At 46.3% G+C, this 450000-nt stretch overlaps 7 protein-coding genes, 1 long non-coding RNA gene, 1 other non-coding gene and 1 pseudogene across 12 annotated transcripts in view; 3 read left to right on the top strand and 7 right to left on the bottom strand.

Annotated features, from left to right (window-relative positions):
• The window catches only part of LOC146179646 (carbohydrate sulfotransferase 5-like), a 24855-nt gene extending 16369 nt beyond the window's left edge, over window positions 1–8486 (top strand). The window contains exons 3-4 of the mRNA XM_084579299.1: window positions 2848–3102; window positions 4358–8486. Coding sequence (XP_084435425.1) covers window positions 2848–3102; window positions 4358–4627 — 525 coding nt within the window. The 3' untranslated portion in view covers window positions 4628–8486. The remainder of the gene's footprint in view (window positions 1–2847; window positions 3103–4357) is intronic.
• Window positions 8487–29307: 20821 nt separating this feature from the next.
• On the bottom strand, window positions 29308–62813 carry LOC146179645 (cyclic GMP-AMP synthase-like receptor). 2 transcript variants are annotated; one of them, XM_084579297.1, is made up of 8 exons: window positions 62713–62813; window positions 61444–61620; window positions 56488–56593; window positions 55825–56037; window positions 53853–54008; window positions 49751–49885; window positions 34187–34318; window positions 29308–32198 (listed from the first exon to the last, which is right to left on the bottom strand). In XM_084579297.1, exons 2-8 carry the CDS (start codon window positions 61608–61610, stop codon window positions 31419–31421), a joined length of 1689 nt encoding a protein of 562 aa, XP_084435423.1. In that variant the 5' UTR covers window positions 61611–61620; window positions 62713–62813; the 3' UTR covers window positions 29308–31418. The 2 variants fall into 2 exon arrangements, with proteins under 2 accessions (XP_084435423.1, XP_084435424.1); XM_084579298.1 differs by lacking the exon at window positions 62713–62813 and adding an exon at window positions 62265–62624.
• A 52298-nt stretch (window positions 62814–115111) lies between these two features.
• LOC146179644 (uncharacterized) lies at window positions 115112–116903 on the bottom strand. The gene has a single exon (XM_084579296.1). It carries the CDS (start codon window positions 116895–116897, stop codon window positions 115407–115409), a length of 1491 nt encoding a protein of 496 aa, XP_084435422.1. The 5' UTR covers window positions 116898–116903; the 3' UTR covers window positions 115112–115406.
• Window positions 116904–122134: 5231 nt separating this feature from the next.
• On the top strand, window positions 122135–150147 carry LOC146179643 (heat shock protein beta-1-like). 2 transcript variants are annotated; one of them, XM_084579295.1, is made up of 4 exons: window positions 122135–122277; window positions 133623–133667; window positions 133755–133955; window positions 148850–150147. In XM_084579295.1, exons 2-4 carry the CDS (start codon window positions 133653–133655, stop codon window positions 149123–149125), a joined length of 492 nt encoding a protein of 163 aa, XP_084435421.1. In that variant the 5' UTR covers window positions 122135–122277; window positions 133623–133652; the 3' UTR covers window positions 149126–150147. The 2 variants fall into 2 exon arrangements, with proteins under 2 accessions (XP_084435421.1, XP_084435420.1); XM_084579294.1 differs by having other exon boundaries at window positions 133623–133955.
• A 7181-nt stretch (window positions 150148–157328) lies between these two features.
• On the bottom strand, window positions 157329–172527 carry LOC146179642 (acyl-coenzyme A thioesterase 13-like). Its single transcript, XM_084579293.1, has 3 exons — window positions 172199–172527; window positions 166818–167005; window positions 157329–159636 (listed from the first exon to the last, which is right to left on the bottom strand). The coding sequence occupies exons 1-3, from the start codon at window positions 172277–172279 to the stop codon at window positions 159474–159476; spliced, it is 432 nt and encodes a 143-aa protein (XP_084435419.1). The 5' UTR covers window positions 172280–172527; the 3' UTR covers window positions 157329–159473.
• A 253-nt stretch (window positions 172528–172780) lies between these two features.
• LOC146179641 (uncharacterized) lies at window positions 172781–176082 on the top strand. Its single transcript, XR_014700744.1, has 2 exons — window positions 172781–173189; window positions 175580–176082. It is a non-coding gene; the product is annotated as an uncharacterized LOC146179641 (long non-coding RNA).
• A 5467-nt stretch (window positions 176083–181549) lies between these two features.
• On the bottom strand, window positions 181550–182537 carry LOC146179640 (uncharacterized; annotated as a pseudogene).
• Window positions 182538–189295: 6758 nt separating this feature from the next.
• On the bottom strand, window positions 189296–393725 carry LOC146179639 (voltage-dependent calcium channel subunit alpha-2/delta-3-like). 2 transcript variants are annotated; one of them, XM_084579291.1, is made up of 37 exons: window positions 393022–393725; window positions 301193–301274; window positions 275259–275369; window positions 270456–270515; window positions 268954–269131; window positions 268062–268193; window positions 267337–267391; window positions 264251–264401; window positions 263239–263313; window positions 255244–255333; window positions 252482–252595; window positions 251817–251895; window positions 243567–243616; window positions 240785–240868; window positions 234659–234928; window positions 231384–231440; window positions 229983–230063; window positions 228646–228720; window positions 227793–227873; window positions 227204–227227; window positions 226992–227066; window positions 222768–222829; window positions 220420–220499; window positions 220277–220322; window positions 218842–218993; window positions 215538–215643; window positions 210327–210440; window positions 209210–209322; window positions 207369–207523; window positions 205193–205234; window positions 205020–205082; window positions 197954–198024; window positions 197782–197857; window positions 197515–197567; window positions 197355–197413; window positions 196187–196539; window positions 189296–194233 (listed from the first exon to the last, which is right to left on the bottom strand). In XM_084579291.1, exons 1-37 carry the CDS (start codon window positions 393246–393248, stop codon window positions 194120–194122), a joined length of 3810 nt encoding a protein of 1269 aa, XP_084435417.1. In that variant the 5' UTR covers window positions 393249–393725; the 3' UTR covers window positions 189296–194119. The 2 variants fall into 2 exon arrangements, with proteins under 2 accessions (XP_084435417.1, XP_084435418.1); XM_084579292.1 differs by lacking the exon at window positions 234659–234928.
• Window positions 393726–416519: 22794 nt separating this feature from the next.
• TRNAW-CCA (transfer RNA tryptophan (anticodon CCA)) lies at window positions 416520–416592 on the bottom strand. Its single transcript has one exon. It is a non-coding gene; the product is annotated as a tRNA-Trp (tRNA).
• Window positions 416593–432491: 15899 nt separating this feature from the next.
• LOC146179637 (uncharacterized) lies at window positions 432492–435272 on the bottom strand. Its single transcript, XM_084580229.1, has 3 exons — window positions 435222–435272; window positions 433430–433568; window positions 432492–432712 (listed from the first exon to the last, which is right to left on the bottom strand). Exons 1-3 carry the CDS (start codon window positions 435270–435272, stop codon window positions 432492–432494), a joined length of 411 nt encoding a protein of 136 aa, XP_084436355.1.
• Between the last annotated feature and the right edge of the window lie 14728 nt (window positions 435273–450000).

Below are 450000 nucleotides of genomic sequence, written 5' to 3'. Positions count from 1 at the left end.
GTCCCATGCGCTTTGTTACAAAGTCATAAAATAAAATATAAATAATTGGTTCACAGGAAGGGAAAGGCGCAGTATCTGTCACACTTGCTATGTTGACACCTGAACCGCGCCGAAAGGGAAGGGATGAAGGTGGAAGTTAAAGTGGAAAGACAGAAAGGGGAGCCGTAAGGGAGGGCTACGGATAAATTTCGACCACCTAGGGATCTTTAACATGCGCTGACATCGCACAGCACATGGACGCCTCTTCGTTTCGCCTCCATCGAAGCGCAGTCGCCAAGGTCGGGTTGGAATCCGGGTACTCCGGCACAGTAGTCGGGCGTCTTACCACTGCACCACCCCGGCGGGGCGCTGTATTGATTTTTAGCGCTGGAGCTGCACTGCACCTTGTACGCAAGCCCCTTGAAAAATCACTTTGCATTCTGCTTGCCCACACCTAAAACAGAGCGTGAACAAGCAATTAACTGATCGCATGAACTCGTCTCAAGATTAACAGCAAAACTGCGAACTAGGGGGAGAGTATACGTTGTAAGGTAAATTGAGACAGAGAGAGAGAAAATAAAATAGAAAGGAAGGGAGGTTAACCAGGCAATGCCCAGTTGGCTACCCTACACTTCTGCAGGGGTAAAATATATTTCCAAAGAAATACACTGTCAAAGAAATGCAAGACACTGTCAGTGTTCCTCAAAGCGCGGGGGTAGGAAGGGGAAGTACGCGGTCCCCGAAACCCACTCCCACAGAGAAAAAAACTAATAAAAGTCACGTAATAGCTCTGCCCTGACTAGGCACTATTTTGCAGGGTTAAAAGCGCAGACGTTCAAAGATGTTTCTCAAGGCGACTGAAACACAAAAGTGCGAAAACGAAAAGCGAGAACGAGAGAAAGGGGGGAAAGCGTCTACGGCGTTTTTTGATGCCGCTGCAGTGAAACATTCTTTGGCAGCATTGCTGAGTGGTCCTGCAATGCAAAGCGTCCCCGGGTGTCCGATGAGCGAGAAGTACAGGGTTGGAGGAGTATATTGTTTTATTTGTTTATTTTTGTATTTATCGAATCCTCAAAGTCCCCATTCAAGGGGTATTACATGAGACGAAAATCACTTCTAGAGGCATAAATTCATGCATGCATACCACCGCCGACGCCTTGCCTCATTTCGACGTCATCTGAAGGCGCTGGCGCGGTGGCTTATCAAGTGCGCGTTCTTCAGAAATTCAGCTTACACTGGACCCAATTCCCGATTCCGCGACCTGTTCCTGAAAGTGCGCACAAGATCGCCGCACAGGGATCCCGCCTCCACTGCTTTGGTCTTAAGGGGTCCTCCCCCACTTCCACTGCTCCACAAGAGGTCCCGACACACCCATCGCTAAGAACCACTGGGTTATGCGATATCATTGCTTCATGAACAGTATGCATCGTTTATCAGTAATGGTCTAAGCAGGGATAATTAGTGATATTGCCGAGTTTTGTAACGGAATGTGTCTTTGCTACCTACTCTAAAGTACGAGGCGCAAGCATGGGGTTTTAAACTATCGTAGGGATGGCGAGTTATAGTTGCTCGGGTATGGGGAAACGGGAGCGTCCGCTTATCGCGATGGAGGTAGCTGTAGTAGCAGGGGTAGCTGCCTTTAACGCCATCGTCTTACTCGCCACTGCAGCAAACGAAGGCTGTTGCGACGCGTCTCCTTTTCCATTTTTTTTTTTTTGTCGCTTCTCTTTCAGCTCACCTCTGTCTACACGATGCAGGCGGAGCAACTCCAAAAGTTCATTATAGTGGAAATGTGAAGCCGTGCGTCAGTGCATGTCGCATCTTCCGCTAATCACAAACTTATTCCTGGTGACGAGTGCATTCCAGCCCACACATTTGTACAAAAATTCAAGGATCGTCAACGCTTAATACCACACTCTTGAAAAGGGCGCTATGAAAGGTCTGAAAGCAGTACGAAAGAACATACCTGCTCTCGTTTGACTCCAAATTTGGCTGCTTTTCGAGGTCTTCTTCGTAACTTAGCCATTAAACCTCAGCGCAAGAGAAATCTGGCGAATTCGTCACAAAAATGCAATGAAACTGGCGTCAGTGTAAAAATACCCTTCATGTTGTGCGCTGTACTTTATTTAAAAGAGGCTTGACGTTGCCGATTCAACGACTCTCTAAGCTCCACCTTTCCGTTTTATTCGGCGACAGTAGCGAAGGTAGGACGCTTGGAAGAGCTGTGTGCTAATGTCACTACCAAACCGCGTCTTCAGACGGTTGCATCTTAACTTCGGCCGTTCTATCCTTTTCACCACTTCACCCGAGTGAAGGCTGTATAATATTAGTAATAATAATAATAATAATAATAATAATAATAATAATAATAATAATAATAATAATAATAATAATAATAATAATAATAATAATAATAATAATAATAATAATAATAATAATAATTGGTTCACAGGAAGGGAAAGGCGCTCTATCTGCCACACTTGTTTCTGTGCACACCTGAACCGTGCTTTAAGGGAAGGAAGGAAGGAAGGAAGGAAGGAAGGAAGGAAGGAAGGAAGGAAGGAAGGAAGGAAGGAAGGAAGGAAGGAAGGAAGGAAGGAAGGAAGGAAGGAAGGTGGGAGTGAAAGTGGAAAGAGGGAAAGGGGAGCCGTAGTGGAGGGCAACGGAGTAATTTCGACCGCCTGGGGATTTTTAACGTGCGCTGACATCGCACAGAACATGGTCGAAAATGGTTTTCTTCCAGTCTCTACCACTCATGCTAAAAACTGACTAGATAATTTGTTTGTAGTGCTAATCTGCCAGATTAAGAATGGTATTTCCAAAGGTCAACTCTTCAGTTAAATTTTCATTACGTTCGATATGTTCCAGGTGATGAAAGTGGTCCGCATGGGCTTAGACTACGTGGAACATATTCTGCACGACAGGCCGCCCAAGATAGCGGGCGCTTTGAGCGTGGTTCACCTGGTACGGGATCCCCGCGCCATCTGGGTGTCGCGCCAGCAGCGTCTTTGGTGCCGCTTCAAGAGAAACTGCTCGAGCGCTGCCGCACTGTGCGCAGATATCGAGCGCGACATGGACGCTTTTGACAGACTGAGCCGAAAGTTTCCTGACCGCATGATACAGGTGGGTGTCCCCAGATGTCTTACGCGAAGCGTACTGGGTTTGTTGCACCGACAAACTGTTGCCGTACCCCGGTTTGAGATGAAGCTTTCAAGGACACGTGAAAGCTGAGCCGGAAAAAGCACCTGAGTGGCGACGATGCAGAAGTCCCCCGGAACTCTGACCTGATACATCTCTGCCAACATAGATGGCGCCACCACATTATAGTGCGAACTGTGCATAATTTCATCGACGAGTCGAAAAACATGCCAGGAGAGGTATGAATGAAATTCATCGACTGTATGTGATATATGTATTGTTGGCTGATTGACTGGGCGTCGTTGATAGTATGATTGGTTTGACTAACTGCTTGATTAGTGAGCAGTGGTTGATGATTAGTGAATGAAGCCAGCGTGGTGTTATTCTGGTATTTTCGCTGAGTGTGTGCACGTGTAGTGACACTTGTGGCTAGAACTAGTTAGGCAAAGTAGACTGGCATTGTAACATTGGACCATATGCGAGAAATAGTAAGGGGGGGGGGGGGGGGGGTAAGGGGTTGTTTGCGGCACCTGTAATAGTGGGGTGGCCGCTTCTTTGAAGATGTGTCTTCTCGTGATGGCAGTGCTCAAATTCCAGGCGATTTGTAAGGCGGTTACTGAGATGGAAAAGACGGAGAAGGACGCTCAGTGTGAGGCAGCTAGGTGGTTGAAGCGAAAGCAGGATGCTGGGGTACGAGCATTAGAAGTGGTGTTGTGAGTGCGCGCGCTATCAGGATTACTCTTAAAGCGAAGCACAAGGGTCCTCCTAATTTTTATTGTCCTCGGCTCTTTTTAGAGCGAAGGGGCGTACGAGAGTCTGCGGGTAAAAACATCTATTTTAAACACAATGTCATGCATAAACTAACTTCTCGATCTAAACGCACATGGCTATAGAGCACGAACTACCTCCTAAAGCCCAAAATGCGTGCGTGAAAGTGTATAGTAATGCACCATGTGAATCTGAATCCATTTGTTTCCTTCCAATCACTGCCATCAGTTGAGCAAAACGAAGATGGATTAAAACACTTCCACATAGTTTTCCCTCGTGCCTTCCCATAGTATACAACAACCGTGCATACAATACAGGTGGGCTAACGGCGTGCATTTGCGGTATATTGTAAGCGCACCCACTTTAATTCACTGCAGCCACTGCTATTCCTTCTCCGTCGTTAAAACGAGCAATAACCTGAAACTTGTGGCATTGAATAAAGGAATTTCCATGTATTTCTTGCTTATGGCAGGTTCGTTACGAAGACGTGGCTCTGGACCCCTTCAACACGGCCATGAAGTTGTATGATGCTCTTGGTCTGCCCTACACAATGTTCGTGCGCGACTTTATCAGGACGCACACCTGGGAGAAGGACGCTAATGTGCGCCCTAATCCCTACTCCACGACCAGGAACTCGACGGACGTAGTGCACGCCTGGAGGAGGAAGATCAAGCCGCTTGACGCCGAACGCGTCAACAAAGCATGCCGACGAGTGATCCAGAGATTGGGCTATGAACTTTGACCTTTTCGGGCAAAAGTTTAGTTCCAGCTCATGCCCATTGATTGAAATTAGGTTAATATTTTAAAATGACTACTTAACGCCACGAGGACAGCTCTGTATACTTGCAGAGGGGAGCGAGAACGTACTAAAAGTGATCGAGGCACATATGCAAGGGTTTTCGCTTAACTTGAGCCAAGGATTGTAAAAAGGTAGTGCAGCGCAGCTTAGCGAAGCCAACTACCTATATACTGCTTTCCGTCATGTAGCGTTCCTGTAAGTATTTTTCACATCTTGCGTAAATATTTAACTGAGATGAAGTATATAGAATTGTTATTATCCAGTTTAGGGCCGACCGCGTTTCATTACGTTGGAGCAAGGGCGCGAAACATAACCGCCAGCTTCCACGCGATAATTTTAAGGGCACGTAGACCAGAAAAACCGGCGACGTTGCCGTTGATGTAAGCGTTGGTGGCCGTGAGTGAAAAACCCTGATGGACGCAAAGAATTTCTGAAATTCAAGAACAGGTCAAAGAATGTTCTGATTTGTATCGAAAATATCCTGGAGGTTCTTGTAAAGAGTGTAAATTAATTCAACTTAAATGAAATTTGTATTTAGGTTTAAGGAACAAATTTCCATCTGATCCCACCTAAATTCCCTTTGGGGATCAGTTATTATTCAACTAGGAACCAACCAGTACGGACTGAAATTTGTTCCTTAAACCAGTTAGGGCCGTTAGGATTTTCGCCTGTATGGTGTATGTTAAGATTCAAACTCAGGAGTTCCGCTTTGCGAAACGGACACGTTGTCCGTGGGCCTCGGTAGCTTTATCTTCTTTATTAAATAGGCCTTGATAGTTTCTTGGTTTGAGCTGAATTAATGTGGACTTAGTAAATGAATTGGGGCCTTTGACCTGATGAATTATTTTAGGGACACATAAACCACAAGAAATTGCGATCGATTAATATGGTTTAACATTCTAAAGCCACTCACGCTATGTGGAACAGCGTAATAGAGAACTCAGGAAATTTCGGCCGCCGCCGGCTCTTTTCACGCCCCCAGGCATTTTTTTTTTTTTTACGCAAGCTTGCCATAAGGCATATTATAGAAACTCATGTAAATTATTTTCCGTAAGGAACCGGAGCAGGCTCCCGCTCTTATCGTTGTCGGTGAGCTATTTAGAGAAGCTCTTTTCTGGCCTTGTTGTGGTTAGTCCCCCTTCGCGCAGGATCTGTGTCCTTGATGCCCTTGTCTCTGCACAAGTCCACAGCAGGTGGCGAACATCCACTTCTGCAGCTGGTGTGGAACACTTCGGGCATGTGGTTGGTCCATTGTCTGCTTGAGATTCCCATCGGCATTTTACCGACGGGGTAAGAGCCGCCCCAGCTCTTATCCTTCTAAGGGAGACCTCCTCCAATCTCGTTAAGTTATGAGGGAGGGGGAATGTACACGGGGGAATGAGGGCACGTGTACTTTTCCTTAAAGAGGATGCTTTGATGGGAACCGCGGAGCGGGCATCAGAAGGGGGCTTGGTGGGGAGCGCATTAGTGTTTGGAACTTCGTGTGTGAGGTCGTCAACTTTTCTCTGCTCAGCGTTCTCAGCATTGTCTTGTGTCCAATGTATCTGGATGCGTTATCTTTGTTTTTTTATTGAGTGCGTGGATTTCCTGGGTTACACAAAGCGTCTTTGTCACTTTCTTCAGCTGTTTTATGGCGGCTAAGGAGTCTGTATAGAATATATTCTTCTGTTATGAAATATATTTCATTTATGGCCCCCATAGCATCGCGGATTACATTGAGTTCTATCACAAGCGGGTCCGAGTATTCTGAAACATATTCTTTATGTACCTTTAGTTCGCTGTGTGTTGGACTAGTAGCTGCTGTTCTACCGCCATTTTCTATAATTGATACCTGGAAGAGGATCAACCAGAGATCGATATGGCAGCTTTTCTTTGCGACGAAGCCGAGTGGTTTTGTTTGTCGTAATAGTCGCGAATTCTCACGGAGTGGGGTCGCCGAGCTTTTCATCCCTAACGAAAAGCGGCCTCCGCGGCCTCCGCACCCAGGATTTGATTATGCGTCGTTTATGTATGCAAACAGGTAATTAGGCCATTTCTCGAAAAAGGCGAATATATCACAGCGGGACAGACGTCCTAATGCATTCTGGGATAGGCTGAGTATAGCCCGCCATGATAAAACATTGCTGAAAATGAGATAGAATTGAGGCAGGTTATCCAGCGTGCCGCAGGCCGTGGAAGTTTGGCGACGCCGCGCCATTAGATGGCCTTAGGCCATCGCTGAACCTCAACATATTATGTCAAGCTTCTTTACAGGTATCAGAAAAGATCTCTGAGGAAGGCCTATGGACGTTGCAAACCCAAATCCAATGGTCTAAGTTGTCTTTCTCGCCCCAAAAGAGACAGAAGGAATTCGTATTCTTATGAATTTTGAAATGTTATTTGGTTTGGGGAGGGCCCCATCTGTATTTATTTTACAAAAAAATCCACAGCGCCAAAACATTACAGTGGGAAGGGGATAGAAGAAAACGTATATAAGGCAGATAACAATATTCCACCTCTGCTCCTAGGCGGAATAAAAGGTATAAAAAAAGAAATCTAAAGCGACTATCATACACATTTACAATGTCGGCAAGAAAGCATCATTTGATTTATTATTCACGGCGTCACTCGGCAGCCTGTTCCATTTGCCAGTAGTTTGAGAAAAAGCGTCGTCCTAAAGAGTTTTGTTCCCGCTGCTATTTAACGAACCTTATAATCACGGTCAACAAGGCTGGATCCATAAAAAGACTGCCAAATACTTTTGACGTTTTACACGAAGAGTCAGATATTAAAAATTAAGGGGACACTTAAACTCCGCCGTTAAGGGTATCACTTATAGCGTTTAACACACACGGACAATGTTTTCCTTTTTCCGTTTCCATGTCTATTTACTTCTTATTTTTGTACAGCAATATCTGACATCGGCAAACATTGTTTCTCCAATTTAGGCAGTTGGACACCTTTCAACTTTGTTTTTTTTTCCTGTCTTTAATTATTTCATTTCACTATATTATTAATTATACCATTTAAGTTTTTGTTCTCACCATCATCAAGCAGTAGCTTTCCCTTATTTTCACTTTTCTTGAATTTTACATTTCTTTTTCGAAATTTAAGTGCATTAATTAATTGGGCATGCACTATATTTAGTGAGAATTGTCAAGCATTTGCTTTTTATTGTGAGCATTTTGGCACCTTTGAACCGCCTTTTACCAATTATTTTATTTTCAATTCTTGCAATCGATTAATTGATCATTGACAGACTATTCTTAATTAACATCATTAAGCACTGACATTTCTTTTTAGCATGTTGATTCCTTTGAACCTTCTTTTTCCCATGTTCTTCATTCCTTTATTTCACCAAACAATCAATTAATTACAATAATTTTATTAACTCGCCATCGCCTAACATAGCAATCAATCATCAATCACTGAAACCACAGATTAGCGAGATACGATTTTTATGCGCCCCCAATTATTTCCGACACGCGGTACCGATTACTACTGTGATGATATCAATAAAAAAATATTGCGGGCGTTTTTCAAAGCAGTAGAAGAAGCAGTAGAAGTATAGAAAAAAGAGGAAGAAAGAAGGATGTCCAAAGTGCCGGGTTCTGGTCTTTCCTCGGGGCTTGACCGTACTGAGTCAGCACTGAGAACCAGCAGCCAAGACCAAAGCGGCACCCCAGCGAACCTTCTTTCCAAGGTACTGAACTCTGCACCTACCAGCAACCCTACCGATTCCGGCGGTACGCAACTACGGCGAGTGACCTAGGCCTCGCCTGAACTGTAAGCACGCAAGGATCCTGGGTCTATCTACTTCCATCACAGCTATTATTATTATTATTATTATTATTATTATTATTATTATTATTATTATTATTATTATTATTATTATTATTATTATTATTATTATTATTACGCCGACGTAGTTTTGACCGAACGAGCTGTATAAGCTATCGCGGAAAACTATCATGTGAAGGCTTCAACAAGAAATATAATTCTGCGCATACGTTGCGAGCAATTTCCAGTAGAGTGCTTCTTTCGTACGCGATGCACGATACAAAACGAGATCGGCAATGTTTGAACCCTCTCGAGCTCATCTTTATCTCCAAGCAGTAGACGGATCCTGATGTAACTCATGTACAAAATATCCCTGCATGACCATATGTACATGTTCTTGCCCACAGGAAAAGTAAATATAACGTTTTACATGCTTTAAAAGTGACATAATCGGCATATGACGGGGAGACTTTAAATCAGGAGTGAAATGTGCACCCGAATATTCATATTCGCATACTTTTTTCAGCGAGCTATTCTTGAAACATATGAGTATAATTCAGGATCTTTCTTCTAAACCTCACCTCAACTGTTTTAGAAAAATTAAACTTGTATTCCAGTCAACGCACAGCTACGAGACTCTATTCGGGTCTTCCTGATAGCTTTCAGCATTGCGATCACAAGTGAATACTGTCTAATGAACGCAATCATCCGCAAGTCATCGCATTTGAGCTCCTATTTCGTCGCTAGTACTGTGCAGTGCAGAAGACAAAGGCAATATCAACAATCTCTGGAAGGAACAGCAGTTCAAAATAGATAACGAAGCATTTTAAGTGGTAGGCGAATATGTCGACTTGTACAGGCAGCAACTGCAGATCCGGACCGTCCGGGCATCTTAACCACTGCGCCACCGCGGCAGAGTGCATAAGCATTAAGTAGGTACGTCGGCATTTTCGTGTCACCAGAATTGTCATCACGACTACTTTGTGTCTAATTATCTTTCCCCTAAACAGATTACATTACTAATTTCTGTGATTATCCAAGTAAACATTAAAAAAAAAAGACATAAAGTACCATCCCCAACGCTTTCCTTGGCCTCGCCGACTGTTGGCTTCTTTCCTTCATGTATTATAACGAGCACCCTCATTTCCCCTTGATTGATCTGCTTGTCTCGTACGACACAAGTTATAAGAAGGCTGCAGTGAGGGGTCCCCGTAAAGGAGAGAGAGGTTGTTCGCCGCGTCGTGCGGGCGAGAGAGTGTTGAATTCCCACAACATAAAGGACCAAAATGCTCTCTGGGGAAATATTTTGGTGCATATGAAATTATTAGGTTTTAGAGCCAATTAAGTCAATCAGATGTCGAAATAGCCGAGAGTGGTAATGGCGACGTCTAAATGGGGTCACGTAGTACTCGATTTCCGGTGGCGATGACCTAAATGTTGTTCGCGGGAAATTTGAAATGTTTGAACGTGAACAAGAGAGAACGCCGATGGCGGCCGTGCGGAGCGGACGCATCTAAACGAACTCCGGGGAAATCGCTTTGCTTCGGTGGAAGCTAATGTAGTAATCGTTGGTGAAAGAGCTGGTTGGACTTCAGAAAATGAGTGCTTTCGACGGAAGTCTTTATTTCGGCAGTGAAGGTCAGAGTTTTTATAACACGCGGACCATAATGCATTCATGATTGTGACTAAATTATCAGGGCCAACAACTCACGGCCGGTTCGATCATTACCAAAGACCCGGAGGAAGCGGAGGAGGCTGCGATCGCTCTATAGCGATAAGCTCAACCTCAGCCCTTCATTTAATTAGCGACTCGAAAACCGCAATAAGAAATTACGGCAAAGACAGGATATCCCCTATGGCACTAAAATTGCTGCTTGCCTCTCAAAGGACTCACCGTTCAATACAGCTAATCTGGACACCAGCACATTCCTCCCTTCGGGGTAATGGGGCTGCCCACAATTTCGCCCGAGGACTCGTAAGCCGGGCGATGCGACAACCCGGCGAGTGCCCGTATGGTTTCCTATCAAGAAATTAGACTACACTTCCGTCAAATATGTACCCTACACCCTCGGGACACAAATCTCTTGCAAAGGCACAGGAGGTCACCTGGCGACAATTACAGACGCATTCCTTTCCAAATCTAGTCACCTACGCCCATGAATACCCTGCATTACACACCCCGTACTGTAACATTCCACCAGAGGGCCAACTTATACCACATACTATGAACATGCCCACGAGACCCTCCTCCGCGGGATCTGCAGCTCTCCACCTGCGAGCATTGGGAGGCCGCTATGCTCAGCTCGGACCCTTTAATGCAACTACGGACCATCGAGCGTGCATCCCAGGTCGCCAGAGGTCAAGGGCTCCTATCAGCGCGGAAGCTCTTGCCTGCCTGGCTTCATCACTTAATAAATGTTTATCCTCCTCCTTATAGAATTTATTTAGATTTTTTTGCATCGGACGCTAAGCTGCGGCGTGGCATACGTGGCAGTCTGATACGAGGCGCCGATAGCGTCCGAGACTGCTGCCGGGCGCGAGGTTCTGGATGAGATGAAGGCAACCGACCTTATGCTTGACAATGAGGAAGAAAATGCTTCCCCGCAGGGGGAGTGGAGAATGAAGATTAGAAAAAATTTTGTGTCTGAGAACGATAAAGAGGCTATCACGCGAGAGCTTGAGTGAAGAGAAGCACGAGCGGTATCCCGGGAGACAATGAAAGAAGCACGGAACTCAATAGCCAAGATAAGAACGCCGATACCCGAAGGCTGGATCAAAGTAGTAATTGGCCTGCAAGGGGTATCACTCACACGATCAAAGGATTCGGACATTAGGATTTGACGGATGTCACCGCTTTAGCGACGAATATTACGGTAGACGAGATGAAAGGTGACCAAATCTCGGCGAACACGAAGAATCAGACACTGATGGTGTCGAGGGACGATGAAAGCAGAGAAATAAAATACGCTGCAATCACGAAACTCAAGTGTGAGGGAGGAGAATGCCAAGCATACGCGTATGTGGCGAACTCGGAAACTTCTGGAAGAGGAGTAATCCTTGGAATTCACCCAAGAATACCGGACGTCAAAATCAAAAGAATGTTTTACACTTTAGGAGACCCGGAGTTAATGGATGTGCGGAGACGGAGTCAATACCGGGACCATACTACTCTGCTTCAAGGAAGAAAGAGTAGCATGGACTATCATGTTTAAAGCAACACCCATCAAATGCGTGATTTTCAAGAAGTAATAAATGAGCTTTAAATGTGGAAACTTTGGGCACCGGGCAGGCGTATGTCCAGATCCGGAGACGCACAGGTGTAGAAGATGCAGAGTAACGGATCTCTGTGAAGACCACACTGCGCGTCCAGAGATGTGCGCTATGTCAGAAGCAGCATCCCTTGGGGGACAAGAGCTGCAGCATGATTTACAGGACACCACATAAAGTCATCAAGAAGAGATGGGAGCAAAAGCTTCGAGAAGAGGAAGAGGCATCTGCAGTTGGACACTTCTCCCTTCGCAACAAGCTTGAGGGACTTAAAGACCCAACTAGTAGTTGACGTTCTGGCTCCAGGGACAGGTCCAAGTCTGCGCGCGGGAGAAGCAGCTCCAAGGTACGGCTGAATATTCCCGCACCAGGAGACAGGGCTGACGGGCCCAGAGGTGCTGGAGAGAGTCTGCGGGCTACGACACCGGCGGCACAAGAACAGAGATCGTCCATGAGAGACCCCAACAACCCCTGGAACCTGGAAGCTGCGAAGCAAAAGGTGAGCTCGAGGAGGGGGCTATCCCAGGATAAAATTAATGATTCCATCGAAAAGAAATTGGAAAAAGTTCTCAAAGAAAATGTTGAACTGGTTAAAAAAGCTGGAGCGTATAGAGCAAGAAAATGCAGAACTTCGAAAGGGACTTAGAAGGCTTCAAGCCATGGAGACTCAAGAGAGGGAGCTAGTTGACACCCAGATAGGCAATGAGGAGAACGAAGAGCAGGGCTGCCGACCTGCCAAGCGTAGGATCATTGAAAGGGAAAGTGAAGTAAATGGATGCTAACGCTCGGGTAGAATAAACGCTATCCAGTGTATAGTCGAAAGAACCGTGAATATACTGAATACAATAGATGACCGATTGTCCAAGTTGGAAGAGAGACAAAACATAATAGAAGGGATCGTGCAGACAGCTAGGCTTAGACGAACGTACTCAGGTCTAAGTTCTAGACCGCACTCTTCCAAACAGAAAGGCCCGTGACCGTTCGAAAACGAAAAACAGCTGTATAATTTGACAATGGAATTGCAGGGGCCATGGACAAAAGAGAGGGATACTGCAATAGCTACTGGGGTCACGCGCAGCTCCCCCAAAAGCCATAGCACTCCAGGAAACAAACTCGGATAATATCAGGTTTAGAGGGTACAAAGGACATTGTAGCGAAAATGAGCGAGTTTCTAGGGTTGCCACACTGGTGGAACACAACACGGCAGATACTCCGCACCCAATAAATGGGAGCATTGAAACTGCACTCGGGTAACGAGAATAGAGAAAATCTCTTCATCCTTAAAGTGTATATAGTCCACCGAGGCAGAGCAAGGTTGACTTTACTCCATTCTTCCGGAAGGCGGTCAAAACAGCTAGGAGAGACAGGTTGGTTATTGTGGGGGACTTTAAGGCTCGGCGTCAAGGATGGGGGTATGACTCGCGGGATGCTGAAAGAAACACTTTTAGATGGCATCCTAGCCAGTGGGTTGTATCTGCTCACGGACCCTTGCTGCCCCACCAGGATGGGTAACAGTGTATGTAAAGACTCTGCCGCACCTTACTCTCACGCACTGCTGCCATGATACTCGCTGGAACAACACCGGCATTACTTTAGGAAGTGATCACCTAATCATAGAGGTATCATTGGACTGAAAATCTGAAAGCCATCGGGTAAAGCCAAACTAATGGACTGGAACAAATTTAGTGAGCTCAGGATTACCGAAGACAGAAACGGATGGGCCAATCTGAATTACTGGACGCAGAAACGCCACTCGCATCTTAAGGAAGCTACTCAAGAAGCTAAGACGTCGGGAAACCCTCCCGAAATGGAGAAGCAATTATTTAATATGATACGTCGGAAGAAAGGGCTGGAAGACGAGCTAAAGAAACAGAGATGGAATCGGCACCTACGCAGAGAACTGGCCAGGAAAAATACGTTGACTGAAAAACATGCGGCCCGGCTCTGAGAACAGGGATGGATGGACCTGTGCGACGAGTTAGGGTCGAATATGGGTCTCTCGAGAACCTGGGCGATCTTACCTAATGATCCTAGTCGTTCTAAGCAACAGACTACGGAAACTTAGATTGCTTCTAAGCACAATTTTGAGGGCTCAAACGAGAAACTACTGGATCACATTAGAAAGGTATACATCAACCAAGAACTGGGCATGTTCCTCCCGGAATTTTCGGGCATACCCAATGCGAAACTGGACGAACGCATCGAAGAGGCAGAGGCAAGAGCGGTCTTGGTCGAGCTAAAGAAGCGTTCAGCCCCGGGTCCGGATGGAATAACCAATACTGCACATAAGAATAATGAAAACAGTTCGATCACGTATCTGACTGAGATAATCAACACGATTTCGGAAACGGGGCAAATACCAAAGGAATGGAAGCACTCCAACCTAGTCCTTACTCCAAGACCAGGCACACCTCTGGACTTGAATATTATATTATCAATCTCCCTCACTTCCTGCTTGGGGAAGCTCATGGAGAAGGTAGTGCAGAAAAGACACTCTAGATACATGGAAAGAGAGGGGCGGCCAGACAAAATGATTGGATACAGGCCGGGGTCTCATCACACAGGATGTCATGCTTCAGTCGAAGCACAGCGACCTAGATAAGGGAGAACAGACCGGCACAAGAGCGATTCTCGGGCTGGACCTCATGAAGGCTTCCGATAATGTGGAACACAGGGCAGTACTCGAGGGTCTGAATGATTCTAACGTAGGAGTGAAATGCTTCAGGTACGTTAAGCACTTCCTTTCGGCAAAACAGACTACCATCAAATTCTTAGATCTCAAGTGCGAATCCTTGTCGATGGGAGATAGAGGAACGCCACAAGGATATTTTGTCTACCCCACGTTGTTCAACTTCACTCTGAGGAAACTCTCCCCTCTCCTAAGACAAATAAATAGAGGGGATCCAACATAGCATATATGCTGATATCACTATTTGGACGAGTAGGGGCTCCAATGCCGATATCTCGCATAGACTTCAGATAGCAGCGGAGACGGTAGAAGAATACGTTCTTGCCAGAGGACTGTCCTGCTCTCCGCTTAAGTCTGAAATTGTTATGCTCTAATCGAAGGAACAAAAAAAAAAGAAAATAAAGACGCCTGCCAAAACTCTACACGCCGGTGGAGGTGCTGCTTGGGGGCCATAGGGTACCTAGGAGGCCATCGCTCCTGTCGCGTAGGGTTCCTTAATCCGCATTCAAGTGTGGCATTGCAGATGACAGCGATACATCCTGTCTCGGCCAATCAGAACGCCGCAAAAACGGGACACACTTTCTCCACGACAGCATGAACTACAGTGTTCTAGCATGAACCATTAAAGACTTTCGCCTTAAAAGAAAAAAAAGAGGAGAGAGAGAAAGACGCACGCCGCAACAACCGTTGTCCACCATCGAAGCGGTGACGGGTGCAATGACAGCCTACAACAGACAACATTCGGTGGCACGCTAGCACCCAACTCAAGCGGCTATGACCTACCTATCCCAGCCTCATCAGGACCAGGAACAGCCACCCTCCGTGCACTGCAGTCTGGGGCGGTGGTGGTAAAAACATTTATTATATGTACAGAAAGGTATATAGACTAGGTGGGATTCCTAGACTGGCACTCCATTGGCGTTTGCCGCAGCCCAGGTGCGCTGCGTTAAGACCTTTTGGGCCTCTAGGGTGCAGCAGCCGGACAGGGTCGCCTCACCGTTCTCTCAGGGGAGGTTGGGAATAGGGGGCAAAGATGGGCTTTTCTGGCAGGCCCACACACTGTGGTGAGCACAGCCCGTCATATTGGGGATCAAAATGTTTTAGAGTAGCCAGGCACATCATTGTATTGGTGAGCATGCGCAGGAGCACCCACTCGTTAGCCTTCCCCAGCCCTTTGCACGGGGTGGGAAGAGTTTGGTGCGTGGATCTGTAACGTTCACATATTTCTTTAAATTCGTAAGCTGGGCTGAAATCACAATCTTAGTCCACGTCGGGTCCCGTGGGAAATGCCCGGAGAGAGAGCGCGCGAGCGGCGGCATCAGCTGCCTCATTCCCTTGGAGACCTTGGTGACCTGGAGCCCAAACGAGAGATTACGCGGGATTCGGATCTCGACTGCAATTTTGGTAGATACGGTAAGCTAAGGGAGCAGTCCACCCTTGCTGGACGTTCCAACAAGCCCCTCGCGAGTCGGTTATTATGTATTTGGAGGAGACGTCAGAGGCTGCGAGGGCGATGGCAACCTCTTCTGCGTGGGTGGTGACTGGGCCTAGAACGTAAGGCCGTCTACTGTTTTGCGCTTGTGGATGACCGCGGCTGTGTATAAACCCCTAGGGTTCGGGCCAGAGACGTCCACGTAGAAAACTCCTGGTTTGCATCCATAATGGCAGTCCAAGGCTTCCGCCCGCGCCAGGCGGTGCCCATTTGCTCCTCTTTGTACATGTTGGCGGGGAGAGGCCGCACAGCCGTCAACGTTGTTGTTGTTCCGACTGAAGGCAGAGGGAAAAGAAAATGCAAGGGCCTGCTACTGGCTCTGTAGGTGAGCCACCTCCACTGCCTCGTACGGACAGAGAAGAAACAGAAGAGGGAGAGAAAGACGCGCGTTGCAACAGCCGTCGTCCACCACAAAAACGGTAGGGGGTGCAATGACGGCCTACAACAGATTAAAAAAAATGGCGAAAGCCCACCCTTCCTATCCTATAATTTGGTTTGGTTTAATTTGTAGGGTTTAACGTCCCAAAGCAACTCAGGCTATGAGAGACGCTGTAGTGGAGGGCTCCGGAAACGTCGACCACCTGGAGTTCTTTAACGTGCACTGACATCGCACAGCACACGGGCGCCTTAATTTTCGCCTCCAACGATCCTATAATTTGCCTCCCATTGTTAATCTCTTGTCGGCATTCGTTGCATGCTATATATATATAATTATAATTGGTTTACAGGAAAGGAAAGGCGCAGTATCACACTTTCTCCGGCAAGTGTTTGGACTGTACGCCATCGCTCCTGTCGCGTGGCGTTCCTTAGCGTGCGTTCAAGTGTAGCATTGCAGATGGCAGGGACGTATCCCGCTTCGGCCAGACAAAACGCCGCAAAAGTGGGACACACTTTGTTCACGATATCATGAGCCATTACAGGCTTTCTTTCGCCATGGCATAGTGGCCCCCGCCGCAAACAGCAGTGAGCTACCAGTCCCCGCCCCGTAGGGCTAGGAGCAGCCACCCCTCCCAAGAGAAAAGCTGAGCGTGCAGCTGATAATAATTAGTTAACAGGAAGGGAAGGCGCATTATCTGTCACACTTGTGTCTGTGGACACCTGAACCGCGCCGTAAGGGAAGGGATGAAGGTGGGAGTAAAGTGGAAAGGGAGAAAGATGAGCCGCAGTGGAGGGCTACGGAATATTTTCGACCACCTGGGGATGGATGAATGGATGGAAACAACTTTATTTAATAAAAAAAGCCTTCCGGGGTGGTCCCCTACTAGTCCAGGAGTCCACGGGCTTTTGCTTCACATAGAGCCCGATCTACCAGCCATTTCTGACCGGCGGGTTGAGCTGTCCGCAAAGCAGCCTCCCAGGAAGAAAAGGTGGGATGGGGGATGGGGGGCACTGCCTGGGGGGAAGGACATTCCCACAGGTAGTGAAAAAGTGAGGATTTTGGCTCGCCACAGGTGTCGCAGTGAGGGGGCAAGCCAGGGTGAAGGCATGAGAGACGGTAGGGGGAAATGAAACAATCCATCTGCAATTGTCGCCATGTAGCACTGGATAAGGGTGACAAGGTGCTGTGGGGTGGTGGCAGTGTCATGCGCTTGTGTTTGTAGAATGTGGTGATTTGGTGGTATGTAGAAAGGACCGATGCGGCCTCCTGCGCGGAGTTGGGTGCCTGATCATCCGGGGCTCGGGTAGAGAGTTCTCGAGCCAGCGTAAGAACGCGCTCATTACCGGGGATCGAGGCATGCCCTGGGATCCACGTTAGATTAACCGTTCGGTCGAGCGAGGTGGCGGTGGTAAGAATACAGCGACATAGCACAGCACACGGACGCATCTTCGTTTTGACTCCATCGAAACGCAGCCGCCGAGGTCGGGTTCAAACCCAGTTATTCCGGACAGTAGCTGATTGATTTATTGATTTATAGGAAGGGAAAGACGCGGTAACTGTCTCACTTGTTTCCTGTGAACACCTCAACCACGCCGTAAGGGAAAGGGGGAAGGTGGGAGTGAAAGTGCACAGAGAGAAAGAGGAGCCGTAGTTTAGGGCTACGGAGTGATTTCGACCACCTGGAGATCTTTAACGTGCGCTGACATCGCACAGCACACGGACGCCTCTTCGTTTCGTCTTACCACTGCACCACCCCGGCGGGGCAAGAGTGTGCAGCTGAGACAACGAAACAACAAGAATAGAGCGATTCCGCAATTCTGTTCTGAATGGCCATTGGTCAAACCACAGCCAATTGTTTTATTGCGAAAGCAATACTGCTAGCACTTTTCTGCCATCAGTGGAGGTCGTTCCTTCGCTCCGGCTACCACGTGACAGCGTGACGTCACGACCCGTCTCTTCGGCCGTAGTAGTTCCTTCGCTCGGCGCGGCGGCTACCATGTGACGGCCTCCTCGGCCCGCCGAGTGAGGGCGCTCGCTAGGAGAGGAGAAACTGAGCGCCGCAGGCTCGCTCCGTTTAGTCATGTCTGAGGAGTTGTACAAGGCGTCGCTGGAGCGACGTGCTGCGCGCAAACGCCAACGCCGTGCCGAGAAGACAGATGAAGAAAGGCAAGGGCGGTTGGCTAAGCAACGCGCCTATGCCGCAGAATGGCGAGCCCGGCGGCGTTCTGCAGGTTCAGTGAGCGAGCCAGTGTTCAGATCAAGAGTCACTACTTTACGAACCACCAAAGCGTGGTCATTGGAATAAACAAACAGTAGAAACCACGTTGTGTCCAGAGTAAATCCTTTAGTTGCACAAAAGGCGAAGCCATCCCAAACCACCAGCAGAGCCAAGCGCAGCCAGTATTGCTTTCGCAATCACTCAGGTACAGGCTTAACCAGAGCTAAGCCACAGCTACTTTTTCAATTTCGTGTTAGTTTGTCCGGGTTTGTCACGTTACCACCAATTGCATGAGTTCGAATTTCTCTATGATAACAGCTGTGTGCAATAGAACAAATACAATGGCGCTGTTGAACAATCATGCTGTTGAATGAAATTTTTTGTTTTCATGGATGTCGACTTCGGAAGCAATCTGTACATGTATGCGGGCTTACGAGAATAGTATTTGGAAGTCTGTCAATTGTACTTCCGCGCCTCCATGACAGCACAGTCAGGAGTCAGTTTAGTACATACGGTGCTCCGTTTTTGTACTATTCTGACTCCTGACTGAGCGGTCATGGATGCGAAAAATTTACCGATAAGTCGTAGGGGACACAGTGTGCCCCATTGTTGCTGAATCATGGGAAATACAAGATGCTTTGGAAGTCTGTCAATTGTACTTCCGCGCCTCCATGACAGCACAGTCAGGAGTCAGTTTAGTACATAGGTGCTCCGTTTTTGTTCCACCATGGACTTAACTTTTTCAAAAAACGCGAGGCGAGTGGAGTGGACGAATACGGAGGAAACATTCGGTAGTGACCACTGTCTGATCAACATAACGATCCGCACTAAACCCCTTACCAGACCGACGGGCCAGACTAGGATGCCGGACTGGGCAAAATTTAGAAAAGAATATAATGTTAGTTCTATCCAGGAGCAGGGATACCAAGCCTGGACCAAACAGCTGCTGACGAGTCTCCGTTCGACGGAAACGCGGGTAAAGCTCTCTGAGGCGGTGACGGATGTGGACACCCACCTCCTCCACCTCTGGGAAGCCAGACGCAGCATGGTTAAAAGATGGCGCAGGCAGAAACATAACCGCAAGCTAAAAACTCGGATAGCGGCGATAACAAAAGAGGCGGCAGAATACGCGGCGCAACTCGTGGACGCTAACTGGGTAGAGAGGTGCAACGCGGCAGCTAGGCAGATGTCTGGCAAAAACACATGGCGTCTCTTCCGAGCTCTCATAGATCCAAACCAGACGCGCACCGAGTCGCAGAAACACCTGCAGAGAGTAATACACGCGTTTCAAGGAAATACGGCCCAGTTAGCGCTGAAGCTCCGAGACCAGTACTTGAGCACGACCCAAGACCCAAGGGGAGAAGCTTATAGGTACAATGGAGACGAAAATGTTGAGCTAGATGAACCTTTAATTCAAACTATACGAGCTCAAGGCAGCCCTAGCGAGAATGAAACGCGGGACCGCGCCAGGAAGGGATGGGATCACGGTAAAACTCCTAGCAAACCTACCAGACCACGCGTACCAATCCCTGCTAGAACACTTCAATTCGATCTGGACGGGCGAAGTTCCTCTTCCCATCGAATGGAAGACGGCACTCATAACTTTCATCCCAAAGGCAGGCAAATCTATAGATACGGACAACCTCAGGCCCATTTCTCTCACGTCGTGCGTAGGCAAATTGATGGAAACAATGGTCAGAGACAGACTTTCCGAGTATCTTGAAAATAAGCGAGTCTTCGCCGACTCGATGTATGGCTTCAGGCCAAATAAATCGGCTCAGGACGTCCTGCTACAGCTTAGCAGAGAAATATTGAATCCAATAGAACATCTGAACGGGGATAAGATAGTGCTGGCCCTAGATCTGAAGGGAGTCTTTGATAATGTGACGCACGAGGCCATCCTGACACACCTTTCGGAGACGGGGTGTGGAAAGAACGCGTTCGAGTATATAAAACGCTTCCTCTCAGACAGACAGGCCTACGTGAGGATCCAGAACGCAGACCACGGTCCCTTTCTATTAGGCACGAGAGGCAAGAGGTACACCACAGGGAGCGGTGCTATCCCCGCTTCTTTTCAACATGGCAATGAAAAATCTCCCGGTCCACCTGGAGAAAGTCTCGGGCGTGCAGTACGCGCTGTACGCGGACGACATCTCCATATGGGCCACGCAGGGCTCTCTCGGAGAAATGGAGGCCAGCTTGCAGGAAGCAGCCACCGCTGTAAATGAGTACGCGAAAAAATGCGGCCTTCAGTGCTCACCAAAAAAATCCGAATTCGTCCATATTCGTCCGTCCAAAAAATGCACAGACAAGATAGAATTGCGACTTGGATCAGAACCGATACCCGAGAGAGAGGAAATTAGAGTACTGGGCCTTTTCATTCACCAGCGTAAGCTAGCGACGACCACACTCAACAAGCTAAAAAAGGTGGGAGACCAGGTGGGCCGAATGGTCCGCAGAGTCTCAAACAAAAAAGGGGGACTGAGAAGCAAAGATGCTCTACGGCTGGCCAATGCCTTTGTAACAAGCAGAATCCTGTACTCGACCCCCTATCTCCACCTCAAGAAACACGACGAGAACATCCTCGAGGTGATCACGCGCAAAATAGCGAAGAAGGCCCTCGACCTCCCTATAACCACGTCGAACCTGAGACTCCAAGGTCTGGGTATGACGAACTCGTTCGAGGACCTGAGAGAGGCCCACCTAACGAGTCAATACACGCGACTATCGCAGACACCGTCGGGGCGTCGCCTATTAACCCGTCTACACATACAACACACGACTGTAACCGAGGAAAGAGTAAGGCTTCCCCAGGAGTGGCGATACGCCCTGCACGTAAAACCACTCCCCACTAATATGTCCAAGGACGACCACGAGGGTAGGCGCATGGCCAGGGCAAAGGCCTTAGCTTATCACTACGAAAGGAAACCCGGAGTGTACTATGTGGACGCGTCCGGCCCGCACCAAGGCGGGTGGTACACGACGGCAGTGATCCACGAGTCCAAAACGGTAAACGGGCTCACATTTAAAGCCCGAAGCGTAACACAGGCAGAGGAGGGAGGATGAGGCCTAAGAGCAGAACCCCACGGCGCCGGCCACCCGAGTTCGGGGAATACTGGCACTATTAACTCCCCTCCTCCGTCAAACGCCGGCGCGACGGAGGCAACAGAGAAGGGAAAAACTGGCCGTGAGAATGAGCCCTTAACCTGTCGAACATTTTTAGTTAGGTCAAGGTTTGAGGTGGTATTTCTGCTCACACTGTTGCCAATGCGTGTGGATAGCGTGCAGTCAGTGACGAGGGTGCACCTGTTTTCCGAATGTATTATGAGAGCATGGTGTTCTTGAGAGTGTTCTTATTGTGTCCCCAGTCTACATGTGGTGCATTAAAGTCACCTATTATCACAATAGGAGCGGAGCTTGCTATTTGGATGGCTCTGTCAACTGCTTCGAGTAAACCAGTGAGGTCATCTTTTGGATGACAGTAGACCTTTAAAATGAAAACAATTGACAGTGGCTTAGCTCTGCTATGCCTGGATATAGGTAGCGTAAAGTTATGGTTATATTTGGTGCTAAGTTGGCACGTTCACTGAGATTTATCGTGTTCAGTGCACTTTTTTTTTTTCTTTATTTCCTGGCTTTGGTTCATACCATTTCACAAGAACACAACACGAATAACACAAAACAAAGTACATATTGGAAGGTCATCATCAGCCAATGTCAGGCTGGCTTCGTCTCAGTACATTAAAACTCCCGCAACGACAGCAAAGGCTCTACCCTTGAGAGCCATTCGGGAGGTTCAGCAGCCACTTTCTGTATGGCAATAAACCAATTCACACTTTCTCGAAAGTATATTCTAGCGGGTCGAGCATCCCTGTCGCAGTGATAGCCCGCCATTCTGGAGCGCCATATAGAGTGGAGGCCCATGAGCATGATTAAATCATACGGAACGCCATCTTCATTATCAATGCTTAAATACCGGATGCCGTGGGAGTCTAGTGGAAAATCTTTCTTTATCGTACGTTGCAAAACATCCCAGAAATAAACCCCTTCCCAACAATGCAAAAAATGTTCAGTGCACCGACGAGTCTTGGAATCACTTTCTTCATCCTCCTCGTCCTCTTCCTCACTTTCCTCCGGCTGCTGTCGCTGTTGTTTAGCAGTGGCCTTAACACGTCGTTGAGCTTCCTGGCGACGTCTTTTTGCTAGGCATTCTTCTCGTTTTGGGAAGATTCAGTCTTCCGGGTCTCTCTCGCGGCCGCTCTGGGAAAGCGTCTTGTCGTGACGGTACATCGCGCGCCCCTTGTCGAACACAACCGGCATTTCATTGAACGCATTAAAGTTCACCTGCTTTCTATAATTCATCTTCAGGAAAGTAAATTCGCAGTATCTGTCACTCGCGGAATGCCGCTATCATTCTCACTGTAGACAAGGAGAATTATGAAGAGCGTTTCACGATTTGGGGCATGGCATAGTGATAAAGCGCTGGGCTGCAGATCGAAGGGATGGAGTTTCGATTCCCCAGAAGAAGACAAGGTTTATTATATTATTTTTGAGTATCGATTCAATGGTGATTAGGCATGAGACTTCTCATTGGTCGCTTCGAATTTGGTGGCTCTCGCGCGTGCGCATAAAAGGCAGCGCACATTCACGCAAAACAACAAATAAAAACTGCTTGCAGCGCAGATTAAGAATACAAAAACATCTGAAAGAATGTAGTGGCATTCGATGGAGCAGAAAAGAAGGGTTATTTACTCTATGTAATATAAATCAGTGGTGTACAGGGGCGTCACATTCTGATGTATGTAGCATTTTGTGAAATTTGTTTGGGTGAATCTCGGTGGCAATACTTGATGGTAGGCTATTCCAATCACTTATGATTCTAGGTATGAATGTGCATAAAAAGATGAGTAGCACACCGGGCGATTGACTTTGTAGGGATGATCACGGCAAGGGAAAATGAGGCCAGGTGGCTGAAAGAAGTCGTCATGCAAAACGTCGTGGTGATAGACCTTGTGAAAGAGAGATAAGCGAGCACATGTATAGCATCTCACGATAACTATGAGAGACTGTTTCTGTGGGACAGGGGCCTGTGTATGCCTAAAAGCTTTAGAAGCAAAAATTATTCAGAAGCGGTTCTGCACTACGGGTTTTAACCAGCAATGACTCTTTGTGGGATGTCCCATGGATTAAAGAATTCAAGTAAATAGCATACACATCTAATTTAGGCATATGCATGTTGGATTATTCTGAAGTAGCTTTTCAGGGTGTCCTCCTCGACGTGCAGTGTAACATTGGTCAGTGCAAGGATATCAGGGCAATAATTTTGGTGGTGTCATGCAATGTTTGTTGTCAAGTGTGTGTATTTACTTCATATATTTGAGTTACCCAACATACTCGTTACGCTGGTCTCGCGTGTGCACAAAGCAAACTATGTAAAGTGGAGCTGCACACACCTATCCTCATTTTTCATGAGTCCTATATTTTCAGGAAACTTATGCCACTTCTAGGGAATGACTACACATCAGGCTGAAATGGTTTGACCTCGCTGATCAATGCCTCCTTTTCTTTTCACATTCTTGCAGAATGTTCCAAACAAACACCATTGGGAGTAACAATTCAAACATTTATTAGTTTTGGCTCCATTTCAGACAAAGCTGAGAATTCTTCACTTGTACCTAGACTAGGCATAGTTTGTACCATCACCAATCTAATATCACGTGGATGCATGAAATGGAGCTAGGCAATTGAAACAAACTGACAGCTTTGCATAAGCTTACTGAAGTGTTCTGCTGCTTACTGGTGTTTGCAACTAACAGAGCACTGTAGATTAACTTCTTTCACTACATAGTACGCAAAATAAATTATAAGACTCAAAATTCACTTAACTTCGCCAAGCAGCAATTCATAAATAGCCCACACGAGGAGACCCTTCATTGGGCGGATTATAAGCATAAGTGAAGGCACTGTTGGCTTCAGGTGAATGACGAGATAAGAGAAATGTTGTAGTAGGACGAACTCAAAAAACGCAGTTCCTAACTATGGGTAGTGATATGTATCGTGTGTATTGCTCTGCCAAACAGTAAACAGTCAGTTTTTATATTTCACTATATCAAACAAGCCAAAAGCACCACAAGTCTCGAGCTTCTAATTAATTCTGATGGTTATATCTTTATTTAGATAACCAGAACAGCTTTAACAGTGTACTTTTGGTGATGGAAGAATTGTGTGGCAGTTACTGCACATTTCAGTTCAATCAATCAATCAGTTTTTATCTTCGCATACAACGTACAGCAAAAAAGGGTGACTGGAGAAAAGCTGCTTTTGTTGCAGCTTGACTGAGCTTCAGTCACCTAGCAACACTGAAGAATGATGCAATGTTTACGTTTATACACAGTTTGGCACTTAATAAAAAAGAAAATTCACACGCAAAATACATAAGTAAACAGGTATACATCAACAGAAACTCCTAAGAAACACATGATATATTATGCATTATATGTATTGTGTAGTAGTAGACGATGCTATATAAATAGTTCTGCAATACATTTTTGGGACAGTTGTGCAATATCAAATTGTAATGCATCATAGTGATTTAGTACTGTTAGTAACTTATGCTGAATCATCATTTTACCAGAATTAGTTTGTGATGACGGAACCAGCCAAGGAGATGGATTACAAAAACAATAGTTGCTGAAAGATTTCTTTAGTTCGGCGAAATCTAAAAATAAGTCTAAGGTACCTTTAATGACCCGTTTGTAGGTGCGAAGTAATTTACGCATATATGCGAAGTGTCATGCGCTACGCAGCGACTGCAGGAAAAGAAGTGAAAGTGACGGCGGTGACGAAGTGCGAGGGATGTTGGCCTGCCTGCCTGTTGTGCCTCAAGTCCACCCCCATCATCAGAGTTCATCTGTGAATAAACACATTCTGTTCGGGACAATTCTCCAGCTTCAACACAGGTCTTGGCCACCCCATCGAAAACACCGCACGTTTACAGGTGAACCTGATGATGATGTTGAAAACTGACTGACCCATTACCAACGAGTCAGCAAGTACAATCATTGGGATCTGACTGCGCAGCTCAGTAATGTTGTCTTCTTTCTTGCCGGGACCGCCCTCCGGTGGTTTGAAAATCACGTGGACAGACTACTTCAACCCAGTTTGTTGACAAAATCACCAAGAACTTTGGTGACACTTCGGCCAAGAAAAGAGCCAAGCAGACCCTTGCACAGAGAGCTCAGATTCCAGGTGAGACATGCACAAAGTACACCGAGGAAATGCTCAGACTTTGCCGGCTTGTCAACAGAAACATGTCTGAAGAGGACAAGGTGGGCCACCTCTTGAAAGAAATTGCCGAAAACGCTTATAACTTTCTCATCACGAAAGACAACCTTACCTCTAGTCTACAGCTGACATGATGCAGCAGTGTCATGCATTCGAGGCACTCAAGTCACGGCGAATTTCGCCAAAATTTGGTTAGCTATCTAACGTCACAAGTGTCGCCGGCATCGACATTCCTGCTTCTGAAGACAAGGCCTCAATGGTTTGGCAGATCGTGCATGAAGAGTTGACCTCTCAGCTACAAAGTGCCGCTCATGATAAAGCACACCATGCATGCTCGATGACTGAGCCACGTATGGACCAGCCTACTCCCTGGGCTCAATGTACCAACAATGAGCGGCGCACCGGCCAGGGCGGACCGATCGGTCCCTTCATTCTGAATTTTACGATTACCAACATCAATCGGATCAGCATTCTTACAAGGAAATTCCATCTGAACCACCTTGACATATGCTTACTGGATATTCTCATTCGGTACGGAGTCATCCATGCTACTTCTACGGTAACCGAGAGGTGCCGGTCTGTTACAGTTGCAGCTGCAGCAGACAGATCACCCGCTATTGCCAACGTCGTCAATCTATGCATGCTTCCGCATGACGACCATCTCAATTTCAAGATGACGCACCATGGCAGCCGCCTGCTTCTCTTTGCCAACCCTCTTTTTCCCGCACCGACTGCACTGATTCTCCTGCTTTCAGGCGGAGCATGACTCTGCCTCCTATCCGGCTGTGATGTTCACCATCACCTCGCCGCTCCAGTCCACCAACCATGGGAAGCTAGCTGGTACGATCGATGGAGGTAAGGTTGCTGGCCGGTCAACTTACTCATACCTCTTCCTACTGTAATCCTCAAGAACAAAGTGTGTGTGCATGTGAAAAATGTTTGTACAATTACTTTGGTGGACACTGGTGCCGCTGTACAGGGTCATCCACTTCTACCTATAACACAGTCACTGCTTTCAAAGCGTCAATGCGTCCAACCCGGTCGGTCAGTAAAGCTAAGTGGCATTCCATGCTATGCACTACCTCCGGGTCCCACTATGCTTTTAGTGCTTTGCTTCGACATGTGCCTGCGTCGTAAGCAATGTCGTTTTGAAAGCAGTGACCGTGTTATAGCTAGAATTGCATGACCCTGTACTTGTGATGACACTTTCATTTAGAAATTGTTCTGGCTAGAGAGTTATGTTTGCATGGGACCGAGCAACCACATTTTGTGGTGTTGGGGGCAAAACTTTAACTCCTGTCTGCCTTTGCTCGGCCTCTGTTGAATTGGATGGTGCAAGTTTCAGGACCGAATTTGTTGTGTTACCTCATGCCACGCATGACGTCATTCTGGGCATCGACTTTTAGCGCGAGTGTGGCACAACACTCGACACTGGAGCCGGCGAAATTCCTTTATGGCGACACATGCCGTCCGCCTTAGTCGAAGATCCGTCCCCTATTTGCGACAATTTGCTTTTTCTCACGCAAGATGTGGTTTTGCCAGCACAGACAGACGTGTTTGTTTCCGCGCAGTCTTCCAGAATTCGATTGGGGCTTTGTCAACTTGTAATTGAACTGCATACTTGCAATCTGTTGAAGAAAAATGTGTTGGTCCCTCATGCTGTTGTTGACGCAGAAGACGGTTGCATGCACGTGTGGGCTGCCGGTTGACTCTAAACTCACAAGATTTGAACATAATGTTACCGAAGATATCCCGAGCATTTCTGATTGCTCCGGACCTTAAGCCAGGCCAACGCCCCTTGCACTTTGTCAGCCTCCTCTCTCACTTCTTTCCCATCAGTCGCTGCATAGCGTGTGACAATATCTTTGCGCCTTAAAGGGACAGAACACTGGCCAAAATATGTCGTGAGGTTATGCTGGAGATGAAAAGATCTTGCCTCATATAGTAGATCGAGCACTACAATATCAAATCAATTTTAATTTGCCATTGAAAATCGCATAAAAATAACCGAGGCGCTATCTAGCGGAGAAACCCTAGTACTTTTAGTGTAGCCCACCACTTCACTACATGTCAGCAAAATATCGCTGATTTTCGTTACTGCACATTGTTCTTCTTTCTCCTAGGAGTGCTTGCCAGAATTTATTATATTTTGCGCTCTCTCCAGTGCGTCCTTAAATAAAAACCACCCCTGCTTTCGCACCGCGAGAGGTATGCTTTCAGGTTTCGCCACTAGATGGCGCCACAGTGTTTGCAATTTCGTGAATGAAGCAATGACAGTGCCCACTAATACTTTCGTCAACGAGGGCGTGCATTATTGTTCCGTAACAGCATTGAGTGTGAAACTGAAAATGACATTACTCTACGCAAAAAATGTCTGATTACTGTCTGGCGAGTGAAAGTTATATTTGTTTTCTGCGCGTCTTTTTTGCCGACCACCAGTCGTCATCGCGGTCGCTGCTCATTGTTTCCAGCATCGGACTACATAAAAACGGGCGCACGCATTGATCGAAAAATTCCCGGTAAAAATTTTCTACAGCGTTTCTAACAAAGCCGTTATGGAATCGAACATTTTAGAAATCAATCTTTCCACTGTGGCGAAACAAAATCGAAACCTAAATTCCAGTGTTCTGTCCCTTTAATGACCTTATGTGTATGAGAAAGTGGTGCTATGTGTCCCAAGAATGATACATTTTCAAATGTGCGGACAGCTCATTTCTGGAGGACAGAACTATTATATTTGTTGCAGTGATGTTGCCCCATGCTAGAACACAATAACACAGATGGGAATGGAAAAGAGCACAGTAGAACATCATACGTTTTACTGTAGTTGAAAGAAAATGGCGACACCGATTTATCATTTCTGCTGCCCTGTTCAATTTTGATGGAGGATGGTTGACATGATCATTCCAAGACATGTGTCCTTGAAAGATCACTCCAAGCGATTTGACACTCTGGGGCTTGTGAGAAACATATGTAGGTAAGTCTAGATGGTTTGACACAAGTTGTATCCGACTATACAGTAATAAAGTGCTATCATACAGGTGTTAAGCTGTAAAATGGCATAATGGTGCATAATGCACATTCTATATTTAAAAGCAGAATGTGAATAGAGACACGCAATTCTGAAGGGTCTTTGACTTGTGTGCATAGGTTATTTTTCATTTATTTACTGCTTCATTTACTTTGGTGTAAAAGTGGAATGTAAAAGGGCGCTCGCTACACATGGAAACAGGCAGCAATTATCACTGCACTGTGGTTTAACTGGAATGCATGGCTGCTCAGATTGCACAAAGATAAAAGAACGCTAAGATGTGCGACATTAGAGGTGCCATTGCTCCTTGCTGTTGTGATCCCTGTTGTCTGCACTGTCCTTATTTCACTTCAGTGTGAGCAGTTATCCAGGCAAAGCACAGCTCAGTGCCTGCATTTGCGGCTGTCCTCGCTCTCACTCTCAATCTCTCAGAACACGTCTGAGAAGGGGGGCAAAGAAAACCGTTTTATGATGCAACAATTCATCCTGCATTAAGACACCCTTGCAAGTAAAACTGATGCGTTGCCATTGATTCAATACCTTTATTCAAAAAACATGGCAGTGGTAAATACAGATGTAGACTAGGAACAGGCAGTCATTGGCTCCCATCTCGATTTGCACGCCAACTGTACAATGACTCGTTTACAAATCCAGTATAACAAAATGTTTATTGACACGAACATATTTGTCTAATTGCTGGTTTCATGCCTAGTTTTGTTTTTAAGTGGTCATTCTGATGTATCTGACCTAGTGAGTGCTCCTTTGGCCACTTGGCTGTTGAGGCACACTCAAATAAACATCTATCTACCTATCCCAACGAGCCATAGTATGCATGCAAATGGAAAGAAACACTAGACTGAGTGAGCCAACTGTGTGGTGAAAACAACTTTGCTAAGGAATTATAATTATTAGTTATCAATAATGATATGGTACCAATATTAATTAATACTGATTAATAATTATGCAGTGCAAAGAACTTGGGAAGGTTCAGGCTACTAAAAGTGATGATGAACTCTGCGATTCTAAAGTCTAATGAGAGTTCAAAAGGCAGGGAGAGACAGCAGAATGAGGCCGATCAGAGCAGTGGTCTCTCCTGCACCACACTGTTTCACCAGCAGGTATTGATGGAAAAAGTGTCAGGCTCTGCACCGGGTTTTTTCGAAGGCATTGAACGGCAATGCTGATTTGCCAGAAGTTGCACCTGTACACCACACCACAATCCAAAGCTTTAAAATGAACATCTGCGTCCAGCAGTACACAAAATGTCAAGCGTAAATAGTAAAAAACATCTTGAAGGTTGAAAAACCTACAGATTTAACGATTATAAAAGATGCACATCGTATACGTAGCATATATGTATATAATAAACAGGTGTTACAATATGCCCATAGTCAAAAGCATTGTAAATTGGACAGTTTTTGCATTGATGCGACAGGTAAGGACATCAAAACATAAAAATGACTCGAAAAATGACTTCTTGCCATTTTCTAAAGTCATCATCCAAGAAGAGAATATAAAGTTACATTGCGGCAGCCAAAACAGTTGATTCTCACTTAAAGCATTTTCCAGAACAATATTCCTTATTTAAAAGAAGCGGAAGGAGAAAAGAATGCTTTTTAAATTAAAGTACAGGACTTTAATTCGGCTTCATAACTAAATGCTGTTATTCAAAATCCTTTTGCTCATTAAGCTGCCTACTTGCAATCGGGGTCTGCCATTGATACAAAAGTCAGCGCATTTAATTACATATATGTAGTACCAATGTTTCTGTATGTACGTTGAAATGAAAAGTTATCCTCTACAGCCTTCCACAGTTACTTATCACAGCAGCATAATTTACCATTTATACTTCCACTTAAGAAAACCGTGCACATTTTCTGTGGTATCACAATGCAAGGCCTATGCAGAAAACTCCAAGAATGTAGTTCCAATACAGGTACTGTACTGAGCCTTGCAATAACTGTCCAGCAGTCGATAGGGTGACACTTTTATAGATTGTATGCCAGCACCGAGGTACCACCTGGTGGTATCTGCCGGCAGACTGAATTAACATGCATATGCATTTCTGGCACAGCCATCTCACAGAACTGCCATCCATGCTGAGTATGATAGCCTCAAGCACTTGTGGATACTCTGATGTTCAGAGCTACCCAGACATGCTCAATCAGGCTGCCAGACTACCCCCCTAGCTTAAATAGACTGAGCTTCAAACTTGGAAGTTGGCACCTTGTGTCGGACTTCCTATCTGCCACGAGACGCTGACTGTGCTACATGATGCAGCAAGAGAACGCGTATCCGTCCATCACTTGCAACTACTGGAAGTGCATCATTTGTACAGCAGCTTACATAGGAAAACAAGAGTGTACAAGTGAGATAAACTCTGCATATCTGAGCACAACACAGCTAAAGTCTTCAATGAACTCCAAGGATAGACTCCTATAAGTGCGGATCAACATTAAACACTTAAATGTCTATAAAATCTCCAAGTGAATTGAAAACTATTCCTAGCTTGTTTCCTCTATCTGAAAACAACGTGGTTCAGCGAGTTTCAGTTGAGTTGTCCGCTGCACCTTTGTCAATTCGTTTTTACCCTAAGGATCGAAATCCAGGGCTAGTCATTCTACTTGTGGAAAAGGTAGGCGCAGTTCGCACTGCTCACGTCTGTTGCTCACTCTTATGTAAAAGCACGAGGTGACGAGCTGTCGCCCCGCAGAAGTCATCACCGAGAGCTCACTAGTGACGTCTTTGGGTGAGGCTGCCTCGCCAACAGCTTCAAAGTGCAGCCTCACAACCAGCAGGGAGAGCGTAGTCAGGCCAGTAAGCTTTCCCAGTGGAACTGCCAATGTTTGATTCGGACAACCGTGCACGGTGCTGCTGGTCTCTAAAAGCAGAGGACCATCGCTGACAAGAACGGACAGCGTAACTTGGATCGGGTCAGTTTCGGCACTTTCGTTCGCCAGCCTCAGCTGCCCTCTGACAATAATCGCTGCTTCCTGCGCATTATGGTCAGGAAGCGGACAAATTTGGTTATCCGGGGAGACATCGAGAGTGCTATTTGCGAAAGAAGAATTGCGACTGTCGACCCCAGAATCTGTACTGGTTTCACTGAAAGAGTTATCACTGGCCGAGAGTGACAAGCTTGAGAGCTGCCTAATCACACTTTCGTCCATGGCAGACGAAAAACTCTGATTGGTAGCAGATGGAGATAACTCAAGGAAAAACTCCAACACTCTTTCCGGCTCCCTGTTCAGAACGTTCACAATCCTCTTCAGCCTTAATGCTATGTTCGCTCTCATTTCGACACGCATTGCTTGGATCAAGCTCACGTTCTTGTCAAAGAGAGAGCAGATGCCCAGCTCGTCGGCAAGTAGCTCAGTCCGCAGCCTTTCAAGAACCTAAAGCGAATGCAAGTCCATGCACAATTAGTAAGAGTTTGCCAAAAACTGAGAAAAAATTACAAATCAAGCTGCACTGTCTGAAATTTTTAACATGCCACTGTGCTAAGCGTATCTTGCAACTAATGAAACTTCTTTCATTGTTCATGCTAGATGATAAGAATTATCTCTGGACACTAATGGCTGCTATTTGTGTTCTATTCAAGGGCTAGAAACTGTTAGTCTTGTATAGTAGACTATTCACTGCGGATTTAAATCACGTGGCTAGCTAACACTGCAAAAACATGCCCGAAATAAATTTTGAATTTCAAATTATAAGGTTTACCATACCAGGGCCTATGAGAGGCTCCTGAATAATTTACCCAACTATGATTTGTTAACATGCCATGAAACAGCGTGGAAATATTTTTGCATTTTGCCTGCACCAAAAAATGGCCGTTGAGGCCGGGATCGAGCCCTCATTCTCAGGACCAGCAGCTAAACTCCAAAACTACTGAGCCATCACAGTCGGCTAAACTATTTTCCGCGCGCTTTGGCAGTCTCTAGATGTGCAATTAAACCTAAAATGCAGTTTTCGAAATTGGTGACATTTGTGATTAGCTTAAAGCTTCAAAAGATGCATCTACTGTTAGGAATTATTAGCCAGCCTTACTATAAAATTGGGAATACTTTTTTAATCGAGCTATAAAATGGCTCAGAGATATGCGAGCCGAATAACAGCAGAAACAAATTCAGCATACTAATTGGTTGAGATTTTCAAACAGCTGCCACACACTTTACAGATAAATTATGTCCCTTGCTGAAAAGGTGAATAATGGCTGCCCCTACTTTCATCTACTTCTGTCACGCGACTCCACTGAAAATTATGTTCGATAAATTTGAGTTGCTTGGTATTAGTATTCCAGTTTTCTGTGAAGAGAATGGTCGTTTTTCAAGTCGGTTTTTTATTACACCTGTAGTGAAGAAGTTATGCAGTGACTGAGAGAGAGGAAGACGAAGTGTTTTGTGGACCAGAAGACTAAGAGTTAGCTCACTACCGCTCCGGTCCTGATAGCTACCAGTAGCTGAACACCCACTTAACACGCCCTATATTTGCTACAGTTACACCAGAAATGCTTAAGATTCCTGGCAGCAGTCCACTCATCTTCAAAGAGGATGCCACTTTTTTCCTCAGCTTATCCAGCATCGAATTAACACTGCAAAATGGCATGACGTGGTGTGAAATTTATACATGAACAATACTAATGCTCTGTTGGGGACAAAAAAATTTCAGAGCTTTCGCCTGCGTCTGTGTGAGTGACCATTGGCCTAGTTGCATTCCAATGAGAGTCTGCAGCTGCCATAAGTATGAGCAAGGCTCTGACAAAACTTTCAACCGAAGATTAAAACATTTCCCAGCGGCAGAAATGATTATGGACACCTACAAAATTGACAAGAAAACCCTGGCATAAATTTGGTGATATCCAAGCAGCCATCTGCAATTTCCAATGTTTCAGCTCAATAAATAAAAAAAAATGAATGAGGCAGCAAAGAATTAATCCTACTTTGTGGGGCTGTTTGCCTCTAGTGCACACGTTTTTCATAAGCACCTTGAGCTTGCGTCGAAAACCTGGTGACAATGTAGCTCCTTTTGGCCACAGCCCATTGGTATCTGGTCTGGCTACTCTTTCTTGCAATATTAGAAGCTGGATGAATTAAATCTGCAGTTTTAAATCAATGCCCAGCCAAGTATACTTGCATGATGACTGTGTGTGATATCTAGCCCGTTATACTTTGTGGCACAAGCAGAGGCTCTTTATTTTTCTTTCCTTTTGCATGCCTCAGCATAATATATGTGTGTGATAACTGTGCTTATGAAGGCTTGAAAAACAAGAGTCTAGCAGAAGTAACAACCGCTGCAATGCATTTCGGGCATGCGCAGAATGAAACCGCAAATTTAAAGCGCGCATGGACAGATCGTCTGACTTATTCAAGGTTTCGTGACGTACCTCAATAAGCACCGTCCACTGGTTTTCTGCGAGCCAGTACGACTGGTCAGGCTTCTCCAGCCTGTGACGCATCACCACCGTCTTGATGGAGTAGGAGGAGAGAGGTTTCCATTTGTGTTTGTCTCTCAGGGCCTGTGGACAAGCATACACACACATCAATGACATTGAATAATGCACTCCAATAGCAGAAAGTGGGTGATCTACAGTCAACGTGTGGCAGGTTTAAGGCGTGTTGCCGAATGGAAAATAGTTGCTGTGTTAAATGCGGAGTGACAATATGTGCTCCTAGAAAGGCAGCAAGGGCAAACTGTTCATGCAACATTCACAGTTTTTGTTGCCTTGTTTACTTAACGCAAGTGCCCCGCTGGGGTGGGACAGTGGTTACGGCACTCGACTACTGTTCCCAAGGACACGGGATCGAATCCCGGCCTCGGCGGCCGTTTTCGATGGAGGCGAAACGCAAGGCACCCGTGTGCTGTGCGATGTCAGTGCACGTTAAAGAACCCCAGGTGGTCGAAATTTCTGGAGTCCTCCACCAGGGCATCTCTCATAGCCTGAGTCGCTTTGGGACGTTAAACCCCACAAACCAAACCAAACTTAATGCAAGCACCTGACCCATTCAGTGCAAGTCTAGGCCATAATAAACACCATGTGAATGATCATGACTTGCTTTCTCCGCGGCACAGACAAGTATGGGATTTGTGGGTGACGGCAGGACATACGAAGATTGGGGAAGAAATCCTTTCAGATGAAATGCCTCTTATAAGTGATGCTTACGACCAAAATTTGAAGATCTTATTTTTTAGACCCAATGCCATTTCTGTTACAAAAGAGGTCACCTCAATGGAACCACGAATAAAAGGAATCACAAAATGGTATTTATTAGAAGTAGAAAACAACAAGCAGACAATCAGTATTCTATCAGTCCTTTGCAATACAAAAATTGTCAAACTAGCTTCACTAACACAGAAGTTACTGGTGATCAACAGCTGATGCTCGTCCTCTCAACTCCATGCACGCCACAGCAAAGACAAAAATAAAAAAACTGGTAATGATGTCACCCGACTGCACCCACCCGCATCACTTAGGAGCACCCAGTAAGAAAAGCATTCAAAGAGGCCCACTTGACATCAACAAGAAGGGGCAGCTACGAACGCTTGACGAGATGTCGGCCAAATCGATTGCAGGTGGCCTTCGGGAGCACATTTTAAAAGTTATTTGTAAATTAGAGAGTCCACACAGAGTTTATAAATCTGACTCCTCCTACGGATTTTTTGCATTAGTATATGACCATAAATAGTAAATATTGTTGCAAAGTCCCTTTAAGTGAGTGAGAAAAGTCTCCTGTTACATCCAGTTTCATGTAACAGAGTTCATATTTCTCAGCTCTGCATTGAACAATCCCCCCTTTTTAAATGCTCTTCTGTGCAACCACTCCAGTGTGAGGGAGCAGGGTGTCTAGCAATTGTCAGGGAAATTTTATGCACCGGGAAAAATCAGTGAAATGTCAGGAAAACCATCAAAAAAGTCGGGGAAAATGGATTCTGCTGTGCATTTTCATTTTAAGCTAGCGCACAGCAAATATGTTATTCATGTACTATTTTTTGCTGTATCGCCAGCGCATGGCTGAGCTGCCATAATAGAAGAACCAATCCGCACGGGAGGTGGATACTCAATAAAGTGTGGAAGCAGTGCGTGAGAGTGAGAGTTGGATTGGATTGGTTCAGCTGCTTGTGGGGTGGGCAGCTCGCGTGCTCTAAGGCTGACATCAGTGCACTTTTAATTTCCAGTAAACTTTTGACGTTCTTAACGACCATTAACACTAATGAAAGCCTTTTCACTATTGTAAATTGCAGAATATGATTAATAAATAGCTTTTTGTTGGGAATTATTTGTCTATGCCCATTCATTATCATCAGCAGCTAGTTTTTAGCCTCTTCACTCGTCAGGAAATTTGAACTGAAATAATAAGAAAAAAGCCTGGAAAAGTCAGCGATTTTTAAAATAATGGTTTGCTAGACACCCTGAGGGGTGGAAAGAGGGACGACATTATTGAATGATTGACCCTGGCTGAGGTCACCGCCTCATGCCAATGCGTTGGGGCCCGTATCACTTAACACATGGGCGGTATGAGCAACAACCTGTGGCCAGTGTAACTTGGCCAGTGTAACTGACAGCGTTCACAAGGAGGAGCGGCAGGACATGTGGTTGGGTAGGGAACAGCATTCCAGGCAGTGTGGCAACTGCGTGGCACGTGGACAGGTCTAATATTTATTTTATTTTATTTCCATACACAATGCAGATCACTGGTGAGGTCCAAGTAGGAAGGGCAACAGCAGTGAACAATACAATAATAAACAACGACATACAGCATAAGCAGACATGATTTGGTAATGCAATAATAGTAGCGAAAATATGTAATACATACAGTAACTTCAAACATGGCAAAAAAAAACACCGGTTATAATGTTTAAGACTGCAATGTTTAGGGTAGTGAGTTCCAGTCGTTGATGGTGCAAGCAAAAAAATAAAAATTGGTTCTTCAAAAATAAGGTGCTAATAAAGCTTTGTCATAGTGTCGTGTATTTCTTGCTGGCATCAGGGAAAGATAAAGCGAAGCGTCAAGCCTAAATTTATTGTTCAGAAGGAAAGAAAATCTAAACGAGCATTTTGCCCTCTTAGCTGTAGTGGTTCAACACCATGGCCAAGCATTAGTTTGGATGGGGAGTCAGTGCGGACAAACTTTGAATACATAAACCTAACTGCTTTTCTCTGTATCCTTTCGAGCTTCTTGATGTTAGACTTAGTGTAAGGATCCCAAATTATGCACGCATATTCAAGCTTAGGTCGAATTAGTGTCTTATAGCTTAGGAGCTTAACATTAACAGGAGTGTTGCAAAGCTTATGCCCAAGTTTTCGGAATGCAAGTGAACAGATATTATCGATATGAGAGTTCCAGAAAAGGTTATTAATAAGTGTTACACCTAAGTACTTTGCTGACGCCATTTGTTGCACTAGTGATGATTCAAGTTTGTATGGAAATAGTAAAACTTGTTGCTGGGCTAGTTGGTTCATGATCTTACGGGCGCCTTCTTTATGACTGGCTGCATAGCGTGTTGTCCTGTCTCCTCTCTTGTGTATGGAAATAGCAGTAAATTTGTATCGTGAGTTATAAGAAGCAAAACACTTTTTCCTATATTAAGGCGGGGGTCCCACGGTGGCCATCTTGGAATTAGTTCAAATTCTGCCACCAGGCTACGCCACTGATTCAGGACTGAGAAAGTGCCTATCGGCCTTGCCCCCAGTTGGCCGAGGGACCCAACCATTGCTTTGTAGAGAAGCTTTCTTTTGTTGGAGGGTGGGTTTTCAAAGCCCCATTCTTCTCCCCGCCGTGCGCAGGGGGAAGCGTTCACCTGTTCTTAGCTTGACTACTGCGGATAGCAGGACTGCGGGGTGCTAGCTTGCCTTACCACGGCTGAACTTGAGCGGCGACGCGGACCGCCGCCGCTCGATTCGGCCCTGACCGAATGTGCGTAACGTAAATGAAAAGTACCACCTCGTTTTGTTGTTCACTGTTCTGGATAGAGTGGAAGCTTGAGCGAGTTGATGATACATCGTCGATATATGTTCAGGATAGCTCAAGTGTATACCAAAAATGGAAAGGTGCGACATGATGGAAGATATTTATGTGGCCCTTGTATACTATACTTTGACTCACAAGAGATTTGCACCACTGCTAAAGGCAGGGGCTCCCTGGCCCATTCAAATGTGCACTGTAATAGGTAATTGTACTCCGACGCACCCCTCGAATCGGCAAAAGCGACAGTGGGAACACAATTGCCTATTATAGGTGGTGTGGATAGTGGTTATTCAAACAAAAGGAAGGAAAAGAGTGCTGCCGGCCCCTTCCACTGCTACCTAAAATCTGAAGCGCCCAAGCTGCAGCCGGCGGGAAAGCAAAATGATGGGGAGAGGAAAGCGAGGGGAAATGCAGAGGGGAGCTATCAAGAAATTACAGGGGGAGCTTTGTACATTAGTTACAAAGTACAAAAAAAAAGGGAAACGCGTTTGCCTCGCTAGCGCGCAAGTGTCCAAGTGCTCTTGGTCCATGGCGCAGTACTAAAAACATTTGGTGAGACGAAGTATACATCTTTGGTGGTTTTGTCATGAACTCTGGCTGAAATCGACACCTGCATTGTCTTTCCTTTGATACCCATCTTTTGAGCTGTTATCACTTTTGAAGTTATGGCATTTATAGTAGGAGATTTTGCGAGCTCTCTGGTGCAGAACTACTTTTATAAAACGTTATTGCACATAATAAAATTGCAATAAAGTCGGTTTCAATCAACAGTAATCATTTTCTTTTTTCTTTTTTTTTTTACTTCGGGCTTTTCTAACCATAGAAACTGACATTGGTAACCTAATGAGCTGAGAAAAGGGCGATGGCCAATTTCATTTTACCTTAGAGAGTCGGCATTGCGAAATAGGTGTGAAATACCTACTAAAAGGGTAAGCACCACGCAGCTGCCGCAATGCATTCAGGCTAAATTTTGGGGGAAATGAATTGGAGAGGGGAGGGTAGCAGACAGTTATGAGGCAACGTCGCCAGTAGAAGCGGGTTAGTTTCACAAGCGCGTTAGACTGCTCCTTCTCGACCCTTCCCCTTTGAATCTCCTCTGTACTCTTCATTGGTTAGATGTACGTCTTTGCTGCATTGCGAATCCAGTGTACTTTCTATATATTTATTTACTTTATTTATTCACTACCAGCATCACCTGCTTTCATAACAAGCATAGAACGGCAATCACTCGCGCTAACCACGGTAAAATGCATAACTGGCTGCCACTGAGGCATTCTTTGGAGTCAAAGGATTCGTTTCTGTCGTATGTGCAACAAAAGAATAATGCAAGACGCCCTTCGGTTACTTACTGCCCCTAGAATTTGTCCGGACATGTACTTCCTTGCGCTGCCCTGATGTGGCCATTTGGCGTGCTGAACAGCTTTCTTTTTTTTTTTTTTTTAGAGCCCACCTCTTTGGCGCCCGTTCCTGCGTTTTGCGTCGCCGTCTGCGTTGTCCCTCGTAACCAGCTCCGCAGCCAGGGCAGCGCACGCTCCTGCCACCATTCGCCGCTGCGTGCCCCCCCCCCCCCCCCTCCCCCTACCTTTTTCCTTTGTGGTGGCGACGATGTTTTCCGGTGTAAGTGGATCGCGGTGCATACATCCTAAGCCGAAACGCAGAGCCATGTTGACTTGACTCGCTAGCGGCGTCAGCGGCATCAGTCAGTCGCTTCGCAACGCTCCTACAGGTCCATACGCTGCCTTATGCGAACTCCTGATCCACAAAGCTTCCTTCATGACAGTCAAGAACTGTTAGTGGAGTGTTTCTTGAAGAAATACGTGTGAAAAATAAAATAAAAAAGATGTCTGTAACTGTACATACATGTCTTGCTCGAAATCTTTGCCTCAATCTATCGAAAAGCTGGAACAGCCAATGAGATATGCTCAAATTTCGCATTAGGAAGTAACGTAATCGTCGGTAATTTTTCTGTTGTAATAAAAGTAGAAAAAAAAAACGCGCGCGCTAATATATGTGGGTGTGCGTACTTTCCTTTTCATAACGCGCTGACCGCTTTCTTTTTTCCCTGGTAGGGGTGGGGGGGGGGGGGGGGGGTGGAGGCATTTCCATTGAAACACAGTGTTGACGGTAAGCTAACCGCCCCTCCCCCTCCCCCATTTTTGTTTTTATTTAGAATAGCAGCTTGGGCGTGTTGCTTATGCATCTTGAGGTGACAGTGCGGAACGTGGACGGGAGCACAAGGTCAGAAGACGACACAACGAATAGATTGATGTTTTAGATTGAGCTCCTTGTGCTATATACAGCAACATGAGCAGGTGGGCTGAAGGCGAATGCACCAGCGCTGGTAGTAAGCGTACATTGGTAATGGTACTCCAGCTACAATAACTACCGCGAGCTCGAGTTTCAAGTCAGTCTGCGCTCTTGTTGCGACATTTTTAGCTATAAGGTGCGTTGAGAAAGCGGACTGCCATACTAGCAGCACTCGAGAGCGTGAGTGCAACATATTTCTGAAATATATTCAAAATATATGTAATGCCTCCCTGAGGGGTAATGTAAATAAAATAAATAAATAAACATATTCTGAGCAATAAGACGACCAGAAAAGTGCGACATCACGAGCAGTTATCTAAATATGCGCCGCTTTGCAACTAGCACATGTGTTTCTTGAACATGATTTCATAATTTGAAATTTGCCAGCCCCGGAATTCTTTTGACATGTCTGGGGATCGTACAATAAGATACCCTTGTTGATTCATCTGTGGTTCCAATGAAGAAAGGAGGGGGGGGGGGGGGGGGGATCGCCCCATTTAGACAAATACTGGCGAACCTACACCGTTTGCAAACATTGTCCCCACGAATGTGTGAAGGGTTTGTTTCATCATTGATGGAAAAAAGAAAAACAGCCTGAGGAAACAGTACGGAAAATCGAAGAACTGACAAACATGGCTGTCAATCCTCACATTCCTTCTGTAGGTAAACCCTCGTAACTGCCATAAATAAAGCGGGTACTCCAAAGCACTTTCCATGCGCCGCGACGTCAACGCCGCCGTCACGGCAGGCGTCGCAAAAGGGGAATGCACCTGCATGTTCGTGGTGCTGGCTCGCTCACCCTCTCGCACGGACTGAGAAAATTTGAAAACCGTGAAGAAAACTATTCTGTGAAGAAAAGAAGCAGGGGGAGCTAAGCGGACTTCAGGACGAGAAGAACGGAGTAGGGGACAGCCGCGCGGTCCCAACCCCTCGATAGTTTTCGACGCGTGTAGCACGCGCCAGACATCTGGCAGGGACAGATCACAGCATCAGAGCTCGCGATGCACGCAGGCGCTGCGCGCATGCGCAGACCGGCTTTGGCTGACGCGTGCGACGACGTTAGGGCGGCAGTGCATGACACATGTGTGTTTGGAGTCGGGGCTTATGTATTCCAGTAGTTCCCTTCACCCCACGCCACTTCTACCCCCAACATGACGCAATTTTGGATGTACTTTGGGGAAGTGGTATGCCTTTATACTTTCTTCAATCGCCACACTGAGAGAAAAAACTTGACGAATGCTAAGCAGCACAGGCATCGGAATGTATTCATTTTCATGTTAGACAAAACATTTTCCCAGTGCATGCCCAGATTATTTTGGTCAATTTTGGTCAATCTAGTCTGAATTTACTAGCTTTTGTAGGCTTACAAAAAGTGGCTATGAGCTTTAGGCACACTGTCTCTCTGCAATGCTGTTTCTTGGGCTAGTTGGTGGAGTTTGCTCATTTTGACAAAGCGCAAAAAAGAGGCAGGGATGGTCGAGAGACATGGGACAAAGCGGTTTGCCTGTCCCTCGTGCCTGTATATTTTTAGCCCTTGCCCAAAATGACCAGCCCCTGTCTTTCTCTCTTCCTCTTAAATGAGATCAATCATGGTGGCAATTCGTTGACATCACCCACATGTTTTGTTGTCTCGGTATGCCATGCAGCGTTTCAGAGTTGAACAATCGCAGAGCTGGTTTACTGCCACTTGCTGCACCTAACCCTTATCCTCCTGTTTTTTTTTTTTGTCCACGCAAGAACTCCTAAGAATGACTTTCCAATCAGTCGGCTGAAGTATGCTCGTGAACGTTCAAGATGCAAGTTGATAGACCCTTGAAGCAATTTCTCTAAACCAAGAAAATGGCAGATGCTGCGAATATTTATGCACTTTTTTCTGCGGCGATGCTGTTTCAAGTCATTTTGTTTTTTGAACATTATGTTTCCGTTCCCTCCCATTTATTTCCGATTTTATCATTGCAAAGGAGTGGAAATTTGCCTTCCTATCACTAAAAAAAAAAAAAAGTAGTCTGCAAGGCGTGGTCGCCATTTTTTATCTGTGCACAGCAAAAATGGGTGATGTTCGCTACACGTGGGAACGAAGCTATAGCGATAACTCGACGCGGTCAACTGTGGGTTTCACCGCAAGGTCTCGACATACAGCTGTCTACATCGAATTGACGTGGTATTGTTATCAAAAATCATTTCGAAACGGATTGAACAGGTTCAGCCCAGTTCGTGAATGTGCCTTCGTGCAAGACTCAGGCTCCTATCTCCTGAGGGAAGCAACAACTGCTGCCTTGGTAGATATTGCCGCGTGTCTTCTGCGTGTTTGCTTGGAATTGCTTTTGCACTGCTAGCTGTGCTACTATGCTTATATTTCTGAATCTTTTTGAGTAAGACCACGTGGCTCCTTGATGCTAAGCAGTAAGGATTACAACTAGCGTTAGTCTTTGGTTTTATTTTCTTTTACTGCTTTGCATGTTTGTTATCGGAAATGCTTTCAGTAAAAAAAGAAAAATGCCGCTGGTGACCTCGACGCCAAAACTGCTCGCCGAATCAGACTGTCATGTGATTTCCGCTCCACACATCGTCGCATATTTCATTTCGGTGGTGTCAATCGACATTCAGCCATTCGGAGGCAAAAATTCTGAGCCTCTTCTACTTACTTTACTAAAACTAACTGACGTGTTCGAAGGTGTGAAGAAAACGATGTCCTATGTCAAAACCAAACGTGACGTTTATTTACTTTTTTTTTTTCGGTACAAAACCGAAATGAGGTGCAAGAAACACCCAAAAAGCTTGGAATTTCACCGCGATGACTAATCGGGGATGACCATGTGCACTCGTTAAGGGAGGCTGTCATTGTGCTAATAAATACGTTCGATTTTTTTCATTTCGGCAGTCTAAAAACAGTGGCGATGTGCGTGTGCCGCGGTGGATAACAGTACTCTCTTCTGCACGACCGCCCGATACAGACACGCGCTTCATTCCGTCAACCCACCACATGCACTAAATGTCCGCAAAAGTGTTTACGGTGCATTGCATAATAATAATAATAATAATAATAATAATAATAATAATAATAATAATAATAATAATAATAATAATAATAATAATAATATTAAAACAGACCCCTGGCCTTGAAACATGAATCCAAGGCTTCGAGGCTTACTATTTTGAGCATAGCGTAGACGCACAGAGAAGTAGAGAGTGCCGGCTGCGCACGCGCATTAGCCCTACTTGGCCCCACTAATGCCACTGCGTGTACGCCGAAGGAATCCGGTAATTCGGTTTACATGTAGGCAAGCACTTTTCTCTTGTCACAGTGAAATGCGCCCAGCTGCCCTCTCGGTGTCTTATGTTACGCTGTCTGCAGTTGAAACTTCTCTCTTTCCACGCAGCGTAGTGCGGTCAACTGTCCCACCTTTGCGAAGATGTCCATACACGCTTCGTAAGTGACCAAATACAATTAGACAGACGTACAACGGCTGTTACGTTTTATTATCGTTTCATTACGATGATTATCGGTGATGACGTCTGGTTTTTGATTATCTATGAGCACATATTTGTAATGTTTATAAGCATGAAAAGCACTGAACCAAAACAGTGTACATTCTCATTTCAGCTAACGCTCGACATTCGGTTCAGCAGCGTCGAATTCCTTCGTTTCTTTCTTTCTTTTTTCTTTTTTTTTTCATCTGTACTCCGTATGCGACGTCGTCCTTTTGCAGTTGTATTTGTTGTAGCGGCTGCGAAGCTACATTCAAAACGGTGCTTTCCGAGAGGACAGCTGCACCTAAGCACACGTGTGCCACTGAAAGCTGTGAAAGATGTGAAAGCTGTGAAAGATGTGAAAGATGTGAAGGAAACAACCACTCGATACCGCCAGCCGAAACTATTTCTTTTGGTCTACTGTCCTATTCCTTTTTCGACCAATATTTGAGAGTCGCATGACGCACATAGCATCTAAACGGTGGATCATACGCGTGGTGCGCCAGCTGGTGTATCGTGATGTCGCGTGCGAGCATTTTGCCAGCACACCATGCAGCATAACGTGGCGATATCCGTAGCACTCGCTGTCAAACACATAATGTCTAGATTTTGTGAGAAATACCACTGGACCAACTGCACGCACGGATGAAGAACCTCGTCCAAGCAACCTGCAATCTGTCAAGGCATGTCTTAATTTTGATAAATTTGCACTTTTGTCGCCGGCCGAAAAGCAAGCCCGATACATGTAAATTTACCGGAAGATTCTGCGCATTCTGTTTGGTTTTTGCTAGCCGTGTCACTTGCTATCCGAGCCTGAAGCGCCTGGCGAAATACGAATGCGTGAGGGAAAAAGTACAGGGCCAGAAGCATATTCAGAAAAGCACAAAATAGCGCAAAGCCCCTCAGCGATTGGGCGTGAAGGTTAGCGGCTTAGCACTGCAGGCGAGCGTCCACTGTTCGCACACAATGCAGGGGTGCAAAGGGTGATGCAGTGACCATGTGCAGGTTCTTCGTGCGAGCGAATAGCCCCCGCATAAACCACAGTGTATGCGCGCAAAACATGTGCACGCACGTAGTGTGCGCGTCATGTCTTGTCACCTAAAAAAATCTTTCACTCCGCGGTCCTTCCCTAATGAACTGTTTGTGTTTCCACTTTGAGTAGATGCGTCTCCTTGTGCTAAGAACCAGCGATGCCTCGCACCACGTTCTCAATCGAGTGGTACCTCCAGGTATCCATTCATTCCTTTCACTCCACTGACACTCTCTGCTTTCCTCTATATCATGAATTGTAGCCTCTGCATCAGGTGAGAGAGTTGTCGAAATTCTTCCTCTATGGGATGTTTGAAACCGGATCTGCTGCAGAAAGAAGTTGTTTCGACAGGCAATGAATTTTTGAAAAGTGTGACACTCACCTCACAAACATCAATGCAAATAGCAACAAGCAAAACACTTCACAGCACAAAAGTAGTATAGGTGGGTTGCTGAAACCTAGAAGTCAGCAGAGCAAAACCCCTTCACCATGGCAGCCAAACCTGTTTTGAGGGCAGAAGTTGGGTGCAGCGCAGAATACTTCTATGTCCAGCCTGATGTCATGCGCAAACGTGTTGAGCAGAATTCCTTCACTATTGAGAGCCTGGAGGAGGTAGGGGCAGGGGAGGTGTTATGAATGGCACTCACAAACGGAGGGGTTCTTAAACCCATAATTGCGACAAGAAGAGGGGTGCAGGAAATGTATGTGGCCATTATTACCACAATAGACGTCTCCTGCACTGCACCTGATTTCTGCCCCCAAAACAGGTTTGGCCGCCATGGTGAAGGGGTTTTTGCACTGCAGAGAAGCTAACTTCTAGGTTTCTTGACTAGCTTCAATACTTTGAAGGAGTGTAGTCACGTGCGCCTCTCCTGGCAATTGAATGAACTCACACTTTTGCTGCTTTTACCTAGATGGCGCTAGCAGTAAAAAACCTTTAATGACCGAATACAGGTGCAAATACTAATTATCACCATGGTTTGTGCTTCTTATTTTACAGTAATACAATATTAAAAAAAAGCCAACTCAAACAAGGCTCACGTTGTTGAGTATGACGGCCTTCTCGATTGAATGTCGTGTACGAAAAATTGATTATATTTGAAGGCTCAGTATAATCGTGCTAATTGTATAAAGCGCAATTTGCGATCATTCTTCACAAATAACTACTATTCTAGTTTCGCCATGCATGATTCCTAGGCTGTAGAATGAGCGGTTTTTCTGGTCAAGCTATGCGATGTGAGGCAGTATTACGGAAATCTTCAAATTGGAAAGGTAATTAAAAACGAACTAGCGAATAAATTTCGATGAAACTTCGTACACTCAACTATTATAATGTGCGCCCGAAGTGGTAAAAATTTTACTGCTGTGCACGTTGATAAAGCGCAGATATTCGTGCCCAAAATAGCCAAACTTTACCATGTTGAAAAGGCTGTCGATCAAATTCTGATTAAATTAAAACTAATTACGCACCATGTTTCCTAATATATATACCCATTCTATGTGTAGGCCAAAGGAAACTGTTCTAAGTGCAGCAGTTTCTTCAGCAAGTTAATCCGAAGTAGGGTATATCAACGACGCTAGCGAATTTGTCATCTGCAATACCACCTCTCATGCAGTTGATAACATTGGCACACTAAAGCAGCGCACATCATTTGACAGAGCGTATATTGAGCTTTCGAATGATGCCTACATTGTGATGTTCGAAAAAGAACAACGCGCAGAATGCTCACGCAAACATTGCCTAAAATGGCACATTCGCGCTGCCGGAGTGGGACCCCCGCCTTAAGAGCCATGTCTCATCCCTTGCACCAGTGCACAATACAGTCGGCAACCATTATTTTTTCGGACTTGGCGGGAAATAATCGAACAGTCTGAAAAATCCAGGAACTTGAAAAAAACAAACACATTTGTACGAAAAATCAGCTTTAAAAATCGTGAACTTCACTGCTCCCCATGTTTTGTTTATATGTATGTCGATAACGGGGAGTTATAACACAGTGCGATCTGCTACTGTGATTGGCTTCCGCGAACCGCCTATGCGCACGCGCTTGCATGATTCGATATGGCGGGCGTGGCCACCAGTGTGCTTGTGAACTTGAAGTGGAGAAAGACAAGGCAACGCGCATCGTGCGGCTTAGCGAACCCGACCACCAGCGGCTGCCTTTCGATGGAGGTGGTACGGAGAAACGTCCATGTGCTCTGCGATGTCAGTGCACGTTAAAGATCCACATAATTTTTAAAATGTGTTCCTGGTGACCGCCTGCAATCGATTTGGCCGACATCTCGCCAAGCATTCGTAGCTGCCCCTTTTTGTTGATGTCAAGTTGGATGCTTTTCTCATTGGGTTCTCCTAAGTGACGCGGGTGGGTGCAGTCAGGTGACATCAATACCAGTTTTCTTTATTTTTGTCTGTGGCGTGTACGGAGTTGACAAGTAGTTGAGCCACTATGGAGAGTCCTTTGCAGAAGCCATGGTGGAAGTTTGTCAAAATATTGTTATCTAAGGATTCATTTACGCTAGCATCGATAATATGTTCCATTAATTTGCAACAAGATGATGTTACAGATATAGGTCGGTAGTTTTTACATGACGGCGGTCGCCTTTTTGATAACACAGGCACAACATGGGATATCTTCCAGTCATCAGGTGCTCTTCCTGTCACCAAAGAAAAACAAAAAATGATTACGAGATATTCTGCCAGTGATTCCACGTACCTACTAAAAAATTAATTTGGCAGATTGTCGAGTCCTGGGGAAGGTTTAGTTTTTAAGTTTAATACTAACATGAAAACCACACCGTTATTACAAGATAAAGTTGACCTGTGAAGGATATGCTGATGCTGGGTTTGACTCATCATGGGGCTCTAATCCTGGAAGCACGCTGTGGAAATAACTGTCAAAATATGTGCTTGTGTTGTCAGAGTAACAGTGGAGATGACTTGAGCATCCGAGTGGTTGTATAGGCCACATGGTAGAGAATTCATTTGTGCTTGTCTGATGAGGGCAGATTCACGGCGAGTCAGATGTGAAGAAAAGGTGGGGAGGTGGTGGCAGGTGTATCAAAGTAGTTCTTTGAGCCTTTCTCTTCAATGATTTCAATGTATAGCCCACTCATCCTCGAGGCAGTCATCATCCAGATACGGGGAAGGGTTGCCCAGAGACATGCCACGAGCGAGAGCGTGTACCGTTCATTCTCTTCTATTCCCGGCTGAACGGGGACCTATTCCAGGATGGGAAGGTTTGGGTGCTGGTGAAAGTAGGTGCATAGCTGGGCGCGGATATGTGCTGGAAGCATGTTGGTGGCGAAATTATGGAGGGCATTCTGGCTGTCTGCGAACAAATGATGACGTTAGTTTGGTAAGGGTAGCAAAGGACTATTTTAGCGACTGCTTGTGCTTCGGCTGATGTTGGATTACGAATGCCAGTGTCATGATGAACTTCCTGATGTGGCAGGGGCCTACAGACTAAATATAGAGTCAGCGAAGGCTGCATCTATATAAAAGGTGTCGAGGTGAGATGTACCGTGTCGAAGCGTTGCTAGTATAGCCCGGCCTTGATTGGAAGCAGTCAAGCAGTGGTACTGCATTTCATGATACTGTGCATTCAATCTTATTGACTTGAGCTTTTTTTTTTTTAGACAGAGCTATGGGTAAGTATACACGACTTGTGAGAGTATAGTTGCTTCAACAGACTTGTGGAACGCATGTTTACTAAGTCAATGACTGGTATAGGTAACGCATTTAAGCATGTGATGGAAATTATTGAACACTAGGAGGATTATTGATGCCCACCTGTTTTGCCATCCTGTTGCCAAATAATGCCACGGATGCAAACATGTAACTAGCATGGAATAGGGAAGTTGTTAATTTTCGATGTGGTTCAGAACAACAGTGTAGGCAGATTTCGCTGGTGAGCATTCGAGTGTCCCGCTCTTCTGACTAAATCTACTATGGCTCAACAGCAAATTTAGCTACAAGCTTTTTATTGACTACGGAGGATGTGCCGGATAGGATCAAATCTTGGTGTCTGCCCTGTTTGACGGGGTTAAGTGGCGAATGCTGATTATTTGGGCCTACGAGACTTTCTGTCTGTCAGACAGGAACTTTTTAGATAGCGCAATAGGCAGACTCCTTGATGGATTCCCAAATGTTTTTTTTAAAATTGAGCTACAAGAGACATTAATAGTATGTAGTTGGACAGAGCTGAAGACTGTATGTCCTTGTATAATTGTGCAGCAAAATCTTGGCAGCACATTTGCTTGCGGGAGCCAACTAGTATAAGGGTTAAATGGTGACCGTGTCCTAGGTGTCACTCCAGACAAGAGTGCGCCATTCTCTCCATAACCTTCCCTGCACAGGAAGTGAGCAAAATAGGGCGGTAGGAACAAAGTGGAATCCAGGCACCTCTACCTTAGTGTGTGGCAAAATTCTGGGACAATGTACACCTATGTTCCTAGGCTTCAACAATGAAGCACAGCTACTAAGAGCACAGGCTTTACAACCTCGCCTCAAAAGCATCATGCACTTAGTGAAGCTTTCAAAATAACTTGCACCGATTTGTTCCACTACATCACCAGTGTCTGCAGCCAACTTTCAAGGGCAATTGTGTAGAAGCCAGTACACCATTATGGACTGTAGATTGCCAAGAGGCTCAACTGTAACTTTTTCTCGGTAATGCTGCACCTTAATGCTCACTAGATGTGGTCAATATCACCAGAGTAGCAGTCAAAAAAAATATCAGCATAGACTGTGCTTACTGGAGCAGAAATCCCGCATTTGCCGCCACCATCAAACTGTGATGTCATGAGACCACATGACATCGCCAGACATTGTGGTGGGCTCAGCCACAGTTAGCAGTTGAACTTGGTTGCGTGCAAACATGTCTAAGACAACTCCACATACCAAGTTGGCATGGAGCCAAAATCAACGCTGTGTGTGTCTATATTAGGTAAAAATAGCCGCAAGGGAAGAGGGTGACGACGAATGTGTGTCGCAGCGCATGTTACGAACAGCAACAACTGAAGAAAAAAAGCAGGCTGGGTGTGACTTCGACATTGAAGCTATCACTGTGCCAACACGTAATATAATGTAATGTAAGGTTTGGATTGTTCCCAAGAAAACAGGCGCATGTTTTCCTGGTACGAGTAAAATTGCGAAGCAATGATGAGACGTGCTCACCTTTACCAGCCTGATTGTAGGCTTGAGGATCTTGAAGTCCTTTATGAAGTTCTTCTCAGCTGTTGGGAAATGAATGCGCCATAGGTTCACATCATCTTCAGGATTCTTAGGAACCATGAACCACGTCATATCCTCCTGCGACAAGGTATGACCATCAGCATTAAGACACTGTAGACTGGCACTTCCACAGAGGCCACGCTTCCTTGTTCACTAGCCTTCCACTCACACTTGTGACTGATTTTCAGAGGACATTTTTGCCTAGACACTACTAATCTGCTCTAATGAGCAGGTCGTTAAGTGAACAACACGGGCAAAGCATCGGGCGATAATTCCCCTCTTAATGAGGGATGTGCGGCCAAAATCACAATTTTCACCAAAAAAAAAAAAAACGAGTTTTAAAATTTTCGCTGTTTTGGATTGTGCGTGCATTAAAAAACACCTCACCAAGTTTGGTTGTCATTTGCGCAGCGAAAAAATTAAAATTAACTTATTTTTTGTTTATATGGGGTGCACTCACCACCGAAAGCACCTGTGAACGCTGATTTCGAGACGCAGCGGGCAAGAAACTGAATGCGGAATGTATCACCTAGTGAGAATTTAGGCCGCACATTTTAACAGCATATTCTGAATTTTTTTAACTCATTTATTGCAGTTCGCACTTTTGCAAGAGCCCAACCATTAGGAAAACTACCATTTCCAAACTCGTTCGCCAGAGGCTGCTTTCAATGTGGTTTCTGCACTAAAATATTGTTGGGAACAAGATAAGGTACTTTTCGGACTTTTAATATCCCATTAGAAAAAAAAAGTATCAAATAAGTGACATATAATCACAAGAGCAAAAAAATTAAGTTCGTTTTTAAAGCAATCAGATTATTACAAAAATGTCATAAAATACACGCAATCGGCCTTATCCTCTCAAATAAACTACCTAGAAGTTATCCAAGCACAAATGATTAGTGCATCTTCATGATCTTTTTTGATTAGTGCTAAGTTGATGAAACTTAAAATACCGTATAAACCGGAATATAGCTCGAGATTTCTTCTAAAAAAAAAAAAGCAAGCTAAAGTCACCCCTCCTCTCATATAGCGGTCTTTAGCAGAATTAGAGGCACAGTCTAGCAACAAGTGACATGCCTGCTCATGAACGGCCCGAACGGACAGCCAAGACCGCATTGACATCGTGCAGTTGCTGGCATTTTGTTTTTCCATCCCAAGCGCACTGATCTTTGCGTGCGCTCTTTCATTCCACCTAAGAAAGTGCAAAATGCCTCTTTAGCAATGAATAACGACATGTGGAGGCAATTTACAGTGCCTTTCCTGAAAAAATTACAGCTGATTTGCATACTTAATCAAATGCGGAGTATATGCGCAGCACTGCTTGCCCCTTTTATACTTTTCTATGCATTTTACAGTTTATTATGCTTTCAGTTTGTTTTGATAAGAAATGTTTTCATGCAAATGATTCTACACTGTACATTGTTTATTTCAATTATATTGAATTGCTCTGCAGGAAACTAAAGACGCAGTATCTGTCATACTTTTTCCGTGGATACCTGAGCAATGGTGTAAGGGAAAGGAGGAAGATGGGAGTGAAAGCGTGAAAGCGGTAAGAAAGAAAGAGGTGCTGAAGTGGACGGCTTCGAAGTAATTTCGACTACCTGGCAATCTTTAATGTGTACTGACATTGCACAGCACACGGACGCCTCTCCGTTTCGCCTCCATCGAAACAGAGCTACCGGCGGTCGGTTTTGAGCCTGGGTACACCGGTACAGCAGTCCGCCGTCCTAACCACTGCGCCGCCGCAGCAGGGCCATTGTTTATTTTCATTTTTTACATTTTATTGCAGATCAATAATAATTAGTTTACAGGAAAGGAAAGGCGCTGTATTTGTAACAATTTTTCACTGGACAGCTGGACATCGAAGTATCGGATGGACGGTGGAAATGAAATAGGTGCCGTAGTGGAGGGCTTCGAAGTATTTAGACCACATGTGGATCTTTAACGACAGATGAACTAATACAGTTTTGTGATCTGGACTGCGGCGTCCGCGACTAACATGCCCACGCTCTCTCACTATGCGCATATATGGCCGCTCAGCCTCGTCAGCTAAAACGTGAGAAGCGCGTAAAATTGTAAATTGGTTCATAAGAAAGGAAACGCGCGATATATTCACACTTCATTGTCGTTGCGACTGAAGGAAGAAGGAAAAGAAAATGCTCCGACTGCTACTGGCTCTATAGCTGAGCCACCTTCACTGCCTCGTGCGGACAGAAGAGAAAATAGAGAAGAAAAAGAAAAGGGAGGAGAAAGACGCGCTTCGCAACAGCCGTCATCCACCACCGGAACAGTAGCGAGTGCATGTCACACTTCGTAGACACCTTAATCAAGCCGTAAAGAAGGAGACACAGATGGGAGTGAAAGCGGAAAGAGAAAGAGGTGCTGTAGTGGAAGGCCACAGAGTAATTTTGACCACCTGGGGACCTTTAACGTGCACTCACATTGCAGAGCACATGAACGCCTCTCCATACCACCTCCATCAAAAAGGCAGCCGCCGGTGGTCGGGTTCACTAAGCCGTGCGATGCGCGCCGCCTTGTCTTTCTCCACTTCAAGTTCACGTAGAGAAAGAGCGGCTTCAAACAGACATCAAGGAAATCTGTGATTGCGGCTAATAGTGCTACGCACTAAAAGTGATGTTCGCCGAAGCAAACAGCAACATGGCCGCTCTCAGCGACAATTCAGCTTGCGGTGCCGCAGACCAGATCAGCTGTTCGCATGCAGCCTTTCAAGAAATGCTGCGTAAGCAACAACTAGATGACACACTCTGGGAGGTGACAAGCAGCAAAATGTCATCTTCCGACGAGGCTGCTGGATCGTTCGGAAGTTTGGAGTGAGATTGTAGCTCTGGTGATGCACGGACACAGCTGATATAAATATATGCACTTCTTCACTTTGTTTCTTGTTTTATTTTTTTATTTTTTTTCACTTCAAGAAAAGGGTTCGACCTATATTCCCACTCAACCAATAATATAGTTTATATACTGTACATTCTAATAAGAGGAAAACAGACCTTCCCTTTGTCGAAATTGGCGCAACAATCCAAAAGTTATCTCTTTAGCCCTGCATCCTCCTTAACATTTTCCTGACCATACATAAACTCTGCTGGTTGTGGTTAGTTGTTCACCTGGAGGCTACTTGCTGGCTGCTAGTAAAGGGAAGCATTTAAAGAAGAAAGAAGTATCGTCGTAAGCAAGAGAAAGTGCTGCAGTGGTCTGTCTGCAATTTGTGATGGGCATCATTTTTGAAAAAAGGACTGGCAGAAGCAACTCATGAGATGGTTACAGCTAGTTACAGACGGTTTCCTGTGAACAGAAATCAGCATCGGTATGTGCCATCTCCAAATCATTCATGCTGGCATATAGGTGCCTTTTTCTTGCTTTTTTTGTTCTGTTTTCAGCCTTTTAGCCAATACTCGCAGGGTTGCAATATGAGCACTTTTATACAGTTTTCTTTTCGTGCAATTTTAACCAATAAGAAGGGGCTGCAAATTAAAAATTAAGTCACCATTTTGTACGGAATACAAGATTCCCTGCAAACTCAAAGGAGGCATCGGTCTTGACAGAATAACACTGGCCATTTCTTGAAGCAGAAGAAAGGTTAACAGAAACACCCTACTTTGTTTTTCTGAAACTATAACAGCAAGAGCATGGTTAACATCTCAACTAAGTCATAGGCCTCTCCCATATTCCTCCAATTGACCCGGTCCTTTGCTACATGCATCCAATTGACCCCTGCAAACTTCTTAACCTCACCCACCCACCTAATTTTCTGCCAACCCCTGCTACATTTTCCTTCCCTTGGAAAGCAATTGGTTATTCTTAGAGACAATCGGTTATACCCTCTTTGCACTACATGTCCTGCCCACGCCCATTTCTTCTTCTTGATTTCCATGAGAATGTCAGTAACTCAACTAAGACTAATGTCAAACTAAGCCATCATCGTCACTGATCTCATACCTTGCTTTCAGTCACTAATGGCCTCTTTTCTTGAAGGTTTCTCTAAGCCGTTCTGAAATGGAAACTGGATAAGACGTAAAATACGCACCTCAGGCAGCTGCTTGACCCATTCCTGAAGAGTGACATCTGCAGGCAGCCGGTTGTAACTATGCTCAAGGACAGGCACTAGGTCGATGTCGATGCGTCCCCCGTCACAGAGGTGTACATATAGTGTCTTTGCCGGACCGCTCTGGCTTGGCCGCAGCTGGTACATAAGCCACCATCATCATCAGTAGCAGCTTAAATGTGAACACCATATCCCTGCAAACTTCTCAATCTCCCATCTGATTACCACCCCCAGCTGCACTATCTTCTTTTGGAATCCATTCTGTTATCCTGGGGAAACGTCCAATTATCTTCAACTCTGTGGACTAGGAAGTAGAAAAAAGGACTTCTTTTTCTTGCCTGCTGTTCAATCATAAAACTACTAAGCCCTGACTGCTTTTTATCTCTCACATTTTACACTACGAAACCAGCAGCTTTGGTCACAGTTGGTAAAGAAGGTTCTGTAATGCTTAGAAATGCTTGGTAATGCTTAGAAACAGCTTTGTGCTACGTTCCCATAATGCAAATAAACCAACTCGCCCAATTTAGCATTGTTGTGCAATGCACAAACAATGAAGCACAAGCAGCAACTCTTACTAATTATTAATTCCACTTTGTTGTGTGTACTTCGTCGTTTTCCTTAACATTACCTCGCAAATTTTGAACCAATACACCCTTTGTCAGATTAGATTTAAAGTCACACACCAGAAGCAGTCCAAGAAAGACCTACAGCACAGAAAAGAGATAACAGTCCCACATCTCTCTTTGCAGGTAGCTGTGCTAAGCTGTTACAGTGGTTCATGTGGCATAATTGTTATTGCATTAAGTGGGTGCTGAAAGATGACAACGGTATTTCTCTGTTCTACATAAAAGATCACCACAAGACAGTCAAGCTGGCAGCACAATGGAGAAGAATAGATTGCTAGTCCTCCCCCATCCTTATTCACCTCCCCGCACCTTTACCCTCCGAAAAAACTATGCATTATAGTGAAGCGTGCATCGTATTACAGTGAAATAATTAATCTGAGTAAAAGCATCTAACCAGTCAACTACTTTGACAGAATAGATGCACAAGATGTCCCACTGTCCTGCAATAATTTAAAAATTTTCATCCACAATTTTAGTGTTAATAGAGTAAGTGAAACCTTGTTACAAGAGACATTCAAGGGACCCGAAAAAGATGTCTCTTGTAACCAAAAATTCTTACAAACTCGTATTTGTGGCAGTTTAGATTTCCTTATCTAAATTCTGTTCTATATCAGTGTCCTGTTTTGTTGGAATATGTCGGGAACCAAGAAGGAGTGCCTCCTCTTGACTGGAAAGTCAATATGTCCCCATTGTTTCAGCCACTGTCATTACATTCCTGTGTGACTGAAACAACAGGGACATTTTGATTTCCAAGTCAAGAGGAGGCACTCCTTCTTGGTTCCCAACATATTGCAACAAAACAGGACACTGATATGGAACAGAATTTAGATAACGAAATCTAAACTACCATACATACGAGTTTGTACAAGTCAGCTGCGTTACATGAGCCCATCTAGGTTAATTGTCTTTTCTAAAAAGTGAAGAAGTTACTTTAGGAACCTGCAATTGCCCTTAGTAACAGAGTGTCTCTTGTAACCATCTCTCTTGTATGCATGTTAACATGACAAACATAGAAAAATCAACCAAATTATATTCATGTGTCTCTTATAACCGAATGTCTATTGTAACCATGTCTCTTGTAACAAGATTGTACTGTACCTGACGGCCTTATATGTCAATATGGCAAACATGCAGCTTCTAGCCTGAAAATTCTGCTTTATAAATCTTGTCTGACCAGTCAGACATACATTATATGACAGTATACAATGGTTAAGGCATCACCAAGCTTTCCTTATTCCTGTTACCACCTTTCCCTCGTGAGAGACCCCTTTTGAAGTTGGTTCAAAGCAGCAGCACCACCGAGACAGAGCGCGAATTGTGCAGCTTGCCTGTGAAACCTCCCTGGGAGGCTTGTACGCAATTAGAGCCTTGTCCACCATTGCCTGGAACCATCTCCTCAACAACTGAGGCTGAAACTTCGACTGTTCGCTGAAGAGGCTAAAGAGCAGCTTGACCACTGGAGCCTCCAGGGTGTTGAGAAGACGCTCCTTGGCGCTCGCGGTCAGAGTATAGCTCACATGGCCAGGCCTTTCAGCAACTAGCTGGAAGAAGAAACAAAAAGGAAAGGGTCAAAGCACCAGGCTGGATAATGTTACAGCGTAATGCACAGCACATAAGACTAGAAGAAGCGCAATGGCTATTTTACCCCTTCTTAAAACTCGCCACATAGGGCCAAACTGCACAAAATGGTAACTGCGAGACCTTCATCATACCGATCAGGTACCTAGCATTTTACCACATGCAGCTCTACCTAGCTGCCAAAATAAAGACTATCCTCCCCCTCATCTAAGTTCAGTTAAAACACACTTGAGAGGTTTCAAATTGCAGGTGAGACATGTTATTCAACAGCTTGACAGGTTATGAGAAACCTCACATCAAGGCATGCAGTGAATCGCAGCAAATGAGTCTACAATGCCAGTAAGTGAAGCTTGAAAGCAACAGAAATGCCAGTAAGTGAAGCTTGAAAGCAACAGATAGCCAAAGGCTGCTACCTGAAACTCATGCTCTTGAACGGGCATTTTCAGGACAAGGTTGATGTCAAACTCATCGGCTTCGCGTATCCGAAGGTTTTCATAGCTGCTTCCAGTGAAAAATGGCCTATAAAACAAATAAATTAGAACACAGATATAGACCCACGCTGTGTTTACAAACACGGGGCACCAGCAATCCCTGGAGGTAGACATGGGGGGTGTAGTATGTGCTGTCATCTGCTACTGCACACAGTTCACTTGTTACATCATTTGAGAAGAACCCCACACAGAGCAGTCTAGGATGAACGGCATTTGTGAGCACGTGTACCACACGCAGCAACATGTCGGATTGCATGAGAAGATTATACAATTCACAGAAACAGCCAGCTAATATAGCACTTATACCTCATCTCACAAGATAACCAATCAGAATTACATATGCAGCATTGATTTGTTCCTCCACGGCCATAATGCTGCAGCTGGGGGTTCCGCCACCTGCCCAAACTGTTTCACACCAGCTGCAAAGGTAGATGTTTGCCATCTGATGTGGACATGTGCAGGGGAGACACATTCTACAAGAAGTCTGACTGATGGCAACAAGGGAAGAGGACTTCTCCAAGTGGCTGAGAGAGAACGAAGAACCTCTCCGGTTCCTGAAAGAAATCTCTTTACATGAAGTCATATACTGTACTTACCCGATTCTAACGCGCACCTTTTTTCACAAAAAATAAACCGTAATGTAGCATGTGCGTTAGATTCAGATACAAACCAAAATGGTGCGAATTTCGTCCTTCCCATCATCATTGACATTTCAAGATGGCGCCGAAGCTGTTTGTTTCTGTCAGCGCCAGCAGTGACGCTCGCTGACGCTGGGAGCCTGGATTTGTTTTGTGCAGTAGTATCGCATCTACGTGCTTCCTGACTGAGATGGCAGGGGCCGCACCAAAGGTCCACCGCTTCCACTACGAGGCCGCCTTTAAGAAAAAGGTCATCTTGTGCGCGGAGACCACCGGCAACAGAGCCGCCACCAGTGCTTATGGCGTGCCGGAAACGTGCGTTCGAGACTGGAGAAAGCAGAAAGACAGCATCTTCCTCAGTAAATCGACCCGCAAAGGGTTCAACGGACCTCGGAAAGGCCGATTTCCTGTAATTGAGGATGACTTATTGGACTTCATTAAACTCCGAGAGGACCATATGCCGGTCACAACTGAGATGATAAAAGTAAAAGCGCTGGAGCTGGCTAAACATCACGGTGTGTCCAGGAGCGAGTTTAAGGCCAGTAGAAAATGGATATCAAAGTTTATGAAAAGAAAGGGCTTTTCTCTTCAGCGACGGACTGGCATATGTCAGAAATTGCCAGAAGCCTTTGAGGAGAAGCTTTGTGCTTTTCAGAGCTATGTTATTTCATTACGCCAAAGACACGGCTACCAGCTGAGACAAATCGCCAATGCTGACCAAACGCCGCTGTACTTCGACATGCTTGTCAGCGCGACCATTGAAGTGAAAGGGGCCAAGCAAGTGCATGTTGTGTCGATAGGCAATGAGAAGACGCGAGTACTAACTGCGATGCTCTGCTGCACTGCCAATGGCCACAACTTTCCGCCGTTCCTCATTTTTAAACGAAAGACGCTCCCAAAGGCAGGAAATTTTCCATCAGGAGTCATTGTCCGAGCAAACAAGAAAGGCTGGATAGACACCTACATGGTCGTGAACTGGATCGATTGTGTGTGGCTACAGCAGTGTGGCAAAAAAGGCCTGGGGTCAACCTTGGGTCTTGCGCTATGCTCGTCCTAGACGTTTTCAAGTGCTATCTTGACCAGCACATTAAAGCCAAGCTCGCTGCGTGCAATACCGACCTCGATGTTATACCTGGAGGCATGACATCACAGCTTCAACCACTTGACGTGTGCTTGAACGAGCTAGTGAAGGATCGAGTTCGTGTTCTGTACAATGAGTGACTTAGGTCCCAGCTGAGGCGCTCACTGGATGGGCATTCGAGGCATGGCCACAATCCGATCGGCCATGGTGGAACGCTCTTTCAAAAAGTGTGGCATTGCAAATGCACTGGATGACACCAAGGACAATATGTTGTGGTCGGTCGAAAGCGACAAAGAGCTATCTGAGAGCGACGAAGAGTGAAAGTCCTGCAATAAATCTCCCTTTCCCCTCGCACAAATTTTTCCGTTTTTCGTGATCACAAATAATTTGTGTGCGTTAGAATTGGGATAAAAGCTTTTTTTTCTTGTTAACTATGAAAATTGGGTGCGCGCCAGAATCGGGTAAGTACGGTAATGTGCCTTATGCCAAGTTTGCAAAATAAAACGAATGAATGAGGCTTTTATTTGATTGAAGAAATGCCTCTCGGCCGCTGTTTGGGTGATTAGGGAGGGAGGGATGGGCGTGCAGCTTCTCGCTTCTTCAGTTAAAAAAAACAACAACTGGGGGCTTCATCATTAGGAAGGCAAGAAGACCAGCATGCAGCTGCTGTACGCAGGAGAATGGTAAACTGGAGAGGTGCCATGTTTGCAAATGACAGCACGCCACTTCACGGCAGGCCTCAACAAACTTGTGTTTGTGTGGGACGTACTCAGCTAATTAAGAGAGTGAATGAAGGCAGAACTAGCTTTACAAGTTCTACAATAATGGTCTGAAAAATAAAAATAAATAGAAATAAGGGATAACTTAAGCTCCGCCTTTAAGGGTATATGACGAAAGAGAACTAAACGCTTCCACCTGCGGCTACCCTTGCTGATCTTATATCACATACAAGCATTTTAGTATTCACTGAATTGCTAATCTCTTAATTTGTGCCCCTGTTATCTCCTGCATGCTCATTAGTATACAGTCGTAAGCGACCACATTATGTGCACTAATGCGCAACACAGATATAATGCCCCACTTTAGCCAAGCTATATAAATATGCCGGTGTCCCCAAGTTCAAACCCGATCACCACTGGCTGCATTTCGATGAAGGCGAAACGAACGTCCATGTGTTGAGCGATGCAGTGCATGTTAAAAATCCCTAGGTGGTAAAAATTACTCTGTAGCCTTTCACTACAGCACCCCCTTCTCTTTTTCCCCTTTCACTCCCACCTTCCTCCCTTCCCTTAGAGTGCGTGGTTCAAGTGTCCACAAGTGTGAAAGATTCTGTACCTTTGCCTTCCTGTGAACCAATTATTAGTATTATTATTATATAAACATGCCTGCATAGCCTAGGAGTAGTGTGTTTGACTTGGGATGCAAGTTTCCCAGTGTATTTGATTTCCCATTTTAAAACAGCTACCCCAGTAGGCAGCTCCTGCCATGTTATGTGGCCCTGTGATGTCACACAGCTTGCTGATCAATCATTGCCCTCCCATATAGCTTGTCAACTGCCACCTGCCAGAGGCTTGTTCGTGGCCTTTCACTGACAATGTCAACAATGCCAGACTTTCTAGAGAATGAGGCCCTTAATACTATCAATTTAATAGGTCAACATTTCTCAAGTGTATGAACAACCATCCGCTGTGGAAATGCAGCTCTGTTTGGGTGAGAGCGCCGTAGGCTTTGCAGTGCTGCAAACTACTTATAAGATGGAATACAGACATTGTGAGATCTATGTTCAGCATTACAACGCACAGTTATTGTGATGTTTTAAAAAGAAATTAAATTCAAATTGACACCGCATACTTATCATGTTCTTAAAAGTATGTCTTCATAGATGCACAGTGAAATAAGAAAATAATTTTAAAATGTTGTATTAACATCCATCACCATGAGCCACGCTCCAACCTGGTACTCTCACCCAGGTTAATCCGAACAGGTATGTTTTGAAATATGTACGCCAATTTTAATATGATGTTCAATCCCTCGAATATTTTGGTCTGGAATGTCTCTAGTTTTTGTTACTGGTGCAGCAACCTCACAGGAGAAGAGTGAGGGCAGAAAATTGTTTTTAACGTTTTTGTTTACATGCATTCCTATGGATGCTGCAGACTAATGAAAAGAAGGGATCTGTCAGTGTACTGATGAAACACTGATGCAAACATACAGTTTCAAAATATGCTGCAGTGACACAACCAACCTTAGCCTCACTGCCCCCCAAAACAATGCAGCAATTGGCCAAAAAAATGAGCTGATACAGAACATACAGTCGAACCGACTTATAATAACACTGAAGTTCCGAGCAAACATCCCTGTTAAAGCCAATAGTTGTTAGAACAGGGTCAAGCAAGCGAGACATTTCAAAAACGTTAATAATAGGCTGCTGCACTGACGGAGACTTCGGAAACTCCATCTCCCCTCCCTGCACCGCCATGCGTCCGTAGTCTACAGTTTTATCCAATACACTGTGCTAACTGATATCATTATAAGTGGGTTTGACTGATTATGATTTATGCTATAGCCAATGAGCGAGAAAACAACTGTTGATACATACGAGCACAAGATAGGTTTATGGTTTAAATTTATCTGGGTTAACGTCCCAAAGCGACTAAGACTATGAGTGAGGCCGCAGTGGAAGGCTCCAGGACTTTCGGCCACCTGGGGTTCCTTAACGTGCCCTGACCTCGCACAGCACACGGGTGCCTTGCCATTCTCTTCCATCAAAAAGCGGCCTCCGCGGCCAGGATTAGATCGGGATCCTGCATCCTTGGGCACAGCAGTTGAGCGCACTACCAAATGCACCACTGTGGCGGGGTATATGAGAACAAGAGAAATGACAGGCTCGTTTATATAAGGTTAGACAAGGCATAAGGCATCGGTCTTAAAATGCTGCTTTTAAAAAGGAAACCAACCAAGTAATCATGTTAGACAATTGGTTACTCAACAAAGCTGAAGAAAACATTGGTCTCCAGAGGAAGGCAAACCCACAATCTCCAAATTAGGGCCCTCAAAAGATAAGCCGTAGACTTAGAATAAGCTAGCCTCCTGCAGTCATTATCACACCATGATGCTTACATTTCGTGAAGTAACCGAAGCACATCATCCTCTCATTACCTTTCATACATGAGCTTGAAGAGGGGGTCAATCTCCTTCATCACTGTACAGAGTTCTCTCAGAACAGAGTCGAGGATGGCCTTGTTCTTCTTGGTGGTCTTATCATCCTTGGACAGCACTTTATGCACCTGCTGCAGGTAGTGCTCAGGCTTCACAGTCACGCTCATGTTTCAGCTCCTGCAAATGCAATTCTAAACTCAGAACAAAACCTGCAAAGCTGAATGAAACAGTTGTCAGACTTCAATATTAAAGAAAGAATAATACATCACATATGTATACAAGACCACTAGGGTTCACTAACCATCAACCATCAATGCAATCTTCACATTTAAGTTATTTAGTGCCTAAAATAGTTCTGTAGGCTGCGTACTAGCGGTAGTTTCACCTAGTAGGTATTTGCACTGAAACCGCAAGCAAAATGCAGGGCATCTCCTTACATTTACCAATTCCTTGGCTAGCTTTTCAGCATGAGTTTTGCCTTAAATTCCAGTGCAAATGTACACTTACAAAACTTCTCACTGAAAAACCTTTTTTTTTTTTTTTTTTTTTCTTTCTTTTTTTTTTTTTTTTTTTTTTTTTTTTCGCGATTGCCACCGAGCGCACATTCTCAACTTAATTCATATAAGGTGCGGAACTTATTGTTCATTTCCTCGTTCGATTCCTCGCACCACCTCGTTTTTTCTAAGTAGCCGGGGAAGGGGGGGGGGGGGGGGGGGGGGGGCTGCTGAACGGTTGATCACTAATGTGAATGCCAGTCTCTTGTAACACCTTCCATCGCCGTTTTCTTCTCTTCAGTTTACACGGTAATGAAGCACGCTTACGCTCGAAGAACGATGCGGCCGAGGATGTTTTGAAGACCGTGGTGCTGTAACTGGCGCCTCAACAACACATAAGAATTTTGCGCTCGCGTACGGCACTTTGATCGCTCCAAATCACCAAAGCGATCACTGCTCGCCTGCCTCATGCCATAGTCACTACAGCTCTCCAGACATTCATCAAACTTTAGCAATACAGCGCCGAGTTACCAACAATGTCGATCACAAGATATGAAATTCCCGCTTTCGCTAATTGCTTCGAGCCTATGAAGCCGCGCCGCCGAGCCCTTCCTTAAACACATATAGCTTTGCATTCCCACCGTCCTAAACACCCAATGACCACGATCAGATCAGCGGTTACAAGCGGATTTCACTAGAAGGCGAGGTTCAAGAATCTTGGCTTGTGGTTATGTGCAGAGAAAGTGCGTTTTTGATAACAAAGAATCATGCTCACCCTGATTTCCCAGAAAGCTGCTGCCGGCAGCGGCAAGATCGCAATGACGCAATCGGCGATCGGGACAATTTTCCCGGCAGTCGGCCTGAATCGACTCTTATTGGCTACAAAAGGACATTTTTTTTTTTTTTTTTTTAACATAGCATGGCAACTATACGTAATGAAAACAAAAAAGACTAATCTCTTTCTCGATGCTCTCAGCACACACACGACCGTCTTCTGACAAATAAAGCGCTTAGTGAATCTGTGCATGTCAGTATATGTCAAAAGTGAAACCACAGATAGAGGTGGTAGCTTTTCAGTTTCAGCCTCCACGGGTTTCAGTTTCCGTTTTGCATTTCTCATATCATCTTCGGACAATGCTATCTTTTGACAATTCCAATGTCGTGACAATGCCTGTCTATCGCGCGCCAGCAAAGTCTTCATGAAAGAGATTTCGAGTAATCAGGACGCATTGAAATGAGACGACGCTAAAGACAGTAGCAGACGACAGCAGACGACAGGGCATCGTTGCACACGGCCCGCACGTGAGATGGATGACAAGCGTCAGCCCGTGACGTCAGTAGAAATGCGATGGCGCTGGCGACAGCAGTGACTGTCGTGGTGTAGGCAAAAGCATAGGCTGTCTACATTGGATGCGCGGCGTTTCGTTTTCAAGCATTATTCCCGATATTCCTGCAATGTGTGGTGCGGTTGGTTGCGCCACAAGGCACAAAAACGAAAGTGGTACCGGTTTTCACTTGTTTCTCGCGGTCGGATGAAGATGAGAGCGAATGACAGAGGCATTGAGCGCGTAGACCCTTCGGCGACGGCCGATTGCCTTGGCAGTTAACGTGCGTTGCACTTCTGCTCTGAAACTAGACCAGTTCGTTGGCAAATCTTAATTGTCGTGATTGTTTTTCGGCCACACGACGACTAGCGCAATAACAAACGCCTGCAGCTCGTTCACGTTTTGGCGTATATACTACCAGGCCATAAAAAGTTTAGGCGTGATATTCCGTGCGCGTATGATTTTAATCGAACGCAGCTAGGTAACCGCGCTGTGAGTTCCATTCATCTGCGGTACAACCCGTGCACATTTTCGTACAGAAAAGGACACAAAAGCTGCTGCGAAGACACGGTGACCTTCAGCGGTCACTCCAGCGCGATCATCGCCGAAACAGGCCAAGAGAATAGTAAAGTAGTTTTTCTCTGTTTTCACTTTCCCGAATTTCAACTAGTGACGCACTCTTCATCAACGGTCCTAGAAATCGAGTGAACATCGTTAGGATCCGGACAAAATTAAGTCAAGCAGCGCTATTTCTCAGAGCATTAAATTTTATTTTTGAAGGTCGATTAAGGATGAACGAATTAACCATACATCCAGCTCTGATTGAGCAAGACATTTATTTGTGGTATATACGGTACATTACGTTTCATGTCCCAAAGTAGAATTGGCAAGCAGAATAATATGACGCGCATTTGAATAAAAATTTTCCCAATATATTAAAAATGCTCAGCAGATCGCGCAAATTGCGCTGCAAGTGATCGTGGACATCGTGGAGAACATTGCATTTACGCTCATAGCAAGAAAAAAAGAAACAGCATTATTACGAGCTTTTTATTTATATTGAAATGCGGATTTAATGGCTGGTTGGAACGTCTTGCGCTGGCAGTACTTTGGGCACAGCAGGATCGAATTACCAGCCGCAGGGCACAGCTTCAGCGCGAGCGAGATGGGCGCCGGAGACAAGCGATGGTCATGGCGATGCCGCAGCGTTTTCTGTTTTTTGTCTTCTTTACATTTCTCCCGCGTGAAGAAGTCGCCATCCTGGCGACTCAGGGAGAAGAGACGACCAGAGGGTTGTAATATGGCTTGAGGCGGCTAACGTACGGACAACCTCGCGGCCGCGACGGCGGTGGTCGGAAGAAGGGGTGACTGGCTCGATGACGTAGTTCACAGGGGATGTGCGTTCCAAGACGCGATAAGGTCCGTGGTATTTGGTGTTTAGTTTGTTGGTGGCAGGAACGCATAGCCAAACGAAGGAACGTGGGAGCAGGGGTATCGGTATCATGCTGATCTTTGCGATAGGCTTGAGTGTTGGAGGTAAACGTGCGAGCTAGCTGACGGCATTCCTCGGCCCTCTGTGCAATATCTGACAAAGCACTGTACTCAGAGGCATCTGGATGGTATGGCAAAATTGTGTCCAGAGTACAAGATGGTTCACGGCCATATAAGAGAAAGAAGGGCGAAAACCCAGTTGTTGCTTGGGTGGCAGTGTTGTACGCGAACGTTACGAATGGCAGTACCTAGTCCCAGTTAGAGCTTCCCGATTCTGATGTAACATACATTGCGAGCATGTCCCCAAGCGTACGGTTGAAGCGCTCCATGAGGCCGTTTGTTTGTGGGTGGTACGCAGTTGTAGCCCGATATATCGATTTACAAGACGACAGGAGCTCTTGGACTACTTCGGAAAGAAAGACACGACCTCTATCACTCAGTAGCTCGCGAGGGGCGCCGTGTCGAAGAATGAAGTGGTGCAGAAGAAAATGGGCTACCTCTCGGGCTGTCGCCGCGGAAAGTGCAGCAGTCTAGGCGTAACGGGTCAGGTGGTCGACGGTGACGATGACCCATCGATTACCAGCGGCACTGCATGGTAGCGGACCATAAAGGACCCACGCGATCAAACGGGCGAGCTGGACACGGTAAAGGCTGGAGAGGGCCAGCAGGGTGGCGAGAAATCTTGCGTTGTTGACAGGCGGTACAAGAGCGAATGTAGCGACGTACGAAACTGTACATTCCCCGCCAGTAGTACCTCTGACGAATTCGATCATAGGTTTTGAGGACGCCGGCATGAGCGCTTTGCGGGTCAATGTGATGGTGGGCACAAACATCGGAGCGGAGGTGGCGCAGAATGACAAGAAGCCACGTTCTGCCGTCTGAGTTGTAGTTCCTGCGGTAGAGGCCGTCCCGAATGGCGAAATGGGAGGCCTGTCGGCGGAGTGCCCGAGGATGCGTAGCCGCGGAAGTAGTGCCAAGGATATCCAGCAGGTTAGAAACCCAAGGATCTTGTCGTTGCTCGACAGGCATATCCTCAATGGTGAGTGCTGACAAGAATGCTTGAGGAGGGGACGATGAGTTAGGCGAGCGCACCGGTGACCGAGAAAGAGCGTCGGCGTCAGAGTGCTTGCGGCCAGAGCGGTACAATACACGGATGTCGTATTCCTGAAGCCTGAGAGCCCAGCGCCCGAGACGGCCAGACGGATCCTTGAGAGACGCGAGCCAGCAGAGAGCGTGATGATCTGTAACTACCTCGAAGGAGTGGCCGTATAAGTAAGGGCGGAACTTCGTTACAGCCCACACGATTGCTAAGCACTCCTTTTCTGTAACGGAGTAGTTGGACTCGGCTTTGGTGAGAGCATGGCTTGCGTAGGCGACAACGTATTCGGAGAAGCCAGGCTTGCGCTGGGCGAGGACGGCGCCGAGGCCGACACCACTGGCATCGGTGTGAAGTTCTGTAGGTGCAGTAGGGTCGTAATGGCGAAGGATTGGTGGTGACGTCAGAACATTGCGCAGTGTCGCGAATGCATCATCGCAGGCTGGCGACCAAGAGGAGAGGTTAGGGGTGCCTTTCAAGAGCTGTGTAAGAGGGGCTATGATAGTAGTTGCGAAATTCCGAACAAAACGACGAAAGTACGAGCAGAGGCCCACGAAGTTTCGCAGTTGTTTCAAAGTGGTCGGTTTAGGAAAGTCAGCGACGGCGCGCAGCTTCTCAGGATCAGGCAGAACTCCATCTTTACACACGACATGTCCGAGTATTGTGAGCTGGCGGGCACCAAACCGGCACTTTTTGAGGTTCAGTTGAAGACCGGCGCGGGTTAGGCAGGTGAAGACCTGGCGAAGTCGAGTCAGGTGGGTCGGGAAGTCGGTTGAAAAGACGACGATATCATCGAGGTAGCATAAACAGATGTTCCATTTCAGGCCGCGCAGTACAGTGTCCATCATTCTTTCAAATGTGGCTGGGGCGTTACAGAGTCCGAATGGCATAACATTAAATTCGTATAGTCCGTCTGGAGTAATAAACGCGGTCTTCGGACGATCCGCCTCTGCCATGGGCACCTGCCAATACCCGGAGCGTAAATCGAGTGAGGAAAAGAATTCTGCGCCTTGCAAACAGTATAGGGCATCGTCGATTCGTGGGAGGGGGTACACATCACGACGAGTGATTTTGTTGAGGCGGCGATAATCAACACAAAATCGTATGGAGCCATCCTTCTTTTTAACTAGGACCACAGGAGACGACCATGGGCTACAGGATTATCTAATTACTCCGCGTTGCAGCATGTCATCGACTTGTTGGGCAATAACACGGCGCTCAGTCGGGGACACCCGATACGGCCGCTGATGGAGAGGTGGGTGAGCGCCAGTGTCAATGAGGTGAGCAACGGTCGTCGTGCGGCCCAAGGAAGATTGCGGGATGTCGAAGGAGGAGCGGAATTGTTGTAGAAGGTCAAGAAGTTGTCATCGGTGGCGCGGCTCTAGAGCGCTGTCCACAGAATGGTCAAAAAGATCCCGCTGTAGCGGATCTGAAGCCACACGAGTTGGAGTCAAGGCGTCAACTTGGCAAACAGGGAATGACAAATCATCAAAGGCGAACAGAAGGTCCACGGGCTCGATGCGGCCGAGGCACTCCCCTTCGATCAACATAGCGGGAGACGCAAGAGGATTGGCTACCAGAAGTGTGCTAGCGCCGTTGTTCATGTCAAGGACGGCAAACGGCAGCGGTAAGTGGCGGCGGCGGCAGACAACGTTAGAGGGCACAAAGAGGACTGTCGCGGCGGTGGTAAAAGAGGCAGTGAGGGGAACCAGAACAGCGCTAACGGGTGGGATGGTTGTGTCATGGGCTACGAGGAGTTTGGTCGCAAAACGAGGACACGGCTAGTGGAGCAGGGCATCAGACGGTGCATCACTCGATTCAATGAGCTCTACTTGAGGACTGGCGCAGTCAATGATAGCATGATGCTGGGACAGGAAATCCCAGCCGAGAATGACGTCATGAGAACATGTGGGGAGAACGACGAATTCGATGATGTACAAGGCTGCAGCAATGACGACGCGAGCAGTGCAGATAGCTGTCGGCTGTATACTGTGAGCGGATGCGGTACGAAGCGATAGTCCCTCGAGAGGCGTAGTCACCTTTCGGATGGAGCGGCAGAGTTTTGGGCTGATAACTGATAAAGCGGCACCGGTGTCGACGAGCGCAAGAGTATGAACACCTTCAACGATGACAGGAATAACATTCGCGGGATTAAGATGAGGACTTTGAATTTCTGTCGAATATGCAGTTCGTGCCTCGCGAACTGCGGCGTTTAGTTTTCCGGCTGGGTAACGGGTCGTCGGCGCATTGGCGAAATAGAGCGGCGACGTGGTGATGGCGAACAACGAGGGAGGAAGTCCGGAGGATCGGGGGGTGCTGTTGGAGGACCCGATGGGACTGGGAAATGGGGGGGCCAAATAAGGTGGCGCAGGCCGTGCAGCAAAGACCATATTTATTTCGCGCCGGCAGTAACGTGTAGTGTGTTCAGGGATGCCGCCGTGGTAGCGTCTGCAGTGCGCCATGGAGATGGTGTCTGACGCAAGGGGGGAGCAAAAGCTGTTGGTGCGGACCGCATGGGGGGCGAAGCATAGGCATATGCTGGCTCAGGCGGTGGACTTGAAGTGACTTCGGCATACGTGCGACGCAATACTAGAGGAGGAGCCGGCGCGAATGCTGGAGCGTAGCTCAGTGGCGCAACGCCGGACGATGAAACTGTGGGCGTGAGTAACGGCATTGAGGGTGCGACCGGAGCTGATTAAGGAACAGGATTAGGGAGGACTTCAGATACATGCTGCTGGATTGCATGGCGAAGCTCCGGAACAAGGCCAGTTGTTGACGACTCCTTAACATATGGCTGTAGGGACAGTTGTCGCGCGACCTCCTGACGTACAAAAGCATTGATGTCTTCAGAGAGGCTAGATGACTCCCTCTCCGCGGCTAATCCAGCGAGTGATGCATGAGGCTGGCGAATCAAAGCACGCTCCTTGCGGAGTTCGTCGTAGCTTTGACAGAGGTCGTAGATTTCCTTGACCGTATTGGGGCCTTTGGCGATAAGCATGTTGAAAGCGCCGGCATCCATTCCTGTGAGGACATGACGTATCTTAACGGCCTCGGTCATGGTCGGGTCAACGCGGCGACACAAATCAACAATGTCCTAAATATAACTGGTGAACATTTCACCGGGCAGCTGTAGTCGCGATCGAAGACGCTGTTCTGCGCGGAGTTTTCGGACGGCGGGGCGGCCAAAGACATCAGAAAATTTCGTCTTGAAATTCGCCCAGGTGGCAAAGTCCGACTCGTGGTTTCGAAACCACAGATTAGCGACGTCGCTCAAGTAAAAGATGACATTGTTAAGCTTACGGTTGTCGTCCCAGTTATTGTGACGGCTGACCCGTTCGTAAGTGGTCAGCCAATCGTCGACGTCGTCATCGCTGCTTCCACTGAAGGTAGCCGGGTCCCGTTGACGAAGCGCACCTGTGCAGGTGACGGGCGGAGGCAGGTGCAATGAAGTCGGCTCCGTCATTGGGGTAGTCAATGTTCTGCTGCGAAGTTCAAGGGCGAGATGGGTACAGGGAACCTCAGATTGACCTCCACCAAGTGAAATGCGGATTTAATGGTTGGTTGGAACGTCTTGCGCTGGCAGTACTTTGGGCACAGCAGGATCGAATTACCAGCCGCAGGGCACAGCTTCAGCGCGAGCGAGATGGGCGCCGGAGACAAGCGATGGTCATGGCGATGCCGCAGCATTTTCTGTTCTTTGTCTTCTTTACAATATATTAACCTGTGAATGACCCTGACCACGTCTGTGTGATTAAACATACGTTGAACGTCTTTTTATCGAGCAGGATAAAACAAGTTGGCAGCGCGACCACTATAGGCGAATGTTACAAAGAACTAGAAGATTAAGTTCTTATTCACACAAATTATATGACTTACGTTGCTGGTACAGTGAGCTAAAAATATGATTTCTAGTTCAGTATAGTTGCCGGTAATATTCTTCTTTAGAGTGAAGGTGCTTGGAGCAGCAGAAAACGTACCCATCAAAATAATCGTCATACTTCCAATCATTCATATCGTCCTTGCATGCGCTAACAATAGTCCCGGAAGTTGGACAGTGTTCACTATATATTAGTTTTTCTTTTACATTGTGATTTCTCGTTTTCATTTAATTTAATCAGTCACTACAGTCGAACGTTGCTATAGTCACCCACCGTATAGCCGCGCGCTGTTCAGGTCATGGAGAAGGAAGCCAATGCAGCGTTCTTCTCCAGGTAATTCCAGCAGTAATCGGCTAGTAAAGTACCGAACTACTCTCCAGGCATAGACCAAACTATTTCTACGCACAAGCAAAGCTTACGCTTTAGAATATTCGCACGCGCGAACTGGTTTCGAAGGCGGCCTCGATTGACGCAGTGTAAGCACGCTGCGTTTTTGCCTACACCCCTGTCGCTGCCGATCGCAGCGCCACCTTTGTTTACAAGCATGACGCTTGCAATATAAGAGCGTCCCCTTTGAAACAGGGTGGTAGCAGTTGCTATCATGCTCATTTTCCTCCCTATATCTTAATTATTGTTTTAGATTGTTTACCTATACCATCATTCTATTTCGATGCGCGCGCGCGCTTTCATTAGGGCATTCTACCTCAGGGCACGCGCTTCGAGAGCGCGCGTAAAGCTTTCTAAAAAAAAAAAACAACGGTAAAAAAAAAGAACAAAACAGCAAGCTCGTCGGAGCATCTTACCTGAACGGGGCCCCGTCTGCTGTAGAGCTTCGTTCCGATCTCTCGTCGGTGAAATATCCGGCACTGGCCCACAGCCACACGAACTGCACACCAGATACCCCCCCCCTCCCCCCCCCCCCCCAAAAAAAAAAAAGAAACATGCATCCAGAGCGCGATGAAAAAAAAAAACGCAGGAAGGTCCGGGTACAGTGAAGTCCGGGCCTTGGAACTGCACAGACTGCATGGAGAGGAGGATCCCAATATTGTATACACTGATGCCTTGCACAGGCAGCGATAGTGGCTGTTCGCAGCTACGGCTGTCCTGTCACAGCAGAAACCATTTACACCTCATCTATAACCCCGACTGAGGAGGCGGCTGTCGCTCTAACCATCTCTTCCTCGAGCGCCACCAAAATTACATGTATCTGACATGTAACTGCCATCATAAATTTTAGCTCTGGACGCATCTCTCGGCAAGCCAACGCCATACTCAGGCGCTGGACCCCAACCAGAAACGTAACGCTCATCTGGGCGCCAGCCCATGAGGGACTATCCGAAAACAAAGAGGCACACGCCCTCGCCCGAGATCTTACACTCCGGGCGGGAGAACACCCGCTAAACTTAGAGACATTCTTGAATACTATCGCTCAATAGACAGATATACGCACCTCCTCACCCAGCGCTATCCAACATGCAATCAACTTTCTGGCAGCGGCTACAAACTTGTACGCTCCCATACCCAATAGTCATGCACGGACGCTTCCCCGACCTTTTCTCCGCCTCCTACCGACTATGTGGCAAGCCGGCCAATTTCCTTCATGTACAACTCACCTGTTTTACATACCCACATCCTCCATCCCCAGAGGTGGCACTCGCTTACTGGGAACAGCTCACGTCGAGGTTACAAGATCAGCGACTCATGATCACCAGTGCCACTAACAGGCTGGCTCTCCAGGGGCTGGCACATCATTTGTAAGGGAGGGCCTCTATTGCGCAGACCCCTCCCATAGGCCATGAGGGGGGCTCTGCCCCCACCTACATTTTAATGAGCAATAAAATTTGCACCACCACCACCTTGCGCAAATACTGCACTTCAGTTTGTGATGCGCGTATCCGCGCTCTACTGGTTATGTAAGCATTCTTGCGAAAGATTCTTTGCTCATGAGCCATAAGTGACGTGGACACAGCGCGCTCGCACGAACTGTCAATTATTAATTGCATAGGCACTAACGTGTCAGTTGTGAAGGAGAAGACGAAGATCGTGCGGAGTACGCATGGTTCTAGGCCGCCGCTGCTTTGCCTGGCCAAGCGCCTGTTCTCTGCCTCCTGCGCCTCAACCCCATTCTTTGACCCTGTCCTTCTGGACTGCCGTCCGAGTAGCGAAAGAACCCGTGACATTCTGGTGGAGACGCGGGTGTGAAAACGCAGCACATGGCCCTCAATATCCGCTACTCTGAGTCCGCCCCCAAGTCTCAGCCGCCGCCCCTTCGACGAGGAGGCCGAAATACGTGCCAGCCGGCGACTTCAAGGACTTGCTCCCGAATTTGGTCTGTTGCCGAACTCCGGTTTTCTACGACTTACAATGGCTCGGAGTACCACGACCCAATGTCAGCAGACGGACTCGTTTCTCGCCCCGTCCATGGTATATCTACCGATGACTCCTCGTACGGCTGCCACGTTCCATGGCGATGCCTCCGAAGATGTAGAGGACTGGCTGGAACATTACGAACGTTTGGCCCACCACAATGGCTGGAATGCCGAAAACTGTCTACAGAAATTGTATTTTTGCCTAAAGAGTACTGTTCGGCACTGGTTTGAAAACCACGAGGCCACCCTTACATCCTGGGACGCCTGTAAGGAAGAGCTGCGAAGGACGTTCGCCAATCAATATCGGCGACAGCGAGCAGATCTCCTGCAAACAAGAGTACAACGACCTGATGAAACAGTGACAAGTTTTGTTAAAGACGTCTTACGACTTAGCGCCCGGGCCGACCCCCATGCCACCCAGGAAAAAAAGGTGCGTGCACTCATGCGGGGCATCAAGAGTGACATTTTCGGCGGGCATATTCGAGATCCGCCGACTACAGTGGCACAATTTGTAAGAGCTAGACGACGATCATCGAGCGAGCCTTGGTTACGCGAGCGGACCATTATCGTCGCCTTGCTGGAGGTTCCAGCGTTTAGAACCTTTCAGCTGCTCGCTTTTCGGTCGATTCCATCGACAACGTAAACCTGCGCTAGATCATCCGCGAAGTTGTACGAGAGGAGATACGGCAGCAGCTTCCACCTGCTGATGGTACGGCATCCTGCTCCCTCACGGACGCTGTCCGCGAAGAAGTACAACGTGCCCTTTATCCACAGTGCTCCGTTGCTTCTTCACTTACTCCGCCCGTCGAAACATACGCGTCCGTCGCTAGTCGCCCGGCGCCGCAGCAGCCACCACCGCCGCTTGTTAGCCGTCAGTACTTGCCTACACAAGCCCGTATTCCTGCGCACCGATCTTCGTCTTCTTCTCCTTCACAATTAACTGACACGGTTAGTACGGGTGACAATATAACAGCTGATTAAGGAAAATGTAAAATAGTAGGACTAATCAAGTCAGTGAAACCAATAAATTTGGTTAATTAATCGAACGAACTAAGCTCTGTTCTGGAGATTCACGCGTGGACAGAGCCCAGAGCGTACTCGCAGGAAATGTTTAAGAGCGTGCCCGCAAGACTAACCAGGTAATCTGACCAAAGTATTCAATCTAATTCGAGTCTAGCCAACTCGATGATGACCTCCAAATTGCGATGGCCGCCCCCGAAACTAGCACCCCCTGGACCCCAAGATTCGACCTCACCAGAATTTGACCAAAATCTATGCTTAAACCTAAAAATTAGCGGTCTAATCTGTGCTACGCCTAGATTATTCCACTGCAGGTATGCTTGTGTGCTGACGCATGTTCTGCTGCCAAAAACAAAGCCGATCGCATCGGCGATCGGCAGCAGTACGCATGGAAGGTTCTTCCGATGACGAGGCTATTATGTAAGGTCATAGCGACTTAGCAACACAGTTGACGAGGGATATTCAGAACAAAAATGGACGTTCAAGCACGAGCGCCCAAATTAGCTGAGTATATAATTTTGACCAGCCAGAGCACACATGCTGGTCAAAATTCTCCCCAAGATACAGAATTTTCGGGTACGAGAATGATAGCTATGGTTAGTTTCTTTGTAGCGGGGTGGACACCGTGTTGGTGTCCCAGCCGAAAAAGAACGATAAGGAGAAAGATACAGATCATTGGAATCAGAGTCCTTCAAGAGCATTTAAGGACTCTGATAGAACCAAGAAAGCGATCTACCTGTGTACGTCCAGACGCACACATACACGGCCGAGACTCAGTCACAACTGGCGGATTGCGCTTCACCAGACATGTCAGCTGTATAATTGAATGACTAAAATTTAATTACTGCAATGAAATTACTTTTTATGGTAAATTGTATAATGCAATGAATTATATTTCTTAGTAATTTAGCGATCTAATGAAGTACTTTTTTTTAATCGACATTTATTGCCTCAGGGTATCAGTAGAGTATGAGATGAAGGATGAATAAATGATTAAATGAATGGAAAAAGGTTGGCTTATTTTATGAAGTCCAGGAGTGAGCGATGATGAGGTCGCTGCGTCCAAGCAACATATGAGGCAGGATTGGTTGCTGAAAGACCAGCTATCCTCAGGTGCCGGATTCGTGTTGGTTTCAGTGCTGGGCAATCCCACAGCAAGTGATGAATGTCGGCCTCAACATCTTCCGTTTTTACAGATCGGGCACACTGGGCGGGGATATAAGTGTTGAAAGTATGGCCACGTCCTAGTGACAGCTGGTGTGAGGGCAACACCGACCCGGATCCTCCTAAGCACAAACTCCTCTGCATGGATGAGACCACGGGGAAGGGATACCGCACACGGAGGGATAAGTGCACGTGTGCGGCGCCGGAGGTGTTTCTTTCTTGATAAAAGGAGGGTAGCGTCGTCCACTTCAAGGAGCCATGGGATTGATGCGTCTTGGTTCACGAGGCGGGTCGCTAAATCTGCTTGACTTTGGTAAGGCAGCAGGTTCCGTGGAACCCACTCAATGCGTACTGACTGTGGGATGCGGGCCGCAAGCTGGTGGATGTCTTGGCAAATTTTAGGGCAGCGGATGACACGTCGGAGAAAACGTACTGCTTGAAGTGCGTCAGTGCGGATGACAACGTTGCTGCAGGGAGCATGTTTATGGAAGCCACGGAGCAGGGTGCCTCCTGAACTGCCACGAGTTCAGCGCAGAAAGATGTGATTCCGAAAGCTGAAACGTAGTGGTCTGATTCAGGCTAGGTCTCCGTGGACAGTAGATTGCCGTTTTGGCTTCACAGCCTTGCAGGCTTCCATCCACGTACACTACTATGGAATCTTGAGGCAGGTGAGTATCTCGCTCTTCAAATTTCTGGCGAAGTAACGATGCCGAGTAGGCAGACGTTGGTCTGCGGATATCAGTTGGCTTGTTGTCTCCTAACTGTATAAATTTCCAGGGAGGGAGAACTGGCGCAGGTGGCTGAAGAATAATGTGTGAGGTTGCATACGCCCTCAGTGCTTGCGTGGAATGTGACAAAGTGGCCTTGAGTCTGCGAGCATCACGGCTCTGCTGCGGCAGTTCATCGATGGTGTTAAGTTGCGCATTCTCCTGCAACACTACGACCGGTGTGAGTTGTGGAAGCATGTTATAGTCCTCATAGCTTCTCGGTTTACGGCTTCAAGGCGATCCCATTGTGCTCTTGTAAGATGCTGGAACTGGGCCTGATAAACAATACGTGGCATGCAGAACCGCCCTCACTAACTGGCGTGCAACAGACGAGCCAGCGCTACCCGTGTTAGGCGCAATTCTTCTTATTAAACTCATAGTTTGAAGTGCTTGCTTTTTTTCCTGAGAAAGTCAAGCAGTTTCTGTTCCTGATTGGTCAATTGTTAAGCCCAGAATTTTCAGGCTCGAACTTCCTTGTAGTGGGGTGCCTGATAGAGGGAGACGAATTGGATTTGAGGTAGGTTTACGGCATCCTCAGCGGTTGGCGACTGACGTGTATGTAGTTTTACACACAAAACGTTGAAGGCCAATGGAGGATGCGTAATCAGAGGTTACGTCTAATGCTGACTGAAGGGCGGCCTCGAGTGAGATCATGGTGAGTGCTCCATACCGTGATATCATCTGCGTATTGCAAAAACTTGATTTCAGGGATATCATGTAAGTGCCACGCCAATGGGATGAAAGTAATATTGAACAACGCCGGAGACAATACTGATCCCTGGGGCACGCCACGTAGTGAAACGAATGAACCAACTGTGTCACCACTGAGGCGTATTGTAAATTTTCTTCCGTATAAAAATGATGCGACAAAAGTGCGTACTCTCGGAGGGAGATGAAGCATGTCAATGACATTCAGGATTGCAGCATGACTGATGTTGTCATATGCCTTTTCAACGTCCATTGCTAATATGGTACGTACACTGCGGCTGCGGGTAGATGATAGAACTGCTGATGCCAAGACCGCCAACCGGTCCTCTGTAACTATGTATGGACGAAATCCAGTTTGAGCAGAGTGATGAAAACCATGCTTTTCAAGCCACCAAGAAAGTCGTGTGGCTAGCATTTTCTCTGGAAGCTTGCAAAGTGTTGATGTTAAGGAGATTGGTCGTAAGTTGGCGAGGTCTGTTGGAGGCTTTCCAGGTTTGGGAATAGAGATCACGACAGCGGTTTTCCAGCTCTCGGGTACGACAGCATCAAGCCACACTTTCTTTATGGTGTCTAGTAGTTGAGGGAGTGCAGCAGTACTGAGGTTCTTGTAAACCTCATACTGAATTTTGGTCCAGGCTGGGCGCTGTTTTCCGTTTCACATCGTCAATAGCAGCCAGAAGCCCTGACATCGAAAAGGGACTCGCAATTCCATCTGCGTCGGCAGCAGATGGTAGTTTCCATGCGTCTGCAGGGATACTGTCAAATTAAAATTTGCAGCTGAAGGAGGCAATATATCATATTTTGGGAAAAATGTTCGAGCAGCTTCTTTGGCGGAAACGCCCGGCGACAGATTAGCCGCAAAGCATGCTGTTGCTGCTGCGTCATTAGAACGACGACCGTGTTCCATTGCACGAAACGTTCGCCAGAGTGGGGCATTCAAGGATTTATCAGAACATTGTTCACACAATGCATGCCACCGGCGTCGCGAGAGATCACGTTCATATCTCCGAGCCTTCGCAGTAAGATAATTCAGTGGTGTAAGTGCCTGCCCCGAAGTAGGCTCTCGCGTAGCAGCCATCTCAGCTTGACGGCGGGCTGCCCACAAGTTAAGCAGGCCGAGATCTGGTGCCGGTCGACCTACATCAATCCAGGTAGTAGTCGTAGCGCTGTTTAGAGCTCTTTGTATACGGTCAACAAGGAGTGACGACGAATCTGAATACATACTGTCGAGACATGAGCTAAAGCTGTACCAGTTGATCACAGAACATTTGCGGCGTAAAGAGCGGAGACGGGAGGGATGGAGACCGATGATGATATAGAGGGAGGGAAAGAAAGAAGAGAGAGAGAGAGAAAGGCGCTTAGGTGAGCACAAGCTGCTTCACGACGCGGCGAGCAGCTCGGATCCGAGATCCAAGGAGTACCGCGCGTGAACGTCTGCTGTTCATGAAGGCTAAGGAGTGACTGATGCGAGGGGAGAGATGTCGAAGTTCAGAACGCGCGAGCGACACATGACTGCTCCCTCCGCAGTAACACACGCTTGTGCGACGCTGCCCAGTGACGGACGCCACGCCCGCCACAGACACGCCCTCTCTCACTTTCTCACTGGTGTATCTATGCAGCCGCTCCGCCCCCTCAGTTGCGTGATGCAGGCGTCACCACTTTCCCTTCCTCCTCTTCAAATTCATGGAGAGACGGATGGATAAAGAGAGAGAAGCGACTTCTGCTGCAGCTGTGCGGCCGCTCCGCATCCTCAATGCTGAGCCGCGCGACGCGCGCGTTGCCCCTTTCTCTTTCTCATTTTCAAGTTCACAAAGAGAGAGAGAGAGAGAGAGTGAGCTACTTCGGACAGACATCGGCGAAATCCGTGATTGCCGCTAGTAGTGCTACGCACTAAAAAGGTAGCAGGGTTAGACCACCAAGTAGACGTGCGAAAATGAAAATTATAATAATAATAATAATAATTGGTTCACAGGAAGGGAAAGGCGCAGTATCTGTCACTCTTGTGTCTGTGGACACCTGAACCGCGCCCTAAGCGAAAATGAAAATTATAATAATAATAATAATAATAATAATAATAATAATAATAATAATAATAATAATAATCATTGGTTCACAGGAAGGGAAAGGCGCAGTATCTGTCACACTTGTGTCTGTGGACACCTGAACCGCGCCCTAAGCGAAGGGAGGAGGGTGGGAGTTAAAGTGGAGAGAAAGAGGAGCCGTAGTGGAGGGCTACGGAGTAATTTCGACCACCTGGGGATCTTTAACGTGCGCTGACATCGCACAACACACGGACGCCTCTTCGTTTCGACCCCATGGAAACGCAGTCGCCGAGGTCGGGTTCGAACCCGGGTATTCCGGACAGTAGTCAGGCGTCTTACCACTGCACCACCCCGGCTTTTTTTTTCTTTATTACCAATTTTTTTTAAGCACACAGCAGAAACTCTGAATACACAGCAACAAAGCAAAACAAAAGGAATGCTAAAAGCACTAGGCACGTTCTGCCTAAAGCACTAGATTTAAAAGGGCTTTACTGAAGCCAGCTGGTCCAGTACAGGTAGCCACTCCGGAGAATTATCTTGTGCACGCAGAATTTCTCTCAATTATACCACGCTCTCGATGAAGTAGTGTCGAGCGGGGTGTACAACGGTTCGCTCATGCCTGACATCCATACGCGTTTTCCATACGCTATGCATACATAATAGCATCAGCATGTCATTCGGCACTCCTTCAGGGTCGGCGCATGGCAGATATCGGATACCGAATGGCGTTATTGGCAATTCCTTTTTTAAAGTTCGCTTCAAGATATCCCAGATGAAAACTGAGTCATGGCACTCCAAGAAGATGTGTTCAATGGTCTCGGGTTTTCTGCAAATAATGCAGTTAATAGACCAAGGTACAAAGAGCCCTTTGTTCTGCAGCCATGGTTTGACTGGAAGAGTGCCGGAATGCAATTGAAGAAAGAATGATTTTGCACCAGCTCTGACAGGCATACGTTTTACCCTTTTCAGAAGGTCACGCTCAGACCCTACATTATACACAACGCGGTACACTGGCACTGCCAAAAACACACCTCGCAGATCCTTATACAACTTCTTCCGCGGCACAATTGACAGATATTCAGTTGAGAACCTTACCTTAAGGATACGAAAAGATAAAACAACTTCCCGCAAAAAGGGGCTTAATGCCACCGGTTTTGAAAAAGCAGATACGACGTAATCAGGCAGTGACTCACGTAATCTCACTTGGATTACAGTCCTTAGAAAGGTGTCACTTTGCTCACGTAGAAAAGAAAATCTAGTCACAATTTGCTTCAGAAATAGATGCGTCAACCCAAAGCCCCCATTCTGAACTGCATGAAACAGATTGACCCGGTTCGTGCGTTCCCATGTGGATGCCCATATAAACTTGCAAATACACGGTGAAGTTTCTGTACAGACGCTCTTGTCATCGATGATAGAGCTCGAAGAACATAAAATATCTTGGCAACCAAAAATACGTTACACACAGCAGCTCTAGAAAACATAGAAAAGTTGTGTCCTCCCCACTTGTTCGTTTGATTTTTTAACTCGCTGCGTTTCTTCCTCCCAGTAGTCTTTCGTGTTCTTGTGCGGATCAAGTGGCACACCAAGGTATCTGCCCGGTGTTATCGTCCATCTGATGTTACAAAAGTATTCCGGTGTATGTTCCCAGTCTCCATACGAGAAACCTAAACATTTAGTCTAGTTAATTGCACTGCGCATTTGGCAAGCATTCGCAGATTATGTCTAGCAGCTTACCGGTATCGCTAAAGAGAAAAGTATATAACAGTTGCATCTTACCTGTACTCACCATTGGCGCTGAAACGTGGAGGCTAACCAAGAGAGTTCTACTTAAGTTGAGGACAACCCAGAGGGCTATGGAATGAAAAATGATAGGGGTAACATTAAGAGATAGGAAGCGTGCAGAGTGGGTCAGAGAAATAACTCAAGTTACCGACATTCTAGTGGAAATTAAGAAGAAGAAATGGACATGGGCAGGACATGTAGTGCGAAGAGAGGATAATCGATGGTCGCTTAGGGTAACAAACTGGATTCCAAGGGAAGGAAAGCGTAGCAGGGAGCGGCAGAAAGTTAGGTGGGCGGATGAGATTAAGAAGTTCATAGGGGTCAAGTGGATGCAGCTAGCACAGAACCGGGTTAAGTGGAGAAATATGGGAGAGGCCTTCGCCCTGCAGTGGGTATAGTCAGGCTGATGATGATGATGATGATAATTTGCACTACCAGTAGCCTTACAGCACTCCACAGCTTCTTTGGCAACTTCCTTTACGCTGTCTTGGTCCGCACAAAACAGTGCGATGTCGTCAGCGTAGGCTAGGACCTTAACTGCAACATTGAAAAATGCGTACCCTGTAATAGCTTGGCAAGAGAGAAGCCTTAAACAGAAAGGTTCCAAGTATAAGGCAAAGAGAAGGGGTGACAATGTACACCCTTGTCGAACAGAGGATAGCACCGGTATGCACCACCCCGGCGGGGTGCGAAAATGAGAACCGAACAGGTTTGTGCCGCGTGCGCCGTCTCGGCGTAGCGGTGTGCTCTGCGGCGCATCTTAGTTGTTTGCCACGTCACTTGTCGGCGCCTCTACTCCAATCAGATCATCCACCGTTCAAAAACGTACAGCTACATTATCATCGGCATTGGCTTCGTTGACTTTCCAGCTAGCCGAGTCTGACAAGCTGTTAAGCTTATTGTGTTGGCAGCATAGTTGCTGCGGGTGCGATTGTGAGATGTCCGACGAGAAGTACTTTAATGTCTTCGTACTCAGTTATTCATACGGATATTTCATGCATACAAAAATCTTGCAAAGGCGAAAGGTACGTTTTCTGCATCTAGTGCCGCTGTGATGTGAATATTGCACATGCCGGTTGCCGGGGTGTTCTGCTCTATCTCAGTAATAAGAAGCATAAAGCCTCAGCGAATATTGTTGACACCAACGAGATGATGGGTGGGTATTTTAATTCTGCAGGGGACAAAGCCACTATTCAAGCGGATTTTCTCTTCACTGCCTTTTCTTATCGAGCATAACGTTCCGTTCACTGTAGCGGACCATGACGGTAACCTCTTTAGGAAAACGCTTCCCAGATCTAAAAAGGCAACCAAGTAAGCTTGTGCTCGGACAAAAACGGCTGCGCTTGCCAAGGAAATGGACAACCAACCAATCAGCAGTGTTATCGGTCGCCTTAAGTCTGTACCATTTTCGACTGCTGCTTATCGAAGCAATGACGTCGGCAATAATGCCAAGCTGTATCCGATTGCGGTCACGGTCTTTAACGGGATTGTTCATACTGCTTTGCTTGGAGTGCCTACTCTCAAAATGGTCTCGACTGGACAAAAAATTGATGCGCTTGTTGTTGAAGCGCTGCAGAACCACAACATGTCTTTACGGAACTGCATTCACATGACGTGTGATAACGCACCCGTCATGAGTGGAGCAAAACGTGGGGTTACTGCCGTTCTCAATGTAAACCATGCCAACATTGCCATTCTTGGGTGTTGTTGCCATTTAATCAATGTTGCAGCTCAAAAGGCTCGGCGTGCTTTCCTATAAGTATTTACGAGGTATTGATTGATGCATATTTCTACCTCGAAAAAAGTTCGAAAAGGAAAGGCAGATTGAAAGCCTTACAGTGCCTGCACAACGTAGAGTTCAAAATATATTGAAACATGTCAGCCCTGCAACGGCTTGTTGAGCAGGGGTAGCCACTGCTCGCCTGCTTTCATCATAAACTGAAGCCGTCGAAGACACTGATGGAATCAGCAAGTGAACAAATCAAGCAAAATGCTGACTTTCAGAAATCAATAAGGACAGAAAAAACTGCACATCAAAGCAAAAAACCGAGATTCCACCTCTGTAACCGAGTTCCTTCCCAGGAAGCTCAGAAACAACAGCGGGTCAAGGTCTTCAACAGGCAAGAAAGGCTTTTCACGTTTCTCTCACCAGATGTCATCAAGGTCTTTTCACTTTGTGTCATCCTAGAACTTTAAGACATACACATTTCTGTAGTCTGGAGATCCCCAAGTAGATGTGCTTCTAGATGTTCTATATATAAGCAGCCTACTCAGAGAGCTTTTATTGCGGTTCGTCAAGCCTATCTGTTATCAAGAGGGCTTGTGAGTTGACAGATGTTGACTGCAAATCTTCTGGCAGAGGGATGACGTTGACGTTGTAATTGGCAGCCAGACTCTACAGATTGATTGATTGAAAAACTTTATTTTTCGCCAGAAGAAGGCGATCCCCCCCCCCCCCCCCCCCCCCCGCCCCCGCACGTAGACCTAGAAGACGGGGGCCGCCGCGTTAAAGGCTGGCTGGCAAGCCTTGGCCCATGGCAGCCTTCTCCACCAGATGGACGATGTTCCGCTGGAGCTCAAGGTCCGGGCTTTGCAGCAGGGTCTCCCAGTTCTCTCTACTAAGTATATTTTTCCCACCCCGGGAGAGTGCGGGAATTCCCATATTATGTGGTCGAGGGTCCCTCTCGCCCCACAATCACATCTGTCATCGTCTCTCGTCTTGGGGTACACGTGGTACGCCACGACCGGATTCATGAACGCATTAGTTTGCAAGCGCCTCCATGCAGGAGCTTCTTTGTTATTCAATTTTGGGTCTGGTAGGGGTACCAGCCTACGTGCCAATCGATAATGGTTGATTATTTCCCCATAATTTAGCAACCGCTCCTCATTACTCCAGTCATCGGGGGTCCCATGGCTGCCCGGAAGTAGAGTGCTCGAGATAGGTCATGGGCCGCCTCGTTGCCCGGGACGGCAGCGTGCGCGGGTGTCCAGATTATCTGAATTTTCCGGTTCAGTGGTTGTTCGCTAAGGATCTTTGCCGCCTCTGGCGAGATCCTGCCTTTTCCAAAATTTTGAATGGCAGTGTTACTGTCGCTTATGATAAATTTTGCTTTTGTTCCTGCTCAAGCTACAGCGATCGCCACTTCCTCCGCAGCCTCTATATTGCGTCCCCGGATAGCCGTAGCGGAAACTGGCCCTCCTCGGCCGTTTACGACCGAAACCACCGCCGCCCCGATTCGGCCTCCGGCCGCATCAACGTAGGCTACCTCACTGTGATCCATGTTTCCGTACCTTAGCTTTAAGGCATCAGCTCGCTTCTCCCTTCATTCTTTATTACATTCCGGATGCATATTTTTAGGAAGTGGGGGGACTACCAAGGCGTTCCTTATCTCCCTTTGTATGTCCACTTTCTTTTCAATCCTTTCTCCGGGTTTATTCCTACTTTCGCAAGAATTACCCTGCCCATATTCGTCGCGCTAAGTCTCTCTACTTGAGATACTTTAAACGCTTCCGCTAACTCTCTCCACGTATTATGTACTCCCAAAGCGAGCAGTCGCTCCGTTGAGGTACACATAGGTAGCCCTAGTGCTCTCTTTGTGCATTTGCGTATGAGGGCGTCTATCCTGTTTCACTCCGCCGCTTTGATATCCAGGTATGGCGTCGAGTAGCTAACGCTTCTAATCACGTACGCTTGTACTAGGTTCATGAAGTTCTCTGCCCTTGACTGCTATGGGTCTAATAAGGCCCATACTCTGTATTGCACCCCGCCGGGGTGGCGCAGTGGTTACGGCGCTCGACTACTGTTCCCAAGGACGCGGGATCGAATCCTGGCCTCGGCGGCTGCTTTTCGATGGAGGCGAAAAGCAAGGCGCCCGTGTGCTGTGCGGTGTCAGTGCACGTTAAAGAACCCCAGGTGGTCGAAATTTCCAGAGTCCTCCACTACGGCGTCTCTCATAGCCTGAGTCGCTTTGGGACGTTAAACCCAGCAAACCAAACCAAACTCTGTATTGCGTGATGCTCTAGCTTCTTTATGACCTCTCCGTTGCACCCATTGGCCTGGATGATCAATCCTAATACTCTAATCTGTTCCACCTTCGGTACTTCTTTACCTGCCTCCTCAATATTTATGTCTGTCGATGTTTTGCATGGCAAGTGCTTTGGAGTGTACACAAAGAGTTCCGATTTTTGCGGCGAGTACGCGAGCCCCCTCTCAGCTGCATACTCCACAATGATGTCAGTAGCAGACTGCAATAAGTTCTCGACTTTCGCATCGCTCCCCTGGTAATTTACCCAAAGGTTAATGTCATCCGCGTAGATACTGAACTTTAGCCCCTCCAACTCCGCGAGTTTGCTTGGGAGCTTTCTCATTGTCACGTTAAAAAGGAAAGGGGATAGCACCTAGCCCTGCGGCGTACCTCTGCTTCCTAGGTCTATAATAGGAGATTTTAAATTTTGAAAGTTTACGCAAGCAGTCCTGCTTGACAGAAAGTTCTTGATGTACGTGTACGTTTTCTTCCCTACCCCAAGCTCATTCAACTCATTGAGGAACGCGTCATGTTTGACGTTATTAAACGCCTTCGTGAGGCCCTAAGATTACCTTCGCGTATTTGGTGTGCGAGTCCACTGTGTCATGTTGCAGTTGGAGCATCACGTTCTACGTGCACAAGAGTGGTCTAAACCCGACCATCTCGTGTGGCCACAGATTGTTTTGCTCCATAAAGGCCGTTAACCTCGTCTGGACCACGCGATCCATCAATTTCCCTACGAATGACGTCAGGAAATTGGTCTAAGGCTCTCTAGCTGCGGCGGCTTGCCCGGGTTTTGGTATAAGTTTGGCCACCTTCCACTACTCTGGAAGCTGCCCTCTTTCCCAAACATCTTGAGTGTTCTCTGTTAGGTATCTAATCGATTCATCATCTAGATTTCTGAGCATTTTATTCGTAACCCCGTCAGGGCGGATTTATTTTTGAGCCGCACAATCTCTGCCCTCACCTCCGCCTCTCTGATGGAAGCGACAAGGCCATCATTGGGCACCTCATCGTACTCCTCTAGGGGGGAGCGTTGGGTGTCCCCAATGTACGTCTTTATAACCTTATCCATGAACTCCGCCTTGTCTCCCTCGAACGCATGCCTGGCTTTGGCTAGACTAATCCCCGATTGCGTTTTCCATTTTGTAGGGTCTAACAAATGCCGGAACATGCCCCACGTTCAGGAGAGATTCACATCTCCTTCCATTTCATCGCACACTATTGGCCAAATTCTGTTCGCATAGTTTGAATGCGTATTCCTCAATTTCTTGTTGTGTTTTGCTATCCTTTTCTTTCCATACTTCGCTTGGCCTCCCACATGGGAAGCCAAGCGAAGTATGGAAAGGAGGTTAAAGACGCTACAGAGCTTACAAAGACTAACGATTGCAGACAGGCAAGAGTTTCTCGGACGGGCACGAGTAAGATTTTTTTGTGGTGGCAACCGATTACATCGACCTAAAGTTCCCCTTGAAGTGAAATTCTGAAAAAAAAAAGAAAAAGCAGAACTGGCAAGGCTTTCTACCACTGATACAGCGAAGTTTTCTTTCCGCTTTCCAGTCATCTTGCCAGTTTCTGAGAAGCAAAAAATAGACTCGTCCATTGATGACCTACAAGCCCAGTTCAGCCGCCTTCAGGTTGAAGAACTGCCAGTAGAAGTAATCATTCAGGAACGCATATGATCGTACTTTTATGTATGATAAGCTCTCATAATGTATGTTTGTTAAGCATTTTGACTCTATCACACAATAATGCAAAGCGTGAAAGAGTGTTTGGGAAAGTCAAGACGTGCACCCAGTTTCGCTCCTCCATGTAAAAAAAAGCGCCTAGAACAGCTGTTAATTGCCAAATACAAGGAGTCTGGAATCTGTCCCAGTTAGGTGTTTGTGAAGGACTTTCTGAGGAAAGCAAGAACAGTAACCTCCTCAGTGTTGTCCCACCCTTCCACTTCAAAGATATGTTTCGGAAGTTCTGTTTGCGTGGTTTTTCGAAACTCTAGTTGAGATTGATTTGTTTTCTATTATGCAAAAGAGAGTTTGAGTAATTAAAACATTTCGGTATTTTTCACCGAATTTAAGTATTTTTGGAATCCTCTGCTGTAGAGTTAGCACTGTGGGGTTGGCAGGTCTGTGCCAGGAATGCATGTGCGCCACTCGGACTTGGAGGTCAGAGAATGCACTTCGTGAGGAGCGCTGGCTTCGCTCACCGCGGGACTAGGTTTGGTCCGGTTTACAAACACAGTTGCAACGCTTAATGCAAACCGCAAACTGTTTCTCTGTTAAATCTCGCTTATTCAATCTGAAATTTGGTACAGAGATAGTACGCGGCCGTCCATATACTTGAATCACGTCTGGATGATATACTGGTTCGATCAGAATCAATTAGAAATCGGCGGATAGTAGTCTGCAATATCGCCGACCCAAATCAAGCAGTTTCCGCATGGCTAATGCTGGAAACGATTTTAACATTTCATTTACTTATATGAAGAAAACTTGAAATGGGGGAGCAAATCCCATTGACAGCGTTTTCTGCGCTTCAGTACTGTTAAGGCAGTCAAGAGACCATTTTCAAACTAGCCGCTCAAGAATTTTGGTCACCCAACATAAATTATCGTACCTTCAAGGTAAAACAATCGCCAAGCTCACAATCATCCAAACTTAGCATTAAAATATTATATTGCATCGGGCAAAACAGGCGATCAGGTGCTATACGCTATGGAGAAAGACTATGAGCGTTGAGCCATAAGGAGCCTGAGAGGACTGATAGCTGACCAACACTAAAACCTGGTCAATCGCCACTGGAGATATGCGCCATCTGCACAGAGGAGAGAAGACAGCTGACATGGTGCTTCTGACACTCCGTTTTCCGTGAAGGCTTTAACTGTATCAGCTTGGCGGAGGCTTACTGGGTACCACCTCATCAGCGAGAGATCTACCACTCGGACCTCGCCACAGTCGATGCCTTGTTGGTTTGCCACATTCCGACCCCGAGAAGTCCCTGGACGGAGACGCCAGGTCAGCATTGAGCACCGTTTGGTCGCGTTACCGCGGGCCTGCTCCATCGCGGGCGCCGCCGTTGAGGGCGTGGATTAATGGCTGACGCAATACCAAGAGGTCAGTCGATAAAACAAGCGGGAAGCGACCGCCCAATTTACCAACATGGTGTTTGCGCTCACAGACACGGCTCTGAGATGCTAAGAGAAGCACGACGACTCGTTCACGTCTTCGACACACTTTGTAGAGAAGCTGAACAATTGCTTCGATGACTCGCTGCAAAAAAGCACGCTGAAAAGACACTGACTCACCGGGCGCAGCTTCCTGGAAAAAAGCTTCCCCAATACATCGAGGCGGTCTTGAAACGTTGCAGAGTGCGTCTCCTTGCATGTCCGACGACAAGGTAGGCCACTTGCTGAAAGGCTTCGCCGAGACATCTACATCTATCTCATCAGCTGAGAGAACCTGCCATCGGTCGCGAACATGATCGGGCATTGTCATATATTTGAGATATCCTCAAGATGATGTATGCAACCAGCTAATCTCACTGGGATGGCAGGATCTAACCTACTGCCCAGTGAGTAGTCATCTGCGCATCCGCTGGCTCAGAGCTGCAGTCCCTGTCTGTTGTTAGCCCACGGTCAAGCCTGGTTCATCCCACCGCTGACACATGTTGTTACATGTGGCTCGAGGCCGCATCGGTAGCGTTGGCCGTGCGGCTCGGTGGCTCGGTGGAAGGCATCAGCGGTGTCGGCAAAGACTAGGCGTCGACTAACAAAAACAACGTTTAATAAACATCACGTAGGAACAGGCCCGGATAGAAAACTGACACGCTCGCAAAGCAGGTAGGTGCCTGGCATAGTCTCTGCAAAGTCTCTCTGAAGTCTCTCGCAGAGGAAACAGCCCAGATGGAAAGGGAGAAGAATTCAGGTCAGAGCAAGCTCTGCTGACAGTCACTGTTAACGGGCGAGGGTGACGCTCTCTCCCTCGAGGGCCGGGCGTGGCCAGCATTTGAACACGCGCGCACACACACACACACATTACGGCACGTGTAAATTCAACACGTCGGAGCATGTCAGCGGGAGGAAGCGTTGGGCGGCCGATTGCACGGCGCTGAAATGGCCGAAATGCTCGCGGCTTTGACTGGTGCTCTTGCGTTCGCACATGACGGTGGCGAATCGTAACACTGTCAATGCAGCGGACTATGAGGGTTATGAGGTGCCCTTCACACGATCGCACCACGAAGCGCGTGTACGCGCTACTGAGCCGCCGCCAGTAAACTTCGAGAATGATGTTTTCCCTATGGGTCTTGACAGCGATGATGTCTTTCCAAGGCATTCATCCGCCTTTGGCCTGCTACCAGTGTGGTAACCCTGGCCATGTCTCGTGGTTTTACTATCGTCACCGCTCGCCTCGCCACGGTGTCACCACCTACACTGCATAGGCTACCACCATCATCCGGCCTCAGGCGACCGGCCATATTTACACTCGTCCGCTGCATCAAACGAGGCATCGTATCGCATTGTGACTGTTCATCCAGCATCCCGCACATGCCGGTCCCCGTCACTGTGCCGGCGCTGCTCATGTTATCTTGAAAACTCAATAAGCACGCCGGGTCATGCCAGGGTCAATTTAGGCAGCTTGTCGACGCCTTAGCACTCAGTAAAATTCTCTATAGAATTCCATACATTACTCTAACCTGTCACCAAAGACATCAGATTGAGGTTGTGCTTCATACATTGTGCAACTGCCCTTACCATCCCTGTACATACGTCCACTGAGAGCGCCTATACTGTACGGGGATGTTCTTGCCCCCGGGAAACTTCATACAGCAACATCGAGGCCGGCACATATGGCACGTCTTTTTAGCACAAAACAAGGACATTGGCTACTTCAGCAAGTTGAAATCAAATCTATTGACCTCCTCATCATTACCCCTCCTTCAGCGCTCCCAGATAACCTCAGAGTAGCCTCCATTGCAAAGAACATTGCTGCCGATATTAACCCAGGCAGACGTCCCGCTCGTGTTTCCAGTGATGTTCATCCTACTGATTCGACGATTTACACAGATGCATCACGAACTAACGTCGGAGCGGCTGTGAGAGCGGCAAAGAGGTACTTACAAATGCCCCCGGTCCATAGATATAGATCCTCCTCCTACAGCGACTCTAGAGACCTTACCAATAGTCGTAAGTATTCAATACCTCTCACTACCACTCTTAACCATTCAGGATATACCATATACACTGATTCAATACAGGCACTACACGCCATTCATACGGGTCACATTCCTGAGAACTACAAGATAAACTACACAAATGGATGCATGGAAGGATGGAATATAGGAGCGTCCCCTTTGAAACGGGGTGGTAGCAGTAGCTATCATGCTCATTTTTCTCCATATATCTTAATTATTGATTTAGAATGGTTAACTAAACCATCATTCTCTTTATTAAATTTTGCTCCTGCATTACTAACATTATGTCACTTCTCTGCTTTTAAGCCACCAATCTTCCAGCCGTTTTTTGCTAGTTTCCACCGCCGGTTTATTCACCCGGCCACTGTTATCTCTAAACCCCGGAGCTTCAGGAACAGTGATTGCGCCTGCATCAACTTCCGGATGGATACCATTGCATTCGAGTATAATATGGTCAATTGTTTCACTGGAGTTTCCACATGCAGCACATGCGTCATCTCCATTGTTAAACTTCTTTTTGTAGCTGCGTGTTCTAAGGCACCCTGATCTAGCTTCAAAAAGTAGGGCACTGCCTCTTGAGTTATCAAAGAAATCTTCCTTCCTGATCTGCATTTTCCACTTTCGGTATAATTCCACACTCTGTTTTTTTTTTTTCCATCGAATTTATCCAATTTTTACCTTCTGTGTTTTTCACCTGTTGCTTAATGCTCTTTATTTCTCCGTCCTTGTTACTAGAATACTTACTAGTTAGTTTCCTAGTTCTTTTCCTCCATTGTGAGTCAGCGCTTTTTAGGTACAGGTATTTAAATACCTTAGCTGCCCATCTGTTACTGTCCAATTTCCTCAGGCGTTCCTCATATAATATTTTACTCTGAGCTTCCCGTACTTCGAAAGATGCCCAGCCCATATCTCCCTGTACCGCCTCATTTGTAGTTTTGCCGTGGGCACCTAGTGCTAGTCGTCCAACGGATCTCTGATTTGTTTCTAATGTCGACTGTACCTCTGATTTTAGGCACAAAACCGCATTTCCGAAAGTAAGTCCGGGCACCATAATTCCTTTCCAAATACCCCTCAATACCTCATACCTATTGTATCCCCACAATGCCTTATGCTTCATTATCCCGGCATTCCTTCGCCCTTTGGCCTTAAGTGATTGCTCATGCTTTCCAATGTATGCCAATCCTTCGTTTACCCATACCCCCAAATATTTATATTCTGCTACTCTAGGTATTTCAAGGCCTTGAATTTTAAGACCCTGATCAGTTGAGCCGTTGAAAATCATCAGACCCGACTTAACTGCGCTGAAACTGAAGCCTAGAGCGTCCCCTTCGTCTTCGCAATACTTAACTAGAGTTTGCAACTCTTCCAGACTCTCAGCTAGCAGCACAATATCGTCTGCATACATCAAACCGGGGAGGCGTTGCTCTACAGCCTTTCCACCTAATCTGTATGACAGGTTAAAACCTAGGTTACTGTCTTGTATCCTCCGTTCCAGGTTTATCATATAAAGCATGAACAGCACCGGTGATAGAGGACAGCCTTGTCTTAATCCTTTGCATACTTTGACATCCTCCGTACTTCTTATCCCTTCCCACGTAATTTCTACTTTGTTATCCCGGTATATTTCCTGTAGGAACTCTATTATCTCAGAACCGATACCTTCTTCTTTTAATATGTTCCACAGGAGTTCCCTGCTTACGTTGTCGTACGCCCCGTTTATGTCCAGGAAGGCCAAATACAAAGGTCTATTTTCCACTCTAGATATTTCGATGCATTGGGCAAGCACGAACAGGCAATCATCTAAGCGCCTACCATTTCTAAAGCCGTTCTGAAGTTCTCCGAGTATCTTGTTACTTTCAACCCATGCTTGCACCTTTAATTTCACCGCCTGCATGGCTAACCTGTACATTACAGATGTTATGGTAATCGGCCTGTAGGATTTTATGTGCATCCTTTCTCCTTTCCCTTTATAAATCAAATTCATTTTACTCTGCCGCCAGCTGTCCGGAATTTGCTTATTCGCTATGACTGTTTCCAAAGCTTTTAACAACGTTTCCTTACTTTTTGGACCGAGTTCATTAATCAGCTTGATCGGAATTCCATCTATTCCTGTAGATGTGTTCTTAGGAATATTTTTTTCTGCCTTTTTCCAGTTTAGATTGGTCAGTTCTAAGGTGCTTTGTATTCTGCTATCTTGTGTTGCTTCCTGATTTGCGGAGATTACCCTATCGTCGTTCTTAAATGACTCGGCTATAACTGATGTAATGTAGTTCACTGCGTTGTCTCCCTTTAAACAATTTCCCTCGTTATCTTGAATCCGATCTTGCTTTCTTTGATTCTTCTTCCCTAGCCAGCTTATATGGTTCCAGAATTTTCTTGCTCCGCCTCTAGAGGCATCGTGTATATCAGCCATCCAGCGATCGGTGGACTGTCTTATTTTACTTTGGACGAGGGCCTGCACTTGAAGTTTCTTTTGTCGATATGATTCCCATTTTTGGTCGATTTCCTCCTAAGAAGCCTGTGCTTTCTTTGCCATTCAGTGTTCCCTTGAAGCAGCCCGTCGTTGTTCAATAGCTTCCCTGATTTCCTTATTCCACCAGCTCCGTGGCTTCCTCTTTCCATTCCAGCGGTTTGCTACATTAACCTCCTGAATTTTACTCCTTATGAGTAGTTCTACCTGTTCATAATCCCAGTCTTCCATGGGGCTTTTCTCTATTGCTTCTTCTATGCCTGCTGCTATCTGCGCTATTTGATCGTCGTTTAATTTTGCGTTTACGTTTTGTCTAAGTTCCATTTCTCTTTTCATCAAGGGCCCCATCTGCAGACTAATACGTTTATGATCACTTCCCAGACTACACTCCCCTTCTTCGTCTATTTCCATTTTTGTGACCTTGCTATAAATTTCCTGCGACATTAGACAATAGTCAATGGTCGTCTGCCTGTTGCGGAATTCCCACGTGATTTGGCCTTCACATTTTGTTTCTCTATTTACTATAACTAGATCGTGTCGCTCGCAGAAATCTAGCATTAGCTTCCCGTTACAATCCGTGTATCCATCCAGATCGTCGATGTGGCCGTTCATGTCACCCAGCAGAATAATATTGGCCCCGTTTCCAAACTGGCTTATATCGTCACTGAGACATTCAACAAGATCCCTGTTTTCTTGCCTGCATTGATGTCCTGTTCCTAAATAAACTACCCCTAGCCATGTCCTTATGCCGGCAATGGTTCCTGAAACTACGCCCCCACACTGTCACACTGAGGTGGATTCCTGGTCACGCTGGAATCCCAGGCAATTAGGTAGTGCATCGCCTCGCCCGCGAACTTCAGCACCCGGCGCCTATAGGTTCCCTGGCCTTATCCACCCACGTGGGACGCTACTCTTCACTACAAAAAAGAAATCAACATTCACTATAACAACATTAGGGAAATTCTTCGTACACTTCTTCCTGATAAATCCCTCACTACCACGCAAATACGCATACTTAGACGCATACAACTAAATACACTCCTTACGTCTGCGCGATCATATCTATACCGAATCAGACATTCCCCTGCATGCCCAATTTGTTCTCGGAACACTATGCAAACTTAGAACACTGCATATATTCCTACCCTGTTGGAATTCAGTCACCTTACTGCACACCCTTCTCACCGACGTGGCGGACTTGGTTAGCCTGTGACCAGTTGAAAGACCAGTTGGCATTGGTGACCCTGGCCCAAGACATTCTCGACGCTAATACTGCGTTTCATTAAAGTTGTTTCCTCCTTCCCCTCCTCCTCCTAGAGCGGAAAACTAGCAAGCGCGACTGATGGAGGCGGTGTCAATGGACGTCTGCTGTGCACCGATGTACTACGTCCGTTTGTTTTAATGCTCAAAACAAAGTTAACCTGTCCATGCTGCAGGACTGCTGGCTGGCGGTAGTTCCCTTGAAACAACTCGCTCATAATTTAAAACAAAACAAAAATACACAGCCATTGGATTGCAAATGTAATTGTCTTCACAGGAAACCGGTTCGTGCGTAGTTTTGGCAGAAAGCTTTGCAAGCTGGTTGGGATGCATGGCTCAGAAAAGTGCGAAAGGAACAAAAAAAGTAAGATAGACAGGCCGTAACTCGGAGCCGAAATTTATTAACGAAGAAAGGAACACATGGACAGGCACTAACTCGCAAATGAAGTTTATTCGAGAAAGGCACGTGGACAATTAAGAAAGCAAGCGACAAAAAAACAGACAGCAATCTTCACCTAGCACCTTTCAGTGATGATTTTTTTGTGCTTCGGTTTTCATTGCTTGGGTTTATAAGTCAACTGAAGATTGCCGGCATTGTTTTTTTTTTGTCGTTTGCCTTCCTGCTTATACAGGTGCCTTACTCGAACAAACTTCAGTTGCGAATTAGTGACTGTCCGGTGTCTTCCTTTCTTTGACCGCGTGTTCCTTTCGCGCTTTGTTCAGCCCTGCATGCCTAGTTGGCGCATTATTTCGGTGCATTAATTAACGCAACCATATATCCCCTCCCTCGTCGTCCCGTATGTCTTCAGGTTGCGACACGCGCGACGGTAAGGGCATGTGCTAGGGACGTGGCCCACATAAAGCGATTACAAACGTAAATGATTATCTTTAATTGCGCTGCAGCCACGCATCTTTCGCAAACGGCCGCACCTGTCGGCGCATTCTTTGTGGCGGAATTAAGCCCTCTTGGACGCACGGTGGCGGTGATTCCTCGCGCAAGGCCAGACAGCGCGTTGCGGGCGCGACGCAACAAATGACGACGTGGGTGTCTCCGGAGAAGGACACGTCACGGCGACGGTGTACCCACGCGGGAGAGAGACCTTGACAGTGGCCACGTCTCCGGCTCGAGGTCTTCCGCCACTGCGCACTTTCACCGACACGATAACGACGAAACAACAACAGCAACAACGAAAGGGAAAACATGTGTGCCCTTGTGAGGCTGCAAGGCCCACGCTCGCAAAGGCTTCCGCATCACGCGTGAACGTGCGTGGATGGAAGCAATGTTCTTTTGAAGTGGTGCAGCGTTCAAAACTGTTCGGCTGTCTTTCAGATCTCCTAATTTTCGGGAGTAACTAATTGTGGCGAGTACTTTCTTTTTTTACATTCGTTCATATTAAAGGGAAAGTATTTGTAGATACTTTTTCCATCGTGTCTACGCGCTTTTTGACCGCCACTTCTCCTGCCTTATTTTGTTTAGCTCTAAGCTACTATAAGCCAGCATGGATGCCGACAATTCTTGCTGGGAAGTTGAAGCACATCGTTAGATAACACGTCTGCACTTCCGGCTTTGATAATTTCTGTGCAGCCAACTGCTTTCACGACGTTACGCCGCAGCAAAGATAAACATTCCTGGGGTCATGTGTCTTGGTTGGCCGCGACCTCGCATCAGTCTTCTTCCAGGCTTCGGTGCAAAGCGAGTGCGTGAGCTAAATATTTTTCACTTAATTTTTTGCCTCTTAGTCATTTTCCGTCCTCCCTCTCTGGCACCCGCCCCGCAGTGCCCGCTGCTTAATACTGTGCAGCCGAGTGTGTAGCGGGGCAGACCAGACTGATCAGTTCTGTGAAGGCTGTGCAACCTTTTCACACTGTTATGAATCGCATCCTGTCTTGAGACATGTCAACCCCGTCGTGTGATATATGGGTGCCCCACTCAGGCGCATGTGAGGACGATCATTAATGCGAACGCATTACTTCGCCATGTTCACAGATTTCTGTCCGCCGACCGCGTCAGCAAAATCGTGTCCGCAGCAGTTGTGAGTAATTGAGAAGTGATAGAGGTTAATGAGTGGTGTCAATCGACAGAGGGTGACGCAAGGTTGTGTCCGAAAAAGTAATTCCGTCAATAGGTAAATTATGCAATTAATTACAGGCAAAATGTAAAAGTTGGTGGCAGCAGTTGTGCGTAATTGAGAAGTGGTAGAGGTTAATAAGTGGTGTCAATCGATACAGGGTGACGACGTAATGTTGTGCGAGAAAAGACAATTAGGCCAATAAGTTAATTAGGTAATTAAATAGAGGCAAAACACGCAAAATCGTGTCCGCAGCAGTTGTAATTGAGAAGTGGTAGAGGTTTATGAGTGGTTTGGTTTGCGGAGTTTAACGTCCCAAAGCGACTCAGGCTATGAGAGACGCCGTAGTGGAGGACTCCGGAAATTTCGACCACCTGGGGTTCTTTAACGTGCACTGACATCGCACAGCACACGGGCGCCTTGCTTTTCGCCTCCATCGAAAAACGGCCGCCGAGGCCGGGATTTGATCCCGCGGCCTTGGGAACAGTAGTCGAGCGCCGTAACCACTGCGCCACCTCGACGGGGTAATGGTGTAAATCGATATAGGGTGACGTAATGTGTCCGAAGAAATAATTAGGCCGAAAAGGTAATTAGGTAAATAATTTAGAGGCGATAAAATGTAGAAGACGAAAATGGTCTCATCAGTCAATGGCTTTGCGCCACATTTGAATGTATCAAATATTAAATAGTTAATTAAATCAGTCAGTTAATGTGACGTCAAGGATGTTACGTCACGCAACCGGAAGTAGAGCCAAAAAAGGGCATAGGAAGAGATTGGCGCGCAATTCGAAAGTACCAAAGACTAAAATGGGTAAACAAGAAGTGAATTAAAAGACTAGAAGCAACCAACAGCAGCATCCGTGCTTTCGCATTACCTCAATGCAGATTCTGCAGCGCTCTTTAATTTTTTGGAGAATGGCGGATGACTGCAATATTATTAAATTGATATTGAGAGGGGCGAATGCAAGACACATGTTGGTTGGTTTGGTTTATGGGGTTTAACGTCCCAAAGCAACTCAGGCTATGAGAGACGCCGTAGTGGAGGACCCCGGAAATTTCGACCACCTGGGGTTCTTTAACATGCACTGACATCGCACAGTACACGGGCGCCTTGCTTTTCGTCTCCACCGAAAAGTTGTCGCCGAGGCCGGGATTCGATCCCGCGTCCTTGGGAACAGTAGTCAAGCGCCGTAACCACTGCGCCACCCCGGCGGGGAATGACACATGTCATGTGTAGTTTGCGCAGGGAATGTAATCTTCCCAGTATGTCCACCAGTAATGTCTGGCACACTATATGAGAGTGCCAAGATGTATAAACACTGAACGGCAGACAGAGACGGAAGTTAGGCCACAAAATCTAATTACGTATACAGATCAGCTCGAACAGTCAAACTAAACGACAACATGAACTGTAGGGCTAGTTGGTCTGACATTTTCAAGTGGTGCAGCGCAACGGCACGTGACCTGGTCGAGAGAAGGGGACAAACAAAGCGCTGAGGGGACAAACTAAACGAGTTCGTTTGCTAATCTCTTTCTTTTTTCTTTGCGTTTTTTTTTATTCAGGCGGCACATTCTTAACACCTGCATCATTCGAATATTAAAATGTGTACTTCATTCTTACGAAAAAGCACTCAGTAAGACGCGATTCTGCGCCATGACAACTTCGACAGCGTTGCACCTAATTAATCAGTCCGAGTGCGCAGCGGCCGTGTTTTCCTTCGGCGCCGGCAACAAGCTGCCTGTGACGAGCTGTGACAGCCGCCGCTGTGGGAAAGACCCAGGTGTGGAGAGCCGTCACTGGGAAGGAGGAGAAGGAGGTGAAGAAACTGAAGCAGAAAAAACTAAATTCGAATAAAAATAAAAATACGGATGAAAGAAAACGCAAAAGGTATAAAACGAATAAACAAATGCTGTGCCGCGACGAGCTAAATATACGCCCCCTACTCTCCACTGCCAGAAGCAGCGGCAGCCAAAGACTACGCCGGGTCGCGAACAGAGTCTCGGCAGACATTGCCGAGCCACTGAATCAGAGCCGCTTATTTAGACGCCTTTGAGTAATTACGGCCTCTGTTTAGACGCAACATCCGACCGGCTGCAACGTATACAGTGGGAATATGTATGCCGTATATTACTTGCGTTTTATCTTGCCCGCATTTATCCCGTATCTTTTTTATTTAGCAGGTCCAGTTGAATATCCACTTAGTGACGCGTGACACACAAGTCCAAAAGACAATGACAGACATCCTGTTGGTGCAAACAGCGTAGCGCACATGCATGTAAAAGTTCTCTCCTATCATGTTACGTGAAAGAAAAAAACACAAGAATAATCGCTCAGAACACTCAACAAGCAAGTGTGGAGTATGCATACTGCAGATCAATAACCTATTTGATTTGCAACGAACATTGGCGCAAAGTTGTTGAGCAAGCTGGTTGATGGTGCTTGCGAAGGTAGAAGACAGACGCAGGACACGACAGCTGACGTAAACACACAAAACCACTACGTGTGTGCACCTCTTCTGTCTTACCCTGCGTCTGTCTTTGCATGGTTCTAGTAAGCAACCAACATTCAACAGTTAGACCGTACGGTACGTCACTCAACTAAAACGTTGCGTAGAGAGTGCGATATTTACCAAATCAAGAACTGTTGACTATAAGACAGGCTACAAATGACTACAGTGCGACTTAAATGACAACTTTCCGCCAAGCATGCCCTCTGCTAGCCTATAGCTCGGCCAAAGCCATTATGCACTGTCAAAAAAGAAAAAAAAAAACTGCTATAAGTATAAGCAGTTTCAAGGATCTTCTATGGGGTGCACACTTGACTTCATTATATATCCATTCGAGCTGCACGTATGGCCGCAAAGGTTTTTGTGATATATTAATGAAGAAGCGTTTTCGCCCTCCCTATATTCTTTCCTGCTTCGTCCAACGATAAGTTACGTAGATTTTGTCTGCAGCGCACTCTATTTTAACCACCGTAGTGCTCGAAACAACTCAGCCTTATTGGCTTATCACTCAGCGCTTAACGATACGTCATGTTTTGGTTCCCGGAAACGTGCATGATATATTTGTATGCCGCTACGCAAGGAGAATGGCATCTGTGCGGAGTCCTTGTCTGAAAATAGTTTACTTTATTCGAATCACGCCACTTGTTCGGCTTCCCTCTATTACACTATGTTTATTTTCAATTATAATGCTCTACTATTAGTTTTATTCATAGAGATGCATTTACGTTAGAAATGTGAAAGGCACAAAAGGTTCACCTAATATTAAGGCGAAAGCCTTTATTGACTCATGCTGTCGTGGACAAAATGTGTCCCGCTTTTGCGGCGGCTCTGATTGGCTGAGGCGGGATGACGTCATAGATGTCTCGAACAATCACAGAGAACCCCCACAGTCTGGGCGAACACGTGCCTTATACGGCCATATGTCAATTAATTATCAATTATTAATTAACGACTAATTGATAAGTTAATTTAGTACTCATTTACGACTAATTGAGTAATTCAATAATAACGTAATCATACTTAATCAGGCAGTTAATTAATTACCTAATAATTAGTATCAGTTGCGTCGTAGAATGCGGCACTCAGGCTTTAACCCTTTCACTACTTTAGTCGTTAAAGTCCCTCGTAATTTTTTAATTTTGTACTGTAAGCATGTTTATCTTCGCAAACCGTTGGTATAGGAGTGACACCTACCTAATTCACTGCAATTTCTCGCCTCAATAAAAAAAAAACCATCTGCTATCATAAATAATATTGCGACATATAACCGCTCTTTTTATGCGAGAGCAATACTACGCCAGGTTTCGGCCCGTCGCGTGGTCCCGGGAAGGGCCGCGTTTGACCTTGAACAGCCACGAAGAAGACGAAAACTAAGAAGACGGTCAAGAAGACTAAGACGAAAACGACGAAGATGAAGAAGAAGACGAAGAGGAAGACGAAGAAGAAGACAACGGAGAAGACGACGAAGAACGCTCAGTCACCCGCGACTAATGCTTTCGCTCCATATTCGGTTCAGCAGCATTGAACCCTTCTCATGCAGATGTGGGCTGGTAGCTTACGCCTTCGTGAGCCTAAGTGTCCCCAATAATGTAGCACCTTACACTGATAGGGCGTGATAGGGGAATGATATAGCAGGCAAAATAAGCTTCCGCCATTGCTATCGCAATTCAACTAGGGTTAACCAGAGCTAAACAACAACTAATTTTTGGTGATGCTTCTTCCGTTAATTGTTCCCAACAAGCAGGTTGTTATGACTGGCAATGTTACTCTGCGTCTTGTTGTTAACGTTTGAGGGAAAGGACCTAATGTTTCGGCACTATAACTTGCAACTAGGCAGAATCAGAACTAGAAGAATGGGAAATTTTTCAGTCAGATATAAATTCTAGCTCACCCATATTGATCAGCGCAAGTACTGAAAACTCCTCATTCGCTTCAACTCTTCTGAACGTTCTTTTTCGGATTTGACCGTTTGTGTCAATTTATTTATTTTGTTTTAATAGTTGTTTAGTTGTTGCTTTACCAGAACTGCGCTCGAACTCAACTGAGGCTCATATTAGCATGCTTTGCGCTGCAGTAGCTAAGGCCGCGCGAATATTTCGTTTTGCATTTGATCATATCTATCCACTTGCCGTAAAAATATTTCATGTCGACAGTCGTCCCAAAGCAAAGCAGTATACGCTAGTGAAGAAATTCAGAGTAAGAGGCATTTTTTCTTCCTGTAAGCCTTGATGACTGTCTGACAACGTCTCCCGCATGAATCCATCAATAATCTAACATTATTCTACAACCTGTTACTAGTTTACCGCATGCTGTTGACCTAAGAAAATTTTCATCACGAAAAGAGGTGCCGCGACGAGGTTTTTATTTGTTTTTCTAATTTTAGGGCACTCCCATGCGTCAAAGTTATTTAAAGAAAATATGTCCCTCTACTGGGGCATATGTGGCTGACTTCAGTCGTAACTGCAGCAAAGGGCCAGCTAACATTATTAAGATACATTACCGAAATATCACTGCAAAAAATTAGAACAGCACATGCCATAAACTTATGGTCTCTCAAACGCACCTCCATCGCGGTAAGGTCTTCATCGCCTACTCTAATTTCAACGGCGTGTATCTCAACTGAGCCATCCTTTATCTGACGAGAGAGCAGTTTCCTTCCTGCCCTAATTTCTTCGCCTCTCCTGCTTTTGACAGCAGCTCGCCAGAAGTCACTCCGCCCCAGAGCGCGTGGCCTCAACCTGCCGAACCGGGGTGCCACAGACACCCTCAGGGCCGCGTCTCCCTTTCCCAGCGCTTGCGCAACCGACCTAGGCCGCGGTTGAGCATTTGAGACTCGTGCAAGACGCCGCCAGCCGCACGCGCCGCCTATGAACTGAGTCACTGCGCAGGAAAAAGCATCGGGCCGACCCACTACCCTGTCGCGCACCGCCGATGTCGAGGGCCGCTGGTGAAGATGCGACGAAAGCACGCGACAACGTGGCCGTTCGACAAGTACGACTGTCCGTGTATAGTACGCGCTTACGCTCATTACGATTTGTAACGCGGCAGCGTGGACCCTGTAAATTAAGGCGTAGGGATGGGTAACACTAAATATTTCGAAGCGCGGGAGAAGAAACCTATCCATGTAGTTAGTTTGTAGGGTTTAATGTGCCAAAGCAACTCAGGCTATGACAGACGCCATAGTGGATGACTCCAGAAATTTCGAACACCCGGGGATCTTTAAGCTTTTCGTCTCCATCTTTGAAAAGCTGCTGCCGCTGGTGGGATTCCATCCCGCGTGTTTGGGTTCAGTAGTCGAGCGCCCTAACCACTGCGCCACTGCGGCGGGCAACGTTTTCATTTAGTTGGAAACTCGATCCATCGATTGCGTGCATCGACACAGGTGTAGTGCGTCAATAAATGATCTCCGCCTCCAGTCTCAGCGCGTGTGTGTTATAGCCCATAACTTATAGGCAATGCTAAGTGGCCGCGTCAGGAGCGGAAGAGCCCAACACACACACACACACACACACACACACACACACACACACACACACACACACACACACACACACACACACACACACACACACACACACACACACACACACACACACACACACACACACACACACACACACACACACACACACACACACACACACACACACACACACACACACACACACACACACACACACACACACACACACACACACACACACACACACACACACACACACACACACACACACACACACACACACACACACACACACACACACACACACACACACACACACACACACACACACACACACACACACACACACACACACACACACACACACACACACACACACACACACACACACACACACACACACACACACACACACACACACACACACACACACACACACACACACACACACACACACACACACACACACACACACACACACACACACACACACACACACACACACACACACACACACACACACACACACACACACACACACACACACACACACACACACACACACACACACACACACACACACACACACACACACACACACACACACACACACACACACACACACACACACACACACACACACACACACACACACACACACACACACACACACACACACACACACACACACACACACACACACACACACACACACGCACACGCACACGCACACGCACACACACACACACTAGAAGGAAATGTAGCACGTTTCCTATCTTATCGTCAAAACCAGTAGCAGTATTAGAAGAACACTTTATGTAGGACACAGATCACCTGCAGCACAGCAAACGCTTTTACTATATGTAATCTCCAATGAGCCGAAGCCTTCCCTCCACGTGATGCACTGCTGCTGCCCCTTCTCTTCCTGCTCCCTCTTTTACTATACCAGAGCATGAGCTCCCTCTCGCCTGCATCCACGGAGGAAGGAAAGCTGCATCACATGTCTTTCCGAACTCCGCTGGTTCTGCACGAGGGTAACAGCAGCTTGAATCCTTTGACGCTCAACGCCATTTTTCTCTCTGTCTGCCTCAACAGTCCGCCGCAGTTCTCCATAGTTCGCTCAGCTGCTCATAATGCAACGCGGCGCGTATTACACGCGCTTCCATTCAGAAATGTCGAGAAGCTGTCGCTCACTCTCACCTCAGTTTTAGACTCCTTGTTCAAACTACCGGTTTTTCCGTTACTTTTCTGTTGATGTTTCCATTATGCACTGTTTTTCCGTTATTCTTCACTGTTTCACAGCCGTCAGAGAACCAACCGTTTGGCCCACTGTCATATGAGCTGAGAATCAGCATTTCTCAGGCGTCGCTACATGCGAAAGCCTACGAAGGGTTGCTAGCTACCCGAAGGCACACTACAGGGCGCAGTGTTGTCTCCCCTCCTCTTAAACCTTGCAATGAAAGACCTGGCATCCGATATGCCATATATGCGAATGATATCTCTACCTGGGCAACGGAAGGTAATTTTGGACACATGGAAACGTGTATACAACAGGCAGCGGAGGTGGTGGACGCTTACGCTACGTACTCTGGCCTACAATCCACATCTGTCCCTCCTTTCGGGACAATTAACACTTCAATTCGCCCTATACACTCCCTTCGGGTCCGATTAGAGAGGCTAAGGAGATCCGCATCCTTGGTCTCTTTATTCACCAACAACGCCGACCGGACACAACAACGAAACATCGCATATATGGCGACCAGGTGGGCCGTATGGTCCACCGGGTCTCCAATAAGCATGGGAGGTTACGAAGTAAAGGTGCCTTGCGGCTGGCACATGCCTTCGTTACAAGTAAAATTCTCGACTCAACCCACTACTTTCACATGCGCAGACATGACGAGGACCAACTGGAGGTCATACATCGTAAAGTTATCAAACGGGTTCTTGACCTCCCCATTGCAACATCCAACCAGCGTTTGATGGACCTTGGTATAGTCAACACCTACCGGGAACTCCGAGAGGCCCGTTTTCAGCCAATACATGCGCCTATCACAAACGCCATCCGGTCGCCGCATTCTTGACTAACTACACATCCAGTGCACCACCACCTCTGAGGAAAGGGTACGAGCGCCAGAACCCTGGAGACGCGCCCTCAGGGTGACACCCATTCTTCGCAACATGTCACACTCTGATCATAATGGCCGTCGCCAGGCGCGTGCGAAAGCACTGGAGCGGCATTATGGTCGACAACAACATGTATACTACGTGGACATTGGAGGTCCCTACCGTGGGAGGTGGTTCACCACGGCAGTGGTCCATAACGCCAACACAGTGGCAGGACTCACGTTCCATGCCCACAACACAACACACGCGGAGTAAATCGCGATTGCGCGCGCCCTCTCCCTTCCCCAAGCGAAAAGCATCATTACCGACTTCAAGGGGCCCTGTCAAAAATATAAGCTGGGTTGGATACCTCTTCTTGCCAAGCGCATCCTACAAAATTGCTGTCGGTACAGCGACCCTTCAAATTGTAATCTCATCTGGGCTCCTGGCCATCAGGGACTCCTGGGCAATGAGTTAGCCGATCAGGCGGCCCGCGCGCTCTCTCCCCGTGCACTCAAACTTGCTCGGAAAGTCTACTCCGAGCCCACCCAATACCTTATCACATTCAAAGAAATTACTGCATATTACAAGGAGAGCCACCGTCGCTTTCCGGAACCTTTTAAAACCTCCTCAAAATTTTTACAAACACAATGCTATGCTCGACAGTCCTGAAGCACTTCAATATAGGCTTTGATGGGGGCTGCAGCCTATATGGAGCGACCTTCTCGGCCGCTTTCCACGGGGTCTGGGCCAGTCCATTCAATCCCTACCATTCCCAATTCTTCATTATCCACCCTTCTAGGTAGGCAATAGGCCATTGGTCCAAACACCTCCTGATACAAAGGAATGAATAAATGTATGTCACCACCACTACCGTGTTTATTTCGGTTTATTGAGGTTATGCAACCGACGTTTTCACATTTTGCCTCCACCAAAGCATGGCTGCTGCGGCCAGTGATCGAACCCATGACCTTTGTGCCCGGCAGCCTAAAGCGAGGCTCGTATACGCGCGCTGTTAACAACGGATTGAGATACGTATATACACATGCATCAGCAAGCAAACTTCGTCTACTGCCTCTAGCGTCTTTATTTTGCTGCCTCCATTTCGTGTGGTGCACAGATGAAATAGCTGCCTCCGGAGTCGCTGAGCATCGCTGCCCCCTTGCTATTACCTCTGAAAGAGGAACCTCTAGTGAGCTAATATAGAAGGCTTATTCGCACATTCTGCACCCACCCCATGGCGACGCATGCGTTACGGTTGATTTCGGGCTGCATATCTCGATGCGAAAGCATTACTACCCGCATTCTGTATTTCGCCGGGGTGGCCGTGAAGTCTCATCGAGTGACCGTTTGAATAAACCTCGCCTCCAGTGGGTTTTAAACACAGCCCGCAACAGAAAGTTGAGCTTCGATGGTTACCGCTTTAGAACACTGCAGTGCCCCGGTAATAACCAGTTTCTTCACCTGATACGCTGCCAGTCTTCCACGCCTGCGCTTCTGATGTCGTCTTCACCTCATCTTCACTAAATAAAATGGCCGCCCTCATCCTAATAAAATCTCAAAGCACTCGTTAACTACTTGAACATGAAAGACGTTGCAAAGCAAAGCTAAATGAAGGAAAACTCAGCTAAACGAGTGCTAAATATGCATCTCTATGTAAATCCTTACATTGCCAAACTAAAACCTTCACTTAATTTCTTCCCTACAGTATCATGTCTTCCTTTCTTCTCTGTACTGAACACATTCTTTCATTGCCAAGTGAGCAGAACTGCTAAATCGGTCTCCTGTCTAACTGAACCTTTAGCACGGCGATTGAATAACGACTCCCGCGCCGACGGTTGACGTCCGGGCAATGCAACGTTTGAGACGACGGTTAAACGCGGGACAAAGATCTGCGCAGCGGTTTACGGCTAGCATTGCTGGGAGGACGCCAAGAACAAAGCGCGCACCGCACACCAAAACAGAAGACATGGGAGAAAGAGCGTTGATATCCCGCTTTGTAGCGTACGCAGAAGGCGTCGAGCTGTTCCTGCTTCTCATTCTGTTTTCCCATGATACTTTTTTTTTCAACACAGAAAACAGTTAAATAAGTATCATGGACATAAACTAATGGAGTAGATAGAGAGTCATCGATAAAAGACACAATGAAAAGAACCGGTGCAGTATCGCAAAACAGCAATCACAAAATGAGAAATTTATAATTTAACTGGGACCGAGATTACAAAAATATCTCATAAAAGTGGGCGGAGGCTGAAGGATAAACAGTGAATGTGTTAAGCACCGGATGTTTATAACCTCACTTTATTCTTCTCTTGGTTGATGATCTGTGCATTTTTCTTATCTTGCATCGCATAAGATTTTCATTGTTATACAAAGGGCTTATTTTAATTCATAGCTGGTTACATTATTTGAAATAACCATTGTTCTAATCTGCCATATTCATGTCTTTGATATTGATGGTAGTGAGATTTCCACTGCTTTCATTATGCTGCTGCCATGTGAACGGTATCTTGGGCCTCTTCAAGCTTTTGTGTAGCTTTTAGCCCAAGAGACCATCCAGGTCTTTTCTGGAAAAATAAATATGTACTGTATTGTTTGTATTGTATTGTATTATTATCAGTTTCACTTTTATTTTTCTTTGTTGCTTTATTAAAGCGCATAGCTGCTGCCTGCCACAATATACAATACAGATATTGCATATTGGTCGAGCACCCTAACCACTTCTCCACCCTGCAGTTGTGGTGGAGTGGTTAGGGTGTTCGACTGCGGTGCTCAAGGATTCGGGATCGAATCCCTGCCGCGGCGGCCGCTTTTCGATGGAGGCGAAAAGGCCGTGTGCTGTGCGATGTCAGTGCACGTTAAAGAACCTCAGGTGGTCGGAATTTCCGGAGCCTTCCACTACGGCGTACCTCATACCCTCAGTCGCATTGGGTCGTTAAACTTAGCAAACATAGCCAAATCAACTTTAGCTCCGTTATAAACATGCCCTATCAACCCATCTGCTTTAAACGAAGAAGCCACAGACGCAACCTTCATTCAAACTGCGAGAAACGCATTCACTGCGGCAGCCATAGACAGATTTGGCAGTTACGATAAGACGATTATCTTTCGCATTTGTGAGCGTTGGTGATTGTAGCGCTTATCGATGAAGAACGCAATGGAGATATGGACGGCCATCAGAACTTCAATCCTCGGTGCTGGCGCAAGCACGACTCTGACAATATTAACAGTGTAAAGGAAAGTTTAATCTATACGTCGAGGACGGCGTCGAGGTCGGCAAGGAAGCGTACGATGATCAAACCAGCACGATGATCTGCGCGATCACAATTCCACAGACTGCTTCCTCTTCATCAGCGTCCAGCAAAAAGGGCTCATCTTCTTCATATATTACTCTCGAATTAGACGTATAGCGTGCTTTATTATGGTTTATTTCGCCTAGACGCCTGGACAAAATTCATAAGCATATCTGGCGGCATTATTCTTCTGTAATATACTTTTTTAGTTAGGGATAAGGGTAGATGGAGAATACCTCAGTAATCTGCGATTTGCTGATGATATTGTCTTGCTAAGCAACTCTGGGGATGAACTGCAAATAATGAATGATGACCTAGACAGGAAAAGTAGAAAGGTAGGCTTGAAAATCAATACAATATGCAGAAAACAAAGGTAATGTTCAACAGCCTCGGGAAGGAACAATTGGGTAGCGAAGTACTGGAAGTAGTAGGCGGATATGTCTACTTAGGACAGGTAGTAACCGCAGATCCGGACCATGAAAAGGAAATAACAAAAAGAATAAGATTGGGATGGAGCGCATTTGGCAAGCACTCTCAGATTATGACTAGCAGCTTACCGGTATCGCTCTAGAGGAAAGTATACAACAGTTGCATCTTACCTGTACTCACCTATGGGGCTGAAACGTGGAGGCTAACCAAGAGAGTTCTACTTAAGTTGAGGACAACGCAGAGGGCTATGGAATGAAAAATGGTAGGGGTGAAATTAAGAGATTGGAAGCGTGCAGTGTGGGTCCGAAAAATAACTCAAGTTACTGACATTCTAGGGGAAATTAAGGAGAAGAAATGGGCATGGGCAGGACATGTAGTGCGAAGAGAGGATAACCGATGGTCGCTTAGGTAACAAACTGGATTCCAAGGGAAGGAAAGCGTAGCAGGGGGCGGCAGAAAGTTAGGTGGGCGGATGAGATTAAGAAGTTCGCAGGGGTCAAGCGGATGCAGCTAGCAGAGCCGGGTTAAGTGGAGAAATATGGTAGAGGCCTTCGCCCTGTAGTGGGTATAGCCAGGCTGATGATGATGATGAATCTACTTTTACGAAACAAGTAAGTGACCGGAAAGCTCAAATGGTCTTGTTCGGCCACTACGAAGCCGATCACGTTCATACTCAACTGCGAGTGTGCCTCTAAAGCTGAAACTAGGTTTTTTTTTTGTAGTAACGGCCAGTGTATATAAGTATAGCCGGATATACGAGTATATAGAGAGAATGTGAATCTTGGGTACCTACGACTCAATTCAAAATGAAATTGTGCACATATATGGAAGTAAAAGCTACTGCTCACGCGTCAGTGTTCAGTTACCTGTCATAGATGTCTAGTGCAAGAAAGACCCGTTTAGTGAAAAATAAAACAGGCTGAAGCGTTTAATGCGGAGGAGACGGAAGAACAGTGTAGTTTCAACCACTGAGCACAGCTACGTCAGTCGTGGTGGTTGTTTCAAGCGCCGTGGCTGTGATAACCAAATTGGGCGCGCTTGCCTCCCGCAGCAAGAACGTAATTATACGAGCGCCGTATATTTAAGCCTTTATTTCGGTCTCCAGCCGTCCGTGAGACCGAAACGAACGAGAGACAGTGCTCACAGAGGTGAATGAACGGGCACGGAGCGATGAACAGAACGAGACTCTGCTGACGGCCGCACATGCCCAGAAATAGAGGCCGCCTCCGCGCTGGGCTCAAGGACCCCGACGGCGAATGTTTGAGGAACCGCCTCACCTGCTGCTATGTTTACAGGGAACGGTCCAGACGATAGAGAAGCGGTGAACTTTGTTCGGGAACCGGAAAACAAGGATGGCACTTGTGGATGGGCTGCAGGCCGGCTTGTTTAGCAACTGGAATCCTCGTCACTTATGCCATGCTATAAAAGAGAGAATAATAAAGAGCCCATAAACAGTGCAGTGTTCGGCTCTGAAAAAGAGCGAAGTGAAGGGATAGAAGCGGTTAGAAGCATAAACGCCGCTCCCCAGAGGCCGTTGAGGACCCCGACGGAAAGCAGAGAGGGTCGATCTAGCTGGAACAAGAGGCTCTCGGTGTCTCTTAAGGGCGTCTTTTTATCCTCGCTAAAAAGCCCCCAGATCCCTAAAATGGAGACGCAAAGTGGGTTACCATCTTAGAATCTTGCATCAGCGGCCTTGATCATTCGAGTAACGCTGCTAATGGCACTACTGAGATAGCTGGAACTGCAGCACCGAGTTTTTACTTCTGTCTTATGATCACTTCATAAGGAGCGACCAAATATAGCACGCAGATAACAATACTAAACGAGAACTGGACGTTAAAGGCAAGGTGATTGACATCCAACTTACGACACATGGGATAGCAATAAGTGGGAAGCGAAGCAAAATCGGCAGGAGGGTTGTATTTACCCAAACTGACGCCGAGGCATCCCCGAGCTGCTGAAGGGAAGACTAGTTCATGGCCCAGGGAGCTGAAAATGAGCCAGAACTGCCTGCTCTTGCATAATTCAGCCGCAGTGCTCAGGCGAAAACGCGTCATAGAGCAACCGCAGACCGCCGCACAGACAGGATAGTAACGTGCGCAAAATATGTATAGAGTATAAAAGTGTATGCCGTAGTATATACCGTCCCATTAGATTCTTGCACTTGGACGAACTACAGAGGTCAGGATAAGAAAGGAACGAGAAATTAGGAACAAATTACCTAGAGTCAAGCTCTATTCACCCTGTTACTCGCACTTTAGCTCGGAACTGTAGTGCAGCCACTGCACGCACCTTCCCGAGAGACCTGCGCTCTGTATGCACTAAAGGTTGGAGCTGCAGTGAGTTTTTGCAGTGTTACTGTACGTGTATTAGCTTGCCACGGCGTCGTCCCCACGTCCGTGGATGAAAGACTACATCACGCATAAATACAAATCTGCCTCCCCCAGGCGCGCAAAATCTTACCCTGCACGGTCTCCGCCATATGCAGGACGTGCATTGCTTAGATTAACGATCACGTCAAGTTAGCCGAGTAAACGTTCATGCTGCCGTCTTCATCGCTGTCTTCGTGAATCTAAGCAGTGCACGTCTTGCGTATGTTCCCAAATAACCCAATCTCAAGCACTTGTGGTCTCCATTGTCCGGCGAAGGCCGCCAAATTTGAACAACCAAATTCGAACCAGACCTTTCCCGGATCGTGATGCAGACATCCCCTTAGACATGAGGGAGCGACTTGAGCGTTACCGACTGTGACCTTCCTTGACACTGGTGCATTAATTACTCCGGTTTCATTGTTTTGTAATTTTAACACTGTCTGTCCCCGCCTGCATCTTAATCATCGCGGTTTAAGGCACTCAACAACTTCCTTCTCCAGAACTGATTTTTAAAATGCGGTTGTCCCGTGGAATAAAGGCTTAAAAATGGATTAAGTAAAAAAGAAATTATTGCAAAGTGCAGTCCCAACTTTACTGCTTGTGAGCAGCAATCAAGGTCAAGATTCTTTCAAGCTAACGTGAAGCACGCTGGCTAGTCCAGCGACTGCCTGCCTACTCATCCAGTTTCCGATATCCACCCCCTCCCATACTATCTGCACCTGGATGAACTGGCTTGGTGCTGAGGGTGAGGAAGAAGAGCGCCTGATCGTCCAGCAGGCCATCGTTGTATTTGGCGCCTAAGTATTGCGCTTCAATAAAGTCTTCTACTACTACTACTACTACTACAGCACGAAAACGCCGAACAAATTTATTTGCATATGCGTACTGTGTTGTGCGCGTGTTTGTGTGAGCTCAGCGTGCGTACATGCGCACGCTTGTCTCTTTGGTCTCTTCGTGCGTGTGTTTCTTGACGCTCAACTCTTAGCGCTGGTGCCAACAAATCTTCTACCCCCCCCCCCCCCCCCACACACACACACACCCTTCTTTCTCTCTCTCTCTCTCTCTCTATGAACAACAACACGATACGCGTCGCGTCATTTCGATGTGCTGATAGAAGGCGGTGCTGGCCTATGCTAGGTTCATTTTCGGTGCCGTTTGGTTCCGTACGACTACAAAAGCCTCATGCCCTGCTGTATTAGCCTAAGTTACTTACCTTTACGAGTGATACGAAAGTGGACACACTCAAATCGATATCAGTGGTTCTCTTTTTTTAAATTGGCTACCTATACACGAGGGAAGGGAGAGAAGGGGTGATAACAACAGGTGACAGCGTAAACCACAGCCCAGGTTATCAATGCTGGAGTTCGTTTTTTTTTCTATTGTTCGTTTCATTAGCTCAAGTTGCGAGCAACCTTCCTTAAATTATAGAGCCGGAGTTCCCAAGGAATCTGTGGCAGGCAAAAATTCGGTGGCAGGCCAGCCCCCGCCGCAAGCGGCGGTGACCTACCTGCCCCAGCCCCATCAGAGGAGTGACTGCCTTGACATGCGGAGCTGGCGGCGTCCACTTCTTTTTCGCACGCGCGGCGCCTGGAGCCGGCTGCGCTTGCCTTTTCTGCTGCTTCGTTTCTTCTACTTCGCACACCTGCTGCTGCTTCTTGACATATTTGACAATTATTCGTACCAGTACATATCTCCACAAATATCAAATATTGCCAGAAACATTGCCACATACCCTTCCAGTCCCCTGCCAACCCTTTCCCTCCACCGCCACCGCTGCTCATCTGCCTCGCTTCCCCCTTCAAAATGCCCTCGACATTTTTGTGTCGTCTAGACACGGTTGTGGTGTCTTGGAGATCGCAGACCGCCATGGAGGAGTAGCGCGCTGGAACTCTATTGCTTCACGTGAAGAAGTCTGTGCAAAATACGGACGAAAGGGAGGACACATAGGACGGTCACTGTCCTATGTGCCATCCCCTTTGCCTTAATTACATCCGCATTTTGCGCTGACTTCGCATTTGCAACACCAACTAGCCTGGCAGCTATATCATCATCATCATCATCTTTATGTTTCACTGTGAGGTACATGTACATGGATTATTAGTATTACAGAAGGAGGTCCCGAAGTATAAACTGTCCGGGGGACCTCCTATGACAGAATGGATAAGATTAGCAGGTAACATACTAGGCAGTGAAGAAAAGAATATACAGGCGTGCAGAGAAAAACTATAATAGAATACTAACAAGAAACAGTGCAAATAAATTCTAAATAAACAGGAACTTCAAACAAAAAATGCACAAATTACAGAAATTAGCGCATTATTGGTACAAGAATAAATAAAATGCAAACACGGAAACTATGATCCAGACAAAACATCTTTAGTCGGTGGAACAAAACAAGGTAGAACATAAATAGGTCTTTAATGAACGATGAAATGAATGAATAGTACGCTGTGCTTTAATTTCAGGAGGCAGTGAATTCCAAACAGATATGCCTGAGAAGTATGCAGTTTGTTTCCCATAATTGGTCCTGATTTTCGGTAGTAGTAGATTATGCTGTTCAGCAAATCTGGTGTTATTTTTGTTAAAAAGCTTGGATGACTCAAAACCACTAAGGACGACATGTTTATTACGCGTTTTGAAGATGATTGATGCCAACCTAAAATTAAGCTGTAGCGACAAAGGCAGTATGTTAAGTGTGCGATAATAATTGAAAACGGATGCACGGTAAGGGCTGAAGGTAAGTATGCGGAGTGCTTGATTTTGAAGGTGGCGAACACATGAAAGGTGAGTGTTGTATGTGTTACCCCATGATGATATGCAATACGAAAGGTGGCTATGTATGAAGGAGAAATACAACATGCGAAGTGTAGGTAGGTCAAAGTAATGTCGGGCTTTAATTATTACGTGAATACCGAAGGCTGCTTTAGATTTAATGAATTTGGTATGCTGATGAAACTTTAGTTGATTATCTAGGACGACACCAAGAAATGTAGTAGATTCTGACGGGTAAATTGTGTCCGTGCCTATATGTACCTGAAGAGCAGGAACTGCCTCTTTATTGCGTGAGTGAAAAATCATAAAGGTGGTCTTTTTTGGATTAATTAGGAGATGGTTAATTTGGCACCAAAGGTGAATACTCATAAGGTCAGCGTTCAAATTGGCGGTTACAACAGAAACATCGCTAGCGTGAGAAAAAATGGTAGTATCGTCAGCGTAAAGAATTGAACTAGAGTAGTTGAGGCATTTTGGCAAGTCATTAATATAGATAAGGAAGAGAAGAGGGCCTAAAATGGATCCCTGTGGAACACCGCGGTTAATTAGCTTAGGGTCAGAAAATGTGCCACTGAATTCCACAACTTGAAGTCTGTCAGTGAGATAGCTACGTATTAGTTTAAGCGCAGGACCAGAAACGCCAAGGCATTCTAATTTTTGAAAGAGAATGTTATGGGTAATTGTGTCGAATGCTTTTGTGAAATCTATAAAAAGGGCGCCAACAAAGTAACCACGATCAAGGGAATGTTTAATTTTGTCAGTGAATTCTATTAATGCAAGTTCGGTGGAGTAGTTCGGACGAAATCCAAATTGGTATTTTATTTATTTACAATACTGCCAGTCTCTAGTTGAGACCATAGCAGGTGGGCATTGTATTCATAATATCGAAAAAATGATGATGACAAGAAATAAAGCAGCTCTACAAAGATACAGTATTAGGCAATTCTTAAAGCACAAAAAACTGAAAATGTGTTATCAAATGCGCACAAACAGCTCACAAAATAAAGAACACATACAAGTTCAAAAACGAAACAATGGGATAACAGGCTGTCGAATGCGTTAAACAAGCGAAAGAAAAAAGAAAGCGAAATTTGTAACCGAATAATGTCAGCTCACACCGTGGCCTGTAGTTTGGAACAAAAACTTGAAAATGAGTCAGCGTTAGTAACAGATGAGTGTAGGCAATTCCATTCGCTTGTTGCCAACGGGAAGAAAGAATGTTTAAATGCATCACTGTGACATGAAAATTCGGTTAGCGTGAACGCGTGATGGTTTCTCAACTCTCGCTTATGTGATAATGAAACATACTGTGATAAGTCGATGTTAAAGGCGTTATGTAGTAGTTGATATAAAAATTTTAGTCGCGCCAACTTTGCTCTTGCTGATAGCGTTTCGAGCCCGGATATTACAGCTAGTTCGGTTGGTGAATCTGTTCGCTTGTATTTGTTATGAATGAATCTTAGTGCTTTACGCTGTATTCTTTCAAGCCTCGAAATGTTAGTAAGAGACTGGGGAAACCAAACGGTGTTAGCATATTCTAGTACTGGTCTAATAAAAGTCTTATAAGCTAAAAGTTTAGTTTGTGCAGGGGCTAGGCGAATACATCTTCTAAGAAAAAATAACTTGCGCAATGCTGTAGCAGTGATGTTACTAATGTGTTCGTTCCATCTAAGGTCTGAAGTCAGTGTGACACCTAAATATTTGTGTTTGTTAACAAAGGTAAGTGGAATGTCATTCATTTTATACACGAAATTAGAAGGCTGTTTTTTCCTGGTTACTGCCATTGCTACGGATTTCTTTGTGTTGATTGACATCTGCCAGTTATTGCACCATTCAGCGATTTTTTCTAATGACCTGTTGAGAATGACATGATCTTCGTGGCTTCTTATTTCTCTGTATATTATGCAGTCGTCAGCAAAGAGTTTGATCTTACAGTTAATATTGGCAGTAATATCGTTAATAAAGATAAGAAATAACAGGGGTCCCAGAACAGAGCCTTGAGGAACTCCGGATGTGACTGCTACCGATCTGGATTGCACGTGGTGGTAGAATACGAATTGTGACCGTTGATGCAAAAAGTCCTCTATCCAAGCCAATATTTCGCTATCACCAATGAAGCCTCGCAACTTTGCGATTAGTTTTGAATGACACACGCAGTCAAATGCTTTAGCGAAATCGAGTAATATAATGTCAGTTTGGCTGCAGTTATCAATATTTAAAGCGAGGTCATGAACAACTTCCGTTAATTGAGTAATAGTAGATAGGCCGCGGCGAAACCCATGCTGATTACGTGATAATAAGTTAAAGCGTTCTAAGAACTCAGTTAGGTGTTTAGAAATTATATGTTCCAACAATTTACACGCAGTGCTAGTCAGTGATATTGGCCTAAAATTCGATACTAAAGAAGTACTGCCTGATTTATGGATTGGTAATACCTTGGCTATTTTCCAGTCATCTGGCAGTTTGCAGGTACTAAGGGATTTACGGTAGATGAGACCTAGGAACTTGCTGCATGGTTCGGCGTACCGTTTTAAAAAGGCGTTTGGAATTTCATCAGGACCGGTTGCTTTCTTATCGTCCAGGCCAAGAAGAAGATTAAAAATGCCGGCGTCGGTAATGACAAGAGGATCAATTTTTGGAACATCATATATTTCTGTAACGGATATAGAGCAGTTATCGACTGTAAACACTGAGCGAAAAAAATCATTATGCGCATTTGCCACTTTAACCCTCTCCCCGACTGGTAGATGAGAGGCATCGCTTTTATCCCCGCCAAAATGTTTCCAGAACCGTTGCGGGTTATTGGTGAGGAAATCTGGAAGTGTAACCTGGAAGTAGTGTTGTTTGGCTTGTTTTGCTTTTTGTTTAAAGTCTGAAATAGCGTTTGTTAGTTTAGTTTTTTTAAGAGCTGTTGTTCCTTTCGATTTAATGTTTTGTCGAAGCCTCTTAACACGACGTTTTGCTTGAATGACTTCACGAGTAATCCAGGGATTTTTTGTTGCGGGCCTTTTTGTTAACAGGGGGACAAAATGAGATATGCAGTGAGTTACAATATTTTTAAACATGAGCCAAAGAGCGTTGATATCAGTATCTATACTAAAGGAAAATGCGGAAAAGGAGTTAAGTTCGTGTTCTAGATAGGTAAGGATGCTTGCATCGTCAGCTCTGTTAAACTTCGGTATTATTGTTAAAGCAGTTCGAGGTATGTCGGTAATTCCCAGGGGTAGAATACAAATCGGAATGTCATGGTCGGAGATACCTTTGATGATGTTATTCTGGGTCCTGTCCAAGGGAAAGTTTTCACTGAGGAATATCAGATCAAGCACATTTTTCGATGTATCCTGTGTTCGCGTTGGACATGTCACTGTTTGGCGAAGGCTGAAACTTAGCATTAAATCGACTATCGCATGAGATGCAGGGGATGAGGGATTCATGTGAGTCCAATCCATTTCAGGAAGGTTAAAATCACCCATTAGTATCACACGTGAATTTCTACTGCGAATGTGGCGTTGCATGAACTCTTGAACAAAACATATGCTCTCGTGTCCCAATGAAGGGCTTCGATAAACACATCCTACAAAAATATGACCACCATTGGTTGACACCTTACAAAATATGGCCTCAGCATCCTCAACTTCTGGCAATACGACGAAAGAAATGTACTTTTTTATTAGTAATGCTACACCACCACCACGTGTCTGTCTATCTTTACGAATTACGGAATAGTTTGGAGGGGCGATTTCTCGGTTCGAGATATCTGCCGACAGCCAAGTTTCAGTGATGCCTACAATATCAGGTTCGTATACTAGAAGCAAGTTTTCGAGAAGATCAGTTTTGTTGAGGATGCTTCGGGCATTTATATTTAATATGGTTACATCTTTGAATGTGCCTTGCGACGGGTGACTGGTCCGCTCACGGCGTCGTTTTTTTCTAACGGAACTATGTCTCCTCTTTCATCATCCCATACATATATGCGGCTATTGATATAAAGTTTGTCAAATGCTAGTGATACCTTTGCTTTTTTATCACGGTGAGGTTTAGATTTTTCCCACAACTTTTTGCGTATTTCTCTTATTTTTGGCGAGAAATCTTCCCCGATCGAGAAGTCCGTATCCTTTAGTTTGAAACCCTTTTTCAGAATTGCTGTCTTTTGTCTCCAGTCCAGGAGTTTAAGGATGACCGGCCGCGTTTTATTTGGTCCCGGTCTACCTAAACGGTGAATCCGCTCGATGTCCACTGGTTCTAGTTCCAGGGTGTCCTGTATTATTTCTTTATTCACAGCACTTTCAAGAATTTCGTTGGTCTCTTCTTCAATTTCAGGGAGGCCGTATATGATCAGATTGGAACGCCTGCTACGATTGTCTAGATCGTCAATTCGTTTTTCAAGCTTATCGATGACACATTCCATATCCGCTAATTTTTGCTGAAAGCAGGCAACAGAATTTTCCAGTCTGGTAAGAGTGTTTAGTTTTTTATCAATTTCGGCTAGTTTTATCTCCTTAATATCTTTTATGTCTAAGGCTATTTCCTTCAGTTGTTTAGCTATTAGCGCTATATCTGGTCCAGGGTTCGTCTCTATGTCCCCTCCCAACAGCAATAGCTTTCGCAAACATGATATCATGGAAAACACAAACCCAGCAAGCCGCGGGCACGGCAGCACCACCAAACACAGGTCATTTGAACGAAAACATTTTCCGTATTGCTTCCTCACCTGCACGATGAAAGAAAACGGATTTTGAGCGAACTGCATCTCGGAAGTGCCGCCGTGCCCAGTGCCAGCCGTAGGTTCGCCGCTGACATATATCAGCCAGTCCAGCGGTGGCGCTCTTGTTTGCTGAGGCGCAGATGATCCGCAGCTTGTCTCCGATGGGTGGGGCAGATGGAATGCCTTTGTTGTCGAGGGAGGTAGATAATGCGGCACGTGAAAAGCTGTGTCGTTGATCCCTCGTTCCGTCCGGAGTACGCTGGTATGTCCCGTGCTCCCAGTCGTGGCGTGAAGCAGCAGGACGACCAGACACTGCACGATGAAAGAAAACGGATTTTGAGCGAACTGCATCTCGGAAGTGCCGCCGTGCCCAGTGCCAGCCGTAGGTTCGCCGCTGACATATATCAGCCAGTCCAGCGGTGGCGCTCTTGTTTGCTGAGGCGCAGATGATCCGCAGCTTGTCTCCGATGGGTGGGGCAGATGGAATGCCTTTGTTGTCGAGGGAGGTAGATAATGCGGCACGTGAAAAGCTGTGTCGTTGATCCCTCGTTCCGTCCGGAGTACGCTGGTATGTCCCGTGCTCCCAGTCGTGGCGTGAAGCAGCAGGACGACCAGACACTGCACGATGAAAGAAAACGGATTTTGAGCGAACTGCATCTCGGAAGTGCCGCCGTTAAGAGAGAGAGAGAGATGGAGTTAAGAGATCGAATTTAAGAAGATAATTTGTTAGCCGAATGACAATTAGTTTTTCAATCAGTTTACTGAAAAACGGTAGTATAGTAATGGGACGGTAGTTGGTTATTATACTGCGGTCGCCCTTTTTGAAAACTGGTACCACTTTTCCTCGTTTCAGCTGATTAGGAAAACTACCAGTTATAAACATTGAGTTAATTAGGTGAGCCAAAACAGGTGAAATGTCCTCGGCAATAAGCTTCATTTTAGCTGGGACGATCCCATCTATCCCGGGGCCTGTATTTTTTAATTGCCTAATGGTTAAAAGTACTTCGTTAGCAGAAGTTGGGTATAAAAAGAAAGAATGGGGGGTGCGAGTACACACTGGTGACTGTGAGTTGACAGCTGTGTCAGAACTGAAGATACGATTAAAAGCATTGGCGATATCTATAGCATTTGAGAAAGTGTCGATTCCATCGCTAAGGTTAGTCATGGTAGGTTCACGGGCAGCCAGATTTAAGCACTCTTTAATTAGTTCCCAGTTTTTACGCGTGTTGTTTCCATTAGCTTTAATTTTGTTTTGGTAATAAGTACGCTTGGAAGTCTTAAGCACAGCTGTTAGAGTGTGACAATACTTTTTGAGGCGGTTACGAAGTGCGAGGTTAAATGGCTGCTTTTTAAGTTTTTTCCTAAGATTATCTTTTTTGCGAATGGAACGCAATAACCCTCCCGTAATCCATGGATTTCGAGGCACGGAGAATTTCTTCTCCTGATTAAAAGTCGTTGTAGAAGAGCTAAGGCATTCTGTTATTAAACTGATGAACTTGTCAAACGCTGCATCACGACAACTTTCATTCAGGACGTGGCTCCAGTCTGCGAGAGTTATATTCTGCTCTTCGGCTGCGTTTCCTTGACGTTCGCCCACAGCCACATATACAGTAACCATAGCAAACCATGTCTGACCATGCTTAATCAAGTTTCCACTCTGAGTGCATAGCGTAACAAAGCTTTTGCTTACATAACCAGGCTTAGCCGAGCTGAGCCACATCAATTTTTTCGGAAGCCATGTGTATGTTAGGATATGTCAAGACAAGAACTGTTAGTCTGTTATCAGTAAATTTATTTGGCGTTAACGTATCAAAAACCCAGCGTATTGCAATAAGGGCGCAGTTATTCATTAGCAAGCACTAACGTGCAGCCATGCGGCTACAGAGAAAAGCTATACAGCAAAGAAACGCAGAACTGTCCAGCTATTCTCTATTATAACTACAATTACTCCCTTAAGACATATTAAAACGCTGCAATTTATGCTCTTTGTATAGAATTTATTGACGTTTCTGCAGGAATTAATATGAACTACTACAAAGACATTTTTTGAGGCGTTGATAAACTACATATTTACATATTTTATAGAGATGTTCTACCATGCTCGTTAAATCATGTGAATATTGTCACGGTGATTAAAGCGGAAGCAAGCATTGATTATACCGCTGACTATCTAAAAATCGCTACCACTTTCCATACTTCAGAGATTAAAAAAAAATCATTTTGTGTAAGTTATGAATACATTTCTATGAAAATATGGAGTGCTATGCGATAGCCAGTACTGTTCTGCTTGAGGGCTGGGGCTCAAGTGTTACAAGAAATGTTGTCAGAGCTAAACACTATGACTTAGTCAATAACAAGGTCATTTATGGCCTATTATTGGATTTAAAGAAAGCTTTTAATGTTGTGAGTCATCATATTATTGTGTTACAAACTTTTCCACTAAAGATTTCGGTGGCCGTCCTTGGCATTACTCGAAAACGGCCATTCGGAACGTTGGCAAACTGTGATGGTCGGTAGTCAGCATACTTCATCGCTGCATTATAGCTGCAACTGCCACAAGGAACGTCGTACCATCGCTTCTCTTTAATTTATATATTAACGATTTAGACACAGTTACGCACTTGGTGTAACTTATGCGGGTGATACGCTGATATAAAGACGTATCAGCTAAATTACATGTATATTCAAATTCTGCAAACGGATACAGTTAACTTTGCGACTGGTTCAGCTGAAATATGAAAAAACTCACGATTGCAAAAGTAAGCTTGTTTGCTTGGAAAGTTCCACAAGACTATACTAATTAACTGCTCCATTCTCCAGCATGCGTCTGAAGATACCAGGCCTGGTTTTAAAGAGCGTTAGTTATCACTACTTACATTTGTCGGTTTCTCTTCCGTTTCTCCGTCGCTGTCAGATTCAAGATGGCGGCTAAGTCACGTGATCTCTGCTACAGCATTGCAAATAATTTGATTAGCTACCACGTGACCACCCATACAATAGAGTCCATCACTTGTTCAACCATATGTGACGTCATGATTCCCCAAAGCCAAAAGGCTTTTATTCTCATCAGACAGAAAATTCGTAGGCTTGGGGGTATACAGCGGTGTCAGATACGGAATGTGTAGGTTTCTAAATTTATGTGTCACGTAGAAAAATCCGAATTAACCGCAAGTTATACAACATGGCTAAAAGTGTGTTGCACACCACATCGGCTAAGAATACTTACTGGTAGCAGTTTCAAAACTGCTGGTTTAATTACATGCCTCCACTTGAAGCTGTTCAAGAAACTGAATTTAAAATATTTTTATTATTTAAGCAATGAATTTATACTGCAAATTCAAAACCTGTTCCTTTGGGGCACGCCCGTCGTTAGAGTGTTCCGCGGGTGAGTACTAAATGTGGCAAAGCTACAAAATGTCCTTATATAGCACCTATATTGAACGAGTTGTCAGATATAACCTGTTTGCCCGTTGCACTTATAAAGAGCTGTATGCTGCAGTAAGATATTAAGAAACGTTTTTAGCGGGAGTTGATCATCGATCTTTTCCTGCTAATTTTACAATATAGTTTTGCTGTGTATTGTAGCGTGTGTTCCATAGTTTTCTAAACAGGATTCGGTAAGCAATAACAAATATCACCTGGTATGATTTGCGAATATGCGATATCAATGCTTCAGTATTCGAGACTAGCGTGGGATTGTTATTTAGTCCCGCTACCTAGGAAAGGAGATAATAATAACGTTATAGGGGGAAGGAGCGTAAAGGTTGGCGCCTTCGAGGGTAATCTTAAGGCGTCTCTGGAATGGTGAGAAAAAGCCTGGTAGGTATATCAAATATTAGGTAAACTTGTCACCCAACGGCATTGAGAAGACAGAACGAAACGTGAACACCCAAGTGCTTGGTTACCAGAGATTATTAGGTTAGTCACATTGCCCCTGCTTTGCTTCGGTGGTTAAAGTCGAGGCAACTCCTTAGCTTCATCTGATGAAAGCATATATTGCACCGGATCAATCACAAAAGCGCCGAAATGCGGAAATGCTGATGTCAAGCACAGCTGCGTATATTGTTTTGTCGAATTCTACCAGTCGAAATATGGTTTCACTAAAATTATCTGTAAAGAGTCGGCACATTTGAATCTTGTAAAAGTCGTCTGTCCACGCTAAAAGTTTGTACAAGATAGAAATACGGCTATCATGGCAACATTTTTCAAAATGGCTGCCCTAGTGACGCCCGCGGATTGATTTGCCAAGGATAACCATGCGCTGGCAAAGCAAAATGGCTGCCCTAGTGACGCCCACGGATTGATTTGCCAAGGATAACCAGTACCCTTGAAAGCAAAATGGCTGCCCTAGTGGCGCCCGCGAATTGATTTGCCAAGGATAACCAGTGCGCTGGCAAAGCAAAATGGCTGCCCTAGTGACGCCCACGGATTGATTTGCCAAGGATAACCAGTGCGCTGGCAAAGCAAAATGGCTGCCCTAGTGACGCCCACGGATTGATTTGCCAAGGATAACCAGTGCGCTGGCAAAGCAAATGGCTGCCCTAGTGACGCCCGCGGATTGATTTGCCAAGGATAACCAGTGCGCTGGCAAAGCAAAATGGCTGCCCTAGTGACGCTCACGGATTGATTTGCCAAGGATAACCAGTACCCTTGAAAGCAAAATGGCTGCCCTAGTGACGCCCGCGGATTGATTTGCCAAGGATAACCAGTGCGCTGGCAAAGCAAAATGGCTGCCCTAGTGACGCCCACGGATTGATTTGCCAAGGATAACCAGTACCCTTGAAAGCAAAATGGCTGCCCTAGTGACGCCCGCGGATTGATTTGCCAAGGATAACCAGCGCACTGGCAAAGCAAAATGGCTGCCCTAGTGACGCCCACGGATTGATTTGTTAAGGATAACCAGTACCCTTGAAAGCAAAATGGCTGCCCTAGTGACGCCCGCGGATTGATTTGCCAAGGATAACCAGTGCGCTGGCAACGTCCTTCAGTGGCATTCAGTTACCGGGTGATTATGCTGAAAACTTCAGAATCGTACGAACAACCATCTCTTATCTTTTTCTTTTTGTGCATGCGTGCGTGCGTGCGTGTGACAGAGAAGATAGAGAGAGAGCTGAAGTCGTACGTCGATGCATACGCGTGCGAACCCTGATGTATATCCTGTGCAGAACCTATATCTCCACGTTGCAACCTAGACGTCTAGATTCTTGGAAAAAGCCCAGTTCCGCAGCGCAGAAAAGAAACGTCGAATCTTTCTTGGCCTGGAGTCGCCTGACGCAATTGTCTATACATAACCGTCGAAGCGCAGTACTGCCTCCAGAACACCAGCACTGACCCGGCCTCGAACTACTCAAGCCGACGTCTGAGCATCAAGTCTGGCAAAAAAGAGAACAGTCCCCCTGCACCGGAAGCAAGTGAAGTATACTCTCGCCTTCCACTCGTAACGTCACGGTTCCAACGTCACAACCGGCGAAAGCGCCACCCCGAATTCCTGAGTGCACTCCCAGAACTCGCGATCCCAATCTCGTGATGTCATGTTCAGTCGACCCGCTTGCGCACTGTCATCGTCAGTGGCGGGGACCTGGGACCTTCAAGCTGTAGCGGACGGGCTGTCTTGAGAGTGCAACTCGGGCTTCCAAATTCTTGGCGAAGCCTGGGAGCCTCCAGACAGAGGCTGTTCATGACCAAGTGGCAGGGGAGTGGGAAAAAAGCCCGCAACCACAACACGAAGACGAGGATAAAGTAATAGTAAAAAAAGACGGGGATGTTGGAAAGGAGAGGATCCCTTCTGACGTGTCTCACGCGCGCGCTCGCGAGAAAGGTGGCCCGCGCGAGGCCAAATTTGGCGCCCGCGTCTTGGGCGAGGGGTCAAGAATATTTACGCCAGCGCCGGTAGGCGTTCGCCACTCGCACCCTCTCCCAGTCGCCGCGCATCTCGGGCTTTTTTTCCTGGCCGCCCCTGCAGTCGTTGCGCGTCGGCACAGCTCTCGTCTGGGTTTAGCGCGTACCACCGACCGCCGCACCGCCACCTTGCAAACCTGTGAGTACGCGCCACGTGCCGGGCCCAGCACCGACGGAGATTTACGCGCCTGTCACTTTTATTATACACTCGGATATTAAGAACAGCGGGCATCGCATTCAAGGTTTTTTATTCCTTAAATTTACATCTTAGCTACTCAGCTCAAATAGCAACAGCGATAAAAGGCAATGTAAGGGAAAATAAAGGAAGGTTGAAGGATCAGCCCATAAACCGCTGGCCAGGGAACTGAAAAAGGTAAGGTTCAACTAAAAAAAAACATCGCTCGTTTGCTGGAATATAATCATTGCGAGCTGCGACGTAGCTAGGAAAGGAGGCTTTACGGCAACCTGCTGCGAGAACTTGTCTAAAGGTTTGGGTGTTGCTTCCTGTCACGGCTTTGTGACCGAATCAGTCTAGGAAGGAGATTTAGATGAGCGCTGAATATCCCGTCAGTTTTGCAGAATACAGCTAATTTCGACAATGTACCCCTGTCTTTTGTCCAAAGAACTCGGCTCTTTAAATCACCACACCAAAAAGGAACTTGTCATTGTTTTGTATGACAGACAGGTTGATATATGCCGTCGAGTACGTTATATACCCATCCACGAGGCTACCGAAGCTGTTCCGATTATTGACTGAAGCGAAATGACAGGCCTATAAAAAGTTTTACTTCAGCTCACTTTGCTGTTGCGTGCATACGGGTCAGTACGACTTCAAAACGAATGAGTAAACAGGTAGAGATTGAACTCCAGTATAACCTCCGAAAGCGAAATTCTGTAAATTGGGAGAAACCTGGCTAAGATAGGGTGCGTCCTCAATGATATTGGTTCCGATTACTCGCACTCAATATTAACGCATAGATGTGCATAGCTCTTGGGTTCTCGGTCTCTTCGCCAAAACAGATTTAGCATACTTGAGTACTTAACTATATGTGCGATAACATATTGCTCAGTTGAAGCATAGAAGTATAATATGCTCTCTATGCAACTTCAGATGGCACTGGTCTAAATCTGCGAGCGTCTGTGTCTCATTGGAAGTCGTGATGTCCTGATTAAATATTTATTTGTCCACCTCTGAGAGAGTTCGAAACTTTGGAGCCAGGAAATCATGCGTTATTTCTGCGATAGCCAGCTCAGGAGTAAACATCGACGAGTAATATAAGTTCAAGTATAGACCAACGTGCAGCTCAATATGCTGATGGACTTTAGAGCATTCAGTAGAACTGCTCAATTTCAGAAGCACGGCGAAATGCCAGTGTTCGTATCGTGTACCACCCCATCCGATAACCTCCCCGATAACCCCCCCTCCCCCTCTTTTTTTTTTAAACCACTGTCTCCTTTTCGATCTGCCAGAAAGAAACGGTCACGCCTATGTTCCCTTCTCAGGTTATCATATTACGCTGACGAGGTTCGGTCATTTTCTTTTCTTTTTTTTTAGAGCGATACAGCCGGCAGATATCCAGTCGTCAGCGCGGAATTCATTTCAATGAACAAAGAAAAAAAAAAGAACACCTTTATCGCGATACAGGCGCCCAACTTCCGCTAGCATTATGTGTACAAGCACAGGAAAGGTATCGGGCGTACCATCTCCACTATTTCTTACTGCCCAACCGCGCACTGCCACCGTATGCTCGCCGACTGGCCTCAACGCTAGTCTACCGGCGCTCCGGATATACGCGGGTAGCTGAAAGGCACGTGGCGCCATCTGGCGCTCTCATGAAAATCTGCGCATGCGCACTGAGAGACCGTGGTAGCGATGCGCACTGTGTTAAACGTCTCTATTACGGAGTGTAACCACACAAAATCGCCCGCAGCAGTAGTCCAACAGCTTAAAAGAAAACGGTGGCAACGTCCCAACGTCTTCTTTCTTTCTTTGGACTGAAAGTACAACGAAAGCAAGAAAATGTCTTCGTCCTCACTATGTAATGGCGATTTCCACTGGTCGATCGGAGCTGGGCGCCCGAGCCGACCTAAAGCGCTACAGAGCGAACCAGCCTTGGTCGACCAGCGGAACGTGTAGAGCGCGCCGCGGAAGTAAAGCTGAGCCGGTTTCGAAAGTTGTAGCCGCATCCCAGCGCCAAAATGTTTGCGGTTGATAAATAGGCAGGAGTGCGGCACTCAACAACTTGCTTTCTCATTTTTTTAACGCTGCAGACGTTTTTCGATAGACGCACTTCGACATATTCGCGCAAAAAACGGTGACATACAGCGTCCTCTGCCGATGTCGCTGAAACGGTCAAAAACAGCCAGAAGAATCCAGCAGCATCCGGAAGTGACCGCGTCAGCGACTAGGACTTCCGGCGAGATCCGACTTCGGTCGGCGGATCGAGCTGGAGCGTCCCGAGCTGCCCCGAACGACCAGCGGAATACGCGCAACCTATCTTGGTCGACCAGTGGAAATCGAAATCGTCGTCCCGGAGCAAGAAAACGTGCTCCGTACCGACCAGTGGAAATCGCCATAAGTCACGCGTGCGTACAGCTACAGTGTAAATTTCCTTGCAAATGTTAATTTTTGGTAGCAGAAAAGTCAGAAATCGGTGGCTGGTAACTGCAAAGAGGGGATCTGAGTAACTCTTCGAGTTTTAAGAGGCGAGTCAATAAAAATAACGAAGCATCCCGAGCTTTTCCGTTCTGTGCAAGAATAGCCCCAGCAGCTGTCAAGCTACGTGACCACTCACCGTTTATCTACTAAGACCGTACCCAAAGGAAAAACAACTGCCTAATCGAGCAAATGTAAGGACGCGTGGCTGTTTCTCGCTTATATATTTTTAAAACTTTAGGAGTGAAAATAACTTTTAGGATCGTCAGGTAGAGCCATATCGAAATATTGCATAGCTAATAAAGACTACAGGCATAAATTTCGGGCTGTAGTCACACAGAAAAACCAGGATTAAAAAAATAACAAAACAAGGAAAGGTTAATGAAGTTTCGTGCATGTAGAGCAATATTATGCACTGCTAATCAGTTGTGATGTAACTTCGGCTAGGCGGGGCTTTTTAAGCTCAAGACACATAGATGGTTTCGAGACATTCGCTTCCACCGTAATGCCGCCATTGTGGGGGGCAAGCGCTGACCGAACGCGCAGAAGTCGTGATCAGCATCCGAACGCTTCGCTTATAACCGGCGCTGAGAGATCGATTTTAATCATTCATGTTCACACTGAAAACGCACTCCGTCATAGTTAAGAAACAGCCGCAGTTGGCCGGCATTCAAAAACTGCTTCTTGGTAGCTGTGCACCATTTTATATGCATTTAGCTAAACGCGATCACCATTAAGAATGACTTGCAGGGCTCCGGAATTTTTCGCCCTGTAAATATAGCGCCTTGGCGCTCAGCGCAGAGTTCAAGTATACTCAGCGACCCAGCAAGAAAGGCACTCTTTAATATGGGAAGAGGCGGTGAACAGACTAATTGTTTTTATCAGATTGCTGCGGCCTAATGAAACCGCTGCCAGGATCTATCGCCTCGCTTCTTTTGTTTCCACCCGGAGAGCACGGTTACGCCGTCAAGCACGCATTAGGTGCCAGACGCCTTATATAAAAACAAGTGAGGCTGCCAAGAACACTCAGCTGTCACTCCCCTCCCCCCCCCCCCCCCACCCCTTCCCCTGCCCTCCCTTAGGCGCGCCGACAGTATTGTCGCCGCTGGGCTCGTAAAGTAAGTGCGGCGGTACATTTCGCGTTTGAGATTTCGCACGGAGATTATTTGCTCGCCACTTTCACAAAAAAGGTCCAATTGTTCACGTTCCTCTAAAGCTAGAAAGTGACATTAACTTCACAGAGAGTAGAAGATGAAGGCGCCAGCCGAAATTAACCCTTTGCCGTCATTAACTTCGGGAGGGCTGAAATGCAGTGCCTCCTTCAATGTTTCGTACTGGTCTCTCGGATTATTTAACGTGTGATTTTTTGTTGTCAGTGTGCTTATCAACCAGCTCCAAGTTTACAAAATACATTTTTATAATTTGCCCAGTCGGAAAAAAACTACAGAAAAGTTTGTGATGTTACGACTGAATTTCTGTGCGGTTTTTGACGGAAAACCTGTTGTGACAACAGAAATTTCTGTCCTAACATCCCAAATTTTTGTAGTTGCAACAGAAAAGTGGTACAGAACTATAGACAACAGAAATATACTACAGAGAAGTACTACAGAACTACAGAAAAATCTGATAGTTACGACAGAACTACAGGATATTTTGTCGTATTTTCAACACAGTTCTGTAGTTTTCTTCGACTGAGTGTACACAGCTTATTTTGATGCCCTCAGCTATTGCGCCATAAAGGTAATGCTACTTTTGGCCCCATCTGACCGCCAGATTTCGATACGTATCTGCCCTGCGATGAGTTTCGCGACTGGCAAGTGGAGAGAAGCGTCGCAAACATGTATACCCCCGTCTCACTCAGAAATAGAGCACACACTGCCAGATGTGTGCAAGCATACCGCAGCATGGCAACCAAAAACAGGGGCCTGGCCTACATGACAGATGACACAAACTCTCAAGACTGTCCACTTCAAGTATGCATGTGGCCAAGGGCAACATGAATACACGGGTTTTAAATATAGAAAACGTACGCCGTGTACTTCATGTAGTTGAAGAATAGCTGCTAGCCAGCGGCCAGTCCGACCACGCCGCCATGCTATGCAAATGGACCCGGATTTGAGTGGCCGCCAAGTAGGTAGCTAGGCCTCAAACTAGATATAGTATGCCATTAATTAAGGATGACAATTGGGTGAGTTTGGCGCTATTAAGTCTTGAACTTGTGCATTATTGATTGCTGTCTACGGCTGTTGGTGAAAGCCCTATTGCTTCGGTTACCGCCCCGTGCCCAAATACCACGAGAACATGCGTACTAAGGTCCACTAGTCGCAAAAATTACTTCTTCGACTGTCAGCTAACACCAAGCACGTGCTGCAACGCTGCTAAAAAGGGTGGTTCTGGCAGCACATCATCCTCGCGGCAAGAATCGTCCCTCTGCACGGTCACTACAACAAGCCGGGGCGAATACTATTCCCTAACGCAAACTCTGTTCCCCTTCTGAGTGTTAGTTAAAGCGACGACCCGTAGAATTGGAACTTTTGTTTCGTGAATTGATTGCGTAATATTCGGCTGTGCATCGCTTTAAGCTGAGTCATCGCGTATCTTACGCCGTTTTCACCACCTTGCACTTCACGATACTTAAAGGGAAGCTGCACAGGTTTTAGAAATCAGTAACATTTATTGGGTCGAACGTTTAAGGCTTGTAATTTAGGCACGCGATATCGTTTGGCGAAATATTTGAATATGCAAATTTTTTTTAAACCGATTAAAACCACGACGGCTCTCGGGCTTCTCCTCAGCGCCGAGTGGGGGCGCATCATGACATTATATACGGTAACGGCACATTTTCCCCACAAAAACGCTTGCTTTGACGGAGTAAACACAACCCGACCGTGAGAAAAAGCCCTTGAAGCATTTTTTAAATGCATGCAATGACGCACCACAAGATGCTAGCGAACGCTGTGGAAATAAGAAGTATTGTCGTCCAGAACGCAATAATAATAATAATAATAATAATAATAATAATAATAATAATAATAATAATAATAATAATAATAATAATAATAATAATAATAATAATAATAATAATAATAATAATTAATAATAATTGGCGCACAGCACGCAATGATCGACTTTGTCCGTGCTTCTCCAATGCGGTGGGAAGAAGCCGATTGCGTCGATTCGGTAATTTTGAATGCTGTCTAAAAAAATGGCGTGCTTTATCTATCGTTATATAGGTATGAATTATTTAATATTGAGAACTTTATTATATACTATGCAGTCGCCCTTGATGTTGTTGTTCAAAATAGTTTTCCCGGTTTCCTTCTATACGTTACGAACGAGTATTACGTCTCTCATTCGTTTTATCCCGGCTTTACAATCAGTACTCCCCGCATTAACACTTACCCTCATCACCACCACAAGTACAGAAAAACTAACCATTGCTACGTCGCTTCATTTACTGTTGCCGGACTTCCTATTTCTCTATCGTAAGGATTCGCGCCGAACTTCAGAATCTGTCATAATTTGTGCTCTGAAATATGGCTTCGTCTATTCCCTCCACCTCTTAGTATAAAGTTCGCCGTGCGCTGAAGTATGCCCTTGGCAACATAATTTTATTTATTTTTTTGGCCTTCACTGAATAAAGTTTGTACCACCACCACCACCTTCGCCAATGGCCGCCAACTAACTTTTCAGTCGCACTGCATGAGTTGCAACCGACTACACGGGAACTGCGTGAACGATCATACTCTAGGCGGAAAAATGTTCCCAAGTGATAATTAGCTTTCGGGAAACAACTACACAAAAAATGTAACTCTATTTCATCCTCTTGAATTGAAATGTAAGCATGAAGTGTATTGCAGTGCCAAATGGCACCACGGCCGTGCAGTGCACGTCTCGTCATGCCTTAAAAAAAAGAACACGCACACACACACACACACACACACACACACACACACACACACACACACACACACACACACACACACACACACACACACACACACACACACACACACACACACACACACACACACACACACACACACACACACACACACACACACACACACACACACACACACACACACACACACACACACACACACACACACACACACACACACACACACACACACACACACACACACACACACACACACACACTGCACAAAGCATTCCCGTCCTTTGCTTCAACGTCATGGTTGCAACACAGAACGATGAGAAGTGACTAACGCTTTGGCACAGAAGGAAGAAGAATGTTCTCTTATGCTAGTAAATTCTTCAGACAGCCTGAAAGCCCTCGTGGCTACATTTTCAAAGTTGCACATAACGACAGCGATAAATTAAAAAAAAAACAGGAGCTGAACATTTCAGAACATGATGGTGATGGCGACAGAAATAATCACGAAACAACGCCACGCTAACCAATACCTAATTAGACCAAACGCTCGTTTATACTCTGGTTACAGGACATTTGATAGCACTCAATCATGTCAGTTTTTCCCATTTCACAAATGGGTACATTTTTTTCTGGGGACATTTCTCGCGGCAAGTACTTTTTTTTTCGCAAAGCTAACCCAGGACAGTTACTTGCTGTTGTAGGTAGAAATAACTTTTTAAAGCGCCGGTAAAGAAAGGCCATTATTATTGTTGATTCATGGGAAAGGAAAGGCGCTGTATCTGTCCAAATTGAACTGCGGACACCTTACTCGCGCCATAAGGGAAGGGAGGAAGGTGGAAGTGAAAGCAGAAAAAGAGAAAGAGGTGTCAGAGTGGAGGGCTCCGGAGTAATTTCGACCACCTGGAGATCTTTAACGTGCGCTCTGACGGGATGGAGGTGTTGGATGGAGGGAGGTGGTGAAGGGTGGCAGTTCCTGGCCCTATGGGGCTGGGCAACACCTAGATGTTGTTGGGCTGGAACGGTATGTCAACGCTGCTTGCGGCGGGGGCTAGCCAGCCACCGAATTTTTATCTGTTGTAGGCCGTCATTGCACCCGCCACTGCTTCGATGGTGGACGACAGCTGTTGTTGCGGCTTGCGTCTTTCTTCTTCTTTTTCTTTCTTCTCTACTTTCTTCTACCCGCAGGACGAGCGGGAGGTGCTGAAGGGTGGCAGTTCCTGGCCCTACGGGGCTGGGACGGTATGTCAACGCTGCTTGCGGCGAGGGCTAGCCAGCCACCGGATTTTATCTGTTGTAGGCCGTCATTGCACCCGCCACTGCTTCGGTGGTGGACGACAGCTGTTGTTGCAGCGCGCGTCTTTAACGTGCGCTGACATCGCACAGCACACGGACGAAACGAAGAGGCGTCCGTCTGCTGTGCGATGTGAGCGCACGTTAAAGATCCCCAGGTGGTCGAAATTACTCCGGAGCCCTCCACTACGGCTCCTCTCTCTCTCTTTCCACTTTCACTCTCACCTTCCTTCCTTCCCTTATGGCGCGGTTGAGCTGTCCATAGCCCCGCCGGGGTGGTGCAGTGGTAAGACGCCCGACTACTGTGCCGGAGTACCCGGGTTCGAACCCGACCTCGGCGGCTGTGTTTCGATGGAGGCGAAACAGAGGCGTCCGTGTGCTGTGCGATGTCAGCGCACGTTAAAGATTCCCAGGTGGTCGAAATTACTCCGCAGCCCTCCACTACGGCTCCTCTTTCTCTCTTTCCACTTTCACTCCCACCTTCCTCTCTTCCCTTACGGCTCGGTTGCGGTGTCCACAGAAAACAAGTGAGACAGTTACAGCGCCTTTCCCTTCCTATAGACCAACCCCGTGTTTACAAACAAAGGGGACGCTCACGGCGTCGCAGCCGACTGGGGGTGAAAAATAGGGTTAGCACCCATAGGAATACATGGAACCGAAATATTTCTAAGTCGTTCTCTCATTTCACGGGGCACCTGTGATGCCGTTACTCTGTACAAAGTAATAATGAACGTCCTAGAACAGATCGTCAAAATATGAAATCTCATTACCGAGGCGAAGTAGTTTTAAAACACCGCGAAACATGTTGGGGTGCGAGTTGGGAGGGCGACCCGTAGAAATACAACATAACTTACCGGAACAGTTTTCTCATTTCGCAGAGCGTCAGAAGTGGTGGCCAGTCGTTAAACGTTGACCAGCTCTTTGAAGTGTGTAATAAAGTATGGTGTGGTGCGTCATTATGGAGGCAGTCTACTTTTAAAACTCCCCCAATAACGAATTCAGACACCGCCAAGAGGCAAGCTGGGAGTAGCGAATCCCACAGTTTCGCTTACAGTCTGATATTCTGCCGCGTAGGGTAATAAGCTTGATAATACTGTCGCTCCAGTGATACGTCCTAAACAGAACTACATATAAAAAAACAGTTGCCAAACGCCATACGATAATATGAACCGAACGAGATTCGCGCATTGCAGCAGACGACAGCGTAGATGGTGATACTCACCGGGGCCCGCCTCCAGCTCCGGAGCGTCTGCTAGCGACAGCGGATGGTGCATGGTCGTCTGCAACTGTGCGCGGTCAGTTTATCATGTTGTGAACGGTCCCGCAAGTCGTCAGATTTGCGTTACTTTTTTTAAATTGGTTCACAGGAAGGGAAAGGCGCAGTAACTGTCACACTTGCTCTGTGGACACCCGAACCGCGCCGTAAGGGAAGGGAGGAAGGTGGGAATGAAAGTGGAAAGAGAGAAAGAGGAACCGTAGTGGAGGGCTACGGAGTAATTTCGACCACCTGGGGATCTTTAACGTGCGCTGACATCGCACAGCACACGGACGCCACTTCGTTTCGCCTCCATCGAAACGCAGCCGCCGCGGTCGGGTTCGAACCCGGGAACTCCGGCACAGTAGTCGGGCGTCTTACCACTGCACCACCCCGGCGGGGCGCGTTACTTGAAAGAGAATGTATTGTGTCATGCAACATGACGTTGGGTCATCGTACAAGGCGTTCACCAAAAAATGAGAAGGGTTGAACACTGCTGGCCCCGCCGGGGTGGCGCAGTGGTAAGACGCCCGACTACTGTGCCGGAGTTCCCGGGTTCGAACCCGACCTCGGCGGCCGTTGGCGCGCCGTTGCGCCATCCCGGCCGTTGGCGCGCTTGCCTCGCTGCCCGACAGATGACGCACCATGTCAAAATAGCTTTTCGACTCTCTTCTGCGAAAATTGTGCACGCCACCGAGAGCAGTTTTTTCTTGATTTCGGAAAATCTAGGCAAGTACCGATGTTGACTGGCTTATCAGATAACGTAGACTATATTTTGCTACTTTGTGAACGTTATTTCAGCTCGAAGGGGGTAGTAGATTTTGCATAGGAATGTTTTAAATCCTAGCCCCCAAATATTCAAATCCCTGTATATATATATATATAATTGGTTCACAGGAAGGGAAAGGCGCAGTAACTGTCACACTTGCTCTGTGGACACCCGCACGCGCCGTAAGGGAAGGGAGGAAGGTGGGAATTAAAGTGGAAAGAGAGAAAGAGGGGCCGTAGTGGAGGGCTACGGAGTAATTTCGACCACCTGGGGATCTTTAACGTGCGCTGACATCGCACAGCACACGGACGCCACTTCGTTTCGCCTCCATCGAAACGCAGCCGCCGCGGTCGGGTTCGAACCCGAGTACTCCGGCACAGTAGTCGGGCGTCTTACCACTGCACCACCCCGGCGCGACTACTCTTTCAAATTCTGCGAGTGCATTTATTCAGTGCATTCTGCTTGGCAGCGACGAGATTGCGCTCCTTTATCTTCGCCGTTGTTCTACGTTTTATGTTGTGTGATTGATTTTACCGGATGCGCGGTATTAATTAGTAATTAAGCAATAAATTAATTACGCAACTGTTACCAATCAGTAAGTGTTAATGAGGTAATCATCGTTTAGTAATTATTTATTAGACGTTATTTAGTAAGCAGGAATTATTTAGTGATTAATGAATTAATTGAGCATTTTTAGTAATAAGGAATTAAAACTTAATTAAGTAGTCATTCATTAGCAATTGATCGTTTATTGGCATATGGCCATATAAGGCACGCATTCGCGCATACTGTGGGTGTGCTCTGTGATTGGTCGAGACCTCCATGACGCCATCCCGTGTCGGCCAATCAGACCCGCCGCAAAAGCATGACACTTTTGCTGACGGCAATGATGAGGCAATAAAGGTTTTTGCCTTAAAAAGTAGAACAGTTGAATTTAGCCTATTACAAACCTTGTCTTTTAACAATCCAGTAAAGCTTCACGATATCGATCCGGAATCCTTTTCAGCCGAATGCAAATTTTACGGCAGAAAACAGATTTGTACCATATGGTATAGACCTGCCAGGCCAATAATGCATTAGACACTGTACAGCAGGCAACGTGGGATTGGTGGGAGGCAGCCCTGTCCAGCTCGAACCTTGAGGACTAGCGAGCCACCATTGAATGAGCGAGGGCAGCTGCCTTAGCCAATGGAATCCCAGACTAAGTATCCGACAAACCTCTCCATAAAAAGTTTTCCCCATCTTTGAAGTGAGTGGCTGTAATGAGTATAGCGAACAGCTTATTTCTCAGTTTTTTACGCCATAACGAAGTGACGGCGCGCTAAACTTCTCCACGCGATAGTGACGAAACAATTTATGTAATTCAAATGGTTACAACCAAGCGTCACCGTGGAATTCTAATAACGTGACACCTGGAAACGCTTCTACCCTTAAGCTTGAGCACTATTAAACGGCCACACTATATCATAAAACTATGAAAAAAGCTGCAGCTAGAAAGCAGGGAAGAAGCATTAATCATTTACAAAACAAGAGTGCGCTGTTATAACAGGCACACGCGGGCTGTAGTTCATAACCGGAGGGTTTCATAAACCAAATACCTCTTCTCCTTGCAGTATAAGCCGAGCAGTCCAGAAGAAAGCAACATGTCGACATACCGGGTGCGTACCATCCCGACGCGCACGGTTACCACCGTGAGGCGCCATGTGCTCGACGATGACGTCGACGACTTTTTCGACTTCCCTAAGGCCCGACCGGCCGGTTCCGAGTTCACCACGGTGCGCCACAGGGTGACACCCGGTGGAGGCATCGTGACAACCACCACGACAACCACCACGACGCCCAGGCGTATCATCCGCGATGTCAGTCTGGATGGCATGGACGCAGACCCCTTCTTCGCCCGGGATGTCTCCAGGCCCTCCCGGGTCAAGGACCTCGAGGAGTTTAAGGTGCGCTCCCCTTGTACGCGCAGGGTTGCCGTGAAGCTGTCTTAAGGGCCACTAAGGACAGCTCCATATAAATTCTGTCCTTACTGAGAATCTATTGTAAGCACGTTTACGCTATAGTGTTTGTTCGCACGCACGGTTCCGTGGCTGGTTTCCAGGGCCAAGGCAACTCTATATAAAATTTTGTCCTTTATTTTAAAGATTTGTAAGCGTCTATGTGGTTACGCTAGTGTTTGTTCAGCACCTATAGATACGTATTTTGTTGCTGAACTAAGTTTAGCTTTGAAAATGGAAACTCATGATACCAAGGCCGTAGCAGGTTCCGTGCTCACTGCTTGACAGCATGTCGGCTAAGTGGTACAGCTTAACCTCCGCGAATAAAGAATTGAAACATAAGTTTATCATCCCTTCAGCTTGGTAGGCGAAAATGGTCTTGATTGTGATACACTTCCAGCTTTTAAGGCTTTTGTTTTCCGTGACAAAAGATTTTTTTTTGTCACCAGGACGCGGTACCCTATCGATAAAGGCCAAATTCAACTTGTCCCCAGCGCGCGTTTTGCTATGTGTGTGTACTCCGTTTGCTCCATAGGCCATTGGTGTTCATTCTTCCGAGAGGTAAATGAAGAAGTTGGAATAGGCATCTGTGGACGCCAGGGACACAAGGTGTCGCATGAACTAGCGCCGTTAGGTGCCAGTAGAAACTCAGACCGGAAGGAAATTGCGAATCAGTTCAACACGTACAGCGGCGATTCGACAAGAAACGTCAGCAATAGATAAGCTTGTCTTTAACATGAAAGCAACAAAAATTCGGCAGCGACACTTAGGACTGCCTACGTATACGAAGGCAATAGCTCTCTAGCGCAATGCACTCCGCGAATCCCAATTCCCAAGCTTTCTCTCTGTGGCACGCGCGATGCACGACTGGATTTTCGTGTCGCTTGCTGTGGACATTTCCTGCCCACGTCACTCATGAGTCGAGTGAGGCGTTCGCCTTGGTGATTTTCACCCACGCTAGTGACCCATTTTTTTTTTGGCAGTCATGTGCCGCCTACCTTTTAATTGTTGCACCCACCTCCTTCTTCACCTCCATCTACACTGTAGGACGTGCTTTAGGCATACACGGATTAAAATAGAAAACACAGAACATGTTACGGCCGTGTTTACTAAGACGTAACGGCGCAGATACCAAAACCACCGTCAAAAGTCAAAGAAATCCGGCGATCCCATACAGGGAAACAGAAGCGAAAGTGAAAAACTCCTGTATGGGATGTGATAGCGACTGCCACAGTCAATGATGATGTATTTCATAGACCTGTTGGTAAAAAGACTTGCGAGAGCTAGATACCAGCTCTCTGCCAACAAAACGGTCTGAGGAACGCCTAAACAAGACCCTTGAAGACATTCTGTCGATGTATTTGGACGTGGACCATAAAACGTAGGATAAGGTCTTACTTTCGCTAACAATGCAGCCGGTCAGGAAACGACCAACATAACTCTATTACACCAGCTTACGGACGAGAGATGATGAGAACGTTCAACGCCATGCCACCTTGTGCCGACAACAACTAAAATGGCGACGTCGCTCTTTCTTACAGCGCGCTGAAGATGCCCGCCAACTCGCGGGGGTGAGAATCTCGAACCACCAAGGCAGAAATGGGCGATGTTGTATATAACCAGCGGCGATGGAGTGTTTAGTACCAATTTCGACGAGGCAGACTGAACGAAAAACTCTTCCGCCGTTATTTCAGGACATATCGAGGTCTTTTTTTTTTCTGTCCTTAGCGAGCGGGCCCCCGGGCTTAAGCCTCGCGGATTCGGATTTTTAGCGCTCGAGGCGTTGGGGGCCCTCGCCCTTGCAGACGCGGTTTTTCTCGCCCCGGCAGACTACGACCCTTTGATATAACCTGGATTATGTTGTTCCTCATGAAGAAAAAGCCCTTGGACGTCGCAAGGGTTCCAAATTGGTACACGTGGTCTGCCTAAAATATTTTAATGCTACAAAGCTCTGACCCTATACTGCCATTACGATTTCATTTTAGCATCGGGTGTATGCTTCCCGAATTTGGCGGCTAATGACACGTGCTGAGAAAGGAGAAAACGAAAAGCAAAAAAAAAAAAAAGGCTGTGGCTCAACTTGGTTAAGCATGGAGAATTGCGAAAGCAATAATTGCCTGGCTACGCTTGGGCTAAAACTTAGCGTGGCTTGAATGTTTAGCTTAACTGGTTAGTCTATGTATAATCAGTAATGAGGCGATGGACTGGCGTTAAGCAAACTCATTAAACTGACATCAGATTCCGTAGAGGTAGAACGCTTTCGTCGAGCTGCATCTCGTGCCCGTCGTTTTGAAAGCCGTTCTTCCCTTTCTTCGGCGGTTTCTGTGACTCTCTCTTCCGGGCTTCACACTGGCGATCAGCTCTCTCCCTTAGTCTTACTAGTCGACGACATAGTGAAGAATCTCGGCTAGAGCAGTCAACGCCAGCATATATAGCAGCTGGTGTAACGTCACAGCCGTAGGTGAGCGGAGCAGCAACCACGCGCCGTAACTGTGGCTGGGCGATCTGATGGAGCCCAATATTTTTGCTGTTGAACTTTTGGGCTCCTTATTGGACTTAACAATTAATGAATCAGGAACTGGAACTTCATGGCTATCTGGCGCTAAAAAACAGGCGTTACAGACACTGGGTCTGATTAGACGCATTGCTCCAAAAACGGGCGGCGCTCGCTCAGATGTTGCAAGACAATTGGTGCGGGCAGCTGTGCAACCGCGCCTTGTTTATCAAGCCCAATTTCAGCATTTGACAAGGGTACAATGGGATCGACTTGAGGCTATAAATCGAGAGACAATGAGGGTCATCACCTGCCTTCCTCGCTATACACCAATCGTGGCGCTCCTAGAAAACGCACAATTAAACACAATAGATGAACTGGTGCAGCAACGACGTGATGCATGCAGGCTTAAGGCCACACTCTCTCACGCAACGTGCGATCTGAGGGATTATGCTTCGACACATTCACTACTACCGCCGCCACTGCCAGTTCTTCCTCCATGGCGTTTTGTACAGCTGAGCGATAACAAGCCAACTGATTTACGACGACCGAGAACACAGGAAACGGCGTCGTCACTTCGCGACCGAATTATGGAACAAGACGCACGCTTGCCACATGTTCCATTATAATTTACGTCGACGCAAGCATCCAAGCCTGCGAAGTGACAACTGCAGTTTACTGTTCTAGCAAGTCTTCAATGAACAAGAGATGAACATTTCAATTACCGAAACCATCTTCTTTTTATGCGGAACTGCTTGCAGTGCAAAGGGAGCTTCGCTCTGCGACCGCCATTCCCATGCTTCCCACGGCCCGTATTGTCATACGTACTGATGCCCTCCAGGTGATAAAGCTACTTAGACGCGTTAGTAGTAGACCGGAAATCTGTCAAAACATACACAGTCTAGCGGCTAGCATACCAAACCCAATTCGTATTGAATGGACTCCGCGTGACCTTTTAAGTGCTCAAAGCCATGCCTCAACCGCCTTTCAAACTCAACGTCGACATCGCCATTATAGGAGCACCTCCGGCGCCGCACACGTGCTCTTATACCCCCGTGTACGGTAAGCCTCTCCCGCTGTCTAACCCGTGCAGAGGTGGCGCTTCGGAAAATTAGAGTTGGGGTGGCACTAACACCACCAGTGATCCGAAAGTGGCCACAATTTCGATATTCATATCCACACCCTGGGTGTGGATATAAAGAAAGTCTAGAAATATAGAAGCTGCCATCCATCACCTGCTGTGGCAATGTCCAGCGTTGAAGCCGACGCGGATCCGGCACCTGATGGCAGCTGGCCTTTCCTCCCATAAACCGCAGTCATATGCCGTTTGGACGTTGGGACCTTACCATCGTTCACTCCTCGATTTCATTGCATCAGCCAACCTTTTTTCATTTATTTTACCACACCCTACATCCATAATAACATTCCTTTTATGCTCTAAGGCAATAAACTTCGCAAAAAAAATATGAAGGAGCGAGTTGGTCCCCCAAATCTAGCAGCTGGTGTGACGTCACTCCGCTTAAGGTCAAACGTAACTGCGGCCGGGTCACGCGAAGGCTTGAAAGTGCGAGTAGTATTGCTTTAGCAATAAAATTGGGCCTGTCATAAAAGTATCGGACCTTCCTTTTAGCGTTGCTGTTCCTGGTTATGCGGGTTCGGCCTTTGACGCACCCTCTAGGGTTTTCGTTTACGTGATAATATACGGGGTTAATGAAATTTAAGAATGTGAAAGTCCTGGCAACGTTACCGCTATTAGAGGTTAACAAACTCCTGGTTTTGACAAAAAGGCAGAAAAAGAAGAACCTTAGAAGATGTTACTAAATAACATGGCCGTCAAAAACGATAGCGACCAGTAAGAAAGTTTTTCGTAGAACTGTCAGCGCAAAATTGAGGTTTGCGTGAGCTCTATTCCTGCTCTACCCTGCTCTGGGCCCCATTATTTCTGGGAGAGCAACCTGGGGCGCATACCTGACCGGTGGCTTCATCCGCCACCTACCGCCAGCTGGCAGTGGCTCTGACCACTGCGCTACTCGTCCGGTAGCTGTATAGGGGTTGAATAGGTATATGAATGTGAACCGTTTTACGAATTTACCGCTGATATTAACCAACTCCCGGCTTTTAGGCAGAGATAGAGAAAGAAGAAACTGAATAGCTCTTGAAAGAAAGAGGAAGTTCGGCCTTTTTTTAGTGTTATTGCACTCACGCATGGGCTGAGGCAGATGGCTTCCATACGTGGAATAGGCCAGACAGCTGGTTGCTCATTCTCTGACTGTCAACATCGTTCGGTGTCAAGACCCGAGATAATGGCCATTTGGACCCTCTGATCCCTACTTATGGGCCAGCTCCCAAGGCCATGAAGCCCTCCTGGAGTATGCGGCCACGCCGGCGCTCGACTTCCAGATGAAACCCGACGTCGTCTAGGACAAGCACCACTAGCTCTCCGACTTGGGCTAAAGCATCGTCGAGAAGGTTGCGACGAAGAGCTAGACGCTGAGAAGGCATCTATTTTGAATATGTGACCGCATTAAGGCCAGTTTTGTCCAGACAGGCGTTTCGCTTGCCATCCAGCCGTCACAGCACCAGCTGCGGGACACCGCCCTGACAGCCCCTTCAGTTGTACCCGGGCCAGTGTGTAGGGCTGCCAAAGCTTCAGATACCAGCGTTCTCTGGGGACCATCGAGACAGGTAAAGATTTTGAAGCCATTACCAAGCAGAAATTCATAGAATGTCAGCCTTCAAAAGTTCGAGAAATTCAAATACCTGCTGCGCTACCTGACGGCAAGTCCAATCCTGCAGTTGATGTCATCAGGCTCGTCGACGGCAACAACTCTGAGGTGCAAATCTCCAGCGATCGCTTCGTACATCGCGACCTGGTCGTGGGTGAACAACTCAGAATTCAGCGCGCAGCTCAGATGATGTGGTCTCGTTGCTGGCCCTGTGCGATGGCAGCAAGTTCCGTTTCAATGCTTTGGAGGGGCTCATAGCCTCTGCGGACTACTCAGTAGTTCATCATGTTTTGATGATGCCCCTTGCGCAGGAGTTTGGCATCCTCTATACGGTCAAAAGCTCAAAGAATACGCCAGACACCAAATCCAGCAGCCCGAGGCAGGCAAGTTCAAGAGATCGTCTATTTTTTCCGCATCCAAGTGGAGGTTCAGGAGAAGGAATAGCTCACCACTCCTACGGTGCTCCATCACCATCCAGAGGACAGACGCAGCTTTGTTCCCGTTCTGTCAGTTTTACTTTTCGCCGCCGTCCGCCGACCTCCAGAAGCTTCTCGTGTTACGATGTCACTCAATCCTCCCGGTGGCCAACATCAGGAAGACACCTGTATATTGCCATCCGTGAGCAGGACAGGGACGTCTTGCGGTCCCTGTGGGTCGACCACCTACCGACCGAGCAGGAACTTAAAGCTCCCGCCATCAAATGGTAAATGACAAAATGACAGGAGTTCCGTTTGGTGCAACCTCGAACCCGCAACTTTTGTCCGCAACGATACATCATCTGCGTACATTAGGGAGCAAGTTTCCCGGGACTGTCCAGCATCATTGACGCATTCTACGTGGACGTCTTGGTCGTCAGCACAGACGTCAGCAGCGCTCGCAAGCTTTATAGGGATGCTAAGATCATGGCTGATGCTAGTATGCATCTGTGGAAGCTGGCTTCAAATATTTCAACACTGCAAGATGAGCTCTTGTGAAACAATAGCAACGTGACAATCCTGCGGAGCTAACCTGGAGTCCTGAGAGTATACGCCTGTGGGCAGCACATCTAATCATTTGTGTCGGCCAGGCCTGGTACCAAATAACTGTTCAGTCGTCCGCAAGGAATAAAGGTGCTCTAGGTCCCCTGGCCCTTTGCAGCGTTCGTCGAAGATGCGTTTTCACAAGCGCCCCAAACTGGTACACGCGGTCTGCCTGAAATATTTTGATGCTACCAAGCACCGACCCTTACTGCCACCACGATTTCATTTCAGCATCGGGTGTATGCTTCCGAATGGGGCGGCTATAACGACACAAGCGCTGAAGAAGGGGACGAGAAGACTAGAGCTTTGTTTGCGTGACATTATATGGGGTTAATGAAATGTATAAATGTGAAAGACGTGGTATAGTTACCGCTCTCCTCTACAGATTAACAAACTCCTGGCTTTAACAGAGGCAGAGAAAGAAGAAACTGAAAATATCATTCAAAATAATATTACCAAAAAAACTGCATACGAATCATGCGCATCCACTTACCGCGAGCGAACAATGGTTTTGACCACTGCGCTACTCTTCCGGTAGCGGTATAGGGGTCGAAGAGATAAATGAATGTGAATCGTTTTACGAAGTTACCGCTGAGAATAACCGTCTCCCAGCTTAGAGAGGGGCAGAGAAAGAAAAAAACTGAGAAGCAATTGCAGAAAATGAGGACGTTCGGCTTGCTGTCGTGCACCGTGCTCACGAAAGGGTTCGATTGACCGATTGAAACACGTGTTTGTTGAAAGCTCTGAGTCATGTACTTTTGCTTCTGGCATCTGTGCGGGCATCTGGCCTCCCCACAGTCACGGCGGCCGAGGCGGGTGCTGGTTTGTTTGTCTTCGACATCTGCTACAATGCTTGGCTCTGGGGCCCAAGTCAACAAACTCTCAGAGATTTGCCCAGAGCATAGCGACGGCCGCGCTGTCGAGAAACAGCGGAAGGACTCAGTCGAAGTAACTGGCCGGGCGGATGACAATTGGAATTTCGGCGAGAGCCCTGACTCGAATGTCAGAATAGTCGTTGACAGTCCCATACTTATGGGCAGCGGTCGCTGAACTTCGGCAGTGACAGCACATCCCTTCGTCAGGGTCGTTGTGGAATAATTTTTGCCTCAATGACGGGGGTAATGAAGTGTTAGTCGCGAGGCAGCGGACTAATGTATGCGTGTCCCTCGATAACTTCTCCGACATAGGGAGAATGTTGCGCAATGGCTCGAAGTAGTTGGCTTCCATATGTGGCATAGGACAACCGGCTGGATGCGTTTGCTGACTTTTCAGAGTCGTTTGGTACCGACACTCGGGACAATCACCGCTTGGTCCCTCCGGTCCCCCCACTTATGAGTCAGCTCCGCCGTCGCCAAGGGTCTATGCGCGCCCTTATCTTGGAGGCCGCGTTGTCTCTCGAAGCCCTCCAGGAGGATCCGGCCACATCGGCGCTCGATCTCTAGATAAGCCTCGAACAAGTCTTGGTGAAGTAAAGTGAGCTCATCGACTTGGACCAATGCATCCTCGAGAGGGCTGCGACGAAGACCTCGACGCTGAGATGCTATCTACGTTCGAATATGAATGCAAAGTCAATTTAGTACGGGCATGTATTCGCCTTGCCATTCACCGTCGCACCACCAACTGCGGAGTGCCGCCCTCACGAACATCGGCCTCCGGACACCCCATCTGTTTTACTTGGGTCAGTGTGTTGCGTTGCCACAAATTTTATATACCAGCGTTCTCTAGGTACTACCGATACTGGCAAGGATTTTGGGACCATTACAAAGCAGCGATTCATAACATGTCGCCCGCTGGAAGATAGCGAAATTTAAATATCTACGGAGCAATATGACGGCAAGGCCACTGCAGAGACGGTAAACACGTCTCTGCGGTGTAAATCCTCCCCGATCTCATAATCCCCCGATCGAACTGGTGTTGAACACCTGATACCCCCCTCCCGCTTAGACTCTACTGCGCAGTTCAGAAGATGTGAGATGTGATCTCTTTGCGGGTCCTGTACGACTGCATCAAGTTCCAAGGGGATCGGGGCCTCTGCGGTCAATTACTAAGCAGTCATTCATCGTTTTTTGATGATGTCCCTTCCGTACGAGTTTAGCATCCTTCAAGAGCTCAGAATATACGTTTGGCACCAGCTCCAGCAGCCCGAAGGATAAAAATTAAGCATATCATCGATTTTCTCCACATCCAAGTGGAGGTCCCGGAGGAGGCATAGCTCTCCACTACTGTGGTGCTCCATTGCCGATGCGGCTTAATTTGTCCCTCTAGACTATACTTCCAGTCGACGAGTGCATTGCTTGCTGAATCCCGTTCTGCTTGTCGCCGCTGTCCGCCGACCTCCCGACGCTTCTCGTGTTTCGATGTCAGCCAATCCTTCTGGTTTTTGGCATCAGGAAGACATACAGACTGTCATTCGTAAGCAGGACAAAGAGGCCTTGCGGTTCCTGTGGGTCGACCGCCTTGAGTTCCGTTTGGTGCAACCTTGAGTGTATACCTTTTGTCCGCAACGATACATCATTTGCTTACATTAAGGAGCAAGTTTTCCGAGACTGGTCAGCTTCATTGACAAGTTCTACATGGACGTCTTGGTCGTCGGCAGACATCAGCAGCACTCGCAAGACTTACATTGAGGCTGAGATCATAGCTGATGCTGGTAACTGGAATGGGCTTCAAATATTTCTTCACTGCGAAATGAGTTCTTGTGAGAAGGTTGCGCCGAAAGATGGTGGCGAAGACGAAAGCAGCATGAAGGTCTGGGGTAACCTGGAACCAAGTTAACGAAGAGTATGCGCCTGCGGACACCGCGTCTATTCCTTTGTGTCGGCCAGGCCTGCTACAAAAAAGCTCTTCAGTCATTCGCAAGGCATATCGGTCCGCTAAGTCCCCTGAACCTTTCCAGCGTTCGAACAAAGCTGATTTTCCAAGACTTGCGGAAATTGTATCACCCCCGGGAAACCCTGCTATCGCAAGACCAACTATCGGATGGAACGCTAGGTCCAGTGAGTTCGGGTTGTATGACGTTTACCTCTCCCGTAATTTCTCCGCTCCGCAAAGGTAGTCAAGAAGCTTCTCTATACACATTTCGCCGTTAATGCAAATCCATGGGTTTATATGGCGCAGCTGCCTAGCTACTTTCGCAACCACATCTCGAACGCTTGCAGCAAGCCACTACTCATCAGCATGGGGCACATCGCACCTATGAGGACAATGCTGGTACCATATGTCTTAGCACCCACAGCGTCTGTCCGACTATGCTTGTTGTTGTTGTTGTTGTAGTGGTTATTTATTGTATGTACAAAGGGAAAGAAAAGATGTTTGCCAGTCCCGGTATCTGCTATCTGATATCTGAAGCACCTGAACTGGGGCGGCGGAAATAAAGGGATAGCGAGGAGAAGGTAGAGGAAATCAAAGAGGTGAGCGATAGGGAGAAAGAAAAGGGTAGGTAAAAATAAAAGAAATATATACACTATGGCACAGTATACAGTAGTTTGCTTGAGACCCACCCGCAAATGTCTTAAGTCAGTGAGCACTCGGCACATCGGGCGGGCCTCCGCAATAGCTCTGCGTCCAGGCAACTTTCACAGCGCACGCACTGGCCAACTGTACAAAGCACTGACGGCTGTCGTGGGCGATCGGCCGTTATTGTGGCGACTATGCTTAATTAGCGAATTCTGTGCCTGCCTGCAACAAGGTCAATCTTCTGCCAAGAATGCCCTTCACGATACTCGGAAAACCAGAGCGCTGACAACCGTTTGCCAAAAACAGAATAAAATCAGCAGACCACCAGCCGCGGTGGCTTAGTGCTAAGACGCTGGGCTGTTGAACCGGAGTTGCCGGGAACGAAACTGATCGCGGCAGCTGCGTTTCAGTGGAAGCGAAACACATAGGCATCCGTGTGTTGTGCGATGTCAGTGCAAGTTAAATATCACCTGGTGGTCGAAATTATTTCAGGGCCCTTCATTACCTCTTTCTCTCTCTCTCCTCTTTTACATAAGTTCCTCCTTTTACGGCACAGTTTGGGTGTCCACCGAGAATAATTAGTGCGCCTTTCCTTGCTTACGCCAATTCGCAATCCAGCAGCTGGAGAGTGCGAGATTCTGCGCGTTTCCTTTCCTGTAAACCAATTTACCAACCCAGCGGACGGCTGAAGAGATTTCAGTTCACTGTCCCAGAAAATAGAACACGGCGGATCTCCACACTTGGAACCTCAGATGCAATTGTCGCGTCGGAACTTTGGTGGCATGGCCCGTCGTGGTTCATCTTGGGCCCATTTTACTGGCCTTAACTTGAGCAGACCAGTTTCTAGCGATGACCGACTTGCTGCGTCTTGACTACTTTCCTACCGAGTGTCCTTCGAGTTGCGACTACAGTTGATACTCGCGTTTGATACGTGTAGCGACTTGAGATTTCCACTTCACAGACACCACTGCCGTTGGGAGAACCTCTAGCACGGGCCCTCTGTTATCAGCAAGAATTCTCAAAGCAGAGTACTACTGTATTCGCTAAGTCCACGTGACGTTCGTTTCCGAAGTAGAGGCCCTGGCAACTGCTGCAGTTCTGATGCTATCGTACCGCATTATTCAGATGCACCCTTTCCTCGAAGAAGCTGCAATTCCTTTTGTGGGTGGCAGTCTACAAGAATTACACAATTCTACTGAGATCGGGCGTCTTATCAAGCTTACCGGCTGCGAAAACATGGCGAAGTTCTTGATTCACGCACCTAGAGCGAATCTTACACTGGCGCATAGACGCTACTCTGACGGAGATTGGGGAGCGGTTCTGGGTCTTCAGAAAACTGCAGTCAGGAGAACGAGATCTGGGTTCTCGCCTCTGCTGCCGGCTTCGACTTTCTCCCGACGCTGTCCCTGTCGCCCCTCTCCATCGTGACCGTGTAGCTGAAGCGCATCCATTTGAAGCAGTCTACGATGACATCTGGGGCTCTGTTAATCGAAGCCAGGTTCTTCGAAAGCGTATATCAGTGTTTACATGAGGCGTCACACAACGTCTGGAGTTAACATCAAACATGACAGCCTCGTGACCTTTAGACGCGTCACTGCACGACGTGCCATCTCCTCCGCCATCTACTCCGACAATGCCCTCCCATTTCATCACTGCGCCCGCGTCTTCCGCACCTTTCCCGACGCTCTTGTGCGAGACTTCTGCATTGAGCGTCACATCGAGTGGAAGTTTAACGTTGAGCTAGCACCATATGCACGTGGGTGAATGGTGAGAGCGGATGATCCTGCTTACAAAGCACACACTGAACCGTATTCTTGAGCGCAACTAACTTTCGAGGAGCTGCACTGTTTGTAGGAAGTAAAAGCCAACATGAACAGCCAGCCATTGACGCACGTGACTGGGATTCTGCCGATCCAGTCCCACTTACTCCGTATCATTTCTTGCTTGGCAAGCGCGCTACGTGCCTCCCACGGCAGGCGCGCTTTCTATCGACAGGTTGTCAACGACCGCCCATGGAATCGTTGGTGGTTAACTATCTGCTGCTTTAGCGCTCCATCCATCATGCTGCTTCCTGTGCTCCGACTCGGCTCCAGGTCGGTGATGCCATCCTCGTCTTTGGGTCTACCCGCAACACCGATCCGTCGGGCCCATCCCAGACACACCTTGCTTGCTCTTCCTTGGAGGACGCTCTACTTGCGGCCGACCTGATGAACCAGCGAAGGCTGGTCACCCGGCCGAGGGGTGAGGCGGAGATCAGACGGCTCCTGGACGTTTAAGGGCCCTTCCAGGATGCAGGGGCTAGATATATTTTCTTATAAACAAAGTTTATTCCACCTCCTTGCGCACGATGACCACATGCCCCTTTTGTGTAAGGAGGAGAGCAGCGAGAGCCAAGGCGCTGATAGACCAGCACGCGGCCGACACACACGCACGCTACGTTGACGCGGCTGAGTATGCCAAGATACACGGGTTCACGACGGTCGTCGTCGACGCGACCGGCACCGTTCGCACGACCGCCAGCACGAGATGCACCAAGGCAGAGCAAGGGGAGGAGGTGGCCATCGCCCTGGCCATCGCCGACCGCGACTGCCACACAGTGCTATGCGACTCGAGGCAGGCGGTGAGAAATTACGCCAAAGGCAGGATAGCGAAGGAAGCGGTGCACATACTGCAGGCAACCAAGAACGACGATGGCAGCAGACAAGTGAGAATCAAGTGGTTCCCGGCGCACGCGGGCGAGGCGTCAGACCGCAACGCCAACCACAACGAGACGGCACACGCCGAGGCGCGCGCGCTAACGGACCGCGCCTCGGTCGACTCGCCGCTGTGGTTCAGCACCAAAGACCGAATGACCGACTACAACGAAATAACCAAGGCGTTCCGCCTAGCTCGCAGAACTCTTCCACCCCCTTGCTCGGGGCTCAGTCGAGAGCAAGCCGTTTTATTCAGACAGCTACAGACGGGCTCACTCCCCAGCCCGTCGCTGATGCACAGAATGTATCCCGAGACGCACCCGACAGACAAATGCAGTCTGCCGAACGGAGACGGCTGGCTTCGCACACATTCTGTGGAATTGCAACAAGTACCAGGAAGAAGCTAAGTCTGGAAGGATCCCGCCGCGACTGGAAGCAGCCGCAGGGAGCTACAATCAAGAGGAACAACTCTGGGCCGTCCAGCAGGTCATCAAGGCGCTGGCCCGGCAGGGAACCAGCGCGCCGGCCACGGCGAGCGGGGACCCAGGCCGCGCGGCCGGTGCCCTGAGGACGACGTAGGCCCCGTCCGGAGCGCGCGTTCTATTGCAGGCCACAAATAAACATTTTACCAATCCAATAGGTGCTGCGCTCTGCGGTTTTCCACCGAGCAGGAGACAAGGCGCCTGGCTCAACGTTTGTGCTTTCTAGAGGCGAGGCCATGACGAACAGTATTGAGCACCAGGATGTAGAAAACAAAAAGGAAGTACAACCTTGCCTCGAGCTAGCTCATCGGCCACCACAACCTGCAGACAAGGTTGGAAAAAAATTAGAACACTGCAGATTCCGCATTGGATGCTGCTGTTGGTTGCTTCCGGTTGCTTAATTCACTTCGTTTACCCAATTTATTATTTGGCACTTTCAAATTGCGCGCCAATCCTTTCCTATGCCCTTTTTCGGTCCTACTTCCGGTTGCGTGACGTCACATCCTTGACGTCTCCATTACCGACAGCCCTTTCTCTCTTTCACTCTAACTTCCTTCCCGTACGGCGCGGTTCAAGTGTCCACAGAACAAGTGTGACAGATACTGTGCCTTTCCTTTCATGTGAACCAGTTATTCTAATTAATTACCTAATTAACTTAATTGTCTAATTATTTTTAGGACACGTTACGTCACCCTCTATCGATTGAACCTCTACCACTTCTCAATTACAACTGCTGCGGACACGATTTTGCGGACACGGTCTGCGGACAGAAATCTGTGAACATAGCGAAGTAATGCTTTCGCATTGAAATAGGGCATCAAAATTGCCTGTTGTGCTGCCGCTGCTAAAACGAATGATCGTTAAATCTAAAAAAGAAAAAAAAAATGCTTAACGTATGCTTACGAAGCAGTCAGGGAGCCAAACAATTTCATCGCCAGGCGGAGCCCAAACATAGCTTAGAGCCAGTAGCAGGCCCGTGCATTTTCTTTTCCTTCTTCCTACAGTAAGCTTTATAGCAGTGATGCGAACGCTGCTAGTACACGTTTCAGGGAAGCCCGCGACTCAATTTTAAAATGCTTTTTTTAGGTAAAAAGATGTTTTTTTTTTAATCCGTATACCAGTTCTGGCGGACATCAGAAAACAGGTGATTCATGTTAACTGTTAGGCTGGTTAACTATATTACCTTTTAAAACGTCACTAATCGGCCGTCAATTGGCTGTAATTACAGCAACGATGTCAACACCCTTACGGCGTCGATAATCGAATAAGTTTCGCGCAAGGATCGAGCCGCGTCGGCTGCCCAACCTTATATAGGCACTTGATAAAACTATGTAATAAAACTACGCCATCACCCCTGGCCACATATGCGACGACGAGAACTTGCAATGTGATTTGTCACAACCTTCTGTCTGACGTACAGATTTCCCACGCACTACAGCTATCGCCTGCATGTAAGCCATCGTGAAGAGCACCGCTTCTAAGGCGGTGAAGACAGCCTACCACGGATCGAAGCCTCCCGGCGGCTTTCACGCGGTGTTACGCTGCCGAAGGCGTTGTGGCCATCAACTACACATATATTTTAACTAGATGGTTTCAATCACACCTTATCGGAAGCTACAGCTCAGAAACAAAATTCATGAGCACCAAATCAATAAATGAATAATAAAAAACAAGTCTTGCCTCCCCCCCCCCCCAATTCGGATATAGTTCCGGAGTATAATATGATCACACGATTGCTTTATAGGTCCCGTATAAGCTCATCAGCAGCCCGGAGTTTGAGTATCGACGTGTCGAATTAATCCCTTCGAGTTCGACTGTGTTCGCGACAGGAAGCTCCCCCGCTGCGCTGCATTCGCGCGTACCGTCGATGACAGACCCGATTCCACACTTGTGAAGATTTTGTCGAGCGTGAAACGTTAGCAGACATTGTCTAAATGCTACTGCCCTCTCGCTTCCCCACCCTCGACTTGCAGGTTTCCTTCGACATCGGCCTGCACTTCAAGCCGGACGACCTGTCGGTGAAAACCAGGAACGGCATGGTCTTCATCACGGCTAAGCGCACCGACGGCAACATCACGCGCGAGTTCGACCGCAAGGTGCCACTCCCTGACGGCGTCGACCCACTTACCGTCCGCGCGCTGCTCAGCCCCACTGGAGTGCTCACCATCAGGTCGCCCCGGAACCTGTCGTCACGCTACACCTCCAACATCTACGAACGACACGTCCCCGTTCGCATGAGTCTGTACTAAAGGGAAGAGGCAGTACAAGCGGGGATAATGTGCGCGCCGACAATACCGAACTAAAAGTCAAATTAAGACAGTCCCAGCAGGTTTTAAGTCAAGCCCACAGCTATGGGGTGTTTTCAGCCAGGTAGACGTGAAGAATATCAGCAAGCAACCTCAGAAAGGCTTGTGCTCGTATCCTACGCGAGCCTCTGATCTGGTCAAGGCTTTATTTTATCCAGCCAGCTTTACCCACGGAAAACGTTGCTGCTTAGCAAAAGTCTTCTAGGTGCAATCAGTCCCCAAAGGCAGAAGCAATGATCAAAAGCCTTTCTTGATAAAGGCTTGAGAAAACCCCATTCCCCTATTGTATCAGTAGAACCATACTTCTGGAATACAGAAGCACTGAGCCTTTCAAAATTACAAATGAAATGCAGACATTTTGAGCAGGCATTAATTCTTATAGTACATATGCATAAATAAAAAAGGTGTCACAGCACTGGCTTCGCCATGAACCAGGCAATGGTAGATACAATGAAAAAAAAGAAAGTCACTCTGGGCTGAAGAGGCAATTACTAGTCAGCAAGTGACAGTTGATTCCAGCGAGCTTCACTGTGCAATGGAAATTCACGACGATTGGACTTAATCGTGAACATTTGAAAGCTAGGCACAAAAGCGTCGAAGCTGCTAATTGACATCTATGCCACGTTTTCTTTCCTTTATATTTTATTTGCGGAGAGTCCCTGTGCTTAATACTCCCCTATGCTGCCTGCTGACAGCTCAAAATTTTGGCAGCTTTTACATCCTTCTAGGCACACTCGGGCATACAGCATGTGCCAAGCTAAAGTTCTTTATTTTTTCTAGCCTTTCCCAAGATACGAAATGTGGGATATAGACGAAAGTTTTCTGAGATATCACTGCAGACCCATTTAAGGAGCACACTACCGTAATGAGCATCACCAAGGGCTGTTTATTGTGTTCTGTGATCTCTCAGAAGCATTTCTTTTTGTTTATTTTACTGCTTCAGTAAAGAATTCTAATAACTCCATTTGTCTGTTTCATCCTTCCTTTATTCTTTATTTATTCGTACAGTACGCGCAGCGTCAGTAGGGCATTACAGCAGGGTGAATAAAACATCACAAAAAAATGCACAGTTTTTTTGGCAAACTACATGTTCTCGTAATATTTCCCTGTCCTTTATGGTAAATGAAAACAAATAAGCGTTTAAACAAGTCAGCATGGCAGTCGTAAGGCTAAACCTTCAATTGATGGCTATTTCGAGAAGAAACACAATGCAGTTGCTGTAAGTAATTTGAGGCAGTAATTCCTCTTTGATTGTGAAAAATGCTAAATGCAATTACCAGCAAAGTTTTCGTTTCATATTGGTAATGCTGAGAAGTCAAACTTCCCCATAACAAATCGAGCAGAAACATTGTACATGCTCAACTGAGACAACATGCAAACGATGGAATGGATCCCATACTGGACAGGCATACCTGATATCAGTTGCAGATATGCCTGATACACAGCCTGCTTTGCTTCATTAGAGACATTGTTTAAATTCTATTGCAAAATACTCAGTACTCTCCTTACTAGTTATGCAAGTACACTTGGAGCCTACGTTCCATCCTAAGAAAGCTTTACACCCAGATATTTGCATATTTGCAACTTGGTTCATTTTTGATCCCTTGATTACCCAAGATAGTTATTAGAATGTTTGTTATGTTTCTTTATAAAGGTAATGTAAAATTTAGAAAGCAAAATTACAATTCTACATCAGCATTAAATTATGTACATTGAAATTCTAAGTTGTAATCTTATAATTTACGTTGTAAAATTTACAGTGCATTAAACAGGTAAAAGCAGGATCGAGCATTTTTGAACAGCCCAGGAAGCAGTAATAAGGCCATTTTGGAACAGGTTAGGTGCAAAAACATTAGTTGTGAAGCATGTTTCTAGGGTCAAACACCATCGACGAATGCAGTTCTCTATGCCTGGCATATAAAATCATCAATCTAATTCCTTTTTATGCAAAGTTCAATGCTTTTCCGACTTTGCATGCCCCTCTGGCGAAAACATGTAACGGCCAAAACATGTAAAAATGTTTAAAACAGCACAGGCAGACCTAATTGAGCAGCCATTCAGAACAAACTAGCAGAACAGAATGCATGCTTGTGTGTCCTAACTGAACACCTCGTTGATCTAAAGATCTGCTTATCTTTACTTGACAGATTCAAACATGGGGTATATCACTTCTATGCACTCAAGCAGTGCCGTTATTTTGGAATTCACATCAATTGGCACAACATTTCCACTCTCTGTCTTGTGCATATCCCTCTTGATCCAACGCCTGTGCTGATAAATTCCCAAGCCCTAGTCAGTAGTGCCTTCAGGAAGCATAGATGGCATTGAAGGAAGCCTTCTCATCCTTCAGCTTCTTTGACTGATTGATAAACATTTTGGGGAAAATTGAGGTTAGGGGTAGTGGTTTAGGAAAGAGCAGTCACGTTTTTGCTTGAGCAATACTAGTACTTCAGTTTTAACATCTTGGCTATAAGCCCTGTACGGCAACAGATTCAGGCTTTTCAACACCATTGAGAAGGTTTCTAGTGATTGGCACACCACCCCATACTGCTTCAGGTATGCTTTTGTCTGACGCAGACCTGACCCGCTTGTCATTGACAAAAAGGCACGATTGTGAAGTAACTTTGTTTTGTGACAACTTGGGCTTTTTTTTCAGCTGGACAAGTTTTCTAATGGTTTGTGGTAGTTTGCACTATCTGCTTCGCTTGCTGTCTCTCGCTTCTCTATAGACAAGTGTCAGCCTGTGACGTCAGCGGAGATGCGGCGGCGCTGGCGACAGCAGTGACTTTCGTGGCGTAGGCTAAAGCTCGGGTCGTCTGCATTGGATGCGCGGCGCTTGCTGTGTTTTCGGGCATAATTCCCAATATTCCTGCAAGCTGTGGTGTGGTTGGTTTCGCCACGCGGCACAAAAAGGAAAATAGCACATGTTTTCACATGTTTCTTGCAGTCGGACAAATATGAGAGCGATGGGCAGCAGCGTTGAGCACAATAAGTAGACCCTTCGGCGACGGATTGCCTTCGCGGCTAACGTGCCTTGCACAATTCAGCACTGAAACTTCATCAGTTCGTTTGCAATTTTTAATTGTCGTGACTGCTTTTCGGCCAATAGCGCAATAGCAAATTACTGCAGCTCGTGCACGTTTTGTTCTATATAATATATCAAGTTAAGACGCCGCCCGCCCTGCAAGTTCCATTCACTTGTGCCCGTGCATATCTTCGTACAGAAAAGGACACAAAAGTTGCTGCGAAGGTAACTGCTGTTAGTTTGACCGGTCACTCCAGCGCGATATTGCCGAAACAGACCTGAACTTGTGAAGCAGCTTTTCTCTGATATCACTTTCGCGAGTTTCAACGCGTGACTTCATCACCGGCCCTATAGAAAGCAAGTAAACACTGTTAGGATCCGGGCAAAGTCAAGCAGCGTCATTTCTGAAAACTTCCTTTCTTAATGTCATTAAGATTTTTACGAACTAATTAAATATTCACGTACAACGTAGCTCTGATCGAGCAGGATATATTTAAAGGGACACTAAAGACAGCCAAAGATGGTATGAAAATCTAATAAACTACATTTGGTGACACTGTCGCCGCATATCCGGCAGCAAAAAATCGAATAATTGCTGAGATATTGCGATAAGAAGTCGAGGTTTTTTCTTGTTCCCGCCGGTCGAATTCAAACTGTGGCCTCCAACTACGTAGTTGTTGGAGTTGAGTGACGCACACTATGACGTAAGCGGAGACTCCGTGATAGCTAGCGAGACGGCGCGGCCCGCGGCGTCGCATCCCTCAAGGGCCAACTTGGCAACAGCGTACTCGCAATGACGGCCTCAGCCGAAATAAATAAAACGATGAAGAGAGTAATTTACCGAGCGATGGGCCCATAAAGGAAGAAAAAAAAACATAGGGGGCTTGTAATGCACAATACTTTACATGTTTCTCAAGCTTTTACGCTCCTTGTTGCACTGTGTATAAACAAACCGAGCCCTCGGTCATCGCAACGCTTCCTGACATGTTTATATAAAATAAGACTTAGTTACCAACAAAATAGTGTCCTCGCTGCTGCGCTTGTCAGTTTTGAAGCTTCGTCGCACTTTTTTCCTTCAAGGTTTGTGCTACAGCTCCGTGTTCAGCGAAAATTACGTCCACGGTAGCAGAACATGACCGAAGTGCCGGCGCCACTACATTTGCCAGCGCTGTGAAATTCCACATGTTAAAATGGATCCAGTGCACAATATAGTGCGCATAGGCAGCCAGAACATTAGTTGCAAGACGTGAGAGCAGGCAGCATGCGCCGATGATCAAGAAGTTGTAATTTTTAGACCAGCAGCAGAAACACTTTTTGTAAATGGGGCCATGACATAAAAACAAAAAATATTTCCAGGGTTATTGTGGCGCGGCGTAGCCGAGCGGTTAGCGCCGAACGTTACGGAGCAAGTAGTAGCGAGTTCGAGTCTCACCGCTTCTGGCGTTTTTTTTTTTTTACAAATCGATTTTTTTTTAACCTTTTGTAATGTATTTCTGGTGCTTCGTTATTTTTAGTTTTTACTTTTTACCCGAGGCCCTTTTTTTTTCGCCGGGCGACGAGCGCAATATATCGACGCTCTCCTTGGTATGAGCGGCAAGTATGCCCCTTTTGTTTACGACGCCTGCAAATAGCACGTTGAAGGTCTTGTTGACGCAGTATATGTTGGTCAGATGTGCCATGATTTAGTGAACAATTGAATGATAATGCGTTTTTCCTTCGGTGCTTAGCATATGTATGCTTTTCGTGGCGTACGTAGCTGCAGTCAAGCGGTCAGGTCGCAGTCGAAGCGGCAACGGCGGCGATATGTTGGCGCAGAAGTGTGAACGAAGGAGTGTGTCGGCGGTAGCTGATTTCGCTCGCTCGTGCCTCCGAATGCTCAAATGGGAACAATCAAGGCGCATCTTTTGCTCCAAGCTCGTAATTCAGGCGCTGCAGGTTCAAACAAACTATCCGAGTGCGCACGAAATGCCTGAGCCGAAACATAACCAAAACTGAAGTGGGCGCCTGTGGCGCCTCCAAGTATATTTTTGTATTTGCCTTGCAACGTTTACGTTGTCTTTTCGCCGTCGTTTACGTATGATAAAAGCGTGTTATCATGTTTGAGAAAAAACGTACTACCGCATTCAAACATTCAACGTAATTCGCATTTGTCAGCCTCCGGGATCCCTAGCGCGTCACGTGATTTGTAGTTCCGAGCCTCGGCCGTTTGGCTGTGGTGGCAATACCTGTATTTCTGTTATTCTTCTTTACTACCTTATAACAGCTCTGTTTTCAGTAAGAGTGGTCTTTTTGTAATCAGGAACTGGCACTCTATCGATGCAAACCCACTTCCTTTCTCTCTTTAGTGTCCCTTTAAGTAAGGAATATATGGTACATGCAATTTAATGTCCCAAAGAGTAATCAGCAATGAGGGGTGCAAAATAAGCAGATAAGATGACGCACTTTTGAATAAACAGTTTCAGAGTATATTAAAAAAGCTTAACAGATCGTGCAAAGTTTGCTGCAAGCGATCGTGGAGAACGTTGCATTTCCATTCGTGCACCTCTCCAAATGACCCCCCCCCCCCCCCCCCAAAAAAAAAAAAAAATAGAACATTCTTATGGGCCTTCATGTATCTATTAATTTTGAATGACCTTGGCTACGTCTGCACGATAAAACAGACGTCAAACGTCTTTTTATCGAGCAGGATAAAACATTGACAGCGCGCACTTTAGGCGAATATGTTACAAATAACTAAGAGACTGAGTTCTTACTCAGTGAAATTCTGACTTAAGTTGCCGATACACTGAGCTATAAATATGATTTCTGGTTCACTATAGTTATCGGTAATATATTGTCTTTTAGAGCGAAGGTGCTTAGAGCATCAGAAAGCCAATTAAGAGTTGCCATATGAAAAACACACTTCCAGTCATTCATTCGTCGTCCTTCCATGCGCTAGCAGTAGGCACGGGAGTTGAACAATGTTGGCTGGTAGTTTTTCATATACATTGCGCTTTCTAGTTTTCATTTAACTCAGTCACTACAGCCGCCCACCGTAGCCGCGCGCTGCTGAAGCCACGGAGAAGAAAGCCAATTCAGCGCTCTTCGCCAGGTAATTCCAGAAGTAATCGGCTGATAAAGTGCTGAACTACTCTTCAGGCATAAACAAAACTATTTCTACGCACAAACGAAGCTTACGCTTCAGAATATTCGCACGCGCAAACTGGTTTCGAAGGCAGCGTCGCTTGGCGCTGTGTAGGCACACTGCGTTTTTGCCTACACCCCATGTCGCTGCCAATCGCAGCACTACCTTTGTTTACAAACATGACGCTTGTCTATACACGGCGATTCAAAATGCTGGAAAAATGTGCTATGTCACAGTGCATTTTTTCATAATTAATTACCTCCAGTCGCTTGTGGGCCATATTAAAGTTACCTGTGAAAAAATATTTATTATACTTCATGCTTCCGTAGCTTTCAAAAATCTTGTTTGTATTAAGCTCAGCACAAGATGAGTGTTCTGCCACTGGTGCACTACTATCGTTCCAATTTTCAGCTAAATAGATAGATATAATAGCTAAATAGACAAAACAGATAGTAAAGCATCATGGCAGCCAGTTTGAAGCAGTTTTGGAGTAGTGTTGTGTTATGGAGCAGGATGGAGCAGGGAAGGCACTTTGGGGAAGAATGGAGAGCACCTCCACCCCTGATTAAAGAAAGTAAAAGGAACTAAGGCAGTCATTTCTTTAATCCTTCCAAAAAGTGCAGTCATTTTGTACTTTCAAAAACAATCAGGTATACCACTTGCCAGCTATGAACATTCATAAGCTATGGACTCTGAAGATGAGGTGAGAGGCGTGTAGAAGCACAATTGCTTATTGTAGTGCGCGTGATCCTGGTTGGACCGGGGTGCCTCTGCCTTTTGCAGCGTTGCAAACATCTTGCGAGACGAAGTATAGACCCAACAGTGAAGGTATAATACATCATTCCAAAAGCAGAGTATTTTCAAACTACCATGAAATACATAATGATAAGGGATAAGAAATTCATATAAGCAAAGCTCGCGATAACACGTTTCTCATTTCGCAGAGCAGCGATGAAAGCTGCTAGTCATTAAATGCTATTGCTTTAAAGAACTATGGAACGAAATCTGCTATGCCACCCTGGGGGCAATCTATTTTTAAAACGTCGCTGTGAATGAGCCTTGTGAAGAAGACATATTCCCAAATGGCTTATTATCCACTTAGTGTTTCTCTGAACTGCGCAAGCTTCTCGTGTAGCCTGACACACTCCTGTATGTGCTAAACCTGCTTACTAATAACTGCCACTCAATCTAAACAGCCTATACAGAACTGTATTCATATAAAACTTCTCAAACTTCATGAAAAAAGACTAAAAAAGAATGGTGCATTGCACCTTTGCAGATGGCAGTGCAGACGGAGCTCAAATCAAGTGCAGACGACTCCAGTGTCTACGAGCGCGCCATGTACATGTTTAATATGGTTTTAGTCGTCTGCTGCTGCGAGTGGTCCGTTTATTGTGCTGCACGAGGACTGTACTCAGCGTAAACGTTTGGATCATTTGAGTGGCAATACTTGTAAGGGAATGTAGCCCCTGGCGAAGCATGTCCGACGACAGTAGAAGCCTACACGAATAGGAGAAACATCCAGCGAATAATGAGCCTTTTGGGGATATGCCTGCATTCCCAACACTCATATATCCGGGCATTTTAAAGATAGATTGACTCAGAAAGGATGCCGCATACTTTGTCACAATTTTCTTAAAAGTAGCTAATTTTTAGCAACCAGCCAACTTTGCTCTACGAAACCCCCAAAATATTTCGGTGAGTTTTTCTGGCACGCGTTTCTATAGGCCCTGTTCTAGACCCGTACATACTACATTTCACGGTGCTTTAAAGAATACTCAGTGTCTGTGATGGGACTTCATACTTTGACAACCTGTTCTAGGATGTTCATGGTTACTATGCACTGAGGGATGACATCATAGGCACACTTTGAAATCTAAAACCAGCTTGAAAACTTTTAGCTCGGCGTAGTCTTGTGAGCGCTAGCCTTCTTTACACCTCCAGTCGGCCCAGCCTGGTGACAGCACCCCCACATGCTGCTTACATGAGACATCAGCATTGGTATATATTTTTATTGGCACCTAAAAGTCTTAACGAGACGTTAGTAATTAACAAGTAAATATGAAATATGTAAACATCTTCTTTAGCAGCAATGTGCAGTGTTTGAGTAAACACATTCTAGACAACTTTAAAAAACAATCTACTGACTTTAACATACCATATATTTTCTTCCTTTCAATTATAAGCTGAGGGCAAAAAGAAACATATAAATCTAGTTACTGGGCTAAGAAACATGGAAAAAGAAATGATACCAAGATACAATTCAAGACCGTGCCAGAAAATGCCGGCAGTAAAAAACGTTGACCCTTCAGCTAATAGTGCTGATAAAATGTCGTTTTGAGTCTAATATGGGGAAACTCCTTGGAACATAGCAGCCACCTGCAATGCTATGTTAGAGGGTGTAAAAGAATTAACTGTGACATCATAATAAATGCTTGACGTGACTGCCCGGCAGACCTCCTTAGAGGGGCAATTGTTGCTGGATTGTTGAGTCAAATCTGACCATAAAACTCCGTTTTTCAACAAGGGAATACACTTTATGTGGCAACTGACTACAGTCTAATCAATTATGTGCATTCCATTAACTGATATGCATAACACTTTTAAAACTATTGGTAACTATATAGTTAATATCGAGCAAATAAGACCGAAGATAACCATCCCATAAACCTGCAGCCGTGCTTTTTCTTTTCGAGCAGCAGTGCTGTGAATGGCAAAGCCACTGTGAACATATATAGTGGCAGCCAGCCTTCTCAAAACATATTGACAAGATGGGAAAGCAGGATTAAACTGTTGAAGGAACAGTGTCTCACTGTGATAGAGAAAAGTATCATGGCACCTGGACCTCACATCAACAAAAATAACCCTCTGCAACGCACTCAGCTCTCTCAATAAAATGTACTATACATCCACTCCATGCTATGTAGCCCAACTGCAGGTACAGAGACGAAGCTTGAACTTAGAACAGCACCACTGCCGACATTGGCTTAACTATTTTTGTTGTGAATTTATTATATAATGTGCTACAAAAATCATGAGATCCACTATCCTTACTGTCCCCATACATAAGATCTACATGAACATTATATTTTCATGCTTTCTGACAGCAAACTGCTACTCGGCCGAACTCGAACAAAAGAGCATTTCAGGTAGGAAAGGCTCAATTACCTTTAAAAATACTGAATTCTGTAATTGGGGTAACTGGTAATTACAACCAGGTTAATATTTTATCTGGGGTACACAATAAATTACACCATAAAAGTTTCTTGCAGTAGAGGATGGCAAGAGGTGCCATCTTTTTTTTACAGCATTTTGAATTGTAATATGAGAGGTTAATTTAAATTTATGGTTTATGTTGTTTAGTGTCCCAAAGCAACACAGGCTATGAGAGACGCTGTAGTGGAGGGCTCCAGAAATTTCAGCCACCTGGGGTTCTTTAACGTGCACAGATATCGCACGGCACACGGGCGTCTAGCTTTTCGCCTCCACCGAAAAGCGGCCGTTGAGGCCGGGATTGGACCCCGCATCCTTGGACACAGTAGTCGAGAGCCCTAACCACTGCTCCACCCCAATGGGACAACTTAAATTTATGTGGCAAAGAAGCCACAACAGTCATGTGAATGTAAAATGCATAAACCAATGCTCCAATGATGGGGAGAAAAGTTCTCTGGATGTGAAAAGAACCGAAGTGCATAGTTACCATGGTTTTCAAAAATGTAGTCAAGTCACTAGCAAATATTAGAGAGATTTAGCTTACCGTGATCCGCAATCCGCCACCATGACCCTCTACCACCCGTGAGCGGGGCGCACAAGCTGATTGGTCTCGATGCGGCAGGTCTATGTGCCGGCATCCAGTATGTGGCGCAATCTATTGGCGTCAAGGGGATCTAGGCATGCATGGTGGTGGATCGCGGTAGCGGATAGCGGTAAACTAAAACTCTCTATTAAAGCATGCGAGTCCGATTTTTACCTTTACAAATATTTGTGGTCTCTGGCCGCTGGATAGTAGCAGAGAGATTGGTGACAGCTGTCATCCACAAATCCTCCTGAAGGTCCTTACTCTTGGTAGCACGTGTCATGTACTATACAGAGCGGACATTCGTTGAAACTAAATGAGACACCAGTATCTTCACGACCTTGATTCACTCTTGAGGAACCAGAAGTGCTGTGTGTGTCCCCTGAACGCAAATCTTTCTTGTGGCCTTGTCAAGAATGTTCATTTCCGCAAAGGCGACTGTTTTTCCTGGATGCATGATCCGTGCCTCCATCAAAATAGTGTCTCCGAGTTTGGCTGGGCGGAGATACCTGGAAACAAATCAATACATCACAGGAGCTAACAAACACTGCATAACAATCACTTACAAAATGATACATACAATTACTTCCAGGTGGACAGCACACTATTTGTAAAAACCAGTTTTATAAACTGCCATGTAATATCCTCAACTCCAGTTAATTAGCCCAGCTAACAGTTCTTAGTGCAAATACCAAACTATTGCATGACTTTGTTTGTTGTTCACACTTGACTAACGATTTTTAAATTTTGGATGTAGCAGCTCCGGGTGTTAAAGATGAAAGCACAGTCTACAAATTTCATGCTCAAAACTTCCTTTCGATGTAGTATCTGTAATCTGACAAGAGCAATCCTCATAACTTGAATCGCCTGCCACGTTATGCTCACTGCCAGAAATGGCCCTTTTAGGTGATCATTGTTTATACTTCTCTGCAAACATAGCTGGTTATACGTCAGCCCAGAAAATAAAAAATCCATCACTACATGTTAGCCTTGTCCGCTAATGGCTGCGCCACCCCTCTTGGAAGATAAACAGCACTATCCACAAACAGTAGTTTCCATTTTTTGATTCACTGATGTTATTAAATTTTTTTTTTTCTGTAGCATTCATGAGTTTACAATAAAAAAGCTGCAGTAAAATTTTTTAGCACTAAGCCATTACTAGCGCCACCTCCTGTTTCATAATGTTTATGGATCTGTTATTTTTGGGGAAATTAAAAAAAAATTTCAGCCCGATGCTTTGGTTGGTTTAGTTTCTTCTGTACTGAGCCTTATTCCTTACTTAATACCGTCTTGAGCGAGCTTTACTGTGAGCCACCTTCAATGTGATTGTCATATACCATGCTTGGATCTATACGCCAGCTATGAACCTGCATTTGGTCCTTACCAAAGTCTAGCAGATTAATAAACCCCTTTCTAGTGGTCATGATCCATGAATATTCCCACCCTGGGTACCAAAATCATTAAGACAAGATGAGCCTATGAGAGGTAATTTTCACTTTACTGGCTTTCATAAATCCATATCCACTGGATTACTTCTCCAGCCAATACAGTTGGAGATGGAGGTAGGCCCACAGAGTGCTGAATTCATGTGAAAGGCAATTTGTGCTCACCACCAAAATTAGTCCCGCCCACACAGCAAGATCAAGTTTCCCGCACAGTAGGCAAACCAAGACTGCTTAAATATGTACGAGTACTAAAGCATAGAGCCGAAATTTTGCATGTTACCTCTAGAACAGTCAACACATCAAACCTAACAATGCTTCAACAAATAAAGATCCAACAGCTACACTCTGCAAAAGCTTTTCTTAGAAACGAAGGGAAGGCATCCACAGGGGGACATGCACAGCCTTTATAAGTGCGTCATTCCTTCAAAAAGTTCACTTGCACGAAGGTGCACCTGGCCGCTGCAGCAAGTGGTGCCATTACTGAACCTTCCTATAATTAGATAACCCTTGAAGATTTGTTGTAATGAAGTAAACTATTTCTTCTTTGACTTTGAAACTGAAAGTTGGCAGCAGTGTTAGAAATATGCCGTAATTAAGGAATGCTGACTAGTACTATGTTGTGAAAGAAAACTGATAGAAGCAGTGTATTTTGGCTCTGAAGCTTCCACACGATTGCAAAGGAAAGTTATCACTGAGTGCAGTCCTTTTATTCAGAACCAGCGTGCGCGCGCACGCACGCACACACACACACACACACACACACACATATTTATTAAAGCACTGCCAGCAATGGCCACAAACCACTCTAGTAAGCTACAGGCAGAGCAAAGTGAAACTGTAGTATGATTTTGTCTTCTGTATACATGTTTACATATTGTATTGCTAACCAGTAGAGGCACCTTTAATGAAGCAGCTCATATCTAGTAGAGAGTGCTGGCCACAAAATTATGACGTAGATATGCAACAATATAATTGCCAGGCCAGCATTCGGAGACAAATGGATACCAAATGCTATGAAACGGGACTTCTAGGTATGGCTCAAACACTGGCCTCTAAGCTGTGGTGAGAAGCCCACTTTTTCAAGGCTCTGGGGCTGTGAGGGAAAGCATGCTGAGCGTACAAGAAAAAAATAGTAAAGCTGGCCATGAACATGGAAAGACGGTGGCGTAGTCAGCTGAGAAAGAGAAGACAGAAAAGGGGCAGTAAGCAGCAAGTAAGGGAATAAGAGGGGCGAACTTCGCAGCCCTAGGCAGCGAGTTACTCGAGGTAAGAAGCGAAGGTGTGGCAAAAACGTGTGAGCTCTTTGTCATGCTTTACAGTGTCACTTGGTTTTTTTAACTCTTCCCTCTGAAATGACACTGCATGGTACAAGAGATAAAATCAGGTCCATGCAAAGCTTTGGTTTCCATTCAGAATCAAACTTGCATTATGTTCATGGCTGCACTGTACTCTTCATAAAAGTCTGGTATCTCCATAACACAAAGTCAAAAATGCAGTAATGTAAAAGGTGATTACTAAATATGAATCATCAGCAGATGATAGCATGAAAAGAGCATGTGGGAAGGTGACTGCGAGTGTGTCTTTTCAAAATCAAATCAATGCATCAATTACTTACTGCACAGCGTCCTCAGAGCCATGACATTAATGGAAACTGATATAAATATTGATGGCAATTGATATAAAAAAAGCTGTATATCAGTGCCATCAATGCAAACTGATATATATAAAAAAAAAAAAAAACAGATATACAGTAAAGGTTTTTGCTGGTCCGAGTAACCTTACCATAAAGGGGATTACTACCCTGTCGCTAAATATAAAGTGCAACAAAAATGGTGTAGTAGGGACACTGTTTGCAAAGCAGCACAAGCCAAATAGCGCCAGAAAAATTATGCATTTAGGTGTTGAAGGAAAGAGCACACTTCATGCCGAGGTAGGAGAAGCAGACTGGAGACTAGGTAGTGGGGAATTATGGCATAAGTTCTAGGAATAGCAGGGCAGAGGTAGTAGAGTTTGCAGGGCAAAATGATTTACGCATAATGAAAACCTTTTTCTGCAAATGAAAGAAATGAACATGACATGGAAGAGGCCAAATGGCAAAACTCAATGTGAAATAGACTCTGTGCAATGTGTACCATTGAAGTCACCTATAGCAACTGCACAGTCACCCAACACTTCCATAAAGAAAGCAATAAAATCCAAGCAAGGAAGAGTGTTAGGCAAGAAGACAATCTTTCCAGTGCTATTCACAGAATGTTTACAGGATGTGTTCAGAAACCCGGAATGGGGAGAGGTGGTGATAAGACTCTTAGAATATCTCAGTGATCTGTAATTCACTGACGAAATTGCCTTAATACTTTCAGGGAGCGAACTGCAAATCATAATCAATGACTTGGATGGTTAACAGTGAACGGCAGGCCTGAAATTTACAGGCAGAAAACTAATGTTCAACAGTCTTGGAAGAGAAACAAAATTCACGATAGGTAGTGTGGTGCTATTTAGGGCAGGTAGTGACCATTGATCTGGAACATGAAACTGAAACAACCCACAAGAATAAGAATGGGACAGAGCACATTTGGCACATACTGTCAGATCATAAACGGCAGTTTATAAGCATTCCTCGGTATAAAAGTGTAAAACAGCCGTATGTTACTGCTACTCGCCTACAAGCAGAAATGCAGAGGCTAACAAAAAGGGTTCTACATAAATTGAGGGCAACACATTGAGCTATGGAAAGAAAAGTAAAAGGTTAAGAGTCAATCAGAGCCGATAAGATATTAAGTGCAAGCTCACTACATTCTAGTTGGAATAAAGAAATGGAAACAGGCTGGCCATGCAATATGGAGGCAACGCAACCGATGATCTTCAAGGGCAATGGAGTGGATCCATGGGAAGGAAAGCGTAGCAGGGGGTGGCATGACGTAAGAGGAGCAGGTTAGGTTAGGAAGTCTCTGGGGATAGCATGGCTACATAGAGCAAAGGACAGAGCTTATTAGAGAAATATGCAGGATGCCTTTGTACTGCAGTGCCCAAAGGCTGATCGTCATGATTGCGAAAAGAGCAGAGTATGCCTAATACATATTCGCAAATGTTATGTGCTCTGCCCGAGGATGCACGAGTTTGCTATAAAGTGGAAGCCTCAGCTGGCTCACATTAAATGCCCTGCAGGTCATGCTGTGTGCAATAGATATTTGCTGGAACCTTTGAGGCAATTCAATAACCTCTGCCAGTAAGAAGCGCTAGAAGGAAAGGTTTTTTTTAAAAAGCTCAGCTCCAATTCTTCGGTTTGAGGAAATTATTTACATCTGCTGAAATGTAAACCAGCATATAGCCTCAAAATTTGTTCTTTCGAAAAGGCTCACAAGAAGGAGAAACCCACTAGAGTACCCCCTCCTGAGTGATACATATGACGACAGCAGACAGCCAGTGACACCAAGGGAAGCATAGGGATTTTTTTGATGTTGGTCAATATGAAGCAATAATGTAATCGTCGAGGTAACTGAACAGAAAGCAGAACCAACAGCCACATGCTGCCGGTGGAATCCGAACCCACGACCTCCGAATTTTGCGTCTGGTGCTCTATTGACTCAGCTACAGTGATGGCTGTTAAATCTTATGCTCTCGTAAGTATTTACGGCGGGTACAATGTATCCTTTGTTCAACAGCACCACCCTCGTCCAAAACAGCGAACACAGAACGTCCTATACCATCATTCCTTGCTTTTCAATGTTCCCTTCGAGAGCGCTTCTAGTCACCATGTGGCTTAGCTTTTTAGAGATAAACCAGCTCAATTCTAATTTTCCAGGGAGACTAAAAAGCATATCAAAATTTCAAAGGTCCTTGAGACAGTTTTTCAAAACCAAGGATACTCAAGGATTTCGAGGGAATGTGCGAAACCTGGTGATATCGCCATACCACACTCTGTTGTATTATCTTTAACCTGTTGCACTGCATAAGGGAAGGGCCCTGCAGTACAAGCGTCCTGACATCATTCCTCAAGTTATAAGCTGGTACCGAAAGCCATGTATACAGCACCTGCTGCTTTCATTGTCTACCCTGCCCTGAAGTGAATGGTGGGTGGCACAGATAAAACCAAAGATTAGCGTCAACAAATTAAAAATGTCACAAGTATGCTTGTCTAACCCAGTAGCTAGCATCACCAGAAAAGACAGAATTAGCCGTGGGCTGATTGCCTTCTTTAGCACTACTGTATTTTCTGGTGTATAAGATGTGGTTTCTTTACAAAAATTTCGGTAGTGTGTCTCATATAATGATGCACCTTATGTGCGTTTTTTTTTTTTCCGTTTTGCGCGATGTTCATATAGTCAAGTCCTAACCTGAATAAATTGAGGTGCGTCTTATACAAGGGTGCGTCTTATATACCAATTTTTTTGTTGAAAGCCTCTAAATATGAGGGGTGTATCTTATACAAAGGTGCGTGTTATAAATAGGAAAATAAGGTACTATTGCACACACAAGAAAGGTGAAAAAAATCCGAGACAAGTGTCACAAACTGACAGCACATAGAGGATAGTGTCCATTGTATGCTGCCAGCTGAGAGTCAAAAGAAAAATGGACACATGGAAAACGCAGAGGTTAAAGAGAGAGGAAAATGATTGTGCCAAGTAAACAAAAATACCTGAATACTTAATGCAATGCAATGGAAAAATGCTACCATGCATTCAAAACACTACTAATGTTGTATGTATATATATGTACCAGAGCGGACAAAAGTTAACGGAGCGCGATATTTTCTTCTAAACTTTTTCACATGTTGCATAATTGAAACTGGCAGCTGTGGCACGTGCGAACCGGTAGTAGATGCCAGCGCCCTTTCGCATAGACATATTGTTTTCTTATCTCCAGTGCAAGAGGCGTGATTTTAATTTGAAAAGAAAACCGTGCTCCATTTACTTATGTCCACACCTAAACATACTGAAGAAACTATGCAAGTTTTGTACCATTTCCTTTATAGCTTTCTACAAACTGCCAAAGCACACTTCATTTGCCACAAGATACAAGACTCACCACAGAATTGTAAAAAAATGAAATGAAATAAATGATCCAAAATACAGTGGCACTTATATCTGCTTGCTTGGAGCATGTTATACAGAATATCAGGTTATGCAGACCCACTAGGGAATGGTGCAGTTTTTTTTTTTTTTAAACCCTCAAACTGTGCTGAGCTCTTTGTGATGGCGTTTTCATTTGCAAGGTGAGTACTGTGGAATGCACTGTTTCCAGCATCCATGTTTATGACATATAAATCATTTGATGCCACATGATTTCTTGCTGCGAAACACAAAGGATCTAGGCACCAGACTAAAGTTCCTTTTGTGTATGAGTGGAAGACCACCATATACAAGAGTCTCAATTACAGAGGTTCATCATTAACCGATGCCTGCTGCCAGGCAACTTTATATTACGAAGTGATGAAACCGGAAGACGCTGCAACAAAATGAAAAATCAGAACCTCTTTTCCAGATGCATGTCATTTTTGAAACCATTCCCAGAACCTTTGGTGACATGCTTCTAAGAAACGTGCAGCCTCACTGCAGCTATGGAAGAATGAGGGTGACAACTTTGTCTTGACTATATCCAAGCCTGCACCCTGCATCATCTGACTTCTGGCTGTCCCCAAATATGAAAGATGCTTTCAGTTTTGGTGGGCTAGGGGTAATCAATCCAAGATGCAATCAAGTGCTCATCAACAGCTTCACTCACACTCTTACGACGCCATGAAATAGGCTACGGTAGCAGTGCACAAATTTCATCACCGCTGGTAAGGACTGCAAAGTAGTAATTTTTATAGGAACACCTAGTAACTTTCAATGTCAATGTGCCTTCTAAATTCAATCACTTTAACAAATATGAAATTACATTGGAGAAGGCAAAACTGACTGGACGCCCTTTGCACGTTCCAAGTTCAAGTGCCTGAACATAAAGCTATTTGTGCAGTAAAATTATCAGCTGACCTCACTGATAGAAATTTGATGTTTGTGTTTTCCTTATACCATGTGCTATATTCTTGCTGCATATTTCCTCTCCCCAATTTAAGTTGAGCTCCACATTATGTGTAAAACCGTTTCCACACTGTACACTCAGCAGTGAGACAAAGAACAGCAGTCTTGCGATGAAAGCTCGTAGTGAACTATGTAAGCAATCACTGCTAAACACTCACAAGAATGGCAAACTCAGACTGCCTCAATGCTTTCCACGGAGTGTGAAAAAAACAAGACAGTGCTCACCTGGCTTTCAGCTCAGTGGTAGCAAATAGCACTCTCTTCTCATACGCCGTACTCATTAAAATGCAGGTGCAAAGGTCTATGACAGTTGTAGCCATGCCACCATGAAGGACGTTGTTCAAGTTGCAGTGGGGCTTCTCCACCTGCAACTCGAACTGGGCTGCTTGGTCCTCACAGGAAATCAGCTTCATCTGTCATAACAACAATAAAAGGGAAGATGAAAAGTGCTCTGTAATCAGCAGGGGTAAAAATAAATGCCACTAAAGCTGGAACAAGCCTTTCAAGGCACTTTCGGTTTGACATCGATCAAATTATTTCAATGCACAGACACCGTCCTTTCCTTAGCGTACATGCTTACAGTATGTTAGCCCAGTCACTTCCACTGTTTCGTGCACGCTGCAAGGGCAGCTTTCAATGCCAGTTTTTTGGGGGAAGAGCATGACTTCAGTGTTTACAAAAAATTAACTATAAATTGAAATGTAAACATGGCAGCACAACTATTTTTATTTCAATTTTGTCTCTAGAGATATTGTATCTCTTACCTTGTATCTTTGTATATCTTTTCTTTTGTCAATTTTGTACCTAGAGATTTTCCTTGGTGTGGAAAACATGTTGGCACCTGAAGTGCCACGCAGCAATCTGTACACTCTCAAAGGCTTTCACCCACTCTGCTCTGCGCTACACAAGCTGCTATGTGGTGTGTTAGGTTTAGCAGCGCTAATAGGTTTCGTACGAGCAAAACAACCCTATTTCCAGGGTTCTAGATGCATTGCAAATGACACTACAGTTACAAAAGTGGCAAAGCTTCCTCAGTGGATAGTCCAACAAGATACGCATTAAAGTAAGTGTAGCAGATATTCTTTCCGGTAGCTTTAATTGCAACACCATTACCGGGCTCACCATTGTGAGAAAAGGTAGCGACGTGTATAAAAATGGTACAAAAATTCACGAGTATGCACCGCATAAAAATAGAGACATTTAAGACTGCTCAGATGTGACAATGCAAAAACATAACTGGTGCTTCTCGTTGCCTCAATTCTTTGCCCTCCTCAAGTTTGTGGCATTCCGCCTCAGCCTCTCGTTGCTGCACCTCTATGTCTGATGGAATTTTTTTCACCTGACCTCAGCCTCTCAAACTTAGTCAGCATGTCGTCAGGCACACTAAAGACTCACACGACTCGCGCGACACTTCGACAGTAAAACGGCCTTTTTATTCACACCCCATTCTTCCGTCAGTGCTTCTCATCGGTATCTGCGTAGTTGCGAGGATGCCTGCCCATAAACCATGTCCATGCAGGTGGTGAGGAGGAACACACAGGCGTATGCACAGAAGGTGTCCCTGGTGTACTTGCCAGATAATGATTTTACACTCTCACACTACTCCTATCACATGCATTCTTCACTGGACCGGATTTTTTCCTTTCCACATTTGCCTGCTGGCTTCATACTGCTACCGACGAACAGCTGATTTTTGATACAGTGAAGCGGCCACATCACCGACACCTTTTTTGATCAATAGGGCTGGTTAGGCTTCTGCTTTAAAATTGTAACCACAGTTTACACACACATGACATGCATCCCCACAGATTCACTTAACAATTAAAAACAAGTTTCAAGGTGGTTAAATACTTTTGGTAGTGAAGGGGCCATGTCGTTGGATGCTTATAAAGCTTGGGATATTATTAAGAAAAAGACCCTTCCAAAGTGCCGCAAAACATAATATATTACCCAGCTATTATCACTAAGCACAGGCCTTCTTCCTCAGCTCATGAGATCACATTGCCTCCCTGATAAAAGATTAAATGCCTCACTGCGCATTTCACATTGCATCCCCAACAGTGCTGATGATGACTACTTGTTCAGGTTCCTTCATCTCTTCAAGATGCTGGGGATCAGTGTAAATAAACATGTAAACTTCGAGTTTAACATCTCAGAGCAAGATGTTGGCTATGAGGGATGCTGTACTGGAGAGCTCTGGTTTAAATTAGACCAATTGAAGTTCTTTACTGTGTGCTAACACTGTAGAGTATAAAGGTGTTTTTAGCCTTCTGCCTCAAATGATATACAATCGCCTAGGCTCGGATTCCATCGAGACTCTGGCATGAGTCAAACATGAAAGTCACTGAGCCGTGACAATGAGTGCAAAGATCAGCTTAGTACTATAGCTAACAGCTACGTATTCAGCCTGTAAAATCCCCCCAAGCCCGACCTTTTTGTTCCAGCTGCTTGGTGAGGTTCACACGTCATTGACCATAGTCAAGAACAAATTACTAACCACTCTATCATTTCCGTCTCACTTTTAAAGTGAAGTGCCAGTCATCCATGCAGCAGTCAGTTTATGACTGTGAAATGACAAGTATTATGGGCCAGGCAGGCTTAGGAAATTGGCGGCATGTTCCTCAAGAGCAGTTTAAAAAATCATCTGTCCTAATGTGATATAAAATTGAAATAAGCTAGCTCTAATGCAAAGGAAATAGGACACTGCCCTTGGAGTGGCCCAACAAAACAATATATACTCTGCTGTGTCTCTAGTATGCACCCTTCAGGAAAAATTCATTCCAGAGATGTCAATAAACGTGCACATTATAAACAGCAACAGAAGCAGAAAAAGATGAAAACGATGAGACAAGGACACAACATTCAACTTTTGGAATCTGTGCCCTCCAAATGCACACTCTTTTCCAACATCATGAACCAACCAACTCAAGAAAAAATCTTCCTTCATCCTAGAGACGGCTCACATGCATGGGCAAATTTATGAGCCACAGACAGGTCCCCTTGTCAAAACGTTGGCACGGTTTGCAAACTGAATCTGCCCCTCAACAATTGTTCAGTGCTGTTTCATAGAAGGGAATGTAAAAAAGCAGTGCTGAACACAGTTGCTATATGGAGGATTTCTTACTTGGCAGTGGTGGCAGGGGAGGGGGGTAAGACATATCACTGTGCATATGTTCCCATATTGTTTTCACCTATATTAGGTAAACATGCAATCTTGAAATGAAAATTTTTTCCCCCTGCCATGATCATGTAATGCTAACCCATGATGTTGATGACCCTACTGACGGTAATTTTCTGCCGAGCACGATCCTCGGTAAGGGACGAAAAAAAAAAACAACTATGATATAATCACTGTTTCTTCCCTCATTGCAATTCCTGTTCTTAAGGCAGGCTGGCTTTAGCATCATAGCAAATTAATACGATGAAGTAGTGGTTATATCGCAGTTCTTAAATTCCTCAAGTGACCCAGACTTAACTTTGACGTCACACCCATTACGTGGCTGTTGAAAACGAAACAAGTGAGAAAGAAAAATTTTATTATAAATTATTTAGCGCTTGTAGGCAAATAACACTTGGCTGTCCATGCATAGTAATGTACTAATATGCATCATTGCAAATAATAAAACATGCAGCAAAAAATTTGGTGTCTATACTCCTCAAACTTCACCTCTGCTCACAGCAAACACTGGCGTTATAACCTGCAGTAACAGCCTAAAAATGTTAGCTCCACTGACATCAAGCACCGACTTTTCCCACATTTCAGTCACAGCAATATCCACACATACTCGTGGTAGCAAGCATGGCATACTTGGTTCTTTAGTAACAAGAGTATATTTAATTCCACAGTGTATTCAGATAAGTAGCACCTTGGAAGAACTTATGTGTCAGGTTACGTCCAGCTTCATTATGTCAAATAATGACCTGCTTTAGGTAACACAGAATGGGCCATTTAATATGTTTCTTCCTGGATTCATTGAACACGAGCAGCTCCGCCTCTGCATATTGTTAAGCCATGCACAACAGTTGCATCTTGGTGACTGTGCAAGCCGAGAATGTGCTGAAAAATTACAGGACACACAGGAAAGCACCAGAAATGAGAAAGCGCATTGAGACATCTAAATGAGCAAACCGACTTATGAGTATGCCGTAACTCGCAACAGCCCATAATGCCGAGTGTCTACAGACCATCGCAGGCTACTAAATTATCCCAAAGGCAGAAATGGCCAAATGAGCTATACACGGCTGGCATTTGATGTCACTTCTGCCTGTGCTGGGCTGAAGTGGCCATGCTGCCGAACCATCATTCATCATCCGTGAATTGCGCTGTGCTGTATGACAGGCTGTGAGGTGCCGAGACATTTTTGGTTAGCCCCCTACCTCTTGGAAGTGATGCTACCTTCACGAAGAAACAAGCTGTTCAACACATGCTATTACTTTGCATTTGTGTGATCGGCACACATTTGCTACGAAAAATGCTGTAACAGTGCAAACCCATACAGGCTGCGACCGGGACTTGACACAAGGACAGAGGCCGCTTTGTTCCCAGACAAAACACTCAGACTTTGCAAATTAGCTAGTTATAGTTAATCCTCTAGCTTTCAAATGCCGTAAAAAAAAAAAAAAAGACCAATTCATCGGAGGTGCACAATTATTCCACAAGTGAATTGGTGAGAGGCCTGCCAGCAATGCCGCCACAAGGTGGCAAGGTATGTACAGAGTCAATCACACTTGGCTGTGCATGTGCTGAGCATCACTGCACCGAAGCCAGTAGCAAATTGACACAAAATTAATGACAAGACGAAGCACCGCTTTGAGGTCCCCATAATCTTGCGCTACTCAGCATTGCTTCGCAACTGAGTTATGTGCAAAGGGACAAAGCATGTGCGTGACCACGCTGAGCCGTGTTCATGCTGTATAATTGACACTGCACAGGCTCATACACTTCTAACTATAACACGGTCACTGCTTTCAAAGCAACATTTTGGCCAACACAGGTGCACATTGAAGCAAAGCGATAGAAACACAGAGGGACCCGGAGGTGGTGCTTCGCATGGCTTGCCACTTAGCTTTATTCTATGGCCGGGTCGTACGCAATGTTGTTTTCAAGCAGTAACAGTGTTACAGCTAGAAGAGGACGACCCTGTACTTGTGAGCTCAAACAACCATTTCTGTATTTTTTTCAGTGGACATTACAGGGTACCACCCATCGCAAGTTACGTCAAGTTAAAAAGCAGCCTAATTACCAGCACTGGAGGCTGAATTTTGACGATGCCGAAATGCAGGCGTCTATGTACCGAGACTTCGGAGCACTTGAAACAATACTACATGGTTGTTTAAAGATGTGCCCGTACCCAATCCATCAGCTGTATCATGTAAAAATTCATTTAGTATGAGGTTAAACTGAGCATCTCCATTTATATTCCCAAGAGGTGAGAAAACACTCCGTGCATTTTTTTTTTTTTTTTTTTTTTTTTTTTTCAGAAGCTCAGCGTTCACTAACTTGCAGCGTGGTACTTGTGCGCAGCAGATAACGTGTGCTATCTGCCCACTGCAACTGCACTGCAGGCACAGGTGATGCATGCATGGACAGAGAAAGCATCGCCTACCTTGTCGATAATGCCGTCGAAGTAAGGCATCCGCAAATCTTTAACGTATCTGATGAAGTTACTGGCACGCTGCATATGCATATTCGGCCCCGGTTACTGCCTCTCAGTTTTGGCCACGAAACGCGAGCTCGAAGCGGTAGGCGAAATTGCCCTGCTAATCACTTCAACGCTTCCAAGATAACTTTACAAACAATTACAAATGTGTTGAATAGATGTTACTCTTCGTTTCTTCTTACTTTCAGCATTAGTTTACAGCGTAGTTTTTAGTTCCCATGTTTGTTTTCGCGAAAAAATGATGTTGCTAGCGCTGCTGCTGTTCCAAACTCTTGCAGCATGTTGATAACATACGTTATACGCATGTCACGTGTCTCGCGATTCTTTTTTTTTTTTTTTTTAAATTTTATTTCAGTGTAATGTACGAGGTTGTTCATCTACTTTAACCACTTTACATGGTGACCATTTTGTCCAATGTACTTCTTGTTCTTGTGTTTCTGCGTCTTTCGCTGGTTCATTTACTGTCTGATTGTGCAGCAGACGACGCGCCTTCTGATGATCGGGAGAAACGCTCGGACTGGAGTGGATGGTTATAAAAATACAAATATTAGTAGCCATTTGCTCTATGTTGCTATAGTGTTGCGAGAAATTTGACTAAAATCCCCTCGGCTTGAACGATGGCTTGAACACTAGGCAAATATAGCCGTTCCGAAGTCTAGATATCATGGAGTTTTTCCTTCCTCCATGTAGATATCTATGGAATGAGCGGTTCGTATCCTTGTCGTTCGTATCAACTCGTGTTAGCGAACGCGGCAGTAGCTCACGCTTTTAACAAGCTTTAAACGCCGTCATCAGTAGGAATGATTTCAGATAATTTTGTCTGAAACGTCTGCGTAAATTTTAACGGGTCTATGTGGTGTGACAGCTTCTGCCAAGAAATGTGATGCGACTTCTACTACAAGCCTACGACCTGCGATTGTTTGGTCAACGTTGTTTGGTAAGTAAAAAGTCAGTGCTGAGAACAAGGTTAGTTTCACCACAAATGTGACATTCCTTATTCTAGTACACTATACTTCCAGCGCACGCAAAACACGGACAAAGGTAGAAGACACACACACGAGCGCCGGCGTTCGTGTGTGTCTGTCCTACCTTTGTCCGTGTTTTGCGCGCGCTGGAAGAATGCCTCACATTTGTGCTAGAAACCAACTAGCTCAGCTTTCTACGCTTAGTACTTTAACCAACAGCTTTGCGGGAGGCAGAATGCGCAATACTGATACATGCTATTAACGCAACAGCTGTTTAAGTTAAATTAACCTATTTTTCATCGCTTGGCTGCGCCTGACATTGAAGGCAAAAGTATTTTGTGAATACTTTTGTTAACAAGTCATTGAGCTCATTTGAGAATAATCCAGAAATCCGTGCACATTTTTTTATTTTCTTCAGTGCTTTATAACTGTGTGCTATGCAGTGTCAGGTCAACTAGTGATGATGTTCTTCTAGTGTTCTTCATCGTGTTGTCGCCTCAAACTGCATTCTGACTTTTCGAAAGCTTTTATCTAATAAAGTTTTCCTGGCTGTTCGTTTCGGAAGATTTTAGGCAGAAAACATGGAAACAGCCCGTCAATGTTCAAAATTTATTCTAGTGGGCAGTCTGTGGCACCAAAGTTGCATCAGCCACAATGGCGGCGTTTACATGGACATAACTGGAGCGTGTTGAGTTGAGTTATTGGGTCGAAAACTGGTTACTTCGTTCACGTAAACGCTGGGGAGTCGAGGGTTCGAGTAAACTCTGTTACAAGGGATGGGGACTCACTATCGACCCTGCTGCAGGGAGCATGTCAACTTTGTCGAGTTGAGTTGCAAATAGTGGGACAGGAGAACATTGGGAAAAATGCCTGGGATGTACTGGGGAGAAAAACCAGAATCTGGTGCCATCTGCTAGTTCTTCATCTCGACGCAAGGCACAGCCGTAATTGCCGCTCGTCGGGCTAGATTCATGTAAACCTGCGGGGGTCGAGTCTGCTAACTTCTCCTCAACTTGACCCCCACAGTCAGGTGCATGTAAACAGGGCTCATGTTTTAAACCAGAAGCACTGCGGAAACCTGCATGCTTTCCTAACCTATGCACTGTGGAAGCTATGTTTTAGACTTAGTCATGGTGTCTGTGGTATCACATGAAACCACTGTATTAAAAGGTTATACAGACTTGCTTGCAGTTTACTAGTAACCGTGCACTTATGCTTTGATGGCAGTTTTGATGGCATGCACTGGACAGTAGCAATATTTGGGTACTTCTGTTGCATATAGCAAAACATTAAATTGGGCGAGTTGGTAGATGTTCATAATGTAAACAGCAAAAACTACAAGGAACAAGGAAAGAAGGGACACAGGACAGGAGCGGTGCTTGTCCTGTGTCCCTTCTCTTTATTTCTTGTCCTGTTTCATACTGTGTGGGATTATTCTAAAAACCATATAATGTAATCTTTGTGACTCTGCTGCAGTGTGATCTAGCTGGCTACTGCACCACGTGGTTACTGACTGCATCACCTTTAATGCTGCTAACCAATGGCTAAGTAGGGTGACATTCAGTCCCGATCCATTTACGAGGTATAGGTATATGACTTGAGTGGCATCCCACACAAGGCAAAAGCACCCGCCGCTAAGCAGCCAGTTCTGGCCAGCAACCTCACTGGTAACACCATACCACTAGTTAGTTATGAGGCCTCACTCTAAGGCAATGCCCGCACATTGTTTCCAGGAATGGCATTTGCATTGTTGAATGAAGGAAACATTAACAAAATTATCCAAATTTCGTTAATTAAATTTTAACTCTTCATTTTATGTTGCATATTGCAATGTCAGTTTTGAAGACTAAAGATTCAGGGCTAATACAATTTGCAGCATGTCCTGAAGTGCAATAGGCCAATCGCGACTGAATTATCAGCCTTTTCGGATCTGATTCAGGAACCTAACGCTCATAGTGCGGCAGAAATCCCGCCCATGATAGTATGTAAGAGATTGACGAAATGATGACGACAACCGATAGCACCAATGCTAGTTGAGACTGCTGCAGGCAGGCACTCGAGAAGAGCGCATAGTCACTGCTTCCGCGAGCAACACGCGCTTATTTTTCATCATTGGCATTGAACTTGAAGGCATTTTTCCTGCCGTCAGTGGCTTCGAAAAAGCAGCACGGTGATAATGTGCAAAATTTCTCTTTCCGCTCTGGCTCAGCTTAGCGTTCACGAGTTCTGATGATCTATAGCGGATAGGACTCTCTAAGTTCCTTCATTTAGGCAGGAAAGTCTCCCAGGAGTATCGTTGATGCCGTGAGTGAATGTGTCAAACTTATGAATGAAGTATGGTTCTCTTTGTTCCCTGTAATAGGCGTTGAGGAAGCTGGACTGCAGAAGAATGCCAGCAATTCCAGACTGTAGAAGAATGTAGAACGCTGCCAGCAATCCAACGACGGACTGCCTGATTCGTAACTACCCAAAGTATCCGATAAAATATGCGATCATCGGTGATTCCCTCACCAAGTATATCCACAATCATTTCACGACAAATGATCCAGAGGCCCCCTGCTTCATCTCCTACTATGGTGCCAAAGTTCGCTAACGCTCCTAAGCTTCTGGAGTACGTGCCTGTGAGTGTCAATGCACTTATCCCACCCATTGGGACTGTTGACATCGCCAGAAATAGGTCGTCCTCATTGCTTGAACAATTGCATCCACTTGTAGAGGACATTTGACAGAACCAAACAGAAATAAAGATCGGCGTCAGCCCCCGCTTTTCCATGCTCCAAATCTTTGTCGCAGGGGATCGAACCAACGTTTCGTGAGATGGTTCAGTATTAAAACTCGTGAGATGGTTTCGTGAGATGGTTCAGTTGGTTGGTTGGTTGGTTGGTTTGTGGGGTTTAACGTCCCAAAGCAACTCAGGCTATGAGAGACGCCGTAGTGGAGGACTCCGGAAATTTCGACCACCTGGGGTTCTTTAACGTGCACTGACATCGCACAGCACACGGACGCCTTGCTTTTCGCCTCCACCGAAAAGCTGCCGCCGAGGCCGGGATTCGATCCCGCGTCCTTGGGAACAGTAGTCGAGCGTCGTAACCACTGCGCCACCCCGGCGGGTGAGAGATGGTTCAGTAAAATAAAACTAAATTAGTATGTTTTCACGATCCGCTGAAATCTATTCCTGTCATCACTCCAGTGTTTCTTCATTCTCCTCTGTGTAACAATTGCTCTTGCTCTCCTATTCCATACCTCTCAAGTGTCAATTATCTCGGTGTTCATTTCGATTCTAACATATCCTGGAACACTCACTTGGCTAACGTTTGTGAAAGGCTGCGCAAAATAGCCTGCCTGCTGTATTTTATTAAAGCACTATGCCCAATTTATGTAAGGAAAACAATAGCACATGCATTGGCGTACAGTGTGTTGAGATATGGAATTTGTTCTTTTTATTTCTGTTCAGTGTTTTGGCGCAATAAAGTTGATTCTTTACTAAATAAAATCCTTTACTAAATAAACGTCCTACCTTGGTAGCTATCCCCATTCCCGAAGTGCAATATCCAGCCAGAAGGCGAGATGTCCAGGTACGCGTTCAAATTCCGACTGACGTCCCCATTCAAAATGCTACGCTTCTCCGGCATGATGATGAATCAACATTTATTGGGCCCGAAATAAATCGGTGGTGCACGCAGGCACCACCTAGACGAGGTAGTTCCTTAGTTGCGGGACCCATATGCTCCCAGCAGCTTCTGGCCCCTGTCCTCAGTTCGGGTTGAATCGACAGGGCGGGGCTGGATAACAAGGTCTCCCATCGCGCAAGGGGTTGGAGATTGGCGATATTGGTGGGAAGGGAAGGAGGAGGTCTTGAGTTCTGTTCATTCTGTCGAAACTTGCGGCAGGGTACCCTTTTATTTTTTTTTTGCAAAAAGGACAGAGCATATATCGTGTTCCGCACGGTACATGCGGTTCATCAGTACGAGATGCGCAAGCGATCCCGCCTGCGCTTGACGCAGGATCATCTGTTGTTACCTGGTGAGTTTGGGGTGCGGTTCTGGCAGTCTGCGCCTTTCCTCTCGGTACATCCGGGTAATGTCCCGAAAGCTGGTAACCGGATGCAGTAGTCCGATCAGGCTCCTGCTCGACCCAGATGGACATTTCTCGGACATGGTAGTCGGCGATGTTGTTGCCTGCTACCTGGGAGTGAACCTGCGGTTCTGGCAGTCTGCGCCTTTCCTCTTGGTACATCCGGGTAATGTCCCGAAAGCTGGTAACCAGATGCGGTAGTCCTTCAGGCTCGTGCTCGGCCCAGATGGAAATTTCTCGGGCAGGGTAGTCGGCGATGGTGTTGCCTGCTACCTGGGAGTGAGCCGGAACCCACGCGAGCTCCATGGTTCTTCCCGGAGGCTTGCACTTGGATAGAATGGCTCGGGCCGCGGAGGATATTAACCCCATGCGGAAGATTCCGTAGGCTGTCTTTGAGTCGGTGACCACGGTGTCCATGCCCGGCTGTGCGAGTGCGGGGGCCACGGCCGCTTCTTCGGCAACTGCGGAGTCTATTGTCGTCACGGACGCGCTGATGGTCAGCATTTCGTTTGATGTAACCACCACCGCTGCACAGTGACTGCGTTTTCGGAGCGAGGCGTCCGCGTAGAGGACACTGGGGTTCTTTTTCAGCTTTCGGGCTACGTATTTGGCCCGCGCGGTGCGCCCCTTGTCGTCCTTGCCCGGCGCCATGTTCCGGGGAAGGGGTCTGGTCTGAATGTTCGTCTTCCAGTCTTCCGGAAGGGCCGCATTGACGGGTACTGGCTCGATCTGCCATCCTATCTTGCGTAGGACGGCTCTTCCATGTTTCGTGTGACTGAGCAAGGTTCCCTGATTAGAGATTTGGGCTTCAATGAGTTCCTCCACCGTGTTGTGGGCGCCCATGCCTAGCAGTCCTTGCTTGGACGAGTATATGGGCATGAACAGTTCTTGCTTCGTTGCCTTACGAAGCATCATGTTTAGGGTGTTTTGATTCGCCTTCGTCAGCTGGAGATACGGGGCGGAATAGGCAACCCGCTACATGATGAATACGCGTACCAGGCGCATGACATTTTCCTCTTTTAGGTGATCGATCTCTGTTAGATATCCTCCGAATCATACTAAGTATCTGTTCAGTTGTAGTATTGATCTTTGTGACGGCGGCGAGTGCCTTCCCGTCGCTCTGAAGTAGTAGGCCGAGAATCCTAATCTGCTGTGTTGGCATGTTGGCTGTTCTATAGATGATGACGATCACGTTCGGCGGCAGCTCTTTCTTGGGGTTTTCCTGGTTGGATCATAAGCAGCTCTGATTTATGGGGAGCGCAGCTCAGCCCGCACAATTTTGGGTATTCGTGCAAGGTCGTTGCCGCCCTCTGCAAGGCTTCCTCTGTCCAAGCATCAGACCCGGCTCGGGCCGGCCACACCGTAATATCGTCGGTGTAGAACGCGTAGTCCACGCCTTCGATTTGCTTGAGTAGATCGGCCGGGGGCAGGAGGGCCATATTGAAGAGCAGGGGCGACAAGACCGGTCCTTGAAGATTGCCCCTATCACCGAGCTCGACGGGGTCCGACTTCTCCCCTACCCTGATTGTCGCCGTTCAGTCTGATAGTTTTTTGTGTAGCCGAATGCCTTCCGGCCACACCTGGTATTCAGATTCTGCAACACGCTCGCGTGGGACACGTAGTCAAACACTTCTTTCAGGTCGAGGGCGAGTATCTCGCTCGGCGCGTGTCTTGTTGCCGGCTTGACTACCAGTTCGTGAAATTGGATCATCACATCTTGGGTGTTGAGATGTTGCCTGAAGCCGTACATCGTCTCCGGCATCTGATCCGTTTCTTCGAGGTGCTTCTGCAGCCGGAGAAGGACCATGCGCTCCATCACCTTCCCTACGCAGGATGTGAGGGAGATGGGCCGCATGTGAGGGTCTATCGTGAGGGCCTTGCCGGGCTTTGGAATGAAGCATACCTCGGCGTCCTTCCATTTCTTCGGCAACCGCGATCTCTCCCAGGCTTCTTTGATGTGCTCTAGGAGGCCGCGGTCCGCTGTACCACTCATGTTACAGAGTATTTTGTGTTATAACATCCCTGTCGGGTGCACTTCTCTTGTTACTTTCATCTATCGCTGTCCACAGCTCCGTCATGGTAAACGACAGGTCCAACTCTTCGTTGTCAGGTCCTTCGTACCTCTCGGGCATCGGGTATTGGCCCTTCTCTGTCTTTAGGTACTTCGCCTTCAGGTCTTCAAGGAGCCTGCGGCCGTCTCCCTTCTAAGTGTTCAATACCTTGGTGAGGTTGCGATTGGTCGCAGTTTTGCTACTCGGCGGGTCGAGCAGATGCCTCAATAGACACCACGTCTTTCGCGTCGAGACCTTGCCCTGCAGGCCGTTGCAGGTCGTCAGCCAATTTTTCCTACATAGCTTAGCCGCGTGCTCGGCGATCTGTTTATACAAGACTGCTATGCGCTTGGCCAGCTATCTGTTGTGTCTGAAATTTCCACCGCCGCGTTAACAAGTGCTGCGCCGCCCACATATTGGTCAGTCTGGCGTCCACGTACGGTGTCGTTGCTATTTCTTAAATAAAAATTTGGAGTTCCTTCTTCTGGTCCCTCGCCTATTCGGTGTAGGCCTGTTGTGTTTTAGCTTGTCCCGATTCTTCCTCGGACGCCTCTTCTTGTTCCTGGGGGAACTTTCCCATCTCCTCCCAATACGTGATCCGCGTCGTCCTCAGGACAGCCCGATATCGAGAGCCTCGGATCGTGATGCCAATCACGCTATTGTCATACCCCAAGTCCACTTCTTCGCTTCTCCAGGAAACGTCAAGCGTGCCCGATAACCACGACAGATCTGGCGTAGTGTCCCTCGCGGCACTGTTGCCTCTTCTGGTGGTTATGTCCGGCTCGATCAGGAGGGCCATCTCGTGATCCTCTATTTCTTTGGCCAATGCTCTCCTCCCTTGGACTGGAACTTAAAGCGCCACGTTATGTGAGGGACGTTAAAGTCGCCGAGGATCAGGAGCGGCCTGGTCCCCGCCAACCCTTTCGCCTGGATCACGATGCGGCCAAATTCGTACTGCTGTTGTGACGGCCGGCAGTACGCGCTCATTACAAATAAATTGCCCGAGCAAATTTCTCTCGCATGAATTTCGACCAGCGTGGGCTCACACCCGCCCTGCGCCGTGACATGTTGAGTTGCCGCCGCGTTGCTGCGGTCGAGCACTGACGTTCCGTTCTCCGTGGGGTCAGTATAAGTGACGTACCCCGGGAGTCCTGGTTTCCCGTGTGTTTCCTGTAGAGAAACTACATCTGACTTGTTTTCTTGCCATTTAATGTGTAACATTAGTTCCGCTTCTTTGTTGCGAATCACACGGCAGTTTGCATTGGTAAATTACGGTGGTGTCCCCCGGGCTTCTAGCGCTTCTTACTTGGCTTCTGAATCGTCCTTTCCGGATGTCTCGATTTGATTTCGCCTTTTCGCGATCGGGTTTTTTATTTCTTTAGGCCCGCTCCTGTTTCAGGGACGCGAAGCGGTTTCTCACCGATGTTGAGGCTACTTTAGCGCTAGGCTTTTGTGCTACACTGATGGCATGTGAGGCTGACTCTCGATAGCTTCGAGTCGGTCGCCTATTTTGCCTAGCCTTTCGTTAATTTGGGAAATTGCGGCCAAAATGGCCGTCAGCTTTCCTTCTCGTGAGATCTGCGTTGTTGCTGTGGTCGCGGTCTCTGCGGTCGCCGCTTCCTCTCCGTTCGCGGTGCTCTCTTCTGCGTCCATCGCCTCTTGATTATCTGCTGCACATTGCACGGCCTCAGCTTTTCCCGCCACCCGCATAGGCGGGACGAGGGGGATACCTGCAGCACCCTGCTCAAGCCTGCGGCGTTGTTTGCCGCCGTGTTGTTGTCTTGGTGTCCTGAATTTGCCGACCTGCCGTTACTCTAGTGCGATTTGATCTTATTCATAAGCGCCTGTATTTGGGCATACTGCTCCTGGATCTGAGCGTTTTGTAGCTGTATGATCCTCTGAAGCTCTATAACTTCACTACTCTCCTTTGGCAGATTCGCTTGTGAGTTAAGGGGCTGGGAAGGGATGAGGGGTGGGAATTCGGTGTCACTGGCTCGAGCGACGAGAGACCCGTTTGTCCGGCTCACCTTTTTCTCGGCGATTCCTCGGCGTCTGGTTCCACTCTGGAGACTGTTGTTATTGACAGCCACTGTTGTTGCTGCGGCCTGGCGTGTGTGACCGGCCCGTTGTTTGGAGGCGCTACGGCGGGGTCCACCTGCAGGACCTCTCTTGTCTCGATTCCTTCTTCCAGTGTCTTCTTGCTCCGCTCAGCGCCGTTCCCAGCGCCGCCCGCGGACGAGGTAGGGCGTCTTGAAGCGGACTTTGCAGGCCTTAATTGTCCGCGGTCATGTGTTTGCCTCCGCACGGGCCATACTTCGGGACATATCCGTCATCTTGGGCGGGATTTCGCACCCTCGGCAGATCGTATCCGGGCACACGTCCATTCTGTGGCCCACTCTTCCGCACGCATAGCATATGCGGATTTGTTTTCTGCGTAACGTGCAATTCGTGAGCAGGGTACTGTATGTATCTCACGTAATTGGGTACTTTTTACCCCTTCGAAAGAAATTACGAATGATCAGGTCTTACCGATTCGATCTGCCTGTAGGGCCGTTGTGTTATGCTTGTGCACAACAGTGTCCTGAATGTCCTGGGCCATACCCTCGAGTGCGAAGCCCCTTAGGACGCCCTTCACCGTGTCGTGGAGGGCCGCTTCGTAGGTACTTCGTGCGCCTTGGCGCGTATGTAGATCCTTCCTAGTGCAGTGCATTGGTCGGCGTGCTCTGTCTTGGGGGTGCTCATTATAACGATATTCTGCTGGAGGTTGCGGCACATGACTTCACTTGCTTCATTGGCGAGGATCTGTGCCGCAGCCGCAATTGCACGACTTAGTGCAACTCGGGTCACGTCGCTCACGTGGAGCCCGCCTCGTGGTCGTAACACGATATTTGTGTCGCCGCGCGTCAAGTCTGGCATGCGCGCGCACTTCAACAATTTGCCCTTGTTTATACGTTTCGCCCTTGAGTGACGTGCATCGCTGCCAGTGACGCCTCCGCCGAGGTGGTTGCTCCGGCTGTTGACATCAGCCGTGGCCTTGGCGCCATCTTAGCTCGTTTGAAGTACAGAATTTAGTCCTCGCTTACCCATGTCTTCGCGCCTGACTCTCTCACTGGCCGTTTCCCAGCCTTGCGATCTTCTGCACTGGTCCGGCGAAATTTCGATGCCGTCCACCTCTAATCGCATAGCGGTAATCATCTTATGTCAATGCTCACTTGCGCAATCACCGATGATTCGATGTTCCGCTGGCGGCTTCACCGAGGCTGGGGCTGGGCTTACCGCTCCCCCGGCTAAGGCCGGAGTCGACGTTACCAGCGGCGGGCGCTCCTCTTAGCACACAAAAGTCCTCTAAATTCGGAAAAAGCAGCCCTTACCTCGGAATTTGGGTTCCCAGTTGTCCGCACATCATGCATCCGGTCGATGCAATTCATTGAGGTGCGACTCAAAAAATCCGGCAATTCAAAGAAAAAAACATGGAACCCAGGAAAAACCCGTCCGCTCGTTCCGCAGGCGTGACAACCTCCCTTCTCCTGCGTGTTTGAAAGGTAACCCATTGTTTGGTGCACCATCGCTCCTGTCGCGTGGTGTTCCTTGACGTGCGCGTTCAAGTGTGGGATTGCAGATGGCAGGAACGCTAGACAAGAACACATCTCGCGGAATCTCGCGGAATATGGCAGAGCTCGCGAACAGATCTCGCGGACAACTCTCGCGCACGGGATTTCGTTCCATGAACCTAGAAAGGCTTTCGCCTTAGAAAACAAAGATTACAGGCCACAATCACGTCACCGAGCAGTAGGTTTGTCTACTTCCGGTTGGAGCACCTGCTCCGCCGCTCAGCTTGTTTTGTCTGTTCGGCTGGAGCGGCCCCCTCCGACATGGACCTACGAACTCAATCAGCGGACGCAGAAAGCACGGAGAATGGCTCTGACCGATAGAAAGACGCGGCAGTGGTAATTACATAATTGGCTATGAGCTGATGTATCCAGACGTAGGCGCGGTGTCTGCTTACATTGGCTAAATAACTGTTGCCCAGCCACCTGTATGTCAGGCGGACCGGATCACACCGGCCTTCGTGGGGGCTGGCTGTACGCGCGTCTTGCGATGTATAAGAAATCGTCGAATTAAATTCACTGAAGCCAAAACTATACTTGAGGGCCATTTTCATTCGCTAAAATTTCTTAATTTTCTCTCCACAATCACCAGATTCGCATTCAAGAAAGCAACGCTCAAAACGGTGCGTGAAAGTCGTGCCTCATCAGTACGATGCCCGCGAGAATTGTCGTGTTCACTTTCATCGCCAAAGCAAGTTAAGACCAATGAAAAGCCTCTTCCGCTATTTAATTTTTACAACCCCAGGAATTTGTGTGAAAGGGGTTAACGCAGGGCACACAACTTTCGCAGCTACCGGAAGTGTGTGCTTGGCGTCGCGGCCGCCGTGGCAGCAGCGAATGGCCTGATACCAGTTACGTAAGTGCTATCAAGAATATTCCCAAAGTTCACAACCAGACACCACCCTATCTGCCAGATAATTTAAAGAAAAAGCGCTGTTTATTAAGATTAATAATAAATCGTTGGCTTCGTTACAAGTAGTTGTACTTTGGGTGATTTCTACCCCGGTCAGACGAGCAAGTTTAGTGTCACTTTCAACGAGTGCACTCGCCTTTAGTGTCATTCGCATCGTGCCACACGATGAACTTTAATGACACTCGCTGCCGAACACACTCAGCGCAAAGTGAGTTTGGGGAACTCACTACACTTTGTCCGGCAGGCGAGTGTGTAGTCTCGACAGCAGGACACTTCATATTACTCATACATTTTTTGAGAATTACAATGTTTTGAAATGTTTATCGTAATTTTATGAGCGTTTCTATTATTAGGCAAGGGATTTAAGCTGTCACCAACTAAAAACAATGCGTACACTTGAACAGCTACCCTCGCTCTAAGTGCTTGCGCTAAGAGAAAGGCGTTGTCTGCTGCTGCACCTCGATGGTATGCGGTATCTCAAGCTGCATCAACGAAGTTGGAGTTATTTGTAACCCAATCTCTAGAACGTCGTCACTTGACACGGCAGCATTTCGCTCAAGTGCCGGCCGAAGACAGCACCGCTTTTGCTCCCGCAAGCCGCCAGCTCCAAGCTAGCACCTTTACGGCGCATCCGGCCCCGCTGTCACCGGCGTAAGAAAAGTGTGCGAGAATTAGTTTTTCCCGTAAATAATAATCCCTGGAGTAAAGCAATGTCAGAAATTAATCCTTGTTGGGGATCGTTGACCCGTACCGAGTCGCTAGCAGGAGTAATAGCTGCGATACAAGCAAACTTCTGTTCACTACTTCAGAGCCATCGTCGCCGGCGGCGCGGCGCAGCTCACCCTTGTAGTACACGTATACGCTAGCTACGCTCCTAAGGAGTCGTCGATTTGAATTGCACGTTTCTATCATTATTCTCATTTCTCTCAAGGCAGTGCCACAAGTGAGCCATATATCCGATTAAGCTGGCCATACGAAAACGCCGCCCACTGATACTTCGATGCGAAACAAACTATAGGCCTAGCGACGACCACGGAGGAGCGCACGGCCAAGCGCTACCTGCCCCGCGCGCTCTGCCGTTCACGGGCGCTCACGGGCGGCATACAGCGGAAAGCTAGTAGCATCCGGTGCTGTGAACGCTGCGAACTTCTCGCCTACTTTCGTGATGCTGCGGAAACTGGACATTTTTCGACACTGTGTTACAACTACACGCCAAGCAAACGCTGTGAAGACGAGACGATGCTGCCGTGCGTGGGAACTGCGCAGCTGGACATTTTAGGCTGTATATAGAAGCGCCGTCGGAGATGATTTCGTGTGAAAAATGCACGCTACTCTGAATCATACAACTCGTGCACTTTTCGCGCTCGAACACCGGTGACTCTGTTCCATACCTAGGCGCTATCGGTTAACGATGCAAATCAAAGTCGCAAAGCTACGTTCACGATAACCGCAGTTAGTAGCGCAACTATATATAATAAACGAGGGCGGTTTTGCGTGTAAACAGCAGTAACCATGCATGTTAGCGAAAAGTGCGTGTGACATCGCGATGCTTTTTTTTTTTTTTCTTTTTTTTTTTTGTGAAAACCATGTACTGAAATGCACAAATAAACTGAATATTAGCTTAAGGTAATTGTGCTTGCAATAAAATTGAATTTTAAGGTATTTTTGTGAAAACTAATTTCCACATAGGGCTGCAGCATCCGCATCGGCACTGCCGTCATTTCAAAATGACACTTGATTTTGCCGTGTGACAGCGAGCACCGAAAGTGTCACTCTTCCTATGTAAGTGCACTTCGTGAAAGTGTCACTAAACTTGCCCGTCTGACTGGGGTATTACACCATCCTTTTCTGTGGCACTTTAAGTGCGTTAAGGCGAAGACCTTTCTTGCCCCATACGTGGTGTGTACAGAAAATGTGACCAGGAAACATCCTTTGCATTACCACTTAAAGAAAAAATTTGGTCTCCACCGGTTTTAATTAAACCAAAACCGAAGTGAAACAAGTCGTGCTAGCGCACCCAATTAGCATTTGGTCTGAGTACAATAATTTGTCGGGTAGTTTTGTCTTAGCGTATAACGACTCCATTTTTGTTGACATAGATTGTGACGTTCACCAAACGTTCCATGGCGCCCTTCAATCTTCTGTAATAGAATGCATGACACGAGGTATATCTCTTCTGAGATTTCTCTGTACACCTGTGGGCCTTAGTTGCTGCTATCACCAAGGTTGTGTGACCCTTCAAAGCGCTGTCCGACAGAGAATCGGTAACGGCTACATTGTCGTCAGCAATGCTGCCGCCAAAGGGCCCGCTTCCCTCTCGTTTTGCTGCCGCAGATGACTTCTGTCCGAAGCCGCATATGCGCGCCACCCGTTTTGAAGTATGTCTGCGATGGGTGACGCTTGTGTGTTGCAAGATGATTCTCTTATCTTCAGGCAGCGGAACGAGCGGTTGGGTGTGCCTGCGTGACCATTAAGCGCTTTCTTCTAAAAGCAAACGGTGAACGGAAAATCTTGAAGTGATTTTTTCCACTGCTGGCGTTTGACTAGTACACGTGTGCGGAAGTAAGAACAGATGTTAAAACAGGGGCGGGAAACAAAAACAGATGTTAGACAAAGCTTACTCTGCCGCTAGGCTACGCAGGAAAAGGAATGAGACGGGTCTTTATCCCCGTGTCGCTCTAATGGCACTGCACATTGAGGGGAAGTGGTGAAGGGTGGCAGTTCCTGGCCCTACGGGGCTGGCACGGTAGGTCAACGCCGCTTGCGGCGAGGGCTGGCCAGCTACCGAATTTTATCTGTTGTAGGCCGTCATTGCACCGGCCACTACTTCGGTGGTGGACGACGGCTGTTGTTGCGGCGCGCGTCTTTCTCTCCTTCTTCTTTTTCCTTTCTTCTTTATTTTCTCTCCTGTCCGCACGCGGCAACGAAGGTGGCTCAACTACAGAGCCAGTAGCAGGCTCGTGAATTTTCTTTTCCTTCTTCCTACAGCCACAGCAACAGTTGCACCTTCTCCCTGCCTCTCTCCCTCATCCCACTGCACACCTACAAGGAACAATGTCTACTAAAACTTTTTCTAAACACACAAGGAATAACCCACATGCCAAGCACAATTACGAAGTCATGTAATTTCTCTTTCCTGTGTAGCGATCACTGCAGACTACCTCACGGGTAATCGCTTTTTGCATTTCCGGTTGGGAGTTCTGACCTCTTCTTTCCCAAATATCTAATTGGCAAAGGGGGTTGCAGATAAATTTATTATCCTTTCCTCAACCATTGATACCCTTTCCACAATCATTGATCAGTGGAAGGAAACTTTATCTTCCTTTGATCGGGGAAGAGGGCAGGGAGAGGAGGTTTAAAACAAAGCGCACTGGGTTGGACTATGGATGAATAAGTCTGGTGAATGGTTTAGTCATGTTGTAAATAGTTTTCTCGTTGCTCGGTACTTGGTGTATTAAGCCGTAAATAAATAGCTAAGCTCACCAGTCCTCGTGTATGTGAATGTTTGCCAGTTAAGCCATATAGACATCACAAATCCCGATTCTCTCCTCAACGAGATGCTCACTTTCTAGTCACCTGAAGCGGAAACACAACTTTCTCTCCTCGTAATTTAACCTAGGAACCCTACAGATAAAGGCAGACTTGTAATGGTCCGCAGTGTCCCTTTGTTTTGAACACTTTACCAATGGCAGTTGATTTCCGGGCCTGAGCCATCAGTATCGGACAGTATGCTACATTTTTCTTTACTCAAAGTATTTTCAACTTCTTGCTTTTCCCTGTCATTTGACTTTATTGACGAACTTTCCCCCGTAAAATTGGCGTCCACCGTATGTTGCTGCAATGCAAAACCACCGATCTTCACGTCTGTACGATTATACTGCGAAACGAGGCCACTTCTAATATAACGTGCATGAGATACATGTCCCATCGAAATTCACATCTATCTAAACTCCAATCGGCGCACATATATTTTGAAATTGTTTCCAACGCGCAGCCACGTCGGCGCAACTTTCTCATGTGGACGTATTGCTCAAATAAATGGACGCGGACACCCAGAGTTGAAAACCACGTACGTGTCGCTTTAATTGCACCGCAAGAAAAGTAAAATGAAATATCAGGCAGTCTCAGCATATTGCACTCATCGGCACATACATCCGGTCAGGCTTTGCAAAAAAGAAGAAAGGAACATACATTTGTGCCGTCCAAAACTGCGGTTAAAAAAAACAAAGTTGAACAAAGAAAAATGAGAGCAGACAATATTTAAACAACCACAAAAATCCGGAACAAGAATTCCGTCAGACAACCGCTGAGTACAGCCATGCATACAACGCTCAAAAAGACTTCTTTCGTCTTTTGTACAAAAACAGCCTCGGCTCGCGTATATACAGTGCTTCGGGGCCGAGTCTTCCATCAGCGAAACACGGAAGTAGCAGACCAAAAAATAAAAATAATGATACATAAAAAGGTTTGGCGTCTGCTGCTCTTTACTTTTGTATGAGAATGTGGTCTTATAGACCACAAAAAAGTCTAGAAGTAGAGCTTAGCTGGCTCAACATAAGTTAGCCGCATGCATGTCTCATTGCGCAACAACTACTGAAAAACGATACATGCAGTGTGAAAAATCTTTCTTTGCACATATACAATGTCGGCGGTGACGAAAAGTGGTCTTTTTTTTTCTCTCTCTTGGATCACGCTTTTGATCATATAGACATTCGCATCTCGCTACACGAGTATCGGGCCTCGGCCAAGTGAAGAGAATGCGGCGCCTTCCCTTCCATACTGCTCGCTGTTAATTATCAGACCACGACGCATCTCTAACCCGGAACGCATCACCACATGCGAATGATTATATGCAAGTGGTCTCATGGACACAGCAAAGTATCGCTTCATATCAGTATAAGTCTATACCGCCAATCATACCAGTACTCTTGCTTCAATTATACGAGGAAATGCTGACAAAACGACAGCACACGACGAGTAACAACTCACTTTGCTGTTTCGCCGATGATTTCAACCACTTTGAGGTTGTTGTGGGCGAAAAGCATCTTTACCACAGCCCGCTGCGTCACTCAACTGGTCAATGTACATAGCAATTAAGCGAAGTTGTGGTTAGCTTTGGCAAAAGGCAGAACCATCGCGACACCATGAGGCGGGCGCTTGAGTAATTACAATTCTGCCACAGGAACCCACGATGGCTGATCCATGGACAATGGACCGATTTCGGGGCACTCGGTACGTAGATGAAATCCGTTTAAAGAGAAGCACGGGTGGAGGACTACGTCAGTAACGGTGGTCGCAGAGTTCCCGCAATACGTCTTTTTCAGGTTCTCTGGGCGAACTGTTTCCGTAGTGCAAGAAACGCTACGAGCGGCGCCAACAACCAACACAAAAGGTAAAACTAGCCAGAATGAAACGCCTTTTAATCGTCCCCCCCCCCCCCCCCCAACTTATAATGGTAATCCTGCTGTTGACAGAAGCTTGCGGCGAGTTTAGGGCTGGCCTGACGACGAGTATGTGACTACAGCCGCGAGTAAACGTACGGGGAACACATGTGAGCAACCGTCGATACGGGCTGTCACGCACAACTGACTGTTCCAGACACTGGAGGCACTCCGCATCAAATGTCTGCCAACTTTAGGATTTCGCTTTAGTTATTGAGAAGACAGAGTTTCAAAAGGGCTGCTTAGCATTTTAATAATTACAGTGCCCACCGAACGAGCACATAGGCCTGCCTTCTCGCCTTCAAGCGCAGACGACATAAAGGTCTGATGGGACATCAGTAAAGCCTAGAAAAGCCCAGTCTCGCAACGGCCCGCAGTGACAAGCGATCACTTGTTCCCTTTCACACTGGCTGCAACTGTACGCACACATTTTAAACTGCAACCTGCCTATTGTGATCTGCACACATAGTGTGGCCAGATGCTAGCATATGAGGGACGAAAGGGACGAACAGAAGATAAAGAAGTTGATTGAAACAACCCACAACACTGCCGAGGTAAACTTTCTTCCGTTCGCTGTATCACACAAAAAACTTGAAGGAAAACGGTAAAGTTGGTTTATAATTTCCCCAAAAGCTCAAACAGCGCCAGAGTATACAAGGTGCAGATACTTGACAAGAGCCAAGCTTTAAGTCTGGGTGGCCGCGTCGCACAAGGCCTAAAGCGGAAATTATTTTTTTCATTAATTACGCAAAATTTGCGCCTGTAGTAGTATCTTGCATGACGCACAGATTTGCTGATGGCCACATGACGATTACCCAAAGAGCCTCTTCAGTAATAACGGAGATATGCATAGTTCCACACACAAAAACGGCAGCTATTGACGCGCTCACGCTACTTTTACAAAATATCAATAATATATAGATAATGTTCGTAGATGCCGTTCTTGCAGCTGAGGAAAAGTCGCAAATAATCCAACGGTTTCTTTTCAACGTGCTCTATATGTGAACAAAGTTCAGACACGTTTGCTATTCAGAAGCCATCAGAAAAATTGTCAACAATCTTTTGAATTAAGATTTTTTACAAATGTATGCAACTACAAAATTTCTCGATGCTTCAAAGAAGAAAAAAGTCAAATGAGATAAACGTTTAGTTTGGAAGTTCATAAACTGCCATGCGGTGCACATCCCTTGAGGCTCACGATAACACACATTTTGTTGTTGCTCCCCGGATGTGTCAATTGTCAACATTCACATCACTCTTTGAGAGCTGTGAGGCCAATTTTACGGACATGCACGAGCCTGGTCACAAGCTTTTAGACCCAGCGACGCGGTTCAACAATCCGGTTGTAGTGTTCAAACAAGTCGACTCACTCATAGGGCCCGCTAACCGGCTCCAATAAGAATACAAAAGAAATGACTGCGCTTGGTGCCCCCTGATGTGTACTCTGTCAGCGCACTGATCCAGAAAATCAAAATGAAGAATTCAAGACGTTGTGCAAATCCACGTCACATGGTAACAAGCTAGTTCCCTATTTCGTTATGATCAGACGAGACGAATTTTGTCACTCAGTTAAGTAGCTCCTCGCGACCTAAGTTTCCCGCTAACCGTCTGGAAAACCGCTACGAGTTCTCCTACAAATAGTGCGAAAGAGCAAAAAGAATGCATGCGTTCAAATAGAATTCATAGGCAACTTGTTATAAGTGACTAGATAACTTCCTTGTCGGTCTTCCCTGCCTCCCCTGGCATTTGCACTCGATTAGAGGCAGCGAACTATCGAACAGGTCCCGCGTCGAGAGTATAACCAGTTTAGTTCACAATGCTGACACAGCTCAATGTTCTGCGCCCAAGCTTTGCCATTTCACAAAAAACTGCGTTAAAATAACATACGCACACACAGGGAATAAAAAAGAAGCTATCACGACTTGCACATTCGTTTTGAGCAAGAACTGTTTCAGCCCATTCTGATGTTGATGCACACGTTGAAGAGGCAAGTCGCAACAACGCATAGGCAGATGCGTTTCAAGGACCCTAAATTCCTGTAGAACATGTACAAATGCACGCATTCAATCATCCAACAATATGCAATCACGCGCACGAATATTGAAGAGGAAAAAAAAAAGTAGTAGTATAAATACGTCTTGAAAGGATGAAAGTTCTTTGCCACGTCTGAGGTCAGTTTTTAAAAGTCCGACACTGATGGCGTAGGCAGAAGGACTATTTGGGGATGGGCGGTGGCGAAAAATACGGCTGTCACTTCTTCTCTAACCGCAAGGATTAAGGTACTGAAATGTTTTCTTTTTTACACTTTAGTCCACAAGATGGTAGAAGCGAAGGTCGCTTTCAGTTATGCTGCACCTGATGCAACAGACTTGCACAGAGACCACCCAAAAGGTGTTTCCGCAAGTTCATTCGTTCATTACAGATTAGAACCACGGGAGTGTCACCATAAGATCAAGTTTCCTAGCACCATAAGAGACAAGGAAGTTAAAAATGACATGTCCTGCTAATCCTCCTTAGCACTATATAGAAGTCCAGCACACATTTTAAGAGTACTTTCAGATGTGACCAACGCTAACTTTATGGTCTCAACAAAACATATAACAGCATGTGCGCTGTAACCTCCTCATTACAGAGATCAGACTACACTACAATAAATCAATTTTTAGCATTCGGCACTGGAAACATATGTAAAACTTTTATCAATTAAGCACTGTCTAGATTTATCTTCATCAATCAGGCTGACTTCTATTCAGTTATGAACAATTATTGAAAAGATTCATCAGCACTGAATGAATAAAATAAGGCTACTTCGTGACTTGAAACCTGATGATTGCAACTGAGTTGTTCCGAAAGTAAGCATGTGATGACATTGCAGAGAAGCTTCTTACGACTACAGTCCTTTAACTTAGAAGTGAAAATTCCATTTGTGCAACACAGAGAGCCTCACAGTGCTGCATTGGCACTACATAGGAATATCGTACTGTTGTGATGCGACACTAGGTGCCTAGGCCATTGTATTGCACTGCTTTGACTGCTTCTATTAAACGATGTACTTCGCACACATCCTTGGCATTCTAAAGAATCAGCTGTCTTTAAAGATGTCATTACTGTGGTGATTTGGAAAACACAATTTCATGCCTCCTTTTCACCAACTTTCAAGCCAAGCTGGTCATTCGTTTACACAGATCAGTGTAAAAGCTGTGACATTAATATTTTCTCACGCACTGTGCCATTCATCACGAGTTCACAGCCATGAGTGAGGAGTCCGTCCTGTCAAAACCTTACTTACTTTTTATTTCCGGCAAGGGCAGTAGACAGCATTATGAGGTTTAGTCTAAAAGATGTGGTCGTTGCTGATTGAAACTGGGCAAAAGTGGTTGAAATGGGCTCTAAACATTCAAATTCATGAATATCTGCTCACTTCTTCATCGCCTGTGAAACAGGTGCAGCCGAGGCATAAAAGAAGGTGAAAGGAGGGGTAGTCAAATGTACATCAGCCCAACAGAACTGATACTGGCCAACAGTTCCCATTGCTTCACATGTGACAATGCGGCAGGCAAAGAGAAGGAGGGAGCATGGTTGCTCCTATGATGGCATAGAAAGAGTCACAATTGGGAGCATCCCTGCTGAAGCATGTCATGGGCACACACAGCCAAACACAAGGAAACGGAGATGTATCAGCAAGCTGTATGTAGCATTTCCCGGCACCCCGAGTCTTTGTCTTTAAAAGGTTGGAGACTGCCACAGGGTGCTGAGGACTGGAGCGCACAGGATAAAGACCGCTCTGTTCACTGAAATTCTTGCAGAACCAGACTCGATGGAAAACGTGGATAAAAGCGCTGTGCTCACAGCTTCCACGATGATACGGTTTCGATTCTCCAAGGAAACACACCACACACGCCAAGTAGAGATAAGCTGCTCTTGTTAGCTGAACATCTGCTGATATGCCTTGTCAGATCTCTTCACTAATGCACGCAAAGATCATTTATTCCTTTTTGATCTCTACAGTTTACTTATATTCATTCTTGAGCGATTTGGCAAATAAGTTTATCAACACAGTGTTAAACAATTTACATTTTAATTATAATTTGTTTTTCCAAGGAGCTGCATGGACAGAAATTCAAGTTTTTGTGGTCTCGCTTGCTTCACTAACCAAGTGCCACACCTTGTTAGAAAACATCCATCTTGCAGTCCAGCCAGAACTGATGGACAAGGTGATACTTCAGATCAAACTGTAGAATTCATATGGCAGCACTTGAGAATGCTTCAAAGAGTGTGTTTGGGTGCTGTGGGTCGGAAGAAGGTCTCAAGGTTGCAAGCACGGCAGCGGGAGGAAAAAGAAGCGCAGTCACCAACAAGATGATTAGCCTCACTTTCCGAAATTTCCTGCCAGTTTCCAACGACATAACAACAAAACAGATGAAGGGGCTTGTGCGTCTCAGCGTGTGTGATGCAATGTACTGTGGCCGCGGAAGCAAATCGCCGTAGAAAGAGGCACGTGACGCAAGAATCGCTGTTGTGAGACCGATGCCATCACATATGGTCGGATGTCCGTGTGGCGAGGGGAAATACAAACAAGCCATGATCTCAAGACAGACCAGCAGGGGCTGTCCTGTGGAACACGCACAGACAGTTGCAGTGACACAGTCATGGTCTGCGTAGCGCACTTGACTGAGTGGCGTTGCCAGAGCTGGTTCTCCGCTTGCGCTCGGTTCGCATCTGCTCTGCGCAGCTGGCATTGGCATGGAAGCATGTCGTCGGGTACACGGGTCAGAAAGCGGTTACGGCGGCGGCATCGGCGACGTGAATTCCCAGTCACCCCCAAAGGCAGGACGAGGATTTCGCGAGAAGTACGGCGGCGAGCAGAAGAGCAAGTGAAGCGGTCTGCGATGCGCTGGCGCGGCCACATTGCCTTTTCAGTTCGGCCTCCTGTAAGGAAGAGAGAAGTGGAAAATGGTGGGCGTTGTTACCACAGTTATTCCCAAACTGGGAGGAAGAAGCACGATTTGATGACAAATGAATGTTACACACTAACAGTGAGTACATGTACAGGGTCCTTCCCTCTTAGGGAGAACACGCGAGCAGGTGGTTGGTGTTTTCACAGTCCCACTGCGTCCAAAGCGGTCGCACATCGAAGCAGAGTGGTGAAGGCACAGAAGGGCCGGGAGGTGGTGCTTCACACTGCCTGCCACTTCGTTTCGATGCGCAGCTGGTTCGGAAGCAAATGCGCTTTTAGGAGAGCGGCTTTACACTCACTCCTGTGTTCATTTCGAAAAAGGAAGACCCTCTACAATGCTACAACACATTGGATGTCATCTCGGTTAGGATTCAATTAAACTCATTTACTTCACCAAATACATGATTGAAGCTTTTGGAGGCACAGTAACTGAGCCCTGCTTGAAAACAACTCAACTATAGGATTCGCTTGCTTGAGTTTCTACAAAAAAAAAAAAACAGTCACAATAACCCGCATAGAGATTTTTTCATACGCCCCGCCGCGGTGGTGCAGTGGTAGGCCGCCCGGCTACTGTGCCGGAGTTCCTGGGTTCGATCCCGAACGCGGCGGCTGCGTTTCAATGGAGGCGAAACGAAGAGGCGTCCGTGTGCTGTGCGATGTCGGCGCACGTTAAAGATCCCCAGGTGGTCGAAATTACTCCGTAGCCCTCCATTATGGCTCCTCTTTCTCTCTATCCACTTTCACTCGCACCTTCCTCCCTTCCTTTACGGCGCGGTTCAGGTGTCCACAGAAACAAGTGTGACAGATACTGCGCCTTTCCCTTCCTGTGAACCAATTATTATTATTAATTTTATTATTAAAGTGCGACGACACGATGCCTTCCATTTCCAGTGAATCATTTTACATTTACTTTTACAATCATAAACAAACTTATTTCAACCTATATAAACTTCCTCCTCGACAAATAAAAGTTTATGGTCCTCCTTGCAAATCTGAAAAAGCGCACAACCATCTCCTCTATATCAGCAAGCCACTACACTTAGTCGCCTACAAACAAACACATATCCAAACAGAGCCCTGTACTACAAGATATGGCTAACACAATAGAAAACTGAATGTGTCTGGTGCGGAGATACTGCTACACTATACCACACAACATGGGGATGTAGGGCTGGGGCAGGTAGGTCACCGCCGCTTGCGGCGTGGCTAGCCCGCCACCGAATTTTTATCTGTTGTAGGCCGTCATTGCACCCGCCACCGCTTCGCTTCGGTGGTGGACGACGGCCGTTGTTGCGGCGCGCGTCTTTCTCTTCCTTTTATTTCTTCTCTAATTCTTTCTGCGCGAGGCAGCGGAGGTGGCTCAGCTACAGAGCCAGTAGCAGGCCCGTGCATTTTCTTTTCCTTCTTCCTACAGCCACAACAACAACAGGGCAAGCCCCATAATGCCTACAATAGATAGCAGTGGGAGGACCTTCTAGCCGACTCGAACGCACAGCATCAGCTCACGCTGGTGCAGCAGGCCAGAGTCACTGCTGAGGCCAACGGACTCCTGTACAGAGGACTGTCGACTTCTGCTCTTTTCTAACCCACTACCCCTAACCGCAATTTTTCCCAATAAAGTTTACCAATAACTCAATCTCGATGAGCACCTGAAACACACTCGTCCCGTTTGTTGTTGCGACTAGGAAGAAGGAAAAGAAAATGCATGGGCCTGCTGACTGGCTCTATAGCTGAGCCACGACAGCTGCTTCGTGCAGACTCAGAAATTAGCTGATGTCACTCGAGGTTTGGCCGGTGGCGAGTCGAAAGAGCGAGCACGCAGCACAGCGGTGGCGAGATGCAGATGAAACTGGCGCATGCTCTGTGCTTAGCGTCATGACGTCTGCAGCGCCTCATAACGGCCGCCATGTGCCATGCCCACGTACCTCGGCATGGTAGTTGATGCAGACGTCGGGCCTCTGCCTGGACAAGCTGCTCTGGTTGCAGAAGATGGCCTCGTCGGGCACCACCTCGCGGGGTGCGAGGGGTGCTGGCGTGCTGGTGCAGTTGCAGTCGGTGAAGACGGCCAGCATGACCAGGTTGCTGGACGGCACCGCCTGCACGATGAACTGCTTGTCGCAGCTGCGGTCGCTGCACTTTGACAGCTTGCCCTTGATGGGCTCGGGCTCCATGGGCTGCATCTCGTACAGCTCGATTTCCATGTCGCATGGACGCGCCCGCGTCTTGCTGGGGATTGGGATGGCGTCGTCGGCCACGTAATCGCCGTAGTCGTAGTCGCCTGCGTCAAAGGATGTCACACAAAGTACCTCATAACATGATCTATATGTAATTGATGGTCCACAGAGAACCGTTTGCAATCAGCCATAATCTCGGCTCGATTTCACTCGCGCTATTTTACCAGACCTGGGTTAGCGTCAACCTTCTTTAAGAAAGGCATACGAGTTAAAAGCCTGGAACTTTAAACGAATTTGGACATTTCCGTGACACCCACTTGAGAACTAGTATGATGGGAGGCCTGCCATATGGTTTCGCTGCTACGCCAGGGTGGATAAATCAGCAAATATTGCCCACCAGTCCAAGGAGGCACAATCCATCAGCCGCACTGTTCACCTGTTGCGCCATTAGCTCCTTAAGCGCAACAAAAAATGGTACCGCAGTATGGAGATTGCATACAAAATGAACCGCGATCCCGTTCTCATAACGGGGTATGACGTCTCCTAAGCTTGGCCACGGCTGACATGATACAGCTTCCAATTCAGAGCAGCTTTTTCCTGCTTTTGTATATTCCATTCAGTGCTTTTTTTTTTTGCGAAATTAACGCAATAAAATAAGAGCGGTTCTATAATTCCCGCTTCCAATGAGGAACAAGGAACCTTGAGGGCCTTGGAAGGAAGCTCTACGTTTTAATGCGTTGCAAATGAGCGAGGAAAGATATGTTCACAAAGGAAAAACTAATAGTACGCGAACAGGTTTTTTGGAATAAAAGCAAGCGCGTAGAAAGGTACTTGAAATTAGTTGGTGCAAAATGTTTCTTTAGCTTTTTCCATATTCATATATCTGTTATCACAAAACAAGCAGAAAATGGCGGCTTACTTGATGTTACGATCCACTCCAAGTTGAACACGTGGTACACCTCAAAATGCATAACAAGCCTGCATCAAAACAAGGAAGCGGGATATGGTTAGGCAAATTTGTGGTCGTGTCTTCTACTCATTAAGGATGCAAAAAAAAAAAAAGACGAAGCACTACATACACGACAAGCTTCTTCCAGGCCCAGGCCAGTATGTTCCACAAGGCGTGAAACGGCTGCAGAAAAAAATAACAAGAGAAAATGAAAGAAGGAGTTGTGTCAAAGTCTGACACAATAACAAAATTGTCAGCTTTTTTTTCATCCTCGCTTTCAGTTATCTTTAACACAGAGCAATGAACAGTTGACGAAAATGGTTATCGGTACTGATTTCATGCAGCATGTTACCCACTCTGTAAACTTGTAGTATGCACTTGCTTCGTGATTACTTACACTTGTTCGAAAGTTCGCTGGTCCAGACGGGACTACTTTGTCTTTGCATATCGCTTGGTAGTCGTATATCCGAACCCTGAAAAAAAGATCATACAAGAAATAACGCATTTTAAGGCGTGCGTTCTTTTTTTCTCCTTTAGCGTAACGTCTAATCTGTTAGCTGAATCCTCACCTCTTGTAAACGTTATACTTGACCATTGACAGGAACAGGGTATCGTCTATCTCTCCGAAGAACTTTCCCACCTGCGCAGTTATAAAAAGCAGTACGGGAATGTGAATCGTTAACTTTCCTTCGACCATGTTCCTAATTAAACATGCACAGGGAATACTTAGCATCAATTTCTAGCCTAAACAAGAAACACGAAAATGTTGAGCGCTGTTTATCTTCAGTAATCGTAATAACTGGGTAATAATACACTCTGACATGAAACAGTGATGTTTGGTTTTCTTTGCTTTAAAAAAAAGAAATAAAAAACGCAGCTTTACACTTCGCGACAGGAGATATGACTACATGCGTCTCGAATAATTGCATCCGCGCGCATCGCTCCTACGCCTACCAACAATTCCAATGTCCTACAAGTGCCTTTATTGTAGAGCTGTGCAGGAACTAGGTTATTTCAGCCAGTTGCTGTGGACATGCCCAGCTATGGCTTCCGTAAGAACGCTTCCCAAAAAAGCGCAGCCTGCTGGAGGACCTCGAATGGGACTATCTCAAATGAACCCTGTATAACGCGCTTTATCGGAAAAACATTTGCAACTTTCTAAGCGAGACTAGTCTGAACTATTTTTTTCTAACTTCTTTTACTCATTCTCCATTTTTCTTTATACCTATAATAACGAACATTTCCAAAAGAAAATTCGAATGTCTTAGGAAGACACTGGGAAGACAGCAATTACAACACCATTTGGCTTCTTCAATCCCATAAAATGCCTTTCGGACTGCAGGGTGCTGCACAGACTTTTCCACGTTTCATCAACGTCCTTTATGGTCCGGCCTTCGTTCTCTCTTCCATGGACATTTTAGTCAGCCAGTAAATGGACGAACACTTGCACCATTTACGCCATTTGTTAGACCGACTGTCTGCCCTTTGCATCGTAATCAACAGCGCTAAGGGTGAATTTCGGGCATCTTCTCTTGACTTCCTTGGTTACCGCGTCCCCTGAAGTAGCATTCAACATCTCCCACTCAAAGCCTCAAGTGAATTTAGATTTTCCGCAGCCTACTTCTGTCACTTCGCCATGCCAGATTGCTGGCAGGATCACTATTAAGCTGGCACGATGGTGTCTCTCCTCTCCAGAGCATTTCTCATCGTCAAACAAGGTCTGGGTGACGTAGCCATGCTCGCACACTTGATGCATGACAGCCCCCTTGCAGTGATGGCGGACGCCGCAAGCCCTGCTCCATGCGTCATCCTCTAACAGCAGACTGATGGCACCTGGAAGCTTCTCGCATTCTTCTCCAAACAAACAGCTCCTACTCAGACGCGTTATAGCGTGTTTGACTGGCAGTTGCTCGCTATATACCTTAATCTGGGAAACAGACAAAGCATCGCACATGGACGAGGGATTAGGAAGAGTGGACCTATTTTTCATCCATTATGAATCCGCACCCTGAGGACCCCGGCTGCAAGCAGTTTCCTCATTGCGTAGCCTGCGGCGCTTCCACGCATATCGCCCTGAGTGCCCAGTGCCCGGCTCGAGCTTATGCAAAGCCTGTCGACAAATCGGCACCTAAGGAGTCGGATGATCCGAATACGCATCAGGTGACATCCTCACATACTGTCTCCAAACATGTATCATATGCTGAAAAGACCTCTTCTCTAGGTTTAGCCGAGGTCATTGAGAGCCTCAGAGCAGAAATATCTGAACTACGCCACGAAAATCAGCGTCTCCGGGAGATGATAACTAAGGACAAGATAACAATGGACACCCGAACTCGTTCCCAGACTCCGCAACGCAGCCGCTCACAGAAGGGCCGCAAAAGCCGTTCGCCTACCCGCCGGCCGCAACCGGTCACAGCGTCTGATTCCGCCTATACCCACATGCTCGGGCTAGTCCGACAGGAACGCGCCCAAGAGACACAGAAGCTGGAAGAAACTCTGCGAAAGGAAGTTAATGCAACTCTTACTGCTGCCCTCACTTCCATGCAGAGCCATCTGCAGACTATGTTGGAGGAGTTCCAACGTACCACACTCACAGACGATAGTAAGCGCCGTAATCTGTGCCCCTTTCATGAGTACTATGGCTCATGGGATTCAATGGAACTGCAGAAGCTTCAATCAGAACGGTCCTACCCTTCGTACATTTGTGCCTCAGCGCCGTCCTCTTTTCATACTTCTTCAAGAAACGCGCGGTCCTTGTAAAATTCCTGGTTACTGCACTTACGAGACACCTACTATATCCAACATAAAAACGGCCGTTCAGAGGGACAGGCGGCCGTCTTAATCCAAAATGATTGTCCTTCCACTCAGCTCTCGCTTCAGTCCCTTTGCTCTTCCACTCGTGAGATTGTTGCAGTAAAAATCTTCCCCCCTGGCCAAAAACCTTTCGTCGTAGCATCGGCCTACTTCCGGCCAGGTAACGTCATGGCAGAACCCTGTACCTGGCTCCCTGACCTTGAAAACGCAGCACACCCTTATCCTATTCTTATTGGCGGAGATTTCAACGCACATCACGCAGCCTGGAGCTCATCTCAGCCTAAACAAACGTGGTAAACACCTATATGACGCCCTTGATCAAACTCTTCTTACCCTGTGCAACGAACGTAACGTGCCGACCCGTATCGGTCTCCATCCCTCTCAAGCAGACACTACACTGGACCTTACATTCTCGTCACCGCGTCTTCTTCGGCGCTAGGAGGTCCTTTCTAATTCTTGGGGTAGTGATCACTTGCCCATCTTGCTCACTCTCAATCGTAAATGTCCTCGCGTTCGGACAACACGTTCGTTTTTCAACAGGGACAAGTTTCGTGCTAATACTACGACCCCCTTCTCGGATATTGACTTCTTCCTGTCCGTACTCCGAGATGACCGCACTCAAGATCTCGAATATATCCCCTGTGACGATTCCACAGTTGGCATGAATGCTCACCTGGCTAACCTTTGGCGTCGCGCAGATCACCTCACGCAACGTTTTCGGACACGCGGAAAACGTCACAAAGATCTCGTGCTTCTTCGACGACAATTCAAGCTTATCCGGGCATACCAGCTTCACCTGCAAAGTGAGGCTTGGCACTCTACATGCGACCGTCTTGGACAAGTACCGGGCCTATCACAACTCTGGCGCATCTTTCGTGGCCTAAATGGCAAGGCACGCGGGGCACCCCCTCTCGCCGATCTCCTTCTCAATGGCAACCCGGCTGATGTTGAAGATGAAGTTATACGCACCTTTTTCCCACACGCCAGCCTAACGCCTCAACCAGCAGTTTCCATTTTCCCAGTCGGAAACCTTCATCCAGACCAGGATCGCCCATTCTCAAAGGGAGAACTGCAAGCAGTCCTCGGAAGAGGCCGAGCTCGCGCCACACCCGGGCATGACCGAGTCAGTTGGCAGGAGCTTCGCAATCTCGACTCGGCAGCCCAGGATGCCCTTCTCGACATCATTAATTCTTACTGGGAGACCGGACCGGTACCGGATAACCTCAAGCTTTCTCTTATTCTTCCTATCCCGAAACCTGGCAAAAACCCTCGACTTCATAGTAATTTGCGTCCAATTGCACTGACTTCACATCTCTGTAAACTCATCGAGCGCCTGCTGCATACCCGGATCAGTCACTGCATTGCATACGTCAGTCCTGGATTTCATCCAGCTCAAGCCGGCTTCCGCCCTAACCTCGGAACGCATGACTGCCTTTGGCTTTTGCGAAGAGTTCTGAATAGAGCTCATCGTAAAACGCTACCTGACTATCTCCTGGCTGTCGATATACACAAAGCTTTTGACAATGTTCGCCATGAGGTTATCCTGGAGGAACTCGCCAAACGCTTTAGTACTCGTGCCCAAATCTGGATCCGCAATTTTTTGACATCTAGACCCATTCAGCTACATGGCAAAGCTCCGGGATGGGTGCCCAAAACCTATTACTTGGATAGGGATGTACCTCAGGGCTCCATTCTCGGACCCATATTGTTCAACTTGGCCATGACACGCGTCGCCGGGAATCTGGAAATCAGCACAAGCGCATGATTCGCTATATATGTCGATGATATTACCGTCTGGACTGAGGCAGCGGATTACGTAGACAAATATTCTATGGAGACTGAACTTCAGGCGGTCCTTCTTTGTCTTGAAGATACACTAACCAAAATTGGCCTCAAACTCGCACCACATAAAACAGAATTGATTAGTATCGACGGAAAACATAAAACCAACCCCAGTATGCAGATCCATCTTCACATCGGAGGCAACACCATCACCTCCTCAAATGGGCAAATCCGCATTCTTGGCCTGCCCATATCAAGCTGCAACAGCCCCCAGAAATGGGTTCATCAGTTACAACGCCTTTGGCCAGCACTGCTACATACTATTCGTCGCCTGTCCAACCGGCACGGCGGTGCGCGGCAGCATGCCTGCCGTGCGATGGCCAGAGCAGCGGCGGTCGGAAAAATCCTCTATGGCACACCCGTCCTCAAACTGTCGAAGACTGACTTTGCTAAGGTCGAACGCCTTCATCGCGCAACACTACGCACTATTACCGGTCTACCTAAGCACAATCCTATAGCCGAACTTGAGCGTTTGGCCGCTCTTCCACCGCTCACTACCATCGTTACCGAGTCACAGACGCGTCATCGAATACGTCTAGAGAACACTGTCCAGGGGCGTCGCTTGCTGGCCTGGGATGAACAGCGTAACGACAAAACACCAGCCCTATATGCATTACTTCCCCCTTGGGAGATGCTAGTAGTCACACGCGTCCATCGCCGACCTATAAACCGCGATTTTGTCATTCCACGGGAGCTCCTAGCTGCCCATCACCGACAAGAGCGAATCCCTGATACGACTGACATATACACCGACGCATCCATTACAAGCGAATTCGCATCGATGGCCTGGGTATGCGATGACAACCCTTCCCTTTCAGGCGCTTATGCCTGCCATCTACCTCAAGGTACCCCTCTTCACACTGAACTCCTCACGATTTGGGGAGCCTTGTCAGGAGTGCCTTGCACCGGAACTGGGTCAATACGTATTCTTACTGATTCCTTTGAAGCTTACAAGGAAATCTCTACTCCGGGTTCACAAGATGCAACAGCTACGGCTATACAGCGCCTCCTTAAACGCCACCAACTTGCGACCAGAACTGTCGCTATTCACTGGACCCCAGGTCACTCGGACGAATCAGGGGGCAATGCGGCGGCACACGCCGCGGCTACCCCCCACCCTCCTTGCTTCATCCTTATTCGACCTTGGGCGGGCAACTCACGTGCCCCTTCTCTTGCCCTTATGCACTATACTCGGACCAGTCTTCGTAGCCTCAGCCAGCATCGCATACAGGTGGCCACACCAGACCCACCTTTTACGAGAACCCACCTCACCCGAAGTCAAGAAGTATTTTTGAATAAGCTCATCGCCCATGCGGCTTACACGCCACGTATTATGGCCCGCTGGCGTCAGTATACGGAGAAAATGATTACGTGCCCCCACTGTACGACTCTAACCTGCGGCGGCATATCTCATTTACTTTGGGATTGCCCTGCTTTTTCTACTGGACGCCCCGAGATCGAACCCTACCGCCTGAACTACCGTTCCCTTCTAGAAACTGATGCTAACACACAGATGATATTTGCCAAGTATGGCTCGCTTAGTGGCCTGGTTAGAGCAATGTGATTCGAGTGACGACCTAAACAATGAAGATTATGTCTACTCCCCTTTATCCCCATCCATGGCCATGAGCCTTCCCATTCAATAAAGGACATTCAATCAATCAATTTTCCCCTCTCAAACAAACAAGAAAAATAGAGAGAGAGGGAGCACGAACCAGCAAATTTTTTATCTGGATTAAAGCCAATTGAAAGGAAAAGAGCAAAAGCTAAGATTGAAAAAAAGCAACAACAAAGACACACAAGCGCTTCAGGTGTCCACAGTTCCCAGTCCATCGTCCGTATTGACTGTTTTCTGTATCCCAAATGAACTGCATAGAACTAGCCCTACTCGCCATTCGTCTGCCATATATCTTGCCTTTTGCCACTTCTGTCACCTTCTAGGAGGCAGTGACCTCACCTTCGTTACCGATCATAAGTTCTTGGAGTTTGCATTTGGGTTCTCTGACGGCCCTTACACTCCGCGGGAGGTTTTCCAGCTGCCGTATATATCTGAATGGTTTACTGCCGACATTATACACGTCATCGGATTCGCCAACGTTCCTGGCGGCGCGCTCCGCCATGTGGGTGCACTCTATATGCGTCAACCGACTTCCATGTATGCCCCTGCGACCGCCTATGCTATAGACCGCGAGTTCGCGTGTTTGCTTGCGTCTATCACACTTTTGTATCTCGTGGAAGTCTGTCATTGTCAAGGCGTCGCTGTATTCTGCGATTCCTCCATGGGTGTTTTCAGACACATTCACCCACTCCTCTCCGCACAATTTACAACATAGCACACCCTGGCATTCGCGATGCTTGAAAGGTTGTGACGTCTCACTTATGGAGCAGCGAGTGAAAGCCAGTGTTTGTGACTGAGTGCCTGTGCTGCTTGTCAAGCAGCTAAGATTCAACGTACCCCTTTTCCTTTACCTGAAGCCCCTTTTGACAAGTTCCATACAGACCCAGAAGGACCCCTTTCACTCAGTCAATGTCAGTACTAGGTGGCTGCGTAGACGAGTCTGAAGCCGCACCGCTCCCCAATATTTCTGCCAACATAATCATATTTGTTTTCCTTCCTACCTGCGCAACCCGCTTTTGCCATCTTCCAAAGGCACGGACCACGGCCACCATTTCAAATCGTCTCAGCTAAGCACCTCGTCTCGGCATAGTGTTCCTGTATATGCTCCCTGCGGGAGCATATACAGGAACACTATGCTCGCCTTTGCAGCACCGCCATCTCTCGCCGATGGGAGCAAGCGGAGAAGATGAATGGTCATTATCCGCTTGACAGGAGTGCTTGGGTCCCGGGTTAGCACTCGAATAGAATAAACAAAATCTGTTCTAAAGTCAGCGTTTGACTTGTTCCGATCATGGATCGGTTGGCGCTCTAATTAAAAAATACTTCACATTAGAAATCTGGAGACGCTCATCTCGACTCACTTGAGTGCGGTTGCTTGACACAATGACGAAGCCGTTGTTGTCTAAAAGGAAACAGTCTAGAGCCTGTGGAAATCGAGAATGAAGAATGGAATCAGTTGCAACCTTCATCACCAAACATGTGCAAGTTACACAACACTAACATGCTGTTGCGAAAGATTTTATCTCAAGCTTACCTCGTTTCCGCAGGTATACAAGCAGGGTTTCTGGTTCTCGCACTGAAAGTTTGGAAGGGAAGAAAGAAAGCAAAATGAAATATCACTCTCAGAGGTATGCATCCTTGTGTGAAAAGTTAAAAAAAAAAGCTTGCATTGGCTGAGATATGTAGTCATTGCTACGATAATAGTGCGAATTGTCAGCACTGCGTGCAAGGTTTACTTCGTTTTCTCATTAAATTCCTTCATCGTCGTCGTGCTTTCTTTCGTACTTAGACCACTTTATATACTCGCGGGCAGCTTTCTATGGCTCTGCAGCAGAGGCTAGGAAGGAAAGAGAAGGAAACGGACCTTTGTCCCGATCCCATGGGGAGTGGCCCACCTAGGATCTAGGGAGCCCGAACCGTCTCTCCGTTCACTCCTTCGCACCCGTAGTACGAGCGAATAGTCCTCTCCCCAGGACATGGGTACAAAAGCCCCATTTCCTGTACTTTCCTGCCTAACCTTCGTTGAAAAGCCACTGAAAGCTTTCCGCCAGTATGGTGGTGTTCGTTAAATAGTTCTATCGTATTTATTTCCTATAAACAATAGAAAATTGCACAGTTCAAACTGCCCTTCTCTTGGCACTCATTCAGCCGAAAGTGCAAACGATTCAGCCATGGTCATCCACTACGGAATATAATTCTTCATATATTCTTAGTCATGCCGCTTTCTTAGACCATTTTTGAAAAGTTTGCTTCGCCGCACTAACAGCGCAAGGAGGCGAAAGCAGCTTTAAAGCATCTGCATATAAGCAATCGTGCGTAGTAAACTTGAATATGCCTCATCAATATGGGACCCCCAAACTAAATCCCTAATAGCAGATATCGAAGCTGTACAAAATCGCGCAGCCTGTTTTATTTGTTTTAACTATAATCGGACTGAACGTGTGGCGCTCATGAAAAATGCATTATCACTAACCCCCTTGACGTGCTCAGAAAGGTGTCGCGACTGAGCCTTTTCAAAATTTATCATAGATACGATTACCTGAAAAAAGCCCTGTTTATGTCACCCAGCTACATCTCATCTTGTATTAATCATCCGCACAAAGTCTGCATCCCGCTTTGCCATACTACTGCTTAAGTGCGATGCATTGCTTACCACTAACAATACTGAAGAATTCAAAAACCTGGTTACGGCAACACTTAGTGGTAAGACGCCCGACTACTGTGCCGGAGTTCCCGGGATCGAATCCCGGCCTCGGCGGCTGCGTTTCGATGGAGGCGAAACGAAGTGGCGTCCGTGTGCTGTGCGATGTCAGCGCACGTTAAAGATCCCCAGGTGGTCGAAATTACTCCGTAGCCCTCCACTACGGCCCCCCTTTCTCTCTATCCACTTTCACTCCCACCTTCCTCCCTTCCCTTACGGCGCGGTTCAGGTGTCCACAGAGCAAGTGTGACAGATACTGCGCCTTTCCCTTCCTATGAACCAACCAACCAACCAACACTTAGCAGTAGATTAGGCACTTTTTTTAATTTTTTTTTTTACTTATAATGCTCTACGTTCATGACGCCGATTTCTTCTTAGCAATTTTTTGTTGTTAAACTACTTGTGCAATGTTCTTATGAAATTTCTTTTTCTAATTGATATTACAGCTTCTTTTGAGATTTTCAATTGTACTCTTTTCTACCACACCCTGCATAGCCTTGCCTTTTTTCTCCGCAAGTTTCGTGCACCGTGTATAGTTTTTAGCATTATGAAAGCAACATTTTCCTCGCGCCTGCTAATATTGTGTAATGATGTTGCAGAGTATTTTACTTACTCGCGTTGTTTACGGTATGTTAATTAACCTTTTGTGTATTGTTAAGTCTTGTAAAAATCTGCACCGCCCGCCTCGTCTCTAATGCCCTCTACGTAGGCCATGAGGGAATGTGAAATAAATAAATAAATAAATAAATAAATAAATAAATAAATAAATAAATAAATAAATAAATAAATAAATAAATAAATAAATAAATAAATAAAAGAGTTGAATTTTAATCTGAGGTATCGGTAACAGCAAAAAAGAAAAAAAAAAACCTTGTCATTAACGAAAACGCAGTACCTACCAGCAATAAAATGCTGGTGGATACTGAGACATCTAATTGCTTTTGAATCAGTCAGATAAAAAAAAAAGAATGACAAAGTAAACAAAATTAGAGCAGAAGTGCACACCTACCTTGGAAGAAATGTTGAGGAACTTCTCCTCAAAGACCGAATGCTTGATCTGAAGTCCCACGACGGCCGCCGGGGCTTTCTTCTCCGTACCGAGGAACACCGCTCGACTGCCCGTCACGTAGATGGGGCTGTTGTCGTTAGCCGCGTAACGGGCGCCTGCCAGGAGGCGGGACACTATTTAAGCATGTACTGGACGCTATTGAGCGGATACAAATTTTAACAGCGCAATGAGAGTTTGCGATTGACGTGGACTGTGGCCGGAAATGTGTATGGTCAGCAACGATTATACCTCCCTCGTGTGCCTACCAGAGCTTTTTTATCATAACAGTTGCGAAACTCTGCTTCAAAAAGTGATAAGTTTTCGTATGCATTTTCCAGTACTTATGGATGGTCGCGCCATACGGAAGCGATCAACAGCAGCTTTTTGCTATTGCCGTCATTGCTTTTTATAAATCACATTTTTCTCTCTTCGTTGCCTTCTTAACTAACTATATGGCTGTTATCTTTAAAAAAATTTTGCTACTGCAATCCTTCAACTAAATTTATTTTTCAAGGCGTTTGCCCATTTATCAACAATCTGAAAGTTTGCAACTTAGACGAAGTTTCCTTTAATAGCCGCGGGCGCCGCCCCAATTCGTATACAGCCGAATTTCGACCAATCGAAACCGCCGTTGTTTGATGCATGGGTCCTAAGGGAAGTTTCGCAACTGGCAGTATTGAAGAGTTCTTTCTACCTACTTCTGTCCCTCCCCCTCGTCTCTTGTAATAAACAAGTCGCATTGGAATTTGTCACTTCCGAAATTTTGGGGATATGGAAGCCAATACCTCTCCAACAACGATTCAGTTAAGTCGTTTTGTTAAACAGACATGTAACGCTCCAAAATCCCCGTCATTACTTTTCGCTAATTAGTAATTACATTTTCTGAATATTTCTATTGTGCTGCATGAATGTATGGAAAATAATGACTTCCATAGAATTTAGAAAAGAACTTTGGGTCCCTTTAGTTTTCTTTATTTTACCGGTCAGTAAAAAAAAAAAAAACAACAACATTCATTAGTTATCTTAATATCTGAAGCATCGGAATAAACGAAAAACACAGTTCCCATTCACTTTCTTAAATTCCATGTTGAAGATAGTAATGTGATCACTAACAAATTACAACCAAACTTTCTTACAATGATGTTACCATTAACAAGTACGAATCGCTGTTTCAGTCATTTTTTCTATTCACTGTCCATTAGAAAATTTTAATCTCGTTCGCAGTTCGTTCAAGTACGCTACAACGTAGGAGATGTTAGGGCAAAACATTATTTCACCTGAAGGGGTAAAGAGAATCTCTGCTCATTCTACAAGTCTTCATTTAGTCTGAAATAACCGCAGTCTTCCATAGCGTATACGAAATCTGAACCTGAGCCTCCGTCAACTCCCGCAACAAAATGTTATACCAAAGCCAATTTGATAAGATGCATTACCAGCAAGTGGAACAATATTAACTTTCGAAGGAGGCTTCAATTTGTGACTGCATTTGAACTGAGTGATTAAATCATGAAATTAACTGTAATCACCCCAATATTGAAGTTGCTTTCCCTTCGATGACCTTATAATCCACGATAAAATGCGCTTTAAAAATGCCTTAGCTTATATTTTACAGTGGTTAGATACTGTGAGTGAACGCCTTCTTTGTATCTGCGCACAAATTTTGAATGATTTTTGTTCGCCTCAATGCTTTTATATGGTCTCGCCGCTGAGGACGATGAAATAAATACACCTATCTCTCTGCTGGCGTTCCGTGAAGCTACAGAGCAAATAATCATGTAAGGAACTGCGTGTGCGATACTCACCGGCGTCGAAAGGAACTGAGTAAATGAAGGAAGTGTTGCTGATCTGGTGAAAATCAACTGCACGTCGATAGAATAGTTCGTCGATAGCTCGCGTGTGAACTTCGTAGAAAGGTCTGAAAATAAAACAAAATAAGCAACACTATGACGCTCCTAATGAGACAAAAAATACACGATATCTGGGGCACGCATTTTCATGACTATATTAAAAGGTCATATGATTAGGAGTTTGTAAGAACTTTAGGAGCAGTGTGTTGAATTTCTCTACGGTGTTAAGATAAGGGCAAAACTGAAAAACGAAAAGGAATGTTGCACTAGCTGACCCTTTTCATTGTGTTTAGAGTTCACCACAAAAGGTGAGTAAAGCATCAACGCTATGTTAAAAGACACTCTCAAGTAGTAGAATGCAATATATGTTTCTTATACAAAACGTGAGTTTAATCGCACACACGAAATAGTGAAGCTTGTTTCCAAGTATATTCAGATTAAACTGAACAGAAAGTTCAATAGCTTCGTTTAAGCGTGTGTCTTCTTTCGAGTCCCGGTTCGACATGTCTAAAACGACATATTGGTTTTTTTAGACCAGGCGCCTTCCGGAGCTAACGTTATAATTGACAGACCACTTGTTTGGACAGACAGATTTACTCGCGCCCTTCGACACTCTAAACACAAATAAGTCTAATATGGAGTAAAAAGAGAGTGGCATGCCCTCTACTGCACTCCCTTCTAGTGGCAGGGTATTCTCATCAAGCTCACAGGTATAGTTTCACCACTAACCACACAGCATGCTATACTTTGGAAGCAGAAGCATATTCTCTTCCTAAATAATGTTCATTTGATGTAATTAGCCATGAAAGGAGGCAGTGAACCGCTGCACCAGATGTTTAGACGTTATTAATTTGAGGACACAGGAAACCTCATGCAAGATAATCGTAATTGCTAGAACTTGGCATATTTTGAAGTGAGAAGTGGCTTCGGTATTCCTGGTGATGAAATTGAGCAGCAGGGCTCGGGCAGCATGCCCTGACTTTAATAGGGAGTGCGCTAAAGAGGAGAAGCTATTCCCTTTTTACTCCCTCATAGGCTTCATTGTCTCGCCCAAACGTGCGTTGCCACGCACCTTTCGGAGTTGCTGTTCTTCTCCTCTTCACTACGATGGTCCGTGAACCGCAGCAAACCGCTCCTCGTAGCCACAAAAGTCATCACGATTCCGTTGCTCTTGAAAGTCGTGTCTCTGCGTTTGTCGCGCGACACGCACAGCAAGCGTGCTTTCACAAATGCCTCCGAATGCGCGTCGCCCTTACCGCGCAATTTCCTACAAGATGCGCCAGTAGATTCCATGCACACTACAGCGTGATGGGAGCGCAGATGACTAAAGCTTTCAGAATTACGCATACTCGCATTAAACGTGGTCATGCTTGCTATACAATAACTCAGCAGAACAAGCTTCGCGTTACAGATGTATCGGCACACTGAACACTAGTAGCAACCTCTAAAGAATTCTTATGATGTCAGCTGAATCCACGTTAAGGCAACGTACGAACCTTTAGAAAAGCGAACTGTTTACATAACAAAGTTTCTGTTGCAAGGGACATAAAAAGGACTTTTTTTTTTTTTTTTCTATCTAGGAAAAATACTTAGTGTTACGGATGTTAAATTTATGCCAAAAATTTGTTCTATTTATGCAAGTGTTCGCGTCACGTCCCTCGTGTCACAAAATACGTACCTGTTTTCCGCTAGGCGTCAAGCAAAACGCGTAATGCTGGCACAGAATCTGTGAGTGCTAATACCACGTGGTAGGATAGCCGACACATACGGTACGCTAACTCCTATTTCCTTCGTTCCTGTACATATTATTTCAGTATTTTTTACTCAGTAGGAGATCTGAACATCAAGTGGCTGGTTTCAAGGTTAAAAAAGCGCTGTTTACGTTTTTTCTCTTACGAATCGGTCTCTGAAATTTCTGTCCATGCAGTGTTATGCGCGATTGTGAAGGAAGTTAAACTTCGGTCCAATTCGAGCCGCGAACTTGGGCATGAATAATGTTCTGACGAACTTTTCGGCTATGCGCAAAACACAGAGGAAAACGCGGTAGAAAGGGGTCACATTACCTGGGCAGTAAGGCCAGAAGCCTATGAAGGGGGCTAACACAATAAACGCACCAAACACACAACGACAGGTTAGAAACGCCAGGGTTCAGCACGAAAGTGGGTTTTGCCTTGGACCAGGGTGACGGAGAAGTCTTCGCGGCGACGGAAAATTGTACCGCGGTAGAACGATGCCGGATAGTGAATCATGGGCGATAAGCCTTTCGATCGACACTACCGTTGGATCAACTGCTTTTACGATACGTTTCGACGAAAAAAGAAGTTTTATAAACATGAGACGAAAACGAAAGAAGAAAATCGCGAACTTTCGCGCACCACTGAAAGCAAGGAGACGAAATAAAAGTGTAAATTTTGCTCTTAACGACATTTACACATATAAATCGGCAATGCGGCAGCTATTTCTAGTTTGTAGGCTAACATTGAAGTAAGTAAAACGAATTACGTCTTGAATACAAAGAACAATATAAAACAGCGCTGTTGTGGCCATTTATTGATTTGCCCATGCGTTTGATCAATAAACTACATTGGAACTGCGTTTCGTGCCTGTGAATTAATTCGTAATCGATTCGAGCTCCATCTACATCTGGAACACACCAAGTTCGCAATAATTCGGAGCCATTTTTAGTGCTAGAGAAATACCCGCGACAGGCTATATAATGTATTCGTTGATGGTTAACTAAATTGTTTAATCAGCTAATGTGCGATCTCTATATGTCAGCTATACGTCGACACTACACATGCTTTCGCTTTTCAGTTGATTTGCGACCTGCGCGTTCGCGTCGCATTGAGTCGGACGCCTTTTATTACCCGATCTGTCGATCAAAATGCTTTCGCCCATCTCACTTCAAAATTGCAATACGCAATAAGCTTTATTTGTATCATATTTTTGTAGTATGACCCCGTTGCCGCTCGCTATACAGACTGAGACACGACCCTTAAAACGACACAGTACATTTAAAAATACCAATTATGAAATAGGAGAAACACGAAAGGAAAGCATTCTCACCTGTGACTCCTGAAAGCATGGGTTACTTACCTCCAGGCAGCGTGGAAGGTTTATTTGCACAGGGGAGGAAAGGGGAAAAAACGAACACGCCAAAGCCCGAACGCTCAAGCTCCCCCCCCCCCCTCCCCCCCCCCCCCTTCCTCTTCCGAATGCGAGGCAACTGCGTAGGAAAGCAGTGCTTCGTACTAGAACTCGATACGCCCACAGAATTCCGGTTGACGCTATTGCATGTCGAGTCGAGTGCATGTTAAGAAAACAGAACCAAATATAATACAGAGACACATTCAGTTCACGTGTCTGGGGTGAGAGTCGGGTATAGGCTCACATAGAGTAAACGTCAACCGGGAGACACAAGAAGCCCAAGATGCCTCGAAGAGCATAACTGACACAGCCAATATAGGAGTGAGTCACGCTAGATCGTTAATTCGGCGCACTTGCCTCGCATAAGGCCCCACGCGGCTATACAGATAGAAACACTGCCAAATTCATACTTGGGTCTGTCTAATTGGTGTATTGAATACTGCACGTTTTGTTTAATTTATGTTCGAAGTTACAAATTAACAAGGCCACGTTGTTTCCATCGATGCTGCCTCCTTTTTACGACCTGAGATACAAGTTACCCGCATCCTCTCAGCCCGACTGCAGTGAGGAAGAAGTGGATATCTCTATCGCGTTTTTTGTAGTGCTGCCTTTAAATCAGTGTGAACACAGTGCTATGAGAGAGAGGCACTTACAGTGAGACACCTTGCACGGACAAAACAGCCTAATACTCATTGACTTTCATTTGATGTTACCGTTGCCCCCGGAATGAGCACGAACACCGCGCACGACATCGGAAGGAGCAATGAACTATGTCGCGAATGTCGCGACGGTGCCTTGACGCGACAAACGTGAACAGCGTGCATGAGCGCAACGCGCAAAACTGTTCACGCTAGCTGCAACTATTATTTAGTTTACAAAGAAACAAAGTGGTATCTGTGACCAGGCCACACACAGCAATAGAAACGCAAAGCGCACAGAGCGCAGAGCACAAATCAGAGCGCAAAAATAATGACGCGACAAACGCGGCGCAAAAAAGGGCAACTCGTAAAATGTCTGCTCACTAAATGCATTTGTCATAGATTACGCATGCGCTAAAGTTAAAATTCAATTTTAGTATTGCGTGGGTTACTTTCCATGGCGCCATCTCGTGCTTTATTGTATTTATTTTTAACTAAAGAAACTGAGTTGCAGTTGTGAGAATGTTATATTCCTTGTCTCGTGTTCGAACGACACGAAGAGGTCAAAGAAGTGGCAACTACTATAATCTAAAATATAAACGATATCACAAGAAATATTTAAAAACATAGTCTGCATAAAGGTTTTCACCTAACCTATGTCCCCTTGACATACAGGAACACATGAAATTAGACACAAACTTCCTGCCTTAAATAAAGTTTGTTGATATAAAGTAATGAAAACCGTAGCGAACAATGAAAACAAGCGAAAACTAGATCATGGCAACGCGGCTCCCACCACAGTAGCGTTCCCGATACTCTCAAGAATTATAGCCTACTCCAGCGCCGTTTGCAGCACTGCGTAATAAAGGAGGCGTAGGCAAAGCAATTATTCGCTACTTTTTTGCTCCACCCGAGGGGGTTAATCGACCTCACAGGACAATGAAACTTGATGGCGTCTTTCATGGCGACACAGTCTACCTATTACACGCAATTAACGAAGCTCAAATGGCGGTCGACATGGTCAGCGCACCTTTAAAAAACATTGCAAATTATCTTCGCCGCACAAGGCTATCAGTCCCGCTTCCACGCAGTCCAACAGTCATGGACCGTAAGCATTTCCATCAATCAATATTCGACACAGCACTGGACCCTGTATTCACAATACTGAAGCGTCAGTCAGTGGTCAGCGGCAGTGCACCGACTTTTATAAATGGCTGTGTCTTACAGCTTCGAAGCCAGTTACAAAACAGCAGTGCACTGCAGCTTAGCATAAAGTAGCACCTAAAAGTGTAGAACAATAAGAAGCAGAGCACAATGTGCAAAACACAAAGGGTCGTGTCTCAGTGTGTCCAAGGCAATTCCCTGATTTAAGGAAGAGAATACACAAGTTAGACACGTTCTTAAATGTACCGCGAGCTGCTAAAAATATTAGTAATATCAAGCTACTTTTTCTCTTCATAATCACTTATGACATTGCCTGAGGTAATGTCAAATTGTCACATCCTAAACTTTAATGACTTGGAACAGAGGAATAAAATGACTATGACAGCAATGTTTCCAAAATCAAAGCTTTAAGTTCTTTTTCCGCCTACTTAAACAAGCGTGTACGCGGGGGTAGCTCCTGATGTGTCGCCCTAAATTTGCGATGTATTCTCGCTGTCTTCAAATTATATATAACCACCATTCCAAGTCACAACTAGGAAAACTGAAGGCGTACGAGTCACTGCACTGCATCTAATGTGCAGGATGACGAGAGGAGAAATTACAGATGACCCGAGTGAACAAGATTCTGCTCTGTAAGCTGTCACTAGAAAAACGAATCTGTCGCAGACGCGAAGCTATAGCCTTCAGCTCCTCGCTCTAAGTCAACTTAGAGGGTCCCTCAAGGTCCCACAAGCAAAGCCAAACTTTTAGCGTAAGCAGTGCTGAACGAAGAACCGCAGATGAGCCACAGTTCGAATCCATACATCCCCGGCAGCCCTCAGCAGTCAATGGGAAAGGCGCTCTCGAACAACTAAAGTGAATGCAACGAGAATGGTTTCCGCCCATGTATTATGTAAACCAATGCTACGGCCATTGTTCTGGTTATTCAGCTTGACTCAAGCTTCAGGCTTGAGAGTTTTGTTCAGCATAAATAAAACAACGGCGTGGCCCAAGCCAGATTCCGCAGTTACCAGCTTAAACGCCCGTCACATACCGTTTATTCTATAAAAAGAATTAAAGAATGTGGAACCATAGCCTAGAGTTAAAAAATCCTAACGATCTGAAACCTGTGCAAGAAGGAATCCAATATTTCGTCTCAAGTACCGATAGAAATTACATTTCATGTTCCTGTCCTCGAAAATGTTCAAACGGGACAAGCATCGCTACCTGGCCTGCACCTTCTGTGACTTCGTTACGAGGTCAACCGTTGCCGAGACCTTGAGGGCTCCCCTCTAAGCCTTCCTTCCTCCGTATAATTGCGGCGAACGGCGAACACAAGGAATGGCGATGCTTACTTTGAAACATGGGAGTAGAGCTGTTTGGAAGGTTGGCGGGCCATGATCTTCTCCGGACTGGTCACCTTGGCATCGAACACCAGGCTCTGCACAAGCTCCTTGTCGCCTGCGTGCCAGAGTGGCAACAAAGGACGATACTAAGTACTCCACGACATGCGCAGAGACAGCGCAGCTGGGTCAGCAAGGTGTGTTGCTGTTTATGAAATAAATTGAAAAATGCGACGCCCGCAAATTACAATACTTAAACGCTACAAGCAGCACGGACTGTTAGCCAAGAACTAGGTCCTGTGGCGATATTGACCTGTACAATATAGGAGCGGCGCTTTGCGAATGCAGGTCCTATATGTTTTGCGCTTCCCGGGTCAGCTCAATACCGCCGCACTGACACGTTAGCCATGTTTGGTCTTGAATCGGCAACTGCCCATACAAGCTCATAACATTGCTAATGGGACGAAATATTCAATCTGTACATCACAGTGTCACGTTCGTAAGCTAGCAAGCTTGGCGACAACTTCACGTAAAACAGCTCCCCGCTTTGCATGATCAGGAGGACAACCAAGATGCAACCAATACTTGCTGCTGTCATGGCTGTTGAGCAAGCTAACACGTTCGCCTAATCGGCACTATGCTCAGTTGCAGCACGTACTGGTGGCGTGTTGTCGACCTCCTGTAGAGAATGGCATGACTCATTCTTCCCGCATTAACACCTTTGACCTCGAAGGTTCGGCAAAACTAGGCTCTGTCGTGGTAGCACAGATAAGGGCCTTCGGCTGCTGAGCTCGACAACAGGGATTTTATCGCGTCCACGGCGACTGTATTTGGATGAAGCTGAAACGCAAGGTGACCGTGTACTGTGCGATGTCGGTGGACGGTAATGAATTTCCAGGAGGTCGAAATTAGTCTACAGCACTCCACTACGTCCCTTGCTTTGGGACATCAAACTCCACGTATACAATACCAGGAAAGGGTTTTTTTGGCAAGGGCACACCGGGTAAGTTTCTGTACTCAACAGGAGGAAGTGCGAAAGGGCGAAGCGAAATGCCTATTTATAACAAGAGCCCTCGGCCTCCCTTCCTTCAATAAGTTCGAACACAATACCAAAATAAAATGCTGGGGCACACAGGGGCAACCAGATTTCTCAAATGTTTAGTACTGAGGAACCAGTGCTCAAAATGCACATCTCTTCAGAAACCTTGCATAGCGCAGCCTGCGTTGAGCTGTGGTCACATCGGATCCTTGAGAGCTAATGACCTCAAAGTAGCGCCGACAGCGTAACTCTCAGCGAGTCTTACTGACCTCCTGCCTGTCTTCACGCCTTTAGGGACAGAAGTTGCAGATCTGCCATTTAGCCGATACGGCGACTTGCAAGCCATCGAGAAAGGACAGAGTATAGGTTTCCTCAGCCCATTTACCTTTCACCGGGCCCTTGAACAAAAACAAAAAAAACGTGCAGTGGGCTCAGCCGCAACGGTCATGTAAAAGCCCGATTCTCCTAACATTTTTACCAAAATATGAAAATGTAATAGCGCCAGCGTAGTTCCAACTGTTCGTTAGTGCTTGAGGTGAATAGGTAGCTGGGCTGTAACATTCTAAAATATATCTGACTTTGAACATGTCCATCACCTTCTTTTAGAGGCCTTTTTATGCTGTCGTAGCTCGTATAAATAAAGCACAAAGCGTTGACAAGTCGTGAAATAGCCTTAAAAGAAGGGAGTTAAGCGAAAGTTTTATGAACACTCGCCAAGAAGTGAGTGCACGCGCTCATGTACAGAGCGCCGAATTACAAACAGTAACGCAAGTGCTGCTTCTCGGCATAGTTTGGTATGCGAGGTTTAACATCCCAAAGCGACCTAGGCTATGAGAGACGCCGTAGTGGAGGACTCCGGAAATTTCGACCACCCGGTGTTCTTTAACGTGCACTGACATCGCATAGCATATGGCCGCCTTGCTTTTCGCCGCCATCGAAAGGCGGCCGCCGAGGCCTGGATTCGATCCCGCATCCTTGAGACAGTAGTCGAGCGCCTGAAACAAGTGTTGCGCCACCGTGGTGGGTCAAATAGTAACCCTCGTCTGAAGGGCTGATATTATGAGGGTTACGTAACGAGTTCACCTCAGTCAGCTATAGGTTCTGTGAACCTTGTTTAGAAAGACAGCGAGATACCGTTTTCGAAATTGCTTTTTTTTTTTTTTTTTTTTTTGCTGAGAGGCAGACAAAACACCTAGTAGCTTCTATTTAAATTGGTCAAGATGACTATACAGCTTGTAAAGGAGAACAGAAAAGCTAACAAACCTTCCTCCCTTCCCTTACGGCGCGGTACAGGTGTCCATGGAAACAAGTGTGACAGATACTGAGCCTTTCCCGTCCCGTATTAATCATTAAGAAAACGAAAAACATGTAACAAAGTGGGCTTACTTGCTGTAGTGAACGTACATAATGCACCAAGTTCTACAGAAAACGTTTTACGGTGCTGGCCGGTTCTCGTGAACCAAATAGCAGGTTCTTACTGTGCAGCAAAAAGCCAGCTACTGAAAGTACTGAGGTCTTCGGTTAAGTACCAAACCCTTGTACGTGACCGCCTTTTGCTCAGTTCCTTGAAGACCATCCTAATGCCATAAAACGTCCAGAGATCGCCTCACGTTTGTCAAGTCCTCAGTGCGCGGGGAAGGGGGAAAATGGATCGGGGGGATTAAGTGTAAGAGCATTTGCTGGCACGTCACTATCGGCCCCGACAAAGTGGCCTGTTCTTTTCCTAGTGGCATCGCACTGCCCTTTAGCATTACCTTTAGCATCATCCCCATTAGCAACACTATGGTTTTCAAAAAAAAAATAGCAGCCTCGATGATCATGCGCCGTGCACACACGAACAGCTACTAGACAGCAAAACTTCAGCGATGTTACGGCTGTCGTGAGAAAAAGAGGCAGCTTTCAGCAACCCCAAAAGCTCTCAGTGAGATACGCCCACAAGTATCGCGGATAGTAAGGTGATAAAACGCTCCAAACAAGACTAAAAAAAAGGATAAAGGCAATTAGGCTGGCAAGTCGCGTCAGGAGCACTCGTATTTGCCGGCTCTTCTTAACGCCATGTCTTATCTCTTCCCTTCTTGCCATTCCCATTATCGTCCCTACGTGATCCACTAAATCGATAAGTGGAAAGTTGCGAAGAAAAAGAGGGTATATTACCGGAAAGGATACATTGAAGAAGACAAAACGAGCTATCCATAGGATGAGTGCGACCGATATATACGGTGTCTCTGAGGATTCGGGGATCGGCATTAAGAGAGTTTCGGGGCTACGCGTACTTACAGACCATGGTGTTGTAGAATTGCCTCTTAGAGTCCGGCTTCCACTTGTAGCGTTCCGCAGTTTCGGAGGGTTCTTTCATGACGCGTTCCAGAAAGTCTCTGATTATCGTCTCGGGAGTGTCGTACGTGCTGTAGATGTCCACACAGTACTCCCTGCAATTGCGAAGGAGCGTTTAGAAACAAGCAAGGCACCGGCGACATACGGCGCTTCGTTTATTATGCTTAGTTACTGTCGTTACACTCTTAATCCGGTTCCACATACGCGTTAAAAGTTCCCACAGCTATATGGAATCAGACTGAGAGAGTATCAATGTTCTTAAGTGCGTAAGAAAGTTAGCACTACAATGTCTATCTGGCGTAAGACCAAAGACTCAGAATTTGAAAAAGTGAATACTCCAAGATCAGGCTTCCAGAACTATGCTCACTGTTCACACACCTATATAGGCACTTTTTGTTGAAACAATGTGTTAGCCGGGAAAGATACAGGACCGGTGCGACGGAGAGAGGCAACAGAAAGTGGCGGTTAACGAATGTGAGGTGCTTGAGCAGCTTGAAGGCTGCACTACGGCCAACAAGACCTTACAGGTATGCTGAAAGGTAAATTCACGCAGAAAGCTAATCATAACAGCTACACACCTTAATATTTATGTGCTCGTAATGCTGAAATGATAGCCGATTGAGCAACCCATTTTATGACACGTGCCTATTTATTTACGCTCAATTCCGTTCTATGAAGAAAGCAAAAAATTACCATCATCAGCCGGACTATATCCTCTGCAGGGCGAAGGCCTCTCCCACTTTCCTCCAATTAAACCGGTCCTGTGCTAGCTCCATCCACTTGACCCCTGCTATGCTTTCTTTCTTTTGAAATCCAATTGGTTACTGTTAGCTACCATCGGTTGTCTTCTCTCTGCCCATGCCCATTTCTTCTTTTTGATTTTGAATACAATATCAGTAACTTGAGTTATTTCTTTAATCCACTCTGCACGCTTCCTATCTCTTAACAATGCACCGACCATTTTCCGTTCCATAGACCTCTGTGTTATCCTCCACTTATGTAGAACACTTTTCGTTATCCTCCACGTTTCAGCACCATAGGTAAGGTGAAAGTGTTTTGTACTTTCCTCTTGAGCGATAACAGTAAGCTACTAGTCATCATGCGCGATTAAGATAAAAAGCGCCCCAACCCAATCTTTTTCTCCCTCCTGTTCCTTTAGTGCATTGTAGTAAATGAGGTATATTTCATTGAGCTTTATTGACCAATTTCTTAACGTACCTCCAACTTTTCCACATCTCCTACAGCATATGGAGCATTACTGAATAAATACTGAAAGTTTATGGCTTCATTTAACATCTTCAGCGACCCAGCATAAGACAAGGGGAGCAAATTCACAAATTCGGCTAGTCCTACAGTGAGTGCTGCATTGATTAGGTACCAGTCTGGGTGAACCCTCCAGTTGTCGCCTTCGAAGTACTTCCTCCCTGCAAGAAAAATAAATCACAGTGAACATGAGTTCGCTGCGCACGTTTTATATCCGGCCAATTCCGTACTGCGCTAATCAAGTAGAGGTGCACTTACAGTCCTCTTCCCTTGATTGAACCTGCACCTCGCCCAGAATCTCGGTGGAACCGTACGGTTGGGGAACGGCTATACCGAACCTGGAAGAAGCCAGAATGCATAATTAACGATTGAATTACCGCTTTACTTCTTGTCAACTCGAAGTGTCGTTTATTGATTTAATTAATGAGAACAAATGGCTTCTCCGCGTAGATCAGCATGCATGATGCAAATACTTCACACCAACGAGATAAAACTGTTTTATACATGTCTGTCCCTAGTGAAAAAAACAAAAACAAAAACGTATGAGTCCACAATAACCTCATGCAGATTTCTCATACTAAACTTCTACTAAACTCGTACAAATCTCATATTATCTCATACATATATCATTCAACGTATGAGAAATATCAGTGTATGACATATGTAAGAGTTTAGTATCAGAAATCTCTATGAGCTTATTGTGGGACTCATGCGGTTTTTTCGCTAAGGATATACTGTAATGTATCTCACATAATGTGTCTAAACGATATTTCTCTCTCGGCTTTTTGCCTGGATGAAAAAATAAAAGGAAATACTCAAAGTTAAAATTTAGCCTCTAAATTCACAAACTTACCTCGTACTGTATTCAGCTAAAACGAAAAAGACGCCTGCCTGTGGCACGCAATCTCTGCTGAAGTTTAGCATGAATGATAATGCTGTGACATCCACCAGTTGCTGAAAGCCATCCGGCACTTAGTGGCAACGGCGCAGGGTGCCGAGAAAATAGTAGCGTTAACGGGAATTTAAGTACCACCCCTCCCTCTTTTTAATAATGAGCTTTCGGACGAGGGAAATGTGCTTATAATAAATGTTGTTAATGTTATTCGTTTTTTTCCCCAAGCCGCGTAACATTTAACGGAGGGAGGGGGGGGGGGGGGGATAATTCAGTAAGTTTTTTTTTTATGTTTAGTTAACCAAGAAAACAAATTTCTTCCTATAAGTAATATGCCACCACAGCAAAATACACCGCATTAGATGTTTTTGCGTAATAATAATGCTCTTCATTAACAATTTTGGCTGACCGCCTCCGATCTTGTACGAAAAAGATTAATCGTAGAAGATATTAGCAGGCATGGAACTAGAATGACGACAATCAACGCGCGTATGGGAGACAAGTGTGTTAGAAAATTTTCTACGAAGAAGTAAAGAAATGAGAGGAGGTTAACACAGGGAACGGAGAGTGAGCAATAGAATAAAGATAGCGCTTCGGTGAGGAATATCGGATGATGGCGTTCGATGTCAGATTAAACACGAAAAGCGGAGATATTGCAAACGGTTAACAGAAAGAAGATGCCCTTCAGGTAAAATTTTGGCCCTTCATCGGACACAAATAAGCTAACGGCTATCTACCGCCTTTCCTGTTCTACTACACATATTTTCCGCTTATTGCGGGCAAATGAAACATGCTATTCCCATTGTTATAGTCACTCGCTAAAACAGTAGACTCGCTAAAACAGTAATTTCACATAACCATTATTAGGATTAATATCTCTGTCCGGGATTAGCCATTTTCTTATTACTGCTTGGCGCTTCACACTAAATATCGAATCTAATTTGTTGCTCCTATCGAAGCGCGGTAGACGCAGTAAAGACAAAGTAAATAAAGAGGTTCCTTTCACCTTTCACCACCGAAACAACCTCTCTCTTTTTCCAACCACTCTTTTTCTTGGAAGCGAGCTCCTGTCCGTAAAAAAACATTGTTTGGCTGCGTACACAGGGCTTCAAGGTCAACACCGCAGCTTTTTTGACATTCGAATAATCTAGTAAAAAATGTAATCATAGGTTTTCCTCTCCGACCTGACGCATTTTTCAGCATTAGGCGCCGTACGATAATCCGTTCACGAGCAACACGGCTTTAAGATATGCCATTTTCATGACTTGAGAGTATTTCTGAGGGCAACACTGAGTTTCTGACGTCACAAACAGTATACCGACGTCCACTTCACGCGTGGTTATGAAATTGTGAGGCTTATATTAAACTACTTCAGACATTTTATGCAGTGCGTCATGATTTCCATACTTTATTTTCACCATCCAACGCACTACGAGTGTTTTTGTAATACTGAGTCGAGTGTGACGTCACAATTTTGTCAACTGGGACGTCGTGTCTGGCCGTGAAAGCAGCTTCGGTTTCGATTTGCTGTTTTTCTTTTTTTAAAATACTACTAATTAGAATTTTGAAAAACGGTTTTTTGTGTTAGAGTCAGGACATGCCGAGGAATGTAATTCATCTAAAAACAAAAAATGATGAAAAAACCACCGGAGTTTCCCTAGAAGATTTCCCCAATCAACCGCTTCGAAAAGGAAACGTGCAAGCAAACACTCACGAGAACGAGCTGTTCGGAACTGCCCCGTACTGGTAGTTATGGCGCCTTGTCACAACTCGCCTCTGCAAAAGGGGAAAGAAAACAAGCCAAGGCGATGAGGATTAGAAGTAAAAAAGTGGAAAAGAGAAAGGAAAGAAAAGGATACACTAAAGAATATGAACAGTCTGAAAAAGTAGCACTGTGTAATTGTTTGAGCAAATAGCATGAAAAACTCTGCTGAAAACTCTTCTGAACGTGTTGAATGCGTCCAAAATAATCAGTACTTACACAGGTTTTCGCTCAATTCTGCCATCACCCTAGTGAATATTGTGGCGGGTGAACTCATTAACCCCTTTAGCTCTACAATTTTCATTTTCTCTACTAGTGCAAGTTTGACAAACTTAATAGATTCTCGCCCCTAGGTCTGTTGAGCACATCAAGCGTCTTGTCCGAACAGGTTTCGTTAACCTTAGGCTAGCTATTTCAGCGTGCTTTCCTGTACATCTATCGTACGGCAATGCTCCAAAGCTTTCTTCTTGCAGCATTTGTTTACGGCCGTCAGTACGCGGCCTTATCACTTTCCGCGCGCCACGACCAGAGATTTAAGACTCGTTGACAGTCGGATGTTCTAGGCGCGCCGATTTGCGTGCGAGTTGCATTATATTAATCGAACTGGCTATGCTGTGCTCCCTGATTTCGCCTCTCCGCCATCCAATGTTCTTGGACAAACGCTGGCGCAGCCTGCTTGGCGGAACGCACAGATGAATACATCTTTTCTGCCGACCCCAATCCGGGCAGTGCACAATCGCAGACTCGTTTTTATATTTTGCTTGATGTGGCATCATCCCGAAGGCTTTTCCGTTTTCTTTGCGGTCATGGGTGCGGACGCTAGCGACACACATGCGGTGGGCTCTGGTAAAGTAGATCTGGGTATTGTGTGCGACTCAGCCGACGCGAATGTAGATCTAGGAGGTTCTCTTTCAGTGCTGGCGCCACCGGCGCGCCTCTAGAGACGCCGGTTCCATAAACGAAGCCGGCGCCAGGTACTAAGAGTGCCTTGATTTTCCAGCGTGAATTTATTGTGCCGTGCAAGTGTCGCGGCGAACTATTAGAGTTATAAAAAAAACAATCCTTATGATCGTCAAGCGCAATTGTATTGTTCAGGAAAAGTTTAGAGAACAGTTTGTGACGATGATAGCGCCTTATCCGAAAAGTTCCGAGTCGTGTTGAAGAGCTGGCAGACGTGGCCATTCTCTCTCTCTAACGACGACCCAGCGCGTTTTTCAGCGTCACAGTTTAAACTACGACGAAGACAAAAAACAAAAACAAAAAGGAAACTTAGTTTAGGGCAGGAAACTGAACTGAGGACAAAGCGTCGTTTTCGCCATCGCTGTCTATCAACTTGGTATCAGCGACTGAAGGGAATACGAAAGATGCATGAACCGCTTGACAGGGACTTTGGCTCTAGAGCGGATCAAGTACATTAGAATGGAAAAAACAGCACCAAATTTGAACTGCATTATTTGGTCTTTTCCGCGCAATAAGCTATGCGTGACATGGCGCAATACCACTCGCAGCTGGAACTGAGCGCCGCAGCCACAGCTTACGTCATCACCAGGCGTCACTTTTGTATCCAGTTGCCTGTGCTTCATCTGCGCTCAGTTTCGGTTTTGTACAAAAAAAAAAAAAAAAAAAAATCGGTATTTCTTCGCGCTGCAAGGCATCAAAAAGTGCAATTATTGGAAAGGTCGTTAGTGGGTTTCAGTTATTTAGCTTGATAATTAGCTATCTCCAGCTTATTGTGTTCTTGTGTTCGCCTCGGCAGAGAACTAGTTTCTGAAAAATCTTTGTTTTTTCTATTCTGAACGCACTATTTAAAGAAAGTTTTGAAAGTGTTCGCTGAAACAGCCAGTATAAGATAGACTGTACAAAAGCGAGTTGTATACATAACTTCATATTTGATGCGGCTTCAATGACAACACTAACCAAGGAATTATTTTTGCCCCAATACTCAGACAATAGCGGCGAGCATCGTCCGAACCTGAAGTCGAAAATGGCGACAGAATCTAACGTCGAACGTAAGTACCAACTTATCGTGAATATTCTTAAACTTTTCAGCAGAAAGAAATGACGGACCGTTTAGCGTGGATAACTAGATTGCATTTAGATGCGTTAGCACTCCAGGTTTCACTTTACCTTAGGTAGAGGCTGGGCTTTCAACGTCGAGCGAACTTCATTCAAACGTCGTCGAAGTCCGGTGATTTGGGTCCCTATCAGCGCCCTATAGCACTTTGGGGGCCCATTACACACCCTAAGAAGGCAGTGCGACGGCGGTGCGTTTTCTGGGTCCATCGCGCACGGATAGAAGACGATGTAGACGACGGAGTACAAAGCACAGCTCGAGAGACTCACCTGCAGCGATGGCGGAGTGGTCTACTGCTGGAGCTAAGGAAGCATATCTGTTCCTACCACCATGTATTTCAGACCCACTTGGAGTCAAAAAGTGGTTTATTTCAAGGCCGCTGAGGTCTTCAGTCGGCACGAAGGGCCTGTTTAAAAAACATTACCTGTGGTTTTGCCTATGGTTAAACCTGGAGTCACTCGAGGGCAATGTGGCTACGCTTAGTTTCGGCTTCATGGCTACGCTTAGGTTCGGCTTGATTGTCTTGTGTTGTCTTGTCTTGTGTTAGTGAATCGTCTTGAGTAAAAGTTCAGCGCGCCTAAGTAAGGATGAAAGTAAAGACATGGCTTTTGTACGTAGTAGTTTACTCTATGGTTTCAGCTTATTTATGCCATATGGGAATCACTTCACGCATGAGCACCCCTTGTCTCTCATTGTTTACCATTTTGATTCGAGTGCAGAAGACGTCTAGTGGTATGACATCGTCACTATACGTCGAACTCCGGGGCACACCACCGTCACAACATCCGAACGAAGCTTCTGTCCTAGCAACTCGCTGTTGTCGTGCGCCGCGACCAATTACCGACTTATCTGTCTTCTTGTTTTACATCTTCTTTTACTTTTTTTTTTCTTCTTACTTTCCTTTTTTTCTTGTTCTTTTTCCTTTTTCCTTTTTCCTTTTTCTTCGCTCTTCGGACAGGCGCGGCGAAATGACGAGACTATGGCCAATGTAGCTCTCGCTACAAATAATAATAATAATAATTGGTTCACAGGAAGGCAAAGGCACAGTATCTGTCACACTTCTTTCTGTGGACACCTGACCAATCCGTAAGGGAAGAGAGGAAGAAGTGAAAGTGGAAAGAAAGAAAGAAAGAAAGAAAGAAAGAAAGAAAGAAATAAAGAAAGAAAGAAAGAAAGAAAGAAAGAAAGAAAGGAAGGAAGAAAGAAAGAAAGAAAGAAAGAAAGAAAGAAAGAAAGAAAGAAAGAAAGAAAGAAAGAAAGAAAGAAAGAAAGAAAGAAAGAAAGAAAGAAAGAAAGAAAGAAAGAAAGAAAGAAAGAGGAGCCGTAGTGGAGGGCTACGAGTAATTTCGACTTCCTGGGGATCTTGCTACTGAACTCAGTTTTCCCGCAAAAGGCGCCGAAAAGAGGCACGCATCTCCATGTGCCTGCTGCTTGCTTCCTTCTTTGCGTGGTGGAGCTGCCCTTCATCCTGAAGAGTCTTTTCGATGCCTCGTTACAGTGGCTAGAATGATTCTAGCCACTGTAGCCTCGTTGCCTCTTTGATTTGTCCCCAGGAGGCCACCCGTTAACATGAAGCTGCGAATCTCTTGAGATTACGAGGAAAGTAAAGGCGCTGTCGACAGCAACCGCGATGTGCACTGCGTGTGCAGTGACGTCACTTCCTTTTCGTCGCAGGCAGGCGCCCATCATGTGGAACGCCACACTCCACAGGCAACGAAGGTAGCCCAGTGCTCGGTCGCTCAGAACGAAAAGAACAGTCGCCGACGACGGAGGCTGCGAGGTATCAGTGCAGTTACCGCCGACTATGGACGGTCCTAGAACACGCTACGCCTTTCTGTGAATGCACCGAATGCTTAAATCTGTTCTCGAGGACGATAGACCGAATACTTCTACGACACACCGGTTGGCTTGATTCTTATCGAACAGAAGTGAACACTTATCGAACCTATCGAACAGAACACGAGCAGTAAAAACAAAAGCAGTTAAAATTCTAGAAGTATTCATTCATGATGATAACATATCTTTATTGAATATGACGTGCGTGACTTGCACTGTATTGGGGAAAACTGCTTAGCTAATACGGCGAAGTGGGCATATCTCACCATTTCGTCGAGGTGCACCCGCATCGGCAGGAATTCCATCCATCCTCTCCTGCCGTCGATCATGTTCTTACGAATCTTTAAAAACAATGGAAGGATGGGGAGGGGCGGGGGGGGGGGGGGGGAGTTCGAAAGAAACGTGAGCGCGTTTTGAAATGCCAGACGCAGCTGAGATATTCATGCCCGGGGCATTACAAAGGAAAAAGAAAGCTTACCTCGGCGAATACGTGGTTAAAGAGCTGTCGTAAAAAAATAGAGAGGAGAAAAATCAGTCACTGCAATTTATTCGTTCCGTCGAGCTAGATAACAACTTATTCCTTGCTTAGATTGTTTTTTTCTGCAAAATATAAGGGCCTAGAGCTCACATCGGTCAATCTTCGTACTTTCTCAACACTGTTCTATTCCTTTTATTTGTTTGTTCCAAGCATATGCTATGAAGGTAGTATAATAAAAAAAAAATGAAATACGGCTACGGAAAAATGGCGCCAAGCTCCGAACTTAATGATAAGATACTTGGAATCTAATGATTAATTTTTTCACTCCTTCGAATGTATATTTGAAAGAGGGCTACCTCCAGATCAAGTTACACCTGCGTCGGAAGAGAGTGCTTTAGCATAGCTTCTTACCACTACCCTGTAGATTTAGTGTAGCTTTATACCGCTACCGTATGGCACTACTGTCAGGCGCCGACAGTGCACATGGCTCCTCGTGGCAATTCGCGCCTACGCTGCTCACAATAGTGGCAACAGAATACGGCAAGGTTTCTCTAAAACTCTCTAGCGTGGCACTCCCGTTTTTACTCACACGGTCGGCCGTCTCATTGTCCAGGAGTTCCACCTCGAGCAGGTCCACATTGCTGTAGTACGGCTTCAGCATGTCTTTGTACTGAGTAGAGGTAGGGCAGGGGGGAGCGGTGAGAGAGAACATGTTGAAATCAAACGGCAAGAAGACAATCCATGTTCAAACTAACAATGAGCAGCTAGAATATGAACACAAGGACAGCGCAAACAACAAAGGAGAGAGCTAAACACTGTGCCTTGTGTCCATGTCTAGGCACACATTATCCATGGTGTTATGAACAACGGAGATAACCAAATAATCAAGCTTCCAGGGACTGTTAAACCGAACTCTAGCGAAACAACTTGCCCACGTAATTCAGAGAACGGCCTCTCACTCTATCCCCTACACCTACTTTGCCTCACTTTGTAACCAGTTAAAAGGTAAATTCAAACTATATACTCTCCCAAAGGAGCTGACACCATTTGTAAACGAATGTAAATCTTCACAGCCCTAGCATGAAAAACCTCGCGAATGCACATGATGTGATCGAAGGGCACGACTCCAATAACTGAGATACGAGCGACTTCAACGGTGCGTGTGCTACGTATTAAAAAAAGGGAACTTAAATGGTGCGAACAATATTCATCAATTTAAAGGTTATTTCTAAAACAGTTCTGTTCCTAAAATAACCGAGCGAGGACATCAAAACGTGCTAGACAATCTCGATAAAGTGCGGCACATAAACTGAGTTCTCACGTGGCGTGCACGTTCGTGTACACTGTGATTAAAAGTATCGATCAGTATTATTACCGAATATGCCGCTCACACTTGTCGCCAGCAGGCGCACTGGCGGGTCGCAAAAATATCGTGCACTCACCATAGGGCGATGGTCGGGGTGGAATAAGATGTGCCCGTTCTTGTTGATCATGAATGAGTAGGCATTCACGCCAAGCTGAACAACGGGAAGAAGAAAAAAAAGGCGGAATCAGAAGTATCGATCGCTCTTATTTGCGGCCAAATTACTAAAAAAACAAACAGTGACCCATACGTCAGAGATAGGAGTGCCCTCGAACAATAAGCATGGCTAGACGAGCTCATGTGCGCGGCATTCCTTGCAGGTGTGAGGTGGCGCCATGTTAGGAACATTGTATGTACGCAAGAAACTGCAGAGTTACTCGATATATACATATATACAGTAAACACGCAGAGAAATGAGCAGGCTCGAGCTGGTCTATAATTTGTTCTCATGGCAAGTCGATGTTCTAACATAAACAAACAAAATTCATACGAAGATCTTTATATAAGACGCCCTTTATTCGTTTAAGACAATCAAAAAAGGAACAAAAAATTCCACCATTGAGAAGTTTAAAGAATGAGCTTGGTAGACCTTTTGTGCGCCTCGTGTGTTAGCATTAAAGAGTTAATTCTCTTATTTTCTCTTTATTTTTACAGTATTTCTACTTAACTGCACATAAATCTTTATTTATGGTATATGTCTTTGCACAATGCCCATGTTGCTGCGTCCTAAAATATGACGATAAAATCTGATTATACTACCCTGAAAGAGAGACACTATGTTGAAATATCTCATATTACTGCGTAGGCGTGAGTTACTGATTTGGTTATGCAACGTTATTGAAACAACCGCATGATGGACCTCAGTGAACCTCGCAGAATTTTATTCCTTTCACAATTGCGATGATTCCCCCTCACCAATACGGAATTACCGGATTTTAATATTTACTAGAACTGGCAACACGATACATGAGCGGAGGAACAGGAAGAACTGTTCAGCCTAGCTGTTACGTGGGAACGAACAAAATACCTGATTGAGTGGAAGACTAATAACAGACAACTAAGGACATTAAAAAATGGTCGGTGTCTATTTTATTCTGCGCTATTAATTATGGACCACCACCTCACCGGTAGATATATGATTATATATATAAGATATATAGCTTCATTTGAGTATATCACGTGCTGTTTCAGAATTACCCTTGCAGAAGGAAACAGCATTGCTTTTCAGTTACCTGGAGTCTTTGTGTATAATCCTGCGCTGTTAGCAGGATGCGCAATGATATTCCACATTCTTGGCCCCCAAAAATATACAATGAGAGGTGCGATAAAAACAAACGGTCCGGAAAGACACGGCGCCAGTACGAACGACTGCACTTATAATCTCATTGCCACTGACGTCATCGCATAAGATCTTACCTTGAAAGGATGGGCGACCTTCTGGAATTCCTTCAGTGGCACGTCGATACCGACGACACCGAGAAGATTGGCACTGCCAGACTGGAAAGGGTGGCAGATTCACGTTGTTGTCATTCCTCAGGTGATGGCGATATGACACATTTATTTTTACAAGGGTGCACAGATACATGCAGTGGGTCTGGGAGTTAGGCCCAAATTTCAATACCTCAAGAGTTCTAGACGCTGCCGCAAGCCGGCAGACCTGCAGATGCTTATCTGTCGTGCCGGCGGCAAGACAAGCACTATCCCAATCTGCCTCGATTGGCATGGGTATACGAGAGGTACGGGTATACGAGGGATTGCCATGAGTACATAACGAGCTGTCATGGGTATTGTAGGGCTCGTGGCGCGCCGCGCATTCGAAGGCCGCGCCACTTCCCAATGCTCCCTGCGCGCGTGCCTGTTTCCCTCTCCCCACTCGCGCGGGGATAACCGGTCCCGCGCGAGGGGGCTATAAAAGAAGGCACGCGCCGCCGTCGCGCTCTCTTCTTGGTCCCTGGCGCTTCCTGGTCCCTGGCTCGTCGCTCCCGCTTCCCTCCCGGCTCTCCACGGAAACGACCCGCAGCCACCCGGACGACAAGATCCCTGTGAGATTAAATATGTTTGTTATACGGCCCACTGTGTGTTTGTCGTGCGCATCCCTCGGGCAGAGGAATCGCCCACAGTATAAAAGGGGGTGGCATGGGTATACGAGGGGCTGGCATGGGCATACGAGGGGTTCGCGTGGGTGTTCGACAGCTTGGCAAGACCACACGATGAGAAAACGCCAGTATAGCCACCAAAATATCTCATTTAGAAATGCTTGTAGCTTTCACATTTCTTCTTTGTTTTGGCCGTTTACGCTCTGTTGACCTCTCTCTTCAGTAAGTAGTCATGGATGGCTTATACGCGTAAATTGAGGCAAGCTGCTTAGGTAGATCTACGTCACCGCGCAAGAATATCGCGGGGCTACCGGCCTCACCGATTTTCTCGTATGAATTAATGCAATGGATATCCGTATTTTTTTTTCGAACTTGTCTATTTCTAATTACCGGTTTATTCAAAAAGGAGATTGAGTGGCCAAAACAAAAAGCACGTTTAAGGAGAGCCTTAATTTGACCTTCGCATGCACCAATACACCTGCAGTCCGCTTCAAGTTAGAATCAATAAAATTCAGCAATCTATGTTGCGTAGCCTGGCATGAATCCGGATTGCTTCGCTGCCTGTCCAGGCACATGACAGAATGGAAGCGTATGCTCGGTGCAGCGCTTTCGTGACACTAAGTTATTGTAGCCGACGGAAGCGCAACGAAATTCGGCGCGGGAATCATGATGACATGCAAAGTCCAGTAGTAGATATGATAGAGTACGGCAAAATACGTACAGTATCGTTGCTGGTGTTGTACACGGGAGCCGCCACCGTCGTGTAGAGTTGAAGAGTCTGCAGAAGATGAAGCACGCAAGAATTTCAATAAAGAAGAAATATAAGTTCAGTTCAGTTCAGTCGTTCAGTCGTGTCCGACTCTTCGTGACCCTATGGACCATATCACGCCATGCTTTACGATCCCTCACTATCTTCCTAACATCACATAACTTCATCTGCAGCGCCTCGAGGATGCCATCTAACCACCGCGTTCGCTGCCTACCCCTTTTCCGGTGACTCTCAACCTTTCCCAACATCAAACCTTTCTCCAGCGACTGCTCTCTTCTCATCACATGGCCAAAGTAGCTGAGCTTTAACTTTAGAATTTGACCCTCCAATGAGCAGTCAGGGTTTATGGTCGACCATATCGACTGATTTGATCTTCTGGCCGTCTAAGGAACTCTCAAGAGTCTCCGCCAGCGCCACAATTCAAACACGTCAATTCTTCGGCGGTCAGCCTTCTTCACAGCCCAACTCTCGCGTCCATACATCACAACTGGAAAGACCATAGCACGAGTTATACGGATCTTGGTTGACAGACTAATGTCTCTGCTCTTTACTAGGCGGTCAAGGCTAGCCATGGCTCTCTTTCCCAGAAGTAGAAGTAGGAAGAAACATAAGTAGCTTCTAAATCGCATTGTGAGGTAAGTTTTGTTTCATTAGCAACTTATCAGCATATATCCAATAAGCAGACTGTTTAAAGCAGCGATGTTAGGCAAAGTAAACAAAAGTTATATTTTTTTTTTACTTCTATACTATCTTTGTCGACACAGTAATTGTGGTTATTTTTCCTGGGTCACAACGGCATATCAACGATAATTCTCACTCGATCTTGCTAAGGGAGGTCCTTCGTGATATACTGAAAAACATTTTCGTGAATATTTGAATAACCTTCCACACGCAGGTGCGTTGAATAAAGTTGTCTCCTCCTCCTCTTCCTTACTCAGATGCCTAAAAGCTTTGATCGCGATCCGCAGTTCACCGGCGTCGCAAACAAAGGAGAAGTAGGAAGTGTTTAGCAAAAAATGATATGAATGGCCTTAAGCAGCATAGAATACCGCTTTTTTTTTTTTTTTTTGCTAGATAATATAGCTGAATGGAAAAGAACAATCACATTATTTGCGCTTCTACTGCGCAAGCGAAAACAACGCTGCGCAAGCGAAAACAAAAACTGATATTTTACGTTTATATCCACATTCACTTTGAGAGCATCCAGCCGCCATGTCAGTTTTTTTTTTTCAATTTTCGGGCACAAGAATCTTTTCTTTCTCAATCGAATTACATTAGGACATCTTCGTTCGATAATTAACCTAAACCAGGTAACTACAGAGCGCGATGATGCGGTGATGCCTCGTATGTTGCGAATAAGTTGTTGCATATGAAGTGAAGACCTCCATTTAAAATAGCGTCGAAATCGATAAACTGAACAAGCAGTCAAACACCATTCACTGTATCGATTTCAAAACTAGAGATCCCGTAAACAGGCCTTGTTTCAAAACGCCAATAAAATGAAACTTCAGGAGCTTAAACCAACTTAACGGGGTACCGATTTCCTTAAAATTAGATAATGGTATATATAACGCTGCATGCATTAACTTGTTCTTCGTGTCAATAAGAGACAGTAAGCCAGTGCCATATGCAATTATTCTGAAGCCCTTTCATGCTGCTCCTGTGCAAAACAAATGCATGCTTTCCATTGTTAGTCTGTATCGTAAGGAGATATGCTTTGCGTGAAAGGAAGCTTCCTCGATGCTGTAATGTGTCAGTCTAAGTATGCAGGGAGCTGTGCAGTGTTATTAGCGTTACTGTCGCAAAAGCGCCACTTGCGATATATTCTTGGCGCCTTTTCGTCGGTCTCTTTAACAGTAACGCTAAAGGTATGCTATGGCCTCTCTGGTTGAGTGAGAATCTGGACTATTTATCAACCACAATGCGATGTCGGCATGCAACGTACGTGCAGTGGTATCAGATGTGCGCAACCCTATCTCTTCTCTAAATTCAGCAAGTGTCCTCTTTGACTCTCAAGAAATCGTCTCGCGATGCTGAGATGGTGGTTCACCACGCCTCGTCACAAGCACCCTGTCGATGACTGCACCAGCAAATAGGTTCAGCGGATGCTTATTAATGTTTTCATCGCTAAGTAATCAAACCACGTCCAGCCATACGGTACTTGTAAGCAATGCTGCTCTCCTTACACATCAATACACGAAACCAATGTAGTTTTCTTCTCACAAACCTTGTATAATTTGCATACCTATTGAGGAACGTATTCAGTTTAAGCAGTGTTCACGCGGATTGAAAAAAAAAAAAAAATTGTCTCCACTAAAATGCTGCTTCTACGCGTGGGCGCCCCTTCGCGCCCTCGCTCAGAGATATTTCGACGTGGCAGCGATTTGCGGAGGAATATGCCGTATATACTCAGTAAACAACCAAAACACCAAGCGTTAATCAGTTGACCTCAGTGTCATCGCGGTGACCTGCAGGTAGGTTTTTGGCAGGTCTTTGGTTTAGCATGCCTTAGCACCATAAAACCACAGTAGTCGGCGCCACTGACAACGCCAACAACATATCGGCGCTAAGGAAGTCACTGTACAAACCGTCTACTATCTCCCCAACACACCTCCTTTACAATGTCAAATAGTTTTATCAGGTCTACTGGCACAGTTCATCCGCTTCTTTCCTAATACTCATTTCTGATGTTGAAGATAAACCGTGAGACTAGGTAGTCCCGGCACTTTCATGTGCATTCTTAATGCCTCCCAGCGCCGCCCAATATCCACCGACGGGCTTCTCCCTAAACGAGTGCTCCGTTTCTCTGATATGCAATACTAGAAAAAAAAAAGCCTTGGTCGAACTCATTTGGAGTCCTTGTACACGCCACGCATGTTAGCCACTGTGCTCTTTGACCCAGCTGCAACCAAGCTGCAGCCGTGCTATTGAATCTCAACATTTTTAACACCTAACGTAGAGGTTTCTATTTGGCCCCTACACTGCAAACAAAAATCACACCCTTTCTATGTCTGTAACAGACGCCGTCTAGAAAGGATGCATCAGTACCTCGTTGCTCCCTTCACGGAGCTTTCTGACAGGTGTGATTTAGAGACCCAGAAAAGCAACTTTAAGGATGTAATTTTGTTTACAGTGCAAGCAGGTTTTAAAAGAAAACTATTAACAAACTTATCTGAATCTGTTCAAATTATTGCTTTTTAAGATCGCCAGCGAAGTTAAGCACGCACTTTTCTCTTGGGCGGCCTCCGCAGCGCCTCCGGCGTGGAAGCGGAGGGCGAGGAGGAGCGCGCGCGGCGGCGCAAGACCTGGGGCGGCAGTGCCTGGTCCCCCTGGTCGGCGGCGGCCATGTATTCGGATGAATCTCCGGCCAGCGGCTCGCTGTCGCCGTAGTAGGCGGGCTCGGGGTCTTTCTTGCGCAGTAGCCGCTGCTGAAGGATCAGCTTGCGGATCTGCATCTTCTCGCGCTCCTCCCACAGCCAGTCGGTCAGCTTGGGCTCCTGGGCGCGCGCGCAGTCCGTACACAACAATGCCAGGCTGTCGGAACGAGTGTCAACCGAGCCAGGCGCTGTTCTTCGCTTTATTTGCAACAGGCGCTCCAGTTCGCATTTAAACAGAGCGGGGATTCATACCAAATAGAACGCAGCAAAAGAAAGACGCAAGCAATGCACAGACTCCCACGACAAACAGATCGTCAACGGCAAAGAATGACGGTTTCTACAACCGGGACTCCCCAAGCTAGCTTCCGGATAACACGTTACGGAACCTCTTAAAACAGAGAAGTTAATGTTTACCTCTTAAATATTGAAGATGGGACTCTAGAGAGGAGGTCCCCCGGACACCACAGGTATGCTCTTTCTGTACCTCTATCCCCCCCTCCTCCCGAAAGGTCTAAGAAAACTCTCGCTTTCGCTAAAATAAGTTCATTCCCTGTCGTCGTACGACAATAATAAATGCAGGAAAAAAAATGCTTCATCAATATAATGGTAATATTCGCACAGCACAGCTCAGTATCTGCTGCTGTTCAGCCTTACAGAAGAAAAGAATGTGGTAAAAATTAAAGGCTGTCTTCAGTAAGACTTATTCGACACAGTGAGATCTCTTTTTTGCAGCCACTGGGGCATTTTATGATGATATCGACCAAAACACGCAGCGCCCATTTTCGCTTCATTATTCGACGCCGTCCCCGTATTAGCTGATGCATCCTAATTAGCTAATCAACTCCTATCGCAGCTAATTTCAATAAGAAGTCACGTAATCACCAAGAATGTTTTCTTGATGTCAGAGTGGTTTTACAGCAATTTCGCTTACGCGCATGCTACACACAACTCCACGCTTATGATACAAGAAATATATATATTAATGGGCAGCCGCTCATCTTTCTCTCTTGAGCTTTACGGCAACTACAATTTATAGAAGGAATGGCTGTGTGCACTGTGCAGTAGCTGCTAAATAACTGCAGGTTTAGTGAAATATTACTTAACTATGTGGCACACCGCAAACCAAATTTCATTTTCCTTCTGAAAACTTAAGCAGCAAAGCAAAACCCTTTCGCACTACTTTACCCAAATACTAATCTTTCCACGCACATGTTTTTTCAAAAGAAAACCGAATTGTGGACTAGCTGCCAGTTGCATGTGCTTTAAAAAAGGGCCGTGTTATTAAAAAACAGCAAAGAAATGGAGGATGTTAGAATGATCCGTTAGCCCCAGCTAAATTTTTTCAAAGCCATGTTTGGCGCACCTTTAGCTTTATCCGGTTTGCGCGACATAAAGCCGTAAACAACAACATTTTCAAAACCATAGTAGAAATTTAAAATCAACGCGAGGAACGCTACCTCACGAGTAATGTGGCGTTTTAAGCTTCACTAGGCAATAATATCCGTAAGCGTGGCGCAACCCTGGTGAGAGCACTGTAGCTGTCGCACTTTTATAGTCACATTGCGGAACGCATGTCGGGACACCGTGTTTATCATGTATTAAAGTTGAAATTTGGTTCCCCGTTAATTTTTTTAATCTCTTTTCTATGTCACGGCTCCTGATGAAAGCACAACAGGAAAACATTTTCATGATTTTGCTTCCTTCCTTCTCTCCTTACACAACCTAAGCTAGACACTGCGTACGGGAAGCCTGTGCCTAACGGCATGCACAGAACGTTAGGCAGAGCAACCGGACTGCATTACGCAACGTCGAGCGGTCCTAACGTGCCATTCTAGCTATGCTTCTTCCTGACAACTGTGGACATCGGTAGGACCATAACTGCAGCGACCTATATCACGGCACACCGTGCAAGCGCTGTACTTACACGACGCCGGAAACCCACGTAACGTTCCCTCGACATGCCTGTACCATTTAGGGAACACAAATACTAGGATTCCCCCCGCATTCTCAGATGACGTAACGGTCGTTACAACGACATCACACTGCGGTTTACCGTTGTACAAAGAAGGGAATAATAGGGAGACCGGGTATACGTGGTTACGAAACTGTGTTGAAGACAAGGGGAAGGGCCGGTGTCCAAGCAATGCGGACTCTGTCATTTTTTTTTGTACGCCACAGAACTTGATTTGCGCTTGTAAAACAAGTTACCGTGCCTATATATTTTCATGGTCACCCATCATGGCCCTTGTTCTTCTCCTCTTCTCCAGTGCAGAGTAGCAGGCCAAATTTTATTCATTCCGGCCAACCTCTCTGTCTTTCCTTTCAGTAAACCCATCTATCTATCTGCGCACTAGCACAGGGAGCTCAGGAAGCTGACTGGACAGCTCTATAGCTTCAGCTGTGCCCTGCCTTCCCTAGCTCGTATTTCACAACACTTGCTAGGGAAAACATGTAACAAAATAACGAACGTTTTCTCACGCCTCCCTAAAACCGCGTCAAAAATGCGCTGGGGAGGTAACGTTTTTCAGACGTACTCCTGAAATACATTTGCCATTGCTACCTTACACTACCCACTGTACTCCTATCAAGGCTGTTCATTTTCTCTTTCCTCAAATGCTCCATCTACTCCTCATCTCCCGCTTCTTCTAAGACCGTAGGGGTAACAAGGGTGAACTACCGTTTTAGTTACCGATCCAAGTAAGTTGGCTTAAGTAAAACTTTTCTCGCGGAAACCAAGAAGTAATAAACAAAAAGAAAAGTAGAAAGAACACAAAAGGAAGCAGATAGAAAAATGTACAGGTAAATAATGTGCTACGGGGGCAGAAAGGTGCGAGGAAAACGAGAAATGATATATCGGTGGGCAGAAAGAATCTGTACACCTTTTTGGAGCTTCGTTTCTCGCCGCCGCCGTGTTTTCGACGTTCGGCGGCGGTGCGATGCGCTGCGCGCCCCCGTAAGGCGCGAGGCGCGGACAAATGGCGGAAACGGAGCGTATACGTCGGCGTGCGCGAGGCGCGCGCTTCGTACACTTCCGGTCTGTTCTTGTCAGCACCACGGCGCACACATAGACTCTAGGAAGTAAAAAATAAATAAAAAGGCTCCGCGAGCTCTGCAGCCTCACTTTCGACAGCATGCAGGTTGCGATACGCGCACCATGTAAAAAAAAAAAAAATAAATAAAAAATAAATAAACAATCCAGAAACGCAATACCAGAAGGAGTTGTGTGCCGCATAAAGAAAAAAAATCGAGGGATGAACGACAAAGGAAAGAAAAAATGTCCATGCATCAGTCTGAAAGAATATCGAAACTAAACCAAGTGAGAACAAAAAAAAAAAAGGGGGGGGGGGGGGGGATGCATGTTCGCAAATAGTGCGCCTGTTTGGTGTTGCCAAACTTCAAGAAAAAACGTCTCAAAGGAGCGCGCCGTAAAGTCGTCGATCGCGCGTTCTCGCTTTGGAAGACGGAAAGGAAACAACGCCTTCCCTAAGGAATCGTAAAATAAGGTTTGAAAGCGACCCGGAGGTCTCGAATCTTCTCTTGTATGCTCCCATTCATCTTTGCTATTTTTCTTTTCTTTCTTCCTTTCGATTCACTACTTACGCTCCCGTTCAGCTAGCGCCGACTGGTGCGCTGTTGAAAGCATTGGCAAAGGCGTATTCCTTTGGGTGGCAACCGCTTCGAATGGTAAAGGAAGCGAAGGCATCGCGTTCGAAGTGTGAGGGAAAGATTCAAATAAATCGGATTCGGAATAAAAGTGCGCCTTGCGAACGGCTCGAATCAGAACAATCTCGTCACAGCGCGCGCTACTTCCGCAACGAAGCAGACGACGCATAGAGTAGTAGCGGAAATAGGTATCTGCCGCACCTTTCATCGGCACGTGGCATGTCCTGATTATGTGTAACGAATACAAATATTCACGCGCTAAAAGCGTTTTACGTTTAAGGAAACAAGAATAACAAATTTTTTGAACGTTATAGCATTGCAAAACCTCCACTATGTCCGCGAAGAGAATATAAGTACCGTTCGAACACCTTAGCAATGTTCGAGTAGTGCTGCACACTTGACGGCTACTTTTCACTCATTATGCTCGAACTCCTAAATCATCTCTAAAGATATTGTATTCAAACGACAGGGACTAAGAAAGGTGTAATTAAAGGAGTCTAAGGATAATTACGGTATTACGTAAAACGAAATATGGGCGCAGGTATTTAAGCGCTTTTTAAGAGGCAAAGAATATGAGAGGTAATCTATGCACGTATGTCAGTTACAAAACCCTATATTTTCTCACAAGCGAAAGAGAATTTCTCAGAAATGGAGAAAGAAGAGCCACGCGCGAGCGAACCAAAGCTTGTGGTTCTTCTTTCTCTACTTCTGAGAAATTATGTTTGCTTCGCGACGTTGGGTTCGTGACGTTGGTTCGTGATGTTGGTTCGTGACTCTCTTTCGCTCGGTTACAGCGGCAGTAATATCATGGTGACGCGGCTCTTATGCGCCGAACGAGCGCATGAGAAGTGCGTTCTAAAAGTAAGTAATAGCTCTAATATATATAAAAAGGTCCCAGAAATGTATTTACTGTCATCATCACTCTTACTGCTACGACTAAACTGACGAATATAAAATTCAACCTCAAGCAGGCCATACATTTTCGCTTCGTCACAAACCGACGCTTATCAAAGCGAATCGGCAACTTTAACTGATAATTGGCAACAATATCACCAAGCGATAGATTCTCAGAGGCATCCCCCCCCCCCCCCCCCCCCCTGCCATATAGGCCTCTTGTAGCTCAGACGTATATCTAAACAACACTCTTTGTGCACCAGGTGAAATCAGTAGCCATTGGTTACAGTAAGAGGTAACCCCGTTAACACTGCAATAATGTCCCGTAGAGAGTCATTGTTAAATAGCAGATACGAAAGCGTCCTAGCTCTCCTAACACTCTTAACGTCTGCAGTGGATGTACATGCTCACGCTTACAATGACGTAGTGCACCTGCTTTCAAGCAAGGGGCTAGAAGCACGCACCAACGACCAAACAGACCATATGCAGGTGCTAGCAGGCGTAGACGCATGCCCCAATCACAGCGCTGTACGCTACGTCCCAGCTCGGAACACGCAGGCAAAGAAGACGAGACAGCGTGGAGGATGGCCCCAATTATTTAAGTCCCGGATGCGTTCATCCCTGTACAAGCGCCGTACCTGCCGGCCACCGTTGAATAGATATATGGTACTTTCAAGTGAACGAAGCAAGGCTCCTATATGCCTCGCGCACGTGACCATCTCTTCGCGCACGTGACCATCTCTTTATAATTTACAATTAACATCGTTAGAGAAGAATTTCCCTCCGTTTCATCACTTAAACGTCCGATATCATTCCCGCGATCTCCCAGCGTTGAATGCTGTTCAAAATAGAAGTGAAGAAATAAATAGCCAAATAAGTGGTTTTATTGCATGAAACAAAACAGCAGAAACAAGACACAGAAAAGAAGGCCTGCTGCTTTTGCGGTTTTGTTCCTTAAAATGTGTACCAACTGCTCTAAAAATACACTCATTGAGTTGTTTTAGTTGATACTTTTCTTTTTCAGCATGAGTGAAGGTGCGAAAAGTTTTGCTGTCTTTTTGAAAGAGTCAAGTCTGAGTCAAGCCCTAATCCTTGGCAGTATCATTGAGCACTTTTAGTGCCAAAGGCCGCAAATGCGCTTCCTTCAACGATGGCGAGATCGAAATATTTACGATTCGCTTGCTTTATATTAGCAGCTGCGTTTCTAGATTACATGCACTGCAAAGTGGTACCGACGAACTCATGGGGCTCAATACCTGTTACAGACTCCATTTATAAGAAAATATAGGCCAATAAGAACTGATTCACACACAGGAATGAACGCAGTAATGCACAACATCCTACGGCTGGTAAAGCGACGCCTAAATCACGAAAGCATGCAGCACGTATCCAAGCAGGCGAGTCAGGTCATGCTCCTACCGTCATATCTCCGTAGACGGGAGTCCAGATGGGGTAGTGCTTCCGAGAAAGTACCATGGGCCGACTCATGACGGGGATGTATTTCTGTACGCAGCGTAGGATGGGGACAAGATGACGACGGCAAAGCGTTATTGCTGAGATGATTACGACATCACTGAGAGACTCCGTAATCACTGGCAAACTCGAATTCTCTTGCATTCGTCAAAAGACGTCCGGATGAGTTATGACACATACCTTAGACCTGTTGACAAAAGTAACTAATGCATTCCACACGACTGAGTTGCGCGCCTGTCACCGCCATGTTTGCACTCGCAATAAGCACACTTACCAGGCGGCAGTACAACAATGAAGAATAATTGTTACGATATATTCTCCAATTACGGACTATTAAGTGTCCAGGTTACACCCAGAGTCAAAGTTAAGCCCAGATGAAGAGAAGTTCACTTGTCGAAACGTCAGCTCGGCTTGCGAACTGACGCTCCCCTCTCTACCCTTTTTCAGTGCTCTTTCATACTGTGTAGCCATCTTCTTTCTACCATTCTACCCTGAACACAGGATATTACGCGCACCACATGCTGAAATCCACCAGACTGCTAATTCTTTTCCTCGCGTAATTAAAATGTCAGCTAACAAGGTTGTTCTGGTGAGAAAGTGAAACAGGCCATCGCAAAAATAAGTCAGGAGCACAAACATGATGGAACTAATTATTCTGCCAAGAAAGCGATTAATTAATTACACATCAATTTCGGATATTTATGTGGATGGCAATGAGTGATTCCTTACTGGAAAGCTGCTTCACCTTCTACATTTTTCTTTACAGATCTGCATGGTATTTAACCAAAACTCTTTGATTCGAACATCCGCGACATTTTTTTTTTCGCACTCCTCAACGAAAGTAGCTAATGTAAATTTCTCAGTCACCAAGTAACTGTGACTTTTGTCACTATTTTTGTCACTATTAAGAGAACTGCGCTAGGACGGAATGTTAGCTCATGACCATTCATATCACTGGCTAAATAAACAATACTACATGCACCTAAGATTTCAGCAAAGCCCAGCAGTAATATTTCAAAACAGCCACTTCGGCGTGTAAAGAATGCTTCCGAGGCATATTAATTGAACCGGTGGTAAACATCAGAAAATAAGTCAGACGTTAAAAGTTTTCATGGGTAACTATTTATAATGCTAATTTTAACCCGCACAGTAACATGCTTGGTCGCAATCAGACGTCTGCACCTGACAAGTAGTGGTCAAGAAAGGCGACGTGGCCGCGGGACGTTACATGCGTTACAGACCAATCATCGTCGGTCAGTTTACATGACCGTGTGACGTAATCAGCGTCTCGACCAATCAACACTCAGCAATGTCACCTGCCAACTGCTACAAAACCTTTTGAATTAAGGAGATTACTTCGCAACACTGCATAATGTATTCATGACAATGTTGTCGGGTCGACTCGCAAGTATGTAGGTAAGCATTCCCTGTGTTCTTTTGTTGATCCCCTTGCGTCATCCGAATAATTTGCTGCTGAGGAGCTAGCATAAACTTGCCCACCAGCGCACGTCACGTGGTCGCGCACGCGTCACGTGACCTTCTGTGTCCTGCTCAGTGAGTGGGCAGGAGCAGCGAACCGGACGGATCTGGAAGGACGTGCATTGTTTGGAGACATTTATTTCCAAAGCGCGTCTGCGTGCGCTCTAACGCCGGGCGTTTTTCTAAAACTTGTAAACACTTGGGACCGCCTAGGTGCATGAAGGCGAAGTTCCTTCGCTCAGAGAGGCCGGATTCCCACGCCTCCTCCTGCGGTGCTGGCCACTGTGTGATCGGTTGCGTGATACACTCAATACTATTTCTGCTTCTCTGACAGTGCCTTCTGCCCTCTCCCACTCCACTCCACTCCTCCTCTTTTGAAAACTCCCGCTGTGTTAGATTACGTTTGCTCGTGAGATGATTAATTAGTGAATACGATTAGAGGCTAATTTGTCGGGTCGACCGCTATCGCTAACTAGATTAGCAGATGCATGCCTATTAGGCAGTGAAATTTCATGGTTGCATCACAAATTTGACATCAGAAAGGGGAAAACCTGGCTTCACATGGAAGTATGTTAGTGATGCTCTATCAGCAAAGGGCGCCACATAGGCGACAAAAGGGAAACGCCACCTGTCACGGAGGTACCTGTTGCGCATGCTGCTGTCCCACTCGCTGTTTCGGTGGCTTAACGACGGTTGGCGTCGCAGTTGCTATGTCAACTATGACGCGAGCGAGCCATGTCGGAGACGGAGCGATGTACGACGAAATACATGATCTTTATCACCGCATGCTACGACATACTACACTCTCATCCACTTTATACAGAATTACCACAATCAAGTTCTGACTTAAGAGGTACGTCCCGCCGGCGAGATGTTCTCGGTTGTGTGAGACATGTTTTTCGCCTTACTAACAAGCGGAGTGGCCAGCATTCATTGCGCCACAGTACCGATCATGTTCGTGTTTTTGAAAACTGATCCTATGTTCAGGTACCACAAACCAGAAGCCAAATATATCTAATTTGAACACGGTGCTTAACTGTAAGAGTTAAAAAGCTTCTACTTAAGCAAGCAAGCTAACATGTTTACCCCTTTCTGATGTCTGCCCCCATAGTAATCTTACTGTGAAGCAAGAGCCATCTTTATAGCAGAACATGCCTACGTTTAAAACTTACTGGCGGGTTCCGCTGAAATTTCCAGAGTAACACAATAGTGTGGCTTTGAGCAGCCACACATGTCACTCATTGCTTACCAGTACTTGTTCTCGGACTTCTGCTAACGTCGTCACGTGCGTGTAGTAACCTGAAGAAAGAAATAAAAACGAAAAAGGTTACCATAAATCTCGTGACCAAAGATACATCCTTCCCCTACCTTTTTCTGTCAGAAACACGTTTACTGAGGAGCTTAAAAATTGCAACACTCATGCACAAGCCCTCCCTTCTATAAATACAACGTGCGCAGTGTAGACACCCATAGCCACTAAAGCCGGTTCGCTGATACGCCCAACCGGCAACTCCCTTTTGTTATTTTCGGCATTGATCTTCGGTGATAATACTTCATAGTGCTTATAGGAAATAATTAAACAATCGTTGCATTTCTGGGAAACAAACTGAGCACGAATTTAATTCCTGCGAGAAAGAACGAACGGAAGAGTCTCAGTCTCACATAACTTAAAACCTACGCACTGATTCGGAATCGAAAAAAGGCTCCGTCCTATCCTCGGCTTCTTTGTCCTGTCAAAACGCTACGTTTTTCGTTCAGCTATCTCGCTGAAGACTTTCGCCCCCTTAAGACATCCAGGAAAGAAGCAAGACTCCGGATTCACATTAAATCCCTTCCCGTTCGCGAAAATCGGGGTTTTAGAGACTGGCTTCGTGCTTGTTGGCCTTGTCGTGACGCTGGGGCTATGGCGACCCGGCCTTCACTTGGTAGCGTGCAGAGACTCCGGGTTGAAGAAGGACTGAATCTTCGAAGTTGGTAAAATATGTACAAGCAGGTTTACTGGCACTTTGAGAAAACGTATTTACAAGAATATTTACATGAAGAAGAAGGGTACATCAGCAAAATGACAAGCGTTAAGAGTTCATAGCGAGAAGCGACTGGATGAGCCGTTTACCCAGGGCCCAGAGCGACATTTCGTGCTCTGCAGCGTCCTTAAAAACCCCCTATGTCCAGCCCCTCTCTGAAGATGCTGACCAACCAAATCCAGGGCACGCCCCTCAGGTATCGGCATCCAATCGAACACATCACTGCACTGATGGTCTGAAGCACTGACTGGTCCGGCATTCATTCGTTGGGCGTGATCACTTGTTGGCGGGAAAAGCTTGGGAACGGCGAGGAGAGGAGGTACATTTCTATTCTTCAGCAAAGAAACCACAGGCTGGTTCTGGGGGTTTTACTTCTCAGAAACCCGAGTGCACGTGGCGCCGCATAGGGCTCCCAACATGGTCCCTTTTCGACAATTGCAAATCTTTCCTGCATTCCCGGGAAATCACTTAATGGCCGTATGAGTCATGCTCTTCTCTTGTCCTGCACGTCAGCGGACATGTCACTCTGTCGTCTCCTTTGGATAGGAGGCATTCATCACTGGAGGATAGCACTTCTCGACTGGAAGGGTGAACAAAAGAAAGCACTTCCTGCTATTTCCCGCAGGGGGACGTTTCTTTGTGTTTTTCCAGACGTTCTCTTGACAGGGCCAATTTGGCATTTGCAGGTTGTCCACAAAGCAAAACATGCTTACAAAACAGGATTCCTGGAAACAGGCTCACTTAGAGCCAATGGACCATCACCACATATTCACAAAACTTTTCCATGCCCACAGGCGAACAATAGAGCGCGCAAATGCGGATGCTTGGTCGTAACAGCCTCCTCCCCCGCCAGAAGAGACTCGGAGGGCAGCAGCCGCAGCTGCTGCATGAAGAGACGACTTAATGGCCTGCACGTGAACGCTTGAAGCTCGCTGTTGCATGTCGCGTTGTCTTGATTGTTGTAGGCCAAATTGCTTGAGCTATCTGAAACTCAACCACATGTCGAAGCAAGCACTCGGCTCCCGTCTGAAGAGACCAGGTCAAAAGAAAACTGCCATTGTTGTTCGAGAAAAGCCCACTCTCAAGACGTTCAGGACCCACGTATGCCTCGAAAACCAAACGTGCTGCTTTACATAGTCATCTATATTCAAGCGCACGAAAAAAAAAAAAAACCTGATTATCAATTTGGATACATGGTGAGGAACATCTCGGACCGCTTAGAAAGAGCGGCTAAGCGCGTCCGCATTCCCATTTAACTTCCCCTTTTTGTATCTTATTTCAAAATTGTACTGCTGTAAAATCAAGCTCCACCTAAGAAGGCGACTGTTCTTCGATGTCGCAGTTTGCAGCCAAGCCAGGGGACAATGGTCCGTCTCTACGGTGAATTTGGCCCCTCCAAGATAGCACTGCAATTTTTGAATGGCCCATACAATGCAAGCGCATTCCTTCTCTGACGCGCAATAAGCCCTCTCTCTAGAACTCAGTTTTCTGCTCAAGTAGAGCACGGGGTGCTCATTACCGTCGTCATCTCTCTGGCAGAGAACAGCACCTAACCCTCGATCACTGGCATCACACTGGACCGTGAATTCTCGGCCATAGTCTGGAGCTCGCAATACCGGACGGCTAATCAGCACAGCCTTCAGGTTTACGAAGGAGGCTTCCTTTTGTTCGTCCCAGACTACATTTGTCGGTTCTGTCTTGCGGAGAGCGTCGGTCAGAGGGCTAGCCAAAGCTGAATAGTTAGGGATGTAGTGATTGTAGTACCCAGTCAGACCCAGGAATGCTCGAATTTCCGTCTTCGTGCTCGGCCGCGGGTAGTCTGCTACCGCAGAAATCTTAATCTCGCTGGGTTTCCTGAAACCTTGACCTACATTGTGACCCAAGTAGTCCACGGTCGCCCTTGCCAGGCAACATTTCTCGGCCTTTACGGTTAGTCCAGCTTGACGCAAAAGGCTCAGTACAGCTCTTAGATGTACCATATGGTCCGCCCATGAGTCGGAAAAAACCGCAATGTCGTCTAAATAAGGCACCGCGAATGTTTCACACCCCTTTAAAACCCTATCCATGAGTCGGGAAAAACAAAATGGAGCATTTTTGAGCCCGAAACTCATCATTGTTGGCTGGTAGCTGCCCGTCGGAGTGACGAAAGCCGCGTATCTGCTGGCGCGTTCAGTGAGCGGTACTTGCCAGTATCCTCGAGTAAGGTCCAGCGTAGTCACATATGCCGCTCTACTGACCTGTTCTACTCTCTCCTCAATATTCGGAATAGGATACACTTGATCCCTGGTGAGAGAATTTAGCTTTCGGTAGTCTACCACAGGCCTAGGGTCTTTACCTGGAGCTTCTACTAAGATCATAGGCGAAGCATAATCGCTTTCCGAGGGTTTTATTACTCCCAATTCCAGCATGCGAGTTACTTCCCTATCCAGAATTTCTCTTTGCCTTGGAGAAAATCGGTAGCACCTTGATCGCACTGGCACGTCTGAAGTCAGCTCAATATCGTGCTCAGTCAAATCAGTTCTGCCTGGCCTGTCCACGAAGCAGGCCTCAAACTCTGTTATTATCTCGCCCAGATCGGACAGCTGGGATTTCTTTAGTTCTCCTCTCTGCTCCGTCTTTTTGAGAAGCTCCTGAGCGTTGCTTCCTTTTCCGCTGAGGCAAATCAAGTTGTCCCCCATCTCCTCGGGAAGGTTTAACGTTAGATTTACCACGGCTTCCCTCTGCACATAAGGCTTCATAAGATTGCAATGATAAATGCGCACTTCTTTACGCCTACCGGGAATTTTCACTGCGTAGTTAGTGTTAGAAAGCTTTGCAACGACTTCAGCCGGTCCTTCCCACTGTACTTCGAGCTTATTCTGCCTTGAACTTCTCAGCAACATCACCTGGTCCCCGATACAAAACGTCCTTTGACGGGCTGACTTATCATAGTACACCTTGGAACGAGCCTGGGCTGACTTCATGCTGGCCTCAACGAGTTCCTTAGTGTTATGTAAGCGATTCAAGAGGTTCAGAATGAATTCTACTACTGTTGGGTCTTCTCCGCGCCCCTCCCAGGCTTCGCGCACCATTCGCAAAGGTGAGCGCAGTGACCTTCCGTACACCAACTCGGCTGGGCTAAATCCAGTGGATTCGTGCGGCACTGACCGCAAAGCGAAAAGCGCTGCAGGCAGGCAGGTATCCCATTCGCGCTTGTTTTCATAGCACAGTCCCCTCAGGACTCGTTTGAGAACAGAGTGCCATCTTTCTACGCTGTTGCTCTGCGGATGATGGATCGAGCTATGCACTACCTTAATGCCGCATCGCTCGAGAAATGAGGTGGTGAGGACACTCGTGAAAACGCTACCCTGATCACTTTGGACCTCGGAAGGGAATCCAACTCGTGCAAACACTGACAGCAGCGAATCCACTACACTCTCGGACGTCACCTCGCGCAGCGGAACAGCCTCTGGAAACTTTGTGGCTGGGCATAACATAGTGAGGATATAACGGTACCCTGACTCGGTCACAGGAAGTGGCCCAACTATATCTATTACTAACCGGTGAAACGGCTCGGTAATGATTGGTACTAACACCATCGGAGCTTTCCACTTATCTTGCGCCTTTCCAACCCGCTGGCACGTGTCGCATGACCGTACAAAATTTTCCGTGTCCTTAAAACATCCAGGCCAATAGTATTCTTGCAACAGCCTCTGCTTTGTTTTCTTTATTCCAAGGTGACATGACCACGAGCTGCCATGGGAAAGTCGCAGTAAGTCTCCGCGGTACTTTTGGGGAACGACTAATTGGTCCCGCTCTACTCCGCGCTTATCCTTGAATAAGCGATACAGCACTCCCTTTCTCATCTCGAAAGAAATATTGTTTGCTGTCTTAGTGGCGCGGTGGCGCTCCCTTATCTCCTGTATATTGGGATCATTGGCTTGCTCTATAGCTAAGTCCTCTCGGGTTCCACTTAAAAGTCTCGTGAGATTACTAGACACTGGCGGCAAGAGGTTACTCTCAAGAACGTCCTCATTCCGCGTCTCATCAAGCTCACTTTCAAGTTGACTTATCTGAGATGCCTCGCTCTCAAAGTTTTCTGACCTGCTATCTTCCGCATTTACCATTGTTTTAACTGCCGTTTCCTCCGCTGTGGATTTTTCTGGAATGAGCAGTGTAGCTAGTTCTCGCGCCTTTGAACGTGTTAAGGCTTGCACAACTCTGTCTCCGAAAAGGATGCCCCTCTTTCGCAGCAGCATGTCCGATTTGTTGGAGAACAAATACGGATAGCACTTAGGAAGCTTTCCTGAAACGGCAGCCTCGGTTGTTAATTCGCCGAAAGGGCCCTCGATGACCACGTTCGCGATCGGCAAGCACACACTCTGTTCCTCAACTACCTGTCGGATCCATGCACACTGTCCTGTATAGTCGGAAGGCGATACATACGCCGGATGGACAACATCCATCGTTGCGGCCGAATCGCGCAGTACCTTGCAAGGCTTCCCGTTGACTACTAGGTCATGCAGGTAGGGTTCTAAAAGCTGCATATTTTCATCGCAGTCCCTGACATACGAGAAAGCAATCTTTTCTTTCCGGCAGTTGACGGCAATGTGACCCTGCTCATTACACCTAAAGCATGTGAGCGGCTTCCTAGCCTCAAGCTTATTCTTTGTGTTCTGCACGTTGGTCACTTCCCCACTTTTCTCACTGCCGTCCTTTCTAGGGAATTTGCCTGAAGAAACCTTCATTTCTTCGTTTCCAACTCTAGCAAAGTGCCTTTCCTGACGGTTTTTCACACTGAACTTGGGATTGCGGGGCCTATCCACTGCTGGGTTGCTGAATTGTCGGCGCGAAGCATACTCCTCAATAAGTTCGGCAGCTTCAGTTGCCGACTTAATTTCGCCTCGGTCCTGTAACCAATTTCTTTCTTTTTCTGGGAGGCAGTTATAAAACTGCTCCAAAAGAATTTGCTCGACTACAGCGTCCCTATCACTGTAGGAATCTGTGCTCTTTAGCCACTCGCCCAAATTAACTCTTAAATTGTACAGGAATTCAGGGTAACTCTCGTCCCTGGACTTAGTAGCTTTCCGAAAACGTTGTCTGAACGCCTCGGCGCTAAGCCTATACTTTCTCAGAAGGCAAGCTTTGACCTTCTCGTAGTTGTCCGCGTCCTCCTTGCTTAGCCGCGCGACAACCTCCGCTGCCTCGCAGGGCAGAACCGTCAATAATCTCTGAGACCAAGTGTCTCGCTGGAAGGACAGTTTTTCGCAGGTTCGCTCAAAGTTAGCCAGATACAGACCGATATCCCCTGATATCACATATGGCTGCATGTACTTTGACATCTTGAAATCTGCCTCCTTGTTGAGAAGAGGTACCGCTAGCTGGGGACAATTGCCCGACCTCTTGCTCAACTCTAGTTCTAATTTCCGGAGCTCAATTTCTTGGTCCAGCTTTTTTGCTTCTCTTTCACGCTTCTTTTCCTCTTTTTCCCACTCACGTTCGCGCTCCCTTTCCTCTTTTTCCCTCTCAAGTTCACGCTCACGCCTCTTTTCCTCTTTTTCCCGCTCTTTCTGCTCTTTTTCCCGCTCCTTCTGCTGTCTGAGCTGTTCCTTTTTTTGACCGATGAGGTTCCATGCTTCACTGAGCTCCTCATCATCGGCTCCCAAATCTGTGATTGCCTTTATAATCAAAGGTTTTCGTGCCAAACCACTTGTATCAATTCCCAATTCCTCACACAATTGCAACAGTTCCGGTTTCTGCAGCTTTTGTAGGTCCATGATCGCTCCGAGTGTCGGCTACTTCCAAAACAACAGTGCAAACTACCAAACCTAAAGGCGTTTCCACACTCTCTTTACCAGTTCTAAAATCTAACCCTGTTCTAGAACCTGGTCCACATCAGAAGAAAAGCCAAGCACTCACCCACACATGCGATCGATGTTCCGAGCTGCCCTCTTGTTGGCCGATTGTTGCTCCTGCTTGTTGCTTGAGATGCCACCTCCGATCACAAGGTGTTGTGGCTTGTAGCTTCAGATCCACCTCCAATCACCAGATGTTGTGGCTTGTAGATTCAGATCCCACCGCTGGTCACCAGTTGTCGTGACGCTGGGGCTATGGCGACCCGGCCTTCACTTGGTAGCGTGCAGAGACTCCGGGTTGAAGAAGGACTGAATCTTCGAAGTTGGTAAAATATGTACAAGCAGGTTTACTGGCACTTTGAGAAAACGTATTTACAAGAATATTTACATGAAGAAGAAGGGTACATCAGCAAAATGACAAGCGTTAAGAGTTCATAGCGAGAAGCGACTGGATGAGCCGTTTACCCAGGGCCCAGAGCGACATTTCGTGCTCTGCAGCGTCCTTAAAAACCCCCTATGTCCAGCCCCTCTCTGAAGATGCTGACCAACCAAATCCAGGGCACGCCCCTCAGGTATCGGCATCCAATCGAACACATCACTGCACTGATGGTCTGAAGCACTGACTGGTCCGGCATTCATTCGTTGGGCGTGATCACTTGTTGGCGGGAAAAGCTTGGGAACGGCGAGGAGAGGAGGTACATTTCTATTCTTCAGCAAAGAAACCACAGGCTGGTTCTGGGGGTTTTACTTCTCAGAAACCCGAGTGCACGTGGCGCCGCATAGGGCTCCCAACATGGTCCCTTTTCGACAATTGCAAATCTTTCCTGCATTCCCGGGAAATCACTTAATGGCCGTATGAGTCATGCTCTTCTCTTGTCCTGCACGTCAGCGGACATGTCACTCTGTCGTCTCCTTTGGATAGGAGGCATTCATCACTGGAGGATAGCACTTCTCGACTGGAAGGGTGAACAAAAGAAAGCACTTCCTGCTATTTCCCGCAGGGGGACGTTTCTTTGTGTTTTTCCAGACGTTCTCTTGACAGGGCCAATTTGGCATTTGCAGGTTGTCCACAAAGCAAAACATGCTTACAAAACAGGATTCCTGGAAACAGGCTCACTTAGAGCCAATGGACCATCACCACATATTCACAAAACTTTTCCATGCCCACAGGCGAACAATAGAGCGCGCAAATGCGGATGCTTGGTCGTAACAGCCTGGTACACACACCCGAACCCATATTCCGAGGTCTCGCTCCTTTCAGAGGTGATGTTTTCGTGCTGAGATCGATTCACTTGAATGCCGAAAACACCGTAACCGATTGTCAGTTTGGTTGCCATCATCACTTCCAGTTCCAGCGTTTCCGCCAATCAAATGAAGGCGAAAGCGGCAAAAAAGAACACTTCTGAAAACAAGGCAAACTCTGAATACAGGCCCTGATCGGTGAATGCCCGGTCGCCCGCCAATACCCACGCGTTTTACGCGCAACACATGAAGAACAAGGAGTGCAAGCGCTTTTCGCCCACGAAAGCAAAGGCAAATGCATGATCAGGCGGGCCACTTGCTTAGCAGGCTCTGTGCAGGGAAAAATGCAAGGCCTGAGGATGCGGGCAGTAGTTAGTTAAACCATGTAATACAGCGCACCTCTGTTTGCGCACGCCATCCAATTCACCTCCCGGGTGTCGGTCACCTCTCGACCAATCAGGTAGGTAAACACACGCACCTGCGATGAAGGCAATCACGGTTACCATGAAAACATGAAACACAAAAAAAAGAACAACAACTATGAAACATACTCTTAGCTGCCCAATGCCTAATGCAAGGGTATATAAAGAGATGCAAAAGAAGAACGAAGCCACAAACACCCTTCTGCGAATACCTCCAGCCAACAGCGTCGACCGATTGTCACGATGTCATGATGACGCTTTGTGATCCCCCTCCACATGCACCCCAAGTACGTCCTTGCAGATCAGCGCGAACCATATGTTTCTATACAAATGCAGTTTAACGTAAAAAGAATATCCAAAACGCCAATGGCACAATGTGCCGCATCGTGAAAAGAATAGATTACAGAGTCTTATCCCAAACAAAGAAACAGAAAGTAACACGCTCAAACGTTCAACGGCTTTCTGAATTCGCTAATGAACACGAGACAAGGAATCGAAGGCGGTAAGCCGCGCGGATTCAGTCCGCAATACGAGAATGGCACATAAGGATAACGTATGACTAGCTGCCGCACCATACTCATTAAGGTCTGCCACAAAGATTGTTTTTCTTTCGTATTTTAATAGGGCAGCTGGCTCACTCACCGGGATGTTCGGCCAGTTGTAGTGCCTGAAGATCTCCTCATACGTGTACGGAGCCCCGTCAGTGACCAGCATGATAGCTTGGTTGCACTGACTGCCGAGACGAGACTTGTTGTACTGCAAAGCCACACAACCGGGCAGAAAAATGGGAGAGGGGAGGGGTATGATCATTGGTTAGCGTTTTATATACTACACGCAAAGGGAAAAATGGCAACAAGTCAACGAATCAAGGAAAGTGGAAACACGAGAGTAAACCTCGTACGTGGGTCACAGCGGGATAACGTACGTGAACGCCCTGCGCAGCTTGAAGAACTACAAAAGGCGCCTCACTCAGTAGACGTGGAATAGTTTTGGGCACATCACAGTCTTTAAATAAAGTGTTCCGGCATACCACTCCTGCGAAAATGCACCTGAATCGGAAAGGTGTCACAATCCTGACATTATTGTCGGCTGTTGAATGTGTGTCTCTGGGCCACCATGATGTGTACAATGAAATAGGAAAATCTTGCTGATACGATCCCGCTTAATACGTTTTTTCGGCATAATACGACTTTTTTTTTTTTGTTATCGATCAATGTTCTACAGAGGCAACGAATTTTCGTGCGGCTAAAATGATTATATTTTCACCCCCCACTATCATATAGCGGACACTTGCAAGAAAATTTCATATGGGTTACGCGCACTAATCAAACTCCGATCTTATTTTCCAATCCACACGTTACTACCACTTTACGTACACAGCCACTTAAACTACGCCATTTCATCCTGGAGTAACGCCTATCATGTTCATCTTTGGCCATTTATGAAACTACAAAAGCAAGCCATACGCATCATAACCTGTTCTCCTCGGTTAACACCGTCGAATATTTTCTTCATGGATTTAAATGCTCTACTCCTCTCGAGTCTTTATCTTTATAATATTGGTGTTCTAATCTTTAAGGCTGTTCACCATAAGTTCCCATTTAGCATTTTTCCTCCCGACACGATCAAAAACAACAGCGTTAGGCGGTTCGCTCTACGTAATAATTTTCTACTACCTAAGGTCAGTACTAATTACGGGAAACAATGCCTTCAATTTTCGTTAATATCATTTTGGAATTTTTTAAATTTCGACATTAAGCAAACTAATACACTTTCTTTGTTCAAGTTCGAATTAAACTTTTTCTTCTTAATTTGTGATTTCTGTGTCATGTCACTTTTGTGTCACGGAATTTGCTAGTATACTTTTTGTACCTGTTTCTGTATTCTATTTTTGTATCTAAATCTGTCTGCTATGCACTTTTTACTATGTATTTCGTTATTTATTTTCATTATTGCTTCGTATCACAATTTTGCTTTCAATAATATTAGGAGGTCCCACCTGCGGTATTGTACCATGTGACCTCTCGCTTGTATATTCCTGTATGCTCTTTTTTTTACTCGAGAATAAAGTTCAACTTCAACTTCAACTTCAAACTTCAAACCTGGATTTGGATAATACGATCTCAAAAGTACATGAAAATCTGGCTTGTGGTTTCGGATTTTCCTTCAATAGGCAGAGAAAAAATACCGGCCGGTGCCGATATTAGCTGCAGTAACGGTAACGCTCAGGGCCGATATTTGAGTACTGTTTGCTCGGGTAAGGAACTTCTGTCACTTTTTCTTTTAAAATTTACTTTTTTTTTTTAACTGACTCCCTGGGCTTCGCGCCTTGCGATAGGCTGTCGCAGTCCGCAGGGCTGACATTGGCAGACTGCCAAGATGCTGCGCACCGACATCATCTCCACGTGTTTATTTTCTGACGAGATCTCCGGCGAGGTTGGCACTCTGGGCGAAGTTGACAAAGCGCCAAGTTTTATACGTTTTTCATGGCTTTGCTCTGTGTGAAGAGTTCAGCCGTTCAGCGGTTAAGCGAGTCGTTTCTCCGAGAGACTCGTTTCGACGAGTTTCAGAAAAGATTGCTTCTGGTCACTGAGAAACAAGACGTCCAGTGCGAGAGGTCAGGTTATTCAAAGGACAGTAATGAAAGTAAGGTTAGCGCCATGTAAGTATGTTTCATTCGCGACTTCTAGAGGCCTCTTTTGGATTAAGGTTTTGGGATAATACGTTTCAATTTTCAATTTCCGTGAGAATCATATCAACGAGTTTCCACTGTGTAGAGGGTAGGTTGGAAGACAAATTTCAGCAAAATTTCTTCATCTTAAAATAATTCCCAGCCGCTCCAGCCTGTAAAACAAATTTATTTCCTGTAAAAACCTCCCTCTAAGATAAAAACTGCTCTGGAGCAGCGATCGGTACCAGAGAAATGATGACGTCTGGTTCTTACAGAGAGCAAGGGAATTTAAAGTCAGTGACGTTAAAACGTGCAACTTGTCCAAACACACTAGACTTCAACATATCTGTACACCGGCAGCGGACAGTATAAATGCAGTTGAGGAAAGCATGTTGCCGGGCTAGTTGATCCATTAAGTAAAAAATGTAGCGTAAAAATAAAAAAAAAACAATGGATAGATCCATCGGTCAATCGTCTTATGTGTCCTTCTCTGTCCATTGTTTTCTTTTTATTTTTGCGGTAAATTTTTGACTTAATGGGCAGTATAAAGGAATCGCTACTGTAAACATGAACATTGTCGCACAGCATCCAGCTATATTGAGAGCTCTTCAGTAGCAATGCAGGAATTTCTGCTGGGCAACCCGCCGCATCATGGCCCGCAAGTGCAACAGGTAAAAAAAAAAAGCGTAATTGTGCGGCAACACGACAAAAAGAAAACAAGAGGGCAACTTACGTGTTGAAGAATCTCGAATGCCTGCTTAAGTGCGGCGGTGAAGTTGGCGATGTTCATGGTGTCGAGTCTGCTGAGGTTTTCTTTGAATTCCTGCAAGAAACAGGGGCGGTGAAGTCGCGGGACAGGAGCGAACCGTGCTAGGAGATCCGCACAAAACACCACCAACATTCAAGGGGCGGTTGTCCAATGGGTACAAGGTTTACCCCGGGCCCAATGGTCGGGTTTTGTTTTCTGGGGAGAAACGCTTAAAGAACGAATGAAAAAGTCTTTCACCCCACCTTGCTGACATTAGAACACGTTGCCAGAGAAAATCAAGCCGCCATCATCGAAACATGTGGACGGCGCAGCTGCCTCAACGTGACAAAGGGAGCATGATTTACGGCCAAGGAGGCGAGCAGTGCCATATAGTGAGTCACTTAAAGAGTACCCTGACAGGGGAGCGACTTGCGGAGACATCTAGCACTCAGTGCATTTGTTTATCCGAAGGAAGCATACATTAAAGCGAGAAATGCCGATCCGCACGTGCAAAACAGCTTCACGGGCCTCGTCTACCTGGTAGCCTTCGAGACAGATGTCATGCGGTCAGTTTTCTGAAACTTCCAAGCAAGTTGGAGTCTGTGATTACGGTTGACTCAAGTCAAGATTTTTTAGGCAGCACTTTAAATTGTGAGGGAACTGTTGAGTATTGTAAAATACTGTTAAGATCAGATTGATAGTTACGGCCTAACCTTTCCACGAGTAGAAAAATATTAGCTGAGGTTTAGCTCTGGTTAAACCTGGATGGAAGTGGAAGCTTCTTTTGCCTGGCAACGCTTGTGGCACAACATGTGATTAAACACGCGGTTAAGCAGTGGTTTAATTTGTGGTTTAGTGAAGCTTCACGTTCAAAATTATGGGGAACACTTAAGCACTGCCTGTATCCATATGACGCGGCAGCGTAGGCTTCAGTTCAGTTCAGGCGTTCAGTCGTGTCCGACTCTTCGTGACCCTATGGACCATGTCACGCCACGCTTTCCGGTCTCTCACTATCTTCTTAACATCACATAGCTTCATCTGCAATGCCTCGAGAATGCCATCTAACCATCGCGATCGCTGCCTACCCCTTCTCCGGCGACCCTCAACCTTTCCCAACATCAAATCTTTCTCCAGCGACTCCTCTCTTCTCATCAGATGACCAAAGTAGCTGAGCTTTAACTTTAGAATTTGACCCTCCAATGAGCAGTCAGGGTTTATGGTCGACAATATCGACTGATTTGATCTTCTGGCAGTCCAAGGAACTCTTAAGAGCCTTCGCCAGCACCACAATTCAAACGCGTCAATTCTTCGGCGGTCAGCCTTTTTCACAGTCCAACTCTCGCATCCATACATCACAACTGGAAAGACCATAGCACGGGTTATACAGAAGGTAATGGCAACCCACTCCAGTATTTCCTGCCAAGAAAACCCTATGGCCAGCGTAGGCTACCAGCCCACAAATAAAGCACGTCTGTAACAAAGCCGTATGTACGTGCCTTCGTGGCCTGGGGTAGCGTGAATGCCTGACAGGCTTCCATGTGAAAAGAGATAGGCTCGAGTTGGCAGCTCCTGCCAAACGTAGACAACCCGACGTCCAGTTAGTGCTATGTCAGCTGCCAACTACCGCCTGCCAACGCCATGCTATTGATTTCGCCGCGGTCATCTTTCCTACTCGTTTATATATGACGTCAATCATGACGTCAGGGCACGATCCATCAACTTGTTTACGTAGTCCCGCCCATTGTTCCACCCTTGTTCAATTCCCAGCGCCACAAACCGAGTAGGTGACCTTTAACCTTTAACATGAACTTTGACCTTTTAAATGACCTTTCGGTTGACCTTTTACCTATCACGTGGTCAAACATAGTTACATCTATGGCCTACGTGAATTTGCTCTAAGGCTTGACCTTCAAGTTGCTCAAGGACAATTCGGCCCTGACGCTGAAAGCTCGAGCTGGCTGGCGTAGTGAAGCTTTCGCTTCAAAATGGAGGGACAGACAAGCTTCTGCTTTAATTGTATGACGTGACAACGTTGATGACTTCCCACCTTTGGATGCTCTCCTGGAGGATCATTGTTCGCGTAGATGGACTTTAAGCTGCCAGCTACCACCTGCCAGCGTCATGCTCATTATTTCTCGCTCACGACGACCACGACGCCGACACCGATGTCGTATTATCTGAGTAATTTGACCTTTAACGCTAGAGCTTTAAAAAAGTGCCGCCCAAGTTGACATCTGTGTTTGTCCTCTTCCTTGTTCCGTTCATTGGCCGAGTGCCTCTGCGCTGAAATCTATGAGCTTAAGCTCCTGCGAATTTGGCTTATGGAATGTGCGCGGTCTCTTGACGTCACGAAACTCGCCGACCAATCACCACTTGTCATGGGACGTGACCACTCACCAGAGGCATGCTCGTAAGGAGGACCTGACAGACGTCGGACATACGAGGAACTGTATAGTCCTCGTGCTCTGGCACCAAAAATATGGGCTTATTTAGAATTTCCCGGTGTGCTAGGATGAGAGCAATTTTCGTCTTTAGGCGACGATTATTCAGTAAACGATTTCCCCTTACCTTGCTACTGCATATTCCTTTTTGTTTTCTTTGGCCAATACTTATGTAACAGACATAGTAGGGACAGAAGTGAGTGCGATTTCGGCTTGCGTGGGATAACTAACCACTGCCCGTTGCCGAAGTCTAATGTGTGCGGGGTACACGCGTATCCCACTCTCCTTCCTAGCCAGCAGCGAAGTCACGAAACGACGCGCGCCCGCCAGGCGGTGTTGGACGCGTTTCCCTCGCTCCCTGCACAATGCCGCGACGTCACGGCTTAGCGTTGACTTCCAGCGTGCTTTACCTTGCGTTATGGCACATGAACTGCTACCTAGATTTATTTGTCGTTGCCTATCTAGTCTGAACCTGCCGTGGCTGTGAATCTGCTTCGCGGGTTGGGGAAACTTGCGCATACGGAAAACGCCTGCGCGTAGCTGGCACGAAAGGTCCTCTTCCTGACCGACTGTGCATAAAGTTACCCAATTAGTGAAAGAGCACAATAGTTTGGCACTGAAACATTTCTAGGTATATTTCTCACGAGACTACACGACCTTTGAATGTGATCGTTATGCGGTTGTTGTAGGCAGCACAGGACGAGCAGCTACTCAAACATACGACGTAACGTAGCCTATATGAGTCCGTTTTGGAACTTCCGTTTGGACCGCAGCACAGAAAAGTTGAAAAAAAAAAATTATGGGACGCTTAATTAACCTCCGCTTTTATGGTTATGACTCCGCTACGTTATATTTCTCCCGTCTGCCGCTCCCCATGCGGATGCTCGTTCGTCTGTATCCACTCGCTACTCATTAATTAGTGTCTCTGGTATATCACACGCCTCATCAGCATAGGGATACTCGTTCGTGTGTATCCACTCGCTACGCATTTAATCCCTGATCACTTAGTTAGTGCCTCTCGTACATCACACGCCTCATCCGCACACGGGTGTAATCTACCAGATCAGGTGAAACACTACCTGTCGTGGATATAAAGCCCCACTTTAATTAAGCCTCACGAATGGCCTGTTTAGCCTATAGAGGTAACGTGTCTTGAAATCAGGATCCTAGGAAAGGTTCAGACTGGCTCGATTTCCGTTTGCCTAGGCAGAACAAATCATTAACCTTATACTGGTATTGGGATGGCAATGTCCGGCCTAACATAGACCCAGCGCGTTACCAACACTACCAATATTGGGGAGATGGTTTGTGCCGCCCGGATAAAAGCAATGCTAGAGTTGTTGGCTCCTACTATGTTATGTACTCTTGTGACGTCACATAATATACCAGCTAATCAGTCAGTGCGCGGCCGAGTAACCATCCAGCACCGCCTACCGAAGCTATACTCACGACCTTAACGTGATAGTGTCAGAATGATGGCTGGTTGGTTTGTGGGGTTTAACGTCCTAAAGCGACTCAGGCTAAGAGAGACGCCGTAGTGGAGGACTCCGGAAATTTCGGCCACCTGGGGTTCTTTAACGTGCTCTGACATCGCACAGCACACGGGCACCTTGCTTTTCGCCTCCATCGAAAAGCGGCTGCCGAAGCCGGGATTCGATTCCGCGTCCTTGGGAACAGTAGTTGAGCGCCGTAACCACTGCGCCACAGAATGAATAGAGAGATTTAGCATATCGTGATCCGCGATCCGCTACCGTGACTACCGCGCGCGGGTAGTGCGCACGCGCTGATTGGTCCCGACGCGGCAGGCATATGTGCCGACTTCCAGCATGTGGCGTCATCTATTGGCATCAAGAGGATACGGGCATGCGCAGTAGAGCGCACGGTGGCGGATCCCGGTAGCGGATCGCGGACCATGGTACACTAAAACTCTTTTATTATTACGCAGAAAATCCGGCGTGGGCGTTGTGAGTAGTAAATCGCCTACACTGGTAGCTCGCAGCTAGCATGGCCGAACACTGATTCTTAAATGGTTTGTGCGACTTGATAAGAGCCCATACCACAAAATTGGGAGGAGCTGCCAACTCGCGTTGCTCCTTTGAGGTGGGAAGAAGGAATAGAAATCAACCTTTCAGTGCCCTTGGATGCGGAGTCAGGCTCTCTACACTTAAGAGACGGAGGCACGTTCGTACGGCTTTGGTTAAAGCAGGGCTTGGTGGTCACCAGAGCTATTACATCATACATTTAAAGGCGGACCTTAAGTGTCCTCCATAATTTTTACGCTCCCAACTCCGACAGGGCCAACGCGTAGTGATAATAATAATAATAATAATAATAATAATAATAATAATAATAATAATAATAATAATAATAATAATAATAATAATAATAATAATAATAATAATAATAAAATTGGTTGACAGGAAGGGAAAGGCGCAGTAAATGTTTCACTTGTTTTCTGTGGACACCTCAACCGCGCCTTAAAGGGACACTAAAGACAGCCAAAGATGGTATGAAAATCTAATAAACTACAGTTGGTGACACTGTCGCCGCATATCCGGCAGCAAAAAATCGAATAATTGCTGAGATATTGCGATAAGAAGTTGAGGTTTTTTCTTGTTCCCGCCGGTCGAATTCAAACTGTGGCCTCCAACTACGTAGTTGGAGTTGAGTGACGCACACTGTGACGTAAGCGGAGACTCCGTGATAGCTAGCGAGCCGGCGCGGCCCGCGGTGTCGCATCCCTAAGGGCCAACTTGGCAACAGCGTACTCGCAATGACGGCCTCAGCCGAAATAAATAAAACGATGAAGAGAGTAATTTACCGAGCGATGGGCCCATAAAGGAAGAAAAAAAAACACAGAGCGCTTGTAATGCACAATACTTTACATGTTTCTCAAGCTTTTGCGCTCCTTCTTGCACTGTGTATAAACAAACCGAGCCCTCGGTCATCGCAACGCTTCCTGACATGTTTACATACAAATAAAATTTAGTTACCAGCAAAATAATGTCCTCGCTGCTGCGCTTGTCAGTTTTGAAGCTTCGTCGCACTTTTTTCCTTCAAGGTTTGTGCTACAGCTCCGTGTTCAGCGAAAATTACGTCCACGGTAGCAGAACATGACCGAAGTGCCGGCGCCACTACATTTGCCGGCGCTGTGAAATTCCACATGTTAAAATGGATCCAGTGCACAATATAGTGCGCATAGGCATCCAGAACATTAGTTGCAAGACGTGAGAGCAGGCAGCATGCGCCGATGATCAAGAAGTTGTAATTTTTAGACCGGCAGCAGAAACACCTGATTGTAAATAGGGCCATGACATAAAAACTAAAAATATTTCCAAGCTTCTTGTGGCGCGGCGTAGCCGAGTGGTTAGCGCCAAACGTTACGGAGCAAGTAGTAGCGAGTTCGAGTTTTACCGCTTCTGGCGTTTTTTTTTTTTTTTTTTTTTTGTTTACAAATCGATTTTTTTTAACCTTTTGTACTGTATCTCTGGTGCTTCGTTATTTTTAGTTTTTACTTTTTACCCGAGGCCCTTTTTTTCGCCGGGCGACGAGCGCAATATATCGACGCTCTCCTTGGTATGAGCGGCAAGTATGCCCCTTTTGTTTACGACGCCTGCAAATAGCACGTTGAAGGTCTTGTTGACGCAGTATATGTTGGTCAGATGTGCTATGATTTAGTGAACAATTGAATAATAATACGTTTTTCCTTCGGTACTTAGCATATGTATGCTTTTCGTGGCGTACGTAGCTGCAGTCGAGCGGTCAGGTCGCAGTCGAAGCGGCGACGGCGGCGATATGCTGGCGCAGAAGTGTGAACGAAGGAGCGTGTCGGCGGTAGCGGATTTCGCTCGCTCGTTCCTCCGAATGCTCAAATGGGAACCATCAAGGCGCATCTGCTGCTCCAAGCTCGTAATTCAGGCGCTGCAGGTTCAAGCAAACTATCCGAGTGCGCACGAAATGCCTGAGCCGAAACATAACCAAAACTGAAGTGGGCGCCTGTGGCGCCTCCAAGTATATTTTTGTATTCGCCTTGCAACGTTTACGTTATCTTTTCGCCGTCGTTTACGTATGATAAAAGCGTGTTATCATGTTTGAGAAAAAACGTACTACCGCATTCAAACATGCAACGTAATTCGCATTTGTCAGCCTCCGGGATCCCTAGCGCGTCACGTGATTTGTAGTTGCGAGCCTCGGCCGTTTGGCTGTGGTGGCGATACCTGTATTTCTGTTATTCTTCTTTACTACCTTATAACAGCTCTGTTTTCAGTAAGAGTGGTCATTTTGTAATCAGGAACTGGCATTCTATCGATGCAAACCCACTTCCTTTCTCTCTTTAGTGTCCCTTTAAGGGAAGGGAGGAAGGTGGGAGTGAAAACGGAAAGAGAGAAAGAGGAGCCGTAGTGTAGGGCTTCGGAGTAATTTCGACCACCTGGGCCAACGCTACAACGGAACTATTTGCGGATCACGGAGCTTTTGAAACTGCCACGTTGAAAAGTGCGGCAGGGGATGATTATGAGTGTCGCGTTCTCATATGTGCGGAGCGAAATCTAAATTCCGACCGCCCTAAAATGACCCATGATTAGAATTCAGCCTTAAAAGAGGGAGGCGGGGTAAATGGCTTTACACTAATATTTAAAGGAATATGAGCGGTTTATTGCTAGAACCACTTTGCAACATGCAGTCTAATAGGGCACAGCTACGTCGAGGAACGAAAAACAAGGCTAAATTTTAAGAATATGCAGTACCTCTACCCAGAGCTGTTCAATACTACCAGTTGCAAAACTTTCCAAAAGGCCTGTGTATATATATATAAAAAGAAAGAAACGGTAGCTTTGAGTGGTAAAATTTGGGTGGTTACGGATAGTGGCGGCACCTGCGGCCATTAAAGCTTTGTATAAGTTGCACTTGCAGGTTGCTGATAAATGCACAACCACCTGGGAAATAAAGTCAGCTGAAGAGATGCAGTAGGAAAAATTATTAAACACAACAGCCGTACAGATAATTTAGAAGGAAACCAAAAAGGAAAGAAGGTTTTTGCAGAAGGTAATGGCGGTAATTGCAGATAGCTTTCTTTCGTTTTTTGCGCTGCAATCCATGAGCACTCGAAAAGTGCATGTCAATGCGAGTAACGTCTTGAAGAGGAGCTTGCCAACTGGTCTGATAAAAAGCTCTACCTAAGTCTATTTCCCCGCCCACGAAAGGTCCTACCGCGAAAGTACGAGAAAATCGTTTGCGTATTCAAATATGCGGCAATACGAAGTATACACACAGCCCTACCAAGAGCTAATGACAAGCCCAGTATGGCATGCAACAAAGACAAAAAACCGCTTCTGCGCGAAGGATATCTTCGGCCGCTGTTGTGGCCCAGATTATGGCCTCTAACTCGCTAAATCGTGTGGTCTGAGATCATTCACGTGGCTCTACAAGGAAATGGAGCACTCCGTGGCTCGAACGACGACAAAGTGGTCCCGCCAAGCTGTCGGATCGATACTCTCGAGGAGCAGCAACAGCAATTGCGCGGGGCTCTCACACTACTTACCCTGACGTTTCTGGCGTTGGCTTGCACCAGGTTGTAATGGAAGCAGGTCACAACGGGTTCCACGATGTTGGAGAACTGCAGAATCGTCAAGGCGGCACACCGGAAAAGAAAAGAAAAAGACAGTGAAGAACGGAAACGCTAGCGGAGAATGATCGCTACGAGTTGGCAAAGAATACATGGCCCCGCGGTACTTAAGATTAGCACTAGTCACGTCATTGCCTCGCTGCAAGTTACACACGAAAAAAAAAAGAAAAAAAAAAAGAACGGCACTTTGTGGACTTCGCTACGCCTTTGAGTACACTCTTGTACTGCGTCGCAATGGCTTTCATTATCACGCATGAAGGTGTTGGGCGGGAACGGCGGCCAGCTTAAGAACGACTTGCCAAGCACTGTAAATAAGTCGTCCGTGGTGAGAGCACCAGAATTGTTCTCCCGCACGGTATGATGATACAAAAACGACCGCGCTAGACGAAACTATGAAGTAAAAAAAATGCGAAAGCACGGGTAAATCTTTTTCTGAACATGAGCCTTCCAGTTTTTCATACCACAATATGAATATATTGTTACAGCTATTTACATAACTGTTACCGCTCTCCGTAACCTTTCAGCGCGTCCAGGTTCCTGTGTTTCTCTCACGTTATTAGTGTGCTAAATATATTACAATAAAATATATTTTCTGTTGCTGTCCCATGGAGTCGTCTGGCCTCATTCTATGTACACGGTCGTCCACTTCGAGTCACTGTTTCCAAAGCAAAATTGCGTCCGACACAAGCGAATATCAAAGCAAAGCGATACAAGCACAAAGGGACCAGGAGGTGCCGCTTTGCATGTCGGGTCGGACACAATGGCAATTTTAAAGCTGTGATCCTGTTGTGTTACAGCCAGAAGTGGACGACCCTGTACAGCACTATACACATGAGCGACGCGTAGCGGCACCCTGTGCAAGTACGATTGTGACGTATACGCGGGGGAGTGCCACAGAACGCCAGGTAACCATGAAAAGGAGATATACCCTCAGTATGCTGACGAAGTCATTCTCGGTGAGAGTATCGAGGATGTTGACGATGACATTGCGCGCGATCTCTTTGCGCAAGCCCATCATGGAGCCGCTGCCATCGAGCAGAATGACCACGTCCTTGGCCGAGGCTGCGGCTTGCACGTACCTGCGGGTGCCAGAACCGGGGGGCAATTCGCACTGAAACTTACTCGTTACAGATATTTCGCACTTATGTGAATTGCCAGATTACTTTTGCGATCGGAGAGATGAAGTAGAGCACTCTTCTCGCAGGTATTTCACTGCATGACAGAGGCAAACATGCTACAAAAGCCGCCCATCATGTACTCATAAAACAGCGATTATCAGCATTGCCATATATAGAACAGTACGAGAGCAAGAAGGACGAGCTGGTTGAACATTAAGACAAATAATCACGAGAGTGGCGCCTAAAGTTGAAGGACGTCATGCTCGCGAATTTCGTGCTGTCTCATTGCAGCGTTCCGATTAACGACATAGGAGTTTCGTGATCGCATGCATTGCCGTATAGAAGGAACAAATGGAGAATGGTTGAGGACTTGAAAGTCATTGGTGTAGAGCAGTCGAAATAAGAGCTATGATTATAAAAGTTTCTGGTAACCAATCAAATGCGTATAGCTTGCATTTTAAGTTCAAATTTTCGTTAGCAATGGTTCTTTTGTTTTTACTTTCAGCCTGTGTACTTTTTATTAAAACCTACAGGATGCAGATAAAGTTTTTCATGAATATAAAAAAGACCATGTTACACAACCGAGGCGACCATTATGAGCTTGAACTAAAAATAAACAAATTTCAAACGTTTTTTTTTTCCCTCTGCTATAAAATTCCCGTCAATGATCGTTTTTTTTTTTCTTTTTTTTTTAAAGCGACCACTCAAAGGCTCTCGTTGTCCTTTCAGCGTGCAGAGTCCTGTGGCGAACGTTCTGGCCGCACGACAGCGCGATGACGTCATAGCCACATAACCTCTTGCGGGAATTTCTGAAACCCCAATACGCTCGCTTGAAATGCGATGTCGCACGTGGTGCCACAGCGAATAACGTTATATCCAACGCGAATTAGTTCCCCTTGTGTCTAAGGTTGTTTAACTTTATGAATAAATTAAGTTCGATTAAATACATTTCAGGCTGGATTCGAGCCCATCATCTTTGGTGGGCTCGCAAGGCACGCTTGTACACCTAGGGAACAAGCGTGCTTTATATGCATGTTGTGTGGAATTTTATTTAGGGTGGCATATTACGACTGTATGCAATAAGCACGTGTGCTTTTAAAGAGGACCACGGGCCGCTCTCGCGTCATAACTTTAAGGCAGAGCTGACGTGTTTCCCAATTTTAATTACATTAGTAATTACTGTAATCGTCATATGAAATGCGTTGAGAAAAACTTGCAAATGTTTTTTTTTTCCTATGCCTCACAGTACTCATAAAAGTGTATATATACGCCCGAAAAACTGGACTAAAAGTTAGGAGGACGCCTAAGCTTCGCTTTAAGCATAGACCAGGCAGCGCCTTCAACAGCGCCTATTGATTCCGCGAATTTTCAGCATCGAGAGAATGGAGCGAAGCTTGGGAAAATAGTCTGCTTTTGTTTGGTTTGTGAGGTATTACGTCCCAAAGCAACTCAGTCTATGAGAGACGCCGTAGTGGAGGACTCCGGAAATTTCGACCACCTGGGGTTCTTTAACGTGCACTGACATCGCACAGCACACGGGAGCCTTGCTTTTTTCCTCTATCGAAAAGCGGCCGCCGCAGCCAGGGTTCGATCCTGCAACCTGGGTCCAGCAGTAGAGTGTCATAACCACTGTGCGACCGCGGCGGGGCCTTGGGAAAATGTTGAACGTCGTTAGTTGGATTGATTTTGGGTGAATGGAAGGCGCTGTATCTGTCTCGATTATTACTCGGTGGATAACTACACTTGGAATGAGCGGCATGCTGTTGGAGGTACATATATGTCCTCGTTTCGAACCCCTATTGCAAATTAGCCTCTATCTTGAGTACGTGATGAATGCTAAAACCAAAAGCAAAGTGTTACGATACCGCTTTGAACTCAGAAGGAACGGTTGCCTCACAAGTTCGAAACTAAAAGGCGTGCATATTTTCATCCGACACGTCTTTCTCAAAACTATGGTACGGCGATGTTTTTTCGACCGAACGAGCTGTGCACACTTCATGTAAAAATAGAGATAAAGACTGAAAACTACAACTTTTCCACTCGACATGACCATATAACACGATGAAGACGACATTGAAGAAATCGCGAACACCCAATCACAATACCCGTTCTAATAATAGTTTTTATTTCTCACAGTGTCGTAAACCTAAAAACATTTCTTCTAGAAAATAAAGTTGGATAGAAAAATGGTAAGGGGAAGTCCCGCTTTCCCGCACAACATTATTATGAAAAATGGACAAAAAAAAGCATTCCTAATGTCGCGAATATCACACCAAAATTCTATATACTTTTTGAAGTTCAAAAACATGCTCTATCAGCAAAGAATAAAATCTGAAAATCGATCCTTTTTTTTCTACTAAACGAACCCTCACCTCACGTAAAATTGAATAACGCGTGGCGTCATCGCAAACATTCCTGCGTAAAAATGGAAACGCAGTGATGCAGTCACTGCACAGCGCGGCCTAGTTACGATTGCATCCACCAGGTGGCTCTAGCCTAAAACGCATGGCGCATGCGCGGAAAAGGGTGCTCATTGTAGCCATGAGTTCACAGATTGTTTTCAGTCCGTGCCGCCGACTGTAGGCGACCAGCACTCCGGGCTATAGAGAACAGAACATGCGCTAGCAATGACCCAAGCACTACAGCTTTCTGAAAGACAATTTACATCTTTTCTTTTTTTGGGATGGTGTTAAAGATGAGAAATTTAAAACAGTTGAGGCACAGCCGCACTGCGAAGCCCTTAAAGGAAAGATGACATGCAGAGAGCGAGCGCAGATAACATTCCGTTCCGCTTTGCTATGAACCGAAAGAAGCCTGTGCAAACAACGAGCCAAATTTCATCGCTGCATAGACAGCACTGGTAATTCACAACCGGAAGTAAGCTAAAACGACATACCATGGTCTCGTGCGGCACTCGTACATATCCGGGTCGTCGTCAGGCCACTTCCGGGCTGAAAATAGAATGAAATGCAGACGCCAACATTTGTACTTGATTAGCAGTAAGGGTAGTAAACTGTGCTGCGAAAGGCGGCTAGCTCTTATGTTTTGTATGTGCAAAAAAGTGAGTGTTACAGCAAAATAATCATGGCAAATAATTTAGCATCTTGATTGATGGCATTAACATATAACGCTATGTGTTCTTTCGCAACGTTAACCACGCATGTGCACTTCTGACAGTACAATGCAGATGTGTGCCATAAAATAATAAAGGTGCGGTCATTCTGATTGCGACAATTCTTGATCAGCCATTGAAGAGACTGGTTATTTTGCAGTTCAGGTTTTCTCTGCTATACAAGCAACCGTCGTCTTTTACGACAAGCTAGCGGGAGAGGTAACGGATAAAACTAAACGTAAAGGACAACCAAGCGCAGTGTCGGGCTTCATCGTGCCGAAGGCTTGTAGGAGCCCTTTACGAATCTGATGAACTAGCGAATACGTTTACATATGCACTTGGAAGGAGGCAGAAAATGTCGAAATAAACCTGGAATTCCTGAAAGGACGTAATTTCGACAGACGCCGTGTAATTCGTCATCAAAGGCAGGACGCTGACGGTGCCAGTATGCGGAATCAGACCGCTTCGGAAGCTACTAAGTTGTGAACGGAAACCGGAAGTACACTCACCGGGGAAGAGCCTGATGAATCCCGTACTGCTGCAGAAGAACTGCCAGGAGACGAACGGGTCGACGACCCGGTTGTTCTTGAAGCGGGAATTCATCCCCTCCGACCACTTGACAGCGTTCAGCACGGGAGCGGCTGCGCATGCGCGAAAAGAAAGGGTGCGGGAAGGTATACAAAACCATCAAGGCAAGGAAGGGTGGAGATACCGTCTGCGTATGGAGCATGTATATTTCGTCTGCTGTACTCCGCGCTGGAGGAATAGAAGGAGCGGAAGTGGTTTATGCGCAGTCCGTAACGTAATGTGCATGCGCGTTATTTAGATGCGTATTTTCGATGTTTGATACTTCTAACTACGTTTCCGTTTGGGATATTTTAGACAAGTGACTTTTCTTTGACAGCTTTTTTTTTTTTTTTTTTTTGCAATGCATTATAGCAATTTAAAATGAAAACCAAATAAGTTGATTTATTCAATTTAGTTAATTGTTTATACAAACATTAGGCTCTCTAATGGGCATAATATTCACCTTGCAGTAGAACCCACGTACACAGACTGCAGTGATGTATCTTGCACGGCTCCGAAGAGATAAATATCGAACAACTTTACACACCTGGTATAAGGGCGGCTACAGCATGAAATGCCCCATTCAGATGTTGGAACCCAAGTGAGTCGGAAATAAAGAAATGAACGTGGCACATATAAGCACTGGTTTGACGAAGAGGTCGGGAACTAGTGGCGACGGTCAGAGCAACCAATGGGCGGTGGCCGTTAGTGACAGTGATCGTGAATCCTTCGATTGTGCAATAGCCTCGAAACCTGAAAGCGTTCCGCTGAGACCTGGAAGCTGAACGTCGCGTTCATGAACCAAAGCGCAGTGTGGTGAAATCATGCACTCACATTTGCCGTAGATGTTGGTGGCCACGTGTATGGCGCTGTAAGTGAAGTTGACGTCGGCGTCGTCAAAGCGCCGATCCTGGTGCATCTCCATGGGCATCCAGTCGTCCGGATCCTCATCGTCAGACAGCTGAGGCACCGTGTTGGGCCGGTACAGCTTTTTGGCATTGAAGTAGCGGAACTGCCGGACAGAGCAGTGGTCGATGTGGTCAACCGTCCTCATTGTAAATCGCTTTTTGTAATTGATACAGTAACTTTCACTATTTGCTCTTTTCTCGGAGCCGGACTCGTATTCGAGGGAAGATAGAAAAAGAATCTACTGTACGCTGCGGCAGACTGCGAAAACTAGCGATGTTCCCTTGAGCACCCACACATCCAAAAAGCTGTAGGCGGCTATTTCATGGTCATCATTTTCGTAGAACTATATCCATTGCTAACCAAAACGCCCCTCCTATGCTCCTGCAATTGACCTTATCCGGCACCAACTGACTCCGCCCATCTAACTCTCTGCAGCCCTATGTGCCCACTCTGAGAAGGCACTCCTTCCCCCTCGTCCTCCTGAAGTCTCGTCGGCTACCCAGTGTACATATTCGTACTGAATGCCACAGAAGTAGTTTAACCGAGGAGCTATATTCATGCATAGCATTCGCCATGCAAATAATATGTAACTAACAAGCACTTTGCTCTCCAATAAAAAGTGCTCTGCTAAATATTACAAAACGTTTGAAAAAATCATGAAGTGTCCTAACAAAATGAAACAAACTGAGGGCTGTAGAGCGATTCCTGGTATATAGTCTGCAGTGAGTTGTTTATTTATTTGCCATATTCTTGCGATTAGTGAGCACTAATTAGATAACGTTTTATTTAAAGGATTGAAGAAACACGTGGAAGTGCAGGTGCTGTAGATTGTTTTGAAGAAGCGCTAGCTGCGTTGTTTCTGTCAAAGTACATTTACGTAGCTGTTTTTATTGGCTTTCAAATAAAATTATTACGTAACCAGCCGGTCGCTCATATCTCTGCATCAGTGCTCACTCAAGCCCTTATCGCTGAGAGGACGAAGGAGACAAACGGATCTCATTCCCTCAGACGCTAAAGTGACACCAATATCGCGAGGGAGCTTTTATTATGTGAGGTATAGATTTGTGAAAGGAAAAAAAAATAAAGATAAGCGAACGACAGCTTGATGCAAACATTTCAGATAGCCGTTTCCTAAGACGATCTTCGACTTCTGTGTTGAAACTTTTTTTCTGAAGCCAATATATTAGTTAGTTAATTAGTTTAACTAAATAATAAAGTTTGGAGAATGAAAATATACTACAGACTAGGTTATGCATATCTCCACAGCTCTCAGTTAGTTTCGTTGGTACTAGGACGCATCGCCTTTTTACAACTTGGGTTGCATCTAGATCGAACAGCCGGTTGAATTAGTTTTTATGCTACACAACAAACGAGGGTCCACATATGATAACAACAAAATCGGAAGACAGGAAATGCGCACTACTTACATCGATGTCTGTGCTGTATTTGTGCTCTCTGGCATTTTTCTCAGCCTCTTGTATCAAAACCTGCGTGAGATGATGGCGCGGGAACGACAGTGAGTACGCGGAAATCTCCGTCGCAACGCAAAGAAAAACCACTTTGACAATTTCAGTGGCGGTGTGGGATTATAGCTAACCGTTCTGTTGGGCCGAGTTTCTCAGCAGTGTCATTGTGTAATGCTACCCAGTCTTTCAATAAATCAGCAGTAGCAATGTGCAAGAAGTGGCTCAATACCACTGGCGTCATAAGGGCGTTAATTGGCTTCTGGAGTTATTGTCCACTGCATTCGCTGACCACAGCCCATCCGGGCCTTTCGTCAGAAGTGAGACTGGCCGTAGACAAGACGTGCACCAGCAAATTTGCATAGTAATCGAGTGAAGCATGCAAAATAATAAAAATTGAAAAATACACACGGAAGGCGACATTTCCTATCGAGTTAAGCCAAATGAAACCTGATGCTTTTGCGCTGGGATGTAGCTACCCATTGAAATCATTTATCGGCTTGCTACATGGATCCCCACCACACGTAGCACCAGCGAAAAGTACTATCGTGTTCGTGTTTCTATTAATAGCCCAGGTTTTATGACAAAAAAAGAATCAGTTCTTGTCTATGTTTATGAACTCTACAAACGTTTAATTTTACCACATAGTGACGTTTCGCTTTTCAAGTGTTCTCACGATCAGCCTACTTTTAGCACTAGACGTAAAAGCAGTTCGTGAGACGAACAGTGCAGGAAACATTGCTGCTCACTTATATGTCATTTTGTGGAAACGAAGTGCCATCGACGCACCTGTAGTGGCGGGCTCTACCGGGCATTTGTTTTTGTATTTTTACACGACAGCTTCGCACTGCTCAGAAATGTAGAACACGGCGTCCTCAAAAATCGCAGAACGGCAGAGCACAAGAAACAACCGTCCGCGCTCCGTTTTCTCCTCCACAGTATAGACGCTGCGGCCAACATCTGGAGCCCACAAAGCTCTACCTCAACGTCATCTAGGGATTATTCTATCTTTACTATCGATTTCAGCTAATCACGCCTCTTAAGCTTTCACATCATGGCGAGAAAGAGACTTCGTGTTCCGGCAAACAAAAAAGCAGCTCTTTGCTTGGTTTATAAGAGCAGCCGGTCGAGCCGAGCGAGGCACTCTGTCACTGCATTCTACGCTTTGTTCATCTCCAGCCGGTCGGAGCTCGGCGGCGGCAGGCACGACATCGCTTCGGCGCTTCAAAACCGCGCGCAGCGCCGAAACGGAGGAAAACAGCGGCCCTAGATTCATTACCAGCCTCGTTGGCGGTTCCGCGCAGACGCACACAGAAGCGAGCAATGCCGCGACACCCCTTTCCTGCTGGGCGCTGCTATCGAGCGTCAACGTACCACGCACCGTGAGGACTGGGCCACGGCGATCTATAATATGCTCGGCGAGGAGGGGGTGGTAGCAGGGAACGCGTGTCGGGGAGGACGATGGCTCGCTTCCCCATTTCCCCTCCTTCCACTCCCCACGTTTCCCTCTTTTACGGTCAGCCTCTTTCATCTCCTCCACTTCCCACCCTTTCTCCCTTCTACCTCATACCTCCACATCCCTTTACCTCCATCTACCCTTTACTTCCCCCCCCCCCCCCCCCTATCTTTCCCCGTGGGGCCGGTCAGTGCAGTCCTGTTCCCCAGGACATGATCAGAGTGCACTCGTCCGCACTGGCAGGCAGGGCGCGCGTGTTCGCGTGGTCCATGACGGGGTGTTGTGGGGACAAGTGAGCCGGAAGAGCGCGCCTCGGCCCCATGCGAAAATAACGGCAGGAGGTGGGGGTGGAGCGGAGACAGCGCCGGACAGCGTTTGGCGCGTGCTCACCGGTTTTAACAGGCAACGAGTGTGATTTCATGGTTTGTTCTGGTCAGCGTACGTAACACGTTAATTATTCCCCCTGATATTTACCTGTTCTTTTCAATGCATGTCTGCACTGATACTATATGATTCGCGAAAGGCGCGGCCAGGTGGCAGACCGGTGATATAACAGATCCGTGAAATGGGAAGACGTTTGGAACAGCTTTCGATATGGATCACTGAACGTGATTACAGCCTGTTTTTTGGAATAACTATATAGCGCTCACTTTCAAACGCACGCCGATATGTGGTCTCATAGGCAGGTTTTGTCAGAAAAAGAGGCCAATAATCAATGCTGACAACCTTGTTTGTTTCTTGTCTTTATCATAAAATAGGTGAACAAAGGTACCGTAATTTGAATTTGATTCTTTTCTTTACTTTGGAAGCATAACCGACGCAATTCACGCGGTGTGCAGACTTAACTGTAACACGAAATATACAGTAGAAAATGCAAAAAAACAACCGAAGAAATGTAGGCGCTCTGGTTTATATTGACTATAGTATATAACTGAAAATAAAAACAAAACTTTGACAGGCACTTACCTACTCTGGCATGAGCTTTGATTTCAGGTATGGCTGTATATCTATAGACTCTAGATGGTCCCATTCGATGGGTCTCTTATGGCCCAATTGGTCATGCGACCTTGCATTGTGGTTATGTTGTTTTGATGCTACTGACTGCGCAAGCATAGAGCCGGATGGAGTGAAATCACGAAGGAAACGCTGCATAATAATTGGAGAGACAGTTCGCTCTATCTCCAGACTAGGCAAGGGTGATGCCTTGTAATGAGCAGGGAGACATTTGTGCAGCCAGTGAGAAGAAAGAGAAACAAATTTACAGGGGTTTAGCTTTAGGTAAACCTGATAGGTTGCGTCAGCAAAGCTGACGTAGCTTCTCTTTCTGTTCTTTCTTTTTCTTCTCCAACTTCTTCATCTTCCTCTTCTTCATCTCCTTCTTCCACCTCCTCTTTTCTTCTTTTTACTCTGCAGCGCGGCGTGGTTACCGGCCGGGATTACGCGATGGGCTGAAACCTGGCGTAGTATTGCTTACACAATAAAAAACATTAAAGTTAAGAAGTGCTTGTGACTGGGCTAGTTGGAATATCTTCTCACAAACACAATTAACACAAGGTTGTCGCCGGCAAACTGCTTTTTTTTTTTTTTTTGCAATTTCCTGCTGGCTGTCTTCGAGCTTAGATGATTTTTATCTTCCTGAAATTATTTTTTCTCTTGAGAGTCGTAGTTGTGTTCCAGCCAGTTCAGAAAAACGCCAGTGATGCGCAGTGGACGTATAAAAAACGTCTTAATTAAAATTTAATCGTTGTCTTAGGGATCTACTTTAGTCTTCCAGTACATCAGTACTGAGTAAATCTTTGTTTGTACGAATAAGTAAACCTGGTTGTAAAGAAAATTAAAAAAATTGCCGTGCTCCTGTTTTTAAAGCACTTTGGTCGCTCAACTGTATCGCACAGCGACAGTCCGTTTCTGCCATTTCTGATTTTTTCTCAAGTTAAACTAGGTCGACTGGTCACCTAATTTTATAATGGGTGGATGCATTTGGTACTATTTCTCTGCGGCTACTTAAAATTAACGTGTTTTTTTTTTAACGGTCGCAAAACGTCACCCTTTTGGTTGAGTCCACCGCCGCGCCGCAGAGTAAAAAGAAGAAAAGAGGAGGTGGAAGAAGGAGATGAAGAAGAGGAAGATGAAGAAGTTGGAGAAGAAAAAGAAAGAACAGAAAGAGAAGCTACGTCAGCGTTGCTGACGCAACCTATCAGGTTTACCTAAAGCTAAACCCCTGCAAATTTGCAAGTTTTGGTTGAGGTGGGGGCTTCAGGTGTAGCTAAAATATAATTAATTCAGGAGTAGCATGCTAGGCTTACCACCAGGCAGACATCTCCTGTTGCCATTAAAATATCTCTCTCTCTCTTCTCACAAATGCTGCGCTGCTTAGTTGTACACGGACAAAGAAACATTAGGCACAATCTGATATCAATCAACAGCTAGATAATAAATAAGCAGTCATGCATATTTCAAAGACTTGTAAGCCTGCACAAGGGTGGGGGCTTCAGGTGTAGCTAAAATATAATTAATTCAGGAGTAGCATGCTAGGCTTACCACTAGGCAGACATCTCCTGTTGCCATTAAAATATCTCTCTCTCTCTTCTCACAAATGCTGCGCTGCTTAGTTGTACACGGACAGAGAAACTCGACAAACGCTGAGGTTAGGGCACGGCCAATAGAAAAGAAAAAGCGTGAAGTAATTGAGGCCTTTCGGATGGTACGTCGCGTGCTTGTGTTTCCTTTTTCCTTTTCTAAAAAATAAAACTTCATTGCGCTTAACCTCAGCGTTTGTCCTGTTTCTTTGTCCGTGTACAACTAAGCAGCACAGCATCTGTGAGAAAAAAACATTAGGCACAATCTGATATCAATCAACAGCTAGATAATAAATAAGCAGTCATGCATATTTCAAAGACTTGTAAGCCTGCACAAGGGTGGGGGCTTCAGGTGTAGCTAAAATATAATTAAGATATCAGCATCATATAGAAGCAAGATATGACTAGACTATTAGTCGCACAAGAACAGAATGAAAAAAAAAGCATGCACCGTAACATAAATCAAAACAATGTCACTTATAGAACAGCAAGGAAGTAGCATGGGCCATTGTACCGGAATGGGACTACAAATTTGAGAGAGTAAGAAATAAGTAAACCATCCCCTTTTATTTACGATGTAAGGCGGCGCTCAACAGCGTCCGTATTCAAAGAGGACACCAATATTATCATCTGATCCAGCTTTGAGTCATTCTAGCCAGCTTACAAAAGTTGAAGCCGTAGCAAGCAAATGTACTGACGGTAGCAGAAGAAGATTGAATGACATGCGCTCACGTTAATGGATTCCGTCTTAGAGGTGACCAGATTCCCCAGATCCCTAAGCATCTTCTCTGTCAGGTGGGCGATGTCCTTGTGATGGGGTTTCGCCTTGAACTCCTCGAAGTTCTGCGCAGAAAATGACAGAGAGACAAAGAAGTCACTTCGGGGAGACGTGGTAACGGACCTGTGCAGTGTATGCTTGCTTGCACGAAACAAGATAAACATTTCAAGAAAATAGTGAAATGAAATAAAAAAAATATCTATATTTAGGCTCGTGTTGAATTTAGATTACTCTAGGCTCAACCAAAAGGATGACGTTTTGCGACCGTTAAAAAAAAAACACATTAATTTTAACTAGCCGCAGAGAAATAGTACCAAATGCATCCACCCATTATAAAATTAGGTGACCAGTCGACCTAGTTTAACTTGAGAAAAAGTCAGAAATGGCAGAAACGGACTGTCGCTGTGCAATACAGTTGAGCGACTAAAGTGCTTTAAAAACAGAAGCACGGCAATTTTTTTTATTTTCTTTACAACCAGGTTTACTTATTCGTACAAAGATTTACTCAGTACTGATGTACTGGAAGACTAAAGTAGATCCCTAAGACACCGATTAAATTTTAATTAAGACGTCTTTTATACGTCCACTGCGCATCACTGGCGTTTTTCGGAACTGGCTGGAACACAACTACGACTCTCAAGAGAAAAAATAATTTCAGGAAGATAAAAATCATCTAAGCTCGAAGACAGCCAGCAGGAAATTGCAAAAAAAAGAAAAGAAAAAAAGCAGTTTGCCGGCGACAACCTTGTGTTGCAAAGAAACTGAAAGAAAAGAAGGCAAGTTAAGCAAGCTTCTTCCGCGAAGAGAGTGAGAGAGGGAGAGATCTTTCGGCACTTAGATCGGCCGCAGACTCCTACACCCATTTAGCTTCAATGAAACGTGCGGTAAGAAAACAAAATGCTAGAAACATTTTCTCCCATCATTTCGCCTTGGTTCTTTTTTTTCCCCTTCCTAGGTGCCGAGAATAATTTAATCCGCCGGGTTCATCACACCGAGGCTGTACTGGCTCAAGAAAGGCTATACGCGAACACTGGCAGAAAGCTATAAGCGTAGAGAGGCGGAGCGGCAAAACGACTTATGAGGTTATTCAACAAATCGCCACTCATATTCCTCCCTTTCATTTCCGTTTTACGGCTTCCTTTCACACTGGGCTTTGTTGTGGGGATCAATTTAAACGTTTTGTTTTATCTTTATATATATTTTTTTCATGCTGCGAAAGTCTTTCCAGTGGCCTGATTCATTTCTCGCAAAGATGCGATTTGTGCGCCTAAGGCTGTTTCTTTTTCCAGTTCTTCCCCGCACTGCCATGCGCTTCTTTTATCGTGGTCAAATGAACGAAAAAAAAGTTCATAAAAAAAGAAAACTTTTATTCGAACTTCCGATATCGCGGCTTGCTTTCTATAGCTTCAGCAGCAGTAACTTCCCAACTTATTTCGCATTCATAATTTTACTATAGACGGCAAAGAAGCGGCCAGTGACGCATATATATATATATATATATATATATATATATATATATATATATATATATATATATATATATATATATATATATATATATATATATATATATATATATATATATATATATATATATATATATATATATATATATTTTTGGTATTCTAACAATGTATTCTTTCTGTCTTCCTACCACAACTCCTTCAAGAGGTAGCAGTGTTGTAAGTAAACAAATTCAGGAATAGAGCGGCAAGTTGAGCTAGTTGGCGTAGGTTCTCTGTTTGAATAGAGAAAATACGCTAAAAAATAACGAGGAGAACAGAAAAAAAAAAAGTCTGCGCGCGTCATGTGCTTTTCACTTGCTGTTGGGCGTGTTTTTTTTAGCGCACTAGCCCTAGTCATATGATGAACGCACACAGGAAAGCTCGCATTAGATCTTCAGCAACTAAATCACCTGTCACGTCCACAATGTATTTTCGCATCTGACATTCGCCGGCGCTAGACCTTCTTTCTCTCCGCTGCGCATGCATGAAGACAGTCAGCCAATTCCCGGTGGCATCCAAAGTTCGCCCAAAAACTCCTTAAGAGGGGATTTTTTTTTTCTCCTTAACATCTCAGTATGAAACTTAATAGGTGATGGACGTCACTACGGGAACGTTAAATTATTTGCATGCAAGTAACAGTTTGGTTATATAAAAAAGGACATCGATGACAAACTGATTTGAAGTGGAAAGAATAAACGTTGGTTGGCATGTTAGAATGCAACCTAAGAGGTACACCAAACCCATGGTGGCATTGCTTTGTTATCAGGTCTCTAAAGCTTTTTTTTTTTTTTTTTCCTTTTGAAGCGAAAGGTTTACCAGCCATATTACGCGAAAATGCGGTCGCCGGCGTGTGGCCTCGATGGTACCCCAAAACGACTTACAGGTGTCCACAGAAACAAGTGTGACAGGTACTGCACATTTCCATTCCTGCGAACCAATGATTAAGGCGAAAGCCTTTATAGGCTCATGGTGAAAATCTCGCGTCAACGAGATTTTTCCCGCGAGATTCTGCGAGTGACAGCTACTGCGTCTTTCCTTTCCCGTCAACTTATGGTTGTTGTTGTGGCTGTAGGAAGAAGGAAAAGAAAATGCACGGGCCTGCTACTGGCTCTGTAGCTGAGCCACCTCCGCTGCCTCGTGCAGACAGAAGAGATTGATTGATTGATTTATAGGAAGGGAAAGGCGCAGTATCTGTCACGCTCTGTGGGCACCTGAACCGCACCGTAAGGGAAGGGAGGAAGGTGGAAGTGAAAGTGGAAAGAGAGAAAGAGGAGCCGTAGTGGAGGGCTACGGAGTAATTTCGACCACCTGGGGATCTTTAACGTGCGCTGACCTATAAACCGCGATTTTGTCATTCCCCGGGAGCTCCTAGCTGCCCATCACCGACAAGAGCGAATCCCCGATACGACTGACATATACACCGACGCATCCATTACAAGCGAATTCGCATCTATGGCCTGGGTATGCGATGACAACCCTTCCCTTTCAGGCGCTTATGCCTGCCATCTACCTCAGGGTACCCCTCTTCACGCTGAACTCCTCGCGATTTGGGGAGCCTTGTCAGGAGTGCCTTGCACCGGAACTGGGTCACTACGTATTCTTACTGATTCCTTTGAAGCTTACAAGGAAATCGCTACTCCGGGTTCACAAGATGCAACAGCTACGGCTATACAGCGCCTCCTTAAACGCCACCAACTCGCGACCAGAACTGTCGCTATTCACTGGACCCCAGGTCACTCGGACGAATCAGGGGGCAATGCGGCGGCACACGCCGCGGCTGCCTTGGCAGGTGGGATGTCCACATTTACTTCCCCACCCCCCTTGCTTCATCCTTATTCGACCTTGGGCGGGCAACTCACCCCTTCTCTTGCCCTTATGCACTATACTCGGACCAGTCTTCGTAGCCTCAGTCAGCATCGCATGCAGGTGGCCACACCAGACCCACCTTTTACGAGAAGAACCCACCTCACCCGAAGTCAAGAAGTCTTTTTGAATAAGCTCATCGCCCATGCGGCTTACACGCCACGTATTATGGCCCGCTGGCGTCAGTATAAGGAGAAAATGATTACGTGCCCCCACTGTACGACTCTAACCTGCGGCGGCATATCTCATTTACTTTGGGAATGCCCTGCTTTTTCTACTGGACGCCCCAGATCGAACCCTACCGCCTGAACTACCGTTCCCTTCTAGAAACTGATGCAAACACACAGATGATATTTGCCAAGGATGGCTCGCTTAGTGGCCTGGTTAGAGCAATGTGATTCGAGTGACGACCTAAACAATGAAGATTCTGTCTACTCCCCTTTATCCCCATCCATGGCCATGAGCCTTCCAATTCAATAAAGGACATTCAATCAATCAATCAATCGCACAGCACACGGACGCCACTTCGTTTCGTCCGTTTGCTGTGCGATTTCAGCGAGAAAATAGAGAAAGAAAAGGAAGAGGGAGAGAAAGACGCGCGCCGCAACAACAGCCGTTGTCCATCACCGAAACGGTGACGGGTGCAATGACTGCCTACAACAGGTAAAACTTCTGTGGCAGGCTAGCCCCCGCCGCAAGCGGCGGTGACCTACCTGTCCCAGCCCCATCAGTGGATGTAAGCTGTGTGTTTACGCGTCCTCGAGAGGAGGACACAACAAACTTGCAGTGGCCACGGTGGTCGATTCATCTCTACGCGAAGTGACCAGCGCCTCTATCCGACACTGCACAGTAGCAGAGGCCGAGGAAGTAGCCGTTGCTCTAGCGGTGGCAGAGGGCTATAGAACTGGGCGGTCGCTAACGATACTCACGGACTCTCAAACAGCCTGTCGAAATTTCATGAATGGTAGGATTGGTCGTCACGCGCTCCGTATACTCCTCGAAGCGAGCGACAGAATTAAAAACCACGAAGAAAACAAGACCAGACATAAAACTATGTGGGTACCGGGCGCGTATTTGGGTTTGCTCGGTACGGTGGCTCCGCAAGGGACAAAACGACAGAAGAGACGAAGAAATTGGGCTGTTCCGACTAGCATCTACCGCCCCCAGGAGCCGAGCAGCCTAGCGATTAGCGGCGCATGCTTTTTCAATGGGCGTCATGTTGGACGCGGCACTAGCTTGAGAAAGCCTATACTACTACTATTTATTTATTTTATTTATTTATTGTTTCCTCAAGGGTCCACAGGGGACATTACATGAGGGGTGGGCAAACAAAAAGTTAATACGAACACAGATGGTCTTCAATGGCGGTTTTGAATAGAACACGATTGTTGATGGCCGCCACTTCGGATGGAAGGTCATTCCAGTCATTGGCTGTTCGAAGAAAAAATGACATTTTATATGTTTCGGTGCGGGCCCGTTCAGGGTAGACGGCGTTAGGGTGACTATGACGAGAAAAGCGATGAGCGCGTGTTATCGGGGCAGTTTCATGATCGGAAGTGTGATAAAATTTATGATACAGCGAAAGACGGGCGATTTTACGCCGACAGGCCAGTGTTGGGAGATTAAGCTGAGATTTTAGTGCTGTAACGCTAGTATAGCGAGAGTAGTCTGAGCAAATGAATCTGGCGGCGCGGTTTTGGACTGCTTCGAGCGTGGTGATTAGGTTAGTAAGGTGGGGATCATATGCAGCACATGCGTAATCAAGTTTAGGACGTATGAAAGTTATATAAGCAAGAAGCTTAATGGGAGGGGGAGCTAGTGATAGGTTACGGCGCAAATACCCTAGAACTTGATTGGCTGAATTGGTGATGTGGTGAATATGATGCGACCAGGTTAAATCTTTACTTAAATGGATACCAAGATACTTGTATGAGTCAACGGATGAAATAGGATTGTTGATAATTGTATAAGTATTTTCACGGTGGTTGCGCCGGCGATGGAAAGAAATAAGTGACGTTTTACTGCTATTTAGGGACATGAGCCAAGTACTACACCATTCTTCGACGCGTGCGAGATCTTCTTGAAGAATGGTGGCGTCGGAGGAATTATGTATTGGGCGGTAGATGACGCAATCATCCGCAAAGAGTCGGACATTAGATCTGATGTTAGAGGGTAAATCATTTATGTAGATAAGGAACAGAAGAGGGCCTAAAACGGTCCCCTGAGGGACGCCAGACAAGACAGGGGAGAGGGATGACGAGTGTGAGTTAGCATGAACGAATTGATAACGATCAGTAAGGAAGGCTCGAATCCAATCCAGAACTAGGGGATGAAGGTTTAGGCGTGACAGTTTAAGAATTAGGCGCGCGTGCGGGACTTTATCAAATGCTTTTTCGAAGTCCAGAAATATTGAATCCGTGGGAATGTTACGATCTAGGCATGCGTGTATATCATGAAGAAAAAGAACAAGTTGCGTGTCACAGGAATGGTCTTTACGAAAGCCGTGTTGGTTAGAACGAAAAAAATTACGAGATGATAAAAACTTGGCAGTATGAGAATATATGATATGTTCCATAATTTTACAACAAACACAGGTTAATGAGATTGGCCTATAGTTAAGTGGTGAAGATCTGTTACCTTTCTTGTGGACTGGAATGACCTTCCCAATGCGCCAGTCCCGTGGTAATGAGCACGAAGAATATGACTGCTGAAAAATCAGAGACAATATGATACTGCAGAGGTCTTTGGTGTTTTTGAGGATTTTGGCATTGATGCCGTCAATACCAGCGGATGAAGAATTTTTTAGTTTATCGATGACCATGGCGATGCCGCGCGGTTCAAATGCAATGTTATCCATAGGTGTGTGAAGAAAACTGGGTGCATCAGGGAGGTTATTAAGAGGTTCGTTTGTGAATATAGAACAAAATGCATCATTTAGAATATTAGGAACCTCTGATTCAGAAGAGGAAACACCAGAATTATCAGTCAGAGAAATTATGCTAGAGGTGGAGGGGCAAATAGTTTTCCAGAAACGCTTCGGGTTTTCATGCAGCATGTTAGGCAAGGTGGATGAGTAGAAGTTATTCTTAGTTTTGATGACCTCGGTATCGTAATTAGCCGCGGCAGTGTAATATTTCTCCCAGGCGGTAGCCGTGCCTGTAGTTTTAGCTGCACGAAATAATCGCTTCTTTTTGTTATTTAATCTTTTAAGTGTTTTGTTATACCATGGGGATCCAGGACGTTCTGTTACGGTTATGGTCGGGATATGTAAATTTATTAGGCGTTGCATTTCGGACTTAAAGAGTAACCAGTTAGATTCAAGAGAGCGTAGTGAAAAACCAGACGAAAAGTTATCAAGGAAAGCAGCAAGATCGCGGTTAAAGCCAGCGTAGTTACCTTTATTATAGAGGGTAAGCGTTTTCTTGATCTTTTTCGCGTTTCGTAAATCACAAGAAAATGTAGCATGAATGGCCATGTGGTCGCTGAGCCCTTTAATGTAAGTGATGGGTGAGAAGCTATTAGGTTGTGATGTCAGCACAAGGTCCAGAATATTAGCAGAATGATCTGTTAAACGAGTTGGACGGTCGATTATTTGGTCTAATCCAAACGTGAGGCAGGTGTGAACAAATTCACACTCAGGGTTAGATTTTGAAAGCGTGGAAGCAAGATCCGACCAGACGATAGATGGAAAGTTGAAGTCGCCAAACAATAAGATTGGAGTATTGGTATAAAGGGTCGTTAGCGTGTTTAGGGCATCATGCAACAAGGAATTAAATAAAGGATCATTGTTTGGGGGGCGATAGCATATACCAATAAGAACACGTGGATAACATGCATTACAGCAGAGCCAAACCATTTCCAATTTGCTTGAAATTGTCACACGTGAGCAACGTAATGAGCGATCAGTGGCAATGAGAACCCCCCCACCCCTCATTTCGCTACGATCTGCTCGAAATATATCAAAATTCGGAAGGGAGGGTAAAATCTCAGTGTCGCAAACAGTAGAGGTGAGCCAACTTTCGGTTAACAGAATTACGTTAGCAGAACATGATTCAACGAGGTTACATAAAGCATCGCGTTTTGGGATCACACTACGGATGTTAGTGAATAAGAATGATAATGAGGAACGGTAAGTCTGCTTCGCAGTGTGATTCTGTTGAAGTGGTTGCTAGGGTTGCTCATGTTCAACTACATGATTAGTGGTGCGATCAAATATATAAGTCTTACTTCCGGATATCAACTTGTCATGGCGTAATTTAAATTTTAGCCCTTCGCGTTTACCATAGTCATAGAGGCTTTTCCGCGCGAGACGGGTGTTTGGAGAATAATCATCGGAGACACTGAAGCCAGTACCTTTGAATTTGCTATTCACCGATAGTACATGCTGCTTGTCTTTAAAATGAGCTAATTTGACGATAATCGGCCGGTTTTTATTTGGTGAATATGTGCCTAGTCGGTGGGCACGTTCAATGCTGCGAGGTTCGAGGGATACGTTTAGGTACTGGCTGCAGTGTTCAGTGATTATTTTTTCTGAATCTTGCCACAATTCATTGTCGGAATCTTTTATACCATAAAATACTAGATTGTTTCTTTGTGCTCGATTTTCCATATCGTCCAGTCGGGCAGTCAGTGCTTCCATTTCAGCCATGCATTTAGCTGTCGTAGATTTTATATTTTCGACTTCAGGTTTTATTGAGGAGAAGGAAGCGCAGTCTGCTTCAATTTTAGAAAGGCGGTTATTCACTTCAGTGAAAGCTTTTTCGTGGTCGGATAAAGATGTTTGGATTGATTTTATTTCAGTAAGCATTGTTAACTGCCCGTTCTGGACGTCCTGGATGGCTTTAAGCAGGTCGGATAAGGTTGGTTCAGTAGGTCCAGGATTGGATTCGACATCACCAGCCATTAGAAGCAAGTCAAAAATTACACAAGAACATTCATAGAAAATACTACATGCACAGTGTGGGCTTGGCAGCACGAATAAAAGGCGGTTACTTGAGCGTTTTGCATACAAGGAATGGCAATTGCTCACCTGTACAAGCAAGAAGGGAAAATTCCGAAGGTAAGTGTGGCCCATCTTTTCCGTGCCGCCAAGCCCACTGAAGGTCGCTTTGCTGTGGAAAGGGTTTATGTAGACATGCCGAAGTGGTGATAACTGAATCACGGGGCAGGTTCCCCGATAATGTGGTTGGAGCTGATGTGATTGATCCAGGGCAGGAAGACGCACATGCGCAAGTTGGGATGCGCGATGGTCAGATGCGTTGGCTACGCGGCAACGGCACTCGTCCGAGAGATGTTGTTCCTGCTCCCAGGGAAGGCGTTCCAAGGCTGGAACGTGAGCGCGGCCACCGCTGTCAACGAGGGGCATCGGTACATGGCGTGGCATTATTATTATTATTATTATTATTATTATTATTATTATTATTATTATTATTATTATTATTATTATTATTATTATTATTATTATTATTATTATTATTATTATCATTATTATTATTATTATTATTATTATTATTATTATTATTATTATTATTATTATTATTATTATTATTATTATTATTAGTAGTAGTAGTAGTAGTAGTAGTAGTAGTAGTAGTATAGAGGAAGACTCGTTTCACTAAGTTGGCACTGAATTGTCTGTAGGTAACGGCCAAATTAACTGGCTAAATATTATCTTCCCAGTTTTAATTATTCATGATAATTATATTAATTGGTTCACATGAAGGGAAAGGCGCCGTATCTGTCACACTTGCGTCTGTGGACACCAAGGGATGAAGGTGTCCACAGACACAAGGGAGGAAGAGAGAAAGGGGAGCCTAGCGGAGGGCTGCGGAGTAGTTCAGGTTTCCACAGGCACATGTGACAGATACTGCGCCTTTCCCTTCCTGTGAACCAATCATTATTATTATTAATAATTAAAACTGTGAAGATAATATTTAGCCAGTTAATTCGGCCGTTCACTAGACAATTCAGTGCCAACTTCGTGAAACGTGTCTTCCTCTATACCTCTACTAGTATTAATGATCATAATAATGATAATATTAATTATTAGCAGAGAAATATTACTGTGTATTATTATTATTATTATTATTATTATTATTTAGTAGTAGTAGTAGTATAGGCTCTCTCAAGCTAGTGCCGCGTCCAACGCGACGCCCACTGAAAAAGCATGCGCCGCTAATCGCTAGGCTGCTCGGCTCCTGGGGGCGGTAGATGCTAGTCGGAACAGCCCGTTTTCTTCGTCTCTTCTGTTGCTTTGTCCCTTGCGGAGCCACCGTACCGAGCAAACCCAAATACGCGTACCGGGCACATGGGGGTGGCAGGGAACCAAGAGGCTGACAGGATAGCTCGAGCATACACTACTTTCCGAGCATCCGACGAGTCCGCGGAACTTTTGCCAGCACCCAAGGCATACTCGGCCATACTAGAAAACTATAGAGGAAGAAGAATGCGATATCCCCCACCGCACAGTTCTCTCACCAGAGAGGAAGCTGTCATATGGAGACAATTACTGACGGGTTCATACGCAAACCTACACATACTAAACAAAATGCACCCTACCATATACGCTGACAGATGTCCGTGGTGCGATGAAAAGATAGATGTGGTCCCCAAAACTCGAAACCCGCGTGCGGAGCAATGGGAGACTCTGCTGTCCAGCGACCGCTGCGAAAACCAGCAAGGTCTGGTACAGCGAGCCCAACGGGCGGCAGTAGCCAGCGGAGCCCTGGACTGAGGGCCACCGACCATTGTGCAAAAGTGGACGAAGTAGACGGCGAAGACTCTTGTGGATTCAACAAGCAGACATCTCTGAAGACGTTCAAAAAACCGCCAAGTAATATAGGGCTAAATAAGTTTTTCCTCCTCCTCCTCCTCCTCCTCCTCCTCCTCCTCCCCATCAGTGGAGTACCACTTTCCCTATGTTAGAACGACAGTGAACTTTGATGCGTTCAACGAAACACTGGTTGTGTTCGACATGGGGCGCGTGATGTACCGTGTGCATCAGCAATGGCCAGGCTATCGCATTTCTCCTCTGCAGATACCGCAGTGCGCTCGAAACTTCTTGACTGCATTTCTTCTAATATAAAGCAACAGGAAACGCTGTGTTATGCGTCCACACACAAATCTTACATGCATGGTGAGAGAGCTTTTCCTTTTCTTATGGCGTTTATTACGCATGGTTACGTACACGAAGAGCCTGTGTACATGGAATAATTGAAATGCCCTCAGCTAGTGCGCTGCACTAGTCGGACAAAAATACAACGAAAACAGAGGTAAGCACAGCCAACGCATCAACTGTGGAAAGAAGAGCTGTCGAAAGTCGTCCTGTTCGTAAACGCTCTGTACATAGAGCATCGTTCTGCTAAACTGAGTTCTCGGTGAAGCAACAGGTTCAACGTCGAGGTCCAACATTAGCGTTTATCTCAGGCTGTGAAGTAAAATATCCAACATCGTGTCTTATGTTTCGCAGTTGCGTTGATTTGCCACAAAGTATCGCATACTGCGGTAATTTAAAACTAACTTCTTCAGCGTCCTTTGCGCCATGTCCCAACGCATATTTGAGACTGCACGAGGTACAAAAATCAGCAGTCACTTAGGAGGGACCACATACGTGTGTGAAAACGAAGGTGCACTCGCTCGATGCGCTGACGTGATGCCCGCTCCCCAGGCTTCGAACCCTGGCATGCGTGACACCACGTGGATGGTGGTGGTGGTTACTATGGGATATTTTGGGAAAGGGAATACAGTGTGATGCCTCCTGTACTCTTTCCGCTTCTCTCACGGCTCCCTCTACACTCCTCCTTCCTCCCTCTGACAACCAGCGCTTTCTAGGTCACGTGGTATAATAAGGTGATTAAAGCATACCATTGAAGACATATATATGTCATCGGTTGGAATTCATATCACAAACTACGCTAACAAGTGCATGCAAGCTAGGCAGCGAAATGGCATGACACAACCAGTAGAGTTGCAAGAAAAACGGCACCACCAAAATGAGGGTAAATCTGGCATCCCATAAGGTCCTCTAGTGGTGCCTTAGGAGCAAATGGCGTGCCAGACGTGAGAAAGGGGCGAAGGGCTCTATCACTAATCCATTGTCTCTGTCTTTGAGGTTGCCGAGACAATCTGTGTCTCTATTATCCTATCACAGGGAATGGTCGTCCTTAGTGACACTCGCTGCGTTGTCACGAAGGTCCGCCTCGTTAGCTCAATGCCACGATGGCGCTGCAGGCCGTCTCTGCGTCAGATGACACTCACCTCTGTGGAGACGTTGCGCGGCGGCCCCCTTGTCCTGGCAGGGCCCTCACCTCGAACTAAAAAGCTGGAGGGGACTTTGCCGGAGGTGCTGAATGAATGATGATGGGCTGATGAGCTATGTGTGATTCTGGGGCACGGCACTTCCGGGTGTCAATCCCCCTTCCCGTCTGACAACGGCAAGTCGACTCTCGATGCTGACTTTCAGATGTTTGTGTTGTGGCGCCGCAGGTGCCTCGCTGAGGCGCGCCGGACCTTCACCCGCGCAATGTACCCAGCCTGTAGGCGACCTACCAGCTATACGCATCAGCGAACTATTTGCCGTTCGTAGGCTTTCAGCAACGAGCGACCGCGGTGCCGAAATGGCCAGCGTGGGCAGCTTGTCGACTGCCAAATGAAGTGCGAGATTTTGACTGCCTTAGGAGCTGGGGTGCTTCCCACGAGACAGCGCCTCGCCAGATGGGGTATTGTACCCAATGACCAATGTGCCAACTGCGGTGCTCTCGAGAGCCTCTCGCATGTTGTTCTCAAGTGTGTAGTTGTGAGAACAATGTGGCGGCTCGCATACAGGATGTTTAACGTTTGTGTGAACCCTGGCGTCAGGCGCCGGCGCAACCCTTTCGAACATCTTGTGTTAACTGTGGCTCTGTTTGTGTTGTTTCGTCGCAGGTGCCTCGCCGAGGCGCGCCGCACTTCTGCCCGAGCAATGTACCCAGCTTTACAGAGTCCGCGCCTCGTCATCTGGAAGTACCTGTTAAGCCAGTTAGAAAGGGATGGCGAGGCGCGGTTTCTGCGGCGCTGGCACACGTGCTTCTAAGTTGTACGTAAGAGCTGAGTTGAGATAACATAACAATAATAACTGGTTCACAGGAAGGGAACGGAGCAGCATCTGTCGTACTTGTTTCTCTGGACACCTGAACCGGGCCGTAAGGAAAGGGAGGAAGGTGGGAGTGAAAGTAGAAAGAGAGAAAGCGGAGCCGTGGGGGTGCAGGGCTACGGAGTAACTGCGACCACCTGGTGATCTTTAACGTGCGCTTACAGGGGGGAGGTGGTGAAGGGTGGCAGTTCCTGGCCCTCCGGGCTGGTTGTTGTAGGAAGAAGGAAAAGAAAATGCACGGGCCTGCTACTGGCTCTGTAGCTGAGCCACCTCCGCTGCCTCGTGCAGACAGATGAGAAACTGATTGATTTATAGGAAAGGAAAGACGCGGTAACTGCCTCACTTGTTTTCTGTGGACACCTCAACCACGCCGTAAGGGAAGGGAGTAAGGTGGGAGTGATAGAGAAGGAAGAAACGAAAGAGGGAGAGAAAGACGCGCGTCGCAACAACAGCCGTTGTCCACCACCGAAGCGATGGCGGGTGCAATGACGGCCTAGAACAGACAAAAATTCGGTGGTAGGCAAGCCCCCACCGCAAGCGGCGGTGACCTACCTGTCCCAGCCCCATGGTAGGTCAACGCCGCTTGCGGCGGGGTATATCCAGTCACCGAATTTTTTTTTGTTGTAGGCCGTCATTGCATCCGCCACCGCTTAGGTGGTGGACGACGGCTGTTGCGGCGCGCGTCTTTCTCTCCCTCTTCTTTTTTCTTTTCTCTACTTTGTCTGTCCGAACGCGCCTTTCCCTTCCTATAAATGAATCAGAGGCAGCGGAGGCCACGCCCGGGTGGTGCAGTGGTAAGACGCCCGACTACTGTGCCCGAGTACCCGGGCTCGAACCCGGCCTCGGCGGCTGCGTTTCGATGGAGGCGAAACGAAGAGGCGTCCGTGTGCTTTGCGATGTCAGCGCACGTTAAAGATCCACAGGTGGTCGAAATTACACCGTAGCCCTCCACTACCAGCTCCTCTTTCTCTCTTTCCACTTTCACTCCCACCTTCATCCCTTCCCTTACGGCGCGGTTGAGGTGTCCACAGAAAGCAAGTGAGACAGTTGCCACGCTTTTCCCTTCCTATAAATCAATCAGTTAGAAATCAATGGAGGCAGCGGAGGTGGCTCAGCTACGATTTTCCTCCATTAAATCTAATGCCCGACTCCTTAAACTCGGTGTATACATCACTTTCGAGGAATTTAGAGAGGCTACGTTAACAGCACGAATATCCCGCCTATCCAACTCGGCGGCTGGCCGCACTTTATCATCCCACTTAAACATTAGCTCAGTTATGCATCCCATTGACAGTGTCCCTCTTTCTCCTAACCTCCGCTCTAACCCCATAATACCTCCCTTCCCTAAAAACATGCACCCTGAGTGAGACCAGGGCCGCAGAATAGCCAGGACTCATGCCCTTCACAGACAATATAGCGAGGACCAAGAGGTGGTCTACGTAGACGCAGCGGAATATACGTCAGGCTCCCGTATGGTCCAGGCTGTAGCCGACAATCAAGCAAATCTGCTTAATTCCAGCTCAATAATCACCAATCCCCCCACAGAGGCAGAGGAGGCCGCCATTGCGCTAGCTCTCATCTCTACATCTGCTACAAATATCTCTGACTCCAAATCTGCAATTCTAAATTATGTCAACGGCTATATATCCCGCACCGCTGCTCGCATGTTACGCTTCTGGCAGCCCCGGCACCCTATAGGCCTCATCTGAACACCAGCACATGTTGGCCTCTCTGGAAACGAGGAGGTTAATTCCCTACCCGAGGTCTTACTTTCCGGTCTAGAGGAATGGAACCCCCTCTACAGGCGGAGGAGTCCCTGCTCTCCTTCCGCGATATTCTCTCGTATTACCGGGACAAACGAAGGGAATATACACCCCCAGCCCCCTCTCTCACCATAGCGCAGGCCGTACACTGGCGAAGCTTGCAGACTCGGACTGCTCCATACCCTACACGTCTACATGCCCGATACCCAGACCAGTTTTCCTCATCCTACAGACTCTGCGGCAAACCAGGACACTTGCTACACATCCTTCTTGCATGCCCCGCCTTTCCTTATACCCCATCACCGAACGTCGCAGAGTCCTGCTGGGAGTCTCTCATGAAGAGCACCTCAAGTCAAGACCAACGCCCGATCATTTCCAGTGCTATGAGGAGGATTGCTTTTCAAGGACTTTCGTTTACCTTATAAGGGTGTCTCCCATGTAGTAAGGGATCACCCAAGTACCTTTCCCCCCACTGTTTGTTCCAATGGCAATAAACGTTTCTACCACCACAGAGCCAGTAGCAGGCCCGTGCATTTTTTTTCTTTCTTCCTACAGCCACAACAACAGCGCTTACATCGGGGGAGGTAGTGAAAGGTGGCTGATCCTGGCCCTGATCGTTGTTGTTGTTGTGGCTGTAGAAAGAAGGAAAAGAAAATGCACGGGCCTGCTACTGGCTCTGTAGCTGAGCCACCTCCGCTGCCTTGTGCGGACAGAAAAGAGAAATTAGAGAGAAAAAAAAAGAGAGGGAGAGAAAGAGCGCGCCGCAACAGCCGTCGTCTGCCACCTAAGTGGTGGCGGGAGCCTACAACAGGTAACAATTCGGTGGCTGGCTAGCCCCTGCCGCAAGCGGCGTTGGCCTACCGTCCCAGCCCCGTAGGGCCAGGAACAGCCCCTTTCTTCACCTGGCCGGTCACCGCCGCTTGTGGCGGGGGCTAGCCTGCCACCGTATTTTATCTGTTGTATGCCGTCATTGCACTCGCCACCGCTTCGGTGGTGGATGACGGCTGTTGCGGTGCGCGTCTTTCTCTCCCTCTTTTTCTTTCTTCTCTGTTTTCTCTTCTGTCCGCACGAGGCAGCCGAGGTGGCTCAGCTACAAAGCCAATAGCAGGCCCGTGCATTTTCTTTTCTTTCTTCATACAGCCACAACAACAGCGCTTATATCGCACAGAACACGAACGCTTCTTCGTGTCGCCTCCATCGAAACGCAGCCGCCTAGGTCGTGATCAAACCCGGGCATTCCGGCATAGTAGTTGGGTGTCTTACCACCACCGCGGCGGGGCGACTTGAGTTGCCAGTCGTTCTTTATTCGAACCCTCCTCCCCTTCTATTTTTCCCCTCTCTCAAAAATCATGTATTGAGCTTTTTGTATAAGTACCTTATAGTGTTTTGTATAGTGTTGTTCCGTGGGTAATGTGTGTTTTTTGTATGCATGTATGTACACAATAAATTCTCTTTGTGTAATATTGTTTCCACTCTCTGAGGAATCATGTATATTGGAGCTTATTTTGTATAGTGCTATTAGTATGTGGGTAATATGAGTTTTGGTAAGCACACTATAAATTTTCCTTGTGTAATATATAAAAACAAGTTTTAGGCCAAGCAATAATTGGCATGTTGGTTAAAGGCGTTAACAGATAACGGCCATTAAGGCCAAAGCAGACAGAACGATGCAGTATCAGTGGAAAAAGCACACCTATTAATTCCGTCTGTACACCTAACGTAAACAAAATATTACAAAACCGCAAGAGAGGGAGAGAGTAGAGGGAAAGAGAAAGAGGAGGAGAGGTAGAGGGAGAGAGTCTCCTTTCTTCTCTCTCTAGAGAGAGACCCTCTTCCTTTCTTTATCTCTCTTTCTCTGTGAGAATGAAAGCTCTCTTTTCTTTCTAGAGAGAGGCCCACTCTTACTCATCATTAACTATCAATATATGTCACTATCTATGACTATCAGTCCCTATATATCAAAATCTGACCGATATCCCGCAAACATTTCTCGTGCATACTTGCTGTGGACGCCACTCACGGGCAGTTAAATGTGTTCGCCTTAAAAGGCTCATAACTGAATTGCTTCATCTCTAATAGGAAGTTTTGAATGACGGAGGAGACATTTATATTGCTGTGGCGAAACGTAGAAGTGCCAAGAAAAACAGCCTTAGCAATGCAACAATCAGACCAAACCAATGAAGGGGGTCATCAAGGAGATGCCTCTGTAAACACGATCCGCGATGGCAGCAATGCAGCCGCATGCGAGAAACCTCTATCAGGAGAAATCTCCATTCTGTATTGTTCCAAGGAAACTGAACATTTTGGTAGTCGGGAGGGAAAGCAATCGTTGAGGTTGCTTATCGAAACAAAAGCTTATATACCTGCGAAACGTGGCCGCCGTAGTATACACCGAGGTCGCAACGAGATGGGCGACCGGGTCATGAAGACGTAGTTCTGCCGTAGTGGCAGTGGTTATTGTCCTAGTGAGCAGGAGCTTTGTGTTGTTGTTGGCCTCTTAAAACGTTGTTGTTGTCCAAATAACTTATGGCACATACCACAGAGGGGGATCGGCCAAGAATTGGGTAACAAAGAAAATTTTTGAAATATACTTGCATGAAAAAAAAAAATGATTTGAGGGGTAGAGGAAAGGAAAGAAAACGGGAAATAAGTGAAATATAAAGAACAAGTGATGTTTAAATATTTAGCAAGGCAAACGATTTGATTCCAGTAAAAAAATTTGCATAGCGATTAAAACAGACCTGTGACTGTGTCCAAGGATGGTGGCGCCAAATGATAACAATATGGAGCTACTTAAACTGAGGCCAAGCTGTTACAATGACCTTTCCATCAACTGTCTTCTCGTTGCGGCACAGCCGCATATTTTCGTATTCTTCTCCGTCTTTCTGATCCTCATATTGTGGAGTTCTCATAACCTCTAGTGGCGGAGCAACGCAGCACCATTCAATTGAGTGTCACAGTGGCCGAAAGCTCGTCTGGGAAGTGGTTGGTTGTTTAATATTCAACCACTGGTGAGGGATGCGACAAGATTGCTTACTTAGAAATAGTGGGGTTCGGAGCAAGGTATATAGAGCTGAATATCGCCAACGAGACCCCAATTTTGCGGCGATAGTTATAGGAAATACTTTCTTATTGGACGGAGCAGTGGCTATCGTTTTCGACGGGCGTATTATCTTAAAGGAGTTCCTCTTTTACAGCTCCGACAAAGTCACGTTGATCCGAAACCTGCCTACATAACCACACAATCCTTACGCACAAAAAAAAGTGTGGTGAGGGGATCAATTTCAATCTGAATGATACGGCTTCTTGCATACAGAATGAACAATGTCGGCTGGTTTCTGGCGTCGCTTCGATGTTCGAATACCATCTGACATGACCTCACGTTTAGGTGGCTTCTATGTTGGAGATCGACGTAGGGAAGTGTTGCTGCAAAAATTTTTTTTCGGAGAATCCGCGGTGGCGGAAATGCACCCAGACTCATACTTTGTCCCTAGGCTCATGCATAACATGTCTGCGGCGAAGATTGGAGCGTCAAACATCACAGTCCCATTGGCTTTTGATCCGCACATGCGGCAGTCGCCGAGCTTCCCCTGCGCGTTGGATGAATTCTTCGGCGTCGGCGTTCGGAAGCAACGTCGCGTGAAGCATAATGGTCAGTGTTCCTCCGTGAAGGAGGCTGAGTGGTGTCACGCGAGCAGTGTCTTGTGCCGTATTGTAGGCGAATGTCAATGGGGTAGGAATTTCTTTCGAGTACTTGCCCTCTAAGTCGACGTACATGCAAAGCATATCAAGAGAGGGTCTGATCGAGGTGTTCCGTCAATGCATTCGTTTCATGGCGGGTATACAGCTCGTTCGATTGAAAAGCCAACACCGCACCCCGGTTTCGGCTGAATAGTTGTTGGAAGTGTTCAGAATTGGGGTAGAAATATTGGCGAAAGTTATTAGCATAGAGAACTGTAGCAGAGGTTGTGTCCCTTTGCTTACGCCATTTTTGAGGTGTCCACTGATAAGAGTGACAGATACTACGATTTTCTTGGTTTCTTTTCCTATAAGCCAATTTACAAAGGAGCTATCGCATCTACTCCAAAGGCAAAGGCTGAGCGTCCCGCTAATTTTCTTTTGTTTACTGTGACTTGTACTACAGTCGGACAACGGTCTCCAAAAGTTCGGCTTAACGCAGTTACTGCGTCCGTTATGATATATGCCTGAGATCTACTCATTTTACAATGTTTCCAATAGAAAACCGAGCTGCCGGAGCTCAGTTCCTCGTTGGAGCAGACCCCCAGAGCATAGATCTCGTCTCGGCATAGCGGCGACATATTATCCATTTATTCGCGGCAGTACATGCCAGAGATGGCCTCGGGAGGTACAACCACCCAAATCTTTAACTGGCACGCGTGGCGGCCGCATTTTATGTGCTCATGCGCTTTAGGGTGGAGAATACTTACCGGAAGGTTACGATTAATCAACAGCTTGGTGAGAATTTGCCTATATTTGCACTATTCGCTGGTTAGCTCCTCTGTAACGCCCAGAATAACACAAAATACGCCCGTCACGCACGCCAGTAAAAGAATTGGCCGGAAGTACTTTCCAATGTGCTTAAATGGGGTTTCAAGCAATTGAAAAGGATGAAGCAGACCGGCTGGTTTAGGAGGTGGTGATCAGGCCGATAGCATGGCCTGAAACACGGAGAGCAAACGGCGCACTTGCTCCTGGAAGGTAACTGAGACACGTACGATCCCATAATTAAGAAACAGAAAGCAGGTTTGCCGCTTCAATCCCGAGAGTACGGTTTCCATGAGATCTAAATGATTTCTGGCTCCGAACATAAACCAAAAGGAATAGCGTTAAACTCATAATGCCCGTTAGTAGCCACGAAAGCTATCTTATATCGGTCCCTTTCATGCTTAACTTCAATTTTCCAACATCCGCTTTTTATTTCATGAGAGGTATTGTGTATTGCGCAGCCGCAGGTGTAGCCTAGTGGTTAGAGCACCCGTCTCGGCTGCGGGAGGTGGTTAGTTCGAAAGCTACCGCCGGACATCCACCAGTAAAAATGGGTACGAGCGCTCCCTGGCCTGACGCTTTGCTTTTCTAGGGGTGTGCGCTTGGGAGAAGCTCCGTAAACCCCGTTGCGCCCCCCTCCCCTCTCCTGTGAGCCCAAACCCAGTTTCGAACCTCGCAGCCTGCAAAGGTGGCTCATGTTTGTCTTGCGAAGGTACTTACTTTGAGCCTCAGCTGCAGTGCTCCCTTTGAGCTGCACCCTCAGCTGCAGCAGCTCTAAAAACAAAAAGGTCACATAAGGGCTTCTGCCGCATGTGTGGATCAAAAGCCAATGGGAGTATGATGCATGACGCTTCAATATTCGCTGCAGACATGTTATGTATCGTCAAGGTGATGGAGAGAGTACACGTCTTTCATGTAACTTGATTGTACTTGGAATAGTCAATAGAAAATTGTAAGCCGCCGTCCTTTTTTATATATACGTGAGTGCAGACAGCGCAAAAAAGACAGAGACGTAAAAAGGGCTCAAACGAGCGCTGACTTTCAACTTTCAACTCTGACTTTCAAGAGTTGAAAGATAGCGCTCATTTGTGTCCTTCCTACGTCCCCGTTTTTCTCACGCTGTCTGCACTCATGGATAACCAGAGCGCCCAGGCGTCTGTTTTAGCCCCTTAATATGCACCACGGAGAATGCTCAGGGAGGGACTCTGCGATGGTTGGATAACGTAGTCTCTGAACATTTCGACCATTTGGTGCTGGGTTGATTCATGTTTTGGAGCTACGCGGTAACAGTTCAGTCAGATCAGGCAATCTGATGCTTGTTCAAGGGCGTCTGACCTACCCCCAATATATGAAGCAATGCGCTTTCGAAAATCACAAGGCCAAACTAAGGAGTTTTCGTTGCGAAAGGTACAGGCTTCACCTGATGTCGACAAAGAGCGCTGGCGCCTTGCAGACTGAAGCTTCATGTTGCAACATACACACAAAAAACCTGCACTTTAGTCGCCTGTCATACAAGGCCCCAGTTGTACCTTTCATAATTTGCTGCGGTTATCGCTGAGGTTGGTCCAAAACTTGTTGGTGTATCCATGAGCCAAGTTGCCATGAGCCAAGCTGACTAGCCCTCACGATATAGATACGCCACGGCTGAGTATCAGTGCAACTGCCTGTTCAGTACTCCTCGTCGCAATCCATGGCAGCAAGGAAGCAGAATTGCTCGTCGATGAGCAAAAGCATCAGCGGAACTTCTCCATACTAAAGGTCTCCATTCGTGACAAATTCAACTGCGCTCTCTCGAACGTTGTGTACACGGCCCCATAAAGTCGCAGAAAGTCCGTGCCGAAGGTAAGGTCATTGCAACAGTCAGGGAGAATGACAGAGATGACGACGAACAGCGCATTGCTAATTAATTTCCGAGCAGTGTACTTTGCAGTCGGCGCCAGCAGATAAACCTTAGCACTTCTTATAACGGACCCAGTGAGCCTTCGGTTATAATTTCATGCAATTCGCCACGCTAGGTTTCTGCTAACAGCTGAAAAATCCGCTTCTGCGTCCCCCGGAGCTTATGCCTACAACCAGTCAATGGAAAAAGCAAGGTCGCCTCTTACAATTGTGGACGCAGTTTTTAATTTTTGGTATTTGCGGTGTCAGTGTGGCAAAGTCAACGCTCTCGGTTTTGTTGTCGGGGCTGCTCGTTTTGTACGATATTTTCGTCGGGCGTGCGGTGAGATTGACGTTAGTAGCGTCTTCAGAGCTACTGACTGCAGTCGGCATTTTCGGCGGTAGTGAAGACTTTGAGCCCAGATGAATGTTTGGAAGTTGCCCCCAGTGACAAGGTTGCAGCGTTCAGTTTCCTCAGCGGAGGTTAGCAGACCGGTCACTGTTAACGCCAGCAAAGCTACGACGAATCGGGATGAACGCGGGCCTCAACATGGACAGAGTCAGTGTCAAAATAGTGGCACGACGGTGCGGACAGGAAAGCGTTCCTCTCCGTGATAACTGCAGTAACGAAAAACGTGCCAAACATGTGCGCAGTAGCAGCACAGATGTTGATGATAAGCACAGCGCCACATGTCGGGTCAGCGCGGCTGGAAGCGTCTCAAAGGTTCCTACTGAGACCACAGAACAAGAGCATGTCCTGATGGCTCTGCGAGCTCAGCGTGACGTGGTAGGGAACGGGCGACGGACAGCAGCTACGTATACCGCAGCACGAACATGATTCCAAAATCATAGCAGTGTAGTTGATGGCTTTTGGATCGTGGTATGGCCGAGGAACCTCTGCCGTGTATCTGCCGGAATGTGACTCTTGGTACGGGGCAGAAGATGAAAGAGCGTGCAGAATTTCGCTGCGCATGAATTGTGGCATGGCCACTGCCGGCTCAGTCTTCAAAACAACAAACATCCGCAGCTTCCTATTGACAATTTCCCGGATGATACTATTAAGAGCAATCTTTTTAGTTGCACCGTCGGACGGCCGCTTATGCTGGTGGCACATTCCTTGGAGGGCACGCTCGAAGGTTAAGGCGTTCTTGAGGAGAAAGAACTTTACCATATGGTACAGGCTTGCCAAGAAAATCAAGCCGTACCTCGTAAAGAAAGCCCAACGTGGGCGGATTCGGAGGTGGCCCTGTCCAGCCTCGAATTTGCGGAACAAAGGACTTTGCTTGCGAGAGCTTGGGGAGTGGCATCAGGGAACGGAGTCCTGGAATGAGGATCCGACCACCCCGGCTTCAATCCATTTCACAAATAAGTGTTATATACTACTATCTGGTGTTCTTAAAGTGCACTGACACCGCTCAGCCCACCGCCTCCTAGCCTTTTGACTCCACCGAAAAGCGGCTGCCCCGACCGGGATTCGATCCCATATCCTTAAGCACAGCAGTAGAGCGCCCTAACCACTGCACAACCGCAGCGACGTGAAAAAAGTGAAAAGCTTATATCTCTATATTGCGCGCTTGTGTATTCCTCACAATTCCATTTTTTTTTCTTTGGTTTCGTCGTCGGCGACATATCTCTGTACTCCTCTTCCTCGACGCTCGAGAATGAAAATTTCAATACCCTAAAAAGAGTAAATTGTGCCAATGCCAAACCTACTATTGCGACGTCCTGACCGGGAAAACTATGTCGACGTTAGAACTTAGTGCCACGTCTCGCTGACACATCTCGTGAACGCGAGATTTGCACCAAGAGCATAGAAAGGCTTTCGCCCAAATAGCCACTCCTCCAGCCAATGAGAAAGTATTTCGTAGAGCTACATCAGTGTACCTTCTCAATGTACCCCAAGGAAATATTAAGAGCAAGACGTGGCAGCAAACAGTCCTGCCCTGCAGCTTCCCTTACTCTTCGTACAACCTTCGTGTACGTCCAGTCTTCGTCTTCGGTGCGGAAATAGATCCCTGTAGGATGAGCAGGGAAATGGCCAAGAAGAAACCTAAGGAGGCCATTTAACATCAAGGAACCGGTGCGCTCCAGGTTGCGATCACAAAAATAAAAGGGCCTGAGCGAAAGATAAAGCAGGAATATGGGGCAAAAATGAGGTTGCGTGAGCTATAATCAGCTCTACCCTGCTCTACACCCCAGAATATAAGTGCAAGAACAACATCAACCCCAGAATGTCTGGGGGAGCAACCTGGGCGCTTCCTCACCGGTGGGTGCATATTGAGCCACCAACCACCTGCCACAAGAGGCCAGTGGTGTTTGACCACTGCGCTACTCTGCCGGTTGTGATGTATAGGGTTTAGGACATATATCAATGTTGATGATGTTGTGATTCCCCCCCAACGATAAATTATAAGACCTATAAATCTGGCGCAGAGGAAGACTTAGAAGAAAGTGAAACACTTCTAGCAGTCAAGGCGCCTGTCTTAGACAATAGCCCCTCCCTCAGCCAATGAAAAAAAATTTTATTGAATATAATGACACAAAAATGAGGTTTGCATTATGCTATCGTCCAGCTGTACCCGGCTTTGGGGCTGCTTTATTTTTGGGAGAACATGGGGCGCGCATGGCTCACTAGTCCCTGGATATTGAAAAGCTTCCTCTCAGGAAACATTAGGTTTTCCGGCCTCTGTTCCGCTCATCCGGTTGTAATATTTTGCTCCATCGAAGATGGTGACGATAGAGCACACGAGCGGTATGGTCTCTTAAACGGAAGTGCTAGCGCAGGTGTGTGTTCGCGGCCTCTCATTAAAAACACCTCGTCCTTAACCGTTCATTTGGGTACACTGAGACGCTACATTGGTGTAGATATACGGAAGGCTTTCTCGCTGGCCGTGGAAGTGGCTGTTGGGAAGGTCTCCCCTGATGGGCCTGGGCCAGGTAGGTCACCGCTGCTTGCGGCGGGGGCTAGCCTGCCACCGAATTTTTATTATAGGCCGTCGTTGCACCCGCTACCGCTTCGGTGGTGGACGACGGCTGTTGTTGCGGCGCGCGTCTCTCTCTCCCTCTTCCCTTTCTTTCTTCTCTATATTCTCTTCTATCTGCACGCGGCAGCGGAGGTGGCTCAGCTACAGAGCCAGTAGCAGGCCCGTGCATTTTCTTTTCCTTATTCCTACAGCCACAGCAACAACAAGTGGCTGTCCTTCTTGGCGGGCATCGTACCTTACAGCAGCTCTTCACTTTCTTCATTTTCAGCTTCAGTATCAAAGCTGAGTGATGACGCTAACTTTGCAAGAACTTGCACATTCATACATTTTGTTAACGTCGTGTACCAAAACCGGCCGAGCATCGTAGTTGCCAAGAGATATTGACTTCTCCTGGAAAGTGAATGTTAAATATTCACCCATCGGTAAGGCATGCATCTCATCTTGCTCTTCCAGAAAGAAGTCCCGGAGTGGAATACAGATTGAATATGGCTCCTGCAAACCTCATTTTTGTGCCAAGAGTTCAACGAAATGATCTCTAATTTGCCGAGGGGGTCGCTGTCACTTTCGGGGAGCGTACTATTTGATAGAAGCTTTTCGATTTCCTTTATGTGCGCCTCTACGTCACAGAAGCAGGAATTGGGGCGTCCAGAAAGTACTAGTACAACAGACTGCCGTTGCCGTTCCTCAATGTTGACATTCCTCAAGAATTCTCAAGGTTGTCGTTCTTCAATGGAGCCATGTGAAGAGAGCTTCGGGGCCTATTTCATGTCCAACAATCAAGTCTAATTCATACGTTCTATCTCAGAGCCGGTATTTTTTAACTTATAACGGCGGAAAGTGTGCACGTCTTCTTAGTAACCCCGTATTTCACGAACGAATGAGCAGTATTATGAACAAGAAACACTGATGGCCACTAGGTATATGCAGCAATTTTGGAACAACAATAATTCAATTCTCAACTTTACGAAAACGTTAATGGCATCAGGGAGCTGTACCTTCTTCGCTATGCGACGTGCAGCACGCGACACGTCCTGCTGAAACTAACTAGTCATTAAGCGCTCAGTTGTATTGCGAAAATACTTCTTGCCTCATCAGTGACGTGGGGAAAATGTGTAACAAGCCGTGGGCAGTGAATAGCACCTAGGCCGGGATCGAACTACCACCATGGCCCAGCAGAGAACAGTCGCCACTACTCTAGGCCGACTTACTGAGAACGAGTCCATAATTTCCCTACAAGTAGCTGAAGTAGGCCGGGAGGTGTGGGAGGGGAGGGGGGGGGGGGGGTTGTAGGAAAGGCCGCCTGAGGAGCTGAAGAGAAGGAGGGTAATTTCAACGACGGCCGCATGCTCACAGCGCGCTCGCCCGCTATGGATACCTCGCTGCGTGGGTTCGCAACTAATAAACCTAAATAAAAATGGAAACCGGGATATATGAAAACAACAAGGTGTCTAACACAAAATTAATGAATTATAAAATAAAACAACGCTAATAAAAGTAAATAAAATAAAACAGTAGCATACAAAAAACTGCCAAAAAGTGTAAATGTAGACGCCGGAAAAAAAAAATACGAAACGCAGAATGAGGTCATAATTAACAAAATTAGGCTCGTAATTCGCAATATTTTCGCACTTCTGCGCACAAAGAGTCTTTAGTGCACCTTTGTAAATTTTTTTTAACTATTAGCCCAGCTATTTTGCCTGCATCGGTTAGAACGATTTGTTCTCTTCGCGTTGCCTCACGGTAACGAACACGGCGCGCTTTTTAAAAGCGGTGCTGTTTAATCCGGATGTTAGGCCCTCTCCCCTAATGGGGCTGGGACAGGTAGGTCACCGCCGCTTGTGGCGGGTGCTTGCCTGCCACTAAATTTTTATCTGTTGTAGGCCGTCATTGCACCCGCCACCGCTTCGGTCGTGGACGACGGCTGTTGTTGCGGCGCGCGCGTTTCTCTCCCTCTTCCCTTTTTTTCTTGCCTATTTTCTCTTCTGTCTGCACGAGGCAGCGGAGGTGGCTGAGCTACAGAGCCAGTAGCAGGCCCGTGCATTTTCTTTTCCTTCTTCCTACAGCCACAACAACAACAACAACGGAGGTTGTTCCGTGTATCGCGCGCAGCTGTTGTTGTTGATGTTCAACTCCACTTCAACGCTTCACTTCACTTCAACACTTCATCCTAGCTCTTTTTTCCTTTTTATTTTGTTTTTTACTTTTTTTTCTCTGATTATGTTTGTACATGGCACTGTCGCCGAGGACGAATCTACTCACCTCTTTAATCTCGGTGAAATTCGACGCAAATAGACTCTGGTTGGAGATTTCTGTCCCAAAGCGCCAAGCCCAGTTCCGGACACTGCGGGAAGAAGAAAGAGGAATCGTCAGGCAATGATTTCTCATCTTATGGAGCATAAATACAGGCACTATACACGTACTAGGCGTGAATGTCTTATTACGTTTTTGAAAACTCTGCAAGGTCATCTCGTAATACAGGGCACACCCACTTGCATGCGATCGCCCCTCTATGACATCTGTGTAACCGCTCGCGCGCTGACGAAACTCGTTGACTAGAAGCGCCACGGGTGCAGACTGGCTGCGCTAAGGTACAGTCGAGCGCGATTTGAAGGTTATCGCGCGAGCGTCGACCGGGAACATGAACAGCGCCATGGCCCAGAATTCTCTGCGGAGGCGAGAGAGGTATCAGGCCAGCTTCCCTCACTCTTTTTGCTGTTCCTTTAACAGCCGTTACTCCCTGATGGGACATCACTTTCTTTTTTTTTTTTTTTTGGTTCTGCGAACAGGCAGTGATCGTTTTGCCACGACGTATTCTTCGGTATTATCTGAAATTGGACACTTTATCGCAACAAATGGAAAGCTTAAAATAGAGAGAAAGGGCGGTGCGTTTGTCGCGGGGGTGATGGTTGTTGTATGGAACAGCGAACGAGGGAGAGAAGAGTGCGAAATCATGATTTTTCCTGTTCCCAACCCGGCCACCAGGTGCCTGGAGTGCAAGGCTGGTCGACGCTCGCGCGATAACCTTCAAATCGCGCTCGACTGTACGAGAAGAGACGACGTACATTACTTCTACGCGTTGCACAAGATGGCGCCGCTGCAAGTATTGTTATTTTCTTCTCTGACCTGTCCGCGGCGTCACGCTGTCGCTCAGGGCAGAGAGAAGTTATTTCCGCGACTGGCCCACCATTTAGCCGTTGCGTTCCCGTGAGTCCCCGCGTACAGGCAGTGTGCGTGGACGGCATAGTCCGCGCCCTTGCGAAACCGGAAGCTGGAAGTGGCATAGCCGCGGGACCACGAGGCGTCGTCATTTCCGGCGACAGCCGGTGGTTGTCGCCCCGCCGGGGGATGCATAACTACCCTACCTGACCGGAGCGAACGTGTGCCGCTTTGTTTTCCACGAGCTACAATCTTGCTGCGAAAACGGCTGTCATAAGGGGAGAAAGAGGACGAAGAAAATATATCTTCCTATTTTTTTTTCCCCACGATTCGATTGGAATTTACGGTGGCAAAGCCAAGATCACCACATGGAAGTGAATGACGGGGTAATCAAGCCTCAGAAACTCGCGTGAATTACACTGTCGCAACGTCACTGCACATGTCTGCGTTTTTACACAGGCGAACTTCAATTAACCTTCAATCAGTTTACAACATAAGTGTCTCGGGGAATTTCTCTCGCGTGTGGTGTCTTTTAGTAGAGCGGAATTTGGGCCATTTAGACTGTACGCCAAAAGCCTCACATGTTCAGCGCAAAAATTGGCAAAACCTTGAGCAATCTCAAACAGTCGATTTGATAAAGACAGACCAAGCTTGTGATCTCATGAAAGCACCTTAGCCGGAACATATTAGCACATCTCAGCGATATAATGAGCAGTGACGCTGCACCGGCGTTGCGCTCTACGCTACAATGTACCTGGCGCAGGTAACCACAACATGAGAAGCAAGCACGTTACGTAAACAACTCATTGTCATGCGATGAAACTACATTAAGCTTAGGTCTTCTTCTTGCATTAAATAGGTCCTTTATTTATTTTTTGCTTAGTCCTTCTCAGCCTTTCATTTCACTGAGTCTCTTTTTGTGTCAGTTTCATTTTACTGAATCATTCTCAGTCGTTTCACTTTCCAGCGCGCCATCGAAATACCTCAAGAAACTAATATTAGGATAATCATAAATGGTTCACAGCCCTCATAATGTTCTCTTCTGGGGCGTTGAGCTCTTCCTTTCTAGAGTAGGAATATCGTTATGAACAGTGCGCAATGTCTTAAATACGACGCTTATGACTGCACAAAGAACGTAGCATGAGCCAAGTTATCCTAATTGTGCAAATAAAATGGAAAACACGTGTCGAGAAAACCTAACTATAAAGTGAGCTGTGAAGCATAAGGTGGCTGATTTTTCCTTCACGACACAAACTGTCTGCGGTCTCTACGTGTCATGAGAGCAGATTCTGCCGTTTTTTAATCATTCACAAGAAAAACTGCGTCAAGTTTTTTTCTTCTAACTCCGTCTTTTTGACTATGTTGTTCTTCTGAAGTCAGATAGAATTGCCGCCTTTCATAATATGCACTTAAAATTGGCAAAGACAAGAAAGGAACTAGAGGGAGACGAAGAGAAGACTATGATCAGCAATGCAAACTACAGTGTGCGGTGATTCACCAGCGTTGTCGTTCGCTTTATCGGGACGAAAAACTTTCAAATCTAACATTTCTTTCTTTCAAATTGACTTAGCAAATAAGCTGCACCCTTAGGGTTCAACAAACTGCCCAATGATTGATGAGGGATTTGAAGCGGTCTATTCACTTCACACGAGGCTGGAGAGCTCCACTAGACGCCGACAATTCTCACTTTCGGCTCCATAACGAGACAGTCCTGTCTTTTAGCTAATCATGAAGGTGGAAATCGTCTGCCGTTGCTCAAAGCTTTTATCACATGTGCTGCATGTACTCTGAAGCCACAACAGATGAGCAGGCTCCGGGAAGCGTTTTTGCAGCCCACGCGATTGGATGCATTTTCTTCCGATAGCTGCGTTGCAGGTCCTGACGTAACCCTGTCGTCCACATTTAATTTTTTTAATGAAACAGGGTGAAGGTAATGGTAAGTGGGTGAATTTAGCCAGTTAGCTAGAGGTCAATTAAAACCCTTGCACGCATGGTATTCCAGCTCCGCATGTAGCTCTCGACGACTCTTTCCGAAAGAAACATCAAGCTGGAGCTGGGATGGCAAAGACCTGTGGTAGCTCAAAATGCTTCATGCTGTACAATGTGAGTTGACAAGAATCGATTGCACTCTAGTTGCTATGGCTCAACTGCGCTTGTAGATAAATGTTAGCCTCTATCTAAAGATGACGCGTTTTAATTTCTAAAAGGCCATATTCACACACACAAAAAAACGGAGATTTTGGGCAAGCAAAGATTAAAAAGAAAATACAAGTGTCGTCATCTACGACTAATTGTCAACTAAAATGTCGCACAAATTTTTTGCGCGCTGATTTCAAAGTCTACGCTACACAGTCATTCGCTTGGAAGCGGTGAAAACCCATCCTTTTCAGTGAGACTGTCACGAGGTTGAATCGGCCGAGGAGATGTCCTTTTTTTATCTGATTTCCTCAGTCATAATTGCGTTCTTTCCTTGTGAACACACTTCAGCATAGCCGGAGAGAACCGGAAAGTAAAATTTTACTCATAACCATAATTACGCAAAATTGTCCTCGGTCTTTGTTTAACCACAATATGGATCTTCGTTTAACCACAATGTGGTTTAACCACATAGGTTTCTCATCTCATATTTAGCCGCGAAGTTCTATTACTTGCTACTCGGCTCCTAAAAAACAAAGTGAAACAAAAGTGTGTATTTCACCTGAGTGATAGTGTCACCTCAACTGCGAGCACATTCTCCACGAACACTGCATATCTGATCATGACACGAATAAATACGCACACTCGCAGGATGTGAAAACGAAGTGCTGTCCGCTCCATGCGATCGCTATCATCCATGCCGTCGGCTCGTTACCAGAACGGCGCAGGGTAACTTGCCGGAGACTCGTAAAAAGACGGGCGGAAAAGACCCGTACGGCTTCCGCTCAGCATGGGCGGCACTGGCGCACCCAGCTGCGATGCCAGTGTCTCGGAGAGCCTTCTCTGCGGGCGTCGCATTTTGGGGTGTGCGCATGTGTATTACGTTGAGTAGTGCCCCGGGGCATAAAAGAGGGGAATTACGCCTCGTCCATTTGTTTATTTTGGTTTTCCCGAGTACGCTTTGCAATCCCACCTCTAAGCGGTCTGGCAAAGGGCCTGCCACAAACCGACTAGGTCACCTTCGGCACCCGTATACACAGCTCGAGCGGACCACATAGCACAGCTCTCATCCTTCTCGAAAGCGGATGTTAAAACTGACGCGGTGCATTTTGTAGGGGAAGATTCCAAGGCATAGGAGGCATTTCTGCTACTTCGGAAGCGGAAAGAAGTCGGTGTCATTCGACGTTTCTGACGCTTTTTGTACTCACTCCTACATCGAACTAACTCCTACATCGATCTTTCATAGGCATAACACTCAGCAACTAAGGAAGGACTTCGCGCGAAAAAGTGTGCGCGAGACGTCACTAAGATATGCCACTAGGCATTTGGGCAAAATCAAGGTACAGCATTTGTCAGAAGTATAAAACCAACGGAGCTTCACTCTGGCCCATTTTGTGCCACACGTTACACACCGCCAGATGTCTCAGCATATTAAAAGCAATAGCAACAATAGTGTTTCCACTCAAAAACTTCTGAGTTTCTCCCACGATGCAAGATTCTCTCAACACGCTTTAGAAGTGTAGACGCTGAAAGCATCGATACTTTTTTTACGAGGGCCTTTACGCAGCCACTGAATTCACATTCAGTTTCACACACTCTTTGCCTGAGGTTCTACGTGGCAGTATTGTCGACCGAATCAGAGTAGCAACAGTCATGAAACTGGTCAAAAAGTGGCCCGAGGCTGTTCAAGCCCGCAGCGACATACTCGTGTGCAAGGGCACGTACGGCTTGGAGCGCTTTTAGAAACCTCCCTAATACGCGTGCCGAATTAGGATTTCTTCAAGGAAGCGCTCACGCTAGCTCGTGACTTTGTTTCTGTTTTGTTTTTTCGTGAAACTCCATACTTCATTGTTGCGGTACCAAGGTTTAGTTTGGTTTGTGGGGTTTAACGTCCCAAAGCGACTGAGGCTACGAGGGATGCCTTAGTTGGGGAGGGGGGAGGGGGGGGGGGGGGGGGCTTCTGAAATTTTGACCACCTGGGATTCTTTAATGTGCACTGACATCGCTCAGTACACGAGCGCCTAGCTTTTCGCTTCCATCGAGAAGCGGCAGCCGAGGCCAGGATTCAATATCGCATTCTTGGAAACAGCAGTCGAGCGCCGTAACCACTACACCAGTTACGGTACCAATTTATTAATTTTTGATAGGCGGTAAGAAGACCTTAAGCAAAAAAAAATCAGAAAAAGAAATCGACAGTTATTGAACGCTTGGTGTGGCCACTTAAAAGTGCTCCCCTATCATCATCTGCCGGCAGAGGGAGCAAACGCACGTTGCTTCACTCGATGACAGCATACCAGGCAGGCATGACGAATGCTGCATTGATGGCGCATGCTTGAGCAGACAAACACTGTGATTGATCTGCGCGTCATTTGTTTGCTCGCACGTCGCAAAACAACGAAGTGTATATTGCTCCGCGTACGAGACATCGCACATGAATCAGTGAAAGCAGGAAAGATAATCGAGGCTTCGAAACTAAAAGGGAAATAAATGAAATTAACAGGCGCGCAGCCCTTTGTCATGCCGGTCACAGTGCAACACTTTGATGAACTTGTGAACGACGCTGTCATTAGAAACAGCAAATGACCCCTCTGTCCGAGAACGAAAAGCGAGCACAAAAAGTGGGCGGCCTGGCGACGCGCTTTGTTCGTTATTACCTTCAACAGTTTCCGGCGACGAATATGGTTCGAAGGAAACCCGTAACCATCGCGCCGTTTAAAACAACGATAAAACCGACTTCAGAAAAGGGGACAATAAAAGAAATACCGGGGATGGAGGGGATAGGGGGAAGGCGACGGACAGAGAGGGTGGGCAGTGGGTCCACCGAACGCGAAGCGCGGGGTCGTTTCGATTGGACGACCGGCGAAGCGAACAGGCGAAAGTTTAATTAAGCGTCATCGCCAGAACATAAAGCAGGACGACGGCGGCGTGAGATACGACAAAAGAAAGAGAGCAAAGGCAGACACGGGGGCAATAAAGGAAGGTCGCGGGATGAAATCGAACCACGCCATCGCGGGCCCCTGCAAGCTTCATTAAGCGCTGGTGCAGCTCTGAATTGGACTTTGAATTGGAAGGCCGTCGCTAGACAAAGAGTGAGCGAAATGAAATAGACCGGACATGCTTTTCCGAAATGAAGAAGAAAAATAGGGAAACGAAAGAAAGCGGTCGGAAATCAATCCTTCCTTTTCTGACAAGACAAAAACATAAACGGTACGGGAACACGGACGGTAGTTCCAGCCTTGTCGATATATTACACACAGCGCCTCTCATAGGGTAGCTTGGTCACGCTGCAGCATTTCAGCTGATGCGTATGGGCCATGTAAAAAAATTAGGGATGGGGATCGCTGATAGTATTCGAACTGTTCATTAATAAAGATAACCGGCATTGAAGAGAAGTTTATTGCAACTCCAAAAACTGAGAATACAATTCCCACTAGTGACAGCGATTTTATATAACCCACTGCCTCCTGGAAACATAATTGAAAGTGAACTAATACAGAGTAGTAGTTTTGACCAGGTTAGTTCATTGATTATGAATAAAGAATGCAGCGTAGCCAACAACGACGACACGAAGTCCAACCACAGACAAGCTTACTACTACCAGCTGAAAGCGGTTTATCTGCAATGCAGTACATGGAGTCAGAAAACGATTAAATGCACCACGTGGTCACAAACTTTTTATCTGAACTCTCTGGGTTCCTGTATGTATTAAAGTGTTGGTGCCATTATTATTGTTGTTGTTGTTTTTTATTCCCATAGCCAAGTTGAGTATTTATTCTTTTTGTCGTCAGTATAGCTCTCACAAATTAACAAATTAACGCTTGCCTTAATTATTACTCTTTTGGCATTAAAAGTTGTTTCTCTCTCTTTCGACAGGTAGCAGTCAGCGCCAGCGCAACCGTTCTGCAATCCTTGTTCGTTGCGCTGGTTTCCCCCTTAATAACATTTGAAGGTCACCCGCATAAACCACGCGAAATGTTCCTTTGTTGTATTTGGTACACCACATAGGAAGTTTAAAGAGATACTGACGATAACTAAGTGCCCCCTTTGCTCTAACTATAAATTTCGTACGCGGCTCTCTCTGGAGGAAGACATCTTACTTTAAATATGCAGTTATTATCGGCAAAATTGACTGCAAACATGTTTCGACAGGGGATTAAAAGTACCGATGTCAATACCCGAAAGGGCTCCATTACCACCCCTTTAGAGTATTGGCGGTATAGCCTAGGCTGAGAGATCCGCACCCACAAAATTAGTCGGCCGCTTTTGAGATAGCACACTCAATATGGCCTTTTTCTTTTCATTTTCCGAATTACTGGCATTACAAGGCTGGCATAGGGCTTGGCTGAGTGTTAAATAATAGTAATAAAAATTGATTCAGATGAAACGAAAGGCGCAGTATCTGTCACACTTGTGTAGACACCTAACCCGCGCCGTAAGGAAAGGGAGGAAGATGAGAGTGAAAGTAGACAGAGAGAAAGAGGAGGCGTAGTGGAGGGCTACGGAGTAATTTCGAACACCTGGGCATCTTTAACGTGCGCTGACATCGCACAGCACACGGACGCCTCTCCATTTCGTTTCCATCAAAACGCAGCCGCCGGCGGTCAGGATCGAACCCGGGTTGACTTATTATAATTATTATTAATAGTTAGTTCACATGAAGGAAAAGGCGCAGTACCTGTCACACTTGTGCTGTAGACACCTAAACCACGCCTTAAGGAAAGAGAGGAAGATGGGGGTGAATGTAAACAGAGAGAAAGAGGAGACTTAGTGGAGGACTACGGAGTAATTTCGACCACCCGGGGATCTTTAACGTGAGCTGACATCGCACAGCACATGGGGGCCTCTCCGTTTCGTCTCCATTGAAACGCAGCCGCTAGTGGTCGGAATCGAACCCGGGTTGAAAATCTTTACTTTTTTGAGAAGGAAGGCGCGGTGTCTTCACCATTCCTCTGTAAACAATGAGCGGCGCAAAATCTTAGGTACGTATGTCGTGGGTTCCAATCTCTATCGCGAACTATAGCCTCTAACTTGACTAACACATGTATACTAATTGGGAAGAGAAATCGAGTGTGACATCGCCCTACACGTTGCACACATAACGGTTGAATAACAACTTCGATTTCGAAATCACGCTCGTGTTTGTTTTTTCGACACATTTTTCTCAATTGTGGGTTGCGGCTATGCGCTTTTCTGTTGAAAGGCTAAAAAGATTGTTTTGGCTTTAGTTTCACTTTGCCACCACGTCCAGTTAATGGAAGCTGTTTTCAATGGCTAGAGCCTCTCTACCGTTAGGACGCTTCTTAATCTTTTGCTGCAGACCAATTTCGATTTGTTCTCACGTCCCTTAAGAATTTTTGGCTGAGACCTCCATTAGAGAAATGCGAAAGTATTGTCATTGGCTTCCCTTTAGTAGCTCCTATTCGTCTTTGGTGCCTCGTCAGCACTTTTGAGAGTCATGACAAGACACTAGTCATGGTCATCACCTTGACTCAGTTACTCAAGTCATGAACTTCAAACTCGTGCACATTGGACCTCCGATCTGACTGAGTCATGACAAGTGACTATGACGCATGCCTAAACTATAATGACTCACATGACATGACTAGGCATGACACGATATTTATATGTCTATTGTCATTACATACACATTTTCATACCTACCAGTCTCATCTTGACGTGACGTCTTATCACACGTTACATTTTGCTTCCGCGTTTTTCGGACATGTTTTCGTCACGCAGCCAAATAAGGGTTTCGCCTTAAAAATATACTCTGTGAAAGTAAACGGACCTTTTATTGCCTACACATATGGTGCCCAATGGCTTTAACACCGCGTAGAATAGAAAATGGCAAAAAAAGAATGAATGAGCCAGATTAAATAGAACCCAGATGAGCTTTAAAAGATATCTTGAGTGGAGAAACCTTTTTAACAGCTCTGAAGTGTGAAGCGCTGCTTCAACGCAGCCTCGGATTTCAGGATGTACTTTTCTGTAGGCGCGACGACCTTTTAACGTAACAGCTAGAAAAGCTATATGGAAAGAAAAAGCACGTTCTCCACACAGAAGAAATATTCGGAACTTGCACAATGAGTTAAAGCGCACAGCAAGAGCTCCGCACTTATGATGTGAACACGCAAGAACTCGAGAGTAGCGCGAACTCCGGCTGTCCAACTGCGACGGGTGTCCAACTGCGAAACCTTATGCTGGGGAACAGTTTAAAAGAAAAGAACCACAATTCTCGTTTAGTCGAGATCAAGGCAGAAGCGATTGAGTCACGACATGCTGCTCCAGACGGCGGAAAAAACAAGTTCTGATTAAAAAAAAAATGTCAAAAGAAACACGACGAATAAAAAAGCATCGAAGGCCAGTCAAGCCTAATCGCAGGTTTCAGCAACATGTCGTGCACAGTAACGAATTGGTGCATTCACCAAGAAACCCTAGCTGTTCCGCAATTCACTTAAGCGGCGGCTAGGCACTAAACAAAACATATATCGCATGTTGAATCAATAGGGAAACAACTAGCGTGGACCATGAAAAGCCAGCAGAGCACCTTTGAGGCATAAGTTTCAACAGAAGATTCTTGCAATAGTTGCAAGAATTCTACCAAGTGCATTTGAGCAGCAGTTCGTGTTTGTTCAAAGGTTCTAGAGCTCATTCTGCACGTCGTAGCTCTTGAAGACAAAGCCCTGTCTTCTGATTCAGGTAAACTGGCTTCCGTGCTGTTATTTTTCTTAAGCACTGGACGCATAAAAACATATTCACTCATCTGAACATCACAGAACAAGTGTGGCAGATCCTGCGCCTTTCCCATCCTGCGAACCAATTATAATTATCTGAACTAGAATTCGCCCGCCGAAAATAAAGGAACGAGGTTGCATTTCATATCTACGTCTGCAGAGACTTAAAATCAGACAAGCAGAAAACTAAGAAATGGAAGATAAATACTCACGCGCGATGGACGCTGGATTAAATTCTCGCGATGCTGACCTACGAAAAGAACTGCGTTCACCGAGAGGACAAAGCGGGAAACGAACAGCCGTCTTAATTATTTTTTAATAACGTCCGCGCCGGACACACGCAGCGGACGCCGCAGTTCATTAGGACTCGGGAAGCCGTGTTGCTGCAGCTCGTCCACCCGCGTTTCTTTTCCCTTTCCTTCCTATCCATGCGCCCCTATCCTCCATAACCCACAAAACCTGACGTGAAAAAGATGAAAAGAAACACAGAGCCACACGAGACAGAGGTATCTGTTTCCAGCAGCCTAATGAACTCGTTATTAATTTCGTTGGCCCGTTCCTCATTCGGAGACGGTCAAGGCGTTGCAAAGCACCAGAACGAACAGATAAAAGTTACATTTTCTGCGCGCCCTTTACTTTTTTTTCTTTTCTTGCAGGGACTTGATGTGAGCACAAAGGAAGGGTACGGCTTTCTTCCCTCTTCATTCCGGGCAATGCGAATCAAAGAAGCACGCTGGAACGGCCAGGAGGAAAAGGAAGCGCTTTGCGAGCGCCGCAGACATCATCAACAAAGCGTCGTGAGATATTCATCGCCGGTATGATAGATGATGTTCGCGACCCAGAGCGTGAGAGGAAGGAATAAAGAGAAAATAAAGGATAAAACAGAGCCTCGTGCCAAGCGACGCATCGCGCCGCTCCTCGTTTCTGAAAGCTCGGGCCACAGGGATAAACTCGCACACATAAAAAAAAAAGAGAAACGTAGATTGGCGCGTTCTCGTTCTAACGAATGCGGGAATTACCATAATGAAGAAGAACCCAAGGCACCGGCGTGAATGCGATTCTGTCTTTCTGTCGACCCATTCGCGGTTTGGTTTATTGAAGGCCTTTGCTGCTCTGGAGCTTCGTATTCTTCCTTTATTTGTCCCCGTGTCTTTTTTTCTTTTTTTTTCTCTTTCTACTAACATTACAATATTACGGAGCACAAAGTCGGCTTTCCCTCATTAAGACCCTATATGCAGCAAAGTACGCTTTACGGGCGCCCGTCAGCGCATAAATTGTCTCGACACGGGAAACAAGGCGGGCGCATGTATTGCATGCAAAGCTGGAACGAGCTTCGTCTGGCTTCCATGAAACAGCGTATTTGGCGAGGTTGAATGGAAGAGAGAGAAAAAAGTAACATGTTGACGATTACAAAACTGGCACTGCGAGACTTCCCTTAACAAAGCACCATTGTGTGAGAATAAGGATATTTTTCTTGGCTGGGGAACTGCCTTCCAGGGTACTTTATTTTTTTTTTTTAATAAAGGCGTAACTGCAAATGTTTTTGGAAAGACTCTCTATGCAGGCTTCGTGCTCCTTACACTAAGGACTTTAAGCGCATTAGGACCACTACAAACGCGGATGACAGTAAAACTATAAAATGCGGCACGAGATTTCTCAGTCTTTCAAACTGGACGAGAAAGACTAGCTAAAGCCGCGTAAGTGGCATCCACGGGTGCTACGAGATTGATTTTGTTAAATGTTGTCGCAATATAACATTTGGAGGAGCTGCCCGTGTTTTCTTATTCAGCACACGTTTTTACGCGCCTCAATAAAGATCCTGTTTCACAGTACGCGTTAGGCCTCATGTCATAGTCACAAATATCTAGTCTAGATGATACTAAATGAACGTTGAATGCAACCGAATGAAGTTATTGTTCCCGGTAAGAGATTTTTCCTGGATCTTTCCGGCCATCTTGAAGCTTTTCAGACATAATAAAAGACGTTCTTATCGCCTAAAGATTGAATTTTACTATGTTACTTGAGTTTAACTGGACCTAAACCTATCAATAATGATGAAAACACTGTTTGGCACAATTTTACATGGTTTTTCTCGGCGGTTTAGCTCTGCAAAACTAGCAAAAATAATTGATTAAACTGGTTTGCAGGAAAGGAAAGGCGCGGATATGTCACCCGAACTGCGCGCCATAAGGGTAGGGAGGAAGGTTGTGTAAGTGGAGAGAGAAAGAGGAGCCGTAGTGGAGGGCTCCGGAGTAACTTCGACCACCTGGTGATGTTTAACATGCACTGACATGTCAATAATTGGTTTACTGGAAAGGAAAGGTGCATTATCTGTCACATACTTTCTGTGGATACCAGAACCGCGCCGTAAGGGAAGGGAGGGAGGCGGGAGTGAAAGCGGAAGAGATAAAGAGGTACCATAGTGGATGGCTGTAGAAAAATTGGAGGCTTATCAAGGTTAAGCCCAGTGGATGCGAAGCATGTTAAGCAGCTGCCTCAGTGTGGATGGGGCTAAGTAATGGAGACGTGGTTTTAGGTTAATCGTCGTACTTTATTCTTTGCAGCCCGACAAACACACTCTTATGGTCCGTAAATGCATGACTCTTAGTTTGCACGTCACTTACGCATACACACCCGGCGCAAAGACGCTGGCGCGGTTGCGGGCACAGAGACTGACGCGACGGCGGGCGCACGCCGCGTCATCCCTGGCGTGACGTCACATATCACGTGATGCAGCGATGGTGGCGCCGCCGCCGCGTCGCGCGCGACGGCGCGAACCGAAGCGTGGAGGCCTCCGCCGGGCGACGTTCGACGGCGCGATATGAGGCCCCATCTGCAGCCGGTGTAACGTCATCACGTGACGTCACATCATGTGATCTCACTTCAGGGTCAATGGTGGCCACCGCCGGGCGTCGCGCGAAGGCCCGAAACCTACGTTAATATGCGTCGCATAATAATTTCGACCACCTGGGGGTCTTTAACGTGCACTGACACCGCACGTTAAAGATCGCCAGGGGGTCGTAATTACTCTGTAGTCCTCTACTATGGCAGAAATTTGAAAACTGGTTTCTTAAAGAGTCACACTTGTCTGTGGACACTTCAACGGCAGCACCACCTTGAACTCTGCACAGAATACAGTTGCGTCACAGTATCTATACGAAGTCACGTGGTATGTCGGTATCATTTCCTAATCATACCTTTGGCTCCAACTTTGAGCTCACGCTCCTCACAAGGCAAGTAAGGTGTTCGCCTTAAAATCACGCCAGTCCATTTAAACTGATATCGCACTTGCCGAGAAGAACGAGTACTGCTTTATTATGAATGGTGAAGTAGCCTATATTCTGCTATGTACACCCACGAAACGCTGTCGGGGACAGTATTCTACGACGGAAATCAGGCGTTGAGGACAGCAGCTGTATTTCGTGTTTCGGTCTTTTCTAGCTTAAAGCAACTTTATTTTCGGTTAAAGTGGTTGTTCCGTTATTAGAAATGCTCTAACTTATCGTCACGCAGCAATTTCTAGCAGTCCATGGTGTTCCCGCAACTTAAGTGCTCAAATTAACAATACCCCAAAAAGCTCCTCACCGTTGAACAATATCAAAGAGTGTGGTTCCAAAGGAGCAATAATATACGGGGCTAACGTTTTCCAGCCTGAAATGAAGACGTGAGAGTGGAAGGTTTACGTATCTTCTTAGACACATTTCACATCTCCATGACTACATGTGCATGTAGAATAGTCAGCATTAGAAAGATAATGTGCGAATTTGGAGCTGGAATTCACACCGAGGAAGGAGCGGTCCCAAAAAACCCGCCAGAGAAAAAGAACTACACCGCTACGCAGAAGAGCGCCACTCCGTTGAGACTCTAGCGCGCTTTTAGACTCCTTCTATTCCATCCTGCATACTTCCATACAAGTCCTTTCGATCAGTTCGCTCTATTTGCTTTTCATGCGTAACACTCATTCGCGCTCGCAGATCTCTTCTGCGGTGATTTTTTTTTTCTCTTTTCTCTAAGGGCGGCAATATTCGTGAGAGCTAGGATTTCCGTAATCCTTCGAGCGCGCAGGCAGCTATCTCGCAGCGTCAGTTGGCCTCCGCCACCCACAAGAGAAAATAAAGATCTATGACGGTCCCGAACAACAAAGGTATATGAAAATGTTAATTCAACGAAACACGATAGTACGGGAACCAAGTGCAGTGCAACGAACTGATATCGCGAGGTCCGCAACAACGAGATGGGCGGCAACTGCTTGCATCCGGATGTACCATTCCGTCTTCTCCTCGTTTCGCGCTCGGCATTATTGTCATCGCTTTATTTCCAACGGGGAGCTCTCGGCTCTGTGTTTGCCTTCAAGATTGGGTCCTTTCGCGAGTCCAAATAACGGCGAGACCCGGATTCCTTCTCCACTGGTGCATATCCGTACTCAGCAGCACGTGCTCCAATCTGATTGCGTTCACTCCCTTCCCTCCCTTCGCTGCGCGTGTCTTTCTTTTCTGGGTGTTTGGGCTGCTTTCCCCTTTGTAAAAGTCTGTTTCCAGGAGACGTCGTTCCGGAAGTCTCCAAGAGGAGGCGAAGTCTCAAGGAGCTACCGAGGCACGAGGATCCCCGCTGCGTGAATTCGATTGGCGGACAAATAAGGGGGGGGGGGGGGGGGGGGGGGGGGAGGGCAACCACTGGGTACTGATGGATTGAGATCAAATTTAAAAACATCACGACACGATATCAACCGTGTCCGAATCCGTGTCCAAACCCAGGTCCAAACTGCCCAGTAGTAGTTTAATTCTTCGCGCGAAATCAAAATAAATCAAATGTAAACATCGAGCAACTCACACTCGTTTACTAGTTTACACAGGAGGCGAACATTGACAGGCAAAGAAATAATGGTGATGCTAGACAGCTGGTTGAGAGACAAATGGCAGAGGCAGATAATGAAATGATTTGACAAAAAAAGGGCAGCAGAGCAAAGAATAATGGACGCTCCAAACTCTAATGCATTGCAAAGAGAGAGAAATATGACAGAGAAGGATCTCTTGTTGACGTTTCCCGGCAAATCGCTTCTCTGCCCGCTGTCTTGTACACGGGAAACATTACCTTTCTCCTCCTGCTCCTCTCTCTCTTTCCTTCTTTTGCTTATTTTCTTTTTTTCTCTACTAAGGTCTCTTTCTCTCTCTTCGAGACATCCCTCCGTTACCTTGCCTAGTTCTTTTTGGGCACCCGTATCTTCCTTTCGTTTGGCCCCTGAGATGCGCCAAAGGTTGGCGAGGCGAGGGGCTAGCGGGTGGTCGGACGGAAAGGGGGGAAAATGGTTGCCAGGACGTCGGTCTCCGATAGCGTCCAAACGACGGCAAAAAAAAAAAAAAAAGGGGGGGGGGGGGGCAAGAGGGGGAGGCATCCTGATCGTATATACATGGATGCATTTTTGTGCGTAGAGAAAAACAGCGGGTTTGCGTCATTTTCTTGGCTCATTCCCTTTATCGCTTTCTCTCTCTTTCGATACAGCTTTTTCTCTGTTCTATCCAACGCAGCATCTATTTGTTTCTTCTTCCTCTTTGTGCGTTGTTTGTAGACCATTGCTTTCGCGTATGCAGTAAAGGACGCGCAAATATGCGCGCTTTAATTCTGGGTTCCCTTTAACTATGCGTAGCTTTCTTGCTTTATTTCACATCGCGAGTTCCCTTCTCCTTGCTCTCTATTCTGTCTGCAACCGGCTTCTTCAACACCTCCGCACTATTTGCATTTGTCCGCGCTATTTCTTCTTTCTCACCACCCACTATTCCCCTAACCCTCCCTCTCTCTCTGCCAGCCCTACTTCCCAAAGCCTTCCATGGCCGGCAGCTTCCGCTATCTCTCTGATTCAGACGCCAGACGGCGCTGTCTACCCGCCTTCCTAGGGCCCCTTCCCTGTTCGTCATCTCAGTCCCTAAAGCTTTCCTGCCTTTCCTCTCCTAGCATGTAGTGGCGCGCCCATAACCGGACCTCGTGCTCTTGTGTCTTTGTATTTTGTTGCCTGGGTCGCTTACGATTTCCTCTCCTTTTTTTTCTCCTCCATCTAGCCTTTTTCCTGCGCCGTCGCGAGCCAGGATTCTCCTTCTGGTTTTCTGTTTGTGTGCGTGTGTGTGCCAGCACGCTCCTTCATCTTTTTCTCTCTGCCTGGCATCGTTCCGTCCATATTTTTCATCCTTCTACATGTCCTCCCCGATGCCCATTCTGCTGCTCTTTTTCCTTAGCAGTTGCGCTCCTTGTATGTTTATTTCGGCATTCCCCGATGGGCGGACAGCATTTTTTGCTTTCTTTGTGGGTTTCTATAGCTTTTTTTTTCCTTGCTGCGTTTGGTATTAGGGTGCCTGTTTACAAAAAAAAGAAAAGGAATTAGCCAACAAAGAGACAAAGATTACAAACCATTAAACCCCGCTTACGTAAAGCGTAAAACAATTGTTCTTCTTTTCTTCGTTTATTTCCATCCACGCTCGCTTAATCGTTTTCTCTGTTAGCAATCATCTGTCCTTTTTTTGCCCTTAGTTTCTTCTTGTTCTGAAGAAAACCCTTTACCGCGCATCCGACGACAGCTCCCGCGGGCAGATAGCGGAGGGCGTCGCGAAGCCGTGCCTGTCCCCAAGACAGTTATGAAGGACCCGCCTTTATTGCGGCTATCGGACCTGTCTGTTTCTGCCTCGCGGTCACGTAAGAAAGAAAAGTGGAGATTCGGCGGAACAAAGGTAAGCCGAAAAGAGGGGGCAACGGCTGGAAACAAAAGGTCCGGCACAAAGGGATTTCCGCTGTTACTTATACGCGAGCTGGGAAAAAAAGAAAAGAAAACGCAGTGTGGTGAACTTGCCGCCAGAGACAACGTTTTGGGCACTAAGGCATAGCATCACTTCCTTCCTAGGGGACAACGGGGAAGAGCAGAGACTGCCAGTTGGGACAGTTAGCATTCGCACATGTTGTAGACGGTAACTCGGTGGCAGTGACTAGCTGATTGAAGCAAGCAATCTAATCGAGAAAACGACTGAGAATGAGCAAAGGTAGCACAGTTGGGGGAAGGCACACTTAGTTTGCACACACGAACGGTCCTTTCTAATTTTTCATCCGAGTTAAGCTTCTAAGGTCATTAAAAGAGCAACGCGTGTGAGGAAAAGTCGCTTTTTTCAAAATAATGTCGTTCTAAATCATGCTGTCAACAGGGTGCTGATGGCATGTTGCCTTCCTCATTGCTTCATCTGCGGGCTTGTAACTGTATATTTAATTGGAAATGCTCGCGCACGGTGTGACAGGCAGTGAACTATTTAACGTGCCTAAGCTAATGAACGTGCGCTGTACCTAAAACCTTCAAGTCTGCGCAAATTTGGTCCAGCAGGGACTTCGGCTGAGGCGGGCTTCACTTACACCAGGGACGTTAAAAAGGCAATGCACTCTGTTTTTCTCAAACACCAATTCAGAATTTATTCATTCCACAACCCCGCATCTGCGGCATCTACAACACTTTTCAGTAACAACGATCAACATGCATGGCTTTGACCCTCCTCCCTCCCTCCCTTCTTTTCCCAATCAATATTTTTCAGTCAAATCAAATCCCCTAATTGGGCCTAACGGTGCCTTTCACAAAACGGTGTGCAAAGCTGGTATAAAGATTCCTCCGTGTATAAAGAAGGCATGCGCGCCCCTGTTTACCTGTGGTGCCATGCAAATAATAATAATAATAATAATAATAATAATAATAATAATAATAATAATAATAATAATAATAATTGGTTCACAGGAAAGGAAAGGCGCACTACCTGTCACATTCACATTTGTTCTGTGGACTACTGAATCTCGCCGTAAGGGAATGGGGGAAGGTGAGAGTGAAAGCGGAAAGAGACAAAGGGCACACGGTGCTGTAGTGGAGGGCTCCGGAGAATTTCGACCACCTAGAGATCTTCAACGTACACCGACATTACACAGCACAAGAGGTCGAAATTACTCCGTAGCCCTCCACTACGGTTCCTCTCTCTCTCTCTCTTTCTACTTTCACTCTCACCTTGCTCCCTTCCCTTACGGCGAGGCTCAGGTGTCCACAGAAACAAGTGTGACAGATACTGCGCCTTTTTCTTCTGTGAACCAGTTTTCTTCTGTGAACCTTACTGGGCGCACATGCGCCCAGTAAGGACAGCATGTGCGCTGTGCTCCCGCCCGTTTTTTGGCAAGCAGCAGTTTTTACGATGTGCCGACTGTGCGAAACGTGTTCACACGAAGTGCGTCACCTGGGCGGATGACGAGCTGCAACTTCTGAAGTCCGGCTCTCGGCCATTCTTGTGTAATTTGTGTGCGTCGTCGTCGTCTGACGGTGTTAGTCTTAGCGACGGTGGTGCTAGAGTCCCTGGTGCCCCGCTCCTGCCCAGCCACCCGACCGGTTTTCCCCCTTCAGCCGCGACCGGCGAACATGGCGGTGAGTTTGCCTCGCTACGGGCTCTCCTCCTCGACGCGCTTGAGGGAATCTCTTTTCTGAGCGATGAGGTTGCCCAGCTACGGGAAGAGAACGAGCGCCTTCGTGTAGAGAACTCGCGGGCTTTCGTACAACAAGCCGAGGTTATCGCCTCTTTACGTGCCGATGTTCGCGGCCTACGCCAGGAGCTTGTGCGGTGCGCTGCTTCGCAGTGTGAGCGTCCTCTCGTCGAGCGTCCTCTCGTTGTCTCCGTGGGCAATCCTACCCGTGAGGAGCAGCCATCTGTGGACTACTCCGCCGCTCTTCATCGAGGGATGACTCCTGGAGATATTCCCTGTTCATCTTCTGCCTCTGCTCCTCGCCGTGCGGTTGACTTACCCAGTGAGATGAAGAAGCACCGAAGTCGAGCCATTACTGGCGCATCGAGCTCATCTGTCCTGAACGTTGCCATTTACCAAAAGAAGCATCCGAAGACTATTTTCGTCTCTAAACTCAGTCCCGATACTACATCGGTAGACCTTACCAACCATCTAAAATCAGTGAATATTACTCCCATTTCCTGCCGGCAGCTGAAAACAAGGTACGACTCCTACTCGTCCTTCCATATTGAAGTTGATGAAGAATCCTACAGTAAGCTTGTTGAGCCTTCGATGTGGCCGATGGGTTGCATATACAAGGACTTTCGTGGGAAGCTTTACGACGATATGCTTCATCCCTCTGAACTGACGCAAAATTGCAGTGGCCCCTAATTTGGATATCTATTATCAAAACGCCCGAGGTCTTCGGACTAAGGGATCAGAATTTTTTTCTAGCGTCTTGTCCTCTTGTTATACCGCTGTTGTGGTTACCGAAACCTGGCTGTCAAGTGATATTCCTTCCAATGATTTCTTTCCAAATAATTACTCTGTTTTTCGTAGCGACCGCCCTGAAACAGGTCCCAAATCAAGAGGAGGTGGAGTGCTCATTGCTATTGACAGTTTTGTGAAGTGTGTTCGACGTTCCGATCTGGAAACTGTTGAAGAATGTGTGTGGCTCGAGCTCACTTTAAATCGACATGAAAAACTTTTACTTGCAGCTTTCTACATTCCTCCGAATCTACCTCCTTCAGCCTATGATGATGTTCTGCTCTCAATCGAACATGTTATAACCCGTCATAGCAAACACAAACTTCTTATTTTAGGTGATTTTAATACTCCTGGTATCAACTGGAACTCACTTATTTCTTCTCACAACAATCATTACATACTAAGTAAGTGTAACTCTCTACTTGATTTCATAGCCTTTAACTCTTTGCAGCAACACAATTTCATTGAAAACTGTTGCGGTAATATTCTTGACATCTGTCTATCGAATTTTGAAAGTGTTCGAGTCTCGAGTTCGGACATACCGCTGACTCGCTGTGACAAATTTCACCCTCCGCTTCTAGTTACTACTGCTGTCTCTGCCTCACCTTCTACTAACTCAGATCGGGTGGGGAATTCGCCCCGCTTCGCGTATGCACGTGGTGATTATGTCGGTCTTTTCAATTTCTTCTCTTCCGTTGACTGGTCCCTTTTAAATGACATTAATGATTCAGATGGACAAGTCAGTCGCTTTACAGAAATAGTTCTTGATGGTATGCGTCGGTACATACCTTTGCATACTCCTACGCGTAGGAAGTTCCCTTCCTGGTTTTCAAGGGAACTAATAACGGCGTTAAAGCTCAAGGAACGGGCCCATCGTAAAGCGAAACGCCCTGGGTTTCACAATTGGGCAGATGAGTTTCGCCGTGTGCGTTCTCTTTGCAAACGCTTATACAAGCGGGACTACGACTCCTATCTTGAGTCTTTAGAGAGGTATGCCTCAAATCGTCCTAGTCAGTTCTGGCGTTACGTTCGCAAGCGTTCCATTAAATCAGATTTAAGTATCAGCTTAGTTGACTCTCAGGGTTCGGAAATTCGGGATGTTGCCGACAGTTTTGCACAACATTTTTCCTCCGTTTACAAACATCCACATTGTGATTCCGTTTGCCTCCCATCTGGTGCACTATCTAATTCCATTCTCTTTGACGAGGAGTTGATAACTGAGAGTCTTAAGCGTCTGAGACCATCTTTGTCTCCTGGACCTGATGGCATTCCAGCTGCCATAATAAAAGCCTTCAGTTATATCTTCGTACCAGTACTGACTGCCATATTTAATAACTGTTTAAAAAATGCTGCCTTTCCTCGCGTGTGGAAAATGGCACGCGTGTTTCCTGTCTTCAAGTCTGGAAACAAAACTGATGTTTCCAATTATCGTCCGATTTCTCTTCTATGTGCAACCTCTAAGCTTTTCGAATTAGCTTTGCACAGCGTACTTTCCTTCCATCTCAAACATATCATAGTACCGAATCAACATGGCTTCATGTCGGGTCGCTCTACTTCCACCAACCTAGTCACGTTTATGACGTATGCCTCTGCAGCAGTCCTTCAGAGGGGTCAGGTTGACACTGTGTACTGTGATATGAGCAAAGCTTTCGACGTTGTTACTCACTCACTACTTCTTGAAAAACTTCTACTCTCTGGCGTTGAAGTCTCTCTCGTAGCCCTCCTACGCAACTATCTCCTTGATCGCTTCTGCTTTGTCAGTGTCAATGGACAGACTTCTTTCGTTTACCCTGCAACGAGTGGAGTTCCTCAAGGTTCAGTACTAGGCCCGCTTCTCTTCTCCGTTTTTATTAATGATGTTTCCTCGGCGATAAAGAACTCCTCGTTTCTTCTTTATGCTGATGATATAAAAATATTCAAGGTAATACATTCTTTTCAAGATTGCGTGTTGTTGCAATCGGACATATCTGCTTTTTCTGATTGGTGTGCGATGAATCGACTTACCCTCAATTCTTCCAAAACTAGGGTTGTGTCCTTTACTCGTAAAACACATAGCTTTCTCTACCATTATTCTGTCAATTCTGTGCTGTTGGATAGGGTTGATGAAATTAATGACCTTGGTGTACTTTTTGACCGCACCCTCAGCTTCTCCTCTCACACTAAACGCATTGCTCAGCGGGCTATGCGCACACTCGGATTCGTTTGCAGACTTTCGAGAGAGTTCCATACTCCACTTCCGTTCCTAAAACTGTACCTGTCCATATGCCTCCCGGTCTTGGAGTATGCGTCGGTTGTTTGGAATGGCACTTGCAAATCGAACTTGGACAAGGTTGACAGAGTACAAAAAAAATTTTTACGGATATTTCATTATCGCTTTCCTTTTGCAACTTCCCCCTCTCGCTCCACCAGGAGCGCCCAACTGAATCTTCCTTCCCTTCACTGCCGTCGTATCAGACTTGATATCATATTTCTGTACAAACTCCTTCATGGCCACATTATGTGCCCTCAGCTCTTAGAGTACATCCTACTGCGCGTTCCGCGAAAGAGCATGAGGGAAATCAGACCATTTCAGGTTTCTCCTCTTCATTCCCTCTCCCCTCTGGACAGGATGCAGTGGTTATTTAACTCTTTTTGTCCTCACCTTGACATCTTCCAAAACTCGCTCTGTTCATTTACATTGGATGTTCGTAGCGTTGTATTCTAAATAGTACTTTATCACATATAACTCCCACTTTCTAGCCTTAAATTGTATTTACTTCACTTCTTGCTTTTTCTCCTGTTCAATGCTGTCTGTATCTAGAACTACTTTTTATCCGTTTCTTGCTTATATTTCAACTTTAAACTTTATATTCGAATCTTACTGTCCCTTGTTCAATTTTACTTCTTTATTGTATTATTCTGTATTTCTAGCCTGTGTTTTAAGTACCATGCACTTGTTGCGCCTGGAATGGTTGTTTATTTTATGTATATTTCTATATTACTATAATCAATGTCAGTCATCTGTTGTTGTTTTTTTTTTTCCTCTTCTACCTACCGTTCTTTTTTTTTTTTTTATTTCCTGGTGTGCTAAAAAATTCTCTCACTGTGTATATAAGTGATGATACTCATTGTTTGCTTAATTTCCGTGATACTTTTCGTCTCAGTTTCATTTCATGTATTATTTATTTCTTTTTTTTTTGTGTTCTCTCTGTGTGTGTAAACATGTTTGTGCTTTTTCATTTTTTTTTTGTGCTGCAGCACAAAGACCACATGGTTGTTCCTGCGCACATTAAATAAAGATTGATTGATTGATTATTATTATTATTATTATTATTATTATTATTATTATTATTAATAATAATAACAATAATAATAATAATAATAATAATAATAATAATAATTATTATTATTATTATTATTATTATTATTATTATTATTATTATTATTATTATTATTATTATATAGATTGATTGGTTGATTGGTTTGTGCGGTTTAACGTCCCAAAGCGACTTAGGCTATGAGAGACGCCGTAGTGGAGGACTCCGGAAATTTCGACCACCTGGGGTTCTTTACCTTGCACTGACATCGCACAGCAAACGGGCGCCTTGCTTTTTTTTCGCCTCCATCGAAAAGCTGCCGCCGAGGCCGGGATTCGATCCCGCGTCCAAACTGGTATATGTCGAACAGGTGCGCGGCCATAAAGCTTGTGAATTTGGAAAAAATAGAGAAACAAAATGAGGCGGACTGCATTTTGGATACCCCTTGTGCAACGCTTCTGCACAGGCTGGGCGAAAGTATGCGAAATCTTCGCATCGATTTGGAGCGCGACGCGCGCTCGCGCAAACCTCCGGCACTGCAGCGCGAAAAGAGCTCTCACATCTCGATACTTAATTTGATGCTTCCTTTTCAGCTTAGGTGTTCTTACAACTACTCGTTCACTAACCATTCGTTTGGCTTTTCTTATTGCTCCCTTTATCTCTTTTCCTTTCTCTGTTTATTCACAGCTTCAAAGAGCGCGCGCTGTTTCTTTGCCATGAATCTGAGCAGCTTTAGGTATGGTCTTCAATGAAAATTTCTGCTGGCCTAGGCGAAACGAAGAGGCGTCCGTGTGCTGTGCGATGTCAGCGCACGTTAAAGATCTCCAGATGGTCGAAATTACTCCGTAGCCCTCCACTACGGCTCCTCTTTCCACTTTCACTCCCATCGCCCTCCCTTCCCTTACGGCGCGGTTGCGGTGTCCACAGAAAACAAGTGAGACAGTTACCTCGCCTTTCCCTTCCTATAAATAAATCAGTTCAGTTCTGCTGGCCTTTTTCTTCCATGTCACACTACTACAAGCATCTTCAGAGATGGCCATTCGCTCAGGTGTCGACCTATGTTGACAGGTACTCGTTATAGACCGCCGCCTGATGTACAGCGTTTTCCTTGGGGTCTCTGTGAACGAACTGCTTCATCATAGCAAAAATGGCAAAGGCTCAGATTGAGGGGAAGTGGACAGTTTTCTGGAGCGTCCGTAGTTAAAAAATATCAGAGATCTTGTTGGAACGCAAGACGGGACCAAAACCAAAATAAGTTACTCACTCTGCAAGGGACTAAGCTTATTATCTGTTTAATAATTCGGAATGGGAGGAACGGTTATAGTTTTATTTTGTTTTTGTTGCTTGCTTGCCAGCACTATTATTTTGGTATGAATGTAGCCATATTTGGAAGACTTTTATGCACGCTTCAAGGTTTACGTAATATATGCAGTTTACCAGTTTGTGGGCAGTGGTTTTCACTTCATTACTGCTTTTTTGTTTCACTCCTTAAAGCTTGCCTGTCACAAATACGCGCCATATAAGTACTTCATTGCCATTCTTGGACGACGAACAAAAGAAGGTGTTTCGGTTAGGGTGCAAATACACTTGCTTGTAACAAGGTTCCTAGGTGTCAGAAACGTCAGAGAAGGAAGTTCATAAAAGAATAGTAATTATGCAACCTGTAACCTGTACACAAACTTAATAACGCCAACCATATATCTAAAACCGCTAACCGTAAAGCTCCCTTTTCTCTAAAAAGGTGACGCAGTGGTAGTGTTAGGAAGGAGTGTTCGAAACAGCAGAATTAAGCGAAACATTCCTAACCTTGCTTCGTCCACAGCCGCTCCGATATGGACGACAATAAGCTGGTGTGAGCGACAGTTTTGGTGTATTGGCGCACAGGCTCTCCTCGTACGCCTTTTGAAAACAACGTTTTAGCACAGTGTTGACGATAACGCTTTCATCACAGCTGTGGATGGACGCATTCCCTTATCCAGGATGATGACATCTGAGAACATTTATAATTCGCCCGGGACGAGCTAGAATGCGTTCATTACTGGGCCAAAGCACGAGCAGACGGATAAACACGAACGATGGAGAGAGAAAAGAGTGTTCTCAGATGTTACACACGTCTACTTTCCGTAATAAAAAAAGGATTTGTATATTTGCAAGAGAGTACTGGCCCTTGTATTCACTTTCTTCAGTGCCCATCTGTTCAAGCTTCAGTCAATCAATGGGGTATTGGAAGACACATCGAGAAAAGGACAGAAATAATGACGAAACAAATGGCGGGAAATTCCTCCAAAATGCGTTTCGAACACACGCACTTCTTGCACTTGCCGGTGAAGTTACGCTGAATGCAACTTTCCCGCGCGTTTGCTGGACAAATCGAGGTCCACTCAGAAGACAGCCCAAAACCTAATTAGTTTTCGTGATTCTGCTTTAATTTCATTTGATTTATTATCACAATATCTTTTTTTATCATGTTCACAGCCAGACATTCGCCGTTCAGGCTGTTGTTAACTGATGAGAACTTGTTATCATGCTAAAATGCCCTTTAGCTTAACTGTCTCTCCGAGTGACATCGTTAGTTTTCGTTCCCACGTGTCCCGCTCCGTTCAGGCGTTCTTCCCACAAGCATGTCATCATTTTTTCCCTTTAAGCCGCGAGACCGAGTTGAGGAAGTCTCCGCCTTTCTCTTATACACTTAATTGGATTTGCACGTCTTGAAAACTCGGTTTCCAGCAACTCGCCCTGTTCAATGCCAGAATTTGTTCGTTCATTTCTTTTCTTTCTGTGAGTATTGGCCCGCTTCTTCCGCCAGCGACTAACCCTAAAGTTCCCCACTGCCCAACTGCCGCAAGCAAAAATAAAAATAAGGCGTAAAATATAAAAACTCGTCTGCATATTTTGGCCTGTTCTCCAAATCCGCGCCTTGAGGATACATGGCCGGGTGGATAGCCACTTTATAAACCCACTTTGCCAAAAGAATTTCCCTTTTCCTTGTAGAAATTATCCACCTATGATCTATTTTGCGTCGACATAGCTTTCAGGGAACGCAGCTTTTTTCCTTCAACACACAAACACAAACATGGAGATAACCCTTAGGTTCTCTCAGTTCGCCTTTATTACGGCAACGTCTGTTCATGAACGTCGATATTTCACTCAATATTCTCGAGTTCCCCGTTCTGAACGAAATCTTTCGCTCCTATTTCATCGGGGACAGCTGAGGCGTATTATATATAGGTTTATCTGGCACGAAACGGGTGAGGCGACTATGAGAAACATGCCTCATCCCTGGTTCAGGAAATAAGCGTCTCGGCTGATGCGAAGGTCCATTCAAAAACCAGGCGTGCAATAACTAATAGCACAGGCATCGTCTCAAGTGGTGTAAGAAATATATTTAAGAAAAAAGAACTGGGAGTGTAGGCGTTTTATCACGTCTCCGCCTTTTCACAGTCGATACGGGTCGTCGCCTCAACGGCGTAGCCATGAAGTTTCTACGGACGAGGTGATAAGACTAGTACCTCTTTTCGACGTCCTCGGGTGCACACTTATATATACTTTTCTTTTCCAGTAGCAAGCATCGTTTTTTCATCGCTGTCAGTTGGTGTCTGGCTGAGTGCTTTATCGTATCTTTAATACAAAATAAAAAGAAAATTTGGAGTACCACCTTCCATCACCGCCCGATATTCAATCTTGTCCGCGTATGGGTAAAATTATATCCCAGCATCTCCTGACGAGGACTAGTGCTTTTGATTTTCGAGTTTCCATTTTTTTTTCGTGAATATGGAATGAATGAGGATTACTTTCGTGGCTATTTATTTCGTTTCTTCAATTCTGTGCTCCACGGTGTAAATATAGCATCAACACTGCGCACCACGGAGAATTTAGCAGGACATGGAATTTAATATAAAACTTGAGCACGCTCCCAGTGCAAATCTGAAACCACAAAACTAACTCCGGAGTGGCAGTTATGCGTTAACGTACAGCAGTCAAACGGCAAAAGAAATTGGAAAGGCAGTAAATAAATCAAGGTTGTGAAGAAAAACATTGCTGATGGCTTAGCTTGAATAAACCTAGTTTGTAATCGAAAGCTCCATTGCTAATGGTTACATGTGGTAAAGCTCTTTATTCAAAAAAGAAGACTAAGCAAAAGAAGAATAAAGACAAGAGAAAGAAAAAGAAGAAGAAGAAAGAAAGACGTAGAGGACGAAAAGAAGAGGAAGAAAAGAAGAAGAAGAAGGAAAAAAAAAGAAAAAGGAAAAAGAAGAAGAACAAAAAGAACAAAAAAAGGAAGAACGAGAAGAAGAAGAAGACGGGTCGCATGCGCAGTTGTGACCTGCGCCCGGGGCGGTGACATTTGTTTTACATGGCGTAGTGAAGCTTTCGCTTCAAAATCGACCATGTGTGTGCTGATATGAATGCACAGTTTGCACTAAATGTTCATAATGTAACCACTTTGTTGCTGATTCAGTCCGATTAAGTCACTACCACAGGTATTCCCTAGTTATATGGGAACAGTAAACTGCAACCACAGAGCCGGAATGGACTTACAAGAGCATTTTTATCGGACATGAAGGTGATTTTATACAACTTCACGCGCATGTACAGATCAGTTCGCTCAATTGAATACTCCTGTCAAAAAGCTGTGTCTTATCTCCGGTCATTTATTTGCTACAATCGTACCGCAGTTAGTATTAATTGAGGGATGCCCAATTTCCTTTCTGTACCTATCTCATACCTCGTAAGGTACGCCAATCTTCCACAAAGTTTTGTCCTGATCGCGAATTATGATAGTAGTGGCGTTAATATATTTCATAAGAAACATACGGAAGCCGTGCGACGGAAGATGGCCTGGACGAGCATTCAGCTCAAAGTTGTAAGACCGTTTTGTGAGCATGATATTCCCCCAAGAGATCAGACTGACGGATGTATCACCTCCTGGCTGACCAGAGATATCTTATACGCAGTTCCCAAATCGCAGTCAGAGAATCATTCGTTGTGTGCTGCATTAGAATCATGTTGCCTCGCTTTTATTCCATTATAATTCGCTTCCAGGCAGAGGTCGGCCAGTTTTCGTACAGCCGTGCGGACAAAGAGACCTTATATCTGCTTGTGGCTATTTTGAACACGTGCATTACTTGACACGTATATGGATTTGCAACAGGATGAATTCTATTCGCAGCTAGCCGCTCAAGTCTCTTTTCCTTCGTTTTGTTTTGTCGACGCCCACGGAAATTTCTCCGGTGACAAAAGCAAAAAAAAAAAAAAAAAAGACTTCATACGCATTTTACTAATTTAAGAGAGAAAGGTACAGTTAGGGACAAAGGTTTGCGAGATGCGGTTTTGTGGAAAAACATTTAATTCTTCCTTTCCTCGCTAGTTTCGCTAGGTTTTCCAGTGATATCTTTTCTCTGACCGGGATGTGCATGTCCCTAGTGATTCAGCATATTTCATTCATTATATTTGCCCAGGCGTTCCGCAAACTTTTGTTCTTGATTGTACATGCATTCTTATTTAGTTACTCTGATAATAAAACAACCATGAAAATATGCGATCAGTGAAATTTCAATCCACAAAAAGTACATTGAATTATACCATTCAGCAGGTGTCGGAAAGCGGCTTCTAATTCACATTGCACTGCTGGAGTTCCCGAAGCTCAGAGGCAAGAACCGTCACTCGCATTTTTTGAAGCTATGGATCGTAGGCAAGCCTGACAAAGGCACGCTAAATCAGTCGGCTCGAACGTTATCTTTGTGCCTTATACAAAAAGATTCCAGCAGGCACCTAAGACGAACTGTGTTCTTCGACAGAAGCGGGCAGTATCAGCCGATCTTAGTCGGCAATGCACTTCTGCATCAGTCGGGCCATTCGCGGCTGTTGGAGACAAGTGAGGTCGGCGCCCGTAACGAGATGCGTAAGCGAGTCGAAGAAACGACTGTTCAACTTGCTGTCTCCGTAACGGTTTGTTAATCCGAGACCGTGACTAGAAAACACGGCCGGTAAATACGGGTGTTGGAAGCATTAGCGAGATTGGAGCGGCTAGCTGCGTATCCCACTGTCCCTTTCCCTCACTTTTGTATCTTTCTATTGTCGCAGAAGCCTTTTGGGAAATAAAACCTTGTCGACGTCATGTCGACATTCCGTGGTAACATTAAAAGAAAAGGGACAAACAAATGTAAATAAAAAATTATGCACGCATAAAAGGGGGAAGCTTGTTTTAAGCCAGTCGTGACGTTAGGAAGTTAAAGGAACTATTTGGGCAATTCCTGTCAGTTTTTTTTTTTTCGAGCAATTTAAGAATACACGTAGACTCAGTCACACTGTGTCGCACTCAGAGTACCAGCGCCCTCGTTTTAAGCTTTTAAAACTATATATATATATATATATATAAATATATATATATATATATATATATATATATATATATATATATATATATATATATATATATATATATATATACAACTACTAGAAAGGTACACAATTAGAATGCAGATGGACTTCAGACATCCGCAGCCGATAATTTTATTTTATTCCATATTAATAAAACCACTTACTACTACTACTTCTCTGCTGGCGATTTTCCCTTGCGGGTATGCCCCATTACACAAAACTAGTAGCCTTAAAACCATGGGTCCAGTTGTCAGGAAGCAAGCACTCATTTCGGAGCAATGAATACATCCGTGCAGTACTTTGGTCTGGCCGTAGCACAGTGCAAGTGTCTTTCTTGTTTTTGCCAAGAAGTAGATATTAACAGCGAGCCATCAATTAACACATCATCCTTAGTTTTAAATATATGAAATAAACGTGCACAGGAAGATGCAATGTCACCACAGACAGCGTGAACCGAGAACGTAAGTTTCATAAAATTATAAAAACAAAAGGAAGGAAGCTTCACCGCGACTTTTATACGCGGCTAGAGTTCGAACTTTGAGTTTTGTTACCGCGATTTAGGAGATATCTCCGAAACAGCTGTACGCCAGACAAGTATTGGCATCAGAGTGAGGATTATTCGATTGTTATACTTCTCAGCAGGCATACAAAAATACACAATGTTTTTGTAGCACACAAAGCGCTTTCATTACCTCTAGGCAACGCCCTCTAGAAACAAAGAAAATACGTGGATGGAAAACCTAATCCCATGAAAAACAATATATAACTGAAGCGATTTGCGATGCTACAGTTTTGTGTGCGCACGGCGACGGCCGGACAGGGCGGATACGTCTCGGAGTCCGAAAGGCAGGGCTCTTCCAAATGTGTCTCCCATCCTGCACGGTGTTTGGGTTTTCCCCTTCGACTGACGCCTGCTTATTTGGGAGAAGGCAATCAATCGCGTTGCTGAACCACGCCACCATCTACCCTCAACCCACCTTCCCTCATCCTTTCCCTCTTCTCCCACCTCCTCGGACAAGGCGCACACGACTGCGCAGGCCGTACGGAAGCACACAGGGGCCGAGGAATCACAAAGACGGCGATGGCTGCCGCAAGACAGAATAGAGGCCCGGTAGAGACGGCCGCCCAATACCACGCCGCGTCGAGGTATGGGCGAACGTGAGCGCTTCCCTAGGGGTGAAAGGGAGCACAAAGAATTGTGCTCCCTTTCACCCCTATGCTTCTATTCGCCTACGCTGCACGCTCCCCATCTTGTTCCCGTCCCTTTCCCCAAAGCACGAGGCGGTTCTGGGAAGCGTTACGGCTCTTTTCTGACTGCTGGCTTTCCGGGACATCAGGATTCTTCCTTATTTTCTTCTCTTTGTTTCTTCATTCACCACCTTTTTTTTTTTTCTTTCAGAAGGCTTTGTCCTTTATTTTGCGTTCCACCTTTCGTTGAGGGGGACTCCACGAGCAAACATGTACCGTCATTATTCGAACGTAAGTGCGCGTGGCAGGATCCTTTGTGGTCGGGAAGCACAACTTGGGTCGATGGTGAGGAAGAGGCACGAAACGGCACGTACGACGACGCCAGAATGAAATATATCGTCAGAACCAAAGCATACTTTGAATCAGATTTCAGCCGAAAGGTGCAAGTTACTCTATGAAGGCAGGATGTTATAAAAAGAATAAAAATAAAATTACAAGGGTTCGACGCTGCTGAACCAAACATTGAGCGAATGCATTGCGGGTGACCGAGCGTTCTTCTTCTTCTCTTTTTCTTTTTCCTCAGCCCACATATAAAGCCCCGCTTTAACCAAGCCGTATGAACGTGCCTTAGTGGCCTATAGGGGTAACGTGAATGCCAGGGTCCTAGCAGGCTGATTCTGAAATAACCGTCCCATGTGAAACGAGACACCCAATTTGGCAGCTCCTCAGCTCTCACCCTAGTGTCACGTGGGGTGTGACGTCACAGCGTCACGTGGGTTAGACGTGGCTACCGGCCGCGCTAAGCTGGAGGCTCGAAACCTAGAATAGTATTGCTTTCGCAATAAATGTAATGAAGACGCGCTCGTTAGAAGTAAGGAATAAAATTTGAAAAAGGTAAAAGCTTCAGAGGTGCTGGCACGCGTATTCGTAGGAAGGCGAACACAGTACAGTGAAGCAGTAGTTGATGTAGTCAATTCTTTGTCGATGCTTATATCTACAAGAACGAACAGACAGATAAAATTTTTATGAACAATATTTATTGCCTCGGGGAATCGAAGGGTTATGCAATGAAGGATGATGAAATGCTTAAATTAATGGGAAGACGTTTCCTTATTTCATGAAGTCTAAAAGTGAGCGATGATGTGGTCCCTGCGTCCAGCCAATCTATGCAGCAGGATTCCTAGTCGGGTGCCTGCTTCTTGTTGGTCTCAGTGCCGGGAAGTTCCACAGAAAGGGGTGAATGTCACTTCAGTGTTCTCGCATTTGCAGATCGGACGCCCTGGGCGGAATACTCAGGCCCTAAGTCAGGCAATACAAAATTTGTCACGTGTATTATACCACAATCTCAGGTACGGCAACCATGAAAACAGGCTAAGCCGAGTAAAAATCATCAAATGCTATAAAATGTTTTTTTTCTCAGCTAGGTTTAAAGCCTGACCTGGCAAAGGGTAGGTGCGGCCAGAATGATTACAACTTATTCCTCTTGAGGAGCTCTGAAAGAAATTGAAATCAATGCGAGGACGCTAACAGCAGCGGTGCAGTACATAGTTCTGTAATTAGCACTCATAGTACTGCAACCAGCGCATATTAACGCACATTTAAGCTAAGAATTTGCTACATTTTCCACTACGCTTAAGAAGCTTCAAAGTTTTCTCTATGCTGAACATTTGTTAGCACATAACCAAACATTCAAAACGCAACAAAACTTTCTACACCATTTTGGAACCCAAATCCTAGACCTCTGGAAGAAACCAATGAGGCAATTTGCCCACCTAATGTGGAGAAGAGAAGCCATGTCGCCAGTGCTTATTTTTTTATCGATACCCCAACCTAACCTAACGAGTACCTGTGAGGCCATAATTACGGCAAAAAGTTTCACCTAGAAAGAACAAAACTCAAATTCATAAACATAAAAATGAAACGGAAGGTAGAAATCTCTCCAAGCTGGGACGACGGTGGACGGCAGTTCCAAGCCTCGACTTCTATGTTCCTCGCAAGATGCGCTAGCGTTCCTTTCCACAGCCTTCATCGTCCAAGCGACCCGGAAGTCATCGAAACACGTCGTTATTACCGGAAAGGCAAGCTCGAGGATCGCGCGCGGCGAGCGGCAGCAGAAGAGATCATGGCTCCTCACTCGGATGATTATCCGGGGGTCTCGGCTCGAAAGACTCCGCGTGGTAAGGGCCGGCGAAATTGCCCGTCGTCCTTTCGATGATTGCCGCAAGATGAGCGAAACAGCCTCTCGCTGATGGCGCGATAACTGGCGATGTTGGCCGCTAGGGACGGAACGGGAGCTACAGCTGAAGCCGCAGGAGCGTGCGCCGCAAGGTCAGCGGAACACGCGCAAAGTCAGCGAGTAAGCCGAAAAGCGAAGATGCGCTGTCTAAGCGGCACTGTGTACCGTTTAGCAGCCACGCTAGTATGATGGGCTTTCTCCAAGCAGGCCTGCTTGTGGGTACGTCAAGAACATGTGACTTTATCCCTGCCCTTAATTCTCCCCGCGAGGGAAGAGTGAAACATGCGTAACGTCAGCGAGTATACTGTAAAGTAAAGGCGTGCTGTCTAAGCGGAACTGTGTACCGCTTAGCAGCGACGCTTGTATGGCGGGCTTTCTCCAGGCAGACCTGCTTGTGGGTGCGACTGGAGCATGTTTTAATTTTATCTTTGCCCCTACTTCTCCGCGTGAGGGAAAATGGAAGATTTGGGGATTCTTATATACGTGATCAACATATACAGAAGCATAGTGCATCCTTGCCAAATATTAGGAGAGCGCAAGCATGCGGTCATGTGGTAAAGGCTTCCCTCAAATGTCTTAAAAAGCTTATAGATGACGCAGTTCGCAGGGGTACCAGAATTTCTTTTCTATTCTTAGTAATGGAACCTTATATGTCCCATAATTTCAGCTCCATAAAGGCATCTCGCCTTTCTACTCCTCAAAGTGTTCCGCTAAGGGGTGCTAAATTAGCTAGACGGCCCAGTTCTGAGCTTCGTTTTTAGGTGAGCCCATTTAACTCTGCACTGCAAAACTACGTTAGCACTAAGCAATATCTTTTTATATGTTTTTCTGCAATATTTTCAAATTCGTGACGGCTTTTTGACCACTTATGCGGAAACAAAGTTATTAGCATCACATTCAAATACAGCCCGAATTCCTCACTTATGTTTGTATGGTCAGGGTGGTTTATTCACAAATAAACATGCAACCCGCATGCTCCAAACATTACTATCTTGCTTTTAGGCATTGGCAAAATCTAACCGCTTTGCAATAGACATTAAGCAGTAGCGTGATAACCACCTCAAATAACCACATGACTCTTGCAGCTTTAAGAAACTGACGTCCCGATGAGGGAATTTATGATTATGCAAAAAACGCATCTGCCTTCATTTTCCGTGTTTTCATGAAGTACAAAGTTTTAACTGCCCGAACAATGTAGAATATACGTCGAAGTAAACTATTCGTGTATTGACTGCTCCACTACTTTTCCACTTATTTGACTATTAGTTTATTATATGATTGGTGTATTGACGGATATTGTAAAGTTAATTTACTTATGGACTGACTATCGATTCAGTGACTGATTGATTGACTGAGTGACTTACTTATTGACTTATTGATTACTTAATTGATTGATTGATTGATTGATTGATTGATTGATTGATTGATTGATTGATTCGTTTTTCATGCGAAGGTGGACAAGGAAACCGAATTCGTACTATCTTCTGTTACAATACCGTGCTCTCAATTCCTACGTGAAGATGAGCCCAGCCACCATCAATCACTCCTGCTGACCTAGAGAAATGCACTTACTTGAACAGTGTGCATATCGATTCAGCATGTGCTATAGACGAATGAAAACGGTACGCCGCTCTTCCTCATCCAGCATCCGTGCCCGTCTACTTTTTTCTCTTCCTATCTCAGTGACTCCGCGAAGATGAACGCGACGAGAAGGCCTTCCCCGGAGAGACGCCGATTCATCAAGGGGCACCGCCGGTTCCCCTCCTCCCCACTTTTTCCTTTCTTCCCGTTTAATCTCGACGTCGCTGCGCGGGCGGCAGCATGTCATTGCTCAGGACCCCTACAATCCTTTGGCGGCTTGCTCTCTGACTGCCGTTGGTCCCCTGCGTATTATTTTCATTTTCGGACAACAAAAACCCTCCGCGGAAGCCACCTTTTCATAAAAGCCGGGACGCCTGCGCTGTGATACTTGCTTCTGGATCTGCAGAGACTGCTTAGCTCCGGCCGGAGCATCAAATCCTTTCTTAACTCCTTTCTAAGAAAGCGTCATGGAGAATATTTCGCGTCTGCGAGATTCTGCGAGATTCCGCTAGAAGTGTCAGCGTCGCAACAGGCTTTGGCGTCAACAGAATTTTCCCGGTAAGGACGTCGCAATGGGTTCTGAAGATGAAACGAGAGAAATGAAAGTAATGAAATTGGAATGAATAGTACACAAACACGCAAGATAGTGGAAGAAGAGAAGAGACAGACAGAAGAAGAAAAGGAGGAGGACAAGCTTTCACCATTAAGCTCCTAGGCGAACCTAAGTGCAATCCAGTAACCTTTTTTTTTTAATCACGCTTTAAGCGTTCAACTCAATCGATGTGTGACTCTTTCTATCAGCATCATCGAGCTACAAAGCTGTGGTATCATTACCCTGTGGCTTTTATACAGCGCGGAATTCGTGTTATGTCATAGAGGAAGGTTCGATCCACGAAGAATAGGTCACCGTGTTTAAGAGCTAAGTTGTTTTCGCATTCTCTTAACAGTTATTTCGACCGCTTCAACAGTAGACATTGAGCCTGCTACATTTGCGCTCAGTTGTCGGACGCTAGAACTGATCCATAGCGTCCATTAGGACACTACGGCGTAGTATCTGTCACACTTGTTCTGTGGACACCTGAACCGCTCCGTAAGGAAAGAAAGAAAGGTGGGAGTGAAAGTGGACAGAGAGAAAGATGTGGCGTAGTGGAGGGCTACGGAGTTATTTGACTACCTGAGTATATTTAACGCGGACTGACATTGCACACACAGCACACAGACGCCTCTCCGTTTCGCCTCATCGAAACGGAGTCGCAGGCAGTCGGGTTCGAACCCGGGTAGTCCTCAACAGTAGTCGGGAAACTTAAGCACTGCGCCACCGTGGCAGGGCGATAAAAAAAAACTGAGATACAAAAAGGCGTGAATAAGCAGGTGGCCACGTTTCCGGTCTGCAATTTTCCCACCGGATTAGCTTGCTAACAGCTGTTTTCTCTGGACAGATGAAGGCGCCTCGTGGCCGAAGTCCGGCAGCTTTCTCTGCGACGCTGGAAGTTGCTTTGTAACTAGAATACAAGAATTCAGTTGCGAATCTCAGGGCAGTTCACCGAGCTTTACTGAGCTTGCACGGAGAGACGTTCATGTGCTCTGCAATGTGGTCGAAATTACTCCGTAGCCCTCCACTACGGCTCCTCTTTCTCTCTTTCAACTTTCTCCCCCACCTTCCTCCCTTCCCTCACGGCGCGGTTCAGGTGTCCACAGTACAAGTATGACCGATGTCGCAACTTTCGTTTCTTGTGAACCAAGTATTATTATACGCACGAACTGAAGCGTATACAACTCCGCGATATCGACCACGTCCAATCTCTCGTATTTGGTTCTTATTCTGTGCTTGTCTGTAATAATGAGGATGTCTTCATGAAACACGTTTATCGATCAAGATCGATCAAGGCGCTGTGCCAAGCCCCGCCGGGGTGGTGCAGTGGTAAGACGCCCGACTACTGTGCCGGAGTTCCCGGGTTCGAACCCGACCACGGCGGCTGCGTTTCGATGGAGGCGAAACAAGTGGCGCCCCGTGTGCTGTGCGATGTCAGCGCACTTTAAAGATCCCCAGGTGGTCGAAATTACTCCGTAGCCCTCCACTACGGCTCCTCTTTCTCTCTTTACACTTTAACTCCCACCTTCATCCCTTCCCTTACGGCGCGGTTCAGGTGTCCACAGAGCAAGTGTGATAGATACTGCGCCTTTCCCTTCCTATGAACCAACCAACCAACCAACAAGGCGCTGTGCGAAGACGTCATGAAAGCCAAGCGCGAGACACGAGCAACAACGAAAAGGCATCTCGCAAAGAAAGGCTGCGAGCATTGCGACTCGCACGTGAACTTCCACAGCTCGGTACCAACTCGCTATGGACATTAGCGTGCAATTGTACTCGAGTTGGAGAATAAGAGCAACAAATCACGTTTTGTGTTTACTTTTATTTCTCTGTGCTCTACTTAATTCGGCACCGCTAGTAGTGTAGAAACCTCATTCTTTTTAATTGGTTCACAGGAAGGGAAAGGCGCAGTATCTATCACACTTGCTCTGTGGACACCTGAACCGCGCCGTAAGGGAAGAGAGGAAGGTGGGAGTGAAAGTGGAAAGAGAGAAAGGGGAGCCATAGTGGAGGACTACGGAGTAATTTCGACCACCTGGGGATCTTTAACGTGCGCTGACATCGCACAGCACGCGGCCGCCACTTCCTTTCGCCTCCATCGAAACGCAGCCGCCGTGGTCGGGTTCGAACCCGGGAACTCGATCCGGCACAGTAGCCGGGCGTCTTAACACTGCACCACCCTGGCGGGGCAGGAAACCTCTATATATTGTTCTCTGGTGCAGCCAAAATGTGTGTTCTGGCCCTGTAGCCGTAGTCCAGTTGCAATTGTATAATTTGCATTTGTGCAGTTTGTAATATATTAAGAAACTGTGAATAATGTAAATCTGCAGTCTTAACTATTTGTGCGATTCCATGTCCGTTCAGACATCATTACAGGAAATGTTCGCCCCAAGGGTGGCGCGAAGAAGCTATAGAGGGACAATAGATAGAACAGCCAGTTATGATCTCCACCCCGCGCAAGCAATCATCAAAAAATATTAAACCTTCATAGTACTTCTGCGCCTATCGACCTTTTCAAACAGAAATCCGACGTTTATTCCTTCGCTACCTGAAGAAGTGCTCCCCGAAAGTTCTTCAAGTTCACGTACCATACCAGAACGTGTCACGGCCAGGAGGCATCGAATAAATTAGCGTTCAGGATTCACGACCTACGATCGCAAAAAAAATGTTAAAAAATTATGAAACGTCTCGTTTCATAAGCACTTCCTCTCCCCAGGATCACTGTGTGGTCCAGTCCTTTCTTCCTGGCTAGGTAGCCGACAGAATAAGGAACGTGCCAAAACAGAACCCTCTCAGAACCTTCCCATGCACATCCCACACCGTGCGGACGTAATCACTGCTCGCACCAGCCAGCATTTTGCATATCTTTACGGACAATCGGCAGCAGCCGCAGTGCGTTCACCACGCCACACGCAACGTGCCCAAACTCGCGAACTAAGGGAGGAAAATAAACGATAAACAAAAAGGCCAGCATTTTCGAGCGCCCCCTTCACTTTCGCTACGGTGTCTCTTTTCTTTTCTTCCCTTCGCGTGCGCGAACACACCGGGAGAAGAAAAATCGCGGAAACATGAGCTGTAATCTACCGCCGCCCGCCGTTCGCCCATGAGCTTCCCGCTTGCGTACATCGTTTTCTTTTTTTGTTTCCTTTCTTTAAGAGCCCGAAGCTCGCGCGTTAACGCTCTTAAAATCGCGCAGATCTTCTTCTACCACCTCCATCCTCCCCTCTTTCCACCGACCTTTTCCACCCCATCTTCATCTGTGCGCGCTTCCACACTTCTGAAGGGGGAAAAAGAAACAAGAAAAGTGTTTCGAAACCCAGTCCTCCTGGTACCCGTTGACGCTCGTAAGCAAAGAATGGACCCGCTAAGGCAAAACAAGGATCGCGCCAGTGGGCCGTCTACTACAAGTGAGGAAGAACAGAAGAGCTCAAAGAAAGAAAGAAAGAAAGAAAGAAAGAAAGAAAGAAAGAAAGAAAGAAAGAAAGAAAGAAAGAAAGAAAGAAAGAAAGAAAGAAAGAAAGAAAGAAAGAAAGAAAGAAAGAAAGAAAGAAAGAAAGAAAGAAAGAAAGAAAGAAAGGAGGAATGAAACTTCCTGTGTTTTACCTTATCTCGCACTCCATATTCGCCACTAACAAATGTAGAAACGCTGGCGCGCTGGGGTTTTCCACCGGCAATCCCCCAGACAAGGACTCACGGCTTGTATTCTCAAGCACTGGTGGCTTATATTCTCATTTCTTCTTCTTTTTGCTATTTACGCTGTTGTTTTGTCGATCTCAGGTGTACGAAGGCTTGCGAGCGCGCGGCTCTTCCTTACTTAGGCCCTGCATTATTCCACCGCGTACCCTTTTTTCCTTTGGCCCGCTTGCGTTTTAAGAAGCAGAGACTTACAAAGGGAAGAAATAGTCTGAAATATAGACTGACGCCAAAGAGTTTCCTGTCGGGAACTTCCGCACCACCTATTCCCCGTGCGGCAGCCGAAACTAAATATTTAACGAGCAAGGTCCCCTAAGGATTCTACACGGAGAGTGTGACGTTCTTGCCGCTTCTAGGAGAGTAATTCCTCACTTCATTCTCACCAGGTGCGTTTGTAGATGGGTCGTCGCCAGGAAAGGCAGCACGGTGTTCCTTTCGCAAATGAAAAGGAAGCCGCTGCTCGGAGCGGGCGGAGTGAGCAGGTTCGTTCCGGTGGAATAAAAGGAGCAAGAGTAGCGAGAAGGGGGCCTTTCGACATCATTATTCTACGACACACTAGTGTGTTTTGATCACACCAGACGCAAAGCCATCCTTGGGGAACGGAAGACTAGAGTGTTTTGATGACACCAGACGCAAAGCCACCCTTAGGGAGCGTGCATCACAATCCGTCACCGTGATTGTCCGAAAGCTCGAGAGCTTGGCTGACTGCAGCGCCAGCTGCGGCAGTCAACTAAAAAGTGCTGTTCAAAACATGGATGCGGTGAGGTAAGAAAAGCTGCCGAGTACAGCGCAGATGCAAAAAGGTCAAAGATAGTTGAGTGAGATTAGGCGAATTAAAAGTGCTCTCTCCCAAGGAGCACGTACTTCAGCAAGGCTGTCGACTGGGCGAGTTGGAAAAGATTCATCTTAAATCCAACGGCAATGCGCAACGCTGAGAACGAGAAGCTAAGAGAATGGAAGCCGGACTAACAGCTGTATTCGTGCTGAGGGAAAAGCAAAAGAAAGACTCGCACAAAGACCCGCCCGCATATGCCCCAAAGAAGTGAAAGGGCAGGCATCAAACAAATCACCGTTGCACTTGCAGACAATCTGAAAAAATTACAAGGTTGCGCGTAACTCCGTAAGAGCTTAAATGCGAAAACGTTCTTCCTCTATCTTGCATTGTTGCGCGCTCGTTGTAACTTCATTACTGCCTTTTCTTTGGCTACATCGTCACAACCTATTGCGACGTCCTTACCGGGTAAATTGTGTTGACGTCAGAACCTATAGCGACGTCTTGCTGACATAACTCGTGAAATCTCGCAGAATCTCGCAGAATCTCGCGAACATATCTCGCAGACGCCAGATATTCGTAAGAGCCTAGAAAGGCTATCGCCTTTTAAAGCACATTCGTTCCTGTGAATATTCACTAATGGCTTTGTTGTACACCTGGCCTGTCTTAGATGCTTACCATTTCTACTATACACAACTGATGTCTCGCCCGAAATCAGCCGCGTAAACTGACGGGTCATCTTCCGATTTTCATTATCAAGATTAGCGGTGTAAATTTAGATTGAATGTTTTCTTTCGCCTGCTCGCTCAGGCGCACATGTCATCACTTTAAGAACGTGTCGGAAAATTCCTGTGGGGCCATCATGAGGCGCTCACCGGAGCTCCATCGAGATATGGCACGTCGTAGCCCAGACTTATGAAGCCTCCGTGTTCTGTGCCTTAAAGCAGCTCTTACTGCGAAAGCAATACTACGACAGCCAAAGGGAGACGCAGCTATGGTCTCCTCATAAGAAAATCAGCCTGCCATAACATCTGAATTCATGTTACCCCTATGCCACGGGAAGAAGCTGCCAACTCGGGTGGCTCCTTTCATATGGGAGGGTGATATGAGAATCAGCCTGCCAGAACCATTTGCATTTTCGTTACCCCCACGACATGCAGGCACGTCCATACGGCTTGGTTGAAGCGTGACTTTATATGTGGGCTGGTAGCTTAGGCGCTCGCGTCAAACCCTTAAAGGATGAGCTTAAGTGTCCCCAATAATGTAGCATCTTACACTGATAGGTCGTGATAGGGGAATAATGCAGCAGGCAAAAGAAGCTTCCGCCGTTGCTTTCGCAATTCAACTAGGGTTAATCAGACCTAAACCGCAACTACGTCTTTTTAGCGCAAACTGCAAGTATATGTCGAATTCTCAATGCGAATCACCCCAGATGGCCACAGGCCACTATTGCGTCATACCCTCAAGGTAGAGCTTAAGTGTCCCCCTAATTATTTTTCTTAAACAACTTTGGGATATGTGCGACGGCGATGGTTGAGGAGGAAGTGCACACAGGTACTGCTCAAGGTCTCGGTAGACAGTCCTGGGGCATTTTCTTAGATTCAATCGCGATATCTGATAGCGAGCGTGGCGATAAAAAGCATAGTTGCGGGTTTAATCATGTTTTTTGTGCCACGTGTCGCTTCGAGCAAATGCCTTTTGATCTGGAAAGAAGGTAAGATTTTTTTTATGACTTCATTGTCCTTCCTGTTTGATGTCGACTTTTCGGATTTCGTTCCAGATAACCGATACCTATCCTGCTATATTGCGCTACTGTGCCTTAACCACTTAGAACAACTTTACTGCCTTGTACACTCTATCATCATCCACATCAGCCTGACTATACCCACTGCAAGGCGAAGACCTCTCCCATATTTCTCCACTTAACCCGGTTCTGTGCTAGCTGCATCCAATTGACCCCTGCGAACTTCTTAACCTCATCCGCCCACCTAACTTTCTGCCGCCCCCTGCTACGCTTTCCTTCCCTTGGAATCCAGTTTGTTACCCTAAGCGACCATCGGTTATCCTCTCTTCGCACTACATGTCCTGCCCACGCCCATTTATTCTTAATTTCCACTAGAATGTCGGTAACTTGAGTTATTTCTCTGACCCACTCTGCACGCTTCCTATCTCTTAATGTTACGCCTACCATTTTTCGTTCCATAGCCCTCTGGGTTGTCCTCAACTTAAGTAGAACTCCCTTGAGGACTATACTCTATACTATATTCTATATTATATATTCCTAACAAACTACCCTATCAGCAAAGAAGATAGGATTCTAGAATTCAAGATATGGCAAGACATGGCTCGCGCTTGCAACCGAACGCCATCTCTGCGAGAGAGGGAGCTCCGGACGGGCGCGTCGGCGGCGTTAATAAATAAAAGCGGAATAGCACCACTGCGGAGCCCACCGGCGAGCGGAAGGTGCGAACAGGGCGAGGGTGTGGACCTGGCAGAAAAGCTAATTGAGAAAAATGAACGCCGGCGCCACACCCTCCCTCTCATGTGCAGCGCGGGCGCTGCTAAGTGCGGTAGCGCGTTGATCGATTGGATGGCTCAAAGACGAGGGCGAGAGAAAAGAGACGAAAAAAGAAAGGGAAGAGGGACACACTGAGAGGAGGTGTGTATTAGCAATAGAAACGGAAGCTGCGAATGGCTCGGCGTGAAATGTTGGCGGGCCCGTGCCTATCTGCCGGCCGCATTGTCCATTTGCGAGAGCAGGACCGATGAGCCTCACCCGGAACTGCTGCAGGAGGGAGAACGTAGGGGAGGACTTTTAGAGTTGGACTCTAATTGGGAAGTTGAGATTCCGGGCACGAGTCGGGAACTGGTGGACAGCGGCGGCAAATGGAATAGGAGGCAGCGTTGGATTCCAAAGGCGTAGCACGCTGAGCGGACTGTGGTGGAGCGATGGCACAATGGTAGCGCGGATGGATAACTAAAGAGTTAGGCTGCTTTTGCAGTGTATGAAGTACGGCGTTTGTGTTAGAGCAAACCACAGGTGCTGCTGACTACTCATGATTTCACTACGGGAGAGATATGGATACGCTCGTGTCGCATGCAGTAACGCACTAGTAAACTTTGTTTTTGGTTTGGTTTGGTTTGGTTTAGTTTGGTTTATGGGGTTTAAAGTCCTAAAGCGTGATCTGAGGCTATGAGAGCTAGTGGAGGACGACCACCTGGGATGTAAATTTCGTTTTTTTGGAGAACGACTTGTTGAAAAAGAAGTTAATGCGCAAAAATAAACTGGCGCGAAGAAGTGAGGAAGTAGCGCAAAAGGCAATACTGGCGCCAGTCATGTCGTTCGCAAAACGTAACGTGGCACATAAAGGGGGGGGAGGGGGGGGGGGGGGAGACTATCTTGTCTGCTTCGTCGTCGCTTATTTCGCACCAGTTTGCTGTTCGGCAAAACATGTGTCAAAATAATCAACGATTTACTAGACAAAAATCTCGCTAGAACGTGAAAGAAATGCTAGTATATGTTGAGATAAATAACTCATGCACCAATGAGACCCCTTGCACGGGAGCTGGCGAGTAACTAGAACTGTGAACAAAAATATGTAAAGCGATTAAGGCCGAATAAAGATGTGTTATGATCGCGGTACCAGCCGAGGCTTGCGCGGCTCCTCCAGCGGCAGACGACAGGAGCCAACCGGGCCCCGGCAGGCGCCGGACCTCAAGGAGCTCCTTCTGCTAACGCCCCTTGGCAAGCCGCAGTGCTGCGCCGCATAACAGTGGCGCACTGCAAAGAAGCGTTGCCGTCGGACAAGTCGGCACATGCCCTCGAGTGTTTGGCACCTCTGCTCGGAGGTGGCGCCCCCTCCTCCCCTGGCGCCGCGGCAGATTCAAAGCGGGCGTCCCGCACGCTCGCTATTAGATCTCTGGGGCAACCCGCCACCAAACTGCTTCTTCCGATTTGGACAGTTTTTGTTATATAGGAAGAACCGCCGCCGATTGGAGAGAGACCGTCGAGAGCGTCAATCGAGTGCACTGCTACTCGCCCAGAGGGGGCGCGGCGGAATCTCCCTGGCCGTCGCTGTGCGCAGACGGCTGCACGTAGTCAGCAGCTTTCGGCGCCTATGTTGTTCAGCTTTGTACCATAACCGTAAATAATGTATGAAGTCACCTTTTGTTCACCTCATCTCATGGACTCGGAGCCTTGGTATCTGAATCTGGACCCGAATCGCTACTTATATGACGTGCGAAAAATGTTCGATAGAGGCTAAACATACACTACGTTCGATCTTCGCCTAGGAAAGGCACCTTAACTGACGTTCCTAGTCGATTGTCATCAAATTCATATTTTTCTTCTGATTCTTAATGTTACGGATTAAAACACGAAGAACTGTGTAGTGGTGCAGGCAGCGTCGCTTGCATTAGGCCGTTAACCAATAATTCGTATAATTACCGCCTTTTATTCCGTGAGGTTCTTGGGCTTGCCGCCACGTAACATTTGATACAGGTGCAGCGCAGATGATCCTAATAGTCCAGGTGTCAGAGCTTCGGAGCCTATCGTCCGCTGTGGACGTCGATGGACTGTTGTTTAAGATGCTATACCTGCCGCCGATGCCTTAAGGTGTGGTATCGTTTTCATTTTTTTAAAAGTGACATGATTTCACATGTTGGGAACGACGATAAAGGTGAAATTGGGCCGTCGCCCTGTCTCTACCGATTGGCAATTTTTGTTCTTTTTGAGCTGTGTTCACTTCGCCGCCTAAAGATCCCAGGAGCTCCAGAAAGCCTCAAGACACCCGCTTGCGACACTGTCCGGCATCTAATATGGACATGCCCAGGAACTTCGCATATACGCAAGACCATTTTGCAAAAAGCATCACCGACTAATTACTCTCATTTCCACTTATGGATAACAAACAACATTTATGCACGCAGTTTGTGTGGCTTCTTGCACATGGCTGCACTCCACACATTCCTGTGACTCTACCACCACCTTTTATGCCGTGTGGCAAACTCAGCGCCATAAATATTTAAATAAAATTTCACACGTTCCACTCTCCCGAACTCACTGATACTGTACAATTTTCGGAACTGCCCACTGTACATTTCTTTTCAATAGTCTTTACGAGATGTTCCATCAACAGTCCTTGACTTTGGGACCTCCTTCCAATTGTTTTTTTGTAGCCTGTTACCTGATAGATGCAATAAATAAAACTTCAACAGCTTCCGGTGTCCGGTGGCGTTCTCCAGATCATCAGAAGATCCTCTCATGTACCGCAGTTCTCCTTTTCCTCTATCTCATCGTTCGTAACACCCATTTTATCTCCAATGCCCTTCTTCTATTCCGCGATCGGGACTATCTCTCGGTGGCCCCTGGATATGCAGCGTTCTAGAAGGGCACGGGTAGAGGAGCTCGCAGCAAGCAGTCAGTTATTAAACCGTATCATCTCCGTCTATCATCTCGTCTGACTGTTCAGCTTGCCTTCACGTAACAGTAATTGGCCTTTTCTGATACATTAGTCATCAGTTTTTTAACAAGCTTCTGCGTTAAATACACAATGCAGGCAATTGGAGTGCTTTGCTTACCCACACCAATAGCCTGAACGTGGTGCCACTTGTGTTGACAAAACTACGTCCTTTTCATCAGCCGGACTATACCCATTTCAAGGCGAACACTACTCGCATATTCCTTCAGTAACCAAGTCCTGGGCTAGCAGCATCCAAAAATGACGCTTGCAAACATCCTGACCTCATTGCCCAAGTAATTTTCTGCCTCCCCATGTTGCACTTTCCTTCCCTTGGAATCCACTTGATTATTAATCTTAGAGACCATCGGCTATCCTCTCTTCGCACTACCTGTCCTGCCCATGCCCATTTATTCATCTTAATTTCAACTAGAATGTCATTAACTCGAGTTATAACAAAACTTGTTCTTACAAAACAGTTGAGAACAATCCCTTCGATATAGTACAAATAAACTGTTCTTAAGCTGTCAAGAGTCTGGTTTCCAACCCTACTGCTACTCTAAAATGAAGAAACGGCACTAAACATTGCATCGAAGAAAACTCAATATCTACCAGAGCTTCCCAACATCCGCCGGACGTCGTCAGCTGCATTGCAGCAAATAAATGCGGCACGCTGTTCTCGTGCATTTCTATGTTCCTTTTAAGTGCGTACGAGTACCGAATGCATAACTGTGGCAAATGACCCGAATCCTTCGCTCACATCAGCTGCCGTAAGAAATCGTGAAAGATCGAAAAAATGAGCGCATGCAGTTAAAATAAACACTAAAAATAATAACAAACAGGAAGAAAGCATACACAAATCGGAGAGGGTGTTCGCACGTAACGCTGTCGATGGGTTTCCTGCGGGACAAAAGAAACGGCAAGACAAACGGGCTAAGCCATTCCCAACTCCGTACACACAGAGCCGCACATAACACTCGACAGAGCGGGACACCAAATTCCTTCTGGCGAGGAACTTCTTAGCCGGCGGGTATTATATGGCGTATGGAGTGGAGAGCGCAGAGCCGCCTCTGGTGCGCCATCAGCGAACGAACACCCAACGAACGAATGGAGTTTTCGAGAACTGAGAAATGGCGCGCCATCTCGGGAGCTGCTCCCGTCCGCACTTTTTTGTTTTCCTTCGTTTTCTTTCTTTTTTTCCTCCATTCTCGCAATGGCATCCCCTCCCCCGTTTCGTCGTCACCGCAAAGCTCAGGGCTCATGACAGCTTCGTACTGCCGTTTCTATTTTCTTTTCTTCTGTTCCTCTGTCTCTCTTCATCAGCTGTGGCCTTGGCGCATGTCAGGCTCCGTTGTATTTTCACTTTCGGTGTCTGCACTAACGCCTTTCATCTTCCATCTGTGACCTTATCCTGGACGGGAATTCTTTCTGCGGCTTTTTTTTACATTATCTTCTTTCTACTGTGCTTTACACTGCACTCTATACCGTAAACGTGTGTGCATGCTGTGAGTGCGTGTATGTTCTTTTGCGTCTAATTTTTTCCCTCCCTGGAAAAGGCCCCTCTTTCCCTTGTCGCTCTGTGCGCTGCTCTTTGTGTAAGGTCGATATTTCTGGCGCCATTGAAGTGATCTGGACTCGCCGAGAAACGGTCGGGGAAGTACAGATCACAACGACACGCTCGATGTGGGAAAAAAATCCAGACATTGCCCCCTCACTGTCGAAGGCAGAGATGTCCGATTGTGCAGTCATTCAGCCGCGAGCTGCGACAGTAAAAGCGGCTCGACTAAGTGCGCGCAACGCGCCGAGAATCTCTCCACTGCCTTCGGAGTTACACATCAGACAAGCGACCTGCAGCGTGTAAAAGCGTTAACGACTTCAATAGCAACAGGATGACAGTTCACATGGCAAGCAAACCTGAACTGATTAGCTACTCCGCCTGCGAATTCTGCAAGCGATTCACGAATACAAACAGTCAGTATTTCTCCTACGACCAGTAGATAAATATGCATATATCAACCATCAATCAATCAACAATATCAATAATAAATTTGCTTTTTACTTGAGCTTGTCCTGCTTCTCTTTCAATGGGCACTCCTCCCTTTCCGAGTTGTACCCAAGTCAACTTTATTGGGAAAGGTGGGGGTACCGTATGTGGTCAGCGAGTGGGTCCGAAACCACAACAATTCCGGGCGACATAGGCCAGTGGCTCTCGTTTGGACATGCGGGTCGTCACCGCCCTTTATTATTGGGAAAGAAATACTACACCAGGCCTAACCGCTTGTCGCGTGGCTCGTGGCCTGTGGACCATCTGCTCATTAACCTACTCGATTAGCCTGCCATGACATTTGAATTAACATTTATTCATCATTCATCATCTATGCCATGGGCAGGAGCTGCCAACTCGAGTCTCTCCTTTCATATGGAAGGATTGATATCAGAATCAGCCTGCCAGAACCATTTGCATTCTCGTTACCCCTACGACACGCAGGCACGTCCATGCGGCTTGGTTGAAGCGTGACTTTATATGTGGGCTGGTAGCTTAGGCGTTCGCGCTATGAGCTTAAGTGTCCCCAATAATGTAGCACCTTACACTAATAGGGCGTGGTAGGGGAATAATGTAGCAGGCAAAAAATGCTTCCGCCGTTCCGTTGCTTTCGTAATTAACTAGTGTTAACCAGAGCTAAACCTCAACTATTTTTTTTTATTCCGCGTATAGTGAGGGATGCGGAATGAATGCTGCGGAGGCAACAATCACATCTTACATGAGCTAATCTTGTGTTTCGCGGCAGAAGCGACAGGTCGGGCTAATATCTGAGTTAAGGTTTGGCTTAGTTTGGTTTCTTGGGTTTAACGTCCCGAAGCGACTGAGGCTATGAGAGACGCCGTAGTGGAGGACTGCGGAAATTTCGACCACCTGGAGTTTTTTAACATGCACTGACATCGCACAGCACATAGGCGCCTTGCTTTTCGCCTCCATCGAAAATCTGAGTTAAGGATTGGGGAGAAATGGTCACTGCCAGCGTACCATTAATATCATCTGAGTTAAGGAATGATGATATTAATTTTACGCTGGCAGTGACAATTTCTCCCCAACGTGTACCTCCCCCAGCTTCCTTCACCTCCTCCTCCCTGGCAGCTATGTTGCTCTCTTTACTATGTACATTTATTGCCACTTATAACTAAATAAAAAGATCAACTAGTTAACTTCAGCGAAGATAATTTACAGAACAATCAACAATCCGGATATAAGTACGACGAGAGCGCGCACATATGGAAGGGGAGAGATGTGGCCCTTAGAAGCATGCGCGCGAGGAGAGTAGTAGCGTGAGTGTAAAATGATTTTTCGGCACTCGCGCCGAAGGCCCCCTCTACGCGCAAAGTTGTGCGTTTCTTCTCGTATTCACGCGTCAGTGCACACTTGGAGAACGAACCATCCACATCGGCTTGATGTGCGGACGGGCATTTTCCCCACACTCTCTGCAGGCCGTGGCACTTCAGCGCGTGGCAGCGCGTCCCCTACAGCTGCAACGCCTGGTCGACATACATGATGATTCGGTTTGTTGGTTTGTGGGGTTTAACTTCTCAAAGAAACTCAGGCTATGAGAGACGCCGTAGTGGAGGACTCCGGAAATTTCGACCACCTGGGGTTCTTTAACGTGACATGATGATTTGAAGAAACGTGTGCGTTCTTAGAGTCTCATTTCCGTCGGCAACGTGACAGCAGCCGCTGACGTCCGGTTCAAAACCTCTCTCAGTACGTATGTGACCCGAGTGTTACATGCCGACTAAAGAGTTTTGTGAGTTGATTGCAGCGTGTGAAAGCTAGCACCGGAATGGTGCCTGTGCGGGCTCTGCAGTGTGCAATGTGAAGGGGTGCCTACACTCTAAATACAAATAAGCATAAAAGGGGTAAAAAGGGAGTAGCATATCCTTTAGCGTACTGCCTTCTAGAGCAAGGTATTCTCTTCAAGCTATCGGTTGATTTTCACCACTAACCATACGGAATACTATGCTTTGACAGCAGAAGCATATTAACTTCCTAAATATTATTTATTTGATGTATTTAGCAATGGAAGGAGGCAGTGAACTGATACGCCAGAGGTTTGGATGTTAATAATTTGAGGACGCAGAAAATCTCATAAAATATTCGTAATTGCTAGAACTTGGCATATAATCAAGTGAGAATTGGCTTCCATATTGCCAGGGATAAAAATGTGCCGCAGGGCTCGGGCAGCATGCTCTGACTTTAATAGAGAGTGTGCTACAGGACAAGCTACTCTCTTTTTACTCCCTTACAGGCTTCTTCGTGTTCAGAGTATGACATTTTTAGGTCATGGATATGCTTTCGCACTAACACATTATCACAGCTTCAATAGCAATCGCTTTCTTTCCTTGTCATTGTACGATATCCGTACTGAAAAACCAGAAATTCTACGTGGCAATAACCTCATAAAATCTCATCTAATCGCATAGACCCTCATACGGTTCACATCATTATCACAAGATATCGAACATAATTTATGATAATGTACAAGAAGCTCTGAGACCTTATGCAATTATATGCGACTTGTATGTGATTTCTTATGTGAATTGAGTGAGAGATCGTTTAAGAACATGTGAGGTTATTGCTTCGTACAATTTTTTCAGTAGGGTAGCCCCTGCAGTCATTTGATCTAGTTATCTACCCTCTAGAGAGCACAGTGGCATCTGAAGCAAACCATTGCACGAGCGTCGTGGCGCCTAGCTAAGCCTACGCGTACAAATCCGAGCCGGGGTCCGTCCTTGGAACAGTGTAAAAGCAGATGGCACGTTCCCTGTATGCAGCTACGACACTCCTGGCACGCAAATAAGTGCTGGTAAAGACGCCCAAATCACCATAACTCTTGAAGAAATTTCTTGATAAACAAATGCAAGGAGAGGTGAAGGGAGGTGAAGGGAGGTGACAAAGGAGGCAGTGATTCGTTCTCTGTGTAGAGCTGTTCATACTTGTCTAGAGCACTCGCGCGCATTTTCACAGGGGGAAAATAAGATGAAACCCCAAAGCAGCTAGTGGCATTCACTGATAACATACTCACTCGCACAGCAGTCAACAAGCTCGCTGATACTTGTAAAGCATCCTCAATACGAACACGCTTCATCTGCTACGTAGCAGTCCGCTCGAGGGCTCTAGACAAGAGTGATCGATTCTGGACGTGCACATGGGAGTGTCGGCGTTCATATGTGTGTTTATGCTTCCTTCCCAAAGAAAACAAATAAATAACAAATAAATAAATAAAATGTAAAATATGTTTACAACCTTTGAATTACGCCAGCTATCGCGACATATACCGTTTCGGTCTTCGTACGTTCGTTCCTCCAGCTTGAATTTCCGGTAACCAGCCAATAAATTACCAACGTTGCGAAGCTGAACCCTCGTCTGGACGTCCTCAACACCTATTTTTCGCTTGCATCGATAGTGCTGTGCACCTGCTTTCCTGACTTCCAAAAAACACTACTTCACTGAAAGTATCATAGAATAGAAAAAAAAAAAAAATAGAATGAATCAACGAACCAGCCAAAGGCGGACACTTTTCGTAACCAAAAGGAACGAGTAAGCAGCCTTAACACGACGTGACGAATATATGCACCTTCTGTTTCCTGGAAAAAAGCTGCGGAAAATAGAACTGACTTACGAGTCGAAAACTCTCCTAACTGGAATTGTCACGAGTATGGGATGAAAAATGATAAACGCGCAAAAGAAATGTGAAAACACTGTCTACCCCACTGACAGACTTGGAAGGTACACGCTCAGTATTACAACAACTCTCAATCTTCACAACGAGGAGCAAACCAATGTCACGAACAGACTGCAAGTCCAACAAACTCCGCGCGCATTTCTTCCCTCGCCGATTGATATTCGTTTGAACGACAAACACCCTGAAAAAAAAAAAAAGAAATCAGGAAAGCCAGTTGAATTGTAACAAAATCGGAATCGAACGCCGCCTGCGCCGCGATTTCAACACAACTGCGTCTCTCTTTCGCCGACCCAAGTAGAGACAGACAAAAAAATCCTTCTCTGGCGCAGCAATCTCCTCCGCGATTCGACAGCGCCATGGGAAAAGAAAGGCGCTGGGCGCCGTTCAAGGGAAAAGGCCTGCACACCGCCGAAGCAAGCGCACCGAAATTGTGGAGCTCCATTAAACGTATTATGCTGTACGCGTGTGCGCGCGCTCTCTGCATTTGCTTGTCCCCTCCTTTTTTTTTTCTTCGTAAGTTCCTTGCCTTACGTTTTCAAGTGCGTTCTGGAAAACTTACCTCTCCCTCTCCTGCCTACCCTTGCCTCTCTCGATCGATTCGTTTTTCACCCCTGAAGCGAGCAGCGGGTCTAAGTCACCGAGCGCTACCCGCGAGCTTCCAAATTTCCGGCACGTGCAAGGGAGCAAATGGAATAAACACTGTGCTAGTTAAAAGGATCGCGCGCAAAACAATATTTGCGGAGGGAAAAGAGACCCTATAATCTTGTTTGCGTCGAGCGCGCGTTCGTAGCTGTTGCTGTTACAGTTTCTGGCCGGCTTAGACTCCCAAACGCGGTGGACCTATGTGTTGACACAACGAGTTCATCGCGCACGTGTGTTTGAGTAGGTCCGTTGTCTTTCCTGCCCTCAATCGTGCTGCAGCATTTGGCAGTACGCGCGCAAACAGTACCGTAGCGCGAAGTTGGAACAGAAGAGCGTACTCGGAGAACGCGGACACTCGCTGCGAAAGAAAGCGTTTTTAGAGTCGCGTATGCACGCGTATTAGAATGTAGGTGGTTCTCAAAACATCTACGTAAGCTTCAGCTTCTTCCGACACATCTTGCTTGAACTGAGAGTAGGGTCACGCTTCCTGTAGCAACAATTTCTATTTTGTTGGAAGTGAGTGTTTGTGCTACTCTTTTTCTTAATTCTTCCTTTTCTTTTTACCAGGAAAAAGGCGTTCAATTTCGAAATAAAAAACACGGGATAACTTTTATTTCAAGATATATGCTTGTCTTGTAATTAATGTACCTTCCTATGCTGCTGACCTTACATTTTTCGCCACACTATGCAGTGTGATGTCAGTGCACGAGAAGTCCACATTTCCGGAGTCCTCCACTACGGCGTTTCTCACAGCCTGTGTCGCTATACTATCATTATCATTATCATCATCAGCACCATCATCATCATCAATATTACTACAGGGCGAAGGCCTCTTCCATTTTCCCTCAATAACCCGGTCCTGTGTTAGCTGCATCCACTTGACCCCTGCGAACCTGCCGCCCCCTGCTACGCTTTCCTTCCCTTTGATTCCAACTGGTTTCCTCTTTGCAACCATCGGTTATTCTCCCTTCGCACAGCATGCCCTGCCAGTGCCCATTTCATCGTCATCATTTCGACTGCCATATCAGTAACTCGAGTTATTTCTCTTACCCACTCTGCAGGCTTCCTATCTCTTAACGTTGCACCTGCTATTTTCCAATCATAACTCTCTGCGTTGTCCTCAACTTACGTGGAAGCCTTTTCGCCAGCCACGTTTCAGCCCCATAGGTCCATACCGGTAGGATGCAACTGCTATACCCCTTCCTCCTGAACGATACCGGTAAGCTCCTAGTCCTAATGTGCGAGTACCTTCCACATTCTCTTCATTCCAATCTTATTCTCCTAGTTATTATCATTTTGTGCGCCGGATGTGTGGTTACTACCTGTCCTAAGTAAATATATTCGCCGACCACTTCTAGTCCTTCGCTACCTATATTAAACTGCTCTTTCTTTTCCAGGCTATTCAACATTAGCTAATTCTTCTGCATAATAATATTTAAGCCGACCTATCTCCTTCTCTTGTCTAGGTCATTGCAATTAGTCCCCTGAGTTACTTAAGAAGGCAATGTCATCAACGAATCGCAGATTACTGAAAAATTCCCCATCAACCCTGTTGCCTAACTGCTCCCATTTCATATCTTTGAATACGCCTTCTAAGCAAGCTGTAGTTAGCACTCTACAGGCACAAAGAAAGCACTAAAAACGTAAAGAGAGTATGTATTTATAGGTCTTAATGACATAAGTATCAAGAAACGCAAGTATCAAGGGTCAAGGGTGCAAAGAAAGAAGTCAAATTCAGCCTAAAACGCAAAAAGACAAAATTATTCGATGCGGCTATAGCTATAGACTTCGTCTCCAAATTAACATATGAACTCGGTCCACAGTTGAGCAAGCCAGAGAGTCAGTAACAATCGTGCTACAATCCACCATAAAAATGTCACCTCTCCTCTCCTTATGTGTCTATCCTCTTGGATGCAGATAGTAAATGAGCAAACTCAATTCTTAGGGCGCAGCCCCATTCATTCGTCATCATATTTTCACAGGCCACAGTAGTCCCTTTAGCAAGGGAATTCCCCTAGTGTTTCTCAGCTCTTGTTCTCGACGGACTATAGAGGGAACCCATCCAGCTGCCGCAGACGCGAAAGAGCCTTGCACGACGAAATTCCTGCTCTGGTGGTGTAGAGGGCCGCAAACGTTCCGATTCCGATGCTACAAACGGCGGGCGCCCCGACGAACCAAGCGGAGGGGCAATAAAATGCGAGGCTTTTCTGCGTATCCGTGCCTCGCGGGCAGCCGAGTTGAAGGAATGCGTCACGAGGCCGTAAGGAGCGAGCCAACCCTTTGTCATGCATCGTTTTATTCCCATCCCTTTCTCCCTATAGCTCCTCCTCAGGGAATAGTAACCGAAGGCACCTTCCCCATTCTTCCCAATTCCTCTTCCTCAAGGACCTTTTCCGCGGCGGTGGCCACGACGAGCGTGATGTTGCAAAGAACGCGCGCGCTGCGTCGACGTCGAGGCTATATAACTCGCGTTCGGGATCGCGCTGGGGAATTTGAGAGAGTGCCCCTTTCTCCCTCTCTCCTCGCTCATATTCCTCCTTCTTCATACCCTTCCAGCAGCGTCTTGGGAAGTAGTATCTGCTGTAGCGACCGCGCTCTCATTACTCCTCCTCTCCCCTTTTCTCGAGCCATTAAGTTTCTCGACGCGCGCCGGCGCTGCTGCAACGGCCGCGTCTGAAACAAAGCAAGAAAAGTGGTCGTCTGTGGCGCGCTATAAGAACGTTACAGCAGCAGATGCGAGACTGCGCCTGCCGCTATGATGCTGGCTGTGGCGGCGGCTCCTCCAAAAAGGGAGAGGGAAGCGGGAGGGAGGGAGAAAAGGGAGCAACAACATACACACGCAATCACAAGCCTCTGTAGTAACATGGGGGCTAGGGAGAAGGAAAGGTAGTGATGGGGAGAAGGGGAGAGCGGGAAGAGAAGAAAGTAGGGAAAGAAAAGGGTTGAAGCGGCTGGGAGCAACGTAATTTATCCGTCTCGGCGGCTGCGCACGACAGACTTGAGCCGCTCGCACGAAGAAGGCAGCGCACCACTCCGGCTGCTGCTGCTGCTACTCGGCGAACAAAGTTCGCCAGCTTCTTCGCTGAGATTGTTGCTGCTTGCCCCGCTCCAGGGTGTTTTATTTCCGGCTTCCTTTTTTCACGTCTTTTTGAGTTGCCCTCCTGTTTCCCTGACATTTACCACCGCTTTTCGCCTCTTCCGAGACTACTCAAAGCTTCAGCTACTCTATACTTCTCCTCCTTGCACTTATATGCCCCGCTGCTGGCAACAACCACTGGCAATTCGTTGCTCTGCTTGCGTCTTGTGACAGGCAGTTGCTAAAGAAATGATTCGGGAGGTGATATACGAAAGGAGGTTTACAGAGTAGGCTCATACGTTTTATAGAAAAGAGAGTACGTGTTAAAACATTACGGGACACTCAAACTCGGTTTTTAAGGGTGCGACACGAAAATGTGACGTCATCATGACGTCATGCCTGATCAAGACAGATGACTTCACCAGGCGGTTCATGCATACACGAAGCTGACCGCACTGGTCGTCCAAGCTGCGCCTTTCATTTGGCGTTTCCCTGAACGCTGCATCGCACAGCACACAGAAGCAAACGCAGTAAATCAGGAATCAGCGGCGTTTCAAAGGTTTTCGCCTCATCGCACTTTAGTGGTCCAAAGTACCCCTAGAAGAATTTTAAGCATACCACTAATAATTTAGGCTGTTAGTTCAAACGTTCCCGTCATTTGATATTTTGCCGCATGCTTGCGAATACAGCACTTCCAGCCCCACCGCTGTGGCGCAATGGTTGAAGCACTCGACCGCTGTATCGAATTGGAGGCGGGTCCTCGGCGGCCGCTTTTCGATGGAAGCGATATACAAAGCATCCGTGTGCTGTGCGATGTCAGTGTTCATTAAAGAATCACAGGGGATCAAAATTTTCAGAATCCTTCTCCACGGCATCTCTTTAAACCTCATTAACAAAATAAAACCAAACTTAATATAGCACTTTCAAGCATAATTTCACTTGCTGGTTCAAATTTCCTGCTGTTTAATGATATGGTGCATTGCTGGAAGATGCAACTTACCTCTTTGATTATTACCAGTTCAGGTCACTGACATGGTCGACGACAATGTACGGTACGGCCCAGCTTAATGAGCCAATGTTTTCTGTGTTAAGCCACGCTTCAGAAAAAGCATTCAGAGCCAGACTGAATCACCAGGAACGTAGGTACCCTGGCGACGCCGGCTGTCGCAGCGAATATTTCATCGCTTTTCTGACGCTATAGTTCACAGCAATGGCTAACGAGCTTTCTCGGCCAGACAATTGGTTTGTGCGGTACGGGCATCGTCACCTAATAAAAAATTCCTGATGGTCTAGCTTGGTTAAACCTAGTGTGTAAGCGAACTCTTCATTATTTATTGTTACACGTGATAAACCACTTTATTTACAGAAGAAGCCGGTAAAATGGAGCAAGAAGATTCGGAAGATGTCAAGAAGAACACTGGAAGCAAGAAGATTCGAAAGACGACGGCAAGAATAAGATGAAGACAGAAGAAGAAAAGAGGAAGACGGCGGCAAGAATAAGAAGAGGAAGTAGACGGGAAGCAAGAAGAATAAGAAGAAGGAAATAAGAAGAAAATGGGGCGCATGCGCAATTGTGGCCTGCGCTCGGCACGGTGACCTTGCATTTACATGGCGCTGTCGCTTCAAAATGAATGGAAAGTCATGGGAGGGCACCGAAGGTAGGGGGCATAGGGCACAAAGAACGGGCTATTCGGGGTCATTTCATGCGTTGTTGTGTTGAAGTTACGAGTGACAAATAGCATAATGGTGTTTGAGTTCGTGTGGCCTGACGATGTGCCCATGGAGGTCATGTTAGACAGTGTCCAGTTTCTGCGCTTCATCAAGCCGTTTCTTTCAGGGTGATATGGTGTAGAATGTAAAACTGGAAAGCGCCCAAATGGAGTTCTGTAATATGTATCGTAAACAGTGGGCCTCAGTAAACGATTACCACTGGCGAGCTTGCCAAAGAATGAGAGTGTGTAGCAAGAACAAGGACACCTAGTAGTTGGCGACGAAAGTTACAGGGACTATTTTGTAGTCGCGCGTGCGATAGCTCAAACTACAGGCTAACGATCGCGAGGAAACGCCCCATGAGATCAACTCCAAGTTCATTCAAAGGGCTGCGTGGTGGAGTCAATGGATGGCGGAGTGGAGGTGGGTAGTTTATGGCACTGGAACCCTGCTGAACGCGCACGCTTCAAGCGACTGATGCATCTTCGGCGCGATGAAGTGTTAAGGCAGAGCGAATGTGGCCAGAAATGGAATTGTCTCCATAGCGCATACAATGCACGAACGGGACCTCTCTAGAACGATACTAGAAATGCTTGCCGGTCTAAGAATAACGTTTCTGTACAGGAAATCATAGCGGACTTAGATATCTCACATACCCATGGCGCATAGTCGTAAGCTGCCACATTACGTGAAAGATCACCCGACACAGAAAGATATTCCTGCTTTAATAAGGCCGCATGAAAGTGCCTGCGCGATTTAGCGGTAACGTGTTTGACTTTTGTAGGGTATACTGCTGGGCTAGTTGGTGTTGGTTGTCAAACATTATGGTGTCGCAGCGCAGGCAGGCAAGGACAAAAGGACTAGGGACACACACAACTGCGCAGTTGTGTGTGTCCCTAGTCCTTTTGTCCTTGTCTGCCAGCGCTGCGACACCATAGTGTTTGACTTGGTATCCAAGTTTCTAGAGTTCGACTTCAACCTCAAATTCCTTATATTTACTTTTCAAGTCCGCCAGTACACGTGTGAAGACACATTTTCGACTAATCAGGGTTTTCTAGATACGTCGGCCCTGAGTTAATACGAGACCATGCCAAGAGGGCCTAAGACTAAAATGGGGCCGTTTCATTGTGGATAATATCCACAGCCTTTAAACGTGGGGCTCGCAGGCTCTCAGCACCCTGAAATACCAAGGGTTTTCGCTATTTTAGGATAGCTCGAAGTCAACAGGAATCACACGGAAGGAACGAAAGTCCCTTTATATGATGCAATGGAATTCTAGAGAAGGCAAGCGTGGTAGACATCGGGGGGAGAGAAAACGCTATACAGCTGAAGTTTGAAAACTCTTCAGTAACAACTGCTTAAAGGTTAGGAACAAAAACCAGCGCAGAGAAAAGAGTCGTACCTAATGATATCCAAGCAAAAAATAAGAGGAAAAAGTATCTCATACGACGACTGCGTCCATTACTTCATGTGCACGACAAACATCACATCATCCAGCGCTCAGCCCGCTTCAAGAAAAGCGTCGACATGAAAAAAATAATAAAAACTGGGATGGTGGCAAAAGGCAAAGCGCCCATGAACTTTGAAAACGTTGTTTGTTTGTATGTGTGTTATTGTTTTTTTGAAAAGTTGTCACGTCACCGAGCTCGTCTGCGAGACCTGAAATATGTGGCTGGCATAGCATTTCCGGCACTCCGAATATCCGGACAGTGGCCGGAACATCTCTTGTGTAGAAAGAGCAGGCGTTAACTAGCTGAGCGTGACAGAAGGTGAAAAGACAAAAGACTTTTTTTGAAAAGCGCTGGTGTTATTTTATGTCTTTGCTCTGCGCTGTTCTTGAACTCGAGCATGAGCTTCAGTCTATGTTCCTAGTTTTTTTCACCTTGCTTCAACTAGCCATATTCGAGCGCTACTAGACCTGTCTGCTAAAAGAGATGCACTCGGTTCCAAATAACTTTTTAATAGGACGTCTCGTTTAAGGAAGTCCTCGGGTCAGTCGATGAAATACCTCTGAACTTTTCTAGCAGGATCTAAGGCGACGTTCTCTTGTCATTTCTCTGTAGGAAAAAGAATGAGACGCGGCAGTGACCGGCAGCAGAAGAAAAGCAGAGCCGGGAGGTACGAACAATCCGTCATCACCTTCTAGACGCGGCAAAACGGTCGCGCAGGTCTGCCGCATATCCTTCGTCAATAAAAAAATATATAGGGGGAAGGGGTGTGCAGGAGGGAGTAGAGGGATGGCAGCGAGGCTTGGTCCCCTGCATCTTACTCGGCGACAGCCCTGTCAAATCGCTTTGGACGGAGGAGAGAATGCCCGTACAATAAAAACTACCCAAAAACAAATTGCACGCTGCAAAAACTGATTCGGTCTAGACCGGTCAAACTCAAGTCGACGACAGATGTTCAGAAGTAGTTAGCAAGAAGGCCTTGCTAAACGGAAGTGTTCTTTCTTTATTTTACTCTACATGTTGGTGCAGATGCATTTTTGACAAGCGCCGTGAAGAACAGATGGGTCTTATCGAAAGCAGTTAAACCAAGAAACATTGCCCGAAGTTTGAAGCACCAGCTTTCCATTCAAAATATAATACTCCGAAATGTCCACACAAAAGCACCAGACGCTGTAAACATTCTGTATATAAAACAAACACCAGTAGCACAAAGTGGATGACAAATTGCAATATTTTACGAAACAGCCTGCATTTAATCACAGGGCGTGAACCTTTCGAAAAGCACCGCACTAATTCATTTTAGATTTCCTGCAGCATGTAATTCCAAAAGTACCATTATTGTTCGTGAACGCATTTATCAGGATAGCTATAAGAGGCCGAAACCGATCGGAGTAAATAAACCAGGGCTAAAGAATAGCACCGTAAAAATAAGTCATGCTTAGGTTATTACCACCACGAGGTAACTCCATCAAGACCAGCTCAATGCTCTCAATTCAGCGTTAGCAAAGCTAAAGTAGGTGAGCAGTAAAGGCAAAATATGCACACTGACTGCTGGCTCCAGGACGTTAATGCTGTTATGCAGCTATGATTTGGCTTAGTTTGGGGGGTTTAACGTCCCAAAGGTACTCAGGCTATGAGAGACGCCGTAGTGGAGGGCTCCGGAATGTTCGACCCCCGGGGTTCTTTAATGTGCACTCACATCGCACAGCACACGGGCGCCTTGCTTTTCGCCTCCATCGAAAACCGGCTGTCGAGGCCGGGATTCGATCCCACATCCTTGGTACAGTAGTTGAGTATCTTAACCACAGCGCCACCCCGGCATTTTTTTTTCTTTATTGCGAAATGTATATAATGACAAAATATGCAGTAAAAAATATTTACAAGGTTTGCAGACCGCTTACCTGCCGCGAACACCGGAGTAGTTTCATCTGTGCAAGATTTCTAAACACCACCTCGATTTGAGCATCACATTCTGTATCTTTATTCATACACGGCTCTGGCACCAGTGTCACCGTGACGATAATCCATAGCACTGAGCCACACAGAATGCACGCCCATCAGGAATATGGCATCGTATGGTATTTCATCTATGTAAATTAGCAGGAACCTGATCCCTTGCGGTGTAAGAGGAAGATTATTTTCAATGGTACGCTGTAACACGTCCCAAAAGAAGATAGCGTTGTTACACTCAAGGAACATAAGTTCGATTTGTTTCTGTTTTGTTACACAGAAAACAATTTGTCCCCATGTTACATATATACCTTTTTACATAACCAAGCTTTAATAGGTAGGGTACCAGTGTGTAGATGGAAAAAGAAGGTCTTGGTTGCGGGCGTGAGCCACATCTTTGTCACCCTATTCAACACATCTTGACCAACAGTAGATTTGGTCAAGATGTGTTGTAGGGAACTGGAAGCGTCAAGTCAATCAGATTTTTTTTAGATGCTTTGTTTTTACTGTGCAAGTACTCTCTGGTGAAACGCATGGCAAGAAAGCGCCACCCCGGCTATAGCAGCTATGAGAAGAACCGGTAAGGAACAGTAGAAGTAGGCATTCACCAATTACGCCGATAAGATCTGCCATCATTCGCTATGGTCGGATAAAGCTCGAGTATGCAGTAACCGCCACACACAATTCTCCGTGACAGAAAGTAGTCCGTTGTTAAAGCTTTTTTGGTTACCTACATAAGAAGCTAACAATTACACCTAATTATAACCTCAAATATTTCAATTCCCCTGGCTTGTTCTGGGCAGTCAAATATGAAGAAAAAAAGATTTCATTACTGCTCAACGGAGTAGTACACATTCCGCGTACCTTGGCCCATAGTTACCAACTGCTGACTTTTATAAATCTACATACTATTATAATCACCTTACTTTATGTCTTTTGCTATTATTATTGCGAAAGCAATACTATTCGCACTTTCAAGCCTTCGCGTGACCCGGCCGCAGTTGCGTCTTACCCACGTGACGCTGTGACGTCACACCCCACTTGACACACGGGCTGGCAGGAGCTGCCAACTTGGGTCTCTCGTTTTACATGGGACGGTTATGTCAAAATCAGCCTGCTAGGACCCTGGCATTCACGTTAACCCTATAGGCCACTAAGGCACGTTCATATGGGTTGGTTAAAGCGGGGCTTTATATGTGGGCTGAGGAAGAAGAAAAAGATAAGAAGAACGCTCGGTCACCCGCAGCTAATGCTTGCGCTCAACATTTAGCAATTTGCAATTTTGTTGTAGCTGCAACAACTGATGTGCGTCCGCATCAAATACAGTAGCATCTGACGAGTGAAGATGCTGGCTGAGTTACTGTACCTTAAAAAAGCTGAAGGTTAAGGGTTTGCAGTTGCAAAAAATGTAACCACAAGCGTTATAGGTCACCTTACAGCTCAAGTAGGCAACGTACATGGAACGAGAATGCAGTTTAAACATGCGGTAAGAGAGTATATAGCCAGATGTGCACTTGCATTGCTTTTTATGCGTCTTTCTCGTATGCTTGGAAGAGAACACTCTCTACCTAAGAGCTGTTATATTACGGAACTTCATTTTCATAACGCTACGTCTTTGAGCTATGGACAAGGCCGTAAGAAAAACAAAATGGCGTCGTGGTACTGAGGGTGCGACTGCGTAGCTCCAGGATCAGTCCTCGCACACTCTACCAAGATTATAACGAGCTTTATTGTAGGGCGAGCTCGTTTGCTAGAGCTAGACCAAGGTCGGCGCTTGCAGGTCCTGGCTCGAACAGCTGGTGTTCGCGTCTCGTGCCAGCGCGCTGGCGCCAGGTAATCTTCTTCTTTACATTGCACTGATTGAGGGGCTCATTCACTGGCCCGGCTTGACTGGTATTTTGAACGGCTGGTTAAATATTTAATCAATCAAATGCTATTAGTGTATTATTTGTTTACTTCGCAACACACAAATACTCTACGCTACGAGCCACCCGTCGTAGTAAAGTACTCCTGGGCCCGTATTCCGAGTCTCCGTCGTTATCGATGTGTCGCTATCTCACGTGGCCTCGAGCCATCTGATTGGTCGAAACGCCGGAACCGGGTGTTGCCATTCCGGAACCGGAAGAGGTGGCAGCATCATGTATAGGCGTTTTTACCAATCAAATGGCCCGAGTTCACGTGAGATAGCGATATTTTCGATAAGGACGCAAACTCGGAATAAGGACCCTGATAGATTTCAACTAGGTGTTTTGTGGCGTAAACGTAAAGTGATCAACGTGTTGTTGTTGTTGCGACTGTAGGAAGAAGGAAACGAAACTTCACGGGCCTGCTACTGGCTCTGTAGCTGAGCCACCTCCCGTGCCTCGTGCAGACAGAAGAGAAAATAAAGAAAGAAAAGGAAGAGGGAGAGAAAGACGCACGCCGCAACAACAGCCGCCGTCCACCACCGAAAAGGTGGCGGGTGCAACGACGGCCTACAACAGATAAAAATTCTGTGGCAAGCTAGCCCCCGCCGCAAGCGGCGGTGACCCACCTGTCCCAGCCCCATCAGGGGAGTACCTCTTCTGATCAACGTGGCAGTTTTAAAGTGAAAGCCTTATTACCTCATGGGTGCCCGTAGAAAAAAATCCTGCCTGGCCGCACTGATTCACAGACCAACTCGGACACCTATTGTTACCTAGCCGCAAAAAGACGCGAGCAGGAAGATGACATGCGCCTTTCGCGACCTTGCCTCAAACGCGCCACTTCCTGGTATATCGCACCCGGATTATTAACAGAACTCCACATGTGGCGCCAGATTCTTCCGCACCAATATTGCGACGCAATCGTTCTTCGTGCAAGGCTGCGGGTGATTTCATCCTATTTCGCTGCCTAACTGGCATACATATGCTTGCCTTGTTCGCTACAGGCATTCGAAGTGACGACATATGCACTCAAACGGAATACCTTCATTACATTACCTTACAGCGCCCCGGGACCTTGCACAGCGGGTATTGTCAGAGGAGAAGGAGGTGAAGGGGTGGAGAGGGCATCGTCAGAGAAGCAGAAAGATAACGCAAGGCATCGCGAGGTCGCGTTTTGCCGCGCGCCAAAGGGGGATTAAAAAAAAAATTGAAATGGACCACAGGAAGGGAAAGGCGCAGTATCTGTCATCCTTCTTTCTGTGGACACCTGAATCGCGCCTTAGGGCAAGGAAGGCAGGTGGGAGTGAAAGTGGAAAGAGAGAAATAGGAGCCATTGTGAAGGGCTACGGAGTAATTTCGACCGCCTGGGATGGTTGATGCCGACCCTACGGGGTAGGGACTGGCAGCCGCTTGCGGTGGGAGCTAGCCTGGCACCATATTTTTATCTGTTGTAGGCCGTCATTGCAATTGCTACTGTTTTGGTGGTGGACGACGGCTGTTGCGACGCGTGTCTTTCTCCCACCCTTCTTTTCTTTCGTCTCTATTTTCTCTTCTGTCCGCACGAGGCAGCGGAGGTAACCCAGCTCCAGAGCCAGTAGCAGGCCCGTGCATTTTCTTTTCCTTCTTCCTGCAGTCCAGGGTGGTGCAGTGGTAAGACGCCCGACTACTGTCCGGAGTTCCCGGGTTCGAACCCGACCATGGCGGCTGCGTTTCGATGGAGGTGAAACGAAGTGGCGTCCGTGTGCTGTGCGATGTCAGCGCACGTTAAAGATCCCCAGGTAGTCGAAATTACTCCGTAGCCCTCCACTACGGCTCCCCTTTCTCTCTTTCCACTTTCACTCCCACCTTCATCCCTTCCCTTACGGCGCGGTTCAGGTGTCCACATAGCAACTGTGACAGATAATGTGCATTTCCCTTCCTGTGAAACAATTATTATTATTCTTCCTACAGTCGCAACAACAACAACGACCGCCTGGGGTCGTTAAAATGCGCTGACATCGCACAGCACACGGACGCTCTTTGTTTCGCCTCCATCGAAACGCAGCCGCCGCGGTCGGGATCGAACCCGGGTACTCCGGCACAGCATCGGACGTCTTACCACTTCACCACCGTGACGGCGCAAGCCAGAGGAAGCGTGGGAATCTGGCGTCGCAGCATCACGCTGCATGAGCGAGCATTTCGCCTTTGTGAACCTAGGGCCGGAGTGCTCGGGTTCGAACCCGACCGCCAGCGGTTGCGTTTGTTGGAGGCGAAGGCAGAGGCGTCCGTGTGCTTTGCGATTTCAGTGCACGTTAAAGATCCCCAGGTGGTCGAAACTAGTGCGGAGTCCTCCACTATGGCTACCCTTTCTCTCTTTAAACTTTCATTTCTACCTTCCTCCCTTCCATTACAGCCCGATTTAGGTGTACGCAGAAGCAAACTGTGACAGATATTAAGCATTTCTCTCCCTGTGCACCATTGGGAGAGCCGAACTCGGCCTTGTTGAGCCATCGGCCGAGCACTCAAAGCCGTTGGCAATTTAAGAGGGCGCAGTTGTTTTTGCCTCCGAAATACTTTCGCTCCTGGCTGCGTTGGTTCAGTGGACAAGTGTATGCTCATCTCGAGTGCATGAGTTCAATGTCGGCTGCAGTGACTATATAATAATAATAATAATAATAATAATAATAATAATAATAATAATAATAATAATAATAATAATAATAATAATAATAATAATAATAATAATAATAATAATAATAATAATAATAATAATAATAATAATAATAATAATAATAATAATAATAATAATATTAATAATAATAATAATAATAATAATAATAATAATAATAATAATAATAATTGGTTAACCAAACACTGCTGTGTTTTAGGGAGAAACATTAACGCGTACAGTTTCGTGAGCGGTGCAGACTCCTCACCGTTGGTCAGGGCAACCTGCGCTCATTCGTTATCAGTAATACAAGTTGTAAGGAACGCCTACCAGTTTCGAGACCAAAATAGGTGCATTCTTGCAATCAAAAGACTCAAAAAAGGAAGTGGAGGAATCAAACGAAAATAATCGGGCGAGAAAGCGCCGCAGAGGTTGTTGACATCATAGAGATTAGCATCGTTATTTTCTTGGTTTTTCCTAAACTGCCCCCTTCTTAATACTAAATTCTTTCTGTTTTGTTTGTTTACGGGCCATATAAGACGCTTCTCGAGCTGAGAGAAACTACAACGGCTTCGCCTCTACCCCTCTCCTTCCTGTTATTTTCCCCCCGAGATCCCACATTTGTGTTCTTCACCGCCGTGGTGGCGCGCTCCCTAATTACAAATTTCCTAGCGCCAGCCGCAACCCATGGGCTCCAGTTAATCTCGGGGCTCTCTTCCCTCGTTCCCTTGCCTGGCCTGTGTTACCCTTTCGCAGCTCCGGTCGCGGTTGTCGCCTGCCGGGCGAAAATTATTGCCAAGATTCACGAACCATCCCAGTGCCTCGGGAGGATCTTGCGAAAACATGGCGTAGGGAACAAGAAAGCTGACGGGGAAACAAAGGGGAAAATGGGGACAAGCCGTTGTCACGACGCCACGACGCGAGTAAGGTACAAGCATACGCTGGTGGGTCACGCAATGGGGAAGGAAATGAACAATGAAAAGGGTAAGCTGTGACGTCAGTGTAGGATGCAAGAATAAAAAAAAGTCTGTTGCATCCTTTGCGACATAGCTCGGTCCCCTCCGAGATTTTAAGGCGGAAGCCTTTAATGGCTTATGCTGTCGTGGACTAAATGTGTTCCACTTTTGCGGGTTCTGATTGGCCTAGGCGGGATGACGTCATAAAGGTATCGTCCAATCACAGAGCACCACCACAGTATGCGCGAATGCGTGCCTTATATGGCCATATGTCAATCAATGATTAATTACTAATTAATGAAATAATTTTCAATTTATGACTAATTACGTAATTCATTAATTACCTGGTTAATGATTGTCAATTGCTTAAGTAAATAAGTTACAAATCAGCTAATTAATTATTTGCTAATTAGTGCCAGTTGCGTAGCAGAATGCGACACTCAGGCTTTCGCCTTTTAACACTTTAGTCGCTAAAGTCCCTCGTAATTATTGTTCAAGTCAGCGTTGTGGTAGTGCAAGCTTAAAGGAAACGGTGAAGCGTTTCGGAACCTACCACACCAACAAGTGAGCGAAGTGGGATTCGAAGGCTTGATATCAGACAGTTGGCGCGGCCTGACACTTTTCACAAATTCTTTTTTAATCGTTTTCTTTGCAAACAGGTAATTTGGAACCCCCAACACCCGAAACGTATGCCAGACAATGTCCATGATAGAGAAGTGGTAGGGAGATGAAATTCTTGACGAACACCAAGCAAAATCTCATTACTGACGGAGCCGCACTTTGGCTAACCCGTTGAGGCTACCCTCAACCCGTATTAATTTTTATTTCCGTTCCACAAAAAAAAAAAAATGCGATAGTGTTCCTTTGAACAAACAGCTGAAGTTATTAAATGGGATTTTTGACTTTTTTGGCACTTCATGTGCCTCAGTCAGCATACATAATTTGTTTTCATCCAAAATAACCGTGCCAGTTTTCGGTGCTACAGGACTAATCAGTCTTTCGGAAAAAAATGTAGATAGGCGTTCACACTTTCGGCATATTCAGTGAAAGCTAGAGAAAGATACACAGTGACATAGACGTGCCCTAGAGAAAAGGTGATCATTGCGGCTTTTTTTCTTTATCACATTTTACCCTCCTGTCCATGCTCTTTGCGCTTCCCGTCCATCTCAGTTTGTAGTCTCCCCTCTATCGTGCAAACATAATTTGTGTTGCAAAGACTTCTAAATCACAACCTCGGAAGTCATCGTGAGCAGTCATGTTTTCACAGTCTTTATTTTTTTAATGTCTGTTGGTTAACTTGATCCTTTACTTCCGTTGCATCGGTGTTTCTTTAGATCTGTGGCTGTTACGTTTTCTGCAGAAGTGTTTTAGAGACGTCTACTATTACTATAGGAACGCGCGCATTTTTTGTACCTAACAGAATCTAAGATGACCAAAGACGACCACCGACTCGCATTTATTTCTATGTAGGTTGGTTTGTGGGGTTTAATGTCCCAAAGTGACTCCCAAAGGGTGCTGTGTTGTCACACTTTCTCCGTGGACACCTGAACCGTGCCGTAAGGCCGTATACGGGAACAGAGGAAGGTGAGGGCGAAAGCGAAAAGAGAGAAAGAGGTACCATAGCGGACGACTGTGAAATAATTTCAACCATCTGCGCATCTTTAACGTGCACTTACATCGCACAGCATACGGATACATCCTCGTTTAGCCGCCATCGAAACGCAGCCGTCGGTGGTCGGGCTCAGCCCGGGTAATCCGATTCTGAAGACGAGCGTCTTTAACACTGAGCCACCGCGGCGGGAGAAATTGATTTCTCTAGCTATTTTAATTCGCATACACATTGCAACCTTCAAGTGAAGCCCTTTCCTGATCACAAATAAAGGAGGGATCTCACAATGTAAGAAGATAGAGTTCCCGTTAAAGCGAAATGCGCGAACAATGGCAATTGGGAACACGGTGAGGAAAATATACGAGAGAAACACCCGCAAAATAAAATCTAGAACATAAAGCCGACTTCATCCACTTGTATGGTTATTTTATGGGAGGCTATTATTATTTTTTTCAGGCACTCACGCAAGCGCGCACGGCAGCCAACTACTTTGCTTTCCTATCACAACCGTAGCTCTCGGAGGACAGAAAAAGCTTCAAAGTCACGTGACTTCAAAGTGTGTTGACAATGCCACCACTTCGGCAGCTCCGCTTCTCCAGCGTTTTTCACCACTTCTTCCTCCCCTCTGCTGACACATCTCCCCGTTTCCCCAAGGCCTCTTCAAAACGCTCGCTCCATTTGCGTCCACTATTATTGTTTATTCCTTATTCCCACGTTTCGAAAGTTTCGTTTTCCTTTCTTGTTTCTTTAGGGGCCCTCTAATTCATATATAGATTTATACTTGCTTAAATGCATTTCGTTTTTTTTTCTCGTTTTTGTTTTCAATTTATAATCTCTCTTTCTTTCCCGTGCAGCCGAGGTTTCCCTTGTGTTCCCAGCTCGAATTCTCTGGCAAGTCTCAACTCTCCGTCGCTGCCGTAGCGACCTCAACGGCCGAAAATCTGCGACGGCGGTACACACACAACAAAGGAGGCGCAATCTAAACGCCGGCACGCCGCAAAGTGCATCTTAGAAACGCTGGAGCACACGTACACACACACGCACACACACACACACACACACACACACACACACATACACGCACACAAACACAAACACACCAAACAACACATCTAAAGACCACAACAAACGAAAACTCCAGTCCCCCACTGGCGCCTTCGCCAGCTTGGTTTCCGTTAAAAACGCCTGTAGACGCTTCAGAAACCAAGATATAAAGCAAAACGAGAAAAGAAAAATTACGGAGAGGCGACACTGCGAAAAGAGCACTGACTTACACTTCGCTTTGAGGCATTCAGCACGAAAGCCCTCTCGTAGGCCTCGGTTAGAACGCTCCCTCGCGGGCCGTTCCTTTTCTCCCTACGCTTCCTTCCCTAGGTTCCATTCTTAAGCTAGATTCGAGATTCGTGTTTCAAACCCCGTTCACTCTTTCCTCTGCTGCGTCTTAGCTTAGGTGGCTCTGAGCGCTTACATTTCTCTCCTCTGTGTTTCGCAGACCGTCGCCCCTTTTGTTGAGGGAGCGCAAGTGGCCCTGGAATTCTTTTCCCCCCATACAAGCAGCGTCTGTTACGCCGTCGCTCTGCAGTGTCCCTCTCGGCGCTGCCTGGAAAAAACGCTTCACGCTGCGACCCAAGCCGTGACAGAGGAGGCTGACCGCTGCAAAGAACGTCGGATTAAGAATGGAGGCTTCCTTTTTTCCCTATTTTCCCTTCCATCTTGTTTCTGTTATTTCCTTTGGAGATCTTACTTCACTCTTTGCTTCATTTATTTTTGGCGGGAAAAAGAACTCAACTCATGCCACCTTCGACATCGAGGGTCATAGTTCTATGTTGTCAATTTTTTTCTTGCGTTGTCAACGCAGCTTTCACTTTCTCCTTTTCTATGACACCGATGCTTCCTTGAGCCCAAGGCTGGGCACTATGACAAATTCGAAGAAATAAAAATTCACACTGCGGTACACAACTTGGCAGCGTGAGGAAGCACAACGCGAATAAGCGGCTTGATCTGTCACCTCACTAATTGTCAACGCATCGACGTTTATCCCGGTGGTCCGCCAAAATAAAAAAATATACATTTCTACACCAATCCGGCAAAAATGCCTGCACTCCTACCTCGACTAATATAGACAAAGCACCGACACAAATTGTAATATAAAGCAGTAAGTGCAGTCTTAAACATTATTCCGCAAGACCAGGACGTTAAGCCATGTGACTCTTGTGTATCAGTCAGAGAATACAACCTCATCATGGAAGGCTGCGCACTTCGCCTCCGTTGGCCCTGGGCCCGTCCCTTGCACGTTGACTCACAAATATATCGCTCGCTCTTCCTGCACTTCATTTGTGCAGTCTGTTTCCTCAAAATGCTCTGAGCCCCAGTAAACTCGGTAGTCGAAAGTTGAAGAAGGATATTATTTAACACTGCATCAAGTGTAGTGCTGCGCGTGCCATGGTCGGCCACTGTTCCTCCCGCACCACTTGCCATCACCATCATCATCATCATGATAACAGGCAGTCTACCATCAGTCCACTTCAAGGCAAAGTCCTCTCTCGTATCCCTCTAATTACCCGGTCATGTGCAAGCTGCATCCATTTGACCCCCGCAAACATCTTAATATAATCCGCCCATACAATTTCCTGTAGCAGCCCCTGTTGTTCTTACCATCCCTTGGAATCCAACTTGCTGCCCTTAGCGACCATCGCATATCTTCTCTTCGCATTATACGCCCTGCCCATGTCCATTTCTTCTTGTTTGCGGCTACAATGTCAGTTAGTCGCGTTTGTTTTCTGACCCCTTTCATCTGCACCCAACAGACTAAACGTGGACGCAGCAGGATCAAAACACGAAATGACGCCTTGTGATCTCAGCGCCTTCGGTATTCCTGGTGAATTGCGCCTCATTGGAAACGTTCAACCTCACTAAGCCAGAGAAGGCTGACATTGCCTTAGCTGTAGTGTCTAGCCCCAATGCTCTTGCACTCACGGATTCACAGAATTCCTATGACAACTACAACGGGTTGATTTACAGGTTAGGATATTCTTTGATGACTAACCATTCACAGCGCCAAGTCTCAGTCATCTGGTTCCCCGGTAACTTCGAGCCACCAGGAGTTAAACGAACCCGCTCACAGGCATGCACGAGCTCTTCTATACTGGGTGTCTACACCTGATGACTATGGGAGTACTGTGAGCTAACATCTTCAACAGTGAATGCCAAAAATTACGCGCCACACCAGATAACCAGAAATGCGTCCCCAACAGCACGTAAGTGCCTTAATAAGCTGCATGAGAACACAGAATATCCTTCGGAGATTACAAACCAGCGCATATTCAATGCCAGCAGGGTTACACCAGTGGTAGCCGGGCCCACACTACACTCTCCGCAGTGTCCGCACTGTGGAGAGGTAGCTAATCTATAAGAAATGGTGCGGGCATGCCAATTCAACTCCATGGCTAACCCCATTCCAAACCTCTCGGAAGAGCAATGGGAGGCTATTCTGCTCTGCGATGATCCTAACAGTCAGCATTGGCTAGCGGAGAGGGACATTATGGTAGCGATACCCAGTGAGAATGCCAGGTTAAGCGCCCACCCACATTTGACGAGACTCTGTAAATGAAGGTGTTTTCAATCTATCAATCAATCATTCCGCAATCCACTCTGCTTCTTTCTGTCTCCTAGTGGTTTGCAGCTTTAATTTCCTTTCCGTTGCTAGGTGCTCTGTCCCGAACTGAACTTCCAGCACCCGTGTTCCTTATGGTCTTTGCAGTTCGTCCCGTGTGTGCTTTGCATTTCAGTCCAGTTCATGCTTATAATTTCCAAGCATTTTCATTAGCCTCCACGTTTCTTCTACCGGTTCAACTGGAAGACCACAGATGTCCGATACTTTCCTCTTAAAGATACTGGTAAGGTGCCCTCCATATGTCCTGTGTCAAAATGCGCATTATCGAGACTTCACTACCAGAGTTTGATGTGTCGTTGTTAGCGTACCTTTCTCACGGCGATGTGAGCGCATTTCCTTGTTCTTTCAGCCAGAAAGCAGCACTAGTCTTCCTCTTCCGTATGCCCGGCCTCACTCACAAACTTATGCAAACACCGTTCTTATTTTTCCAGCGTTCCATGCATCCTTGCTCATCTGGCAGTATTATGAAACGACGCAAGACACTGGTTTATTCAGCAGCAAATTTGATTTTGGATTCGAATTCATGCTCTTGAATTCCACGTTAGGTTAATGGAGCATATATAACGTTAGCGCCCAATAACATATACCGGTACGGGTTAGATATGGATGCGCTCCATTGGAGTTCGCTTCGTCTTCGACCCATGACTAATCAATCTTGGACAAGCTAGATTTCCCGACGGCATACCCGTTTCCCGATTAATACATGCAAATGCAGAGATTCTGTGTTTTCAGGAGAAACATTGTCCATTCGATGTTAAGCATTGTTTAAAGCACAAAGCGAAAATTCTTCCACGTGCACATCGAAAGAGAGGGGCCGCTAAGGGAGCAGACGATAAAGCTGGAATCGATTGCGAGAACGATTCGCCGTAACATCATTTCGGTGTCCAGAGGAATATGCTCGAGCTGTGGTCTATGCACGAGGCAACAATAATTCCACCCCGTATTTTCAATGCGATGAAGACTGTCAGAAAACCGCTCAAATGCAAGAGCACGAAGAGACACCTGGCGTATATCTGAGCGAATATTTAATGCAAAATGTAAGGAATCTTTCACTGTTGTCGGCCTTCTGTGTGACATTGGCTACAGGACTTCAGTTTTGCTGATCAATGGCGCAGAAAATGTCAAGTAATGGGCGCAAATGCAACTCTCAGAACGCATAACATGTTCTTCTGCTACCTCTGTTTTTCTTATCGTTGATACTTTTTACTCCCTGTTCACATTTTATATGTAATCAACACCAGAATTTCATGTTAAAGGCCCACTGTCCACCCTCCGGTCGAAAATATTTTCTTCCCCGGTGACTGTGAGACTTCGCCCCTAGAACGCAAGGCCGCAAAATGTTTTTGAAAAGAGTAACTAATAACGCAGTTACAGCCACCGCAATCACCCGATTCTATCATGCCTCTCTCCTTCCGTTCCCTCGCAAAGGTTTTTCACTCTCCTGCCCGAGGTCGTCTAGCCTCCGCAATACAAATTCCCCTTCCTCCTCCGCGTTTGGCGGGAGGTGGGGCGTGGCTCTCCGCGAGCGCGAAAAAAAAAACGGTCGAGGGAGCGCGCTCCGCTGGATTCAGTCTGGCCGTGGCGAGGGAAAAGCGCGCTGCGAGCGGTAGACACCCATCCTTCTCCCGTCAGTCAGCGAGACGGACCAATGGACGTCGTTCGCGGTACGTACGTCATTACTGGGGCCCGTCGGGCCAGCGCAGGAAACGGAGAAGCTGGCTTCCCAAAGGAGAGCATGAGGGAGCTTTGAATTGTATTTTCGATGCTTTGCGGCGCGCGTGTCACTGTAGCATTTTGCACAGACTATCTCCGGTACCTGATCGAAACACTGGGCACCTTTGCTTAAAAGGGCCTTCCCTGGACAGTGGCCCTTTAAGGGCACTGATAGGCAAACGCCTCATCCACGAACCCTCAAGTATTTGTCCCCATGCTAAAACTACGACCACCATTTATAAAGATTTTCAACTTGACACTATATCTTGAGTTTCATGACACACTGCACTGAAATTACCTCCCCTTGGAATCCAATCTTTCACCTTATGGGACTGCCGGTTATCTTCTCTTATCAAAAGCTCTTCACATGTACATTTCCATTTTTTGATACAGGTAAGCACTCACAGTGTCCCATTTGCCGGGCTTGCTGTTTAACACTTTTATTTATGAAACTTCCGCAAGAGTAAGGGAGTAGGGACCTGAGCCCACTTAACTTCCCTCTCTTTCCTTCCTATGATCTCCCCTTTCTATCAACCTCACTCGTCAGTAACTTTGTCAAAATCTTCTCGACACATAACGTGAAGCAATAAAAGGTAGGAAGGGGGGGAGTCGTGTACAGCACGTACAAAAAAAGCAGAACGCGAGAGAGAACAAGTGCCTGACGCAGCTAACACCTGTCGAGAGCGCGACGCAAGTTACACATGTGTAGCGAACATTTCCGCATTCAAAGCAGACACATTTCAGGCAATGCAACTGCGATGTTCACATGTATGTACATTTCCACTTCTCGATTCAGATAAGTATTTACTGGGTCCTATTTGTCCCGCTTGTTGCTTAGCACTTTCGTATCTCAAACTTCCACAAGGGTAAGGAAGTAGGTGCTCTGAGTTGTTTGCAGATTGCAGGCTGCCAGAGGAAAAATTCATTGGAGGCTTAACTTGGCGGAGCCACCGCATCTCGCCTTTCCCGTACGCTTAGGCGATGACTGTGTGAAAGTGTTGCTCTCGCCATTTGCCCAGAGACGATTCCTGCGAGGGAAAAACGCGGCCACCTTTCTGCACGACCCCGCACCCGAAACTCAAGCAGCTCGCGTCACTCACCTTTCAGCGCGCACGCGGTCACCGCCATTTAAAAAAAAAAAAAAGAAAAGGGGAGGGGAGAAGAGATTTCACATCACCTCATCTGCCTCATCACCTTCGCCACGCGCTAGAGACGGATTTAAATTGGGACGCAGGCTTTAAATCTCCCTCGCAATCCTGACTCGTTGCCTCCTCTCGGCGTTTCTTCCTTCCTCCTGTCCGGCGAAAAACGCGCTGGCCCGCGACGCTGGACTGCCCCGCGTAGTTGCAAAGCTCTATACATCATCCTCGGCGGCGACCGCCGCTGCGCAGGAGGAGAGGGGGGTTAGATGGGAGCCGAGTGAGGAGGAAAAGGAGGGTAAGGTGGCGGTCGGGTAACCATGGCAACGACGCCTTTGGAGCTGCCAAGCGCTTGGAGGGTTCGGGCCCGTCCCTTTTAATGCTGCTCGTCGGCGTCGCCGGTGGCTGTCCGATCGAAATCGCGAGGGAGACCGGCCGTGCCATGTGTGCGAGCGTGTGCGTGAAAGTGAGTGTTTGTGCGGCGTATGGCCGCAGGGGTTTAGTAGCTGCCGCTGCCACCAGCGCTCTTCTCTCGAGGACCGCCGCCAGAGAAATGAACGGCTCAGATGGCGGAGGGGTGAAAGGGGGACAAGTATGGGCCATTGAAAGTGGACTCGCAAAAAAACAATAACGGGACGACGTAGGAGCCCAAGAAGAGCGCGGAGCTTCGCTGTGCACGTCACCGTGTATGGGATCCTGCGAAACACTATCACTTCTTTCAAGATAGAACGAAAAGAGCAGTTTATTTGAGCTCCTAGCCGTACACAAACATCTTCCCCCCCAAAAAAAAAGTGACGAAGGCGTTATGTACAGTCTTTGCCAAAAACAACCAGGCTGAATGCTCCGCTTCTGAGTCGGGCAGTAGAAAATTCGTACCATTTATGATGCTGTAAATCTGTGCAAAGCACAGACGATCTAATGTCCTCACTTGTTAACAAGTTGTGACCTTCTGGGAATCAATGTTGTTGGGAATGCAAGCGAGAAGCAAACCATGCAGCCTGGTTACATTTGGGAAATACGGTACATGTTTTAGTCTAGCAGAGCGCTGGACTTTTCTGCAGTGCAAAAAGATTTAAACATTTTGGTATTTCACTCTCACCCCATACACTTGAGGCTAAGCTAGCCATGGCGCTATTTGGCCAAGCTGACTTTGCGACTAAACCAGCATGTTGATCCCTCAAAATGCCAGTTTGATTAGCAGATAATATGACTGAAGAACTTGCCTGTCCTATGCGAGGCACGGTGGCTCCGTAAGAGTAAGGGAGGGGGGGGGGGGGGGGGGGGGGGGCATTATGCGCGCTAAGTTGTTCCGCAAGGATTCAACGGCAATCTGTCTAGTGCACTGATATCAAATCACCGATTTCAAATGAGACACTCATGCGAAAGCAATAAAATTTGCCCTCGGTGATCGTTTTAGCTCCTTTACTATAAGTAGTGGCCTTGCGCTAGTCCCACAAGGCCACAAAATCCTCCTTGAGAGTGAACGTGGCGGTGCTTAAGGCCGCTCCTGGATGGTGGAGGTCTGTAGAGGTGAGTGTGTGGCCAGCCTCCTATCTGGTGGCGATGGCTTGGAAAGCTCTACCGTAGGTGGCGCTTTAGGGGCAATTTGCTTCCCCAGTACGCCTCCGATTGAGATTTCACCTTTACTTTTAACACGTTCACAATAGAAACTTTGTTTCAAAAAAATTCTCCTGGTTTCGGCGTTTTGTCTTGCACTCAAGCCTCACAGCTGCTATATACCATCCGCGCGGTCACGTGGTATTACCACGCTCTTCAGTTCACTCTATTACCTTAACGACCCCACGTTGGGGATTTATATAAGTGGTAGGAATACAAACACTGTTTGGCTTTGGTGATCACGTGAAGTTCTTGAAATGATTAAATACTTTTTTTAGAAATCTTAACGGGCGGATGAAGGCAGCTAGGTTGCAGGGAAGGTCATTCCAGTCCGTTGCAGTGGGAAGAAAAAAGACGCGGAAAAGGTAACCGTGTGAGCCTGTTGCTAAGATACTTGGAATGGCCGCTGTGGTAAGCGCGCTAAGGGCAGGGGGCCGGCTATTTAAGGTGGTTGGCAAAGTTAATTATATAAAAAAAGCTTTTAAAACAGACAAACAGACGTAACGCGCCCACGGGTTAGCAAGGGTTGTCAGACATGACTGTGTTTTTAGTGACGATACACTGCTGTCGTATGAATAAGCAGAATGAATGAACCTTGCTGCCCGATTTGCGCTGATTGGTAAACGGGGTTACGTGACCTAGTGATACACAACTGTCGGTAAACTGACTAAACATAGTATGGGTAGCTTTTTTAAGCTATCATTAGTGAAAAAAGGACTATCGACTGAATATTGATAATATTTTGCATAGCACTATAGGCAGTATTGCCGATATAATTACCGACAGTTCAAATGGTAGTACTGCCACAGCTAGTGCAGTGGTCGGCAAGCGATACTGGCAAAGCATTTTCCGTAACTGACTGTCAGCAATACTCAGTTAAAAAATTTTATAAAAAACTTCTTGGTGAAAAAAAAACAACAGGGTGTTGAACTCTATTGTTAAATCACTACAATATGACCATCAACACATTCATGTCCTAAAAGAATGATCACCCGTTAGCAACAAATATATGTGCCGATGTTTCTGCTTTTAAATCACAAAATGCAACAAATATTTCTGACAGTGCAATCTTATACATTCAAAAAGGTTTCTATTCCTTTCCTGACGACCTAGCTTTAGAACTATTAGCTCTACGTTAGATGTCGAGGCTGAGGGCTGCGGTTGCAGTCGCTCAAGGAACCAGCGAATTTGGCTTCATGTCGCAGTTTAAATGTAAAGTAAGAAACTAGAAGCGTTTTTGAACAGTGTTGCGCTTACCTGTGACTGCAATGTATTATTTTTTTTAATTCACAGCATTCAAATAAATATGAACACCTTTCTTGAGATGTGTTTCCTTTTACGTTGCATATTGTGATGTTTTATTGTGATAGCAACACTGCGCCAGGTTTCGAGCAGTCGCGTAGCTCACGGCCGGTCGCCACGGTTGACCTTGAACAGCCGAGAAGAAGAAGAGGAGGAACAAGAAAAAGAGGAGAAGAGAGCAGGAAGAAGAAGAAGGAAAAGAAGGAGGAGGAGGAAAAGAAGAAGAAGAAGAACGCTCCGTCACCGGCAGCTCCACATTCGGTTCAGCAGCATTGAACCCTTCTCATTTATATGTGGGCTGGCAGCTTACGCTCTCGCGTCATGGCCTTAAAGGATGAGCTTAAGTGTCCCCATTAATGTAGCACCTTACACTGACAGGGCGTGACAGGGGAATAATGAAGCAGGCAAAGAAAGCTTTCGCCGTTGCTATCGCAATTAAACTAGGGTTAACCAGAGTTAAACCACACCTAATTTATTTTTTATTCTTAATAGCCGCGAAACCAGCCGTGAACAAAGCCAGGAGGTCATACAACGCTTACACAATTACCTTCACCGTAATCAATTCCTGCCTTCAGTGAGTATATGTTATTTTTTAAAAATACACAGCGCAACAAACATAGGACAGGCGAGTAGACGGGAACAGCGCTGTTCCCGTCTACTTGCTTGTCCCAAGTTTGCTGCGCTGTGTATTTTAAAAAAATGATGCACCAACTAGCTCAACTGACTGTTCGTGAGTATATGTTACCTTCACAGACACCTATCAGCAACAACCACCGTTGTTGCAACCGCCGTTCGTCATGGTTCGCGTGGTGGTAACGCAACTGCGCACGTGCACACTTTATCGCGAGGCGTGAAATGTGCTCGGCTTGACAGCGAGCCGTAATAAAGAGAGCGGAAAGCCAAGCTCGAGGGGGACTCCGTGACAGCGCGGCTGGAACGCGGTCGTGCTCTCAGCAACAAGCGACACGATGCATCCCGGGTGAACACCGACAGCAGAGCGGAGCTCGACCAGGATGAAGACTGAAGCGCTGCCTCCGGAGAAGGGTTGGGCTGTTGGCGTGAGTTGTTGCCCCGTGCGTATCAATTCAATATTATTTTTAGCACAAGACTTTTCAACTTTCAGGTTCTGCTATTCAGATATACCCCTCGACGCTATTGTCTGGAACCCGAAGAAGCAAAGGTGAAAGTGGCAAGGTTCCCTCCTAGAATAACAATTAGTGAGTGGGCCATACTCAGTTCTTCTTGTAGAAACCACGAGAAAGACTTCATCCAATTCCTGTTTTCAGTGAACATTTATTCACTGGCCCTTCCTGATTGCATCAACTTCTGTCCGGCAGAAAAAGACGAGCTTAACAGCACAGAAATTAAGTTAGCAAATTACCCTGATTGCCACTTTAAATTAGTGACGTCATTACCAAACAGTACAGTTTCTGTCGCTTTGAAGTGAATGACGGTGCAGCATAGTCACCTGGATCAGCGCCTGAGAATCGATGTCGACGAAACGCATTTTACTTACGAATTCGGCCGGTAGGGGGCGATACTTTTAAGTTATTTTTGATATTTTCTGGTTTAAGAATCTCGGCTGAGAGTGCTCCCTTACCGGCATAACGTTTTACCTACCCACACCGGGCACTACATTTATTTGTACTTTGTGCTTTTCTATGCTTAGTCACGTGAATTAGGCTGACGGAGGTCTCGGCTAAAAACATCGCAGCATAAAATCAAGCAAACGCGCAAACCTGGCCCCCTAATAAAGAATGTCACAAAGCTGCAACACACAATGCACAACTCGACGTGTGAGTAAAATTCGCACGAAATTTTAAACAAGGAGCTGTATAAGCAACCACTACCAGCAAAAGTTAAAGAAATACAAGCATATTAGATGCAGTCAGCAATTTAAATCAGACCAGCAATCATGATGCAGGCAGTAAATTCCGCAAAATCAAGCATGCAAAATCAATCGCAGTTGCGCTTTGCCTTTGGCTCACTAGGTATGCAGTAAAACAAGCTTTACAGGAACGACAAAGGCCAAGAAATTCGTAATGCAATAACGCCGAAGAGCGTTTACTTAAATCACGTCATGCAGTAAACATGCGTAAATGACATACGCCAGGCATCTATCTTTTCGTTATCTGCCCTAGAGGAATGACTTGAGTACGATTTGTACTGACACAGGAGACACGATCTCCCTCTCTCTTTTTTTTTCTTTTTTTTTTTTTTTTTGTTATCATGTCGCCAAATGCGATTAACAGGATCACACAAAATTGAGGGAGATTATTACCTAAGTTAGTAAATAGCTTTTTTCTTTCACCGAATTATCCGCGAATATCCTCTGATCGCTAAAATACACTTTTTAATTCAATTCTTCTTCAGTGAGGGCAGCTTTGGTGACACTTTCGATAACATTCAATTTACTACAGCCGACGTCAGCTGTCGCTGAGGGAATTTCGTCTAATAGAGTTAGTAAAGATTTTCCCTTAAAAAAGACCGATGGTTTCTCCCCACGTAGGCCTGTCGGACGAAATCCAGTGTCCACTTCTCGGAGTAAATAAAAGGCATTTTGTTCCTCTCCACGAAAAAGACATGGAGTTTTCGTTCACGATATACTTGAGCATCGAAGCAGCGTCATTGGTCGCAATGAAGATCCGTTATAAAGCTGTTCCTCAAATGATTACTTCAGGAAACACATATAAAGTCTACAGTCAGTCTATGAGGTGTGAAAATTCCTGGTTTGGATCAGTGTACAAACAAAAGGAATGGGCGAATAACAGTGCGAAACGGTTATCACCTGAAAGGATTGCAACAAAAATTGCCAATAAACTGTGGCTAAAGAACTGCTCAGCACAGAACCTACACAGAAGTAACCTAGGTGCATTGGCTGGTCGTGTATCTCAACGTTTGTAGATCGACAAAGAATACGAAAGCTACGGCCAGAAAGAGAACCCCAATCACTGATCTCCGCAGAAGCTAATACCTGTAGCGTTGTTCACTAGGCAGGAGGATAACCGCTGCTGCAAGGTAGGAGTACTCTACTTCTCACTGCACAAGTTCGCCCAACTGCTTCTCAAGTGCCAGCTCCCTGCACTACTAACTTTTCGTTACTCTTGCTCAATTCTCCCTCCATTCTTCTGTGGTTCATTCCTGCGACAAGCACCCCTGTTCGGCTTCTCTGCCCGAAACGAGACATGCCGAACAATGGCCGCAAAACAATAGACCTCCCTGCTGCGACACCTCCAGACGTCAGTGTGCGGCCATAATGGCTTCAACATTCTCGTCGCCAGCTCTCAACAGGGCCACAGGAAGAAGCGTGAAATAAAATTGTCTCATTAGGGAGCGAAGAAGGTGAACCGCGCAGAATGCTAGAACAGTACGCGTGCAAGAGAGGGGAGGGGAGGGGGGGGAGAGAGAGTGTGTGGAAAGGGAGTTTTCTGAGGCACCAGAGTTAGCAGCGCGGGGACAAGATTTCGGCAATTAACGCACTAGTTGGTTCCTTGTTTTCCCCGGTTTCCACTTACAGCATTCGAACGATTTGTCCCAAAGTCTGCCTTGTAATTCTGCACGCGCACCCGTAATCCTTTCCACCTTGCTTTTTTTCTCTTATCTCCACTAACCGTACTGCGCCAAAAGAGCGGTAGACGGTGGGGGAGAGAGTAGCAAGAAGACAAACTGTGGGAGAGGTAACAGTGTTCCCGCAGCAGTCAAGTAACGCAGTCGAATGCGCGACCCATGTGTTTACTATGCGATGTGCGTTTCCACATTCTCGCCCTCGCTCCACAGCAGCGCTTTCCCCAGTTCCCCTTACACTTGTTCCCTTTTCCCGCTTGTTTCCCTCTCTCGCCTCTGTACAGCACTCAAAAAACCACACGACACCACACACGTGTGGCGGCCCCAAAGGGCTCGCGCACACGAATTACGACGTTGTCGTGCTGCTTCCCCCCCTACCATAGCCGGCCATCCAATCCCCTTCCCTAACTCCCCTCCTCCCGCCCCTTCTAGACAGCTTGTACATTCGCGCCCTCCGCTTCTGGCAGACGCGTCGCAGTCCCGAGGAGCAGCTCGCGTAAGCATGTCACGTCGAGCGCAAATCGAATTCGCCTCTCAGCGGTAAGCACAGCGAGCGACGCGGCCCCAGGCGTGAGCGCGGCGGCGGTTGTGGTTAGAGCCCCAGACTAGTCCAGTTTGTTCTGTACTTTTTTTCTCCGTCCTCCTTCTGCCAATCGTATTTTTGGAAGCTGTACTCCTTCCTGCGAAGCGAGCACTGCTGCCCTGCGGAAAAACATGGAGAATCGGTGGCGCTATAGGTATAGGCTCATAGTCTCCGGAAGTGGCGACAACTTCCGGTTTGTCTTGGTCCGGAAGCAAGCTCGAAAGAAGTGTGTAGTTCGATACGTGGAAAGCCGACCGGATGTGTGTGTGTGTGTGTGTGGGGGGGGGGGGGGGGCTTATATAAAGCCATACTTTCGTATTTGAGTTCCTGCTAAAAGAGGGTACTGAGTGCCGGAAGCTGTCTCTCCCTTCATCGATCCTCTTCACTGAGGGCATGAAACAAACCATTTTATCCGATTTGGTTTTTCACCTGATACTGCCATCTTCCTGACTGGAAAAAGTCCCCTATGGACCTTCTATCAGCTGGTCAGCAGCAGGGCTAAGGCGACTTCTAAATAAAGAAATGAGCCCGAGGTGTCCTTCACATGACTGCTTTTATAGCAGGCACGCTTCAGCCGACCTCTGATGAAACTCGAAAGAGGTGCAAGGGATGGCAACCAGTTACTCATTTCAGGACATATTGCAGGCGCTAGTAAATCTACACTCACCACTCGCTCAGGGATTTCGTGACGTTAGAGGGGGGGGGGGGGGGGGGGGGGCAAAACCACGAAAGTGATCTGCAATCAACCCGACTGAACCAGCAGTGGTAAAAGCTATTATATACCGCATTTCACCCTCCACACCGAAGGCCCATTTAAACCACGTGGCCTGAAGGAAAACATTGCCAAAAATATTAGCCGTCCATGTCAGAGACACGCATAAAAGCAGACATTCTCAACTACAATTCTAGTTATGTGCAGTTTATTTGTCATTACCAAGGGGGAGGTGATCGATGTTAGTTTACAAGGGCCGAGGCGCCGACCAGTTGGCTCTTCGCCATAGTAACCAAACAGAGCAGGCATGCCTGTTTAGTCCTGGGTTCCTCGTCCTTGACGCTATTTTCTTGACTGCTCAAGTAAGGTTTGCGCGGTCAACATCCTTTCTATCCTCATCTGGTACTCACCATCTTCCCGTAAAGGAAAATAGATCATTCCTCACATAAACAACGAGGGAGAACAAGCCCCCCACCCCACCTTCATTTCTAGCCCCCAATTCCACCTGCGCCCTCCTGACGGGTATATCGGCAGCGCTGTACAACGTTGCGTGTCGGAGACGTAAAAACGAGCCGGTGTCGTCGTCTTTCGAAGGAGGCAACCGCGGGGCGATGCTTCGCCTCGTGGCGTCGTCGTAACATCTGCCGCCGATGGCCGACCGCCAGCCGTCCTCCCCTCATTCCTCCTCTCCCTGCGGTACCAGCAAACTGTTTGGCGCGACCCATTTTAGAACGGCCTCCCCGCGCGCGAACGATTTTGCAGAACGCGGCGTGCGTCGGGTGTCGGAAGACGGGGAAGCTCGCCGCGTTCCAGCGCTACCTCTTCTCGCCGCCATCCAAGGGCCGCGTTTACTTCTGCCCTTTTTTTTTTATTTATTTATGTTGCTCTTCTGCCAGCTCATTCTCCTTGCCTACCCTGTGAATAGCTCGCCGCGCTGTTTTATTTCCTCGCGTTGTGCACCGCTGTGGTGGCCCCGCACAGGGCACGGTGTTCTTTGGGGCTCTGCTTTTTAGCCCCCCCCCCCCCCCCCCCCCTCCTCCTCCTCCTCTCTACCCCCCTCCAACTCGGTCCCCACTCTTGTTATTGTTGGCCATGCCCGCCCAGTGTGAAACTTCGAGCTCTGAAGAAAAGGCGTTTCGTGGTAAAGGGTGCTCGTGACCAGCGAAACCTCCGCGCCTCCTCCCACCGAGAAAAAGGATACAAGCATACAAATTCAAGATATGACCTCTTCGTTATGTTTTTGTTTTCCACCTTCGTTACTGAATAGCGCTGGCCCGAACCTGAAGGAACAAAGAGGTGCACAGTACAGATGTGACGTCACTTGCAGCAAGTCGCACGCAGGATCAAGTCAGATTGGTTCTTCAACTCGCCTTCAAAGCAGAATATCGGGCTATTCATCGGGTTTAGCAGGTCAACCTAATCGTGAAATCCATATAGCGGATTTGATTCTGAATCAGAGGTTTTCCCACCCTAACTTCCGTACAAGTAGTTAGGCTCTTCGTACGGATGTTCCTTGCTGGTTGTTTCCGAAGAGTTTATTGTCTTCTTGCAATTTTCTCCCTTTCTTGATGAATAACCAGAAGAGTTGACCGTAGTTGAGTTCTCCGGGTTGCTACTGATTGCTAGACTCACAATGAATCACTTTCCCTCCTTCGCTTTCAAGGATCTTAAGTCCGGTTAAAGTTTTCATAAAGAAACGCAGTGGCAACGCGATCGTGCTGGCTGCAACACTCTATAACGTTTCGAAATTACCTCTCCTCGACTACGCGACCAAAAAGGAGTGCGAGCAGCCGGCAAGTGAAAATGAAATTTAAAAAAAAAAAAGATAAAATGCAGGAAACTAGATAAAAAAAAGACGGGAAAATGGAGGACGAAGGCGAACTCAACAAGGACACAGCAGCTCCGAACCCATTGGCGGCGAAAAGGCGTCGCACGGGTCTTCGATCAATCTTCGTCGCGCTGCCAGCCGTTTGGTGCTGCTCGCGTGTCCCTTGCTTATCGACTTTCACGTTTTATTTTTATTTCTTTCAACGTGTTCCTAGTCCCATGTCCTTTCTTCCGCTTACAGTTTCCCTGATGGCGCAGTAGCAAACGCCGACTCAAAGCAGGCGGCTGAAGAACACTCTGTCTGCTGAATCCAGATGTGTTCACGTTCTGAGCCTTGAGACTACTGCAGTACTAGTTAAGGTAAGGTTTTGGTTGTATGAGAATATATATTACGCACATAAGTGTTTGTGTGTGTGTCTGCACGTGCGCGCGAACACTTCAGAAACCTGCCATCGATGTAAATAATCTTAGACAAGTTTTTTTTTTTTTTTTTCTCAGACGAATCGATGTTTCTTGAAATACAGGCAAGCCGCGTCACAGCCACCGAACTCGCAACTTTAGAATGACAGCTCATGTAACGGCCACTTTACGGAGTTCACTAACAGAGATAACTAGAGCGCATTCGCTCACCTAATCCCGCTGCTGCGTTGGTGTCCCGATGGGGTTCAACTGCTAGGAATAGGTGCATTTAACTTCCGTTTGGGCCTAACGAGCACACTGGGCTCTCCAGGCCTTACTTTCATTACACACCATGTCGACCTTCTAACCATTCGAATTTCGAACAGAGGGCTCCACAAAGAACAATCCTTGCCAAAGGAGCAGTGGGAGGCGTGCGCCTCCGACACATGTCGTCATTGATCGATCTAGTTGCGGAAAGCCGGGACTGAAATTTTGCAAATCACGTGCTAGCCAAAGATAGTGTGACCTAACCAAGTACTTTCGCAGTGCGGGAAGAAGAGGAACAAAAACAGGATACATACACCCCTACTTATTGCAAATGAAGTTAGCGCAGAAACTTTGACGAAGGCATAGGCGAGACACATACGACAAAAGACGGGCGCTACTACCAACTGCTTATTTTGGCGTGACGGAAAGAGAGAGAGAGAGAGTAGAATAGAAAGCCAAGGAGCTTAACTATACTTCGTCTCACAAAAAGGCAGAGGAGGCCTTGCTGTTGTGGTCCTAAGTGCCTCTCGCCCCTGCGCGATATCCCTAGTGAAAAAAACCTCTATGAGTAACAAGAACCTCATACAAATTCTCATATTAAACGCATACTAAACTCGTACAAATCTCATATCATATCATACAAATATCATTCAACGTATGAGAAATGTATGAGATTGTATGACATTTGTATGAGTTTTGTATGATAAAATTGTATGAGGTTATTGTGACCCATACGGCTTTTTTTTACTAGGGATATAATAGAGAATTGTGCTTCTACTGTCATCCCTGCCAATTTGGGGGGCGAGAGGTGCGTATATGAGCATAATTGCCTATTGTACTGCGCGTGATCCTGATTGGACCGGGGTGCATCTGCCTTTCGCAGTGCTGCAAACATCTTGTGAGACGAAGTGTAGGCGATGCCGAGTAGCCCATCCTACACGTGGAGGGGGGAACAAAGGGAGAAGAAAAAAAAAAAAGAGCGTCAAGTAAAGGAGCCTGTGACACGTCTAGTGAATACAAAGAAAACATTGTGCATGGACCAAGATGCCATTAACTTCCTCTACAACATGCCGAACTAACTAGCACGACAACACGTTCTTATGATACGCTGCTACCTCCCCTCCACCAGGAAGGAGGAGGTGTGGAAAGGCTCTTCAACAATTTCCCCTGCGTGCACTAAGGCTTGAGTTCTCTCTCTGTCTTCATAAAGTGGCGGGGATATGGTCTGCGGCGCGTGTGTATGACTTGGAGCGGTAAATTGTTCCTCATCACTTGCAGTATTTTTAGCACTTGATGGAATTGGAAAGTTTTGGCTTCGGCTGAAATTCCAAACTGTCTTCACTCGGGCGGAGGTTTCTAATGCGTGCTGCCGCTGACATCCAAGCCATAAAGACTAAGAAGTGCCGACGCACGCTTAAAGCTCCATGACGTCATCGTTTTCCGCCTATCAACCTTCACCTCCTAATGAGCGCAGCTCCTGTGGCAACTTTCGACCAGAAATAGGACGAGGCGTAGGTCAGCTTTCTATTATAGATAAGATTATCCGCCCCTTGTTAATCGTGGTTGCGCAAATGGCATCAGATTTGTACGAGCGTTCAAGCGATGCCCATCACTGCGCGTGAAAGGATTGCCTTTTCACAAGACATGAGCTTGAAATAACACTTACACTAAAGTACGGCCGAATAAATTCAGAAGCCCGGTTTCCATGAACACATCACTCCTGACCTAGAACCTATACTGTTTAAATCCGCTGGCAGCTATCTCATGCACACGTGTCGGGCACTTTAATCAGTTTGACGCTGAAATTTCCATATGGTTTGTAAGGTACGGAATACTTTCAACATTTTCTGCAACAACAACAAAACAAAAAACTAGTAGCAATCAAAACGAAGCTTTCATATACACAGATATACCAAAATCTTCTAATAATTCACACACTAAACCAACACTCACGTATTGGTAAAGGAACCAGCTAGATTCAGTAAGCTGATCATAGAACGAAATAAGGCATTCATTAGACAAAATAGAGGATTTTCATAAAGTATGGACTGTTTGCGCCTGTTGTAATCACGAAAACATTCTCCTTGTAGTGCACAGTAGGATGTCTATGGCCACTGAAGTCATATTTAAGCATGCTCCGAGAGCAATACTCTGCCGTGTAGCTTTGCAACCTGTACGCCGGGTGACTTTTTTTTTTTTTTTAGGGTTAAAAAAATTGAATTTTGATATCTTCGAGAGATACACCGATGCGGTCCGTGTAGACTTCTTTTACAGCAGGGTGGACGTCGTGTACGGGACAGAGCTTAACGTTGAGACTTAGTTAAATAAAGTTATTTATCTACAACTCTTTCATTTTCTTTTATTTCAGGGGGAAAATAATATATTGCGAAACTGAAGGCTCCCAACATCAAATATGAGTCCTGTTTATTATTTTTTAATCCTCTTAATAGGGAGTACGGTTCAAAATATCAAATGTCAAAATCGTGCTATTTAGACCTTGCCTCGTTGGGCACGGTAATGGTGCCTATATGTCATTACGTACTTCAACATAATCAAATACACGAACGGCGTAGGTATTTAGTGTAAAAACTGCATTTTCTGAATGTGCAATGCCAGAAAGTCAACTTAACGAGCCTTCAGATGCAAATTTTTAAACAATCTTGAATTTCGCAATATAATATTGCCTTAAATCGAAATTGGAAATATTCATTTGGTTAATCATTATTAATTGCCTAATCATTAGGCTCTACCACTTACATCACGCCTATCTTGCTCTAAATCACGCGTGTAGAGGTCTTAAAGACTTATCTCTGGTATGTTTCGAAATACAAGTTTGTGAACTGCTAAAAACATTAATCCTCCATGTACCAGGGGCTCCAACTTACAGGAAGCATTTAAAAAAGGCGGTGTGCCCTAACTCAGTGAAACCAAGCAAGACGAAACCTACAAATCCAAATCAATAATCTGCAATTGAATGCCACAGAAAGATGTGAACTGTGATCAACTTATCAGTACAAACTGAGATTTATAGTAAATGTTATATTCTTTCAAGTCTGTATCGAGTTTTGCGGCTCAGGGACTTGCCAAGAGTGGCGTTTGAAATCTGACATGTACTATCAAAGAATTTTTCAGCATTGTGACGAAACGAGTCATGCGCAATAATAGAATGAATAAAGATAACATCTCCTACCCTGTATTCTTCTGTTCTTTGTTTCAGTGCTGTTTCACAGCTATTGTTGGCCTCTTCAATTGGACAAAAGCTACAGAAAATTTTTTGCATGTCGCAACAAAATTTCAGTGCGGTTTTTGGCAGTGACTCTTGTGTGAAAAGAAAAATTTCTGTAGTAACGTCAGAGTTTTCTGTAGTTACAATATAGAAATACTCTACTGACTACTAAAACGTATTACAGGAAGCAGAGAACTACAAGAAACTATGAAAAACTACATACAATTTTGACGTTAACGACAGGTAAATGCAAAAAAAAAAAATGTCTATGCCATAGTCACTACATAAGCTGTCGAGAAATATTCGCCTATACCGTTGCTACAATAAATCGAAGAATGGTTCCAAACGGGAGTGTGCATTGGCTGAAGCAATGGAAGCGCTTTATAGTAACAAAAAAATAATAATTTGTGGATATAGCTGTTTCTTGGCGGAGGCTGACTCAGGCTGCAAAAGGGCGTCCGCAGAGCATGTCCTTAGAAAGTGCGTAGAGAAATTCTCGGCCCGCACCACAAAAATTGACCCTCTGGACACGTGAAATTTGATTTAACCAAATATAGTGTCCAATCTAATTCGTGTATGGCCTACAGAGTATTGATCTCCACATGTCAATGTGCGACCTTCCCCCAAGGCTGTCAAAAATGATTTTCCCCGAATTTCACCAAACTTGGTTTGGTTTGAGATGTGCGATTTAACGCCTCAAAGTGAATTAGGCTATGAGAGACGACGTAGTGGAGGTGAACAAAATTGGTGTCCAACCTAATTTGACAGTGGCCAACCCAGCGGCGCCTTTCAAATTTAGGTTCACCAGACCACCGTAATTTCACTTAGTAATTTCACCAAAATTATTATCTAAAACTAATTTGACTATGGTTAACTTATCCTCATTGAACTTAATCTGCATTGAGGTTTTCAAGAAGGATTGAAGCATCCGGTGCTACACGGGCGTTTTCAATGATCGTTGAGAAGTTTCCTTTGTGTGCGTTAGGTGACATCGAGGCTGGAGACGCCCGCTCTCGAATGTGCCCGACACCTCAAGAGCATTTCGAGGAAGCAGCTTAGATCCAAGCAGGCTTCGGGCTCGATTGCACTTGAAGATTGCCGCGTGACAACCTCGATCTGCATTGATTTGAATGCACAACGAGTTCAATGAGGATAGAGAGTGCTAATGTAACAGATGTATTGGTAGCAACCTCCGAAAATAGGCGGTGGGCCACCCCTAAAATTTGCGTGCTTAGGCATTCTCCGTGTGTAGGAGGTTACGGGTACCCTTGTAATATTTTAAAAGAAAATGCTGTAGGTGTTATTAGAAATTCGTTACAGTTATTCCAAATGTATTCGAAACCTAGTCGAAAAGTAGAAAACATATCATCAGCATGCATTATTTGATTCGTTTAAGAAGTCGAACAGAATGAAATTCGATTCCCTGTTCGAAGTTTTGGTTTATTCGTACCCACCAAAGAAACGATGGCGGAGTACACGATATCCAGCGGTAAATGTGCAGGACCTCTTCAGCGCAAAAAGAGCGCGTGAAACTTTTCGGTTACACGACTAGACGCAAAAGTTTAGGGATATAAGTTTTCGTGTTAGGGGCAAAAATTGATTAGATACCCCCATGCAAACTAATAGCTTGTAACGCCTGACGGCAAGTACAAGGGGACGAGGATGTTTCGTTTGCTGGCGTTAACACTAGCCGCGTGATCGAGCATCGACACAGCGCAGAATTTCAATTTTCGAATTATTTCTTTATTACCGAACTAAAACTTTAGAATGAGCCTAGCAGGAAAACAGCGCCGCACTTTTCACACAATATATAACTAATTTTATAAACATATCAGGTCATGGTTTGTTCACATAGCAAATTCAGTTGAAAACTGCTTCTTGCACTTCTTGAAAGCAGCGACAATAATGGGGAATTTAATTACTTAATGCGGCACCAATTTTAGAAAATGTCGTTTCACTACAATTCATCGCCGTCAGTACTGCTCGCAGAAGTCTTCTTTTTTTACTTTTTTTTTTGCCCATTACTAACTGACAAGGCCGAGGTATGTGGACTAGAAAGTTGCCAATAAGCGTCTATCCTATGACTCCATACTCTTACAGCAGATGCTCCTAATTCCACCCGGCTCTGCTTGCTTTTTTTTTTTTTTTGTCCCTACCAAGCCCGTGCTAAAATATTTAATGCGAGCAACCTCAGCAGGTTGGCATGGCTGGTTCATAAAGTCACCTCTCCTTTTCATGTGCCAATTTCTCACAAACACAAAATATTGTTTCGCGTCGCCGTTTTGTTTAAACTCACATCCAAGGGCCAGATCGTTGCATCTGTATGAAACCATAACTGAATAACAATTTTCTGATAAACTTCTTTTCTCGATGAGTCTTTAATTGGCAAAGGATACCAACTACACGAAATGATAAACTAGTATCGCGCAGTTAGGTCTATGCTTGCACGGTTAAACGGTGAAATCTGGCGACAAGCTTCGGTTAAAGCGCATTCGTGGCAAAGTATACAATGAATCCTACCATTTCCACACGCAAGAACTTTGATTCGTTCAGTTAGATCATGATATTCCATGCCCACCTATCACGTCGAATGTTCATTTGCAGATGTCATCCTGGAATTCCGATGTCTTTCGCAGGTGTGGAGGTATCGAGATGTGCTTCAATCGTTTCGCCCAAAGGATGGAACTTGACGTTTCACAGTCCACTGGGACCACTTAAACCCTTGACAGCAGGGAAAAGTCTTCGTAAATGTCGATTACTGAGAGTCGTAAGTTTTCGTGGCTCACGCGAACAACGCAATTTTCGCCAGCTCACTTTGTCGATCTGGCCTGTGTCGCAAAAGAACTAAAAAATAAACCGCCCACAAGCCTGTGTGCCTTCAAAGCCTGCAAATCCTTCTACTTCATTACGCCAAAACGAAATGAAAGTCGGCAGTGTTCACCCTTGTACTTGTGGCCGCGACTAATAGCGAATTAAGCCATCGTGATGACACTTTGTATTTCCTTTCGCTTATAAAAATATGGATTGATACATGTACCCGTCAAATATACCACTAGAATGTGACAGCGGGTTGGCAGTAATTCATAAAAAGCGGAAATATGAATGCGATTGGAAGAGCTTCTTCTCTTCTCTCTACCTCCCTATATATATATATATATATATATATATATAAAGAAGAACATTTTCTTGTTGCTATTTAAAAAGTAGGTTGAAAGTTAAACATTGCTTCCTATCGAAACATTTATTACATCTTCCGTCCTGCCTGTCGATCCAGTTCCACGTGACAATCGCGGCAACACAGAATGTGTCATGTACGTCGCTATGGATGAGAGTAGCGCTAGTGAACACACACAGAGTTCAGTTACAGGCAACATTAATACCTAAAAAAAAGTAGAAGGTTGTACAGCCGCCGATGTAGCTCAGTTGGTAAGAGCCCCGGATGTGATATTCAGAGGTCCTGGGTTCGGTTGCCAGCCTCGGCGAATTGTTGTTCTTTCTATCTTGTATTTAATTATCTCTCTCTATAAATAATTACCGTACTAATCCAGATTAATAGCAAAACATAAAATTTTATTCATAAAAACCCTACGCTCCATGCAATTACGCCCTAAACAACTCTCATAAGAATTAGAGGGCATTATTGCACCAAAATATATTTAGAAAGAGGAGAATGGTAGTTTATTTCTATATTACATGAAATTTTAGTAGAAATCTTTTACGTCATGTTTTTTGTTCATTAAATCGTTCCCGATCATACTTGCTACCATGGCATTGCTATGTTACACAGACAGCTGAACTGAAATTGTGCCTACATAAGCTGGCGACAAAGCAGCAGGAATTGTTCAATGCATAAATCAATATGAAAGTAGCATACTTAGATTCTCACACACATCTCAAATATTCAGCTGTTTCACCCATTGGCAGTTCTGCGTAGGCTTGCCTCTTCTCTTTTTTCCTATCCTAATTGCTGGTCTGCTGAGGCACTGATTGTAGACACCTCGCTTCAAGTTTTCAAGAGCCACGAAGAAGCGTGTTTTCAAGCATGCAACTCACATTTCCGTCTAGGTAGCAATTACTTGCAAGGTTCTGAAAGCAATCCCTCCCCCTACCCCCCTCTCATTATTTCGCTGAGATGGCGCTAAGGCTGTACGATGTGAGATGCATAACTCAACACGCCTCACACCAGCTTGGCTCAGAACAGACGAGCCGGGAGCCGCTGGTGCGCGCGAAGTGATTCTCCAAGCGTGAAGAAAGGGGTCGAAAAAACTCTACACACAAGCGAAGGAACTGCATCACCATGAAGCGGCGAGTGTACCCGTTTTTAACCTAAAGCAGAGTGCACTGTTCGTCGCGAACCCGCGTTGAAAACCAGGCGCCGGCCAGAAACAGCAGCGAAGGCTTTCACGAGCGAGAGAACGAAGGCAGATAGAGTGGAGGAGGAAAGAATGATAGAAAGAAGGGGAGGAGATGGAGGAGGAGAACAGGGAGGAAGAGGAGAAGGTGCGCGGGCACGCGGCAGCTACCAAGCTCCGGGGCGCATGCGCTTCGACGCTGGAGCTAAGACGCTAGTGCGCACGCGCGCGTCTGGTTCTAGCTGCGGCCCTCGCCCTTCGTCGATGCGACGACGAGCTCCTGGTCTGCGCACCTCAGCCAAGCCGCACGAGGCTCGCCGCTTCAACGGCAACCTGCAGAACTACAGCGCACGGCCGGCACACCAGGCTCTCGTGCGCGCGTAGATTTTAGCCCTTATATTAAGCCCGAAATATAAAAGCCAAAGAAAGCATGCGCAAAAAGGGCATGCATTTAAGTCCGGCCTCTATTCAACGAGTACAAGATTTGCTGTGAGCGGTGTAGGGCGTGCCGACTGCGGGTTTGGAGACGCGCGCGCAGACGACCAGATACGTAGCAAGAAACCGGAGCCTATAATAAATGGTTCCATCAACATCATGGAGCACCTTCACTCTTATGGTGCGCAGAAGATTTTTCGGATAAATGTGCATGCGCCGAGTTAACATATGCGCCACGCTTTTTTTCTGTTAGATTTTTTTTAAGCACGCTCTCACCTTCTGCAGATCGCGCGCTGTTTCTTGCAGGTCAGGTGACTAGCAAAACAGCAGCGGCTTCCAAATGTGAGAATACGCAGCAGCTAGCTCGCAGCGGCTGCTGCCTGGAAACGTCCGCCCATTTATTTATTCCGCTTTTCTTTTTTAGACGTACTGTCTCCACTAAAACCGGACAAATATCTTCTTACTCTTTGCCGTTAAAAATAAAATATATATCAGCCGAACAATGCGGATACGCATTTATAATGTAACACTGGAGGTTTCGAACGCAAAGCTGGCTTAATAGTGTATGAGCTCGGTCTTTTTATTGCTGTTTCTGCTAATTTATTGTATAACGCTGAAATTAAACACTTGTAACGGGCTGCATAAATTCCCGTAGAGCTAAGCACGGATGTTCGTAATGACAATGCGTATATCTCTACGCACATGCGTCTGAGGCCGACTGCATTGGTATTGGCTGCAAATGCATCTGCGATTGTAATCGGTAAACGTTCAGAAGAATTAACTCACGTCGAGTAGCTGCAGCCGCACCCAAGGCAAGTTGCACCACATCCTTATCGATGTTTTGTGAGAAATCCGATTGGCTTGGTCGCACAAGCGAGGTTCAGAGCGTTATCGAAGCCAAAACGAAAAATATAGAACTTGAATGTATTTTCCTAGACGTGTGCCCATCCACACGCATGCAGGTTATTAAAACACCGGCAATCGTCGAGTGTGGCTAAATCAGCTCCGTTTCTAGAGCAGACTGCAATCTACGGAACATATCGCGGTCATAATCAGAGCTGCAAGGGCTGTATGTTGCAAAACAACGTCAGTATATACGCATAATACTTACTCGTTGGCAATGGCTTCTGTGCCGTTCGCGTCGGATCCGGCGAGAAGGGGGAGCGCGCAAACCACCAAAAACAGAAGCACCGGCGAAGTGAAACGGTAGCAGCGCGAGCTACTTCGGTAGCACGATCGGCGTCGGTCGGCCGCCGGCTGTGGCAGCTCTCGCAGTCTCGGTCGTCGTCGCACGTCGGCCGGCGGCGTGGAGCGCTCAGAGCCGCGACAGCTCCCCATGGGTCAGCACTCACGTGGGAATCCCGGCGCACGGGTCCATAGGCCGTCGAGGGGTCCTAACCCAGCACCGCGCACGCATCACGCATGGCGGCAGCCGGCGAAGCCCGCTGCAGCAGCACAACCGCGGCTTTCGCTCGCCCGGCGCCGCCACCGAACACCGCCGTGCGCCGACGGCGGCATCATCTCCGATGAGAAAGCGCTCAAGCGCACGGCGTTTCACCAGCCTGCAGCAGCGATCTTGCACGGATGAGGGACAGAACGGATCGCGACAGAATCCGCCACGCGCACAGTACCACGGGTCTCTGTTTTCCGGGGCCCAACAAATCCAGCGGGTGTAGCGAAGACACGAAACCGGCGACGGCGCGCGCACGGGCACACCACGGGAGAAGCGGCGGCGTCAGCGGCGTCGGTAGCACGCCCACCCCACCCGGCGCTCTTTCCGGCGATGAACGGCACAACGGGAGGGGGGGGGGGAAATATCGAGGAGAAAAACGAGAAAAATATGAGAGGGCGGCGGACGGCCGCCAGCGTCGTCAGCGTCGTACGCGACGAGCTTGTTCTCACAGGTACACAAGGCCTGGTGGTACCTTTCAAAATTTACATTGTTGCATAATAAATGGTATAACCTTTAACAAATATGTGCGTTGCGTGGGCGTTGTCAAGAAATAAACATGATAATTTTACACTAATACTGATGTTTTTGTATGTAATTGAGTTTTTCAAATATAGATGGCGCGATAATCGTTTTATTCTATACTACGATGCATTTGGTAAGGCGTTGAAGCGAGCGCTACTTTCAGTTATCTGTCAAAACGGACCAGCAATGCTTTTATGCTTTTTTTTTTTCGGTAGTTGAAGTTTTTTCGGTCAGTGCAGTATGTGTCGAATATTAGCAAGATAATGGCTGGAAGCATAGCGGAGCGAGATATAATATTGTGAAACAGTTTAGAAAAGAGCTGTGCCGTCTCAATATTTTAATTTTCTTCGTGCCCTTCATTCAACTGGAGTAACGAAAATTTCCTCGGTTTCATCTTCCCCCATTTGTGGGGCTTTTCCGCACACTTTTGGTGGATAGTGGCAAAGCCAACTCATTGAAGATGCAGTTGACGCTCGCAGCGCCGCCATCCCCATTGCGTTCCCTTTCTCCGGTTTTCGGAGTTCGTTCGATTTGTGCTGCTCGAGGGAAGCTCCGGCGGCAAGCAGTGGCGCGCTCGTGCTTCCCCGGCCGGTGACGTCACTTCCCAGACGTGGCTTCATTCCGTGCGAAGTATCGAACAGTCCTCGTCTCCGTTTCAATCCCAGCGGTGAAATAAGATCTTACTACGCTATTATCAGGAATTCTGGAACTTCTGAATTTTTGTGGCTCTGTATCTACTGTCATCCACTGCACACTTATATCAACATCGGTGACACAACATTCTGTAAGAGGAGGAGCTTTGCTGTAAGCATCCGTAAATGCTTCGACTGCACCTATTCTTTATTTGTTTGTTATTCGACCTCTTTTCTTACAGTGAACCCGGCCCATCTTCATTTATTTCCTTAGTTTAAAGACACCTTATTGTTCCTTCTCAGGCCTTGTCTCATTGGTTTAAATACTGACGCCACGCGTCTGCCATCTCACCTGGCACGACACTCAACTGCAAAGTCAAGTCACGGGGGTTTTGCCCACTCTCATCAATCAGCGTACAACAACAGCCTCGGGATCGTCATTTATACTCGTTTTCGATTGCCAGCGTCTGCTATGCATCCATGCGCTTTTTTTATTTTTTTTTTTTTTTATTTTGCTCGTTCACTAGCCCAATCAATGCGGCAGTGCCCGACTGCGCGTCTCCGCGTTTCATCGCACACCGCTCGCGTAGGTTGAGATACGGATGGAAAAAGCTGAACGCCACACGTGATGTCGACCGCTGGGAAACAAATAAACTAAAACGCCGGTGCACAAGCTGCGCGCGCGTGATGCGTGTCTGTGTCGCCTGCGGCGAGCGCGCGTGCAGCTTCTCCTCTTGCATTGTTTGTTTGTTTTCGTCATACTCGATCGATCACATGGCCGGTCACGTGAACGGCGTGACGCTTCAGCAGGTTTTATGGCGCTTTCTTTTCTTTGCGGCCGGCTGCTGCCCCCTGCTGTTCGCGCCATGCACCAGCGTACAGTCGGTATTAAGAGGGAAATAATGAACGTTGTATCTCCGTCGTCTGTGCGAACAGGTCGTCGATTCAGGAAACAAAAAGGCGTGCGCAATATTCTTTTTTAACTTTTGCATTATTTCTGAAATAGCAAGCAATATGATCGTGTTCATGGATGCAAATAGGGTAATCTGCAACGCAATTTCTGTAGAGTGCACTATGTGTACAGAAAAATTCACAGCACCCTCCATGGCTCCCCGAAGTTTCAGCATGCGCAGCAATTTCTACACCGATAGCCTCTATGGTTAGGCCCTGTTAGGGTACAAATTGTGCATCAGGTATCGACACAGGGCAGCATTAGCAAAATGTAGTTATTGCTTTAAAAAGTTATAGGCAAGGTTTGTGCCAAGATGTCTTGTTTTAAATATTAGGCCCAATTAAGCAACTACTTTGCGACATATTGTTTCTTAACGAATAAAAAAATTCCAAGCTTTATAAGATTGTTGTTCTATTCGCTCTAAAAGATGCGTGATCGCATTCTGCGGCAAACTCTGTGCGCATTATCAACAGTGGAATGATATTTTTTGTAAAAGAAACTGGCTGGTGCTGTAGAAAAAACATTTGTTCAGAACTGTTTTTGGCATGCAGAAACAAGCACTGCATGTTCAAAACCATAAAGAACGAAACACTTCTCTATGAGCGTTTAGTCAATCAACAAATAGCAAAAAACAAACCAGGACTAAACATAATTGTAACACATCAAAACGAAGCAAACATCCTGCCGAGCAAATACAATATACGGTGGTTTGAAGGCCTCTTCAGCTCCACACGGTTAGGAACGGTTGATAAACTCTAGCCGAGACACAACCAGTGCCCTCCCAGTGCCACTGAACGATTATTTCGACCTCATGGCGAATGTCGTATACGAACTGTATATACAACGAATATAACGTACAGCTGTACAAATCTTCTTTCTTTCTGTGATTCTGAGCGTTGCGGAGGAGATAACCTAAATAAAGTCCAAGTATAAGCAAGGGCTAACCAAGCTTGACCTTCCGGCAAGTTTTATCCGCAAAAAGGCGGCCATCGCGCACGTCCATTAAAAGCTTGGGCGACTGTACATACGAGGGTGCTTTTTCTATCGTCAATAACAGCGGCTGAAGTTATAGCTATATGTTTACAGTTACACAGTAGCAAAGCCTCTGATGCTGTCAAGATTCAACTAGCTCTGATAAACCACGTCGTTGAAACCGTAAATCCTAGCATAATGCAACTAGCGGATTTCATAATCCTCTCTGTTCTGTTGGCAAAGACTAAAGGACGACAGAACTTCTGTCATCATTTTTCCCCTAGTAACATCATGAATATTCACATAATATTGAGCCCTGGTCACTAATGTGGAACAAAAATAAAAAGAGGGACGTGGAGTCATATCAGGTAGGAATACTCCCCGCAACTTGCATATTGATCTCATTCTGGTGACACAACTGGCGACAAATAGCTTCTTTGCAACTGCAGACCCATTAAAATACGAATCGTTAATCCGTCCCATACTTGATTATGCTTGTTTTATATGTAATCCTCCCAGACTACAGATACCAATCAGATCTAAAGTGTTAAAGAAAAGCTATTTATTTCCTTGGTCACCAATATCGCCGGCATTTTTCGCCTACTATCGTACTTCTGTCATTACAGTTAACGGCTTTATCTAGTCGCCGACAAGTTGAATCTTTATGGCTACAAGACACTACGATGAGCTTAAACGCAGTCCTTATTTTGCTCGAAACAAGACATTTCAATGCACAATTTTCCCTCGTCTAAGCCAATGTCAATAAATGTTTTCATCATCATCATTATCCTCATACAATCGAGGCATGGAACAGACTACCTGGCTCATATCGCTCTCTTCCATTGCATTATTTTGTTGACATAGTCAGCCACTGCTGATCACGGTCTTGATTAGCATCGTGCACTTATTATTTTTGTTTCTCGTTTTGTTGGCTTCATTGCTTAGTTGATTACATTGCATGTTTGCTTGGCATTTTTTTTTATGTAAAGCCACCACTCCTGCTCTAGCACCCGGTGGAGCCGATGTTTGTAAAAAGTATATAAAGCATAAATTTGTTCCAAATCACAAGCAATGTCTACTTAGTCTCTCGTCTATGATTTATTTTGCCCGATAGCGTACCATCAATGGTTCATGGTTAATTTTGGTTGCTTTCAAACACTATCCTACTTCTTCTTGATCTGTACCACAACAATGAATAGTAACTTATACATTATTTTCAAAGTGAGCTAATTTCAATAAAAATCAATGCTTACAGTAGTTACCAATGCTTGTTTTGACGTCAACGCAAAGCTGGCTTTGTGTTGTTTGAAAGTGTTGCCTGTCATAGCCTTGCTGTGTTCCATAACTATGTCACACCACCAAAAAAACTGCATATATCGATCATATATCGGAGAACTTACTAACTTCAACAGCTAACGCATCAAAACACAAGAAACAATTACCTCTGGACAGTGCCTCGCATTACCGGCAATTATTACGCAACAAACCGAAGTTAGCGTCTTATTTGGCAACAGTTTCGCCAGTTGTCTTGTTTTACGCCAGAAAATTTACGCGGCGGTCTTTTTATATTGCCGCAAAGCCATTCAAATCTTTATTTGTTCTTTTTTTAGCAGCCGCCGGCATGCAGCCTTATCACGCTGATTCTGGCACACGTATTAATTCTGCGTTTTTTGTTTGATCACACTCATTCTCGCGAGATGCAGCTTTATCAGTTTATTTGTCGCGCAAGATTCGCCGAGATGTGTCTCGAAGATTCCGACCACTCGCGTATATTTCTGCAACGTCCTAGGCTGTGCTAGTCCCAGTTTTCGGCTTTATCTGGACGTTTCCTCGCCACCTATAAATTTAGCGTTTGTCGGTATGACGGAGTTAGTAGATCGACGATCGCTGAGCACGATCGTTGCTATCACCGCCGCCGAGTTGTTCAGTTCTTTTGCGGGCACAAAACAGCCCCAATAAAGAGTTAATTCCTGTGAAGATCAAGCCTCCTCATATGTTGCCGATGAAATTGTCATCACTACGTGACAATATTCCTCGTATTAAAGTTGTTTATTACCGGTGCCCTGGCCTGTATGTTGTGAGGTGCTGGACTCGTCAAACCACCAGAAGAATTTCTTTCCGCGTCCGCAGGACTGAAAGCATGTCACGGTGAACTAATTACCCTTTATATTAAATTTTTGTTCCTTTAATTTCACTTTTCCGCTATCTATATACTGAATTCAAATGTGCGCTGAAAGTTTTCGAAGTGGAGAAACAAGGCATATAATAAAAAAGATCATCATCGTCACAAGCCAAACTGTATCCACTGCCCAGCAAGGCCCTTTCCAATATTCCTTCAATTAGTCTGGTCCTGTGTCCACTCCACCCTCTCAAATTTCCTAATCTCATCGCCAACCTAACTTTCTGCCGTTCTCTGCTACGCCTCCCTTCCCTTGAAATCCAGTTTGTTAACTTAAGCGACAATCCGTCATCCACTCTTCGCACTGCATGTCCTGCCCATGACCATCTCTTCTTGATTTCCACTAGAATGCCATTAAATCGAGTTATTTATCTGACCAACTCTGCACTTCCTATCTTTTTAGGTTACCCTTACCACGTTCCATTTTATACTTCTCTGCGTTGTCTTCAATTTAAGCAGACCCCTTTTCATTGGTTTCCACGTTTTTTCCCTTAGGTGAGCGCTAGTAAATATGTAAGTTATATACATTCTCCTTGAGGAGTACCGTTAAGCTGCTCGACATGATCTGCGTGTACTTGCCGAATGCGCTCCATGCCAGTCTGAATCTTGTAGTTATTTTCCTTTTATGGTTCAAGTTTTCGGCTACTTCTAGTCATAAGTAGGCGTAATTAGTTTCCACTTCCAGCAAGCACTTCACTACCTACTGTAAACGTTTGTGCCTTTCCGAGGCTGTTGAACATTACTTTACTCTTCTGCATAACAATTTTGACCTGTCATTATGATGATGTCATCAGCTAATCACAAATTTATTAGGCATTCACAATCAACCCTTATCCCTAACTGTTCATTTTCCGAGTGTCTGAATACTTCCTCTAAGCAAGCAGTGAATATTACTGGGGAAGTCGTGTCTCCTTGCCGTATCACCCTTCTTTATTGCAGTGTTATTACCTTTTTAAGAAAAGCTATAGTAATGTGCAAATATATTCCAGTAATTTCACATATTGTGCATCTACACCAAGACTGCGCAGAACCCGCTTGACTGATCAAGTTTCGACTGCGTCAAATCGTAATCGACGAATGCGGCGTATATAGATCGGTGTGTTTCGAACATTATTGCATGAACTAGTTGATAGCTTGAATATCATCCTTTGCAGAGGAGCTGTGAAGAAATCCTGATTTGCCCCATCCGTCCGTCAGTCAGTCAACCAATCAGCTTGCCCGTTTTCCGTCCTCCGTTGGTCCGTATGTCATGTAAGGATACCTCCTTGGTAACCTTCTAACATTTCGCACTATAAAACAACGTCTGCCATTTGTGCTAGTTCCTCTAATCTCGAATTTGCTTTTTTTCCCTCATGCATCATATTTGTGGACATCCACGCCACCCCGCCATACACGGAGTCGCTGGACACTTGACGACGTCCGCTCTGTCTCGAATATCGATGCATATAGCGCAAGCAATACGCTGTGTCTTGCTTTCTCAAGCGGAGAGCTCTGGGTCTCCACAATTCGATCTGTATACCCACGCAGGCATCGCGTAAGAAAGCGTTCTTCGTCCAAAAATAACATTTTCAAACACGGTGAAAATCGTACAAGAATGTCCAGACGCAAAATGAATCCTCGTCCACTCTCTGTCTTTCTGTTTCTTTTCTTTGACCAAAACGGTGGAAACGGGAAGCCATGAAAGTGCGGTTTAAGTAACGGACCTACCAGAGCAACGCGTTTTTGAAGCGCGTGTAGCTCACGACTATTTGTCTCTTCGCACGACGGACGGCTATTCAGATGGACGCTTGACGTCGACTGTTTTCTGATGCAAAACGTCCCCATTATATACTCTCTCATCCCCTTTTTTCCACTCACCCGCTGTCTGCTTCGCACGCACCACTCATGTCTCTAAACTCTCTCGTTCCCCCTTTTGCTTCAGACCCATTCCCTCGTCATGGCGCAAAACATTTTTTTTTTTTCAACTGGCTGCCTCGCATTCACTGTTTTCTGCACTTTCTTCCAGACCGCCACTATAACCAGTTCTGACCGTAGAATATAAAGGTGGAAGAAAAGCCTTCGCGCTATGCATGATTTCTAAACTCCTGAAATCCCCATCCACCCTCTTGTCTCGTGCACCGACGTTGTTCCAAGCCCAACACACACGTAAACTGCTACCCGACTTCAGCGCTCACTACTCGGAGTACAGTCTGTCTGTCTTCGTCTTTGTTTGGCTTTGCGTGGAATGCGGTAGTAGTCCCCATGCTCGATCTCCCAGACCCCCCTCCTATACCTGGGCCTCCTTTCTCCGATGAATAATGTAGAGCGTCGGATTCGCTCTCCGAACGACTTTCCACCGCGAGAGACTCAAGACAGAAAGAGAAATGAAGATAGGGGACAGAACGAGTGGAAATTCTGGATACTCCACACCGTGCTTTGGGCGCACACCATGCGCTTACACAAAACGAAGCGTGCCGAGAGCGGGGTGGAAGAGAACGCGGCAAAACTCAGGAATCAGTAGATATAGCCGCGCTATATACGCAGGCTGTTACGCTCACGTACAAGCCGAAGTTGTGTGCAAGGGAAACAGAACAAAGAGAACAGAAAGAACACGTCCACGTCTGGTGGAAAACTCCTGCGGCGTCCTCCGCACGAGGTGAACGTTGCGCAGTCCGCTCTGGTTGCGGTCTTCCTGTTTGTATTGGCGGTCGCGTCCGGAGGATGTCGTTGTTGTGTGGCTCGAAGCTTTTTGGCGTTTTAAGCTCTGTGTAGTCGGTGTGGAGAGCAAAAATAATTTTCCAGCTACGCGCAACGCCGCGTGCACCGAATAAAAGTCGGTTCGCAGCAGCCACGACTTCCCCGTAGTAGGAGGAGGCAAACTCTAGGGAGTTTTGCCGTTGAATTCCCCGGTATAGAAAACGTGCTTCGGTTGCACGCAGCTGGCTGGCGCCTTCGGTGTTTGGACGGCCGCGTAGTGACTGCATTCAGATCATTCAAGTTTTTCCGTGCAAGCTGGGTGACACGACGTCACAAATTTCACACTCTGTGCCTTGTTCTTTTTTTGTTTTTGTTTTTGACTTCTTTATTCTAGATCTCTCGCGAAGAGAAAGCGCTTCGGAGCAGCCGCCCACTCAAAGTAACCGGCAATTTATACGCAAAGAATGCCGCAAGAAACGCTGCAATGTAGAACAACGGAGAAAAAAACGTGACGGAACACATAATATGTGTTGCATGTATGACAAGCTGTCATATATATTTTTATTCATATAGAAGGTATGAAGAAAGATTACTCCAAACTTGCATTTGTTGAAGAGCACTACAGGCATTGATGCAGAGCGTAGTCTTTGCATCACCTGACTACTTCGCACATTGAATGACGTGCTCTGAAAGCCTTTCGACTTTGGGTGAAGTATATACGGTACTTTCGCACTCTTCCTGTCTATTTTGCCCAGTAATAATGCAGGCAGATGACACTGGAATTGCGAGCAGGCTTGCCTGGAGCCCCAGCCGCAAGTTGACTAAGAGGCTGCCAATAATAAGCGCGCTTTGTACTTACCTTTTTTTTTCGTATATGCTTCAAAGAGCCCTCAGTATAGGCGCCCCTCTTTACCCATCGTACTACCTAAAATACATTCTAGGGGGCACTTTGGATCACTAAACGGTGATGAGGCGAATACCTCTATCATGCGGTGGTCCGAAGCCCTCCACTACGACACCTCTTTCTCTCTCTTTTCACTCCCATCTTCGTGATGACGCGATAGCGAAAGCTACCACCCAACATATAAAGTTCCGCTTTAACCGAGCCGTATGAACATGCCTGCGTGGCCTAGGGATAACGTGAACGCAAGGATGTTGGCAGGCTGATTTTGATGTCATCCTCCCATCTGAAAAGCGAGGTCCAAGTTGGCAGCTCCTGCCAAAAATAATGTCAGGAAGCCTGCCGGCCGCCTGCTGGCTGAGGCCGCCAATACCCGATGTATATTCGCCATTCCTCAGTCGCGGAGGTTCGAGCCCTAGTTCCTCAGGCCTGTGTTCCAGGAGCGAGGAGTAGGGATTCTCCTAAATCAGTGGAAAATAAAGTTTTAATCAATCAATCCCTGCGTCCAGTTAGTGCTCGGCCATCTCAGCTACTGACAGCTACCGCCTCCCACGACGTTGTTGTTGTTGTTCTTCTTCCCCTTCTTCTTCCAGCCTTTGTATGTAACGGACGGACGATCACCGCGAGTATGAACGCTTAAAGGCTTTCGACTTAATAAAAAGACTGCATCGCAGCTGAAGTCATCTTGCACTGCTTAAGCTTGCCCCTTTAACTGTGTGTATCTAGTTAGTGATCTCCCCTCCATCCCGGAGTAGTATCCGTCGAGACCTACTTTTCTCTCAAGACTAATCTTCGCCAGTCCCCTCCACCTCTTCTTTTGTACGCTCACATCTTCTAACCTTCGGTGAGAACGTGAGTGCAATCCCGTGAGACTACCTGCAAAGTGGCCATCTGTTGTACCATGTCAGTGCATGCTAAAGAACCACAAGCGGTTGAAGTTATCCGGAGCTCTTCACAACGGTATTTCAGACTCTAATTCGTTTTGAGACGCTAGCCCTGTATCTCCTGTCGTGTCATACCATACCACTGTATCCGCGTCAATCTATAATACATTTAATGTGCGATGTCAGTACACGTTAAAGAAACCCAGGAGGTCGAAACTTCCGGAGTCCTCCGCTACGGCGTCTCTCAAAGCTTGAGTCGCTTTTGGACGCTAACCTCCATAAACCGAACAAAAACCGCCTACAGTTCATCTTTCCACATCACATGACCAAAACATTTTCCGACAATTACGTTACTTCCTAATGCGAAATTTCAGAGCAGTTCATCAATTGTTTCAGCTTTTCGATAGATTGAGCCAAATAATTGGAGCAAGACATGTACATGTACAATTGCAGCATGTATATGTACGCGAAATGGCGCCGTGGGGTGAAATTTTGTTTTGGCACATTGATTGTTGCAGCCGATAAGAATGTAATGAATAATTCTGACCTAATAAGGTAAGTACTCTTCCTGAACCTAGCGCTAGTCAAGATTTGAGCATGAACTACCAAGTTGTTTGTCCGGGATAACGCTTTAGTATTATGTCCCACAAGCATAAGTTACAACAGATTCAAGCACGCTGATAGCAATCTGATAGCAATCTGGTACGCCATTTACATGCGTTACTTTAAATTCAAACCTGTATCAGTTAATTATAACATCGACATATCTGGTAAGAATGACATTTACTGAGGTTCATGCTACTCCGGGCGAATGAGCTCGCCAGCACGTACAATAAGTCGCAACGTTCGTTCAGTTAGCAGATAGGAAACATGATTAGCGATTCGCACCCCACGCTACGCAATGACAACTTGATTGGCAATGTTTACATCTCGCAGCAACGCAAAGTCGTCTGCAATCGAAAAATTATGATGATGATGAGGTCTTTGGGGTATTCTAGGTGAGGGGATACGGACGCGGGTTATGCCGGCCTACGTAGTGGCGGCACTCTTGGCGTCATGTCACGTTCCGTGCATTCGCAGCTCAGCATGCAGCCATTCCTCTCCTCTCGCCGATGTCACCTCAGGGGTATCACAAGGTAGCGTCCTCGGTCTATTACTATTCTTAACTTACATTAAAGACCTACCAATAAACACCCCATCTTGTATACGCACATTTGCTGACGACTGAATTATGTAAACTGGATGTCGTCAAGCGAGAAATGGACAGATTGAACATTGATATCTTGGGTAGCAGCGAGCTCAAGTGGACCGGAATGGGAGAATTTAACTCCGGCGACTATTATGTCTTTTACTGTGGGCACGAATCCAAGAGAAGGAATGGGGTCGCTCTCATAGTAAACAGAAGAATGGGCAAAGCAGTGCTAGGGTACAACCCCAAAAACGACCGAATGATTTCACTTCGGATCCAAGGTCACCCTTTCAACATAACAGTTATCCAAGTCTATGCACCGACCACTACTGCTGAAGAAGCTGACGTTGAGAGATTTTATGCGGACCTACAATGCCTTTTAGACCGCACCCCGTCATCAGACGTCGTTTTTCTCATAGGAGACTGGAATGCTAAGGTCGGGAGTGAAGAAATATCCAGAATTATAGACAAGCTCGGTCTTGGCGAGCCAAATGAAGCTGGGCAGAGGCTAGTAGAGTTTTGTCAAGAAAACAACCTGACCATAGCGAATACTCATTTTCAACAACACAAGAGGCGCCTGTACACATGTACTTCACCGGACGGTCTGTACAGGAATCAGATCGATTATATTCTTTGCCGGCAGAGATGGAGAAGCGCTATACAAGCAGTAAAAACAAGGTCTGGGGCCGATTGTGGCACCGATCATCAGCTTCTTGTTGCCAAAATTAAGCTTCGATTGAGGAAAACGCAGAAAACTAGAAGGCTTTTCAGGTATGATCTGGATCAAATTCCATTAGAATACGCTGTGGAAGTGAGGAATCGATTTCAAGAATCAGATCTAGAAGACAGAGAGCCCGAAGAGATGCAGACTGATGTTCGTGATATAATACAAGTTGCTACGAAGGTAGTTCCCAAGCAAAATAAATGCAAGAAAGCAAACTGGTTATCTGAAGAGGCTTTGCAAAAAGCTGAGGAAAGGAGGATGGCAAAAGTTATGGGGGAAAGAGAAAGATACAAAGATCTCAATGCGGATTTTCAGAAAATCGCAAGGAGAGATAAGAATGCCTTCCTGAACATACAGTGCCAAGCAGTTGAGGACAACAGCCAATTAAGGAACACAAGAGCTCTGTATAAGACAATCAAAGATATCAAAGGAAGCTTCTGTGCTAAGCTGAGCGTGATAAAGGACAAACGAGGCAAGGACCTCACTGAAGCCTCAGAGATAAAGAATAGGTGGCAGGAATACACAGAACTGTACAAGAAGAACCCGAATGTGCAAACCCAACATAAGACGGTGGTAATTACTGATCTCGAGCCGGGCATCCTGAAGAGGGAAGTTGAATGGGCCTTAGCCAGCCTTGCTAAGAACAAAGCTAGCGGAAATGATGGCATTCCAGCTGTGTTGCTTCAAAACCTCAACCATGACGCTGTTAACATTCTGCATACATTATGTCAGAAGATTTGGACAACCCTGCAGTGGCCACAGGATTGTAGGAGGTCAGTTACATCCCCATTCCAAAAAAAGGCAGTGCCAAAGATTGTTCCAACTACCGCAAGATCGCGCTTATTTCGCATGCTAGCAAGGTGATGTTGAAAATCCTCCAAGGTAGGCTGCAGCAGTATGTGGATCGGGAGCATCCGGACGTGCAAGCTGGGTTTCGCAAAGGCAGAGGAACTAGAGACCAAATTGCTAACCTTCGCTGGATCATGGAAAAAGCAAGAGAGTTCAAGAAACCCATCTACTTCTGCTTTATTGATTATGCGAAAGCGTGTGACTGCGTAGATCACAGCAGATTGTGGCAAGCTCTCCAAGAGATGGGAGTTCCAATTCACCTCATCTGTCTCCTCAGGAACCTGTATGAAGGGCAAGAGGCCACAGTCAGAACTGGGCATGGTCTTACTGATTGGCTTCCGATCGAGAAAGGAGTGAGGCAAGGCTGCATACTGTCGCCCTGCCTATTTAACCTATATGCGGAGTGCATCATGAGGAAGGCCGGTTTGGACGAGTCTTCAGCTGGAGTGAAGATTGCTGGAAAACGTATCAGCAACCTTAGATATGCGGATGATATCACTTTAATGGCAGAAAGTGAAGTGGAACTCAAGAGACTTCTGATCCGCGTACAAGAAGAGAGTGAGAAGTTTGGGCTTAAACTGAACATTAAAAAGACAAAGATCATGGCATCTTGCCCTATCAAGTCCTGGAGCATCAATGGACAAGAAGTGGAAGCTGTGACAGATTTTCTGTTCTTGGGCTCCAAGATTACCTCGGAAGGAGACTGCAGCCATGAAATTAGGAGACGCCTGCTTCTGGGAAAGAGAGCAATGGTTAGCCTTGACCGCCTAGTAAAGAGCAGAGGCATTAGTCTGCCAACCAAGATCCGTATAACTCGTGCTATGGGCTTTCCAGTTGTGATGTACGGATGCGAGAGTTGGACTGTGAAGAAGGCTGACCGCCGAAGAATTGATGCGTTTGAATTGTTGTGCTGGCGAAGACTCTTGAGAGTTCCTTGGACTGCCAGAAGATCAAATCAGTCGATATTGTCAACCATAAACCCTGACTGCTCATTGGAGGGTCAAATTCTAAAGTCAAAGCTCAGCTACTTTGGTTATCTGATGAGAAGAGAGGAGTCGCTGGAGAAAGATTTGATGTTGGGAAAGGTTGAGGGTCGCCGGCGAAGGGGTAGGCAGCGAATGCGATGGTTAGATGGCATCCTCGAGGCACTGCAGATGAAGTTATGTGATGTTAGGAAGATAGTGAGAGACCGGAAAGCGTGGCGTGACATGGTCCATAGGGTCACGAAGAGTCGGACACGACTGAACGACTTAACTGACAATATAAATACTGATGACCACTTTTCACTCCAAAGTGACAACGATCACATTAACGACTGATGTAAAAAGTTGCAAATGACTCTGAACGTATCTAAATGTAACAATTTCTTTTACCTGAAAATCATCTAATTCGCACTCTAGGTACTTAGGCCCCGCCGGGGTGGCGCAGTGGTTACGACGCTCGACTACTGTTCCCAAGGACGCGGGATCGAATCCCGGCCTCGGCGGCAGCTTTTCGATGGAGGCGAAAAGCAAGGCGGCCATGGGCTGTGCGATGTCAGTGCACGTTAAAGAACCCCAGGTGACCGAAATTTCCGGAGTCCTTCACTGCGGCGTCTCTCATAGCCTGAGTTGCTTTGGGAAGTTAAACCCCACAAACCAACCATAAGTACTTAGGCGTCCATATGACGCCAAATCTTTCTTGGATTGAACCCGTGGATTGAACATATTCCAACATCTTCGCAAATGCATCCATGTCATTAGGATTTCTTCTCCGCAACCTGAAAAGCCCTACCCCTCTCTTGCGTAAACAAGCTTACATGACATTCGGCAGACCGCAGCTAGAGTATGCTTCATACATCTGGTCACCCCATCTGGAATACTTGACTGACAAGCGACAAGCTGGAAGATATTCATAACAGGGCTTGCCGTTTCATTTCACGAAATTATAGTTACCAGTCCAGTATAGCACAACTAAAATTCGAACTTTCGCTCAATCCGTTGAAACTTTGTCGAGAGATTGCTCTTTTATCTCTGTTTCATAAATACGTTTATGCCACAGATTCACCGCTAGCACATCTACAACGTCCCTCCTACTTATGACATAGATTACAGAATAACTACAGCTACGCCCGCATTTATCGCAGTACGCATGCTTTCAACTTCTCTTCGCTCCCGCGCGCCATCCGCCTTTGGAACGATTTTCCGGACGGCATCGCCTTGCAGCGCAATCATGACACTTTTCGCGAGTATCTACTCAAACACTTCGTTGAAAACATTTAGCACTCCATTTCTATACTCATGGTTCATATTGTTTTTGGGGTGCTTGAAACCCATTGCCCTGTTGACTGTCATTATGCGGAGATCTCTTTTGTAGGCATGAATTCATATATATACATAGGACGTTCCACGTCCGCCGCTATGGCTGAGGGTGGCGCTGGTGAACACTCTCAAGGTTCGTATACAGACAACATAAATACCTAAACAAGTAGCAGGGGAGACAGCGGCCTATGTAGCTCAGTTAAAGGTTCCAGCTTTGACAGATACTCAGGAGCACATGGTTGCTCAAGGAATTTTAACATGACAATGCCTGCCCCTCAGTGGGTGTTAGGCAACGCTAGCTACCTTTGTGTACATATATTATTCCTTTTTTCCTGTTGTTTTGAGTTCCAGTGCGGTGTATATGTGTCAAAGCCAGGCAATAAAGAAAAAAAGCCTATGTAGCTCAGTTGGAAGAGCACCGGACGCGATATTCGGAGGTCGTGGGTTCGGTCCCCACCATCGGCATGTTGTTTTTTATTCTACTTTGTGTTTAATTATCTTTCCCCTAAACAGATTACATTACTAATTTCTGTAATTATCCAAGTAAACATTAAAAAAAAGACATGAAGTACCATCCCCAACGCTTTCCTTGGTCTCGCCGACTGTTGGCTTCTTTCCTTCATGTATTATAACGAGCACCCTCATTTCCCCTTAATTGATCTGCTTGTAGCTTACGAGGGTCTCGGTTCTGGCAGTCTTGAAGCCATAGGTAGCGTAAGAGGGTTCTAGCACAGCTTTCGCCCTCGCTCTTGATCACGTTCTACGTGACGCTGGCGGTAACACAGGACGTTCCACGTCCGCCGCTATGGTTGAGGGTGGCGCTGGTGAACACTCTCAAGGTTCGTATACAGACAACATAAATACCTAAACAAGTAGCAGGGGAGACAGCGGCCTATGTAGCTCAGTTGGAAGACCACCGGACGCGATATTCGGAGATCGTGGGTTCGGTCCCCACCATCGGCATGTTGTTTTCTCTTCTACTTTGTGTTTAATTATTTTTCCCCTAAACAGATTACATTACTAATTTCTGTGATTATCCAAGTAAACATTAAAAAAAAAGACATGAAGTACCATCCCCAACGCTTTCCTTGGTCTCGCCGACTGTTGGCTTCTTTCCTTCATATATATTATACATATATATATATGTGTGTGTGTCTGTGTGTGTGTGTGTGTGTGTGTGTGTGTGTGTGTGTGTGTGTGTGTGTGTGTGTGTGTGTGTGTGTGTGTGTGTGTGTGTGTGTGTGTGTGTGTGTGTGTGTGTGTGTGTGTGTGTGTGTGTGTGTGTGTGTGTGTGTGTGTGTGTGTGTGTGTGTGTGTGTGTGTGTGTGTGTGTGTGTGTGTGTGTGTGTGTGTGTGTGTGTGTGTGTGTGTGTGTGTGTGTGTGTGTGTGTGTGTGTGTGTGTGAAGGAAAGAATATAACGAGCACCCTCATTTCCCCTTAATTGATCCGCTCTATATATATATATAAGCAGATAAATGAAGGGGAAATGAGGGGGCTCGTTATATTACGTGAAGGAAAGACGCCAACAGCCGGCGAGGCCAAGGAAAGCATTGGGGATGTTACTTTATGTCCTTTTTTTAATGTTTACTTGGATAATCACAGAAATGAGTAATGTAATCTGCTTCGGGGGAATATAATTAAACACAAAGTAGAAGAAAAAACAACGTGCCGATGGTAGGAACCGAACCCACGACCTCCGAATATCGCGTCCGGTGCTCTTCCAACTGAGCTACATTGGCCGCTGTCCCCCCTGCTACTTTCTCAGGTATTAATGTTGTCTGTTTACGAACCTTGAGAGTGTTCACCAGCGCCACCCTCAACCATAGCGGCGGACGTGGAACGTCCTGTGTTACCGCCAGCGTCACGTAGAACGTGGTCAAGAGCGAGGGCGAAAGCTGTGCTAGAACCCTCTTACGCTACCTATGGCTTCAAGACTGCCAGAACCGAGACTCCCGTAAGCTACAAGCAGATAAATGAAGGGGAAATGAGGGTGTTGTTATATTACATGAAGGAAAGAAGCCAACAGTCGGCGAGGCCAAGGAAAGCATTGTGGATGTTACTTTATGTCCTTTTTTTTAATGTTTACTTGGATAATCACAGAAATGAGTAATGTAATCTGCTTAGGGGAAAGATAATTAAACACAAAGTAAAAGAAAAAACAACGTTGTGTTTAATTATCTTTCCCCTAAGCAGATTACATTACTCATTTCTGTGATTATCCAAGTAAACATTAAAAAAAGGACATAAAGTAACATCCTCAATGCTTTCCTTGGCCTCGCCGACTGTTGGCATCTTTCCTTCATATATATATATATATATATATATATATATATATATATATATATATATATATATATATATATATATATATATATATATATATATATATATATATATATATATATATATATATATATATATATATTGTAGTGAACTACACGAGGATATACGAAGACGAGGATTAAGTAGGCGAGAACATCACGAACACGAAGATAAGGACGACGAAGTGCCGCTGCGCTGCTCGTGCTCGTTTGTGGAGACTGAGTCTGGCTGTGTTCTTGTGTGGTTCGCCGTGAAACTTCGACAGGGCTATTATCCCTGTTAAAGCACAGTAAAAACCCCCTTTCACTTGGTGGAGGTGAGCATTTCCTGCCGCCCTGGAGCTCCGCAACCGCACACTCCCGACACAAGCAATGACCGACGCTACCACCCCCAGTCCAACCGGCCCCTCATCCGCGGTGTTCTGCGCTGGAGCTTTGCGCCAGCGTGATCCTCCTATCTTCAGCGGAACCGGCGACCATGACGTGGAAGACTGGCTGGCCTCATATGAGCGGGTCAGTATTCACAACCACTGGGACGACAGCCAAAAACTCAATAACGTCATTTTCTACCTAACGGACGTTGCAAACCTATGGTTCCGCAACCACGAGGCCGATATCACATCGTGGTCTACTTTCAAAGCTAGTTTTGCCGATATTTTCGGCCGGCCTGCAGTGCGCAAGTTGCGCGCTGAGCAACGCCTGCGCGGCCGTGCACAGCTTCCTGGTGAGAATTTTACCAGCTATATTGAAGATGTAGTAGACCTGTGCAAGCGCGTGGACGCTTCAATGTCAGAGAGCACCAAGATTGATCACATTATGCAAGGAATTGATGACGACGCGTTCCAGATGCTTCTGGCTAAAAATCCAGCCACCGTCGTCGACGTTATCAACGCATGCCACAACTTTGATGAATTACGCAAGCGCCGTAACATCACTCGCTCTTCGCTCTCAAACCCCGCGCCGCTTGCAGCTTTAACACCTGAAGCAGACCAGTCCACCTTGCTGCCACAAATACAGCAGTTCGTTCGAGAAGAAGTTGCCCGTCAACTATCCCTCGTTCGCCAACGTCCTGACGCTCCCACGCCTTTAGTGCCAAAGCTGCAGCAAGTCATCCGCCAACAAGTTGCGGAAGCACTCCCCACGCTTCCTGAAGCTCCTTCTGTTGCTCCATTGACATACGTCGAAGCACCAGTCCAGTATAGTCAACCTGCTGTTCCAGCCCCTTTGACCTACGCGGCTGTGGCTGCGCGGCCACCGCCTGAGCCGTCACAACCCATGCAGCCTCTTCTACGCCCTGCACCGCTTTCTCAAACGGCCCCGCTTCATCCGCCCACTGCGCGCTATTACAACCCTTGGCGTACTTCGGACAATCGTCCTATTTGCTACTACTGTGGTTTCGCTGGACATGTGGCCCGCCGATGTCGTCGTCGCATGGCCGAGCCTGCGTCTTCTGATTACTCGCCACCGCTGCTTCGTTCTGCCCACTCTCCGCCTGCGTATGCCCCAGAACAGCGTTCATATACAACCCGTCGTTCTCCTTCTCCGCGTCGCCGGTCACTGTCACCAATGCGCCGGCGACCACCACCTGCTGACGAGGGAAACTAAGCACCGCGGTTCCTGAGGCAAGAACTGCGTACTCTGCGAAAAGCTCAAGGCCTCATATTCCGCCCACGAACATTATAATGATTTCTATCGATGGTCTGTCCGTATATGCGCTGGTCGATACGGGTGCTGCAGTGTCAGTGATTCATGAGCAACTCTGCCGACGATTACGAAAAGTTACGACGTCATTTAACGGTTTGTCGCTCCGCACTGCCAGTGAAGAGAGGATTGCACCTTTAGCAGCATGTACAGCGCGTGTCGTCATTGAAGGTATTTTGTACAGTGTCGAGTTCGTAGTTTTGTCATCTTGTTCTCACGACGTGATCCTCGGATGGAACTTCTTGTCTAAAAATAACGCCGTGATCGATTGCGCCCGAGCTGAAGTAGAATTTTCTGCACTGTGCGACGCACTGCCCGACGACAACCGTTCAGTGTGTCCTCAAAAGCTGACCATCGCTGAAGATGTCGACGTAGCACCAGAGGCTTGTGCCCTTGTGCCTCTTTCGTGTCCTGCCGTGTCAGACGTTAGTGTTTTATTTACACCGTCTGCATCCTTCATCCACCGCAAGCACCTGCCGCTGCCATCTGCTGTTCTCGATGTTCACGGTGGCTTCACGAAGCTGCTCATCTACAATCCGTCCCCACGCCCGATTACTCTGCTACGTGGGGAATCTCCCGGTTCTATTCAACCAGCCCACCTTCTCGCTGACCTGGATGCCTCCGAGACCTACCGCAGTAACTACATTGATGCTCTGCAGTCCGATCCGACGCCTGATTCGTTGCCAGACGACTTCTTCCGAACCGCCATCGATGACGCTCTTCCTTCCACCTACCGGACTCAGCTCGTGGCCCTTTTACAGACATTTCGCTTCGCTTTCGACGCCGCCCGCACACCTCTCGGCCGTACTTCCACAGTCGCGCATTACATTCAGACCGGCTCTAATTCGCCTTTTCGACAGCGCCCCTATCGTGTGTCAGCGGCAGAGCGTCACGTGATCAATGAACAAGTTGAGGACATGCTACAACGTGGTGTAATTCGTCCATCACAAAGCCCCTGGTCTTCACCAGTAGTGCTAGTGAAAAAGAAAGATGGCTCGTTTCGGTTTTGTATTGATTATCGGCGCCTCAACAAAATTACCCACAAGGACAATTACCCCCTTCCGCGTATAGACGACGCTCTTGATTGCCTCCAAGGTGCCGAGTACTTTTCATCTCTTGATTTACGTTCAGGTTACTGGCAAGTACCAATGGCCGCCTGTGACAGAGAGAAGACCGCATTTGTGACGCCGGATGGCCTCCACGAATTTAATGTGATGCCCTTCGGTCTGTGCAATGCGCCCGCCACATTCGAGAGGATGATGGATAACATCTTGCGGAAGTTCAAGTGGCACATCTGCCTCTGCTACTTGGACGACATTGTTGTCTTTTCCACCGACTTCGCTACGCACCTAGAGCGCTTGCGGCAAGTTTTGGTTTGCCTTACTGACGCCGGCCTGCAACTGAATCTCAAGAAGTGTCACTTCGGTGCCAGGGAGTTGACTATTTTGGGGCACATCGTCTCTAAGGAAGGTGTTCGCCCTGATCCGGCCAAGCTGCGCGCAGTGGCGGAGTTTCCTAAGCCGGTTTCGCTCAAGCAACTTCGAAGCTTCATAGGTCTATGCTCCTATTTTCGGCGCTTCGTGCAGAATTTTGCTTCGATAATTTCACCCCTGACTAAACTACTCGGAGGAAACAGTGACTTAACTGCGTGGTCGGTCGAGTGCGACGAAGCGTTCAACGCATTGCGCCGTCTTTTGACTTCGCCACCAATCCTTCGCCACTACGACCCGACAGCACCCACCGAGGTCCATACTGATGCGAGTGGCGTTGGCCTCGGAGCTGTCTTGGCACAACGGAAAAACGGTTTTCACGAATACGTCGTCGCGTACGCGAGTCGTATCCTCTCTAAAGCTGAACGCAACTACTCAGTTACGGAAAAGGAGTGTTTGGCAATTGTGTGGGCATTAACAAAATTCCGACCCTACCTTTACGGTCGCCAGTTTGACGTCGTCACGGACCACCACGCGTTATGTTGGCTGTCCTCTCTTAAAGACCCGTCCGGCCGCCTCGCACGATGGGCTCTCCGCCTACAGGAATTTGACATCCGCGTTATATATCGCTCTGGCCGTAAACACATGGACGCCGACGCACTATCTCGTTCTCCCGTCTCCAACGAACCTGCTTGCTCTACGGCGGCTGATCCCGTCCTCTCCTCTCTAACCATCGCTGACATGCCTGCGGAGCAGCGAAAAGACCCGTGGCTCGCATCTCTTATCGAGATCGTGTCCACTTCTCCTAACGCTGCTGCGCCTTCTCGGGCTTTGCGCCGTCAAGCACCACACTTTGCCCTACGAGACGGTCTTCTCTACCGCCGCAATTATATGACTGATGGTCGACGGTGGCTTCTCGTCATTCCCCGCCATTTACGACATGAAATTTGCACCTCATTCCATGCCGACCCTCAGTGTGCCCATCCTGGTGTAGTGAAGACGTTTCAAAGGATCTCTCAACGCTACTATTGGCGCGGCATGTACGGGTATATTCGCAAATACGTCCGCTCCTGCATCGCCTGTCAGCGCCGGAAGTCATCCACACCTCGTGCTTCCGGCCCCTTACAACCACTTCCATGCCCGGCCCGCCCTTTTGACCGCATTGGCGTTGACCTTTACGGGCCACTTCCCTGCACGGTTTCTGGGAACCGGTGGATTATCGTCGGCATCGACCACTTCACCCGGTATGCCGAGACCGCCGCTTTACCCGCCGCTACTGCCCGTGAAGTTGCCCTGTTCTTACTCCATCATTTTGTTCTTCGCCACGGCGCACCGCGAGAGCTGCTAAGTGACCGAGGACGCGTCTTCCTATCCAACGTCGTCGAAGCTCTACTGGCCGAATGTCGCATCATACATCGCACCACAACAGCCTACCACCCTCAAACAAACGGGTTGGCTGAGCGCTTCAATCGCACTCTCGGAAATATGCTGACGATGTACGTTGCCGCCGATCAGACGAACTGGGACGCTGTCCTTCCTTTCGTGACATACGCTTATAACACCGCCACGCAGTCAACTACTGGATTTAGCCCTTTCTTCCTCCTTTATGGGCGTGAGGCGTCGTCCACGATGGACACTATTTTACCATATCGTCCCGACTCCTCCGAGTGTACTCTCCTTTCAGACGTTGCCAAACATGCGGAGGAATGTCGCCAGTTGGCCCGGTGTTTTACATCGGAATCTCAAGGCCGCCAAAAGCATCATCGCGACAAAGACCAGACGCCACACGTTTTTCCTGCAGGATCCCTTGTTTGGCTTTGGGTTCCCGGCACCCCACCGGGATTGTCATCAAAATTTCGAACCGAGTATCACGGCCCCTACCGCATTGTCCGTCAAACCTCCCCTGTGAATTACATCGTGGAGCCACTCACTACCTCTTCGGACATGCGCCATCGCGGCCGCGAAACTGTGCACGTGAGCCGCCTCAAAACGTACTACGATCCGCTCCTCTTGCCCTCACTATAGGTCGCCAGGATGGCTCCTCTTCGCTCCGGGCGAAATTGTAGCGAACTACACGAGGATATACGAAGACGAGGATTAAGTAGGCGAGAACATCACGAAAACGAAGATAAGGACGACGAAGTGCCGCTGCGCTGCTCGTGCTCGTTTGTGGAGACTGAGTCTGGCTGTGTTCTTGTGTGGTTCGCCGTGAAACTTCGACAAGGCTATTATCCCTGTTAAAGCACAGTAAAAACCCCCTTTCAATATATATATATATATATATATATATATATATATATATATATATATATATATATATATATATATATATATATTGAAAGGGGGTTTTTACTGTGCTTTAACAGGGATAATAGCCCTGTATATATATATATGTGTGTGTGTGTGTGTGTGTGTGTGTGTGTGTGTGTGTGTGTGTGTGTGTGTGTGTGTGTGTGTGTGTGTGTGTGTGTGTGTGTGTGTGTGTGTGTGTGTGTGTGTGTGTGTGTATGTGCGCGCGTGTTTTACGCCAACCACCACTACAGTACCATTGTACTTCGCTCCTGCTAAGCCCTCTTTGCCTCTCCGCCACCTGTTTCTTTCCCGCTCTTTGCCTTTAGAACCTACACGTATCGTTTACTCTCTCTCTCTCTCTCTCTCTCTCTCTCTATATATATATATATATATATATATATATATATATATATATATATATATATAATTAAGTGGAAATGAGGGTGCTCGTTATAATACATGAAGGAAAGAAGCCAACAGTCGGCGAGGCCAAGGTAAGCATTGGGGATGGTACTTTTATGTCTTTTTTTTTTTCTTTTTTTTTAATGTTTGCTTACATAATCACAGAAATTAGTAATGTAATCTATTTAGGGGAAAGATAATTAAACACAAAGTAGAAGAAAAAACAACGTGCCGATGGTGGGATCCGAACCCACGACCTCCGAAAATGGCGTCCGGTGCTCTTCCAACTGAGCTACATCGGCCGCTGTCCCCCCTGCTACTTGCTTGGGTATTTATGTTGTCTGTATACGAACCTTGAGAGTGTTCACCAGCGCCACCCTCAGCCATAGCGGCGGACGTAGAACGTCCTTTGTTACCGCCAGCGTCACGTAGAACGTGATCAAGAGTGAGGGCGAAAGCTGTGCTAGAACCCTCTTACGCTACCTATGGCTGGCAGTCTTGAAGCCATTTTGCGCACGCCTGACCGCCGTCCACTCTGCTTCCACTGCGGTGAACCAGGCCATCTCTACCGGGATTGTCCTTATCGACGCCTCGGTCTTCAAGGCTTCCGCATCGACTCGCCTCCTCCCCGGTTTGGTGAACGACCCCGAGTTATTGAAGAGTACCTGGCGGAACAGCCTTCATCTCGTTCGCAGCGTCAGCCCCGCTCCCCTTCACCAAGGCGCTCATCGACGTCCACCCAAGGTTCCTCGCGAGAGGGGCAAGGCCGCTCGTCTAGCCCTGGTCGGGAAAACTGAAAACAGCGACCTTCGGGGGCGAGGCCGCTGGTAGTCGCTGCGTTGAAGACCTCCCGTCGTCGCCGCTTCGATCCGACCGCGAGCTGCTGGTACCATCCCCTAGGGAAGCCAAAAGCGTTTCTCTGGACATTCCTGTTATTTTAGACGGTCGTACTCCAGTCAATGCATTAGTGGACACCGGTGCGGATTATTCGATTTTGAGTGGTCGCATAGCGAGTGTTTTGAGGAAGGTGCTCACTGCTTGGCCAGGTGTGTACCTTCGAACCGCCGGCGGTCATATAGTTACACCAAAGGGGATGTGCACGGCTCGTATTCAGATTAACAGATATACGTTCGTCGTTAGTTGCGTCGTTTTGAGTGACTGTACCCGTGACCTTATCCTCGGCATTGACTTTCTGCGAGAATACGGAGCAGTTATCGACCTGCGAAATAGACGCGCCACATTTTCGATGGGACAATCTGCCGAACGAGATAGTAGCAGTCCTTGCAATGCCGCACTTCGCGTTTCCGCCGAGAGCGTCTCGCTGCCGCCGCGAAGCAGTGTTCTTGTGGAAGTTACCTGTGACGATTTCCGTGCCGGCGATGCTTTAGCGGAAGCGAACCATTCACTCCTGCTTGCTCAAGGCATCTGCGCTGTTCGAAGTTTATTGTCGCTTCACAATGGCCGGGCTGCACTCCTTTTCACAAATTTTTCTAATGAGCACCGGCACTTGTTTTCGGGAACTGCTATCGCTTTCGCTGACCCTGTTACGCACGATCCGGTCTGTTTTACATCCACGGCAGTCGAAACTAATGAGCCATCTCTTGACAACATCGACATTAACTGCCACTTGTCGAAGGAGAAACGGCGGGCCTTAGAGCTACTGTTGCTGGACTTCAAGCACTGTTTTGCTTCTTCCTCGAAGGTTCGTCAAACGCCCATCACGCAACTTCGCATCATTACTTATGAAGACGCTCGCCCTATACGACAGCAGCCTTATCGTGTCTGCCAAAGAACGAGAAGTGATCCAGACGCAGGTTCAGGAGATGCTGGATGATGGTGTTGTGCAGCCTTCACAAAGCCCGTGGTCTTCACCAGTAGTCCTGGTCAAGAAGAAAGACGGCACTCTTCGACTTTGCGTCGACTATCGGAAATTGAATAATGTGACAAAGAAAGATGTATACCCGTTGCCGCGCATCGATGACTCACTGGACAGATTGCGACGTGCGAAGTATTTTTCATTCATTATTGATTTGAAAAGCGGCTATTGGCAAATCGAAGTAGACGAAAGAGACCGAGAAAAAAACGCATTTGTCACTCCAGATGGCCTATATGAATTCAAAGTACTCCCATTTGGATTGTGCTCTGCCCCAGCTACATTCCAAAGGATGATGGACACCGTCCTCACTGGCCTCAAGTGGCAGATCTGTCTTGTGTACTTGGACGACGTAGTTGTTTTTTCCGAAACATTTGACCAACACCTCGAACGCCTTCGAGCTGTACTGGAAGCGCTCCGTTCTGCTGATCTCACGCTGAAGCCCGAGAAATGTCACTTCGGGTATACAGAACTCAAGTTCCTTGACCATGTTGTGAGCGCTGACGGGGTGCGCCCGGATCCCGATAAGACTGCTGCGGTCGCACGGTTTCCCGTTCCAGCTAACAACAGGGCTGTTCAGCGCTTTCTCGGCCTGTGCGCATATTATCGGCGGTTCATAGCGAACTTCTCTCAAATTGCAGAACCTCTAACGCGCCTCACAAGGAAGGACACCGCCTTTGTGTGGAACTCTGAGCAGCAGACAGCCTTCTCTTTGCTTCGCGAGCGCCTTCAAACATCCCCTGCTCTGGCGCACTTCGATGAAGCGGCTGACACAGAGGTGCACACTGACGCCAGTAGTATCGGTCTTGGCGCGGTCCTTGTTCAGCATCAAGACGGGATTGAGCGAGTAATAGCATATGCTAGCCGCACTCTCTCGCGTCGAAACGAACTACTCCACCTCGGAAAAGGAATGCCTGGCGGTCGTGTGGGCCACTATGAAGTTTCGCCCCTATCTTTACGGTCGACCATTTAAAGTCGTCACGGACCATCATTGTTTATGCTGGTTGGCAAATCTGCGGAACCCATCGGGACGACTTGCACGCTGGAGTTTACGACTTCAGGAATTTGACATAACTATTGTTTATTAATCAGGCCGCAAACACGAAGACGCTGACGCGCTGTCACGAGCCCCCGTTGACACTGACGGTGCTGCAGCCGATGGCGACAACGGCTTTCTAGGAGCTCTCAGTGCATCTGAGCTCAGGGATCGACAAAGAGTTGTTCCAGACATCCTTCCATTCATCGATTATCTGGAAGGGCGTGATACGACGCTCCCTCGACGCCTATCTCGGCACATTGGTTCATTCTGTATGCAGCAAGGCGTCTTGTATAAAAGAAACTCCCAAGGCCAAGAAAGAGCTTACCTTCTGGTAGAGCTTACCATGCGAGCTCCGTGCGGATATTCTACTTGCTTGCCACGACGAACCGACGCCTGGTCATTTGGGTTACTCACGGACGCTTGCTCAAGTCCGCAACATGTATTACTGGCCAGGACTCTCCGCAACTGTGAAACGCTATGTAAGAAGCTGTCGCGAATGCCAGCGCCGTAAAACACCACCCCTGAAGCCTGCCGGATTTCTCAAGCCCGTTAGAGCACCACGTATTCCGTTCGACCAAATCGGCATGGACCTCCTTGGTCCTTTCCCTTTGTCGCAGGCGGGAAACAAATGGATAGTAGTCGCTACTGACTACCTGACCCGATACGCTGAGACAAAGGCAATCCCTCATGCCACAGCTTCCGAAGTAGCCGAGTTTTTCATGCATAACATAGTCTTGCGGCATGGCGCCCCTTCGTATGTCATTACCGACAGAGGGACAGCTTTCACTTCGCAGTTCATCGACCACATATTTGAGTTGAGTTACACGACGCATCGCAAGACCACAGCGTACCATCCTCAGAGCAATAATCTTACCGAAAGGTTAAATAAGATGATTGCGGACATGTTGTCAATGTACGTCGATGTGCAGCACAAGACCTGGGACGAGGTGCTGCCGTACGTCACATTTGCGTATAATACAGCCCAACAGGAAACAACGCGCTTCACACCATTTCGACTTGTGTACGGGCGTGAAGTTCAGAGCATGCTCGATTCCATGCTCCCGTGCCCAGATGATGACCAGCTTCCGCCAGATGCCCAGCAGTATGTCATCCGCGCTGAGGAAGCCCGCCAGCTTGCCCGTGTGCACATCGGGCGGCAGCAGACCTCTGACGCGCACCGCTACAACCTCCGGCACCGCCAGGTTCACTACAAGCCTGGGGACCAAGTCTGGGTGTGGACACCAGTTCGCCGTCCAGGCTTGTCAGAGAAACTCCTTTCCCGCTACTTCGGGCCGTACAAAGTGTTGCGTCGTGTGAGTGATCTCAGTTAGGAAGTTATTCCAGACGGCGCCGCACTTTCAAAACGTCGAAAGCCCAGCTCGGACATTGTGCACATTGTGCGGCTGAAGCCGTACTACCAACGATAACGCACGGCCACCTCCTGTGACGACTCTCTTACTTTGCACTACGTTCTCACCGCCCGTGTTCACTTCTTTTTTTTTTTTCGGAAGGGGGAGTAATGCCACCTAGCGTTGCCAGGTGGCGCATGACTGAGTGAAGGACTAGGGTGCCTCGATGCCCGCGCCTCCGCTCAGGGTGAGGACAGCTGCGTCGTCTGCTACGGCGGCCGCCATTCTCGCGCCCGCGGCATACAGGTTTCGTTCTCGTGGGGGGAGGTCTGCTCGCTTCTGGCTTGCCGCGGGCGCTTAAAGTAAGAAAAATAAGGAATATTCTGGTGCGCTTTTGTTTTACATGAGAATATAATACTTAATTTTGTTGGAGAGCCTGCCTTGTGCTTTTAAATACAGGACAAGCAGCCAACATCAAGGCGTCGACAGTAACAATGAAAGCGGGTATGCAAGATATGCGCCAAATATGTCAGTGAAGCTCTCCTAGAATCTATCGCTAGAGTTCAAAACCTATCTCTTATGCACTGAACCCTTTGGTGCGTGGAAACAGTAACCCGTCCCAGCATAAATTTGCGTCGTCAGGTCGCTTACTCGAGTGAAGCGACCATACTCCTAGAGAAGCAGAAGGAAAAAAAATCCTGAAAACGTTTATTTACCGAGGTTTGCGATAGATTCCGATGAAAGGAACCGTTACTAAGCAGAGGATCATGAAATAAAAAGTTTTGAGTCGCTTTTCAGTTAAATCTCGATGACGGTTATGACAAGGCGTATTCTGCATACCACCACGGGCATTGGCAGCCCTGTTGGTGTTATCATTCCTGCGCATGTTTAATGTCGAGAACAAAACGCTTGAAAAATGCCACAATCCACTGCGTGGAGGAGGGGGGGGGGGGGGTTGAACATTTATTTTAGATCACATCTCCCTCAATTGAAAGCATTTAATTCTGTTCACTTGTTTTGTAGTTAATTTCAAACTACTAAGTTTATTAGAACTGCTGGAACACATCGGGTGATTTCTGCCCAAGCTTCTTTGGCGTTCTTTATTAAATTTGTAGCTATGAATGTCCCAATACAGGTGACTGCAATGGATGGGTAAGAAAACTGAGCAGACGCGTTCAATGACACAGCGTCTTGGTTTCGCACGTTCTGAAAAAAAAAACGATTATCAGCAACGGTAATAAAATATAAGCACTCGCCTGTTCGTCTTGGTATACCTGGATGAAAACAAAAACTGTTACCCAAGCAAACATGAAATCGTTTATTCAGTGGTTATGAAAACACAATAAAGTTACCAATATTTCTGCTTATGGGAACGCGACCATTATTGCACTTTTTCAAAGTAGACATCTATGTTAAATAGATGACTGTAATTGACGAAACAGTTGTGATTGCATATATACGTAGATGCAGAATTCAGGTTTCGAAGCAAAACTTTCGCGGAACTTCATATTCCGGCTTGGTTACGCAAGGCTGACTCCAGCACAAGTTTTGCTTCCGTGGTCACTAGAATGAGGGCTCGGAATTTGGCGAAGATGAATTCGGAGCCTCACTCTGGCATACGCAGCAGTCAACATTTTTCTTATTCGCTCTTTGTGAGCCATGCAAGTCTTCACAAGGGGCTTGTCTATCTGTTCAAGATATGCGATCAAAGAACGAAGTGGCGACTTCATGGTGAAAAATGTGCCGGTACACCATGAATTGACGGCGGTAAAATGCTCTTCATAGTTTTTCAATGTTTTCATTACATCCCTGCTGGATATACGAGGTTTTGTCCATCCCTGACGTACTCCTTGAGTGCAGTGAGGGAAGCATACTCATCGTCAGGGTTGCCAAGGAGAGCAGCCTTGCACTGCGCACAAGTTATGCGTTTTAGAATTCCTTTCAAAATAAAACCGCCAAGGTAAAACAAGATACGGCACTCGGTTGACGTGAGCTCTTCAATGAACAGGATTTCCGAATCATTGATTTCATCGATTTCGTTTTCTGTACCTTCCTTCTTGGCGTGTGCAAGCAGATCGACAAGGTATTCCCGGTCGTCAAGCTCGTAACTTGTCGACCTAGGAGTGTGAAGAAAGTGGCTGACGCTGATGAGCCGAAGTGCGCACTTCAAGTCGTACGCAGTGGGCACTGGCTTCATGAGCCGCACCACAGAAAAAAGGTTTTCTAGGCAGTCTTGCAACAGTCTGCTCGTGAGAAGGAATTCATACCCTTCACTGCCAAGAAGCACATCTTGAAGGCGAAGGACAGCCGTTGTTGCAATTAGGACCCCTGCTTGCGATGGCTTCCACTGAGATCCAGTGCCCATTTTGAGTTCTCTGATCGTGTCTATTGCCATACGCAGTGTGTCTAAGGCGGCATGATATTTAGTCATGTTTCTGCGGCTTAGCGCCATGGTGGGATGACGCGCTGACATAAGGGCGTACCACCTAGAAACGAGGTCCATAAACCACGCTGTTGTTTCGGCCTCTGGCTCAATCACTCCTTCTTTTATTAGGAACCGAATAGCTGGCGGGGCTTCGCGGAAGAGCTGGACAGCGACTCCAACTTTCATCTTGGTGAAATGTCCACCACTAATGTGGTTTTCTGATAAATTTGGTGCTACCTTAAGTTCATTGGCAGCATCATAATCCAAGACGGCCTGTACATGCTCTAGTTTCACCTTCGAGGAAGGCAATTCGTTCTCGCTTACTGTATCATCACTCAGTGTGAAAACTTTAGAGCTTAGAAGCTGTCCTTTCAGGTTCTTAAGGACATGTGCTGGGTCAGAGATGAAAAAAAGTTCCTTCCCATCTAGGGTTGGGTGGGGTATTGAGCACGAAGTTGTTGAATGGCGGTGACTCGAAAAGCCAAATTCTCTCCACATAGCGCGGTTTGCTGCACCCATGTCACAGGTGACTACCCGTACTCTTAGAGAAATCTGGCTGCATATCTGAACTATTTCCAGGACATATGTCTTGAGTACAGAGCCGTCCACGTGCCTACCAGTAAATTCATAGGCTATCACTTGCTTCCATCTTTGGTTTACCCCACCTAGCATAAAGACCAAAGCATGGTTGGCTGCCTCTTCAGGCTTCGAGGGCAAGGTCGTTCCTCCCAAAAGCACGTCTTCTCCACGGTCGAGTTCAAATCCGGGTGCTATCTCCATTTCATCTAGAAAGAGAACGCAGTCTTTTTCCACATCCTCCATTCCCTCTGCTTTGGACCTCATTACGTCGATCACTTCATGCAGGATACCTGGCAGAAACTTCAGGATCTCAATTCTTCTTGCTAACGTTCTGCTTGATGGGAGAGGGTAGCCAATCTTTCTGAACGTTTCATACCCAGTGGTTCCACACGCAAATTTAATTTTTAGGCCTTGCTTTACTGTTTGCGCTGACCATGAATTGCCACGATTGTTGTTCCGAGAAAGGGCACGAATTTGGTCTTCATTTAAAAACTTCGTATTTCGTGAGAAATTAGCTGCCTCTTTCTGCAGCTTACGATTCTGCTTCTGTAGTTTTTTTACAGTGTTCTTAGATTCTCTGTGGTGTTGTTTCAGCTTATTATTGGCTGCTGTGAGATCTGCTATCTTCTTCCAAAGCTCTGCTGCCCCAGAATCAAAGGGTTGGGTCGCACGAGCCACTGCAGTTTCTTGAGGCCGTACATCCGTGGTGGTCGAAGTAAATTGCTCACTAGCATTGCTTTTTTCTGTAGCCACCAATGTCCCATTTATCACTCCGTCTGACGATGAATCTGCTGGAGGATCTTCTTGCGTATTTAAGGGAAGGACGTTTGTCACTTCTGGTGAAGAACCTTGTGCGGCAGCGTCATCACTAAATAATGCAGGCATGTGCACACTTCGGTCCCTCGGTGGTCTTCGCTCTTTAGGAAGTTCTGGAAGCATATAAATAAGGAAAAATAGCACATTACATATTTAAAATAGTGGTCCTTTTGTAAAACTCCGAAGTAAGCTTTTCTGCATTGCAAAGGACTCTTCACCATGGCGGCCCATCCTAAACGTCAGGTGCAGCTGTTTTTCACCCTCCTTCAAAAAAAGGAGTGGCTAGGCAAAACTGGTTCTAATCCCTTTATCCCGACAGCGTATCGTGTGAAGGAAAGGAACGCCGCATTGTTCAGACTATATATGTTTGCAGCATTCTACATTTTTCTGACTCCAAAGCTGGTTTGGCGGCCAAGGTGAAGGAATTTTGCTGTGCCAAGAAGCTGACCTCCAAAGTTTTGAAAAGGGTCCATAGAAGACGCGGCAGAAAATTTAACACGTATGCAAATCAACCACTTTATCACGTAAAATTTTCAAATGTAGACGACGAGGCGATAAGCAACATGGTAGCAAACACCAAGGTTAGGAGGTATCTGACCTTTGAATGGGAACACCGTTGGGACAGCATTGGGCTTGAGTTTTTTCCAACCGTCCGCGCGGTTTTGTTCGAAGCTCTTGTCTTCGAAATGAGCCTGCAGATGAATGTGTTATTGGAATTAGCCCCACATTGCCTGCTCGAGAATGAAAACAACAGCACGCAAGACAACAGCGTAGTCCAAATATATCAGTCGAATCAATCGAATGAGCTCCTTAATCTGCACATAACAACATATACTGTTTATCTCATTCACTGAATTAGTGCGGTGTCGTTGGGCGAAGCATAGGGCTAACAGGCAGCGCAAGCTACCCAACGCAGCATACGTGTCAAAAACTCAAAAAATCGTAAGTAAATGAATTCATGTTGGCTCCTAGACGACCCAGATGCAGAGTAATTGCCACAGCTTATGTGCCCTCGCTTGTGGTCGTGCTCTGTGCCTTGATTCGTGCCGGCCGCGGTTCTCTGACAAGCGCCTCGTAAAGGCAATTATTTTTTAATGAACAGAAGCGGCGGAAGCACGTTTGGTACGCATTCACGAGCTTAAACATTGTGTCATGCAATTTCGGATGCAAACAGGCAAGCAGCAGACAATGACCGGTTCGGCGCGGAAGCGTGCCTTTTTATATACGCCGAGCAAGACGAATAGTGCGAAAATGACATCTGACCAATACAAATCTTGTACTACACTTAGCTGGCTAAACGCAAAAGCGGTAAATCGCAACAAAAACAGCACTGAACCAACATGCGGCACTTACACTACAGACACATGAGGAGCTCGTCGGTTGCCACTTGTCATGCTTGATCCGGACCAGCCACAGAAGCTTTCTTTTCGGGTCTCTGGGAAAATGAAACATCCTCCAACCATTTCTCGCATGGTTGGAGCATTGAGGAACACAACATCCAGGCATTGCACGGCGATGAAAGCCGCGCGAACGCAGACACTTAGCAGTGACGCCCGCACGACAGCAGAGCGGCGAGGTCGGCGCGGGCAACACAATGGCGGAGGGAGCGCGCGAAAACAGTTTGAGGCGGCGTCGAGTGGTTCAAAGGGTGACCTCACCCTAAGCGGGGGCGCGCGCATCGAGGCACCCTATGAAGGACGACGAAGTGTCGCTTGCGGGTTTTGCGTCTGTGCTTCTCACCGCTGTTATATAGGAGCTAACCCCCTTACTATTCTTGATATCCTCAATCACCTTGTACGTGACAATATATATATATTCATGTCTATCTTGTGAATAACGATATCTTGTAATCTGAGCTCACTTGTTTCTCTTTGTCGGTTTTGCTGTACATTAATTATGTTTTTGGTTTTTGATTCCTCGCTGCGCAAACTTTTGTATTTGACCCCCTTAGGCAATGCCCACTAGAGGCATGTAAGGTATTTGTTAAAAAATAAATAAATATCCAACGTGGTCATGCTTGCTTGATTCCACTTAGAGTGACACGCGGACAAATGGGTTAACGCCTCCGAAGGTCGTGATTTCTGCCCGTGTAAGCAGTGCGCACGCAATACACAAGATTCAAGCTTCGCATGACATGCGCAGTAAACGGCACGCAGCCCGCCTGCGTACGCAAGCATCTTGCGTGTGCTAATGTGCTAAGTACTAAACCTCCCTAATTACAATATATTCTCTAAAAACTCTTCACATGCATGCCTGCCCTTTGGCCGATAAGGCGGGCATCTCGGGTGTAATTTGCGTGTCGATATATTCTATCTGTGCACGTTACATCGCGGGTGTGAGAACTCCCCACGACAAATAAGTGCACCCTTAACAGAAATAAGCCTACAAGGGAGTTAAAAGGGAGTATAATGTTCTCTAGCGCGCCTCCCTACAAAAGCAGGGTATGCTGCCCAAGCCCTGGCGTACATTTGCATCACTAAAAATGCGAAATAGCTATGGCCAGCAAAGGAAAAGAAGCTCTCGCTATTGCAGATATTTTACAGCAGATCTCGATCTCCTCTAAATGCTCGACAAGGTCAGTTGTTGGGCGAGTTGGTGACGATGTTCCATATCTACAGCGCGATAAACGGGACAAGAGAACAGTGTTTGTCGTTATTGTGTTCTCTTGTCCCGTTTATCGCACTGTAGATATGGAACTCTAAATGCTGACCTCATGATTTATAGAACCGAGGTTAAATGTATTCTACGATTGATTATTGCAACAAATGAATGCTATTTGTCGTGGAAATATTTGTGGCGAAACGTTACCACTTTACATAACTGCTGAGAAAGCGAGCTACAAATGCAAGTGAGGTGACTCCTACGATTGCAATGAGCCCATGGAGGATCGTCCCACTCAACCAAACTCACTGGCTTTTATACGTCATATTGGAAGCCACCATCATCAACGTGTGCGTAATTGTATCTTATAATATCCTTCCGTGTTTTCTCAAAATAAAAGAATAGCGGAGGTTCATCCCGGTTAAACCTAGTTAACCGAGCGTAAGTTCTGTTATGTATGGGTACACAGTCAGGCTGCTGTTACTCCTCTGTCCGGTCTCTGCCTGGAGCCGGTAACGCTTTTTTTTTTTTTGCCGCTGCTCGGTGAGCTATATCGGCAGAATGACCAGACTGAGCTTGTCTCCTACACCTAAGCGTTAATGCACTCGAACTGGAACACACCTTATCCATGGCTGTACTGAACAACTAAGCGGCGGCGAAGAAGTTGTTAACCCCCCCCCCCCCCACCCCACCCCCTCCCCCGTCCCCCCTGGTCACGTTATATCACAGTGTAAAGCATCCGTGTCCGGCCCCGGGTTGCGCTATGTACGAGGAAGACGAAAAGGTGGGCAGTAGCGCGGGCAGGAGCGCGGACAGGAGCACTCGCGCACTCGCGCGTTTGACCTTGAGATGCCTATTCAGGCATCTCAAGGTCAAACGCGCATTGTCACCAGACAATGAGACTAATTCAACGAACTGCGAACCGCCATCGAGGCATGCTAGAGCACGACCGCCACCGCCTTATACAAGCGTTTGTAATACGTCGAATGGTGTATTCTCTTCCATACTTGTGTATGTTCACGGTAGAGGAAGAAAAAGTAAATTCACTAATCAGGCTAGCCGATAAAACCTCCTTCAATCTCCCCAGGCACACATCGAACGCCCGTCTGTTCCTTTGGGGGTTCACAACACCCTATATGAGCTTATCGAAGCCACAAGCAGAGCACAGTTTGAACGCCTGTCATCCAACAGTACGGGGAGGCATATTTCCTTCGCCCTAGGACTCGACCCTTACAAGTTCCCTCAAACCCATGCACTTGACCCCGTGAGCAGTTCAGTCCCATTTATCAATGCATCCGCTCCCTAAAGACGCCCACCCGATCCACCACACTGCACGGCGAGAAGCCAGAGCAGCGGCGCTGCAGACACACTCACACACATACCAGTACAGTCTATATGGGCGCAGCGGGATTACGCTACTCGTCAAGCCTATGCCTTGAGAGTGGTTTCCAACTCACTGCACCCCATAGTTTTGGGTTCGATTAAAGCTACGTCCTCCTCAGAGTCAGAGTAATTTAAATTGTTTTGACAATACCCTTAATCACTGGAACACTTTAGCTCTTTTTATTTTTTTTTTTCAGAAACGCCAATCCGAAATTTTTCGCGAGGCAAGATTCGCACGCCTGTTTTCAAAATTCCCAATTCTATTAAACACTTTACCAGATCAGTTCAACTAACTCCTACGGGTACCTGCTCTTTTGAGCAACCCTGAGATAGAAGCAGCAAAAGCAAATCGAGCGCACGTCAACCGAGCAAATGAAGAACTAAGCCTAAGCAATGCGCACCAACACCTGGCTACCTATAACTAAATTTCTCTCCACTATATCTAGGGAGCAGCGGCTCCGCTATCCACCCCTCACAAATCCCTCTCTAAACTCGAGCAGATGACCTGGCGTCAGCTCTATTCTCGTACCATTCTTTCTTCAGCTCACCTTGCCCTTATCCACCACGGCCTTTTTTTTTTCCTGCATGCACTCTCTGCGGGGCAAAAGACTTTCACTATATATTCTACATTTGCTCTGAGCGCCAGCCACTCCCCATATGGCAAATAAACAATATATAGCGATGGCAGATGTCCAGCGATGCCCAGGTCGGAGCCTGCTCCACAAAAACTTCTGGTGGGCCGGACTCTAGGAATCGCAAAGGGACACAAGCTCCCGGCCACTGAACGCGATATCCAGCCGACCGACCAGTATAAGCTATAATCATAAGACTCACGAATCAATAACTGTTTTCACTACCACCACGAGTGAATGAGCTTGTGAGTTGCTGTACGAAGAATAGAGCTACGCTCATGGACCTGGCAAGGCGACTACAAAAGGCAGCTGCCGCTAAGGTACAAACACAGCAAACCAACAGCAGTAGATGCGAGCAGCACTACTCCTTCTTCTGTGGCCCGAAACATCGCGGACCCGGGGTAGCGCTCTACCGGCGTTTGATCGATAAAATGCTCCGAGCATACGTGAATGTTCCCGCAAGCAATCTCTGGAGGCTAAATACGCTACGATGGCCACTCAGTTGAGCTGACATTTTCAAACATACTATACCTGCTCTTGCATTCGTGTCCGGCTCCTAATTCTTTATGTGCGCTGCAGCGATTTATATCTGACGCACGCGAGCATTTTCGAGCGTTAATTGGAAACGGTACAAGTTGAAGACTGAGCAGCCGCGGAGTTTTTGAAACGTCGTTTACGTATCAACAACATTCAATTCATGTGCTGCTTTCTCTGTGAGTCTTACGTACGGCATTTTTAAATATCGCAGTTGTGCCCGAACGACGTTTTAAGCTTTCAGCAGGATGACACGATTGTTTAAGCACTTGAATACGCAATAAACCCGCTACATAAGGAATAAGGCAGGAGCTACTACTTGCTGTATATGGCGCAAAGGCGCTTCGCAACGTTTTGGCAGACCTGAGAAAGCGCATGATGTCTGGGTTGGAGGGTACGCGCGAGCAGGTATCGGTGCGAGGGTATCTTATTCCTGTCTATGGCGTTTATTTTCTAAATCGACATCAACTACGATGGACGCTGTTGTGAAGGGCTGTAGAAACTTCGGCCGCCTGGGGGTATTAAATGTTCGCAGACTGCACCGTACAGTGGTTCCTTGAGTCCTGTAATCATCGAAATGCGACCTCCGCGTCCAGACTCGAACTGGTGCCGCCGGATCAGGCGTCGTGCGAAAAGATCACTGAGCCACCACAAATAGGCTTCAGGAAATTTCTCAAATAAACGGCATCCACGTCCCAGGGCGTCCTGATAATGAGGTCCCGATTGCACTGGTGCACGCAGAGAATTCCCTAGTGAAACGTCCCATGATGCTATTCCAATAGCGAAAACATTCTTTCAGGCTAATTGGTGCATGAATGTGTCGGAAGGTTAGTGTAATAAGACAGGGACAACCGGCACACTGAAGATACAACGCTACCTAGAGTGTCACTGATATTCAGAACGCAGAATTTTACACGCTCTGCGCTCTTGTCTAGGTGATGGACGGCTTCCACCAAACAGGGATAACACTTCGGCTGGGAACACTCTCTTAAGGATACAGAGACAGTTTTGAATATCAACCACAGTATATAGGTAGCACTGTGTGCTGTCTTCGGTGTCTCTGTTGTCCCTGTCTTTCAGCGTTAACCTTCCCGCTATTCCAACAGATTCGATCTTGTGTTCAATGACGCACACAGAAAGCGTTTTCAAACATACGGAGTCTATGCGAACTTTCAGCGCGATGCATACGGAATAGCGAAGATTCAGGCGGAATACGTATGTGTCGCGCTGGTCCTATCAAAGTCGTACATAAACCATTCACGTATGATCGTGGCACTAACGGCCAACATGGTTTCGTTAGAATCCTGTGAATCGGTAAGACCACTGTCGACGGATCAGCACAACCAACACATGGTCCGAAGATCAACAGCTGGCAACCAAGAAGCTTTACCATCTTTACGCCAACATGGTTGACAGAAGTGCGAAGACGGTATGCATGAGTGTGTGGCCAAAGCTTTCTCTGCAAAACCAGTATACTGAGCCTATGGAAGAGGTTAGTTTCTACCTTGGTGCAACTTTTATTGTACGCAGTGGCTAAAAACTGTTTTCAACTTAAAGACGGGCTAAATGGTTTAGTGCTGGTTAGATGGACTGACCCAGGACTGGCGCTGTGGCAGTCCTGTATCCTTCTTTCTGCATCTGTTCATCCCTTAGATGCGCTATGTTCTATTCGTCAGCGCTTATTTCCGCTGTGACGTTTTGTTTTAAGGCGAAAGACTTTGTAGGCTCATGAGTGTGAAACAGATTAATGCGTCTTCGGAGGGTGTCACACCGTGATTGTCGAAGAATGAATTGATTGATGATTAAACGAATAGTTCGGTAAGGTAGAGGGTGAAAACATGTGTCTATGTGCAAAATTTCGTTGATGTGGAGTAATCATGCAATCAATTAAAGCAAAAAAATAAATAAAATATATGTCAAGTAGCCAAGGACGTCGATATAGTGTTCAGACGTCAAAAGCAGGCACGGACGTCGAAATTGTGCAAATTGCGTCATAATTGTGCAAGACACATGGGAAAAAGCATAGAGTTCCTTACACTAACTAGAGGGAAAGCTGAGGGCGCTGCACTTCAGCCACCATGGGCGCGCTAAGAATCATGGGCCGGTGTGCTACTTGTTGCGGGACAGTCGGTTTTGCTCGAGTACGTGGAGTGGCGTTACTGCAATGTTTTTTTTTTTTTCGTTATCATCATCATCTGAAGGTGCGTACATAGACCGTGAAAGCCATAGTAGCGAAGGCGCAAAAGCAGACGTCGCCAATAAATGGTTTCTGTTTCCCGAAATGCCACTAAAAACTTCCTTAAGTGATGGCACAATGATAAATATTTTCATAACATTTTTTTATTTCAAAGTTTGCCTATTGAGTGCGAAATATTGGTATTTGTGCTGCTCAAAACTAAGCCAATAGGAGAAAGGGCCATCGCTTATATTGGATAAATCTCGCACTGGCATTCTGTTTCTCTCTCTTTTTGCAATTTATAGTCACAATATTCAATCTTAGGACATTATTTACGGTAGAACAACGTTTATCTTTTCATTAGTTTTGGCTAAAAGTTGTAGTTCTGCACTCGGTAGCTCTCCGGCCCATGATGCTTTGAGCGCCCATGGTGGCTGAACTGGCCGTCTGGAAACTCCATGTAAACTCCCATAGACGGCAGCACAGCTTTCCCTCTAGGTAAGAGTAAGAAACTCCATGGGAAAAAGAGAAAAAGGAACAGAAGAGAGAAAACAAATGATGCGAATGAGTGAAAAGGCTGAAAACGGGCGGAAAGAGCCTCCGGAAAGCTTTCGCCATACCGCACTTAAAGCGGATTTTAGTTCTGAATATCAGTGGCACTAAAGTTAGCGTTGTGTCCTGTCTTCAGTGTGTCTGTTGTCCCTGTCTTCCTACACTTACCTTTAAAACAGAATTAAGTGCATTCAATGAATTTTTATTGCACTGCAATTTCGCACTGAGAAAAGGTTTAGCACTCATCCCAAACCGAGCCACTTGTCGGTCCCATGAAGATGGCCGTAATGGTCGACGGCAGCTTGACGTCGCCGGCGACGCCGCCTATCGTAGAAGGACGGCACACAAAGGTAGGATCCCCTGAGTCGGCAGCACAGGTACGGGTATGGGCAGTCCTCGGGCTCCGAGCACTTGTTGTAGAAGTAACCACCACTGTTGTACGGCGGGCAAAACCGGGGACGGGCTACGAACGAGAACATGTCACAATCGGTATCAGTGACATCGACGTCGCCTTCGAATGACCTCTTAACAAGAATTTTGTCTCAACGCAATGTGACGAGTCACTTGCCTCCTACGAATCCTATCTGGGTTATCTGGACTGCGTGTGAATGGTCAACCCCGGACCGCTGAAAGAAACAGTCCTAAAAATTTTGCGGATACTTGCATTGTCAATTACAACTTCAAAAGTGCTGCTTCGGAAGCAATAACGAATCAATTTTGTATTTATTCTGCTTCAAATATTTCATGAATTGCCCCGTCAGCATTTCACTGGTCTTATCCTTGAAAGACAACGCATAATCATCGTATGTTTCAGGCCACAGTCCACAGACTGCATATGCTGAAGTGTTACCATTTGTCATTGGGCAGCTTAAATACAGTCACTACTGCGCTGTTTTTAGTCTCCGAAATTACTAATTGCAACATTTCACACTAAACGTAATTTTCGCTGCATTACGAAAAATCTTATCCCCTCTGAATGTCACTAGCAGATACAAAAAAATCGGTAAACTCCGAGGTGCGACTCAATCAAAACTTGACATTTGAACGCAAGCTGTAAGGAAGCTCAAAAGTGTAGGGCTAACAAAAAGTTCTACGCCCTCCTGCACCCTGCCCCCCCCCCCCCCCATACCCTACGCCACGCAGACAAAAGAATGTTGCCCGCGTTTCAACGTGTCCTTACGACGTTTTGGAATTTCGGTTACAGGGCAGGGCTTGTTGTGCTTGACGCAGCTGTCCCCTCTGCTCAGGCCGTAGATGCAGCACTCATCTGGCTGGCAGTCCTTGTGGGAAGAGCACTGCCTGAAGGTACCCTGGTACACCTGAGTATGCGCAGGAGAGCCATTGTTGTCTCACTATGGCCAAGGCAACAACATCAAGCGAAGCAACTGGACTCTGAACAAAGACGCGATGTGTTTCTAGAGCGTCTCCAGAACATGTGCTTCGTTTATCCCGATTTCGAAAACCCCGTGCTGGTGCACATAACAATCTATCTATAAAACGTTCTGAACGTAATTACGTGATCCTTTTACCATATATTCACTCCAAACCCTATGAAAAAAACCGCATGAGTCACAATAACCTCATACAGATTTCTCATACTAGATTCATACAAATCTCATTATTTCTCAAATATTTCTCATATGATGAATGAGATTAGTATGATATTATATAAGATTTGTATGAGATTAGTATGAGTCTAGTGTGAGATTTTGTATGAGGTTATTGTGACTCATAGGCTTTTTTCACTAGGAAATAAAAGCTCCCCGAAGCAGGGAAAGGAAGATTTCACATATCATTTCATATGGATACCAGAGCTTCCTCTAATCTGCTTACAGATCATGCATTTGTTGCATATTTTTACGTCAGACAACTTTGACGATGCATTATGCATTGCTATAAGCAGAATGGATCACTGAGGAAGTGCATTTCAAGACGAGAAGAGAACTGGTGTTGCGTGAATAGTTGACAATGTTCTTGTGGTAATCGGTCCACACAGAAATAAAGATGGATCCGCTACAGGATAGATTCATAAATGAAAAATTAAACCCGTATTCGGTAAGCCTGTGCTTCCGTGAAGGGGTGCTCACAAAACCGTTCGAAACGTTTCTTATGACAAGACTATATAGAATTACCGAGAGGCATTAAAGTACCACCCGCTAACCCCTTCATGGACGAAAACCCCTTCATATTAGAGCTTTGCTTCAAAAAGTGACCAGATTTTGTATACATTTTTTGGGTGGAATATAGGAGCGTCCCCTTTGAAACGGGGTGGTAGCAGTAGCTATCATGCTCATTTTTCTCCCTATATCGTAATTATTGATTTAGATTGGTTAACTAAACCATCATTCTATTTATTAGATCTCTGCTTTTAAGCCACCAATCTTCCAGTCGTTTTTTGCTAGTTTCCACCGCCGGTTTATTCACCCGGCCACTGGGATCTCTAAACCCCAGAGCTTCAGGAACAGTGACTGCGCCTGCATCAACTTCCGGATGGATACCATTACATTCGAGTATAACATGGTCAATTATTTCACTGGAGTTACCACATACAGCACATGCGTCATCTTCATTGTTAAATTTCTTTTTGTAGCTGCGTGTTCTAAGGCACCCTGATCTAGCTTCAAAAAGTAGGGTACTGCCTCTTGAGTTATCAAAGAAAGCTTTCTTCCTGATCTGCCTTTTCCACTTTCGGTATAATTCCACACGCTGTTTCTTTTCCATAGAATTTATCTAATTTTCACCTTCTGTGTTTTTCACCTGTTTCTTAACGCTCTTTATTTCTCCGTCCTTGTGACTAGCATACGTACTAGTTAGTTTGCTAGTTATCTTCCTCCATTGTGAGTCAACGCTTTTTAAGTATAGGTATTTAAATACTTCAGCTGCCCATCTGTTACTGTCCAGTTTCCTCAGCCGTTCCTCATATAATATTTTACTCTGAGCTTCTCGTACAGGTACAAATGAAGGCTACTTACTGGTCCTCTGTTTCCAATTTCCGCAGGCTTGAACGGAGGAAGCGGCTGCATTGGGGAAGAAAGGCCGACGTCTCGGCAGAATAGGTAAGAGTGTTTCTAATTGTCCTAAATGTGCACTCTGAGGTCATTCATTTAAGAAGAAAACTTTTACCTGGTCTGCACACATTACTTAAAATTTCTTCAATTTACTTCAAAAGGCTTGCACATCTCATGTGTTCACGTTTGTGTAGAACAGAAGAGAACCTATTATTTTCTCACAGAGATCGACACACAAATAGGCGTCTTCAGACACCAGAAACATGCTCCCTAGGGTAGTAAATACTGGAGAAGAGGGACAAACCACCGTATGCTAAGATATTCATTTGATGGGACAATACACAATTAAGATGCGTCCCTTTATTTAGTAGGCTCAGAGCATCAGTTTTGAAGTTACGGTGACCTCTAAGACAAATGTTTTTTTTTTCCTTTTTTTTTTTTTGCAAGCGCATTTGGAAACCTGTCTTCAGCTCTCTAACGTGACCTTGCTTACTTTTTACTTCCTCCTTCCTGACAAAATGTCCATTGAATGTTATAGAACCTCCAGATTTTAATTAATATTTGTTTTGAATGTAAGGGGTGGAACTAGTGTGCAACAAAGTAAAACAATGGTACGCATGAGCACAGGAGAGAGAAATGCATCCAAGTGATAACGGTCCTGAAACACAGCGACCTAGAACCACTAAACACCTGCGTCGGTAAAGAAGCGCATTTTCGCCCTGCTTACATTTCTACTAGGACTGGTCAGAAAAAATCATTTCTTTTTTTTTTCACTCTAATTTGCCTTACTAATTTTACCACGGAATTCTCCGCTGACAGCAAAGGCGATTCATGATAAAAACAGCCCGAAAAATTCGAAGCGCAGTAGGCCAAGTTCCGGTTATTGTGTACTGCTACTCAGTAGCCTATGCGTCTGCCTTCAACACATAAATAAATAAATAAATAAATAAATAAATAAATAAATAAATAAATAAATAAATAAATAAATAAATAAATAAATAAATAAATAAATAAATAAATAAATAAATAAATAAATAAATAAATAAATAAATAAAAAAAGCTGCACCTCCTGCAGAGTTGCTCAGTGCAAGCCAGAAAATTAATAGCTGTGTGTGTGAATCTCAGCTTTCTCAAATATTGAATCGAATATGGAATAACTAGGTACCGATTCACTTACCCGGAATGGCCTTCTTTTTTCTTACCTTAAAATTTGCTTGAACATTGAACTAAATTTGTAGCCAATTGGTTTCGGGACCAGATGCATAGTTTGGGCCAGCAAAATAGCATTTACATCTTGATATATACCGGAACACCTCAAATGTTCTTTAAGAACTGCAGACCACCTTGATACGATAGATAAAAAAGATTGTTTTAACACCACATTATCGTTTACAATAATAGAAAATTCTAAATTTGTTTAAGAAATTGACGAAATTAAAGTACCACATGACTTGTGAAAGATACACTTAAAAAATATTATACTTAATAGATGGTGAAGGAAAAGCCCTCCGTGCTGATGTGTTGCATTCAGTGAAGCTCACCTAGCTTTGATTCAGAAGGACAAAAATACTTGCGAGATCACTCCATAATATTCGATTTGCCTGGAACATTTGTGTGCTAGCGCATAGACGACTGAGCTGTCAAATCGAATCAAGAAATGCTATGTTTATTATTCGATTGCTATTTCACATTTTTGACCATTATCGTCAGCCTTCTAAGTTGCGACCCGTTCCATTAGCGGAGAACATTTCCTGACCCCCTTAAACCAGCCGTTTAGAGAATGACTTTGCTGCTGCACTTAGGTAGTCAGCAGAACCAATTCAGGTGTAAGATGTAGACGCAACTTAAGAATGCATTTACACGTAGATATTGTTGCTCAATATCTCTCGTTCTTAGTAACCTGGCATTTGTACGTGGAGTTTATTGAATTTAAAAAGTACCAAGCAAAGAATTTAAAAACAAAAAAAGTTCCAAATACATTCACCGGAAGGAAAGGACAGCAAAACCGTTTTAATGGCTCAAATAAAACGCGATCACAGTCTGGGGAGCACTGCAGCCGCTAACGGCCCCGAATACTGCCAGTCCGTGCCGGAATGCGAAATGTGGCGGCTATCCGTAGCCGGCCATGTCGCCGTTGAGTTATTCCGCCGCTCGGGCGTAAACGTTCAACGCACCGCGTTCTTTAATCTACAAGGCACACACGCCCGGGCCAGCTTATGACGCCAGGAAGGAGACGCCTGAGAGAGCCCCGGGGAGCAGTGAGCATATCTTGGATGGGCCAGCTAATTCGCGAAATGATGCAGCGTCCGTATGTGACAAGCCTTCGCTTGAAACGACGTTATTCGTGGCAGGATTGAATGGAATGACGTTTTCTACATCTGTGTCGGCACAAAGAAAACAATTAACACTATACAATATAATAATTAATAGCAGGAATGAATAACACGGCATTTTCTGCATCTGTGTTGACACAAAAAATAATTAATAATAATAATTAACAAATAGTTATTAGCTTACAAGTGCTTTTGAAATAACTGTTTTGGAATAACTTTTGAAATAACTGTTTCCCAATGCGGGGCCAGAGCATTATGACATTTCAATATTTCCTATCTTTTGAGCTGTACCGCATTAAGAAAACCCGAAGTGACCGGTTTGGGAGGCATCCCTGTGCAGCCCCGACCTCAAATCACAGAGGCCCTTGTTTGCGAAATCTAGGACAGCTGCTACAGCTTGGATCACTGCCTTGTCGTGGCGGAGGGGCTTGCGAAACTCGATGAAGTCGTGAGCTCTGCTGTGTAGGGCCACTCAAGATAGACAGATCACGGCAGAGAGTTCTGACAAAATATGATTCACTGGAGAAGGTAATGGCAATCCACTCCAGTATTTCCTGCCATGAAAACCCTATGGCCAGTCAAAATACCATTAATGATATGGCGCCGGAAGATGAGCCCCCCAGGTTGGAAGGCGTCCCACATGTTACTGGGGATGAACAAAGGGCGATTCCTAGTAGCTCCAGGACGAATGAAGCGGCTGGGCTAAAGCCAAAAGGACGCTCAGTTGTGGATGTGCCGGGAAGCGACCGGAAAGTCCGATTTTGCAAGGAGATATATCACATAGCAGCATGGAATGTAAGATCTATGACGCAAGGTAAACTGGATGTCGTCAAGCGAGAAATGAACAAATTGAACATTGATACCTTGGGTATCAGCGAGCTCAAGTGGACCGGAATGGGAGAATTTAACTCCGGCGACCATTATGTCTTTTATTGTGGGCACGAATCCAAGAGAAGGAATGGGGTCGCTCTCATAGTAAGCAGAAGAATGGGTAAAGCAGTGCTAGGGTACAACTCCAAAAACGACCGAATGATTTCACTTCGGATCCAAGGTCACCCTCTCAACATAACAGTTATCCAAGTCTATGCACCGACCACTACTGCTGAAGAAGCTGACGTTGAGAGATTTTATGCGGACCTACAATGCCTTTTAGACCGCACCCCATCATCAGACGTCGTTTTTCTCATAGGAGACTGGAATGCTAAGGTCGGGAGTGAAGAAATATCCGGAATTGTAGGCAAGTTCGGTCTTGGCGAGTCAAATGAAGCTGGACAGAGGCTAGTAGAGTTTTGTCAAGAAAACAACCTGACCATAGCGAATACTCATTTTCAACCGCACAAGAGGCGCCTGTACACATGGACTTCACCGGACGGTCTGTACAGGAATCAGATCGATTATATTCTTTGCCGGCAGAGATGGAGAAGCGCTATACAAGCAGTAAAAACAAGGCCTGGGGCCGATTGTGGCACCGATCATCAGCTTCTTGTTGCCAAAATTAAGCTTCGATTGAGGAAAACTCAGAAAACTAGAAGGCCTTTCAGGTATGACTGGATCAAATTCCATTAGAATATGCTGTGGAAGTGAGCAATCGATTTCAAGAACTAGATCTAGAAGACAGAGAGCCCGATGAGATGTGGACTGATGTTCGTGATATAATACAAGAAGTTGCTACTAAGGTAGTTCCAAAGCAAAAGAAATGCAAAAAAGCAAACTGGTTATCTGAAGAGGCTTTGCAAATAGCTGAGGAAAGGAGGATGGCAAAAGTTATGGGGGAAAGAGAAAGATACAAGGCTCTCAATGCGGATTTTCAGAAAATAGCAAGGAGAGATAAGAATGCCTTCCTGAACATACAGTGCCAAGCAGTTGAGGACAACAGCCAATTGAGGAACACAAGAGCTCTGTATAAGACAATCAAAGATATCAAAGGAAGCTTCTGTGCTAAGCTGGGCGTGATAAAGTACAAACGAGGCAAGGACTTCACTGAAGCCTCAGAGATAAAGAAGAGGTGGCAGGAATACACAGAAGAACTGTACAAGAAGGACCCGAATGTGCAAACCCAACATACGACGGTTGTGATTACTGATCTCGAGCCGGGCATCCTGAAGAGTGAAGTTGAATGGGCCTTAGCCAGTCTTGCTAAGAAGAAATCCAGCGGAAGTGATGGCATTCCAGCTGAGTTGCTTCAAAACCTCAACCATGACGCTGTTAGCATTCTGCATACATTATTTCAGAAGATTTGGACAACCCTGCAGTGGCCACAGGATTGGAGGAGGTCAGTTTACATCCCCATTCCAAAGAAAGGCAGTGCCAAAGATTGTTCCAACTACCGCACGATCGCACTTATTTCGCATGCTAGCAAGGTGATGTTGAAAATCCTCCAAGGTAGGCTGCAGCAGTATGTGGATCGGGAGCTTCCGGAGGTGCAAGCTGGGTTTCGCAATGGCAGAGGAACTAGAGACCAAATTGCCAACCTCCGCTGGATCATGGAAAAAGCAAGAGAGTTCCAGAAACCCATCTACTTCCGCTTTATTGATTATGCGAAAGCGTTTGACAAGCGTAGATCACAGCAGATTGTGGCAAGCTCTCCAAGAGATGGGAGTTCCAATTCACCTCATCTGTCTCCTCAGGAACCTGTATGAAGGACAAGAGGCCACAGTCAGAACTGGGCATGGTCTTACCGATTGGTTTCCGATTGAGAAAGGAGTGAGGCGAGGCTGCATACTGTCGCCCTGCCAATTTAACCTATATGCAGAGTGCATCATGAGGAAGGCCGGTCTGGACGAGTCTTCATATGGAGTGAAGATTGCTGGGAAACGTATCAACAACCTTAGATATGCGGATGATACCACTTTAATGGCAGAAAGTGAAGCGGAACTCAAGAGACTTCTGATGCGCGTACAAGAAGAGAGTGAGAAGTTTGGGCTTAAACTGAACATTAAAAAGACAAAGATCATGGCCTCTTGCCCTATCAAGGCCTGGAGCATCAAGGGACAAGAAATGGAAGCTGTGACAGATTTTCTCTTCTTGGGCTCCAAGATTACCTCGGAAGGAGACTGCAGCCATGAAATTAGGAGACGCCTGCTTCTGGGAAAGAGAGCAATGGTTAGCCTTGACCGCCTAGTAAAGAGCAGAGACATTAGTCTGCCAACCATGATCCGTATAACTTGTGCTATGGTCTTTCCAGTTGTGATGTATGGATGCGAGAGTTGGACTGTGAAAAAGGCTGACCGCCGAAGAATTGACGCGTTTGAATTGTGGTGCTGGCGAAGACTCTTGAGAGTTCCTTGGACTGCCAGAAGATCAGATCAGTCGATATTGTCGACCATAAACCCTGACTGCTCATTGGAGGGTCAAATTCTAAAGTTAAAACTCAGCTACTTTTGTCATCTGATGAGAAGAGTGGAGTCGCTAGAGAAAGATTTGATGTTGGGAAAGGTTGACGGTCGCCGAAGAAGGGGTAGGCAGCGAACGCGATGGTTAGATGGCATCCTCGAGGCACTGCAGATGAAGTTATGTGATGTTAGGAAGATAGTGAGAGACCGGAAAGCGTGGCGTGAAATGGTCCATAGGGTCACGAAGAGTCGGGCACGACTGAACGACTGAACTGAACTGACTACAGCTTGCGGAGTCCCCTACTGAGGATACGACTGACCCCGCCCCTAACCCGCAGACAAATTTTCCTAAACAAATGATTTAACTTCTGCTGCAATCTGTTGACACTGAATATGTATTAGAATATGAAGCCCCTGCTACAGACCAGCTGTTTAAAGAAAAAAAGAAATGTTTGATGAAGAGTCGCCGAAAGTGTTAGGGCGAAAGCCTCTAACATCTCATGAGTGACGTCCGCAGAACGTGTGCGTAGAAACTGTGCGCGAGATTCCGTGGGATATTGGTGGGGTTCTGTGATATACTGGCCGATAGTTATAGATAATGATAATCAGTGATGAGAAAGAGACTCATCCTTTCTCTCTTCATCTGCCTCCTTCTCCTTCCCTCGTTCCTTTCTGTCCTTCTCCTTCTCCCCTCTTTTTCTTCTCTCTCTTTCTCCCTCTACCGCTCTCATCCTCCCCTCCCTCTCTCTACAGAAACAGTACAGAAAGAGAGAGATAGTCTCCCTCTAGAGATAAGTAATATAGAGTGAGAGAGAGAGGTACAGAGAGTGTCCTCTGGCTTTGTCTTTCTCTGTCACTCTCTCTAGGTGTCCAAAGAGACTATCTTCCTTTCGTTCTTTACCTCTCTCTCTCTCGCTCGAGAAATCAGGAGCGTTCCAAGGATCACAGCAGGATAGCCAAAATGCTTTCGCCTTTCTGCACGTAATGAGGCTTAGGCATTTCCCTGAATATTTTAGGAGCTTTATCATCTGCGGTAGTTAAACGTAATGCTTTAAGGTTACTAAAGCGTTGAATGACGTAGCCCGTTGCACATGGCAAACATTATCACCTAATGAATTCATTACACGATGAATTTTGTATGTGAATATTAAGCTTACGAGTGTGTTTCTAGTATTTCTAGAGAGAGTCCACGAACAGCTTAGTCTTTTTTTTATTTTTTTTTTGCCAACGTACATGGTCGTCCATTCTAGATTTGAAAGCAGTTGCGCTCTTCAAATCAGCATTTCGTCCGGCCCGGCCGCATGTAAAAGCGTAGTGGCACAAGCACAGAGCGACGGGGAGGCCGCGTTTATAGCAGGGCCTGACACCTTCATTTCTCAGCCGTGTGGGACGCAATGACATTTTGAAAGCCGCAACTGTGTTCAAATCAAGAGTAGGCGACCTCGCATTTCATATGTGGTCCTTCTGATGTTGAAGCTTCAATGTGCCACCTCGGTCCAAGGTCAGCGATGGTTGACCTTCCAGCAGCCAGAGGACAACGTGTGGCTATAATAAAAAAATCTGTCTCTACCGGCCATCGAACCACTATCCCCCGGACCTCCAGCCGAGCGCGCGAACTACTAATCCACGGCAGGATCGTAGAAAACAGATCTCAGTTCTCCTTTCCTAGCGTATGAAATAATAGTAAGATCAAAAAACAGCGCGGCTACTTGGGACAAACAGAGAGGAGAATAACGGACAAGCGCTATTCTCCTCTCTAAAAACAGCGCTTGTCCGTTATTCTCCTCTCTAAAACAGCGCTTGTCCGTTATTCTCCTCTCTAAAACAGCGCTTGTCCGTTATTCTCCTCTCTAAATCAGCGATTGTCCGTTATTCTCCTTTCTGTTTGTCCCAAGTAGCCGCGCTGTATTTTGATCTTGCAATGCGCCAACTAGCTCAGATTTCCGTTCTTCTGAAATAATAGTAGCGACGACAATGACGATGCGGTTAGTGTTGTTGTTGTTGATGATGATGATGATGATGATGTTGTTGTTGAGTTCAGGGATGCATAAGCAACTGATGCTAATCATGCGCCAACCACAGGGTTAAAATGCAGACAGTGATATTGATGATAGTAACAATGACAATGACGATGCAGCTAATTAAAACCGTCCTTTAAAGTGGCTTTCGCTATTTCCGCTCTTAGGCAGACTTCGGCGCAGTCCTGCATTACGGTCTGCGCACCCTGATTATTAGACTAATGAACAAGAACTGCTGAAAAGAATATAGGAAAGGTAGAAGGTGGCACGAGCTGCTGAAACACAAGAACATAATGGTCTGCGAGGCTAGCTTTCACTTTACATTTGGTTTAACCGTGATTAAACCGGACTGTTCTTTTAGCATTTCAAGATAGCCCGTGAAATAGGAGAAATGCAATGTGCCTGTCTGTGATGCACTATCATATTGTGGCGCTCCTAACCCTGCTTTCAATCAAAGAAGAGCACGGTAACTGCGTCCACCTAAGCAGCAGCTATTCAGTTCGACTGGCTGCGCAATAATACAAATACACAAAACAAAGACGGCCTTAAGCTACACGGGTTATCTGCTTCTCGTTTCTTTTTTGCCTCAGTAATATTTCAGCTGTGCATCTGAAATTGTGGCCGGTGGCCTGCCTATCCTTTACTGAAGATGGTGACGCGCGGTTTCCACGCTACTGTAGAACGTGCCGACGTATTTACAAGGTTATGCTCACAATGGTGTTCGCCTGTCTCCTCGAGAGGGCGAGCGCGTGCATTTCGTTGAAAACACGTTGGGTAGCACTACAGTCATCTATTGTAAGAACGCAATCACATTGTCTTTTTTTGTTTCGTATTTTGCAGGTTTTGTATAAATGTTTCAAAAAAGGAATATGCAGAAGCATATCTTGAAAGGGAGCTGAGGTCTGTTGTGAAAGGAAAAGCGAAAAACGGGAAGGAAAGGAACAAAAGGCCTGTAGTTTTTCACTATGTTCATGTTTCTTCGCTTGGCTGAAAAAAGTGGCAGAAAGGCATTACGTGTCGTATTTGTTGCGCCTAAAAAGATTAGAAGCATGTGCACAAAATTTTGCGACCGGATAAACGGGACCAAAGAATGATCTTGCGATGCCGAGCACCAAAACGAATTTGTGGCCTGTGTCGAGGGATTAGTGTACACGATAGCACTCTATTGTGGTTCGGCCTGTGTGGTTCACTCCGGTAAGTGCATCAACGAAATTAAGGTTGCGAGCGCATAATAACATCCTGCAGGTCACTACTGAAAACCTGGCAGCGCATTGCTGAAGGCATAAGCGTGAACCCCTGTTTGAGAGAATGTCTATCCTGCTGCGATCAAGAAACCAGCTTGCACGGAATGATCCTAAGACTGTCTTAGCTAAGTCCAGGCTTAACTGAGCCTAAAAAATGTAGGCCACTAGCATGGCCGCTTAAGAATGGAGTCGAGACTGGGCTTCAGTCCTGACTTGAATAAGTCGCTTGCACGATTACGACTCTAGTGCCGTCTTAGTTAAGGCACAAGGAAGCCAGGTACCTAAGTAGAGAAATTAGGGAAATCCAGGGACGCGCTGAACCTGTCCCCGCTGTAAGATGTAAACATTCCGTCAGTCTTGCGCTGCGTAAAATCCGTAGACAACGGTTTAAGGTAGTGTTACGAGGTGAAATGCTCCAAGTGGTTGCTGAGGGCGTTCAGCGAAGCCACTCTGGTGAACACGAGCCGAGCCGAAGCGTTCGGCCGAGCCGTCTTAAATAAGTCTGGTCTTACAAAAGACACCGTTCAAGTCTGGACTTAGCTCGGACTTTATCGTGCAAGCCGGCCGAAGTTACACTAGAGCTGTGAGACATTTTTTCAATTAATTTGATCACAGATAAATGTGGTTATGTGGGCGCTCCTTCAGTCGTACCGACTGGGGAAGAAAAGGGGCTTCTACCAGCACAAAAAGAGAAGGGCGGTGTGACACCTGTCAAATGCTTGTAAATCGTTCTTTTTTTTATGTTTATTTACGATTGATGTTCATTGTTTGAGTCACTGATGATGACGAAGGTTAAAAATGAAGTTAGTTGTAAGTTTTCGCGAGTCGCTTGTGCTGTCCCTTTGTAGTTTTTTCGCCGCGCACCTCTACGTTCAGATGATTGCATCATGCGTGAGATAAAGCTAGCCGCCCCAACCCTGGGGTGGATCTGCGACTAACGCAGACAGCATATGTCTCGCCCCATAGAAATGTTTCCGGCTCCAATGTCTACTGTAGCACCACACTCGCGCAAAATGCCTGTGCCTAGATTGACGTCACGCGTGGCAAGTGCGAGCACTACCAATTCAGCCATGAAATTTTTGCCCTCTCCCCCAACCCCAGTTCAATTTTCACCCCCACTACCCAAAAAGCGATGACCCGGTCCCACACAGACCTAACTTTCTGTTCCAGGCGATTACTAAACGAAAGTGTAATCACAGACAGCGACACCGTTGTGTGTCTAAACAAATATTCTATCATTGTTCACACACGCAGGTAATTTGTTCTTCAACATATCCTTCAACATATCAATGGGAAGAGGCACGGGCAAAGTTAAGCATCCGGCGTCTTCGGATCCGTCGGTCGCGCCAGCCAGTTTCCCCGTGGGGGTGGGATCAACCGGCGTCGAGGCGACGATGAATGGCCTGTTCTCATCGGAGGTGGAGCGATGCTACGGTCGGAATCATGAAGCTCGGCGTGGTCATTATAGGAAAAAAGTGACTGGCGCAGAGGGGTAGGTGGTTGCCCCTGTGCGTCGACTTGGAAGCGGAAAGGGCATCTTACGGTGTATTGCGCCAATCGACATTGCAGAAAATTGCGGGAGGCGTTTCTGCACCGGCCACAACTGCAACAGACCGGCGCGTCTCGGGCGTTGTAGTGGTATACAGGAGCCTGCGTATGCTGATAAGACTCGGAGACGCGCATCGAAGGGATTCAGTCAGAATTGCATGTGTGGGTACTGGCGGGCTCATGTCGAAGGGCAAGAAAAATCGAGGACCTCTTCGTCTGTGCCACAAGTGTTGCGCGGCTCATCCTAATCGTGTAGAGTTTAAGGAGTGAGCTGCTCCATACGTGGTTGCCGCAGAAAGCATTGGTGACAGGCATGATTGCGTTACACGTACCCTGAAGCTGAGGAGTCAACTCCTCACGCACGATCCGCCAAACCAGGAAGGCTATATCATCAGACCCAATAAGGTCAACGCCTGTGACATTGAATAGGCGACCAAACTTCGAGAAGGTCCGTCGCAATTTAAGTGCCTCAAATGCACAACACTCATCACATACTATACTCAGCGGATTCAGTTTTCTTTCATGGCGAGGAAGCCATGAGCATTTCCTAGTCCCCTTTCAGAAAGTGATCTACCTCCTGCTTATTAGACATATGCGGGATGGCCAGCCACTTGGCTGAGTGCTTCCTCGATATATTTCTTATGTATCTCATCCGGGAGCATAGGTCTTTCGTGAGGTTTTCAGTCTCTTCTTGGTTGAAACGTCGTCAAAACACGTGGTAATTCCTTCCGTAAACCAAAGCCACATGGTGAGGGTACTGTCATGTTTCTCAGCGCATATCAGAATGATCCCGGCGAGAAAGAAGACGATATTACTCTGAAGTGCAGTTGTAAATACTTGCTGACACGTCGATAAAGCGATAGCCAGTCTTCAACGTCGTCCTCGGGTTCGCTGGTAAACGTGTGAGGTTCTCGATGGAGTGGCCAAACACTGGGTACCCTGCCTTTTGTTCGGAGTGGTGGCAAATTAGTTAACCAAGGCTGCAACGAAAGGCTGGCGGATACAGGACGGCGTACCCAGCCGATCTCCACCGAAAATTGTTGCGAATGGGATAGGTTGATTTGCACGTCAAGAGAGAGAGAGAGAGCAGAGAGTCAAGCGAACTTGTTTGTTGTTGCTGACGTTAACCCTACATCAGATGGCACACGCCCATAGATAGGGATTCCTCCGAGCGTATTCGGCCTTCTTCTCTTCCAACGTGGCAGAGAGAGTACAAGCGCCTGGCAAGACCTGCATTGCATAGACTGAACAGCGCAGCGAAGTGCTGGAACCATGGATGTACGGAGACTATAATGCTGGACACGTAATCAAGGGCACCGTAGAGGATGTGTACAGATTTTATCAGCAAATGTAATTTAGAGTTCCCTGCGGATGGCAAAACATAATTAAAATTTAGCATTTGTCCTTGACTGGACTGAGCGGCGGCGGCCGCATGCCGAACTTCAAGAAGCGCTGCTTTGGTGAGCGCCAAATCGTTGTTCTAAATCTGGTCGAAAAGTCTTACCCTCTGAAGATTGAGCCTGTCAGCTGTGTCCAGATGCCCAAATCGCTGAAAGAGCTTAGGAGTTTCTTGGTACTTCACTCTTACTTTCGGTGTTTTGTCCGTAAGTTTGCTGACTCAGCCTATTCCACCTAAATAAATCTTACAAAAAGGCATTTTTTTTTTCGAGCGCACCCCCGAATGCGATTCCACATTTTGTCACCTCAATTTATGCTTCCATGGGCAGCAGTGCTGCATGATTTTTGCCGCGCCGGCCGCGTCGGCGGGAAGATCAGAGCTGCTGCTTCTCCATTTCTTCGCTCTTCTTTGAACGCACGCTGCAGTATCATCATCATCATCATCATCAGTCGGACTATACTAACTGCAGGGCGAAGGCCTCTTCCATTTTCCTCCCATTAACCCGGTCCTGTGCTAGCTGCATCCAATTGACCCTTGCTAATATCTTAATCTCATCCCCCCACCTAATGTTCTGCCGCTCCCTGCAAAGCTTACCTTCCCCCGGAATCCAATTAGTTACTCGTAGAGACCATCGATTATCCTCTCTTCGAACTACATACCCTGCCCGTGCATATTTCTTGTTCTGAATTTCGACTAGAATATCAATAACTTGAGTTATTTCCCTGACCCACTCTAAACGCTTCCTATCTCTTAACACTACACCTACCATTTCCCGTTCCATGGTCCTCTGTGTTGTCCTCAACTTAAGTAGAACCCTTTTCGTTAACCTCCATGTTTCAGCTCCGTAGGTCAGTACTGGTAGAATGACTGTTATACACTTTTCTCTTGAGTTATGCCTGTAAACGTCTTGTCATAACGTTTGAGTGCGTTTCAAATGCGCTCCATCTCAATCGTATTCTAGTTATTTCCCTTTCGTGGTACGGATCTGCGGTCACTACCTATGCTAAGTAGACATATTCGTCTACCACTTCCAAAGCTTCGCTACATATTTTAAAATGCTGTTCCTTTTCCAGGCTGTTCAGCATTACTTCAGTCTTCAGCATATTAACTTTTAGGCCTACCGTTCTGCTTCTCCTGTCTACATCATTTATCATTAGTTGCAGTTGGTCCCGTGAGTTACTTAACAAGCCAATGTCATCAGTGAATCGCAGATTACTGAAATATTCTCCATCGATCCTGATGCCTAACTGCTCCCATTATATCCCTTTGAATACACTCTAAGCAAGCTGTAAATAGCACTGGGGAGATTCTGTCTCTTTGCCTAACACCTTTCTTAACTGGAATTTTATCACTTTCTTTATGCAGAACTATTGTTGCTGTGCAGCCAATATAGATATCTTCCAGCACTTTCACATATAGCTCACCTACACCCTGATCTCGAAATTCCTGCATGACCGCTGAGGTTTCCCCTGAATCAAATGCTTTCTCGTAGTCAATGAATACATTTATATGGGCTGGTTATATTCCGAACACTTTGCTATTACTTGGTTTATAGTGTGGATATGATCAATGGTAAAGTACCCTTTCCGAAATCCTGCTTGATCCTTTGGTTGAATAAAGTCTAAGGTCATCCTGTTTCAATTGGCGATTACCTTGGTAAGTACCTTGTACGTAGCTGATAGTAAGCTGATTGGTCTGTAATTTTTCAAGTTCTTAGCGTCCCCTTTCTAATGAATTGAGATAATGTTAGCGTTCTTCCGTGATTCCGGTACTTTCGATGCCTTCAGGCATTGCGTATACAGGGTGACCAGTTTTTCTAGCACGATATCCCTTCCGTCCTTCAACAAATCTGTAGTTACCTGATCCTCTCCAGCTGCTTTCCCCCTTTTCATGGATTCTAATGTTTTCTTAACCTCGTACTTTATTACTGGCGGAACGTCTGATTGTTCTTCATTACAGCAAATTTCATTCTGCCCTGATTACTATGGCTGCTGTAGAGGTCCGTATAGAACTCCTCGTCTACCTTGATCATCTTGTCCATGTTAGTAAGGATATTGCCCGCCTTGTCCCTCAGCGCATACATCTGATTTTTAATTACTTCTGATTTTCTCTTCACCGCTCTCAAGCTACTACCGTTCTTTAGAGCATGATCAATTTTCCCCATGCTATACTTCCTTATGTCGGCCACATTGCTCCTATTGATTTGTTTTGATATTTCTGCCAGTTCTATCCGGTCTGTTCGGTTGGAGGCTCTCATACATTGGCGCTTCTTAATCAAATATTTCGTCTCCTTTGACAGCTTACCGGTATCATCTCAAACTATCCTACCGCCAACTTCTACCGCTCACTCAGTAATGATATCTCTGAAATTATTGTTCATTGCTTCTAGGCTAATGCTGGCTTCCTCGGTTAGCACTGCGTATCTATTCTGCAGCAAGAGCCTGAATTCTTCTATTTTCCCCTTACCGCTAAATTGTTGATTGACGTCTTCCTCCCTAATCTGTTCCGCTCCCTCTTCAAATCCAGATTAGTTCGAGACCTTACCATCCTGTGGCCACTGCATTGCACCTTTCCGATTACCTTTACATCCTGCATAATACCGGGTTTAGAACGCAATATGAAATCAACTCCATTTTTGGTCTCCCCATTAGGGCTTCTCCATGTCCACTTTCCGTTTTTCCGTGTGCTGAAGAAGGTATTCGTGATTCGTTAGTTATTGCGTTCAAAACTCAACTAGTAACTCCCCCCTGCTATTTCTTAATCCAATTGTGATATACTTTCCCACTGCGTGGTCTCCAGCTTGCTTTCAACTTAGCTTGGCATTGAAGTCGCCTATCGGTACAGTATAATGGTTTTATACTTTCCCCAT

The sequence above is a fragment of the Amblyomma maculatum genome, chromosome 9, assembly GCF_055883805.1.
Source record: "Amblyomma maculatum isolate TAMU_Amacu chromosome 9, ASM5588380v1, whole genome shotgun sequence".
Taxonomy (NCBI): domain Eukaryota; kingdom Metazoa; phylum Arthropoda; class Arachnida; order Ixodida; family Ixodidae; genus Amblyomma; species Amblyomma maculatum.
This window is presented reverse-complemented; position numbering and strand designations above follow the sequence as displayed.

Bases quoted from the DNA above. Each gene is read 5' to 3' on its own strand.
- LOC146179642 (XM_084579293.1), bottom strand. From the start codon at position 172,279: ATGCATATGCAGCGTGCCAGTAACTTCATCAGATACGTTAAAGATTTG. The intron at 167,006-172,198 runs GTAGGCGATGCT...TTGTTATGACAG, and splicing joins TCGACGGCATTATCGACAAG to ATGAAGCTGATTTCCTGTGA. The intron at 159,637-166,817 runs GTGAGCACTGTC...ATTTGTTTCCAG, and splicing joins ACCACTGAGCTGAAAGCCAG to GTATCTCCGCCCAGCCAAAC.
- LOC146179637 (XM_084580229.1), bottom strand. From the start codon at position 435,272: ATGCAGCCGCTTCCTCCGTTCAAGCCTGCGGAAATTGGAAACAGAGGA. The intron at 433,569-435,221 runs GTAAGTAGCCTT...GCGCATACTCAG, and splicing joins AAATTGGAAACAGAGGACCA to GTGTACCAGGGTACCTTCAG. The intron at 432,713-433,429 runs GTAAGGACACGT...TCTCGTTCGTAG, and splicing joins AACCGAAATTCCAAAACGTC to CCCGTCCCCGGTTTTGCCCG.
- LOC146179644 (XM_084579296.1), bottom strand. From the start codon at position 116,897: ATGCAGTTCGCTCAAAATCCGTTTTCTTTCATCGTGCAGTGTCTGGTC.
- LOC146179639 (XM_084579291.1), bottom strand. From the start codon at position 393,248: ATGGGGAGCTGTCGCGGCTCTGAGCGCTCCACGCCGCCGGCCGACGTG. The intron at 240,869-243,566 runs GTAAGCAATGAG...CGCTGCGTACAG, and splicing joins AAGTCCGAGAACAAGTACTG to AAATACATCCCCGTCATGAG. The intron at 198,025-205,019 runs GTGAGTCGAGAT...ATAACTGCGCAG, and splicing joins TGTCAAGCAACCGCACTCAA to GTGGGAAAGTTCTTCGGAGA.
- LOC146179645 (XM_084579297.1), bottom strand. From the start codon at position 61,610: ATGAGCGTGACTGTGAAGCCTGAGCACTACCTGCAGCAGGTGCATAAA. The intron at 56,594-61,443 runs GTAATGAGAGGA...TTTGTTTTATAG, and splicing joins TTCAAGCTCATGTATGAAAG to GCCATTTTTCACTGGAAGCA. The intron at 54,009-55,824 runs GCAAGCTGCACA...CTTATGTACCAG, and splicing joins CTCCCAGGGAGGTTTCACAG to CTGCGGCCAAGCCAGAGCGG.
- LOC146179643 (XM_084579294.1), top strand. From the start codon at position 133,653: ATGTCGACATACCGGGTGCGTACCATCCCGACGCGCACGGTTACCACC. The intron at 133,956-148,849 runs GTGCGCTCCCCT...CTCGACTTGCAG, and splicing joins AGGACCTCGAGGAGTTTAAG to GTTTCCTTCGACATCGGCCT.